The sequence below is a fragment of the Mesoplodon densirostris genome, chromosome 18, assembly GCF_025265405.1.
Source record: "Mesoplodon densirostris isolate mMesDen1 chromosome 18, mMesDen1 primary haplotype, whole genome shotgun sequence".
In the NCBI taxonomy this organism is placed as follows: domain Eukaryota; kingdom Metazoa; phylum Chordata; class Mammalia; order Artiodactyla; family Ziphiidae; genus Mesoplodon; species Mesoplodon densirostris.
This window is the reverse complement of record NC_082678.1, coordinates 6,775,121-7,230,905: the sequence shown is the minus strand read 5'-3', so window position 1 is coordinate 7,230,905 and position 455,785 is coordinate 6,775,121. Positions and strand designations below refer to the sequence as shown.

The following is a 455,785-nucleotide window of genomic DNA, read 5'->3' as shown; positions in this document are numbered from 1 at the left end:
CGATGCAGGGGATGCGGGTTCGTGCCCCAGTCTGGGAAGATCCCACATGCCGCGGAGCGGCTAGGCCCGTGAGCCATGGCCGCTGAGCCTGCGCATCCGGAGCCTGTGCTCCGCAATGGGAGAGGCCACAACAGTGAGAGGCCCGCGTACCACAAAAAAAAAAAAAGAAAGAAAGAAAAAGCAACATCTATGTGGTACATCCTGCCTTCCCAGGAATCCTGGGTGAAAGCAGAGACAACTAAGACACATTTAGAAGTTTTCTGTAATTGTCTCTCAAGGTCTCCCAACAAATGTCCACCCAGTCTGTCTTTCCAGCTCTGCATAACCTCTCCCGGAAGTCAGCTTCTGGCCCTGGCCTCAGGATGCTTGGCAGAGCTTGAGTCTTATCTGAAGATGGAGTAAAGCTACCTGCTTTTTTGACCTCTGGCTTTAAGATATCCTCCCACTTTTCCATCCCACAGTCTTCAGCCCTTTCTGGGCACAGCTGCATTTTGGGAACTAGTTCCTCTACTGCCTTTATCTCATTTCACGAAATGAACTTCTGCAAAGAAGCTGGAAAGAAGAGGAGGGATGATCATGCAGGCGCAGGGAGGGGGGCCCAGAGAAGAGCTCATAGATTATCTCCCTCCCCCAAAATGCAACCAGGATCATCCACAAAGTATCGGCTCAAAAACATGCAGGGGGAGAAGAAAGGAATCAGTGTTGGGGGGTTGGAGTGGAAGGAGCCAGGCTGCCCAGAGTGTATCCTGTGAAGGCTGCGAGGAGCAGATAAGGGCAGCCCCAGAGGCAGGCAGTGAGGAGAGCAGGGCAGGGTGAGGGGGAACTGCAGATCTATCCGCAGAACCTGAGAGAGAATGGGGCTCACTGCCCAGGGACTGTGGGAGCTTGCTTATCAACGGCTGTAAAATGGCTGAGGCGGAGGCCCCTGTACCGTACTCCAGGGATGCCTAGCTCCCTCCAACAGGCTTTAAATCTGCCCAGACCAAGGAGAAAATTAAAGAAATGGATCTGGGCAAATAGAAAATTAAGGAGAACTGGAGAGAAAATTAAGGAGAACTGTGGAGAGCAAGGATTGGGGAGGTGCAGGAGGAAGCAGATCCTGAAATGAGTCTCAACGATCAGGAAAATCTAAGTAATGGTTTGAGGGGCTAGAAGAAATGGAAGACAGGAGAGACTCCCACACCTTATGGGGGCCCACAAATAAGAGCTCTGGAGACCTAGTTTCAGGGACCCAGAATGATAATGCAGTTTAACATACAGGTTAGGACAGTGATTCTCAAACCATGGTCCCCTGATGGGGAATGGGGTGGAGGGGGTGGGGGCAGGCAAAACCTGTTAGATATGCAGATTCCAGGGCCTCACTCCAGACCTACTGAATCACAACTAGGGGAAGAGCCCAGCAGTCTGTGATTCTGAAGCAAGCTCAGGTTTGAGAACCACTGGCTTAGTGTAAGGGGCTGCTAATTGGTATAAAATGTTACCTACTGTCTATTCTTTTGTCTCTAGGAAGATCTTGGGCCTGTTAAGGAAAACTAAGGTTCCCACGCTGGTGAGTGGTTCTTATCTACAAAGTTGCAACAGCTAGCTCCAGTTGACTCCAGAATGGCTCTTTAAACAAATACAAAGCAAAGGACAAAGATTAAATTATATTAGCAACCTCAGAGAAGAGCCAGACTGCTTAAAACAACAGCTAGAGGTTTAGGAGGTTTTATTAATATTTAAATTGCAGTGAAACCACAGCTGCAGCTTTTGACTCCAGCATAGAGATATGCAAATGTGGCTTTCCAAAGAAAGGCAATTTCAGACAGCCCTCCAGGTAATGAGAACAAGTAAAACAAATGATTTTGTAATTTACCTTTATTGACTGATGGAGATCAAGATACAGACAACCCTTACCCAGCAAGAGTCGGCCGCCAGCGGGCCCTGCGAGGGGAGAAGGGAAAGCTGGCCTGGAGGGAGAAAGGCAGGGAGACACAGAGTGATGACAGGAAAGGCCCAGGGAGGGCAGAACGGGAGGCAGGTGGGAGATGATTCAATTAAAAAGGAAGAGAAATGGGGTCTGTGGACCATCGGTCTTACATGCTCTCAGGAGCAACAACAATAATAATCATAAGCGACTGTCACGTGCCACACTCCTCAGCGCCAGGCACTATTCCCAACTTACCAGTAAGGAAAATGGCACTTTGAGAGGCCAAGCAACTTGCCCAAGATCACACCACAAAAGGAGGTGGCAAAACTTTGATGCAAACAAAGGTGTGTGTGAGGCTGAACTGTGCTGGGAACCAGTCCTAGGAGGTGATAACAGCAAGGTTGATGACTGAGGGGGCCACTGCGTGCCCGGTTTCGTAGTGGACTCCGTGTATGCTAGGGTTGTGGAAGGGAGGGAGGAGGAGCTTACTCTTCAATGGGTGGAGCAAGGAGGCCACCGATAACCCTTGCAGAATTGTGTCTTCTGGTTCAGAAGCCCCTTGTGGGCTGTGTGGTGGGCTCCGCCTGCTGTGGAGTCACCTCATGCCTCCACATTATGGGGGCCAACAAACAAGAGCTTTGAGACTTAGTGTCGGCACCCAGAACGCTAAGGCAGTTTTGACGTGCAGCTTAATGCAGTGATTCTCGAAGCATGGTCCCCAGATGGGGAATGGGAGTGGGGCCTAACGACATAGTCTAGGAACTTGTTAGATAGCGAATTCCAGGACCTCACTTCAGACCTAGTGAATCAGAAACCGGACGTGGGGCCAGCAATCTGTGATTCTGAAACAAGCTCAAGTTGGAGAACCACTGGCTTAGTATAAGGGGCAAAGCATCTCAAGCTGGCTCTTGGGTAGGATTTGGCCAGGTGAAAAGCCAGGAGATTCCAGAAGTCCCAGTTAAGAGCCCCCAACTAGCAGAATTAGGGAGAGGATCCAGAAGAAGATTTGGGAGAATCTTCTAAGGATCTATTTCTCTGACCCACCCGGTCTCCTCAGGCTTCCCTTCTAAGCTGAAATCCATACTCACCAGTGCCTCACCTGCTGTTTCCTTTCAGGCACCCTGGCCACCAGATATGGGGACCCACAGATTTTGCTCACACTCTGTCTTGTCCTCAGTGAGTCCTGCTCTGCCCACTCTGCAGGCCCAAATACTGCCCAGCCCACCTCCTCCACAGAGCCCTCTCCACTTCCAGGCCAGAATCTCCCCGCTCAGCATCCCAGAAGCTTTGCTTCATTTATGATACTTTCTTCCCGCAGTAAGTTATTTTGCACATACTCTATTGTCTCTATTTGACTAGAAGGTCCTTATGGGTAGGATTAGTATCATTTTATCTTTGTTATAACCCAGCTCTGTTCCTGGCAGACACCCTGTTGGGTACTCAATGAATATTTGCTGAATGCAAGAGTTAAAGAATGAATGAATGGACTCATTGAGTAAAGGCCTTATCCAGCTGCTAGCCCCACCCTCAAGAACTTTAGTCCTCGAAAACAAGCCATGTTCTGCCACTGAGAGTGCTAATTCCCTTCAATCCCTCCCACCCATTTTTCTAGTACCCAAATTTACTCCAAAACCAGTACGAGAGATCTAAATGTCCAAGAATCACTCTTTCTCTTCTAAGTCCACACCTACAGATTTCCTCCTTGATTCTCTTTTGCCTAACATGAAGCCTACTGCTTTGTGATGAATCAAACCAACACCCACGCAGACAGAGAAGGAAATCCCCTCTCCATGTGTCCTCCAGCAGGGCCTCCTCCAGGCTAGACACTCAAGATAGATAAACTGCTATGCCGCCATCACTGGAGAAATAATTAGGATGCTCATGATAATCTCTTTGCAAGTTCAAAGCCCTGGCACAACCATTATTTCTCTCTCCTTGCTTGTTCCCTAGGAGATCACTAGGGTAGAGATTGTTATCCCCACTTTATAGGTAATAAAACTGAGGCCCATGGGAATTCCCTGGCAGTCCAGTGGTTGGGACTTGGCATGCTTTCCACTGCCAAGGGCCTGGGTCCAGTTCCTGTTTGGGGAACTAAGATCCCGTGAGCCGAACCGCACAGCAAAAAAAACTAAAGCAAAAACAAAACTGAGGTCCAGGGCCTGGTCAAAGGTCACCCAGTGAATTGATGGCAGACCTGGAGCTGACTAGCCCAGGACTCCCTATTCATTAGAACACAGATGAAAATGCTCTCATTATGGTGTCTGGGCTGTGTCTTGTCTGAGAGAGGGAGTGTGGACTCCAGTTGAGTGGGGGTAGGGGCCAGGGAAGATAAAAGAAAGTTTGTGACCCTGTAAAGTTTTTTCTCTGCAATGCTGCAGCAGTTGGCACTGGTTAATTCCAGAAGAGTTTTTGTGGGTTTGTTTGTTTGTTTGTTTAAAGCATTACTACATGTCCCAGATTAGGGAAGAGGGAAAAAGAGGTGAATCCAAAGGTAACACAGACACACAGGTAGTCAGATGTTTGCCATCTTTTGAAAACAATCTAAAACCAAATGGCAAGAGAAACTCAAATTACAACTTACGTGGGTCTTCCCAGCTGTTAGGCTATAGGACTTCTGCAATAAACTAGTGCCAAGTGGGTAGAAAATCTTCCCTTGGTGAAGCCTGGGTCTTGGTGAGGAGAGGTCTCTCCTGGAGGCAGAGGGCTTTGGGGGCCGTCTCATGGTGCTCCACAGCTGCCAAGGTGAGACGCCTGCTGGTGGGGCCATCCCCAAGTGCCCAGAGACTCTGAAAGCCATGGAAGCCAAGATTTGTGCTGGAACCTCCTCCGGTTTCCAACCAAATGTCAGAAAAATTAAGGAAAAAAAATCTCTACAGCAATTCAAGAGGCCATTTCCTAAAGATGTGGCCCCAGGGCTGTGCTGGGGAAAGCAGTGACGATCTCTCCCTTCCCACCAAAGCCCGAGCTTTCTCCCTGGGCTCCATTCTAAAGAGCAGGCCTTGTCCTCTTCACCCCAGGCCAGCTCTGGGCTTTTCTCAGCCTTCAGCCCAACACCAACCTCCATTACTCCTCGACCCTTTGCTGAGGCCTCCGCCGCTTCCCTGTGCCACTGGAGCTTGTAGGGTGTGGAGATGGGCAGGGGTGCATGACACCCATGCCCAGAGGGGTGGTGGTTGCACAACAGTGTCAATGCACTAAATGCCACGGAACTGTACACCTTAAAATGGTTACTTTTATGTTATGTGAATTTCACCTTAATAAAAACAAAAACCGAGCTGCCCTGGGAGCTCTTTGGGTGTGGGGAGAGAAGCGGGGCCTCGTGGAAGCTGTGAGGCTAGAGCCCCCTTGCCGGGAGTGGCAATGAAGGACAATGGGAAGGGCGGTCTGGGCCTGACCCTCCTCCTCCAGGACCAGATGGGAACTGGGGCCAAGGAGAAAGGCCCAACTGGGGCAGCGCTGAAGAGAGGCGCTCAGTGAGAGCGACGAGGCCGCAGCCGCCGCTCATTTGCATCATAAGTGATTGGTTTTCCCTGCTCAGCCCTCATTAGGACACAATGGACAGTTGTTTGCTGGCGCAGCAGATCTATTTACCAAGGGAGGGAGGACACAGAGCAAGAGTGACCGATGGGCCATAGTTAGTTGCTGGGGGCGGGGGGCAATCCCGCCTCCTCTTCCCTGCTCCCCCCACCAACCCGCTGCCGCTGGGGCTCCTGTTCTCACACAGTGCGAAGGGACCCAGAGAGCAAATCAACCCCTCATTTTACAGATGAGGAGACTAAGATGCTAAGAGGGGATGAGACTCGCTAAGGTCAAACAGTGAGCATGGCGGAGCCAGGGCTTCTGGAATTTACAGTGTAGATTCCAGACTCTCACTCCAGGGCTCACTCCACTGCTTGCAGTACCTTCTCCATTCCCAGTTTGCGGCTCTGTATCTCTGTGGTCTAACCTTCTGTTCCAGGCCTTGGGTTCCATCACTTCTCTCTCCTGTGTCTATCTGATCTCTTTCTCTGTTCCTGCTCCTCTCTGTATCTTTACCCCCAGGTTTCTAGGCAGCCAGGATAATTACTAAACTTCTCATTCGCCCCTGCCCTAACGAGCGTGTGTCTGGCAGGAGAGGCAGCAATTTTGAAACTGTCTTGGTGTGTTTTAGGGATGGGTGGGGAGAAAACAAATATGTGGGGGGGCCTATTGTAAACCAGGCACTAAGACAGACACATGACACATTTTATCTCATTTCTTCCTTTCAGTCTTGCAAGATGGTGTTCTTGGAGACGGGAAAATGAGAGGCTCAGAGAGGTTGGGTAATTTGCACAAGAGCACCCAGCTGGCAGATGGCAGCTATCTGACTCAAAAATCACCTCACACCCTGGCACAGGGGCTAAGCAGGGTAAGGGCCCCCTGATTCCAGGCTCATGGGAGGTAACAACCTTGCTGAAGGAGGCCACTGCTTTGTTGCTCCCCTCTGGGCAGCACCTGCCTCCCCGCTCCCTACCTTCAGGCTCCCACCTTCCTCTGGGCCCCTTCTGCACGGTGGTGAAATCTCACACATGCAAGCTTTTGCCCCTGGTGGGAGTGATGGACTGGGGAGATAGCAGTCAAGAGGGAGACACCTGACAGACCCAGACGGTGGCAGTCTCCCTCCTGCTGACGCCCCCTCCCACTTCCCTGCCCACCCCTCCCCTTTGTGGCTCAAGCTTGCTCATTGTGCTCTGGGGGAAGGGGAGAGTCAGTGAGTGGGTGTCTGTGTGCATGAACATAAGGCCTCTGGGTTCATTCTGACACTGAATGAAAAACTCACCAATTATTCGTCCAACCTCATTAATATGCAGACAGACATCTGTTATTTAGGCGTCAACAGCAGAGGCATTTTTCTTGGGGGGAGGGGCACTTATGTACGTGGCCCTCTTGTCTCTTTGGCTGCTGGCAGGGGTAGCTGCTTGGGAATCACCCCGCATGCCTGGACCTGGTGCCTCCCCTCTCTCTGACCCTCACCCCCAGCCTTGAGGAGAGGGAGTAGGGGATTGGCTAGAAATGGAGAGAGACCTGGGAACCCAGCTGAAAGGGGGAAAGGGGGGAGAGGGGCTGCACTGTGTAGAAGAAACTCCTTTGTTGGCAGAGACGGAGGGGGGGACACTCAGAAGAGCTGAACCCCTTTCCTGGGGAAGAGAGGGTAGTGTAGGGGACAGCTGTACCAGGACTGCCTGCCAGGGTCCTGGTGTCCACCGGGAACCTGCGGGACATGACCCCTTCCCCCCACCTCCCTCAGCCTGCAGGACCCGTCTGCGTGTATCTGGAGTGGGGTCACTATGGCAACCTGGTGCCCTCACCCAGACTTCAGAAAAGGTAATGGGGGGAGTTCAGAAAAATGGGGACCAAAGGACGTCCCTTGGATGAGTCACTAGACCTCTCTCTCTAGCCCTCAGGATAGGTATGGGGACGAGACACCTGACCTGCCCCGTCCTGTGTTCTGGCCTTCCTCCAGTCTGAATCCCAGCACAAGAGGCCCCCTCCAAGAAACCTTTCCTTATTCCATCAGGCCCAGTTCAGAGGCACTCAAGCCTGGATGTGCACGTTGTAAAGAATAAGGGTGGGTATCAGTTCCGCCCCTTTAAAGGGTCAGACAGCTTTTCTACATCCTTTCTCCTCTCTGAATCCTCCTCAGCAACACAGTGAAGCAGACGTGGCCATCAGCCCCCTTTCCAAGGGTGGAAACGGAGGTCCAGACGCCTGCAGGGCCTCACTAAAGGCTCCCCAGGGAGGAAGCAGCGGAGCTAGGACCCAGGCCCTCGGACCTCTGCCTCCACATATCAAGCGCTTTTCATGACTGTCCCTCCTGGAAAGGCTGGCGTCCTAAGGGGATGACGACCCTCCGTCAGCTGAAGCATTTCAGGTGTTAGACCAAGTCCCCCCCTTCCCCCTCCTCCCTCCAGGGCCGGCTGATTGCTGAGGTTAAGAAACACTGGCAGCATCGCAATGTGATCAGTTGTTTATTTCATTAAATGATTAACGAGGCTACATTGTTTCCCAAAGGGGTGTCCAATTTGGGGGGGAAGCAGCTGCAGAGGAGGAAGCTGGGTCTGACTCCTGCATCTGGGGTCGGGGGAAGGCCCCCTCCTTCCAGCCTGCAGGGGCCTTTGAGGATCTAGGAACAGCCCCCATTCCCTCCTCTCACCCTTTGGGCTCCTCAGCCCAGAGGCACAGCCCCCTCTGTGGACATAAAACGTCTGGCAACCCAGACCTGCAGAGGGGACCAAAATCTGTTCCCGGTGGTACTGGAAATGTATTAAACTTTAGGGGTTCCTCCAGCTGATTTATCTTCCTAATTATGTTTGTTTTAGGCAAATATTGAAATGTGTTTGCATTCCCTGAGCCTGGCAGGAGAGGGAGGTTGGGGGCGGGGTGCAAACACTCCGTACTTTGAGCCTGGTTTGTACCAAAGTCCAAAGTGGAGATGAGAAGACACAGACAAAAATCCCAAGACCGACAGTGGTATGTCAGGCCCCTGTGGGGGAAGGGTCGGGCCTCTGGGACCAGACTGAGGTCTGCCTAGCTGGGCCCCAGCGCTCCCCAGCACCCTCAATCCAGGACTCAGTATCCTTGCAGAAGATCTTGGAGTCAGCCCCTAACCAGGTCTCAGTTTAAGAGGGTAGGGTGCCCGGTGCCCTTGAAGCTGTCCCAGAATCCTTGAAAAGATTGGCTGAGATGGACCAGGACAGGGTCTTAGAGGAAGAGGGAGGATAAGGAGTGTTTGATGAGCCAGGAGTGGGTGGGGATTTCCTTTCCTCTCAAGACTGGGCCCTGGCATAGGGAAGGGAGAAGCTATTTTATTTGTTTATTTATTTTTTGGCCACACTGCCTGGCATGCAGGATCTTAGTTACCCTGACCAGGGACTGAACCCGTGCCCCCTGCAGTGGAAGCGCAGAGTCTTAACCACTGAACCGCCAGGGAAGTCCCGAGGGAGAAGCTATTTTAAATGACACATCACAGAGCCAAAGCCCCTAGACGCCCTCCCTGCGCCCCCCACCCCAGCCCCACCCCAGCCCCCCATCACCTCATCCGGATAACCATCTACCCCAAACCCAAATCTGGTCCCTTCATTCTCTGCTTGAAATCCCTCATGCTGCCTCACACCCTCAGAGTGGAGCCCTGGTTCCTTTGTGGGCCCTGCAGCGGGCTCCCTGTACCTTCCTAGCCTTGTCTTCCGCCCTCCCTGCCATGGCAGCCCCCGTCGTGCCATGCTCTTCCTCATCTCCACGTGTTCGCACATGCTGTCCCCTCTGCTCAGAGTGCCTGTCCTACCCCTTCCCCGCCTGGCAAACTCCTCTTCAACCCTCAAGGACCTGGCTCAGAGGATGGGCTTCTGAGGCTGTAAGGAGCTTCCACAACCAAGGAACCATCACACCTGGGGTACCTCTCTTCCCCACCGGGCTGGCCTCCAGAGCACAGAGACGGGTCCTTTCAGAATCCCAAGCCAGTGTCTGGCACACAGTTGGTGCTCAGTACACATTTGCTGAATGAATGAGGGAAAGATGGGCTGTGAATTAGGTGGGGATCCCAGCAGATGGGAGGCTAAGGTCTGTGTTCTCTCCCAGACTGTGTCTGAAGAACTGGCTGGGGGAGGGGAGAGCCACGGATGGATCCTGGGGGAGAATGTCACCGAAAAGAGGCCAGTGGGATCAGAGCCAGGGAGGGAATACAGGACAATGTGAAACCAGACTCCGGAGAAAACAGACCAGCACTGTCTTTCCTGACAACAAGTGCTCTGGCCGGCCCCTCCACCGTCTTTCCTTCTGTAGGGGGTTGGGGAGGTGTGACCCTCAACTCACACCTTGTGCTCCCTCCAAAATCATCAAGGAGCTCAGGATGGAAAGAGGGAGAGAGCCCCTGCCCCGGCCCCCAAGGAGACCCCAGAATCAAACCACTGTTCCCTTGGGAAACCATTCTGTACAGGGTCACCCTGATGTGGAGGCTTTTGATGCCCTCCCTACACCCACAGCTCCCAGGGCACCAGCAGATTCCAAGTTGGGGCTGGACACGGTGAGCAAGGGGCCTGGACCACTTCAGCAGGACCCTTCCCACATTAGCCGGGGGCCCCAGTTGGGCTGAGTAATGAATTGCACATCAGTCCACTTTAAAACCCCCTAACGGCTTTAGGATTGTCTGGCTCATTAACTGACATGAATATTCCCAAGATCTCTCTCTCTCCCGACTCTGGCTCCTAAAAGGACACTGCTGATCCAACCCATAGCTTTTTCCTCTGCGCCATCTGTGGGCGTCGACAGGGAAGTTCTTACTGAAGTCTAACTTTCCCTCCTGCTGCTACAGACTGGTAGATTGGTTTTTTAGAAAGCAACAAAACTAAAGCCACAGTCGTTGTCCATGGACATGGGCTTTATTTGGGGACTCTTGGGGGAAGGGAGGGAGGGAGCTAAGACTGCTGGGTAAATCGGGGGAGAGGCTTCTCAACTTGCTTTTTAATTTAGTGCATGTTGCCTGGAGGTTAGGACGAGTGAGAACAGCAGTAGAAGTGAGAGGAGAGGAAGAGGGAAGGTCAGAAAATGGACACTTTCCTTGGGGAAGGAAGCCAGGACCAGGATATGGGAACTGAAGGTGGGGAGGGAAGGCACCCTGCCTATACGGAGACTCAACCAAGGTCACTGCTTGATGCCAGCTTCCCCAACCCCCTGGCCCCATCCCAGCTCCCAGCCCAGATGCCTGTTCTGCTAGTTCCCTCAACTTGCCTTGGAGAGGAGCTGAATGAGCATGTGGGGAATGGCGGTACCCTTCTGCCTCCAGCTTCCCTGCCCAGGAGAACTGCTCACTCGCCCGCCCTGAAGTCCCAGCCAGAGTCAGGAGGTCAGGAGGCCGGGGGCCAGCAGGGGGACAACTGTGCCTTCACCTTCCCTCCTCGGTCTGCCCACGGGGCCCTTCACATGAGGTTGCAGCTCTTGGCTCTATCCTTGTGTATCTCGCCCTCGTTTCCGGTCCCATTCCCGTTTCCCCGGTCCGGCCGTCCCGCCAGCTGAGTAGATCGCTGAAGTCCCCGGCGTGAGTCAGTACGGCGCAGCTGCCTATGGCCCCGGCCGAGGGAGGCCACTGTGGCCACGTGGAAGACATCTCTGACGCTGCGCTCAGAGGACCGGGAGGAGCACTCCACGTAGGACACGGCCCCCACCTGCTTGGCCAGCACAGTGCCCTGGAAGGATGGAGTGAGTGGAGAGAGTTACAGGGCTTAGCCTGCAGCTCAGCAAGGGGCAGGGAAGCTGAGGGCAGGGGGGGTCAAGGGATCAGGTCAGAGGCCAGGGCAAGGGATTAGCCAAATAGGGTGTTTTCAAATCAGAGGCTGAGAGGGGCAGAGGTGAGAGGTCTAGGCGGGGACTAGGTCAGAGATCAAGGGTCCCACCTGTTCATGTGTAACAGGGATAAGCCTCTGCTTGGACAGCTCCCTCAGTGTGGCCAGGTCGGTCCGCATGTCTAGTTTACAGCCAACCAGCACAACCTTGGCATTGGGGCAAAACTCCTGAGTCTCCCCTTGCCACTATTTGGAGGAAGAAAACAGAGTTAGGCAGGGGTAGAAAGCAGCACAGGGTGAATCCTTGCTCACAGCATGCAGAAACCATGCACCTCTCTGGGCTCTCCCATGTAAGTAAGCAAGGAGGTGAGAGTGGTGGGCTCGGGCTGAAAGCAGGAAGGGTGTGGGAGAAGGGAAGGGAGGAGAGGGCGGGGGGGGCCTGCTTCTACCTCAGTGGCCATGAAGGGTGTGCCACCCCCTTTCCCAAATTTGCTCCTGGGAACAGACCAATCCCGCCCTCCCTTCCCCTCGCTGGGAACTGGGGCTGCCTTAGCTGACTCCTGTCCATTCACCATGGGCTTTTCTCATGGAGTTAGGGGCCTGGAGAGGAGACCACAGGGCTTTCCTGAGCTCCAGCAGCAGCATTCCTATCCCCTCCATCTGGGGCTCCCACACCCAAGGAGATGGGGAGGGTGGACGAGAAGTCCCTTGAGTACTTCTCCCTGTTGTCCCCCATCTCCCCCAGATGCCATATCCAGCTCTGAGGACTGATTTCCAGGAAGTCAGGGGGGGATTGGGAAGGGTGAGAGCTTCACACACACTCTCCCCGACGGCCATGCTCAGCTGAAATTCCCTCCTCCTGGCCCATGTGTTTTCTGGTCCCCCTCAGTCTAGCTGGCCTGCTTCCCTAGGCTCCCACCTTCTTGAGGACACTGTCCAGTGTTTCTGGTCGGCTAATGTCGAAGCAGATGAGCACAGCATCCGAATCAGGATAGGCCAGAGGCCGGACGTTATCGTAGTAAGAGGAACCTGAGAGAAGACAGGGAGGGAGGGGACAGACGAGGGCCCTGAGTGTGCGGAAGGCCTGGAAGGGAGTGGGAGACCTTAGCAATCCCGGTCAAGGGATTCTGAGCACAGAATGGGAAAGAGCAGGTATTAATACCCATCAAGGAGTCTGTGTTTCTCCAAGGAAGGGAGTAGACAGAGGGGAGGTTAGATGGCAGAAAACAGCTCTCCACTTCCCTAGGGGGTTCTCTAAAAGTAATCATCCATCATCTTTTCTGAGTCTTTGAGAAGCTCATGAAATCTCTCAACATTCTCACAAAATTTTGCATGTGCTTTCTGGGCTTTGACAGACATCTTCTAAAGCTCTCCAGGGGAGCCAAGTAAAAACTTAAAACAAAACAAAAAACCCCTCCCACCCTCCCGGGACTTGATCTCAGATTTCTCTAGTTCAGTCTAGAGAAGCAGTTTCCTGCCCCCGAAAGAAATTCTAAATGTCTTTCCTAAACCCAGCCCTATCTCCTAAGAAACATGTTCCAAAATAAAAGCCATTCCTTCCCAACTTTCCCAGGTATGCAGAATCGAGCTGAGGGGATGGGATACTGGGCTTTCTCCTTCAGAACAAGGTTTCTATGTGTCTCTGAAAGCTCTGCCTAGTTTTCCTGGCTTTAAGCAGAAAATTAATTTTCCTTCCTCCTAGAATAGGATGGATGGGCTGGGTTGACCTGGAGCCTAAGGGTCTAGCCCAGGGAGGGAGCAGGGTGGGGGCCTTGGAAGTCAGGGTGACCCCGAGGGACTTGGCTACCTGAAGTGTCCCACATGTTGAGCTCAATGCGGCGCTTGTCGATCTCAAAGCTCGCGGTGTAGTTCTCAAACACGGTGGGGACATAACTCTGCAGACATGAATGGCTCAAGATGAGATCCTCCAGTGCTCACCCCAGACAAATGCCCTCCTCATTCCCACACGCCGCGCAGCCCAGCCCGAGGACACAAGTTGGTCCGGTGTCGGGCAAAGGGGAGATCCCGGGAGCGGCTGCCTCAGCGGAATCTCTGCTAGGCTCCCGGACCCCCTCCCGGTCCTTTCAGGCCCTAATTCTTCCCCTCTCCAATGCCCAGGACCCCCGACATTCCCCTAGCGCCCCCTCCGGGATCCTCCGGTTCTCCCAAACCCCATTCATCTCACCCTGCTCCCCAATGCCTCCCACCCCAAACCTCTGCAGTCCTTTCAGAAACCCCAACGCTTTCCCCAGTCCTCCAAGCCCCTCTCTCTGATCCCTGGTTACCCCAGCACGCATTTCCGTCCGTCCCCCAGGCCCCAGTCACCCACCCCCGCGGCCTCAGCGCCCCCCTCCCAAGACGCCGGTTCCTCACCCCGGGGTAGGCGTCCTTGGCGAACACCTGCAGCAGCGCCGTCTTGCCGCACTCCGCGTCCCCCACCACCACGATCTTGCAGCGACCGCTCTGCCCCTCCATACTCCCGGCTACGCGCCGGCCCCCCGCGCAGCCCCCCTCCCGGGCTCCGCTGCCGCCTCCCCCGCCGCTGCAGCTGCAGCCGCTCGGGCCGCCGACACCGGCATCTCTCGGGCCCGCGCCGAGCCCCCGCCCGGGCCCGCGGCCCCCCCCCTGCCCCGCCCCCAGCCCGGCGGCCGCGCCCCCGGCCCCGCCTCCCGCCCCGCACTGCCTGGGGGCGGGGCCCAGAGGAGCGGGGCGGAGCCCCGGGGAAACAGAGGCCCAGGAGAAGGGTTCTAGCGCGCGGGTGTGGTCTAATGGGCCCCTTTGGGTTTGGGACGTGCTGAACCGGGTTATTTGACTGAGTTGACTTCCTTAGGGATGGGGGAGGGGCAGAGTTCGGGGAAAGTTCTGAGGGGTAGGGTGGGAGCTGCACAAGCGCGAGGTTTGGGCCTTCTGCGTACCACGCGTGAACGCCCGTGTGCTAGTGCGGACACGCGCGGGGGAAGCCATCCACTTTCTGAACAGAAGGGGGCGCGAGAAGGTAGGGGGAAAAAGGGCGTCTTTTTGGTACGGTCTTCCTCCCCCACTCTAAAGTCCCGGCAGGGAGTCTTGGGGATGTATAGGCAAGGACTCCAATACACCCACCCGGACAACGGTGACGCCCTGGCTTTCCGTTCCCATGGCAACGGACGGCCTGGCCTGGGGCTGCGGTGATTTAACCGCGGGCCCGGGCGAGCAGGGAAGCAAGGACTGAGTTTCTCCAGCCAAGCGCAGGGTGGAAAGTTTTGGGGAAGCTGCGTCCTCTGGTGGATGCTTCGGGGAGACGGAGACCGGGACAAAGAAGAGGAAGATAGAACTGCCCAGGGTGACAGCCGTGCTGGAGCCAGAAACAAGCTCTAAAGTCATTTCAGGCTTGATTCGGAGTCTAACAATAATCAAACCTCTGTTTTGCATTTGCATGGCATCTTTTACCGTTTAAAAGCGCTTCTTTAAATAGAGGATACTCGATTTAATTTTATCTTTACCCTGTAAAGATTAACTAGAGCAAGCAACACCATCACCATTTTACAGAAAGGACAATTGAAGCACAGAGCTTTAACAAAGTCAGATGGCTCGGTCACCCTGCTCCAAGTTTGCCACTGCAAGCAAAGAATGGGTCTCATTTGGGTCGTGTCAGAGCCTGAGGAACAACTCGGTTGGGTTCCGCTCCACAGGTGGCTGGCTCCCCACATCTGATGTAAGCTCAGGTTTTGGGATCGTCCTTGTCCCTTAATATATTTTTAGCTTAATTATTATGAATAAGTAAGTAAATTAACTCGTAGTCTTCATGATCCCAAGAAGGACCTCGCGTGGGCCCGTACCCAATAAGCGCCTCCTCTCCACTTCTCGCGCTCGCACCGCACCTGCACGGTGTCCCTGGCCCTTTAAGTCCGCGCTCGAGGCCCCGCCCCCGTCCCGGCGCCCCACCCTCCCGCTGCGAGTCCGCAGCCTTAGCAAGTCCTGACTCGCGCCCCGCCTTCCCCAGCGGTGCACTCTCGGTCCAGCTGTGCGCGCACGTCGAGCGTCCCAGCCATGTCCGCCGAGAGAGAGGTAGCCGAGGCGGCCACCGTGGTGGCGGCGGCCGAGGCAGGGGCTGGAGAAGATGCCTCTTCGCAGCTCCCGAAGGCGGAGGCAGCCGGCGACGCCCAGCCACCCGCGGCCTCCGAGGGGCCCGTCGCCCCTTCGCCGCCGCCGCTGCGCTACCTGGTGCTCACCGGCTTCGGTGGCTACGACAAGGTGAAGTTGCAGACCCGGCCGGCCGCTCCCCCGGCCCCCGGGACCGGCCAGCTGACGCTGCGCATCAAGGCCTGCGGGCTCAACTTCGCCGACCTTATGGCCCGGCAGGGGCTGTACGACCGGCTGCCGCCGCTGCCTCTCACTCCAGGCATGGAGGGCGCGGGCGTGGTGATCGCTGTGGGAGAGGGAGTTAACGACCGCAAGGTGAGCGGGCCAGTGCAAGGCAGGGCAGGGAGAGGCTGCGCGGGCCACGGGGCAGTGGGGCACGAGTGGGAGGGCGCCATAGGTGTGGCAGAGCGGGGGGAAACTGGCGTGAACCCGGGTAGACGGGCATGGAAGACGTAGGAAAGGAGCCTGTGCTCTGAGGCTCCTGGAGAACTGGATTTATATTTGGGGGTGGGAAGTTGAGATGAAGTAATTGCCCCCTCCGCAAACATTTTAATTGTGGCCGCCGCCCCGAAACGGTGCTGGTGCTAGGTGGGTGGGGAAACAATAAGGAGCCTCTGCGCATGCGCACAATGACCTTTACGGCCCCCTCCCACCACCCGTGAAACCTATCCTGTACCCCTGCCCACTAAACACTCCGCGGGTAATTGTGGTCTGTGACTCTGAGTGACGGTCGGTACCCTTTTCCCGCGAGGGAGCCTGAAGAGCTATGTAGTTGGGGTTGGGCGGGGGCGCGGGGCCGTGCCAGAGCCCTAGTCACATGCAGCCCCGTGGTCTGTGGGGGTGTGAGGCGGCCCCTCCCAGAGCTGGGCCTTAGAGACAGGCACGCCCATCATGGAGGAGAGGGAGTCTGCCACCCCTTCCTCCCGCGCACCGGCCTTATACTGCCAGTCTGATCGGGGGGGGTGGGGGTGGGAGTGGGGACGGGGTGGGGTGGGGTGGGGGGCGAGATTGGGTGTCTGGATCTTTGTCTTGGGCTCTCTGTCTCCCGTGACTGCACTGTCTCCTCCTCCGGTGACTCAGCCAGCGGACCACGACCCCGGGCTGCCCTTGGGAACTTTGGGCGGAACCCACCTCTGTCTTCTCGTAGAGGACCCTCTACTCAGAAACCGGGCCGGTGCCCATTTGGACTGGGGAGGGGGGTGTGGCACCGTGAGCAGGTTGGCCCAGCTCTGCCGGTCTGTGACTCCTTTTTGTTTATCATTAATCTTGGCGACAGCCCCAGGCACCGGAGAGTTTCAAATGGCCAACTTTTTGAGAGATTTGGGGTGAGGCCTTTGCACGTCATTTGTTTAGGGGTTTCTTTTCAAATCTGGCCCCTGCAAGAGAGACTCATCAAATGCAGACTTTCTTCTTGCCAGACCTGCGGGTCCCAGAGCTCAGAGCTGTTATTTTTGGATTTATTGTACAGGCATACGTCTCCTTCCTCCTTAAAGGGCTTCTCCGTGGAATCAGCTCTGGCCCCACCCTTTCCACTGACTTCTAAATAATCCTACTCTAAGAAGGTGCTAAGAAGAATTTTTTTTTTTTTTTTTTGGTGGGGGGAGTAATAGTTCATGTTACTGCTGAAGGCCAACCACCTAACCTCTTCTCCCCACACTTTCCGCTTCGTAAATACAGGATATCCTGTCCAGGGTAAGAATATGATGTAAGAGGCTGGATTCGGAGGGGAGAGCCCCCCCCCTCCTGATATCTGGGCTGGGGAAGGGTCATGGGCCTGCCCTGTAATGGGCTGAGGGGTGAGCATTAGCCTGGGTAAGTGGACCTTGTTCTGGGCCAACTCTGCGACTGGCCACCACCTGGACTGACCACTACACTTTCCCCAGCTCTCCTGGGTTATTTCTGAGTCCGCTAGTCCTGAGTCCTGGGGTGGGATGCTTCCATTCCTCAGACCTCATCTCAGGCCAGTGCTTGCAGAGAAAGGTCCTACTCTGCCCTCAGTACTCCTCCTCAGTGGAGTGTGGACATGAAAAAGGATATGTGTGGGAGTCCCATCCCCCTGCCCCATGGATCCCAAGTCTCGTTAATGTACAGAATTCCCATCATTCCTGGCAGGGACCAAGACAGACTCGGATTGTCCTAGAACAGCACCCACACCTCCCTCTCCATGCTCTTCAGAGGACCATGAGAGGCCTTCCTCTGGAGACTGCCCCCTTTCCCCTGTCCTCCCCTTGACCCCAGTTAAACTGGAGGGGAAGGTTCTGTTTCCTTTGCTGCCTTTCCCTCCTGCAAGGAGGCTCTTGTGCAGGTGGCTGAGGGTGTGGGGAAGGGGAGGGGGATGCCTTTTCCTGGTAGGTGGGATTGTGTGGCTCTCCTTGGCCATCACTCCTCCCCCCAGTCTCTGGGTGAAGCTTCTTTCTGAGCCCCCAGTGGCGGCTCAGATCCTGCTCCTGAGGTAACAGCCCTAACTGCTCAGAGACCTTTACCTGCGCTTCGGGATGGCCCTTACAGCATACGGCCCTCTTCCTTCAGTTAATGGATTGGTGACCTCCCCTCCTTGCTTCTGATATTGTCATCATTGTTGTCCTTATTAGTAGCTAACACTACGAAGTTCTTAGTATGTGTCAGACATTAGGCTAAAAACCACTGAATGGTTTTTTGCTACTTAATCCTCATTAACTGCCCTGTTTTACAGATAGGAAAACTGGGGCTCAAAAAGGTTAGATAATTTTTATTTGCCCAAGGTCATAGTGTCAGTAAACAGTGGAGCCCTTTTTTTTTTTTTTTAAACCAAAGCAGTGTGGTCTCTTCACCAATATTTCATGCTGCCCTAACTGTAAGCTTCTTGCATTCAGGGATCTTACACAATAATAAAGTGTAAGATCTGTAAAACGGAGGTAAGGATAGTATCTTCCTCAGGGGGCTGACGTGAGGACTGAGTGTTTCTATGCAGAGCATTTACAGTAGGGCCTGGCCGTTGGCAAGCAGTCAATAAATGTAAGTTATTGATGACGTTATTATCACTATTGTTCTTATAACCATTACCGCGAGTACTGCTGCTGCTTGTGCCATTTCCTCATTGCCAGGAAGAGGGCCTTGTGCATAGTTAGAAGGTCATCAATTACCAGTGGGTGAATGAACGAGTGAATGAATGATGCTCTTTTTCCATTCTTTTTTTTTTTTCTTTTAAATTAAAGTATAGTTGATCTATAATGTTGTGTTAGTTTCTGCTGTACAGCAAAGTGATTCAGTTTCTTTTTCCATTCTTCAAGGTAGGGGACCGGGTGATGGTGTTGATCCGGTCAGGCATGTGGCAGGAGGAGGTGACTGTGCCTTCGGCCCAGACCTTCCTAATGCCCGAGGCCATGACCTTTGAAGAAGCTGCTGCGTTGCTGGTCAATTATATCACAGCCTACATGGTCCTCTTTGACTTTGGCAACCTACGGCCTGGCCACAGCGTCTTGGTACACATGGCTGCAGGTGACAGGCACCCTCCATTTATCCCCTTTCTTTACCCCACCCAGATCTCCTTCCAGGCCTCTTCCCTGCTGCTTGTCTGGACTGTTGTCATGGCAACAATAGCTGCCTCGGCCTATGGTGCCCAGAGGCCTCTGCAGTGTCGTTGCCGTGGTAACATTCAGGCACCAGGTCCAGCCTGGTGTGCTATCCGTAGCAACGTGCCCTTGCCCAGCACCCCCTCCTTACCAGCCACCTTCCCCCCAATTCTCAATCTTGGAACTTAGACATGGGATGGTGGGAGAAAGCCTCAAGATGAGCCCAGGCAAAATGAAGGTGATGGGCTGGATCCTTGAGAGGTGAGAATGGAGAGTGGTGGCTGGACGACTCTACATCCCCTGCTTATGAAAGTGTCTTGCTTTAGGGGGTGTGGGTATGGCTGCTGTGCAGCTGTGCCATACAGTAGAGAATGTGACGGTGTTCGGAACGGCCTCAGCCAGCAAGCATGAGGTGCTGAAGGAGAGCGGGGTCACACACCCCATCGACTACCACACGACTGACTACGTAGAAGAGATCAAGAAGATCTCTCCCAAAGGTGGGGTCAGGGAGTGGGAAGGGGTAGGATGGCATGGGACAGGGAGGGGGATCTCCAGATCTGTGGATCCTAATGCTGTTCCTGGGCCCCCTACTTTGTGACAGGAGTGGACATCGTCCTGGACCCTCTGGGTGGGTCAGATACGGCCAAGGGCTACAACCTCCTCAAACCCATGGGCAAAGTAGTCACTTACGGTGAGTTAGTGGGCCGGGGCCGGAGGGGGAGTTAGGGGAAGCAGGGTGGGGTCTGAGGGGTAGGATATAGGGGCCCGGGGCTTTTGAATGCAGAAGGGACAGAGACTCCGGTGCTCTGTAGGAAGCATCACGGTTAGGATGGTGCTGGATATTGAATTCGGATTGCTCCCTCCTGGGCGTAGCTGCTGTCCCTCTCGTTCATGAGTCATAGCAAATTCTGTTCTGTGTGTTCTTGTTTGGGGATTATTCCTGATGCAGTATCAACCAGTCTGCCTTCCTGTCCTACCTCCTGGGCTTCTTGGGAAAGTTGCATTTCCATTTTAAAAACTACTTCACACCAAAAACAAATACATAAAGCTTAGAGCAATCTTTGAGTCAGCTAGAGTCCATCTGGGCCAGGTAGCCAGCAGGTGGGAGGTTCTCCTACCACTCCCGGGTGCCGGTATGGATAATTGTAAGGGGCCCGCAGGGGGCAGATGAGCCTGGATCCAGACACACAGGGATGTGCCTGGCACCTGGATTCACAGGCTGTGTCTCCTCGTCCCTCAGGAATGGCCAACTTGCTAACGGGCCCCAAGCGGAACCTGATGGCCGTGGCGCGCACATGGTGGAATCAGTTCAGCGTGACAGCTCTGCAGCTGCTGCCGGCCAACCGAGCCGTGTGTGGCTTCCACCTGGGCTACCTGGAGGGCGAGGTGGAGCTGGTCAGCGGTGTGGTGACCCGCCTCGTGGCTCTGTACAACCAGGGCCACATCAAACCCCACATCGACTCCGTGTGGCCCTTCGAGAAGGTGAGTGTGATGGCCCTGCAGGGAAGGCCTGGTAGGACCCGTGAAGGCTGGGGTCCCTAGGGGAGGAGTCCTGGGAGGAGGAGGGCTGACTCCTTTAGGCCGGCTCCCTGGACGGGCCGAATGGCGCTGGGAGCAGAGTCTTGTCTTCCTCTCCAGGTGGCGGATGCCATGAGGCAGATGCAGGAGAAGAGGAATGTGGGCAAAGTCCTCCTGGTGCCTGGGCCGGAGAAGGAGAACTAGGCAGGGGGCTGGGAGACCCTCAGGGCCCGGGGAAGAGAGAAGCTGGGAAGCCACGTGCTGTTGGCCACCAGACCCTCGCGGTTCATCCTCCATCACAATGCGCTGCCCTCTTTCCCCCCAAGGTCGCTGCGGTGATGTCCTCTCCCCTGTCCTGTTCTTTCTCTTTAGTCAGGGCTTCCCCCTCCCCGCTTCCTGCCCTCTGAAGAGGTTGGGAAGTGACCACTTGGATGTCTGGGCCCTGCCAAGGGGACAGGGAGGGTCAGAGGGAGGCCGGCCGCTTCCTGCCCCCACCCTTTCCCCGGGCCTCGCTGTGCTGCTTTTGTGCCAAGGTTAGCCAATCCCTTCCCGTCCTGTTCCCTGTGCTTCCGCCTCCGCCTCGTCTCCCCTCCTGCCCCCGCCCCACACCTCCCCAAAGAATCGAAATGCCAGCTCAGGATATGGGGCCAATCTGTGTGAATCCAGCAATGTCCCTGTGTCGCCCTAGTGTCCCTTCAACCCGGGCCAGCCAGCGCCCACCTTGTTGTAAGACCTCGTCCTCTTGTCCCCAATTTCTCGAGCACAATCGGCTTCTCCCACCTCCAGGGGTTCTGCCACTCTCCAGCAGGGGTGCCTCTTCCAGCAGGGGCGGGAGTCAGACCTGCTGCCCTGGGTCACCACGCTATGGGAGGGACACGGAGCCCCCTCCCCTTCACTGAGTTCTCTGGATTTGTTCTCAGTGCCTTAGCAATGGAAAGCTTGCTCGTGTGTGTAGGGGTCCCTGCCCCACACCTCCTCCCCGCGTCCTCCCCAGTGCCTTCCTTGTTCTGCTGGAGCTGGGGTTTCGCTGCTCCCCAGTCCCATAGCACTGCCAAAAATCTGTGTGTGTGCCGGTGTGTGGGGGGCCAGCCCCTAGCCTCCGGGGGCCTGTGCCATGTCCTGTCTCTGGGGCTGTCATTCCTCTATGGTGGTTGAGGCGAAAGAGGCGGGGAAGTTTTCTCAGCCTTGCAGCTAAGTGTGGCACTTACCAGCCAGAGCTCTGAGAGACGATGCCAGCTGTCTCTTGTTCTGGGACCAAAGTAAAAATCGAAGCACGTCCCCCATGTAGTCACGGAGGCCCACTGTCTCCTCAGAGCAGGGAGGCAGCTTTTCAGACTCAGCCCCAAACTTTGTTTACATGGGTGGGGAGATGGAACACGGGGGTCAAAGCGGAGGTTTAGGACCTGGGCCACGGGAACCAAAGTGGGGACTTCCCGGGGCTAGGGGTGTAAGTCCCTCTGCCCTTGGATCTGGAATGCGGGCGGGTTATTGCCCAAGCCACTGCCATTGGGAGGTGGGGGGAGGGGCTCAGCCTCTTCATCATCTGAACGAGGCCTAAATGTGTGAAGTGCGATTTTCACTTTTGTGTACCCACTTTTGTGTACCCACCCCGTTACCGTTACCGAAGCTGCCTTTGTGTTTGTGTCAATAAAAAGCCAAACCCTGGGTCCTGGATGTTGCCTCTGAGAGTGGAGGGGCAGGGGAGCTTGTGGAAGGCCAGCGCTGCTAGTGGAAGGCTAGGGTTTCTCCCTCCCCCCAGCCTTCTTCCATGGCCTAATCGGGTTTCCTTTCTTGAAACGAAATGAGGAAGAAGATCATGCAATGCAGGCACTTTTACTGTTCTCGGGGCAGCGTTTCACAACTCGCAGTCCCTCCTGCCGTTGACCAGCATGACCTCCCTCGCCTGCATATGCGTCCAACCCCAGCCTGGTCTGAGGACCTTGGCAGAGGGGCGGGGTGGCGAGCAGGGCAGGCTCCTAGCCCAACGTGGCAGTGAAGGCCGCCAGGCCCTGCTGTCCCCGGGGCGTGACTGTCACGGCTTCCACCTCCCCGCCCCCACGGGTGGGCTTCTGGAAGTGGATCTCCAGGACGTCTTGTAGGTCCGGGCCATCCAGGACGTCGGGAATGTTGAGCACCAGCACCGAGTGGGGCACTGGCAGGGACCTGACCTGGAAAAGGAGCCGGGAGGTGGGCAAGGGCTCGTGCAGGTTGGGCTGGGGGATCGGGGGTCGGGGGCAGAGGTCGGGGCAGGTGGCGACCGTGGGAGTATGGGAGGGGCAGGAGGCCTGGAGAGGTTGGCAGCCGGTAGGTCAGTGGGGTTTCGGGGCTGTGGTCCTTCCTTGGGCAAGTTTCTGGCAGGCAGACAGGTTAGCGGGTCCAGTCCCCATCTTCCACCTTCCCACTTACCTCAGCCTTCTGGATCTTTCCACTCATGTAGGGAGAGACTCTCAGAGGGAACTGCTGCTTACCCAGTGGCACTGTGAACTGGCCCATCTGGCACAGGTGCTGGGCCACTGCAGGGACAGGGAGCGGGGGACCTTCAGCATCAAGGGCTCCCCCCTCCCGTGGCCTGGTGCCTCTGCTCTCGTCTCGACGACAATCCCCTTACCTGTATCCTTAGCGAAGCCCAGCATGACACTGCCTTGCAGCAGTTCCCGCGTCTCCACATCGCCACCCCCGTTCTTGCTCTTGCCAAAGAAGATCTCCAACTTGTCCAGCAGCTCCTCCTCACTTAGCTTAAGCCCGGCAGGAAACCCACTGACCAGTACTCTCTGTTCATTCATCTGGCTGGACACCTAGGGGGAGGCAGGAGGGAGTCATCCCAGGCCCACCCCACTCCCTTGTGCCCAGGTGCATGGGGCCCCGTGCAGACCCCAGGACCCTGCCATTCTGTCACCTGGATGGTGGTCAGCATAGGCAGCTCCAAGGGCTGGACCTGCACCCGCAGTCGGAACGCTTCCACATTGATCGTGTGCTCCGTTTGCTGCAGCACCTGCTTGGCCACTGGGTGGGGGAGTAGGGTCAGTGCTTAGGAAGCCTCCCAGCCTCCCTCCCAAGGTTTCCCGGAGCTCACCACTGGGGTCATCAAAGGTGACCAGAGCAGAGCCTCCAGGCAGAGGGTAACAGATCCGCACGTTAGAAACCACAGACTTGGCCGTTTCCTTGCCCTGCTGAATGTCTCCTCGGAACTCCAGGGGGGCCTCAGGCACTGGGAATGGGACCTGGAGGTGGGGGAGGAAAGGCTGATGCAGATTCCAGGGTTGGGAGAGCGCCCCACTCCCAGGAGGAAAGCACCCCCAATTACATGCCACTGATGCTGAGTGCCAGGGATGAATACTGAAAGAAGAGCTGGGTAACTAAGTGGATGAATGTGGGTCAAGCATGTACTGGCACTTTACATACAAAATTTTAGTTTGCCCTCACACAAGCCTGTGAGGTAGGTAGCTCCACTTTACAGAGAAGCAGACAGGTTCAGAGAGTTCAAGTAACACACTCGAGGTCACACAGCAAGGAAATGGCAGAGCCAGTAGTGAAACCAAGACCTCCCCAGCTCTTTCTACCAGGCCACACCCCCTCCCAGCTTACCTTGTCTTGGGGGTTGTCCCTGAGCTTCCTTTTCAGCTCCTGTAGCCTGGTCTTTAGTTTGGCCTGTTCCTCCTGAAGGGCTTGGAGGGCCTATTGGAGCAGAAGGGAACAACCAGACATCCGCCTGCCTCTCCAGAGAATGAATGAGCCAGGGAAAGGGGGCCGCTATTCTGGACACTCCAGGAGCAGAGTTGATGCTCAGCCCGAGAACAACCCAACCCCTTCACCCTGCCCTGGGCTTGTCTTGGCCCAGCCTGGCTGCCCCCATCTCAGCTGCTTGAAAGGCAGGAGCCTTTGCAGCAGCCACGGCTGGGTCATTCCTGGAGACCTAGAGTTTAACAAACACTGATTGAGCTCCTGCTCTGAGGTACTGGGCACGACACAGGCAGTAGAAGAAAAGGGTCCAGCGCTTAGGCCTATATAAAACGGTACTCAGGGGACTTCCCTGGCGGTCCAGTGGGTAAGACTGCGCTCCCAAAGCAGCCTGTGTGGGTTCGATCCCCGGTCGGGGAACTAGATCCCTCATGCGTGCCACAACTAAGAGTCCCGTATGCCGCAACGAAGATCCCGCATGCTGCAACGAAGACCCAGCACAGCCTAAATAAATAAATAAATATTTCAAACAGACAAACAAACGGTACTCAGGACAGTGCACAATCACACGACTGATGGTGGAGGAGAGGCTGATGGTGGAGGACAGCAGGAATTTGGAGGAGGGACCGTCCCAAAGCGGTTACCACCACTAGGGAGGCCTCGAGGAGTAGTAGGGGCTTACAGTTGCAAGATGTCATAAGACTATCAGCTAACATGTGCTAAGCCCTTTATATGGATTATACCACTCACGTCTTGCAACAACCTTATGAAATAAACACCCTCTTCTTATTTTGCAGATGAGGCAACGGTAGCCCAGAGAGGTCAAGTGACTTCCCCGAAGTCATCTGGCCCTCGGCAGTCTGACCTCGGACTCAATCTATGCTTTACAGTGAAGAAATCAAACTCAGAGCAGGGGAGTAATTTACCCCACATCTCCCAGCTTGTCCCTCGACTGCCACCCTTTCTGCTGTACCAAGCAGCCTTTCAGGCCGGGTGTGATTTGGAGCAGATCCAGAGAGAGCTGACAAATGGGCAGGGGAGTGACACCAGGGATGGGAATAAATGCACCTTTGTTTGTGGGATGGAGAGCTCACCCTGTGGTTGGAAGCCTGACAAATAAGGTCAGCTCAGGGAAGTGTGAGCTCACTGGGGAGGACGGGACTCTGTCCTGGCCATCTCTGTGTCCCAAGTGTTCAGCAGAGTCCCTGGCACAAAACAGGCATTCAGTAAACCCGTGTTGAATGAATGAATGAAGTGAGTGAATGAATGAAGTGAACAAATGACAGAACGGGAACATATTACAGTGGGCGTTGAATAATTCAGTGTGAGTTCACTCTATTTTAAGCAGAAGAAAACTAGGGCTTGATCAAATAATGCCGGTTAATGTAGTGAGAAATAATCAGTGACTTTCAGGGTCAGTTACATGACATCAGTGAGTCAGGGGAGCGGGTGCAGTGTGATACGGAGAGGTGGGGACTCTTACATCCTGCAGACAGCATGTTCCAACTAAAGTGGCAACCCCTTCTCAGCTCTAGCCAAGTTTTTTCACATGGAATGTGGTCTCAGTATCCTATATCTTCCCATTTCTAAGGGAAACCAGAAATCTGGATTTTTATTTGAAAAAGATGGCTTGATTTTAAATAAATATGAAAAAAAAAGTTGGATTCAGTCTTTAGTCCATCCTTTTTACTTCTGCTTTAAATCTTGACCTAATTATACATATTGTTTGAAAATCTAGTAATTGGCAATGCTATTCAATAAATAGCTTTAAATAAATAAATTTTTAAAAGCTTCATAAATACAGTTTAAAAAAAACGTCCATCCACTGGTGAATGGATACAAGGAAAAACAAACAAGCAAACAAATTCAAGCCAGAGAGTTTATCAGTGGGAAAATGGGGAACTGGTGAAGATTTCTGAAAGGGGGAGTGAGGTGATGGACACAGTGTTGAAAAGAGCACAATCCGGTCATCAAAAAATGGACAGAAAACCTAAATAGACATTTCTTCGAAGAAGACATACAGGTGGCCAACAGGCACATGAAAAGATGCTCAACATTGTTAACTATTAGAAAAATGCAAATGAAAACTACAATGAAGTATCACCTCACAATGGTCAGAATGGCCATCCTCTGTCTATAAATAATAAAAGTCTGGAGAGGGTGTGGAGAAAAGGGAACCCTCCTACACTGTTGGTGGGAATGTAAATTGGTGCAGCCACTATGGAAAACAGTATGGAGGCTCTTTTAAAAAATAAAAATAGAGTTACCACATGATCCAGCAATCCTGCTCCTGGGCATATATCTGGAAAAGATGAAAACCCTAATTTGAAAAGACACATGCACCCCAATGTTCATGGCAGCACTATTTATGGTAGCCAACACATGGAAGCAAGTTAACTGTTCATCAACAGATGAATAAAGAAGATGTTATATATATATATGTGTGTACACACAGAGACACACACACACACACACTGGAATATTACTCAGCCATAAAAAAGAATGAAATAATGCCATTTTACAGCAACATGGATGGACCTAGAGAGTACCATACTCAATGAAGTAAGTCGAGAAAGACAAATACCATATGATATCACTTATATGTGAAATCTAAAAAAAAAGACACAAATTAATTTACAAAACAAAAACAGACTCACAGACATAGGAAACAAACTTATGGTTACCAAAGGGGAAAAGGGGTGAAGGAGGGATAAATTAGGAGTCTGGGATTAGCAGATGCACACTATTATGTAGCAAATAGATAAACAAGGATCTACTGTATATAGCACAGGGAGCTATATTCAATATCTTGCAATAACCTGTAACAGAAAAGAATCTGAAAAAGAATACATATATGTATAAGTGGATCACTTTGCTGTACACCTGAAACTAACATAACATTGTAAATCAACGATACTTAAAAAAAGAAAAAAAAAAAGAGCTGGCAGTGACAGCAGGATGAACTGGAGCAGCAGGCACTGAGGACAAGAAGCCCAGATCTGCGGCTCTAATGCTCACAGACGTGACAGGAGCCGACCTGAACCTCTGGCACTTGCACAAGGAGCACACACAGATGAGTACATCTCACGAGGAAAAGCTGCCAGACTCCGGATGCTGTATTAAAGCGACAGAGGGGACAGACTGGAGAGACGATGCGACACTGAGGTTGCAGACTTGGGTGTCCAAGGATTTGGTAAAATGTCGTTGACCCAGCAGGCAAGGGAAGAGAGCCAGTAGTTACTGGGGACCTGCTAAGTGCCCGGCACAGTTGGACTCCATCCCATTTAAGCATCACAAAACTGCCTCCTGTCTCCAACTCCCAACTGAAACTTCTCTGTCACAGACTTCTTAAGGACAACACAGGCTGATTGTACTCACTTAGTTGAATTCAACTATACATGCTATTTATTTACTTAACGAACATGATAACTTGGTCTCTAAATGCAAGCCAGTATCCATCTGGTACTCAACTGAAAAAAAAAAAAGGGATCCGTTTTACACTGAGCTCATTGAGAGACTGTAAATTCTGGATACTTAGGGGTGAGTTAATGATTTGAGGTTCATTTGACTATATGCATTCTTCTGCCTTACTTGCCAAGTTTAGAACCTAACCACCCCTAAGATAAAATCTCATGCTACCTGTGTTCATCGTAGCAGTACTGAGAGACAGTGTGATATAGCAGTTAAGAGCACAAGTTCTGGGGCCAAAGCTCTGGGGCTTATATTCAGCTCCTCTTACTACTGCCAAGACAATGGGCAAGTTATTTAACTCTCTGTGCCTTGGTTTCTTCATCTGTAAAGTGGGAATAGCAAATTTCTACCTATGTATAATTTTATTTGGAAAAGTAGTTCCCGGCATATGATGAGTGCTATGTTAAATGTTTTGTATTTTAATAATCCCCATTTGATAGTTGAGGAACCTGAGGTTCATCAAGGTTAACTAATGGTGGGAGTTCCCTGATGGCCTGGTGGTTAGGATTCCAGGCTTTCACTGCTATGGCCTGGGTTCAATCCATGGTCGGGGAACTGAGATCCTGGAAGCCACGTGGTGTGGCCAAAAACAAAAAAAAACCCACAAAAAAACAAAACCAAACAAACAAACTAATGGGCCAAAGTTAGCCAAACCCAAGGCTGTTGAAGACAGCGTCAGGGACAGGACTTGGTGGATCGGACTCTGGGTTAGAACAGTATGTGGTAATGGTACAAGCCAAGAGGATGGAAGAACTCATTCAGGGACAGAGCCCTTAAAAATGTGATCTTTGAAGATACCTAGTCAGGGGTCAGGAAAGATAAAGGAATGCAGAGAAGAAAAAGAAGGCATGGGGACTTCCCTGGTGGTCCAGTGGATAAGACTCCGTGTTCCCAATGCAGGGGGCCTGGTTTCGATACCTGGTCGGGGAACTAGATCCCACATGCATGCCGCAACTAAGAGTTCACATGCCACAGTTAAGAGTCCGCATGCCGCAACGAACATCCCATGTGCCGCAACTAAGACCCGGTGCAGCCAAAATAAATAAGTACATGTTAAAAAAGAAAAGAAAAAGAAGGCCTGGGCAGGGCCAGGGCCAGGATTAGATAGCATCATAGACACAAAGGAAGAGGAGTGATGAAACGGAGGCAAAAGAAAAGGAGGGCTACAGGAAGTCCCCTCCCTCATTTGCTTCCTTATTCACTCATGCAATGATCAGCTATCAGGCATCTACCATGTGTCGGGCCCTGTGCTAGGCTCTGGGGATACAGTAGTGAACCAAACAGACAAGACCTCCCTGTGGAGTTTACATTTTAGGGGATGAGCCAGATAATAAACACAATAAATAAGTAAAATCTGCAGTATGTTAGTGATAAGTGTTATGGACAAAAACAGAGAAGGGAGGACGGAGAATGTTGGAGTACAGTTTTAACTGGGGTGATCAGAGTAGGCCTCGTTGAGATATTTGATCCTATCCTTGCAGGAGATAAAGGAGTCAGCCGTGTGTATATGTGTGGGAAAGTTCTATGCAGAGGGGGCGGCAAGTGCAAAGGCCCTGAGGTGGGAGTGTGTTGTATGTATTTGAGGAACATCCAGGAGACCAACGGGGCTGGAGCAGAGCGAGTGAGGGCGGGAGTGGTGGGAGACAAAGTCACAGAGAAAACAGAGGGGGGCCATGAAGGGCCCTTCACATAAAGTGAGGTGGGAGGCTGCAGGCAGGCTGAAATGCCACCAGGGTAACTTGGCCGTTGTGTGAACAGACTGATGTGGGGAAAGGGCACTAACAGGGAGACCACTTAGGAGGCCATGACAGTGTCCAGGTGAGCAATGCTGACGGCCTGGCTCAGGTGGCAGCAGTGGAGGGGGTGAGGCGCGGTCAAGAGTTTAGACTGATGGAGGGAATTCCCTGGCGGTCCAGTGGTTAGGACTCCACACTTCCACTCCAGGGGGCACGGGTTCAATCCCTGGTTGGGGAACTAGGATCCAGCAAGCCGTGCAAGCGTGCCACACACACACACACACAAAGTTTAGATTGATTCAAGTTGCTGATGGATTGGAAGTAGGATGTGGAAGAAAAGAGACGAGTGTGATGACACTAAGCTGTTAGGCTTGAGCAACTGAGGGGAAGGAGAGCCATTTGCCGAGATGGGAAATACGTTGGATGGAAGAGATTGGGGTTTACTTTGAACATATTAGGGATGAAGTGCTTACCTGACATCCCAGTAGAGACGTAGAGTGGTGGTTGCCTCTATGATGTGGCATCCAGGGAAGGGGTCCAGGCCATGAGTATAAATTTGAAAATTATCCAAGCAGAGATATTTAAAGTCACAAAATTAAATGAGATCAACATGTAGAGGTCCAAGGGCTGATTTCTGGGGCAACCAACACTAAGAGATCAGGGGAACAAGGAAGCACCAGCCGAGGAGAATGCAGAGGAGGGGCTGGTGAAACCTGAGGGGGAGCAGGCATGAAGAACACCACGGTTAAGGCAGAGGAGCCCGCAGCTGTGCCCATTGCTGCGAACAAGCCTTGTGCCAGGAGGCATGAGAATGACCGCTGAGATTGAGCAACAAAAAAACAGTCCTGCTTATCACAGGAGATGGTCAGTTCATGCACAAGGATGATCACTGTAGCCTTGATTACAATGGAAAAAAAAAAGAAATCTACATGTCCAACAAGAAACAGCTAAGTATAAAATATTTAGCAATTAAAAGACAGTAATAAAGAGCATGAAAAAGTGCTCACAATAAGCAAAAAAAGCAAAATATAAAGCTGCCTATAAATACATTCCCTATTCTGTTGATTTAAAATGTTTTAATTCATGAGGATATTTATTAATGCATAAAAATTCTGGGAAGATAGACATCACGATGTCATTAATAGACTCCGTCTCTCAATAATGACTTTACGGTGATTTTTTAAAAATACAGTTTCCTGAACCCACCTTCCTTCTTTCCTTTCTAATATGTAAAGGCCCTTTAAGAGAGCACTTTTAGCAGAGTGGGAGGAGTGAGGGGTGGCTGAACTGGGGAACTGGGGATATGAAGAGGTTGGCAATATTAACAATAATGAACATGTACTGAGCACTCAGTAGGTGCCAAGCAGCGTGCTCAGTTTTTACTGTGTATTTTAGGGATTGTTTAATTCTGGCAGGGAGGTATTCTTGTGTGGAAGTGTTACTATCATTCCCACCAAATAGATAAGGAAATGGGGCTTAGATTGTAAACTTTAGAGAGGCTAATAACTTACTCCGGGCCACACAATTGGAGGAACCAGGATTTGGAACCAGGCAGGCTGGCCTCTAGAGCCTGTGTCTTCCTTCAACATTTGAGGGGCAAATGAAAAATTTCCAAGCAAGAGATCTAGATATTTGTAACAGACGGGGTAGTATCAGGGAGAAAGACTGAAGAAACTAGGGAAATGAGATTCATTCACTCAACAGCTGTTTACTGAGCGCCTACTGCATGCCAGGCACTGTGCTGGGCACCGGGGATCAAGGGTGAACAGGCTGAGACAGAGGACCAGCCCGCAGAGGGCTTAGTCTAGCACGAGCAGGGGCGATCAGGGGTCGGGAAAGGGGGGGCCACAGCAGACAGGGGGAAGGTTAGGTCTCAGAAGAGTAACACTTCTTCCCCTCGCCCTGAAGAGAGGGCAAGGTGACATTTAGATGGAAATGTAAGGAGGAGAGGAACTTGTTGAGGAAGATCTCAGGAGATAAAGGTGTGAGCAATTCTTAAACTTTTTGGGGTCACAGAACCCTTTGAGTAGCTCATCAAAACGATGGATTCTTTCTCCAGAAAAATGCACATCCACACAAGGAATTCATGGTCCCCTGAGATACAGGTTATAGAACTGTGTCTGAGGCAATGGATTAGGGGACCAGCTCCCTAGTGGAGAGGTCATCCCAGCCGTCTCTCCCCACACCTGTAGCAGGTCTAAGAGATGGGTAGGGAGAGGGTTGCCTGCCAGGCCCTGGGATACCTGTAGATTCCTGGCCAAGAGGAGCATTCCTCTTGGATTCTCCCCACCCCCAAGACCCTCCTCTCACCATCATGGTCTAAGGTCCAGTTAGCAAGGGCTGAGGCTTCAGAGCTGGCACCAAGTGGCAGGGTCCAATGCGACTCAAGTCTTGCTTGCACTTTGAGGAGTTTTGGTCTCCCCAGCAGAGCCTGAAAGACACTTCTTACGGTTCTTATGCAGCCTCTTTGCTTTCACTTTCATTTCAGTAAAGTCCCTGCCCTTCCGTACTCCACCCCTGGGTGGCTTCCTGGTCTTCGAACTTCCCCCAGCTGTGAGGCCTCAGGGGAAGTTACCCTGCAAGCAACTACGAACTGAATGCTGGCCCCAATCAGCCATTCATCCCCAACCTAGCAAACCCAGCACAGGCCTATTGGTTCAATTTTGTCTGCTTTGTTAATGGCTATTTCCCAAGAGCTTAGAATGTTGCCCAGAACATGCAGATGTTGATAACTGAATGAAAAATGCAACCAGGATAAAGCCCCATCAAGTTGACAAAGCTGTAGCAATAGCCAGCTTGAGAGCTGTTATGTGCCCAATACCAATTCTGCTTTCCATGAATTAACTCAACCTTCAAAACAACCCCTTGAAGTTGGTTCCATTTTCCCGATGAGATTCTAAACTTGTGAGGCACAGAAGTGTAGAAACCTGCCCAAAGTCACATTGCTAGGAAGTGATGCATGTATCCAAACCTGGTTGGAACAGTATTTGAACTTGAATTTTTAGTTAAAGAAGGGTTTAAATACAGTTCCATTTGTGACTCTGAGTAGGCAAGCTACTTACTGGAGACATCGAACACTGAACACTTAAGGGTGAAGGGCTTCCCTGGTGGCGCAGTGGTTAAGAATCCACCTGCCAACGCAGGGGACACAGGTCGGAGCCCTGGTCCGAGAAGATCCCACATACCGTGGAGGAACTAAGCCCCTGCGCCACAACTACTGAGCCTGCGCTCTAGAGCCCGTGCTCTGCAAAGAGAAGTCACCGCAATGAGAAGCCCGCGCGCACTGCAACGAAGAGTAGCCCCCGCTCACCACAATTAGAGAAAAGCCTGCGCGTAGCAACAAAGACCCAATGCAGCCAAGGAAAAAAAAACAAAACACTTAAGGGTGAGATGAGTCCAGTGAATATACATAAAACAGTGCAGGAGAGAAGTTTTCTATTTTCACCTAGGCCAGGGCTTCCCACTCAGAGTAACTTACTGAGCCCTTCTCAAGCCCCCACCCCTCACCCCAGCTGAAAGTGTGCCAAGTGTGAAGCTTGGCAAATAGGGCCATTTGAATCCTAGTTCCACTTAGTACCAGCTTGGCTGGAGAACCTATTTCATCAGTAATGCCAGTCACAGTTAAGTATCTAATGAGAGGTAAAATGCTATAGAAGGGCCAAATGCCTTTCCTGTAACACAGTGGTGACAATCCAGAGCCCAAACCCCTTGAATCACACCCTTTCTTGCCTGTCTCTGCTAGCCAGACCATTTGGGGACCTCTCCTTGGTCCCACTAGGAATGGCTGCTCTGTGGCTCAGGCCTTCATTGTTGGTGTCCATCCCCATCTAGAGCAGTTCTCCAGTGTGGTCCTCGTCCAAGCAGCACCAACATCACTTGACAAGATGCTGAATCCTGACCTACCAAATCTGGCACTCTGGTTTAATAAACCACCTCAAGTTAGTGACTCTTAATCCAAAGTAGATGGTGTCCACTCAGAGGGGCCTTTGGTTGCCACAACATGGCGGGGGCGGGGGGAGAGAACAGTTCTCTAGATATGTAATGGGTTGAAGCCAGGGATGCTTAAACAATTCCACACCTAAAAATGTCCAGAGTAGGTCTTTTGGGGAAACCGTTCAATATCACATTTTACCCATTTGAGCTAGACCATGAAAGGATTATGAGGCGATGGACAGAAGTAGCCCATGTCTCACAAAGGCAGATTGACCTTTTGTTTTATATTTTCCCACAGTCCCTCATCCACCACCCAGTGTCTCTCATCGTATGAATGCTCTTTCCCAGTCTAATAACAAGAAGGCAGACACATGGATTTTTTTTTTGTATTTTTGTATTTTTAATGACTGAAACAAGACAGACCTAAAACCGCAGCTTCTGAAAGAACCATTTGTTCTTGCCGGTCTTGTATCTAGAGGGGAGAAAAGGACACCAATGAGGGGAAGAATCACAGAAGACAAAACTGTCTTCATGGAGAACAGTGAAACCATACTCCAGCATTCAATACCAAAGCCTACTTACCTCTCCTCAAACTTGACCTTGGCCTCTCGTCGGGCCTTGCGTTTGAGAGCAGGGTCTCTGAAGACATCCTTGTTGACAACAGTTTTGTCCAAGGGGATATCCACAGAGTACCTGGGGACAATGGCAGGAAGGTAGGAGCAGCCCACATGCTGCCAGGGCCTTCACCCCTCCGCCCCACTCCTGGGACATTGGCATGTTAAGGTCTGACTCCATAGGAGCTATCATCAAAACTGTGCTGAAGTCCTGATGATATTCTTTGGAAATGCCCAGTTTTAACAAACTCATTTACATAGATTTAAGCCACTGAAAAACTTCACAATTCATTCTCAGTTTCCCACAAGTACCCTACCCTGTAGTAACTATTATCCTTGAGAGTGGAAGAAGGCAGGCCAGATTCTATGCCTGTGTTTACTGTGGCTGGAAACAAATGGAACAACCTTTACTCAACACTTCAAAGAATTTTCAGGTGAGGAGAGAGACAGATCAAGAGCAAGTCTGGAAGACGTTTTTCAATCCGGCTTTGCCAAGTCAGGGAAATCAACAGAAAACGACAGGAAAGTGAACACTTCCAACATGGATTAAAGACGCAACACTGGAAACCACGGCCAAATGACAAACTGAAAATGATGTCTCTTCCACTGGAGTGGCTGCAAGGTTGTCTCCTTATTCGGCAGGGCAGAGAGTGGGAAAAGTTAGAAAAAGTCACTTTCATTCCCATTCTTGAAATGCTCACCTTGTAGGCATGAGGTGATTATAATTATAAACTTTCACGAAAGACTTGATCTTTGACCTCTTGGCAATTTTCTTCTTGCCCATGGCAGCTGTCACTTTGCGGGGATAGCGATCAATTCCAGCCACCAGAGCGTGGCTGTAGGGTCGGTCTGAGGTGCCATCATCAATGTTCTGAATGAGCAATTACATGTTATTGCTATTTAGGCCCCTTTGCGAGATGTAGGGCGTGTATAGAAAGAACACCCTCAACCCCGAGGCCTCTGAGACCCACTATTATAAAAACCACACAAAGCAGACATTCTAAGTGCTATGCTAGATGCCCAAAGAGTAACAGGGAAATGGGTGGTATCCTTCCCACCAGGAAAAATCTGGAAGGGTTCCTGGGAGGTAAGAGATTTAAAATGTAACAACAGTGAACAATTATGACGTGATTGCTATAGGCCAAGCACTAGTTCTCAGGACTTTACGTCTCTTAACTCCCTCCAGGATTGCACTGCTAGGAAGGGTTACAGGCAGGATTCCAAACCTGGCTGCCTAACTCCGAAACCAGCCTCAGGAAGACGGAGGAAAGGGAACCAAGGGTGCCCCGGTGTCCCCAACAGTCAACAGCAGTGGTGTACGTGGCCAGAGCTTAGGAAAATCTCATAAAAGGCTAAAGACGTAGGTAAAAGGCAAACGGTGAACGGCTAGATTATGCTAAGTGACCATTTTAACTAGAAACAATTTCTCCTCTTTTTACGGAGTCCCAGCTGCAGCACTTACTACCTGATGGACCTCAGGTGAAACTTAACATCTCTAAACCTTCGCAGTAGAAAGCAACCTTATGGTTACCGCAAGGACTGCACATGACGACACTTATATAAGGCAGTGCCAGGCACCAAGCAAGCGTTCACTAAACGTCAGCCATTAGTATTATTTAAAACCTCTTTGATAGAGAACGCGTTGGGTGTTAGCTGTCCAATTCAACTCCCATTTGTTATTTTGCGTCTTTCTCTCTCAAAAGCTCTCATGCATTCACCCCCACCACCACCATTCGCAATGCTCAGTGAGTAATGCCCCCAAACTAGGTCTTGAATTCCAAGTGGCCCGCCCGCCCCATTCACGGGATACAAAGGGGCACAGGTTCGCGAGGTTGGTACCTTTACGATGACCGCTTTGCGTCCGGAGTAGCGACCGGCCAGGACCAGCACCACCTTCCCGGGTTTCATGAACTTGCCCATGTCTGCAGAGGAAAGAGAAGGGGCCGCTCAGAAACCCGCCAGCTCAGGCTGTGGGCCCGAAACTTCAGCGGCGCTCACTGCCGTCTCGGCTCAGGCCGCCCGCAGGTCCTGCTCGCAAGACAGGATCCGCTACGAAGCCGTCAGAGACCGAGGAATGAAAAGCACCCGGCACCACCCCGCAACTCGACCCCCAGGCCGCGGATGGCTGCGGATTGTAATACCTCGCCCCAGCCGCTACTCCCAGGCAGCAACCTCTCCGGCCCACAGCAGAGGAAGAAAGAGCACTTCCGCTTACCTTTCACCCCGGGGAGGGTGACCTCACTTCCTGTCCCGCCCCCTCGGGCTTCTCCCCGCCTCTTGCGTGGCGCTCAGAATACGTGTTGAGGGCGGAAGAAGCTATTGAAGGGAAAGGAAGGCCTGGCAGCTTTTTTATTCAAATCAAACTTTATGAGCAGCTCCAGCAGTAGAAAGGGCAAAAGAGCTCTGCCTCCCCCGGAAGGCTTTTACGTGGACACAGCTGCTCCTCTGCCCCCTTGGTTGTAGTTCCTTTCTCTGGCGCTAGCGGGTAGGGGAGGCACAGTTTGAAATTTACTTTTTTTGCTTTGGAACAGTAAGAAACAAAATAGGACATTTATTAGTACCAACTGTGTACAGTTACGCATAAGGAAGAGACGAAGATCAATCAAACAAGGGAACTTGCCCTCATTTAGAGTCTAATGATGTCAGAGACATTTCCGACCAGAATAAAGGAGGGAGATGAAGGAGGATTATGGTGATACTAGCAGCCACGTACCCTGTGTCAGGCCAAGTTAATCTATTTACGTGTATTATCTCTTTTGATCCTCATAACGACACTAAGTAATGTTATCTCCATTCCGCAGTTGAAGATACTGTGGTTTGGGGAGGTTAAGTAATTTGCCCCAAATCCACAGCTAGTCGATCAAGCTGGGAACTCAGATTCAAGCAGTCCTCCTGAGCCCATGCTGTTTACCCAGTCACCAAATTGAGTACCCACTCTGTGCCAGGCAAGATGCTAGGCACTTCAGGTAAGTCAACTGCTATTTAATTCTCAGGAATCTGCATCTTGGGTATTTTCTTCCCATTTAGACATGAGGAAATTGAGATTTAGAGAGCCTAAGGCTCTGATCATCAAATCTGGGTTTGAACCCAGGTCTAGTTGGCTCTCAAACTGAATTATTTCCCATCACTTACTGGAAGAGTGTTTTTGGATGGTTCCTTAGGTGTCTTCGGAGTTCAAGAGAAAGAGAAACCATCTTATAGTTTTTACTCATTTGAACACTGACGAATCTATAGGATTGGTCTTGGGCAAGATGTGGGAACAATCAGGGTTTCATCATTTCTCTTCTTCAGGCTCTCCAAGGACCAATTTCCGCTGCAGCCCTCAGGACTTCATTCCAATAGTTTATCACCCTAATTATGTACTTATATTTCTATATTTAATAAAAATGTTTTGTTTTAATTTGTAATATGACATTGTAGAGTTGGAAAGGAACTCAGACATCATCTACTCTGTCCTCTCAAAGAGGAAAGTTCTAGAGCAGCAAAGTCACGGAGTCGGTGGCGCAGATCAAGGTTCCCCCGTTCCCAAGCCGCTCTTGCCACTGCACCACACGACCCTGTCCATTTCCACCTCCATGGTCTTCTTTCAGCCTCCTTATCTGCTTCTGTCTCTTTTGTTGTTTCTCTCTTGGAAAACAGAAACCAAACCCTGAAATCTTATCATTGCCTTGAACTCTTATCACATACTAAAACTCTCCAAATCAAATTAGTAACTAAATCCTGTGAATTTTGCCTCGTGTCTTTTAAATCTTTTCTATCCTTTTACACCTGCTCCCTAACTGATCCAGCTTCAGTTCTTTGTTTTCTCCAGTCCCTCCTCAAAACTTTGGGTGGGTCAAAAATTGCTTGGGATGCTTATTAAATATGCATTGCCAACTGAAGAGATTCCAATTCAGGTCTGGTGTGGAGCCATGAGCTATAGATCTTATTTTTAGAAAGTTCTCTAAACACAACTCTTAAGTCCGCCACTTACCTGCCTGAAATCCTTCGTTGGCTCTCTGTACCAAAGTTTGAACTCTCACTCCCTTCCTCTCTATCTTCCTTGCAGTATAAGTTCCTGTCTCCTCCACACCCTTCACATACCACCTGGGTTCCAGCCAGCTCTACTCAAAGATCCGACCCCTTCTGAGCGCCAGGGTCTTCACGCAAGCTGTTCCATGTTTCGTTATTCTTCTCCTCCACTGTAGCTGGGCAAAATCCTATCCATCCTTCAAGGCCACTCTAGAGTTCTCCCAGGCAGAATTCATCTCTTCCTTCTCTATGCTCCCTCAGCAATCCAATCCATACTTAATTTTACTATAGAACATATTTCAGTTGGTTTGGATCAGTGGTTGTCAAAGTGTGGTCCCCAGACCAGCAGCATCAGCATAACAAGCATGGGAACTTGGTAAGAAATGCAAATTCTCAGAGCTACTGAATAAAAAACTCTGGGGATGGAACCAAGCAATTTGTGGTTGGTTTTTGTTTTATTTATTTATTTATTTATTTTTGGTTGCATTGGGTCTTCGTTGCTGTGCATGGGGGGGCTACTCTTCATTGTGGTGCTCTGGCTTCTCATTGTGGTGGCTTCTCTTGTTGCAGAACACAGGCTCTAGGAGCACAGGCTTCAGTAGTCGTGGCATGCACGCTCAGTAGTTGAGGCACACGGGCTTAGTTGCTCCGCAGCATGTGGGATCTTCCCAGACCAGGGATCAAACCTGTGTCCCCTGCATTGGCAGGCGGATTCTTAATCACTGCGCCACCAGGGAAGTCACAGCAATTTGTGTTTTAACAAGCTACTCAAATCTCCAGTTGGCTTGCTACCTCCTTTGCTAAACCTTGTGTTCCTTGAAGGCAGGGAGAGAGAAGTTCTGAGCACCTAGCCTGGCCCAAGCAGTTGGTGGGTGCTCAATAGTGAATGAATGAAGGCAGAGCATCTTGGGAATCTTTAATGATGCCTTGCAGACCATACAATGGACCCTGCACTTTCACTGGATACATATCCATGGCTCTCTTTCATTCTGTTCTTGCATAGCCTTAGACCTCGGCTGACAGTCCCTCCTCTCCTCCTTCATCCTGTCTGCCTCACTCCAAGCCAAGCACAGACCTCTGTCCTCAGTTATAATGCAGATGTTATCAGTGACTAGCAGGTACGTGACTGCTGGCAGGCTTGTCTCTGTCTCTACATGTCTTTAAGTTTCATGAAGAACTTGGCAGAGCAATGGCTCTCTGCCCATCTCCCTGCAGCCTAGTCCTTTGGCAGCTGAAATTTCTGGCAGGCATGTGGAAAATACCTGTTCATCCACAAAGTGATGGTGAAGTGAGGGGGTGGATAAAGGAGAGAGAGGAACAAAATATCTAGAAGCAGCATGATACAATGAGGTAACATTAACAGTATAAAGAACATAGGATTTGGATTCAGGCAACTTGGGTTCAAATCCCAGCTCTTCCAACATGTAAACGTGGACAAAATATTTAACCTCTGCAGTTCAGTTTCCTCAGCTATAAAATGCAGATAATGTTGTCCTGCTTTACATGTAGTGAGAACTAAATTAGGATGGCACACACACAAAATGCTTCTCATGATGTTAGCATAAAAGCCTTAATACCAGTTTTTGTGAGGATTGGAAAAAGATAATACTGGGGTGATCCAGGGCTATGCCATATGACTACAGCACTTATCACCCACCCTAAATGGTATCCAGACAAGTGAATTTAAAAGCGCCAATTCCTAAAGTGGCATGTGTGGTGAGATCTGCTGTGGGGATAGGACTGTAGGCCTGGGCAAGATGGGATGATAATGCCAACGACACTTTCTCATGAATTTGTTCAAGGCGGGTAGTGGGGGAAACACCACCAAAGCTGAGTTGATCCAGCGCAGGGGGCAGAGAAGAGGCAGAAAGGCCAGGAGCCAGGCATTGCTCAAGGAAATACTGATCTGGATCAGATACGCTGACAATGCCCAGACTTATAAACCAAAGCCAACAGTCTCTAAGGTCTTTGCAGAGAAGCTACACAAAATACCACGATTTTATTAGCAACCACAGATACCATTTTTCACAACATTTTACACTTATCCTGTTTCACATGAAGGAGGACTAATTCTAAGGAATTATCAAGAACATATCTTAAATAATATCTTACTGAAAAAATTAAGTTAAAACGCACCACATAATAGGGCGACACAAAGTGCAGCTGGCGATTTAATACATGAAACGACGGTATATCAGCAGTGCTGGGAACCCATTTGGCTTTCCAGAAGGTGATACACTTTGCTCACCTTTGGTCAGTTCCAGAGCAGGATGCAAGCTGAATGGCAAATATGAACTAAAAAGGCTAAAAGAGACCCAACAGGACCAGTCTAGAGTCAGTTTTACAAGCAAATGCCAAGCCCCTTCTTTGTCACCAGTGATCTGCCACAGTTCCTACCCGCGCTGTAGTATGATCACGTGGTCAGACCTCCTCTGCCATCCAGCCTCCAGGACACGTGGAACACACCTCGGACACGTTTCCTTCTGAGGAGCTGGGAGGTGTGCAGAGGAAAGGTTACTCGCCAGAGGACATGGTACCCGATGGTGGCTGTCCTGGTAAACCAGCTCCAAAACCGGAAGACCATCATCTGGGTTGTGAGGAAAGGACCACGTGGTCAGGGACAGATTTCAGCTCTTACCTCTACACGAAAAAGGGCTCATATTAAAATCAACTGTGGGGAATTCCCTGGCGGTCCAGTGGCTACGACTCGGCGCTTTCACTGCTGTGGGCCCGGGGTTCAATCCCTGGTCGGGGAACTAAGATCCCGCAAGCTGCTCGGCGCAGCCAAAAAAAAAAAAATCAACTGTGGTAAACACCCTTAGAAATGCTGTTCTCAGCTATTCCCACTCCCGGTTTTAGAGGCAGCTATGGAACACACACGGCCTCCCCTGACCTTGGAGTCAGGAAGAGGCATCAGTATTCACAAAAGGAATTTGCATTCTGACCTAGGACTCTCTCAAACCTGCTTCAGATGAAGGAAGATGGCTCGCAACTTGACAGGAGCCTTAAGTTGAATGTCTTCCAGGACAAACAACTCACTCATGCTGTCCCTCACCACCGTGAAGAGAATGGTTACAGCAACCCGGATTTTCTACAAATCAGATATGGTGTGATGAGTGTGTGCCATGACTGATGTCTTTTCAACAGGCTCAAGTATATGTGCTCACACATACACCGTGGTTACACGCCAGGGCAGAACCTTTTAACAAGAGGGTCTCCAGCATTTCTTTCTAAGATGCTAAGTTGATGGGGGAGAGAGACTTTGCATCATCTGGCTAGGGAAAATGTCTTTAGCCCCTCCTCCTAATTCTTGCTCTTATCCTAGAAGACTAACCATCTATCCTTACTGAGCAAGATGCTGGTCTGGGGCCAGATCATTCTCATCAAAAGGCATCTTTGATGTTCTTGAGCTGGCGCACAGCCAGGTCTACAGGGAGGCTGAACTTGAGGCTGCTGAGGCGGCTAAGCAGGTTGAGGGCACTCTCAAAGCCCGTGTGTGCCATGTAGCTCCAGGGCTGGTAGTGGGGCTCGATGAGCGACCCCGACTTGCAGATGAGGTTCACCCAGGACACGAGACGCTGCTCATTCAGCGCCATGCACACCAAGGCCTTCAGCTCCGAGTCTGCACTGCGCTTAAAAGGGTCGTGCTCCGTCAGCACCACGTGGATGGCTGTCAGCAGGCTCTGCTTGGGTGTCACCACAGTGCCTCCCATGACAGGCAGGGCGAAGGACTGTGAGAGCTTCCGGGCGGGGGATTCCACGTAAGCACGGCCGTTCTTAGCGTGGTAGTACTTTACAAAGAGCTCCCAGGGGTGCATGGCCTCGGGGGCCGAGGAGAAGGCCGGCAGCAGACAGGCGATGGGGGCCATGACGAGGCTCATCCCCGGTGAGGAGGCGTACAGTCCATGGGCCAGCAGGTCCCTCACGGCCACAGTCAGCTCCTTCCGTACAGCCACGGTCAGCTCGTCCTTGCCTCCCAGAGAGAGGTCCTGGAGGCAGGCAGAGCTGCTCAAGTGGTCGTGCGCCTGGTGCCTCAAGGCCAGCTGCTTCACCCTGTCTACTGACACCTCCAGCCTCTTCAATAAGGGAGAGTAGTCCCTGTCAGCCTGGTCCCTCTGCCACAGGGTCTGTGGGATCTGGCCCGTGGCGCAACCGAACTGGCTAACAGCAAAGATCTGGAGCACTGCCAGCACTCGCTGCATCAGGTGCAGCCCTGTCTCCCGAACTCTCTTCATGTCTTCTGCCTTCGCTGCGTAGAAAACACAACGACTCATCAGTGAGAGGCCACAGTGGTCAGAGGGACAGTCAGCAAGTCACAAGCTGAGATCCAGTCTTGCTTCTGAGCCACAGCATGGGTCCCACATGAAGCCAAGAGCCACCTAGGATGTCGCTGGGCTTACTTTTTTTGGTTAGTAATAACTATTTTGAGGTATGATTCACATAACACTCAACTTACCCACTAAAAGTGTATAATTCAGTGGTTTTTAGTATATTCGCAGAGTTGGGCAACCATCATCCCCCAAAGAAACCGTGTACTGTTGGCATTTCCCACTCCCTACTTCTCCCCGATCCCCCGGCCTAGGCAACCCCTAATCTACTTTCTGTCTCTATAGATTTGCGCATTCTGGAAGCTGTACTTACTTTTGCTGTTTCCTGGAGGTGGTCTGCTGCTGCCAGTTCTGCAGGAGCCGTTTCCTGTCTTCCCACTGGCCTTGCACTCACAGTGTCCATTACCTGTTTGTAATGGGCTTCCTACTTCATCTGCAATCACAAGTTACAAAGAGGAGACATTTATTTAGCCTCTTTATGGCAGATTTTTAAAGGCGAAATACTATTTACTAGTGCCTACCACGTGACAAGACTCTTACAAATAGTATTTCATCGTGTGGAACAGTGACTGGCATACACTAGCTGGCTCAATAAATATCTGCTGAGTGAAGGAAGCATGAATCATCATTTTATGGAGGAGGACAGAGGGACTGAAGAGGTTAGGAACCTGCCGCACCTCATTAGTCTACGAAGGACATGAAGCCAGTAAGGGGCAGGGCTGAGATTTTAACTCTCTGGTTTTAAAATCCATGTCCTTTCTACTCCACCATGCTGGTTCCCTTACCGAGTGATCAGACCTCTTACATATACATCAAGGACTGGCACCTTTAGGTGTTAGTACTCAGAATACATATAATTATGATGACATCCAGCCACCCTTCTCTTTCCATCCCTCCTCTGACCTTGGATGAAGCTGATGAACATCTCGAGGTCTCGGATCTGAGTTTTCAGCTGCTCAACCAGCTGTTCTTTCACTCGGGCTGGGTTGACGATCTGAGCTACAGCTACATCCACACGCTGCCGAAGCTCCTCAGTGGACAGTGAACTGAGGTCCTCATTCAGATTCATGTCCAGTTTCTTTATTAACTCATCGATGATCACCTATCAAGACTACAAGCCATGAGCACACCCTTTGGAATTTTCGGGGAGAGGGTTAGGAAGAAGGAGAATCTTTACTAGTGTGCCTCCCTTCTACCCTTAAATGGAAATCAAATTTGTGAGGAAAATGGTGCAACTGCTGATCAAGGTGAGGGCACAGGCCTTTTACTGCTCTTATAGAAACAAGGACCCCTGGTTCCTCTCTGACAGAAATGGCTCCTCTCACTGCAAATTTTCTACCAGGCCAGGTAAATTTCACTCAAAAGAACAAGAGTGTGAATGATCCAAAGTGGCTGATGATCCCAAAAGCCCCACAGTTAGCTTCCCCCATGGCCTCCAAGAGAATAAATACTGATTTCCCTTAGTTTCTAGTCCTTCTCATCCCTTTTTGCCTTACTACTCCAGGCAACTAAAAGAAAAGCTCTACGAAACATCCAGGCATGTTACAGCCAAAATATCCTAGTGACAATATGAGGAACAATTTGAAAACCAGATAATGTATAACTCCAGCCCTGCCAGAAAAACAGCCACATCACAGCTCCAGAGAGACAAACATGTAAAGGAGACTGTGTTTTGACTAGCAGATTTACCTGTCTGCCCAGGTGTTGCTTTAATAAATACAGCATTAAAGTCAGGATTCCTGGAATATTTATTTACTGGTGCTGGGGGAGAAAACTAGTTTACATCATATGAAGTGCCCAAGTAGAACGGTTTCAATGATCAAATGAAAGAAATTATTGCTGTTATTATTATTTATTACTACTATTATTAATAATAATGGCCACCAAAAAAAAAAAAAAAGAGCTCAATCATCACATTAGAAAGCTTTGGCATGTGTGTTTCCACGTGTGAATAAAGACTGGTCCCAGGTAGCAGCAAAATTTCCCTTTGATATGGGCCAGCAGTGAGGCCGAGGGTGAGCAAGCTGGACAAGGCTGTCCTGTGAACGCTGGAAGGGACAAGGTAACCTGAGGCAGTGGAGGAGGCACCTCTGGATCTGCTCACCCGCTGCCTTTCCAAGACCACGGACTGCGGCAGGGAGTCGTAACTGCCTTCCTGATAGGCAAACGTCTCCAGGTCATCGAGCTGGGTTTTGAGCTGCAGTATCAGTTCCTTCTGCTTCTCCCTTTGGGTTTCCAGATGTTCCCGTTTCTCCTGCTCACTCTAAGATGGGAAAAGATTTGGGTTGATTTCACAGGAAAAGAAAAAGTCAGGGCACATTATGAATTCTCTTAAGCCAATAATGACTAGTAAAATATAAAATGTTTCCAAGTAACCCGAATGAAATACAGAATTCATGGGACAGGTTCAAAAATGAGAATAATTACTTCACCGGGGCAATTTATTAAATGCGTATTTTCTTTAAGAAAGTATTTGTCCTTCATTGGAAATAGGATATAAATACAATGGGGCCTTTCCTTAAGATTGCTTCCCACCCCCTCAGGTCTAGTTAAGATTGACACAATTTATCTCAGCCAAGACAGCCTCCTTGGAATTAAACATGCCATCCTCCAGAGCCAATTACCAAAGAATAAGTCCTGAATACTTGCTACAGCCAAATTTTGCGAGAGAATCTGGAGGTAAGGGTGTAGAGAGAGGCTTTATAACTCATAACCAGTTTTCTTAAGGTCCAAAGCGCCTCCAATGTATTGCAAAATCAAACAAACACAGGTACCTGGGGCAGTGAAAAAAATTCAAAGCCAAGTAATAGGGGTGAGAAGGTAATTATGTTTAAAATAAATAAATAAATAAAAGTTCGGTAAGGTTCCCTGACCAGTGACACCTTTTCTCACTGTTGGCCACCCGGTAGTTTCTGCATTTGAATGATGAAAAACGCTTCGGAGAGGTAAAATCTTGCCAATGTATTTTCAAATACTGGTTCTTCCTTGCCTTTTTTGAGTATCAAAAACAGAACAAAGCAAAACTAGCAAATCATTTACAGGTGTAAGGCTGCATTTTAAACTAGATGTCTAGAAGATATTAAAGTTAATCTTAAAATGGTACTTACCAAGGCCTCCAGAAGTAAGGTATGAGAGAGAACAAATGAAAAACAACAAATTAACTTTTTGTTTAGCTATTTAAAAAGCAATCCCCTTGCTGTAGTTTTGCTCAATATGAAAGCAAGCCTTTTCTCAGGCGATACTGCCTCTCCAAAGCTTTCCCAGTGTCGTGGTTTTTTTCTTAGAACCCTGTTCTTCTCCCCCACTTAGGGGCCTAGCTATTCTTTAAGAGGTTTCCTCGACTTCCCCAGGCAGAACCAATCACTTCCTCCGCATTTTGTACACACTTCTACTCTAGCTCATGTCACATTATAATGATTTGTTTAGGATTCTGTCTCCCCAAGTCTATGAACTCCTTAAGAGCAAAGGCCCTGACGACCCCCAGGGCCTAGCACTGTGTCTGGCACAGGGTAAGCTCTCAGTACACATTTGCTGTATGTTACTGAACACAATCAGGTCCAGAAGGCCACATTCCAAATAATGAACTCTTATGGAAAAAGTTGTCTAACCAGCCCAAAGGGAAAGGATTAGGGAAACTTTGTTTTTGTTTTCATTGTATCCCATCCCAACCTTATGAAGCCAAAGAAGAAAGAAACCAGCCATAGATCCTGATTCCATTTTCATGAGTGTGTCTGCTGAACGCTGTTACCTGCCATGGTAATTACTGAGTATGCGATTTACTGGAGTGTGGGCAAACATGTTTACTAGGTGAGAACAATGAGCTCTGGTGCAAGGCAGGAAATAACAGAAATAATTTCCAGTATGAAGCGAGAGAAAATACTGGTTAAAAAAACAAAAAACTGGAACTGATAAGTAGTAAATCGTTTGGTTCTAACATGTCCCCACTTTGGAACCACCTGTTCATGTGTCAATATATGCACACAAGATTACAGCTGCTTATTAGGTGTTTTGAGCGCTACAGTTTTTTTTTTTTTTTTAAGTTGTACACTGTTTCTAAAAGTAAAAACGGACAACCAAAAGAGCACCACATCCACACCAAACCTTTGGTGCTCCTCACTCCTGAACAGGGCCTGAGCACAGAAATTCTTTCTATCCTAACTGTTCCTTAAAAGTCTGGCAATTTGGGCTTCCCTGGTGGCGCAGTGGTTGAGAGTACGCCTGCCGATGCAGGGGACATGGGTTCATGCCCCGGTCCGGGAAGATCCCACATGCCACGGAGCGGCTGGGCCCGTGAGCCATGGCCGCTGAGCCTGTGCGTCCGGAGCCTGTGCTCCGCAGAGGGAGAGGACACAACAGTGAGAGGCCCGCGTACCTCAAAAAAAAAAAAAAAAAGTCTGGCAATTTGAGGACTTGTGCAAGGAGCTGTGGGTATATGGAGAGAAGGGTGGAACAGTAAGCAAAGGACTGCACTGGAAACATTTCAGATTAAAATATGCAAGTCAATATCTGCTACTGATAAGTCTTCTTGGTTAAAACCAATTTAAGTGGGAAGAAAGCCACATATGGGTTGTAAGCTAAACAATAAGAAGGTGGAGAAAAAACAGCGAGTCTCTTCCAACAAGTTATCTACAACTGTGCACTTCCAGAGGTTCAAGGACTGTAAGGAAACATCCCCTGGGGCTGTCATACAAATTCTCAGCATTCAGTGTTGACTAACTGAATGAATCTTGTCACAGTTACCGAAAGGGCTTCCTTTAGAATACCTAGTTATTAAGTAGGATGGGGAAGGAGTTTTAAAATACCAGCATTAGGAAATTCACATAATTAGGACTTGTGTTTCTTACAATTACTAAGAGACCTTGCTGTTCACCAAAGCTCTCACCCAGACAAGAGTCTGAAGATTAAAGACATTCTCTAGATTCTAGGAAAGCACGGACAGGGAGTACATCTAAATTTCCATGGATTTCAATTCACTTGCTCTTCTCTAAGCAATTTTCTCAATCTCCAGGGTCGGAGGACTCTATCAGCAAATGTGCTGAGGACGTAGGTTCTTGAGGCGACGGCAAGGTGAGCGGGAGCAGCACTGTTTCAGTTGGCTGCTCTGTTGCCCTCTGAACACTCTCCTCGCTCATCCCTCTTCTGCTTCTCACCTCATCACACCTGCATCTCTTCCCACACCTTTGGTGAACACCTCTCACCGTCAGCTTCCCAGGCCTCTCTGTCCTCTTGCCTTTCAGCAGGTCCCGAACACCTGTCTGGTCTCCTCTTCTGGGACACGCATAGCCACCTAGACGAGCCGGCTTCTCACCAGTGCTAACCTCCGTCCGCGTTAGCATCGCCACCCACCCACCCCTCTATTCCCATATCCCTCGGGGCCCGGCCCCAGCTGTTCACCTGGTCCTCGCCCCGCAACCGTGGCCGGTCCCCCGGCATCCCGTCGCCATCATCGCTGGCGGGGTCCTCTGGGCTCCCGTAACCCAGGACGTGAGGGCAGCCGCGGAAGGCGAAGTCCTCGAGCTCGCTCAGGAGGCGCTGCTGCTCCGCCGGCGCCCCGCGCACCACCTGCCGCAGGCGGAACTGCACCTGCGCGAAATGCGAGGACAGCGCGAGCAGCGCCGAGTCCAGCCGCCGCCGCTCGGCCCGCAGCCGCCGCAGCGTCCGGCCCGGCGAGTCCGGTGGGGAGCCCGGGGCCGCTCCGGGCTCCTCGGCCGCCGCCTCTTCCGAGAACGCCGCCGCCCCGGGCCCGGCCTCTGCCACCGCCCCCACCGGCGCCCAGCGCACTGCCTCGCACAGCGGAAGCGACTCCTCTTCCTCCTCCTCTTCGTCCTTCGCCTTTGGTCCAACGGCCGCCACCCCCGTTACCGGTTCCTCAGCCGCTTCGAGAGCCGCCATGTTTCAGGAAACGCCGCCGCACGTCAGCCACGCCCCCTGCTGCCATGGCAACGGCGCGCTGGCTGGGAAACCCGGAGGAGCGGATGGGCGGGGCCCAGACGTCACCTAGTTTAGACGTCATCCAGGGCCGGCCTTCCCTTGGGATTTAATTCTGGCCAGTAGTTTTTTTTTTTTTTAATAGAGCGCCTGCTGTGTGTCGGTCACTGAGTGTGCTAAGCATTGGCGAAACAGGCTAATGAAGCCGGGACAAGTCCTTCCGTGTGTATCGACCTCTAATCCCGGCGGGCGGGTCGTCTATTCCTAACGTGTGTATTTCTGGAGACCCCAAGATGTGAAGGGCTGCAGGAACTATGCTCTCCCAGAGTCTCTTCGGAGTGCGGATCCCTTGGCTTAGGCCACGTTCCCACTTCCTCTAAACCCTTTCCCCAACCATGTAAGGAGAGGCAGCTGCTGGGGGCGTCCCCAGGATCTAAAGATAGCGGCCCCTGCCTCGGATTCCAAACGCCTCGGGGCAGCGGGAGCCGCCATGGCACGGTAAGTGCTTCTGGCCGCCTCTTTCACTAGAGGTTCCTTTCCCCTCGTTTTCTGGGCGCTCCAGGTTCTGCGAGGTCCCATGGGAACCCCGGACCCCAGGTCTCTGTACCCTTGGGGTGGTGAGGGGAAGTGTGACCTGAATGTTCTCCATAACTCCCTACCTCTCTACTCTCGCACTTTCGGTTCTCCTCAGGTTCATCTTCACCGCACACCTCAGTCTCGTCACTCCCCTTCCACCCGCTTCTGTCTTATTTAGCTCCGCTTTGACCGTGCTGTAGCATAAAACGTCCCTGGATTTTCCCCAACCTTTCCCAAATGCCCTCGGTCTTCCCTCTCGCACCCCTATGAAGCCTCACCTCAACTCCTCTTCAGGCAGCATGCTCGGACCCTGTGGTACGACAGGCCCAAGTATGTGTTCATGGAGTTTTGTGTTGAGGACAGCACCGATGTCCACGTGCTCATCGAAGACCACCGCATTGTGTTCAGGTAATCCCCTCCCCCTCCACTGCTGCCAGCGCCTGGCTTCTTGGGAACCTTTCCCTTCTCCTAATGCCCCCACACTCCACACTCAGCCTCCTCTTCTCCTTAGCTGCATTGTCTCCTCAGCTGCAAGAATGCCGATGGAGTGGAGTTTTATAATGAGATTGAGTTCTATGCCAAGGTGAACTGCAAGGTAAGGGTGGGGTGGGGCAGTAAGGGCTGGATGGGGAGGCTGCTTGGGAAACGGAGATTCATTCTAAACCTCAGACCCTAAGAATGATGCTCTCTATCGGGCAGGACTCGCGGGATAAGCGCTCTGGCCGCTCCATTACTTGCTTTGTGAGGAAATGGAAGGAGAAGGTGGCCTGGCCCCGACTCACTAAGGAGGATATCAAGGTGCGTGTGCGGGAAGTGGCCGCTTTTTCTCCTGTGCTCTCTATCTGTGTACCCAGGTAGACAAGTTAGGTCTGGGACTCACCCTTGGCTCCTTTCCCACCAACATTCAGTTACTCACCAGGTCTTGCCTATTTCACCTCTTAAATAGAATCCATGATTTAATCTCTTCCTAATTCAGGCCTTATCCATTACTGGGTGAGGTTTGTTGCATATTTTCAGCACCACCCTCAATCCATCCTCTGCATTCCTCGCAGCATGGTCTGTTTAAAACACACATTTGACCCTGTCACTTTTCCTCTTAAGACCCTCCAGTGGCTTCTTTTCCCCTAAAAGTTGAAAATTGGCTGCATGCTGGCTGGATCTGCCTCTCAAATTTGTTTTAGCAGTCTTCAAAGTGTTAAAAATTATTTTGATGGGCCACTGACATTTAAAAACGTGGAGATTTCAGACATCCCTGATGGCTCAGTGGTTAAGAATCCACCTGCCAATGCAGGGGACACGGGTTGGAGCCCTGGTCCTGGAAGATCCCACTTGCCGTGGAGCAACTAAGCCTGTGCGCCACGACTACTGAGCCTGCGCTCTAGAGACCACGAGCCACAACAACAGAGCCCACGTGCCACAACTACTGAAGCCTAGAGCCCGTGCACCGCAACAAAGAGTAGCCCCTGCTTGCCGCAACTAGAGAAAGCCTGCATGCAGCAACAAAGACCCAAGGCAGCCATAAATAAATAAATTAATTAATTTTTTAAAATGTGGAGATTTCACCTTTCAGCCAGAACCGCCATTTTCCAGTAACTCACCAAGATGACCAACACAAAGGGAAAGAGGAGGCCACCCACTATATGTTCTCTAGGCCTTTAAATAAACATGGAGTTGTTCCTTCCATGCGAATCTACAAGAAAGATGGTACTGTAGATATCAAGCGAATGGGCTCTGTTCAAAAAGGAATGCCCCACAAATGTTACCATGGCAAAATTGCAAGTCTACAGCATTACCCAGCATGCTGTTGGCATCACTGTAAACAAACAAGTTAAGGGCAAGATTATTGCCAAGAGAATTAATGTGCATATTGAGCATATTAAGCACTCTGAGAGCAGAGATAGTTTCCTGAAATGTGTGAAGGAAAATGATCAGAAAAAGAAGGAAGCCAAAGAGAAAAGTACTTGGGTTCAGCTGAAGCACTAGCCCGCTCCACCCAGAGAAGCACACTTCATGAGAACCAATGGAAAGGAGCCTGAACTGTTGGAACCCATTCCCTATGAACTCATGGCATGATAGCTATAAAGAAAATAAAAGATCTAGATTGTAAAAATAAATAAATACATAAATAAAAATAAAAACGTAGGGATTTCACCTAAAAATCCAGATTCTCAGCTTCTCTTGGAAACTGGAGACTCTGGCCACACTCGTCTAAATTCCCAAATGCCTAGAGTTGGAGCTTGAAATGGGGCATGCATTCCACTTCACTTCACTCCTTTTCATTATCTCCCTGACACTCTCAGGCACTTGAACTTGTAGCTTCTGCCATTTGGCTTAGAGTCTAAGCACCACAGCATGACGTATAAGCTGATGACGTGGCTGTTCTTTCCTTCTGCAGCCTCACACCCCTTTACTCTCTGCCTCAAAGGTCACATTCCAGCCACAGCAAACTGCTTGCAGCTGTCTTCCACACACCAGGCTACTATGCACCTCAATACCTTTGCTCAAGCTATGCCTTCTTCCTGGAAAGTCTCCATCACCACTACCTTTGCCCACCTAACCCCTGCTCATCCTTTAAGGCCCTGCTACTCCAAGAAGGCTGGCTTCCTATAATATCCCCTACAGAACCCACCGTCACACTTTCCACACTGTATTATAATGATTTATTTACATTTCCCTTGCCTACTTTTTTTAAAAAATAAATTTATTTATTTTTGGCTGCATTGGGTCTTCATTGCTGCGCGTGGGCTTTCTCTAGTTGTGGCGAGCGGTTCTTCGTTGCGGTGCGCAGGCTTCGCATTGCAGTGGCTTCTCTTGTTGCAGAGCACAGGCTCTAGGCGCACGGGCTTCAGTAGTTGTGGCACTCGGGCTTAGCTGCTCCGTGGCATGTGGGATCTTCCCAGAGCAGGGCTTGAACCTGTGTCCCCTGCACTGGCAGGTGGATTCTTAACCACTGCACCAGCAGGGAAGTCCCCTACTTGCTTCTTGATGGCTGGGACTGTGTAGTGAACATTTTAAAAATCCCAGTGCCAACCACAGTATGTGTTCAACAAATACCTGTTAAGTGAATGAGTAAATAACTTCTTTCCCTGTCTAAATGTGGGAACTTGGAATATGGGCCTCAAAGGGTTGTCCCTGATTCCAGGGAATGCTGCTTGGTTGACTCCTAGGATGCTTTATGATACAGTTATCTTTCTAGATGTGTTATCTTTCTAGTCAGTTGGCTCCTGGAGGACAGAGTTTCTATGCTTTTCCATCTCCTACAATGCCTGGCATTGTGCTTGGCACTTAGTACGTTCTTGGTAAATCTTTGCTGCTGCTGCTGCTGATGACGTGGCAGCCTGGAGAGGGGTTAACTAAAGGGGTGCTGTGGGGAAGATGATACCCCCATTGACCCTCTTTTCGCCAAGCATGCTCCCACACACATACCCATGCTCATCTATGCGCTTCTGCTGCTGCCTTCCTGGTCTGTGACTCTCTGTGCTTTCCTCCTGCAGCCAGTGTGGTTGTCTGTGGATTTTGATAACTGGAGAGACTGGGAAGGGGATGAAGAAGTGGAGCTGGCTCAGATGGACCATTACGCAGAGGTAATGCTGTTTTCTGCCTATCTCAATCATTCTCTGTGACTCTCCCCACACACTGCTCTGGAGGATTGTCGTCGGGGCTAGGCAGAGGGATATGATCTCCCCAGGCAGGTTGCTCAGTGGTGTGATAGTCTTTATGTTTTGTGCAATGTTTATTTAGTAGGATTGAGAGAAGTGAATATTGTTAGTGAAATTGTATACATAGATTCATTCACTGTTTAGAGTAGAGTCTGTGTTCCAAAAAAGTTTGGCAAAAGCTTTTCCTACTTTTCTGTAATTCTTGTTCTCTCTTCTGTTTTCTTTGTATATGTGTGTGTGTTTTTCCTGAGCCAGATAGCTTCATGGGAAGCTCAAACTACTCAGTATAAAAATTCACATCACAAAATAAATCACCAATCCCCAGTAAATTGCACCATGCTATACGATATTTGGTTTCCGAATTTCAGCTATTTATTCAAGTTCCAAAAACACTAACAGTAACCCAGATTAGTAAGGAGGTGTGTGTGTCTAAATTTCCTTTTAAAAATGGGGTCAATTTCATGTACACACTGCTATAATTAAAAGAGATAACCCACAAGGACCTACCGTATAGCACAGGGAACTCTGCTCAGTATTCTGTAATAACCTAAATGGGAAAAGAACTTGAAAAAGAATAGATACATGTATAGGTATAACTGAATCACTTTGCTGTACACCTGAAACTAACACAACATTGTTAATCAACTATACTACAATATAAAATAAAAATTTTTTAAAAGGTGGGTATCAATTTAGTTTTCTCCAGTTCATTCCAGTGATGTATTAAGGGCTTTAAAGCTGGGGCAGTTGTTTGCCTGGGACCATTTTCCTGTGGTCCGTCAATATGCAGGTTGCTCTTCCTTTGCCCCTCTTCTCTCTTGTGACTACTTTTCTCTTCCCACCAGCTTTTGGAGAAGGTCACCACCAAGAGGCCTCCCCCTGCAATGGACGACCTGGATGTAAGTAAAGCCTGCTCCTTAACCTTTCCCTTTCCTTTTACCCCTTAAAAATAAGATACTAGAAAGCTCCTGTCCCAGTCTCTAGCACATACTGGTTCTTAGTGCATGTTAGCCAAATCTGAATTTGACACAGGAGGTCAAATGTTCTTCTCCATGCTCTAGAAAACCCCAGTAAGACCCTTGTCCATTCCATCTCCCCTTCTGCTTCTCCAATCTAGGGCAGACCTGGCCCTGTTGACTATCTTTATAGCTGTAAGGACCAGTAGCATTCGCTGAAATTCTGGCATTAAATGATGCATGGCACAGTGCTATTTACTGAGTACAAGTGTCTTATTTTATCATACAAAATTTAAATCCTTCCGTGTTAGGCTCCCAAGAGGTTGTGTGATTCAGAAAATTACCAAAGAAAACCTGGAAAGCTGGAGGGAGTGAGCAGCATTTGTGAACATAAATGTCCACTCTTTGCAGACTCTACAGGTGCTTTTGTCTTTTTTTTTTCCCCCAGGATGATTCTGACAGTGCGGACGCAACAGGTAATTAACTTTCTGTGACAGCAGAGCTGGGGAGGAAGCTGTGGCTATCTTCGAGTCACTCTAACAAGCTAGGTCCTGGGTCTTTCTCAGCTCTTTGGCCGTGCGCCAGGGTCCTCTGGGATCTCCGAACTTTCCTAGAAGCTCTTTATTAAGGGTCCTCCTTCATGCTTTATTTCTATTTCCTAGGCACTTGACTATGGCTGCTGCGTCAGATGACAGGATAGGAGAGGAGTAGACAGGTGGGGCTTCTGACTTCCTACCAATTGGCTGTAATCTTTGTGTTTGGGCCACTCATCAGGGCTTTCTGGAGTATTTGAGCCTCTGTGTGTGTGTATGTGTAAGAGCAAAAGCCATAGAAGCAGCATGTAGATTATAATAAATCTGTAGGGACTGTTCTGTGTCTCTTTCCTTTTTTGTACTTCTTCCTCCTAGAGGCAAGCCTCTTCCTGTCTATAGCTCCTCTCCAGTGGAGAGGTGGGTGTCAGAGATCCTGGCCCTTACTGTCGAGAATGGAAGAAGAAAGATGTTGGGAGCAGACCTGTAACCAAGCTGGGGAACTTTCCCATGCCCAGATCTTCAGAGCAGAAACCAGCCTTTCACTTGATAGCTAATACTGCCACCTCTAGAACCAGCCAGAAACCCACCTTAGCTTCCTGCATACTCCAGAAATATCTTTACATGTTTGGGGTTTTTTTTGCACTTAAAAAAAAGTTAGGCCATTTACTGGCACTAGGAGAGCATTCCTTTAAATATCTTTACACTTTTAAAGCTAATTGTTACATTAGTTAATGCCTATGTCTGTTTACTACTCTATTCACCAGCTACCCCATTCATCCACAGACATTTTCTGAGGGCCCAGTGTGTACTTAAATTGTGACTTAAACAAAATGCAACACTCAGGCTTTGCCCTTGAATTCACGGTAAAGTACTGAGATTTGTTAAAAAAAATTAAAATCTAAAGTTTATTTCAGTAATATATGGACATAGTTTAAAAAATTAAATAGTATAGAAGGGTGTAAAATTTAAAGTAGAATTTGCACTCCCTCAACAGCTGTAACTGTTAACAGTTTCTTCAATAAATTTATATATTTATGTCTATATCTTTATATCTATATATTACATCTGTTATAGATTCCATAATACCTATAATTTATATTATATAATTATATAGTTATATATAAAACATACAACATATCTGGAACATAAACATATACAATATCATGTATTGTTTATATACAGTACAATATATCAATATATTAAAGTTTAACACATATAGGCAAATGCAATGCATCTGTGTGTACACAATGGGAATCATACTATTAATATACATCTTATACCCTGCTTTTTTTCACTTAATATGTATTGGAGCTCTTTCTAAATCAGTATACATAGATCTGACCCTTCTTTATGGCTACATGGTATTCATTTGAATATATTTTCCATAATTTAACTGGTTCCTTATCAAGGGACACTTAAGTTGTTGTTAGTCTTTTTCAGTTTTCAAACAAGGCTGCAAGGAACAGTTTAAAAAGTAGATCCTTACATATTTGGCAAGAATATCTGTAGGGTAAATTTCTTTTTTTTTTTTTCCCGGCCACACCACACGGCTTTCAGGATCTTAGTTCCCCAACCAGGGATTGAACCTGAGCCCTGGCAGTGGAAGCACCAAGTCCTAACCGCTGGACCACCAGGGAATTCCTATAGGGTAAATTTCTAGAAGTAGAATTGCTAGGTCAAAGAGCAGATAAACATTTTGAAAGCTGTTGCCAAGTTGCTTTTAGATGAAATCATACCAATTTTCACTTCCACCAAGAGTGCTCCATTCTCCAAAACCTTTTAGATATTTGCTAAGATAAAATTATACTTGGTTTAATTTGCTTCATTTTTTTTCTTTCTGGCCACGACACAGGACTTGAGGGATCTTAGTTCCCCAACCAGGGATTGAACCCGGGCCCTCAGCAGTGAGAGTACAGAATCCTAACCACTGGACCGCCAGGGAATTCCCTGGTTTAATTTGCTTTAAATTATGAGATTGCTCATTGTTTATTAGTGATTAATATTTCTTTTAATGTGCTCTGTCCATGTCTTTTGCCCACTTTGATATTGACATTAGTTCTTAAACTTAAAAAATAACATAATGCAAATCTATTTGTATCGTGCTTTACAATTTACTAAGTATTTGAATATCATCTCATTAAAAATTTTGAACTTCATATCAACCTTGTAAAACAATTAAGTCTTCTCTTAATAGGTGCTCAAACAGGTCACAATAAGTGGCAAAGCTGGGACTTGAACTTCTATAGCATATGTGCCCTTGCCCACAATTCTGAAAACCGAAAATTTCTAAAGACTGACTTAAAAAAAGAATTAACACCAAAACTCATCCGGCAGCAAAACATGACCTAAAATGATGTGAGGCTATTTATAGTCTTTGTTTATTCCATTTAGCGTATTTATTTCTCAGCATAAATATTAATACGTTTGATCACACGGAGTTGCTCCAGAGTTCCAAATGGAACACATTACGTAACACATGGGTATGGTCTGCATTACTGCCTAAAATCAGAAAAACCCTATATTCTGAAACATCTGGGAACTTCAAGCTTTTTATTACTCGATTTAAAAGAGCAGAAAGTTAATCTTAACTTTTAATCCATTTAACGTTTTAAGGCACCAATTGCAGTTAAACTTCTGTTAACCTCTTTATTTGCACTGTCCAATCCCGTAGCAATGGTCACACGTGATTATTGAGTACTTGAATGTTGCTAGTCCGAACTGAGATGTGCTGTAAGTGTAAAATACATACCAGGTTTCGAAAATCTTGTACGGGGGGGGAAAAACTCACTTATTATAAAATACACATTACATGATGAAATAATATTTTGGATATGGTGATTTAAATAAAAACATTATTAAGGGACTTCCCTGGTGGCGCAGTGGATAAGATCCCAGTGCTCCCAATGCAGGGGGCCGGGTTCGATCCCTTGTCAGGGAACTAGATCCCACACGCATGCTGCAACTAAGAGTTCGCATGCCACAGCTAAGGAGGCCGCCTGACGCAACTAAGACCGAGTGCAACCAAATAAATAATTAATTAATTTTTTAAAAAGAGCTTTAAAGAAAAATTAACGTATGTGGCTTGCATTACATTTCCATTGGGCGACGTTGCTGTCTATCCAAGCCAGTACCATCCCCACTTCTATCAGGCGGGCTTCCGCGGGGCCGAATTACGTACATCCCTGGGGTCCAACAGGGCCAAACAAAGTGCTATGACAAGTTCAGGCCGCAGTTTTGTTCTGTCTTGTCTTCTGGTTTTCTTCAACGTCTTAAAATAGTCCCTCAACAACCCTGAGCGCCTGCATTTCGCGTTTTCAATAAGTTTGTCCAAACCACACCCCGTTCTTTGCTTCTGCGCAGAGACGCGCCCGAGATGAAGATTGTCCCGCTTCGCTCTCCGTCCGGGGCCAGGCGTTTCAGTGTGCAAGGTTATCGGCGTCCTGGGAGACAACAGCGATGGCTTTCCAGTGTCAGCGGGACAGCTACGCCAGGGAGGTACGACCGGCGGGCGGGATACCTGATGCTCCGAGCGGGTGCGGCGGTGCGGGGAAGAGGGCGCCGCGTGGAGGGGGCACCGAGCTGGATTCAGTCCCGGTGCGCTGAGGGTTGGGGTCCGGGCTTACTCTCGCATCCCTCTTTGCCCAGTTCACCACCACCGTGGTCTCCTGCAGTCCCGCGGAGCTGCAGACCGAAGGAAGCAACGGCAAGAAGGAAGTGCTGAGCGGTTTCCATGTGGTGCTGGAAGACACGCTGCTTTTCCCCGAGGGCGGGGGACAGGTACCAGGCCCGTCCCTTCCCCTTTCCTTCTCCCCCCTCCCAGGAAGCCCCTAATTCTTTCCGAGCAGGTCGGAAATGCTCTCCTGGTCCTCAGTCCCAGCTGTAGTGAATACATATGGAAATTAGTTCAATTTAGTTCATTTGTTCATTCAGCAGGTATTTATCAACAAATAGTTATCTGTCCGTAACAAATGCTGGGTACTAATTCAAGCTCTAAGGATAAAAGCTGAACAAGAAGGTGTCTCTGCATACGTAGAATATTTATTGTAGAAAACAGACAAAACGGAGAATAGATAAGTAGTATGCCGGTATGATAAATGCTATAAAGAAAATTAAAGGTCGAGGGAAAGAGAGTGATGGGATGGCCTCCTAGGTAGGGGGCAAGTTATTTCAGTCGAGAACTAAGTGAGGTGAGTGGGTAATCCATTGCCATTATCTAGTGGTGCTGGTGGGGGGTGGAGAGTATTCCGGGGAGGGAGAATAAGTGCAAAGGACCTGAGGTAGGAATTCGATTAGGGTGTTTGGCATGGACTGAAAAAGTTTCCCCTGAAAGAGCACAACAGAGGGCAGACTTATCAGTGCTGTGATGGGGTAGGGACAAGGTCCAATGAGAACATGGGAAAGGAGAATAATAACACCAAAGATGGGCATTGTGGGAGAGGCTTTCCCAGCTGAAAGAATAGCACAAAGGCAGGGAAGCCTGTAAGAATCTGACAAGTCTAGTTAACTGCAAAATAGTCCCATATAGTTGGAGCCTCTGGTGTGTGTTGATGACAGGCTGGAGATGGCTTTGGAAAGATAAGTGGGGGCCAGTTCAGAGGTCCTTGAAGGATGTGTTAAGGTGTGTGGACTTCATTCAGGAAGCTGTGGTGAGCCATGGAAGTACTTAGGCAAAGAAATGATGTGAGAGAACATATTCAGTAAACTTGATTATGAGAAACTTCCAATTTTTCCCAGCATGGAGGTTTTCTGATCTGCTGAAGGAAAACCTGTGCCCTCAGGTATCCATAGCAGGTCTCATTTTACATATCACCTCTTCCAGGAAGTCTTCCCTGATTCCCCAAGACTGTTAGGTTCCTTTTCTTTGAGCTCCTCTAAAACAATGTACTTTTTTGAACTATGGCATGTTGTAGATCATATTGCAGCTGCCTGTTAGCATGTCTCTATTCTTCTCCAGACTTTTCAGTTCCATGAGGGACCATGTCTTATTGACATTGTATTCTTGGGTAGGCACAGTGTCTTGTAAGCCGTTGATATTTTGTAATATTTGATATTTTTCATGAATATTTTTGAATTTAATTCTAGTAGCAGTGTAGAAGACAGAGTGGAAGAAGGGAGAAAAGTTCAGGTCAGTTTGGAAACGATTGAAAGATAAAAATCTAAACCAAGGCAATGAGAGTGAGGATTAAGTTTCTTTGGGTTTTACTAAAATTTTCGTTGCTGTAGTTACATTTTTTTCCAAATTTTATTTATTTATTTGTTTTCGAGCTCCATGTGCTATACAGTAGGTTTTCATTAGTTATCTATTTTATGCTGTAGTTACAATTTTTGTATTCATTCTGTTATTTTGTTCTGAAGAACAAAAGGTGTTCCAAGTGAAGAGTATAGAGGGAGTCCCCTATGAACAAAGTGGACCACCTCACTTGGCATTGCTTCTTCTCCCTTAGGGAAGCTCAAATTCTGGGTGTGTTTCTCACAAGCTTTTGCTAGAGGGTCTTTGTATCCAGGAGTTAGGGTGAGCCCTACCTGCTACCACCGATTTTTTTTTTTTTTTTTTTTTTTTTTTTTTTTTTTTTTTGCGGTACACGGGCCTCTCACTGTTGTGGCCTCTCCCGTTGCGGAGCACAGGCTCCGGACGCGCAGGCTCAGCGGCCATGGCTCACGGGCCCAGCCGCTCCGCGGCATGTTGGATCTTCCCGGACCGGGGCACGAACCCGTGTCCCCTGCATCGGCAGGCGGACTCTCAACCACTGCGCCACCAGGGAAGCCCCCGCCGATTATTTTTACTTCTTTCCCCAGCCTGATGACCGTGGTACAATCAATGACATCTCTGTGCTGAGAGTGACCCGCCGGGGCGCCCAGGCTGATCATTTCACCCAGACACCTCTGACCCCTGGGACTGAGGTACAGGTCCGGGTGGACTGGGAACGGAGGTTTGACCACATGCAGCAGCATTCAGGTAGGTGGGGTGGAATGGGGCAGTTGCTGCGTGTGGGAATGTCACGATGATTGAGACGCGGCTTGGGTCCTCTAGGAGTTAACCTTTTGGAAGAGACAGACATATTCAGAATCAGCTCCAGTTCAGACAAGATGTGATGAATGTTATAAAAGCAAAATAAGCAGTTAAAGTAAAAGTATTAGAATAACTGCTGCATTTAAGTATTACTAACTTCCCACTTGATATCTATATCTGTATATGTCTCATAGGCTTCTTAAACTCAAAATGTCCCGAATGGAATTAAAAAGCCACCCCCTCCCCCAGATCTGGTCTTCTCTTCGCCTTCACTATGTTCATTGCATGGCATCAGCATCCACTCAGTTGCTCAAATCCTGGAAGTCAGTTCAGACGCTTCTTTAGGGATAGCCAGTCAATCTGAGTCATGTCGGTTTATTTTCTAAATACTTCTCTGTCTGCTTCCACTGTCAACACAGTCATCCTCGTCCCAGCTCTCATGGTCTCTCCCCAGCCCTCTGTAATAGCCTCCCGGCTAGTCTCCCCATGTTCTTTCTTGTCTCTTTGCAACCCATTCTCCACAAAGCAGCCAGAATATTTTTTAAAAATGAAAGTCTGATCAGGCCACTCCCCTGCTTTAAAGCTTTTCAGGGCTTCCCTGGTGGCGCAGTGGTTGAGAGTCTGCCTGCCGATGCAGGGGACGCGGGTTCGTGCCTTGGTCTGGGAAGATCCCACATGCCGCGGAGCGGCTGGGCCCATGAGCCATGGCCGCTGAGCCTGCACGTCCAGAGCCTGTGCTCCACGACGGGAGAGGCCACCACAGTGAGAGGCCCGCGTACCGCATTAAAAAAAAACAAAAAAAGCTTTTCAAAGGCTACCTGTAGCTCATGATGAAGCCAAACGTCTTGCCGTGGGGCACAAGGCCTGCCTGGGCTGGCGCTCATCTACTGCTCCAGCCTCACCCGGTGCTCCTGCCTCCCGCTCTCTGCATCCTGGCCATGCTGGCCTTCTCTCCATTCCTTGAACACATCCTGCTTCTTCCTCCTTCAAGGCCTTTGGCTGTCTTGTTCCCTTTGCCTTCACAGTTGATTCCTTCTCCTCCTCCTTGCTGTCATCGATCAGGGATAGCGCTGTATCGATCAGGGATAGCGCTGTATCTCTAGTGCCAAGCCCTGTGCCTTGCACGTGGTAGGCACTTGATAAATTTTTGTTGAGTGAATGAATCTGGCACAATTAGAACTCGAGTTCAAATCCTGCCTCTGACAAGCTACTGTTGCCTTGGCAAGTTTGATTTCTCTAGACCTTGGTTTCCTCATTCAAGAAATGGCATCATAAAGCCTCTTGCAGAATTCTCCTGAGGGTTTTCAATAAAGTATCTCTCAAGAGTATTACCCAGTGCCAGGCAGGTCTTCAGCAGGAGAATTTCTCTGATGACATTGACATTGGGATCATGTCACTCATGATCACTTCTCACTTCTTCTCCCGTCTCCTCCACTTTCTGCTCAGGGCAACATCTCATCACTGCGGTTGCTGATCATCTGTTTGGGCTGAAGACAACATCATGGTGAGCAAGAGGCGTAAGACTAACTGTCAGGCATGGGTCCCTGACTGCTGGCCCCTTTCCTAGTAGTGAGTCAGGGGAAGGAGGATAAAAATCTGTTGTGCTCACCTGTTCCCCTCGAAGATGGGGTGATGGATGACTTTATGTTTTCCCTGAGAAACGTCTCCCTTTGCTTAAAAAAGAACATGGACTTTGGAGCTCAGTGACCTAGGGGGTGAATCCCTTGCATGACCTTGATCATGTTCCTTATCACCCCTCACTGGTAAAGTGGAAATGACAGTCCCTACTTTGTGACATTTTTGTGAGGATTAAATACCAGCATTTACATGAATATGCTTTGTAAACGATAAACTTCCTTCTGTTATTAACTGTCCCCATCAGCATCCTGTGACCACTGTACTTCTTCTTGCAGGGAGTTAGGGCGACTCCGGAGTGTCATCGAGCTGGACAGCCCCTCTGTGACTGCAGAGCAAGTAGCTGCCATTGAGCAGAGTGTCAATGAAAAAATCAGAGATCGGCTGCCTGTGTATGTGCGAGAACTGAGCCTGGATGATCCCAGTGTGGAGCAGGTGAGGGGAGAGCCAGCAGGGTGGCTTCTGTAGAGTGGCCCTCCGAGGGCTCCTCGTCAAAATTCAGACAGCCCTCCTCCCTCCCTTGCGTTCCAGGTGAGGGGCCGGGGTTTGCCGGATGATCATGCTGGGCCTATTCGAGTTGTTACCATCAAGAGCGTTGATTCCAACATGTGCTGTGGGACCCACGTGAACAATCTCAGTGACCTTCAGGTAGGTGAGGAAGGGCTCTTGAGTGCGTGGGAGAGAGGGTGTCGGAGGTCGGGGATCACAGCAGGGCTGGGAGTGATAGAGGGGGACACCTGAGGGGTCCTGAGTGAAATCACTCCTTATTGCTTCCGAGCCAGCGGGGAGGTCTTGATCTCTCCTACCCTTGGGTCCAGCACCTGCTGCGGTTTATATATGTGTGTGTGTGTGTGTGTGTGTGTGTGTGTGTGTGTGTGTGTGTTACTTCCTTGCCTCATGTAGGTCATTAAAATCCTGGGCTCTGAGAAGGGGAAAAAGAACAAAACCAACGTGACCTTTCTGGCTGGGAACCGGGTGCTGAAGTGGATGGAGAAGAGTCACAGCGCTGAGAAAGCACTGACAGCTCTGCTGAAGTACGCCCCCGCCCACTGCCTCCTTTTCTCAGCGCCTGGGCAGCCCGGAGCTTAGCCTTCCCACCTGTACGGCAGACAGAATACTCTGTCTTTAGGGGTAGGATGCAATCGTAAATGCTAAAGTGCTTTGGATAGTCGATCAGATGCACACAGAATGGTTTCTTCCTTTACATCCTCTTCCCCAACAGCCTGAGGCTTCCTTGGAATGTCCGTGGGTCCCATCAAGAAGGGCACCATTGGGCTTCCCTGGTGGCGCAGTGGTTGAGAGTCCGCCTGCCGATGCAGGGGACACGGGTTCGTGCCCCAGTCCGGGAGGATCCCACGTGCCGTGGAGCGGCTGGGCCCGTGAGCCATGGCCGCTGAGCCTGCGCGTCCAGAGCCTGTGCTCCGCAACGGGAGAGGCCACAGCAGTGAGAGGCCCGCGTACCGCAAAAAAAAAAAAAAAAAAAAAAAAAAAAAAAGAAGGGTGCCATTGATTTACGCCTGACACCAAAACCAGTTGGAAAACTAGACAGGCCTCCACGAACCTTTCTCTTGCAGGTGTGGAGCAGGGGATCACGTGGAAGCAGTGAAAAAGCTGCAGAACTCCAGCAAGCTCCTGCAGAAGGTGCTTTATCCATGGAGGGTGGCGAGGGTGCGGGCCCTGCCTGGAATAGGCTCCCCAGACTCAGCCCCTCCACCGAACTGGATGTGCAGCATGTCAGTGGGCAGTGAGTGGGGAGGGGAGGGGTGGAGAGATGGTGCTCTCTCTGGTTACCCTTTCCCCACCTGTCAACTGAGTTATGGCATCCTTTTCAGAACAACCTGAATCTGCTCAGAGACCTGGCTGTGCACATCGCCCACAGCCTCAGGAACAGCCCAGACTGGGGAGGTGTGGTCACATTACACAGGTGAGGCCAGGGGTGCTAGGCTTAGGGCTCAGCCTCTCCCCTGTACGCAGTGCAGAGTGGGAGGCGGGTCGGCCCTGGTGTTCTTAAGGCTGAGAAGACCCGAAGAAGTGTGTTGCCTTGCAGATTTCCTGGGTTTGATGTAAACATCTTCACTATAACTTTCATTAGAGCCTTCCCTCATCTCCTTTGCCATCTAACCGGTCTCCACTTACCCGGGTGAATCCTGTTTAAGGGAGACAGAAACAAACGCAAAACTTGTTATAACGTGCTGAGGCTTAGAAAGATGCCAGGCTGGCCCTCAGCGCTCTCTTTCTCTGGGACTTTGCACAAAAGGTAGCAGTGTGGCCAGCCTCACGAGGAGGAGCTGGGCTTCCTAGCTCCCCTTGCAACTTGGATCTGATGTCTTTGCCCTTTGTTTTAGGAAGGAGGGTGATTCTGAGTTCATGAATATCATCGCCAATGAGATTGGGTCAGAGGTAAGAGGAGCATGAGGTTCTCTGTCCGCCCCGGGTGGAGACCTGATGAGGGGTGTCAGGTTAGCTGAGGTCCCTCCGCATGAACACATGAAGAATAGGGAACAGAAGTTCATTCAACGCTCTTTTCTCAGCACTGACTCTGAGCTAGGCTCTGTTTTAGGTGCCAAGCTCGGTCAATGGTATTGACCTCTCGGGCTGTGACATTTACCAGCTTCAGAGCTCCTCTTATCAGAACTGGAACTCCTCCGTGCCACCCACATTTATATGTGCTGAGGGCTGATTTCAGAAGTACGGGGGTTGGCTAGGTCCTTAGAAGGACTGAACATCCGTTCAGTTTTCCTTTGCCTCTGACTTCAGCCACCTGCCCTGGTCCTGACCAGAGCTTAGTGGTTTCCAGGTCTCTCTTTTGCATTCACTCTGGAAACACTTTGGGGAATATCTACCCTGGGCCAAGCAATGTGTGTGTATCTCTCTCCTTACTTCTGTGTAGAGAGTACTGATTCTCAAGGCGCTCACTCTTGAGTCTGGGAGACACCCGTGTATGCCGACATTTATAATTTAGGGTGGTCAGTGCTAGAGGCAGAGGAGTGCATTCCCTGAAAGGCTGGGGAGGCTTCAGGGGAGGGGCCTAGAAGACTGCTTAGCGGTCATCGGCAGACAGGGGAGCCAAGGTGGCCAAGCAGAGGGAAACATGGAGGTTTCGGCGATAGCCGACACGGTGCAAGGGGCGGTGTGGGAGTGGGGTGACCAGGCTGCAAAGTTTGGCGGGAGTCAGATCATGAAAGGCATTTTATGCTTGATCATGGTCAGCAGCCTTACGCCCCCTTCTTAGTAATCAACCTAAGTTCCTATAGCCACTCTCAAAGTTTCTTGTCCCTACTGGGCCCCAGAGTGGAGGGGCTGCCTTACATTCATCAGGAGCATCACTTGTGGTTTAGGAGGGAAAACCTGTTTTTCTTTTAATTGAGATATTATTGGTATGTAATATTGTATAAGGTGTACACTGTGTGGATTTGGTATCTTTATATATTGCAATATGATAAAAGTCTGTTCTTGAGACTGAAGAGAGTGCAGTTTAGGGGGGATTGACTGCATGTCTTTTAAGTGTCAGGGCTCATCTTCTTGTCTTCCATCCTAGGAGACCCTCCTGTTCTTAACTGTGGGCGAAGAGAAAGGTGCTGGACTCTTCTTACTGGCAGGGCCAGCTGAGGCTGTGGAGGCCCTGGCGCCCAGGTAATCTTCCGTGGACGGCTTTGCGCGGGTGGGAGAGCCTGTAAGCCTAACCTACTAATAGCACCCTTGTTGGATGCAAAGGGCCACCACATCTGCATCTCATTTTTTTTTAAATAAATAAATTTATTTATTTACTTATTTTTGGCTGTGTTGGGTCTTCGTTTCTTTGGGAGGGCTTTCTCCAGTTGCGGTGAACGGAGGCCACTGTGCATTGCAGTGCGCAGCCTCTCCCGTTGCAGAGCACAGGCTCCAGACGTGCAGGCTCAGTAGTTGCGGCGCGTGGGCCTAGCCGCTCCGCGGCATGTGGGATCTTCCTGGACTGGGGCTCGAACCCATGTCCCCTGCATTGGCAGGCGGATTCCTAATCAGTGTGCCACCAGGGAAGCCCCCAGTTATTCGCTCTTAAATAAATATGGTAAACATATCTTCGTGCACGTGTGTAAGTATTTCTAGAAGCCATTTACTTTTTCTCTCCCCCCAGCCCAAGGGGAAAGCCTCAGGGCTGCCCTTGGTTTTCCTGTGATTTTTCCCTCAAAGACGCCCTCCCTGACTGTCTCTCTGCTCCCCAGGGTGGCTGAGGTGCTAGAAGGCAAGGGAGCGGGGAAGAAAGGCCGCTTTCAAGGCAAGGCCACCAAGATGAGCCGTCGGGCAGAGGTGCAGGCGCTTCTCCAGGACTACGTCAGCACGCAGAGTGCAGAGGAGTGAGGGCTCGGGTGCCTCCCTGGTTGTCCGTTGACAGCCGGCCTCCTGTGACCACAGAAGGAGTCTCTTGGACAATAAAATAGTTTGACTTGAAATGATTGTGGCACCATGTATATTTACATGATGGATATGGATTTACACAGTATATTCCAGTGTGCTTATGTGATCAGTGTCTTTGTGAATAAACAGCTTTATTTTTTTTAATTTATTTTATTGAAGTATAGTTGATATATACAATGTGTTAATTTCTGTTGTACAGTAGAGTGATTCAGCTATACATATATATATACATTCTTTTTCACAATTTTTCCATTATGGTTTATCACAAGATATTGAATATAGTTCCCTGTGCAATACAGTAGGACCTTGTTGTTTATCCATTCTATATATAACAGTTTGCATCTGCTAATCCCAAACTCCCAGTCCATCCCTACCTACCCCCCGACCCCTACTATGGCATCCACAAGTCTGTTCTCTATGTCGGTGAGTCTTAAACAGCTTTCTAATTCAGCTGTTAGGCACACCCTATCGTGAGTGTTATGTTGATGAACTGTAGTAATTTATCTAAACCCAGCTGCAGTCTTTCTTCATGTAGAAATGCAGCTGCCTAAGGAGATGTGTGTCAGGCCAGAGGCTTGGCTTAGGGCTTAGACTCACATGTCCTTGTTTTCTCTTATTTTTTCCTTATTTCTTTTCCTAGTCTTGTGTTTCAGAATTAAAAGGTATCAATGACTTCGTAAATAGGTCAAGAGGGCACGAAAATATATAGTCGAAAGGTGTTCCAAGTCTGCTATTGAAGCAGGAAAAGGATGGAAAAAGATACCAGGCAAGACTAACCCAGAGAAAGCTGGGGGCATTATTAATATGAGGTAAATGAGACTTTAAGGCTATAACACTTTAAGAATCATTATTGGCCCCGCCCCCCCAGGAAAAAAAAAATTCCCTGGCGGTTCAGTGGATAGGACTCAGCGCTTTCACTGCTGTGGCTTGGGTTCAATCCCTGGTGGGGGAAGTAAGATCCTGCAAGCTGCACAGCGTGGCCAAAAAAAAAAAAAAAAAAAGAATCATTATTAGAGACCCAGAGAGACATGTGGTGATAAAAGGAAGGTAAAATAGTTCTAAATTTATAGGTATCTAATAACAGCCTCAAAATACATAAAGCAGACATTGACAGATCTAAAAGGAGAAACAAATCCATAGTTGATGGAAGATTTAAAGTCATCTTTCAGCAGCTAATAGAACGAGAAAGCATTATCTCAAGGTTAAGAGCATAGACTGGAGTTTCACAGACCTGAGTAGTCCTGGCTTCGAGCATCTATAGGTGGTAGAACTATATAACAAAAAGCAAGGAATTGATTTTAAAAGTCAGGACAGCATTTATTGATACTTCTGGGGAGGGAGTGAAGCAGGACGAAGAAGGGACCCAAGGTGGGGGTGGGAGGGTGGTTTCTAGGGTGCCCGCAGCGTTTTGTTTCTTGACTTGGGTGACAGTTAAACATCGGGCTTTGCTCTGTAATTATGCATTGTAGTCTACATTTATGATTTATTCCATGAGGTTATATTTCACAATTTAAGAATGCAACTTAGGGTTTCCCTGGTGGCGCAGTGGTTGAGAGTCCGCCTGCCGATGCAGGGGACGCGGGTTCGTGCCCTGGTCCGGGAGGATCCCACATGCCGCGGAGCGGCTGGGCCCGTGAGCCATGGCTGCTGAGCCTGCACGTCCGGAGCCTGTGCTCCACAACGGGAGAGGCCACAAAGGTGAGAGGCCCGCGTATCAGGAAAAAAAAAAAAAAAGAATACAACTTAAAAAAAATCTGGTTCTGTTGTTTCCTCACTTGGGAGAGTTATCTTGCCTTTTCAACCTTCACTTTCCTCACTGGTAACGTGGCAGTAATGGGGGTGCCTCGATCTCTGTGGTGTTGGGAAGTAACATATTCAACTGTAAGTGCTCAAGAAAACACTGGATTCCCGGAGATGACCTAGAATGGGTATTTTTGATTACCTAATGTTCAGTTCCTCTTTACCTGCAAATCGAGGATTGGTTGTAACAGCAGGAGCGGCTGCACTTCCGCCACCTCCAGGTGAGCTGCATCCCTGGGCAGTGCCCCTGTGGATGGACGTGTGTGCAGGCACCTCCTATGCTTCCCCAGGTTATTTTGGAGCCATGATTGAGGCCAAGGGACGTGTCTTTTGAACCCAGCAGCTACCGGTGAATAGCTTCAGATTAGATGTCTGTCTCCTTGTTCACACAAGGACTTTATTCAGGTAAAATTCCCACGTGAGGAATTTCTGCTGCGTTCCTGCTAGAGAAACTGAGGCAGGCAGGGAGCGTGGCTTCATAGAATTTGGCTGGATGGAATTGAGTGGTTACCTAGTGCAGTGGCTTTCAAACTTTTGTCTTCAATTTAAAGGAAGCTTTTCTTCATGAGTCTTACATATAACAGCCCAATTCGGAAATGGATGAAAGCTGTGTTGATCTGGTTGGAAAAAGGAGTGGAGGCTTGGAGTTTTGCAGGAGCTTAGAAGACCCTGAGGTACCCCCATGGAGCCACAGGACACCATCTGGAAACCATTGATTTAGTGTAACTACCTTATTTTATAGATGAGAATGTTCAGGGAAGGTTGGTGCCAATGGGTATATAATTAGTAATAGTAGCATAGGGCGATAAGCATCCAAGGTAGTTAAAAAGATTAGCTTCACATTTAACAAGTATTTTTTGATGTGCCATTCCATTTCAAAGTATAGACCAATCCTCCCAAACAGCCCCTGTGTTTTCCCTCACAGGGCATGTCAGCTTTGATGTTTGTGCTGGTCCTATAAATCAAACTTATGGCTGAATCCTGGGTCTCCAGATGAGGTTATGTGCTTACATGTGCATGTGTTATAGCTCTAGGAAGTTCAGGGTGGATACAGCTCTGGTGTGGAATCATTTTTTCCTCCTGTGTCAAGAGCCCCTAAGGAGAGAATGACGGTGTCCAGTTAGTTTTCTCCCAAAGTGAAAGAAGCTAAAACAGCTTGTCTGGTAAGACTGAAAGCCACAAGGCAGCCTACTTGTCAGGGACAGAAGTCCAGAGTCTGAGACTTCAGCTGGAGCCAGGAGGAGGATGAGTGGGAGAGCTGGGCTGCAGACAGGTGGCCAGAAGGAAGAGAAATTTGAGTTTCTGAGGCAAAATTTAGGCATTGATGTTGCATCAGTAGCCTGCAGAGGGGGTATGAAAGGCATCAAGAGATTTTTTTTTAATGTATTTTTATATTTTTAAAATTTTTTGGCTGCACCACACAGCATGTGGGATCTTAGTTCCCTGACCAGGGATCAAACTTGCGCCCCTTGCAGTGGACGCAGGGAGTCTTAACCACTGGACCGCCAGGGAAGTCCCTAAGAAACGTATTTAAAAATTTTTTTTCTCCAGCCCTGCCCCTGTCCAATTTTCCTTGCCAGAGACAGCCACTAATTTCTTATATATCCTCTGGCAGTATTTTTTTCATAGATGCGTATAAATCTCCCCTCTTTTGAAACATAATGTACACTCCTCTGCATCTTGCTTTTCTCCGTTAAATGAGTATCATGTTTTAAAACAAAACCATAGTGTAAAAGTTAGGCAGTACAAAATGGAATCGTTGATGAGAGATGGGGAAGTAGTATTTGCTTCACACAAGGGTTCTTACTTATAGAAGGACTCAGGCAGGATTCCCTTGAACAGAGACCCAAGGGAATTCTTTTTTTTTGAGGAAGGGGTTGTTTGTTTGTTTGTTTTTTGGCCGCATGGCTTGTGGGATCCTAGTTCCCCTACCAGGGATCAAACTCGGGCCCCCTGCAGTGGAAGCGTGGAGTCCTAACCACTGGACCACCAAAGAATTCCCATGAGTTCATTTTCTTGTGTGTGTGATCTCCCTCTCTCCCTCTGTGTTTCTGTTTCATCGGGGTGTAATAAAAATAGCAGTGAACTGGGCTTCCCTGGTGGCGCAGTGGTTAAGAATCCACCTGCCAATGCAGGGGACACGAGTTCGATCCCTGGTTCAAGAAGATCCCATATGCTGTGGAGCAACTAAGCCCGTGCACCACAACTACTGAAGCCTGCACGCTTAGAGCTCGTGCTCCACAACAAGAGAAGCCACCGCGATGAGAAGCCAACGCACCGCAACAAACAGTAGCCCCCGCTCGCTGCAACTAGAGATAGACTGCGCACAGCAAGGAAGACCCAACGCAGACAAAAATGAATAAAGTAAATTTATTTAAAAAAAAAAAAGCAGTGGACTGGGGCCACACTTGCTTGCCACCACTCAGGTGGGTTCTGGTCACGTAGGCTTAGAATGACCGTATGATTTACTATCCAAACTTGGGGCCTTCTAAGAGTGAAAGGGGTGCTCCACACATCTCTCCAGAACCACAAACCAGGTTGGTCTTGGGCAAACCCAAGGTGTATGGTTTCCCTGCTGAGACTCTCCCTTACCTTCAGTTTCTTAACCTGCAAGTGGGGATGTGAACACGGTGTCCTAAGAAGGAAGGAATTTTCTGAAATAACTCAATTAGGAAAATGAATCAACATTTGAGCTAATTATTGAAAACAGTAACTAGCTGTGTAAAGGAAGGGAAAATAAAGCAGCACATTTTGAACTGGTGATGTCATTCACACCTGTCAAAGGGGCCCTAATCCAATGCCCTGGGGAGAGGTACAGTTTGTATTCAAGGGACGGGGTGGATTATCTTTTGTGAGGTTCACCAGAAAATCAAGCAGAGTGAGTTTGATCATTTACTAGAGTAACATTAAATGAGAACCAAGAGAATAATAGGTATCAATTAGCACAAAATGTAGTAGAGTTTTAGGTACACATATACACACATAGATTGCATATTCTGGAACATTGCTGGAATCCACTTTTACAGCATAGAAATAGTGAGAAACGGCTCCCTCTTGGCTAAGAAAGTTTTATGACTTAAGTACCCATAAATTGCTGAAGACAGATGCTGTGGCTCACACCAAGGTGAAGGTCTCCTTTGTAACTATGTGTGCACACGTAGGTGCTGGATCAGATTTTAGTATGAAAGACAAAAGACATCAGATGAAAGCTGGACACAGAGCAGGAGACAGCCTGAATTCAGGCAGGCATAGTGCCTAAATGTCCTGAAGCTCCACCCCACCCTTTAGTCCTGAGTGGAAAGGAGAGAGTCAGCCAAGTTATGCTAGAATGCCAGGTCTTTTCCTTAATAAGAACTTAAATAAACTGCAGAGTCCTGCTGGGAAAACAGACAGCTCAACATACCCTAATGAAATACTCTTGAAGAAAGCTTCTGTGTCTCCCATTCCCTTCCTGAATTGGATCCAAACTATGACTAAAGTGCCTTCGATGGAGGGAAACCAGAGCTATTTGGGAACGAGTGATGGAAAGTTTTCTTCTTTTTTCCAGAAAGTTCTGCACCTTCTGTGAAGACTACTGCTGGCAGAGCGCCAGACTCTCAATGTCAAGGAACAAGGGTGGGTCTTGGTGAACTGGCCGGTGTCCAGAGCAGAAGAGGCACTCTCTCTCTTTTGCTGAGCCCTTCCGTGAACTCCCTGCAGAAGCCACCTGCAGCTGAGGCCTCCTGTAAACATCCCTGCTCATCCTCAAACATCCTCAAAGCCAAGTGTTTCAGAATCAGCCTTTTCTTCTGTGAAAATAAAAGTTCCTCTATCTTCCATGTCACCTAACTTGTTTTTGTTGTTTCGTTGATTTGGGTATGTAATAAACCATCAAGGAATTCATTTGTTCATGTATTCAGCAGGTATTTATTGAGAGTGTAGTGTGTGTCAGACACTGTTCTAAGAACTGGGCCACACTGGTGGATAATACAGCTGTGGTCACCGTTTTCAATGGTATTTGAGGTCCTGGAGAAGAAAGGGGAAAGAGAAGCAAATAAATGTAAAATTTTACATTCTGTTAAGTCAAACAGGAAGAGAACAGGGTGACGTGAGAGAATCATGGGGGAGGAGAGCAGAGGAGGATTGTGGCAGAGACATCAGAGGACTGGGGAGAATTTAGTCGCTCCTGGGCTCCAGTATCCAGGCCATCTCAAATATAGCAGTGCGCTTAATAGGCAAACAAAACTAGTTTATCCTAAGACAACTGCTGGTTTCCCTTCCAACCAGATGGTCATCGCTGAGCCCCTTCTTTATAGAAATTCTGGACTGCGAATTGTCCTCAGCCCCAGAAGGTAACAGGGTCTTAAAAAGGCTGATGGAGTGAGTCATATATGTTGGGCACCTTTTACTTGGCTGTTACAGGAGGCAAAGAATAAGACAGACATGAAGCTTGTGTTGCTCTTCACCCAATTTTAGGCCATTTCTTCTGGTCCCCAGAGGTCCACCTCCCTCCCCATTAACAGAAGGTAAATCCTGTGTTACACCCCAGCAAAGAGAGGGTGACAAAAACATAGTCTGAAAAAGACCTCACAAAGACAAGGAAGTTACACTTGATAAAACCCTCTGCTAACTGCAGTTCCAAATAGTGAAAAGCAGACTTCAGTGCCACTGCCTAATTTTAATTTTATTATTGTTTGGTATTGCTTAATTATTGGTTGGTGTTAAACATATATAGTTCCGCCACGCGTTGTTCTAAGCACTTTATAAATATCAACTTATTTAATTCTCAGAACAACCCCATGAGATGGATTCCATTGCCATCCCCATTTTACAGATGAGGATACTGAGGCACAGAGAGATAAGGAGATTGCCAGGGTCACACGGCTAGTAAATGGCAGGGCACAACTTTGAACCAGCAATCTGGCTCCTGAGCCCATCTGCCTAACCACCATGTTGTGTGGCCTCTGAGTAACATAGCTAGTATATTTAAGTAGTTATGTAAGTATTCGTAATATACTTTAAAAGAGCACACAAATTATACATATAATTTGTATATTTGTATATTATATTATATATATTATATATAATATTTATAATATATATTATATATATAATATATTGTATTTGTATTATATATATATATTTATATATATGACAAACATCTTTTCTTTTATAAACTAGCATCTCTCTCATGGTTAAATAAGTGATTTCAGGACGGGGGCATTTAAGGATCTTAAGGCTGTCTGGTGCTTTTGGCAAGGAAAAATGATCAAATAAGCAAGCTATAAGGAGAAGTGAAAACCTTCCATTACACCGTTGCCATGTAGCTTCTAATTTTACCTCTGTTAGGGCAGGTACATACCTTATCATGCTGAAAGCCAGAGGGCCCAGAAGAGAAGACCCTAATTGCCCACATTTAATTCTAAGCCTGTCTGTCTCCCCTTTTCTGTTACTCTGGGCTCTATTTCTATGAAGACAATACTCCATGTGTTTTACAAATGGTGCTGGAAAAAGTGTACTTTGCCTGTTTTGGATCCTTGGTGTGGGTGAGTCAGGGAATTCCATTCAGCTTTGGAAAAGGCTGAAAAGCTGTCTTGCTGGAAAAGTTCCACTGTCCTCCCGTTTTCCTTGGCTGTGTCTTTGCTGCCTGTTACCAGTAAGATTAACTCGTCCTGAAGTTTTGCATGAAAACTAATTTTGAGTTTCTTTTGCTCTTGTCATTTGCTTCTTGCCCCAGACCAGAATTCTCTAGTGGTCTCAGTCCCAACACCAAGGCACTGTCCTCTGTAATTTAACAGCAGAGGGTGCTGTGAGCCTGTGGTTGCCCAGGCCTCCGCCAGAAAAAAAGAAGATAAGCCGCCGCTGATTCAGCCAGCCTGAAAGAGGGCTTCTCATTGTCTTGGCCCCTTGTGGCTACTGAAGATCTTGCCTGGGGGATGTGGAGTAGTGAGACGTTTCTCGAAAAGCCAGCAGGGAATGAATAGACAAGGTGTGGCCTTCTGGAAATGAGTTGTCATTTGTGTTTTTGAGAGTTTTAACCCTTCTCTGGTCAAATGGATGCTTGATATTTTATGCCCTTACCTCCATGAAGACCAGAGATTCTGAATAGTGCTGAATCCTAACTTAATTCAGAAAACAGCATCCGCTTTCTGGGCTCAGCCTTAGTTTGCAACGACAAGGCTAAATGCACTAAGAAGGTCAGAAGCATCGGTAAATACGGGACCCGTGTTGATGCCTCCCTCAGGAGAATGGTGAAGAAAACTGAAATCCACCAGCACGCCAAGTACACTTGTTCTTTCTGAGGTGAAACCAAAATGAAGAGCTGAGTTGTGGGGATCAGGCACTGGGGTTCCTGCACGAAAATTGTAGCTGGTGGTACCAGAACCTCCCAGCCCACTTCTGCAGTCACAGTAACGTCTGCCCTCAGAAGACTGAAGGCATGCAAAGGCCAGTAAAAGCTCCACCATTTGAAACGTTGCTAGCCCATCATAAATAGCTTGATTTATGTAACAAACACACAAAACAGAAAACAGCATTCAGTATTCCCATTTTCCAGGACCCCCTGAAAACCCCCCCTGAATTCCTCTATACTGATGCTGTCAATGGCTGCAAAGACAACAGGGAACATTTCTTTCTTTTTTTCATCTTTTTGTAAGCTGAGGCTTGAATGCTACCTCCAGGTTGTCTCTCAGTTTTTCTCCGTCTTCCTGAAATTCTGCATCTTTAACTCTTTTTTTTTTTTTCCAGCTTCTTGACTTCCTACAACGTTTTTCATGTCTTGATTATTGACAGAAAGCAATAGCAACGTTTTGTATTTCTGGCTATTTCAGTTACCTTTGCTCTAAGCAAATTTGCTTTATAAGATATATATATATTTTTTTTTTAATTTTTTTTTTGTGTGTGTGGTACGCGGGCCTCTCACTGTTGTGGTCTCTCCCGTTGCGGAGCACAGGCTCCGGACGCGCAGGCTCAGCGGCCATGGCTCATGGGCCCAGCCGTTCCCCGGCATGTGGGATCTTCCCGGAGCGGGGCACGAACCCGTGTCCCCTGCATCGGCAGGCGGACTCTCAACCACTGCGCCACCAGGGAAGCCCCTATAAGATATATTTTTATAAAATCCTTCACACCAGGCTTTCGTGGCAAGATAGGCTGATAAGTTCATTAAATAACCTGATGGACACACTCAATTTGCTATTTCTGACAAGTGTAGAATATATCTATCTCGGAGAGCTGGCTTCAACTGTTTCTATGTGATTTCACAACCACAGTGAGAGAAGGGGCTATGGGGATGCAAAGGGAACTTGGGCAATGTGTGAGAAAAGTTGTGGTGGCAGACTGGCCTCTGATGGCATCAGCAATCACCTGGAATATAAACTTGTCAAGATTCTAGACCTGAACAAAGCAAAGATACTGCTAGACAGACAGGACTCAGAAAGGTTATTGCCTGTGCTCCCTTTCCGGACAAACAAACAATATTTGATTTGATGTGTTGGATTAACTCCAGCCAAACAAGAGAAGAATTCAACAAAGAGGAAAACATAGGATATAAGAAACTGAAACTGAGAACTGCAGGGAAAGAAAAGCTGCTTTACGGGGGAACGAACATTGAAGAGCTGATTAGAAACATCTAAACAATCACAAAGGCACACTGTTTAAGAAAGTCACGATCTGAAAATAAAGCAAACTGTAGTTTTTAAATGACTCTGAGAACTGAAGAAGCAGAAAGAGCAGCATTTTCCAGACTACGAAGGCCATGTCTCCTTTAGTTAGGTAATTCGGGGTGGGAGTGGGGAGTGGGGAGTGGGATTGACGGAGGCTCTAATTTTGTGAACCATCATTTGGGATTTATAATAGTTGCTAACCACAATTGTTTCCCCATGATGCACTTTGTTGTTTCTTTTAACTTTGACTGCCTTTTATAGAATAGTTTAATAGGATCTTTTTAGGTGATGTATTCAAATTATTTACCAATTGTTATGGCATGAGCCCTGACCAATTTCAACAAATATTTAATTATTCTAGGTGCTTGGAATACATCAGTGAACAAAACAATTCCTGCCCAAGTAGAGCTTACCTTATAGTGATGCAGACACATCAGAAACAATAAATCAGTAAGAGAAGACAAAAGAAAGGGAGCAGGAAAGAGAAGCAGGATTGGGAACGCAGAGGGTAGGAACAGGGAGAGGAAAGTAGTAGCGTGGATGGAACTTTTAAATCAGGTGGTCATGGAAGGCTTCATTGAGAAGATGAGACTCAAGCAAAGACTTGACAGAGATGAGGGCATCAGGCAAGCGGGTATCTGAGGGCAGAGCGTGCGGGCAGAGGAGCAGCTGGTGCCAAGCCCTCAGGCTGGAGTGTGCCTAGTCTGCAGCAGGGACCGCAAGGAGCCACGGTGGCTGGAGTGGGGGCTGCAGTGGAAGGAGAGGAGCGAGGTAAGTGTCCTTGTCCCTCCATCCCTCCACCAACCCGGGAGGAGTGCAGCTCTTACTCTGAATGACATCCCACCCACTGAAGCACCTTAAGCACAAAGGTCAGGGTCTGACTTTCATTTTAAAATGATCACAGGGCTTCCCTGGTGGTGCAGTGGTTGAGAGTCCGCCTGCCGCTGCAGGGAACGCAGGTTCGTGCCCCGGTCCGGGAGGATCCCACATGCCGCGGAGCGGCTGGGCCCCGTGAGCCATGGCTGCTGAGCCTGCATGTCCGGAGCCTGTGCTCTGCAACGGGAGAGGCCACAGCAGTGAGAGGCCTGTGTACCACAAAAAAAAAAAAAAAAATACTCTCAGTTGAAAAGTAGGAACTTAGATTTGGGTACATATATAATTTCTGTGCAGTTATTAAAAAAACAACAATATGGATCAAATAAATTTACTTTAAAAAAAAGAAGGAAGTATGATTATATTGTGGGTGAAGGAATAAAACTTTAAGCAGAAATATTGTAGGTAAAATAAAATAGATAAAAGATTTTATATTAGAAAAAATGTAATTTTAATTGGAAAAATCATTGAGAACTCATGACCTTTAACAGAAATATGTTTTTCTGACTGCAGCCCATTAATATCAGCACTTCTGCCAACCCCTGACTCTCACCGAAAGGAATTGAGACTTCTTGAAGGAGGATTCTGCATCTTGGAGCAAGGAAAATTTAGGATGGGCTTAGAAAAAAAGGGTTTCAGACAGGTAATGGTGGAAGGATAAGGAAGCCATGGACCAAAATGCAACAATTTTGACACCAAAAAAGAAAAAACAATTATGATTAACTGAAATGAGTTGAGTGTGTGAAAAACCTCGAGATAAAGAAGTTGATGTATGATTTCTTAAAAGGGTAAATATACCAAAATATGTTAACTTTAATCAATAGAGTGTCAATAAATCTGGACTTTTAAGATTAAATTAGTAGCCTCATACATTTTTTACTGTGTAATCAGGAAAATGTGACTACAAGAAATTAATGTGAGACAGATAGTTCTGGAAAAAGGTAGAAACTGTACCAAGAACAGGAACGACTGATCAAGACTAGTGGTCACACATAATAAACAGAAAGTATATGTGTGGGGGTCTCACAGTGGAGCAACTCCAAAGTTTTCCAAGATGAAGAATTATCCAAATATTCTAAAGGGGAGAGGGGAAACTTCCAGAGCTCACTGTTAATCATAATGAGATATGACAAAGCACACATACATTTTAAATATAATTGCAACAGACCTGGTCAGTACTGCATATCACCCAAATGATGAGACAGTGGGATTTGGCTAAGCAAGATTGTAGAATGCACTATTTGGGTGAGAGGCACCAGGTTCCAAGGGATGAATTTGTACAATCTATGGATGTAGCAAGTCAAGTTTAAGTAGAAAACGGGATCTTGGGTTGGAAAATACGACCAGATCCATATCCTGGTCCAGAAGGTTTAGAATGTGGAAACCTAATCTTGGCTGGTCAGAGATAGTATTTTTTTTTCTCTTGGTTCTGAAGATTACTGTAACCCTATGAAGACATAGGAAAAAAAAAATTGCTGTGAACCTACGAGAGTGTCAAATAATCCTAGAAAGGGAACCCAAGAGAGTAAGAATAATATATACAGCGATGATGAAGGTGAACATTGACACCCACAGTATTATGACTTATGTAACCACTTAAGTGTAACTGCCTAATAATGAGTTCTGCTGTGACGTTCTGTGGATGTTTAGTCTGCTTTTATGATATTCAAAGCATCACAAAGGGGACAGGGAACTGGAGTGTCACAGGGGCTGAGGCAATGTGGTGACTGCTGGTTAAGAAGACACCAAGAGATCTGTGGCCTTCAATGAAAAGATAAAGTCCCACCCTGAAAGCCCTGGGGTTGAAGCAGGATTCAATTCACATTTTCTGCCTCACCCTAGAACCTTCGGGAGTCAATCTATCTTGAAAAATAAAGGCAAGTCTTAGTCATGACTTCCTCATCATCAGCTCCTTTAAGAGTCTGTTCCCCGCCTACTGGGGAGTAAACCTCTCCTGGGAACCCAGAGGCCAAAGTTTCTCCATAGCCTACCCTGTCCTTTGGGTTTTCAACCTCTTTCTAATTTTCAGTTGGGAGCCTAAGAATGTCTTTTTATTGAGTCATTTGTGGAACTCGAAGCTACTCGAATTTATAATTTGTTAGCTGGTTTTTCCAACTATTTTCCAGCAAATAGCTGTCTATTTTTCATTTATCAGTCAACAGAGGCTTTCGGAGGCCACCTCTGTGTTAGGCCCTGAGGCATGGTGGTGATCAGAGCAGGCATGAGCTGCCCTCACGGGGCTTGTAAGGGTCTAGTGGGGAAGACAGATGTGGCTCAATAAATCACACATCTGACACTTGTTAGAGAGGAAGGGTAAAGGGGGAGCTATGCATGGGCTTATCAGGGGCTCTTGATCTAGCCTGGGGGTGTGGGGTGGTTTCCTTGAGAAACTGCTATGGAATGGGAAGGAATTTTCTTGTGAAGTGGGGGAAGAGTGTTCTGAGAAGAGGGCTGTGCAAAAGCCCTGAGGAACCAGGCTGTAGTACACAGACCCGAGGCGAAGGTGGCAAGGCACCACCCAAGGTGCAGATCAAGCTGACTCCTGGAGGCCATATAAAGATTTTTTTCTTTTTTTTGTGGTAAGAGATTTATTGAGATCATTCACATACCATAGAATTTATTTATTTAACTTGTACAGTTCATTGGTTTTTAGTAGATCCACAAAGTTAAATAATCACTACAACCAATTTTAAAACATTTTCATCACCCTCCCCCCACCCCCAAGGAAACTTTATACCCTTTGGCAGTAATCTCCATTCTCCCCATTTGGGTTCTGGACCCAATTGCAATGTGTGTATGTGGGTGTTTCCCCAAACATCCAACAAGCAATTATGGGGACACAGCCTGGGTTTCCTACAATTCAACTCAATTCTGACACCGTCTACCTGGACATTGAGGTTAAGGGCTCAGTTCTCCAAGACTGCCCTCGCCTCCAACCCTCCATTCAGAGGCCAGTCTTTTTTGGTTTTTTTGGGCAGCGCATCATGCGGGATCTTCCCTGACCAGGGCTCGAACCCGTGTGCCCTGCACTGGCAGGCAGATTCTTAACCTCTGCACCACCAGGGAAGTCCCTAGAGGGTAGTCTTAAGCCCAGGTTGTCACCTGTGCCTCTGACCCACTGACTATAGATCAGAGGTTCCACCGACCCCCTCCTTGGGTTCGACTAACTTGCTAAGTGGCTCAGAGAAACATTTTACTTAACTAAATTACTGATTTATTATAAGAGGATATAAACTCAGAAACAGCCAGACAGAAGAGATGCCTAGGGCAATGTATGGGGAAAAGTCATGGAGCTTCCATGCTCTCTCCACACACCCCACTCTGCCCAAATCTCTTTGTGTCCACCAACCCGGAAGCTCTCCGAACCCCACCCTTCTGGGTTTTAGGGAGGCTTCATTACATAGGTATGACGGATTACATCATTGGCCATTGGCAGTTGATTCAACCTCCAGTCCCTCTTCCCTCCCCGGAGGTCAGGAGGGTGGGACTGAAAGTTCCAACCTTCTCATCACGTGGTTGGTTCCCCTAGCAACCAGCCCCCATCCTTAGGTGCTTTCCAGAAGTCACCTCATTAACATAAACTCAGGTGTGGTTGAAAGAGATTTGTTATGAATATCGACACCTTTATTGCTCTTATCACTTAGAAACTCCAAGGGTTTTAGGAGCTCTGTGCCAAAAACCAGGGACAAACATCACGTATATTTTTTATTACATCATATACCTGGCTGGTATGTTTTGAGTTTGAGGCACTGTGAGAAATTCAGGTTAAATGGGTAGTTGAATGAACAGCTCTTGAAATCAGTGGAGACTGGTCTGGAAGGAGATAATTTGACAGTCACTGGGAGACAGGCAGAGGCCCTGCAGGAAACAGATGTATGCTCCAACTGCTTGCTTTGAGGAGAGTTTAAGAAAGGGGCTGTTGTAGGGTTGAAGGAAATAAATTAAAAAAGAGAGCAGGGACTTCCCTGGTGGTGCAGTGGTTAAGAATCCTCCTGCCAATGCAGGGGACACGGATTCGAGCCCTGGTCCGGGAAGATCCCACAGGCCACAGAGCAACTAAGCTTGTGCGCCACAACTACTGAAGCTGGTGCGCCTAGAGCCACCGCAATAAGCCTGAGCATCGCATCGAAGAGTAGCTCCCACTCGCTGCAATGAAGGCCCAATGCAGCCAAAAATAAACGAATAAAAAATAAATAAATTTAAATGTGGCATGTTTAAAAAAAAGTACATAACTGGAGGGATTATATTTGCAGAACAGAAAGTAAATATTTTTTTTAAAAAAAAAGAGAGAATGTCCTTATTCTTAGGAGCTATGTGAAGTACTTAGAAGTGAAGGAGTCCTGATGTCTGAAAATTACTCTTAAATGAATGAACCCAAAATAAGAATATGTATATATATTTAGTGAGAGAGAGTGATAAGGCAAATAAGACAAAATGTGACTAGTTGGTGATTTAGACGAAGGGCATATAAAAGTTCATTGCACTTTATTTTTTATTTAAAAATTTTTCAAAATAAAAAGTAGGGAAAAAACGAACACCTGCTTAGTATAGAACAATTGAGAAAAAACATAAACACGGAAAGAAGAAAATACCCATGATTCCACCACCTAAAGATAGTCAATGTTGACATTTTGGTGTATTTCCTTTCATTTTCCTTAGGCACTTAAAAACTGTATTTGATGTTACTATATATACACACAGACCCACTGATAGTTTAAATTTAAATGACATGTTTGAATAACACATTGTTTCAACTTAGATAAGTAGAAGGGAACAGAAATAACTCTAAACATTCAGAAGTTTTTAAAAGAACCTAAAATTGGGGACTTCCTTGGTGGTCCACAGGTTGAGACTCCACATTCCCAATGCGGGGGGCCCGGGTTCAATCCCTGGTCAGGGAACTAGATCCCGCATGCAGCAGCTAAGATCCCACATGCCCCAACTAAAGATCCCACACGTCACAGCAAAGATCCTGCACGTGGCAACTAAGATCCGACACAGCCAAGTAAATAAGATAAATAAATGAATACTAAAAAAGAAAGAACCTAAAAAATTCGATATTCTAGTGCATCATTTAACCATGTATGAGCCATTTTTCTATTGCAGTACCGGAGGCAGTATGGTATAGTGGTCAGAGCCCAGGCATGGTGGTCAATTGCCTGGGTTTGAATCTGGCTCAGACTAGCTCTGTGACCTTGAGGAAGTTTCTTAGCTTTCTGATTCTGCTTCCTCATCTGTAAAGTGGTGATAATAACTGGAGTTGGGAGGATGAAGCAAGTCATATGTGCAAAGTCTTTAGAAAAGTGACAGGCACCTCACCATCACCACCATCATCACCACCACCATCACCACCACCATTACCATCACCACCACCATTATCATCATCACCGCCCCCATCACCATCATCACCACCATCTTCACCACCATCATCATAATCATCATCATCCCTATTATTAGCTCGAGGAACCAGGTGGTAAGGATGACTCAGTAAGTTATTTTTTGTTTCGTTTTGGTTTTGATTCTTAAACCAAAGAGACCAAGGTCCTCAAGCATTCACAATCCTTAGAAGTCACCTACAGATAGTGATTAATCTGAATCTCAAAGGCACAGAATCAGCTTATTTCTCTCTCTGCTGGTGCCATCACCCCAAAAGCAGCAATGACAAGAGAGCAAGTCCTTCTTTTTTTTTTTTTTTTTTTGGCTGCAACCAAGGATCGAACCCATGCCCCCTGCAGTGGAAGAGCGGAGTCCTAAACACTGGACCACCAGGGAATTCCCTTTTTTAAAAATTTTTTACCTCCTTTCTTTTTATTTTCCACCTCTCTCCCTATCCTCCTTACTAAGTCTTCCTGATCGCTTGTCACTTGCCAGCTTTAAATTCTCCTCAAAACTATCTCAGCCTCAGATATCGTCAGCTGACATTACTTCCCAGAACCTTGGTGTCATTTTCTGTTCTGCTTGGAATACAGCTGCTTCACTCCAGCACTTGTGGGGTAGCATTCTATCAAGTTAACCTAAAAGAGCTCGTCTCTGGCTACACAAAGAGTGCTTCCATCCTTATTTTTGTTTTGTTTTGAAATTTTGTAACTGCCGCCCCCTACTGAAGATTATGGAAGAATAAGAGAAGATAAAAGTTAATCTTACTGTATAGCGTGGGAAACCTGGTTAGACATTTGAAATGTCCAAATATACCACAATCTGCCTAGAGAACATTCTGGCAGTGGGTAACAACAGCTATGAAACTTTTCAAACCTTTGACCCAGTATTACCAGTTTTGGGAATATACCCCAAAGAAATAAACTAAAAGGGAAAAAATGTAACTTGTGCAAAGATGTTTGTGTGCTGCTATTTTTAAGAGTGAAGAATTGGAAATAATCCAAATGCCAAATAAGGGAATGGCTTGGCAAATTATGGTATAGTGACATAAGGAGAGAGACACCAGGGAACGATTTTCAAGGACAGGAGTATAGCCTCTTCTGGCTCTACGGAATGCATAGATTAAATTATTTTAAGTGACAAAGAACAACAAATGAAAAGTTTGCAGCTGTGCAAAATGTGTGTTGTGCAGAAAAGTTTGGAAGTGACTTCTGAGGAAAGGAAAATGTAGTTCAGAGTTGAGTGTGATACCTCTGCTGTAAAGCTGCGTGTGAATTACTGGAAAGTTGTGAACTGCCGTAACGTTGCAAACATCTATTGCAGTACCTTCTGGGGTCTGACCTTTTTGACAGCTGTAAGAGCATAGAAAATAGATAATTATAATATAAATCAACCAGTGGGCTATGTTTTGCCCCTGCAGTGGAAGCACGGAGGCAACATCTTCATAGTTCTGTGCCAAGGCTTGGGAAAATATGAACTCTGGCATCAGAAGTCTTTGCTCTAGAATCTGGAGACACCAAGAGTTGCAGAAAGGACATGCTGGGTACTAAAACCTGTTTGGAATCAGACCCCTGGCAGATCAATACTCAGACCTTGCTGAGGGCTCACCAATAACCAGGCAAGTGGCGGGGACCTATTTTTTTTAACAGGGAGAGAGGAGAAAATTAGATTTCAGAGGCCAGAATGTATGAGACATGCCAAAGAAACATTTACCAAAAAGTAACACAGACTCTTCTATTACTATTTACAGACTCAGGCCTACAGTAGACTCCTACTTCTTTTTTTAAAAACTAGGAATGCAAGAGTTCAGAATAGGACACTGGACAGTCATAGCAAGAAACTAAGAGGACATTAATCAAGGCACTGTAAAAAACAGGAAGGCGATGGATAGATATCTGTGGCAAGTTCAGGGGCGTATAGAGTATTTTTTTAATAATATATCTTGGATATGAGTTAATTTTTTTTTTTTTTTTTTTTCTTTTTGCGGTATGTGGGCCTCTCACTGTTGTGGCCTCTCCCGTTGCGGAGCACAGGCTCCGGATGCGCAGGCCCAGCGGCCATGGCTCACGGGCCCAGCCGCTCCGCGGCATATGGGATCCTCCCAGACCGGGGCACGAACCCGTATCCCCTGCATCGGCAGGCGGACTCTTAACCACTTGCGCCACCAGGGAGGCCCGATATGAGTTAATTTTTAACAACTAGAAGACAAGGAAACACGTTCACTGGAATGAATTGTTATTAGTTAAAGTTTACACATCATTTTTTTAAATTTTTATTTATTTTATTTATTTGTTTTTGGCTATGTTGGGTCTTCGTTGCTGTGTGCGGGCTTTCTCTAGTTGTGGTGAGCAGGGGCTACTCTCCATTGCGGTGCGCAGGCTTCTCATTGCAGTGGCTTCTCGTTGTGGAGCACGGGCTCTAGGCGCACGGGCTCAGTAGTTGTGGCTCGCAGGCTCTAGATAGCAGGCTCAGTAGTTGTGGCACACGGGCTTAGCTGCTCTGTGGCATGTGGGATCATCCTGGATCAGGGCTCGAACCCATGTCCCTGCATTGGCAGGCAGATTCTTAACGACTGCACCACCAGGGAAGCCCTACACATCATTTAAAGTCATTTTTTCTAGTGAAGTTTTACCTTATCATCATCTGAAGGCTATTTGGCCTGGGATGGATTTTTTCTTTCTCAGCCTTAACTTGGGCAGTAAGACACAATCAAATTTGCATTTTTTTTCCACCAGCCACTAACAGAAATTAAAACAGGAGTTTGTACCAACACTATTGGACACAGAATTTTGTAGCGATGAGACATCAAAGTATCCCATCTCTTCTATCCTCTCCAAAGAAGTCAAGTCCAAGCTCAGAAGAGTTAAGCACCCGTGTTATGCAGTGTGTCTTTTGTTTGTTTGTTTTTGTTTTTATTTATTTTATTTTATTTATTTATTTATTTTTTTAAATTTTTTTTTCCTTTTTTGCGTTATGTGGGCCTCTCACTGTTGTGGCCTCTCCCGTTGCGGAGCACAGGCTCCGGACGCGCAGGCCCAGCGGCCATGGCTCACGGGCCCAGCCGCTCCGCGGCATATGGGATCCTCCCAGACCGGGGCACGAACCCGTATCCCCTGCATCGGCAGGCGGACTCTCAACCACTGCGCCACCAGGGAGGCCCTATTTTATTTTTTTTTATTAGTTTCTGCTTTATAACAAAGTGAATCAGTTATACATATACCTCTGTTCCCATATCCCTTCCCTCTTGCATCTCCCTCCCTCCCACCCTCCCTATCCCACCCCTCCAGGCGGTCACAAAGCACCGAGCTGATCTCCCTGTGCAGTGTGTCTTAACCAAACTCTTCGTTCATCTAAGAATGTGTTTTGTTTTACTCACTCCTCTCCCTGGTGATTTAACAACAACATCAAGTACATCCAGAGCCTTTGGGGCCAGGGTGGGGTTTGTCTCCCAAACTCTTGCAATTGCTGGCTCCCTGCCAAGACACCGCCCCTCTTTCTGGCTGAAACTCTCAACCCGTCTACACATTTTATCCTGTGTTTAATGATGCCCACATCCGTGGATACCTAGAAAGACATTCAGCTTCAGGGTCTCTACAAAAGTCCTGGAGTCAAGGGTAGTTTTACTTATAGGAACCCCGTTGCAACGACTCCTGTTACTTTCACAAGTTGACCTCATTGGAGGAAAAGGTTTTAGAATTTAGAGTGATAAATCTCCCACCTCGAACAGAACCGAAAGAGGGGCTGCCTGGCACACCAGAATGACCCCTTGGCACAGAGGTGCTCTGACGCTGAGTTGAAAAACATTCACTGGAGGAAAGTTCTTTCAAGTAAACTGTGATTGAACCGCTTCTTCTCTGGTTTGTCACAGTGTTTCTCAGTCCTGGCATTATTAACATTTGGGGCGGGATAATTCTTTGTTGGGTGGGGGGAACGGGGAGCTGTGCATTGTAGGGTTTTTATAGCCTGTGTGGCTTCTACGTACTAGATGCCAGTAGCACCTCCTCCAACTATGACAACCAAAAATGTCTCCAGGTATCGTCAAATGTCACCTGGGAGGCAAAATCACACCCAGTGGAGAGCTATTGGTTGATTAGATATTTTGTGTGGACATGATGGTATTTGGGCAATAGCGTGAGATTCTCCCCCATCTCTGAAATGAATGGAACATTCCAACTTCATCTACTCTGCCCTTGGCTTCCCAGCTGGCTCAGCCCAAAATAAAACTTGTTTTCATTCATCACACTCTTCTCCAACACTTTTTAAAAAAAATTAATCTGTTTATTTATTGGCTGTGTTGGGTCTTCGTTGCCCCACGCAGCCTTTCTCTAGTTGCCGAGAGCGGGGTCTACTCTTCCGGGCGGTGCGCGGTCTTCTCTTGTTGCGGAGCACAGGCTCTAGGCTCGCAGGCTCAGTAGTTGGGGCTCGCGGGCTCTAGAGCACAGGCTCAGTAGTTGTGGCACACGGGCTTCATTGCTCCGCAGCATGTGGGATCCTCCTGGACCAGGGCTCAAACCCGTGTCCCCTTCACTGGCAGGCGGATTCTTAACCACTGCGCCACCAGGGAAGTCCCTCCAACACTTTCTTATTCTTCCTCAAATCCATTTCCCCCAGTTAATCTTCCTCAAGGATTGAGTATTATAGGCATTCCCTCCAAAGAAAACCTGTAACTACTTGGAAACCTTGAGCTGTTTCAGGTGAGAGAGCCCAAAGTGAGCAGAATCCTCCCTAGGTCTTTTGTTTTTCTTCAAATGGATTGAGTTCAGCCACCCCATGCAACGTGAGGAATTAACTCACCAGTCTGACAGTCATTATGTTTGGGGTCACTTGCCCTTTGGAATTTCTTAGAAGCGTATCATGCAGCCGTGTGGAGCTGTGTAGGTAGGAAGCGAGAAAGGGCAGAGTTCTGGACATAACTGTTTGTCGGCCACTGTAAGTAGGGTGGCTGCTGACAAAGCCTGGGGAGCCAGATCAAAGCCTGGAGCTGCAGCGTCAGCCTTTCCTGAATCAGCTCTGATACCTGTCAACAGCCTCACCTAAGGAACCTCACCTAAGGCTCCCCAGAGCAAGGGAGCCCTTTGGAGGCTCTGGTGCAGTGGCCATGGGGGTTTCACTGCAGTCTATAGGGAGACGCGATGCCATTGTCATTTCACTGCAGTCATCGTGTGGGACAAGAAGGACTGGTAAGGAGGGCGTTGGTAGTCTAAGGACATTGGGACAGGCTGGGACCTGAGACCCTTTGCTGCAGTGCTACAATGCTTGCGCCTGGACAAACGTCTCTTTGAGCAACAAAATACAAGGAAACTGTAAGGGACTAAAAAAACTGACTGCGTGTTGCAGTTGGGGCCAATTCTGGACAACAAGATATAAAAGATACAAAAAGTCCAAAAAAACCCAACTGCCACTTTTGAAGAGCCGGGAGTAACAACAGGGTGTCGGGAGCAAAAGCAGGGTACTGGGCATGACCCCTGCACTCAATACCACCAAAGGGGTGGGCAAACACCTAAGCCACCCCTCTGGCCCGACCCCTGAAAACATCCCTACCCCTCACCCCATATAGGGAACCAGCTCTCCCCTCCTCCGGGAGTGAGCAAGGGAAACTGTTACTTGTTCTCACTCCCCCCTGCTGCAGCAGGGGCCCCAGTAAAGCCTTGCCTGAATTTCTTGTCTCATCTCTAGTCGATTTCTACTGCTTGGGGAAGGCCAAGAACCTGGTCAGTAACAATGTGATCAAAATAAACAAAAATAATTTATGCCACTTGGACTTCTAAGTTAGTGAAGCCAAATCACACTTGTACAAAAGCTCACTTAAGTGCATGACTAGGGTGGATCAAGTAGGGATCGGTGGCAGGGTTGCCTATGGGGTGGGGTTGAAGGAGGAGATTAGAGAGAAAGACAGAGGAGCAAAGATGGATTTTTTTTTTTTTTTTTTTTTTTTTTTTTGCGGTACGCGGGCCTCTCACCGCTGCGGCCTCTCCCGTTGCGGAGCACAGGCTCCGGACGCGCAGGCTCAGCGGCCACGGCTCACGGGCCCAGCCGCTCCGCGGCATGTGGGATCTTCTCGGACCAGGGCACGAACCCATGTCCCCTGCATCAGCAGGCGGGCTCTCAACCACTGCGCCACCAGGGAAGCCCTGCAAAGATGGAATTTTGGTGGCAGTCCTCGGCTAAAGAGTCCAAAATGGTTCACCGTGGAGGAGAAGGAATTAGATTTTCATTCTTTAAATTTTTATTTATTTATTTTTGCTGTGTTGGGTCTTCGTTTCTGTGCGAGGGCTTTCTCTAGTTGCGGAGAGTGGGGGCCACTCCTCATCACGGTGCGCGGGCCTCTGACTATCACGGCCTCTCCCGTTGCGGAGCACAGGCTCCAGACGCGCAGGCTTAGTAATTGTGGCTCACGGGCCCAGCCACTCCGCGGCATGCGGGATCCCCCCAGACCAGGGCTCGAACCCGTGTCCCCTGCATTGGCAGGCAGACTCTCAACCACTGCACCACCAGGGAAGCCCGATTTTCATTCTTTTTGCTCTGGAGAGAAGGACTGCAGCTCTTGAAGACTGGAATCCCAATTCTGTGATGGCGCGGAATGAGAGAAGTCTGGCCAGCCTTCAAACGCTGAAGTGCAGTTGAGCTGATCGGAAGGCAATGACCATGGAATGTGAAGATCAAAAGACGAAAGCCAGAAGACAGCAGAAAAGAAAGCATTGAAAATTTGCTGACTGGAAAAATACCCTCATGCTAAAAAAAACCCAAACCCCATAAAAACATCAAGTCGTTTCATGTTGTAGTTACACTCCTGCCCTGGAAAGATTTATGAAAGCAAAGGAAGAGAGGAGCACATAATTAGGAACAGGCTACCTAGAACACAGTTATTCTAGCTGTGGCTTAATTGGGTTAACAGACTCTGGTCCTGGTTCAAATAAGCTGGCTCTGCTATTCACTTATGTCTTTCATTTCTGTGTCAACAGCTGCCTGTTGACCCCGCTGCCCAGGTAAATGCCGGAGTCAGGCAAACGGGAGATAGATCTCTGCTAAGAATCAGGAGACCTGAGGACAGGTTACTCATGTGACTTAAAAGAGCTATTTTACCTCTCTAGGTCTTCATTTTTGTATCTATGAAATGAAAAAAAAAATTTTTGAATAGAATTAGTAGTGAGCAACTTAAAAAAAAAAAAGGGCCAATTCAGGAAAAAGAAAAATATTAAAAACTTTTTTCTTTTTATTAAGAAGCCAGCAACCCAGAGGCAGCTTTTTTATCTTTCACTCTGAAGTTAGATTTTGGACTTTGAGTTGCCCATCATTGGACTAGACTATTGCTAGTTTCTCTTCCAGATAAATTAGGTCCTTGGTTCCCTAATGGAAGTAACTTTTATTGACTGCTACTCATACTGTTTCTAGTCAATTCTTTCCTTAACAACATCATCAGAAGGCTCTTTGGCCAGAGTGTTTTCTGTTCTCAAGAGGCTCTTGAAAAACTCTTGGATACAAATTATATTCTGCTATTTGATTTACACATATAGGTCTTAAAGGCATTTGGCAATTGCTACAGAGTGAAATCAATAAATATTAAAAATTTAGCAGCTAACGTAATGATTTTCAGAAAACAACTCAGCAAAGTTTGACAGGTTACAAACAACTAGTCAATTGATAAGGACTGGAACTTCAGCTATCCAGGTGTGTCTTCAAATGAAATGCTCTTGGAGCAATAAAGCCATTGCCAACAGAAGAAGGAGGCTCCCACTGATATTTCTTCATGTAAATCTAATCACCTGATCAATCTTGCTCCCGAAGCCTGTGTGCCACAACTACTGAGCCTGCACCCTAGAGCCCACGAGCCCATGTGCCACAACTACTGAAGCCCGCCTAGATCCTGTGCTCCACAGCAAGAGAAGCCACCTCAATGAGAAGCACGCACACCACAACAAACAGTAGCCCCTGCTTGCTGGAACTAGAGAAAGCCCGCGCACAGCAAGAAGACCCAACACAGCCAAAAATTAAAAAAAAAAACCCAACAACGGTATTTGTCCTTTGGCCACAAGAAATCAAAATCTCTGTGGTCTGAATGAAGAGTTGCACCTGGTATTGGAAGGATGGTTTGATGCAGCCATTAGTCTTAGTGGCATCTGTGTGGTAGAGGATAGAGGATGAACTTGGAGTCAGACTGCCTATAGCTCTTAAACTGGCTCCTCTCTTCTGGGCAAGATACCTAATCCTTCTGTGCCTATTCATATGTAATGTGAACATAAATTCTAACACCCACCTCACAGAAACCTTGGGAGAATTAAGGGAGTTCACTGTATAAATAAATAAAATACTTAGAACAGAACCTGGTATCTATTAAGCCCAAATTTCATCTTTTATTCTGTGTCTTTATTAACCTCACCAACTGCTGGGGGCAGGGACATTATTTACTTTCTGCCAGAATCCTATTGCAAGGAACCTGGACTTGGTCCCTGAGGGCAAATAAATCATCCAGGATGGAGGCCATGCCCAAGCAGTGGGGTTCAATTCAGACAGAACAAGACCATTTCCCTTCATCCTTGGTGAAACCATTAGTGTCTTGGAGGGGCCTGGTGCCACCCCTGAAGAAATAAGATTCGGTAGGAGGACTCACCTTTCCCTAAAGATTCACATCCCAAAGTTCTGAAGCGAATGATCAGACTCACGCTCAGTAGATCCAGAGATATGCCGATGAGTCAAGGCTTCTGGAGGTGGGACCCTGCACCCAGGATGAAATAAATCCTGCAGAAATACTTCCAGTAGCTCCCTTGAGCAGCCCTCGGTGCTATCACTTGCCCTGTTCAGATTTTCTTTAACTATAACCCAAAACCTTGCTGACACTGGGTTACTGGATTCCACAGTCTACTCAGTTTTTTTTTTTTTGGCCAGGACCAGGGATTGAACCTGTGCCCCTTGAGGTGGGAGCGCAGAGTCCTAACCACTGGACCGCCAGGGAATTCCCTGCTCAGTCTTGTTCTGCTGCTATGACTTATATTCCCTGATTGCTTAGTTCGGTAATGATCTTTCCTGTCTGCACTCAAGTTGCAGTTTTGTAACAGGAGAGAGCCAATCCTGACTCCATGTTGGATCTGTTTCTTTTATTTTAACCTTTGCTTCCAGTTGCTTTTGTTCATTAAAAGGATACTGTCTATACACAGTGGCCTGCCTTAGGGAACCCTGTCCCCTCTGCTTGAATGTTAAACCAAAGTGCCTTTGTTCAGGGAAATATCCTGACCCTGTCCACCTGTGGATGGAGGCAAGAAAGAAGAAATTAACACATCCCCTCCCCAAGGCTGGCCATTCCAAAGGACATTTGCAAACCTTATGACCTTTTTACTTTACCTCCTCATCTCCTCCCCCTCTGTTCTATAAAAGAAACTGGCATCCAAACTCCGATAAGATGGTTTTTTTGGAGACATTAGTCTGCCATCCTCTCCGTCTGCCAGCTTTCCGAATAAACTTGTATTCCTTGCCTCAGCACCTCGTCTCCCGATTTATTGGCCTGTCGTGCAGCGAGCAGAGCGAGCTTGGACTCGGTAACAGTTTGATCCCATAGAGCAACTCATGCTGCACTGTGGTCTGGTAAATAATGTTCAGCCTTGGCCAACTAGAATACGATATTGTGACTATGTTGATATGCTCGACTCTACCTGTGCCCCTGTGGACACTTTATAAGTCTCCGCAGCCCTACTGGGACTCCTGGGCAACCCAAGACAAAACACCTTCCTTCTGGGCCTCCCTGGTGGCGCAGTGGTTAAGAGTCCGCCTGCCGATGCAGGGGATACCGGTTCGTGCCCCCGTCTGGGAGGATCCCATATGCCGTGGAGCGGCTGGGCCCGTGAGCCATGGCCGCTGGGCCTGCGCATCCGGAGCCTGTGCTCCGCAACGGGAGAGGCCACAACAGTGAGAGGCCCACATACCGCAAAAAAGAAAAAAAAAAAAACACCTTCCTTCTGCAAAAAGAAAACATAAGTATATAGAAACCAAATTATTTGTTTAGGGAAATAGAGAAAGAGCTAGAAATTTAGCTAAGCCAGAATTAGAACCTTCAGATCACATTGCCTCTAAAATATAGTAATCAACAAGACTTCATTCTTAAGTAAAACATTGTTTTAATAAAATACTGCACGTATATATTTTTCTTTGCAAAGATGTTATGACCAGGATGGTTGGTGTGAATGATACGATATGGTAAGCTATATAATTAGTAGAAAAAACAAGGACTCTCAAATAAATAGGCTTCAACATTTTTTTTAAAGGACATATTCTGCAAATCAGTTGAGACTAGAGAATAGGCAAAGAGGAGGAGTTGGCTTTTCCTCCAAGAATGCACTCTTGATTGGCTTGAGATAGAGAAAGGAGTCATATTTACCTCCAGGAATCAAAAGTAACATTGGAGTGACCTTCTGGAGAGAGAAACCCTGGCCCTCTCCTTGCCATTTTGCCCAAGATTTCAGAGCTTAACTGAAACATACAAAAGCACCACTATAGAGTCACTTTTAGGCATCTGAGGATCCAGCAGGGTGGGTGTGGAATCAGTGGAAAATTCTGGGGAAAGCAGAGCTGGGCTAATAAGGAGAAAGATCGAATGTTACAGAGGAGAAGCTGACTTTGCCTGAATATTCTCACCTAGTACAATATCCAGATCACTGCAGCCATTCAGAAATCCCAGTAAATACAATGACCATGGATATATAATAGAAAAATACAAGAAGCAGAATTACTCCACTAAGGACCTATTCATTGTACTTTAAGTTGGTCCCCCACCGTTGCGAGCCCTTTACCTCAAGATTCGTATATAATCAAAGCCATTAAGATATTGTTTGACATATAATTTGCATGATATGCAAGATATTTAAAAATCCTCCTTAATCAATCCTTCTTTCCCTATCAAATCCACTGCTCCTTTCTCCTTTTCTGGGTACGGATGAGCATGAGTAGAAAATTCAGTGTGATCCCCAGCCTGGCGTTATGAGCTGGCCTTACCAAGAAGTCTCGCTTTTGTGTATTGGACAAAAGAGTAAGTATATCTTCGTGGAAAAAAATCCAGAACGACCCAACCTCCAATAAGGCTTTCTCAAAGAGCCTTATTAGCTTTTCAAAAAACCATCACCCAATGCAATTAGAATTGCAAAGGGGGAAGGGGGTGTCGCCTGAGCTGACTCTATAGTACCTCTGGCCTCACAACAGGCTGGCAGAAGGCCCTAGCCACCTTCAATCCTTGGTGCAGTCATTGACTTTTAAATTCTGAAGACTCCACATCCTTTTACAAAGTCTTCTTGTTCGGCTGGCCCAGGACCTGGGCCAGGCAGTAGGGGATGAGACTGACAGATGCCAGGGGCACTGCCGCACTCTTGCAGAAGGACAGGACATAGAAGATCAGCTCGATTTGGGATGGGGGTTTCAAAGAGTCAAAGAGATGCAGGAGGACGAGGGAGGCCACAATGCAGCTGAGGCGGAACGGGAACCACTTGCTAAGCTTGCCTTTGCAGCTCTCCCTGTACATGCTGGAGTTGAGAGCCAGGCCCAGGCCAAAGAGTGTCCCCAGGTTCTTGAGGAGGCTGGCAAAGGGCGTAGTGTCAATGTGGACCCATTCTGGCCGCTCACACCTTCGCTTGGCTTTCTCTAGGGTCCACAGGAGGTCGACCCCCAGCCCCTTTAGCAGCAGGTAAAATCCGATGGCAAAACTGAACAGGAAGAAGGTAATGAGAAAATATTTCTTGAGGCTGGCGTTGTAGATGCTCCGGATGTGGCGGAAAGTCTCAGCAACCGCAATGCCTGAGCGGAAGAAAGAATGATCATGAGAACTGGGGAAGACGCTGGCCCTTCAGCTAGAGGTGAGTTTGGAGCAATGGGTGACATGTCATCCACCCCACCATTGTGGAGTTAAATCACAGATGCCAGATTAGAGGGTCATTTGTTTTCTTCCCATATGTGATTCCAGCCTGTCCTCAGCCACAGATTCTTTCAGATGGAAGAGTCATGTCACATACTTCCTCCCTCCACATGCAAGTTTCCTGTGTGTGACTGTGTGTGCACGTGTGTGTGGTCATCCTGTCTCTACTTGAATACCCTCAAGGATGGAGAGCTCACTCCCACTCAGGGAACCCATTTCATCTTTGTATGGATTTGATCATTAATCAGTTCTTCCTTGTGCTGAGCTAAATAAAACCTCTCTCCTTCTAATGATGTCTATTGGTCTCAGTTTTTTCCGCAGGCGTTAATAAGTGGTAAATCTAGAGCCTCTGTCAGCACATTTAAAGATACTTATTCTCAGTGGTGAGGGATAAATTAGGAGGTTGGGATTAACATATACACACTATATAAAATAGATAACCAACAAGGACCTACTCTATAGCACAGGGAAGTATACTCAATATTTTATATTAACCTATAAGGGAAAAGAATCTGAAAATGAATATATATATGTGTATGTGTATATATATAGATATATATACCTGTATATATATCTGAATTACTGTGCTGTACACCTGAAACTAACATGGTATTGTAAATCAACTATACTTCAATTAAAAAAATAATAAACTGGGGGGAAAAAAAGAAGAGACTAAGACAGATTGGGAACTCAAAAAATAAAATAAAGAAAGATAGTTATTCTCCTCTCTAACTTAAACATTCCTGGGTCTTTCATGTAACATGAACTTCCAGGCTCTTTCTCAAACATGGAACCCCGTGCTAAATGCTGTGTTAATTTCATGGTTGCCATGAAGCCATTATTTCCCTTGTTCTCAACATGCTTCTGTGAATGCTGCCCTGCTCTGCTTTTTCAGGTCTCCAGGGGAAAAATTCTGCATTTTCCTTAAGGTTTTATATTCTAGTGCTTCCCACAAAGTCAAGAAATTCTTTCTTACACTTAACCAAAGTCTTTCCTGCCCCTTATTAACTGGATCCAAGAAAACAAAATATTCAAAATTCAGAACCTATAATAAAGAGAAGCTGTGGGTATCTGTTAGGTTTGCAAATGGATTTATTTAAATAAATAGCTTTCCAAAGACATGGTGTTAATTTGTTAAATTTGGTAGCTTTTCTTAAGACTAAACTAGGGGCCACTTCCAACTGAAGACCAGTAAGAAATAAAGAATGTAAATATCTTGGAGATTTCAAGCGAATTCAACTGGGTAAGTTAATTTTCTGTATTGTCATGTTTCTGGAACATACTTAGTTGTGTACATCTGGGCACTCCTATAGAAATGAGTCATTTCAAATCGCCCACCCTTGACTTTCAACCCACTGAAATGCTAATAGCATTGATTATACACAGAACATGGCAGGAATGCTGGGATTTTGTCCTGATGAGGGAGGAATGGTATAGGTGGGGAGTTGGAGGGAGGGAGCCAGAGCAACTGGTACCTGACAAGACTCCAGCAACAACTTGATGGGGAAAATGAGCAGCAAGGTAGATTCGTGAAAGACAGACATTCAGCTGCACTGCCCAGAATCCCAACCACAAAATGATGTTCAAGCACCTGAAATGGAAGAGACAGCCATAAGGGAACCCAGATATAGATCCTTCAGCAAAGAGAACAGCCTCAGCAGGAATGTTGGAACCTGGCAAACTCAGGCTTCATCAGTGGAATTTTTGTAAATTGAAGCCTGTACTCAAAATTCAAAGATAACCATGGCAAGTGGTGAACCCCTGTGTATGTGAATTTTAACCTCCCTATTTTATGTTTCATAATTAAGGATTTGCACAGTGTCTGCATACCCAGAATTCCCCATAGAAGGAATGTCTTCTGCTTCTTTGTTTATTTTAACCTGGACGGGACGTCTCAATTGTTGGTACAGAAATGGATTTTTGTTTAAAGCCTGCTTCTAGCTCACTAGCTGATCTCGAGAAACCCCTCTGTTATGTTAGGCCTTTTTTACTGATCTCTAAAATTAGGTGTTGCCCGTTCACAACATTCATTAAGTGGGTCCCTTCCAGCCCTAACATTCTGTGACTCTAATATTCACTCTCAACAGAAATGCCACAACTCTTATCAGTACCAACCTAAGGCATGGGGTGGGCTGGGGGCACGTGAAGAAGAGCAAGTGGTGTGTCAGCTACAGAGAGCCACCTCCTGCCCTCCACCACGCACAACCCAGAGCTGGGTTCTTACCGAAATCTGTAGGTTGGCTTTTTCTTTCCCCGAAAGATAGAGAGGGTGGATGTGACCATCACATAGTATACACCTGCCGTACCCATGGCATGGCCAGAGGGACTCCCTAAAGGATAGGAAAGAGATGAATGAAAGAACCAAAGGTTAAAAGTCTCCATGTGGGAGATTGCTAGGGGGCATCATCTATCCATCCAACCATCCATCTATCCATCCATCCATCTATCTTTCCATTCAGGAAATTTAATGGAAAAGCCACAAGATGGTGAAGTAGGAGGACCCTGGGCTCACCTCTTCTCATGAGCATACCAAAATCACAACTAACCGCTGAACAACTATTGATGGAAAAGACTGAAACCTATCTTTCCATCCATCCATCCATCCAATTATCCATCCACCCACCCATCCTTTCATCCATCTATCCATCCTGCCATCCATTCATTTATCCATGCAGTCATTTATTTAACAAATATCTATTGAGCTCCTACTACATGTCCAGCACCATGTTAGGCTTTGGGAGTACAGTGGTAAGCAAAGTCAGAGAAGGTCATAGCTCTCGTGGCTATATACAATCTAGAGATTACACAAAGAATCAGCATGCTGGGTACACAATCACAAACCGATCTGCCTTCCATTACCTCTCTTCCACTCTCTTTGCTCAGTCTGCTCCAGACATGCTGGCCTCATGGCTCTCCCTTAAACACACTCCCACTTCAGTGTCCCTGTCATGTTGGCCTTTCTAACCAGACACCTCTTCCTTCAGAAATTTACTGGCTAATTCCCTTGCCTCTTTCAAGTTTTTGCTCAGATCTCACCTTCTCCTCAATGAGTCCTACCCTGACCACCTTATTTAATACTACATTCAATTCCTATTCCTGATTCCTCTTCCCTGAAAGATGGAGGGTCCTGGGATGTGCCACTCAGATCCCCTTCTGGACTGAAGAGCTTATTTCCCCTTTCTCTTGTTGACAGTGTGGTTGCAGACGGCCCTCAGCTCTCAGACTTCTCTGGAAGTCTGGCCCTGGGCTGAAAAGAGCTGTCTTGATCACAGCTACCCTCTCCCTGGGGGGAGTCTGCACCCAATCACTGGTCTCTATTGGGGTATAAGGGCCTGGTCTCCTTGAATCAATTCAGAGCTCCTATGGGCTTGGCTGAGACTGAATCACAACTAGGTTTCTTCTGCCCAGGTGGCTTCTGTCCCTTTCTTCTATGAATGCTGCTCCCAAGAGTAGCCTACCCCCTGCATGCTGATCTCCATCTGAGTCTGCTTTCCAGGGAATCGCATAGGTAAAGGCTTGCCTTTCTTTCTTCCTCCTCCTCCTCCTTCTTCCTCTAATATCCTAAATATTTTACTTGTGTATTATGATTTTTTTTATAACACACACACACACACCCCATTCAAATTTAAGCTCCACAAGAGGGGGATCTTTTTTCTTTTTTGCCACGCTGCATGGCTTGCAGGATCTTAGATCCCTGACCAGGAGTTGAACCCAGGCCACCACAGTGAAGGCACCGAGTCCTAATCACTGGACCACCAGGGAATTCCCACGGGTAGGGATCTTTGTCTGTTTTATTCACTGAGGCATCTCAAGTACCTAGAACAGAGTTTGGCGCAGGTGCTAGATAAATAACATTTGAATGAATGGATATGCTCTGAAGTGAATCAAGGATTTGTGAGAACAAATAACTAAGGGCCATGCCCTAGTCTGGGGGTCAGTGATAGGGTCTTTGAGGAAGGGACAATAACACTGAGACCTACGGGTGAGCAACGGGGTTGAGTATTCCTTTCCTTACTGAAAAATGAAATCTATCATGTGGCTGAAAAACGCCTGTCTGGGTGTACTTAGTAAAATACAGACAGGGTGTGGGATTGGACAGTCAGCTCGGGAGGCCACATCTCCTGGGCCAGGCCTCTGGGAAGGACAGCCAGGGGCTCAGGGCTCTACTGTGTTCCCTTCCCTGGACAAAGGGCCACAGCACAGTTACTCTCCTGAGCCCTTTGCCTGTGAGGGAGCCCTTGCCTTTCTGGACTAGCAATTTCAGTTCTGGAAACATTAGGCAGATTTCCAAAGTGGCAGTCATGGGCTATTTGGGAATGCCTTGCTTAAGTGAATTCAAATAGAGTTGTACCGGACTTCCTTGGTGATGCAGTGGTTAAGAATCCGCCTGCCAGTGCAGGGGACATGGGTTCGAGCCCTGGTCCGGGAAGATCCCACATGCCACGGGGCAAATAAGCCCGTGCACCACAACTACTAAGCCTGTGTTCTAGAGCCTGCAAGCCACAACTACAGAGCCCACGCACCTAGAGCCCATGCTCTGCAACAAGGGAAGCCACTGCAATGAGAAGCCCGCGCACCACAATGAAGAGTAACCCCCGTTCCCCATAACTAGAGAAAGCCCACGCGCAGCAACAAAGACCCAATGCAGCCAAAAATAAATAAAATAAAATAAAATAAAATAAATGGAGTTGTACCAAATCCAAGACCATGACCAAAGCTTGCAAGAGTGGCTCTGCTCATGTCCCCCTCAAAGACAGCTTCATCCAGAACACTGTTACCAGGTGTCCACTGTGAGCAAGGTCCACCCAGTTAGTTTCTGTCTGGACAAGGGCTGCGACTCTCACCTGGGCCAGTCTCACATGTGACCGGGAACTGCTTTATCAGCGGCACGGAGGTGTTGCTGTAGTAGTCGGTGTCCAGGACCCACCAGTATGGGCGCTGTCCAAAGAGAATCCTGTGAAAAAGCAGAACCGATATCTGGAGTTACTGAAGGAACACTTTGTCCCAATGCCACACCCTTCGAGAAGAGAGAGTAGCTCAAGGAGAAGACCCATGTGATCCTACACAGAACACTGGTACCACGGGCACCTCCAAGAAGGGGAACTGGGTGGCTGGAGAGGGGCAAGGGAGGGAGACTTTTATGGTGCACCCGTTATATAACTTTTTAATTTTGCACTATTTGAAGGTATTCTTTATTCAAACATAAATAAATAAATCCAATATCCTCAAAGCCGTATTAACGACAACTATGTGACTTTTTTTTTTTTTTTAACCCCAAGGAGAATTTGTCCTGGCAGGATGCATAGGAACTATAGTTTGCAACTTGGACTTGCATATTCCACGGGTTCTCTTTCTGCTGGCCTCCAGAGTCTTGGGTTTCTTCCAGACACCAGAGAATGAGCCCCAGCCCCAAGGACAAGCCCCACCAGGAGATGTGGTCTCTGTTTCCACCAGAATCACTCTCTGTAAGGACATACATAGCTTCAGGAGCTTGTTCTGTATGCTCTCAGCTTTGAAACAGAATATCTCAGACAAACCGCTTTCCCTTTCAAAGCATGTTTTTCATTGTGGAAACAGGTGTGAAGGGTTGGTCAGGATGCCTCCTTTGCCCTGCAGTGGAGGAAGAGTGATTTCTCACTAAAATTAGCCACTAACTCTGACGTCTACCAACTGAGAGAAAATCCATGGTTCTTTACATGAAATTAGATGTTTGGAATAACGCTTTATCTTTTTATTTTTTAGAGTTATGCTATTGAATACCAGAAGTTACAGACAAAGTCGATTTTTCAACGGGAATTTCAGAATCCCGTCAATACGCCTTGGGCTTCTGAGCCCAATAACGATGTTCCTTTCTACCCTAAAGGACTTTTCTTGTTTATGGCCAAAGAAAATTAGAGCTAGAAGAGATCTTAAGAATCATCTGCCGGTGAACAAAGATAATTTTAGAGATGGTAAAGATCTTAGAGGGCAGCTGGTCCAACCTCTTCATTTTCTAGACAAGGAAATAGAGGCCAAACCAGTAATGTGTTAGAGTCATCCGGTACTGGCTAACAAATGTAAAATATTCCGGATTTTTGTAAGCTGGATCCAATGGTAGCTTGAAAGTGGGATAATATACACAGTAGAAACTGGCAAATACTAAAATCAGGGCTTTTTACCCCCAAGAGTCAGTTTATCAACACTGGATATAACATAGTTCGTAAGAGCCTTGCCTCTGAAACCAGCCTGCCTGGGCTTCAATCCTGCTTCCGACACCACCTGTGTTTTTCTAGTCGTTTAACTCAGTGCCTTAAAGTGCTTAGCACATGGCCTGGCACATACTACGTGTTCAATAAATGTCAATAACTATACTAATTATTAAGGTCCCAGGGATAATCTAAGTTTACAGATTATAAAACAGAAACTCAGAGAGTTGCTACGAGTTGTCCAGGACATACAGCTGGTAGGTGGTTGAACAAGAGAGTTCCCTGGATTACTTCTCATGACCCCACACAACAAGCTTTGAAACTGCCTTTGTGTTTCCTTTCTTCATACCTCATTTTTTTTCCTTCGTACATCTATCTTTATGTCACCTATGCCGTTTCAAAGTAATAAAACAGTGTTTCTTTGCTTATAGCCTATAATTCACAAGGTCCAGCTGGCCTTCCATCCATCTGACATAGCCTTTCCTGTATCTTCAGCTCACTGACAGCGTTTTCTCTGTCTTCCCTCATTCTGTAGAGGATCCAAAGTCAGGAGGGGAGTAACCTGTGGCTTCCCAAATAACATGGAGAAGGCAACTTCTGATGGACAGACATTTCCGGAGAGAATGCCAGCCTCTTTCCTTGCCGAGCTCCTCTTTGTCTGGCTCTTACTCACCACTTAAAGACGAGGTTGAGCCAATCTCCAATCACAGCTACCCAGAGGAGTTTGATGCCCACAGCTTCTCGAAGATGGAACCAGATGGGGAAGAGGACATAAAAGGCATTCCTGAGGTCTGCAATCACGGACACCAAGATGAACCAATCCTGGGAGTTCTGGTAATTCACCTGGAGGTAGCGGATTGACTGGATCCCAAAATCATGCAGAGCATTCATTCCCTCCTCCATCCTCACTCAGGAAGCCTTTGGCTGTGCCCTTGCAGTTATTTCAGACTTGATGTTGATTGCTCTGCTATCAGCCTGTGCCTTGCCTCTGTTTTATACACTCTGTATCCAGTCTGCAGGTCAACCCAGCCCTGATCTTTGGACTCAAAAACCGCTTTTGTCTAAAATCTATTGATCAAAGGTGCATCACCAGTAAGTTGATGCAAACATGTTCAGCGTGATTTACGTAAAATAGAAAAACAGGCACACAAAAACAGCCTGATCGTCCACGGGCTGGCACAGCCAATTATTAACTTTGGCATTGTTGCTTGACAGTGCAAGGGGCTGCCCTCCGGGTTCCGAAACCCGGTCAGAGACACAGGACAGAGTCTAAATCTGCCATGGTTCTTGCAAAGATGCCTGCTTTCCTAAGTCTGCAACTGCACTTATTTTGGAACAAAGAGAAGTCTTGGTGCTCTAGCTTTTCAACTTGTAAATTATTAATTTTAAAATATAGTAAGTTCTACTGTACTGGGAACTGTAATGTTGCTGGGCATTTCTTAACTGCATTAGGGTCTAGGAAATGCCTCTGATTTGCGAGATCAAACCCTCTTCACAGTATTGGCTCTGTATCTCTTAGGGTCAGAAAATAATCATCTTTGAATGCACTGATGAACTTTTTTGTTGCTCTTTTTTTTGGCAGTGCCACGTGGCTTGTGGGATCTTAGTTCCCCGACCAGGGATCGAACCTGTGCCCCCTGCCATGGCAGCGCAGAGAGCTAACCACTGGACAGCCAGGGAATTCGCCCTTTGGGATTTTAACACATAAGTTTAAGCAACAGAGTGAATGCATGTTCATGCAAAAACAATATGATGAATATGTGGTTCTAAATAAAAACACCAGCAAACTGGGGACTGGGGACTCTGGAAAGAGCTTTGTACTTTGAGCTTTCTTTCATTTGTACCTGGGGATTAAATATAGATATAGATATGATATAGATATAGATACAGATATATCAATATATACAAATAATCACCAGGAAGTAAATACAATGTAATTATAACCATGGATGTAGACAAAGAATAAAGTAACAAACACCAAGTTATGAGAAGAAATGCTGCCTGCTCACCCCTACAAACAGAAACCATCCTGCAGTAGCTTAGAGACCAAAACCTCACACTCGGATGACCCAGGACTGTGAAGGGAGCAGGGGCTGACTCAGGTGACAGACTGATGCATTTTCAAGAATAAGAGCTAGTGGGAATAAAACCTGTTAAAACCCACACAAATTCCCCATTGGGAAGTCCACGATTGCTTTGTAAGGGGTAGTTTGGGGACAGGGAAAAGAAATTCAGAGCAAATGAGTTTGTAGCAAAGGTTGACCACATTCCGTGCTGGAAATGATTAAAACCTCATCCAGGAGGTATGATCTGGAGTCTCTTCCCCACCCCACCCCCTGGGCTCCTACCCAGCTCAGGCAGAATCCAATTGCCCTTGACCACATTGTCTCTGCTGGTCCAAGCAGCCCTCTCCTGCCATGCCTTACCTGGAGAACAGGGGTGATGGTGGTGGTGGCCTGGCGGGCTGCAAATGACGCGTGTACTCGAGGCGTTGAGGGGGAGCGTGCTCTGCATCATCGGGACTGCCTGGCCACAGGTAGTGGGCCCCACAGAAGAGGTGACCCCTTCCCTCTATCCAAATAGGCCTTCCTAGAACGTATTGAGTAACGCGTGTGTGATCCCTGGGGACTGAAGTTTCTATGGTCTGAGGTGAGTCAAGGACAAATAGGCCAGATGCTCTGACAAAACATTCAAAGGCCACTGTCTGGGTCTCCCCTGGGCTGCTAGGAGCCAGCATGTCTGAGTTGGGCGGGGTGCCATCACGTGCTCAGCATATAGGGAGCCAGGGGAAAACCCTATCTTCTGGAGGAAACTCAGGGAGCATGCTCGTGTTGATACGGAGTCCAGATGGAGCTGGTATCCCATTCTGGGCACACTGGGCAGTGGGGGAGTCCCGCTGGCAGGCTGCCCGCCAGGCAGGGGGACTCTTCATCAGAGCAATTGCATACATGATGAGACTGTTTGCCAGGCTCCACCTTTCTAACTTCCAGCCCCCTCCTGCTGCCTCCAGCAAAATTTTATCACGTGCAGAAAGAGGTGAGGCCCCAAAGGACTTGAGCCTCCTAGAAAGCTGACTGAAGAGAGAAATTGTGGAGCTCTCAAGTCCTCAGAGGACTTATGGATATCTGTGGCGAATACAGTGGAAAAAGCATTTGAGTTGCTGGAGGTTTTGTTGAGAATTCTCTCATTTAAAGAACTATCTCCAGGACTTCCCTGGTGGCACAGTGGTTAAGAATCCGCCTGCCCATGGACATATATACACTACCAAACGTAAGGTAGATAGCTAGTGGGAAGCAGCCGCATAGCACAGGGAGATCAGCTCGGTGCTTTGTGACCGCCTGGAGGGGTGGGATAGGGAGGGTGGGAGGGAGACGCAAAAGGGAGGGGATATGGGAACATATGTATATGTATAACTGATTTAATTTGTTATAAAGCAAAAAAAAAAAAGAATCCGCCTGCCATTGCAGGGGACATGGGTTTGAGCCCTGGTCGGGGAAGATCCCACATGCCGTGGAGCAACTAAGCCTGTGCACCACAGCTACTGAGCCTGCGCTCTAGAGCCCGCGCACCACAACTACTGAAGGCTGCGCGCCTAGAGCCGTGCTCCGCAACAAGAGAAGCCACCACAGTGAGAAGCCTGCGCACCACAGCGAAGACCCACTTGCCACAACTAGAGAAAACCCGCGCGCGGCAACAAAGACCCAATGCAGCCAAAAAAAAAAAAAAAAAAAATCTATCTCCGGAAGGGGGATTCCATCATCTCCCTCCAACTCCTGGCATCTTTCCTTTCAAGAAGTTCTCCAGGGACTTCCCTGGTGGTCCAGCGGTTAAGAATCCGCCTTCCAACATAGGGGATGAGGGTTCGATCCCTGGTGGGGGAACTAAGATCCCACATTCTGTGGGGCAACTAAGCCCGTGCGCTGCAAGTAGAGAGAAGCCACGCAGCACAACTACTGAGCCCACATGCTCTGGAGCCCACGCACCACAACTAGAGAAGACCGCGCACCACAGTGAAGAGCCCACGCAGCCAAAATAAAATTAAAAAAAAAAGTTCCCCAGTTTAATTCAGCAAACATTTATTGAGCAAATCGCCTCGTTTGGCTCTCTGAGGAATTCAAAGTTAAATCCCAGTTGTCCTTAGGGATTTCCACACCCTCTCTAGCTGGGCAGGGAAGCCATTTACTTAACTATGTGGACTGGGGGATCCTTTGATGGAAACTGAATCCATTTATACAAATATCAGTGAGCTCCCTATTATTTTGTCCTAGTTGCAGATGACTCAAGACTTTTTCTTCTTCTTTTTTTTTTTTTTTGCGGTACGCGGGCCTCTCACTGTTGTGGCCTCTTCCATTGCGGAGTACAGGCTCCGGACGTGCAGTCTCAGCGGCCATGGCTCACAGGCCCAGCCGCTCCGCGGCATGTGGGATCTTCCCGGACCGGGACACGAACCTGTGTCCCCTGCATCAGCAGGCAGACTCTCAACCACTGCACCACCAGGGAAGCCCAAGACTTCTTAATGCCCTCTGGGGAAATGACAGCTGAGTCTAGGAATCAATGAAGATGGAAAATTATATGGGTCCCTCTTCACCAGGCACATTAGCTGGGCACTCCCCAGGCACTCTCTCCACAAACAGAAATTCAGAGGCTTGGGGATCTTGGTTTGGGAAGAACGTGAAGGCAAGGTTCCAGAAAGTACAGTCTGGTCTGCCATTAACTAAGTACAGCTGGTTCCAGTGTATCTGGCACCTTCTTCTTCTTCCCAGAGCAAGGATGACTCATTCAATCAGACAAGCGTCTTTGCTGACAGGAAAGCAAAAGGGAGGGAGCCGTAATTGATGATGCACCTCTTCCAAAAATTACACTTATTACCGAAAAGAAATTGTGACTTTATCTACAGCCAAATCCTCTATTCTGACTGGAGCTCTGGGTTCTATTGAGAGAGGAGCTGCCTTTCTGCTCAGTGATGATCACAAGAATGAGTCTTGTCTGCACAAGGTAACAGAGAGGCCAAACCAAGCTTCAATCCAAGGCTTTGTCTGAGTAACAGCATAGATGTCTCTCAAGGGTGACAGGCTGAACTGCAAGATGTATAGTTTTAGTTTTTGAAAAATTTATTTTCAGGTGCTTTTTTTTTTCCTACGAAGTGATCATTGGTGGGGTGGGGAGGGGTGTCTAGGGGTAGACAGAAATTGGCTGGATCACCTGCTGTCACCTTTGACGCGAGTGACCCAGATCATTTTTTACAAAAACATGTTGGTAAAAGCAGGTGGAGGGAGAGGTGGATTAATCATTGTTAGCCAGTGAAAATGGCTGATTTATCTCCAGCGTTGTGGGAAAGTTCAGCTGAAGGACCTTGAACTGTGCATCTATTGACCAGGTGGAAGGAGCATGGTGCATGTCTCAAGATGAGCTGGACATTTTCTAAAATTAATTAATTAATTAAGTTTTGGCTGCGTTGGGTCTGCATTGCCGTGCGTGGGCTTTCTCTAGTTGCGGCTAGTGGGGGCTACTCTTCGTTGCGGTGCGCGGGCTTCTCACTGCGGTGGCTTCTCTTGTTGCGGAGCACTGGGTCTAGGCGTGCGGGCTTCAGTAGTTGCAGCATGCAGCCTCAGTAGTTGTGGCTCGCGGGCTCTAGAGCACAGGCTCAGTAGTTATGGTGCACAGGCTCAGTTGCCGCAGCATATGGGATCTTCCCGGATCAAAGAAGCTGTTTTTCCCTCCAGAGGTTATCCTCTTTCCACAGACGGTCAACCAGTTCCCTCATGACCAGAGGTTAGACATTTCTCCCACTCTCCATCAGCCCTTCGGGGGTGCCAAACCACCCTAACAGCTGGGACACATTCTTGCTGTCAAATTCACTTCTTCCTGCCAGGAGTTAAACTTTGCTGATGGTGCAGGGCAGAGGCAGAGGCAAAGGAAGGAAGCCTCCCAAAAAAGTGCTTGGGACTATTTGGAAAAAGCTCATTTTCTTCTTTGTCCTGGTCTGTACTCCAGAGACAAAGATGCACTGGCTAAGGAAAGACAGGAAGGGTGACTCAAGCTAAGGATCCAACCTCGACTGGCTGTTCCTCCTTGCTTCAACTCATGAATTCTTTGGAAGAACTGGCACCAACTAAAGGACGGGAGGAAACTGAGGGGTCATCAGTTGCACAGCGCTAGCTCAGCCTGATGCGGGGGGGTGAAGTGAGGTGGGGATTGTTGGGTGGGAGGTGGGTGTGGGGCCGAAGGAGCATCTTGGTTTTCCTTAGAAGATTCAGAAACATCCTCAAGCTTCCAGAAGGCAACCCGGGAGACTGTCCCTCCTGCCTTGCCATTACTAGGATTAAAAGGAAAAAAAAAAAAGAAGTTAAAGATCTGTGTGACCCTGGCCAAGTCACTAGACTCCTCTGGCTTTTACTCTTGTCAACTGTAAAACTGAGACTTGGTCACCCTCACCCACCTTTCAGTTTTTTGGTTTTGGGTTTTTTTTTTTAATTTTATTTTTTTATACAGCAGATTCTTATGAGTTATCGATTTTATACATATTAGTGTATATATGCCAATCCCAATCTCCCAATTCATCCCACCCCCGCTGCTTTTCCCCTTGGTGTCCATACGTTTGTGCTCTACATCTGTGTCTCTATTTCTGCCCTGCAAACTGGTTCATCTGTACCATTTTTCTAGGTTCCACATATATGCATTAATATACAATATTTGTTTTTCTCTTTCTGACTTACTTCACTCTGTATGACAGTCTCTAGATCCATCCATTTGTCTCTACAAATGACCCAATTTCATTCCTTTTTATGGCTGAGTAATATTCCATTGTATATATGTACCACATCTTCTTTATCCTTTCGTCTCTCAATGGGCATTTAGGTTGCTTCCATGACCTATTGTAAATAGTGCTGCAATGAACAGTGGGGTGCATGTGTCTTTTTTAGTTATTTATTTATTTTATTTATTTATTTTTGGCTGCATTGGGTCTTCGTTGTTCCAGGTGGGCTTTCTCTAGTTGCATCAAACAGGGGCTACTCTTAGGTGCGGTGCACAGGCTTCTCTTTCCGATGGCTTTTCTTGTTGCGGAGCACAGGCTCTAGGCACATGGGCTTCAGTAGTTGTGGCACATGAGCTCAGTAGTTGTGGCTTGTGGGCTCTAGAGTGCAAGCTCAGTAGTTGTGGCGCACGAGCTAGTTGCTCCACGGCATGTGGGATCTTCCCAGACCAGGGCTCGAACCCGTGTCCCCTGCATCGGCAGGCGGACTCTCAACCACTGCGCCACCAGGGAAGCCCTGTTTGCAAATATTTTCTCCCATTCTGAGGGTTGTCTTTTCATCTTGTTTGTAGTTTCTTTTGCTTTGCAAAAGCTTTTAAGTTTCATTAGGTCCCATTTGTTTATGTTTATTTTTATTTCCATTACTCTAGGAGGTGGCTCAAAAAAGATCTTGCTGTGATTTATGTCAAAGAGGGTTCTTCCTGTGTTTTCCTGTAAGACTTTTATAGTGTCCAGTCTTACATTTAAGTCTCTAATCCATTTTGAGTTTATTTTTGTGTATGGTGTTAGGGAGTGTTCTAATTTCATTCTTTTACATGTAGCTGTCCAGTTTTCCCAGCACCACTTATTGAAGAGACTGTCTTTTCTCCATTGTATACCTTTGCCTCCTTTGTCATAGATTAGCTGACCATAGGTGTGTGGGTTTATCTCTGGGCTTTCTATCCTGTTCCATTGATCTATATTTCTGTTTTTGTGCCAGTACCATATTTTCTTGATTACTGTAGTTTTGTAGTATAATCTGAAGTCAGGTAGTCTGATTCCTCCAGCTCTGTTCTTTTCCCTTAAGACTGCTTTGGCTATTCAGGGTCTTTTGTGTCTACATACAAATTTTAAGATTTTTTGTTCTAGTTCTGTAAAAAATGCCACTGGTGGGCCTCCCTGGTGGCGCAAGTGGTTGAGAGTCCGCCTGCCGATGCAGGGGATACGGGTTCGTGCCCCGGTCTGGGAGAATCCCATATGCCGCGGAGCGGCTGGGCCCGTGAGCCATGGCCGCTGGGCCTGCGCATCCGGAGCCTGTGCTCCGCAACGGGAGAGGCCACAACAGTGAGAGGCCCACATACCGCAAAAAGAAAAAAAAAAAAAAAAAAAAAATGCCACTGGTAATTTGATAGGGATTGCATTGAATCTGTAGATTGCTTTGGGTAGTATAGTCATTTTCACAATATTGATTTTTCCAAACCAAGAACATAGGTGTAAGGTTAGATTGTTTATTTGAGGCTTTTCTTGTTTCTTGAGGTAGGCTTGTATTGTTATAAACTTGCCTCTTAGAACTGCTTTTGCTGCATTCCATAGGTTCTGGATCATCGTGTTTTCATTGTCATTTGTCTCTAGGTATTTTTTGATTTCCTCTTTGATTTCTTCAGTGATCTCTTGGTTATTTAGTAACATATTGTTCAGCCTCCATGTGTTTGTGTTTTTTACAGTTTTTTTCCCCTGTAATTGATTTCTAATCTCATAACGTTGTGGTCGGAAAAGATGCTTGATATGATTTCAGTTTTCTTAAATTTACCAAGGCTTAATTTGTGACCCAAGATGTGATCTGTCCTGGAGAATGTTCCATGTGCACTTGAGAAGAAAGAGTAATCTGCTCTTTTTGGGTGGAATGTCCTATAAATATCAATTAAATCTATGTGCTCTATTGTGTCATTTATAGCTTGTGTTTCCTTATTAATTTTCTGTCTGGATGATCTGTCTATTGGTGTAAGTGAGGTGTTAAAGTCCCCCACTATTATTGTGTTACTGTCGATTTCCTCTTTTATAGCTGTTAGCAGTTGCCTTATGTATTGAGGGGTTCCTATGTTGGATGCATATATATTTATAATTGTTGTATCTTCTTCTTGGATTGATCTTGATCATTATGTAGTGTCCTTCCTTGTCTCTTGTAACATTCTTTATTTTAAAGTCTATTTTATCTGATATGAGTATTGCTACTCCAGCTTTCTTCTGATTTCCATTTGCATGGAATATCTTTTCCCATCCCCTCACTTTCAGTCTGTATGTGTCCCTAGGTCTGAAGTGGGTCTCTTGTAGACAGCATATATATGGGTCTTGTTTTTGTATCCATTCAGCAAGCCTGTGTCTTTTGGTTGGAGTGTTTAATCCATTCACATTTAAGGTAATTATCAATATGTATGTTCCTATTACCATTTTCTTAATTGTTAGTGTTTGTTTTTGTAGGTCATTTTCTTCTCTTGTGTTTCCCACTTAGAGAAGTTCCTTTAGCATTTGTTGTAGAGCTGGTTGGGTGGTGTTGAATTCTCTTAGCTTTTGCTTCTCTGTAAAGCTTTTGATTTCTCTGTTGAATCTGAATGAGATCCTTGCTGGGTAGAGTAATCTTGGTTGTAGGTTCTTCCCTTTCCTCACTTTAAATATATCATGCCACTCCCTTCTGGCTTGTAGAGTTTTGCTGAGAAATCAGCTGTTAACCTCATGGGAGTTCCCTTGTATGTTATTTGTCATTTTTCGCTTGTTACTTTCAATACTTTTTCTGTCTTTAATTTTTATCAATTTGATTACTATGTGTCTCGGCATGTTTCTCCTTGGGTTTATCCTGCCTGGGACTATCTGCGTTTCCTGGACTTGGATGGCTATTTCCTTTCCCATGTTAGGGAAATTTTTGACTATAATCTCTTCAAATATTTTCTCAGGTCCTTTCTCTCTCTTGTCTCCTTCTGGGACCCCTATAATGTGAATGTTGTTGCATTTAATGTTGTCCCAGAGGTCTCTTAGGCTGTCTTCATTTCTTTTCATTCTTTTTTCTTTATTCTGTTCCGCAGCAGTGAATTCCACCATTCTGTCTTCCAGGTCACTTATCCGTTCTTCTGCCTCAGTTATTCTGCTATTGATTCCTTCTAGTGTATTTTTCACTTCAGTTATTGTATTGTTCGTCTCTGTTTATTCTTTAATTCTTCTAGGTCTTTGTTAAACATTTCTCGCATCTTCTTGATCTTTGCCTCCATTCTTTTTCTGAGGTTCTGGATCATCTTCACTATCATTATTTTGAATTTTTTTCTGGAAGGTTGCCTACCTCCACTTCATTTAGTTGTTTTTCTGGGGTTTTATCTTGTTCCTTCATCTGTACAAAGTCCTCTGCCTTTTCATTTTGTCTAGCTTTCTGTGAATGTGGTTTTCCTTCTACAGGCTGCAGAATTGTAGTTCTTCTTCCTTCTCCTGTCTGCCCTTTCCTACCTTTCAGTTTTAACATTGCTTAAGTTTTTGGGTGCTCTTTTAAAGTAGCTCCAATGATGTGGTGCCTGACTTTTAGTGATTTAATAGAAGTAAATGATTCATTATTGCCAGAAGGAAAAAGATAAATGTGTTCATATCTTTTTTTAAATTAAAAAAAATTTAATTGAAGTACAGTTGATTTATAATGTTTCAGGTGTACAGCAAAGTGATTCAGTTAGGAATATATATATATTCTTTTTCAGATTCTCTTCCATTATAGGTTATAACAAGATATTGAATATATCTCCCTGTGCTATACAGTATGTCCTTGTTGTTCACCTATTTTGTATACAGTAGTGTATATCTGCATATCTTTTTTTAAAATAAATTTATTTATTTTATTTATTTATTTTTGGCTGCTTTGGGTCTTCGTTGTTGCGTGCAGGCTTTCTCTAGTTGCAGTGAGCAGGGGCTACTCTTCATTGTGGTGTGCGGGCTTCTCATCGTGGTGACTTCTCTTGTTGCAGAGAATGGGCTCTAGGTGCGCAGGTTTCAGTAGTTGTGGCACGCAGGCTTCAGTAGTTGTGGCTCACGGGCTTAGTTGCTCCACGACATGTGGGATCTTCTTGGGCCAGAGCTCGAATCTGTGTCCCCTGCATTGGCAGACGGATTCTCAACCACTGCACCACCAGGGAAGCCCACTGCATATCTTTTTTTTTTTTTTTTTTTTGCGGTACGCAGGCCTCTCACTGTTGTGGCCTCTCCCATTGTGGAGCACAGGCTCCGGACGTGCAGGCTCAGCGGCCATGGCTCACGGGCCCAGCCGCTCCGCGGTACGTGGGATCTTCCTGGACAGGGCATGAACCCGTGTCTCCTGCATCGGCAGGCGGACTCTCAACCACTGCACCAGCAGGGAAGCCCTGTATATCTTTTTAATTAAAATATTTTCATAAGTAATGTATCCAAATGGTTAAAAAAAATTCAGAGTTTGGGGCTTCCCTGGTGGCGCAGTGGTTGAGAGTCCGCCTGCCGATGCAGGGGACACGGGTTCGTGCCCCGATCCCGGAAGATCCCACATGCCGTGGAGCGGCTGGGCCCGCGAGCCATGGCCGCGGAGCCTGTGTGTCCGGAGCCTGTGCTCCGCAACGGGAGAGGCCACAGCAGTGAGAGGCCCGCGTACAGCAAAAAAAAAAAAAAAAAAAAAAAAAAAAAATTCAGAGTTTGAAAGATCATTCAGTGAGGCCAGTTCTTCCTTCCACCTCTGGGCATCTTCCAAACATGGGTGCTGCCAAGACCCAGCTGAGACCTGTGGTACACCGGAAGTCAGAGAAGCCCCCCACAATTCTCAAGTGGAAGGCAGCTCCCTGCCCAGAGCCTGGCATCCAGCTGTGATCCAGATTGGGAGAGGGGGTCATCCCTTCCACCCTTTTCTCTTCCACCTACTGTTTTTCTCCCCCAGCTCTGCCCTGTAGTCCTTTAATCAACTCTTTAATTTTCAGAACTTTCATCCTAACCAAAACACCCATGTTGTATAGTCAGTTATTAGTCCTTCCATCTTCCGGAGCCCAGTTGGGGGACATAATTAGGAAATTAGTAGTCTCAGACCCTGTTAACCCATACCTTACCCCCTCTGAGAGCTCCCAAATATGGACTATGATGCAGAGAAAGAGGAAGAGGTGAGGCCCAGAATTGTCATGAAAACAAACAGTGAGGTTTCCTCACCCTGCAAGGCTGGAGAGCGCCAAGGAACTATTCTGAGCTATGAAAACACAGCAGGGCTCTGCTAGAAAATAAACAGCTGTCTGTCCTGCCAACGCCTGTCTCTCTGGACACGAGTCCTGACAGTGTCTGATCTCTAGCCAGCAAGTAGGAGAGACAGGGAGAAGGGCGAGGAGAGCCTCGTGTGCCTCCCTCCTTTAGGATAGAAAGGAAAGCTTGTTTTATTTTTAAGATTTTAAAGATTTTCTTCACTTTAGTAGGTTTGAAGTGGAAGGAGGGAAGTGCCAGGGTCATGTCAGTCCAGGGGATCTCTCCAACCTTGAATTCCAGAGAGCAGGATGTGAGCTGCTCCCTCCTCAGCCTCGTGCAACTTCAGCCTCCTCTGCTCTGCTGGGAAGGAAACGTGACCTTCTCGCTGTAAGGCCTGCTGGGTGACCTTTTCTCACCCTTCTTCTGTGTTAATTTTTGGCCACATGTGACCCTTCCAACAGACGGAACACTCACCCTCACCCTCACTGTTTCCAGTGTCCCTCCACCAAGCTCTGCTCTCCTTCCTCCCCTTCCTCCTCCCACCATCAGCATGAGGTTAGGCCCCCCTTGGCCACCACCTGGCTGCTGTATACATTCCCCAGACCTATGAGTTCCTTCCAGACCAGTTCTTCCTCCAGATTTCCCTGCTTTGTAAATGCACCTCTTCCTCCTCTGCCGTCCTACAGGCGCTGAGCCTGGCAACCTTTAAGTCATCCTTGATGGCTCCTCATCAGGTCTTGTTTGATTTTCTACTCTGGTGGCCACTTGTCAATCCCTCTGCCTAGACCTGCAAGTCCCTTTGTTACCTAATGATGGCCTACGTCCCTTCTCACTCCCCAACCTGAGCCATCCTGCAGACCACTGGCAAAGGCAAAGGAGCCTTCCTTTTTAAAAAAATTTTTTTAATTAATTAATTTATTTATTTTTGGCTACGCAGGGTCTTCCTTGCTGTGCGCAGGCTTTCTCTAGTTGCGGTGAGTGGGGGTTACTCTTCGTGGAGGTGCACGGGCTTCTCACTGCTGTGGCTTCTCTTGTTGCAGAGCATGGGCTCTAGGCACACAGGCTTCAGTAGTTGTGGCATGCGGGCTTCGGCAGTTGTGGCTCGTGGGCTCTAGAGCACGGGGTCAGTAGTTGTGGCGCATGGGCTTAGCTGCTCCGCGGCATGTGGGATCTTTCCAGACCAGGGCTCGAACCCATGTCCCCTGCATTGGCAGGTGGATTCCTAATCACTACGCTACCAGGGAAGCCCCCAAAGGAGCCTTCTTACAATACAGTTCTTTCCATTTATCACCCAGAAAACATCCCGTGACTCCCCACTGCCTTCAGAATGAAGTTCAAACTCAAGCTCACCCACAGTCCAATCCCAGGTTATCTTTTCAGCCTTATGTCTTGCAGCTCTCCTTCATGGACCCCTCATTCCAGATACACTAATGGTCTTGGATTTCCCAAACATGCCTTGGTTTGCCTAACTTGGCTGTTTCCTCCAACTGGAATATAATTCCTCCCATCTCCACATGTCCAGATTCTAAACATACTTCAAAGCCAAGCTAATAAAGCCTTCCCAACCCACTGATGCCCACCCCTCATCAGCTATAAAGGATCAGTCTGACCTGAACTCCCCTAGCCCTTAACCATTCCTACCTTAGGTCACTCAGCATGTTCAAACCTTGCATTACAGTTGTTTGCATATTTCTTAACCCTTTTCCTGCTATCCTGAGGCCTGAGGGCTAAGAAAGCATCTCTTCCAGCACCCAGACCAGAGTTCTGCTTGCATATCTGGGGCCAGTATGGTAGCTTGGTTAGATGCCTGCAGTGGTTCCTCCCATTGCTGATATATATCCCTTTGCACTGTGACTTTGACTCTTTTCCTGTCAAGACGTGAAGTTTATGTCTCCGTCCTTTGAATCTGGGCTTGATCTTGTGCCTTGGCCAATGAGACGTTAGCAGATGTGATGTAAGCAGAGGCTTGAAAAGCCTTCGCTCACTAGGATTTGTTCTCTTTGGGCTACAGTTGGAACCCTGGATCACAAAGGGGAGACGTCCAGGCTGGCGTGCTGGAGACACACTGCTGTAATGTGTGGCATGTCTGATAACTGGCCCCAGCTCCAGACCTGTGAGTGAGGCTATCTTAGACCATCCAGCTCCAGTCCATCTGCCGGGTATCTGCAGCCACACGAGTGATCCCAGGAGACTCCAGCAGAACTGCCAAATGAGCCCAGCCCAGAGGGCCGACCTACAGAATAATAAGCAAATAAAATGGTTTGTTGTTTTAAGCCACTATTTTCCAGGGTGGCTTGTTGTGCAGTAACTGAAACACCCAGTAGATGCTGGTTAATAAAATATCAAATAAGGGAAAATTTTGTGGCGGTCCAGTAGCTAAGGCTCTGAGCTTCCATTGCAGGGGGGCCATGTGGTATGGCCAAAATAAAATAAAATAAAATATTAAAAATATCAAATAATAACTAGCATTCAGTGAGCATTTACTTCATGTCAAGAACTAGTCTTGGAAAATTACATGAACTAATTCATTTAATCCTCATAAAAATCCTGAGGTAGATTTTATTACTGTTCCCATTTTACAGGTGAGAAAAATGAGGCACAGAGAGGTTACATAACTTGTCCAAGGTCACACCTGCCAGTTCCAAACCCCAGCAATCTAGCTTCGGAAACCATACTACAAAACACTATACCTTGTTGCAGAATGAGGAAAACTTTAACTCATTGCTTTGCTGCCTCAGAAACACGCTTCCTTACATACATGCCAAATTCTATAGCATTTGGGGGTCCAACGTCCAGTCTATGCTTCAAACCCTCCCATACCACGCGTCCTTGGGCCTACCCCAGGCTCCGGGTCCCTCCTACCTGTTTCACAGAAAACCCAGTGTGGGGAACTGATGTACAGACCTGCCAATGTCCACCTACTCAGAAACTTTTCTGTCCCATCTCCTCCCTCCTGCAACCTTGGCTGGGCTGCTCGTTCCAGCAGTGCAGGTCTCATCTGGAAAGGAAATATTCAGGCTAGTGTGTCAGCGTTGCCCTTTGGCCCTGTGTCCCAGCTTAACCTGTGCAGCCAGGTGATCATTCACTCAGGATCTTTGGGCTTCTTTAGACCTTCCTTTTTGAGGTAGTCAAAGGAGAAACTGGATATGAAATGGTTTTTTTTGTTGTTTGTTTGTTTGTTTTTTGCAGTACGCGGGCCTCTCCCTGCTGTGGCCTCTCCCATTGTGGAGCACAGGCTCCGGACGCACAGCCTCAGCGGCCATGGCTCACGGGCCCAGCCGCTCCGCGGCATGTGGGATCTTCCCGGACCGAGGCACGAACCCGTGTCCCCTGCATCGGCAGGCGGACTCTAAACCACTGCGCCACCAGGGAAGCCCTGAAATGTTTTTTTGACGAGAATTCTTCTACAAAGAATTACCTGAATATAACAACTGTCATTGTTTCAACAAAGATGTATTTAAGCAGCTGCGATGGGCATGACACCATGCTGGGCATCAGGCCACCAAGGCCAACAGGACATGGTTCTTGTCCCAGGGAAGCAAGGGGAGGACACATGTAGATAATGAACTAGAGTGCAGCGTGTGAACCTCCACTGCAGGCTTCTTTCCAAAGAACCAAGGGTGCAGGGAGAACAAAGCAACCAGCAGGGAAAGGGGGGCGGGGATGATACTTGAGTTGGGTTTTAGAGGATGAATAAGCCTTCACCAGATGGAAAAGGGAGGAAGGGGAAAGAGGAAGGAACCAGAGGAAGGAAGGAGGGGAGCGTGTGGGCAGAGGCATGATGGGAACGGCCTGTTTGGGGAAGGTCCCATGGTTGAGGGCGTCTGGTGGGTGGGGCATCAGGATGGCAGGAGCTGCTGAACCTGGTCTGTGAATGGCCTAATGTGCTCTGGAGAGAGTGGGAAGCTCTGAAGATTTATAAAGGGCAGTTGGCCAAGGAAAACTATAGGAGGGGGACGGAAGGAAGGTAGGAATTCGTTTACAGTGAGTCTGGGCTCAGGAATCTAGTTGCAGAGTCTGTGGCGAGGCTGGTGTGTGCTGTGTCAGGAGAGTCTGGCTGATGTCCCCCGGGACACCCCACGATGGTTTCCTGGTGAATTCACCACAGTCCAAGGGAGGGGCCTAAGTCAGAAAACAGATTTGTCAGCTCACCAAGGGGGATGGTCTTTTAGGGAAGATCTAAATTTACCAGAGGAACACCTGGGAATTAATTCCCTGGCGGTCCAGTGGTTAGGACTCTGTGCTTTCACTGCCGAGGGCCCCAGGTTCGATCCCTGGTCAGGGAACTAAGATCCCTCAAGCCTCACGGTGGGACCCAAAATTTTTTTAAATAAATAAATTTACCAGAGTAACACCTGAAGGCTAATCTCCATTTCCAGTAACTGTCAGAGCAAAAGCAATGATCAGGATACCAATTTACAGAAGATATATATATATATCTTATATACCTATATCTATATCTATATAATCGTTTACACAAGAGCTATAAGGGACTTGTCCATCTTCTTTCCATGACTGAGACGTGGTGGGAAGCTGGCCCACGGAGCTGCGAATCAGAGGCAGCAGTGGGTCATGAGTCATGAGAGAGGTTTGAGAGGGCCTGGAGCCCTCATCCACGTGGCTATTGTGCCTCCAGGGCTGGACAGTCCTGGCCTTGGGCCAGGTCCCCTGCTCCAGACACGGGTGGATTGTCACTGCCAGGGCAGGCTCTGTAATGCCCCCTTTCTGTGCCTTCTGACAGCCACGTTCTTGTTTAGATTCTTGGTCAGGCGCCTCTGGCAGGTTTGGAACGGAACTGCTATCTCTCAGGGTTTTCTCAACCTTGGTTTCATGTTAGAATCAGCTGGGGGAAATGCAAAAGCTGCTAATGTCTGAGCGTCACCCCCAGAGATTCTAATTTTATTGGGCTGAAATGCAGCGTGGGTGTGAGGAGTTTTACAAGATGCTCAGTGATTTCAGTGTCCTGTCAAGGTTGAGAGCCTTTGCTTTAAGGCAACTGCAGATCTCTGTTCTGGTCCACTGAATGCTGATTATTCTCCTAGAGGGTCACTTACCATGGATCAGGTGCCAAGTACTTCTTAAGCATGACCTTGTTTAATTCTTTAACCTGGCCTGCCAGGCAGTGAAGTAGAGCAGTGGTACAGAGGGAAGGAGTCAGGTATAATTCCACAGAGACCTGGGTTCGATCCCAGCGCCGTCGCCTACCAGCCAGGTGACTTGGGGCAAGTTACCTAATCCCTCTGAATCTTCGTGCCCTGATTTGTAAAGTGGGAATAATAATATCTCCTTCTCAAGGCAGTTGTGAGGAATAAACAAGGCAGCAGATGGAAGTCAGCTAGCCCAGAGTCATCGCCACCATACTGGCTCCATTTCAATGGGAGAAGTGGGAGAGACTAAGGCGTCACATTCCTTGAGGGTCCTTGAGAAAGTGGAGGGGTCCCCCATTATATCCTGGCCCCCAGACTATGGTCAAGGAGTATGTTTTTTTTTTAAATTATGAACATCAAGAATGGCTTTAATCATAGTGTTAATTTCATTTTTCTTCTGCTAATCAATTTTATGTACAGTAGTTCATATGTTAAACAATATGTGTACCAGAATTAGGAATATAAGCCCTGGGCTTCCCTGGTGGCACAATGGTTAAGAATCCGCCTACCAATGCAGGGGACACGGGTTCGAGCCCTGGTCCGGGAAGATCCCACATGCTGCGGAGCAGCTGAGCCCATGCGCCACAACTACTGAGCCCGTGCGCCACAACTACTGAGCCCGCATGCCACAACTACTGAAGCCTGCGCGCCTAGAGCCCGTGCTCCGCAACAAGAGAAGCCACCATGATGAGAAGCCTGTGCACCGCAACAGAGTAGCCCCCGCTCACTGCAGCTAGAGGAAATCTGCACACAGCAACAAAGACCCAATGCGGCCAAAATAAATAAATAAATAATAAAATTAAAAAAATAAAAAAGAGGAATATAAGCCCTTCCTAATGAGGTACACTGACAGTTGGTTAAAGAAAAATAAGTTGCAGTGGGAAGGTGTCTGAGACCCAAGCTCCACTGAGGACACTACAGTCTATTTCCCTTCACAGGGTCCAAGGTGTGGGGAGGAGGGACGGGACAGAAGCTGCAGACACCCACCTGCAAGGCCTGAGTGGAGCAAACGCTTGGCACAGGCCAAGTGGCAGGGCGGGGACACGAGGCGGGCACCACTGAGAGGCCAGGCCAGGGAGCTCACACTGCTTGTGTTTGTGTGCAGTGTGTGGTGCTTGAGGCTATAGGTCCAACAGTCCCAGAGGGGCCACATTCCCCATCTTCCCTCCCACTCGCCAGGCTCCCCTAGAACTTTGCTGCTCAGACTCTTTGGATGTCTCAGGGCTGCATTCCTCAGGGTCTGCTTGCTTCTCTCTTGTGGCTGGAAGGGTATATTCCCAGGAGAGCCTTCCAATGGGGTCGTGTCTGGGTCTGTGCCTGAGCGTTCCCTGTGCTCACTCCCCCTTGGGGTGGCTCGAGCTATGCCTTTTGACCCCAGTTGGGAACCCCATCGCACACCCGTTGGTCAGCAGCAGAGCTCCCGATGCAGACATCAGCCTAGGACCACATGTCCCCTCTCTCTACCCATGCATGTGGACAAGCAGAGGTGGAACAGCCAAGAGAAGCATCCCTGACCCTCCCCCCACCCAAAGCATTTGTTTGGGGGGCAAGATGAGAGCACTTACACCCATCATGGTCCAAATTTCTTTAAACAAGAAAACACAAGAAAGTGAAAATATGATATTTATCTGGGTGAGAGGATAAAGAGACATTAAATCACTGAGCCGAGAAGCAAAATAAAAATAAGAATCAGCTGGAACGACTAGGCCCGGGAGCCATGGCCGCTGAGCCTGCGCGTCCGGAGCCTGTGCTCCGCAATGGGAGAGGCCACAGCAGTGAGACGCCTGCGTACCGCAAACAAACAAACAAAGAATCAGCAACAGCAACCCAGCTCTGCCTTCACCCCGTCCCCATCCGAGCACTTTTCACCACATGCTGCTGCCAGTCTCGATGGGAATGTGGCTTCTACTGCTTTTAGTCTTCAGGTGGAGGTCCCTTTGCCAGAACTTAATTCCTTCCCAGCTCACCTGGTTGAGCCTGGGTCCAAGCAGTTCCTGCGGGAAATGATGGGACTTCCGTGTGATCTGAGCTTCCGGTTTCCCTCTGGTTGCAAGCTGCGTTGGACCCAAATCTCTGTTCCCTGAACTCCCCTCTTGCCAGGGCCTGCCCACTCAGTGTCCTCCCCTAGGGCTGGGTCTGTGGCCCAGGCTTCCAGCTGGGGAAGGAACCCCCTCTCTTCCTGACCTCACAGGTCCCTCTAGAAAAGACACTGACAGGATAGGTCAAACGACAGAAGTAGACACCGCACTCCACGTGGGTTCCTTTAGCCTGGAGGCACCTGAGAAAACTTCGTGCTCCCACACTCCTTTCTGGAAAATGTCCCAGTTCTTATTTATAGTCCCAGGAGGGGCAGCAGGGATGTGAGGCCCTGGGGGCTGTTGCCTGATTAGGCGGAGACTGTCCCCACTGGGACACACTTGGCTCCACAGTCCCCTGCATGCCCAAGGCTTCCCCATCCCAGGGACAGGGGAGGTCACCAAAGCTGAGGGGATTTGGGGTGGGGGATTATAGACTTCCCCCCAGGACCTCAGAGGGAAACACCAGGGAGTAGAAGCTGAAGTCGCAAAAGGAGGGGAAGGAGGAGGGGAAGAAAAGAGAGAGAAAGAGGAAGCTAAGGTGACAGGGAATTGAGGGAAGCACCTTCCTAAGATCTCGGACACAGGCCTAGTGGGGACCCTGTCCTGGGGCTCCAGAGAACAGCTACTCTGTAGATGCCGCACCTTCATATTCAAGACCCAGGGCAAAGGAGGAGCTGGGGAGGCCCAAGAAACTTCTGAATGTACTTAAGGCAACTGAATTGTCCATTTTAAAACGGTCAAATGGTACATTTTATGTTGTGTATAAGTATGTCGCATAAAAGTTTAAGTAAACGTTTCATGTTATGTTATGCAAAAGAAAAAAAAAGAGCAAAGAAAGGAAATGGTACAGTTACTTTGGAATGGTGTCTGGCAGCTCTTCAAAAGGTTAAACATAGATGACCATATGACCCAGCAATTCGGCTCCCAGGTATATACCCAAGAGAAATGAAGGTATTTGTCCACATGAAAACTTGTACACAAATGTTCATAGCAGCACTATCCGTAACAACCAAAGAGTGGAAACAAAATCTGGTCTATCCATACGATGGAATTTTATTTGGCCATAAAAGAATGAAGTACTGATTCCTGCTACAACACGGATGCACCTCAAAACCGCTACACTGAGTGAAAGACGCCAACCACAGAAGACCACTTGTTGTATGAATATATTTATACGAAACTTGCAGAATCTAGGCAAGCCTGTAGTGACAGAAAGGTGAGTGGTTGCCTAGAATTGGGACTGGGTTGGAGGGAATAGGAAGTGGGGTGATGAAATTGTTCTGGAATTAGATAGTAGTCATGGTTGCACAACTTTATGAACATATTAAAACCCATTAAACTGTACATGTTAAAAGGGTGAATTTTATGGTATATGGATTACATCTCATTTAAAAAATAAGATTAAAAAACTGGTAAAAAAAAAAACAGGAGGGCTTCCCTGGTGGCGCAGTGGTTGAGAGTCCGCCTGCCGATGCAAGGGACACGGGTTCGTGCCCCAGTCCGGGAAGATCCCACATGCTGCGGAGCGTCTGGGCCCATGAGCCATGGCTGCTGAGCCTGCACGTCCGAAGCCTGTGCTCTGCAATGGGGGAGGCCACAACAGTGAGAGGTCCGCGTACCGCAAGAAAAAAAAAACTAAAAAAAAAAAAACCAGGAGTCTTCTGGTAAAAGTATGGCCATCACTTTAGACTCCCGGCTGGCTATTCCTCTCTTCTCTGCGACAGGAACCCAGGAGGTTTGAGGTCAACAAAGCTAAGAACCCCATGTGTCAGGCATCACAGACTCAGGATGCTCCCAGCAGGGAGGGGGAGGGAAGGGAGGATGATGCGAGAAAGGACTGCCCCATCCAGTGCCCATCCCCTCCCCTCCCCACACTCCCTGGCCCTGGGGTCCCAGCCATATTCTCCATCCGAGGAACCACCTAGTTGTGGGAGAAGCCCACGTGGGAGAAGGCAGGGAGGTGGAGGGCACAGGCCACAGCCTGGGGGAGGCAAGCCAGGGGGTTGACCTCACAGGCCCCAGCATCCTGGTCCTGCCGGAAGTAGACGGAGTCAGCAGAATCGATGGAGGGGTCCTGGTCAAAGAAGTTGTAGGGTCGGAGGAAGAAGCCCACGCCGTTCCCCACAGTCACTGTGTTGGGAATGTCCTCTGCGTGGGGGATGTGCAGGAAACCGGCTGTCACCCAGGCCACCAAGTCCTAATGGGGGCGAAGAAAGAGGATCATGAGGTCTGGCTTTGCTAAGGACACGTCCGCCTCCCCCAGTGGCCTTGTATGGGAGGGACTGAGCTCAGCAGCCCAGGAAAGATATGAAATCATAGCGCTTTCTTCCTTAGTGGGTTCTAAAGACCCCTAGAGGAATCTGGCTTGGGAGAGAGTAAGGAGGCTCATCCTTGCTCCCCCCGCCTCCCCCCTCATGCCCACCCCCTCCCCCTCAACTCAGCTGCCCAGCAATGGTCTCATTGTTGATGAAGTCAGTGAAGTCCAGGGTAGGGGTCCAGGTGTCCTTCAAATTATAGATGCTGATGCTTCTGGGCTCCTCCTCCTTCCGCTGGGTCACAGCCAGCTGGTACCTGCAGGGGATTTGGATTAGACCCACAAGGTCATCGACCCATCCTGCTGCCTGAAGCTGCACTGAAGAGAGGACACAAAGGGGAAATGAGCATAAAGGTCTTATGTTGTCCAGCCTCTTTACTGTTCTCTGTCCACTTCCCTCTCTCTCTCTCTCTCACAAAGTTCCCGCATTTGCTCAATATCCTGTATCTCAAACACCTACTGGCCCATTGTTCAGACTTCAGGTGGGACTGTCGCTCACGCATCCATGCAGATGGGAGTCTGGGCCTGGATGCATATGCACAGACATGGCCTGATTCCCATCTTAGGTGAATTTCAGTATCTCATGTGCCTGCATTTTGGGGAATATTCCCTCAGATCTGTGCTCCTCTCTTTGTTTTCCCCTTCAAACTTGATTGTGAACATTTCAGTTCTTATTTATTTATTTATTTATTTATTATTATTTTTTTGATTGTGAACATTTTAAACATACAGAAAAGTTAAAAGAATAGTCTAGTGAACACCCATATACCCACTTCCTAGATTCTACCTGGAGCATTTTGTCATATTTGATTCAGCATGTAGCTTTTCATTCATTCATCCACACAGGAGGCTTCATTTTGAGCAGCCTAAGATTGTGGCTGCAGGAAAGTGTGTGTGTGAATGTGTGATTGTGAGTGTGTATATGTACACACACCCATGGGAGGTGGGGGAGCCTGGGTTCCCAGCAACATGGAGCCTTTTGTACAGTCCGTCTCCCCCAGTGCCTCTCTGACACCCCATCACCCACCTTGCCCAGCTCAAGGCTCTCTCCGTGGAGCTGTTCTGGGGCAGGGGCTCCCCAGCAAAGCTGACTGTCTGGATGCGGTAGCCCCTCGGGTGCCCCCACTTGTTGCTGTGATTGCTGGCCAGGTACAGGTAGCGAGGGGAGGGACCTCCCAGGGGGAAGGCGGCCTGCTCCTCCGTCTCCAGCAGCTTCCGGGTCACCTGCAGCCTCTGTATCTGGTGCTTGGGGCTCCAGGGTACCGCCGTAGGGACAAAAGCCATGTCCTCAGCCCAGACCCAGTTCTCCAGTCCTGCAGGGGTGAAGTGGAGATGGTGGGGGGAAGGGGGGAGGGAGGGCTGGTCATGCAGCTGCTCCGCCCCCTCTGGACTGTCCCCACCTGGCTTCAGAGTGGGGGGCCAAAGAGAAAGCCAGACTGAGTGTGCCCTCTGCTTCTCTCCCCTCTCCCCAAGATGTCCCTGATCCAGAGATTTGGAGAAGGTCTTTCTTCTTGATATCATCTCTGGTAATAGTCCCAGATGCCTTGTGACTGGGCTTCCACTGACCTTCCCCCTCTGAGGAGCTGAAGGGAGGGTGGTTTACCTGAGGTTGGAACAGTGTAGCAGGCAACGTGCAGGGCCAGGTTCTTTCTGACCTGAGGAAAGGGTCTGCACCTCATATCTGAAGCCCTCTGGCATCACTAGAACTGCCTTCTCATGAAAATAATCCCAGCAGTAGCTCATATTTGTTGAACTTGGAGGAGCTCTGCACAGGCAGTGTGTTGAGGGCTTTACATGGATTGATGCTTTACTTGCACAACAACCTGATGGAGGAGGAACTATAATTGTCCCCATTTTACAGATGGGACAACTGAGGCTTAGAGAATTTAAATAATGTGCCCCAGTTTGTCACCAAGGGCATGTAGTTAGTTTCATGGCAGTGCTGGGGACCCAGGTCTCAGTCTGGCTCTACACTGCCTACACACCAGCACCCAGAGGAAACCAACACAAAGGGGCTCCACCACACATGGACAGCAGACACGCAGGTCAGAGGGAAGGAGAGTCAGACCCCAGGCCCAACACTGCTGGAGCTTAGCAGTGTTTTCTTTTGCTTGGGGATTGGCAAGGAATAAGGGGCAAGGCCAAAGACATAGTCTGTTGCCTGAATATTTGGAGTTTTTAATGATTTTATTGGAGTCCAACTAGGTTTTATATTAGGACTCAACTTAAGTGATCTGAGACCAAAGAGCAGTAAACCAAAACATGCCGGAAGCTCCCTCCATACCTTCCAAAGATCAAAGAGAGCAGAGACTGATTAAACAAACCCTCTGTTTCCCTTTGTGAATTACTGCTCCTAGTCCACACTCCACAGTTTCTACTTGTAGATGACAATTAAAGGCCAAGAGTTCCTTTTCCGGTACATCCACACAAGCAGGCTCATGTGGATAATAATAATAATAATAGCTAATACTTCTCTGTGCGTGTCAGGCACCATTCCAAGTGCTTTAAGAGTTGTCATAGCTTAGATGTAGAGATAAAGAGAGATGTGTACGTCAGTTAGAATACATACATGTATTTTCTAGCTAAGTCCGATGAGAGAGCCTAAAAGCAATGACATCCCAGTAATAATGAGCACACCTGGTACCCAGATCTTGGTTTCTAAATACTATTCTCCAATAAAAGGAACAAGACATCCTTGGAGAAGTGGTTGATTTCAGGGCTGGGGCAGGGAAAATACAAGATGTAACTGGAATATCTTGCGGTGCCAGAAAGTAAAGAAGTGCTCAAAAAAGGATGGAGGCATGTCAGCAAGACACAGGAACCAACCTGAAGGCTCTCCCAATGGCCAAAACTGAAAGAATTTAAGGAACAAAATAAATGATAGTATGGGGTTATAACCCTTAGAATAAAATATCCATGAGCCCATACAGTTATGAATAAATAATTACATACATAAATAAAGTAAAAAGGAGGGATAACACTTTCTTAACAGAGAATTCCAATTAATAAATGTATAAAGAATAAAAGAAAAAATGTAAATGACACAGCAATAATAATTGTTGAAGGAAAAATCCACCAATAGTTGTTAAAATTTGTGGGCAAGAGTTTGAGAAGAAAAGAAATAGTATATTTGCATAGCATCAAAAATTTCCCCCAAATATTTATTAATTGAAAATGGAAAAACAGTAACTTTTGCAATGGAGGAAGCTGGAAAACACCACCTTAACCAAATGCTTGAGGCCAATATCACTGGTAATAAGACATATGGACATCACATACCCCTTGATATGATGCTCTGAGAAGGGTATAAAGTCATTTCTGTGGTTTTCTTACCAAAAAAACCTCCACAAAAACAAAAACACAAGCTCAACCCAATCATGAGAAAATATCAGAGAAACCCAAATTGAAAGACATTCTACAAAATGATTGACTAGTATCTTCTAAAGTGTCAGTTCCTGAAAGACAAGGAAAACCTAAAGAACTGCCAGATTGGAGGAGACCATAAGGAGACAGGACATCTAAGTGCAAGGTGGGTTGCTGGTTTAGATCCCGGAACAGAGAAAGGAAGTCAGTAAAGAACTGATGAAATTCTCATAAAGTCTGTAGTTTATAGTATTGTAATAATGTTAATTTCCTGGTTGTGATTGTCCTGTGGTTATGCAAGATGTTTACATTAGGGGGAGCTGGTGACGGGTATATGAGAACTCTATGTAATATCTGCAACTTTTCTGTAAGTCTAAAGTTATTTCAAAAGAAAAAAATGTTTTTAAATAGTCATCATGAATTCTCACAACAGTCTTATGAGGAATGCACTGTTACACCATTTTTACACTTGAGTAAACTGAGATACAGAGAGGTTAAGCATAAAAATGTTCCTCTCAGAAGTGGAGAAAAGGGAACCCTTTTACATTGTTGGTGTGAATGTAAATTGGTGCAGCCACTGTGGAAAACAGTATGGAGGTTCCTTAAAAAACTAAAAATACAGTTGCCATATGATCCAGAAATTCCACTCCTGGGTGTATAGCCGGACAAAACCGTAATTCAAAAAGATACATGCATCCCTGTGTTCAGAGCAGTACTACTTACAATAGCCAAAACCTGGAAGCAACCTAAGTGTCCATCAACAGACGATTAGATTAAGAAGATCTGATAGATACATACATACATATATATATATGTACATATACATACACACAATGGAATACAACTCAGCCATAAAAAAGAATGAAATAATGTCATTTACAGCAACATGGATGGACCTAGTGATTACCATACTAAGCGAAGTGAGTCAGAAAGAGAAAGGTAAATACCATATGATATCACTTATATGTGGAATCTAAAGAACGACACAAATGAACATATCTATGAAACAGAAACAGACTTACAGATATAGAGAACAGACTTGTGGTTGCCAGGGGGAGGGATGGATTGGGAGTTTGAGGTTAGCAGATGCAAACTGTTATATATAGAATGGATAAACAACAAGGTACTACTGGATAGCACAGGGAACTATATTCAATATCCTGTGATAAATCATAATGGGGGACTTCCCTGGTGGCGCGGTGGTTAAGAATCCGCCTGCCAATGCAGGGGACACGGGTTCGAGCCCTGGTCCCACATGCCGCGGAGCAACAAAGCCCGTGTGCCACAACTTCTGAGCCTGTGCTCTAGAGCCCACGTGCTACAACTACTGAAGCCCGTGTACTTAGAGCCTGTGCTCAGTAACAAGAGAAGCCACTGCAATGAGAAGCCCAGGCACCACAACGAAGAGTAGCCCCTGCTCGCAGCAACTAGAGAAAGCCCGCATGCAGCAAGGAAGACCCAAAGCAGGCAAAAATAAATAAATTAATTAATGAATAAAAAAATCATAATGGAAAGGAATATGAAAAAGAATATATATATGTATAACTGAATCACTTTGCTGTACAGCAGAAATTAACACAACATTGTTAAGTCAAGTAAACTTCAATTTAAAAAAAATGTTTCTCTCACATTTTCCAGGAGCCCCCCACGTGCTCTCCACTCCTCCATTACAACCTAAGCCTATCAAGAGCAGGGATGTTGTTTCTTTTGTTACATTGTCTTAGTGCAGTGCTTGGCACAAATACACATTCATTCAGTAAATATTTGTTGTTTGCCTGAGTGTAATATGTTGTTATGTGAGAAATTAGAAGTGACAAAATATATGTACATTATGATTGAAATTTGGTGGTAAAATTCTAAATATGTATATCAGTATATCACATATACATAGTATACACTGTAATATATTCTAGATTGCAGATGCACGATTTTAAAAAAGGAAAGACTTTTTTTAAGCATGAGAGAATAACCATCTAAGGGTGAAAATCTCTGAGGAATTTGATGACTTTCACATTTTCTTCTTATACTTTTACATTTTTAATGTTTCAATTACCATTTTTAAATCTAGGCATGGAGACTTCAGCCCCCTTTACTGGAATCCTGGCCTCCGCCAGGATGTCTTACCACCTGCATCCAGATTCACCTTGAAGTGGGCACTGTGGGTGTGAACCGTGCCCAGCGTGTGCTTCCCAACCTGGTTTCCGTATCTTCGGGCAGCACCAAAGAGGAAGGATGAGCCGATATAGCCTGTGGCGTGGAATTTGACTTCGATGGCCCCACTGGGGTGGAAGACCGTATCCCACACGTAGTCGTAGTTGAGCAAGGTCGACACAGATCTGAGGACCAGCACTATCTCCACGAGGCCCCCAAAGTGGTGGGAATGAAAGTCTGAGTGGTGTCGCCTCAGGGGCAGGCCCTGGTTCTGCTCAAACACACATAAGGCATCAGGTAGTGTCTTGGGGGCTTGGGACTCCAAAAGGAAGTGCCAGTCCACGTAGGTGGCCAGATAGGGGCAGTCCACCCCACAGGTCAGGGGCGTGGAAAAGTGGCCCAAACCAAAGTTGCCATCTGCGTACCGGCCTCTCACAGCAGAAGGAGAATTTCCACCATAGACAGCCAAGGCCTCCTGGACATTGACTTCATAGGCGACTCTCTCCCCTTGGAAGTGATGTCAAAGATCCTTGGGCCACTGAAAGCTCCGAGGCCAAAGGAGAAAGTCCACAGTGAGGAGGCCACTCGACTCCCCTGGACACTGAAGCGGGGGCCCTGGGGATGGAACTGCAGAGGGGGAGCCGGACCCGGAGGCGCCTGGGACTTCAGGGACCAGGACCCACCTGTGCCATTGTCTGGGACCACCACCACATTCACCAGGCCGGCCTCAAACTGCTCCTCCAGATGGGCCAGACTCTCATAGTAGCGGCCTTGAAAGAACACCTTCTGGATGGTCCAGCGAGCAGGGTCCAGAGCCTTGTGATCTACCAGAAGCTCCAACCTTGTGGGGTGCAGGAAGAACTCAGCCCCTGAGATGTTGTAGTAGAGGCCAAACCAGGTGGCCCTGTCCCCTGATTGCAAGCCACGGGGGGTTGTGGTCATGGTCACCAGGTTCCCTCCTTGGTGCTTGTAGGAGCAGCAGTGGTGGAGGAGACCAGCAGCCTGGGGCAGCTCTCTGTTGAAGATCATCTGGTCTATGTCCAGGTACTCTCGCGTGAGCACGGGGCGTCGGTGATAGGGCAGGGGGCCCCCGTGACGCTCCACAGTCACATCCCGCAGGTAGGAGGGGTGCGGCAGCGGCCCCACCACCAGCTCAGTCACATTGGGCTGGGCTTGTCCGCCAAAGAAGACGATGGCCAGTGCCTCCCGGGCAGGCGGGGGGCTCCCCCTGTCCAGGTGGGCCAGGGCTGCAGCCTTGGGGGGCAGCTCCAACTCTACCGAGAAGACGCAGTTGTCTGAGGGGTGGGCCTGAGCTGCATCCACCAGGCCTGGCCCCAGCTTCTGGGTCAGAAAGCTCATCACAGCCGTCAGCTCTTCTCGGCTCAGGTCTGCAAACAGCTGGCTCTGGCCAGGGTGTGTCCAGGGCTGGGCACTGGGAGATCCGGAGGGGCAGCGGGGAGGCAGGCCGGGATGACACTCCTTCCAACTCCTTCCTCACTCCCAGCACCACCTTCACCCATGCCCGTCACCAGAACATTCCACGGGGACAAAAGAATAAAGACAGCCATAGCTAAAGCTCCTGGCTGCCTCCAGGCTCTTGAATCAGAATGCAAGATAGAAAGACAGACAGACAGGACCTGGATGCAGGATGCCCCTTTCAGTCTCTGGAGGTTCCTGGCTCTGGGTGGGGCTTCTGGGCAATGGCACGATGGGTACATTCAAGACAAGCAGCCAAGGGCAGAAGGTTGGCGGGGGGTGGAGGTTGGGGGAATCAGTGGTCAGGCCAGGCTCGGGAGGTGGGGCTGATGTAGGAATGTGGGCTTTAAGTGGCTCATGTAAGCCTCTGTCGTCCTGTTCCAAAACAAACACACAGGTTCAAGGTTCAAGGTTGGGGAATGAAGTGGGTTCAAGGTTGGGGAATGAAGTGGGAAAGGGATCGGTTTGGGAGATACACCTGGAGAGAGGCAAGCGGGAGAAGTGACAGGGGCAGAAAGGGACTGTCCTTGGGCCCTTCCTCCACTCTCCAGATGCGGCCTTTCTCCTGGCTACAAGGCCGCAAGCAAAACTCACCTGTGCACAACCCTCCAGCCGGATTCCCTCCTTCCGTCCTCTAGCTGAAGAAGCCCTCATCACAGTCTACGGCTCCTCTATCAACCAGAATCCTACTGGCACCCATAGGAGACTGGACAGTCATGCTGAGAACATAAAGCACCTGGGAGGAGCTGGGGGGCTGAAGGGCTGAGCCAGGTCAACATCTTGGAGGCCCTGAGCACCCTAAATCACTGGAGGGGAGCATGGGGGCGTGGAGCCAGTCCAAAGTTGGAGGGGGTGGGGAGTTTCAGTGTAACAGAGATCCCTCCCCACTTGAGCAGGACTGATGGAGCACGGCAGAGGTCAGGGTGCCTGGAAACTGGCTGTGAACATAACCTAGCTGCCCACAAGCCTCATTTCCAGGAAACCCGCCTCCAAAATATTGCAGAGGCAGAGAGCAAAGTTGCCTCCGTTCTTGGGCAGGTGATGTGTGGGAGACTGCTGTCCTCTGTGCAGCCAGGTCCTGAGGGGAACTAGGAGAGACGGAGGGATCTGGAGAGAGGACATGCACCTCTGTGAGCCTGGAGGAGAATCCTCTGCAACCTGGACATGTCCAAGAGCACTTCCCCAGGAAGCCATGTTAGACCAAGTTGTCCCTTTTGTAGAATTACTCAGGAGACAGGACTACACTTCCTGCTCCCCCCACTAGGTCTTATTTTCATTTGGACCAACTTGTCCCCAGTCTCTGTGAATGTGCTGAAGCTGCATTTATCCCTGGGAGCCAGAGCCCACCCCCCAGCCCACAGGCTGAGGACTGGGCCCCAGGATGTGGTGCCTGAGTCGAGCTGTTGCCCCAGAGGCCCTGTGTGGCCAGCGGGACCATCCCGGACACCCAGGTCAGTGCACTCTGGTCTGCATTCTGGGGACATGGCTCTGGCTCCAATGTGGAGCGGGGCTTGGGTGTGGGACAGACGGAGGGAGGACACTGGACAGGAAACAAAGGGCCAGGATGAGGCCGGTGACCTCGAGGACAGAGAGAAGGGAGGGGTCTGAGCAATGTGGTGGGTGGAGTTGACAGGACTCCGTGTCTGATTGGGTGGATGAGTGAGAAAGGGCACAGCCTCTTAGGTGACACAAGGACACAAAGGTTGCACTGGGTGACTTGGGATGGTGGGAGACTGTCCTCAGAAGAAAGACATACAGGGGACTTCCCTGGTGGTCCAGTGGTTAAGATTCCGTGCTTCTGCTGCAGGAGAACTAAATCCCGCATGCCAAAAAAAAAAAAAAAAATAGCCATGTTCTTCCGTTCAGGAGGTCAGGGGCTGCACAGAAGCAAGGACCAGAGTCAGTGACCAGGCATCCTTTCTTACTTTCCCTGTGATCTCAGCAGAAGTTGGGAGGCGGGAGGGGGGCATCCAGGATGGGGTTCTGATCGGGGCACTCTGCAAACAGGGCCTCCTTGGGCCACATTCTCACAGGAGTCCTCCCCCAGCCTCACCCTGAATTCAGGCCACCATCATTTCTTCCCCCTGACCCACCTCCCTGTGCCTAAGCCTTCTGTCAACTCTATTCTTTGTATCTGGGCCAGAGGCAATGTCCTCAAAGACAACACTGACCCTGTCACTCCCTTGCTTAGAATCCTTCCATGGCTCCCCATTTTCCTTACGGTAACTGTGGCTTGCAAGGACCTGCCTCCTCTGCCCCCTGCTTGGCCCTCCAGGCTCTGCTCACAGCCCACACACATGTCAATGAACTTGGGTACTTGGATGGGGCCAATGTGTCACCTCCTGGCTTCTGAACATGCTGTTCCCTCTTCCTGGAACCTTATCTCCGCTCTCTTCCTTCTCCCTCGGCCAACTTCTACGCCTCTGCCAGGATCAGCTTAGACATCAGGTCCCTCAGGAAGCCTCCCCAATCCCTAAGTCCGGGTTAGGAGCCCCTGCTATGTCCTCCTCCTACCTCCCCTGGAAAATTCCCTGATGTAATGGACCCTTTACTGGCCCCTCTCGTCCCTGAGGGTAGACATTGTGCATCTTATTCTATAATGTATCCTAGTGCTTTTCAAGGTACCTGGCATGTAGGAGGCACTGGGGAAATCTTTGTTGAATGCATGTAGGAATCCTTCTCCTGCACCCTCAGAGGGAGCCCTTCCCAGGGGCTGCAGGAGAGCAGAGGCAGGTGAGCACATCTTGTGCTCCTCACAGGGACTTCGCATGTCTACATTCCTGGAAGTCCTGTCCCAGTTATGCCCCTGACCTAAGCCTCAGGCGTCCCCTTGTCCAGCTCCTCTTAGGGCAATGGGCCCAAGTCCTAAAGATCTTGGCCTTGGGGACACCAGTTATTTCAGAACCTGACATCCTGGGTTACTATTCCCTCCTATGGCTTGACCAGAAGTCTGAGGCTAACAATCCAGCCAGCCTCAGGGGTTTAGGAAGACAGCGGGTGGGGTAGGGGGCTGGAGGTCCACCTTGCAGCCCTCCTGACCCCAGCTGGGCTGATGAGCTCACGATCCACCTGTCCACTGACGCCTGGGCTAGGGTTGTCATCTCCGTGTCATCTCCATGGAGGGTTGTCATCTCCATGATGTGACTGAGAGACACACCACAGTCCCCTTTTCAGATCAAAGCTTGTGAGCGAGCATTCACACACACACACGCACACTCACCGCTTGCAAACACTCACACTCTTGGTCTGCAGATGGGTTTCAAGGCAATGAGTGTCATGTTATAAAAACAGGATGGGATGAGGGGTGGACACCAGCATTCCTTTATTCCTTTTCCCTCCAACACTGACTGTTGTGCAAGTGACCGTAAACAGGAGCCAGAAGGAGGTGGAGACAAAATCATAAGCATGTGATGGAGAAGTGAAATTACTCAGGTCAGAGAAAGTAGAAGCATAAACTCAGTATCAGAGCCACGGTGGCCACAACACGCCTTTTTCTCCTCGGTCTCAGTCTTTAGTCCCTCCTTGTCCTCAATCTCTCTCTGTCCTCTGTCACCCTGGCTTCCACCCCAGCCTGTGGTATAAATTCATCCCGCCATCGCTGGCCCTCCCTCCTGACTGAAGTCTTTCTCTCTGTTCTTTGGAACCTAGTTTCTCTCCAGCTCACTAACTCGTCTCCATCTGCTGTTCTACTGACCCAGAAGTGAACCTGGGCTTGGGGCAGGACAGAAGGTAGCAGAAGCTTCTGTGTTGTCTGTGCTCCCTGGACATGATCTCCCTCTGGTCAGAAGCTGAGCAGCGGCCGAAACCTGTTTCCTGCATTTCACCTCCTAGCCTGGCCTGGGCTTCCAGCAGGCAGAAGTCACCCCTCCCCAGGGCTTCTCATCGCCCCCACTTCTAAGAGAGAGAGAGAGACGGGGAGGGAGTGAGAGAGAGCAAAAGAGACATTGACTGAGGTTTAACATTTTCTTGGAGATCTACAGGCAAGAGGAGGCAAAGCAGTTACCAGAGGCCACGCCCATTTCTCTGGGTCTCAAATACTTGAGAAAATTGAGTCCCTGGGGCTATCTCTTAACTCCCTCTACCCTTCCCCCCTACCCCAGCCCCTTCCTAAAAGACCAGTCAGTTTAAAAAAAGAAGTCAGGTGTTGTTTGGGCCCATTTATTATTTGAATAATAATAAATGAATAGGTAATACAGTCACATGGTTCACTTCAAATGTACAAAAGGGTGTATAGTACTAAGTCTCCTCCCTCCTCTGTCCAACTTCCTGGTTCCCCTCCACAGGGGCAACCAGGGTTACCCGTGTCTTCCGAATATGCATCTATAAGATAGGAAAATATGTATTTATATGATCCTTCCCTGTAAAACACAAATGGAGGTGCCCTATACACACTTCTGTGCCTTTCCTTGTTCACTGGAAGATGATTCCCTATAAAGAGATATAATTAGTTTTGCAGCTGTGTAGTATTGCTTTGCAAGGCTGCATCAGAATTTATTTAATCAGTCTTGTAGGGATGACAGTTCTGCTGCTTCCCATCTCTGGCTATTTGTAGAGGGACCCCCAGTCCAGACTGCTCCCACCCACCCCTCCACAGGGACAGCCTGCCAGGGAGGCTCCACCCCCAGAGGCCTTGGCTCATTTGCATGCTCACACGTGATTGAACCCCTGGCCCTATGACTGGAGTCCCTGGTCTTCCTGCTTCTCATCCTTGGTGTCCACCCAGCCTCCCACACTGGCTACTGCAGAGCACAGAGGGCACTGGTCACGCACAGACTTGGCCCAAAATGGCCGCTCCTCATCACCACTGCCCCCGCAAAGCCATCGAAAGTGCTCACTTGACCTGCTGTCGTCTCCATGACCATCCTCTGCCAGAGAATGCAAGGCGCGCCTATACACATGGGCAGAAAGAACTGTGGGGAAACGCATCCTGCCCCAGGACTGGGGGTAGGGGCAGCTCCCAGACACAGGGACACAGACGGGGATTGTCCTCTCAAACTAGATGTCCCTTGCATTTTGAGACTTCCACAGGCCTAGAACCAGGAGAGGAGACCAGAGGTGAGAAATGAAGGCTGGGTAACATCCCCTCAGGGCTGGGAGGGAAATCCCAGGATATAAGAACAGGTGGGAACCGGAGGAGGCTAGGCAAGAGGGGAGAGAGAGAGGAGACATGGGCCAAAGAGCCCCTTCCAGCTTGATTCCTAGATTCACGGGCCTGGCAGGAACCCTGCTCCACTGCCTCCTGGTGGTTATCCCCAAAGCAGAGCCCCCCATCCTCACGTCGCAAGTGAGGACTCAGGAGTCTCAAGAGAAACCTGGGATGGCTAAGAAGATTTGGGGAACCCAGATAGCAAAAATAAAAGGAAACAAGACAAAAAACACCAAAAACAGGAGTCTTCTGGAAAGTTTAACCATGACTCCAAGCTCCTGGCTGGCCATTCCTTTCCTCTCTGCAAGAGGAACTCAGCAGGTCTGGGGTCAACAGAGCTGAGAGCCCCCTGTGTCAGGCATCACAGACTCAGGATGCTCCCAGAAGGGAGGGGGAGGGAAGGGAGGACGATGGGAGAAAGAAGACCCCCGGGATGTGAGGAGGGAGAAGACATAGGCTGCCCTGCCCAGTGCCCATCCCCTCCCCTCCCCCACACTCCCTGGCACTGGGGTCCCAGCCACATTCCCCATCCACCTAGTTGTGGGAGAAGCCCGCGTGGGAGAAGGCAGGGAGGTGGGGGACACAGGCCGCAGCCTGGGGGAGGCAAGCCAGGCGGTTGACCTCACAGGTCCCAGCATCCTGGTCCTCCCGGAAGTAGACGGAGTCAGCAGAATCGATGGAGGGGTCCTGGTCAAAGAAGTTGTAGGGTCGGAGGAGGAAGCCCACGCCATTCCCCACAGTCACTGTGTTGGGAATGTCCTCTGCATGGGGGATGTGCAGGAAACCGGCTGTCACCCAGGCCACCAAGTCCTAATGGGGGTGAAGAAAGAGGATCATGAGGTCTGGCTTTGCTAAGGGCATGTCCGCCTGTCCCAGGATTCACTTTCGCAGCCCACCTTTGCTCAAGAGGATTTTAAGTCTTCAAACATTTTTCCTACTAGTCCAGAAATCAACGCATAAATGGTCAATTTCATATTCGGAGCAACACCTGCCCCCCATCCCAGCCTGCACCCTCCATCTCTGACATTCCCCATGACATCACCATCAGCCTACACACCCCCAGAGGAATGATGACACCCACGGGCAACTTCAGCTCCTTTCCCCTGACTCAATGAGAGCTCCCAAACTCTGAGAGAAGGAGGATGAGGAGGGAAGATCAGGGTTTGGGAGGCAGAAATTAACTTGGAAATTAATCCTTTAATGGTCAAGCCAGCAACAGAGAAGCTTTAGATAAAAGAGATGTGGTCTTCCCTGGTCACTTCCAGCCCTCCTGAGTCCTGGGGCCCTTAAAGGACTCAGTCCATGGGCTTCCCTGGTGGCACAGTGGTTGAGAGTCCGCCTGCCAATGCAGGGGACGTGGGTTCGTGCCCCGGTCCGGGAGGATCCCACATGCCGCGGAGCGGCTGGGCCCGTGAGCCATGGCCGCTGAGCCTGCGCGTCCGGAGCCTGTGCTCCGCAATGGGAGAGGCCACAACAGTGAGAGGCCTGCGTACCGCAAAAAAAAAAAAAGGACTCAGTCCACAATGCTGAGACTTAGAGAGCTGTAGAGTCTTGAGGACAGGCTGGAGCCTCAGCCACTGTCTGCAAATGAACTTCCAGCTTGGGAAGATTCCCTCAAGCAGTAATGATCAGATCCTCAAAAGCACAGAAGGCAGGAGTCAGCTCCCTCCTTGGGGAGATGGTTTTCAGGGACCTCCCCGAGAGAAGGTGGGGCTCATCTCTGTGTCCCCGAACCCCTCCCTCAGCCTCCCACAGCCGGCTGACCTCTCCAGCTATGGTCTCATTGTTGATGAAGTCAGCAAAGTCCACGGTGGGGGCCCAGGGGTCATTCTGATTGAAGATGCTGCTGCTGCGGGGCTCCGCCTCCTTCCGCTGGGTCACAGCCAGCTGGTACCTAGAGATGCTCTGGTCAGGCCTCCATGGTCACTAAGCCCATCCTGCTGCCTGATCATCATGGAAGGGAGCCGAGCCCATGGACCTCAGCATTCCCATCTCGTTCACACAGTCACTCTGACGCCACCCTGGTGGGTGGCCCAACATCATTCCATGTCCTCCTTTTCATCCCTTTCCATTTCACAACATGCCCCCTCCCAAACAGAAAAGACTTTTCCCACCTGGGCTTTAGCCCTCCAAGGGGACCATGTATCCACTGTGGGCCTTTGGATAACCAGGAAATCCTTTTTGAGCTCTTACCTCACTCACCTCGTGCACAGTTTGAACTGAGTGCCCAGTTGCCCCTCCCAACACTCCCTTCTCACTCTCATCCCCTCCCCCACCCCACATGCATACCACACCCCATCACCCACCTTGCCCAGCTCAAGGCTCTCTCCATGGAGCTGTTCTGGGGCAGGGGCTCCCCAGCAAAGCTGACTGTCTGGATGCGGTAGCCCCTCGGGTGCCCCCACTTGTTGCTGTGATTGCTGGCCAGGTACAGGTAGCGAGGGGAGGGACCTCCCAGGGGGAAGGCGGCCTGCTCCTCCGTCTCCAGCAGCTTCCGGGTCACCTGCAGCCTCTGTATCTGGTGCTTGGGGCTCCAGGGTACCGCCGTAGGGACAAAAGCCATGTCCTCAGCCCAGACCCAGTTCTCCAGTCCTGCAGGGGTGAAGTGGAGATGGTGGGGGGAAGGGGGGAGGGAGGGCTGGTCATGCAGCTGCCCCCCCCACCCCCAGACTCTGTCCCCACCTGGCTTCAGAGTGGGGGCCAAAGAGAAAGCCAGACTGGGTGTGCCCCCTGCTTCTCTCCCCTCTCCCCAAGATGTCCCAATCTTTCAGCCAAATTTGTTGACCTGTGACATATTTCTTCAAGGATATCATTCCTTCATCCTTTCACACTCATTAGTGGAGAGGCCTGTGCTCAGCACGGGGGACACACTGATGAATGAAACAACGTCCTTACCCTCCTGCGCTCACAGACGCCCCAGAAAGGCCGAGCCCTGAAGGGACTGTAGTGTGAGAGGAGCCCATTCAAGATTGAAGGTCAGAGGAACACAGGTACAGGCAAGAATAGAGGGCTTCCTGGGCCACTTTTCAGCCTGGCCTTAGAGGATGTCACCAGCAGAGATGACATGGCAGGGCATTCTAGACAGGGGCAAAACAGGAGCAAAAGCAAAGAAGCGTGACTGTCACGTGTGGTGTGCATGTCCAGGGACAGGGCGGGTGTGTGTCTTAAGCAGCACAGGGAAGAATGTGACAGGCAGGCAGTAGCTGTCCTCTATAGGTGATGGGGATCCTATAGGTGATGGGGATCCAATAGGTGATGGGGAAAGTGGGCAGTGTGTAAGGGAGCAGGCTGGCATGGGCTGGTAGGTCCCTCTGAGCGCAGGGTGAACCATGGATCTGAGAGGAAGAAGAGTCGAAGCAGCAAAGAGAGGGCTGGCACCCACAGGGGGCCGGTAGCGGGGCCAAGCGAGGGGTTGGAGATATTTCAGAGGCAGAAAAAAATCTGGTGATGAACTCAATATGGGGAATGACCGTGAAATGACCAGGACTCCGAGGCATCATGTAACCCTTGGCCCTCTGTGACCACCAACTCCAGGAACTATCTGGACTATTCCAGAGTATCCACTCTACCCCTCACACTTAAGTGTATTGTGCCCAGAGATGGAAACTCAGGGAGGAGAAAGGTCCACCTCCCAGGGAAATGTATACCCCGGGGGCGTTCCACGATTGGCCTGCAGGTGCCAGGGACTCTGCAGAATGCAAACAGATCCTCCCCAATACCTACACTGCAGGGCAGACACAGATAAGCTGAAAAGCAAATGGCTGCCTCACTGAAGTGGGACCCATATAAGTGCCAGGGAGGGAAGAGGGCAAAGGGGACCCTTAGCCTGGATCCTGCCTCTTCTCTGAGCTTAGCTGTTTCCCAAGACTTTCTGATGAGGTCATGTGGAGGGTGGGTGGCAGCAGCTCTGTACCCAGCCAATGAGCTAAAATCTCAGTAAAATTCCGCAGCCAACTCTCTCCCATCCAGCAAAAGAGGAAGCATGAAACTCCAAAACATATACTCATGCTCAGATCTTCCTTTCCTGGAAAACCTCCATCAAACCCAAAGCAAACAGAGACAACCCTTCAGCCCCCTTTACTGGAATCCTGGCCTCCGCCAGGATGTCTTACCTCCCACGTCCAGATCCACCTTGTAGTGGGCACTGTGGGTGTGGACGGTGCCCAGCGTGTGCTCCCCAACCTGGTTTCCGTATCTTCGGGCAGCACCAAAGAGGAACGCTGAGCTGATGTAGCCTGTGGCGTGGAATTTGACTTCGATGGCCCCACTGGGGTGGAAGACCGTATCCCACATGTAGTCGTAGTTGAGCAAGGTCGACACAGATCTGAGGACCAGCACTATCTCCACGAGGCCCCCAAAGTGGTGGGAATGAAAGTCTGAGTGGTGTCGCCTCAGGGGCAGGCCCTGGTTCTGCTCAAACACACATAAGGCATCAGGTAGTGTCTTGGGGGCTTGGGACTCCAAAAGGAAGTGCCAGTCCACGTAGGTGGCCAGATAGGGGCAGTCCACCCCACGGGTCAGGGGCGTGGAGTACTTCCCCATACCAAAGCTGCCATCCATATAGTGGGTCAGCATTGCTGCTGGGGAATTTCCACCATAGACAGCCAAGGCCTCTTGGAGGCTGATCTCGTAAGCCAGCCGTTCTCCCTGGAATCGGATGTCAAAGATCCTTGGACCGCTGAAAGCTCCGAGGCCAAAGGAGAAAGTCCACAGTGAGGAGGCCACTCGACTCCCCTGGACACTGAAGCGGGGGCCCTGGGGATGGAACTGCAGAGGGGGAGCCGGACCCGGAGGCGCCTGGGACTTCAGGGACCAGGACCCACCTGTGCCGTTGTCTGGGACCACCACCACATTCACCAGGCCGGCCTCAAACTGCTCCTCCAGATGGGCCAGACCCTCATAGTAGCGGCCTTGAAAGAACACCTTCTGGATGGTCCAGCGAGCAGGGTCCAGAGCCTTGTGGTCTACCAGAAGCTCCAAACCTACGGGGTGCAGGAAGAACCCAGCCCCTGAGATGTTGTAGTAGAGGCCAAACCAGGTGGCCCTGTCCCCTGATTGCAAGCCACGGGGGGTTGTGGTCATGGTCACCAGGTTCCCTCCTTGGTGCTTGTAGAAGCAGCAGTGGTGGAGGAGACCAGCAGCCTGGGGCAGCTCTCTGTTGAAGATCATCTGGTCTATGTCCAGGTACTCTCGCGTGAGCACGGGGCGTCGGTGATAGGGCAGGGGGCCCCCGTGACGCTCCACAGTCACATCCCGCAGGTAGGAGGGGTGCGGCAGCGGCCCCACCACCAGCTCAGTCACATTGGGCTGGGCTTGTCCGCCAAAGAAGACGATGGCCAGTGCCTCCCGGGCAGGCGGGGGGCTCCCCCTGTCCAGGTGGGCCAGGGCTGCAGCCTTGGGGGGCAGCTCCAACTCTACCGAGAAGACGCAGTTGTCTGAGGGTTGGGCCTGAGCTGCATCCACCAGGCCTGGCCCCAGCTTCTGGGTCAGAAAGCTCATCACAGCCGTCAGCTCTTCTCGGCTCAGGTCTGCAAACAGCTGGCTCTGGCCAGGGTGTGTCCAGGGTTGGGCACTTGGTGATACGGAGGGGCAGCGGGGAGGCTGGCTGTGTTCACCACCATCTCCTCCCCTGCCAGCTAGTAAGACACACACCAGGGCGAAGATGGTGATGACAGCCAGAGCAAGGAGCACCAGGGTGGTCTTCTGGTTCATTGTCCCATGAACGTAGAGAGAGAGGATTGAACCAAAGTGGAGACTTGTATTCTCAGGTCTCTTTTGCTCCCTGTACTGGGGGCTCCTAGACTCTGGCTGAGGTTCTCAGTATTCCGACGCAATGGAGACTGAGGATGGGAAGAGCATGGGAAGGCTGGGGAGGGGGGCGGAGCGGGCTGGGGTTGGGAGGCGGGGCTAAGGCAGGGCAGCAGTGATTTCCACAGACCTTACATGGCTTTGTGTTCCAGGCTCCAACTCACATTCTGCTCTCTGGGTCAGGGTGGGAACAGGGGAGCGCTGGGGTAGGAGGAAGGGGTGGTGGGGATTTCAAACTATTGCAGCTGAGCAGCCTGAGCACAGACATGCACTGACATGCACAGAAATGCCGGGGAGGAGGCAGCCCCTCTTTCCCCTCCGCCCCACTTCTTTCCCCAGCGCCCATTTCTCAGGGCCAGATGTTCCCTTTCCTGCAACTTGGAACTGTTGTCCTGCTTCCAAGGAAACCCCACCCCCCAGCTCTTCAGCTTCCCAAGCAGCATTTCTTGGCCAGGTCTGTCCCCCTTGCCCCCTCTCCTCCATGGCTAATTTCCTTGGCCAGAGTCCTTAATATTCTCTGGGGGATTCTAGATACTTCAAAAGTCAAAGAGAAGAAATTCAAGTAAAAGTCTTGTAATACTTTTTATTATAAATTACACACACCATCAGTTTTTACAAAATTCTATCTATTCTTCCACTTCAACGCACATGCATTAAAGAAATGTCTGGTATAACATTCACCAAATGTGAATGCTAGCTTTTTCTGAGTGGTAGGATTTGTGGTGTTTTTGCTTGAGTATTTTTAATATCAACGTCATTTGTATAAATTCATCATTTTAAAAAAATGAACTGGAAATAAGAATTAACCAAAGGATATATGGGGGTTTATGTGGTAGGAGGCGGTTTCCCAAGGGTCGAGTGTCAGGGGAGCAGGAAGTGGGAACAGAGAGGAAGGTACATGTCTCGGCACCCCCTCTCCGCCCCGCCCATGTCCCACCACACACTCAGGGCTACAAGTCTTGGTAAGAGAAAGGCGGCAGGTCCGGGACACAGGCCGCCAGGTGGGGGATGCAGGCCACATGATTGACACTGCAGAGCCCAGCATCCTGGCCCTTCTCAAAGTAGACGCTGCCAGGGGAGAAGATGGAGGGGTCCTCATCAAAGAAGTTATAGGGTCGGAGCAAGAAGCCAACTCTGTTCCCCAGAGTCACTGTGTTGGGGACATCCTCAGCATGGGGGATGTGCAGGAAGCTGGCTGTAACCCAAGCCACCAGGTCCTGCAGGAAGAGGAAGAGCTGGAGACTTTGGAGGCGAGACCCAGAGAACCCCCCCCTCAGCCACAATCCCCAATCTCCAATCTCAGCCCTGCTTCTACCTCTGCCCAGCTGCAGGCCCAAGTAACAGGTGTGGTAATCCATGTAAGAAGCTGTAGGGTGGTCCCAGGGCTAATCTCACCCCCAGGAGAGATGACCCATGTTGGTCATCAGGGAACTCCCTGGCCCCTAATCTAAGAACTGGAAACCTACCATTCCCTCCATCCTACAGCCAGGGGCCGGGCAGCCAAGACACCAGGCTTAGGGGAGCTCCTTTCCTCTGCCCCTAGGGCTACCAACCTCTCCTAAGAGGGTCTCATTGTTGATGAAGTCAGCAAAGGCCATAGTGGGTGTCCAGATGTCATTCTGGTAATAGATGCTGCTGCTCTGTGACTCCTCCTCCTTCCTCCGGGTCACCACAAGCTGGTATCTGACCAGGAACGTTGTAGGAAGGTGGTGTCAGAAAATGTCAAGGGCCTTTACCAGCCCAGAAATCCTTTGGATCAGATTCTGTGTGAGACCATTCCCGTCCCATATCTACTTGGATCTGAGAAGAGGTCCAGGGGTGAATGATCGAGGTTAGTGAGTTGGGGTCTTCAAGAGCTGGGATGGGAAGGGGACCAGTCCTTCCCTACCACCCAGTGCCCAGGGCCCTCCTCACCTCCCCCAGCTGAGGGCCCTCTCCATGTCGCTGTCCAGGGGCATGTGTATGCCAAGAGGGCTGTGGATCTGGATTCGGTACCCGCGCTGGTGACCCCAGGAATTAGTCTGGTTGCTAGCCAAGTAAAGGTAGCGGGGAAGGGGGTTCCCCAAGAAAAAAGCTGTCAGGTCCTCCCTTCCCAGGACCTGCCGAGTCAGCTGTGGGCGCTGCAGTTGGTGCTCCGGACTCCAAGGGGCTGCCACAGGTTTAAACACCACGTCTTCAGCTACCACCCAGTTTTTCAGCCCTGCCAGGGTGAGGGGAGGGAGAGGAGTTCCACAGCAGGTGAGACAGGTCCCTTGTTTTCTCCGTGATGCCCCCTGCACTGGCCTGACAAAGGACAGCAGAGCTCATCAGAGAGCCCTCTGCGCTGGGAGCCAGGTCTGGACTTGAGGGCTGGCCCGCCTTCTTTGAACCTGCCCTGCCCAACACAGTTACCACCAGTCACAAGTGGCTCTTTCAATTTAAAAATTCAGTTCCTCAGTCACACTATCTACATTCCACGTGCTCAATAGCTACACATGGCTAGTGGCTAACATATTGGACAAGTCAGACAGGTAACATTCCATCATTGCAGAAAGTTCTATTGGCACTGGTCTACCCAATAGACTTTGGACCAATTATTTGCTTCTCTGATTCTCACTTGGTGAATCGCTACAATGGGCATAAGAAAAGCTGTTCTGTGGCTGAGCTCTATAAATGGAAAAGCACACACAGGTGGCTAATAACGTTCTTCTAACTATGAAAGGGATATTTGTCTTGGAGAAGCCGGCTGGAAAAACCCAATCCCCTTCCGTGGTGCCCTGCATACTCCTCCTGGCTCAGACTTTGATTTTTTTCTCAATATGGCAGGTATCACTTTGTCTTTTTTACAAGGAAGTAGATTTATATCTTTAAATTGTCTGGGAGAGCCCTGGAACACTTATCCTCTTTCTGCAGGTTTGGACTGCTAGTTCCTTTTGGCATGACTCATATGAATGTGCTGGCACACAGGGAACCCCCCTGAAGCCAGTGCCCCTGCCAGCTGTCCTGTGTGCAGGGACCTGACACAGACTCTCTAGCCCACAGCACCAGCCTGTGCTGCACGCTGGTCCAGTGAATGTTATTTATGTCTTAAGACAAGGCTCTTCAATGCCAAAATGCTGGAAAGAAAACTTCAAGTCAGAAAATAGTCATATTCCAAATATGTCAAAGAATAACCTAGTTAAAATGCATGATTTAAAATAGCATTTCAATCATGCTGTTTTCTTAGCTCTCTCCCCTCCACCCGCACAGCACACACACACAGATGCACACACACGCCATCTTTATACTCAAGAGAATATGGAAATGTTTCACAAGAAATATGCTGAGTTACAGTGCATTATGCTTGGGCAGCCAGCCACTTCCTGACCCATCTCCCCCCACCCTCCTTAGTTTCCGTAACTGTAAAATGGAGAGGGTCTGATGGATTCCTAATTTTCTTTCTGGGCCTAATAGTCTAACTTGATAAGTTAATTATTTTGTTCTGGACAAAAATCTGTCAGGAGCTTTAAGTCCCCTTTGTGCTTACAGCCCTACTTGAGAAATCCCTTTCTACACTTGCAGCAAGCCTATTGCATGCCTGCCATGTCACCAGAGAGCCCACTGTGATGACATGTGCTGGCAGGAATGGGATGGTCCTCCCCAGGAGGCGGATGGGGCTCCCGTCTTGTATCCTCAGTTGTCTGAAAACCTGTGGAGCAGCCCCCAGCTAGCACCTCCTTTTCTCAGGCCCCCGGACCACCTCCACTCTGAGAAGCTCTTTAGACAGACTACTCCCTATCTCTGTTCAGGCCCCTGCTTTCCCCACCTCCACTGACTCTCAGAATTAGGAAGAACTCGGAGCCCCAACTCCAGCCGTGTCCAGCCTCAGACAGGCAGGGCAAGTTCACCACCCACAGACAGGCTAAGGCAGCCAGCTAGTACAGCGCAGCCATCACATTTGGTTTCACAATCGCAGCGGGTCAGAGGGGCTGGGCGGGGGAACCCTCTCTACCTTTTGCCAACTACCCAATAAGCCCAGTATTTAGGCTGACTGCAGTTGAATACACTCAGATCAGTCCCTGCTGTTGCCACAATAAATTGTGGTGCTGGAATGCCACCCTCTTGCCTCTTCCGGCTTGATGTGCGGGTCTCCCTTCCCTCTGGCCCACCCCAACTCGCAATCCTCATCCCCTGGGCACTCACCTGCCACATCCAGGTCCAGTTTGAAGTGGAAGGCATGCGTGTGCACCGCCCCCAGCACTCTCTCCCCAACGCGGTTCCCAAAGAGGAGGCTCTCCTCGCCCCCGGTCAGGAAAGCTGTGTTGATGTAGCCCGTGGCATGGACCCGCCCTTCGAGCGCCCCATTTGGGTGCAATACAAAGTCCCAAATGTAGTCATAGTTGCCTACAGAGGACACAGACCTGACGACAAGGGCCGAGCTGGCCAAACCACCATAGAAATGGCTCTGAAGGTGATTGTGGTGCCTGCGGAGGGGTAGTCCCTGGGCCTCCTCAAACACACACACAGCCCCCGGGAGCAGTTGGACTGCCCCTTTGCCCACTAATACGTGGATGTCCACCATGGTAGACTGATAGGGGCAGTCCACTCCCCGCACCAAGCCCCGGCTGTGATGGCCAAGTCCATAGCTGCTATCCAGGTATCGGGTCATCATTGTCTTGGGTGAATCGGCACCATAGACAGACAGACACTCCTGGACACTGACTTCATAGGCCACTCGCTCACCCTTGAACCGAACATCAAAAATCCTCATGCCACTGAACACCCCATGGCCAAAGGTAAACGTCCAAAGGGAGGACGCCACTAGGTGCCCTTGCACACTGTACCGGGAGCCCTGAGGTGAGAACTGAAGAGGGGGAAGAGGACCTGGGGAGACCCGTGATCGCAGCGATGAGGCCCCAACTGGCAGGGGTGGAGGAACTCTAACCACTTCCAGCCGGCCAGCCTTAAACTCCCATTCCAACTGACCCAAGTCTGCATAGTAGTGCCCAAGGTAGAAGACCTGCTGGACAGCCCAGCGGGCAGGGTCCAGGGCCCTGTGGTCCAGCAGTAGCTCGAGCCCCACAGGGTGAAGGAAAATCCCAACACCTGAGATGTTATGGTAGAGAGCTATCCAGGTAGCACGGTCCCCTGAGCGCAAGCCACGAGGGGTGGCGTGCAGAGCTGCCAAAGTGGAGCCACTGTAGTTGAAGACAGAAGCCAGGAAGACTGGTGCCTTGGGGAGCTCCACCTCTTCCAAATGCTTCCACATCTGGGCAGACTCAGTTCCCAGCACGGGGCGTCGGTGATAGGGCAGGGGGCCCCCGTGACGCTCCACAGTCACATCCCGCAGGTAGGAGGGGTGCGGCAGCGGCCCCACCACCAGCTCAGTCACATTGGGCTGGGCTTGTCCGCCAAAGAAGACGATGGCCAGTGCCTCCCGGGCAGGCGGGGGGCTCCCCCTGTCCAGGTGGGCCAGGGCTGCAGCCTTGGGGGGCAGCTCCAACTCTACCGAGAAGACGCAGTTGTCTGAGGGGTGGGCCTGAGCTGCATCCACCAGGCCTGGCCCCAGCTTCTGGGTCAGAAAGCTCATCACAGCCGTCAGCTCTTCTCGGCTCAGGTCTGCAAACAGCTGGCTCTGGCCAGGGTGTGTCCAGGGCTGGGCACTGTAGGATACAGAGGGGCAGCGGGGAGGCTGGCTGGAGCTACCTTGGCTGGTCAGCAAGACATAGGCCAGGGCAAAGACGGTAATGAGGGACAGTGCCAGGAACACGAGGACTACCCTGAGGTCCATGGTGAATGCCGAGAGCTGAAGTGAGTCCCGCCAGCTGCTCCTTCTACTTACTGACATCAAATCAGGGCTTATATTCAGTACGATGGACAGGAATAGTGAAAACTCCACCCTGTGGGTTGGACGGGAAATTTCTGACCTTGATTTATATAATTCTGCTCCAATTTTCTGTTCTGTGGTTTGGCTCAAGGTACTACTTCCACGTGCATAGCCTCTCCCCATCCCTGAACTCCTCCCAGCAGCACGGTCAGTACCCACTACCCATCTCCATCATTTAGACCAGATTAGAGGGCATTTGTATATACACTAAACTCTACCTTCCACCCAGAATGGGTCTGAGGAAGTATGCAAATCTCAGACGCCCAATCAAGTCCCGTGTACTACATGCAACCACTCTAACTGTCCACTCTCCTACCTCCTGGCAGGCACTCCCCCCCAGTATTTCCAGGATCCACTGCCCAGTTCAGCAGTAAGCACTGTGTTCTGCCAGATGCCTAAGACCAAGCCCTTGATCTGTAGTCTCAGGCCTCTGCCATCTAGTCGGTGAGAAAGGAGTGGTGAAGGCCTGGACGCAGCAGTCCGATTTGTACACCAATCGCAGGTCCCTAAGCTGTGTGACCTGAGGGGAGTTACTTATCCTAAGTCTCAGTGTCCTCACCTACAAAGAAGGGATAAAACTACCCTAGAGATTCATGGAGAATAAATGAGATCAGGCACGTAAAGTGCTCAACAGCCTGACGCGGGGTAGGCATCCAAAAATTGTCAGCTACTGGGACTGATCTCTGAAACAGAATAGAGCAGATGTTCCTCCGTTGTTCAAGACCTTAAATCTTTTTTTGCAGAGACAACAGATACCAAATCATTGGATACCAGAATGCTACTCTGCAAGGTGGAAGTTAAGGAAACTTTATTTCAGAGGGAGCTAAGGTGCTAGGTAGCCCTCCAATTCATTTGAAAACCAAAAACCAGGAGTCCCTGGCATCTCCGCAAGAAACTTAAGACATTATTCAGAAGGAACTTTTAGTATAGAGCAAAGAAAATGACGGGATCGGGTGTGCCTTGAACCAGGTGATTCCCCACAGACGGAACTAGAGCAGCCCCTACTGGCAGTTCATGGGCATCACTAGGGAGGGAAGGAGGGAGGGAAGGAAGGAAGGAAGGAGGGAAGGAAGGAAGGAAGGAAGGAAGGAAGGAAGGAAGGAAGGAGCTGGGATCTTGTGAGGGTAGAAGGCAGCTTAGGTTTGGGAAGAGCTAACTTTCATTTAATTCAGACTGAAGACAAATGAAGGACCCACCCTTGCCTCTTGGTAGGCAGAAGCCTCAGCCTTTCCATTATTCCAGAGAAAAGAGGCAGCTCAGTTGGTATAAAGACACCCAATAGGGTGGCTGGAGGTATATGCGGAGGTGGGTGTCCCAATGTGCACACATGTAAGCGTGGGTATGTCCCAGGCCACCAGAGCATCGCATCAGGGTCTGCAGCTTTAGAAAGAGGTCAAAGTACCTGTATTTTTAATAATTTCTTGACACGGTAAAAGAATTTTACATTACGATCCAAGGGTGGTGAGGAGGAGGGACATGGGAACAATCCAACAAAAAAGGGAAACTGAGAAACACATGGTGGGCGGACGGAACGGTTTTAGCTGGAAGGGGTCTAAGGGTGGGTAGGGGCATTGCCCAACTAAAATGCAGTTAGTTTGTTACTGAGTACTATTCATGGGAAGACAGCATCCTAACTCCTTCTCTATAGCATACTGGGAGGAAAAATGATGCATCCAGATGGAAATATGATTGGGGGTTGGAAGACAGAGACGGGGGTAGAATACAAGTCAGAAACAGACACAGAGAATCACCAGCAGACTCTCCAGTAGTGGGAGAATAAAAGTGGGGGTTGATGAGGGTTAACACAAAAGCTGTAACAAGTGACATCTCTGGAAGATGAGATAAGAGGCAACTCTTCTATGGTTTTGACTTGCCCAGCAGATTTCCACATACACACAATGTGTACATGCATGTGTGTGCATGCACACACATATACACACAAGTGACCGCTTTCCCTGGAAGCACAATACTATAAATAAGAAAACATTTTTTCCCAAAGGGAAAACCCAGTAGGAGCAGCAGCATCTGGCCTCACAGCTGCAGAGACCCCCACCCCAATTTACAACTGGCCCGGGAAGAGGAAACCGGGATTCAGAGGACCAGCCTTTGCAAAAATGCCCCAAAGGACCCGAGTCACAGAGGAAGGGGAACCCATTACCCCTGCTTCTCATCTTTCAGTTGTCCTCCAACTCACCAGCCTCGGGCACCAAGAGGCTACAATATCAGGAGACAATGGGCCCTGGTGGATGAGGACTAAGACACCTAACACCTTCTGAGTGTGTGTGTGCGTGTGTGTGTGTGTGTGTGTGTGTGCGTGTGTGTGTGTGTGTGTGTGTGACACAGAGACAGGGTTTGGGGGGTGGGCAGGGCTGGGGGGAGGGGAGGGCATCAAGTAACAGAGTAGGAAGGCATGTATGTGCTGCATGTGTGTACGTGTGTGTATATCACGCACATATGTGTATGTGAAAATCCTAGTTATAAAAACATCTGAAGCAGCTAGAGACTTGACAGAAGGTCTAAGGTGTTTCTTGTCATGATCAGGTTCAAGGTGCAATGTATATAGATGGGAAACCCGAAGTCATCACCAGGGCGACTGTGGCAGGGAGGATGCAACGTCCCACATTGTCCAGGGACATTAACCTCCCAACAGGAAGAAATGAGCTGGTCCCCCCCGCACTCCGCCCCAGTTCCTACAAAACACCTAGCACTCTCCTTCCAGTTCCCTCAGCTTCTAACCAACTAATCATCAAGAGGGGAAATACAAAGCCCAAGACACAGGAGGGAGCCAGGGAGAAAAAACACAAGTATTCTTGTGCCAACATCCTGTGTACACAAATCTGGATGTCTCCAGAAATTAGGACGGGTGGCGTGGGGTATTAGGGAAGGAAATAGAAGAGTTCCTGAGGCCTGAAAAAAGAGGTAAACACGTCACAGAACTACATGAGAGTTTCATTAGACTCTAACTAAAAACAGAGAGAGGTGTGATTACTACTTCCAGCCAGTTTCCCCATCACGATAGTCATGTAACAAACCAAGGCAATGTCGGTCTTGAGCCAGACTCACAGAGTCCCCTGGCCCTGGCCCTGGCCTCAGTACAGTGTCTCTGCATTGCTGCTCCGGGGCCGTTTGATCTTCTCGATATTTTTCAGGATCATGTCATGTAGAGTGACCTGGGAGAAGAGGGATCAGGGACTCACATGTCTGTTGTACCCCCTACCTCACTAGGAAAATAAATAAAACCGCCACAAACTCCCAAGCACTCACTCACATAACCCAGATCTCACTCACCTGAATCTGCATCACTCACCCTACTACCTCTCTTATACCCCAGGCACACCTGGGTATATCCAGGGCCCAAGAGTCTAATAGATAACATTTACTGAGCACTTAACATACCAAGAATTGCACTGGGTCCTTTAATGTGTTAGAGTTGAAGAAACTGAAGTTTGAGGTTAAACTTGCCCAAGGCCACACATTACAAGTAGGACTGGTTCTAAACCTAAGCCTGACTCTAACGCCCACATCTTCACCCTTATTCTATGTTGTGCCCTTTCCCATCCAGGTAGAAAGAAGGGAGATGCCCAGCTAGATACCTTCAATGACCTCATAGCTCTCATCACTCGGCTAATGGGCAGAATTTGTTCCACTCATTTTACCTCCACCCCCCGCCCCCCATCTCAACCCCCAGAGAGCGGCAAGAAAATGATCACCAGAACTAAGAGAAGCCAGAGCAACTGTGGGCAGGGACCAAGGTTACTTACATATTGATTCCTTAGCTCTGATATGATGAGCCGAAGGCTGATATATTCTTTCTCATCAATCTCTGTCACGGTGCGGCGATAGTCCTCCTGAGAGTGGGGCGGAGAAAAGGCTAGTTCCCAAAGCCTGACTGTCCCCACATGGCTCTTCCCAGGAACAGCCGCTCCTCCCGGTCCTACCACTTCCGCCCTCGGCCTACAAAACCCTTACTTACCACATGGGGATATTTAGCTATTTTAGAAACCAATTTGGCTCTTGTAATATAATATCTGGAAGGAGAGAGAAGAGGAGGAAGCTGCAGGAGACCCCGGACAGTGCTTACCACCTCGTCAGCCCCCAATTCCTGGGCCAAGCCCAAGCAGCCCTACCTAGATATCTGGTCCAGATAAGATGCAGCTTCACTCTCAACAGTTCTTAGCTCTGCGACTGTCTCCTCCTGAAAAAACAACTGCGTCAAAAGTCACTTCCATGTCACCCCAAGGCAGACCAAAGAGAAAGGGAAAATAGAAAAGCAGGGGACATGAGATTAGCTCCCAAACCTTCCTCTCCAGTTCCTAATGCAAGCACATTACCTGAATGGACACCCCAAAGTTGTTCCCATCCTCTATCCTAGGAATCAGGAGTTGTACCCACATTTTGACCTGGAGAGTGAGGAGACCAAAATATACATATGAGGACCTTGGCCTTTTCTACTGAAGCCATGAAGTATACAATTCATGCTGCTGGGGCCAGATGTCAGGAGCACAGGAGCCAAGACAGACTTCCAATTCCCACATCATCTCCACGCCTCCAGCCCCATATCCATCATCTTGCATAGTTCAAGCCAGGCTATTCGGGGTCAGCCCCTGCCTCACCGTGTTGCATTTCTCGATCAGCAGCCGGATCTCAGGCTTCACTTTTTCAATAATGTCCACCAGCTGCTGGTTGCTTTTTAGCATCCCGTTGGGCATCACGAACACCTTGGTTCCTGACAGGGACATGAGGAAGGTTAAATGATTTGGATGGAAGGTAGGACATAGCACTCCACCCCTTTCTCTCTTTCCCAGACCCATGAGATGCTATGACCTCTGCCTTTTATCTGTCACAACTCTATCTATAAACCCTGACACCCCCAACGAAATCAAAAAAAGAGAACATGTGGATTAGCAAATGGGTGTCTAAAGTATCCCAAAACTCTGAAAAATAAAGAAATTAAAACATGCTCTATAGGGGGCTTCCCTGGTGGCGCAGTGGTTGGGAGTCCGCCTGCCGATGCAAGGGACACGGGTTCGTGCCCCGGTCCGGGAAGATCCCACATGCTACGGAGCGGCTGGGCCCGTGAGCCATGGCCGCTGAGCCTGCGCGTCCGGAGCCCGTGCTCCGCAACGGGAGAGGCCACAACGGTGAGAGGCCCGCGTACAGCAAAAAAAAAAAAAAAAAGAAAAAAAAAAAAGCTCTATAGACTTAATGTACCAACTATTACTGAAGAGGAAAAAATGATATGGAACTGTGACTTCTGTGAAAAATCTGTGATGTGTAGCCACCTCCAACCTCTCTCCCTTGGCAGTCTACACTAAGACAAACCCTCCCTATTAACTGGAAAATTAGGTTTACAGTGCTAAATGACAATGCTTGGAGGACTTGGGAATGCTAACGTCTGGGAAATAAATTCAGATCCTGCTTCCTGGCCAGGAGAACACAAGATTCATCCTGCAACTCAGGGCTGCAGGCCAGGAAAGGCTGGGGTGGGGTGTAGTGAAGGGAGCTCTTACCCTGGAAGGCCTCTTCACATTCATCCAATCTTCGCTTCTTGTAAGTGGGCTAAAGACACAAAAGATGGGAATTAGCCTGCTTGACACCTACATCCCCACCATAAGCTACCCTTCGAGCAAGTTTAATCCCTTCCTCAACCCCATTATTAATTTACACACAATTTACTAAGCACATACAAGGCTTTAAGAGAAGATTCTTGGGGCCTCCCTGATGGTGCAGTAGTTAAGAATCCGCCTGCTAATACAGGGGACATGGGTACCAGCCGTGGTCCGGGAAGATCCCACATGCCACGGAGCAACTAAGCCTGTGCGCCACAACTCCTGCACTCTAGAGCCCACGAGTCACAACTACTGAGCCCACATGCCACAACTACTGAAGCCCACACGCCTAGAGCCCATGCTCTGCAACAAAAGAAGCCACCACAATGAGAAGCCTGTGCACCGCAAAGAAGAGTAGCCCCTGCTTGGCACAACTCAAGAAAGCCCGCGTGCAGCAACGAAGGCCCAACGCAGCCATTAATTAATTAATTAAAAAGATTCTTGCCACAAAGCAACTTAAACTCTAGTTGGGAAGACCAACCTTTCAAGAAATATAACAAATTAAGCAATTAGGGAGAATTCCCTGGTGGTCCAGTAGTTAGGGCTTGGCACTTTCACTGCCAGAGGCCGGGGTTCCATCCCTGGTTGGGGAACTAAGATCCCACAAGCCGTGCAACACGGCCAAATAAATAAATTTTAAAAATTTCAAAATCGAGCCATTAGGCAGGAGGGATACTATAAAAAGCAGGAAAAATGAAGCACTGAATGCAGAGTTAGGATAATTAGGGGAATAAGTACAAATCCGCTGGTTCCACAAAGAAATGCAATATTCCATCAACAAACATGTATTTAGCACCTGCTATGTACTAGGAACAATGCTAGGTGCTGGGGATACAAAGATAATTAAGATAGTTTCTGCTTTCCAGAACTGCAAGTTCTATCAATGAGACAGTAATGCAGACAAAGAACAATACAGTACAGTGCCATCAGTGTTATAATAAAATGTGGATATATAGCTGATAAAGACCAGGCACTAAAGATACACAAAGACTAGGACTGCAGTTACATAGCAAGAAGAACTGTTCATTCCATAACAACACTCAAGACACTGAAACGAGTAAGAAAAGTCTTGCCTAGAGTCCTGGGGACAGACCAGATCACCTGAGGGAACCTGTAGCTATTTGTCCTATTTTTAAACTCACTCTAACAGAGTAACATTAACATATTCACTTCATGCTACAAATGAAAATCAGGATCTAAAGGGGGTGCACTTTAGTCATAACATCTGTAAGAATCCTCATTCCCAGATCCAAATCCCACTGTCCCCTCTGTATATGTTCAAACTGAGCAAGGAATAAAGAACAGAGAACCTATTGCTTCCAAACACAAAGATAAATATAGGACACATACACCGTCCAGTCCATCATGGCTATTGGTGAGAAGAATGGGATCAGGGACTGGGAGATTCATGTCTGAGTGGATCTGAGTTAGGTCATGGATGTTTAGGATTGGTTCCTGAAAGAGAGAAGCCCACCCCCAAAACATTAGTTTTTTCAAGATGAACAAAGAAGTATTTCATTTAAAGGGCAAGAAATGAGAGCGCTTTACAGTACAAAACAAAACAGAATTAACACATGATTTGTCCCATTTGACAGAAAGACCGGGGGCAAAAAAATGGGGGAATATGAGGAAAAGAAAAGCGTCTCTCACCTTCAAAAAACTATCAAGTTCTAACAATTTCTTTGGGAAAAAATTTGCCACCAAGTCTTCTGCCTAAAGATGAGGGAAAATACAACCGAATTAGTAACTGTGGGAAGGTCTGTCTCTACAGGTATCTCTCCTCTGGGGAACTCCCGACTATTAACCAACACTCATTTTTCTATTTATTTCACTCACCTCACTTGTGATCCGTTCCCTGAAAGAATCAACCTAAAATTAATAAAGAAAGCAATTCACTACGAGTAAGTCACTACCTGGCAACAGAAATATGGGCAGGATGGGGAAACCCAAATCCAACTGTCTTCCCCTCACCTTGTAATCGTATGAGAAGCTGAGAGGCCCCCAGACTGCAAATACTTTCTTTTTCTGAGGATCCATTTCTCCATCTCAGGAGAGGGAAGCCGGGCTTGAGGGCAGCACCCGCTTGTCTTCCCTCCCTCCCTCCCTTCCTGTGTCTGAAGCTATCTGACTTTGAGAGCAGACAAAAGACAGGTAGGTGGGGGAGGTGTGAGCTCACAAACGTTGTCAACCACCATCCAAACCTGGCCCAGGATACGAGGCAGGCCTGATGCCAAGGGCAGGGGCAGCAGCAGCGTCCGGAGGCGGGGACGCTGCTGGGCTGGGGGACTTCCAGCTGTCACTGGCCTAAAGAACTTAAGTCCACCACGTGTCCGCGGAGGTCTCCCCGGGCTCTCCACTATTAGACGGGGTACAAAAGGCCATCCCATATTATCCTCTCCCCCAATGCTGTCCCGGGAGTGGGGGGCTGGGCTGAGCCGAGCGGAAGCTCAGGGCTGGTGTCCCCAGGGAGACAAAGACGCCATGGGGAGTGGGGAGCCGGTCAGACTGCTCGGGGACCGAAGCGAGGGGTAAGGAGGCCCGGGCCGGTGCCGTTACCTTGAGCTTCACTTCCTGATCCACCTTCAGCAACGAGGCCATGGCCGGGCCGGGCCGTGTCCGCTCCGCTGGAGACCGGAGGCGCTGTGGGCTCCGGGGAGGGGGTCAGAGGTAGGCGGGAATATCGGCTGCTTTCGGGACGCGACCGCCCTCGCTGGCTCACTCACGGCTCTCTCGCTCCCTCCCCTCGTGCCGTCCGTCCGCCCGCCCGCTGCCCGTACCTGCTGCCTGCTCCCTCTCTCGCTCGCCCTCCCGGCTTTCGCCGCTCACGCCGGAAGTTACGTCACAGACAATCGCCGGGATTTTGGCGAGGATGCGCATATGCCCTGCGCAGCCGCGCTGAGGTTCAGCTTTGGACATTGTTATTTCCCGGCTCCTCTACGGTCTACGGCTGAAATAAAAGGGAGTGTGGCCAAGGGTGGTTTAGTGAGATCTGAGGCTCAAAGAGACTCGGGGATTACTTGCTTCTCTGTTATCCCGGCACTCTCCTTCTCCGAAGGGAGCTTCGGAGCCGCTTCCGCCTCGAGCGGGGACCCGACCGACGACGCCGTCCCGCCCCAGTGACGTCGACCGAGGAAGCCGACGGTCCCCGCGCTGGGTTTGGGGCGTCTAGTCTGTGATTTCTGCCGCCTCCTCCTCTTAGCCGAAGCTCTAGTGTTAGGCTGGAGCCTAACAAAAGACATGTCCTGTTGCACCAGGCTTCCCCACCTTTCTCTGCCATTTAGCCACTTAATCTCATACACTTTCAGACCTCAGTGATCAACTGCCTGATGGATGGGCAAATTGATGCCTGGAGGCCGGTAGTGCTTGTCCAAGTCTACACAATGTTTCCAGAAAATCCAAGACCAGAACTCAGATCTCCTAACTTCTAGGGCAATGCTGTATCCATTTTCCTCATGGAAGGCAGAGTCTCTAACCCTTAATTCACCCACTCATATGGTCTCTTAACATTGGTTATTTCGCTCTAAAATGGACTAGGCTCAGACAGCAGCATCTCAGAGGCTAGAAATAATGTGTCACTTACGTAAGTTAAAATCTTCTAGCAGCCACATTAAAAAGTGAAACAGGTGAAATTAGTTTTAATCATATATTTAACCCAGTTTAACCAAATATTATTTCATCATGTAATCAATATAAAAAATATTAATGAGATCTTGTACATTCTTTTCTCATACCAAGTCTTTGAAATCCAGTATGAATTTTACACTTGCACATCTCAGTTCAGAGGAACCACATTTGCAGTACTCAGTAACCATATGTGGTTAATGGCTCCTGTATTGAACAGCACAGTTCTGGGAAATCAAAGGTAAACAAGACTCAAGTTCTCTGGTCTCCTGGGACTTAATACTTGGGAAAGACACCAGAAAGTAAACTGACAACATAATTGCAAAATCTGATAAATGTTAGGGAAAAAATGACTGACGTAGAGAATGCCAGGGGTCTATTTTAGTTAAAATGGCCAAGAAAGGCCTCTCAGATGAAGTGACAAGCTAAAAGGGTGTAAAAGGGTTAGCTTGGGAAGAGTGAGGGGAAGAGCCTTCAAAGGTATGGGTGCAGCACAGGCAAATGCCCTGGGGAAGGAAAGTGGTTGTCCAGTTGAAGAAATTTTTTTAAAGAGCGTATTTATTTATTTATTTATTTATTGGCTGCACTGCCACCAGGGATCAAACCCGTGACTCCTGCAGTGGAAGCGTGGAGTATTAACTTCTGGACCACCAGGGAAGTCTCAGTTGAAGAAATTGAAAGACTAATTAGTTAGTTGGGGGTGGGAGTGGGCTGGGGAGGGTTGTTAGGAAACAATTTGGATTAAGTGCAAAGGCAGGTCATCTGATTTACATTTTATCCTGAGCACACCTCTGTGTGAAGAGCAAGGGAGGGACTTCCCTGTGGTGCAGTGGTTGGGAATCCACCTGCCAATGCAGGGGACACGGGTTCGAGCCCTGGTCCAGGAAGATCCCACATGCCATGGAGCAACAAAGCCTGTGCGCCACAACTACTGAGGCTGCGCTCTAAAGCCCACGAGCCACAACTACAGAGCCCGCGTGCCTAGAGCCCATGCTCCCCAACAAGAGAAGCCACCGCAATTAGAGGCCTGCGCACCGCAAAGGGGAGTGGCCCCTGCTCTCCTCAACTGGAGGAAGCCTGTGCGCAGCAACGGAGACCCAACGCAGCCAAAAATAAATAAATAAATAAATAAATAAATTTTTTTTTAAAAGAGAGCAAGGGAGATGGTGGGAATACACAGTTAAATGAAGTGTGACTGACTATGGCCTCTGGAATCAGAGAAACCTGCCTTCAAATCCCACCTCAGCTCCTTACTAACTGTGATATCTTGGGAAAATTACTGAAATGCTGAGTCTCAGTTCCCTCATCTGTAAAATGGAATTTTAATTATTATTAACAAATAGTATGCAATTTTGTAGGGTTGTCATGAATACTGGAAATCACATATATGTAAAAGAACTAGCACAGTGCCTGGATACAAGGCAGGCACTAGATAAACAGTAGCCATTATCAGAAAAGCTACCTGTTCATGTTTAGCATGAACTTACCTCATGCTTACCTTAAACTATATAATTATTATCAGCCTCATTTTCAGACTCAAAGTTCTTTTCCACTTATTCAAGACCACATACAACATAGCCCATACTACCCATCTTGTGTAGTAACATCTAACGGTTTTCCCCCTTTTACCCCTGCTTTCTGTTCCACTTGTCCCTAGTAACTTTTCAACTCTGATCTGGAACTTAACTTCAGGAATGCTTTCCCAAATTAACTACATCCTATGTTAAGTGTGCCATTACCCTGCATTTCTTTCAGAATTGATAACTTCAGCTTGAAAACTTAATGTGTTTCTGCTTGTTGAAATATGGCTTTGTTCTCAAATAATTGTATTTTGTCTTCTTCAAGTAGGGTTGTAAGAAGACAGATACACATTCCTTTTTTATTTCCCTTTCTCCTCCCTTATCCAAGTGTTTTACATAATGTGCACTCATTTGTTTATTTATTCAGTGAACAATTGCTGAGGGCACCACTACATTTAACAAACTATTCATTCCTGGGTGCTTATGAATCAAACATGATCACTGATGACTGGTCTTATTTTAAATTCATGTCCACAACATTCAAATGGGTGCTCCTGGGAGTCTCAGGTGTTCCTTGGCTTGGAGACAACCATCTTCTCCCTGTGTCTCTTCACATGTCTTCCCTCTGTTCATGTCCACCTTTGTGTCCAAATTGCCCCTTTTTATAAGGACAACCAGTAATACTGGATTAATGACTTAATGACCTCATTAACTTGATCATCTGCAAAGACTCTATTTCCAAACAAGGTCCCACTCACAGGTACTGGGGGTTAGGACTTCAACATCTCCGGGGAGAACGCAGTTCAACTCATAACACCTACCATTATCTGAAATCACCTTATTCATTTGTTTACCTGTTTATTGTCAAATTCTCTCCTCAAGAATATAAACTATTAGAGCAGTTCACCAGTGTATCCTCCCAGACCTAAATGAGTGGCTGGCACATAGCAGGTCTTCAATAAATATTTGTTGAATTGATGACAATGTGTTGATTATTCACAATCCCTCAGGCACTACACATACTGACTGTCATATATTCTCCGAGCAGCGGAGCACACAGAGAGTTTACTACGTGCCGGACATCCCTCTTTGTGTTTCATATTATTAGTTCATTTAATCATCACACTTCCCTATGTGATGTACATTATTATTCTTATTTTAATCTTTTCTCTTGTTTTTTCTTTTTTGGCCATGCCGCGCAGCATGTGGGATCTTGGTTCCCCAACCAAGGATCGAACCCATGTCCCCTGAGGTGGAAGCACGGAGTCCTAACCACTGGACCACCAGGCAATTCCCTATTAATCTCATTTTACAATATGAAAACAAGGTACAGAGTGGTTGAATAACTTGCTCAAGGTCAGGGTTGGTAAATGACAAAGACAGACTGCCAAACGCACAGTTGTCATCTCTATAGGCCCTACCTCTCCAGAAGCCCTTTACGTCTCTACGCCTTTCTGAGATGGTTTTAGTGGCAGCCACACAGGAAGAAATGTAGGACTATGAATCCGCCACACGAGGCCTGGGTGAAAATGCTTTGAGGATGATTCCACCCATCTCCTCTAGAGGGGGTCTCATGCTGAAAGATCCAAGAGGAATAAGGGTTGTAAAGACCATCTCTAATTAGCAATACCAGGAGAAAATCAATCTAGTCCCACATATTACATGTGATGCTAATTATAGGAGGATCGTACACATTTAAAATATTAATAGGAAAGTCACTTCTGGAAGTGGGAACAACTTTCTAAGCAATATAAGTCATCAAGAAAAAAAGCAGATTTGAATTCATAAAAACATAAAACGTCTGCACATCTGAAAAGCACCTTAGTTAAACAGGCCATTCATACAAATTAATGAAACATACTGAGAAAAATACTAAGAACCTAATAGACAAATGAGCAAAGGACACAAACGAATTTCACAAAAGAGGAAAACCTTCACAAGAGTCAATATTTACAAGTAACCAATGATACCTCAACTAAAATAACAAGGAAGTGCCATTTTTTTTTGCCCTCGTTCCTCAACTATATGATACCTAATACTGGCCAAGGCATCGTGAAATAGGCTCTCTCATACATTACTGGAGGTAGAATATAATTATGTGCAACCACTTTGGAAAACAATTGCTAACGTTAATCAAGAGACCTGAAATAGCCAAACTCAGTAATCCCAGTTGTGACGTTCTATCATTAGGAAACAGTAAGCTCTTCACTGCAGCATTATTGTAATCACCAAAACTGGAAGCAATGGAAATTTCCAGCAACTAAGAAACACATTAAGGTAGCGCACTTGATGCAGTGTAATGCAGTCATGAGAATGACAATTACAAAAACTGTATAGCAACATGGGAAAATATTTATTATGTAATGTTAAAGTTTAAAAGCAGGATACAAAAACTGCATATAGATTACAAACATAAATACAACCTTGTTAAAATACATAGGGAAAAAAACATCGTAATGGAAAACATAAAAATTATAGTGTGGTGAGATTATGGGTAATTTCCTGACACTATTGCCCTAACTTCCTGTATTGTTATGTTTTCTTTCTGTAAAAAGTTCAATTTTGCTGTAAATGAATTATAGGCTTATTGTTAAAAAAAATCTAACAATACAAACTTGTGTGAAGTAGAAGTCTCTGTCCCGTTGTTCAGTGAAGGACAGGGCCTGCTGTACATCATTTCATATAACATAACATTTAACATGTCATGTTATATACCACATATGTTAACGTTGTTTTTTGTACAAATGGAATCGTATCATGTTTACTGCCTATAACTTTTCTTATTTCAATTGATAATCATCTCTTGCCTCAATTCATGCAAAACCTCCCAACTGGTCTCCCTCTTTCTACCCTTGCCCTCCTTCAGACCATTCTCAAAGTAGTCAAATGAACCAAGGAAAAAGCAAGTTACTTCATTCTTTCTAATGGTTGCATAGTATTCTGCTGAATGAACAATACCATAATTTATTTAAACAATCCCTATTACTGAAGGAAATTTAGCCGTGAACTTTCTTTGATCACTTGCATATCTATGAGGAAAATTCCTAGAAAGAAATTTTATGAATCAAAGACTATGAACACTTAAATTTTTGACTGACATTCCCAAACTGACCTCCAGAAAGATTATGCTAGTTTACGCACGGAGTTCCCCAACTGCTCATCAACACTCGATGTTATCAACTGGTTCAGCCTTTACAATCTCATAAATGAGAAATGCTGCCTGACTTGTTGGATTTTCACTGACTTAAGTACAAGTAAAATGAAGTATCTTTTAATTTTTTCAATCAACCATTTGTTTTTCTGAGAGCTTTTTCATATTCTTTGCCCATTTCATTACTGGCCTATCGGTATTTTTATTGATTGAATAGACTTCTGTATATTAAGAAAATTTACCTTCTTTCTTATGAGCTGCAACTATTTTCCATATTTTTCTTTTGTAACTTTTTTTTACAGTGTCTTTGATAGTTCAGAAAGTTTTAATTTTTGAGTAAAATTCAGTATTTTCCTTTTCAGCTTCTGATTTTCATGTCATGCTTAGACCTTCTCTACTTCAAGATTATAAAAAATATTCACTCATGCTTTCATCTAGTACCTTTAATCATTGTATTTTTTACACTGAAATTTGTGACTAACTTGGTATAAAAAGTGAAGGAGAAGATTCAGCTCACCACCATTTACATGGCTTTTTGGTCCCACCCATCACTTATTAAGTAGTTCATTTCCCCACTGATTTGAAATACTAGCTTTATCACATACTAAATCCCCCTGTATACTTGGTCTATTTTTTTTTTTTTTTTTTTTTTTTTTCTTTTTGCGGTACGCGGGCCTCTCACTGCTGTGGTCCCTCCCGTTGCGGAGCACAGGCTCCGGACGCGCAGGCTCAGCAGCCATGGCTCACGGGCCCAGCCGCTCCGCGGCACGTGGGATCCTCCCGGATCGGGGCACGAACCCGCGTCCCCTAGCAATGGCAGGCGGACCCTCAACCACTGCGCCACCAGGGAAGCCCTGGTCTATTTTTGAACTCTATTCTGTTCCACTGATATTCCTGCACCAAGACAAAAATGGTTGAGTTTTATAATTTCATAATACGTTTCAATATCTGAAGTGTTCGGCTTTCCCTAATTATAATTGAAATTTTAAAATATAAAATGAAACAATAAAGTTTACCTCCTCACTTTCCCCTCCAAGTGTGTCTACCACTCTCTCGGGCGCCCAGCTCTCCCAACGAGAAACTTTAAAAACTGACACAGCAGTGAATAATGAAAGTGGCTCCGCTCAGAAGTGACAAATCTGAAGAAAAGTCACTGCATTAAAAAACGGGAGAGTGTCCTGACTCCCCCCCCAACTCGGCCCTTCCACTTCCCCTCGCAACATCAGCCCGCCGGCCGACGCCTGCCGCGATTCCCAGCTCAGCCTCTAGAGGGGGCAGCCAGTCGGAAGCGAGTAGATCAGGACTGACTCCCAGAGCAGCTGCAGCCGTCGTGACGTCACGTCCGGTCACGGCGGAAGTCCTCCGCTGGCCGATCGGGAAGTAGCTGAAGGCTGGGCGATGGCAGTCCTGGAGGCTCCGCGCCCGGACAGACCCGAGGCCACAGTGCCCCCGCGGTAGGCCGGACCAGGGTGGCGGGCTCCGGGTCCCGAGATGAAGAGCGTCGGGGGCTGAACCGCTACCTTAGAAGGGAACCTGGGAACCCTCACGGCCCCTATTGCAGACCCTCCCTGACTTTGAGCTGTAAACTGCCTTTGCCGGGGCTGACCCGGAAGCAGGTCCGCCTGGTATCCTACCGCTCCTACAGGGAACGGTGCGGGCGGAGATTTTACCCTTTCACCATAATAGTAAGGCTGGTGGTAGCCCCGGGCCGGGGGTTCAAGGCCGCCGATTCTCCCTAACATCGTCTCCTTTCCACCGCCGCAGGGATGGAGGGGTCTAAGACATCCAGCAGCACCATGCAGGTGAGCTTCGTGTGTCAGCGCTGCAGCCAGCCCCTGAAACTGGACACGAGCTTCAAGATCCTGGACCGTGTCACCATCCAGGAGCTCACAGGTCAGCGAGACCCTTAGAAAGAGGGTGGTCAAGATCGTTGAAAGTGGGCAGCTTTGGAGATGAAGGTCTTAAAGACTGCACATAGCCTGCCACAGACACGCCTTGTGAGCCTCAGAAGTCGCGTCGTCTCTCTGGCTTCTTGTTTTCTTATCGAGAACATAAAAGAATTTTGACACTGTGTGCTTCTGAGAGCTTTCTATAGCAAGGAAAGGTCCTTAGTTTTCTTCTTCTGTTGTTTCAGAGTAAAGGAATATGTACATTTAAAAATAAATGGCGGGCCTCCCTGGTGGCGCAAGTGGTTAAGAGTCCGCCTGCCGATGCAGGGGATACAGGTTCGTGCCCCGGTCTGGGAGGATCCCATATGCCGCGGAGCGGCTGGGCCCGTGAGCCATGGCCGCTGGGCCTGCGCATCCGGAGCCTGTGCTCCGCAACGGGAGAGGCCACAACAGTGAGAGGCCCACATACCGCAAAAAGAAAAAAATAAATAAATAAATAAATAAATGGCAATTGTTGAGGACTTGCCATATACCAAGTGCGTTACATGCATTACTTTTAACCCCTGTGGAGTAGTACAGTTATACTCGCCTATGGAGTAGTAGTAAAATTATCATTTTATCCATGAGGAATTGAGGCTTAGAGAGGTTAAGTGACTCACCCAGTGGCCAACAGCTGATAAGTAGAGGAACAGAGTCTCAAAGTCCCAAGAAGTGAGATGAAGCTAGAAAAAAAGAAAAGACTGAATAGACAGTTAAAATAAGCTCATGGGTCTAGAGTCAACCTGCTTAGATTTAAATCCTGTCATTTACTAGCTGAATGACTTTTTTAGATGCGCAGGCTCAGCGGCCATGGCTCATGGGCCCAGCCGCTCCGCAGCATGTGGGATCCTCCCAGACCAGGGCACGAACCCGCGTCCCCTGCATCGGCAGGCAGGCTCTCAACCACTGCGCCACCAGGGAAGCCCTGAATGACTTTTTGCAAGTTACTTCACCTCTCTTGACCCTGGTCTCTTGGTTTTCTTTATCTGTAAAATGTAAAACAATCTCAAGGTAGTTGTAAGGATCAAATATGACAAAGACCATAAATACTTAAGAATATGCTGGGGAAAAGTACTCAATAAATATTAACTATTATTATTAATACCTGATTTTTCTTTTCTGAGGGGGATTATCTCTTTAATATATTTTAAACTTTATTAGAAAAATTTCAAACATACAGTCAAGAGAATAGCGTAGTTGTATCCATCATCCAGCTTCAACAATTAGCTACATCCTGCCATTCTTGTTTTCTCTATACCTCCATTCACCTCCCATCTCCACTCAATTACTTTGCTCTTTACTTCCTTTTTTTTTTTTAAGGTAAATTGTCATGAATTGACAATTTTTAATTGTCAAGTTTTTTGGGTTTTGGCCATGCCATGCAGCATGTGGGATGTTAGTACCCCAACCAGGGCTGGAACCCGTGCCCACTGCAGTGGAAGTGTGGAGTCTTAACCACTGGACCACCAGGGAAGTCCCTAATTGTCAAGATTTATACATTACACATCTTAGCTTCTTTTTTTGGCTATGCCACGCAGCCTGTGGGATGTGGGATCTTAGTTCCCCAACCAGGGATTGAATCTGGGCCCTTGGCAGTGAGAGCACGGAGTGCTAACCACTGGACCACCAGGGAATTCCCCTTAGCTGTATGTCTTTGACAAATGTATACACTCATGTAACTTAGATCTCCATTGTGATATAGAAAGCTTTCATCTTCACAGAAAGTTCTCTCATGTTCCTTCCCACTTATTCTGAGGGAAAGGGGATATTAACTTTTGTTATGGAAAACTTCAAAGTTTATGATGAACCCCCATGTTACTCATCACTGAGCTTCAACAGTTATCCATACAGGGACTTCCCTGGTGGCGCAGTGGTTAAGAATCCACCGCCAATGTAGGGAACACGGGTTGTAGCCCGGGTTTGGGAAGTCCCACATGCCACGGAGCGACTAAGCCCGTGTGCCACAACTACTGAGCCTGCGCTCTAGAGCCTGCGAACCACAACTGCTGAGCCCACGTGCAACAGCTACTGAAGCCCGCGTGCCTAGAGCCCATGCTCCACAGCAAGAGAAGCCACTGCAATGAGAAGCCCGCGTGCCACAGCAAAGAATAGCCCCCACTCGCCGCAACTAGAGAAAGCCCACGCACAGCAACGAAGACCCAACACAGCCAAAAATTAATTAATTAATTAATTAATTAAAAAAAATTATCCATCCATATTAATCATGTTTTCATCTACAGCCCCATCCATTCCCCTCCCACCCCAAATTATTTAGAAGCAAATCCCAAACATATAAATACCATAAATATTTTAGTAAGTATTTTTGAAAGGTAAGGTGTCTTTTAAAGATATAATCATACCATTATACTGGAAAAAATTTAACAATCCCTTAATCCGATTTAATGGGTGTAAGGGAAAAAAGACAACAGATTCTTCTTTGTATAAACTGTACTTTAAGAAAAAGGTGGAGGATATTTCTGATTCTTTTACTGTCGTACATGCTTCTGCTCTGAGAAGACCCTGAAAGCTTCGATATTTTCCTTGCTCTTAGCTCCATTACTTGCCACAGCCCAGGTGAAACCAGGAGAGACCCAGGAGGAAGAGGCTAACTCAGGAGAGGTATGAAAACACTGGAATGCGAAGTGGATTTCTGCAGGGTACTTGGTGCTCTTAGAGCCCCCAGATGTTTTGGATCTCTGGTTAACATGAGACATTCTGCATGATCAGGCCACTGTGGATCATTGGAGACACAGAAGTTGCACCTGAGGTCACAGGGTTGCTGAATGAGGCATCCATTCAAGAATGTGAACAGAGGCTCTTCTTTATTTGAAGTGGAATTATAAGCCATTTTGGTGGGAGATGGGATGACCTGGATACACAGGTCATCCCAGGGCATTCCTGGTTTACCTGGTGTTGTCCTAGCTAATTATTAATATCCACTCCTCTCTAGTCCCAAAAGTATCTTGGACATTGAATTGTGTGATTACACTAGCTAGAGAGGGTTGTCAGTGTTAGAGAATGTGTAATTTTTTTAAACGTAATAACATGAGTGATAATTTTCATTGTCAGAGATCAATGTCATAAGATTTTGATCACATATAAATTATATCAAAGTATGGAAAACATAAAGTATCTATTTTGTTCTATGCCATGGTAAACTTCATTGCAGTCTGCTCTGGCTTTTTCCTTGTGCCATGATTTAGGGCATTCTCTCCCCTACCTTGACTGGTAAATGCAAATATAATAGAGTATAACATAGTTAGGAAATGCTGTTCCCCACAAAAAATCAAATGGGACTTGGGGTTTGTCTGTACCAAGGGTCCTTTCATAGTGCAAGTATCCAAGGATTGGCTATATAACACCCATTTCTTAAGTCTCTGTGGTTTCTCAAGTCTTGTGGTTATCAATCAAGGGTAAAGCCAAATAGTTCTGAGGCCATTGGGGAAATAGACTCCACCTCTAAGCTGCCAGGATTCTAATGCTCTCTTATTTCCTCCCCAGGAGCCATTTATTGAAACTCGCCAGGATGGTGTCTCTCGCAGATTCATCCCCCCAGCCAGGTGCCTACTACTCCTCAGCCCCCTGTTCCTTGCTAAAGGCCAGTAGAATTTTAATTAAACCCAGAATTGAGACCTGGAGCCAGGTGATGAAGATGAATCATCACATAGCCTTTTGGCTCTTCCAGAAAAGACATATTCCCTGATACCTGGCCCATCACTTTCCAGTATTGATTGAGTTTTTCCTGTAGCCATTCACACAGTGGGAAAGGACAATATCTCTCATGATGAAGAATTGAGAAAAGTTGAGAGCGTGATTGACTAATAAAAGAGATGGGCCCTTGAAAAGTTTTAAGATAGCAAATGTTGTTAGATGTTCAGGTTCTTAGTTATTGATGCATGTGAAGGTGGCTGGCAAGGGGTGTAATATTAAGAAATGGTCTTTCCTGATTCTCCTTCCTTTTCTACCATAGACACACACATATCAGTTTTTGATGCCCCGTCTCCCCCCCTTAGTCCATCCAGGCCAACCTTCGTGCTGAGTGTCCCTGTGGAAGACCAGCATGGCCTTCCCTTGGGAGAGAGGTACCCTTGGGAGGTCAGTCGGGCTAGGAGTGGGTATGTGCCTTGAGGCCCCTCAGCCGGTGCTTGAGAGTCTCTGCCACTGGCACTGCAGTAGGTGGAGGAGGCCTCTCTGCTCCCTCATGTGGCCCGTGGGCGGGGGGCTGTCTGCAGGATGATGTCTACGGAAAGTGCCAACAGCTTCACTCTGATCGGGGAGGCATCCGACGGCGGCACCATGGAGAACCTCAGCCGAAGACTGAAGGCAAGTCTGCCTCATTCTGGTGTCAGGCAGTGGGCCTGGCTGGTAGAGGGGGTATCTGGGCAGGTAGCATAGGGCAGGCCCTACCCTGACTCTCCCACACTTCCAGGTCACTGGGGACCTTTTCGACATCATGTCAGGCCAGACAGATGTGGATCACCCACTGTGTGAGGAATGCACAGACACTCTTTTAGACCAGCTGGACACTCAGCTCAACGTCACTGAAAATGAGTGTCAGAACTACAAGTGAGTACCTCCAGAGCCTGGGCCCGGGAATGGAGCTCTGAATCTTAGAGCTCTCACTGCTCTGGGGCTGCGTGGCCCTTACCCAAGGGCTGTGCTCCACTCAGATAAAAGGAATAACAGGTTCCCTCTGGTAAGCATTCCCTGCCTGTGTCCTTGGCAGACGCTGCTTGGAAATCTTAGAGCAAATGAATGAAGATGACAGCGAGCAGCTCCAGATGGAGCTAAAGGAGCTGGCATTAGAGGAGGAGAGGCTGATCCAAGAGCTGGAAGATGTGGAAAAGAACCGTCAGGTAGTGGCAGAAAATCTCGAGAAGGTCCAGGCTGAGGCTGAGAGGTTGGATCAGGAGGAAGCTCAGTGAGTGATCACCCTGTTCTTCTATCTTCCTGCCCTCAAGGCTCCAGGAGCGGAAATGGCTCCTAGCTGAATGTGTCTGATTAGTTTGTAAACAGCAGTGAGCTGTCATTCAGCAGCATGTCTGCTCTGGATCCTGCATATTGTTTCCAGGCCCTGTTTCTAGAGGTTGGTGGGGAGGATTACGTATGAAGGGTCAGCGTGATTAAGTGGCAAAAGCGTTGGTTAAATAGAGAGCCGAGAACCAGGCCTCTAGTCACAGCTCTGTCCTGTAGGGACCTGGGCTCATTTGGGTAAGTCAGCCACTGAACCCGGCATCCTCCTCTGGAAAGATGAGCCTGTTGGCCTATGTTCGTTCTTTTCCAGCTCAAAAATTTCATTGGTGCTCTTGACCTGAGAGAACCCTCTGTCTAGTGGAGGAGACAGTGTCCACAGTAACTAAGGGTGGGGAAGTGAAAGACATTGAACAAAGTAAATTTTTTCATGGGATAGTGTAACAAGTTCCATTAGAAATGATGTATACTAACCATTTAAAAGTCAATAAGGGGGCTTCCCTGGTGGTGCAGTGGTTGAGAGTCCGCCTGCCAATGCAGGGGACACGGGTTCGTGCCCTGGTCCGGGAAGATCCCACATGCCGCCGAGCGGCTGGGCCCATGAGCCTGCTTCCCGGAGCCCTGGTCCGGGAAGATCCCACATGGCCGCTGAGCCTGCACGTCCGGAGCCTGTGCTCTGCAACGGGAGAGGCCACAACAGAAGCCCACGTACCGCACACACATAAAAAAAAGTCAATAAGGATATAGAGGTGAAGTGATAGACGCTCAATTATGGCCAATTCAGGGAAGAAACCACCATTGACTAACTCACCTTGTTTCTGGAAAAGATCAGAAATCCAAGAGGCGTCTGGTCCTGGTTTGGGAGAGTCCTGTTTTCCTCCCCGTTTTCCATATGTATGGGCAGCTGGAATTTGAGACATTTCTGTCCCTCCCAGGCAAAACATCTAGGGCAAGTATGTTCCTTTGAGTGGGATCTTTGCCAAGTGTAAAAGATGCTGTAACTAGAAGTGACCATAATCACTAGAAGAAATCATTAAGGGGGGTGGTGGGAGAGAAATTTTAGCCCCCAAACAGCCTTTAATGGTCACCTTGGCTGTTCACAGGTATCAGAGGGAATATAGTGAATTTAAACGACAACAGCTAGAACTGGATGATGAGCTGAAGAGTGTAGAAAACCAGATGCGTTATGCCCAGATGCAGCTGGACAAGCTGAAGAAAACCAACGTCTTTAACGCAACCTTCCACATTTGGTAATGAGGGTTGGAGGGTGAGGAGCGTCTGGGAAGCACCACAACCTGGACGTTAGCTGCTGGCCACTACACCAGGGTGCCCACCTCCCATGGAATGGGGGTCTGTGTCATTTTCACCCCATCTAGGTTTCTCTCACTCCTTGTGATGGGATAGGCACAATCAGGGGATTGGAATTCTAGAGCTTGGTGACTTCCATTCTTCCAAGGAAAGGGAAAGATTGGAGCTCTCCAGCTACGTGAAAATCTGGTCATCTGCCTGGTGCTGATTTCTTGCCCCCCCCGGGGTCATTTGTTTATTCATTTATTTGACACTTTATCCATTTCAAATGGTATCTTTTGAGCATCTACTGTGTGGTGGCACTGTGCTAAGCACTAGGAAGGCAACAGCAAGCAATATACGTTTTGCTTGAGCGAGATGGCTCGGTAACAGGCACTTGTAATACAGTGTGGTCATGGTGAGCCCTGGGTGCTGTGAGAACACATAAGGGCACTTCACCCAATTTGAGGAGGCTGCATGGAACGATTCCCCCAGAGGAAGTTGATGTTTAAGCTGAGATATGGAGTATAAGTCTGCAGAGGAAGGGGGGTTGTTCCTGGCAGAGAGAACATCACGTGCAAAGAAACAGAGGAAGGTGGGAGTGCTAATCTCCCACTGAACTGAACGGAGCTTATTGTGACGAGATTGAGGGTGAAGCAGAGAATGACAGGATATGAAACTGGAGCGTTACCAATTCCTAAAGGATCTTGTAGGCCTCATTAAGGATATGGACTTTGTCCAAAAGGCAGTGGGAGCCACTGAAGCATTTTAGTCAGGAAAGTGACATAAGTACAGTTGCATTTGTGAATGATGGCTTTACCTGTCATGTGAGAAATGACTTGGGGTAAGAGGGCAAGATTGTTGGTAAGGAAACTTGCCAGTAGGAATCTGAACAGGAGAGGGTAGAGTCGTCGCATTGAGTCTGAAGAGAAGCGGACAGATTTAAGAGGTTTAGGAGGTAGAATCAACAGAGCTTGGTGGTGTTGGGGGGAAGGGAGCTGAGAGAGAGAGCGTTCAAGGATGACGCCCAGGTTTCTACTTTGGCATCTGAGCAGCAGGGAGAAAGATGATGACTCACGTTTTAGACATGTATTTAAAGTACCAAGTAGGGCTTGGATATATGAATCTGGAGATAAGGAGAGAGATTTATGCCAGGTTCTAGGTGAGAGCAGGAAATTTCAGAATTTGCTAAGTTTTAAATTCTATCTGTGTTTTCCCCTGCCCTTCTCCTGTAGGCACAGTGGACAGTTTGGCACAATCAATAACTTCAGACTGGGTCGCCTGCCCAGTGTTCCCGTGGAATGGAATGAGATTAACGCGGCTTGGGGCCAGACAGTGTTGCTGCTCCATGCCCTGGCCAATAAGATGGGTCTGAAATTTCAGAGGTAAGAAATGTAGTCCTTTCTTGAGTGTGGTGTGTCTGTGATATAATCTGTATCTCCCACCTGGTACTCTTGTCCACTGTGGAAAGAGCCCTTGCTCCCAACAAACTGGGAGTATTCTGTCCATGGAGACTGTCTGCTTCTGGTTTTCCCCTCACCACAGGCCCTTTCCAGTGATTGAGCAATCCTTGAACTGCACGACCACAGCAGTGGTCCCCAACTTCCTGTCTCCATAACCTTAGTGTTCCTAAAGCTGTTTTTCAGTTTTTGTTTCTAAATCTAAACCGGGACATGCATGCATCCATAAAAGGCCCCCAGATAATTATCTCATAAATGTAGTTTGTTCGGGAAACAAAACCTTTTAAACATGGAGCCCGTGGGGAGGTGAGAGAGGAGTGGAAATAATAATAGAGGTCCTTGGGTAGCTGAAGACTGAAAATCACTGGGTTATAACATCCCAGTAATCACTTTAGGAGGTGTCCTATTTCCATCTCTGTCTGCATCTCCATTTTAGGTATCGACTTGTTCCCTATGGAAACCATTCGTATCTGGAGTCTCTGACAGACAAATCTAAGGTACCCAGGAAGGTCCATTTTCACTGGAATACAGAATCCTTGTACCTCCTAACGAAATGGTTTAGTTTTGATAATGGCATTATTTAGCTTCTTTCTGAGACTGAGATATCTCATGTTGAGCCAATGTCTGGTTCAATGTCCTGTCTAGTTCAGGATTAGCTCTTTGGGGCCTGTAGAGAAAATTAAATTTTACAGTTTGTTGAGAAGAGATATGGGCAGATCAGAGGAGAATATGTGCACCAGGATGGGGAAGGCATCACTGTGCGGTAGATGTTTAATACATTTCCACTGATGGTGAAACAGTTTTAGGTGCATTGTTATTTGCCCAAGGTTACTGTTGCCAGTGGAATACAGACATAACATGACTTGAGAGATTGATAGGATTGGGACCAATCTCCGGTAACCTGTGTTAGGGCCACAGCTATAGCCAGCTCTCTTTTCTCGGGCAGGAGCTGCCATTGTACTGTTCTGGGGGGCTGCGGTTTTTCTGGGACAACAAGTTTGACCATGCAATGGTGGCTTTCCTGGACTGTGTGCAGCAGTTCAAAGAAGAGGTTGAGAAAGGCGAGACACGTTTTTGTCTTCCTTACAGGTCAGTATCCCCCGGTGCTGAATGAACCTAGAGTAGGACCAGAGTGAGCAGAATGGAAGGGACAGTAAGAATGGAGGCAAGACTAGCAGTAGTAGTAGTGGGAAAGCAGAAAACGGAGTAAAGATCCCATTGACACTGATGGGCAGAGACTGATGCAACACTGCAAACAGGATGGAATGTAACCGCCTGGTCCCTGGAGGAAAAGGAGGTTGACTTAGATGGTGTGGGGGATTTTCTTGCTGCCGAGCTCAAGCCTGCTCTCCCATTTCAGGGAGGTTTTTCCCTTACACCCTTGGAAATATACAGGAATGCTTCCTTTGATCAAATGTTGTAGGAGCCCAGAGATGGACGGGCACCTCAGTTAAGAGAGTAAGGCCGAGCTGCTTCCATCACCCCAGAACCAAGCATTTCTCTTCTTCTGCCTCCCTTCTCTCCCCATAAGTGAGGAGTGCCTAGGAAAACAGTGAGGAGTACTGTAACCGTCCCTTACCCTCTGCTCCAGGCTTCTCATCTGTGTGGGTGTGTGTCTTGTCCCTGTACCTCCGCAATGACAAGGAGGTTCTTGTGACAGCCTTCCTGATATTGGGCTTTCAAGCAAATCCAAAACACACCACCATTCCTTGCCAAGAGTTCTTGAGTAGATAAAAGGACGCGCATGGTCCCATGATCAAGTCCCTGCCCATTTTGCCTGAACTGACTTAACTCGGATCTCGGTTACTAATGAGTTCTGCTGTGTCCATCTGCAGGATGGACGTGGAGAAAGGCAAGATTGAGGACACAGGAGGCAGCGGCGGCTCCTACTCCATCAAAACCCAGTTTAACTCTGAGGAACAGTGGACGAAAGCGCTCAAGTTCATGCTGACGAATCTTAAGTGGGGTCTTGCTTGGGTATCCTCACAGTTTTATAACAAATGACTTTCTTTTTTTTCCTTAGGGGTTTGTTTGCCTTAAAGGCTTTAAATTTTGTTTTGTTTGCAAAACAAATAAAAAAGTGTTAAATTAAATTCGGGTACTATTAAACAGCACATGTTTACAATACCAAAAAAGAAAAGAAACCCACAAAAGCCACTTTATTTTAAAATATAACAGATACTCTCCCGAGCTACAACATGCCATGTATAGCAACTGGCCTTTGTCACAGTTTTGACTTTTTTTTTTTTTTTTTTTTTGCGGTACGCGGGCCTCTCACCGTTGTGGCCTCTCCCGTTGCGGAGCACAGGCTCCAGACGCACAGGCCCAGCGGCCATGGCTCACGGGCCCAGCCGCTCCGCGGCACGTGGGATCCTCCCAGACCGGGGCACGAACCCGTTTCCCCTGCATCGGCAGGCGGACTCTCAACCACTGCGCCACCAGGGAAGCCCACAGTTTTGACTCTTAACCCCATGCCTTCCTTTCCCTTTGTCCCCGCAAAATGACTCATTTAAGTTTGCTTTTTTTTTTTGAAACTGAGTTGAATTGAGATTGATGTGTTTTCACTGGATTTTCTCTCTCTCAACTTCCTGCACTTAGAATATGAAATAGAAACTTTTGTCTCCACTGAGACTACAAGATGTGTGAGATGCACAGTTGGATAACGTGAGAAAATGACATGTAAGCTTTGGTCACCATGTGATGTGATCAGAAGCTTGAAATTTAACACTTCTCACTTGGTTCTAGTACTGAATGCCTGCTCTGCTCTGTGTTAGAGATATGACATTGTGTTTGATACTGTTTGGGACCTTATGGAGAGATTTAATTATTTGTAATAAAAGATTTACTGCAGTCTGATAACTGCCCAGAGGTGCACTGTTGGGTTTTTCTTTAACTAGAATAGAGTACTTTGTATTCTGGGAGAATCGAGTTCAAATGCAGGTATGTGGAAAGTCTGTTGAAACATGTTTAGAGATGGGTGTTAGTTTTTTAAAAAGACTCTAATGAAAAGTAGACAGCTGTAGAGAAAGCCCTATTTGTGTAGCTCTCAGTAACAGAACAGAGATGTTTAAGGGGAAAATAAAGGCTACCTCCTTGATGCTCACTCAAGGTCACCCAGATGGTCTCAGTTTTTGAGCCCCTGGTTAATACTAATCTCCATGTCTGATGTTCTCCCTTAATAAAATGAACAGTTAAGAGGAAAGCCATAAATACCTTGTTAAACAAAAATAAACTAATTTCACTGATATTCTAATATCTTGTCTCAGCTCTTGGACATTTTCAGTCTGGTACGACGAAAAGGACATGCTTATTCACCTTAACTCTTTCTCTGATGCAGAAAAATAAGCATCAAGTTGGAATATAAAACACAGCTCAGAAGATACTTGGAACTTCTGTACACTGAGTATGAAAGTAAGGAAAGGGAGAGATGAGTGCAGTGACAGAAGGCTGTTTATTTTGGGCGGATTCCGCCTGCCTCATGTGTTGGAGAAGTCTGCAGCCCTCAGTGGTCTGGCCACCAGGTGGGGAGGAACAGGCCTCTGTCGACCTGGAGTGCTGGCCCCCACGCTGTGAGTCAGGATTGCATAAGAGAGTTTGGCAATGCTCTCCAAGGCGATGCCAGTGATGCTTTGCAAATGCCCCACAACCTTCAGAAAGAGAGACAGATTTCTTATTACTAAATAAACATGTGTTAGTGCACAGACACATTGCTGTTTTCTCAAGCCAAACGTAAATTTTTTCATTTCTCTGAGCTTACAGAGAAGATTAAATCCAGATCCCAGCGTTTGCCAGTGGCCAAATTACACTAGGATACCTTTGCCCTGATAGTGTTAGCATGGAAAGTTTCTGGTAGACATTTCCCTCTGCTGGAGATAAGTTTTGTGAAATATGAGAGGGATATTTGGGTCTTGACATTTTTTCTATTTGGGAGGATACACTTAACTGGACTTTAACATAGTAGCAGATTATCATCATAATGGGAAATGAACAAGCTGAACTTGGGCCTCCATTTCCAATTTCATAAGAGGAAAACTGGAGAACATTTTTCAGTCCCACCGTAGTTTTCTCCCTCCCAAATCCTGCTCATTCATCCTAATCCTGGGTCTTGGCACTTACCTTTTATAGTTTGTCTTCTGTTTTCCTTTAACTGAGGGGAGAATGCTTTCTATTAAATGAATTCTGACCATGCTGGTCCTGCTCAGTGGTGCATACCTGGCTCCAACACTCATGGTTTTGGATGAAAGCACTTGCTGCAATGATTCCTACTGCCAACAGCATGAAATCTTCCTTCACGGAAATAAACTTTTCCCTGAGTGATTAAAACCATATTAATTTTGGAGCTAGAATGACACTTGATCTTCCAAATCCTAGGGTTATGGGACTTCAACTATGAGTTGTTTATGTTGATCATGGAATTTTTATAGATGGAAAGAAATGGTCAAATAATAGCTAATTGATTCCCTCTTCCAACCTCCCCCAACTCAACGGATTAAAACATGAGCCTCCTGTCTGAATGGTTTACGGACCTTTTGTTGTTCCATCTGTCTCCCTAACAAATGTAACTGTGAGGCTTTTTACCAGTCTGACTTTACAGTAATCAAACACTTTTGTCCAAGTTGCAACCCTGGGACTGGCTTTTTTTTCCTAAGTGGCTATAAAAGCAGTTCAGTAATCTCAAATTATAAGCAGCTATAAAAGAAGAACTAGGAATGAAAGTATGTTAATTACTAGAAGTCATTTACATTTTAAAAGTAAAAGCCTTTAGGGTTTTGCTCATTGGGCTCAGTCACCCATCCAAACAACATATTGGATGTTAATTAGGACAAGATAACCCATGCAGGTTATCTGTGGACTGGGTGCCTTGCTAGGTAAATTCCATTTCCCAAGTTCTTGTGGTATGTTACTGACTCCCTGTTTCTGGAAGGAGCTGCCTTACCCTTGCAGCTGACTGGGTGTGGAGTTCTCGATTGAAGCCCTCAGCAGGCTCTCGTATACAGGTTCATGGAGAAGATAGACTAGGTCAAGTAGGGTCAGGCAGGTTGCATACAGCTGTGTGGCCGGCACCAAACAGCCATTGTATCCTAGATGGAGTACGCGCATGGTAAAGAGCATTATGTACCTCTTCTCTGATCATAATCACAGTTGTCATGTGACACAAAGCTGTTGAGCTGCTAATGTGCTTCCTGGTTGCTATGTTCTACTGTAAGAAACCTCTGTAGCTGGAGGTCGATTTTAAAGGACACAGGGAGAGGTAGAAAAACCTCCAGCTACAGTATATATACAACTGGAGCATATTTGTTTGTTCCCCTCTTATCTCATGCCTCTCTACAAAGTCAACTCTTTGATGCTGCAATAAGAGAGTGCTTAGTGAGGCCAAATAGAAGCCAGGTGCCGAGACTGGTGTTTGTTTCCCTGACAAGTACTAGAGGAAACTACTTTCCTCAGTCAATGCGCGCTTCCTGCTGCTCCTCATTGGCAGGTTCTGCCCACTGCCCTCAAACCCCTAGGCACATTCTTACTGCCTTCTATGGAAGCCTCCAACCCACACGCCCGACACACTTAATAAAGTACCTAAAACCTCCAAGAGCATCTCCACATATGCCAGGGGAGTAGGCAGATTGATTTGGAAGTTCAGGGACTTCAAAACATCAAGCTCTGACTCCAGCAGTTCTTCTTTAGTGTGTAGATACCCTAGAGCCTGGAGGAAATTCAGGACTGTAACGTTGCTGATTATCTGAGCAAAGAAAACCAAAATAGAGTGAAACGGAGAGCAGGGTGTCAGAATAGAGGTCATGCATCTTGGCATAGTAAACAAAGCCCTTCACAATCCAGTCCATGCCTTTATCTCATCTTCTCTCTTGGTAATTCCCCCTTACACTCTACACTTGTCATATAGAATTACTTGCACTCCCCAAACCCACATGCTCTCCAAGCCTCTGCACATGCTCTTTCCTGTATCTGGATCTCCCTCCTCACCCCCAACACCCCCACTGCTCTCCTTACCTCTTCTCCCTCTTTCCTTAGGATCCACCCATCTCCCCAACCCTCCCCTTCAAGGAGTCATTTCCTCTATTGGTTAAAGTGCACGTACCAGGGACTTCCCTGGTGGCGCAGTGGTTGAGAATCTGCTTTCCAATGCAGGGGACGCGGGTTGGACCCCTGGTCAGGGAGCTAGGTCCCACATGCGTGTGGCAACTAAGAGTTCGTATGCCACAACTAAGGAGCTGGTGAGCCGCAACTAAGGAGCCCACCTGCCACAACTAACTAAGACCTGGCACAACCAAAAAAAATAAACAAATAAAAATAAAATAAAGTGCATTACCAAAAATCCTACAGCTAACATCACTTGCAATGGTGAAATATTGAATGCTTTCTCCCTGAGATTGTGAAAAAGCAAAGATGTCTGCCCTCACCATTTGTATTCAACTTATACTAGAGGGTACAGGCAGTGAAACATTCTCGGATAACAATTAAAAGAATAATGCATTACTGTAAGTTAATAGAAGAAAAGAGTTATTAAAAATGTTTGATTAATCTCAAAGAAAGGCAGAACTGAGAGAAGCTTATCTCTAGAGGGGAGTGGAGACAGAGGTTAACAACAGGTGGAAGATAATGAATAAATGTTCTGTTGTTTGTTCCCCCAAAAATGTCATTTCCTCTAAATACACTTCCTTGACTCTCCAAGGCTGATGAGGTATATTCAGAGCCCTCTGTATTTACACTAATCAGAACACTTGCTCACATTATTTGCCTGTGTGTCTTCTCCCATTAGGTAATAAATTCCTTGAGAGCACAGACACTATTTTTACTCTTGTAGCCATGGCACCTAGTGCAGCATCTGGCCATAAAAGACAATAAATATTTGTTGAATAAATGATACGATACAGACATCGCATAGTGATGTGGAAACATTTTATCCTTTATAAATGTAATAGTTTGCCTTTCATGCTAATAGGTATGTTGGCAATTCAGGCAGCTTAACTGTCCTTGAGTCCAAGGGGAGGAAAGGTGACCTGTATCAATGATGGCATCCGTCCAGCAATTACACTTTGGGAACAGAACCTCAGACTATTTATAACTGCTTCTGTGTGACTCGTGTGTGTGTGTGTGTGTGTGTGTGTGTGTGTGTGTGTGTGTGTTTAGGAGGTATGCTTAGGAAGCATACTTACGCTCTGGAATTTCTGCATGAGTAGTATCCCCTAGCCTAGGAGTGTGTTTCTCAAAGCCACCTTTGGATGAACTGGTTTCTCTCTAACACTCAGGTGCCCATGCGCAACCCCAGCTCCTTACTTTGTAGTGGAAGGAGAGTTTGCTTGCCAGCTGAACACATGACACAAGACGCAGGATAAACTTGTTGCAAAGCTGCTCTTTCAGAGTCCTCCAGTTCTGAGGCCCTGTCTTCTCTCTCAGCTGGAGTGTGGCTTGCCTGCAGATGTTCTCTGCCTGCTTAACCATAAACCTATAAAGAAGGGAAAGGGGAAAGGAAACAATCCACACTCCAACTAAATGGAATTTGTGCTTCAACCCATGTTACATCTTATCCTCTCCAATATCAATCGCTGGCTAAAAAATTTTACATTTGCAAGAAAAAGAGGGTGCAAACCAGGTCTCATGGTAAGGGGCAACTAGCATTTTTTTTTTTAAAGGTCTGGGTACATTAGGCATTCTGAGAGGTACCCCTCACAAAGGCCTTATGCTCAGGGCTTTACCTTTCTAGGATTTCTACAGCCTGGTAGCTCGCGGATTTCTCCAGACACCATTGTTCAGACAGGAGAAAAACAAACTCTGCCAAAACAGGAAAGAAGAGCTTAATTCACAAGGTGCAACCAAAACGACTCTGTGAACTCTTGGCGTTGTGTAAAAGCCATGATGGGGCCCAGGGAAGAGGGTCAGGAGGTGAGAAAGATGAGACGGAAACAACCCAAGCTGAACCTGTTTCCCTTTGTTGCCAATAGGCAAATGAGAGGCATGAAAAGGAGGCTGACTGCGTGCAAAAACAAAGGCTTACTGAGCCCCCTGAGGGCCCCTTGAGCCTTCCTATGGGTCTCAGCTGATAAAAGGCTTGGCCAGCTACACACAAACAAACCAGCTGGTCTAGTTGGCCTTTACACCATGCTGGGAACCTCCAGCTTCAAGAGAGATTTTGGAAGGATAAAAACCCTAACCCCTATATTCTGTTTTCAGTGGAATGTTGATAGGAACAGAAAGGTCCCTCCTGGAGCTTTGATATTCTTTATAACACTGTTTGTTTAGTAACCACCCACTGGAGAACTCCCATTGCTTTACAAACACAATTCACCTTACAGCTGGACACCACTTCTCCACCACCAGTTTGTTGGGTAAGTCTGTGGTGGCTGAGCCTCTCCCCAGGAGCAAGTTTGTTACTCTGAAGTGGCTTGTTTGGAAGCAACATCCCCTAAATCAGGGAACACAGCCCAACTTGGGTGGGGGAAGTCATTGGGAAGGTGGGAAGGGTAAGATACCTTGGCAACATTTTAGGCTGCCTGTGTTTCTCTTTGAAAGAACAGCCCCAGATAGAGTTCTATTTAGTTAGCAATGTCATTAGAGGGTGGAAACAAGGATAAACGTTGGTTCTCGAAGCTCCTGCAGAACTAGGAACTCTTAGCATTGATCAGCAAAGAGCTACATACAGTCAAATTTCCATTACCGTGTGTCGTCAGAGAAAATCTGACTTAGAGGGGAAAAAATCTATAAAAGTTAAGCTAGCACACGACAGTTTAACAATCTACTTGACACAGGTCACACATAGATACATGTACAAAACCTTATCATTACAGAGGCCAAAGCTCTGCTAACAGTGTCCAATGAAGAAGATAATTAGTTTAAGCAATTAAGCAAAGTATCCTAGAACACATAATGTGTGTTATTAGTCACTCCTTTTTTTTGCTGGAACTTAGGTTTTATTTCTTTGTTTTCGTGTGTGTGTGTGTGTATAGTTGTTTGGTTTTATTTTGTTTTTGATCTGAATCATCTGGGCGATTGTTTCTATTTTCCATTTTAATTTGCCAAGAAAACAGTTTGGGTTAGGTGGAATGGAGGAGGGTTACACCTCTCTCTTGCTACTGGCTCCACCTCTGTACAAACATACTCAGATCTATTAACTAAAAGACCCTCCCCTTCTATTCTCTTAAGCTAGGGCTCTATCTCTCTAGCTTCCATGACTGTGACATTTCTTGAAAGCCTAGCTTACACCTGCTGCTTCCACTTCATCATTCACTCCCTAATGTTCTGCAATTTGGCTTCTACTTTTTACAACCTGCTGAAATGATTGTCTCAAAGGTCAGAAAATACAACCAAATTGTTAAATATCATGGCCCTCTTGCAATCGTCATTCCTGGTGTTTATATCTGTGAAGTATCTGAAATTGCTGACCATGAAACTCTCCTCTTGCTTCTAAAGGTCTCTAGGTTCTGTTCCTAACTCCCCAAGCATTCCATCTATTTCCTTCATGACTCTTCCTCCTACTCCGCTTTCCTGAACACAAAATGTCTCCCAAGGAACTGTACTAGACCCGCTTCTCTTCTCTCCCTCTAGGAGCTCATCCTGTGCCACAGTTTCAACAGTACCATTATGGAGAGGACTCCCAAACCCTTATCTCTAGTCTGACCTCTCTTCTGACTTACTCTTTAAACAGCCTGCTAGAAACCTTCCTCTAGATATCCCACAAGCACTTGAAACTCAGGAGATCTCAAACCAAAGCTATTTTCTTTCCCAAACAAGTCACATTTCCTCCCGTTTTATTTATTTTAATGTATGTGTGTGTTTCTCTTAATGGCACCCCTATATTTCTAGGCTCAACCCTTTGGCATAGTCATCTTCGCCTGCTTCACTTCTTAAAATTCATCCATTGCAGAACCCTAGATTTTACCTCTGAAATGGTTTTAATCCATCCTCCCTTGTCATTCCCTCTGCCTTATCACCTAAAAAACTACTCACACAGACTCCACTGGTCTTCCTACCTCCCACCTCTCTCTACTCCAGTCCATCCTTTACATCACAGCCAAAATAATTTTTTCTAAGGCAAAGGTTACAGTTATATCACTCCCATATGAAAAAAAAAAAAAAAGACAGGGCTTCCCTGGTGGCACAGTGGTTGAGAGTCCGCCTGCCGATGCAAGGGACACGGGTTCGTGCCCCGGTCCGGGAAGATCCCACATGCCGCGGAGCGGCTGGGCCCGTGAGCCATGGCCACTGAGCCTGCGTGTCCGGAGCCTGTGCTCCGCAACGGGAGAGGCCACAACGGTGAGAGGCCCGCGTACCGCAAAAAAGAAAAAAAAAAAAAAGACAAAAACAAAAAACCTCAGTGCTGGGCTTCCCTGGTGGCGCAGTGGTTGAGAATCCGCCTGCTGATGCAGGGGAAACGGGTTCGTGCCCCGGTCTGGGAGGATCCCGCATGCCGCGGAGCGGCTGGGCCCGTGAGCCATGGCCGCAGGGCCTGTGCGTCCGGAGCCTGTGCTCCGCAACGGGAGAGGCCACAACAGTGAGAGGCCCACATACCGCAAAAAAAAAAAAAACCTCAGTGCTTTCTTGTTTTCCTATTAAGTCAGGTATAAACTCCTCACTTTGGCATTCAAAGTTCCACGTGGAACGTCTCCAAACCACTTTCTGGTCTGGATTTCAAACTACTCTTCCACAGCCTCTGGCCAACCTGGATGACATGGTACCCACATTCACCCAAAATGTCCCTATTTCCATAGCTTGACTCATGTTATCCCCTTTTAGTAGAACCACGGTCCCGGGAGTTCCCTGGTGGTCTAGTGGTTAGGATTCGGCGCTTTCACTGCGGAGGCCTGGGTTCAATCCCTGGATGGGGAACTCCCACAAGCCGCCCGGCAAGGCCAAAAAAAAAAAAAAAAGAGAGAGAGAGAAAGAGACACGGTAAAAAGGAAGGAAAGAAGGAAGGATGGGAGGAAGACGGTCCATATCCACCACCCTCACCAGCCAAAATGTTATCCTTCCTTCAGGGTCTACCTCAAATGCCACGGTGCCTGGAGGACTCCTTAATTCATCCTACCCCCAACTCACTCCATCTCTCCTTTCAATCCCCATAAAAGCTTGTTTAACCTGGTACGTCACTTATCTAACCATACTTGTACCTAGTCATTTGCAGATTTGTCCTAATATCCTCCAAAGATTATATACATAGTTTGAAAGCGGGGACTAGATCTCTCGTTCATCTTTCTAACCCAGGAAGCAGGGAGAATAAGTACTCTACACGTGCTGAAATCAAGGGTAGGGTGCTGGTGAGCCTTGCTCATCACTGTACCCCCAGCGCCTGGCAAAGAGTAGGTACTAACGAAACTTATTTGAATGAATAAGGGACACTGAATCTCAAGGTCGGTGCCTCAAAGAGAGGTGCCCCAGTCTCCCATAAGCCCAGCTCCCCGGCCTGCATCCCCACCCACGATCCGGGTCTCTCTGAAGCTGCCCATCCGGCCCGCAGCCTCCTGCACGGCTTGCTCATTCTGCTGGGCCAAGTGGAGCAGACCGTCTTCGATTGTGTCTGTGGCAACAGCTCCAAACTGAAAGTCACTGAGAGAGGCCAATCTTGGCCTCACAGGTCGGTCCATTTTCAGAACCTTGTTTGTTGCCCCGGACGTCTCACTGGATCCGTCCCCCTTAGCTTCCCTTCAGAGTCTTCTGCCACAACCTGGATTCTTCGTCCCCTTCCGTGTGCTTGTCCTCGTGGCCTCAAGTCGGAGGAAAACTCATTTCCCAGCACAGCCTCGAGCCTTTCACAGCCTTTTCCCCAACGGACGCGGACCCTTCAGCCAATCGGAAAGCACGGCCTCTTCCCGCCCGCCCCGCCCTTTCCCTTGGGCCCGGAGCCGCACCCTTTGTGGAAGGAAATGCGGACTACATCTCCCAGCGTTCCCTGCGGCGGCCATGGACTGCTATTCCCAGCAAGTCCCGCGCCCCGGGAACTGCGGAGGGCGGAGCGGCAACATGGCGGCGCCGGGGGCTGGAGACCCTCTGGACGCTAAGAGCGGAAAGGCCCCCCTGGCTCAGCGTATCGACCCGACGCGGGAGAAGCTGACTCCTGCGCAACTACAATTCATGCGGCAGGTGCAGCTCGCCCAGTGGCAGAAGATGCTGCCACAGCGGCGGACCCGGAACATCGTGACCGGCCTGGGCATCGGGGCCCTGGTGTTAGCAATTTGTATCCGTCTGGACTGTAGACTCAGGGAGACCACATTTGTGGGCAGGAGAAAGGCAGCGGAGGCTCGTAGCAGGGCAGTATGGGGGTGGCAGAAAGAGCCCGAGCTGTGAAAGTCTTGGCTACTTGTAACGCCGAGCCAAGCGTTTAAGTGTACCTTACTTTGTCATTTTAAAGGTGCTCTTTTAATATAATTTATTAATGATAACGGAATCAGGGTCAGGGCTCAGCAGAGCAGAGGGCAGAAGATCGAATCACTGATTTGGGAGGATGAGAGATCAACAAGGGTGGTTGAGCAAGTCTGGGAAAAGGGAATGTGCATTTTCCACGTGGTTTCCTGAACCCACCTCCCCAGATGGTTACACCTTCTACTCGGTGTCCCAGGAGCGTTTCCTGGATGAGCTGGAAGATGAGGCCAAAGCTGCTCGAGCCCGAGCTCAGGAAAGGGCATCAGGACACTGATCCAGATGGGCATCCTGCATCTCCAACCTGCTGGAGTCCCTTCACATGATGGATGATGCCCCACGACCCTGTAGAAATGGAAGCCTGCTCACAGCATTGCTTTCCTTCTTACTAACTTTGGACGATGATAGAGCCCAAGTAACCACGGGTTTGTGCATTTGGCCATTGTCAAGGGAACATGCCCACCTCGCACTCACTGTGTGTGGCCACTGACTCCTTTTCCTAGTTTGTTTCCTTGTTCGAGGTATCTGACCTTGGCTTTTCCCAAGCTTTCTGACTTTGTGGTTTATCCCCTTCAGGGTCTGGCTGGGAGGGTGGAGGACAAGAGGTGGGCTCTTAATGGGGGTGAGGGTGGCAGCTCTGTGCAGTGTTGGAGCCTAAAGTGGGAAAAATGGGGTCAGGTTGAGAACAATAAACTGAGTCATCTCTCTCGGAGTCCAGTGAGTGTGTTGGGGCTGACACTTCATGCTGGAACGCTCCACAGGCAGTAGCTGCAGCTGTGGCATGGCCCCAGGGAGCCGTAAATGTTTAACTAGAATTGCTTTTTCCATGAGATCTTTCCACCTGATTTAAGGGAGAGATCGTGGTGGGTCACTGGGCTGTTTGAGACTGAACCAGGTCTTGGGGGGAAGGAAGGTCACTCACTCTTTTGTCCTCTACCCTGAGGAACACACTACTCCAACTCTCCTGCCTTTTCCCATCGAGAGAGAGAGAGAGAGAGAGAGAGAGAGAGAGAGAGAGAGGTAGATGAAGGATGAGGGACAAGCAGCTTTCATCCTTTTAACTTCCACTGGGGCCTGCTTGTGTAAGCCTAAGGTGGGGTCTGGGTGGACTCTTAGCTTGGTCAGGTGGATTACTGACCTGGCAGTTTCCTCATGAGCTGCTGGCAGGGAGCCAGAAGGCTGGGCTCCACCCCTGCCTCCCGCTGTGAAACGGGAAGTCCCTGTAAATCCTCCCCTGCCTTACCCCGCAAAGCTTTGCCCCCAGTTCCTAAGGCCCGACATACAAATTCACCAGGTTCTAGGTTCCAGCATTTTTATTGGCTGCTACTAATTCTGGTGTGAGAACACCCCCTCCTCCTGCCCAGCTGGGAGTGTGCCTTCTAGAAGCATCCGGGCTCGGGTGGGACTGCTTAGTGGTTCACTCTTGGCCGGAGAGGTGGCCGGGGATGAGGATGGTAGGCTGCAGAATTGATGCCTTCTACACACAGCACACAGTTCCCACATGTTTGGCTCTTCCCTATAACGGAACGGCACTCTCCATGCCCCTGGGGCCGCCTACTCCCTCAGTGTCGAGGTCTTCCTTGCAGAGCTGTGCTGGTCAGCAGATTCTGAGAGCACAAGCTCCACGGCGGGCCCTGGCGTGCATGAGACACATGGCTTCTGTTCGGAATTCACTGGAGGGAAAAGAAAAAGAACTGAAGAAACCTCCAGGGTGGGAGCAGGGTGACGCTGCAGCCAGTTATCACTCCCTGGGCTCTCCCTCCCTTGGGCCCGCCCTCACCATCCTGCCAACATCCCTGGCGAATGTCACCCCCTTGCTCGCCCGCTGCTCCTGGGAGCCGGTGCTGCTGCAACTCAGGGAGTTCCTTCGCATGATGCCTGGGTGCAGGATGGGGGGGGAGAGCACTGAGTGAGGGAAGGGGCCGTGGGGAGAGGGGGCTGGTCCCCCCCCGAACTAAGGGGCAGACCCCCAGGGCCTGAAAGGAAGAGCGCTAGGGACAGGTCTCCAGAAAGATGGGAGTGGGGCAGCCGCCGTCTCACCAGGGCCCAGGGGCTCAGAGCGCTGCAGGCTATTGCGCCGGGAGGTGGGGAAGCTGCCCTTGGAGAGGCGGCGCTGGCGGCTAGACAGCATAGCAGCAGGGGCCACGAGACCCGGCGGGGGCTGCTTCCCGAGCCTGCTGTACAAGTCCTCAATTTCCTGTTTCTGTACTGTCTGCAGTGCCTCCACTTCTGACAAGTGCCTGAGGACACATCAGGAGCGTGAGCGGGCTATAGCCCAACACTTGGCCCTCCCAAGTCCACCTCTTGACCCCCATCCTCCCCAGACTCACTTCTGCCGAAGGCTCCGCAGCTCAGCCCAGAATTCCTCATCCTCCCCACTGCTCTCTGATTCCTCACTGCTCAGACACAGGCTGCTGTAGGAGTAGCTCATCCACACCGGGCTGGGATGGCTCAGGGGTGGAGGGCTGCCCCCCACTCGGGGTTCCTTCCCATCGTCCCCTTCCTCTTCGGCTCCAGCCCCCAGGCCCTCGGCTGCACGGTCACTTTCAGCCAGAGCCTCCCTGGCCTCTGGCCCGCCTCCAGCACTATCCTCCGTGTCTGAGCTCTCCGAGGTCAGCTGAGGGGTTGGAGGCTTCAGGGAGCCAGAGAGAGTGGGGGATGTCGGTTGCAGGGGAAGAGGCTCAGCTGGTTCCTTGGATGAAGTCACTTGGAAGCGCCCGACAAGCTGGGGCTTTCCCTCTGTAGTGAGACAAGGAAGGAATCATGGAAGAAGGAAGAGAAATCAGTGGCGGGACATAAAGTGACTGAGGGACTTCCCTGGTGGCGCAGTGGTTAAGAATCCGCTGCCTGCCAATGCAGGGGACACGGGTTCAAGCCCTGGCCCGGGAAGATCCCACATGCCACGGAGCAACTGAGCCCGTGCGCCACAACTACTGAGCCTGTGTTCTAGAGCCCACGAGCCACAGCTGCCGAGCCTGCATGCCTAGAGCCCGTGCTCCGCAACAAGGGAAGCCACCGCAATGAGAAGCCCTTGCGCCATAATGAAGAGTAGCCCCCGCTCGACGCAACTAGAGAAAAGCCTGTGCGCAGCAGCAAAGACCCAACGCAGCCATAAATAAATAAACAAATAAACAAACAAATACATTTATTTATTTTTTTAAAAAGTGACTGAGGATAACGGGCAGGGGAAGGTCAGTGGTCAGAGGCCTCACCTTCAGAGATGGGAGCCAGTCTGGCTTCACCCAGGAGTGGCCAACCAAGATTTGGAGAGGCCTAAAAAGTGTGGATCCATGAGTAGAGAAATGATCCAGAATGGACCCCACACACACACACCCCACAATCATCCCTCTTGGTTCCTACTCACCTCACTCTCCATCTCAGCTGTCAGAGGTGAAGGCCTCTCCTGGCCACAGGGAGCAAGGGGAGTTGGAGGCGGCGGGCTGGGTAGGGGACCAGGAGGAGCTGGTGGGGGCTGGGAAAGGAGCCCAGGGCAGGGGGACAGCAGGGACTGAGCCGCAGTCATCACAGCCAGTGAGAACGCACTAGCCAGAGAGAGCAGGGGGGCCGCTGTGGTGGAGGGGACGGGAGCAGCAGAGGGACAGGGCGGAAAGGAGGGAGGAGCAAGAGAAACCGGGGAACAGCTGGGGAGGGGAGGATTCAGTGGAAACTGAGCCGATGGGACTGGAAACTGGGAGGCACTGGGGGAGAATGGAAGTGGGGAGCTGGGGGGGTGTGGAGAGAGATTTGAGGAGACCTGGGGAGGAATTGGAGAGAATGAGGAGGAGCTGGGATGACATGGGGGAGAAGGGATGGGGAAGATGGGACTCGGGAAAGCAGGGGATCCAGGAGAAAAGGGGGTTCCAGGAGAGGATGGGGAGGCGGAGAAGGCTGCCCAGCTCCTTTGCTCTAGGGTGCTGCTCTGGAACCCTGCCGGGCAGGGAGCAGGTGTTGAGATTCCAGTCCCCCATTCCCTATGCCCTTCCCAGCAGCAACCCCAGGGGTTGGGATGAGTAGGGACAGAATGTAGTACATACCACTGGATGGGTCCGGGGGGTACCCTGGGAGGGCAGGCAATGGCGCTGGCTCCTCCTGAGAGGGAGAAGTGTCACAGTGGGAAGAGCTGAGTCTTAGGACTCATGAACCTCCAGGAGTCCACAGATGAGTTTCAAGGGATTCAAAAGTGTGTTTGAGGGACTTCCCTGGTGGTCCAGTGGTTAAGATTCCGTGCTCCCAATGAAGGGGGCCCGGGTTTGATCCCTGGTCAGGGAACTAGATCCCGCATGCCGCAACTAGGATCCCGCATGCCACAACTAAAGGTCCTGCATGCTGCAACGAAGATCCCGTGTGCCACAACTAAGACTGGTGCAGCCAAATAAGTAAATAAATAAATATTTTTTAAAAACTGTATTTGAGAAATATGTAGTGGTAAAGGGGCATGATGTCTGCAGCTTACTTAAATGGTTCCCCCCCAAAATGCATGCACACACACAGATAGGGGAGAGAGGAAGAGAGAATGGTAAAGCTCATGTGGCAAAACACAGCTGACAAATCTAGGCAGAGTATCTAGGAATTCTTTGTTCAATTTTTGCAACTTCTCTGTAAGTCTGAAATTTTATTTATTTATTTTTGGCCGCACCACAAGGCATGTGGGAATCTTAGTTCCCCAACCAGGGATCAAACCCGCGCCCCCTGCATTGGAAGTGTGGAGTCTTAACCACTGGACCACCAGGGAAGTCCCCTCTGTAAGTCTGAAATTGTTTCAAAATAATGAGTTAAAAGTATGCATTGAACACATTTTTCTAGAACAAGAGTCTGTGGCTTTCATCAGATTTCAAATGGGGGGAGAGCTATTGTTTTGGGGTCCCAGAGACGAAGACAAGTTAGACCCAAGGGGACTGGTAAGGGCAGAGAGTAATGAAACCTGGAGCAGAGTCCCTTCCCCCTGGAGGTGCCCAGAGGGGTCTGACCTGGGGGCCCAGGGGGTCTTCAGCAGCCTCCACAGGGCCAGTATCTCTCTTCAGCAGGGTCTCCACTCGCTGGATAATCTCCCGAATCCGGTTCAGGAATCCAGCTCGCTCCGAGGGCAGAATGAACTCGTTATACACCTGGCGAGAGTCAGTAGGAAGGGGAAGGAGGGCTCGGTTATTCCGCTCATCCCTCTCTCCCGGCCCGTCTTTAAAAACCAACCCTCCACCCCACTGCTTGTGCTCACCACCAACCTAAAACAAGTATTTAGTAAGCATCCATTGTGTGCCAGGCACCGTGTGGCGTAAGGAGAAATACAGCTTAGAGAAAGGGAGGTAACATTCACAGCGTGCATGTATATACCAAATCTTTACGTATCTTATCACATTTAACACCAACAACAGCTTTCTGGGGTCTGTATTAACACCGCCACTTTAGAGTTATGCTAACCAACGCTCAACGAGGTGAAGTTCAGTCTGCCTCAGATCAGGGGATTTGCACCCAGACCCGTCTAAAGCCAAAGTCTGAGTTCTTTACACTGTTGCCTCACAGGCTTTTGGACACAATTCCTCCTCTCATAGGGCTTATAAAGTATGCCCCACAGATCCACATACACACACAGAGCCCCCCAGAGTTAAGGAAAAATAAGGCAATAAATGGTAAATGTAACATTCAAGTCCGCAAATGCTTGCTGAGCACATACTATGTGCCAGGCATTTGCCAGGTTCTTTGAGTGAACAGGGAAGTGTGAAACAAGGTCCTGGTCCTGAGGAAGCCCAGAATCTAGTGGAAGAGACACACACATACATAACTCAATAGACTGCAAGTCAGCCCATGGCAGGTAAGGCGTTTTTGATTGGCGTAGAGATAAAAAAGCTATTCCCGGAAGGGGAAAGGGGAAGCTGCTGTTTAATGGGTGGAGATTCAGATCTGCAAGATAAAAAGGTTCCAGAGATCTGTGGCCCAACAGTGTGAATATACTTAACACTACTGAACTGTATACTTGAAAACGGTTAAGATGGTACATTTTATGTTATGCGTTTTTTAACACAATTTTTAAAAATCCATTCCAAGAAGAAAGCAGTTCATACCACCTCAGGGGATAGGGGGAAGCTGGGAGGGCTCCACAGCTGAGGCTTGAAGGATGAGTAAGAAAAGCAACCCTTTATTGAGGACCTACCATGTGTGGACACTTCCCATACGTTTACCATCATTTCACTTCTTGTACATGCTGTATCACTTCTCAAAAATTATATATTACATCAGAACATCTTTGCAAAATAAGTATTATCCCCTGCGTTTTACTGATGAAGTTCAGAGAGGTTAAGAAGCTTGCCCAAGTTTGCCAAATTAGTAGATAACAGAGCTGAAGTTTGAACTCAGGTCTTATGTGAAAGTCCACCCTTTCCTCTGTTCCATGCTGTTCTGAGGCAGGAAAGGGCACAGCACCTTCACAGCACATTCAAAAAGGGCACAGCACATTCACAAAATAGCAAAGACTGGAGTATAGCTGAGAGTGCTGTGAATTTTAAAGGCCGTGCTCCAGAGTTTGGACGTTACTCTGTAACCACAGGTAGCCTCTACAGATCTGGGGGCAAAAAAGCAACAAGAGGAGATCTAAGTCTCAGGAGAATTCTGCTGCAGAGGAGTGGAGGGTGGGCTGGGAAGGAGAGAAAAGAGGGCAATGGACCCCGGGTTCAGGGACAGGGTCCCTTTGGCTGTGTGGGATCTGAGTGGGGCTTGAAAGCCCAGTAGAGAAAGCTCCCAGGGCGAGACCCCCGAGGAGTTGGAGCCAGAAGCTGAAAGGCAGCTTCTGAGGACCAGCTTCTGAAGCCTCTTCAGAGGACCATTCAGAAACCAGTGTGGCTGGAGGAAAGATTCTTGAAGGGTTGAGTGGCTTGACAGAAGTTGATAAGCCTGCATGCCAGGTGATAGTTTGTCTTTGTCCCCGACACAAGCTGAATGACATGATGGAGGAGAAGCTTTAGAGAGAGTTCCTGAAGTCTGACGTTTCTTCCATTCCCTTCCCTCTTTCATCCCAGAGGCTGGCACCCACTGCCCCCACTCCACTGAAACTGGTCTCCCACAAAGACCTCCTCCTGACAAAAGCCAGTGTGGTCTTGCCTCAGGCTTCACCCTATGCCTCCTTGAAACAATCTCCTTACTCAGTTTTTAGTAACATCTTCCGGAGCTCCTCCTTACCTCTCAGGCTCCATCTCTGTCCTTCAATGACCTATCCCCACCCCCTCATTCCACAACTGGGGGTATCCACTAAGACAAACCTCTATGCCTCAGACTTTGCAGGCCCACCTTCTCTCACACTCAACTCTGCTGAGACTCCCAGATCCACCACTCTCTCCAGCCCTGACCCGTATTCTCTCCTATAGAGGATCTTATCTTGCCTGTCTCTGTCATTCAAGCTCATCATGATCCCTAAAAAAAAAAAAAACAAGCCTACTTTCATTTTCTAACTTCCTCTCTCCTTTGATGGCCTATCGCCATTAGTTCCTCTAAGCTACAACTTGCCCTTGATATCCCCTCTCCCTAACTCCCTCTCATATCAACTCAGCAAATATTTATTGACCACCTACTATGTATACTGTACTATGTCAATAGATTACTGGATTACAGAGTAATTTATTTTCCCAAAATGACCCTCGGATCCACCCCTTTTCTTCCTCCTCCCCCATAATCCATTCTCTCCTTGGACCACATCCGGCTTCTTGTATCCACCCGCCAACTGGATTCCCTACCCCCAACCCTCTCCCACATCCCACAGCAGAACAGTCTTCCTAAAACCTATTCTCACCCTGTTACACTCTAACTCTTGAGACTGTCTATGATCTGGGCTCAACCTCACTCCACAACTCTCCTACAGGAACCCGTTTCTTTTTGGATTTTTTTTAAATTGAAGTAGAGTTGATTTACAATGTTGTGTTAATTTTTGCTGTACAGCAAAGTGATTCAGTTATACATATATACACATTCTTTTTTTCATATTCTTTTCCATTATGGTTTATTACAGGACATTGAATATAGTTCTCTGTGCTATACAGGAGGACCTTGTTGCTTCCTATAGGAACTCTTCCAATGATAAAGCCTCCTCATGAAGCCCTCCTAGCCCCGCAGTTCAAGTCACTCCATATATCCATGCCTTTCCTTTGCCGTACCTCCACTGGACATGCCCTTTCCACTCTTCACTGCCATTCTGACCCATCTGTCAAGACCTCACTTAAGTCCTACCTCTTCCCCTGCTGCCCCCAACCCATCCTTTACTTACAGCCACAGTATCACGTGTCTAGCGTGCACTTCACTGCACTTATGTATACCCTATGTTAGTCTCAAATTGCTCCAGCTGAGGATCTAAACCTCACTGGATAAACAGAAACCTCCCCCAAAACAAGGGCAGAGATATCTTCAGTGTCACTGTGCTGAGGGCCAACCAGCTTTAAAACCCTTGCTGTTGGATGGCGTTGGGGGGGGAGTTCAGCAACAGGGGACACCAGGAAGGAGACTCGTCCCAGATCCAAAGACTCTGTCTTCATCTCTCTCCCCCTCACCATGGCAGCTGCAATCTCTTCCGGGCTGTCCCCATCCAGATCGAATCGGAAGGTCACCATCTTGCTGTTGTGTGTCTGTAGCTGGCACTCAACCACTCTGTCATTCTGGTCTGAGACCTTCAGAGTCAAAAGTCAGCAGAGGGAGGAGGTCAAGCTCTCTGTCTTCATCACGTGTCCCCACCCCACTCCAACCAAATGACAGTGGCCAGATTGGAACTGAAGAGAGGCAGATTCTGCCCCCGTAGTCTTGTATTAAAAACATGACTGGCGGGCCTCCCTGGTGGCGCAGTGGTTGAGAGTCCGCCTGCCGATGCAGGGGATACGGGTTCGTGCCCCGGTCTGGGAGGATCCCATATGCCGCGGAGCGGCTGGGCCCGTGAGCCATGGCCGCTGGGCCTGCGCATCCGGAGCCTGTGCTCCGCAACGGGAGAGGCCACAACAGTGAGAGGCCCACATAACGCAAAAAGGAAAAAAAAAAAAAAAAAAAAATTAATTGGGCCTCCCTGGTGGCGCAAGTGGTTAAGAGTCCGCCTGCCGATGCAGGGGATACGGGTTCGTGCCCCAGTCTGGGAGGATCCCATATGCCGCGGAGCGGCTGGGCCCGTGAGCCATGGCCGCTGGGCCTGCGCATCCGGAGCCTGTGCTCCGCAACGGGAGAGGCCACAACAGTGAGAGGCCCACATACCGCAAAAAGAAAAAAAAAAAAAAAAAAACATGACTGGCTGGGCTTCCCTGGTGGCGCAGTGGTTGAGAGTCCGCCTGCCGGTGCAGGGGACATGGGTTCGTGCCCCGGTCCGGGAGGATCCCACATGCCGCGGAGAGGCTAGGCCCGTGAGCCATGGCCGCTGGGCCTGCGCATCCGGAGCCTGTGCTCCGCAACGGGAGAGGCCACAACAGTGAGAGGCCCGCGTACCGCAAAAGAAAAAAAAAAAAAAAAAACAAGAACAAAAACGTGACTGGCTGACTCTTGGGTACCAGTAGCACACTGCTTCTCCCCTTTTCTGGCTAACTTCCCCTATCCCTCGGACAGTTCCCTCCAGGCCCTGTAGCTTATTAATACCCCAACACCTGTGCCCCTTCCTTACACTTGTGACCCGAAGCCGGGATCGGGGTCTGCGCCGGAGGTTTTTCCCTGGGGGTCTCCTCATCTGTTCCATCCCTTCTCCCATGTCACTAAGGCCTGATGCTGCATCTGAGGCATAGCTGGAAAAAAAAGGGAAAAGAAGACAGGAGTGTCAGAGTGGACACTGGGAGCCCAGAGCTCCATATATTTCACCCTAGCACCCCAACTCAGACCAGAACTTACCTGTCTCCAGGGGAAAAGTCATTGCCAGGGCCAGAACGTGGAATGGATAGGGCAAAAGCCTGAAATAGGATATGGGTTCATGAGGTCAGGGGAGGATAACTGTTGGACTCCAGGGAGATGGTGTCAAGGGTGCTGGGGTACTTGGCAGAGGGAATTAAGAAGAGGACAAGAGGGGTGGATTTCCAAGGACATGGGGCCGTGTCAGGGGTTGGGGTTTTACAGGATGGGAGACAGGTCATAGGATTGGAATGGCTGGGAGCCCCCCACGTGACCCCCTCTCACCGAGGGCAGGCAGAGATGGGACTCAGCGGGGCTGGATGGCACGCCCCTAGGGGGCTGAAGGGCAGGGTCTGAGGCATCCAGGAAGCCGGAGGAGCTGAGGTAGCCATCAGTCTCGCAATCCGCTGGTGGGGAGGGAGGGGATCAAAAAGTGGAAATAAAGGGGAGTGGTGGCCAAGGAGGGAGGCTGCCTGAGCGAGGAGGGGCCTGGCGCTGCGGCAGAGCTCTTTCCCAGAAGGAGCTATGGCTAGAAATGGAAGGCCGGGTAAGTGACAATGCTGTTGGCTTGAACTTCTGGGTAGGGGGCAGAGGCCAAGGGTGCTGGGACCTGGGTGCCAAGGTCAGAGGTGACTTACAGGTGGTAGACGAGTAGCTGGCGTGGCGGAAGAGGAAGGGCTGGTGCTGGTCTGCCTCTGGCTCCTCGGGTTCAGGGGGGAAGACACTGGAGGGGGCTGGAGTCATGGGGACAGCTGCTGGTAGAGGCCCTGGCGCTGGGGGGAAGGCCTCCAACTCCTTAGCTTTGCGCAGCTTCTCACGCTTTCGCTGGATGGCAGCAACCCGTTCACGCACTGCACGGGCCACTGGCTGGTAATCAGCTTCGCACACTAAACCCAGGGCCACCTGGAGTTGGGAGGGTGAGGAACACAGTTTGAGATGAGATTCCCCCTCCCCCAACAAGGACCCATCATGACACCTTCTTGAGGCCTCCAGGACATGGGAGAAAGGGAACCAACATTTATTGATTACCCACTGTGTCCATTAACTGGCAGCTCTTCACATTATCAACATTAAATCCTTCCAGCAACCTTCTGAGGTAGGTCTTATCAGCCCCATTTTAGAAATAAGTAAACTAAGTGACCAGTTCATGGTTATACAGTAAGTCAATTGCTCTTGGGGGCTGGGGGACACTTGGCAATATATGGAGACATTTTTTTTTTTTTTTGCTGTACGCGGGCCTCTCACTGCTGTGGCCTCTCCCGTTGCGGAGCACAGGCTCCGGACACACAGGCTCCGCGGCCATGGCTCGCGGGCCCAGCCGCTCCGCGGCATGTGGGATCTTCCGGGATCGGGGCACGAACCCGTGTCCCCTGCATCGGCAGGCGGACTCTCAACCACTGCGCCACCAGGGAAGCCCTGGAGACATTTTTAGTTGTCACACTTAGGAGTAGGTGCCACTGGCATCTACTGGGTAGATGGCAGGGATTCTTCTCAATATCCTACAAGGCACACAGTACAGTCTCCCAAACAAAGATGTTAGTAGTGTCAAGATCAAGAACCTCTGTACGTAATGGACCAGGATCCGATCCCAGGTCAGGTTTGAGCTATGCTTCGGAGACCCGCTCCTATGCCATATTTCAAACACGTTCTCAGGTTCCTGACCCAGACCCACCAAGAGATGATTCCCACCCTTTCAACTGCATTTTTCTATCAAGAATTTCATACTCTCTCCCTTCCCCCCTCAGGCCTTCCAAGACCAGCCCCACATCTTCTGTCTCCCACATATGCCTCTCCTGGTCCACCAGCTTCTGTTCATCATGTCCTTATTCATTTCAATAACAAGCTTTGCTGGGCATGTAAAGGCGGTGGGGCAGGGTGTTCCGACCTAAAATCTGAACAACTTGAGTCAGTTCTGCCACTTACTTGCTTGGGACCTTGTACGAGATATTCAACCTCTCTGAGCTTTTATTTCCTCATCAATAAATCGGGATAAAGTCACTCCATGCAGGAATGGTAACAATCATCACATGCATGGGAAAGGGCTCTAAGCTGTGTACAGATGTGGGTGATTAACAAGCTCCCATCACGTGCTAAGCACCGTCAGGGGTAGAAAAACCAACACACACAGTCCCTGCCCCCAAGACTTTATAGTCTAGTGTAAGAGAAAGACAGGAATGTATCCTGGTATAAAACAACACCAATGGGGGCCCCTCCAGTAATGGAGGACCTGCTGAAGTGGGAAGAAAGCATTTAATTTTGACTCTAGAGGGGACAGGCTTTCTGACATGGATGTTCTGAGCATGAAGGAAGATGGAGAAAAAGACATGGGGGGGGGATGGGGGATGAAAAAGGGAAAAATAGATAAGCTGGAGAGAAAGGCATTAAAGGAAAACAGGATCAGCAGGAAGTAAAACAGGGAGGTGGAAGGACCCAAGGCTGGAAAAGGAAATCTCCAACTTGTGGAGAACACTAGGTGTGCATGCAGGTGGGGTGCGTTAAGGCCGGAGCTGCAGGGTGACCCTTGCGGGAGATGCCGAGAGGGCTGGGTTGAGCCCCTCTCCCACCACCCAGGCACCCCTCCAGCGAGGCACTGGCCCCTCCAGTCGACGTCCAAACGCCCCTCACATGCCCAGCCCCAAGGCAGGCAGTCTGTCCTCCGCTCACCATCTCCTGCGCCACCTCCTCGGCTGCGTCCCGGCCCAGCTGGAACAAGAACTCAATGGCCTGGTTGTCCCGGCAGCGCCCCCCTCTCCGCGCGTCCTCCATGCGCAGCCAGAGCTTGAGGTCTGGCTTCTCTCCGTCGTCCTCCTCCGCCAGCTCCACGTGGACGCCGCGCTCCTCGCGGAAGAAGGCGTGAGCCAGAAGGTCCTGGATGGTGAACCTGAGGGCGGCGCCACCGTGAGCCGAGCCCCACCGCCGCCCGCCCCCACCCCCAACCTGCCCCCTCCACCCACCTCTCGTTCTTATCCGTGCGGATGCAGCCTTCAATAATCTCCTTCACCTCGGGCATCTTCACCTTGTAGAAGCTGTTGGGCTTTGTGCCCTGAGGAGTGGGGTTGCATGAGGCCTCCCGCCCTCTGCGCCCCAGCTCTCTGCTTGACACACACGCCCCTGCCCGAGGGAGCAGGGCGTGCAGACGCAAAAGCACCGCGACTGCTACTAGAAGATGTGATTTCAAATCCCAGTCCCCCCACGTATCGACAGTGTGACCTTGAACAAGCCTCTCGCTGAGCCAGTGTCCTCATTCGTAAAACGCAGGGCAGAACATGTGCCCTGCTCACCCCGCCGGGCAGCAGGAGGGATTTCACATCGATTGGATGTGAAATCGTTTGTAAGCTCTAGGGAGCGCTACACACGACACTATTCTAAATAGCTTGTATTGGAGAGGCCTTGTGTGCATCCAATATCCTTCAGTGTACACCAGGGCGTCTTTATGTCCAGCCTGTTTTCATTAAGGGAAAGGGCACTGACCGCGGGGTGGCTGGAGCAGGCAAAGTGTAAAGGGGACCTGTAATTCCCTCTCCTCCCTGCCCCCTCTCACCGAAGTGACCTTGCGGTAGATTTGCGCGGCATTCTGGCACTCAGAGTAAGGGTACTCCGAGGTAGCCATCTCCAGCATGCACATGCCAAACGCGTACACGTCCACGGCCTCATCGTATTTTTCCTCGTACATCTCCGGGGCCATGAACTCCGGGGTCCCTGTAGGATCCACAGCAGGTGTCAGGCTGCAGTGCCTCCTTTATGGCTTCGTCCCTCCCCTTGAGCGTACAAGAGGCTAGGCAGTTCTGGAGTGCAAGTGACCGAGCCCTCCCAGTCCTGTGTGTGTGAGGGTGGGGATTGGGGGAGGGGTGTGGGGAAGAGGGAATGCCATAGGTCTCCCCATCTTCCCTGTGGTCTTCTACCTCCGTGGATCCCGAAAGACACTGCTCGGGGGAGGGGGTCCCCAGGCTCTCTCCTGACATGGGGAGGGCAAGAATGGCAAGGACCCCCCGGGAGGGACGCACCGATGACGCTCTTGGCGAAGGAGGCGCGTTTGAGCGTGGCCAGGCCCAGGTCCCCAATCTTAACGGAGCCTGTAGGGCCCGTGATAAAGACGTTGTCACACTTGAGATCCCGGTGCAGGATGGGGGGTACCCGGGAGTGTAGGAAATGGAGCCCCCGAAGGATTTGGCGGCTCCAGCGCTGAAGGACTCGCGGCTTCATCTCGCGGAACCGCCTCAGGTATCTGGGGGAGGGCGCATAGCCACGGTCTTGGTGGGGGACATATAGGCTGGGGAGGGAGACCACCACTGGGAAGTTCCCCGTAGCCCCACCCACTCCCCCGCCTACGCATCTTTTGCCAGCCTCTCCTAGCCTAGATCCGCGCCAGTCCTCAAGCAGAAACGCAGTAGGTGGTGTGGTAGGTAGACAGAAGGTTACAAAACGGGGGTCGGGCGGTAAATGCACAGACAGGGCCGCCCCCAAGGTGCTGTGGAAGCGCCTGAAGGGATAACTAACTGCCCCGGGCGTGGGGGAGGGCTTCAGAGAGGAAATAACTTTTATGTTGAGTCTTGGCAAGGATGAATAGGCGTTCAAGGGTGAAAATGGGAAGGGATGAAGACTTTCCAGGCAGAAGGGACACCCGTGCTCAAAGGCACGGACACAGCAAGTGATGGGGCAGGGTGCGAGGAGCTGCTGGGAACTTGATTTGTCTGGAACGCAGGCTGGATCCTATAAGGACTTTGTGAGCAGTCCTTACAGAGTGTGCACTTTATCCTGAGGGCAGTGGGAAAACTCGAAAGGGTTTTAAGGAGAGAAGTGACAGTGCCAGATCTCTGCAGGCTGCGGGAAGATAGGATAGCTTGCAGAGGAGAGAGGCAGCGTGGGGGAAGACTCCTTAGGGGGCAGCTGAGGCCTCCAGACGCTCAAGAGGGGAGGATGAGAGATAGTGAGCCTGGTTTTGGACCTGCGTGTAGCGTTTGAGGAGGCTGGGCTCCTCCAGAAGCAGTGGAGACCTCCCACCACCAGTCCTCCCACCAACTCCCACCACCAGGCGCAGAGCTCACGTCTTGAGCGTGCCCGAGGTCATGAGTTCGGTGACCAGCACGATGCAAACCTGGCCCCTCAGCACCGACTTCCACGAGTCATAGAAGCGGACGATGTTGGGGTGCTGCAGCCCCTTGAGCATCTCCACCTCCTCCGAGAATCGCTGCCGCTCCGCTCGAGACAGTTTCCGAGTCTGTGGGGTAGGGGGTGGGGGTCACAGTCACATCAGGCCCAGGACCCCCACGGAAAGGGGGGATGGGAGCACATGGGGCAGGGCTGAGGGAGAAGTGAGGGTAGGAGCCAACAGATGGGGCTGTGTGGGTGGGATCATCTGTCCACCGACTGTAGATCCCTAATTCCCGGTGTGCCCCCTGGGCTGCTCCAAGGACACACCCACCATGGGCCTGGGGCCGCCCCCTGGACCCCCTCCTGGACACAAGCGCTTTTATGCAGCCCTGTCCAGGAGCCCTGAAGTCAATAGCGCCTTTGTAGCCGCCCAGGCCGGCCGTGGGGTGGGAGGGGACGCCCAGGGGCTGGCAGCGGGCAGGCAGCAGGCGGGCAGCAGGCAGACGGCAGGCAGAGAATTGGGGCCGGCAAGGGGATTGGCCTCAGAAACTGGGAACTGCTAGATCCAGGCAGGAGGCAGGAGGGCTGCAGAGGGAGGTACAGAGAAAGAGACAAAGGATCCAGGACCAGGTGCCAGGAGACCGCCCCCTGCCCCGTGGGTGTCTCGCCTCCCCCATCTCCCTCCTCCATCTCCCTCCCCCATCTCCCTCCTCCATCTCCCTCCTCCAGCCCCCCACCCCAGTTTGGCCGCCTTGCCTTGCCTGGCTTAGAGCCTGGGGCGCGGCACTGGCAGGCGCAAGGGGCAAGCCCAGTGCCAGGGCTGGAGGGGAGGACCCTTCCCCTAGGCCCTGTCCCCCCAGTCTGAATCCAAAGCTGCTCGCTCAGACTTAACTGGGTTCTTCCCCTATGGGAAGAAGGTCCTTCAAACCAGCATACCCCTAAAGCCTATGGGGTTCAGCACCTTTGGATCTGAGAAAGGAGAGCTCAGGTAGGCAGCGGGATGAGGGGCAGGACTGGACTCAGGCCAGGGCTGGAGCTCCCTGTCTCCCCTCCCCCAGCTGTGGAGAAGTCCAGAAGTCTGACTGCTTCAGACGGGGCGTGGGAGGGCCCCGTCCTGCCACAATCGCCCTAAATCATCTGGAAGTGGAGAGGACCCTGCCTCGGCTGCTGGCCTCCATTATTACAGCCTCCTAATCTGCAAAGAGCCAGGGTGAGGGAGCAGGGGGATCAGGGTCACACTGAGGGTCTCAGGACTTAGGGGGAAGGGAGAGGAAGGGAAGAGATAGTAGGTAACCACTACAGGAGAGTGGTGAGGCCAACCACCCCTCAGGTCTGAACTGGCTCCCTACCCAATTTCCCATCCTATTTTCCACCTCTCAGGGTTGAGTATAGAGCCCGTAAAGTGAGAATGTCTAAATCCATAGGGGAGCCACCACACACCACCTGCCTCAGTTTCTCCTTCTGCAGCCCGGAATCGGCCAAGTCCATGGATCATCAGAACAAGGGGGACAAGAGTGTCTGGATATTTGACTGGAAAAATACATCCCTCTTGCTGCTGTCCCCTGGGTCTCCCATCCCAAGACCTCCAAAGGGTCCCATCCCGTGGCGTCACCGAGGGGGCTCCCAGCCGCACCTGCAGCTCACACCAGGCCACCTCCACCGTGGTGTCGGTGTCCAGCCCTCGATACACCGTCTTGAACGAGCCACGTCCAATCTCGATGTCAAACTTGAGGTATCGGCCGTCCGGGGACGTTGCCACAGCCTGAGTCTCCGTGTCCTCTTTTTCCTCCTGCTCCCGCCGCCGCTCCCGGGCCGCCGCCTCGGTGATCCTCGGCGGTTCCCGGGACCCCGACCCTCCTGCGGAGCCCGCGAATTCCGGACGCTCGGAGTCTGCGGCCTTCACCGGGGCGCCCGTGGTCCACGTGCCCTCAGTGGGCTCCTCAGAGCTAGGCGGTGGACTCATTGCGGGGCCGGAACCAGCGAAGTCCGGAGGAGCAGGGGGCTCCGGAACGGGTGAGGCTGGCTGGGACCAAGAGCTCAGTAGCCCCAAGTCGACTGAGCTGCGGCGGCTGAGACGGGAGGAGCGCGGCCGGGGCTCAGCCTTCCCGGAGAAGCGGCGCGCCCGGCGAGGGGGCCCGAGGCGGGGCGGCCCCGCCGCGGCGAGAGGCGGCGGGGGCCGCAGGGCCAGGTCGGCCTCCGCCTGGGACATAGGGACCTCGGTCTCTGGGGCCGGGAGTGCCAGCATGAGGAAGGGCCGGGCGCCGCAGGGCGGTAAGCCGGGCTGCTGGAGAGGAGGCGGCCTGACTGAAGCACTGGCTGGGTGCGCAGCGCTCCGGCTGAGCTACTGGGGCCCCAGCCCAGGGTCGCCTGCCCCGCAGCCACGCCCCCGCCACGCCCCCGCCACGCCCTACACCCCCCCCCGCAGAGCCGCCCCCTCGGAGCCGCGAGAGCAGTGGAGCCCGTAGCGCAGCCCCTCACCTCGGCCACCGCCCCGCCCCCGGCCACTGGCCCTCCCCCCTGGCCTCCCGGAGCACCCGCCCTCAGTCTCATTCCGAAGCCGCAGCCGGGTGCGAGGCGGCGGTGTGTCCTCCCGCACTACGAGTGTGCAAACCTGTCTGGGGGAGCACGGTACTGGAACAGGGAGATGAAAAGTGACCGCGGCTCCCCGGCCCTAGAAAGGGGGGTGGTGAAGAGGAGGCTACCACCAGCCTGCACGACCCAGATAAGGTAGCGCCACCCCCTCCTAATCGTCCGCAATGGCCCCAGGCCGACAATACAGAGGTCAATGGAAAGATCTGGTTTTCTCCGACGTCGCAGTGCCCAGTCCCTCCGAGCTGCACAGGGATGGGTGTGTGCACCCCAAAGCCAGCCCCTCCCCCAAAACAAGGACCAGGTCACCCATCCTCTCCACCTCCCCACCTTGACCGCATCCTGGCCAGAGTGGCTGTTTTTGCTATGTGGGCTCTCCTTCCTACCCCTCTGTTTGCCAAAGTTTCTAATAAACCGAAGTCCATATCCGGTTTACTCCCCCTCAGCTCCCCTTGGCTTCAACTACCCCACCCAGAGCAGATGGATGGAGGGAGGGGCTTCAGAGTAGTTCAGGACTTCCACGGGGAGATGGTGAGGGAGGGGGGAAGTCATTAGGCTACTCCATTTTAGAGACAGAAAGCAGTCTGTCCCCAAGCTGTGTGCCATCGGCACTCCCCCGCACAGCCCACCCGGCAGACGTAAAACCACAGGCTCACTGGAGCCCGCCAGCACGAGAGGACCTTTTCAAAGGCCATAGGCCGTCTCTCCCCTCTCCTAGGCTGGGATTCACTCAGGGGGTTAACACTTCACAGCCCTCCCTTTGCCCACTCCAGTAATAACCTCAGCAGCAGGCAGTAGGGTTAAGCTTTTTAATATCATAAGTCAGTGTCCGGCCCCACCTCTCATTGCCAGGCCCCGTCCTGGGCCTCCTATCTTCACATTGCCTGAAAGGCTGCCTGCAGCCAGGGCTTCGCCCGTCCCCTAGGAAAGATCCAGCACCAGCGGCAGCTAAAGGGGTGGGAGGGGGAAGAAACAGAAGCTTGTGCCGGGGCATGTGTGTATGTACTTACATGTGTGACACAAATGAAGTTTGTGTTTAGGTTTACAGGCCCCAGCTCACGAGAGGAGGTGAGGCAGGGAGCAGCACATCTTTCCTCCCTGGCACCTCAGCCTCACCCTATCCCAGGGACAGACACGTGGGATAAGTGGGAAACCCACCCCTGGACTGCAGCCCTTTGGAGTCTGGTGGAGCCACGGATCCAGTCTGTGGGGACACTTGGTCTGTCTCCCTTTGAAAGCCCTGGAAGGGTGGGAGGTAAGAAGTAAAGGGAGACAGGTTTCTGCTAGAAGAACTTGACGCCTCGGCCATCGCTGACAGTGATGATCTCGGCCTTGTGCTCCTGCTGTAGGGCCTGCAGAGCCCGCAGTAGGGTTGCCTCATCCAGCCCGTGGAACTCTGGACGGGGAGAGATGGGTAGTCAGGGACACTCAGCTCCTTGGGGCTCAAGGCCTCTAAGAGCAGGCCAGCTGGAAACAGAACTTTCCAGGCCAGGTGTACCGCTACAGCTGCCCCCACTCACCCTTCCTGGGTGTTCCTTAGGAGTAAGGAGTGGAAGAAAGCCTGAGTCAACATGAAATGAGAGTTCATGCTTATTCCCCCTTCCTGTTTCTTCTGTCAGACTCAACCCACACGCACCCTCGCACTAGCCCCCCCGCCCACTAGTGTCTGATATACAAGAGTAACACCGTTTGCTTGTGGGCCACAAAGAAGGGGCCCTGACAATCAAGTGTAGGGAGGTCAAGTCCCTTGTCACTGTACGCTGACCCTAACTGCATCTGTACCCATTGGGAGGACCTGTTCTAACACAAAGAGGTATAGCCATGCCTCTGGCCAGGAGACTGTTAAGGTCCAGCACAGATATCTGCCCTTTCCTAGTGAAAAGGAACAAGGCTGGGAGCCAAGGGCCAGCTGAGTATCTGGAGATATGGCAAGATACTGCAGGGAGATGTGAGAGGCAGGAGGCAAGCCCTAACAGGCTTGCACACCTCACCCCCTGCGGGGGCCCAGCTCTTGAGTCAGGGAGCTTGCTTTCTGAGGAAGCCTCCAGCTTTGCCTGGCCTGAGCGGTGGGCTGGGCAAGGCTGCAACACTGAAGTCATGGCATGATGGTGGGAGTAGCAAGCAGAGGCCTGCAGGAAAGGGTGGGGGGGGGGGGAAGCCAAGAGCTGTAAACTCTGTTGGGGCAGCCAGGCCTGGCAGAAAGGGGAGGTGCCCCTTTTTCCCCAGCTCAGATTGGTACTTTTGGTGATCCTGGGGATCAGAATATGAAGTCAGAGATAAAAGAGCTGAGAGAGTATTTACACTATGTAAAAATCAAACAGTATACAAATCCTTGTCTGGCCAGAAACCATAGTATTCTAAAGGGCAGGGGGTGGGGATGGGAGTGTAGGCCCAGTCCCTTCAGCTGACACCCACAGATCTGAGCCCTCTATGAGAATAAAGGGTGAAAGAAAGCCTGAGTCAGCAAGGAATGAAATCTCAGGCTTAATCTCCGCCCTAGCTCCTCATTCGGCATCTCTACCAATAATTCTTAACTTTTCATGGGTCACAGATGCCCTTCAAGATCTTATAATATGGACTCGATGCCGAGAAAAATGCACACACACCCCCACAAACAAACTCTGTGGGTTCTCTGCATGTGAATTCATGTGGTTTATGGAAATCTTGGACATGGGTTAAGAACCTTTGTATTATTTAGTATTTGGAATTTAGAGGCAGGAAAATGCGAAATCTGAATGTCAAGTAAACAAAAATTAGACGGAGGAGGATTCAGATAACAAAACTGGGGAGAAAGGGAAAAGCATTACCCTCATCCTCTGTGTCTTCCCCATTGGTCAGTTCGTACAAGGTGAACACGGAGTTGTTCTGGCCACTCCTGGAAACCTATGGACACAGAAAACAGGGACTGAATAAGAACCAGGAATTTCCTGGGAGAAGGTAAACTCACCAGCTCCACCTCTCTGACCCAGGAATGATACTTGTTCCCAAACGAGAGCTGTCACCTCAGCAGAGGAGTGGCCTAAAACCCACAAACCCTACAGGTGCTATATTTATACATGTACACACACGCTCGGAACCACTAAACCACAGGCCTTCACGTGTCTGAGGAGTGACCTCTCATTCTGGTTGTTTTCCTGTTCAAGAATGGGTGGTGTGTGTTTGTTATATTTGGGTTGTTGACGCTTCTTCCCTTCATTTCTCCCTTGGGAATGTTTAGGGCTGGTGCTGACAGGGAATGCAGGGGAGAGAGTCTGTCCCCACACCCACACTGTTCAGAAAGTCTCATTTATATTGTGGACAGCCCCATAAGGATGTAGTGGGGGAGGGGCTCCAGGTTTTTGTGTTTTTTTCCCTTCCTTTCCCCATTTATCTCCTGTGGCCAGAGGCTCCAGCCAACAATAGTACTCGTGGTTTCCAGTACTGCATTCTCCAAACATGGCCTCTCTGGCCTCCTACTGGCAAAAGAAGGAAAGTTCTTTCCAGCCAGGGAAATTGAGTCATTGAAAGAGGCTTGCCTGGAAGACCTACACTTCCTCTTTCTGCCCCCTCCCACTCTGCTCAGTCTGGATCTGAAAACACCAGGCATCTGCTGAGCACAGATTCATTCTCCTTTGCCATGGGTCACTGCGTCAGAATAGTCTCACCCACTGATAGATGAGCTTCCCCCATTCTTCTGGCCTCCGCCACATGATCAGGAAGCTAGACTTGTTCTTATCCAACCACTCGAGGTTCCCTGCAAAACAGATACTTATGAAAGCACCATGCTCTAAGAAGAGACAATGAGGCAAAAACCAAGGTGGAAGAGAGTGTAAGAGACTCAGCTTTCAGAAAGAGAAATTCAAGAATTGTTTTACTATTACTATCTGCAAGGCATCCATTCTCCTCTTCAGGTCTTGGGGCACAGATGGAGAGATTTCAATTTTGTATACGAATGGGGGAAAAGAACTCAGGGAATTGAGCTATTGTACAGAACACTCTGGGCTCCAAGCCAGGCGAGGAAAAAAAAAAAAGTTCTTAAAAGAAAAGACTTGTGGGGGCTTCCCTGGTGACGCAGTGGTTGAGAATCCACCTGCCAATGCAGGGGACAGGGGTTCAAGCCCTGGTCCGGGAAGATCCCACATGCCGCAGAGCAGCTAAGCCCACGCACCTAGAACCCGTGCTCTGCAACAAGCCACCGCAATGAGAAGCCCACACACTGCAACGAAGAGTAGCCCCCACTCACCACAACTAGAGAAAGCCCCCGCGCAGCAACAAAGACTCAACGCAGCCAAAAATAAAAATTAATTAATTAATTTTTTAAAAAGCCACTGAAGGGTTAAAAAAAAAAAAAAGACTTGTGCTAATCTGCCCTCAGGAAAACCCAAGTAGAATGAAAAATAAGGAATCTGGGGAACTGAACCCACCTTTCTTCCTCAGCTCCTCTAATACAACCTGGATTGATTCCACGGGCAGCTTCCCTGGTTTAAGGTTAAGGGAATGGTATTAATGGAATGAACTGGGTGGGATAAAATTTCTCAGAGCCAGGCTCATGCTACAAACAACCCTTCTTCTCCCACCTACACACACAGATGTGCAACGCCCCAACAGGATATAAACTGGCATTTTCTGCATATTGGGGGCAGGAAGGTAAAGAGAAACTAGTGTAATTAAAAGGAAGAGCTTTAGGGAATGAAAGGTACTATCATTTCTCACCCTCTGTCCTCTCCTTCCTGAAGCCATTCTCTAGATATTTTAGGGATGAATCAGGCAGCAAAAGAAAACCACCCTTACTTCCTGGGACAAGGAGAGTAGGCAGAGAAAATTACTAAAGGTAATGCCAGAGTTTGAGCCTCATACAGAGGACAAAAGTTTCAACGAGTCAAAAAGGCTCAGGTTGAAAAACTTGGTACGTGGTTTTAGGGCAGAAATTCTAAGATCTGAATGACACCTGGGTACTCATCACTGCCGCGGACAAGAGGGCTTGGTGCTACATTTGGGTTGGAGTTGGAGGTAAAATGGATGTCAGCTACACAGTCTGGCTCTTTCCCAAGGCCAGTTGGGGTGGGAACCCTTCTGTGGGTGAAGAGGAGTGTGAAGTCTGGGCATGTGGGAAAGTGTGGAAGTGCATGTATGGGGGGTGTGGAAGAGCCTGAGGGAGGATACGCTGTAGCTTCACGTTGTTGAAGAGCGGGCTCTCCTGAGCTTCCATCACCGTCATGCTGGACTGTTTGTGCAGGCGACAGAAGGACAGGACTAGCGAGCACCAGGCGGCCAGCTGCTTCTGCCGAGTGTCCACGTTCGGCTGCAACCTGCCGGGTGAAGCGGGTGGGGCGGAGAATTAGAGGAAGTGAGAGGGCGAGTGGCAGCACTTGCCAGAGGCGCGCTCGGGGGAGAAAGTGAGAGACTGAGGGTGGCGGCGACCGGATCCGTTCTCCCCCTCCCCATGTGAAGCATCAGTGCTGAGCCCGGGGTCCGAGGGAGGGGAGGGAGGCCCAGCGGGGCTTCTCGGGGTCTGAGCCTCACGTAAAGAAGGGCGGGAAGCGATACTGCCACGGCCACTCGAAACTCATCGCCATCGTAGTAGCCCAGGAAACCCGGAACCCGGCGGCAAAGGACTTCCGGTCTCCTCTCCGGCACGTCCGGGCAGAAAGCACAGCAGAAAGGTTCCGGGCTCCTCTGGGGAGAGGGGCGGCCCAACGGGAGGGATCGTTCTTGTCAACCCGTCCCTTGCTATTATCCCCAAATCCTTACCGTCTAGAGCAGAAAGGGCCCTGAGAAGTCTTCTGATTCCACCCCAGAGAAGGGCAGTCACTCCCTCAAAGTGGGCACAGTTAGTAGAACTGCAAGTAGAACCCAGGTCTCCAGAACCCAGCCTAGGCTTCTTTCCACTATACTAGGCTTCTTTTAATATTAACATTTGTGTCATTTAACTTCAGTCCCTCGCAGTTGCCCTCAATTCCTGTGTTCTTCGACTCCATCATTCCCCAAGAGCTCATTTGTAGCTTTTATCGCTGGAAATGGCTCTGCTTCCATTATTCAGAGCTGCTGTATTTGAGCACAGCCACCTCTCTCTCACCTCTCCCACGTCCTCACCTTTCTAGCCTCAAGTCCCTGGACCCCTTTTGGTCTTATCTGACTCCTTCCCCAGACTAGACTACTTAAGTCTGTCCCCTTGCCTGCCTACCTGCTGCTCAGTTTCCAAACCAGAGTCGTTGATCCCTGCCCACCTCCCCACCCCACCCCCATCTTCTTTTTTTCACGCCTGGGCCCAGGAGTATTACTGAAAAAAAAAAAATTCACCGGAACCTGCTGACTGAACCCCAGATTCCCTGACTGACCTCAATGCCAGGCAATCAGTGCAGCCCAGTGATGCTTTGTCTTTTATTGGCTCCCTGTCACATCCCTCAAGGTAACTCTTCAAACTTTTCCACACTCATCATGCCATTCCACCTGTTCCCATCTCCTCCATCTCTGCAGAATGCCCTTCCTTTCTATTTTTATGAGACTGAGGCCATGCATGTGAACCTCTTAATCTTTCCTCTCTGTCATCACACTGGATTCGTCTCTCAAAACTCTCTCTCACTTTTACTCCTTCCTTTTGGACTCAAAGGAAGAAGTATCACTCTTCCTTTACAAGGTCAACCCTTTGGCAGCTGATTGCCTCTCCTTTCCAGTTTCCTCCAGGACTTCTCTGTGTATCATATTCCCTCTTTCCCTTTCCCCTGGCTCCTCTCGTCTACAAACATGCTGACGTCATCCCTACTGGAAAATATGTAGTTTCCTTGACTCTACCACCCTCTCAATTTCCTGTCTGATCTCTAACGTCTCCCCCACCAAAGTCCATCCTTCACTGTGTACAGTTCCTGGTCCACAGAAGTGCCCAACAAATATTTGTTGAATGAATGAATGAATGAACCATTCAATAGATAATGTTCTCTTGGGACTTCCCTGGCAGTCCAGTGGTTGGGACTTCGCCTTCCAGGGCAGGGGGTGCGGGTTCGATCCCTGGTTGGGGAGCTAAGATCCCACATGCCTCGTGGCCAAAAAACCAAAACATAAATCAGAAGCAGTATTGTGACAAATTCAATAAACTTTAAAAATGGTCCACATCAAAAAAAAAAAAAAAGTTCTCTCAAAGGTATCATCTCCTTCACTTCCATGGCACTGCTTTATCCTTGTTCTGCTATCTGCTATCTTTCCCTTTGTCTTCTTTTGTCCTCATTGTTTACATGTGGGTGTTTCCTAAAGGACCTTAGCCTTCTTCGGTACACCTTCTCTCCGGGAACTCTCATCCCTTTCATGGCTTCACATGGCATTTCTGTGCAGGGGACTCCTAACCCTATATTTCTAGCTCCAACCCTTTTCTACCACTAGCAGCACCACCACCACTCCCACTTCTCTCTACAGTACATAACAGCTTGTTCCATTGTTATTCATATTATACACCATTTTCTTCAGGCCAGCTTCTCCTTCTAATGGCACCCAGGTTCAAAGCCAAAGTCAGCTCTAACCTCTCCTCTACTTCACCTTCATATCCAAATCCCTCCCCTATTTTTAATAAACTTTCCTTATTTTTATTTTTTAATTGCTTTTTTTCTGCTCACTTCTTTTTTAATTAATTAATATTTTATTTTTGGCTGAGTTAGGTCTTTATTGCCACGCATGGGCTTTCTCTAGTTGCGGCGACCGGGGGCTACTCTTTGTTGCGGTGCACGGGCTTCTCATTGAGGCAGCTTCTCTTGTTGCGGAGCACGGGCTCTAGGCTTCAGTAGTTGTGGATCACGGGCTCTAGAGTGCAGGTTCAGTAGTCGTGGCGCACGGGCTTAGTTGCTCCACAGCATGTGGGATCTTCCCAGACCAGGGCTCGAACCCGTGTCCTCTGCATTGGCAGGCATATTCTTAACCACTGCACCACCAGGGAAGTTCCCTACTTTTTAATTATTTTCCATTTCCCCATTCACCACTCCTTTGGTCCATGCCCTTGTCCTCTCAAACCTAGATTATTGCAATAATTTTCTAATTCACCTCCCTTTCGACTCTCTCCCGTAGGGGAATGTACTCCATCTAAGGCCTAGTCAGGTGCCAACTCCACAATCACCCTCCTGTGGTCTCACCTCCTGTGATTGCACCTTAGCTAAATGGGCCCCTCCTTCCTTTGCACTCAGAAAACATTTGGCTTGCATCCCTTGCATGACTCTCATCACACACTACACTGTTTTATTTGTGTACATGTCGGCTCCCCTACTAGATGAAAGCCATTGGAAGCAGAAACCAAGCCTTATCTAACTTATCTTCCCAACACAATATGCAATATACAGTGTCTTACACCAACATGCCTTTGATGTATATTAGTAAAATGCATGAAGGCAAATATGGGTCAAAAAGAGCATGGATATATCCTGGGAGAAGACAGATGCATTCATGGAAATAGAGCAAAGATTTCTCTCTGGTGAAAACTCTAAATGTCCTAGGGAATAGGTATGTCTCTAGAGACAGATGTGTCCTGAGAGGAAAAGTGTGTCTCAGAGAATAAACAGATATGTTCTAGAAGCATATAGGTATATATCTGTGGAATAGACAGGCATGTCCCAGGAAGTGGATATGCATGTACTCAGGGAGGCTTACATTTCAACAAGGAGGGAAGGAGAGTTCCTAAAGAGGTGCCAGGTGCCACAAGGAATAAACAGGTGTCTTTGAAGAACCAAGTAACTCTCTAGACGTTTCTGATGACCTGGCAGGTTTGTCCCAGGGAGAACTGGAGGTGAAGTTTCCATGGGGAGAACTGGACCTCACCATCCAGGGAACATATAGGAGTGTCCATATACAGAAATGGTGGGTCGCTAGGTATGTCCCTAATAAGTGGGAAAGGGAGCATAAGTATGGCTCAAGAAGCTAACAGAAGCATCCAGTGAAGAACTAGTGGTTGCTATGGGCATGACAGGTCTCTGACCACAGGGTTCAGTTTTGAGCTTCTTCCAGGCCACGCCCATCTTCTGGTTGTTAGCCTTAGTCGACACCAGGGGGCAGTGTGTGGCCAGGCTGTAGGCCACACCCACCCAGGGTCCAGGACAATGTAGGATGAGGGCCAAGGACCTGGAGGGGAAGTCCTGTGGCGAGTCTAGTAGAGGAAGCCCCCACTGCCTTTGTCCTCAATCCTGAGGTCCTTAGGGATGGACTCCTGTTGGTCAGATCAGAGCTCCTATTCCCAGGCCCTGGGAGGAAACTGAGGCATGAGGAAAGGAAAAATTCAGGGCACCTGGGTGGCACCCTCTTCCTTCTTGCAGGAGCCACAGCAAAGAGTCCTCCCTCATCCCACCCCCCTCACCTCCCCGGCTGCTCTCCAGACCGGAAGGGAGTCTCTTCCTGCACGTTTCCTGGAGCTGGGTTTGGATAGACGCAGGAAAGGCCTGGCCTTGGGAGGAGGAAGTATAGGGGTGTGGTCTTCGGGTGGGGGAAGGGGTGGTGGGGGGCAAGTAAGTGAACAAAACAATGGGCCTATCCAGATTCTTCCAGCTCTGCTGCTCAGAACGGAGGGCCTGTGGGAATGGCAGAGACTCTGGGAAGGACACAGGCCCCACTGGGATGGGGAGGGGAACAGTGTACAAAAAAAAACAGTTTTATTTTGAAGATTACAGAACTTGAGCCTTGACCCCACCCAGCTTCCATTTCCACCGATCTAAGGATCTGCAGTTGGGGTAGGAGTGAGGGAAGGAAGTAGGGAGGGGAGGGGAGAGACCTGGTGGCGGCAGACGAAAGGAGTAAGATGGCGGCTGAAGAGCTCACGCCACCCTAGGTCTGGGCTTCACTGTCTTTACTCCTCCACACCACAAGGGTGACGAGGAAGGGGATGAGGCAGATGGGGGCTATGATCATGGCCAGGAGCACATCCTCTGGGGGGTCTGAGAAGGGGGGCTGCCCCAGGGAGCAGTTGGCAAAGTGGATCTGGTGAGTCTCAAAGATCATCTGTTCTGCCCAGGGATTGGGGAAGCCCAGGCCAAACTCTTCTGCATTCCTTTCCAAGCAGTCTCGAAGGATGCTGTAAGGCCTGGGGACAGGAGAGGACTAGAGTGAGGGAAGGGTTGGGCCCCAAAAGAGGACTGTCCCACACTCACTCAAGGCCCACAAGGAGCAAGCCCCAGCCCTGGCCCAAGCCGCCCTCCAGCACTGCCCCTACCTGCTAATGAGGGCCCAGTCACACCAATCCTTTTCGATAGAGTCCATTTGAACCTTATAATCATCCCAGCAACGTAGGACAATTGTCTCATACTTCTCCTCCACTGTTTTCCCTGTGGGCAGAGATGCTGCACATTGACCACACCCCTACGCCACCCTCCAAGCCCTCTGGTCCAGGTACTTCCATTGAGGAACCACTGTTCCTGTCTTCAAATATGGGAACTACCCGGAGAGCCTCGGAAACCTTCCCAAGCAAGACAGTCCTGGCTGAGGAGACAGCCTCAGCTCAGGAAAAATTTAATGTCTTCCATGTGCCCAGCACTACCCAGCTTGGCAAGAACTTCCACATGCACTTTTTCTGGGATCTTCTAATCCACCTGTGGGGTGGGCCAGCTCAGAGCTGGCTAGAGGCTTTGTGGGATGAGAGGTAGACCACAAGGAACCCCAAGAGAGAACAGAGCAGAACTTAGGGGCACCAATTGGGTTTGGGGCCTGGCTTGTGAGAAAAGGACACTCCCCACTGACCTCTCTTCTCCTTGCCCTGGGCCACCCTCCCACAGCTGCTGGGTACTCACCTTCTGACTTTAAGCCGTCTGGGGTGGGAAGAAGTTGAGCCAGGGACTCCTGGGGCTTCAGGACAGCTGTGGGCAGAAGAGGGGATGATGGGGCTCTGGAGCCTGGAGGAAGGGGTGTGTGGGTTGGGGGCTGAGACCCTTGGAAGTCAGGGCTACTCTCGGAAGAAAAAGAGAAGCAATCCAGGCCCCCACGGGACGCCTCAGTGCCCGGAAGAGAGGGGCTGCACCAATTCATTCCCACTCACATCCAAACCCCTCCCTCCTCGCCAGCTCCAGACGTCCCAAGACCTCTCCGTGGGACCCGGGCACGCCAGCTTTTCCCCAGTGGGAGGCAGCTCGCGCTGCGCCCTCACCGTGGTGGGGCCAGGGACCGTCCAAAGAGCAGCGCTGTCCGCACCCGCACCCCGGGGCCCGTTCCGGTCTTGGCCGTCCAGCCCCTCTCCCCTCCAGGGCCTCCCGCGCCTCCCGCCCGGGCCTCGAGGCGCTGCGCTTACCGCCCAGCAGCAGGAGGAGGCGGAGCGCTGCCGGTCGCCCGGCGCCGGTCGCGGGGAGCCGCGGGCCGCCGGCAGCGCGCTCCGCCCGGAGCGAGGCCATCGCGCGGCGAACAGGCGAGGAGGAGCGGCGGCGCTGAGCCGGGCCCGGGCGGGGGCGCCTATATCCCCGTCCCAAGCCGCAGGAAACCGCGCCGCTTCCTCGCAGGGGCTGGGACGGCTGCGGCCACGTGGGGGGCGGGGGCGACGCCCGGGGCCGGCGGGCTGGAGGGGGAGTCGCTGCCCCACCCGGCCCTGGCGCCCGCCGCTCCCTCCGCCTGGCCGACGTTGGCTCACCCTTTCTGCTAGCTCACCCTGCGGGGCTGGACAGCTCCCCTCGTAACCCCAGAACCGGCATCCATTTCCTGGGCTCGGCTGCGTGGCGCCCAGGACTCGTCGGGGTCTCTGAGCCTCCGCTCCCCGGACTCTAGCAGCCCCTTCTCTTCCTCCGCGAGGCGGCGGGGGCGTGGGGGGGGCGGGTAGCGAAAAGAGGGAGGGGTTTGGGAGCTCAGAGGGCCTCTGAACGCTGCGGTTTCTAAGGCTGGGGGTTGGGGCTGTCCGGGGCCGTGGGGGAAGGGGCCCGTGGAGCTGGGCTCAGAGTTCCCTTTCCTTGGGAACACCCACTGATGTCAGCCCGCCTGCCAAAATCGAGGAGGAGGAGGAGGAGAAGAGGGAGCCAGACCTTCGGAGTCTGGAGAAGGCCTGGGGATAGAGGTAGAGGGGAAAGCAAAGTCCGAATACCCTACCTTCGAGGCACCCCCTGGGGCCTAGACCCACACACCAGATTGAGTGCAGGGGCAAAAGTAAGACTGCTCCATTCCCAAGAAGAAGGTGGCCGCAACTCCTCAGGGCCAAGGTTGTGAAAAGGGAAGGTTTAGAACCTACAGTGTGTGACTTCATGCATGAGGTGGGTACATTATTTACAGAGGAAGAAGCTAAAGCTCAGGGGAAAGAGCCCAGGACTTGAGCTCAGAAGCTCTGAGTCCTAATTCTGTCTTCCCATTTTCCAGCTATATAGCCTGGAATGACCTCAGTTACCTTCATGAATTCTCAGATTCCTCCCATGTGAAAGAGGGACGTCACCCTCCTCATTAATCTGTCGTGAGAGTGAAACTTGTGAAAGGGCACCGCACTCACTAGGCAGATGCTTCTTTCCTTTTCTCCTTTCCTAAGGACTTGCCTAAAGCCACACCACTGAGAAACAGCAAGGCTGAGCCTGGGGCCCCAGCGGCCCTGACTTCTGCCACACCACAGCTGTCCCTGTGTGTCCTGAGCCAGAGCTTCGTAGGCCTGAAGCAGCCGAGGATCCCAGGAGCTGATTTGGCCATGACGTTCGACTCCAGACACAGCTGTCAGCACTGAACTTTCCTAAATTACTCCCAGACACTGACCCTTGGACTCAGCTGCTGCTGTTGTACCACGTTACTGATTCCTTCCCACCACAAATTATCTTGCACCATCTCTCTTCAAATCTTCATCTCGGGGTCTTAGGCTCTTGAATCATGGCCACTGATCACCTGTTGTTCCTCCATAGCTAGGATCAAGAGGTTGCTTTAGCAAGGCATCCAGAGGGAGAAGGGAATTGGCCCACTTGGCATGAACCCCAAAGCCTTCCTGGTGAGGATCATCTTCTGCAATGGGCAGAAAAGAGCCAGGCTGCCTTGGAGTCACTTCAGGCCAGGGACAAACTCCGTTCCTTCCCTCCCTCCCACCTGTGATTGCCCTTTTCAAGAAGGAAACGTGGTCAAGAGGGAGATTTCTAGGTGATAAGATGGGAGGAGGAAGCAAGGAGAAGCAGAAAGCAAAATCAGCCATTTCCACTGGCCAGAGGCACCTGAGCCCACTGTGGGTAAAGACTAGGGTTGGGATCAAGATTAAAGTTGACAAAAACAAATGTTGGGTTTTAAATAAGGCAGTATGGTATAATGGATAAAAACAAACAAACATTGGTTAGGATTCTGAAGGCAGGTTTTGCCTCTGTCTTGCTGTGTAACCTTAGGTAGGCCATTTCACATCTTTGGAGCGCAACATTTTCATATATAAAATGACCTTAGTAGCAAAAGGGAAAATACAAGTGACTTGGTAGGAAGCGGTATTTTAGCCTAGAGTTGGAGTTGAGCTTGCCTCATGATGTGGAGACCTGACCTCCAAAGGAGAGCTTGCTGTAGTCCTCCCTGAACTTGGGAGTTCAAACCTGTTGGAGAATCTGGAAATTTCCTCTCCCTGATTTTCCTCTTCTCACTTTTCCTAGCCAGTTGGATGTTTGGCTCTTTTCATTTGACCCCTGGGAGCATCCTGGTAACTGGGGGTCTGCTGCTATCGGGGTCCTTTGGGACTGAACGGGGACTAGAGACCTCACCTTTTCCAAGTTGTCATAGGAAATAGTCCCATGATCTGCAGCAAGGGGCCAGAGAAGGGCTTCATTAGGGACAGAGGCTGGCTCTTTCATGGGAAGTCATATTTTCCACCCTGGGGACCGTTACCTTTCCTTTCTAAGCCCATTTCTGCTTTAAAATATATACTTTTTGCTATAAAGACATACTTTTTAATTGCAAGTAATACATAAGTATAGACTCATTGCAGGATACTTAAACACAGAAAACGTTATAACCCCATTCCTTTCTCACCTCCCCCAGGTAGTTTGGACCTAAAAAAAGCATAAATAGGAATTAATATCCTTGTTGTTCAGCGACTTTTTAAAAATTAGTAATGTCGGGCTTCCCTGGTGGCGTAGTGGTTGAGAGTCTGCCTGCCGATGCAGGGGACATGAGGTCGTGCCCCAGTCCGGGAAGATCCCACATGCCGTGGAGCGGCTAGGCCCGTGAGCCATGGCCGCTGAGCCTGCGTGTCCGGAGCCTGTGCTCCGCAACGGGAGAGGCCACAACAGTGAGAGACCCGTGTACCGCAAAAAAAAAAAAAAAAATTAGTAATGCCTTGGGTCATTTTTCCATGATACCATATACAGATGTGCCTCTTTCCTTTTAACTGCAGTGTAGTATATTGGCTTCAGTCTTTGTTCCTTATATCTAGTAGAGTCTAGACTTTGAGTTTCCTACACAATCCCTTATTCCTCTGTCCTTAGCCCACTCCCACCCCCAGTGCTTGGGAAGAGAGGGATCTGGTTCTGATCCAGCTGGACATTGACCTGAGATTTCTGGCCTCAACCTATATTGACTTCTCCTGGGCAGGGATCTTACCGCCATGTAAATTTCCCTTCTTATTAGGGGCCAAAGGTCATCCTGCCTGGAGCAGGGGGAGAGGTAACTTGATCCTAAGAAGGAGTGCCATTTCTAATCCTCAGCCTTCCCCCTAGGCACACAGACAAGTCCAGAACAACATAGGGGGAGTCAAAAGCACTGGGGGCCTCCTACACAATGAAATTACATGCAGAGCATCCAGGAATTAGCTTTTCTACTGCATAGAGACAATCATACACGCTGGCCTCCTCCCCGGCTGTCTGCAAAATAAAGAGCGGAGCACAGGAGAAGGTGTGGGGGAGAGCCAGGGTCAGGGAAGCCCGAAGTTCTGGCTGGGGGGAGCTAATCTTTCCAATCTGGAGAGAGGAGACAGGCTTCTTCAGAGGGCAGGGAGGCAGCTGGGGGAACCAGAAGAGCTACAGCCAGGGAGCCAGCTGGCTAAGGGAGGGAAGACAAAGGGGTAGGGACACAACTACTCCGCCTCTCCCCAGCCTCCTCATCTCCAGGGTGCTGGCGTGAGGAGCATGACCACCTCTCACAGGGAAGAACGGTTATTGGAGAAAACGCTGGCTCTCTTATAGTATCTATAAGTTATACGTAAAAAGCAGAGAAAATTGTCAAGCCATATTCCTCATCAACTGCTGGGGACTTAATAGTAGCTACATTTATTGAACAATTACTATGTGCTGCAGAGTGTGTTCCCTGACACATATGCTGAGTGATTTCCAAGCATTTCTTAAAACTTCACTACCATAACATCAGAATTATCTTGTCCATGGGTGAAATGGGGAAAACAGGAGTGATTTGCTCAAGGTCCCAGAGGAAGTAATTGGCAGAGCCAGGCTATGAACCCAGGACCGTTTGATGCTAAACTTCATGTCTTAACCATTAGACTTATCACCTCCCTCTCACTCCAGATCAGAATATTGATTCTTTACTGAGTCTTGAGGGGAGGGGAGAAGGGTAGAGAGTTTCTTGGACCAGATGGGCCCCTCCAGAAATAAGAAGATCCTGTTTCACCCAACTCTGTACACACAACCTCCTCCCTGCTTCCTTCCCTGACCAAGGCTGGACCATGACATCACATGGTGGAGGCTGTTTTTCTGAAAAGAACCCAGGCCAGATTTACAAGAACGACATTCAGACAGTGTGACTGAAGAGGACCATGGCCAAGAGACCACAGCACACACCCAGCAGTGCTGAGAACACGGCTGGTCCCTCGGCACCTGGGGCTGACTCATGGTTGCTGTCAGGACCCAATGCCAGATGCCAGGATTGCTCTCACCCTTCTTCCATTCCTTAGGACCGTCCTCTGAAACCATCCCCAGGAATCCTTCCACCCACACCCAGCACCCCAGAACTCTAGGTGTTGTGTAACATGGGGATGCCCTGAGGGAGCCAAGCAGTGTGCTCAGTGCTTCATACAAATTGTTTCACTTAAAAATCTCAACTCAGGGAATTCCCTGGTGGTCCAGTGGTTAAGGCTACGTGTTTCCACTGCAGGGGCCATGGGTTCGATCCCTGGTTGGGGAGCTTAAGATCCCACATGCCTCGTGGCGTGGCCAAAACAAACAAACAACAACAAAAACCACCACCACCACCATCATCAAAAAAAACCCTCACAACTCCATTACAGTAGGTACCAGAGCAACCCACTTTACAAAGGAGGAAACTGAGGCTAAGAAAGGTTAACACCTGATGGAAGTCGACCTGCTATCCAACCTGTAGACAGAAGGTCACTTAGGTGACCTTGTGCAAGTTACTTGACTCCTTTGAGCTTGCTTGTTTTCTTACCTGCAGAAATGGGGTTACTAGCATGTATCTCACTGAGCAGTAGCGATGAAGCGTGTTAAAGCATTTGGCCCGATGCCCGGCACTAGTAAGCAATAAATGGTAGTTACTATCATAATGTGTACCACATATAGTTATGAAACTCTATTTCCAAGATATTCTGGGATCCTTCCCATTTCATAATTTTGGTTGTTTTCATTACACAACACTCTTTATTGAAAAGAATACAGGCTTTGGAGTCAGATAGTCCTAGCCTGGGTTTGAATTCCGGCCCTCCTACTTACCAGTTATGTGGCCATGGCCAATGTGGTCAGTCTCCCTGAGCCTCAATGTTCTTCTCTGAAAAACAGGGATAAAAGTACCTACCCCCAGGCATCGTGCAAGGATTGTACGAGATGATGTAGGTTCACATACAATCCAATAGCTAATGAATATGTGAATACTAACAGCAATTTGTTAAATGTATAAAGAAATGTGATTTATTTTTGGTTCTTTCCATACAGGGTCGTGCATGGAATCTGTAGATTATGTATTATACTTTTCTTTCTCCAAAAGAGTTTCCATAGCCTTGTATCTCATCCTAGCTGCAGTGGGGTGCAAAGGGCCGTAGTATCAGCAGCATGGGACCCTGCGGATAAGCCAGGGAAGAAAGAAGGCGGAGTCACAGAACCAAGGGGAACTCCCCTTTCCTGTCTAGCTAGGATTTGTTTGTCTTTCACACAGGCTGTGCCCTGCTGATATGGGGGTCTGTCCAGTGTCCAGCTTTGATTGGCATCTCTAGTACAGAGGAAGTAAGGAGCCCCTTGTCTATTAGGAACTGTTTTCCTCTGAACTTGCAGAGGAGAGTCCCAAACACATTTCTCTTCCTGGCGCCACCAGTGAAAGGAAAAAACCATGGAGAAAATCCAGACTTGTGATTCAGAGCTAGAAGACCTCAGAGAAAAGAGGCGGTAGAGTGGAATGGTTTAGAGGGTAGGTTTGGAGTCAGAATGGTGGGGCCCAAATCCTGGCCCCGCCATTTACCATCTGGCTGACCTTGGCCAAGTTCCAGAATCTCTTTAAGCCCTGGTTTCCTCAGTTGTAAAATGAGTGTAAGAATATTGCTGACTTCATATGGAACGAGATGACCTACTGTAAAGCACGTAGCACAATGCCAGGCACATACTGAGTGGTCAGTATTTGAAGGCTATTATTGTCTTTCTACTTCTGCAGTTTTACAGTTGACGGCCCTGATGGCCAGGAAGGAAGCACAGCTCATTAGCTGTCCACCCGATCAGAGCTACTTCCCAGGCAGCGCCGTGCCAAGAGCGTGTCCCGTGGGGTCAAGGCCCTGCAATAACTGTGCCAAGAGAGTGAGAATGGGCAGCACCACCCTAGCTGTGGGGTTGGAGCTTTCCGAGCATGTGCAAAGCAAGACCTGAATCCGACCGAAGAATCCCCCAAAGTAATTCTCCTTCCTGCTGGAATTATTTATTTTGTAATTAACAAAAGCTAAGGAGGCCCTTTCTAATATTTTGGCTTGGAGGTTCACAGTTTAAACTTCTAAGAGCCATGGACAAGGGTTTATTGTGGGCCTGTTCTTACTTGCTGAATTGAATGCATTATTATGATCCCTAAGCAACTAGGGGTCAGGAGATAAGTACCTGAGGCGGAAAGCTGGGTTTTTGAGATTAGAGGACTAAATGTCCAGGAGTGGAAAGAGGCTTCAAAAATCGAGCCATGTTTCCAGGCTCAGTAATGTCCAGACCTCAACTCGCTTTGGAGCTGCCTTTGCTCTAAGTGTTCAGGGAGGGGTCTGGCACTTCAGCTGGCCCCATCAAGGCCTGGGCAGCAGCTTGTTTCTGGTGACCTTCATGCAGGCTTTTAGGCTGTGCTTTGTTTTGTTTGCTTGTTTGTTTCCCCACAGCAGGGTGGCCTTTCTCTGCTTCTGGGTGGGAAATGGGGGAGGAGGGAGGATGGGTTGCTCCCATCTCCACAGCTGTGTTTACAGTTCCCTGTCAGGGACTGTCTGGGGCCCAAGGTTCCTCAATCCTCTGTGTCCCCTCAGAGAAATGCTATTCGATATCCCTGTGGGCTTTACAAGGGAGGAGCAGAATGAGCCGAGGGGTTACCGTGGAAGGGAGGAGAGTTGGAAGGGAGGAAGGAACAGTGCAGAAAGCCCTGTTTGAATTCTGGGAAGCATCAGTTCCCTCCCTTTCTACTAGTGGCCTGAAGACCAGCAGGGGACAAAAGTACACTTAGAACTTGCCTGCCCCAGAAGAAACAGAACACGTGACATGTCATTTCTAATCACTGGGTGGAACAAAATCTTGCTTGTGATGGGGCTGTGAGTGCACAGAGCAGAACAGTCTTCCCTGAGGCTTCTTTGGGGCCAGTGGTCAGAGATACAGCATGTTAAAGCCAATAAGATCATGCTAAAATACATGCAAATTAAAAAGGATTTAAGAAAATGGTCAAGTAAATAATGCTCTTCTCCAGGGAGCAAGTTGAGCTGGTATTAATCAGTATATTAGTGTTGCTGGACTCTCGGCCAAGCCCAGGAGAATAGCTGCCAAGGCAAATCAGGCATCAGGTTTCAGAAATTAAACACATTATTTTATTTTTCCACAATAGGGAACTTTCAGGAAAAAAAAAAAAAAAAAGCCCTATTAGGCTACTCAGCACACTTTGTCCAGTTTCTTTCAGCCCCAGAGGCCTCCAATTTAAGAGCAAGATGAGCAACTGGAAGCCAGGAGTGACACAGTTCTTCCTTTCTCCTATTAACTGCCAGGGGGTGGGGCTGGGAGGAGTGGGGCAGGGGTGATGGTACTGTTTTTCAAAGGTCCAGTAGCTGACCACTTGCCAACAGTTTTTCTACGAATTTATAGGGCAAAGACGTAAAGGGTTGGAAAAGAAAAAGTTAGAGGAAGAGCTGGCCAAAGATTGGCTGACAGCGTCTCATGGACCATGGTTGGCTAAGAAGGAGCCTGGTCTCAGGAAAAACTCTCTCCCATCAGAGAGGGAGAGAGGAACTAACTGGCAGACAAATTTTCCCCAAGAACCCCACACTTACTGGTGTTGTGGAAAGTTGTTTTATAATCCTCTAGTGAACAAGGATTACTAAACCCTGGGTTTAGTCCTATGTCAAACGTTGTGATGGATATGAGAGAGGTAGACAGCCTGGTAGCGAGTGTAAAGTGGTAATGGAGTTGAAGCTGGGGGAGATCCTGGGGGGCTGGCAGGCTTAATGAGGAGGTGGAGCTTGAGCTGCGTTGTACACTCTGATATGTACAGATATATCCCCTCTCCTTCCTTCCTTTCCACCTCAAAATATTTTTGTAACCATATTTTCTTTGTTATCACAGAATGTCTTTGTATCTCTCCTCTTGTCACTCTGCATACTTCCTGAAAACCAAGTGGTCCACTTCCATGGTGTTAATTAACAACAATAATCTGATGGTTCTCAAACTGCTTTCCAGTCTCAGTCCTGACATCCAGATCTTCTGAACATCTCTCCTTAGATAACCCAGATTCTTTTTTTTAACCTGCTGCCTGTCCCCTTCCCCCCCTTTAAACCCATATTCTTTATTTCAACAATTATTTATGTAGTGTAATGGTTCTCAAACTCGGTTACACAGTGGAATCACCTGGGATGCTCTGAGAATTCTTGAAGCCCAAGCCAAACCCCAGACCAATGTATGTATCAGGCTCTCTGAAGGTGGGAGGAAGAAATCAGTAGTTATTAAAACTCCCCAGATGATTTCAATGTGAACCAAATTTGAGAACCACTGGTCTAGAAAGCATTTGGAATGGAAAGGAACATCACTGCAAATTGCCAAGTATTAAGGAATATTTGCCTTGATTTGCTTGTGAATTGGATATAAGCAAGAGGAAAACAGCGAAGCCAAAGCTTCTGATATAAGGAAAAGAACACTAAATCTGCAATCCAGAGACCCGAGTTTAAGATCTGACAGAACAGTTTTTCATCTGTGTGAGGCAAGACTTTTAACTCCTTTACACCAGAATAGCCTCGTGTGTAAAACTGAAATCCTTCCTACCTACTTCATAGAGTTGTTATGAAAATTATTTGAAACAAAAAATGATTATAGGCTTTTAAATTATGTCTGTGGAGACAAATTTAAGGTAATGTTATTTTGTATTTTAAGTTTTAATTTTTAACTTTATATTTTGAAATAATTTCAGATTTACAAAAAAGTTACAAGTGGTAGAGAGTTCCTCTATGCCCTGGAGCCAATTTCCTCAAATGTTGAAGAAGTGCGATTGCCGAAACCAGGAATTAAGATGGAAAAAATACTATTAGCTAATCTACAGACCTTATTCTAATGTCATCAGTTATCCCACTGGTGTGCTTTTTCTGGATGAGGATCCAAGCCAGGATCACACATTACGTTTAGTTGTCATGTCTGCTCAGTCTCCTCTAACCTGGACAGTTCCTCACCCTTTGTCTTTTTTAACCTTGACATTTTTGAAGATACTGGCTAGTTATTGTGTAAACTGCTCCTTATTTTGGATTTGTCTGATGCTTCCTCATGATTAACTCAGCTTATGCATTTTTTCAAGGCAACTATGTAAGTGATTTTGTACCCTTCTCATTGCATCATATTGAGAGGTACCTAGTGAGAATATCTCTCAGCACTAGTGACGTTAACTTTGATCACTTGGTTAAGGTGATGTCTGCCAGGTTTCTCTCCTGTAAAGTTACTCTTTTTCCTTTGGTAACTTATAGGTATCTTGTGAGAAGATACTTTGACTCAAGGCAACTGATTTGAATCTAAGTGACTGAGAAAACTATTGACAGAAATAGGGCAGTGCGGTGTAAATAAAGCAAGAATGATACCTTAGAGCCCATAGACGGGCGTTTGCGGGTATTTGTAGATGTGAAGGATCTGTAATGAAGGGGCTCCAGGTTGGTTTCAAATTATGAAGTGAGGCATGTCACTAGCGTGTGCGGATGACGCAACTACTGGATAAAGTCTTAAAGATATTAATGGCTCCGGGAGGTTTCCCAAGAGCCTTTCCTGTCCCCTGACAGCGCCGCCTTGGAAACTGTCGGGCTCGGGTTGCACCACCTCGGACTCCCGAGTTTGGGGTATTGGCGCCAAACCGCAGAAGTGCGAAGAACGATGCCCAGCCGGCCTGACCAGAGGGCGCGGGCGGCGCACTGCGCACGCGCCGGGAGGAGGCGCGGGGCGGGGCCGCGGCGTGGGGGCGGGGCCGCGGCGCGCAGGCGCCCTAGTGGCAGGTCCCTGCGGCTCAGGATGGAGGATGAGTGAGTAAACAATCCTGGGCCTGGCGGTGGGGCCGGGCCTCCGCACCTTGTCACCCGGGGCCTGAGGGAGGGAGAGTCGAAGGGGTCAGAGAACTGGAAGGAAGCGGAGGAGCACACTATCTGCCTGGCGGGGGGTAGCGGGGCGCCCACTCCCCGTTCCGAAGACTGGGGAAAGCGGGCAGCGGGGCTAGAGAGCCCCCGGCGAGGACCGCGTCTGCGGCGGGGAGGGCGGTGTGTCGGGGAGGAGGAGCGGCGGGGGCGGGCCCGGGGACGGGGAATCCCGTTGGAAGGCGGGGTGGGGTGGGCGGGAGCCCCAGCTCCGGGAGGGCGTGGGTGGGCGGTGGCACCTGCGGGGGCCCTTAGCGAGGTGGACTCCCGGGGACCTGGGGCAGTGCACGGGAAGGACCAGACAAGGGGGCTCAGCTTGCGATGACTTTGGGGGTGTTGAGGAAGCGGTGGCAATAAAAACAGGGTGAGGCGAGTGAGGCTCCTAAGGAGCAAAATGGAAAGGGGCGCTCACTGTTGGGGTCGAGCCGGTGCCGCGTGCCTCCTTCGGGTTTGCGCACTAGGCGCCCAGCTAGCCTCCCTCTAGTCCCAACCCTGAGTAAGAGGCTTCTCTCCAAATTTGGTCTCGCGCCAATCCCTGCCCACCCCAGAATTCTCTTGGGGATCAAATAATGTAAGGGAAAGAGCCTTGAAGCAAAGGCAAGGTGGTGTATTCGGGACATGCCTGTTAGGAAATGTGGGACAGACTTATTTAGGTAAAAAGCGACTACTGAGAAATTGTTTCGGGGGCGGGGAGGGGAAGGGAGGTGGAAGGATGTTCGTGCCGCCGATGGAAATATTGAGAGTGGGCTTTTCATAGGTGAAATATGGGATTGTTAATAGGGTCGCCTAGGTATCGAGTCTGGGGATACAGGGGTGAGGACGGGGGCCAAGAGACGAGGTAGCCGGACCACTGGGTGCGTGCAAAGATGGCCTTGAAAGTGTGGGTCTTTTCTTCCGCGTTTGCTGCCATGACGCCTTTGAAGAGAAAAATCCCCCACCCGGTGCTTTTAAGTTTAGGAAACTTGAAAGAAAGACGTTTCCAGCCGGAGAAGGTGCTAACTCCATCAGAGGTTTCTGTGAGAGCTTGTCTATTTTAAGCCTTGGAAACCCCAGGGCTGGGATGTGTGGCATTGATAAAGGAGATTACTTAATTGCGTAGAAGAAATTATTAGGAGATAAAGTACTTAAAACACACACACATTTATAATAGGGGAAAGGATCATCTGTAAAGATGTAATAATACTGTTATTGTCAGGGTGTATGCTGAGTGTGTACAGACAGCGTGAATTAATTCTCCCAGGGCAGAGATGTTGGTTTGTTTTATTCACTGATGCACTTTAAGCACTAAAACACTACGAGGCACACAGTAGGTGCTCAATACATGTTTGTGGAATAAATAAGTAATGGGACGATCTCTGGGACTGGGAGTTGGGAGATCTGGATCCTAGTTCTTCCACTAACTGGCAGAGTACTTATAGGCCAATCACAGAACTCGATGCCAAGGCACAGCTTTAAAACTTACTGAGGTGGAAATGACTTTTTCATTATGGTGTTACTTTATTTATTATTATTTTAAAAATAAATTTATTTATTTATTATTTATTTTTGGCTGCGTTGGGTCTTCGTTGCTGCATGCCGGCTTTCTCTAGTTGCGGCGAGCGGGGGCTACTCTTCGTTGCGGTGCTCGGGCTTCTCATTGAGGTGGCTTCTCTTGTTGCGGAACACCAGCTCTAGGCACGCGGGCTTCAGTAGTTGTGGCACGTGAGCTCAGTAGTTGTGGCTCGCGGGCTCTAGAGCGCAGGCTCAGTAGTTGTGACACCTGGGCTTAGTTGCTCCGTGGCATGTGGGATCTTCCTGGACCAGGGCTTGAACCTGTGTCCCGTGCTTTAGCAGGCGGATTCTTTTTTTTTTTTTTTAATTTTTTAAAAATTAATTTATTTTATTTATTTTATTTTTGGCTGCCTTGGGTCTTCGTTGCTGCGCGCAGGCTTTCTCTAGTTGTTGTGAGCGGGGGCTACTCTTCATTGTGGTGCGCAGGCTTCTCATTGCGGTGGCTTCTCTTGTTGTGGATCACAGGCTCTAGGTGCACAGGCTTCAGTAGTTGTGGCTCACGGGTTCTAGAGAGTAGGCTCAGAAGTTGTGGTGCACGGACGTAGTTGCTCCGCGGCATGTGAGATCTTCCCCGACCAGGGCTCGAACCCATGTCCCCTGCATTGGCAGGTGGATTCTTAACCACTGCACCACCAGAGAAGTCCGGTGTTACTTTAATTCTCTTTGAAACAGCACTAGAATAAGGAGCCTAGGATTAAAAATGAAATTTTATTCCCAAGAAGACTTTTGTGAGAAGGGAAAAGAGGAGAAAATGTAGTTGGACTTGTTTCTCTTATACTTGCCTTTTAAAACTATTTAAGATATTATTTATGTCTCTTTAATTCTTGAGATCTGAAACCTGGCTTCCTTAGTTCTCCAGGTAACAATTCCTGCCCTTGATTTGTGCCTTATGTGAAAATTGTAACAATTTATTTTGCTAAGTATATCTTTTTCCTGTCTTGTACTAAGTTTAAAAAGTCTCTACTTTGTTGACTAGCTACTTCCCAAAGAAGGTTTGAGGAAGCAATACTAAAAACACATTACATTTCTACAAAGGATAGTTAACTACAGAGAAAAGAGAAAAAAACAGGACAGAGGAGCTGAATAGGCATTTTTCCAGTGGAGACAAACTGATGGCCAACAAGCACGTGAAAAGATGCTCGTCATCACGTCAAAACCACAGTGAGATATCACCTCATACCTGTTAGAATGACTATTACCAAAAAAGACAACAGATAACAAATGCTGGTGAGAATGTGGAGAAAAGGGAACCTTGGTGTACTGTTGGTGGGAATGTACATTGGTACAGTCACTATGGAAAACAGTATGGAGGTTCCTCAAAAAATTAAAAATAAAACTGCCATACAATCCATCAATTCTGCTTCTGGGTATTTATCTGAAGAAAATGAAAACACTAATTCAGGAAGATATTTGCCTCCAATGTTCAAAGCAGCATTATTTACAATAGCCAAGATATAGGAACAACCTAAGTGTCCATCAACAGATGAATGGATAACATATGAGATACACACACACTCACACACACATACACAGAATATTACTCAGCCATAAAATTTTTGCCACTTGGCGACTTCCCTGGTGGTCCAGTGGTTAAGAATCCACCTTCCAGGGGCTTCCCTGGTGGTGCAGTGCTTAAGAATCTGCTTGCCAATGCAGGGGACACGGGTTCGAGCCCTAGCCCGGAAAGATCCCACATGCTGTGGAGCAACTAAACCTGTGCGCCACAACTACTGAGCCTGTGCTCTAGAGCCTGCGTGCCACAACTACTGAAGCCCGCATGCCTAGAGCCCCTGCTCTGCAACAAGACAAGAAACCAGAAAGAAGCCCGTGCACCACAACGAAGAGTAGCTCCCGCTTGCCGCAACTAGAGAAAGCCCGCTCACAGCAATGAAGACCCAACACAGGCAAAAATAAAAACAAACAAATAAATAAATAAATAAAAGAATCCTCCTTCCAATGCAGGGGATGTAGGTTCGATCCCTGGTCAGGGAACTAAGATCCCACATGCTGAGGAGCAGCTAAGTACACACGCCGCAGCTACTGAGCCCTCGTGCCACAACTAGAGAGAAGCCTGTGCACTGCAATAAAAGATCCCGCATCCTGCAACTAAGACCCAACACAGCTATAAATAAATAAATAAGTATTTAAAAAAAATATTTTTTTTGCCATTTGCAACAACATGGATAGACCTGGAGAACATTATGCTTCTTGAAGTCAGACAGAAAAAGACAAATACTATATGTTTTCTTTTATATGTGAAATCTAAAAGATAAAACAAAAGAACAAAAATTTTTTAAATAAAAATATGTTGAGAAAGGTGAAGAGAATTATATCAAATTAAGATTGAGGGAGAGGGTTTTAAAAGGAAAAACTGCTTTTAGAGAACACCTCCATTCCAGAAAGTCCCTAGTTTTGTTTGTTTGTTTTTAATTTGTCCAAACTGTGTATTGGGCTCTTTCCTGGCCTCTTTAGTCCAACAGACTATCAGTGGGGACTTCAGTGCTCCAAAACTTAAAGTCAAGCGTTCCTTAATGGGTAGAGTTTAGTGCCTCTGATGTGTTGTGTTCTCTGACACACTTGCCCTAATATTTTGATTCAAAATGGAATAACTAAAAGGTCTTGTTTTACTGAATGATAATGAGCAGTCTATATATATATATATATACACATATATATGTGTATATATATATTTTGTTGTTGTTGTTGTTGTTGTTTTGGCCAAGCCAGGCGGCTTATGGGATTTTAGTTCCCCAACCAGGGATCGAACCCGGGCCCTTGGCAGTGAGAGCATGGAGTCCTAACCACTGGAATTCCCAGCAGTCAATAAATATTAAGCTTTATGCTAGTGTAATGCAGAACCAGCCAAGGTAGGACTCTAGCTTATTAGGAAGTTCCTTTAACTCTTCTGAATCAATGTTGTACATCCTAAGAGCCAGCGTTTGGGTCTGCTAAAAACTAATCCTGCTTCGATATTTATCACCATTGTCTCAAGTGCACGTGACCTGATTCTTTTTGTAAAGCAACACTAGAAAATATTAATGCTATAATTTTATTTTAAATAAGAATTCAGTGTCACAACTTCTTTAGTAAGGTTCTTTCTATGTGTATAGTGCCCAGAAACTCAGTGAGTTTTCATAAAAGTACATAGTCATATAACCTTCACCACAACCAAGGTATAAAACATTTTCATCATCTCAAAAATCTCCTTTGTGCTTCTTTCCATTTAATCCCTTTCTAGAAACATTCTAGTAGAATGTCATATAAGTGGAATCGTAAAGTGTGAAGTTTTTTGTGTCTGAATTCTTTCACTCAGCATAATGCTTTTGCGATATGTTTTGCATATACAGGAACTGTTTGTTCCTTTTTATTGCTGAGTAGTATTCCATTGTATGTATACACTGCACTTTGTGTACATTCACCAATCCATAGATATTTGTGTTATTTCCACTTTTTGGCTATTATGAATAAAGATGCTCTGAGCATTTGTGTACAGGTCTTTATGTACATATGTTTTCATTTCCCTTGGATAAATAATTAGAAATTGTGTGCCAGGTTTTACGGTAAGTATATATTTAACTTTATTAAAAAAAAAAACTGGCGGGACTTCCCTTGTGGTCCAGTGGTTAAGAATCCGCTTTCCAATGCAGGGGATGCGGGTTCGATCCCTGGTCAGGGAACTAAGATCCCACGTGCCACGGGGCAACTAAGCCCACATGCTGCAACTACTGAGCCCATGCGCCAATACTAGAGAGGCCATGCTCTCTGGAGCCTGCGCACCACAACTAGAGAGAAACTGGAGAGAAGCCCGCATGCTGCAACAAAAGATCCCACGTGTTGCAACTAAGACCCGACGCAGCCAAAAAAATTAAACAGAATAATAATAATAAAAAAAACTGGTCGGGCTTCCCTGGTGGCGCAGTGGTTGAGAGTCCACCTGCCGATGCAGGGGACGCGGGTTTGTGCCCTGGTCCGGGAAAATCCCACATGCCGCGGAGCGGCTGGGCCCGTGAGCCATGGCCGCTGAGCCTGCGCGCCCAGAGCCTGTGCTCAGCAACGGGAGAGGCCACAACAGTGAGAGTCCCAATTAGCTAAAACAACAACAACAACAACAAAAAAAAAAACTGGCAAACTTTTCCAAAGAGGCTGTACCAGGGAATTCCCCAGTACAGCCAAGTCCAGTTGTTAAGACTCTGCGCTTTCATTGCTGAGGATGAAGGTTTGATCCCTGGTCTGGGAACTAAGATCCCACAAGCCACGCAGTACGGCCAAAAAAATCATAATAATAAAAATAAAGTAAAAAAAATAATGTTGCAAAGTGGCTGTACCACTTTGCATTCCCACCAGCAATGTATGAAGATTCCAGTTGTTCCACATCCTTACCAGCAATTAGTATTATAACTCTTTTTAGTATTAGCCATTCTTGTGGTTGTATAATAGTTATGTCAGTGTGGTTTTAATTTGCATTTCCTTAATGACTAATAATGTTGAGCATCTTTTTGTGAGCTTATCTGCCATTTCTGTATCTTTTTTGGTGAAGTATCTGTTTAAATTTTTATTTTTTATTATTTTTAAAATTTATGGCTGTGTTGGGTCTTCGTTGCTGTGCGCAGGCTTTCTCTAGTTGCCACGAGTGGGGGCTACTCTTTGTTGCGGCGCACGGGCTTCTCATTGCGGTGGCTTCTCTTGTTGCGGAGCACTGGCTCTAGGCGCGTGGGCTTCGGTAGTTGTGGCTTATGGGCTTTAGAGCGCAGGCTCAGTAGTTGTGGCATACGGGCTTAGTTGCTCCGTGGCATGTGGGATCTTCCCAGACCAGGGCTCAAACCTGTGTCCCCTGCATTGGCAGGCGGATTCTTAACCACTGCGCCACCAGGGAAGCCCTCTGTTCACATTTTTTACCCACTTTTTATTGGGTTCTTTATTTTATTGAGTTGCAGGAATTATTTAGATAAAGACTTATTTTTAAACTTCTTGACCACAATAGCATATTTTGGGAGTATATTCTCAATGTATAGGTGAATGTAATGAAAAGCTCTTAGCTTAGTACTTAACTGGAATATAAATAGTGTTTTGTGTATATAAGTAACTAAATAACAGATCTAGTAAAATTTAAAGTATTTTTTGTGTGCCACTTCCTTTGCCTAAGATGAAGGGACCCATTTCTCCAAATCTGTTCTAGTGAATGCTGAGTTTTTTGTTTGTTTGCTTTTTTTTATATGTAATCTTTGAAGTGATAGTTGTTAATGTCCAGATGCTATGAAAACCCATCTTATGGCTGTGTTTCAGGTGTTTATTTTAATCAAACCTATCTGTTCCAAACAGTATGTTTCATCTTCCTCATGCACTTTGTGGGGATTGGCCAACTGCCAAATAAACTTTCTGAGACACTGAAAACCCATTAAAAAGCCAAGCAAAATAAATATTGGCTCAGGGTCACATGAGATTCAAATATCACTTAAATTGTAAAAGGAGGAAGGAAGCATGGCTTATTATACATTATGACTGGTTAAAACTCAGTGACATTTTCATGTACATGTGTGTACTGCTCTGGCTAAATAAAGCACTTGAGTAAAATTAGAAATAGTGGGGCTTCCCTGGTGGCACAGTGGTTAAGAATCCACCTGCTAATGCAGGGACACGGGTTCAAGTCCTGGTCCGGGAAGATCCCACATGCCATGGAGCAACTAAGCCCGTGTGCCACAACTACTGAGCCTGTGCTCTGGAGCCCGCAAGGCACAACTACTGAAGCCCACGCACCTAGAGCCCGTGCTCCACACCAAGAAGCCACCGCAATGAGAAGCCCGCACACTGCAACGAAGAGTAGCCCCCGCTCGATGCAACTAAAGAAAGCTCGTGTGCAGCAGCGACGACCCAATGCAGCCAAATAAATAAATAAAGATCCCACATGCCTTGGAGCAACTAAGCCCGTATGCCACAACTACTGAGCCTGTGCTCTAGAGCCCGAGAGCCACAGCTACTGAAGCCCACGCGCCTAGAGCCCTTGCTCCGCAGCAAGAGAAGCCACCGCAATGAGAAGCCCGCGCACCACAACAAAGAGTAGTCCCCACTCACCGCAGCTAAAGAAAGCTTGTGTGCAGCAATGAAGACCCAACGCAGCCAAAAATAAATAAAGAAATTTATGAAAAAAATTAAAAAATAAAAAAAATGAAAAAAAGGGGAAAATGAGTTCCAAAAGGAATGGGAGAGGGATTTCAGTTCAAAACCAATTTTTTGGGTCATGTGGGTCTCGATAAGGGTAACCTAAGGTTTCTTAGGGAGGCATTTTGTCCTAGATTTGAATCATTTTTTCATTTCCTAAAGCAGATTATTATTAAGCTTGTTCAGGGCAGAAATTCTATGAGCAACTACTTAATATTACCTGTGAGCAGGGTGTATGTTCTTAAATGGTTTTTTCATTCTAAAAAAGAGTCCCTCTTTTGGTCCCCATTCCATAGAGGCGTGAGAAGTACTTAAAAGATGTAGGGGGCCTCCCTGGTGGCGCAAGTGGTTGAGAGTCCGCCTGCCGATGCAGGGGATACGGGTTCGTGCCCCGGTCTGGGAGGATCCCATATGCCGCGGAGCGGCTGGGCCCGTGAGCCATGGCCGCTGAGCCTGCGCGTCCGGAGCCTGCGCGTCCGGAGCCTGTGCTCCGCAACGGGGGAGGCCACAACAGTGAGAGGCCCGCATACCGCAAAAAAAAAAAAAAAAAAAAAAGATGTAGGAAGAAGAGAGATGCTGTAATTTATAGGAAAGAAATTCAAGTCTGTTTAATTTTTGTTATAACCCAGCACCGTAGTACCTTAGCTTCTGGGATTCAAATTCTTAGGTTATGGTATTGTCGTTGTTAAATTCCCTTCCCCCAGAGAGATAATATTTAACTCACAGAGAATTCTGTTTTTAAGAGCTTGAATCACTTGATTGCTTTAACAGTAAACACAGTGAGTCTGTCTGCTTCTTTGCTATTCAGTCCTTACTTCATTTATCCTTTAAGTTTAACATAGCATTACACCAATCCGTTTGGTTCTTCAAATGAAACATTCAGATATAGTCCTCTTGAAGTCCAGTAGCGTGAGCTATTATACTTATGATCTGATCGTGGCATATGTGTGACAGTGGGTTAAATTTTGCTGTTTTCTTGTCTGTGCTGTCATTTCTTATGGGTGAAAACAGGTAATTTAAAAGTGCTTCTAGGGGACTTCCCTGGCGGTCCAGTGGTTAAACCTCTGCATTTCCGCTGCAAGGGACACAAGTTCGATCCCTGGTCGGGGAATTAAGATCCCACATGCCGCATGATGCGGCTAAATAAATAAATAAATGAATAAATAAAATGCTTCTAAACTTTAGTTTCTCTTTCAAATTTTGGCTCTTCATAGCTCCTTATAATGTTATTAGAAATGTAGAATATTAGGTGAAATAAATAGACTTAGGTCTCCAGGAAACCTAAGTAGTTGATGTAGAATAAAAACATAACCTTGCAGATTTGATTGAATTTTTACATGCACTTAATATTTGTTCTTTCTCTAAAATATTAATTGATGGGCCTGCTGGCTGAGGCTAGAAATTGGTGCAGAAAAGCGCACTTGGTAATTGTGAGAATATATTTGTATGTATGACTGGAAGGACAGAATTCAATAAAATAAAGCACACTTCTCAAATGGCATCAGGTATTATTAGGACCTGACTTACATGCAGATATAGTGGTAGCAGAGACCTCAAAGTCTTCATAGTTCTTAGGGAGCATCTTACTGCGGGAATCAGGGTCTAAATATGCTCCACTGACTTGAAACCACTGTCTATTCTCTTTTGAAAAGCTGAACATTTGTTTGGCCTTTGTGTCTTGCCGTTCCTCTGAAGAACAGAAGACACCTGTAAAACTATACCCTTTGCCTTGCATTCTACGAGGTAGGTAGAGTGTGGTACGATAAGTACTTCTTTAAAACTGTGAACCTTAATTCAAACACGGCCCCCCCCCAAAAAAAGTGATTTGCAATGTTATATATTTCCATGTGTCTTGATTTAGAGATAAGATTATGCTGTTGTCATATCCGACCTTTATTGCTAGGCATGTGGTAGATTTAGGCAGTCTGGCAGGTGTAGTTTTATCCTGTGGGTGGATCTTTCCACGAAGCTCTTTGATATTAACTTAGTTCTTGCTAAACATTTCTCTTAATAAGGTAGAGTGGATAGGCTTCCAAATTTCCAAGTAATCCAGGTTCCTAAATATCTGTGAAAGGACTTCTTGAGAGCTAAATTAAAAACAAGGTACCACAGGACAGAGGCTAAGCTTGTGGGTAATCAGACCAGAAGTTGCTGGTATGAAATCTTTTCTTAATTGGAACTTTTGTTGAACTCATAGATTTGGGTTCTTTAAGCTTATGTTTTTATGACTAAATGTAATGGGAATGAAAGCATAATTGACCATGTTTATTTGAATTTGAGGAATGCTTCATTTCCAGGCAGTTGAATGCTATTTATCATCTCTGCCTCTCCTTGGTTACAGCAAAATGGATTTACCAAACCCCCCAACTTCCAAATGTATCACTTACTGGAAGAGGAAAGTTAAATCTGAATACATGCGACTTCGGCAACTTAAACGGCTTCAGGCGAATATGGGTGCAAAGGTAAAAATACTTCTCAACTGAAAGGTTATGTATTTTAACATATTGATCCAATATGGAGGGGTTGGATTTCTTTTTTCTTACTCTTCTCTTGAAATCCTAACAGTTTTTTCTTCGGCTCTGCTAGGCTCTGTATGTAGCAAATTTTGCAAAAGTTCAAGAAAAAACCCAGATCCTCAATGAAGAATGGAAGAAGCTTCGTGTCCAACCTGTCCAGTTGATGAAGCCTGTGAGTGGGCATCCTTTTCTCAAAAAGGTACTTCCAGTGTCTAAGTTCAGCCTTCCTCTCTTTCTTGAACTTGAGGGTTTTTTTTCTGTATCTGTGATATTAGAAAATAAGGGTAATGGATACAGCTACTGTAGTCATCTTTGAATAACTGGGATGGTAATTGTTCTTCTCAGTTAATGAGTATAATCATGAGTTTTTCATAGAAAAATAAGACATTTACTGTCTACCTTCCTGGGCTCTGTATACAAGCTTCAAAGCAACCTTTTTTGTGCCTTGTTTGGCACCTCCACTACTTTGAAATTGGGAAAGGAATGCCATGGATAATGGATAGGAGTATATTGATGAAAGGGACATCCCTTTCTGTAAACTAAAAAATCATCCTAGTTTATTATAGAGATTTTTTTTTTTTTTTTTTTTTTTGCGGTACGCGGGTTTCTCACTGTTGTGGCCTCTCCCGTTGCGGAGCACAGGCTCCGGACGCACAGGCTCAGTGGCCATGGCTCACGGGCCCAGCCGCTCCGCGACATGTGGGATCTTCCCAGACCGGGGCACAAACCCGTGTCCCCTGCATCGACAGGCGGACTCTCAACCACTGCGCCACCAGGGAAGCCCTAGAGATAATATTTTTAAAATATAAAAAGCAGATCGTTTATTGAGAGCAACTTTCTTTCCCAAAGCAGAATGTGACTGTAATCTCTATACTACTTTGCTTCTCCCTGTACTGTCCCCATCAGCTATGCAGCTAAGTTGATGTCTACTGTCTTAAAGTTTAGGTCTTCAGGAAAACTTCCTTGTCTTCCTCCTTATCTCCTAGGACTCTCAGAGGCCCTTTGCTGTTGGGTTCAGCCCAAGGAGACCAACAGTTTTAGATTGAGATAAACATCAGTTGAGTGTGGGAGGCACTGTGCTGGACTCTGTAGAGGATGCACAGGTGAATAAGAGACAGTTCCTGCTTTCCACAGGTTTACACTTGAGTGGTTCCTTTTAGGAGCTGATTGTTACAAAACCCTCAGCTTATTAATTTGTAAGAATTAGAAGGCTACTGGGATCAGTTTGGAAGGAAACTCCAATTCTGTCTTGGGTTGTGTGCTTGCCCTTCCCTTTCCACGTCATTTCTTACATTTCAGTGTACCATAGAGAGCATTTTCCCGGGATTTGCAAGCCAACATATGTTAATGAGGTCTCTGAACACGGTTGCGTTGGTTCCCATCATGTATTCCTGGTCCCCTCTCCAGCAGAACTTTATGGTACGTATTGAAAGTACCGTGGTGATTGTTTAAACTTAATGATTTTTTTTTTTAATGTTGATATGCTGGCACTCCTCTTAGGGTAAAGATTGTCAGAATATACTTAACAAAGCTTGGACCTGCAGAGCAGAATGTTTTTGTAATTTATTGACTCTGAAAAACACGTATTGCAAGTTGTTCTAACTTGTTAGATTTTGTGCTCTCTGAAGTGTACCTCAGAATTGATGCTGGTTCTTTTTTGAATGAAAGAGACTGGGCAAGAGTCCAATTTTCCTTTACTACCTTGGCCCAATTTTATAACATTATGTGCAGTTAAATGCAGTCTAAATCAGACACTTCTTTCAGCAGGTTGACAACTCCCTGCTGATGGAACAATCCTTTCTTGATACCCTAAAGGCAAGATGCTATGAAAGCCACTAAGATAACAGAGGTGCACATGGATCTACAATCCTTTCATCTGGGCCTTTATGCTGACTCCTACTAGGATTATTTGTGGTTCTGATAATCAGTTCTCTCTAAATATGATGGCAATCGCTTATCATGCCTGGTGACAGATAGCAGTTCTGCTGACTGGAATAGGGTATAGGTTTACAGAAGGAAATCATCTCTTAGAAGAAAACTTCAGAGTAATTTTACTTGATAGTTGGAGAACTAAGAATGACCGTTCTCTGCTGAACCAAAAAATAACATAAGATAAAATAAAATTAAATAGAATAAAATTAAAATGATCCATTAGTATTGTTTATTGCCAGAAAATATACATAGCTTGTACTGCAATTGACTTTAGATTCCCACTGAGTGTGAGTAATTTGAATTGTAATCGTAATTTTTTATTATGTTTATCCGAGGTTAGTCTTAGTCTATATAATAGAATATACAGATACTTTATGGTTGCCAGTTTCTGTTACAAACATTCCAGTTATACTGCAGATTATACTCTTGGAAGCCTTCCTTTCATCTGTCTCTCTACTTATGAGAAGAATTAGAATTGAAGACCTTTTAAACTGTTGTTCATGTGATATTTATACCTATTTCACAATGATGTTTAGTGGATAAAATGACGTAATAGTTGGAATCACTGTGAAAAAGAAATGCACTGTCACATTCTAGGTGTTGGTGGAAATATCGTTGTTAATATCCAGCTTAACATTTGGTAGTTAATATTCTCAAATAGTACAACTGACTTCTTTTTTTCTTCCAAGAGTAGCATTACCCCTTTCCATTTGAGGTTTTGTTGGCAAAACAAAATGACCAGTCTTTAAAATGCAGTTAATTTTTGTAACCAAAGGCATTTTCAGGGGCCTTAAAGCAGCAAAAAAGGCTTGGCAAAGGTTCCTTTAAACAGGAAAGAGGAGCTTCACAGTGGATTCATGGAATGAATCACATCTGGTTTGATTTCAGGTAGAAGATGAGACAGTTTTGTGCAATATTCCCTACATGGGAGATGAGGTGAAAGAAGAAGATGAGACTTTCATTGAGGAGCTGATCAATAACTACGATGGCAAAGTCCACGGTGAAGAAGGTAGTGGCACTGGGCTCCTGGACTTTGTTAGGATGGTGCCTTTTATTTGGTGCATCGTTGTCTTGCTTTTATCTGTTGTCTCATGGTGTATACACTGAAGAATATTTCAATGTCACCACATGGCTGGGAGTAAACATTTTATATTACCAACACCCCTGTTAAATTTTAAAAGGAGTTGGGGGAATTCCCTGATGGTCCAGTGGTTAGGACTCCGAGCTCTCACTGCCAGGGGCCCGGGTTCAATCCCTGGTTGGGGAACTAAGATCCCGCAAGCCACGTGGCATGACCAAAAAAGGAGTTGGGACATAAAAGTAATCAGTGGCTAGAGAGAAAGTTTAGCGAACAAATAAGTTTGATCTTTGGAGTTTTCCATAAATCCATCCAAGGCTGTTTTGTTCTTTGTTTCCCTTTCTGTGAGATTGGCAATGAGTATAACCTCTCTTCTTAGATCCAGAGACCCCCTGGATCTCCCAGAAGTTGGTTATAATATTCTGACTTTCCTAAAAGTGTTACCAAACCAAACTTGGGTCTGCTCGCCCGTGTGTAGTAAAGCCAATCTTCTGACACCAGGTTGGGGTGAAGGAAAGTACAGCATTTATGGTAGGGTGCCAAGCAAGGAGAAAAGACAGGTCATGCTCAAAGGACCGGAACTCCCTGATGGCTTTCACAGAAGGGGTTTTAAAGGCAGTGTGAGGAAGGGGGCCGCAGGGTGCGTGATCAGCTTGTGCCCAATTCTTGGATTGGTTGGCATCAGGGTGAAATTTCAAGCATCATCAACTTTCTGGTTTCAGCCAGTCTAGGGTCTGCATACTTGTGGTCAGCAGTTTTCCTCTGGTGGGGGTCTGCTTCTTGTAAGACAACTTAGGAACATGTGTCAGGCCTGTATCTATATCTTTCGGGGAACTGGGACTACGGTGGTTCTCCTACGTTGTAGGTTTATGGTCTAAACTGTTACCAGTTTCCTGGCCCAACGGCTATTCTCTGTTTCTGCATCTTCACATTTCCTAATCGTTACCTCTTGAGCCAGCCTTTTGGTGACTCGGAAGACCTGGGAGACTAAAGCAAAAGCCTTTTACTTCAAAGGACAGGGACACACTGGCTTGTATACGATTTCAAAAGCAGGTCATTTGTATTTAGTTGTAGTTCTAGAAAAGGCTGTTAGTGTGTAAGAAGGGGAGATAGGGAGAGACTCTCCATGGATTTGCAAACCAATAGCCTCACCTGATCTTTTGACAATCGTGGGTGCTGCTGTGCTGCTGTTGAAATGCATTATTTATATACAGTGCCCCCTAGTGTTCAGAGGCCTTATCCTAAGTTGTAGTATAACCCCATATATTGATAGTATGATTTTTTAAAAAAGTATGCTGTCTTTTGATTCAAAGAAGTCACTACTGACCCATCAGCAGCAAAACCAAGTACATTTTCATTTTATCATTCTTTCTCTTTCCCATTTGTATTGTTGGAACACTTTTGTGATATTTTGGACCATAAATACAGGTTGATATTACTGAGGAAGTGAAGACCCCAGTAAAAAGAAAGCCCATAACTGGATTTCCCACTCCAGCCAGCTGAACTGTTGCAGTTGTATGAGCCAATCCAATTATTGTAATCCCCTGGTTGTCCACACAAAAATGTACATATATTATCTATCTGGGCCTCAGGAGTGAACACAGGAAAATCTTCCTAGGAGGACTAATGGAGTATAAAATGACCACTGCTCATCCATCTAAATCTTATATTTCAGAGATGATTCCCGGGTCTGTCCTGATTAGTGATGCTGTTTTCTTGGAGTTGGTAGATGCTCTGAATCAATACTCAGATGAGGAGGAGGAAGGGCACAACGACACCTCAGATGGAAAGCAAGATGACAGCAAAGAGGATCTGCCAGTAACAAGAAAGAGAAAGCGACATGCTATTGAAGGTGAATAGCACGACTTCCTAATTCCACTGTGAAAGTGCCAGTGAGAGGGAGGAAGGCAAAAACAGACGTTTGTTGCTTATTAAAGGCTGTTGGTGCTTCTCATTGGTCCACTTAAAAGGAAGATGTGTTCACTGACTAATGGTTTAAGGTAGCTGTGATCTAGCTGAAGAACAAAGTAGGAGAACTTAGACAGTAATCGTTGTGCGTTTCTAATTATAAAAATAGTGTGTTTGGAAAATACGGAAAATTATAAAGAAGAAAATTAAATTACCCTGTTATGCTGCTGCCTAGAAATAACGAGTACTAATATTTCCTTCTAGACTTAAAAAATGTATATATATAAATATACATATGTACACCTAAAATGGGTAAAATATATATCAATTATACCTCAATTTTTAAAAAGTACATATGTAAATTAACATACATATATGGTATATGAAATTGGTGTCATGCCACATGTGTGTGTATACACATACATAATTTATACCCCTTATTTAGTTAATCTTGAGCATTTTCCCATGTTAGTCAATATTTAATTATTCATGAGCATTTTCCCATGTTAGTCAATATTTAATTATTTAATTAACTTCACATTTCATTATACTTTATGTTATCTCATTATACTATATGTCTAGACACATAGTCTGTCTCTCTTGTTATAACGAAGTTATAGTATCCATCTTGTTCTTCAGCATCAATATTATGGTAGGGTCCTTCTGCACTCAGGTCTCTCCATAAAAACTTCTGTTTTCACCTCCAGATTCTGTCTGGGACTGTGGATTTTTTCTTTTTTGGCCACACCACACAGCTTGTGGGATATTAGTTCCCCGACCAGGCCCTCGGCAGTGAAAGCTCAGAGTCCTAACCACTAGAGCGCCAGGGAATTCCCCTGGACTGTGGATTTTGTTGTTATCATGTAGATGAATCTGATTTCCTTATTTACTGGTGGCCTATTAGATAGGTCCAGGTAACACTGACCTTCTTTATGTATTCCTAAACCGTTGATGGTTAGGTTAACAGAGCAGCTCTAATCAAAATGCCGTGACAAAAGGAAAAACGATCGAATAGCTTCGTTTGCGTATTCTGATTATGGCACTCAGTAGCTTTTTGTCATTTCTAATTCAGGCAACAAAAAGAGTTCAAAGAAACAGTTCCCAAATGACATGATCTTCAGTGCGATCGCCTCTATGTTCCCTGAGAATGGTGTCCCAGATGACATGAAGGAGAGGTAGGGAAAGCTGCCCCCTGCAGGCCATGTGGAGCACTGCGGGGGGGGGAAACTTTCGTACAAGCTTGTTTTTGGCTAATAAAAAGCCCCATTTCTGGTAACTGCATGATGATTTGCCTACACTTCTGATTACCTCTGAATGCCCATTGCCATATTAAGGGACATCGTTTGCTGACTTTTAAGTAAGTCTGGGCAGAGAAGTTTAAAGATTTTGCCACTTTTCTGGAGAGTTACTCCAGCACCATATTTATCAAATCTTTCCCTCCCTTTACTTTCAGACACACGCCGAGCCCAGCATAATTACAGTGGTGAACCCACTTGGTTATACATCAAGACCTATAAAAAAAACGCCCATTCTCCCTTGGCAGACCATTCGCGGATGACTGTCAGTACTCAGTCTGTGTTTTCTCAGTGCAGACATTCCCTTGGAAGGAACTCTCACCTCTCTTTTCTTAACTAGGTATCGGGAGCTCACAGAGATGTCAGACCCCAACGCGCTCCCCCCTCAGTGCACACCCAACATCGATGGCCCTAATGCGAAGTCCGTGCAGCGGGAGCAGTCCCTGCACTCCTTCCACACGCTCTTCTGCCGGCGCTGTTTTAAATACGACTGCTTCCTTCACCGTGAGTGGGGCGACCCTGAAATGCTCTCCTGTTTTCCATCCCCAGCCACCATTTCTTTCTCTTTATTTCAGTTTATCCGATAGAGTTCCCGGCTTCTGATCTGATGATGGTTTTACAAAGGGCCAATTCTATTTTCTCTTGTTCAGTTATAGTGCAGTGTGCTTTGCATGGTCAGGACAGAATACCCAGCAACGCAGTTGTCCCCGAGTACCCCCTAGCTTTGGAAGAAGTGTGTTGATGTCAGAAATGATTCGGTTTTGTGCACCTTGATGATAGCTGTTTTATATCTAAATTCTCCTGCAGTAGCTCCCTAATTCAATTTTGTTCTGTCAAGTGGATGAACCATTGGCAACAGGACAGTTTTGTGTTTTCCAGCTTTTCATGCCACCCCTAATGTATATAAACGCAAGAACAAAGAAATCAAGATTGAGCCAGAACCGTGTGGCACAGACTGCTTCCTCTTGCTGGTACGTTTTTAAGCTGTTCTGCCATTGTTAAACTTCGTTGAAAACTGAGCAGGAAATGGTCCTTGGGCTTTCTACCCCAGGAAACACAAACCAAGTGAGCTGGTACATAGCACCCTGGGGGTCACACAGTACAGGTGAAACATGGCTTCTGCTCTTAAGGAGCTCCCAGTTACTGCAGCAGTAGGACTGTGAAGTTAGTCTCATGGAGTGAGGTTGGAAGAACATTAAGGCTTTCTTGCTCTAAATATCAGCTACTCAGATTTCAGAGTCTGAAACTGTGTTGTTTGAATTGGAGCTGTATGTGTGTGTGAGACACCATTTTCTTTGCTGTCTTCCTTTAAATGCATATAAATGTAGGAGGAATAACACGTGAAGGTGCTGATGTCTTATGTGAGTTAATCAACCAGATGGACCCTTCCCCGATGGACAGACCTCATGCAGCGGCATAAAGTCTCCTGCATTCATGTGGGGAGGCGGTACACTGAGAGCTCGAAGGGAATAGGTTCAGTTGGACTTGCCAAAGACACAGTTCTGCTTTCTACACAACAGGGTGAGCTTAGGTAAAGAATAAAATACCTTGATAAAATTTCTGCTACCAATTAAAATGAGGTTATACAGCCAAGTGCCTCTGGGACCATCTTTAGTGGGATAATAGAAGGAAGGATGGTAGAGAGTGCCACTGGATAAAAATCAGGAAAATGTGCCACATGGTAAAGCAAAAGAATAAATAGACTTTATCTGATTTATTTTTTCCGTAATATGTATTAACGCTTTCCTATGTGTCAAGCAGTAGGCTGGCCCTTAACATATATTATCTTATTTTCATGCTTATAACAACATCTTGAGGTGGAGAAACTATAGGTTATAAAAGTTACATATTTTGCCTAAAGATTGTTACTATGTCAGTGGTGTGGCAGTGAGGAAATTCAAGCTCTGGTCTAACTCCACAGTCCATGCTTTTTTTTTTTTTAACACCATGTTATGTCAACATACCAGCATTTATATAACTCAGAAGGACATTGCCCTCTCCACAGTAGCTTTCCTGGAATCCTGTGTATGTAACATTGTAGCATAGGCCCATAATGTCAGATTCAATTAAATTCAAAACTTCTCTCTTGGAATTTCTTTTAGGGCCTTCTGAATATCCTTAGTAATGGTAAACATTTATCCCTTACTTGTAGATTTAGTTTTCAGCAACAGCTAGAAATCTTTGGAAACCAAGCCTGGTGAGAAGATAGATGATCAAGCTGAATGATGTTATTTGGTCTTTTTTAAAAAAAAAAAAAACAAAATAAACGTAGCTATAAAGTAACAAAACAGTATTCTTCCAAGTATAAAATACTGACTTGGAGGGAAGTTCCAAAATTAAGTAGTAATATTATACAAATTCAGGGATTATACATTTTCTTATTGAAACAGAGACAGTGTGGTAAAATGCAAAGAACAGTGAGGCCTGGAGACCAAGAGCCCTGATTCTTGTACCTACTCTGGAATATTAACTACATGCTCTCAGCAGCTCCCTTCCCCTCTCTGAACCTCATTTTCTTGCTTTTTTTTTTTTTTTTTTTTTTGGCTGCTTTGGGTCTGTGTTGCTGCGCGCGGGCTTTTCTCTAGTTGCGGCGAGTGGGGGCTACTCTTCTTTGCTGCAGTGCCCGGGCTTCTCGTTGCGGTGGCTTCCCTTGTTGCAGAGCACGGGCTCTAGGCACGGGCTTCAGTAGTTGCAGCATGGGGGCTCAGTAGTTGCGGCATGTGGGCCCTAAAGAGCATGGGCTTCAGTATTTGCGGTGCGTGGGCTCAGTAATTGTGGCGCATGGGCTTAGTTGCTCTGCGGCATGTGAGATCTTCCCGGACCAGGGATCGAACCCGTATCCCCTGCATTGGCAGGCGGATTCTCAACCACTGCGCCACCAGGGAAGTCCCTGAACCTCATTTTCTCATCTACAGGAGAATGTGTTCTCAAATTCCAGACAGCCAGCACGCAAATGAACGTAAGATACAACTCACCGGACAGTTGAAGATGCATAGATGCATCGATTATATCTTTATAAAGATTATTTTATAGGGCAGCTCTTTGGTGAAGAGGTATAAATTTGTAAGCTTTAGAATGTTAAGAAACTATCATGTGGTCATACTTACATGGTACAGAGAAAACAAAGAAAAGGAAAAAGCATTGTTGTAAGTAAGCCGAGATATTGAAGATGGTTTGTGATGACGGGACCAACGTGGTGGCTCTGGGCCTGGTCCTGTTTCCTAACTGTGACACGGCCCTTGCAGGAAGGAGCAAAGGAGTATGCCATGCTCCACAACCCTCGCTCCAAGTGCTCCGGGCGTCGCCGGCGAAGGCACCACGTGGTCAGTGCTTCCTGTTCCAACACTTCAGCCTCTGCCGTGGCTGAGACCAAAGAAGGGGACAGTGACAGGGACACTGGCAATGACTGGGCCTCCAGTTCTTCAGGTACAGTGAACTGAAAATGATCTCTTCTTTCCACACAAGGTAAACCCAGGATCCTTGCCTGACACCTAACATCGCTACCTTTTGAAACTGTTCATTCTTTCCACGTGTTCACCTGTAAGCTGTAAGGACAGGGAACATTTTCGTTCCTAACGATTCTGCCTTTAGAATGAAGTACTGAGTGTGTGGCACACCACTGATGACAGCTGCACTCCACCTTCTTCTGTTTCTCTTATTTCTTCCTTTCTTAGAGGCTAACTCTCGCTGTCAGACCCCCACGAAACAGAAGGCTAGTCCGGCCCCACCTCAGCTCTGTGTAGTGGAAGCACCCTCGGAGCCTGTGGAGTGGACTGGGGCTGAAGAATCTCTTTTTCGAGTCTTTCACGGCACCTACTTCAACAACTTCTGTTCAATAGCCAGGCTTCTGGGGACTAAGACGTGCAAGCAGGTACTGTCTGAAAGGAACAAGAACAAGCTGCCACTCTGGTGGCCCTTTTGCCTTTTTTCTTTTTTTTTTTTTTGGCTGCCTTCGGTCTTCATTGCTGCGTGCGGGCTTCCTCTAGTTGTGGTGCGCGGGCTTCTCATTGCGGTGGCTTCTCTTGTTGCGGAGCGTGGGCTCTAGGCGTGTGGGCTTCAGTAGTTGTGGCGTGTGGGCTCAGTAGTTTGTGGCTCATGGGCTCTAGAGTGCAGGCTCAGTAGTTGTGGCGCACGGTCTTAGTTGCTCTGCGGCATGTGGGATCTTCCTGGACCAGGAATCGAACCTGTGTCCCCTGCATTGGCAAGTGGATTCTTAACCACTGCGACACCAGGGAAGTCCCCTTTCTGCCATTTTGTAAGACTGCCTGTCTGGATAAAAGCTGTCTGAGGCTCAGTCCTTCATGAGCCTGTGCTTCTGGGCCATGAGGTGGGTTCCCCAAACATGGGGCCTCCTGCGAATGCCAGGCCTAGCAAGGTTTGGGGATCTGCTCTCCTTGCTGAATTCTTATTTCTGTCTCTAGCCACTCTCTACTTCTTCTGGATGTTTCTACCCTCTTCAGCTTTTTTTTTTTTTTTTTTTTTTTGGTTCCTGCCTTTCTTTCTAAATGTGGACCCATTTCCTAGAAGGGACTCCTGGGTCTTTCTGGGGATCTTCTTATCTTGCATTTCCACTGCTGCTCCTGCTTCTGTAGCTGCAGCTGCCACTGCCCCCTCCACCCCGCCATCAGTCTTCTCAGTTGTTTTATTCTTCAAATGTTGAATCATCAGATTTTCTAATTATGACCCCTAATAGCTGGGCCTGGAACTTGTCTGTCTCACTCACATCATCACTAGAATCACAATTTGATAGCAGCTACTGATACTCTGGAGGCAGGAAAAGCCTGCGGTGAGAAGACAGACTGAAGCACAGGGACAGGGAGTCAGGTGTTAGGGCCAAACTGTCCAAAAGGAGAGGAACACCAGAGCTTGAGCCCTGCTCCCTTAGCTCCCTACCTTCTGAAAGTGTCTCTGTGACGTGTTCTTCATGCTCCCTCTACTTAGAACAAATAGAACCATGAGCTCAAGTGTCGTTTGCTTTCATTTTGGAGCTCACATCTAGTTCCCCAAGGCACAGGTTTTCTTGATCTAAAAATCTGCAGAAATGTGTGCAAAACAATTTTTGTATGTATTTTCCCGAGAGGAAGATTCATAGTTTTCATGGAATCTCAAGAGGGCCTATAACCAAAAAGGAGAAGAAAAAGCTGAAAACGAATGCTCTAAGGGATGCAGCACATTGAAAGGGAACCAGCCTTCCTGAAATGCTGTCCTACTGAAATAGTCAAGGCTCTGACATCTTTCCGCCCACAGAGGGAGCTAGTGCTTAGCCGGGTGGTACCTCTGGTCACATCAGACTCAGTCACACAAGGTACACAGTGCTGCCTTTCCTAAGAAGAGGCAGATACTGTTGGTAAGAATCGGCCCACTCAGGGCTCGGTAGGCAGAGCAGTAGATGAAAGCTACTGACCAGGAAAGCTGTACCTGTACTCAGTATTTCTCCTTCTCGAATCAGGATAAACACTTAAGAATTAACTTAAGAGCCAGTAACCCAATGTCCCAGGGCCACTCTATCTCTCCCTACTGAAGATGCTCAGTCGTCTGCCTGTGAGCTCTCCAGAACTCTCCCGAGCCCAGCACCTGGCTGGGTCACTTATCTGACCACTCAGCTCAAGGAGAAGTGACAGGTCCTGTTGGATTTCTCTTCCAGGTCTTCCAGTTCGCAGTCAAAGAATCACTTATCCTGAAGCTGCCAACAGATGAGCTCATGAACCCCTCACAGAAGAAGAAGAGAAAGCACAGGCAAGGGTTGGACTGAGGGCTTCCTGTGGCCGGGCTGTCCCTGTGCTCTGACCTCCCCTGGGACTTCCCTCCTGCCTCCCTCTTCAGCCACTGCCCCTCAGTTCAGCATCACCCAGCAGGGGGCCAGCCTTCTCAGTGCTCCCTGTGGGTCTGTGCCTTGGACCAGCCCTTCCCTTGTCCCTCGATGCTGTGGACCATGAAATAACTGGTTTTCCGTCTAAGCTCCCGGCCAGCAGGACGTGAGCTAGCCTCGTGGCTCCACCCTGAGGCCATTTCTTCTCACTGGGCTGTTAGTTAACACTGTGCCCACTTCTCAGCTCTGACCAGGGATTTTTTGTCTTTGGTTTTTTTGTTTTTGGCATTTGTGTTGTTTTTCTAAGTTGCATAACAACACTGTCTTCTAGCTAGTCTTTGCTTAGGGTTGGAAGTCTTTTTCGTCTTTTGGTTTTTTTTGTGTGTGTGTCCGACACTCTGCCTGGCTTTATTCCCCAAGGAACTGACACCAGTTCTAGATGTAGAAGGAAATCCCTGTGGCTTCTCCCTTTCAACCTCCTCGTCCTGAAATGCTCCCACATCTCCACCTCCCCAAAGAGAGGGAGGGCAGGGGAGAGGAGACAGGGAGAAACAATAGCATTTTAATAGACATAGAGGGTTGGGTTTGGTTTTGCATCTGGTTTTTGTTCTTTTACGTATGTTTGTTTATTGAGAGGGGTGTTGTTCGTGTCTAAATCTTGAGGCATAGGCCAGCTGCATGTAGGATGGACTCCAGCTTCCAGGGACCAACGTCCAGGCCTCCTGTGAAGGGATTTGGGGAGGATCCCCAGTCATCAGACTGCAGTCCCTCAGAGCAGGTCGTGTTATCACTTACCCGAATCTGCAGAGTTCCCCAGGGCCATGACCCTGAGCCGTACCATCTCTTGCAGGCTGTGGGCTGCGCACTGCAGGAAAATCCAGCTGAAGAAAGGTAAGTTCCACCAGGGCGATCTGCTCAGGTCGCAGCCTGTGGCCGCCCCTCCCGCTGCCCCACCCATGGCTGCACTTGTTGACCCGGCACGGCCTCCGCGCACATTGCAGGTCCCCCTGCAGCAGCTGAGAACAGCTCAGCTCCTCACTGCAGCCGAGAAGACCTCTTAGGAGGTAGAGTCACAGGCCTGTGGTCTCCGACTTTCATCATGGGCCATTTGCCGGGTTCCAGGCTTCGTTTAGTGTTTAAAATAGCTGCCCTGTGATTGGACCATTTCCACACTCTCCCCACAAAGCAAATCACCCCATTGTAGCTTATGAACCATCACCTGTGATTGCTTCTCACTTCAGGGGCTAAATGTGTGTCCCAGGTTATGGTCAGAACAAGCCTCCTTTGAATGGGGGCAGCTGGACCCTTGGGAGGGAGGGCAGCTCGGGAGTACGGGCACAGCCGTGTCCTGCCTGTTCTCTTCTCTCCTAGATAACTCCTCCACCCAAGTGTACAACTACCAGCCCTGTGACCACCCGGACCGCCCCTGTGACAGTACCTGCCCCTGCATCATGACTCAGAATTTCTGTGAGAAGTTCTGCCAGTGCAACCCTGACTGTAAGAGTTCTCCGTTCGCTGCAGTAGTCGGCCTCAGCATCCTAGGTTTCCCTCCGCTCCGGCCCCCACCCCCCAGGCCCTTTGCTGCTTACGGGCCTTCTCATATTCTCCTTGCTGTGTTTGAAGCGTTCTCCAGGGAAAACAAGATACTTAAGATCTAGAAAAACCATGTTTTGAAAACCCTGATGTGTATGATTTTAAAAGCAACAATTACACAGAAATCAGCTGCTTTTCCAACTTCACCTTTCAGGGCAGCATTAAGAAACATGGGAATCTTTTTCCTTAAAGTGCAGAAACACAGCCTCCCTTTCCAGGATATTGTTGGACAACGTATACAGGTTACAATGCTGCGTGTGTCTGTTTTAGTCTCGTATCTGGAGTTGTAGCATCAGGTCCGTCTGGATGTCAGCAGAGCGTGGAACAGAGGCTCCGCGTGCTTCTCTCTCACGTCTTAGCCCCGCCTGCCCTCCTCCACTCAAGGCTGAGCAGTGTGATCGCAGCCCCCAGAGCCTGCAGACCTTTTGCTGCCCGGGCAGTTGCGCTGGAAGCACCTCCTAACCCAGAGCAGATACCAGTCTTAACCACAGTGGAGGGGTGGGGTGTTCATGCTGGGAGGGCAGTGGGTGGACGAGGAGGATATAGAACGGATGCATCCTGAAAATGATTCTGGTTTTGACAGTGAGGATTTCCCAGGGAAAAGCACTGATTTCTGCTTCTCTGGGGCACACTCCACCTCCCTCCCAAATTCTACTAACAAAGCAGGGGAGAGCATTGTTAGGGAATCTCTAGGAAACACATCTCCAGAGTCAAAGCTGCTTTTCTGACTTTCAGGCATGAATCAGCCTTCATGTAGGCACTCCATTTTCTCTGAAACACACTTGACGATGTGATTATTGGGAAGGCAGCTTCTCTCCTCTGCTGCCATGTACCCTCGAACCCATAACATACACTTCCCTGCTGTCCCTTGAGTCAAACCCGAGCCCTAGCACTAGCCTGCTTCTCTCTCGACCCTTCCCTGCGTCCTGCACAGGTCAGAATCGCTTTCCCGGCTGTCGCTGTAAGACCCAGTGCAACACCAAGCAGTGCCCCTGCTACCTGGCGGTGCGAGAGTGTGACCCCGACCTGTGTCTCACCTGTGGGGCCTCGGAGCACTGGGACTGCAAGGTGGTCTCCTGTAAGAACTGCAGCATCCAGCGTGGCCTCAAGAAGGTGAGGGCTTTTCCCAGGACTCGGGGCCGGATGGGAGCGGGAAGGACCGACGATGTGAGTGGCCCCTTTCTGCTGGTTCCTTAGGCAGTTTGTGCACCAGTGTTAGCAAATCCTAATGGACACACGCTTTCTGAGTTAATCAAACGTTTGGTCCCCTTGAGGGATTAGAAAAATGATCCCCTGACCTGGCCAGGCTGAGAGGAGCAGAGAGGAGGGCCGTGTCATTGACATTGTCTGTTTTTACTGGACACCCACCGTGGGTTCCACGGGCTCAGGCCCAGGAGGTCCCCAGGGCTAGAGGAAGGGGTGTCACATCTCCTTTCACCACCTCCCCCCAGAACACAATGGCTTAGAGCCTTTTCTGTTTTCAGATCCTCTTACAGTTACTAGCTCTTTCCACCCCGCTCCCCGCAGCACACATGCACGTCCAGCACACATCCCCCACTGGCTCGCACACGCCCTGTAGTCTGAGGTTTGACTCCCTCTTCCCCAGCACCTGCTGCTGGCCCCCTCAGATGTGGCCGGATGGGGTACCTTCATTAAGGAGTCTGTGCAGAAGAACGAATTCATTTCTGAATACTGTGGTGAGGTGAGTACTATCGGTTTGGCCCACATTCTTATCTGGGGAGATACTGATGAGAAACCCTGATTTTCTGTGGGCCAGACTTCTGTGAATTAATCTCTAAATAACTCAGCTGAGTTCTCACGTGGCCTCTCAGGGGATGCCACAGAACGGTTTGCAGTCCTGAAACAAACCACTCTTTCTTGGACTTTTTGGCAAGTCAGGCTACACAAGGGGTGCGGGCAGGAGACGCTGGTCAGCCTTAGTGCTGGTCAGCCTGGGTGGACGGGGATTGGGACGAAAGAAGCCGAGCTGTCCGTCCGACGATTCTCATCGTGGTCCTCAATAAGCCCCCTCCCAGCCCTTTCTAGAGGCGGGGTGCGGTGCCCTGAGCAGACAGCCACATCCCCCTGTTTGTTCCTTGTCTGTCTCTGCAGCTCATCTCTCAGGATGAGGCTGATCGACGAGGGAAGGTCTATGACAAGTACATGTCCAGCTTCCTCTTCAACCTCAACAACGGTAGGGAAGCTCTCTCTCGTCCCCAGGTGGTCTCGGGCAGGTCTTCCTACCACATTCCCCTGGTCGTAGTACAGGTTCAGGTCAGCTCTGAGTCTTCCAGCAGATGCTCAGAGCACAGTGGTGAAACTGAACTCAGAGACTCCATGAGCCACAGTTCACTTGCTTTGGGAGAACCTCCGTTTCCGGGTTGTGTTTGTATTCAGAGCACCGAGCACTTACACCTCAGAAATCTCCCTCCCCGGTAGATGGGAGGGGACGTATGTGCTTCCAGCAAGAAGAGGGGCACCCACGGGGAGTGCTTCCACACGAGGCTGCTTTCTAGCTCCTGTGGGTGTGCTGGCTTCAGAGGCCCCCCTGCATTGTGTTGTTTCTGTTACGGTTGAGTTGATTTCAGATTCAGGCTCAGGAAGCTGTAGAGTTGCCTGGTGAGCTCACCGTCTTCCTTGGTGTACTTTATACAGATTTTGTAGTGGATGCTACCCGGAAAGGAAACAAAATTCGATTTGCAAACCATTCCGTGAACCCCAACTGTTACGCCAAAGGTGAGTTCCCAGTAACCTGGGAGGTGGGGTGGGAGATGGATGCTTCATTTACTATGATTTCTATCCGTTATTTAGTTTTTTTCATAGCTGAGTTATTTCTTTGTCCAAAGATAATCATGATTCATGTCTGGTATCATTTTGAGCCTCTCTCTCTCAGTTTTTCAATCTGCTTTTTTCACTGAATACATTATAAACATTTTCCCCAAAACATGAGTCTTTTAAAGATAATTCTTTCCCCCTGTCACTAGCCAGAATAACAGATCTAAAAGCATAGAGACAACTACCTTCATTGAGTACTTTCTAATTCCATTTCATTTATGTTTTCACTGGGAATTCGGAGAAAATCAGCCCAGACTCACTACTGACTGTTGACTTGGAGTTAAGTAGAAATCTAGCCTTGGGTTTATCCTGTTTCAGTGGTCATGGTGAATGGGGATCATCGGATTGGGATCTTCGCCAAGAGGGCGATTCAAGCTGGCGAAGAGCTCTTCTTTGATTACAGGTGAGGCAGCCGGGATTAGTCCTAGGGAAGTGACCCTAGAGGTATAAGGGGTGGCTGTTGAAATTGATTTGGGGGCTTAAGGTGAGTGATACGGATGAAGGAGAAGACCTCATGGTGGGCAAGGCCTTTTCTTTGTTCTGATCTCTGATGCCTTGCCTCAGAAGTGGGAGCCTTGTAAACTGCTGGTAGGGAGTGGGAGGGGAAGTGAAATGGGAGGGGACTCCATATTTTCAACCACAAAAGCCTTGGTAGTAACCTGGTTCCTCCTCCTGCTTTGGGACAGGTACAGCCAAGCTGATGCCCTCAAGTACGTGGGGATCGAGAGGGAGACCGATGTCCTTTAGGCCTCCCGGGCCCCTCGCCAGCACTTATGGTCGCGGCACTGTCCTGCTTTCATGCACACACCACTGCTGCCCCGGTTTCCTGCACTCTGTGTCTCCCACACCGAGAAACCCCTACCCGCTCCCTCTGTAGTGAGGCCTCAGCTGTGTCCAGCGGGGACAAAACTGTCTCAGTGAGAGGGGAGACAGAGGCAGCTAGGGCTTGAGCTCCCAGGAGAGAGTTGCACAAGTGGGAGACGGATCTCAGGCCTCGGAGGAAGAGAGCACAGGCTGGGGGTGGGTGACTTACCCTTGAGTTCTTATCACCTACCCAGGCTGTGGGCCTCAGGAGTTAACTTGGATGGTTCCTAACAAGCATTAGCCTAACTTTCCAAATCAAGGGTCCTTCTGTAGTGGGGTTGCCAGCATATCTCTCTGTGGTCCTAAGACCTGGAGAGGACAGGCTAAGTGAAGTTTGGTACCTGGAGCTTATGAGTGGTCAGGGTTAAAGGCGAGCCTGGCGGGCAGCACAGACCGAACTCAGAGGGGAGATGGGTCACCTTACTACCTCTTTCCTCCTGACAGGCTTCAAACTGAAAGAGTGTGGGTTCTAAGTAAAGATATTCAATGCTGGGAGAAGGAAAGCTGAGTGCCATCCTTCCACAGGCAGAGAGTGAGAACCAGCCTGACGACAGTAATTAAACTGCTAAGCTTGGGGCCCAGCAGGCTTTGAGAAACCTTCTCTGTATACTCTGGAGATGGATAGACACGTTTTCAGATTCCCGGGAGCAGGTACCAGTGCCCTGTCAGCCCCTTCCAAAGTTCTGGCTTAGCGACTGCAGGCAGGCATTATGCCACCACTGAAGAACTGGAGGGGGTCGTGCAGCCTGGGTGTGATGCTCTGGTTCCCTGCAGATGTAGTTGTTTTCAGGCCTTTCATTCCCCTTAGAGGCTGGGCCCACAGGCCCACTGTTGCTCCTCTCTTCCGGGTACAGGGGTACAGGCCTGGACTAGAGAGGGGGGAGGTTATTGGTTGATTACTTTCCTGTCTGTAGCCCCTGCTGTTGGAAAGGATGAGTTGACAGTATGTGTTTGGAGGTGGGCAAGGAGCTCCCAAATTGCACGTGTTTGGGATGGCATCATGCATGCGGTGCAGACTGGCAGAGGGTATCTGAAGTGTCGAGAAGCAGGCCGGCCACCTGTGCCAGTTCATGGTGCCATTCTTTCTGGGATTCATGCAAAGCACTTTATTTCCTTTAGAAGGTCTGTAGATTGAGGTGGAGTTTGAGCTAAGGTCTCTGGGGTCCCTGCCCAAATCTCGTTCCTGAGGGAGAAGGGGGAAGGAGACAGTGGAAGACTCTCCTTTAGTTCTGTCTCACGTCGTGGTGGAGGCAGGAGGAGCTGCCTTGAAACAGAAGAACTGAGTGAGAATGGCGCCAGCTCTGAGAGCCGCCCCTGTGTCTACAGCTGGTGCTGAGCTGCAGGGAACAAAGAGCATTGTGCTGGGGAAAAAGACACGGGCAGGTACAGACTGGCCTAGGGAGTGTTAGGTACGGGAGCAGGCTTCTCCCTTCTCTCTGGGGAATTAGAGCCTCTCTTCCCCAGTCTGTGCTGACCACCCCCTTCCTCTAACCCCACTGGCTGTCCCATGAAGCAAGGAATAGGGTTCCCTGTGGCCAAACTGTCACCTAGGGATTTTTGTGGGACGTGCATGCGCGCATGCGCATGCGCACACACACACACCCACACACACACACACACACACTCACATCCTCTCACTCACCACACTTATGGGCACACATGCACCCAGCACTGAGCACACGCCTAGCTAGTTCCTGACAGAAGCCTCTTCCCACCAGACTGGGCCAGCCCCCACTATGATTCTGAAATCTACATCTGCTGTGGTTTGTATGCATTGTGTATAGGGGACACCCTCTAGCTGGACTGTGGGCTCCAAATTACTCATAAATTATAGGGAAAAACCAGAGACAGATGAAGGAGGAAGAGTTCGGGCTGTCTGAAATGCCGGGGGCTGGCTATAAGGAGCAGATGGGGGAAAAATTACATCCAGCCTTTGAGAGGCTAGGCTGACCCCACCCTCCCCTCGGTGTACAGAATCCCTGTGGTTGATCCCCTCCTTCCCCAGTGTCAGACCACTACTACTGCTGTTCCTTCAGCATTCCCATCCTTATCCCCTGCTGTCCCCCACCTTTGAATGACGGGTCTTAACCCCTCCCCCTCAGACATGTAATGATGGATGGAGCAAGGTGGTGGGGACCGGCGGGGGAGGCTGGTGTATGTGCGGCTCTATTGCCAGTGAATTTCACGCACTTTAAAGTCCTGTGGCTTGTGACCTCTTATCTGAATAAAGTGGTAGAATCCATTTTGGCAAGTTGTGTACTGTGTGCTTCGGGGTCCAGGGATGGACCCTGGAAGGATCCAGGGATGGTGGTACAGGGGCAGCTCGGGCTGAAGCTGTAGCATTCTGATCTCCGCTTGTCCACAGAGATCTGGGGTTGGGGGAGATCTGGGGTAGGGGGCTGGCAAGAAGCAAGCAGGCTTCCAGTAGGTGATGCAAGGATTTTGAGTGCTCCCCATAGAGTTTCTGGAGCCGTCAGATTAGCTCCCTTAAAATCATCCCACTGTGCCCTAACCACGCCGCCAGCTACCACACACAGACTTAGGCTCTGTCACTCTGCTTTATTAGAACAGCTCCAAGTCTGAGAGCACAGCGTCAGAGTGGAGGCCGGATCAGGCTTGGGTGAATGACCGGCAGACCTCATGAGACTTCCAACACAGGAGAAGCACACTACAGACCGTGGGCACAGCACAGGACAGGACAGTCGATTGATTTTTTCTTTTATATATAAACTGATAATTTAAAAAATTAGAGTAATATATAGAGTTTCTCTAGAGAGAGACTGTGCAACAAAAAATATATATAAAGAATATGACCTCCTGGGCAAACGAAGCAGCATCTCTGAGCGGAGGAAAGAGGGCTCCTCATGCATTGGAGAGGGGGGCCACGCCTTTGGACAGGCACCAAGGCTACTGCATATCTTGGAAGAGGGAGGAAGAGTAGAGGGCTGGCTAGGCAGTGTGTCTGCATTCTTCTCTCTACGTTGCAAGTTTTTTATGGCTTTGGCTAAAGCATGTAAAGCAGTGGAGGTACTAAGGTGCTAAACTGAGGCCTCTCGGTCTCTGTAAAAAACAAAAAACGGGGGTGGGAGACATCAGTGAAGCCCTCCCTAATCCCCAACTGAGTGGAAGCAGATGGAAGATGTTCTGCAGGGGAGGGGGGAGGCTGGGGGGGTATGATTGAGCGGCCTCCTCCGCCCATACCCCGTGCATCCCTGCAATCCCACACATCTGTCCCTGCTGAGATTGAGTATTTGAAGGGAGGCAGGTAATCTCCCCTGCACTCTGTGGTTAATCCCTGGCAGCAGCTGGGACAGGGATGGCAGGAAGAGCCTGTCTTAACCCCATGAGGCTTCTTTGGGGGAGACCAACAACCAGGAGCCTGGGGAAGTGGGGATGGGCAGGGCATTGGTTTAGGCAGTGAGGCTCAGCCCCTCCCTTTGGTCCCATCTGTAGCTCTGCCCACCAAACTTGGCAGGAGGGAAATCCTCTGGATGAGCAGAGCCAGCTAAGAGGGGCCAAATGTCCCTGACGGGGTGGTGGGGGGGGCGGTAGAGGCAGGGATTGGGGAATTCGGAGGAGATGGACTTGGTCCCTGAAGCCCTTCTCCTGATTCATTCAGACCTGGACTCCTCCAGGATCTGGGGTAGGTTTTGGTCCCGGGGGCCAGGGGCTGGGGCCGGAACTTGGGTAGAAGCTGGCGTTGGGGCCGGGGGTGGGGCTGGGGCTTGGGCTTGGGCCGGGCCTGAAGTAGGTAGGGGATGTTTGCTGCCAGGGTGGTAATCGTGAGTGGCCTTGGGCTCATTGGTGTGGTAGGAGCCCTTGTAGCGATGATTTTTCAGATAGAAGAGCACCAACATTCCCACCAGCCCCAGCAGCAAGAAGGCCACCAAAACTGAAAGAGAAAAAAAGGAACAATTCAGGGCAGATCTCTGGGGTTTCACCTATGTACATACACACATGTATGCTTTTGGCCTAAAGCATACGTGTACAAGAGCGTCAGCTGTGTGGCCACGTGAAGCCATTCTTAAGTATCTGGTAGGTCTACATTCCTGGCTCATCCCCTGCCGTCTTCTATTTCTAACGTTCTCTTCCCACATCCCTGGTACCCCAATTTCGCATCTCTCTGGATGTTACTGCACCCCCATCTCCTCATCCCTTAGCTTTAGCCTCACTGTATTTTTTAATTTTCTTATAACAGTTTTATTGAGATATAGTTTACGTACCATAAAATTTACCTTTTTAGAGTGGAGTGAAGCTCCTTTTAATAAACAGTTCCTGCCTAATTCTGGGACCTTTTAGATATTGAACACCTGACTTTGGTGGAACATAAAGACCATGATCCAACAGATAAGCACGTGACTTAAGCTGCTCATCAGGACTTGGAGATTATCTGATCCACAAGGTCATAAAGTCAGATGTGACCAGCAATGGACTACCACTGAGAAGAGATGGTGTATGGGATCAGGCGTTGATGGGCACATCACTGTAAAAGCTTTAGCCCCATTCTGATATGTCATTTCAATTAAAAGTCTGTAGCAGCCTCAAACATTTAAAACTCTCCAACCTGATTATCCTCTACCTTCAGCACAGCCTGTCTCATCCTTCTGGGCACCACCATGCCCCTAGTGTCTTCACCACCCCTCAGCCCTGAGGCTACGGGGCAGGGGGGCAACGCCGACAGCCAGAGGGTAGAATGAGGAGGTCAGGGTAGTGACTGTGCTACTCACAGCCCAGAAGTATGGCAACCCATCCGTCGTCGTGGTAGTATGGGAAGTCTGCAAAAGGGAAAGCACCAGGTAGGAGAAGCCGCCTCCAGGTCGAGAACCATTTCCTTTCCCTGTTGTCCCTCTCTTCCCTTCCTTTACTGTGTCCCAGGGATGTACCTGGGGGCAGATACCAGGGGTCCAGCTCAGGTGGCACCTCTGAGACGAGACGTGGCATGGCTCCGCAGTTAGACTCAGACAGTTCTCCCTGAACGCGAAGGGCCTCAGCCAGCTCCGAGGTCATGGGTCGAGGTGTTCGGAAGTGGCTCTTGAGGGGGGCCACGTTGTTGAATCGGACACCAGACAGGCAGCCCGAGAAACCTGGTGTGTTGTAGCGCTGGATCTCCGGGTCAATCACTCCCGTCTCTGAGGGAGAGGCAGCCCAGAAAGAAACGGGCTTGGACCACCAGTAGCCCTGCCCCCTCTCACCATCGCTAGGTTCCCACTCTTTATCAGCACCTTCAATGCCACTCCCCCGCCCCTTCACTCTCCCCTCTGGGCTCCAGGGACTTCACCCACAGCTCCTTACCCAAAACGCCCTCTCAGCCCCAGCTTACCCATAACGCGCCCCAGATACAAGGCCTTGGGTGAGTCCAGCTGGCTGTCCACCAACAGGGAGAACTTCTGTTCTGTCAGGGGGAAGTAGTCCACCTGAGTGGGGAAGGGAAAGGAGATGAGGGAGGGAGAACTGGGGGCACACGTAGCCCAGACCAGGCCGGAACTCTCCTCTCCCAGTTGGTGGTGAGTCCTAGCTCAGTCCCAGGTGGGCAACCCCTGGACCCAGACATAGGATTTGGTATTAAAAACCCAACAACCTGGTCTGGAGCCCTGTCTTCGCAGCTTACGGTGGTTTGACTTGGGGAACACCACTTTACTGTCTGAGCCCCTTTAGTGATTTGTCAAACGAAGATAAGAAGAAGAGCTGCCTACCTGAACTACCCCACAGAGCGGTTGTGAGGTCCCATGGGATAACACACATGACCATCCTCTGTACATTGGAACGTGCTCTACAAATGCTAAACGTTTGGCATTTCCCACTGCTGCAACCTAGATGGCGAGGTGGTGGTCTGAACCGGCCCGCCTCCCTTGGCCCCCTCCCCCTGCACACACCTGGATGAAGAGGTTGCGGTAGACCCGGGTGAGGTTGACGCTGTGGGGCTGGCCGTCAGTCACAGGGCGGGTGGTTAGTTGGTACACGTAGGGACTGGTGCCCAGCTGATAGCGCAGCTGCAGGGTCCCTGTAGGGTGGGGAGGAGGAAGAGGGGGGTCTCCTCTCAGCTCCCAAAGTCCCCATCTTGTAAGAGCCCTTGAGTCCTTGTACTGGTCAATCGATAGTTACGAGAGTGGAGGGCACCCGGAGGCAGCTGGAATTGAGGGCGAGCGCCTCGGGGGGGCTTACCGTCTTCCTTGATGAGCACAGCCATGTAGTCACGCACAAAGGAGCTGACGTAGAGCAGGACGGCGGGGGCGGAGTGGGTGCTGAAGCTGAAGGACACCTCCTCTCCGGTGACATTATAGACGGGTCCACGGTAGCCCGGCACCGGCCGGCCAGGCCGCGGGTAGTCAGGCAGGCGGTACCCAGGGCCGTGGTAGCCGGGCGCGTAGCCAGGAGTGTCGTAACCGGGGATGTAGCCGGGCTCGTAGCCCGGCACTGGCCGGCTCAGCATGTGGGAGAACTCGCGGGCTGCGGAGCGCAGCGCTGACTGGAGGTTATAGCGCATCCAGGTGCCCGGCTCAAAGAAACCGCCAATGTCTGAAGGCAGAGGTAGTGAGGTCAGGGCCCCCGTTCCCACATTCAGACGCTGTATGTGTCATCCACACACACCCTCTGGCACGTGTCCCCAGTTTCAGCCACCGCCACAACCTGTCTCCATTCACCTTTAGGTCCTCTGGCACCCCTGTGTCATGGAATGGAATCTTAAAATCATGGGAAATGTACAAGATCATCTAATCCAACCCCTGCGTTTTACAGCTGGGGAAAGTGAGGCTCAGAAATGGGTAGCTACTTGCCTAGGGATACACAGTAAGTGGACAGTCAAGATTAGAATCGAGATACCATAAGCCCATCTGGTACACCTGCCACTACTCACACTTCCGAACCAAACCCAGAGGTCTTCTGTCAGTCCCTTAGTCCCTGTATCTCCCTACCTCACCAGACTTCTCCCACCAGTGACCTCCCTGCTCACTCATCCCCCTAGACCAGCCTTCGGGAGGCTGCAGTCTGGGTATATGTGCAGAATCTTGCTATGGTGAATGTCAAGGCTTGCCTTAACCCAAGAACCAGGTTGTAGACGTGTTTTAGGAGAGAAGCGATTGTCAAATAGGAAACGGCATAGGAGGGCATCGTGCAGCCTGAGGGGGATACGCTTGCAAGTGGGGTGACCTGTGTTCCCTTGGTGACAGTGGGAAGATGGGGAAGTTACTTGCTTCTTGCTTTTGATCTTTTTAGTGCCAGCTAGCTGTGCCATCCCTTCCTGGCCCCACTTTATGCCTTTGGAGTCACCCAACATCTTCAACTGCCTGACTGCCCCAGCTCAGAGCTCAGGAGCCCAGGACGACCACAGTTTTCCCTGATGCTGACTTTGTGCCCTCCTTCCTTTCCTGCCCTCCCTACATCCCGTCAGGGCTCCCTGTCCTCCCATAACCAGCAGCACTAACCGTGGTTGCAATATGGCCCATCAAAAGCCGTGAGGTCACAGTCACAGGTGTAGTAGCTGTAGCGCTCCACGCAGCGGCCTCCATGGAAACAGGGGAACCGGGGGTGGGCGCAGTGGCCCGTGCAGTTGGGTGAGGTACCCTCAGAGGCATTGGCACGGCCCTCCAGGTTCAGAGTCACTCCGTTCAGACGCATAGCCCTCAAGCAACCCACGAAGGGCCGCCTCTTAAGCTCCGCAGATCCTGGGGAAGGTGGGCAGGTCAAGAAATGGGTGTAGAGCCAGAGACAGGGATAAGCACTGGGGTTCGGAGGGGAGCCAAGGGGGCTAGAAGAACAGAATAGACGCCAGGGACCGGAGAGGAAAGGTGGGCCTTTGGCTCACTCTGCGGTCGAGGGGATCGGGACCTACGACACAGGGTTCCTGGAAACAAGGAGAGTGGCCTCGAGAGCGGGGGAAGGTGTCAGAGGCTTCAGACCTGCCCCTGGGTTGCTGCTCACCGACATAGAGGGGCTGGTCGTACTCCAGCCAGATGTAGGTCTGCAGGGGCATCGGCCGCAGCACCCAAGGCCGGTGATCCACGCGGAGCCGGGCCTGCTTTACATTGATTTCAGCCCGGACCAGGTGCCACTCGTCATCGTTGAACTCAAAGTCATCTGAGTGCACTGTCAGGTTCTCATCCCCATTCCCCACGTCGAAGGCGAAGACCACATCCCGGGATGCTGGACAACGTTGGGGGTTAGGGGGAGAGGACTCAGACCTCCAAGATCCCTCACAGGTTCACCTGATACAACCCCTCTTCTTCACCCTTTGGAGCTCCTTGAATGTCCCTCCAATCTGTCTACAGCCTGGGACAAAACCCATAAACTGCTTAAAACCTCACACCCCGGACTTCCCTGGTGGCGCGGTGGTTAAGAATCCGCCTGCCAATGCAGGGCACACGGGTTCAAGCCCTGGTCTGGGAAGACCCCACATGCCGCGGAGCAACTAAGCCCGTGCGCCACAACTACTGAGCCTGCGCTCTAGAGCCCACGAGCCACAACTCCTGAGCCCACGTGCCACAGCTCCTGAAGCCCGCGCTCCTAGAGCCCGTGCTCCACAACAAAGAGAAGCCCCCGCAATGAGAAGCCCGTGCACCGCAACGAAGAGCAGACCGCGCTCGCCGCAACTAGAGAAAGCCCACTCGCAGCAACGAAGACCCAACGCAGCCAAAAATAAATAAATGTATAAAAAAAGAAAAAAACCTCATATCCCTGGTCTCTCCCAGATTCCCAGATCCCTGGAGCCAGCTTCTCAGCCCCACTTCTCAGGTTAGAAGCATAGCTCATCAGGTAGAAGACCCCCCCGCCACCAGGAGTCCAGCTTCCTTACAAGTCAGGGACCTAAGGCCCAGAGAGGCTAAGTGGGCGCTCAAGGTCACGAAGCCAGCTGTCAAGACAGAGCTGGGGGACTTCCTGGTGGCGCAGCACTTGAGAGTCCGCCTGCCAATGCAGGGGGCGCGGGTTCGATCCCCGGTCCGGGAAGATCCCACATGCCGCGGAGCAACTAAGCCCGTGCGCCACAACTACTGAGTCTGTGCTCTAGAGCCCACGAGCCACAACTACTGAAGCCCACACGCCCAGAGCCCATGCTCCACAACGAGAAGCCACCGCAATGAGAAGCCTGCGTACCACAACGAAGAGTAGCCCCCGCTCTCTGCAACTAGAGAAAGCCCACACAGCAACGAAGACCCAATGCAGCAAAAAAATAAATAAATAAATAAATTTATATTAAAAAAAAAAAGACAGCTGGGTGTAGAAGCCAGCGCCCTCTGAAGCCCTTTCCATGCTGCCTCGCAGAGGGGCATCTTACCCCTTGTCCCTTGTCCCAGCCTCCACCCACCCCACACCTCCCCAGGGATCTTCACCCCCCGGCAACGTCTGCCTGCTCACTGTTGAGTTCCACCCGCACGTAAGGTCTGCGCCACTGGCAGTAAGGGCCCCCTGTGTTCTCTAGGAAGACTCCTGAGGGAGCCGAGGTCCGGAAGTAGAAGGAGACATCAAGGCTGTGGTTGGCCTGGATTGGGGGAAAGCGCAGCGCAGCCCCAGTGTGGAAGGCGATGGTGTTCCAGGAATTTCCTGCAAAACCAGATGGAGGAAGGCCTTGTCAGCGAGGTAGGAGGGGAGAGGAGTAAAGGCAGCCTCAGGGCGGGGGGAGACGGGGCAAAAGGGGACAGCTAGGGGTCCCCAGGGAAACCTAAGGCGTGTAATGAAAGAGAGGAAGGTGCCGAGGAACAACACGGGTGTGGGCATATCACACCAGGAGCTGGGGTGTCTGCCAGTGTGTCCCAGAGACCCCCAGTGGATCAGGTAGCCTAGATTTTGGAAACTGGAGAGCTGACCCTGGGAGGGTACACCAGAAGGGTCTGTCACTCACGATCACCATAGCAGCGCAGAGGCCTCAGGAAGAACTGGGCCTCAGAATTGGAACGGTTCGTGTCCCCCACCACCACCTGAGTGACAGGCAAATGGTCCACAAAAGTCAGCAGGCCCTTGTCGGTTCTCCTGTCGGGGACAGGATGTGGTGGCTCAGCCTCTGCCGCTCAGCTGTCCCTGGCGTCCTGAAAGCCCTGTCCCTTTGCCCCCCTTACCACTGGGGCTGGTCGGCATCACAGTTACAGTGCAGAGCGGGGTCCACACAGCTCCGGTCCAGACCACAGGCACAGCGCTGAATGCCGGGCTGCGAGCCACCCCAGTAGAAGTGCTGCTCCTCGTTTCGGCCAATCCAGAAGCTATAGGGGTAGCCTCCTGGGGAAGAGGTGCAGGCAGTTTCCAGGCCCTGCCCTCCATTAGCCTCTGGGCTCCTCTCTCACCCTTCCAACCAGCCCAGACCCTTTCTTGAATCGTGTAGCCCAGGGCTCCCTTGAACCCTCTAATCCTCTTCTCCCAGACCCCACTGGTCTCTCCTCCAGCTCTCCACCTTGCCCTCCCCACCCCCGCCCTAACCTGCAGTGTTGAGCAGCCGGGAGTTGTAGCAGGAGAACTCAATCCACTGTTCACAGTGCTGGGAAGCATTGGCCAGGGCACTGACTTCCTCCCAGGATGCATTCCAATACTGGACGGCCCCGAGGAATGGCCGCTCCATGCTAGAACCTGTCACCCGGGTTGTCCACAGCCTGTCATGCCTCACAACTGTCCACGCCCGGTTCTCTGGGGGAGGGGATGAAGCAGAGCTGTGGCTGTGGCATTCGCTGCCCATCTCCCTGCCCCGCCCCCAGCACCACTACTGCAATCCAGAGCCAAGAAACGGGGCCAGCAGCTCCATTTCAGCCCAGCTCTAGGCCCCCAACGTCATAGGCTGGAGATGAGACAGCTGGAATGGATCAGGAAGCTGGAATCTACCTGCGAGGCTAGATTACAAATCCCTGAGTGTCCCCTTCCCCCTTCTGTGCTCCTTTACCCCCACCACCATTTAATCTTACTGGCCCCTGTCCACCCTTCCGTCCTCCGGCATTGCCTTGTCAGCTGCCCCTCCACCACCCATCAGAGCCACTTACCTCGGATATCACAGTACACTACAAATGGCTTCAGGGGGCCACTCCCATCAGGATCAATGGTGAAGTTGCCAGAAGTTTTCCCACTGAGCCGATAAGCCTCACAGGATTCTTTATACAAAGCTGGTTGGTGGTGAGGTGGGGGAAAGGCAATTATAGAGTCAGGGGGCTAAGGAGGGCCAGCTCTACCATCTCTAGCAGCCTCATGATTGCCAGAAACCTCCTGACCTCCCCTGTCTCTGACTCTCCCCCATACCCAAGCTGGCTTACGTTGGTGGCAGGTCTCCCCCTTGTAGCCTGTCAGTTCACAATAGCAGATGAAGTCATCCCAAGACTGGTAGCAGCGTCCGTCATGCTCACACATATTAGGGCTGCACCTAGGTGAGGGGGTCAGCACCGAGGGAAGGAGCCTTATGGGGAGCTTGAGAGTAGGGTCTGATCCTTACAAGCTTCACTCCCAGCTCCTGGGAGCACCAAAACCCAGTGTGAAACATACTCCACCTAACAAGCTTAAATGCTGGGGCATTAGGCAGGCCTCAGGGCTCAAGTACTACTGTTTCCCCTTCCCCGGAGGAATAAATAATGCCTTACTTCCCCCACCCCCCAAATAAAACCCTCGAGGACCAAAAACAGATGCTTCATTTCCATTCTGAGCATGTGTCACTTTAAGGGAAGAAATAGGAGGTGAGAGGTCAAGGAGGAATCATCCCCAGGTAGGAGACTTAGGAGCTAGGACCAGGAGAAGGGAGATCATTGAGGAAGGCCATTCTCATCATTGGGAGACCATGGAAGAGGGCTTTGGGGGGGTCACCTCTTGTAGGGAGAGGGGCGTCTGGATACCTATCAGTGATGCCACATGTGTCAAAGAGGACCTCAGCATAGTATCCAAGCCGCCGGCCCTCCACCAGAGTCAGGTTGACCAGTTGACCATCCACCTTGAGCAGCTCCATGCAGCCATGGAACGCCGTCTGGTTGGAGTGGCAGCCCCATCGACTGGCTGGCTTGGGACAACCTGGAGCAACCACCCCTGTGAGGCCCTCCCCAGGGGAGACTCCAGCGACCCTCCCCCAGGGAGATGCCAAGGGAGAGCCAGACATGAAGGAAGGAAGGGGGCTAGTAGACAATGACAGTGACCTTCCAGTCCCCAAGGCCCCAGAGGGACAAGAGGGATTTACTGCTACAAAACTCTCCACGTAGCCCTGTCTGGGTGGACTTAGATGGGGCCTTCCCACCCAGAGGCAGGGGTCTAGCCAGGTCGGCCTCCACTTACCTCCAAAGAAGTATGAGGTTCCTGTACGGATCAGCAGTGGGTATGAGACCCTGACCTCCGCCCCCTCCACGTCATCAATGCTGATGACCGCGTGGTTTTCCTGCGCCACGAAATTCACCTCGTGCCAAAAGCCGTCATTCAGGCGGAACCCTGGACAGGACAGGAGGATGGTGGGGGGGGGGGGGCACCACGTTCTAGAAGAGTACCTAGGGGCTTCCCTGGTGGCGCAGTGGTTGAGAGTCCGCCTGCCGATGCAGGGGACACGGGTTCGTGCCCCGGTCCGGGAAGATCCCACATGCCGCGGAGCGGCTGGGCCCGTGAGCCATGGCCGCTGAGCCTGCGCGTCCGGAGCCTGTGCTCCGCAACGGGAGAGGCCACAACAGTGAGAGGCCCGCGTACCGCAAAAAAAAAAAAAAGAAGAGTACCTGGAGCGGGGAGGCAGTAACCCCAGTCTGTGTCCTAACGGTAGCCTCTGTGCCTCCCATTTGTACACTTATCAACCTGAGTGGTGACATCTCTGAATGTCTCTCTTCACTGTGTGGAACCCCGGTGGCTGACACAAAAGTCATAACCGAATGACACCTCCAGAGACCCTCCGGAACTGGAGAGTACCAGGATTCTCCGCCTTCCCGCTTCTCCTGGCGCCCGTAGCTCCTCAGATCTGCCCCGCCCTCCGACTCCCAGCAGCCTCCATCCACTCCCACCCTTTCCCAGGGCCTCTCCCGTGTACAAAGGCTTCAGTCCAGGCCTACAAACTCCTCTGCTCTTTGCCCTCCTCTGGCCTCCCTGTGCCTCCCGCTTCCCTCCACCCCTCACCAGCCGCAAACTGCAGTTTCTTTCGGCCGGTCTGCACGATGGACACGTTGACCTGCCCTTCGCTGAGCATCAGCTCCACGTGGCCCAGCCCATCCCCCAGGCGGGAGAAAAGTAGCAGCCCGGTGAGATCCCAGGTACGGAAGCGAAAAGAGACTGCGAGGCGGCCTCGGCGAGGGAAGCCAGGCACTTGCACGAAGTTGTGAGGACCTCCAAAGTTGATGGGGTGAGGAACCGGGTCCAGGCAACGGAATGCCACCTTACCCTAGGGACGAAAGTGAGGATCCATCAGCACCCGAGCCGATGCCCCGCCCCACCTCTGTGGGGAGTGAGGTTCCCTGGGTGCACCTCCCCAACTCCCCCAGAAACGTGTCCAGCTGTGGAGGAGGTCTCCAGCCACCAAGTCGGCCTGCAGGACTCTATCCTGATCTACATCGTCTCCAGGGGCGACCGCTCCTTCACTTCCTTCCAGCGTGGAGAGGCAATTTCCCGCCTGCTTCCCGGCAGCAGTGCCTGATTACGCTCCTGAGTTCAGGTGGGGGGAGCACCCACACCCACACACCGAAACAGCCCTGGGTTCAAGTCCCCCCTCAGCCCCTGCGCAGCTGTGTGACCCCTGGTGGTGCCACTCAGGGTCGCTACCCCTTATTTTCCTCAGTTATAATTGAGGAGATGCTTAGACCGGACCACAGCTTTTAACTGGGGGGTTGGGGGCTGGCCTTTTGCGCTTCCTGTGAGTCAGTGATGACACCATCACCCCCACTTGAGCATCTGGCTGGGGAGAGGGGTCCTCGGCTTCTACACGATTCGCAGGACCTCTTCCCACTCCACCTCTTGGTTCCAAGCGGCTCTGACGCCCCGTCCTCCCAGATCCCCCTGCCCACTGGCCTCGAAGGTGATCCGTGAATGGCGCCGCACGGCCAGGTCCGCGATGTTGACTCGGTTGAAGATCACGTTTTCCATGCAGCCGCGGAAATTATGCCGATAGGCAAGGTTCTTCTGCGCGGCGCCCACCAGACCCCCGATGAACATCTGCGGGCGGAGTGAGGAGTGAGGACACTACAAATGGCTTCAGGGGGGCCACTCCCATCAGGATCAATGGTGAAGTTTCCAGAAGTTTTCCCACTGAGCCGACAAGCGACAAGCGCGGCAGCCGCGCTGCCTTTCTCGCGCTCCCCCGCCGTACACTTTCCCACGCTCCAGGCAGATGGAGTTTTATAAGACTTCAGACACACATTGCCCCAGTATCAGTATTGAAGCTGGAAGCTCGCTGGGCCTCCCCAGGCTTGGGTTCTAGCCCTGACTCCACCACAAATTGGCGGCATGCCCTTAGGTAAGTCAATGAACCTGTCTGGGATTCTTTATCTGCAGATCAGGGCCTGAAGGGGGCAATTGTCTCATCTTGCCTGATCCCCCAAATCCAGGTTTCCAGACTCCATCTCAGTAGTTCTGGGGTGGAGCCCGGGAATCTGCATGCTAATAGCAGCAGCAACAACAAAAACCCAGGCCTTTCTGGGAGTTTGCCAAGAGCTGCTAGCGTGTACAGACACCCGAAAGCAGAGTCCTGCCTCTGGGAGAGAAAAGTGCTGTCCCCCACCGGCCCACCCAGCATCCCAGTTAACCAAATGGCTCCTCCCCTCTCCGCTCACCTCCGAGTCCAGGTTCAGTCTCTCGAAGTCACCGTTGAGCACGAAGCGCTGCTCGTAGCCGTCCAGAGTGAGATTTGCTTCGCGGCCAAATCGGTCCACACGTACGTAATGCCAGTGCTGGTCATTGAGGACGCCCCCAGCGCTTACGGTTGTGTGACCGGGCCTTGGCTGGATGGGGCTGCTGCCTGAGGGTAGGGTGGGGTGGGGTCAGACCTGGAACCTGGAAAACCCAAGCGAGCCCTACTGCCCAGCTAGCCCCCAGGCAGAGCAGCAGCCGGCAGCACAGAAGAGGAACTGCCCAGGGCCCAGGGCAGCCAGGGAGGGTGGGCATACAGAGATTGGACCACCCTCAGCCTGGGATGGAGCAGTGGCCATTGGCAAGTGTGGACTTAGAGTGAGCCATTCAACCTCTCTGAGCCTCTGTTTTCCTATCAGTAAAACTTGAGGCACGAGAGTTGCTTCTACCTTATCACGTGGATATTACGAAAAGCCATTGAGATACAAAATAATAACGCTTTAGGCGCGTGTGTATACGTATATACAACGTTTTTGCAATGAGGAAGCAGACTGGGGAAGTGCTTGTCCCGCTGGTAGGTGGTACAGCTGAGACTGGAATCCGCTTCTCCTGATCCCAAGTCCAGTGTTTTGCTAGCACCAAATTTTACACGAAAAAGATGGGTTGGTCCAAACACTAAGGAAGGGAAGGATAAGAAGTGGGGCGCGGCTTCGCGGAGGAGGTGCAACAAAAGACGTGGGAGGAGAGCCTCAGGCTTTGCGGCGGGATCTCTGAGCTCACCCAGGCTCATGTGCAGCAGCAAGTGTGCCCCCTGCAGCTCGAGTGTCACGTAGTCGCCCTGGGCGCCCTCGGCGTGCAACAGGAGCCCGTCCTTCTCTTCGGTCTTGAAGCTAAAGGCGAACACGTCCCACAGACTCCGGCTGACTCCTCGCGGGAAGCGGTAGGAGATGGCATCATCGCCATCGAAATAGAGCACGTCGGACTCTGCGCGAGGGGCAGTAGGTGGGTTGGGGACCGGGGAGACTCTGTGTCTCCTGGGCACCGCCCCCCCTACCCCGCCCACGACCTCACACCCTTACTGTAAGGGCAGCCGTAGAGGCCAAGCCTCAGGCCGATCTTGCCGCGCGGGTTCCAAGCCAAGGGCACGATGCGGATGTAGCGCGCCGTGAAGTGGTAGTGCAGGTCGTGGCGAACCACCGCCGACTCGTTCACGTTACCGAAGAAGGTCTGAGGGGCAAGGGAAGAGGAGTGACCACGTCCCCACCCTCTGCTTCTTTCTCCACAGCCTCCCAGTCCACAGTTGTCGCATCTAGCCAATCTCCACTTCTGGAAGGCAAACACTCCTTATCTCCCCTGCCTTCATGGCTTTACACAAACACAGTTTCCCTAGCCTAGAGCGTCCCATTATATCCTCAAAGGTCAACTCAGATGTCACCACCTTCATGAAACTCTCCCAGATTTTACCCTGAAGTATGTTAAACCCTGTCACTGGGAATATCTTGCACACATGGGGAGGCGACAGTCCCTCTGGACTGAGTCCTTGGGGAGGAAGTCCCTGCTCCTCATCTGTGCCCTCACCACCGCCTCCTGCCCTTCCCCCAAGATTGTGCCCAGCCCAGCCCAGTTCACAGAGCTGAAAAGGTTCCCCAAGCGTGTGCGCAGGGAGCCTGGAGTACCGCGTTGTGCCCTCGCTGATAGAACGGTGTCCAGCTGTCCACTCGGTCGCCATAGAGCAGCATGTAATGTGTGACCCAGTCCCAAGAGTTAAAGGAGCCCTGCGTGGCCACAGCCCGGATCCGGTGCTTCTTCATTAGGTCGATCTGGAGCCAGGGATTTGGGTCCCCAATCCGGGGAGACCATCCGCTTATGCCTATAGAAGGGGCAAGGCCTTTCACCACTGGCTCCCCATTTGCCTCCAGCCCTCCAGAGTCCCCCACCCCACCATGGGGCGCCACCACGCTCACCGTGCAGCCGGGCAAAACGGGGCGCAGTGAAGAGCCCATAGTAGGAGGAGGCGCCCAGGGAGCGTGCATACAGGGGCCCAACCAGCTCCTCGTCACAGCCGTCTGGGTTGGGGGAACAGACATGTTGATCAGGGTGGCCCCACCCAGTCTTCCCAAAGGCCCAGCACACTGAGCAACCGGAGCTCGCTCTTCTCTCTCCCCCATTGCAGACCCAGCCCTAACTTAAACCATCTACTCAACCTAGTCTGCAGCAACAGCTGCACACTTCGGGGAGGCTGCCTTCTTCTTCTGAAAGAACCCGTAGGCCAGACCCTGCCTAGTACCAGCTGGGGTTCAGTACACCCGCAAACACAATCCCAAACCTCAGCATCTTTAGAACCTGAGTCACCCCAAGATACCAATCCAGCCCCAGCCTTAGCCTCAATCCCAGTCAGCAGCACCCACAGACCTGCACCAACCCCAAATCCAGGCCTTGGTCCCAACCCCAGCCAGTCCAAGCACCATCACCAGTTCCACGTGCAACCTTAGCATCATAAAGGGTCACCAAATCCCAACCCCCAAATCCAGCCCCAGCCTCAGTCCCAAACCCTGGTCCCTGGGCCAGCTCCAAGCCCAGCCCCAGCCCCAGCCTCTGGCAAAACCTTAACCCTAGCGGGGTCACTGGCACCACCCTTATTCCCAACCCTCAAACCCAGGCACTAGCTCCCGCTTGGATCCCAGTCCCAAATCCCCGCCCGGGCCGACTCTATCTTCAGCTCTGAGCCCAGCCCCATCGCCGGGCGCGCGCGCCAGCCTCGGAGCTGCATTGCGGAGCGCCGGGGAGAGGCAGGAAAGGATGAAAGCGCATGAGCGCGCGCCGGCCGGGAAGGGACCCGCGACCACCCAGCCGCAATGCGGTGCGGGACCCGCCCTGCAGACCTTAGACTCCCAGGCCCAACCCCGCCTGCCTGCGAGCCCCGCACTCACAGTAGCCCCAGCCCCGGGCTCCCGAGACCGCGGCGAGCAGGATGCAGAAGAGCCGGAGACGCATCATGCAGGGCTGACGGATCCCGGCGGCCGCCTCCCAGTGCCCGTCTCCGGCTAGGGCTCCAGTTCCAGCTCGGGCTTTCCTCCTGGGGTTCGCAGCGGATGGCTATCTCTCCCCCTTACCCACCCCTCCCTCTTTCCTCTCTCCCCCAACCCTTCTCCCTTGTCTCCCTCTGTGCTGTTCCTGGTTCTCCGCTGTTCTCGCCTCTCCTTCCACCCTCTCTCTTCTCACCTCCCCCCTCCCCCAGCCTCTCTCTCCTGGCAAGCGCCGCTTTCCCGGACCCCGCGCAAGCGCGCGCCTCAGCCCTACTGCGAATGGGCGGGGGTAGAGAGCCTCCCGTCGCCGGGAAATACCCTGAATAACCCGAGACCGACAGGGACTGTGGCCGCAGGGATGGGGGAAGGGAGGCTAGGGCCGGTTAGGGGGTCCTGAAAAATCCAAGAAAAGGGAGATGGAAGAGGAGGGTGCTTGGAGATGGGGAGAAGAATAAGTAAAAGAATCTAACATTTTCTGACAGCAAATTATGCTCCAGGCCCCGGTGCTAGGCACCCTCAGCACCCTGTGAATTCTGCATTTTTACCTCACTCCACTTTGCAGATGAAAAAACCTGAGGCTCAGAGAGGTCAGAAAACCTACTTAAGATCACACAGGTGGCTAGCAAACGATGATATTACAAAACCCATTCTTTTTCTACTGGCACGGTAAAGAGAAATTATTTTTTAGGACGTAGAATAGGAAAGTTAGGTAAAGAGGGCCCACAGACCCTAATCCCCACCGCCCTCTTGGCCCTTCTCCCCGCCCCTTCCTTCCTGTCCCACTAGTTTAACTTCTGTCCCCAGTGGCTTTACCTCAGAAACCCGAGTAGCCAGAGATGGGGACTGAGCCCGCAAAGCAGGTGGGAGTGGGGGCAGGGGGGTAACGGTTACAGAGAGGGAGGGTAAGGTGAAGGGATGGGATTCCCTACCTAGCACCAGGCCTCTGCCATGCTATGACCTACCTAGGATGCCTGGAGGCCTCTGGGACCAGGGGCCCTCCAGATAGATCGGGCTGGTAATGAGACGCTGGGGTTGGGGGACGGGACTGGGGTTGAGAGGGAGGATGAGCTGAACCTAGAGATCTAAGGTCCCAACTGAGCCCAGAAAACCTGAGCTCCAACCCTTACGACCCCCTTGTCATGAGTAGTTCAGTGCACCTGTACTGGAGGCTAAGAGGTGGGGGTGAGAAGGGGGGAAGGGAAAGGAGACATAGAAAACCTCTCCAGACCAAGCAAGGAGTCCAGGGACCAGGTCTCAGGCAAAGTCTGCATGTGGGTGTTCTTCCAGGAGAGGGCGCTGCAGAGGAACTGAAGCGCTAAGATTTATTAACAGTACAGACCCCTGGCCTATGGAGAGCACAGATGCTTCACATTCATTATCTTCCTTATTTCAAACAGCCCTGCCGGGTGGGCTAGTCAGGATCTCTAATCTCGACATTATGTATTAGGCAACTGGAGAGCCAGAAAGAGCAAGTGATTCACTCAAGGTCACCGAGGAAGCTGGATGTAGAGGCAGGAGGGTTGCAAGGGAAGCCAAGGCCTGTCTGAGGGTGTGCTAAGAAGAGTGTGGAGAAAAGTTTATGTCTTCTCCCCGGGTACTGTACCATTGTACCTGGTCACACAGGAGCCCCCAGCTTGGAATGCATGTGTGGGAGGGGGAGGTGTGTGGTGGAGGCATGCCTCATAAGGTCTCACTTCTCATTTTGGCCTCCCCAGGTCTCCTGGGGCCCCTACTCCGGGGACGATGAGGAGGCATACTCGGCTGAGCCGCTGCCAGAACTCTGCTACAAGGCCGATGTCCAGGCCTTCAGTCGGGCCTTCCAACCCAGTGTCTCCCTGACGGTGGCTGCTCTGGGTCTGGCCGGCAATGGCCTGGTTCTGGCCACGCACCTGGCGGCGCGACGCGCTGCCCGCTCGCCCACCTCCGCCCACCTGCTCCAGCTGGCCCTGGCCGACCTTCTGCTGGCCCTGACCCTGCCCTTTGCCGCAGCCGGGGCTCTGCAGGGCTGGAGTCTGGGAAGTGTCACCTGCCGCGCCATCTCGGGCCTCTATTCGGCCTCCTTCCACGCCGGCTTCCTCTTCCTGGCCTGTATCAGTGCCGACCGCTACGTGGCCATCGCGCGGGCCCTCCCAGCTGGACCGAGGCCCCCGGTGCCGGGCCGTGCCCACTTGGTCTCAGTCATCGTGTGGTTGTTGTCGCTGCTCCTGGCGCTGCCTGCTCTCCTTTTCAGCCAGGACGGGCAGCGAGAAGGCCAGCGGCGCTGCCGTCTCATCTTCCCCGAGGGCCTCACGCAGACGGTGAAGGGGGTGAGCGCCGTGGCGCAGGTGGTCCTGGGCTTCGCGCTGCCGCTGGGCGTCATGGCGGCCTGCTACGCGCTCCTGGGCCGCACGCTGCTGGCCACCAGGGGGCCCGAGCGCCGGCGCGCGCTGCGCGTCGTGGTGGCCCTGGTGGCTGCCTTCGTGGTGCTGCAGCTGCCCTACAGTCTCGCCCTGCTATTGGATACTGCCGACCTCCTGGCGGCCCGCGAGCGGAGCTGCCCCGCCAGCAAGCGCAAGGATCTGGCACTGCTGGTGACCGGGGGCTTGGCCCTCGCCCGCTGCGGCCTCAACCCCGTGCTCTACGCCTTTCTGGGCCTGCGCTTCCGCCAGGACCTGCGGAGGCTGCTACGGGGTCGAGGCTGCAGTCCAGGGCCTCACCGCCGCGGCCGCTGCCCCCGCCGGCCCCGCCTTTCTTCCTGCTCGGCTCCCACGGAGACCAACAGTATCTCCTTCTGGGACTACTAGGGCTGCGAATCAAGAGGAGGGGGGCGGGCTGAGGAAATGATTCCAGGGAGGGTAGTGGGAAGGGGGAGTAGGTGGGGGACACTGAGGAAGAGGTAGGGACATCAGGAATTGCTTCTGTACTTCGGCACATTAAACTGACAACATGGAAATGAGGGGCAACACAACAACTGTTACTATTTTTGAGTCACCGGCTTGGAAGTGATTTGCAGCGGGGCAGAGCTGGTGGGTCCCCCACGGCCCCGCCCCTTCGCACTCCGCCGCGCTTGGCTCTGAGTGGAAGGCGCTGAGAGCCTGGGTAGGGGTGAGGGGCTGCTGAGCCTGCTAAAGCTTTAGGCACTGACACCCCCTCCACCTTCACTCGGTCTCTGCCAACAGAGGTGAGGTGGGGAAGCTGCCAGGCGACGAGGGGCGAGCGTTCCTCCTGAAATAGTGTAAGAAAGAGCTTTCTAACAACCAGAGTGCTATCCAGTAATGGCTGCCCTAGCAAGTACCGAGTTCCCGGCCTCTGGAATGTTCCGGCTGAGGCTGTCGGGGACTGTGTGTGTGCCTATGCCTGGTGTGGGGGTAGGAACGGGGCCAGGAGATTCCCGTTTAGGGTAGGATTCGGTTACCACTCTACAGTCCCTTCTAAGGTTCGCTGGTGGATAGAAAAAAGTTATTTGAAAAGTTGAGTCGCAGTTTTTCGCCTTGGAGAAAATCCAAGGAGAGAATTCCAATTTGCAAATTTCCAAAGAGTGGTTATCACGGGCGGGGTGGGGGTGGGGTGACAGCCATTCTCCGTCTTCCTTGGGGACGGGGTCAGAGGGAATGTACTGAGCCTGCCGGAAAGAGAGAGGTTAGACAACTGAAAGAACTTCCCTGCAGGCAAGGGCCTGGGATCCAGATAGGGAAGAGAGTATATGGTGTGGTGTTTCCATCCCTAGGAAGTCTCAGCGCAGGCCACTCTCTTCTGGGGCGAGGGCAAGGCTGGGATGGCCTCTAAAGACATTGATTCCTGGTCTTTGTTTTACAGTCACGACAGGCAGGATGGTGTCCACGTGCGACAACTCTCGCAGTTTAATATCCGGTCAGCCAAGCTGCCCCGACCACTCCAGCCTGGAGTCTGGGGACCCAGGGCAAGAGGGGCGGAGCGTGGCAGGGATGTCTCCAGGGAGGCGCTGGCCTGTCGTCCCCGCCCTGTCCCGCCGCGCCCAGCTCGGGCTAGCCTTCCTTCTCGGAGTCTCCGGCGGCTGAGACCAAGAACCACGGCCTCCAGGGGCCAGGATCCAGGGAAGTCCCGGACAGAGCGCCGATCTTCAAAGGGTCCCACACGCCAGTCACTGGGGGCCAACCTGGAACCCTCCACCAGTGATCTCAGGAATCGCCGCTGAGTCAGCAACGCACGCGCGCGCCCGCGGTCGCCCTGGCCCCGCCCCTCCTCTGGCCCCGCCCCGTCCGCTTAGAGCCTTGGTTAACCCCTTCCTACACAGAACCGCAGAATAGTCACCCTGAGAAGCCTCCACTCCATTCGAAGACCACGGAATTCCCTAGAATCCGAAGTCACTCTCCCAACTGGAGTTCAGTGAGCTGTGCGCTCTACATTAGATTTTATTTCCGGCCTTGGTCTGCACTATCCCAGAGTCTCTGCCTCAGCTTCTTCACCTCAAGAGGAGGTGACTCAGATCGCGGAACTGGACTCCTTCATCCAGGGGCGGAGGGCTACCTCTAGGGCTGTGCTTGGCGCAGGTAGCTAAGGCTCTTTCCTTTCTCTGGAACCCTGAGACGAGACAGGGGTGCAGAGGGCAGCAGTCGGAGCCTTCCTCTATGCCCTATGGGCACTTTGTTCTCCTAAGCTCCTGCTCGAGTGCTTTTAATTTGTTGGTTGGTGAGCCAAGAGTTAAAACAAGAGCCTGAAGGCGGGCTTCCGTGACGTCCCTAGCAGTCCGTGTCCGACCTCCGAAGCGGGGGCGTGGCTAACATCGCATTGCCCCCTCCCTCCTTATTCCCCTGCCCCTCCCCGCTGTCACCAAGCCAGGGACACATGATGCAACCCGCCGCGGTTTCAGTAGCTTGATTGGTGGCCGCGCCCGGCGCCAGGCACAGGGATTGGGCAGAGGAGGCTGTGACGAAAACTGGACACAGCCCTGTAAAGAAGGGAGGAGAGAAAGAAGGGGGGGGGGCCGAAGGGGAGGGGGTTGGGGAGGCGGGGTCCCGGCACTGTGCTCGCGCCCCTAGCGCGCCAGTCCCGGGGCTGCAGGGAGCGCAGCGCGCTCGGCCCGGGCCCTGGCCACCGGACGCCCTACCGGACACGACCCTCCCTGGAGCTTGGACAACTGCCCACCTCGGACACTGCACCGGACACTGCCCCCCACAGGGCTGGACACTACAACGGACACTACTTCCCAGCTCCGGACATTGCTCCCTCCTCCCCCACCCCCGCTTCCCCCCTCCCCCTCCGGGGGCCCAGACTCTGAGCCCCCCGCAGGCTCTAGCTAGCGACCCCTTGCACCCCAGAGCTAGACACCGCCTCCTCCCAGTCCCCCTCTCCCTTTCCCTCCTCCCTCCTCACCTTTCCCCCTGCTCGGGTCGGAGCCCCGCCAGTTTCTCCGACCCCCTGCAGCTCGGCCCCGGCTGCCCGCACCCCAATCCCCCGGCTGCTCGCCCGGATGCCTCTCCCCGGGGGATTGTGGTGGCTCCTCTGCTGCCGTCGAGGCTTTACTCTTCTGCACCGGGACTACGGGGACGGCGAGCTTAGCGGGGACGGGGACGAAGACGAGGACGAGGAGACCTTTGAGCTACGGACCCCGAGTCCAGCGGGCGGCGGGAGGGTAAGTCCCGGGGGGTTTGAAGCCTTGTCTCAATCCCTCTCACTACAACCGGCCGTCACGCCTGATCCTGCTTCAGACTCCAGCCAAACGCCGTGCTCTTGCGGACTGGGGACTCGGGAGACGTTTTTGCCTGGGGGCCAGAAGCCCCCGAGAGCTCAAGCAGCAGCCCGCCTCGGGATGTGCCTGTGGGCCTCGCGCAGCACGCTGGGCGCTGTCCACCTGCTGGGGGCCCTGGGGCAGGGGAGGCGTCACGCCTGGCCCGACCTGGCCCAGCCTCTCCCTTCCCCGCTGGGCCCGCGTCCCATCCCGTCTCCTTCCGCCTCCGCCAGCGCCGAGGAATGTGGCGAGGCCGGCTGGGCGGCTCGGACACCTGGGTCCGCTCCGCTTCCAATTCATAAGCGCTGAGCGCTGGGGCCAGATGCGGGAGTTCCCGCCGCGGGGACCTGGGCAAGGGGAAGCAGGCATCCTCAGACTGGGGTCCGTGGCGGGGACCCCATGGAGAGGGAGCTGGGGGCCACAACTCTCCGAGGACCCCTCATCATTACCGTGACACTCAGGGCCTCCCTGGTGAGGCTCCTGGGGAATCCCTGAGGGAATGGTGAGGGACACTCGGCTCCCGGGTTTTGTCGAATCTCCCCGTGGCGAAACTGAGGCTCTATTGGTGTGGGAGACCATAATCCCCTGACGTCCCCTCTCTGATGCCCCTGCACTCCAGCAAGCAAACTTCGGGCAACCAGACTCGCGTGTGCTGTGGCCGGGGTCAGGCTCCCTTCCCCCGCTCAGGGGTCCCCAGCAGGCCCGGTGGCTCAGTGCCCGGGTGGGGCGGGCTGCGCCGCTGGGGCCGGCGCCAGCACCTGGCGGAGGCGGAGGGCGGATAAATATAGAGGGGGGGCGGGGAGGGAGGGAATCAGGGGACTGCGATTAGGGGAGTTGGTCTAAGAGAGGGGTCAGCACCTGCCCTTATGCTGGTGTGTCTGAGAGCCCCTCTCAGACCCTCCAGAAGATAAGAGGATCTGCGCCCCCGAAGGCGCAGGACCCAGGCGTCCCCAAGGTTCCAGCCTGAGCAGGGTCAGCTTTGTGAACCACTGCCATTGCCTCCCTCATGCTCCACCTCCACCACCGCCCCCCTCCTCGGAGCTTGGGGACAGGTGTCCCTGGCCCCCTTCCCCCACCTCCTCCTCCTGACTTTAGCTGCCTGGATGCAATGGGACCATGGCACAGTTCCCTCCTGACCTGGTTCCTAGTAGGGTTTTAGGCCTTTCTTAGACCCCAGTCTACAGTAGAAGTTCCAGGGCACAGGGGGTGGTAGGGGGAGGGCAAAGTCCTGGACTGTACCTCCCATGGAGAGTATTCTTCAGCCTGGCCTGAGCCCCAGCAAAAGGACAGGGTCTTTACTTCCTACTGAGTTTCAGTGGTCCCTGTGGGAGGGTATAAGAAGCTCTTGGACAAAGCCCTATACCGAAAGGGTCCCTCTTCCCTTCATTCACCTCCGTGCCTACCGCCTGCCTGCCAGCCTGAACGCCCGCCAGCCAATGAAGGGAACTGAGGAGGAGGGGGTGACTTCGACTGCCAGAGCAAGAAAGGACTTTATCCACCTCTCCCTCTTCACAGATTGGGAACCTAAGGCCCAAAGACTCGAAGGGGCTTGCCAGGGTTCCTCAGCAAGTTTGTAGATCCGAGTTAGCGGTTGAGCCGGTATTAGAACCCAGGTCTCCTGACTCTCTGCCCAGTGCTTTTTCTACTCTGCCCCAACACCTGATTGCCTCTTTAAAGAATCACAGAGACCAGGCGAGAGTCTTGGCGTCTTAGCTTGGGCTGTTCTGTAGAGACTGGTGGAAGGGGCGAGCCCAGTGGCTTCAGCTCGCTCAGTCACAGTCACCATCCCACTCCTTGATTCCCCAATCCCCTGAGCAGCGCTGTCCTGGGCCAGAAGCCACTGGCATCCTGCGAGGAGGGTTCTTAGCCTGAGGGCCACCCTGCCTGTTTCCCCAGGGCCCCCTGGATGTGACGCTGACTCAGCCTGTGAGGAGCGGGCCAGTCTCAGACAGGTGAACTCAGCCCCTGCGTCCCATGGTCTGGGACCCCCATCTTCACCGGCTTCCCTCCCGCGGTTGTGCAATAAGGGAAAGGCCTTACGCCGGACGCTGTGGTTTGGCCGGGGTCCCGGGGGGCGGTCCGGCTGGGGGCGCGGGGAGGAAGGGGGGGGTCCGGGCTATTTCTGGTGCGAGGTCAGAACGGCCCAGCGGTTCCCACAGCCTGGGGGAGGGGTGCCCAGCCCGGGGAGTAGGCACCCCTCGCGGTCTGGGGAACCCTTAGAGAGGAGCCTCCTGGAGGCGGGGTGCAGGACCTGCAGGCTTGCCCAACCCTCGCTCCCTTCTTGCCCAGGCTGCAAAGCTGGGAGGAGACACGGAGCCTCATCCCGGAGAAGGGGCCGTCAGAAGACGACCCAGACGTCGTCGTGAAAGGTGGGGATCCACCTCATGCGCTCTAGAGGCCCCAATCCCAATCCTCCACGGGATAATGTCCTCTCCTGCGATCCCCTTTCCCTCCTTCTCCCCGCAGGTTGGCTGTACCGAGAGCCCCGCGGAGGAGGGGCGCGGCCCTGGTTGCCCCCGCGCCGAGCCTGGTTCGTGCTCACCCGGGACTCCTTGGACCAGTTCAGCAGCAGCGGGAAGGGGGCGCGGCGCCTCGGGAGCCTCGTGCTCACCAGCCTGTGCTCGGTGACCGGCCCTGAGCGCAGGCCCAAGGAGACCGGTGAGACCTCATGGGGATTCTCCTACCTCCCTAGGTAGCTGCCCCAGCCAGCCCTGATTGACCTCCGCGGCCTCTCTTTCCCCAAGGTCTGTGGTCAGTGACCGTGTCTGGCCGGAAGCATAGCGTCCGGCTGTGCTCGCCCCGCCAGGCTGAGGCAGAGTGCTGGGGGGTGGCGCTGCGCGAAGTGATAGCCTCCAAGGCGCCGCTGGAGACCCCCACCCAGCTGCTGCTCAGGGACATTCAGGTGCGAGGGAGGGAACTCCATGGAGAAAGAGGAGGGTGGTGGACCCATGAACTTTCTGGGTTCATGGTGAGCCCCCTTCTCCATCACTTTGATCATTTCCACGGCCTCTAGGAGAGTTGTGGGGACCCGGAAGCTGTGGCCCTTATTTACAGACGGAACCCAATTCTGAGGCACACTAGTGGGGCCCTGTATGCCCCACTCCTGCCCCTGCCCTACGGAGTCAGTGCCCCAGGTGAGTGGTGCCATGGCCCAAGTCCCTTGGATGGGGAATCTGAATGCCTCACCTGACAGGGATCTAGGAGTCCTCAGGGGGCCTACCAGCCCCTCATTTTTCAAAGGATGAAGATGAAACCAGAAGCTGAGCAGACTGATACCCAAGGTAGAGGGGGAGGAAAGCCAGCACAGAAAGTAAAGGCTCCCTTTGACCACCTTCTCTGGATCTCATTCTGACTACTGATGTTCCTTCATGAGTTTTTTATACCCTCTATTTTGTTCTTTCATTGTACTCTCAACACCATGGCATACCGCCTTTACAAGTGGTGGAAAAGCCACCACCTTGGGAGAATGTGCTGACCTCATCTAGTTATACCTCTCCCCAAAAGGGAATAGTTACAGGCCCAGGTCCTCAAGCTAGAGGATTAAGGGGAGCTGGGAGAAGAACCCTGGTTTTCTGACTCGTGGTCCAACCAGTTTTCTGGCCCATGGTGTTAGCTGTCAGTACCCAATTACAGAATCTGAAGGTTGACCCTGTGTCCTTATAGTCCATCCCTCCAAGTTACTAACTCAAAGTGCAACCTTAGGGGATCTGGAGGGGGAGATTCCCGGGAGGCAGGGGTTGAATTTGGCTCTGTGGGGACGACTGCTTTCCCTTCACTCTTCCTGTCCTTCGCACTCTCCCCTCCTTGCCACCCCTGTCCCCTTACACTCCCTCTGACCTTCCCCTGGTTCACGCCTTCCTCCCAGGGCCCAGCTCTGTGTCCCCTCTCCAAACCGTCCCTCCGCCCCCGCCGTCCCCGCAGGTCCGGGCTACGCTCCCTTGCGCGAGGAGGCGGTGCGGCTGTTCCTGGCGCTGCAGGCCCTGGAGGGGGCGCGGCGCCCCGGGCCCCTGATGCAGGGTGTGCTCCAGACCTGCCGGGACCTGCCCGCGCTCCGAGACGAGCTCTTCCTGCAGCTGGCTAAGCAGACCTCGGGCCCCGCAGGCCCCCCCGGGCCTCCAGCTACCCAAGACCCCGCGGCCCTGCGGTACTGGCAGCTCCTCACTTGCATGAGCTGTACCTTCCGGCCTGGCGGACCTGTACGGGGGCACCTCCTGGGGCATCTGGAGAGGTGAGAGGGGAGGCGTAGGGGTAAGGCCAAGGCAAGGGAGCTAAGGGGCTGGAAAAGAATGGCAGGTCTTGCCAAAGAGTTTGGCAGATGGAGAACTTGGACCCAGACAAGGGAAGGGACTTGCCCCAAGGTCAGGGCTCTGCTAACATGCATAGTGCCTTTGTGGGAATTACAAGATCATACACCACTTGCGGGCGGAGGAATTACAAAAAGGCTCCCACTTTGGGCAGCGGAATTATTAAAAGGCTGTTTTTCTCGGAGCTGATGCAGTCCAGCGCCAGGGCTTTTAGGTTGGAAAGAAGAATGCGGCTGGAGTTTGGATTTCAACCCGAAGGAGGATCATGGAAACTTTGGGAAGTGGGAGGAGGCAGTAAGGAGAAAGCTGCCAGGGGCCTTAGAAAGTAATTCTGCTCCATACAGAGCATCGGGGTAGATTCAGAAGAGCTGGCCGCGCTGCCTTCAAGGAACTTAGAGTTGGAGGGGAGGGAGTCGGCGAGGCGAAATAAACTATAAAGTAAGAAGGCAATAGCGGGGAGGTGAAGGAAAGCCCTTGGAGCACTGACTCTCCAGTTCTCCCTAACCCAGGACTGAGCAGGCGCTCCCGGACTCGGAACTGGCGGAATATGCGCGCTTCATACGAAAAGCGCTGGGCCGGACGCGCGGCCGGGAGCTGGTGCCCTCGCTGGCAGAGATTTCCGCGCTGAGCCGACGGCAGGAGTTGTTGTGCACCGTGCACTGTCCGGGGGCTGGTGCCTGCCCTGTGGCCATAGACTCCCACACCACGGCGGGAGAGGTAAGACCACAGAGAAAACCCCTGAAACCTCAAACTTCCTCCCAGCTTCCCATGCCTAGCTCTCCTGGTGCCTGGGCCCTAGGGTTTGCCCGAGTCTGAGAGTCATCAGTTGGGTAACGGCTGTGTGTGGTGGAACTAAGAGACCTGAAAGACCCCTCTAGTTGGACCCCTCCAGAAGTACTGGCAAGACCCCTGCGCGGTCTGGGTCTGACTTTCCTCTTATGTTCTCACCCCTCCAGGTTGCTCGAGAGCTGGTGGGGCGGCTGGGCTTGACCCGGAGCCGCAATGCATTCGCGCTGTACGAGCAGCGAGGGGCCCAGGAGCGAGCCCTGGCCGGGGGGACTCTCGTGGCCGACGTGCTCACCAGGTTTGAGAAGTAAATGTCCAGCCCCAGCCCTGCTCTCCGTTAGCCCATGCGCCTCTCGGCTTCGGTCAATCCCTAAGCAAACGTTTACCGAGCGCCTGCCACTTGCACGGCACAGTAAATTTCACTGGTTCACAGATGGGTTCTTGTCCGCCGGCGGTTTGCAGTCAGGCTCCAAGGCTCGCCTCCTCTGTCCGTCCCGCCCGGGCCCCGCCCCAAATATCTGGCCCCGCCTCTTTCCCCTGGGCCCGCGCCTTGGGGGCCCCTGCTTCCCGGACGCATCGTGGCCTTCTTTATTCTGCAGCTTGGCGGCGGAGGAAGCCGGGCTGGAGGACCCGCCGGACTCCGGATGGAGACTGTGTCTGCGTCTCCACGGACCTCTGCACCCTGAGGGGCTGTCCCCAGACGGTCACGAACTGCCCTTCCTCTTTGAGCAGGTGAAGATCTCCGGCATTCACGCCCAGCGAAGACCCGCGAGCCTGAACCCCTCCCTTTCTGGGCCATCGCATTTCGTCGTTATGGCAACCCCGGGGGAGGCGGTGCTCGAACCCAGACCTCAGGTTCCACACCCCGAGGTGTCTTTGCGACGGTACCCCCGCCGCTCCCGCGCTGATGACCCCTGCCTCCCCGTAGGCTCAAGCTCTGCTGCTGCGCGGCCGGCCGTCCCCGCCCGACGACACGCTGCGCGCCCAGGCGGCGCTGCGCCTGCGGAGCCTGCACCGAGACTTCTCCCCGCGGCCGCCCCTGCCGCGCCTGGACCGCTTGCTGCCCACCCCGGCCCCGCCGCGTGAAGACCCTCTCCGCCCGGTGCCCAGGCCTCCCCGCTCCGCCGCCCTGCTGGCCGGGGCAATCTGGAGTCCGGCCCTGGCCAAGAGGCGGGCGGAGCGGGCCCGGCGCGGCGGGGCCGGACGCACGGCGGGAAGCGTGGCCCGCGAGGGAGGAGGTGGCGCCGGCACGGCGGCTGCTGTGCTGGGAGGCTGGAAGCGGCTACGGGGCATGGGCCGAGCTGAGGCCATGGCTGCCTACCTGGCTCTGGCGGCGCAGTGTCCAGGGTTCGGCGCTGCTCGGTATGACGTTCTGGAGCTGAGCACGGTGAGGGGGAGAAGGGAGAGGGGGAGACTCTGGCGGCCCGAGCCCCACACCTTTGCCCCAGAGCCACAGGCCCCCACTGTGGGTCACTTCACTCCCTACACCCAGCACAGCTGCCCATCTCAAACCCCAGGAGTCACTGGCCCTGGGGCCCTCACCTCTGTGGAGCTGTGGATTATGGGGGGGGGCAGGAAACTTCTTGCTCACAGCCATCTCCCCACACCAAAAATAATGCTGCAGGGTCGCCTCCTTCCACCCTGACTCTGCCTGTCTGTCTGCAGGAGCCTGGTGGGGGCGCTCCACAGAAGCTATGCCTGGGCCTGGGAGCCAAGGCCATGTCCCTCTCCCGACCGGGTGAGACACAGCCCGTTCACAGTGTCAGCTATGGCCGTGTGGCCGCCTGCCAACTAATGGGCCCCCACACCCTGGCATTGAGGGTGGGAGAGAGCCAGCTCCTCCTGCAGAGTCCCCAGGTGAGTGGGAAGAGGCTGTAGAAGGAGGAAGGAAGGGAAAGGATGTCAAGAAACATTTGTTAAGCACGGAGCGTGGGCCAGGTACAGCTCTGGACCCTGCGGATCCAACAGTGATCAAAGACCAACTAAAGGAGCTTACATCAGAGCCAGCGATCAGACACTAAACAAGGAATCAAAGACTTTTTTTCTTTTTTGTTTTCTAATTTTCTTGGCCACACCAGGCGGCATGCGGGATCTTAGTTCCCTGACCAGGGATGGAACCCATGCCCCCTGCAGTGGAAGTGTGGCGTCTCAACCACGGGATAGCCAGGGAAGCCCCCTCAAAGACTATTTAAGACAGTGACAAATGCTATGAAGGAAAGGGTAGTGAGACAGGAAGTGATTGGAGGGGGGCCATAGCATTCGGTAGGACGGTCAGGAAAAGATATGCAACAACAGTGACGCTTAAGCTAGACAAAGGAAGATCTGGGGGCACAGCGTTCCAGGTAGAGGGACTTGCAAGTGCAAAGGCCCTGAGTTGAGAATAACCTTAGGATATTATAGGAGCAGAAAGAAGTGAGTGTGGTTGGCACATTGTGAGGGAGGGAGAGCGATGATGAGGAAGGAAAGATTGTAGGCGGCAGCTCATGTAAGGCCTTGGGAAGGAGCCTGGGTGGAGGTTGAGAAAAAGGAGAACCCAGTGGCCCCGTGTGTACTCTGACCTCTGCCCTCCCTTAGGTGGAAGAGATCATGCAGCTGGTGAATGCCTACTTGGCCAACCCCTCCCCCGAGAGGCCCAGCAGTAGTCCTCCTCCATGCCAAGACCTGCCAGACACCTCCCCTCCCAGCCAGCACCCGGGCCTGGACGAGCCCCAGGGACAGTCTGGCTGTTTGGGGCAGCTGCAGGACTGAGCTTGCCAAGAGGTCACGACCTCCCTCTTGCCTCCATCCTGGACTTGGACTGCTCTGCGATTTCAGGGAACCATGGACCCTTTTGGCCCTGCAGGGACAGGGCACACCCCACACCCAAGGGCTGCAATGGGTGCAGACAATTTTCTAGTTTGTTTCTTAATTTATTTGTAGAAGAGAAGACACACACACAAAAATTGCTTATTTACACAAACCCTTTCTGTGGGAGTGTTGTCAGTGGGACAAGTTGGAGCCCCAGAGCTCAGAGCTCCACCTCCGGGGATGCCCACACTCTGGGCTTTTACCAGCACTGAGGGGAGTCTGAACACCACAGGGCTCCACCCTCTGTGACCTTCTGGATTTAACCTCCTCCTGGCCTGTATGCTGCCCTAGGGTGGTGGGTGGGACAGGCAGAGGACAGTTTTGGAAGCTGGCAATTACTCATCCTTCTTCCACTGAGTGGCATAGGGGTGGCCTCTTGGCATCCCTGAGGCCCGAGGACAGTGAGTCATCAGGACTGGTACTACCCAGTCCTACCCTGGTGTCTAGCTTCTGGGTCTTGGTTGGGTCCATCTTTAATGTGCCTACTGCTTTGGGACTGGAACGGAAGAAGCTTGGGGCAGGATCAGACCCAAGAACTTCTCTGGCACAGATAAAGAATTTATCGGGATGGGCTCAGCCCTACTTTTATCAGATTGGGCTGAATTAGATCGACTCCTGAGGATCTAATCGCCTTGTGCCTGGGAATACAGTCTTGGCTTTCTTGACCTGCTCAGAATGCTGCAGGCCGTCCTTCAGTAGCCTCTACAGCCTCTGCCCTGAGTGGAGGAGGCTGGGGCAGTATATGGGCAATACTGATCCACCCTGGGGCAGGAGCTTAGGCACTGAGGAGGCGGCAGGTATCAGTAATCCTCTGTAGTCTGAGAGCAGGACTGGCTCCAGTGGAACAGCTTGGTTCTAGGTAAGGGATGCTCATGGAAACAGTGGACACACAAAGACCGGGACTAAGCTAGAGCAGGTAAAGGCCACCCTACCAACACATGCCTGGGAACTGTGAGGCACCATGGAGATATTTTTATTGTCCCCCATAATCACAGACCAAGGCCTGACTATATTCACAATGAAGCTTTATTACTTTATTAGAGCTAAGTAAGCATATCAAGGGTCAGGCATGGAAGGGAGGAAGCAGGGCCAACTCCTGGGCTGAGGAAGAACCTAGACAGGTTGTTGGTGAGGGGAATTTGGACCAGAGGGACCAGGCATGATGGGGGCTGTGCTTACTGTCCAGGGGGTGCAGTGGGGAGGAAGTCACTGCTCCTGGGTGCCCCAGGAGATGTAGTCTGGCCGCGTGGCTGCATGGTACTCATCAATAAGCTCCTGCACGACCTCCCTGGACCTGTCCAGCTCGTCAAAGTTCTCCTTGAAGATGTCCTCCTTGCGGAACTGCTCCAGGAAGGCCTCCCGCTTCCGCAGCTTGTCATACTGCTGGCAGGAACTTTCAAAGAGCTGCAAGAGATAGAAATCTCCAGGAGCCAGTGCAAGACAAGGGGTTGGAATGGATCTGGGGGAGAATGAGGAAGGTGGCTAGCGGAAGAGAGTGGCCAAAGAAGACCAGGAGGCTAGGCTCACCGAGGAGATGCTGGTGTGGTTGGCCATCATGAGCCCGCTGACCCTGTGGGCAGAAGGCAGGTAGGGCGACTTCCTGGACAGGGCCACCTGGATGCTGGCTGGGCCCCAGGGGATGAAGTTGGCCAACTTCCGTTCCCGGATCCTCTGCAGGCTCTTGTGGACCTGGGGTGGGCACAGGAGTGGTGGTGGTAGCCTCTCCTCTACCCCTGTGGCCTCTGGGGGTAGAACGAAGGGGCCTCACCTACCTGGGTGGGGTCCACCTCCCCCTGGATGATGTTGAGGATGGCGATGTAGCAGTGGTTGGTCTGGCGATCCCGGCCCGTGGACACCATCACGTTCTTGGGCTGCAGCAGCCTCCTCATGACGTCCAGGACCGTGGTCTTCCTCACGCTGGCCACCTGAGGAGAGAGTGGCCACGGGGCAGGCCAGCACTCAGGGCACAGTCGAGAAACGCATGGACAGAGAGCAGTAGGCAACACACGTCCCCATCAGACTCGGGGTAGTTTGGCCCCTCTGGGGAGTGGCCTTAGATGCAGGTCCACACTGAGCCTCTGCTGTGGGATCAGGGATCTCAGTGCTCCCGAGCTCAGCAAACTCAGGCCCTTGTGCAGGAGCATCAGCAGACCCCGTACAGCCCGGGCCCTGCAGGGAGCCACAGACAGAGGGAAGAGGAGAGCACGTCAGCCAGGAAGTCGCCCAGCCTGTGCCAGTCCCTGAGCGCAGGGCCTCTGGGGGCTGCACGGGGCAGCTCCGGGGGCAGCAGGGAAAAGAGAAAGGCTAGTCAGGGCCTGCTGGGCCTGAGGGCTGCTCTTACCGACTGGTCCGTGGTGAGGGGTGTGTAGCCAGTCATGAGGAAGTGGAGCCGTGGTGTGGGAATGAGCGAGGCGATGAGGCCGATGAGGTCGTTGTTCATGTAGCCGGGGTAGCGCAGGGTGGTGGTGCTGGCCGACATGATGGTGGACACCTGGGGACACGGGTGCCGTGTCAAGGGCCTTGTCCTGGGAGGCCTCCCTTCCCCAGATGGCACTCCGGCAAGGCGGGGTTCCAGTCCAAAAGAGTCTAGGAGTGAGGGCTCACCAGCTGGTTGATCTGAGAGAAGGACGGGTTCTGGATGTGCAGGCGGTCTGTGGCGATCCGGTTCAGGGCTGTGTTGTCCAGCACCACCTGGGGGGACAGAAGAGGGTCACGGCACCTTTTTGAGGAGAAAGGGGGCAGAGAAATAAGTTATTTGCTTAGTCCCCCTCTAAACTCCAACACTAGGAAGTAGGTGTGCTAATTTAAAGGGTAAGTACTGTCTCTGGGGCATCAGGAGACACGTTTCCACCACCCAGTGCATGAAACAAATATCTGATTGTCCAACATGTGCCAGGCATGGTGCCTAGAGAAACTATGGAGAGTAAAACAGGCATGGTCTTCCCCCTCACCACATCTGTAGTCTAGAGGAGGGAGACCGACATTAAGCATAAAACAACCGAAAAGTATAGTTATAGCCTGAAATATGCACAAAGGAATTTGACCTTGTCTGGGTGGTCAGGGAAGGTTTTGCTAAGAAAGTGACCCTTGGGCTGAGAACGTAAGCATGAGTAGGCATTAAACAGGCCAAGAGGAGCGGCTTCCCTGGTGGCGCAGTGGTCAAGAATCCGCCTGCCAATGCAGGGGGACACAGGTTCGAGCCCTGGTCCGGGAAGATCCCACATGCCGTGGAGCAACTAAGCCCCTGAGCCACAGCTACTCAGCCCGCGTGCCACAACTACTGAAGCTCGTGCGCCTAGAGCCTGTGCTCTGCAACAAGAGAAGCCACCACGATGAGAAGCCCGCACGCCACAACGGAGAGTAGCCCCGCTCACTCCAACTAGAGAAAGCCCGTGCGCAGCAATGAAGGCTCAACGCAGCCAAAAATAAAATAATTAATTAATTAAAAAAAGAAAAACAGGCTAAGTGGAGACACGTGGGGTGGGGGCGTGTCATTCACTTTGCTGAGAGTCTTGCTGCCTAAAGGGACTACAAGAAACTTGGGATCAGGTCCTTATTTCATAATTTGGTCTACCAGGTATGGCTTTGTTGGTCCTCTGTTCTCTGGGCAAGGGCTTGGGAAGGGCAGGGTGTAGGTGTCTCTCTGGTCTGGGGAGGTCGACCAAAGCCCCCACTCCCTCCTCGCATGCTCACCACACAGTCTGCGTTCTGGGTCAGCCTCTTGAGCGTGAGCAGTGAGTTGTAGGGCTGGACCACCACATCGCTCATCTCATCCTGGTTGGGAAACACTGAGTATGTCTGCACCAGCTTCTTGGGGTACCTGGGGGTAAGGAAGAGGGAAAGGGGAAGGTGACACAGTGAATTGGAAGGACTCCCATCACTGCCCATCTCTATCTTCTCTAGGGATAACGGGCCATTCCTTTCCAAGTGCCACCAACGTCTTATACAGAAGGGATGAGGGCAGAACTGAGTCTTCAGAGCCGATAAGCCTAAAGCATCAACCCTCGTAGGTCCCCTTCTCCCCCCCAGGCAAACCCCCCACCTGGGAGTTACTGCTTCCAAGATGTTCCCTGGGTGGCCAGGCTCTGTTCCTACCTATGACTCAAAGGTGGTAGTGGCAGGCCTTCCAGTCCGAAAGAAAAAAGCGATAAAAGGGAAAGACATTACCCAGGGAAACAGGGCTAATGCCCTCTCCCAAACACAGGCTTACCTGTCATTCAGTCGCTCTAAGAGGTAGGAACCCAGGCCAGAACCGGTGCCCCCAGCGATGGAATGACACAGCACGAAGCCCTGCAAGGGAGGGATGGAGAGGCAGTCTCCAGGGATCTGGCGGAGAGGCTTCAGGCTTGTGTCATTCCCCACTCCCAACACGCTAATGTATCAAGGCTTCCTCTATGTCCATCCAGACTGAGGCTCCTTGAGAAGGAGGGAGCTGATGCCGTCCAGATTAGGATCTCCTTGAGGACAAGGACTGTCCCTTATTTACCTCACTATCTCACATCTGATGCTCAGTGCAAGAGTTTTGAATTGAATTGCGCCCATCACACATCTGATCAGGCTACCTCCTGACCTTTCCCCAGCACTTTTCAGCTTCCTCCTCACCCCCACCCCCAGGGGGGCAGCCTCACCTCTAGGCTGTCACTTCCATCTGCTTCTCGGTCTATGATGTCAAAGATGTCTTCATGGATTTTCTCACCCTGTATAGAGACGTGAGGAGGGAGGATGAGGATGAAGTTTCTGGAGAGCATCTCTTTTCAGCACCAATAATTCTACTCTCGGACACTGCTGCCGCCTCAAACAGAGGGCTGTGGCCCTCCCCCCAGAAGTGCTACTTTGCAAATGCTTTGCACAAAGTTTGCGTAAACCTCTCTCTGGCTGCCCCTCTTATCAGGGTAAAATCCCCTTGTCTCTTATTCATTGTCAATGTGGTCAGATCCCCAGACTGCTTGTGCCTGCCTTGCCCCAGGAAGGGAACATCAAGAATCTCTGGGATGGCCACCTGGATACCTGGGAGAATCCGCTGGCCCAGTTGTTGCCAGCTCCTCCTCCGTGCTCTGACAGGTAGATGTTCTCTGGGTTGTAGAGCTTGGCATAGGGGGAATTGAGGATGGAATGGATCACCCGCGGCTCCAGGTCCAGCAGCACCGCCCTGGGGATGTAGTGCTCATCGTCTGCCTGTCAAGGGGAGTCCAGGATCGGGCCCAATAAGCTCGGGCCCACCCAGTCCTCCAGTCCTCCCAACTCTGGCTCCTGCCTGCCCTCCCTCTTCAAGCCAGCCGCCCCGGCTCCTCTGCCCAGCGGGTTCCCAGTACCAAGCCACTGCCCTTCCCTTCAGGCCCCCTGGGCCACTACCGGCCCTGGCCAAGTCGCTGGGGGCACCTGGTAGAAAAAGACGTCCTTGCGGTCAGTGCCCTCGGTGGCGAACTCCTCCACGATGCCCTCGGGGCTGATACCATGCTCGGCGCACAGCTGTTTCCAGAACTCGAACCCAACTGGGGGGAGAGGAGAGACGCCTGGATCTGCTAGAGCCGTAAGGCCTCAGGAGCCCAGGGTGAGGCTCAGAGGCTGTCACTCGCAGAGGGTGGGCCCAAGAGTCTGGGAGCCGTGACAGCCGGGGGCTGGAGGCAGGGCTCTCGGTCTGGGGTCCGGGACTTGGTTCATCATGCGCAGTAGGGCAGGGGGTTCATGGAAGGGAAAGCGGGGGCTGGAGGATGCGAAGCACTCGGGTGGGACCCGAAGGGGCAGAACCGGAGACTGGCTGGGCCCGGCGATCGTTCGCTCACTCTGGTTGCCGCACTGGCCCAGTTGCAGGGTGATGATCTCCCGGGGCATTGCTTTTCAGACGAGGGCGCGCCAGCCCATCCGGGCCCAGCGGGAGTCACGGCAGGGACTAAATGCCTGGCAGCCGGACGCGCAGGACGTGGGGAGCGCGCGCTCTCTTCGGCTTTTGACGCGGATGCTCAGTCTGCGCGTGTGCAGTGCGGGCCTCCCCTCGGCCGGCGGCCGCGGAGCCCAACCTGAGCATCTTCTCCCCCACAGCAGTTGCAGCTGGAATTCCGCACAGGCGCAGAGTGAGGCCACGCCCCTTCCCGCCCACCCACCGCAGCTCCGCGTCTGCGTAGTGAGACTTGCCAGGCCGCGGGGTAGCGACTGGGTGTGGGGGAGGGGAGGGGAGGGGAGGGGCGATCCAGGTGTCTGGAGTCAGCCGCACTTCACAGGTAGGTGAGCGGCTCTGCCCGCTCTGCTAGGTAGAGGCGCTGGGTTCAAGCCAATTTTCTTCTTTGAAATTTCTATTTTTAAATTAAATGTACCTAACAACATTTACCATTTTAACCTTTTTTTTTTTTTTTTTTTTTTTGCGGTACGCGGGCCTCTCACTGCTGTGGCCTCTCCCGTTGCGGAGCACAGGCTCCGGACGCGCAGGCTCAGCGGCCACGGCTCACGGGCCCAGCCGCTCCGCGGCATGTGGGATCTTCCCGGACCGGGACACGAACCTGTGTCCCCTGCATCGGCAGGCGGACTCTCAACCACTGCGCCACCAGGGAAGCCCCATTTTAACCATTTTTAACTACAATTCTGTGGGATTAAGTACATACACATTCTGCAACTGTCACCACCATTCATCTCCAGAACTGTCACCTTCCCGAGCTGAAACTGTACCCCCTTGAACAGTAACCCCGCCCCCATCGCCATTCTACTTTCTGTGTCTATGAATTTGACTACTCTAAGTAACTCATATAAGTGGACTCATACCATTTTGTCCTTTTGTGTCTGTCTAATTTCATTTAGCATAATGTCATCAAGGTTAGTCCATGTTACAGAATATATCAGAATTTTATTCCTTGTTAAGGCTGTATAATATTCTGTTGTATGCATATACCACATGTTGTGTTTAATCCATCCATCCATGGACACTGGAGTTGCTTCCACCTATTAGCTATTGTGAATAATGCTGCTATGAACATGGGTGTACAAATATCTGTTTGACTGCCTACTTTCAATTCTTCTGGGTATATGCCCAGAAGCAGAATTGCTGGATCATAGGATAATTCTGTGTTTACTTTTTTTGAGGAATTGCCATACCATTTTCCACAGTGGGTGCACCATTTTACATTTCCCACCAGCAATGCACAAGAGTTCCAACTTCTCCACATCCTTGCCAACACTTGTTACTTAAAAAAGAAAAAAGTAGACATCTTAATGACTGTGAAGTGGTATCTCATTGTGGTTTCTATTTTATTTATTTTTATTTTTTTTCTATTTTATTTTAAATTAAAAAATTTTTAAACATACAAGCATGATTTTATATTTTTACTATATATTTTTTTGTTTTGAAATTTTACATAAATGGTATCAGAGTGTGATATCCTTTTGTAACCTGGTTTTTTTCACCCTACATTAGATTTTGTGATTTAGCCATGTTGACACATGTAGGTTTATTTCATTCCTTTTAACTGCTTCAAAGTATTTCATTGGATGAATAAAACCAGTCTATTCTATTTCCACACAGGGCCAGTTAGATTGTTTCCACTATTCTCTCTTACATCGAGTGAGTACAGGACTCGTCCACTTGTGAATGTGGAGGAAAATATCTCTACCGAGAGCTTGTGCAGCTTCAACTTTACAAGGTTTGGCATATTTTTTCCTAGATGGTTGTACAATTTACACTTTTACTAGCAACATAATTCTCATTTCTCTGTACTCGGTTCCACACAGGTTATCAGATCTTAATTTTTGTCAATCCCACAGATGCTCAATGGAATCTCATGGTTGTAACTTCCAGTTATGATCACAAGTAAAGTTGATTCAATTTTCTTTTGTAACTGACCTTCTGGAATTGCCTGTTCATTTCCTTTGCCCATTTTTTTTTTTCTATTGAGCTGTTCCTCTTAGACATTTTAAGATATTCTACGAATTTCTTCTTGGTTGTATGGGTTGCAAATATTATGGGGTCTGTGGCTTGTCTTTACACTTTGCGTGTGATATCTTTCGCCTTAGAGACGATTTTCATTTTAACGTAGACAAAGTTATCCATCTCTTCATTTACATTTTGCACGTTTTAGACCTTGTTAAAGGAACTGTCCCTTCTCCCACTATTATAAAGCTGTCCTGTGTTTTCTTCCCAAAGCCCCATAGTAGTTTTGCTTGTTTCCTCTAGGTCTTTAGTGCATCTGGAACTTATTTGGAGGCCTGCTGTAAGATAGGGATCTACTTTATCTTTTCCATATGGATGGCCAATTGTCTCTGAACCAATTATGGCAGCGTCGGTGCAGTCCGCCCTCACCCCCACCCCAAACTTCCAAGCACCCGCTCCGACCTGGGCCGGCTTCTGGCCGCTCTTCCGCTCAGTTGGGCTGTCGGTCTGTCCCCGTCTGGCGAGCTTTCTCTGGGAGCCGTTGCAGAGGCGCTAGTGAAAGCACCACGGCCAAGAGTCATGCTCAGACGAGGTGTTTTTTTGGTTTCTTTGTTGTTGTTGTTGTTGTTGTTTTCTCTCTCTCTCTTTTTTCAAAAGAGAACTCGGCCGCCTTCCAGCTCCGGCCGCCAAGAATCTTCAGGGCTTCTTTAGAAGCCTCTGGCTCGCCCCACGCCTGCCCCCTCCTGGGCTCAGTTTCCCTCCCCTCACCCCACCGGGCCTCCCCGCCCGCTCCCTCCAGCTCCCGCCGGGCTGTCGGAAGAGCTCCAGCGACCTCCTGGAGGATCTGCAGCCCAGCCTTTTCAGGGAAGATCTGGCTGCTCCCTTTGAAGTTTGAGGGTGGGGACGGAGCTCCTCCTTCAGCCCCGAAGCTCCCCTCCCCCGACAGATCCGCTCCTTGGGGCTGCCTGTCTTCAGAGGCTTAGCCAGGCCCCTCTCCGAGTCTGCCCAGGTGAAGTGGAAGGCTTCTGAGGTGCGGGTGAACTTGCCAGCCCTCCCCTCCTTGTGACTCTGGAACGGCTGTTTGCTTTCTTTAAAATAATAAGCTGAAAGCAGTTTATGAACACTTGTGAAACGCGAGACTTTAATTTCAGCCTTTTCTTGGTTAATAACAGTGCCTTGCTCCTCCTTCTAGTCTCCCAGAAGTGGGAAAGCTTCCTTCAAACCTTAGTTTACAGGCAAACAGGTTAGAACGTGTGAATTTCTCTGAGTTGGAGAAGTTGCAGTGTAAGTTTTCTCTAAGAAGCCATCTCTGACAAGTTAGAGCCTCCTCCAAGTCTGTAGAAATGGGTTGGAAACTGAGATGCTTGTGTACATTAGCAGAGCTGAACATAAATCCTCCCAGTTATTAGCAGGCTGTGCTTTCCATTTCTGCTGAGAACTGACCTGTTTATCTGGGTTAAATGAGATGATGCATGCGCACTTAGCACAGTGCCTGACATAGTCAACGCTCAACAAATATTAGCCGCTGTTACTATCACGAGATGCAATTGGAACTCAGGTATAGCTTGGCAGCTGCTGCTACAGATGAAGATCTTATTCAGAGTAAAAACAAAATGAGTGATTGCTTTAAATACATTTGAAAAAATTAAAACCTAATTACTTTGTGATGATCCTACAGATTCAGTTTCAGATCTGACTCCTGTTGAGGTTGAACAGAAGGCCCAGGTTTGTGGTCCTTCTCATAGGGTCTCAAGTTCATTACCCATGGCTTGATTATTGAGTGTTGAGTTTAATTTGCTTGGCTCCATATTCTCTGATCCAGGTTACGATAATGTAATGGGATGTGGCATTCCTTTGTCTGAGGCCTTGGTTTGTGTCGGATAATAAATGTAGCATTTGTCAACTAACAAGTTTGTATATGTCCTAAGCATTTATTGAACATTCCAGGTTGAATAAGACATAATTTTGACTTTTTTTTTTTTTTGCCTCACCTTGTGGCATGAGGGATCTTAGTTCTACAACCAGGGATTGAACCTGGGCCCTCGGCAGTGAAAGCACGGGGTCCTAACCACTGGACCGCCAGGGAATTCCCAATAAGACATTATTTTGGATGCACCTTCGTCTCTGGCCTTTCCTGGATGCCAGGCCCGCAGTATGCCAGGAGCATGGGTATCTTGGGAAGTAAGGAGGCAGAGGTGTGAGGTTTGGAAATGAGGGTGTGTCTCAGGGACTGGGAGGTATCAGCTGGTGTCAGCAAGACAGGCATGGAGTGGAGCAAGAGGCAAGGTTACCAGCCAGGCCTGAAATGAGGAGGGCCCTGCCCAAGGGACAGAGTTTAGAGATACTGAGTGGAGAGAATCTACAGCAGTTCAAGACGACTGAACGTGTCATGGGGGTAAGGGAGAGGGAAGAGTCTGAGTGGACAGGTTTCAATCTTGGGATGTTGGGTGAAGGTAGGGCCGTGTACTGAGACACAGGGAACTCAGGAGGAGTGTGTTTGCACAGGTTGAGTTCGAGAGGCCTGAAGAATATCCAGATGGAAGTCAGGGGCCAGTACGCAGCAGGGAATACACAGGCCTAGAACTAAGGAGCAATGTCTGGGTGGAGAGTCGGCTGTACCCAAGTGGCAGTTAAAGCTATAGGCCTGAATAGGGTCACTCAGGGAGACTGCATGGTGTGGGATGGTCCTAGCTTGGAAGAGGACTGGAATAGAACCTGATAGAATACAACACCTAAGGGGTAGGAAGACTGTATTGCAAAGAAAAATGAAGGAGCAAGCAAAAGGCAGAAGAAAAACTAGTGCACATCAGTGAGGTTTGATTGCCTACCCTCTTCATTCCTGGCAGAGCCCTGATTTTGTTCTGCATTCCACCTTTCCTCCAAGCAGCAGTAAATCCTGATTAATCCAAGCTAACTATGGTTATCACAGTTTCCTTGCCAGCGACTGATGTAGGAAGGGACATGTGATGCAATTTAGGTCAGTGAGATGTAAGGAAAGACTTCTGGGGTCTTCTGGGGAATGTCTCCTCACTGGATAAAAATAGATAGGAAGAGGGAATTCCCTGGCGGTCCAGTGGTTAGCTTTCGGCGCTTTCACTGCTGAGGCCCGAGTTCAATCTCTGGGCGGGGGGGAACTAAGATCCTGCAAGGTGCGAGGCGTGGCCAAAAAGAAAAGAAAGGAAGAGACACACTCTCTTCTTCCATTGCATGTTGGGGGGCTTCCCTGGTGGTGCAGTGATTAAGAATCTACCTGCCAATGCAGGGGGGGACACAGGTTCGAGCCCTGGTCCGGGAAGATCCCACATGCCGCGGAGCAGGTAAGCCTGTGCTCCACAACTACTGAGCCGGCACTCTAGAGCCTGTGAGCCACAACTGGTGAGCCCTCGTGCCACAACTACTGAAGCCTGTGCGCCTAGAGCCCGTGCTCCACAAGAGAAGACCCCACTCGCCGCAACTAGAGAAAGCCCACGTGCAGCAATGAAGACACAGCGCAGCCAAAAATAAATTAATTAAAATAAATAAATTTTTAAAAAAGAACACAGGTCTGAGCCCTGCTCCGGGAAAATCCCCATGCCGCGGAGCAACTAAGCCCATGCACCACAACTACTGACCTGCGCTCTAGAGCCCGTGAGCCACAACTACTGAAGCCCACGCACCTAGAGCCCGTGCTCCCAACAAGAGAAGCCACTGCAATGAGAAGCCCGCGCACAGCAACGAAGAGTAGCCCCTGCTCAACTAGAGAAAGCCCGCGTGTGCAGCCATGAAGACCCAATGCAGCCAAAAATAAGTCAATAAAATAAATACATTTATTTTAAAAATTGCATGTTGGCACCTGGAACTGCAACAGTCTTTTTTTTTTTTTTTTTTTTTTTTGGCGGTACGCGGGCCTCTCACTGCTGTGGCCTCTGCCATTGCGGAGCACAGGCTCCGGATGCACAGGCTCAGCAGCCATGGCTCACGGGCCCAGCCGCTCCACGGCATGTGGGATCTTCCCGGACCGGGGCACGAACCCGTGTGCCCTGCATCGGCAGGCGGACTCTCAACCACTGCGCCACCAAGGAAGCCCGCAACAGTCTTCTTTTAACTGTGCAGAGAGCATGCTGAGGATGAGCCATCGTGCTGAGGGTGGTAGAGCAGAAAGATGGAGGCACCTGGGTCCCTGATGCTGCTGCTGAGCCATCCAGTGAATCAGCCCTGGAGCTGCCTCATATCTGGACCTATTAAAATGTGGGATATTTCCTTATAGTTTAAATCTTTTTTTTTAATTTTTTTTTTACTCGCAGCTGGAGGCATGGCCATAGAGAAGGATACTGCAGAAGCCTAGGAAGGAGAAATTTCCAAGGAGGAAATGATGTGACATTTGAGGCTGCAGGGAGATGGAGTCATCTGGAGATAGAAAAGCGTCCTTCTAGTGTGGGGGAGCACTGGTGACTTGGATGAGGATAGTGACCCCGGGCGACGAGAATAAAAACGAGATTGCAGGGCTTCCCTGGTGGCGCAGTGGTTGAGGGTCCGCCTGCCGATGCAGGGGACACGGGTGCGTGCCCCGGTCCGGGAAGATCCCACATGCTGCGGAGCGGCTGGGCCCGTGAGCCATGGCCGCTGAGCCTGCGCGTCCGGAGCCTGTGCTCCACAACGGGAGAGGCCACAACGGTGAGAGGCCCGTGTACCGCAAAAAAGAAAAAAAAAAAAAAACTAGATTGCAAAAGGTTACTTACCCTTATACATAGTTGGCACTAATAAATCCTAAAATTAAGACATGAATGAAAGATGAGGTGGGCAGGGAGTATAGACTTTAAAACAGGGGCTTTAATCTGGGGCTCACTGATCCCCTCCAAGGGGTCTATGAATAGAATTCAGGGGAATCCATGAACTTGGATGAGAAGAAAATTATATTTTGATTTTTCACTCACCTCTAATTAAAATGTAGCCTTCCCTTCCATTATAACTGTAGGCATCACACTTCACGAGTATTAGCAGTGACTGTGACTTTGTCACCTGTAAAAATCACAGCTATTTTTAGATCACATGCCAATTGATGCAGATGTTGCAAGATATTGTTTATAATCATCACTGCTTGCGAATATGGGAGTTATTAGACTCACTTCAAGATCTTATGTATTTATTTTCTTTTAAAAATATTTATTTATTTATTTGGCTGCATCGAGTCTCAGTTGCAGCATGTGAGATCTTCGTCGCCATGTGTCAGATCTTTTAGTTGTGGCATGCAGGATCTTTAGTTGCGGCATGCTAACTCTTAGTTGTGGCATGTGGGATCTAGTTCACTGACCAGGAATCTAACCCGGGCCCCCTGCATTGGGAGCTCGGAGTCTTAGCCCCTGGACCACCAGGTAAGTCCCAGTATCTCATTATTTAATGCATTCATGGATGACAGAAAAATAAAATGAAAGAAGCACATGTATTACTGTGTCACAAATTTTAATCTATTGTAACAACTGTATTTCAATATAATTGGTTTCCATGGTAATTCTATGTATATTGTTGTATGCATTCAGAAATCTACCAGACTGCCAAAAGCATCCGTGGTGTGAAAAAAGTTTAAGAATTCCAGCTTTAAAGGGGAAAAGAGAGAAAGGGAGACTTTTACAGAGGAGGTGGGAATGTAGTGTCTGGGGAACACTGCTTTTTAGAACATGGGAGAAGCTTGCAAAAGCCTCCGTATTTCAACATCATGTTGAAATACTGAAGGGACAGAGAGGATTTTAAGAACCAAGTCCCTGAGGAGACTGGAGCTATTGGGATGCAGGGCTCAGGTGGAGGGATTAACTACAGGAAGGAAGCTTTTCCCACAATGAAAGGGAGGAAAGAATGCATGCGGATAAAAATAAGTGTTTTAGTGGGGTGGGAGTGGGGGGCAGGAAGTTGAGGGGGATTCTGCCTGGTGGCTTCTATTTTCACTGTCAAGTAGGAGTGAAGTTATCTGCTTCGAGTGAGAGTGAGAGGGGAGGTGACAAAGGTAGGGAGCAGAAGAGAGGGCTTACAAGGACAAGTAGAAGGACTCCCAGCCCAGTGGCTGGAGAAGGTTGGGGCAGTTAGGGACCATCAGGATGTCAAGGCAATAGTCCGTGGGGTGGGGTACGCTGCCTGGGGCAGTGTTCAGCTGCCCAAATGTGGGTGTCAGAGGCAGACCAGTGAGAGCCAGGGCTGGGTTTTACCAGGAGGATGAGGTAAAGATCTGGGGAATAAAGGAGGGATGGATCCGATTATCCAGACTCCCCGGACAAGAATGTAAAGCTAGGAAGGGGCTGATTGCTTGGGAGAGTGAAATCAACATTTCAAAGAATAATGGGACAAAGGGAATGAGAAGGTGGAGGTGCAGGAAGCTGTGGTGCAAGAATGAGCCAGTCAAGTTTGAAGTTAAGGAATCGTTTGTGGGATGGCAAGTGCTGAGGTCTGTCCATAGTGTGGGTGACAAGTAGAGAAGTGGTAAAGGGCATTGGAGGTGAGGAGGTCAGGGAACAGCCAGTACAGTCAGGACCATCCATAGGATGGTGAGGCTTGGAGTGGAGAGGAAGGTCTGGAGAATGTGGAAGGATGATTTGGAAGTAGGTAGGTCTTTGGAGCAAGCAGTAGAAGAGTGTGGTGGTGGATAACATGTGCCTCAAAGGAGGAAGAGGGGTGCTTCCCTGGTAGCGCAGTGGTTAAGAATCCACCTGCCAATGCAGGGGACGTGGGTTCAAGCCCTGGTCCGCAAAGATCCCACATGCCACGGAGCAACTAAGTCCATGTGCCACAACTACTGAGACTGTGCTCTAGAGCCTGCGAGCCACAACTACTGAGCCCACATGCTGCAACTACTGAAGCCTGCATGCCTAGAGCCCGTGCTCTGCAACAAGAGAAGCTGCCACAGTGAGAAGCCCGCACACCGCATCAAAGAGTAGCCTCCACTCGCTGCAACTAGAGAAAGCCTGCGTGCAGCAATGAAGACCCAACACAGCCAAAAATAAATAAATTTATTAAAAAAAAGGAGGAGGAGGGCTTTTTCAACAAGGTAAAAGGGTAATTGTCTAAACCTATGGACTGGGAGAAAATATTTACAAACAATGCAACTGACAAGGGCTTAATTTTCAAAATATACAAACAGCTCATACAGCTCAATAACAAAAAAACCACAACCCAATCAAAAGTGGGCAGAAGACCCAAATAGACATTTCTCCAAAGAGGAATCCAGATAGCCAATAGGCACATGAAAAGATGCTCAACATCTCTAATTATTAGAGAAATGTAAATCAAAACTACAATGAAGTACCACCTCACACTAGTCAGGATGGCCTGGTCTACAAATAACAAATGCTGGAGAGGATGTGGAGAAAAAGGAGCCCTTCTACACTGCTGGTGGGAATGTAAATTGGTGCAGCCACTGTGGAGAACAGTATGAAGGTTCCTTAAAAAACTAAAAATAGAGTTGCCATATGATCCAGCAATTCCACTCCTGGGCACATATCCAGAGATAACTCTAATTTGAAAAAATACATACACCCCAGTGTTCATAGCAGCACTATTTACAATAGCCAAGACATGGAAGCAACCTAAATGTCCAACAGATGAATGGATAAATAAGATGTGGTACACATACACAATGGATTATTACTCAGCCATAAAAAAGAATGAAATAATGCCACTTGCAGCAACATGGATGGACCTAGACACTAGCATACTAAGTGAAGGACGTCAGAAAGAGAAAGACAAATACCATATGATTTCACTTATATGTGGAATATAAATGGCACAAATGAACCTGTCTACAAAATAGAAATAGACTCATAGACATAGAGATCAGACTTCTGGTTGCCAAGGGGGAAGCGGGGAGAGGGATGGACTGGGAGTTTGGGGTTGGTAGATGCAAACTATTACATTTAGAATGGATAAACAATGAGGTCCTACTGTATAGCACAGGGAACTATATTCAATATCTTACAATAAACTATAATAGAAAAGAATCTGAAAAACAATATACCTGTATATCTATATATATCTGAATCACTTTGCTATACACCAGAAACTAACACAACATTGTAAATAAACTATACTTCCAAAAAAAAAGTAATGTCTAAAAATAGTAATAAGGAGATGAAAAATGCCTACCCACCATGAGGTGAAAAGTGAGGACCCATGCTCCTGCTGTGTAGCCAGGGCTTCAAACAAACAAACAAACAAAAGAAAAAAAAAAACAAAACCACTAGCCTTTATCGAAGAGGCCAGGAAGAATCACTTGATTTTGGACCAGACACCATATAGTACGATGGTTTCCAACCCCAGAAGATAGTCCCCTACCGTGCTGCACCCCAACTGGAGGCATCAGCAGCAAAACAGCAGAGGCCTGTTTGGTTTTATCACAAAGGTGGGGGTGGGCAATACTGAGTACCTAGAGATCAGAGATACTAAATGTCCTGCAATGTACAGGACAGACCCACACTGTGGGTGAATTGTCCTGCCAAAATGCCAGTAGTGTACCTCATACACTTTACAAATGAGGAGACTGGGGATCAGAGAGCTGAGATGTGTACTTAGGTTTTGGAGCTTCTGTTTGTCTTGTTGTTATATTCAGATCTGTGTCTGTGTCTTAGATCACTGTGGTAGACGTTGTTGGTTGGCGAGTCCAATCCCCTCTGTCTAGTCACCTTCCAATGATTGGTCTATGGTTGCCTCAGTTCTGGCCAGTGAGATGTAAGCAGGAGCCATGGAGCGAGACTCCTGGGAAAACTTTTTCAGAAGGGCAAGTGCAGCCGGTTGCCCCTTCCACCTTTGCTCTATTCCCTTCCTTCTGCTTGGAACTTGGTTCAACAGCTGTCTTGTGTCCATGAGCACAAAAAGCCACACATTAGTGATGGAAGAGCACAAAGATAGAAAGGCCATGTGTCCTTGATGGCTTCCTAATAGGTACCTCAACCCTGGACTCCCCACCTCTGGATTTACCAAGTGAGAAAAACAAACTACAATTTATTTAAGCTACTCTTAATTGAATGCTCTTTTAATTGCAGCTGACTGCATTTCTACCTGATAGAGTCAGAGGGCCAGTTAGTAACAGAGAGGAGGTTAGACCCAAGTGTTCTCTCTCCCAATCTAATATTCTTTCCTTGAGAGCAGTGATTCTCAAAGTGTGGATCCCAGACAAGCAACATCAGCATTGCCTGGGAACTTGTTAGAAATGCAGGGAATTCCCTGGCAGTCCAGTTGTTAGGACTTCGTGCTTTCACTGCCTGGGTTCATTCCGTGGTCAGGGTCTGCTGCGGCCAAAAAAAAAAAAAAAAAAAAAGTAATGTAGAATTTCATACCCCACCTCAGATCTGGGGGTGGGGCCCAACAATCTGGTTTAAGGAGCCCTCCCCATGATTCTCACGCATCTCAGTTTGAAAGCCGTTGCTCTCTAGCTATGCTCCTCAGATATGGTTCTGGCCCAGCAGGATCAGCATCACTTAGAGACTTGTTAAAAAATAACAAGAGGGGCTTCCCTGGTGGCGCAGTGGTTGAGAGTCCGCCTGCCAATGTAGGGGACACAGGTTCGTGCCCCAGTCCGGGAAGATCCCACATGCCACAGAGCGGCTGGGCCCGTGAGCCATGGCCACTGAGCCTGCGTGCCCGGAGCCTGTGCTCCACAACGGGAGAGGCCACAACAGTGACAGGCCCACATATTGCCAAAAAAAAAAAAAAAAAAAAAAAGATATAATCTACAATTAAACTTTCAAACTTTTGATTTTGGACATTTAAAAACATAGAAAGTAGCAAGGATCATATAATTGAAGCCTATGTACTTCATACTTGATTTCAAGTGAAGCACTTATCCTAGGTATAAATTTGAGAACATTCTTTTAGGAATCTCTTGAATGCTAAGGTAAATTTGTGTATGCCATCACTGCTCTGTAAAAAAATCATGCACTATTTTAAGAATAAATGATTGGGGCTTCCCTGGTGACTCAGTGGTTAAGAATCCGCCTGCCAATACAGGGGACACGGGTTCGAGCCCTGGTCTGGGAAGATCCCACATGCTGCTGAGCACCTAAGCCTGTGCGCTGCAACTACTGAGGCTGCGCTCTAGAGCCCTTGAGCCACAACTACTGAGCCCATGTGCCACAACTACTGAAGCATGTGCACCTACAGCCCGTGCTCCACAACAAGAGGAGCCACCTTAATGAGAAGCCTGCACACTGCAACGAAGAGTAGCCCCCACTCGCCGCAACTAAAGAGAAAAGCCCGCTTGCAGCAACAAAAACCCAATGCAGCCAAAAATAAACAAACAAATAAATAAATTTATTAAAAAAGAATAAATGATTGTGTTTTAATATCTTTATACCCACTAGAGAAAGGATAGGGGCAAATTTCAATTTTTTGATTTTATTATGTATTTTTTGCGTCCTTTTTTTATACTACTTATTGGAAATTATGTATTTCATGATGACAGTTTCAGGATTCTGTGTTTGTCCTTAGTTCATGTCCATGTTGTCCCTGTAACTGTGGCTGGGGAGAATGTAATGGCGACATTTTCTTTGTCGGTAATTGCTACAGTTACAGCCATCAACTGGATGACCTTAGGCCCTCATTTCAGTCTGCCCTAAAACACATTTTGCTAGGAATGCCTGCTTTAAAGTGTATTTAATTTTTTTAATCTTGATATTCTTTAAATGTACTTTCCAGAAAAGTAGCTTTTAGAGAGATAGAAATGTTTCTGTCATTTTCATTATCTGTTATAACTCCTTTGTGTAGAATGGGGGTTCTGTCTGTTCAAATTGTTGTCACTGTGCATTACGATGTTCATTTATTGGAGGCATAGTGACAGCATGCTACAGCTGGATGGGACCTAAAGATCATTTATTAATTAAGCCTTCTCAACCTTTCCCCCACAGTGTTCACAGAGAAAATGACAACCACACCCTAAGGAAAGGGAAGGGTAGAGGCAGTTCTCCTCGGGAGGGGTTGCCTGGGGACTCCTGTCACCCCTATAGCTCATTTACCATTATAACTATTTTTAAATGTACAGTTCAGTGGCATTAAGTACATTCACACTGATGTGCAACCATCGAGATATCTTCTTTTTTTCTTTTTTATTGAAGTATAGTTGATTTATAATGTGTTAATTTCTGCTGTATAGCAAAGCGATTCAGTTATACATATATATACATTTTTTAATATTCTTTCCATTATGGTTTATCACTGGAAATTGAATATAGTTCCCTGTGCTATACAGTAGGACCTTGTTTTTTATCCATTCTATATGCAGTCGTTTGCATCTGCTAACCCCAAACTCGCAATCCATCCTTCCCTATCCCCCGAGATGGCTTGTTTTTTGTTTTTTTGTTTTATAAATTTATTTATTTATTTACTTTTGGCTGCGTTGGGTCTTCATTGCTGCGCACGGGCTTTCTCTAGTTGCGGCGAGTGGGGGCTACTCTTCGTTGTGGCCCGCGGGCTTCTCATTCCGGTGGCTTCTCTTTTTTGTGGAGCACGGGCTCTACGCGCGTGGGCTTCAGTAGTTGGGGCACACAGGCTTAGTTGCTCCGCGGCATGTGGGAACTTCCTGGACTAGGGCTCGAACCTGTGTCCCCTGCATGGGCAGGCGGATTCTTAACCACTGCGCCACCAGGGAAGTCCAAGATAGCGTTGTTAACGCATAAAAATTTTGATCACTAAATACTCAGTCTATTTCAACTTTTCATTTCATGAATGAGGAAACTGAGGCTTGTTTCTTTTTCAAAAAATATCTTTGCATGATCTACTGGTAATAATATTGTGCATGGTCTGTATTTTCTGTATTGTGAAAGTTGTATTTTTTTCTCCTTCTTACAGTAAAGACTTCTGTTTAAGTCATGACATATTTGTGTTGGTGCTCTTGTCAGAGTTCCTTTTTAAGATCCTATTTTCCCAGCCATGAAAAAATTAAATCAGCTTTTTTTTCTGATGAAATAAAAAAAATATTTCCACTGTGGTAAGATGTAATATCTTCTGTTACTGCTTTAATATGTTATATTTAATAATTTGATCTCCTCAAGTATCTGGGACTAAGTTATTATTTCTAGGGCTTCCACTGTTTTTATATGTATGTTGAAATTTGTAGTCCATTTTGACTCTACTGGTGTTTATTATGCTATCAATATGTCTCTCCAGCTATGCCGGGCTAGTATATTTGGCTAATTAAAGCTATTTGGGAGATTATTAAAAATTAACTTTTGACATGGTTTTAGTTTCCTGATCTCTATCATTTGGTTTGTTAAATCAGCCCAACAAATTTCTAAGAATAGTTATTTAACAGTCTAACTGAGAATTGGAAAATCCAGCCCTAGCACTTTTTTTTTTTTTTTTTTTTTTTTTTTTTTTTGCTGTATGCGGGCCTCTCACTGCTGTGGCCTCTCCCGTTGCGGAGCACAGGCTCCGGACACACAGGCTCCGCGGCCATGGCTCGCGGGCCCAGCCGCTCCGCGGCATGTGGGATCCTCCGGGATCGGGGCACGAACCCGTGTCCCCTGCATCGGCAGGCGGACTCTCAACCACTGCGCCACCAGGGAAGCCCCTAGCACTTTTTTTTTTATTAGTTTCTGCTTTATAACAAAGTGAATCAGTCATACATATACATCTGTTCCCACATCCCTTCCCTCTTGCGTCTCCATCCCTCCCACCCTCCCTATCCCACCCCTCCAGGCAGTCACAAAGCACCGAGCTGATCTCCCTGTGCTATGCGGCTGCTTCCCACTATCTATCTACCTTACGTTTGGTACTGTATATATGTCCATGCCTCTCTTTCGCTTTGTCACAGCTTACCCTTCCCCCTCCCCCCAGCACTTTTTATTAATGGTTTTTGTTTGTGTGTTTTGGAGTTCTTGTTTTCTTAGTCCTGGCCTGCCTGCCCCTCGGGCTCCTTACCTCTCCAGTTTAAGACTTTGGCGGTTGAACCCCAGGGTTTGCAGATCTCAGACAGTCCCTTTGTGCAGGCTCTCAGGGGGGATCTGCGTCTATTCTGAGGATTCCGAGTGAGAACTGTCAGAGTCCCTTCCCTTACTTACTTCAACTCCATCTGTAAATTTGTGATAGAAGCAAGTCATCGAGTGTGTCTTCTGGATGGATCAAGACCAAACAGGGCTCCCTGGTTGAATCACCCCGTGATCAAATAAGATGATAGTCCAAGGAACGCTGGAAAGCCTGTGTCCACTTCCCTCTGCCATAGTTCCTCTGTGGCTCAGGAATGATACATGACTTAATGGTGTTTTTCTGTTAATCACATGTTGAAGCAAAGTCATTCTCAAATTGTTCTCATGTGTTGAATCAAAGTAATTTTAATCTTATCATCTTCCCTAATCTGAGTTGACATCTGTTGTGTCATGATTCTTCCTCTTTGGCATATCTTAAAAGCATTTTAGTGTACAGAAAAGAAGATTTTATATTCTGGTAGTCTTTGTTAATGTAGAGATATCTTTTTTTTTTTAAGAAAGGAATAAAACTGTATTTACAGAAGACATAAGACATGATTGTACATAGAACATCCTAAGGACTATTCCTTCAAAAGCTACTGGAACTAATAAGGGAGTTTAGAAAGATGACACTACGAGGTCCATATACACAAGTCAATTGCATTTTTTAAAATAAAACATTTTAAATTATTTTTTTAATGGTAAAAGATACATCACATAAAATTTACTCTTTTAACCATTTTTATGTGTACAGTTCAGTGTAATTTTTTTTTTTTGGCTGCATTGAGTCTTCGTTGCTGCACGTGGGCTTTCTCTAGTTGTGTCAAGCAGAGGCTACTCTTCATTGCGGTGCATGGGCTTCTCATTGTGGTGGCTCCTCTTGTTGTGGAGCACGGGCTCTAGCCACACGGGTTCAGTAGTTGTGACACGTGGGCTCTAAAGCGCAGGCTCAGTAGTTGTGGTGCACAGGCTTAGTTGCCCCACGGCATGTGGGATCTTCCTGGACCAGGGCTCAAACCCATGTCTCCTGCATTGGCAGGCGGATTTTTAACCACTGCGCCACCAGGGAAGCCCTCAGTGTAATTTTTACGTGTAATATTCAGTAAGTACATTCACATCGGTGTGCAACCATCAAGGTGGCTTCTTAACACGTAAAATTTTTGATAAATACATATTTTTATAAATATATATCAAATATACATAGATATACTTTTATAAAAAAAAATATATATATAGAGCTTCCGTGGTGGCGCAGTGGTTGAGTGTCCGCCTGCCGATGCATGGGACACGGGTTCGTGCCCCGGTCCGGGAAGATCCCACATGCCGTGGAGCAGCTGGGCCCATGAGCCATGGCCGCTGAGCCTGCGCGTCCGGAGCCTGTGCTCTGCAACGGGAGAGGCCACAACAGTGAGAGGCCCGCGTACCGCAAAAAAAAAAAAAAAAATATATATATATATATATATATATATATATAACTGATGAAGAATTGAAAATGGGATGGGGAAGCCTTGTATTTTACCTGTATTCCTACTTCAAGATAGAACAAAATCTAAGCACTGAATTGTAGATATAACTGAATTACCAGTCATTTTGCATGTGGCAGTATCAGATTCCACACACTACCTTGGGAAGACAGGAAAAACTAATAAATATTTTAGTGGGAGAGGACACACTTTATTCTATGTAAAATAATGACCTTACCAGGTTTAAATATTACAACATCAAAACATATTTATTGGGCTTCCCTGGTGGCTCAGTGGTTAAGAATCTGCCTGCCAATGCAGGGCACACGGGTTTGAGCCCTGGTCTGGGAAGATCCCACATGCCACGGAGCAACTAAGCCCGTGCGCCACAACTACTGAAGCCCATGCGCCACAGTTACTGAAACCCGCGCGCCACAGTTACTGAAACCCGCATGCCCTAGAGCCCGTGCTCTGCAACAAGAGAAGCCACCGCAATGAGAAGCCCGTGGGCCACAACGAAGAGTAACCACCACCTGCCGCAACTAGAGAAAGCCCGCGCACAGCAACAAAGACCCAACGCAGCCAGAAATTAATTAATTAATTAATTTTAAAAAATATTTATTGTAGTAAATATAGAAAAAACAGGTAAGCAGAAAAAGAAAATAACTTGGAAGGATTGATATTGCCCTTTCAGGCATTCACAACTCTGTTCCTCTCAGTATTTGAGGATTTAAATTGTATTAACTAGTGCTTGTGAGTTAATTGTAAGCCACAATTAGCCGACTTTAGTTCAGTAGCACCTCAGGGTGAATGAGTTCCCAGCAATCACAGATCAATAGGTTTTATTTCTGGTTTTTGTTTGAAAGCAAACCTTATGATAGATTCATTTTATGTGTGTATGGGTTTGGTTTTTTTCCCCCTCCTAAATGATGTCTTTGTTTCATCAACTGGTTAAGTATACGTATGGCACAAGTGTACATAATGTGTTTTCTGACCTTTGAGTTGGAAGAGACTTGATTTCACCAAGTGTCATTTACACTCGTAGGTAATCATTAGAATTGGATATTGCAAAGGTCTGATAATGAGAATCTGGCTTCTATTCAATTTGAAAGAGGTATTGGTGCCAAATGGTAAACTGCCAATGGTAAATGCCTTATCTGCACTAGTGGAGGATGGTTTGCACACATTTCCCTGAAGTGAAATATCCAAATGGCTGCTGGGCCCTTTTGGAATGCATCATGATCTTAGAATAACAGACTCTTTCATCTGGAAGTCCAACCCCCTTATTCTTACAGACCCCTCTGCCCCAGTCAGACACAGGTGCTCCCCTCCCAGTTTTCCTCTAGTACCTTGTCTGGCCTCCATTATTGCCCTAGTGTGTTATTGCCCTAATTATGTGTTAATGTAAATAACTCATGCAGCCATGTGATGAGTTATTTACATTAATACATAAACAATAGAGTGGGAAGTTCTTCAGCCAGTCTATATCTTGCTTATCTTTGTTGTCGTTAGCACTTAGCACAGTGCCTGGAGCCTCCTAGATTCTCAATAAATGTTTGTTGAGTGAATGAATGATGAAACAGAGGCCCAGGGACAGGAAGTGCCCTGCCCAAGATCACAAATCTAGTTAGTAACAGCGTTCTGAGACATAGGTTATGGTAACATTTTAAGTACATTGCACTGCTTGACAGCATGTCGGGAGAGGCCAGAATTGGACTGGATCTTGGAATAAAACTCTGGTGACACGTTATTCACATGGATTTCTAATTCATGTGAGGGTCCACAGCATCAAGAATTGACTCTGAGGTCCATCCTGAGAGGGTTTTTTTGGTACCTTAAAGTTTTGTTTCTCCTGGCTGGACCTCAAGGATGAAATGCTCTACCAGTAGGAAAGATGGTATATGTGGGGAGGAGGAAGCTTTCCCACGATTGGGAAAGGCTAGAGTGGGAGAAGTCCCTAGTCTATGGAAGGGCAAGGAAATCTCTCCCCATCCCTGGGGTCTACAGACTCTAGATTATGTTCATGGTCAGTCTTTGTTAGAAATATGCAATCAGGGACTTCCCTGGTGGCACAGTGGTTAAGAATCTGCCTGCCAATGGAGAGGACACGGGTTCGAGCCCTGGTCTGGGAAGATGCCACGTTCTGCAGAGCACCTAAGCCCGTGGCCACAACTACCGAGCCTGCGCTCTACAGCCCATGTGCCACAACTACTGAGCCTGCGCTCTACAGCCCGTGAGCCACAACTACTGAGCCCGTGTGCCACAGCTACTGAAGCCCGTGCACCTAGAGCCCATGCTTCACAGCAAGAGAAGCCACCGCAATGAGAAGCTCGTGCACAGCAATGAAGAGTAGCCTCTGCTCGCCGCAACTAGAGAAAGCCTGCGTGCAGCAATGAAGACGCAACGCAGCCAAAAATAAATAAATAGATAAATTTATAACCAAAAAATGTTATGAATGCCATGCAATACATTATTGATTATTTTTTTAAAAAAGATATGTAATCATTTTGCACATTGGTTGGGGAAGGTTGGTGGCAACCCTCTGTGTATGTGATGACCACTTAGTTTTGTGCCAAGATCAAGGCTGTTCTGTTCTGTTTTGAGGCAGAGAGGGTGGGAGTAGGATGTCAGCATGAGAATACCAACTCAGTGATGGCTGTGGCCTTTGAGAGGTCACAGTGACCCAGGAAATGTAATCTGGACAGTGGCTGGGTGGCAGTCATGACTGAGCTCAGCAGAGTCGTCCCTGAAGATGTGCTCTGGGAGAAGTGCTCCAGGGGGGCCTCAAGATACTGACACTGGCTGTTCTCCTGGAGTGTGTGTGTGTGTGAGAGAGAGAGAGAGAGAGAGAGAGAGATGAAGGCAGAAGAAGGAAATATAGAAAAGGTGTGGCCTGGCAGACCTGGAGGAAGTCCTTTTCATCCACTATTTCAAGGTGACCAGGTAGCACCAGAGTCACCTGACTTGCCTGGATGGCCATAGGAGAAAGGTGTGTAAGGTCTGGGCTAGCCCCATAGTGGGGAGTGTGTTGGTGTGGGCAAGAGCAGGGGCCTGTGTCTGCCAGCCTCAACGAGGAGATGTTGCCTCGGTTGGTGAGTATGAGCCTAGCCTGCTGCCTGAGCTGGGTGGACAGCTGAGCACAGCACCTGGCTGGACCTCAAGGAAGAAATTGACAAACTTTCGTCCCCAAATCCTCTGCAGGCTTTTATGCATATGGAGAGCAAGTAGGTTAAGCTGTTGCTCTTTTTTAATTTTTTTTTTGGCCGCGCTGCGTGGCTTGTGGGATCTTAGTTCCCTGACCAGGGAGTGAACCCAGGCCCAGCAGTGAGAGCGCTGAGTCCTAACCACTGCACTGCCAAGGAATTACCCAGAGCTCACTCTTCTGACTGCCTGTCTCTTTAGAAGGGTCATCATTTCTTGCCATCAGGAATTGTTAGCATTGGGTTGGAGTCCAAAGGATGGGCTTTAGGCGTCAAGAACCCCTTAACGTTATTTTCAAATTCATATGTTTACTTTTTTCTTGGGAAAGGTTCATAACAGATTCTCAAAGTGATCCATGCACCAGCAAAGGTTAAGAACTCTTGGTGTAGGGGAAGCAGAAGGAACGCTTGCATTTATAGGGGGCCTTGCCGTTCACATGGCAAGGATATAAGTGAATGGAGTATGGCAGGGTAGGAGACTCCGTTTAGTGGCCCAGGGCCTACGGATTAACAGCTGCTGCATCTCCTGATAACAGAACTTACCTGAAGGCATGCACTCACATGTGGGTTAGAGGCAGTGGTCAGAAACGTACTGAATGAGCAAGGGACAACTGCAGTGTATACAGAGCAATAAATAGTGTGAGGCCAAGGGAACATAGCTGTTTGGAAGAGAAGAGTCACTATGGAGAGATCCCTGAACACAACTGGACGCCAGAGCAGAGTATCCCAGCGCTCTCAGGAGTCCATTTACAATCCACGAGAGAGTGAGGCCACAAGGATTTCCAGGGGCCACACTAGACTTCCGTTAAGGTTGTCCCCGGGCTTTGGGTGGGGGACCCTCTTAAGCTTTATTGTCTATAGTTATGTCCTAGAAGCAGAAGTAGTAGTCTGGCCTTCATTAGCTCCTTGACATAAACCCTAGTATGCTCATCGCTACTTGGTCCTTTTCATGAAAGGATCCAGGGAAGCCCCTCCCTCCTTTTTGAAAATGGTCTGGGATTAAAGTCACAATGGTCTTGCTCTTGGTGTTTTTTTCACACCAACTCTGTGGCCAGTGCCCTGTGTGATTCCTTTCTGCCCTTGGGGTCCTCCCCGCTGATAGGATCCTCAGAATAGTACCATTTCCAGAACTGGAATCTAAGTGGGCAAGAGAAAAGTTTTGGGGAGTGGTTCTCTCTAGGTTCTGGAATCCTAAGGAAGAATGGGACATGGTGGGAGTAGGACCTCTCGGGGAGGACTATAGGTTGGGGAAAGGAAAATTTTCATTTTCCTTGGATCATTTTCAAGTCTCTGGGCAAGGTTTGGGGCTCTTTGACCCAGTGTTTTTCTCATTGGCCCAACCAGCTGTAGTTGGGTGTCGATGAGGCTCGCTCTCACTCCTCACCTCCTCCTTTCTGTCGTCTCTTGGCTGCGGCTCCGCTCCTTGAGAAAGGCAAGCCACTGCAAAGTTGTTTCAAAGGAACACATCCAGTTGGCAACTTTGTTTTACCCTGTGGGTGACCTTCCCGCTGTGCCAGTTCTGACGCCCTCTTTCCCACCTGACTTTGCAGGGAGGGCCTTGGAACTGCCATACCTTCCACTGATTTTCTGTTTTGGGGCAGCCGTCTACAGATCTAGTTCATAATTCATGACTATTATTTGATCTTGCAGGAAGTAAAATACTCCTAGCCACTAGTTTGTTTCCATTCAGGCGCTAATGGCACATTGTATAATGTATCCATTGGGAAGATTTCCAAAGGATCAAATATCAGAAATTCAGCTACAACAAGCCACTTGGTTCCTGATACCATAAAGCTATTCAGTGTAAGAATCTGGGGATATCTTTTCTTACATCATGCATAAAAGGAATTGAAAAAAATTTGTCTCTGTAAGTTGCAGAAATGACGTCTCTTGCCCCCTTTTCCCTCCTTTTTGAAAGTGGTCTGGGATTAAAGTCACAATGTTCTTGATCTGAAGGCCAATGTAGTGAACACACGAATTTATCTTGGGGTACACTACTATGTGATTGTGTGGCAAGTCTTTTAATGTCTCCTTGTTAAAGGAAAGACAGTAGAAGCTATGGCCTTGACACTGTTCTTTCACTTATTTAACAGATGTTTGTTGAACGGTTACAATGTGCTAGGCCTGCAGTAGATATCAGGGCTACAGAGATAAAAGACCCTCTCCCAGCCCACAAGAAATGCATAGGCCAGCGGGGGAGACAGAGAAGTGAATCATTAATTGAAATGTAGTGGAGTAATTGCCAGGAGAGCAGTGAACAGGGGGCTGGTATCCCAGAGGAAAGATACTACCTATTTCAGTGGAAAATCAGTAGTCCCTCACTATTTAACAGGAAAAAAAAAAAAAGATTTTCCATGTAGATAATTGGATTTTCCAGATAACCAGGCTTATCTCTTTAGGTCCCAGAACTTAAAACATTAAAAAATATATATATATTTTGATGGAAGTATATGTAAAATGTACTCTTCTCTTCTCTTTTTGGAATATACTGAATGAAATTCAATCTTTTCTCGTTGACTCGAGGCACTGGGTGAACGCTAGGCTTTGAGTTTGGCTGTGCCGCCCAAAGACTCTTAAGTTCTCCCCTAAGCCAAATGGCCCTTCCTTATGGCTTTTGGTAATGTTTCTGTTTCTTCTCTCCTTATCAGGATGATTGTGCTGGTCCTGACTGCTTTTACTTGACAGTCCCTAGTAGCTCTCTCCTTTCTCCTTTCAAATTTGTGTTGGTCTAGGAATTCATGTATCTAAACAGGACAGACTTTTTTTTTTTAAAGGATTAAAAAAATTTTTTTAATTTACTTATGGCTGAATTGGGTCTTTGTTGCTGTGCGTGGGCTTTCTCTAGTTGCAGCGAGCGGGGGCTATTCTTCGTGTGGTGCACGGGCTTCTCATTGTGGTGACTTCTCTTGTTGAGGAGCCCGGGCTCTAGGCATGCGGGCTTCAGTAGTTGAAGCACACAGGCTCAGCAGTTGTGGCTCATGGGCTCTAGAGTGCAGGCTCAGTAGTCGTGGCGCATGGACTTAGTTACTCCAAGGCATGTGGGATCTTCCCGGAGAAGGGTTCGAACCTGTGTCCCCTGCATTGCCAGGCGGATTCTTAATCACTGCGCCACCAGGGAAGCCCTAAAAAGATCAGATTTTGTTTAAAGTAAGAGTAAGTAGACTATGGGTCAACACTTGACAGTACAGGGACTTCCCTGCTGGCCCAGTGGTTAAGAATCTGCCTTCCAATGTAGGGGATGTAGGTTTGATCCCTGGTTGGGGACTAAGATCCCACATGCCGCGGGGCAACTAAGCCCACCCCCGTGAACTTGGCTATCCACAGTGCCTTTCTTTAGTTTTCTTTCTGCCTCGTATTTACATTCACTTGAGGGACATTTCTTTTCTTTCTTTTTTTTTTTTTTTTGCTGCACTGTGCAGCATGTGGGATCCTATTTCCCCAACCAGGGCTCGAACCCATATCCCCTGCATTGGCAGGCAGATTCTTAACCACTGCGCCACCAAGGAAGTTCCAACATATCCATTTTAAAAATTTTTATTATTATTATTTTTTTGGCTGCCTTGGGTCTTTGTTGCTGCGCGTGGGCTTTCTCTAGTTGCGGCGAGCGGGGGCTACTCTTCATTGTGGTTCGCAGGCTTCTCATTGGGTGGCTTCTCTTGTTGCAGAGCACAGGCTTTAGGCACGTGGGCTTCAGTAGTTGTGGCACTCAGGCTCAGTAGTTGTGGCTCACGGGCTCTAGAGCACAGGCTCCGTAGTTGTGGCGCATGGGCTTAGTTGCTCCGCGGCATGTGGGATCTTCCAGGACCAGGGCTCGAACCCGTATCCCCTGAACTGGCAGGCAGATTCTTAACCACTGCGCCACCAGGGAAGTCCCAACATATCCATTTTTATATTTCTTGTATTTGTAGAAATTAGTTCTGAGGCAAAGTTTGATTTAATGTATAACTCTTAGGAATTAGAGTTTTCACAAATACTTGTTTTTAAACAATAAATCTTTTTTTTAAATTTATTTTATTTTTTTGGCCGCTCTGCAAGGCTTGTAGGATTTCAGATCCCCTACCAGGGACTGAACCCGGGTCCTCGGCAGTGAGAGCACAGAGTCCTAACCACTGGACTGCCAGGGAATTCCAACAAATCTTTTTTAAAATAAAGAGCTAAATTATGGGGACTTCCCTGGCAATCTGGTGGTAAGACTCCACGCTTCTACTGCATGGGCTCAGGTGACTGATCCCTGGTTTGGGAACTAAGATCCCACGTGCCTCGGTGTGGCCAAAAAAAAAAAAAAGCAAAATTATGTTTGGTGAATATTAAGAAAAGAGAATTTCTTATCTATATTACTTTCTACTATGGAAATAGATATAGGAATGTAACAGCTAGTTGATTATGTAACTGTATTATTCAACTCACTTATTAACAAGGCACTAGTTCTTAAGTTAGCCATGGGGAAATTGGCCTTTTCTATTATCTTGATTGAATCATGGTTGTATGACGATTAGAAATTACCTTATAATTGCCTTCTTCAACCTTACCCCTGGACCCAAAGCAATATTTTATTTTGCCCATATTTACATTCTTATAAAGGGGCAAGCCTTCATATCTGTTGTAGATTGTTGCATTTGGTGGCCCCTAATGAACCTGACTCCCAGTATTCCTGCCTTTGTGTAGCTCCCTCCCTAATCAACTTCGGGCTTGACCAAGAGACTCATGAATCACACAAACACGGGAGGATAAGCGCTTATGCACTGGGACTTGCCCTCTTGGAACACTGTCCTGGACCAGTGTCTAGTCTACTGGAGGTTGGGAGGTCACAAGAAGAACTGAGACTCCCTGCCCAGCACCAGCTGCCAGACTTGTGAATGAGGCCAACTTGGAATAAATTTCCAGCTGTTCCAACCATCTGTAGTAGCCCAAGTGAGCCAGAAAAAAAACTTTGCAATCAACTAACAGAATCAAGAGAAACAATAAATCAATATTTTTTGCCTCTACGTTTTGCGATGAATTTTTATGCAATCAATAAATAACTGAGGGCTTCCCTGGTGGCGCAGTGGTTGAGAGTCTGCCTGCCGATGCAGGGGACACGGGTTCGTGCCCTGGTCTGGGAAGATACCACATGCCGCGGAGCGGCTGGGCCCGTGAGCCATGGCCGCTGAGCCTGCGCGTCAGGAGCCTGTGCTCCGCAACGGGAGAGGCCACAACAGTGAAAGGCCCATGTACTGCCAAAAAAAATAAATAATAATAATAATGATAATAACTGAAACAATGCCCTTTTACTGTGTTCCAGTTTAACCTTATAAAGACGGGCTAAGATAGAATTATGAACAACGCTTAGATGTTTTACTTTGTAAATTGCTCTGTGGGAGATGGAAAAAATTTTACACCTGGAAAGGAAGGGCTTATTTTGATCTGTTGGTAAAGTAAACTTCAAAACAAGTTAAAATCTACCAGAATTTTTTCCAATTTGAAAATTGTTGGATCACGCTATTATAAATACTATGGTATATGTTATAAATTTCTTCAAGATATTATCCTCATTAAAGTAATGGATTCTCACTGAAGAAAAATGGAAAAGACTGGAAATTGTAAAAATAAAAAGTAAAATAAAAAATAAATCAAGCATTATCCCACAATCCAGACATCTATTGACAATCGTTTTACTGTATTTTCTCTCAGCAATTTTTCTGTGCTCCATTTAATATTTTTTCATATTTAAATCAGGCTGAGAGGAGGGTGAGTGTGGATATAAAAGGGTGGCATGAAAGAGTCGTGGGATATTGTCACAATGAAGTATCATGTTTATTGTGGTGGTTACATGAAAGTACACATGTGATAAAATTGCATAGGGCTGCACACACAAATGAGCGAACTATATGTAACAGGTGAAGTCTGCTTATGCTCTGTGGATTGTGCCAATGTCAGTTTCCTAGTTTTGCTATTGTACTATAGTTATGCAAGATGTTAACATCGGGGGAGGCTGGGTGAAGGGTGTCAAAGACCTCCCTGTATATTTCTTTGCACTTTCCTGTGAATCTATCGTTTCAAACTGGAAAAAAAAAAAAAAATCAGTCTGTAGCTAGAGTTTTGTATCCTGCCTTTCCCTTTATATTTTCATTTTTAATGAAAAAATAGAATGTCCATGTTTCATATCCACGTCTTGATTACTTTAAAAAATGAACTGAAGAAACTGTCTTAATTATAGAGTCAACTGCTAAGAAAGGGGGTACATTTCAAAAACAACTTCATTTGTTGGAACTTAATTATTGCAAGAATGCCAAAGCATTTTATGGACTACGTGGGGTTGTGTTTGAGAGTTCAGAAAAGGAAATTACATGACAAAAATATAATTATAACACTAACAAAATATTGTGAAATTATGCATCTGGTGGACTGCAGACAGAAAGGGGAATGTTGTGGTTGAGCTCGGGGGAGGAGGCCCAGCTGAGCCTGTCAGGAATGATTTGAGGGCTTTGGGGGAGGGAAGGAAGCAGGGCAGGCAGGCTGCTGAGCAGAACTGGTCTGGGGCAGCTTAGGGCAGGGCAGGCCATGGCTCCTCAGAAAAAAATGATAAAGAGCAGGCCGTCAGCGTGCTAGCAACAGCATCTAAGAATCCACCTTCAGAAAGGAGTGGCAGGGCATAGACAAGAGTCTGGACATCAGATTTGCCAAATATTGGTTGCAAAAAAAAGTTAGGGAACAGGAGGGAATAGAAAGCAGGGGATGAGCAAGGCAATAGAAATAAAAGCAAAAATAAACAAATGGGACCTAATCAAACTTTGCACAGCAAAGGAAACCATAAACAAAACCAAAAGACAACCTACAGGACTGGGAGAAAATATTTGCAAATGACGTGACCGACAAGGGCTTAATTTCCAAAATATACAAACAGCTCATATAGCTCAATAACAACAAAAAAACAACCCAATCAAAAAGTGGGCAGAAGACCTAAATAGACATTTCTCCAAAGAAGACATCCAGATAGCCAACAGGCACATGAAAAGATGCTCAACATCTCTAATTATTAGAGAAATGTAAATCAAAACTACAGTGGAGTACCACCTCACACTGGTCAGAATGGCCATCATTAAAAAGTCTACAGTGGGGCTTCCCTGGTGGCGCAGTGGTTAAGAATCCACCTGCCAATGCAGGGGACATGGGTTCGAGCCCTGGTCTGGGAAGATCCCACGTGCTGTGGAGCAACAAAGCCTGCATGCCACAACTACTGAAGCCCACGTGCCTAGAGCTCGTGCTCCACACAAGAGAGGCCACCAAAATGAGAAGCCTGCTCACTGCAATGAGGAGTAACCCCTGCTCACCGCAACTAGAGAAAGCCCACGTGCAGCAACGAAGACCCAATGCAGCCAAATAAACAAACAAATAAATAAATAAATAAACTTAAAAAAAAAAGTCTGCAGATAACAAATGCTAGGGAGGGTGTGGAGAAAAAGGAACCCTCCTACACTGTTCGTGGGAATGTAAATTGGTGCAGCCACTATGGAAAACAGTATGGAGGTTCCTTAAAAAACTAAAAATAGAGTTGCCATATGACCCAGCAATCCCACTCCTGGGCACATATCTGGGGAAAACTCTAATTTGAAAAAATACACGCACCCCAGTGTTCATAGCAGCACTATTTACAATAGCCAAGACGTGGAAGCAACCTAACTGTCCATCGATAGATGAATGAATAAAGAAGATACGGTGTATATACACAATGGAATACTACTCAGCCATAAAAAAGAATGAAATAATGTGACTTGCAGCAACATGGATGGACCTAGAAATTATCATACTAAGTGAAGTAAGTCAGAAAAAGACAAATACCATATGATATCACTTATATGTGGAATCTAAAATATGACACAAATGAACTTATTTATGAAACAGAAACAGACTCACAGACGTAGAAAACAAACGTATGGTTACCCAAGAGGACAGGGGGTGGGGGAGGAATAAATTAGGAGTTCAGGATTAGCAGATACAAGCTACTATATATAAAATAGATAAACAACAAGGTCCTACTGTATAAGACAGGGAATTATATTCAATATCCTGTAATAAACCATAATGGAAGAGGAAAAAAAAAAAAAGAAAGAAAGCAGGAGGGGGCGTGGGGGTCATTTTGGGGGAAAAGTCCAGAAAGGGCAGGCTGGTGACTGGAGCTTCCTAGGTGGCCTTCAGGGGTTCCCCTTTGCTCCGAGAATAAAGTCCAAACTCTACATGGCATAAAAGGCCCTACATGACCTGTCTGGTCTTGGAATGTCTCCCTGACCTGGTCTCCTGTTGCTCCCCCAAATGCACCTCGGAGCCTCTGCAGCTTCCAGCACCCTGTCCTGTTTTGGGGGCTCCCTCCTCTCTCAGGTGCTCTTCCCTCTGGATGTCAGTGCGTTAACTGCTCCCCAGCATACAAGGCCCTGCTGGTTTCTCTCTGTGAAGCCTACTATCATACCTGGGTTGGGCCACAACCCCCTTATCTCTGCCTTTGGTCTCCCCTCAGCCCCAGGTGAGCCCTGGTGGCCTCATTTGCCTGGTGTGAGCTTCCCTTCGCGGCCACTGATGGGAAGGGAGTGGTTGAGCTTCAGAAGAGAGGTGAGCTGCAACTCGCACTCCCCTGCCCAGCCTGGGCCTTTGCACATGCCTGCCCTCCTGCTCTCTCGTACTGTACATCTCCACTTGGAAAGCTTTCCCTCAGAATTCAAGACCCTGTCAAATGATCGTTCCTCTCTGTGACTCCCACACTGGCCTCTCACAGCCTTTCGTTCTTGCAAGTATTCAACAAATTATATATATATATTTTTAGCTCTTTTAAAAAATATATTTATTTACTTATTTTTGGCTGCGTTGGGTCTTCATTGCTGCGTGCGGGCTTTCTCTAGTTGCAGCGAGCGGGGGCTACTCTTCATTGTGGTGCGTGGGCTTCTCATTGCAGTGGCTTCTCTTGTTGTGGAGCACGGGCTCTAGGCACGCAGGCTTCAGTAGCTGTGGCTCTTGGGCTCTAGAGCACAGTCTCAGTAGTTGTGGCGCACGGGCTTAGTTGCTCCACGGCATGTGAGATCTTCCTGGACCAGGGCTCAAACCCGTGTCCTCTGCATTGGCAGGAGGATTCTTAACCACTGCACCACCAGGGAAATCCTCAACAAATATTTATTGAGCACACATTGTTGTTATCCTTCTGATGTTTGCTTACCACCTTGACTGTCACTTTCTGTGTAGATGTCTTGGGCTATGAATTTTTTGAGATTCAGCACCTTAGTTTATTCATTTAGGTATCCCCAATTCCCAGAAAAGTTCAGGCACGCGGTAAGCCCTTAATATATTTGTTTTGAAAATGAATAAGCTTTACTATAAAAGAAAGTGGTTTTCAAGAAATTCCTACAGTCCTTAAGGCTGGAAGGCACATTAAAGGTCACCTCATCTGGGAATTCCCTGGTGGTCCAGCGGTTAGGACTCTGCTCTTCCACTGCAGGGAGCACGGGTTCAATCCCTGGTCAGGGAACAAAGATCCTGCATGATGTGAAAAAAAAAAAAGGTCACCTCATCCGTCTCCTGGGATCCGTCCATTCCAGGCAAGCTGTCATGCAGAATCTGCTTGACCGAGTTCAGTGGAGGGGGACTCACGGTCCATGTGGCCACTCATTGCACCTGGTAGACAGTATTGATCATGGGGAAGTTCTTCCTGTTGCAGAGCTGGACCCTGCCCCCCCCCCAATAGTTCCCTCCACTGGTCCTCATTCTGCTCCCTGGAGTGTCACAGAATGAGTCCCCTCCCCCTTGCAGCTGACAGCCCATCATATATTTGGCAGTTACCACATCTCCTCCTAAGTCTTTTCTTTCCAGGTGGGGAAAGACTACTTACTAGCCATGTGACCCTGAGCTTCACTTTCCTCTGAGCTTCAGTTTCCTTGTTTGTAAAAATTGGGCTAAAACAGTACCTATCTATATGGTTGTTGTCAAAATTAAATGAGCTCATATATGTAAAGTCCTTAGAACAGTGCTTAGTGTATATTAAATGCTCAACAATGATTTCAAATTATTTTGTATTATATTTTACATATAGCACTTAAAATTGGACAACATAGTTTGAGACATTTAATTAAGAAAAACAATACATGCAAAATATTATTAATATTTTATAAATACATAATATAAATTACACTATGTGTTATATTACCACTCCCAATAAAATTGGAAACCCCCTTAGGTAGGGTCCATTGTGAAGCTTAATGGGCAACTTGGTCTCTATTTTTAATAAATGCTTGCTTAATTAGTGAACAAATGAACTGATGTCTACTCGGCCTTAATTCAGCCCTGATCACTCACCTGTACTGCTTTGAGATTTTCCAATCATTCTCTATGGTGTTCTTTAATTTAGGGTGACCAACTGTCCTGGTTTTCCCAGGAATGAGGGAATATGGGAATTTTAGTTTTAAAACCGAATCTGAGGGGGTTCTTGGGACTCAGGACATTCATTACTAAAACCAGGATGAGTTGGTCACCCAGGTGGTAAGTCAGTACCACTGGATTTGAGAGTTGAGGGTTATCTAGAAGAACTGCCTACCTCTGGATTCCATGGCCAAGGTTACCATTCTAGCGATGCCACAGATATGCAGATGGTGTTTCCAACTGGGTCTCATGGGGGTGTTAGACCCTGACTGATGGGGCCTGCAGCTTTGCAAGGAACTCAGTTTTACCAAGTCACACTTAGTGATCAGGCCCTAGGGAATTTAATTTAAACGTATACATGATGGATTAGTAAATCAGAATGTCAAGTTAAATGTTCCTGCGACTTTCCTAGGGCAGCCCCTTACCTGCTTCAGATCCTCACGTGGGACTGGAAAGTGAGCAAGTGGTGGAGGGGTGGGCATTGCTGGAGGGGGGACTGTATGTTGGATTTTTTTTTTTTTTTTTTTTTTTTGCGGTATACGGGCCTCTCACTGTTGTGGCCTCTCCCATTGCGGAGCACAGGCTCCGGACGCACAGGCTCAGCGGCCATGGCTCACGGGCCCAGCCGCTCCGCGGCATGTGGGATCTTCCCGGACCGGGGCACGAACCTGCGTCCCCTGCATCGGCAGATGGACTCCCAACCACTGCGCCACCAGGGAAGCCCTGTATGTTGGATTTTAGCATACAGTCTGGGCACTCTGACTATCTACTGCAGAGTGCCCATTTCCAGGGATTTCTAGAATATTTGTGTCCAGTGGAGACCAGGGATAAGGCTTGCTAGACTATTCACCAGCTCGGTGCAGCGGCTGTGCTCACCCTGAGCCTCCCTACCCTTGTGCTCATTACCTCTTGCCTTCATCTCCACACGCTTTCCAAAATTACAATCCTGAAGTTTCAGATTGGTTTATACCACTCTATTTTTAAAGTGCTTCCTGCTGCTAGATCTCTGCCTCATGCATGTCTGAGGGTCCCTGGGGTCACATCACACTGGAGTGTTCTAGGAGCATTACCTTTAAATGGCTCATTTTCTCTGATTTGTTTAGTCAAGAGAGGTTCCTGTTCCGGGCTTGAGCATTCTGCTCTCGCCAGCTCTTCTGCAGCAGCCCTCGTCTCACTGTTACTTCTGTGGCTGGCAGGCTCTCAGACTGCAGGGATTTTTCACCACCAGCACCACCTGCTGCCCTGATTCCCAGAGGCCTCCCTCCCTTTCCACCTGGCCTCCCCGCTGCCCTCTGGTTGACATACTTTGGGGTGTGCTGCTGGCCAAGAACAGGGAGGGGCTGCGCTGGTGTGGGGTGATGCGTGATCTGGAAATAGCCTTGGGGGAGGGGCCTGGCTCTGAAGCTGGCATTGAGGTGTTTGTCTGCGCTTAGACACTCAGCGGTCCAGAAAAGGAGGCATCTTTGTTAAGTCCAGTTCTCCCTCCCAGGGATGGTATTCACCCCTCTGGGTTGGTGACTGTAGTAATATCCACACACAACTTTACTCCGGACTACCTAGGTGTTCCCTCCCCCTGGGCTCCACACTCTTTAACTAGGTCTTGCAAAGGAGGCCCTGGGATGGCTTGCGGCCCGGAGGGGGACCAGCTGCTATTCACATATAGCAGCCTCACCCCATCTGCCAGCTCATGATCCCCTACTCAGCACCAGCCACTCATGCAGATGCCCCAAGTGATGAAAGGGTGGTCATCAGGGGCAGGAACAGGAGCCAGGCAAGGTACGCAGTGGTGCAGGGGTCAGAGGTAGAGCTGAGAAGGGACCCGGTGCCCATAGGTTTTCCCTGAAGTCATCTTCCTCCCTACTGGATGAAGGGAGGAGGCTGGCTGCCACCAACCAGGCTGGATCTCCCTAGTCAGCCACCTATAGACCCTGGCAACCAAAAGTGACAGGCTCGTGCTTTGACGGTGGTGGTGACAGGCTTGCGGCCTCCCTGCCACCCCTCAGGCAGCCCAGGACCTGGCTTGTGACTGTGCATTCTCTGCCCATCAGTCCTGTGTCCCCTTTGTTCACGAAGGACTGGCCTGTATATTGTTCACTTTGTTCACATCCAGAGCTTTATAAAAGATAAATTGGTTCGTGGAAGGAAAAGTGTGTCCCCAGGCTAACAGGAAACAAGAAGGAAAAAAGCCTTAGTTCACCCAAAGCTCCTGTGTACTCTTCAGCCTCCATAGAGTTGCAGGAACTTTCTTGGGCTGGTGCTTCATCTGCTTGCTGAGCCCGGCCAGCCCCAATCCTTTGCCCTTTTGATCCTGAAGATTTAGGCCACTATGTATTGACTACTTCCCTGCAATCTTGCACCAGAAGTGGAAGGCTCTGACCTTTGAAATAACTGGAGACCACCTGAGTACACAATTATGGTGCCCCAGATATGGGCCCATTTTGGCCCTGCTTACAGTCTAGGCTTTGGATTTGGTCTCCTGATTGTCCTAGACTCCAGCTGCCTGACCAGGGCTCTCCCGGACTGGCTTTCTGTCACTGCTTTGCCTGCAGAAAGATTAAAGGCACTTGGGCTGACTCTACTGCTTGTCCAGAGCTTGGTGGTGAGGGTGGTGGCCACAGGCCTGCTGCTGTGATGACCAACAGAACACTGATGTGGGAATGTGAACCTGATGGAATGGTCACCATTCAGGGAGGGGTGAGAGGGAACTGGGATGTGGAGTGTCAGATAGAGAGCAAGGCAGTATCTGTGGACCTTTTTGCCCTGGAAAGGAACGTCTCAGGCGGGTCAACCTCACCCATGTTCTCCAATACTGGGTGGGAGGAGGAAAAGCTAGGGGAGGCCGTTTGCTTAGAGTTGAAGGTGTAGGAAGTAGAGGAAGACCCTGTCAGAATGATGGAGAAATAGGCATCCCCCTTCCCCAGTTCTCCAAGGCTTCAAAGAGACCAGTGACTTGATTTATAGCCAGTGCTTTATTAAACATAAATAGTCTCAAAAGAGAAGAAGTACATGTGTCTCCTGGCCATGTACTTATATGTTTATAAGAAAGAGGTGCGAGGTCCCTGATCTGTGCTCTGAGGGGGTGGTCAGGCAGGTGGGGCCTAGGCCAACCAGTAAGGCAGATGAGGATCCCCATCCTGAGGACTCACTGCTCCTGGGTGCCCCAGGAGATGTAGTCTGGCCGCGTGGCTGCATGATACTCGTCGATGAGCTGCTGCACAATCTCCCTGGACGTGTCCAGCTCATCAAAGTTCTCCTTGAAGATGTCCTCCTTGCGGAACTGCTCCAGGAAGGCCTCCCGCTTCCGCAGCTTGTCGTACTGGCGACAGGTCCGCTCGAAGAGCTTGGGGTGTGCAGAAAGCAGGGGTCACAAAGAACTTCAAGGAACAACGTGGCCCAGAGAGCCAGGGGACCAAGGCTAGGCTATCTCCACAGTAAAAAAGCCAGAAGCAGGGGCAGCAGGGGTGCAGAGAGGTGAGGCACAACCAGGACAGTAATTATGTGCCAACTGTGAGACTCACCGAGGAGATGCTGGTGTGGTTGGCCATCATGAGCCCGCTGACCCTGTGGGCAGAAGGCAGGTAGGGCGACTTCCTGGACAGGGCCACCTGGATGCTGGCTGGGCCCCAGGGGATGAAGTTGGCCAACTTCCGTTCCCGGATCCTCTGCAGGCTCTTGTGGACCTGGGGTGGGCACAGGAGTGGTGGTGGTAGCCTCTCTCTACCCCTGTGGCCTCTGGGGGTAGAACGAAGGGGCCTCACCTACCTGGGTGGGGTCCACCTCCCCCTGGATGATGTTGAGGATGGCGATGTAGCAGTGGTTGGTCTGGCGATCCCGGCCCGTGGACACCATCACGTTCTTGGGCTGCAGCAGCCTCCTCATGACGTCCAGGACCGTGGTCTTCCTCACGCTGGCCACCTGAGGAGAGAGTGGCCACGGGGCAGGCCAGCACTCAGGGCACAGTCGAGAAACGCATGGACAGAGAGCAGTAGGCAACACACGTCCCCATCAGACTCGGGGTAGTTTGGCCCCTCTGGGGAGTGGCCTTAGATGCAGGTCCACACTGAGCCTCTGCTGTGGGATCAGGGATCTCAGTGCTCCCGAGCTCAGCAAACTCAGGCCCTTGTGCAGGAGCATCAGCAGACCCCGTACAGCCCGGGCCCTGCAGGGAGCCACAGACAGAGGGAAGAGGAGAGCACGTCAGCCAGGAAGTCACCCAGCCTGTGCCAGTCCCTGAGCGCAGGGCCTCTGGGGGCTGCACGGGGCAGCTCCGGGGGCAGCAGGGAAAAGAGAAAGGCTAGTCAGGGCCTGCTGGGCCTGAGGGCTGCTCTTACCGACTGGTCCGTGGTGAGGGGTGTGTAGCCAGTCATGAGGAAGTGGAGCCGTGGTGTGGGAATGAGCGAGGCGATGAGGCCGATGAGGTCGTTGTTCATGTAGCCGGGGTAGCGCAGGGTGGTGGTGCTGGCCGACATGATGGTGGACACCTGGGGACACGGGTGCCGTGTCAAGGGCCTTGTCCTGGGAGGCCTCCCTTCCCCAGATGGCACTCCGGCAAGGCGGGGTTCTAGTCCAAAAGAGTCTAGGAGGGCCTCCCTGGTGGCGCAGTGGTTGAGAGTCCGCCTGCCGATGCAGGGGATACGGGTTCGTGCCCCGGTCTGGGAGGATCCCATATGCCGCGGAGTGGCTGGGCCCGTGAGCCATGGCCGCTGGGCCTGCGCATCCAGAGCCTGTGCTCCGCAACGGGAGAGGCCACAACAGTGAGAGGCCCACATACCGCAAAAAGAAAAAAAAAAAAAAAAAAAGAGTCTAGGAGTGAGGGCTCACCAGCTGGTTGATCTGAGAGAAGGACGGGTTCTGGATGTGCAGGCGGTCTGTGGCGATCCGGTTCAGGGCTGTGTTGTCCAGCACCACCTGCGGGGACAGAAGAGGGTGACAGATTTATGGGGACAGAAAGGACAGGAGCTCTGCTTGATTCTGGGCTCTGAAGCTTAATTTCCTTGGCGCCAGAAAGACCCATCCAAAAGGGACTTGAACAGGACTGGGGCACAGGAAGGTTCCAGATGGGCTTTTAAAAATGCATGAAAATGATAAAATAGGAAGGTTGGGAGTGAAGAAGGGAGAATCCAGGACTCACCACACAGTCTGCATTCTGGGTCAGCCTCTTAAGCGTGAGCAGTGAGTTGTAGGGCTGGACCACCACATCGCTCATCTCGTCCTGATTGGGAAACACCGAGTACGTCTGCACCAACTTTTTGGGGTACCTAGAGGCGTTTGAGAGAGGATGGTCAAGGGCAACAGACTGGAGGCTTGGTAAACTTGGGGCTTCCAATGACTGTGAGGGTGGGGAAATTGGGGTGGGGTCACAGGACAGCAGAGAAGGGAGACTTGATATTTGGAAGTCTGTAACCCAAAAGAGGGGAAGGGTAGAGAGACATCTTAGGACCTAGGCTTCTAACTCCAAACCAGCCATACTCCTTGAATTTTAATCTAAGGCTGAGATGCTAGACTCCATTTCCAACCACTGGGAGTGTGATTGGGTTCTTGGTCATTGTACCTTGTCTTTCCTCAATACAGGAGGGAATAGAAGGGCCCTTTCCTGCTCCAGCAAATAGGAAGGTTTCATCTGGAGGGCCTCCCAGTCACCTGGGAAACCAAATCCTCCCAGCCCCTCAAAACACAGACTTACCTGTCGTTGAGCCGTTCTAACAGGTAGGAGCCCAGGCCAGAGCCTGTTCCCCCAGCGATGGAGTGACATAGCACGAAGCCCTGCATGGGGAAGGGGCCGACAGTGTCTACATATCTAGTAGCAGGATTTCAAGCTGGACCCATCTCATAATTTCTTGGACTCCTATCTTCCCAGGCCCTCTCCTCCACTTCCCTCCCCGCCACACACATGCAGCTTAGGAGATTCTGCCTTGTTTCCAGCAAGGCCCTGTGGCTTCTGACCAATGCAAAGCGTACATGGGAGGGTCTCGTACCTAACAGGTGGCTTCTAAAGGGTGTTGCTGAGCCTTCCCCATGTTGGCTCCCACCAGCATTCCTGAGACACTCACCTCTAGACTGTCACTGCCATCTGCCTCCCGGTCTATGATGTCAAAAATGTCCTCATGGATCTTCTCTCCCTGTACAGACATGGGGGGCGTCAGAGTGGGACGGGACTAAGGGACAAGGACTCTGACCTCAGAATAGCCACCCTCGATTCTCCTTATAGCACCTAAAAGTCCTTTTTTGGAGCACAGTGGTCCTGCTTTTTATTTGCACTGAGAGGTAGTACAGCCTAGCGGTTACGAGCAGGCCCTCTACATCCAGACTGCCTGGGTTCCTATATTAGCTCTAGTTCTAGTTGGCTGGGTGACTCTGGGCAGGTTACTTCATCTCTCTATACCTCAGTTTCCTCATCTGTATAATGAAGGTACTAATACAGGTCCACGGTTCCTTGTCTAAAATCCTTGGGGCCAGTTATGTTTTGGAATTCAAGTATTTCAGATCTAGGAAGGCAATATAGAATGTATAATACATACCAAGTAAAATGCCAGTGGGGGTCTGAGGGGTGCTAATCAAATACATTAATATTTCTGCAATGGAAGTTATGAGTAGTGACAATAAGTTGCAAAGAAACTATAAAATAACTTGTCTCTATTGAGATTTGGTTTTGCTGAGTTTTTTTTTTTTTTTAATTCTGGAAACCCACAGAGCCTGTGGACCTGTAGTACCTACCTATAGGATTGTTGGGAGGTTTAAATAAGTTAATATATGTAAAGCATTTAGTATGGCCTGGTACACAGCACTAGCTAATACAGTCTCTTAACAATATTACATACTTGGCTTAGAACTCCCCTCAGCCATGTCTCTCTACAGTCACACATCCTCCATCTGGTTCATCTCTCTCTAGGAAGTCATAGGGCCTGTCCCCACACGGGAATGGAGTTGTTCTGCCAGGGAACAGCAAATGACCTGGGAGAATCCGCTGGCCCAGTTGTTGCCAGCTCCTCCTCCGTGCTCTGACAGGTAGATGTTCTCTGGGTTGTAGAGCTTGGCATAGGGAGAATTGAGGATGGAATGGATCACCCGCGGCTCCAGGTCCAGCAGCACCGCCCTGGGGATGTAGTGCTCATCGTCTGCCTGTCAAGGGGAGTCCAGGATCGGGCCCAATAAGCTCGGGCCCACCCAGTCCTTCAGTCCTCCCAACTCTGGCTCCTGCCTGCCCTCCCTCTTCAAGCCAGCCGCCCCGGCTCCTCTGCCCAGCGGGTTCCCAGTACCAAGCCACTGCCCTTCCCTTCAGGCCCCCTGGGCCACTATCGGCCCTGGCCAAGTCGCTGGGGGCACCTGGTAGAAAAAGACGTCCTTGCGGTCAGTGCCCTCGGTGGCGAACTCCTCCACAATGCCCTCGGGGCTGATACCATGCTCGGCGCACAGCTGTTTCCAGAACTCGAACCCAACTGTAGGGAGGGGCGGGCGGGGGAGAAAGAGGATATCTAGGTCTGGGCAGGTTCCAGCTAGGAGCGGGGACTGAGCGCCTGGGTCCAGGGATAGGAAGTCAAGCTTCGGGAGTCTTCCGTGTCAGAGGAAAGGGCTGTATGTCAGCGACTGGGCAGGGGACGGCCCCTCGGGGTTGGGCAACTGGACACTGGGTCAGGCATGTCCTGCCTTTCGGAGAACTACGATTCTGGGAAGGGCCGATGGAGTCCAGGATCCTACAGCGAGATCCCATAGAACCTAAGGAACCTGGCTAGTGGAGGGGCCGGAGGTTCGCTCACTCTGATTGCCGCACTGGCCCAACTGTAGGGTGATGATCTCCCTCGGCATCGCTTCTCAGGCACCTGCGTTGCAGCCGCTCCCGCCAGCCAAGCCGCGGCTCGCTCTAGCCGGACGACGCAGGCGCTAAACAACTCGCTCCGCCCACGAACATTCTTCGCTCCAATGAGAACTGAGTTCTGCCGACCGCACTTCCTTAATCACTTGGTTTCAGTCTTGCAGACTGCGCGTGCGCGGCTCCTGGTTGGGGCGCCGGTGACGTACTTTGACGCAGCGTTCTTCTCTCTGGGTGGACAGGAGTTAGACCCTTCGCGCAGGCGCGCTGTGGAGGGAAGGGGCCTTCCCGCCGAATCTTGCACCTGCGCAGTTGGTGTTATTGTGACTGTCGGGCCGTGGCCCCGGATGTTGTGGCCGCCGGGGGGAGATGGCAGAGGCTGAGGGGGTGCCCGTGGCCCCAGGCCCAGCTTCGGGGCAGACTTTCAGGGGCCGCCGCAGTATGTCAGGCTCCTGGGAGCGTGACCAGCAGGTTGAGGCGGCGCAGCGGGCCCTGGTGGAGGTGCTGGGGCCTTACGAGCCTCTGCTGAGCCGGGTGCAGGCAGCCCTGGTGTGGGAGCGGCCAGCCAGGAGCGCCCTGTGGTGCCTGGGGCTGAACGCGGCTTTCTGGTGAGAGAACTGGATCCTCGGAAACCCTCCGAGGCGCGAATTCGTCAGGTTTCTCTAAGGCTCTGTCTCTCGCCCCCCTTATTTTCTTCGCTGCACTGGCTTCTTCCTGTACCTGCCTAATTTTGCCTCACCTTCCACTCCTTCCCGCCTGCGGCTTTGGCACCGCAGTTCTCCCCAGGGCCTTCCAGTTGTTTCCCGTGCTTTACCTGCTCCCGCACCCTCGCCCCGCACATCTGGCAGGAGCTTCTAGTAACATCTTGAGCCGCTCGCAGTGAGCGAGGGCGCCTCATTTTAGCCAGGGGAAGCTGTGTCCCGTTAAGGCCATCACTTCCCTTCTCTTGTCTGCTCAACAGTGGTTTGAAGACTGTCTCCAGAGATTTTAGTAATTATTATTGGGGTAGATGCGTGAGGCGTGAGATCTTGAAAAGGTATACATAGGTGTGATAAGAAAACAAACTTGAGCGATCTGAATTAGCATGTTAGATAGATATCCTTTCGCCCACTCGGGAAGTTTGCGAAGTCTGAGCGTCCGTGAGAGCCTCCATAGCTGCAACTTGAAAGAAAATTGTAAGCTTTTAAAGAACAGTTATGAAATAGTGATTGTGAGATTTCACCCGTTTCAAAGTCACGTATGACGGCAAGTCCTCCTTGTTCCAGGGAATTAGAGAGGCATCCTTAGCCACGGTTTATAGCCAGGGAAATTGAGGGTGCCTAATAGTGTGTGTATTTTCGTGAGCTGGAAAAGTGGGGCTACAAGTATGCTTTAAGAATCTGTCTGTGTCATGCTCTGTGAAAATGGAACTGCTGCTTCTCTGAGTTGTCATCACCTAAAGTGGACTTAGGTCTTCATAAGATCTGCCAAGCAGAGTTTGGATTTATTAATAACTAGGGAAGTATTATTGATCAGATTCCAAGGGAACTGAAGTGTAGGGTGGCTTCTACAGCTGAGTGAAATAAAGCTGTTCTGGATTAGTCTGAAACAGAACAAAGTGTGTGTTTCCAAAACAAAATTGTTTTTGCTAAAAATACATTTCCTCTTGAAATTCTTGGTTTTAAAACCAAAACATTTATTATCCTTTGTCTGAAAGAAGACTTTCAGTGAGCTGGAGCAAAACGAATAATTCCAAGTTCATTGACAGGAAGACACACTGGTGCTTATTACATTAATCCTCTCACAGTTTGAAGGAGACTCAGGTTAGAGGTGTCACAGCAGTTGTTGCTTCTAGAGTCTTGAGCAAACTTGATGATAAACTTCTCCTACAGCATTCTTCATTCATTCATTCATTCATTCATTTTTAAATGATTTTGTGTCCCTCATGACTTTTTTAAAGGGTTCTTTTTTTAAAATGTATTTATTTTTGGCTGCTTTGGGTCTTCGTTGCTGGGTGTGGGCATTCTCTAGTTGTGGCGAGCGGGGGCTACTCTTCGTTGTGTTGTGCGGGCTTCTCATTGCGGTGGCTTCTCTTGTGGAGCACGGGCTCTAGGCATGTGGGCTTCAGTAGTTGTGGCATGTGGGCTCAGTAGTTGTGGCTCGCGGGCTCTAGAGCGCAGGCTCAGTAGCTGTGGTGCATGGGCTTAGTTGCTTCGTGGCATGTGGGATCTTCCCGGACAAGGGCTCGAACCCGTGTCCCCTGCATTGGCAGGCGGATTCTTAACCACTGTGCCACCAGGGAAGCCCCATTTATTTATTTATTTTGTTATTTTAAAAAATAAATTTATTTATTTATGGCTGCGTTAGGTCTTTGTTGCTGCATGCAGGCCTTCTCTAGTTGCGGCGAGTGGGGGCTACTTTTCATTGCGGTGTGCGGGCTTCTCATTGCGGTGGCTTCTCTTGTTGCAGAGCATGGGCTCTAGGTGCACAGGCTTCAGTAGTTGTGGCTCGTGGGCTCTAGAGTGTAGGCTCAGTAGTTGTGGCGCATGGGCTTAGTTGCTCCGTGGCATGTGGGATCTTCCCAGACCAGGGCTCGAACCCGTGTCCCCTGCCCCTCTTCATTCATTCATTCATTTTGCGGTACGCGGGCCTCTCACTGTTGTGGCCTCTCCCATTGTGGAGCACAGGCTCCAGACGCGCAGGCTCCGGACGCGCAGGCTCAGCGGCCATGGCTCACGGGCCCAGCTGCTCCGCGACATGTGGGATCTTCCCGGACCGGGACACGAACCCGTGTCCCCTGCATCGGCAGGCGGACTCTCAACCACTGCGCCACCAGGGAAGCCCCTTCATTTATTTTTGATAGTGTTTCTTCCTTGATCCCCAGGTACCTACTTCTCTCCTTGGCTGTCTGTCTAAAACCTTAACTGTAGCACCTCGTTCTGGAGCATTTTCCAAAATGACCTTTTCTTCTTTTCCTCTCATCTCCCCGTCCCAACCTCTAACCCCAGACCATTTAGTCAGAACTTCATTTCCTACACTGGGTTTGTACTCCTAGGAAAAAAGTTGATCATAAACCAGTTTGTATCAGTGTGACTGATATATAAAAACTTTATCAGGATTTAAATGAATCTTGATAAACCATTTATTTATTTATTAATGTAAATAGATCAGTAGCATGTATGTTGTTATTTTTGAGGAGAGGGCTTTCCACATCCCCCTTGCCTGAGAGAGATTTTCAAAGTAGAATGTGGGGTTGAGGTCTGCACATAAGGAGCCGCTCTGACTGAGACGCATCTTTAAATGTTAGTTATCTTTAATTTACTGGCTCCCAATAGTATTTACTTAAGTTTACTAATATGCTGTGTTTAGAATCTCACTCAGATCCTCTTTTCCTACTCTGAGTCTCTTAAAGCATCAGTGTGATTGGTCTTTATCTCTGGCATTTCCTGGTAGCTTGCCTGTTGTGTATCCAGAATGCAGTTACTCCTGTTACATTCCCATCAGGCTCTAAGTAGCTGAGGGAGAGATGTAGCAAAATGAGGGTGTGATTCTTGAGAATGAAAGGGCAATTGGGTACGCCATTTTTGGAGAGGACTTATACCTGTGAAGGGTACAAAATGACTGACCCCAGAGGCTAGGGTAGTTTTAACATTGGAATTCACAGGATTGTTTGTTTTAGGAAATGAGCTTCCTTGGAAGGTAGTGTGAGGTTCAAAATAAAAGTTAGACTTCACATTCCAGTAGCATCAGATTGAATATGGGTGTTGACGTTTTGCTTAGGAACGTTGAAGAGTAACTGCTTTGTTCTCACTTTATTTAAAAAAGCAATTTAGGAAACACAGGCAGATCCATTAGCTCAGGTCAGAGAAAAATCAAATCTGAAACATTTTACTTTTCTTTCATTATTTGTTTTGAATAATGATACGTCATTAACTGAGGTGTTTTATACATTTTGATGTATTAGAAGACTGGATAGGAATACAAACAAATCATCAGAATTCAGGTAGGTAGCTCTTAACTTTCAGTGTTCTGTCTTCTCATTTGAGGTTTTTCCTTACCTGTGAATGTGCCCTCTTACATATTAACAAAAAACAACATAAAAGGTAGGGATAGATGTAGATGCCTTGCTCCTATAGTATTTCAAGGCTTTCACTCTTATTTTCAGGTTCCAGAAAAATTATAGTGATCATATTAGAGATCTTCCAGCCTATATTGCTTCTGGTCACTTATATGTTATTTTCTATAGTGTAATAACAGAAATGTCAGGCCTTCCTTATCAATAGCCTATATTTTCATTAGCCTCAGCACCACGTGTAAATGAATGATTTGGGGGAAGAATATGAGTCAGCAAGAGTGTGTCATGACAGGATCAGAAAAGAAGAGTTTCAGTAACTTTTTAGTTTGACTCATAAGATGAGGGGAGGACAAAGGAGGCCTTCTGTGATTCTAGATGGTCTTTAAATTAGGAATATTGATTTAGAGCAATCCACAAGCTGTTTTTTTTAAGATCTCTGTTGGGATCTGCTTTTACAGTCACTAGTCTGAGTTAACCAATCCCCCCCATCCCCCCAAATAAAAAAAAAATGACCGGAGAAGTGATTAAAGGTATACCGCAGTGCTGATCTAAAAGGTTAGAGGGGCTTCCCTGGTGGCGCAGTGGTTGGGGGTCCGCCTGCCAATGCAGGGGACACGGGTTCGTGCCCCGGTCCGGGAGAATCCCACATGCCGTGGAGCGGCTGGGCCCGTGGGCCATGGCTGCTGAGCCTGCGCGTCCGGAGCCTGTGCTCCGCAGCGGGAGAGGCCACAGCAGTGAGAGGCCCGCGTACCGCAAAAAAAATAAAATAAAATAAATAAAAAAAATAAAAGGTTAGAATTTGAGGGACTTCCCTGGTGGTCCAGTGGTTAAGACTCAGTGCTCCCAATGCAGGGGGCCGAGGTTTGATCCCTGGTCAGCGAACTACATCCCGCATGCTGCAGCTAAGAGCCTGCGTGCTGCAACTGAAAGATCCCACATGCAGCAAATAAAGATCCTGTGTGCCGCAACTAAGACCGGATGCAGCCAAATAAATAAATAAATATATATATGTTTTTTTTAAGTTAGAATTTGAGTAAAAAGTAATAGAGATAGGAGATGGAAGGGAGGGTGTATTTAAGTAGAAACATTTGTTCTGTGAAAAAAAAATCTACATGTCAAATTTCAGATGAAATCTATTGAGCAAATTTTCTGATGATAGTTTTTGGAGGGTTCTTGTTGCTTTTGATAGCAGGGAAGACTCCCAGAGATGCCTTGGCTTACTTTTTTTTTTTTTTTTTTTTTTTGCCTCTCTTTTGCCATCAGTTTTTATCTGTTCTGATTATAAGGTTGGGTGCTTTCTTTTCTTTTTTTTTTTTGAATTTTATTTTATTTATTTTTTTATAGGTTGGGTGCTTTCTGTCCATTAACATAAGGTAGGTCATTTGCAGCTAGCTGGTTTCACTTCTGGTTTTGTGCAAGCAACAACTATCACTACGTGATATTGGTTGGGTTAATTTTTTTTCATTCTAATTTACCAGTGACTGGCTCGTTAACCAGATAGCCACAAGTGCTGTACAATAATGGGCTTTCTGTCCCTATAGGATGGGATGCTTTGTTTGAAGTGCCACTGAGAGAAGCTTACTCCATAATAACAAAGGAACCCAGAAATAGTATCTTCTTTGATTGAAAATAGACTTGGGATCTTTCTTTTGTTTATGATTATAGCCAACTTTAATTTATCTGTACTAATGATGAGGATCCATGGTATATTTGACCTCAGAAAAATTGTTTATTTTTGAAATTTCTCATGATTTTTCTGGACACCAGATTGTTTTTCCAAGGAGTATTCTATTTAGACTGATAATTAATTGGATTTTAGCCCATAATAAAGGGGATGGACAGTTTGTAAAAAGACAAAAAACCCAAATAATAATAAATGGATATATAGATTTTTACATATTAGTAATAAAGAATTCTAATATAAGTGGCAGTGAGTTACTAATTTCTGTGTATCAGGTTTTTAAAAATGATAGTATTTAATTCTGGGCACAATATGGAAAAACTGCTTTATGGTTGATAGGAACATAAATTCAACAGCCTTTCTGGAAAGTAATTTAGCAACATGTATTAAGATACTTAAAAAGTTATTACCTTTTCAGGGGCTGGGAGAAATGGGGAGTGATTGCTAATGGGCATGGGTTTCTTGATTAAAATGTTCTAAATTAGATAATAGAGATAGTCACACAACTCTGAATATACTAAAAAACATTGAATTAGTTTGAAAGGATATATTTTATGGTATGCAAACTGTATCTCAATAATACTGTTACAAAAAATAAGTTAATGCTTTTTGACCTAGTACTTCCATTTAAAGTGGTTAATCATAAATAAGGTCAAAGATTTATGCTCAGTGATATGTAGTTCAGCTTTATTACATCAAAAATTGGAAACATCTCAGTTCAATTAGGGAAAGGTTTAGAAAACTAATTGTAGGGGCTTCCCTGGTGGCGCAGTGGTTAAGAATCCTCCTGCCAATGCAGGAGACGGGTTTGAGCCCTGGTCTGGGAAGATCCAACATGCCGCGGAGCAACTAAGCCTGTGCGCCACAACTACTGAGCCTGTGCTCTAGAGCCCACGAGCCACAACTACTGAGCCCGCATGCCACAACTACTGAAGCCTGCGCGCCTAGAGCCCGTGCTCCACAACAAGAGAAGCCACTGCAATGAGAAGCCCACGTACCACAACAAAGAGTAGCCCCTGCTCACCGCAACTAGAGAAAGCCCGCATGCAGCAAGGAAGACCCAGTGCAGCCAAAAAAAAAAAAAAAAAAAAAAAAAACCACCTAATTGTATCTGTGTATGATGTAATCATTTTCAAGTTGTGGATGCTTTTCTGGTGATGAAGGAAAACATGCCTATGTATTTTTAAACGAAGGAGGAGGTTTTTAAGCCAGATATTCTATATACTTCCATGGAGTTTTTATATTTGAATATTTTTTTAAATGAAGAACCTCTGTTGCCATTTTAGGGTATGTGTGTAGATAATAGGTTATTTTTTAAACTTTTTACTATGGAAAATTAAAAACATATATATAAGCAGACAGAATAATAGTATGTATTACAATTGTACCCAGCTTTAAAATTTTTCAATTCATGGCCAGTTTTGTGTCTTCTATACCCCAGTTCTTTTCCACCGCCTCCTTTCTTGTTTTGAGGGAAATCCTAGACGTCATGTCATTTAATCTCCTAAGTATTTCAGTATGTGACCCTGAAAAATAAAGATTTTTAAAAAAATCACTACCATTATCACATGTAAAAAATTAATGGTTCCAGTCAGTGTTCAAATTTTCTCATAAATGTCACTTTGTTTTTTAAACAGTTCTTTGGGGTTAGCATCCAGATGAAGTCCACATATTGTGACCGATTGTTCTGTTTTTAACATCTCTTTTACTCTGTTGGTTCCCTTTCAGTCTTTTTTCTCTTTGCAATTTATCTGTTGAAGAAACCAGTTTGTCCTGTATAGTGTCCTACAGATTGAATTTTGCTGATTGCATCCCTGTGGCGTAACATGTTCCCCTGTGCTCCTCTGTGTATTTCCTGTAAATTGGTAGCTAAATCTAGAGTCTTGATCAGATTTAGTTTCAAAAAAAAATTTTTTTTATTGGCAAGACTGTTTCATATGGGTGACAGTGTACTAATTTTATTTTTATTTTCTTCTTTAATTAGTAATTATATTTTCTAAAATTTCTCCTGTAAACATGCTTGCCTTTAGAAATATGAAAAAAATAAATATCATTAAGGAAAAATCTATTGGGTAGAAGGAGTAATGGGCTATGGGCAGTAACCAAATTAAATAATTCGCATGTGAATATCCAGAGTTGACTGCATTTGTAGTTATTTTTGCTAAATTGGAAAGTTCTCATGCTGATTATAGTTGCTGAAAAATGTTTTGCATGTTGTCTCATCAAACTTGTACACTGTTATATCTGTATGTGAATTTTTTGGCCTGCGTGAATAGACATTGCAGGACTAAACTAATCCAGAGGAATCCTCCCTTATTTTTCCTCATTCCTTACCTATACCAATCTCACAAGTACTTTATCTTCAATTTTGTCTTGTCCTTGTACATAGTTGCAGAGTTTTTTTTTTACAGGTAGGCTTCCATGTTACCTCCATAAAATAAAAGTGTAATGTGACTTTAGTATATCCCAAACACATGCATCTGAGATTGATATTTCCTTTTTGTTTAAGAATTTAGTATTGAGGGCTGAAGGAAAGGAGCACACACTTATCCACGTTCTTTTATATTTGATAGACCCCCTAAGGGAATTAATAATATTTGATATTAATTGTCTAGTTACCTTGGAGAGGTAACTCTAGTGGTTTGAGGTGGTCTTTTCACTAATTAAGATTTTATCTATATGGAAGAAGCTATTTTTCCAAGAATTGTTATTTTACACCACACAGAAAAACTCTTCTTCCTCTTAAGTTTCTGCATTGGCTTGCTCAAGGAAAGGTTATCTTATATCTGGCTCTAAAATTGAATTATGGACCAGGATTAATCTGGTTCAAGAAGATGCGCACAGTTTCAGCCTTCATGATCCAGAAAATACACCCTTTGTAAAACTCTGCTGATTCACCTTTATCTGCAGGATAAAATCCAGTGCCCTTTGTCATGAAGGGCCCTTCATGATCTGACTTCTGCCTCTCTCCCCATACTCATCCCCTCCCTCTGTTCTTTAAGTTTCAATCCTATCATACTACTTGTAGTTCCCTAAATACGTCATTCCAGCTGGCTCTTCTCCCTATCTGAATGTCCTCTCTTTCCCTGCATCCTTTTGCCCTGTTGTCTTACCATTAATCTTTCAAATCGCAGCTTAGATGTCCTCTTTGTTATCATTAACTTGTCATGCTATATTACAAACACGTACTGACATAAATACACTTGAGAGTATGGTCCATGTTTTACTCTTTTCTGTAATTGGCCTACTTGCCACAAGGCCTCAGCATATAATAGGCAATTAATAAATGTTTGAACTGAGTTGAAGCATAGGTGGGGGCTCTAACAGGTTACTAAAACAGTCCAGCTCTTGGAGAAACAGTATTTTTATTGCCATCATCTTTGGAAAACTGACCTTTCTTAGGAGAGCTTAGTATCCTTTCCCTACCCCAATTTATATTTGTGTTAGTAATCCTGATTTGGGAAGTAGAGATTGCAGACAGTCTGGATTGCCTCCCCAGAGAGCCCTTTCAAGTACTCCAGAGAAAACAGTCGTGCCACATCCTGCTGCTGGGACGTGGAAGCAGCAGCACTGGGGAGCAAGATGCTCTCGAGCACTTCTTGGCCTTTTTAACTTTCCTTGTTGGGATGATGAACTGGCTTTGGAGAGAAAATTAATGGCCTGGGGCAGCTCTAGAGGCTTAAGTCTATTAAACTACTTTCATTCTGTAATCTCATATATAATTACAGTATCCTTTAAGTGATGGAGTGGAAATATTGGAATAGGGTTGTCATTGATGACTGGATTTCTAAGTTCTTGGTTTCTTCCATCCCTCATTCTTTGTATAGTTTAAAAAATTATGTGACATAGATTCATGTTTATTGAAAACAGTGCAGGAACGTCTAGAGACCAAAATTAAAGTTCCTCTGACAATTCCTGCTTGCATATACGTATTCATAGATACAGATAAAGCTTTTTTTTTCTATTGTGAGGATTATACTCTTAGTATGGTGTTCTGTGAATATGTCATTAGGTCACGTGTTGAGAGAAGAGGTCATTTATAACCAACTCTTGGTCATCCTTACTCTTGTTTGATCAGTTGCTGTGATGATAGCTAACAACACTTCTACATTGTAAAACTGAATAGGACATACATTAGGCATATATTAGGTGCCTTGTATTTTCTTGTCTTTTTAGCAAGATCAACTATGATTTTTTTTCTTTTTTAAAAAATTTTGTTAGTTGTTTCCTTGCTGCTTTTCTAGTTCTCTGTTCTTTTTTTAAAAACACATTTGTTTGTTTGTTTGTTTATTTATGGCTGTGTTGGGTCTTCGTTGCTGTGCCTGGGCTTTCTTTAGTTGCGGTGAGCGGGGGCTACTCTTCATTGTGGTGTGCAGGCTTCTCATTCTCATGGCTTCTCGTTGCGGAGCATGGGCTCTAGGCACACAGGCTTCAGTAGTTGTGGCACGTGGGCTCAGTAGTGGTGGCGCACGCTTAGTTCCTCCGCAGCATGTGGGATCTTCCCAGGCCAGGGCTCGAACCCATGTCCCATACGTTGGTAGGCAGATTCTTAACCACTGTGCCACCAGGGAAGCCCAACTATGATATTTTTATAAGTGATTAAGTATGTTGTTTCTAATACCTACAAATAATCTTGCATGATTTGTTATTTTTTTAAAAAATATTTATTTGTTTGTCTGCATTGGGTCTTAGCTGCAGCATGCGGGATCTTCATTGAGGCATGCAGGGTCTTTCATTGCAGCGTGTGGGCTTCTCTCTAGTTGTGGCGTGTGGGTTTTTCTCTCTCTAGTTGAGGCACGCGAGCTTAGTAGTTGTAGCGCGCAGGCTTAGTTGCCCCCGCGGCAAGTAGGATCTTAGTTCCCCGACCAGGGATCGAACCTGCGTCGCCTGCATTGGAAGGCGGATTCTTTACCACTGGACCACCAGGAAAGTCTCCTGATTTGTTATTGTTAACATCACATATAGATGAGGAAACTGAGGCTTAAAGAGGTCAAGCTAATTTATTCAAGGTCATCAACTCAGAGTGGCTGTTCAGAGAAATAAACTCAAGTCAGTCTAAGAGCCATGCCTGCTGAACCACCTCTTGTGATGCATTTGGCTTCCCTCAAGATCTTAGAACACTGTTTCTCAAACCGTCTGCAGTGAAGGACTACTGTTGTAGTTTTCCCCAGTCTATTTCTGAGCAATACTTTTGTAAAATACAATATAAATGAGTTACTCGATAAATTTAAAATGCATACAAAATACAAGCCCAGATATACCCTTAGATTCAAAATTAGTTGGTCAAATTGCTATAAAAATTTCTAAATTCTTTCTTTCAATTTCTATACTTACTTCCTCACAGTCTGGTAACGTCACTGGACTACAGACACTCACAGGGCATTGCCCTAGAGGCTTTAGAGTTGGATCATAGAAAGACTCAAGAGCTAGCTTTTCATGAAAAAAAATTTTATTGTGAAAGATTTTAAATATATATTTGTAGAGAGAATAGCATAAATAATCTCAAGTACTCAGCATCCAGCTTCCGCAGTTATCAACTCATAGTCAATCTTGTTTCCTCTTCTTTCACACCCTTTCCCTTGCCAAACTATTGTTTTGACACAAATCCCAGATATCATATCATTTCATTCATAAATATTTTAGTATGTATTTCTAAAAGATAGGGACTCTTTAAAAGCATTACTTCCATAACATCATAGCCCCAAAATTAAAATAATTCGTAATATCTTCAGATGCACTGTCAGTGTTCAGATTTCCCAGATTTTTTGTAAATATCTCTTTATGGTTGATGCCTTCTAATAAGAACTGGCTCTTCCTTTATTCTCTTAACGTGATACATTACAACTGTTGAGTTTTTGTATGTTGAACCACCCTTGCATTCCTGGAGTAAATTCCAGGAATTGGTCATGGTGTGTAGTCCTTTTAATATGCTGCTGAATTCATTTTGATAATATTTTATTGAGGATTTTTGCATCTATATTCATAGGTATCAATATACTTTAGTTTTCTTGTAGTGTTTTTGTCTGGCTTTGGTATCACAGTAATGTTGCCCTCATTAAATGTATCAAGAAGTGTTCTCTCTTTTTTCAATTTTTTGGGAGGAGTTTGAGAAGGGTTGGTGTTAATTCTGGAGAGCTGGCTTTTAGATGTAGCTTCAGTGTTCACTTTCTGTGTGACCTTGACCAACTCGTTTTACTTTTTTGAGCCTTAGTTCCTTCCTCTGTAAAAGGATATCTAATTGAATTAGGTGCTCTTTAGTGCATGTCTGTCAGTTTGTTGCCCCGAACCAGGGTCGAATTTGGTAGAAAGATGTTTGCTTTCATCAAAACAACTTGGTCAGTATAAGAATGAATTTCGGGAATTCCCTGGCAGTCCAGTGGTTAGGATTCTGCGTTTTTCCCTGCTGAGGGCCCAGGTTCAATCCCTAAGATCCCACAAGCCGTGCGGTGTGGCAAAAACAAAAACAAAGAATGAATTTCTCCTTAAAATTAATAGAATCACAGGCTTGAAAGTTGAAATGGGCTTTAAGAGGTTATTTGGTTTAGTCCTCTGCCTTTACAGAAGCAAATTATTATCTCTGCACCATAGGTAAAATAGCTGAAGTCCAGAAAGTTTAAGTGATTTTTCCCAAGGTGTATAACTAACAGTTAAGTCTGTTTACCACAGGACCAGTGGTGCACATTTGGTCTTTTCTGAAATTAGCTTAATTGGATAATGATCTTCTGTTCTTCCTTCTCTTTAGGTTCTTTGCCCTGACATCCCTTCGTCTTGTGTTTTTACTTGCATTCAGCTCAATGATCATTGTGTGTATAGATCAATGGAAGAGCAAAATCTGGCCTGAAATAAAAGGTAAGTCTGGTAGCATTTAGACCAATCTGAACCGGAAATGGCTTTTCTGTCATTTTCACCTTTAGTTTTAGGGGGTTTTGGGAGAGTATGTGGAGCTGGAAATATCTTTTGAAGTCTGAATTATTTGCTTTAGGAGACGTTTGAAGGGCTAGTGCCCCATCTGTCGTTCCTTAGAGCTGAGTTCTGTCCTTCTCATTGTTTATTAAGCTTAGGAAATCTGTATCCGCCACCTGAGATATTCTTGCCCTCATAATTGGCCTGAGGAATACATAGTCCTCAAGTTGTTAAAAAATAATTCTCCTCACTGGGTACTACATCATTACCAAGACAGTATCAGTTTGCCTCTGAGGAATTTCTTTTAAATTGTTTATTTGCAAAGCACTAAGATATTATGACTTAGATAAAGTCCTCTAAGATATGGTTCCTTTTCTCCAAGATGATACATATGTAAACATAAAAAAAGTTACAGAACAGCACCAGAGATGTCACAGTGCAGTATGTGATCAGTATGTTTGTCATGTATTTTGGCCCTAGCTCAAGCCTTGAATGAAACAAAAGATTTGGACAGGTAGAGAGATAAGTGGGTTTCTATGGGGGTCAGAGGCTTGATTAGTCTGAGGAACCAGAAGCTGCAAAGCATCTCCTGAGGGCAGGGAACTGATCATTTTCACAGGAGTGGAGAGGTCATTAAAGGGAGTGCTAGGAAAGAAAGTATGTTGGGATTAGATTTTATAAGGGCCTTTAAGTTAGGCTTAGAAGTTTAGACTTTATCCTATAGATAGTGGGTGGTCCCTGATGATTCTTTTATTAGAGCTATATGCTGAGAAGATATTAAAGATTAATTTGATAGCATTTTACCCGACCACATGGAAAGAGAAAAGGGCGAAGAAGGGAGACTCTGGCTGTATCTGTGTGATAAGTAGTCAGAGAGGTATCAGTGGAAACAAACGGTGGATGGCTTGGAGAGCTGTGAAGAAGGAAGACACGTCATACTGATAAATAGAGGTTAGGAGAGTAAGGGATAACAGCAGCTTTGGGATTTCAAAGCTAGGAGAGTAGCAGTGGCATTACAGTTAGATGTAGGCAACGTCAGGCAGGGCAGTGGGTTTGGGTGGGGAGTGAGAGAGAGGAAAATTGATGTAGGTCGGACATGGTAATTTTGAAGTGTTGGCAGAATATTCAGACCAGAGTATACAGCTTTTAAATACATTCCCATCCTATTTTGCAGAGACTTCAAGGAATCAGGTAGTTCACCCACCTGTCTTACGGCTAGTGAATGTCAAAAGACTTCACATCATTGATTGTAGTTAATGGGTCTCCTTTTAAAGAGAATAGGCAGATTTCTGGAGTTGAAGTAGTCATATAATGCCTTCGTAACCCGGCACACATTGATGCGTACGTGTAACCCAGACACTTTTTTTTTTTTTTTTAATATAATAGTGTTTATTTTTACTTATTGACAGTTTGCTTTATTTATTTGTTTGTTTGTTTGTTTATGGCTGTGTTGGGTCTTCGTTTCTGTGCGAGGGCTTTCTCTAGTTGTGGAGAGCGGGGGCCACTCTTCATCGCGGTGCGTGGGCCTCTCACCATCGCGGCCTCTCTTGTTGTGGAGCACAGGCTCCAGACGTGCAAGCTCAGTAATTTTGGCTTACGGGCCCAGCTGCTCTGCGGCATGTGGGATCTTCCCAGACCGGGGCACGAACCCGTGTCCCCTGCATCGGCAGGCAGACTCTCAACCACTGTGCCACCAGGGAAGCCCCTAACCCAGACACTCTTGAGGGGTGGCATGGACCTTTTTTTATGTGCACCTTGGCTCTCAACTGTAGTAATTAGAAGGGGCCCTAATGCTCCATTTGGATCCCCGCCCCATCCCACCAGAGAAAAGAGCAGGCATCAGCCATCATTCCCTTGTCTGCAGCTCCCTAACTCTGGCAGTATAACGTGGTGTCTCCTTTTTATTGTCTATTACTGTTTCCTTTTCCCCAAACCTATTAAAACTTGAGCTATCAGACCAACAGCCTAACATTTTCATGTTTAAGTTTTCCTTACCAACTAATGCTGGTGTTTGTTTTAATATTGTAGTGCCAAGACCCGACGCATTAGACAATGAGAGGTATGGAACACTAATTAAATCCCTTTTTGTTGTTCTGATTGATTTTCTTGTTGTAATATTCTGGTTCTAGGTTGTTAACTCCATGTTCTAGATACAAAGTATAAGCTGAGAACCTAGTCTGTTGCAAATCATCATTTTAACAAATCCTCAAGTTCAGGAAGGAATATGTTAAGATGACTAGTGTCCTCTGATATTTACAAAAGATGTTTCTGAGAAAGAAGCATTACAGTGCCCCATAACCTGACATAACCAAGGAATTGGCTGCATTATTCAGCTCTAGTGTGAAAACTTAGAGGCAACTTACTTCATTTGTCTCCTGGCTTTTATACCAGGTCATTTAGTGTTTTCTGTAACCTCTGGCTGTTTAAAGTTCCTGGTCAGAAAACACATTGGTTCCTGGCATCAGCAAGCCAAAGATTCCCCTTGTGGCTTACAGCTCCTGCTTTCATTTCTCAATTCATTCATCTCATATATTTGACCCAAAGAATTTTCTTTGCCATGGTTTATTTTGGTTTTGCTTTGTTTTCTCTCTGAGGGGCACATCCTTTGCCTCCCGCCTCTGCAGCAGTGCTATCAGACTGTGCTTTACTTTTTTCCCTGGATTGCAATCACAGTGAATTGCAATGGTGTGAGCCCAGGAAAGATGTTTTTAAGCACAAAGGGCCTTGGAGCTGGTGGCAGGTTTACATACGTGGATTGGGCTGCTTGCTCATAGGGTGGAGTTGTCAGAACAAGTCTGCCCTCCTAGTCCTTAAATTCCAGTTTCAACCTGGTGAGCCAAGAAGAAAGTCATGCTTCACCTCCAGAGCAACTAGGACTAGCCACTTCCCAGACCCTATTTAAACCGGGAAGGATTGGCTGCCTTCACAGTGAGATGCGGGGGGAACCTTCAACACCCTCCTTTCACAGCTCCCCCTTCTCTCTCCCATAGCTGGGGCTTTGTGCACCCTCGGTTGCTCAGCGTGCCCGAGCTCTGCTACCACGTAGCTGAAGTCTGGGTTAGTGGGACCATTTTCATAAGGAACCTTTTGCTTTTCAAAAAGCAAAACCCAGGCAAGGTAAGACTCTTCCCTTTTTCACTCTCATTTCTGGCTCTCAGTTCAGTTCGTGCTAAACTGAAACAGCCCGTTTACTACCTACCCTCCTTCAAGAAAGAAAAGACCATGGTGTTTGTATAGACAAGGGAAGTTGTAGGAAGGGGCTTCTGACTAAGACTAAGGCAAGAGCTTGAGGACTCCTTCTTTGGGTGCTTGCCACTTAGATTAGGCCATCTTCCTGCCCCAAGATGGGAAAGAAAGCTTGCTTGTGTGCATTCTGTGTCATTAAACATGTGGTAGGTGGTTGAGTTTTTTATTTTATTTTACTTTGACTTAAAAAGCCCACCACCAACACTTGTTTTCAGAGGGAACTTTTGGCTGAGTCCTATTCAAACCAGTTTGCCAGCATGAAAGGTGCGGCCCTGTGGGGTTAGCCATGTGAGAAGAGTTTGAATAGAAGTGGACATCCTCCCTTTCCTCCCAAACAGAATCACCATTGGATGCAACAGTAGCTAGGTACATGTCATTCTGACATGTCCATGCTTTACTCAGAGGTCATAAAGAATCACTTCTATCACATCTCCATCTTACCCGCCCCCCATGCCCAACCCAGTCCCCTGCCGTATAGCAGAAGCTTAATACTGTTTCCTGACACCCCCAGTTCTGCTTGCTGAGCTGTGGGATACTGACCTTTTTGGCTGTCTTGGGCCGCTACATCCCTGGGCTCCTGCTCTCCTACTTAATTCGTAAGTATGGTATATACCTCCCCCACAAGCTTACCCTACCCATAGCTTTTCCAGCCATAGCTAACTCTGGGTTTAGGGAGAGGACTTTTATAATTTGGTTCTCCAGGAAATGACCTTTTTATATTTTCATGTCCTGTTTAGTGTCATGAAAGTATCTTTCTTCTTACCTGTATCAGGCTCCCCCCATATAAAGTCCTTTTCTTACCAAGTCAGCTTTAGAAACTGATGAGGGTCCACTAACATATATTGTGTTACCAGCTATAAAGGACTGTCTGTCCCTATTTCAGGAGGGAATTTTTAGAGTCAGTGTATTGTATAACAGTAGAACATAACACTTAGGGGATCCTCTATTTAGGGGATCCCCTACTAGGTTCTGTTTACCCTGGAGCACTTTTTTTCCCCCTGGAGCACAGTTCTGTAAATTTAGTTGCTTCATATTGGCATGAACTCTGTCTGCTTGAGACTGGAAGAACTGAGTAGTGATGGCCCTGGCCATTATATACCAGAAGCTCACATGATTTGTTGTGTATTTGCTGAGGCATTGTTACCATTTGGCCGTATTTATGGCTCAGCAACACCCATATGCGAGTGACAGCACTGCCTGGCTCTGCCCTCGATGTGTCAGCAGCGTACTCTGCTCTGCACAGCCCTGTAGGTGACCGCAGAAGTCTCTGCCCTCCGGAACCTTCACATCCGTGAAGGTGACCAGCAGAACTAGAATGTGTTGTGTCCAAGCCCTAAGGACACGATAGCAGAGGGACCGTCAGGACTGTTTCACGCAGCCCTTTCTCCATTTTGCCACTCTTTCCCACTCCTCTCAGTTGTCACTGTCATGATGTGGCCCCTTGCTGTGTACCACCGACTGTGGGATCGAGTGTATGTACGGCTGAAGCCAGCTCTGCAGCGGCTGGACTTCAGTGTCCGTGGCTACATGATGTCCAAGCAGAGAGAGAGACAATGTAAGTGTCAAGGGGAAGCTTCCTTCCACTTGGACAATTTGGGGAGGAGAAGGAGAAGCCCGTAGGTCTGACATAATAGGTCCTTGAACATGGAGAAGTGGGATGTGGTTGGTGTGTAGGGGGTTGGTGGTAAAAGTGACCTTCTATTCCAGGGAAGTCTATGCAGGCTTACTAGTTTTTCCCGTTTGGAATTCTAGACGCTCCCATTTTAAACAAATAACAAGAAAAGTTCTCCCAAGTCAACTAAAAGACAGACAGTGAAGATATTCCCAGTGTTAGCTTCTTTTTATGAATCACGTCCTGTGTGCTGACTGCTCTGCATACGTTGTCTTATTTAACGTTTATAACAACCTTGAGAAGAGGGTGGTATTATCTTTTTCTGGTTGAGGAAACGGAGGCTCACGGTTAGTAAATGGCAGAGCAGGTCTTTCAAACTCCTAAGCTCGGCCTACATTCAGTACTGAAAGCTGCCTTCCAAAAGAGATTTAAAACTGGCTTCAGAAGCCAGAAGTGTACTAGCCCAGGATCCTCCAACACACGAGTGACAGTCGTGCGAACTTTTCCCTCTCTTCTGTGGTATGGTCAGGTTGGGTTTTCATTAAACCCTGGCCTTCTAAGAGCCCTGCACATGGGCACCAAGGCCCAGCTCTCCCTGACGCAGCCAGTCGAATAGTACCAGTCCTCAAAAGGCTGATTCAGCCCAGGTGGGGCATCTCCCTTTGCCCTCTCTGTGACAGTGTCCGCTTTACACATTGACATCTGGTCTGTCCCCAGCTGATCCTGAGAGTTGTTGACAGGCCTGGTAGTTGATCATCTGACCAGAACAAAAAGGGAGGGATGTTGGAAGAGAGATCTTTCTCCTGTGTTATCAGCTTACCTTGCCACTTAGGCTCAGCAGCTCCTCCCTCAGGCGTTGTTATGTAGGCCTAGGGGGTTCATTCTCGTGTTCTGATTTTATGCCTTTGAAATCCAGAAGGGGCAGGGGTTTCCCCTCAAGGGAAGGTGTCAAGGCGTTCTTGCTCTTTCCACACAGTGCGCCGCAGAGGTCTACACCCAGAACGCGCTGGAGACAACCACAGTGACAGTGAAGAGGAGCTTGCTGCCTTCTGTCCTCAGGTATCTTGGGTGGGGGAGCTGCATCACTGGCCAGTTTTTTTTTTAGCTCCTTTTTAACCATCCGGCACTCATGTTTAGACAGTAACCAGGTTTTCAAGCTCCCTGTGGGCTCTCCAGGGACCCAGCTTCTTGCCCCTTTCCAAGGACCTCACTGCCCCAAGAGCAGTGAGGAGAGAAGCTAGCTTTATATAGGGACTTCGTATGTAGAATCTCAGTTTGAGCCTGGTGACCAGCACGCCCTCTTCCATGCCTCCTTTTAACCCCTGCCATCATGGCAGAACTTCTGCAACTGGCGTGATCACTTTTAAACAGCCCAGCTTGCCTTAGGTCAGGCAATGTGTGTATCCTCCTGGCCACCCGTGAAAAGTATTCTCTGGATCAATTATTTGCTTAAGAGTCAGTGGCTGGTTGACACCCAAGACTGCTTTCCTTCCTGTGCTCAAGACTGAGGAAAAAGGGTGTTTTCCCTGGGGGAGCAGCCTAAAAGGGGTCAAGATTTTGACTCAAGTCCCCATGCATGCCTGGTTGCACCGTTGGCCTTAGGGCAGCCTTTAGGGCCGGCTCACTGGTGAAGCTGTAACTGGGGAACTGCGCTTGTTTCTAATGGCACCATCTCTTCAGGCGTGTTGGTCTTTTCTTTTCCTAAGCTCGATGATTCTACTGTTGCCAGGGAATTGGCCATCACAGACTCTGAGCACTCGGATGCTGAGGTCTCCTGTACAGACAACGGCACATTCAATCTTTCACGGGGCCAGACACCTCTAACAGAAGGCTCTGAAGGTAGAGGAACCTTGGAGCCAAGTTGACATTGGCCCTGACTGTTGCCTCTCAGCTTCCCGGGCAGCGGGGACACTGCCCCCGCTTTTCCTGTTTTCTGAGCTGTGGATCAGTGGCAGAGCAGGGGTATGGCTCCAGCCCGATGGCACTGCTACTCTCCTAGAAATCCTCAGTCCCTTAGTGGCCTCAGATTCTCAGCTTATGGGGGACATAGCAGAGGAAGAAAGGGGGAGTTCTCTGGCCAGTAGAGGTCACAGCAGTCTATAAGTGGAGGGGGAAAGCTGACCAGTGCCAGAAATCCAGGGTGGAAACATCTGGTTACTTGGAGATGACTTGGTGGGGCTGGGGCGCAGGAAGGCCAGGCAGTTGCCGTGTCTCAGACACTCCTCTGTTCTCCCAGACCTAGATGGTCACAGTGATCCAGAGGAATCCTTTGCCAGAGACCTTCCAGACTTTCCTTCCATTAATGTGGACCCTGCTGGCCTGGATGATGAGGACGATACCAGCATCGGGATGCCCAGCTTGATGTACCGTTCCCCACCAGGGGCCGAGGAGCCTCAGGGCCCCCCTGCCAGCCGGGATGAGGCTGCACGGCCGGAGCTTTTGCTTGGCGCCCTGCCTGCAGGATCCAACCTCACCAGCAACCTTGCTAGCCTGGTCTCCCAGGGCATGATCCAGCTGGCCCTGTCAGGGGCCTCCCAGCCAGGCCCTGCTGGCCTACCTCCCCGGAGAACCACGAGAGGTGTCCTCCGGGCCCCCAGTTCAGACCTGGACACTGACGCTGAGGGGGATGACTTTGAACTTCTGGACCAGTCGGAGCTGAATCAGCTGGACCCTGCCAGTTCCAGGAGCCACTGAGGCAGAGACTCCCCTTGGGGGTCATTGTGGTTTAGGTTTTTTTTGCTCCCCATTCCACTTAAGGTGAAGGGGCAAGGGAGGAACCCAGGTCCCAGCCCTTGAATTATATGTGTTTGCTCAGTAGCCTGGCAGATGCTCAGAGGCCTGATGAGACAGGATACTCACTCCTCTGCTACCAGCTGGACACTGATTTCTGAGCTCAAGTCACTGAAGTGAGAATGTGCTCCCCTGAGGGACACGTCTCTCCATCAGGATGGTGGTATTTTGGGGGAACAAAGTAGTCAGGGGTATTGGTTCCCTTTTGAGGGGATGCTGCTGTGTGCTTCTAAGTGTGGGTGCTCAGAAGCCCTCAGTGATAGATCCCTTCCTTCCTTCCTCCCTGTATCATCTCCCGAGAGCTCCAAGTCAGGCAGCTGGGAGAGTTACACTGTCATCTTCCTCTTCTGCTAAGCCATGCTTTGATTTTGCCTTTTTCTAAGCAAGCTTGTCCTTTGGTTCTGCAGAGCAGGCCTGTTCCCTCTGCCCCAGCCCGTCCTCATTTCTTGAGGCCTAACCTCCAGTGCTCCAAAATATTGCTTGTGAAATTTAAGAATGTGAACGTGAGGTGGGGGTGGGCCTCTTCCACATTACTTTGGGCCATGGGGTCAGCTGGCTGGGAGGGTGAGTGCCTCTATATCTCATGGTCTCACTGAATCTTTTGGAGCTGCCTGGTTATTTTTGGTGCTGCTAACCCCTGGCTCCATTTGCCCGTCAGCCTGAGCAGTGAGCAAAGCAATACCATACCATACCCATTTCCATGTTCCTGTTCCTTCCCCTGCTCCTCCTTTGGAGAAGCAGTAATCCCACATGGGCAGTGTCAGCGTAGCACTTTACAAACGGCTCAGTGGCGTTCGTCCCAGGAGCCACCAGCTCTTCTGGCACCAGCTCTTCTGACTCCTTGTTCAGCTCCTTTAATAATTTTGTTTTCAACTCCTTCCCAGTTTGGCAGGGCTTCTTTTAAGGATGAGCCCAGTTAGCAAGAATGTGTCTATAATCAGCAGAGACCCCTGTAAAGGGTATCTGTTCTGCCCCTAATAAAATCATGTGAGACAAAAATTTAAAAAGCTCATTAGTTCTAGACCTGTGCCTCCCCAGTCAGAGCTCAAGCTGAACTCTTCTGTCCTCTTTCCCTCTGCATTAACCCTTTGCTGATCCTCAGGGACCACTCCCCCAACACCCCTGTAGCTGGGTGAGGGATGTTGGACAGAGCCCATTTTCACGTGCTGCAGGTGGGAGTGTGCTAACATGTTTGCTCTTGGTTGATGGACAAGGTAGAGGCCAAGGAGTGAAAACAGTCAACGGTGAGAAGGGAGAAGAGCTAGGTGTCTGATTCATAGTCACTTCCCTTTGTGGAAGGTTAGGATAACGACCTCTCCCCACTTCAGTGTTCTCAAACAGACTTCGGATACCTTCTCTCTTCCCAGAGCCCAGATGTCTTACAAGTGAGCTCTGATGTGGGAAAAAACAGGAGGTGTGGGAAAGGAGTGGGACTTTGTGTGTTTGCATGAGTGTGTTTAGCTTCGGGCCTTGGGAATTGGCAAGAGGGAGGGAAGGAAGGAGAGCAAAATCTTTGGAAGGTGTTTCTTGTACCCGCGGATCCTGCTCTGAATCTCCTTAGTCCTCCACTGTGAATTGGGATGGGGATGAGGGAGGGAGGGGTGCTGGGGAATAAATCTTGTATGAGAACAGTCTTTTAAGAGACGGATGCTGAATGGTGCCTTATCCTTTGATAGGTCTTGTTAATCTGAGATGATATTGAGGGGGTGATAGCCTCAAAAGAGGAAGCCCACGTGTGAGGGACCCACCTGCCCATCCCTGTATTTCCTTGTGATGGCCAGAACAATCACCATGGTGGGAGGCTACTTCCCCTCTCCAGGAGAGCCCAGATGTGAGCATAACCGGCACTCTTGGCTGGCATCTAGCCCGCAGTTCCATCATTTCTAATTCTTGATACCGTCCCCTAAACGTGTGAAGACAAGCACAGGTTTCAATGGCTAGTTAGATTTTAAGTAATAGAAGCTTTAAAAAGCAGCACCATGCCCCTCTGAATTGTTTGAACCTGCAACTCAACAGCTGCTCTTTGGCCTTCAGTTGACCTCAGAAACTAGAAATACTTATTTCAGGCTTTGTCCCATTGGCCGATGTGGGCAGGAATGGAAAGCACCTGCCAGGTGTTGCCATAAGATTGTCTCGGCCAAGAGGAAACTTCTACAAGCATTGTGGCTTAAGAGCAGCCCCCTCCCAACCCTACCTTCAACCACAGCATGTGCTGAGCGCCCTCTGTGTGCGAAGCCCGGTAACGGTTAGATTAAGGCAGGGTTATTCTCTCCAGGGCGCTTACCCCTTCTATTGTCTTCATAACCCCCTCCTGCAAACACCTCTTGTTGCCGTTTTACAAAAAAATGAGAAAAACCGACTGAAAGGTTTGCGCCGTGGGAGGGGACACGTCCGTAGGTAACGAGCCCTGTGACCTTGAGCAAGTCGCTTGCCCAGCGGGAGGTGATGTGAGGTTTCTTTCCGTTCGAATACTCAGCCCAGTTCAAGGTCACGAGTGCTCAGCGGCCGCTAGAACTGGGTCCCGAAACTTCAGCGCGTGATTCCCTACAGCCCTGGTTCCGAGGGGAGTAAGGGAGAGGTTCGAAGCGCGCGCCCCGCCTCCCCGGCAGAGACCGGGACCCGGCGGGCGAGACGTGGGCGCCCGAGTTCCCGGCCGAGCTGAACTACGGTGTCCGGGAAGGGCTGCTCCGCCTCTCGCGAAGGCTTCCCTCCGCCAATCACCACTTGAGGCCAGCCCGGCCCATCGCCGGAAGGAGCCGTTGCCCCGAGCAACTTCCACTTCCGGCTTTCGGAGTTCGGTGGCGGTAAAAAACATGAGTAAAGGCCGGGCGGAAGCCGTGGCGGGAGGTAACGGCCGTGGGCGCCGGGAGACCTGGGAGGAGGGCGGGCAGGGGTCGGTTGAGGGAGCCCCTCCCCGCCTCGTCTCTCTCCGTAGCCTCCGGGATCCTGCTGAGGTACCTACAGGAGCAGAACCGGCCGTACAGCGCCCAGGACGTGTTCGGGAACCTGCAGCGGGAACACGGACTGGGCAAGGCGGTGAGGACCCTCTCCTGGGATTCCTCCCCTAGGACTCCTTGAATCAGCCTGTGTTCCTCCCCTCCCGAGGCTGCCATTCTAGCCTTGGGCTTCCTAAGCCTCTTCGGGCGCTTCCCGCATCATTGGTGACATTCCCCAGCCCGGCCCGAAGTCACTCCCCCGATTTCTCCGCCCCCTCCCCTCTGCCAGGCGGTGGTGAAGGCGCTGGACCAGCTGGCCCAACAAGGCAAGATCAAAGAGAAGATGTACGGCAAGCAGAAGATATACTTTGCTGACCAGGTGAGGGCAACGCGCAGATTAGCATGTGTGTGAGAGTCCGGCATTAGGTGAATCAGTCCCTGGTATGAACTCTCTTCGGGAGAATTGACGCATCCTGTGAAATTCACCGGTCTTAGGCCAATAAAAGGGTCCCAGCCAGCCTTTAAGTCAAAGTGTGGACCCCCTTTGCTGTCATCCAAACTTCACGAGATTTCCAGACTTGAAATATGATAGAGGACAGAAGATCCTGAGTTGTTGCTATCGAGGTCCATTTATCCTTGGAAGTTCTTATTCCCAGTCATCTAGATGAGAACCACCGTCTTCCAAATTATTTTCCTTCTGTCTCCACCCCCTTCCGTAAACACATGTGACAGTAACTTTGTATCTCCAGCTCAGACCCCTCCACCTGGATGCCTTTCAGGCCATTCAGAATCAATATTGCCAAAGTAGGATGCCTCATCTCTCCCCTAAACTGGCTCCTCTTGTATTCTTCTCCCTTAATGGAATCACTCTTCACCCAGGCCAGAGACTGGGGAGTCATTCTTTTTTTGTTTGTTTATTTTGGCTGCATTGGGTCTTAGTTGCGGTGGGGGGCTTAATTGCCCCCCGCCCACCCGCACGTGGGACACGTGGGATCTTAGTTCCCTGACCAGGGATCGAACCCCCATCCCCTGCATTGGAAGGCGGATTCTTAACCACTGGACCACCAGGGAAGTCTCTGGAGTCATTCATTCATTTGTTTATTTCTGCATTGGGTCTTCATTGCTGCGTGCGGGCTTTCTCTAGTTGCGGCGAGTGGGGGCTACTCTTTGTTGCGGTGTGTGGGCTTCTCATTGCGGTGGCTTCTCTTGTTGTGGAGCACAGGCTCTAGGTGCGTAGACTTAAGTAGTTGTGGCTCGTGGGCTCTAGAGTGCAGGCTCAGTAGTTGTGGCGCACGGGCTTAGTTGCTCCGTGGCACGTGGGATCTTCCTGGACCAGGGATCAAACCGGTGTCCGCTGCATTGTTAGGCAGATTCTTAACCACTGCGCCACCAGGGAAGTCCCGGGGAATCACTCTTAATTTCCCTTATTTCACGTGCCTAGTCAGCCATCAAGTCCAGTTGTTTTCCTCTTCTTGAATCCATCCTCTCCTTTTTCAGCTGCCACCACTGCTCTAGTTTAGGTGCTCCTCATCTACTGCAATATCCTCCTAACTCCTGGCCTCCTTAAACATATCTTAAACATTGCAGCCAAAATAATCTATGTACGTACAAATCTAGTCATGCCGTTTCCTTACTGAAAACTCTAGTGCTCCCTAGAACAGATAAAAGGCACTTGGAGACCTGGCCGCAGCCTGCCTCTAGCTTCTCCTGTCCCTGTTATTTCTCCATTCATCAATACTAGACCATTTAGATGTGTTTTACTCCTGTGGCCTTTGCTCATTGTCCTTCCTCTGCTCAGAGTTTTTGAGTCCCTTCTTTCTGTTCACCCGGCTAACTCTTACTCATCCCTTAGGATTTCACGCAGGCATCACCTCCAGAAACCTTCCCTGAATGCTATGAGCTAACTGCCTTCTTCGGGCACTTACCTCTTTTGAGGCATACTCTATTGTAATTGTCTTTTCACTTGTCTCCCTCACAAAACTGAAGCTGTTCTGGGGCAGACCCCATTTCTTATCTTCCTTTACTCAGTAACCCCACAGGATTTAACATCCACCGTCAAGGCTAATTATCCTAAAATAGGTTTCATTATATTACTGCTCTATTGAAGATCCCTTAAAGAAGTTGGCATTTTTTTGGTTTGTTTTTCTGTAAAGGGCCAGTTAATATTTTTATGCTTTGCAGGTCAGATGGTCTCTTGTCCCAGTTACACAACTGTCACTAGTACTCAAGTCTGCCACTGTAGAGCAAAACCAGCCATGGACAATACGTAAGCAAGTGGATGTGGCTACGTTTCCATACATTTTTTTCTAAAACATGCATCGGGCAGGATTTGGCCTGCAGGCTGTAGTTTGCTGCCTCCTGCCCTAATGGTTTACCTCACCTGAACGTAGAGTCCAAACTGCCCGGGCTGGGTTTCCCATCCTTTCCATTCTGCTTCCCATCACCACTGACAAGACCCCACTGAGCCCCAGCACAGGCCTTTTCTAGCTGCTGGTCTCATGGGAGGGGTTCCTCAGACTTCACTGGTATCCTTTATCTAAATACCTCCCACCACGCCTCTTCACCTGTCCAGATTCTTCCTATTGTGGAAACCCATAATTAGGTATCATCACCTTGAGGAGGATGTTCCTTTACTCCTTCAGCCCAGTGAGTGGTTTTGCCAGTAACCTGAAAGATATTTCTCTCCTATTATTCAGTATCCTGCACCTCAAAACCCCTTGAGGACAAGTATCAGGTTTCAACTTGTTCTTTTACAGCTTTTTGAGTGGCCTGGTACTAAACTGAATGACTGCTCAAAAGTACCCTCTCGGGGCTTCCCTGGTGGCGCAGCGGTTGAGAGTCCGCCTGCCGATGCAGGGGACACGGGTTCATGCCCCGGTCCGGGAAGGTCCCACATGCCGCGGAGCGGCTGGGCCCGTGAGCCATGGCCGCTGAGCCTGCGCGTCCGGAGCCTGTGCTCCGCAACGGGAGAGGCCACAACAGTGAGAGGCCCGCGTATCGCACACACACACAAAAAAAAATGTACCCTCTCACTGTCTTCCCAGGCCCTCTGGAGGGCTGGGGAGTCCCAGATTCTCGTGTATGAATGTTGCCTTCCCAAATGTGGGTTCCCTTCTTGCTTCTCCCATCAGCCTGCTTCTATTTGTCCTTTTGTCTCTGGCAGGAACAATTTGACATGGTCAGTGATGCTGACCTCCAAGTCCTGGATGCCAAAATCGTGGCCCTGACTGCTAAGGTGCAGAGCTTGCAGCAGAGCTGCCGCCACATGGAGGCTGGTAGGACCGGGCAACCCCCAGAAGGTACCCCTAGTGTCAGGGTCAGTCTGAGGTCAGGAATTACCAAGTGAAGGGTTTGTTGACTGCGGTGTTGTCTTCTTGCAGCAAAGATCCTTTTGCTGGGCTGTCATAGGCATTACCTTAAAATCAGTCTAACAACTAATGGCTTTTGAAGACAAGTGGGCAAGACAGGCATTTGCCTTCCCTACTGTGAGTACCAGTATACGGTTCCCACACTTCCCTTTACTCTGCTGCTTTAACTGACTACAGCTAACAGTCTACTCAGACTCATTCCCCTCAACTATTTGTAGATGGGGAAGGAAAGAAAACTAGAATAAACTGACAATTCTGTAAGCCTTAATCTCTCGAGGATTTCCAGAATATGGGACCCATTCTGGACCCTGTGTATAGAGCCCAGAGCAAGGTGGAGGCCTGGTCTCCTACCTCAGGGTAGCCAGTGACCTCTCCGGGGGATGTGGTTTTAGAGCTGAAGGAGTTAACTAGTGCCCTGACCACACCGGAGATGCAGAAAGAGATCCAGGAGTTAAAGAAGGAATGTGCTGGCTACACAGAGAGACTGAAGAACATCAAAGCTGCCACCAACCATGTGACTCCAGAAGAGAAAGAGCAGGTGGGTGGGGAGGAAGTGGGGAGCAGGGAGGGCTGCCTGTGTAGGTTCAAAGTGAGGAGGGTTGGCCCCAGCAGCTGCTGTGGGGCTGAGGGGGTCAGAGGAACCTGTTTCCCCGTCTAGGTGTACAGAGCGAGGCAGAGGTACTGCAAGGAGTGGAGGAAGCGCAAGAGGATGGTAAGTGCGGGGGAACTCTCGGCAGGCCCTGGACAGCGGCAGCCACCGGGGCCGCCCTGTATCAGGGACCTGTCAGGCATGCCGAGTACTGCCCATCTGAAAGGGGGCAGGGTTTTGTTTCTTGTCAGGCAACAGAGCTGTTTGATGCAATCCTTGAAGGATACCCCAAGAGCAAGAAGCAGTTTTTTGTAAGTGGTGTTCTCCCTTCCTTGCTTCTCTGGGGCCTGCGTCCAGGGAGGTCTCATTCACTTGTCTTGCTGCCCCGCCCCAGGAGGAAGTTGGGATAGAGACAGATGAAGATTACAACCTCAAGCTCCCAGATCCCTGAGGACCCCCCGGCAGGCCTGGGAACAGAGATGTCCTGGACTGGCTGCCTTGTTTAGGTCGGCTTTTTTGTTGTTCCTGCTGCTGTCCACTTTTGGGCACACACCAGAGGTACTGGGTGGAGCACTGGTGGCCCAGAGAGGATGGTTTCACTCATTTCATCATCCATGTTTTGACTGCCTGAACTTAACAGTTAGTTAGATGGGGAACAATGCAAAAGGAAAGCATTTGGCAATATTTATTGTAATATAATTTGATATAAAAATATTTAATTTCCTCTGGATAATCAAACCTCCCAGATATCAAACCTGAGGAAGGCCAAAGAGAGCCTGGGGGACAAGAGCAGAGAGAGGCTACTATGCACAGCGTTCAAGGAGCCCAGGGCCTCACCCGGGACTCTGTGGGGCTTTCCACTCCGGGAGACCTTCAGAAAGTCTTCTCTGCCCACCGTCACCCCACCCCAAGTCCTGGGAGAAATGCAGGCAGCACTGAGATGGTAGAGACCCAGATACACTTGACAGAAAGCCTGGGAGTGGTCTTGAGGCCAATATTCCAAAATTGTAAGTTTAGCAAAATTGCATTGTTGGTGTTTAGAAAAATTAAAAAATTTAATATGTAGTGTTGCATCATATTTGACTTTGCTGTGCAGTGCTACTGCCTGTGGGGACACAGAGGGCAGGAGTGGGTGAGGAGGTTGCTTCCCTCCACCACCCAGAGTAGGGGGCAAGGGCAGGAACCTGGCAGCCCTGCCCTGAGCTGGCCAGAGAAAGCCCTGGCCTCACCTTGGGCTGACCAGGCAGCCCTAGCCTAGGCATGAGGCCACCTTTCACCTTTCATGGCTGTGAGAGTATTTTCCCTTACTCCTTTCTTCCCATCCAACTACTGCCAAAATGGCCAAACTCAGGCTAAATGTTGCCAGAGAGACCAAAACAGGCAAACAGTAGTTACCAAATATGAGCAGAAATCTGAGGCTTAGAAAAAGGGAGAGGCCAGGAGCTTTTTAGGGTTTCCAGAGCAGACCCCATCCCGAGGACTTCTATGGGGAGGGGGAAAGACTAAGTAGGTTTGAGATCTATGGTCAGTATAATAAATTAATCAAAGCTTTCATAATAACCTTCCCCCCTCCCCAGCCCCACTGAAGATGGGGCTGAGGGGGAGCGGGGAGCTGGGGAGCCAAACACTGAGGAGAAAGCAGCTGACTGGTGTGCAGTGTCACAGTCCAATCTCATAAGCCCAGTGGCTCCACGGCCAAGTAGGAGACTCAAGGCCTCTTGTTGGCTGTTCTGCAGGTTCCAAGAGCTGGTCAGTAAAGCTGGTTCTTCAATTGATGTAGAACACCAATCACAATCTCCCGTAGGGTCTGGTAGGGGAAGCAGAGAAAGAGAGAGATCATGCTCAGGGAGGGCACAGAGCCGCTCAGTCATGCCTGCCTGAGCCAGGTGTACTCTTTAGAGTACAGTTAAAACAAAAAACCTGGGAAGCACTGATGTCTACAGTTTGCAAATGCCCCCAAAACAGGATGGAGTCAGTCAGGGATGGAGAGATGCATTACTATGTGATAATGCAAATACAAAAAAGGTTAATGGTAAACTTTAGGTGGGGGATATATGAATGTTCATTATAAAATTCTCTCAGTGCTGCAGTATGTTTACAGTGTTTCACAATAAAAATGTTGGGACATGCTTTCAGCTGAAAACATTTCCTCTAAGATCAGAAACAAGACAAGGATGCCCACTTTCACCACTTTTATTCAACATAGTTTTGGAAGCCCTAGCCATGGCAATCAGAGAAGAAGAAATAAAAGCAATCCAAATTGGAAAGGAAGAAATAAAATATCACTGTTTGCAGCTGACACAATACTAAACATGGACAATCCTAAAGATGTCAGCAGAAAACTACTAGAGCTCAGCAATGAATTTGGTAAAGTTGCAGGGTATAAAATTAATGTACAGAAATCTCTTGCATTTAAGCATCAAAGAAAAATTAAGAAAAATATCCCATTTACCATCACATTAAAAAGAATAAAATACCTAGGAATAAACCTACCTAAGGAGGTAAAAGACCTGTACTCTGATGGAAAGTAATTGAAGATGACACAAACAGATAGAAAGATACACCATGTTCTTTGATTGGAAGAATCAATACTGTTATAACGACCATACTACCCAAGGCAATCTACAGATTCATTGCAGTCCCTGTCAAAATACCAATGGCATTTTTCACAGAACTAGAACAAATAATTTTAAAATTTGTATGGAAAGACAAAGAACCCGAATAGGCAAAATAATCTTGAGAAAGAAGAACAGAGCTGGAGGTATCAAGCTCCCTGGCTTCAGGCTATACTGCAAAGCTACAGTAATCAAAACAGTATGGTGGGCTTCCCTGGCGGCACAGTGGTTAAGAATCTGCCTGCCAATGCAGGGGACACGGGTTCGATCCCTGGTCCAGGAAGAACCCACATGCCGTGGAGCAACTAAGCCCATGTGCCACAACTACTGAGCCTGCGCTCTAGAGCCCACGAGCCACAACTACTGAGCCTGCGTGCCACAACTACTGAAGCCTGCGCGCCTAGAGCCCGTGCTCCACAACAAGAGAAGCCACCGCAATGAGAAGCCCATGCACCGCAATGAAGAGTAGCCCCCACTCACCGCAACTAGAGAAAGCTTGTGCGCAGCAACAAAGACCCAAAGCAGCCAAAAATAAACAAACAAAAAAACAGTATGGTACTGGCACAAAAACACACAGATCAATGGAACAGAATATAGAGCTCAGAAATAAACCCACACACTCATGGTCAATTCATCTACAACAAAGGAGCCAAGAAAATACAATGGAGAAAAAACAGCCTGTTCAGTAAGTGGTGCTGGGAAAACTGTACAGCTACATGTAAAAGAATGAAATTAGACCATTTTCTCACACCATATACAAAAGTAAAATAGATTAAAGATCTAAATGTAAGACTGGATACTATAAAACTCCTAAAGGGAAACATATGCAGAATACTCATAAACTGCAGCAATATTTTTTGGATCCATCTAAAGGAATTAAAGTGAAAATAAATGGGACCTAATTAAACTTAAAAGCTTTTGCACTGCAAAGGAAACCATTGACAAAACGAAAGGACAATCTACTGAATAGGAGAAAATATTGGCAAATGATGTAACTGATAAGGGGTTAATATCCAACGTATATAAACAGCTCATACAACTCAGCAACAAAAAAATAACCAAGGAATTCCCTGGCAGTCCAGTGGTTAGGACTTGGCACTTTCACTGCTCTGGCCTGGGTTCTATCCCTGGTTGGGGAACTTAAGATCCCGCAAGCCACATGGTGTGGCCAAAAAACAAAAAACAACCCGATTAAAAAATGAGCAGGGGGCTTCCCTGGTGGTGCAGTGGTTGAGAGTCAGCCTGCCGACGCAGGGGACACGGGTTCGTGCCCCGGTCCAGGAAGATCCCACATGCCGTGGAGCGGCTGGGCCCATGAGCCATGGCCACTGAGCCTGCGCGTCCGGAGCCTGTGCTCCGCAATGGGAGAGGCCACAACAGTGAAAGACCCGCGTACCGCAAAAAAAAAAAAAAGGGCAGACATGGGGCAACTAAGCCCGTGTGCCACAACTACTGAAGCCTGGACGCCTAGAGCCCGTGCTCGGCAACAAGAGAAGCTACCACAATGAGAGGCCCACGCACAGCAACAAAGAGCAGCTCCGCTATCCGCAACTAGAGAAAACCCACGAGCAACAACAAAGACCCAACACAGCCAAAAATAAATAAAATAAAATAAATTTTTTAAAAAAAGGGCAGAACTGAATAGACATTTTTCCAAAGAGGAAATGCAGATGGCCAACAGGCACATGAAAAGATGCTCAACATCGCGAATCATCAGAGAAATGTAAATCAAAACCACAACGAGGGACTTCCCTGATGGTCCAGTGGTTAAGAATCCACCTTCCAATGCAGAGGACGCGGGTAAGATCTGGTCGGGGAACTAAGATCCCACATGCCACAGAGCAACTAAGCCCAAGCGCCACAACTGCTGAGCCCGTGAGCTTGAGCCCATGCACTGCAATGAAGAAGAACCCGCATGCCGCAATGGACCCAGCGCAGCCAGAAAAAAAAAACCCACAATGAGGTATCACCTCACATCTGTGAGAATGGCAATCATCAAAAAGAACACAAATAACAAATGCTGGTGGGGATGTGGAGGAAAGGGGACCCTTGCACCCTGTTGGTGGGAATGTAAATTGGTGCAGCCACTGTGGAAAACATTATGGAGGTTTCTCAAAAAACTAAAAACAGAACTACCATATGATCTAGCAATTCCACTCCGGGGTATATATCCAAAAAAAAAACACACATACTAATTCGAAAAGATACACGCAACCCCAGTGTTCCAGCAGCATTATTTACAACTGCCAAGATACAGAAGCAACCTAAGCATCCACCAACAGGTGAATGGATAAAGAAAATGTGGTGTATATATATACAATGTAATATTACTCAGCCATAAAAAAAAGAATGAAATAATGCCATTTGAAGCAACATGGATGGACCTAGAGATTATCATACTAAGCAAAGTAGATCAGAAAGAGAAAAACAAATACCATATGGTATCACTTATATGTGGAATCTAAGTATGACACAAATCAACATCTCTACGAAACAGAAACAGACTCACAGACACACAGAACAGCCTTGAGGCTGCGGGGGTGGGGGAGGTAGGGAAGGGAAGGAGTGGGACTTGGGGATTAGCAGAGGCAAACTTCTGTATATAGGATAGATGCATAAACAACAAGGTCCCACTGTAGAGCACAGGGAACTATATTTAATATCTTGTGACAAACCATAATGGAAAAGAATATGAAAAAGAATATATGTATAACTGAGTCACCTTCCTGTACAGCAGAAATTAACACAACATTGTAAATCAACTGTACTTTAATAAAATTTTTAAAAGTACCAAAAAAAGCCTGCAAAAAAACCAAGATGAATGGACACACACACACACACACACACACACACACACACACACACACACACACACACACACACACACACACACACACACACACACACGAATACTCCTCAGCCAAAAAGCAAAACGAAATTCTACCATCTGCAGCAACATGGATGGACTTGGAGGGTATTATGCTAAGTGAAATAAGTCAGAGAAAGATTCCACATATAAGTGTACGACATTACTTATATGTGGAATCTAAAAAAATACAACAAACTAGTGAATGTAACAAAAAAGCAGCAGACTCACAGATACGGAGAACAAGCTAGTGGTTACCAGTGGGGGGTGGGGCTGAGTGGCAGTATTGGGGTGGGGGAGTGGGAGGTACAAACTACTGGGTGTAAGGCTGCAAGGAGGTATTGTACAACATGGGGAATGCAGCCAATGTTTTTTGTAATAAGTGTAAATGGAGTGTAACTTTTAAAAATTACATTTAAAAAACTGTTGGGAAACAAAAAAGTGAGAATCTCAGATACAAGTCAAGCCTCAGAAAAAACAACCAGGCCTCAAAAATTGAAGACTCAGGGGCTTCCCTGGTGGCGCAGTGGTTGAGAGTCCGCCTGCCGATGCAGGGGACACGGGTTCGTGCCCCGGTCCGGGAGGATCCCACATGCCGCAGAGCGGCTGGGCCCGTGAGCCGTGGCCGCTGGGCCTGCGCGTCCGGAGCCTGTGCTCCACAACGGGAGAGGCCACAACAGTGAGAGGCCTGTGTACCGGAAAAAAAAAAAAAAAAAAAAAAAAAATTGAAGACTCAGTGCAACCATTAACACACTCTCCATTACAAAGAATAATCAGAAACCCCATGGAAAGCTACTTTAGTGGGCCTGGGGGTGGCAGCCAGGAATCTTTCCAAAAACCCCAAGTAAGTCTGCTGCAAGTGATCGGGGCTTACTTGCTGGGCGGCCGAGGAGGAGTGCCTGAGGCTGCCATTACTTGCCACTATGTGAGCGAAACAAAGGCCAAGAGCTAGGCCTTGCATTAGTGAGTACTCAAATCCTTGCCAAATGAAACCTTAACAGGAAAAACTGGGCTAGAAGGCAAAGGGGGAAACAAGAATACTGAAAGCTGTAGAAATATCCTCAAGAAACCTAAAACCTGCTACCCTGTCTCTCTGAACAAACAACACTTGGGCCACTGTGCCTGAGGGAAGACCCCCAACCCCACGTCCACTGCTGCCCCGTACCTGAGGCTTACAGTGCTCCTCAATCCAGCTGAAGACACAGGCCGACAGCTCCTGGAAGCTGGCCACGGAGATAGAGGCATTGAAGGACTGGAAGAGGGAGTCCATGATGCCTTGAAACACGTTGAACTTCACCTGGTCAGAGACCTGGTCCTCCCCCTCATGGGGGTTGTCCTGGTGTGCCTTCACGATCTGCTCGTAGTTCCTGAAAGCAAACAGGCCAGGGCTCAGGGGCCGCAGCAGCTCCACCGGCCCAGGAAGAGTAACAGCGCCACCCGACGTGCTCCCCTGGGAAGGAGGTTCCCGGAGAGCCTTGGGGAGGTATTAACATCAGCTAGATACTGCTTCGAGGTCAGAAGCGGTGACCCACCCTCTCCGGCCTTCCCTTCATTAATCCCACAGGCGTTTCCAGAGTATCCGCTACAGTTGGGATAGAGCCCTGCCTACCACATGAGAGTGAGAATAGTATGTGATGTGGCCTTTGAACAAAGGGAAGGGCGTGAACTGAAGAGGCCTCAGAGTCCCCTCAGAACCAGAAGCCCTGGTTCCCCCAGCCCAGCGCCCCCCTTACACTTTCATGATCTTTAGGGCCATGACGTCCTTGCGTAGCGTGGATACCTCCTCCTCCTGCTTTTTCTTCTCCTTGTGCAAAAACTGGATGTAGTCAATGGCTGGAGTGGGGGAGGGAAGAGGGCGTGGGCACAACCAGAAGGACCAGGCTGATTGTGTCTCCCCTTCCCCCAGACCCCACCTCTCCTGTTACAACCATCCCACCAGGGCCAGGCCAAAAGCGGCTCTGAGGCGCTCTAGCCTTCACAGCCCCCTTGGCTCCAAGCCCTCCGGTGCTCTCCTGGCCATACTCTTCTGCAGAACGATGGCCTTGCTGAGCTTCTGGGAGCCGATGGAGAAGTCCTGCTGCTGACAGGTGGGGACGATGGTCTGCAGGTCGTCATAGCCTCTCTGTGGAGAGAGCAGGGGACACGGGTTCCTTAACTGAGGGGTTAAGACAAATGGGCACAAAGTTTTCCTTCCATGATACCAAGTTCCATGCTCACTCACTCAAAGGGAGTGGGAAGGAGGGAGAAGTTCATGTCCAGGGCCTAGACTAGCTGCCCCCAAGCCTGCTTGGGACTGCCTGACGGGGTCAAGGCAGAGTGGATCTGAAGTGTGCAGCGCCCTCCTGCGCTGGCTGAGGCGCAGGCCTCCCCAATCACCTTGATGGCATCCCTCCTCTTCTGCTCAGCCTGAGTGTGTGCTCGCCGCCGCCGGTCCTTGTAGGACTCCTTGTAGGATTCCTGGTGGTAATCGCTGTCCTCGTCATCTACGCTCAGAGTTGGGGGCAGGAAGAGGTCATTCTGGGGCCCAGTGGGGCCCATCTAGCCCACTTTTCCCCAGCTGGGAAGAAGAACCTGGTGCCCAGAGATGGCAGGTAGCTACAAGAACCTAATATCCCAGATGAGGTGAGAGGTGGCGCGATACCCTGCTTCTAGCACTAGGGTTCCAGCGCCTCCACGTGGATGGCTGGAGCTGCCCTGTCTAGAAGAGATACTAAAATGAAGGCACATCTGGTTCCCCGGAGTGGGGGGGACGTTGCTGCCTACCTGTGTTGGGGACAGAAGAGGCACTGGTGGAACCGATGCTGTTAGCTCTGGACACTACACTCCCCTTGCGGGTGCTTTCTACAAAGAGCCCTGAAAAGAGAGGCCCCAGTCACTACGGGGTAGGATAGAGGGGGGGGGTCCGGCTAGGCCCTCAGACACCTGTGGGCATAATGGCTTCCTGGGCCTTAAATACTGACCTCTCCCCTTCAACCCAAAAGCCAGCCATACTGGGCCACCCACTTCCTGTCGTGCCATTCCGCAGTGCTCCTGTCCCTAGTGGCTACACCGCTCCACAGGCCTGCAGTGATACCTCCTGGCTCACAAAGTGGCATCTGGGCGTGATGATGGTGAGTGACCAGCTGTCACTACTTCTATCACGTCCCTGCTCCAGGACATAGGGAACTAGGTGTCACCCTCCAGCTCCTCCTCCCTCGCTGCTCAGGCCCGCTCAGCTCAAGTGGACTGTGCTCAGGTGTGACTGGCAAGGCCACTTAAATCTATAGGGCTGAAATGGGAGTGTCCCTCCAGAGCTGAAGACGGTGGGGGATGCACTCACCGGGGTCCAGGCTGTTGTCGCTGTACGCATACTCGACCTGCGGCACCGAGCAAGGGAGAAGCCCGTCAGACCTCCGCCCCTGCGCGCGTGTACACACGTACACGTACACACACACACACACACACACACACACACACACACACAGCCACCCACCCCTGGGGTGCGCGGGCAGCCGCAGGATTCCCCCAGAGCCAAGAGTGGCTAGGCCGCGGGAGCGCCGCCCCTCGGCAGGACCCCGTCCGCCCACTCCACACCCCCAGCCCTCCAGCCCCGTCCCCTCACACCCGCGCGCACACGCCTCAGTTGTCTTCCCACCTTGGCACACGCGGGGTGAGAGCTGTCTTCTCTGCAGCCCCGGGGCCCGGAGAGCGGGGGTAGCTCTGGGGACTTCAGGGAGTCCCCTCGTCTTCCGGACCCCCTACGTGCACGAGCCCGACCCGCCCTCCCCTCGCCGGCGTGCGCGCCCACGGGGCTTGCCTTGACCCAGGGGTCCTCCGGAGAGGCGCCCGGCTCCGTCATCTCCGACCCACCGAACCGGAACCCTGCCCGCGGGCTGGCCCCCTGCGGCGAGAAAGCGGCGAGGCGCGCCCACGTGACCCAAACCCACCAACCCGCGGCCCAGAGGCGGGGGCGGGGGCGGGGCGGCTGCGCATGCGCGACTCGGAGAACACCGCCCCCACCCACCCACCCACCCACACACACCCGCCGCGGCCGGTGGAGATCGGGAATCCGGTTTGGTGTTGGGGTTGACACCGGCGGCCTTGGGGCCGTCCTACCCGCCCGTCCCTGCCCTTCCTCAGGGCAGGCGTCCCAGCCGCCGCGACATGAAGCACATTCGGTGAAAAGGGGTCCCCGCAAAAAGCTTGTCCGCAGTGTCGCAGAGAGTTGCGCGCACGCGCACTGCCGAGGCCAGCCGGCTCCCGAGGACCGGGACGAGTTTCCCGGACCTGCAGTCTTGGCCACTTCGTCCGACCCCTCCGGGGTGCAACCTCTGTGAGGCCAGAGGCCCCGCGTGGCTTGTTGTAGGATGCTCCTCCAACGCCCAGCCCAAGTCTGGCAGGATAGTTGTGGAATTGACGCTTTCAAAGAGCCTGTTAGCCAAGTCATGCTACTTCGTAAGCTAAGCAAACTGAGGTACCTACAAAGTCCAGAACGTATCCAAAAGCACACAGCTAGTCAGTGATAGGGCCAAGACTGCCCTCAGTCTGGCTAGCTTCAAAAGCCATGCTCTTAACCACTGCATTCCTGGCTTCCAGCTCAGGCCTGGGCCCTGCACTTGTGGCTAAAGGGTCGCAAAGATACCCAAAGGCATTGGAGCAGGAAGTAAGCACCATACAGGCAGCACCTAGCAACATTCACCTTTAATTCTGTAACAAGTTTCAGTGTGTGCCCTGGCCCCAGCCCACCGTGGGTGCCCCAGACCTGTGGGCAAGAGCGAGGATGGAACACCGCTAGGGGGCCTGCTCCCCCAAGAGCCACGGTCTCAGCGTTGGCCAAACACTGGCAGGCTGGGTAGGCTTCCTGTGTCCAGCAGGCCCAGCCCTGCCCTGCCCAGCTTAGCACAGAGCCCTCTAGGCCCCAGCTAGGGTGAGCTTCAAGGCCCCAATTCGCCATCATCACTGGATCTCTTGTCAGCTCCAGGGGTCAGTTCGGCCCCACAGAGAACTCATTGTCCGTCATGGGCCTGATGGTGCCTCGGAGATGCGCTTCTGCAGGAGGGCCCAGGCTTTCTCCACCTTTGGACAGGCCAGAATGTTGGGAAGAAGAGAGGACAGGGTCGGTCGTACAAGCATCCCCTGGAGGCTCCCCCCCCCCCAAGCCCAGCCTCTCCCTGGGCACCGACCTGGCACTGGGTGACGTGTGGCTCCCACAGGGTGCTCAGCACCACGTGGCTCTGGTCCACAAGCTGCTGCCCACTCATCTGGCTCTGCAGCCGGCTTTGAGCCGCAGCCTCACTCAAGCCATCCCTCTCCACAATGCGTCGTACAGCCTGGGCAGACAAGGCATTCATCAGCCCACTGGTTCAGAGCAGGATGCGGGCTACAGTGGGGATAGAGTGGGGGGTGGGATCCAGATACCTCAGTCTCAGGGATGACAACGGTCCACACCTCATGGACCATGTTCTGCCAGCCTGCTTCAAGCAGCATGGCGGCATCAATCACGCACACATGCTTTCCTGTGGGGAGACCCCAGTCACTGCCAGCAAGCACACCTTGCCAAGGAAACACAGTCCCAGGGAAAGCGGATGGTCTGATTTAGGGTGGGGAAGCTCCCGGGGGGAGATTCTGCTTAGCTGTTCCCTTGGGCTGCTCACTCACCCTCAGCCATAGCCTGCTCCATTTCCTCTCTGGCCAGCTTTGCGATAACTGGCCACGTAATGTCCGTGAGTATCTTCAGCTGCTTCTGAGAAAGGGGAGGGAAGGGGTGGGCAGAGTTTACCCTCCCCCGGAGGAGTTGGAACCAGCCCGAGGGAGGAGGTAGTTGGGAACAATTGAGTGGAAACTGGCATTCTGGGCCAGACCAGAGAGGTCCACTGGGTCCCAACCTCTGGGTCTAGTAGCAGCTGCAGAGCCCTTGGAGAGGTGTGTGTTTACCTTGTTCCCAAACACCCGGCTGCCTAGGACCTTCCTGTTGATAATGCCATCTTTATGGAGAATATCTGGATGACAGAGACAGAGGACTGGGCAAGGAGGCCAGGCCACCTCCTCACGTCAGGCCACCTCCAGCCCTCCCCGGTTATTACCTGTTCCAAAGGCTTTCACAACCGGCTGGTAGGCAGGACCGCCCGGGGCATAGGCCCGGTGGCCCAGGTGGTCACTGTCGATAACATATGCCCCCAGGCCCTTCAGCCGCTGAGCTACTGAGCTCTTCCCAGAGCCACTGATGCCCGTCAGCCCAATCACGTAGAAACCTGGGGGGAGCTCTGGCCTCTTCTACGGGTAGATAAGAGGGAAGCCCCCAGTTACTAGGGTCCCCAGACTCAGGTTTGAGGCTGAACCCTTCCGTCTCTCCTCTCCAGCATTCCCAGCCCACCCATGCAGGGGAAGGGGCGGGAGGCGGGTGGGTTAGGCTTACATGTGGAGGCCGGAGCAGGTTTCCCAGCATTTGTTGGCGGAAGCTGGAGGAGCTGACTTTGTCCTCTTCGTTTTCCTTGTGGTTTAGGTCCTTCAGCAGCTGGATCTGGTACAAGGTGAGCTCCTCCAGGTCCTGAGGCAAAGGAAGAGTGAGGAGGGAGAAGGAGGGGTGAGGTGAGGACGCATCTACCACCTTATCCCCCCCTGCCTACCCGGAGGGCAAGCTGGGAAGTTCCTCCTTCCCTCTTCCCACCACCTTGAGCCCTCTCTTCCCTCCTCTGGGGTCATGTACTTCCAACAGCCCCCAGTGGCCTTCCCCATCCCCATCCACTCCCTCTGCCAGTCTCCCTCAGGGGTTACATTCTCAAGGCGGAGGCGGTTGACGGCCATCCCCCCACGATAGGTCTCCTCGCTGACCACCAGGAACTCCAGAGAGGGGTCAGAGCCAGCGGGCCCATAGGGGTCCAGCAGGGGGATGATATCAAAAGTCAAGGAGGGCTTGATGTCCACCAGGAACTCACTCAGATGTTCCACGCGTTCTGCGTAGGGTTGGAGCAGCTCAGGGAGCAACTTGCCTGGGGAAGGAGCCCAGAAGAACAGTGAGATCTTTTTACTGGGGAGGAAGTGTGTGGGCCAGTTTAGGGGAGACTGTCCCTAAGCATCCTATCTCCAGAGGGGAGCTGGGCAGTGGCCTGTGACGGGGGAGCTATGAGGAGGCAGCCCGCAAGCACAATAGTGCTGCAAGGGCTGGCGCGTGTGCAGAGAACTAGCAGGGCCAGGAGGCATCAGAGTCAGATGGAGAATCCCAAGAGCCAGAGAATTCCGAGAGGCTCCTCTGACTGCCTGTGGCACTGCTACCTGCAACTTACTCATCCATTTATTCCCAGGGACTCAAACTTTAGGATTCATCACCTGGAGAATTTGTTTAAAAGTGCAGGTTCCTTGGCTACACATTTGGGGGATCCTGATTGAATGGTGACTAGACCACACACCTAGAAAGCTGCATTTATTCATTTAACAAAATTCCCTCGGTGCCAACTGAGCGCCAGGCACTGTGACATTTGGGAGTGGTGGGAAGTAACGGATGGCCCCACCCTTCCTCAATCTTGGCCTGGGGGGAGGGTAAGACTGCCCTAACTCAGTCTCTGTCACTCACTCTTCAACAGGTCTTTGTCTGCTACTCCCACCACAAGCTGCTCCTGAGCCAGGAGGCATGCGACGCTGAGCAACACCTTGTGGGCATTGTGCAGGCGGTCAAAGGTGCCACCCACAGCACCGCGCTGGTGGCCACGCAATGGCTGCTTGGCAGACCTGCCCTCGGGGGAGGCTGGGCTGATGGTGGAGAGTAAGGGGACGTCCAGGGACCCCACGGGCAGAACTCCAGGCCCATAATCGGGGTATAGGAGCACTGAAGACAGTTGCGGACAACAGCTGTAACAGCTGGTAGCATAACGCTCGAGCTGTTGCTTGGCTGGGTTGTACTGGCTTCCATCCAGGGTCTGGAAGTCGGTCAGCACCACTTCCGGCGGGTGGGCCAGGTTCTGGACTGAGCTGGTCAGGGGAGGGAGAAAGCTCTGGGTTCGGATATTGGTCAGCAGAATTCTAACGTCCAGGTGCCTGTGGACGTCGGCGCCAGCGTAGAGGTGCGTGATGAAATCGATAACTTCAAACGTGGCCTGCACGGGGCTGGACTGGGGCTGAGCCGGGCCGCCCAGGCTCATGCCCGGTTGCAGGTGTACATAGAGCGTGTGATTCACCAACCGGGCCGCCGAGGTCAGGATGGGGGCCAGGCGAGGGGCCAGGGAGGTCAGCGGCGTTGTCAACACCAGGAGGCCCGACCGGAATACGGCCATGCTGCCCAGGCCTGCGGACAGTCAGGGAGACGAGGCGAGGGTTACTGAGTGGTATGTGTCTGAGGCCGAAGACTGTAGGAGGACTCGGACCCAAGAGAGGGAGACCTGGAGCAGGGATGGCGTTCCCAGTGTGGATCGAGAGGAACCCGGGGGAGGGGACGGGACCTGGCAAACGGCGCCTCGGGGCTGTGCTCTAAATCTCGGTTTTATCATCTCTCAGACACAGCGGTGAATTCGCTGAATTGCGTCGAAATCCCGGGAGGGGAAAACTCGGCAGGAGCCCCTGAGTCATAAGGCTGGGGATCCAGAAATCCTGGGCGCTCTTGCTGAGCGGCACCGGGATCTTCAAGGAATCGGAGGAGGGTACTAAAGGGGGACGCTCAGGCTCGGGTCCTACTTACTGAGAGCTCCGGGCCTTGGTTCCGCTTGCACCACCGCGAAGGCTTCCCCAGCCGCGACCAGTTAACATTAGTTCCGGTGCTGCGACTCCGAGCTACGGAACCTGAGAAAGGCCAAACATCTCAACTTCGGTTCGGCGAGGGATTCTCGCGAGACTTCTCATGGGGTGGGACGCCTGCATTGCTAAGGAGCGGAGCTCGGGGGCTTGGGAGATGCGCGGAAACTTATTTCCAAAACCCAGCCTCACGGGGCCTGGGCCGAGTAGGTCAAGGCGGACTTGAAAGCCCGTTTCACACGGGTGCCCTTCAGACTCTGAGAGAAGAGGTTGGCTTCAGCCAGGTCCCTCAGGAGACAGCGGCAAAGGCGGAACTAACACCTGGCTTTCCTGAGTAAATCGCGGGGACGGAGGTGGGGGTCGTAGGGTAGCGCTTAAATTAGGTTTCGGCGTCCCCAGAGCCCTCCTGGCGACCTCCCAGTCTGAGGATCCTCATGTGGGAGGTCACAGGACAATTCCATCCAAGCCCCCATTTCACAGATGGAAAAATTGACGCCCTGTGTGTTCCAGGGACATCTGGGGAGGGAAGGACAGAGGCCATGTGTCGTGGCTCCCGTGCAGTGCTCTCCACATCACCCAGAACCAGTGACATGACAACATCACCACACAGCCTGCCCTCCTGAAGCATCTGCATAGGACTTGGGGGCTCGAGGTCCTCACTCCCTTATAGCTTGGATTATTCTAACCTGCAGGGAGGCTTGTCCCAATATGGGGGGTCTCCCTGGGCATGTGGGACTCTGGAAATCTATAGAGGAGGTGCAACAACTCCTTAGGGAGTTGGGAATGAGACAGGCCATCTGTGTTCCTATCTTTGAAGGGCCTGATCAGGCCACATTCACTGCAGGAATGAAAGCCAAGATACTCCAGACCGCCCCCATCACCTGGTATGGGACACTAATATCCACGCTGAGCCCAGTTGTTGAACAAGACATTTGTGATGTTGGGCAATCCATTGCTGATCTAGAGGAAACCAACAAATCCCAGGAACAGTTACATACTGGCCTGCAGGAAAGACCCAAGACAGAGAGGGAGCTCGAAAAGCCAAAAGGCTATCCTGAAGGGCTGTAAAGGGTTTGGTAAAAGTAACCCGGAAACAAACGGGGTTTGACCTCATTGCTGCTGGGAACGCAACTGAAAAGATACATCGGCCATCCAATGCTGTGTTGGTTGGCCTGTGGGAAGCCTTAAAAGCTGCATAACATTTCAGAACTGCCCACTTGGCCCTACCATCCCTGATGCCCTGCCCGCTCCAGCAGAGGCCTCAGGGATTCTCCTGTTTGAGGTGGGTGCCTCCCACATGCCCAGGTTATAGGATGCAGGCCAAGACTGCTTCCAGGTGAGGCCCATTGGAGGCAATCGGAGGCCTCCTGTGGAGCTCACTACTGGTTGATCTTCCAGAAATAAACAAAAGGTGACAGCTCTGGGGACTTCCCTGTGGTCCAGTGATTAAGACTCCACGCTCCCAATGCAGGGGGCCCAGGTTCGATCCCTGGTCAGGGAGCTAGACCCCACATACCACAACTAAGACCCGGTGCAGCCAAATAATTAAAAAAAAAAAAAAGTACAGCTCTGGTGGATACTGGAGCCAGACGTACTCTAATTTCTTTTTTTTTTTCCTTTTTTTTTTTTTTTTTGGCTCTGCCGCACAGCTTGCTGGATATTAGTTCCACGACCAGGGATTGAACCCGGGCCACAGCAGTGAAAGCACCGAGTCCTAACCACTGGACCGCCAGGGAATTTCCCCGGATGTAGTGTAATACACGGTCACCCTCAGAAGTTTTCTGACCCCCTCAGCGCCACTGAATTATAGAGCGCAAATGGTTATAGTCAGGAAAGTCCTTTTCATACAGCAAATTGGGCGTTCTGCCTGCCGCTCCACACCCTGAGAATATGAGATTTTTTTTGAATTTTATTTTTTATACAGCAGGTTCTTATTAGTTATCCATTTTATATATGTTAGTTTATATATGTCAATCCTAATCTCCCAATTCATCCCACACCCCCGCCACTTTCCCCCCTTGGTGTCCATATGTTTGTGCTCTACATCTGTGTCTCTATTTCTGCCCTACAGATGGTTCATCTGTACCATTTTTCTAGAGAGAATATGAGAGTTTTATCACTCTAATACCAGAGAACATAGTGGGCATTGATATCCCACAAGGTCAAGCTCTGCAAACCTATGTCTGCGAATCTGCCTCTGGGTTAGAGTAATCAAACCAGTGATGAGGGGAACACCAACTGGGAACGGTAAGCCTGCCACCCCTGGGGAAGAGTGGAAACTGTCAAACAATATCAATTGCCTGGGTGGGTGGGGCTTAAGGAAATAGAAGAAACTATTCCAGAACTGCACTGAGTGGGAATGGTACATTCTGCCCATAGTACGTTCAACAGCCTGGTATGGCTGGTAAAAAAGCCAGATGGCTCATGGCGGATAACCGTGGACTACAGAGAGTTGAACAAGCCCCATCCATGTGTCTGTGCCCAACAGTGCCACCGTCTTCAATACCTTGGCTGCTGTCCTAGGAACGTACCATGCGGTACCTGACTTAGCGAATGCTTTTTTCAGTCTACACCTGGCCACTGAGTCACAACATCAATTTGCCTTCATGTGGGAGGAGCAACAATGGACCTTTCAAGTGCTTCTTCAAGGCCACCTGCACAGCCCCACCACATGTCATGGGATGGTAGCCCAAGACCTGTCCCTATTCTCCTTCCCCACATCAGTAAAATGGGCTCATTACATTGATGAGATGATGTTACCATGTGAAGACTTGCCTCTGCAGCAGGACCTTCTGCAGACTTTGCTGGAACATCTGTGAGGACAAGGATGGGCGGTGAGCCCTCAGAAAATTCAAGGCCCAGGCACCCGCGTAAAGTTTTGGGGAGTTGTTTGGTGGGGTAAGATGCGCATTGTTCCAGAAGCTGTGATTGATAAGGTACAAGCCTATCTGACCCCTAAGAATATGAAAGAGGTGCAAGCGGGACTTCCCTGGCGGAGCAGTGGTTAAGAGTCCGCCTGCCAATGCAGGGGACACGGGTTCGAGCCCTGGTCTGGGAAGATCCCACATGCCGCGGAGCAACTAAGCCCGTGCGCCACTACTACTGAGCCTGCGCTCTAGAGCCCGCGAGCCACAACTACTGAGCCCACGTGCCACAACTACTGAGCCCACGTGCCACAACTACTGAAGCCTGTGCCCCTAGAGCTCATGCTCCACAGCAAGAGAAGCCACCAACAATGAGAAGCCCATGCACCGCAACGAAGAGTAGCCTCCGCTCACCACAACTAGAGAAAGCCCCCATGCAGCGATGAAGACCCAACGCAGCCAAAAATAAGTAAATAAATAAATAAATTTATATATATATAAAAAAAGAAAGAGGTGCGAGCCTCTGCAGGGATTCGGGGGTTTGGGGGGACTTTTATTCCCCACCTGGCACAGTGCCTCCATCCCTTATGCTGCCTGATGAAGAGAAGGCGCACGTGGAACTGGCGGTCAGGGCATGCCTTTGAGATGGAAAAAATACTAGTGAAGCAGATCGCAGCTCTGGGCACCTCCCAAGCAGGGCAACCGTTTAAGTTAGATGTGTCTGTGACTTCGGAACACACTGTGGCAGAGACAACAGAAGGAGAGGAGAGGAGAACACCCTTAGGATTTTGGCCCCAGCTCTGGGGGGTGGGTACAGAAACCCCAATGCACCCCTCATAGAGCAACAGCTCCTCACAATGTACACAGAACACCCCACCAGCTATAGCCTCTCACGAAAGAACAGCATATCATGGTAAGAATGTCCCTTCCTATCAAGGGCGGGGTTGAGACTGTCCTATGGACCCACCTCTGCCATGGCTCAACCCCCACGTTGACTAAGTGGCCCATTTGCAACAGAGGGGCACCCTGTCTGCCAGCCCACTGTCTCTAGAAATTCAAGTGCTGCTAGGTCCTGAAGACTATGTAGATCCTCCAAATTCCCCTGCCTCTATACCTGGGGTGGCCCCCCGCAGCCTGTAGAGAGGCGGGGTGGGGCAGGGATCCCCGCTGATGCCTGGTATACAGTTGGGTCTAGTCGGGTCAACCCACCCACATGGACTGCAGTTGCTATTCTGCCCAACACTGACACCATGTGGATGGAAACAGGAATGAACTGCAGCAGCCAATGGGCTGAACTCAGAACAGTTGGGCTGTTCTAAAGGGATTAACCCTATGGCTTGGACAAAGGGAAGCTGAGAGATGGAAGATCAGAAATCAGCCCTTGGGCTTCCCTGATGGCGCAGTGATTAAGAATCCGCCCACCAATGCGAGGGACATAGGTTCAAGCCCTGGTCCAGGAAGATCCCACATGCCGCGGAGCAACCCATGTGCCACAACTACTGAGCCTGCGCTCTAGAGCCCACAAGCCACAACTACTGAGCACGCGTGCCACAACTACCGAAGCCTACGTGCCTAGAGCCTGTGCTCCATGACAAGGGAAGCCACTGCAGAGAGGCCCGCACACCACAACGAAGTGTAGCCCCCGCTCGCCACAACCAGAGAAAGCCCACGTGCAGCAATGAAGACCCAGTGCAGCCAAAAATAAATAAATAAAACAAATTTTAAAAAAAGAAAAAGAAATCGGCCCTTGTACAAGATGTGTGAAAAGACATTTGAGTTTATCCACAAGAGTCTGAGGCAGTCCTCACCGTCTTCCACATCCTGGCTCATAAGGCACTGACATCCCCTGGCAATCAGAAAGCTGATGCCCTAGCCAGGGCACAAGCCCTAGCAACTGACCCTTCAGTAGATACAGCAGATTGGGTGCATTGAAAAAGCAGCCACTGTAAAGCCTGGGTGGGATGGCATATTGCCAAGGATACCTGCTTGCCCTTGAAATATGGTGACTTGGTTAATGCAGTAACATCATGACCTATGTGTTCTAAACAATGCCCGAAGCAACTGCCAAAGGAGTCTGGGGGCACGCATGGGAGTTCCCCACCAGTGAGGGATTGGTGGTTGAAACATGCTACACTTGGAATGGAACATGCACCATTAAAAGAGGGGAGAAGGTGGGAATTCCCTGGTGGTCCAGTGGTTAGGACTTTGAGCTTTCACTGCTGAGGGCATGGGTTCCATCCCTGGTTGAGGACTTAAGGTTCCACAAGCCACGCGGCCCCCCCCCAAAAAAAAGAGGGGAGAAGGTGAAGGTCTGGTCTGGCATATCCCGCCACGCGGCCCCCCCCCAAAAAAAGAGGGGAGAAGGTGAAGGTCTGGTCTGGCATATCCTGCCACGCGGCCCCCCCCCAAAAAAAAGAGGGGAGAAGGTGAAGGTCTGGTCTGGCATATCCCGCCACGCGGCCCCCGCCCCCGCCCCCACCCTCACAGCTGCCGGTGTTCCCTCCCCAGCCAACATGTATGGTATCAAGTGCCTAAAGCTGCCCCCTCCTTCTCTTCAAGGCCGGGTGGCCGCGTTCTGTTTTCCACTGTTGCGGTCATTTGGCCGCTGTCTTGTCTCCCTCCATTGGCCTGGGGGAAATGTTACAGCACACAGAGGTGCCTTACTAGCTACTAACTGCATCCAGCAAGCCTTAAATGATAACCAACAAAGCCCGTCCTTAGGTCTCTAATGAGAAAGCCGTCCTCCAAACTAGGATGCCTTCAGACATTATTACTGCCACGCAAGGAGGCACCTGCGCCGTTATCCGGAGTGCTGTGTACCTGATGAGTCCGCTAACGTTTGTTCTTCACTAAGCCCCTCCTGCGGCGCCCCTCCTGCCTTCCTCTGCCTGCAGCTCCTCCCCTAGTCTCTATCTCCACCCCTCCTCCTCCTCCGGCACCCAACCTCACAGGAAGTTAGGGGGACATTGGCTCTGCAGCCCTGCAGGCCCTGTAAGTGGCTGCTGCCACTCCAGCTCCTTTTGCTGCCTTCCGGAAGGAGGGCGTGGACCACAGGGCAGCTCTGGAGCCTCAGCGTGACCCCCTGGTGAGAGGCAGCTTCTGGGCGAGGGGGGACCTCTCCTGCTGAGTGTGGTCTTAGGGCAGGGGGCGAGGAGAGGGGTGGGTGGGGCTGTCTCCTTTGGGCTCACTTAGCCTTGTTTCTTCCTTACACATCTGGCTTCCACATGGGAACACAATCACAATAGTAATGCCACTAGTAGTAGTAATAATAGTCGGGGCCTGCTATTAAGACTTCTATACCGGCACTTTGGGGTATTATCTCAATTAATTCTTATCACAATCCACGACATAGGTATTATACCCGTTTTGCGGGTAAGAGAACGGACTCGGAGAGCGTAGGACGTTGCCTAAAGTCCCAGGACTCGTGGGAGCCAAGTCACAAGCCGACTGTCCCCGCACCCAAGTCCACCTACCTCCTACTGCTGCAGACACCCCTCGGGAACCCAGGGACCACTCTCCCTGCCCTGAGGCGCACTTGAGGCGTGACCCTGGGCTACCTCCTTCCCTTTCTGGACCTCGGCTTCCGTAGGTATAACCTGGGCTAACACCTTTCCTGATCATCCACCCGCCGCGCGCGCCAGACACAAGTGCGGTGCAGTGAAAAGCCCCTTTTCATCCCCAAACCGCACACCCCGGGGCCGCAAAGGAGAGCGCGGGAGACAGCGGCGAACCAGGCCTTTATTTCGGGGCGTCAAGAGGAGCTCCGAGCTCAGGTGCCCCCAGTTCTCCGGCTCCGGCCTCCGCCCCGGCGCCGTCCGAGCTCTCGGCGGCCTGGTCGCCGAACACTGCTTGGTGCGCAGCAGCGACGTAGCTGAGGCCGCTGGGGTCGGAGAAGCGCAGCTGTATCAGGGGCAGGAAGCGCTCGGTGGTGAAGTAGCGCAGGGCCGGGCGCGGGGCGCGCAGCGCCTGGAGGAAGACCTGCAGCGGCGGGAGGAAGCGCGCTGGCCGGGGCTGGGCTGGGCTGGGGAACCGGAGCGCTGCCCCCGCTCCCGCAGTCCGGCCCGGCGCTCACCTCGGTCACGTCCTCCGGGTCCTGCCCCGCCTCAAGAAAGATCTGCTCGGAGTGGCTCAGGTAGCGGGAGAAGAGGTCGCGGGTCTCGGCGTCCGCGCGGTCCAGCACCCCGCCCAGGCCGCCCTCCAGCTTCTCGGGGAAGGCGGTGTGCACCGGGCCGCACTCGATGAGACTCAAGCTGCCGGCGGGAGAGCGGCGAGTGGGCGGGGGCGAATGCGAGTCCGGGAGGGAGGGCCGGAGGGGGGCTGCGCCCGGCTGGCGGGCGCTTAGGGTAAGCCGAGCGTTTGAAAGCGGTTTACTGCCGGAAAAGCGCCCCCACGTCCCTTGGAGGGTGTGAGAGAGGCTCTGGCGTCATTATGCCACCCTGGCTGGGGCACTTAACAGCTGTGTGACCTTGGGCCAGTCATCGAATCTCTCTGGGCCTGAGCTTCCCACTAACAATACCGACGCCTCACCAGCTAGGTCGGCAGGTGGAGTGAGAGGGCAGGTGCCAAACGCCCAGTACTGTGCCTGGCACACAACAAACGGGAGCCGCACTAAGGAGGGGCCAGGGAGGACGCCTGAGAGCGGTTCCAACAAAACAGGGTGCTGGGGTTCCCAAAGTCAGGGTTCAGAGGGTCCCGGGGGCGGGGCGGTGACTCACTGGACCCCGAAGGGCTGCAGCAGAATCGCCAGACTCTCGCACAAACCCTCGATTGCAAACTTGCTGGCGCAGTAAACGGCGTTGAAGGGAAGAGCTTGGAGGCGAGAGGAGGCTGCTGAGGCGCGTCGAGGTGGGGAGCCGCGGGGAGCGGGAGGGGCCCGGGGCAGTTTCACCAGGTCCCACCCCTTTTATCAGACCCCCGACTCTCCCGTTGAGCCCCGCCTCCTGCGCGCCCCTGCTTCTCCCCCGGCTTCCACTCACCCATCAAGCCTCCCATGCTCCCGGTCACCAATATGCGTCCCGAGCGTCGCCGCTTCATGTCCGGCAGGAAGGCCTGCAGCATCCGCACGGTCCCGGTCAGGTTCACATCCAGCACGGAGCCCACGGTGCCCTCCTCGTGTGCCTCCAGCGGCCCCACCAGGCCCCGGCCTGCGTTACATACTGCGGGGAGAGAGACCGAGCTCCGCCCGCCTCACGCACGGCCCTCCTCCCCGCCTGTCCCCTCGTGCTCCCTGGGCCTCGGGACGTCTTGGTTTGGACACAGGGTGAGGAAGGTTCCTGCACTAGCTTTGCAGGGAGACTCACCCAGCACGTCCACGCGGCCCTCGGTCACGCGTGCCCGGGCAGCGGCTATGGAATCTGCGTCCCTCACATCCAGCTGCAACATCTCCAGGGAGCCGGGAGGGCACCCTCGGGACCGGGCGGCCTCCCAAAGTGGGCCCTGTGCCGTCAGGTCCCTCAGCGTGGCGTACACTGGAGGTTCAGGGAGAGGACGAGGCTCTGAATTTCGGGCTTACAGCCCTCCCTAGACCCCCCTGGACCAGAAAGGAGCTGGTCTCTCCACCCCAGTCCCCTCATGTACCTTTGAAGCCCTGGGATGGGTCGGACGCCAGGCGCAGGGCCAGGTGTAGGCCAATGCCGGAGGAACAGCCAGTGATGAGCACCACGGTGCGGTCCATGGAGCTGTGCGTAGGGAGAGGCCCCGGGAATGCTGGGCGCTGATCTCTGGGATGGATATCACCTGCTTCGCCCCGCCCCTGCCCGCCGGGTCCCCACCCCTTGTTATGTCTGCAGCACAATCCCAAGGCTGAGACCTCCTGTGGATCCCTGGCCTTCTCTCCCCAGCCTACTCTAGGTCAAGGCAGAGTTGAGGCCACCACTTAGAACACCCCTTCTTTAAGTCGCTAGTCAGAGGGGGGGGTGAAGCTTTGCAAACAGGAGTTTGCAAAGTGCCCATGTGGGCACTGAGCACCCTGGGCAGATCTTTGCCTGGCAAGCCTGTCCCACAGGGACAATTATAGTTGCCAAAGTTTGTTGCTGAGGGTGTGAAAGTAAATGTTTTGGAAGGCCGTTCTCAGTTCAAAGGTCAGGGGTTAGTTTAAAACTGAGGGGGGCTTCCCTGGTGGCGCAGTGGTTAAGAATCCGCCTGCCAATGCAGGGGACACGGGCTTGAGCCCTGGTCCGGGAAGATCCCACGTGCCGCGGAGCAGCTAATCCCGTGCGCCACAAGTACTGAGCCTGCGCTCTAGAGCCCGCGTGCCACAACGACTAAGCCCACGCGCCACAACTACTGAACCCCGCACGCTTAGAACCCATGCTCCGCAACAAGGGAAGCCACCGTAATGAGAAGCCCGTGCACCGCAACGAGGAGTAGCCCCCACTCGCGGCGTGCCGCAAACAAATTAATTAATTTTTAAAAGAATATTGGATAATTGGAGCTGAGCGCTCAGGAACTTGCCTGCTGCCAGGCTCTCGGTTTGAATTCATGCTACCTGAAAAGGAAGACAAGCTTTTGCTAATTGGACATACTTCTCAGTAACCGAAGGAATGGAGCGAATACTAAATGTTTCCCCTGGGGAGGTGTCCTGTCTCTTCAGGGAAACCTGGTCAGTATTCTGTAAAGTTACCCTGGCCTAAGTGATTACTTGTCCTGACCAAGGTATTTATTAGGCTATTTCAAAGTCACAGCATCCGAAGAATGTCAAATAGTTCAGCTAGCCACAGAGCCTAAGATCCTGTATCTCCTGGCACTATGGAAACACCACACCACTGACCTAAGTGATTCACTGTTTTCAGTTTTTCAATATTTTATCAATATAAAACTATTGCCACATCCTTATGCTTTCTTTTATGTCCTCTTCAACCTAGGAGAGGCCTCAAATCTAAAAGTATTCTCTATTTCTCATCATTAGCACGTTTTAGCTTTCTAAATATTTGTATTTAACTCTTGTTTCTAGGGTTTTGTTTTTGCAGTTTAGAAACATTTAGGAATATTAGGACTTTATCCCTTCTGCTTGATACAGCAGGGGTGAACTACTAGCCAGTCTAGCCTAAGAGAAAAGTGAAAAGATTCTTCACCAAGCACAGTGATTAACCCAATACAAGTTAGATTTAGAAGGAATGTTATTTAAATTACCTCTTCTAGCCTGAATATATGAATTCTTTCAGATCAGGAAAGATTAGAAAAAGAAGCCTAAAAACTCTCAACAATGTGGTAAATGAAAATGAGAAGCAGCAGCAGATTATAATTTGGTTTATGGGATGTGATGGATGTGCTATGATAGGAAACCTGAAATGATGGTTGAATTGGTAAAAAAACACTGCATAAAATTTGCTGTAAGATATATAGAGACTTATTTTCTGTACTAAAGTATTCTTTTTTTAAAAACTTTTAATTTTATATTGGAGCATAGCCGATTAACAATGTTGTGATAGTTTCAGATGCACAGCAAAGCTACTCAGCCACATATATGCATGTATCCATTCTCCCTCAAACTCCCCTCCCATCCAGGCTGCCACATAACATTGAGCAGAGTTCCCTGTGCTATATGGTAGGTCCTGGTTGGTTATCCATTTTAAATATAGCGGTGTTGTACTAAAGTATTCTTATAAGAAAAATAAGTATTTGTAAAAAACGTTTCCTGTGTCAAGTATTTGTGCAATCAGAGCTGAATTGTAGATATTCTTGTAGTATCTAGTTATTTTGAAAGATTTATATAATGAATTCTGGGTATACGACCAATAAAACTGATGAAAAGAAACAAACAAACAAAACACCTGAGGAAGCTGAGGTAAGGGGGCAGGGAGACCTGACCTCACCAGTGTCCATGCTATAGCCTTGAGTCCTCCCCGGCATCATGGAATTGACATTCTGACACACAGGTCCAGGTGACTCATCAGTTTATTAAGTTGTATTAAGACAGTACTTTGATCCCACACTTGGGATGGTGGAGGAAGGCAGCTCGGTTCCCTCCAATCCTTCCATGCTTGATCCCATCAGCATGAATTCCTTCACCCAGGCCTGGGGAACTCCTGTGATGCTTGCCTAGCCCCAGGCCCTGCCTGGGAACCTGTTCAGGCCTGGAATTTGGAGAAAATGTGGCCCAAGGGTGCTTAATCTGTCACAAGGCGCCAGCCACCCACCGGGGGTAAAATTTGAGGAAGAGCTTCTTGGCCAGATCCACTGTGTCTCCTTGGGGCTGGCTAGGATACCTCTTTGTGCTGAGGACGAAGGTCTGTTCCAGATGGAAGGCATTCTTGTCAAACTGGTGCTGTTGGAAGGGGATGCCTTGGACCAGGCTCTCAACCAGTGTCTCCATGAAGAGCTGCCAGCGGGGGGCATAGTAGTCGGCCACCAGTCCCGCCAGCTGCTTGTTGGCATAGTCTAGGATGTTGCCCTCTGGCCCCCACAGGGTCAGCTGGTAGCGGCTGTTCTGCTCATAGAAGCGGGCCTCAGTCTCACTGACGGCAGCCACCCGGGCCTGCTCCAGCCAGCTGCCCAGCAGGAAGTGGCTGTCACTAGCCAGCACCTTGTCCAGCGCGGGCAGGAGCTCATAGGCCAGGACGCCTCCTGCCCTCATCAGGGGAACCAGCTCCTTGTTCAGATAGGCGGTCCTCACCTCTTCGTAGTACAAGCTGACCAGCTCCTGGACTGCCTGGCGAGTGACATCCACCAGGTCGTAGCAGAAGGCTGGGCTGGTGGCCAGGCTAGGGGTGGCTGTCAGCAGCAGCCGCCACGCTTCCAGTACATCCGATCGGTTGTACCAGACAGCGGTAACCATCTGTAGGGATGGCCGCCTGACCAGCGGGCTGCGATTGTGTCCACTGCAGCCCTCGCCAGAGCAGTTGTAGACACTCCTGAGAAGCAGCCTCCACGCTGCCTCTGCGTCCCCATGGGAGACCCCGTACCGCCGGGCTGCAAAGCCCGTCACCCAGGCCCCCAAATCTGCCACTGGGTCCTTCCGCCAGCCCAGCTCAGCCATGAGGGCGTAGGCCACCTCGTTCTGGCCGATGCCCTCAGGGGCCATGCCCGTGCCTACCATGGTGGAGTTGGGGAAGAGGCGGGCGGCTGTGGGGCCTCGGTTCACAGACTCCAGGGCCCCAAACAAGCCGTGGTTGCCCCCGAAGTTATGCAGCATGCACCAGATAAAGGGCTGGCCCTGGAAGGAGGCTGTGCGGATGTACACAGGCTGGCTCTCAGCAAACAGGTCCAGAACCAGGAGGCGGCCATGGGGCACGGCCCGCAGCACGGCCCCGACCTGGGCAGGCCCCCAGAACTCGGGCTGGTGCTGGAAGAGCCAGCCTTGGAGCAGCCATACGGCGTCAGGGTCCACTGTGGTGGGACAGTGGGGACAGAAAAGAGGGTGGTAAGAGGAGAGGGGGCAGGAGAGCATTCACCCCATTGTACAGATGAGGAAACAGAGGTCCAGAGAAGTTAAATGACTCTATCACTGGACACTCCTTCCCCTGAAACCCACCCCCCCACACACAGCCAGAAGGGCATTCCACAACACACATCTGTCCCATCTCCTCCTCCTCCCACTGGGAGTGCCAGGGTAGTGCTATAAAGCTTTACAGAGCATCAGAATTACCCAGAGGGCTGGGCCCCAGCCCCAGTCATTCTGACTCAGGAGGTAGGGGAGGTGTTGAGAATTTGCACATCTGACAGGCTCCAGGGTGAATCTGATGCTGCTCGTCCAGGGTCACACCTGGAGCATTGCTGCTCAAAGCCTGAGCCAACATGCTCCTTCCTGGCTGACACAGAGGCCTCCCCAAGCCATTCCTGACCTGGCCCCTCTCTGCCCTTCCCCTGCAAGTGGCAGGAAGGTGAGCTGGGTTCACATTTGTGCACCTAGAAGGGCACCTACCAGCTTGGGGCACATCCCCTAACCTCTGGCCTGTGTTACCTACTTCAGCGTGGAGGTAGAGACCAAATAAAATATTTTCAATAGCTAGCACTTAATGACACTTTACTCTGGGCCAGGCATTATTCTACTTATGAGGTAGCCCATTTTGCAGATGAAGTAGCTGAGGCACTGGGGGGGGGAGGTGAGTCGTTGCAAGTCTCACAGGTAGGAAGTGGCAGTGCCTGCGTTGGAGCAGGGTGTCTGGCTCCAGAGCTCACCCCTCAACCACAGTGTGATTAAATGAGAAGATGTGTGTGTGCAGAAGTGCTTGGTAAACTGTAAAGTGCTGTGTGTCACAGTGAGGTGTTATTATTCCCAGTCCCTCCTCCCACCCCCCCACTGACCTCTGCCACCCCCATCTCCCTGAGGGTCTGGGGGGGCTTCCCTTTCCGACCTCCCCTGGCACCGAACCTGCAATCATGGCCTGGTAGACAGCGGCGGTGGCTGCAGCCAGGTAGGAGGGCTCCGAGGACGGTGGCTGCATCTCGTTGAAAGTATCGGCCCCATAGATATGATCCGTGCCAAACTCTTTGGTCAGCTCCCGCAGGAAGAGGCTCCCCACCATGGGGAATAGGGGGTCTTCCGCAGCCAGGAGGAAGGAGCAGGAGTAGGAGCAGTTGAAATGTCCCCACCTGCCCATCTGGGTGATATTGACCTGAGGGAACACCCTAGTTGGGGGTGTGTGTGTGACAGTTCAGACATTTAGTGGAGGCTGACACAGCAGTCACCTCCAGCCTCACTAACTTCTGCAGCTCTTGGGTTGTTCATGCCTCTGTGCCTTTGCACATGCTGTGCCCTGTGCCTGGAGCCCTTTCCTCCTCCCTCCCTGCCTAGGCATCTGGCTTCTCCTCGACATCCTTTAAGCGCCACCTGTCTGGAAAGCTTTTGCTGTCTCTCCCCCTCCCACTGGCTGAAACAAATGACGTCACCTCTGCTCTGGGCCCTTGCTGCACCCTCCCTTCCCCAAGCAGAAGTGACCTTGACAGAGAACTGGGCCCACATACATTCCTGCCCTTATCACTGTATTGCATCCCCCTGGCAACGTATCTCCCGCTGGGGGCAGGGCCTCTGTGCACCTTTGTGGCTGCATCCCCAGGCCCCAGCACAGGTGATGGTTGTGTTGGCAGCCCGGATGGTTGGGCAGCCCCGGATAGCCTGGCAAACGTTGGCTGAATGTACGAATGAGGTTCCTGCTGTCCAGTTGGGGAGGCCAAGGAGTGGCCAGGGAGGCCGGCCACGTGTGCTGAGCGCCGACAGTGGTGGGAACCAGGTGCTCACGTGCATGAGGGAGGTGGTAACCGATGCTGGGGGCCCTCCCGCAAGGCTTCCTGAAGGAGGGGAGGTCTCAGCTGGGCCTTGAAGAATTTTGCCAGCCGCAGGAGAGGATGGGTGGGCAGCACAGAGGAACAGAGGGGCAGGAAGGAGGAGACCAGTGCCCCCTGCCATCACTAAGAGCTGCCATTTGCTAAGGCTCCATACCAAGCCATATATACATTTCACACGTGAGGAGACTAAGGAGAGCAGTCACGTAATCTGTCCAAGGTCACATGGCTAGTCAGTTACAGAGCCAGGAATCAAGCACAGGCCTACATCTAGAGCTTAGGTTTTTCTTTAAATCGTGCCTTGCAGGGGAACATAAATTCTCTCTCTGAGCTGAACGGAGGGTGATGGGGGACATTACCTTGTGAGAGCCTTGGGGACATGCCCTGCGAACGCTGGCAACACGGGGATCATGCCAAACGAGCGCATCCGGTCAAGGATCCGATGCTGCGAGGAACGGGAGGGGAGGCGGTGAGCACGGCCCCCCGAGGCGGGAGGCCCTCACTCTCTCAGGGCACACGGAGTCCCCACCGTTCAGTTAAGAGCCACGGGGTGGGCCAAACACCACCCCCGACCCCAAGCCTGTGACTGTCCAGCACCAATTCTGCTCCCTCCCTGCCCCATCCTTTTACCTGCAGGTAAAGCTGCTTGAGGTGCCAGGAGGGGGGCAGGGGGCCACTCCAGGTGTGCAGGTTGCCCATGCGCCCCCAGGCCAGGAAGGCAGGACCAGTGAAGTACTCATCGATCTCCGTCTGGGTCAGGCCCAAGGCCAGATACACCTGAGGAGGAGGGAGAGCCCCACACATGTAAATCGTTTACCTCTATTCATTGATCCATTCGCTCAATATACGCACATTCATCTCTTCTCTGGGCTGCACCCTAGACTTACTAAGACAAAATCCGATCCCTGCCTGCGAGGAGCCCAAAGTCCGGGAGGAACAGATCCGTGACCAGGCGAGTTTGAGAGTATGTCACCCTTGATGCATGGGTGAGGTGAGGCACAAAGGGGTTCTCCCCAAAATGTGGAGGGGCTGGGCTTCCCTGGTGGCGCAGTGGTTGAGAGTCCGCCTGCCGATGCAGGGGACACGGGTTCGTGCCCCGGTCCAGGAGGATCCCACATGCCGCGGAGCAGCTGGGCCCGTGAGCCATGGCCGCTGAGCCTGCGCGTCCAGAGCAACGGAAGAGGCCACAGCAGTGAGAGGCCCGGGTACCGCAAAAAAAAAAAAAAAAAAAAAAAATGTGGAGGGGGCCTTAAAGGCTTCATGGAGCAAGGAGGGCCAGAATGATGGGTGAGGGCAGCTCTGCAGGGGGCTTAAACAGCCCCAGGTGCAGCCAGAGCGCTCAGGGCTCAGTATGGAAGCTCCCAGGCAGGGCAAAGCCTGAAGGCAATGGAGAGCTCTTGAGTGTGTTAATAGTGGAAGGTCTCCACCAGATCTGCAATTCAGAAAGGACACTCTGGTGGAATTTGGAGAGTTAGGATTCTTGTTTTGAAAGGAAAATATTGCTTAGAGAGCTGTCTAAGCTCTCATGGCCGGGAGGCCATTAAGGCAGTGTAACTTTTCATGTCTCAGACTGGATGGAGTCTACCTTTTGATCTGATCAAGTTATCCTAAGAGCCTACTAGAAATTCAAGATACTTACTGGACTCTTACCCTAAAATAACTCTCAATTCCTTATGAACAAATATTTTCCAAATATTTTTGACGTCAGAGTCAGTCACAATTCTCACGAGGCAATCTTTAACAATCTCATGGCTAAAAAAAAAATTAGCCCCTCTTTTTCTTCCTCCGAACACTCTTTCAGGATTACCCGAGCCCGTGTCTCCCAAATTGCAATTAGTAAAGACCCCAAATAAACTTTTCTTATTTGCAGCCTCCTGCATTATTTTTTGGTTGATGCTGTTCAGAGGCTCTGGCAGACTGGGGTCCAGGCAGAGGGGATGAGAGCCTGAACTGGGGCCGTGGATGAGGATGGAGAGGACAAAGCAGATCGAGAGAGGACAAAGCAGATCGAGAGCTGCTAATGAGACAGAATCCACAGAGGCAGCTGACTGACCCACGTGAGGGTGGGGAGAGAGGGGCGGCCGGCTTCTTAGAGTGTCTACAGTAGGGTGCTGGGGTCCAGCCCTGGGTAAGTGCTCCTGTGTGTTTGCCTCAACCATGGAAGCTGGGAGGCTGGAGCCATCACCCTGCTACCAACACTTCTGGAGCCCTATTCTCTGTGTGCCAGATACTGCGTTGATGTGGGGGAGGCGGGATGCCTGGGGTATGGTGGGCACGCACCCGCTGCCAGATGGCCTCCTGGCCGCTCCAGGCCAGCGCCAGGTTGATGCCGTTCAGCGCCATCCAGTCAATCTCCTGCTCCCAACGGGCCCAGTCCCACCACACGAAGGAGTAGCTTTGTGTGCACACGTTCTGGTAATAGCGGTACCTGCAGGCAGGGGCGTGAGCTGGGGCGTGGCCCTGGGGGCAAAGAGGATGTCCCTCACCCCTGAGGGTCCACAGCCTGGGGAAGAGCTTGGAGGGCAGCCCGGTGCTGGAACTGCTCTCCACACCACCCAGATCCAACCCAGAAAGACGTGGCTCCAGACGTGGCCTCTACTGCTTCGCTCCAGGATCCACTCCAGGTGGAGCCTGAGCTTCCGAGGTGCCCACCCACCTGCGCCCAGCACTCAGCTCCCTAGCCTCCTAGATATCTGGGAGAGCATATTCCGCTTTCATTCCTACTCTGTGTACAGTGTTTAAGTGCCATATGGCCCCTGTCCTGAAGGAGGCGATCCCTCTCCCCACAGTCTAATGGGGAGGCAGCTGTGTGAATGCATCACCTCGGTGTAGTGGGGCAAACGCTAGAACAGAGGCCTGTGACAGGGCTGGGGGTCATTCCTCAGTTAGCATCTTCGAAGAGAGGGGTGGGTGGGGTAGGAAAGTAATGGCATTTACCGATCACCGATTATGCACCACAAATTCTACACCCCGCACCGTGCAAATCCTCACAATCAAAGCGGCACCACTGCACGGTAGATGACATTATTTCCATTTTTCAGATGAGCCAGCCGAGGCTCAGAGACGCTAAGTGAGTTGCTCAAAGATACAAGGCTTTGGGCCTCCCTGGTGGCGCAGTGGTTGGGAGTCCGCCTGCCGATGCAGGGGACACGGGTTCGTGCCCCGATCCCGGAGGATCCCACATGCCGCGGAGCGGCTGGGCCCGCGAGCCATGGCCGCGGGGCCTGTGTGTCCGGAGCCTGTGCTCCGCAACGGGAGAGGCCACAGCAGTGAGAGGCCCGCGTACAGCAAAAAAAAAAAAAAAAAAAGATACAAGGCTTTTAGAATCAGACCTGGGGTCTGAAGCCAGGTCGTGCGACCCTAAGGCCAGCGCTTCCTGGCAGCCCGGCGCTGGGGGTGGGGAAGGACGGGGACTTCAGCTTGGGCTGGCGCCCGGGTGGGTGGAGGCGGCGGGGAGCTGCAAGGGAGCCGAGGGGCGCGGTCCGGCCGCGGTACCTGTTGGGCGTGGCCTCGGTCAGTTCCTCCGGCACCGCGGGCAGCGGCTGCGGCAAGAGCAGCTGAGAGCCCGACCAGGCCACGTGGCAGCCGCAGAAGTCGCGCAGGTAGCGGTGCAGCCCCGCGGCGGCGGCCACGCCCGTGGAGCCGAGCACCCGCACCCGCGCCCCGACGCCGCCGCCACTCAGGCGGTAGGTGTCCAGGCCGGACTCGGCCGCCAGGGCGCGCTCCACCGACACAGAGAAGGCGGCCGCCGGCCCGGGTCCCAGAAGCCGGGCCAGCAGCTCCCTCACGGCCGCCGCCTCCCGGGCCTCGTCCCCGGCCGAGCCCCCCGCCGCGGTCAGGAGCAGGAACCCCAGAGCCGCGACCACCGCCACGGCCTCCATGATCCAGTGGTCTCAGCCCGCCGGGCACCAATGGGGACTCGGGACCAGGGGCGTGACGGCCGCGTCCAATCAGCTGCGGGCCTCAGGTCACGCGGAACTGAAGGTAAAGCACCGGCCGGCGGCTAAGAGACCAGCTTCCGGGTTCCAAACCAGCTCCTGAGGGTGTTTTCTGGCCACACGTGGTGCAAGAGCGCGTGACTCTGGTGACTTCAAAAGTCCGGGGCCGGATGTGACTCGTAGTCCTTCACAAATGCCTTCAGGTACAGCGCGCTTTCACAGACAGATCACTTTCCTTCCGTCCATCCTACCATCCAATAAATATTTGAAGTTGATTTTGTACCAGGCACTGCCACCCCTCTTCCGGGGAGACCTACAAACCAAGTACTTATATAAACAAAGATTTACATTATGCAGTTGACCCTTAAACTTTGCATGTGTGTTAGGAGGGCCGACCCTCTGGCAGCCAAAATATAACTTTACAGTCAGCCCTCCTGTATCCAGGGTACCGCATCCGCGGACCATGTAGTATTGTAGCACGTATTTATGGAAAAAAATTCCTATATAAGCGGACCCGGCAGTTCAAACCCGTGTTGTTCAGGGGTCCACTGTACTTGTGATGCTGTGCACGGTCCCCAGCCAAAGGCTTCCAAAAGGAAGTGGCATTTAATCCGAATTAAGTTGGGATTGACTAGGAGAAGAGGGAGGGGAATACCATTCCGTGAAGAAAAAAATGCATATATGAAGACCCAGGAAGGGTAAAGAAATTGCTGAGCAGATCTGAGGAGCCAAAAGGTCAGGAAGCTGGAGGAGGGATGCACCCTGTGAGCCTGGACTGGCCATGGGGCAGGTCCTAGTGGGTGTAACAGGGGCTCTCATGTGATCTGTAAGCGGTAGCAGCAGCTGAACAGGATGGGAGTTATCTTCAGTTTACATCCTGGGAAACTGAGGGCCAGAGATAGGAAGTGACTCTGCAAAGATCAGTGACCAGTAAGACAGCAGGTCTGGGACTAGAACCAGGAACTCTTAACTCTCAGATAAGTGTTTTTACCACTATCCCCCAAGAGATGCAACTTTTCAGGCTGCTTACCAGCAGGGAGGGTTTGAGTGGGGCTGTGCAATGGCCAGGGGTGGTGGGCCCTTTTTTAAAGACTGCACTTTCAAAAGGGATTCTGAGTCCTTTTGGAGGCAGGTGTAGATTTTTCCAGATTGTCAGGCCTGAGTGCAGCTGCTTAGAGACAGGGAAGGGGTCAGAGGAGGGTTGGCCATCCAGGAAATCCAGAGCCTGGACTGAAGGAGCACATGGGAGGCCCCTGTGCTTGCTCCTCTGCCCCCTGCCCCCAGCTGCAGACTCAAGCTGCAGGGCCCCCTGCCTCGTTCCCAGCTCAGCGAGCAGCTAGTTCAGGAGGTGCAGCCCTGTTCCACCCAGTTCCTAACATCAGAAGGTTCTCAGCTTTTCCCAGAGAACAGCTCCTAGACCTGCCCAGAGAGATGGGCCCTCATGGAGCTACAGCTTGTAGCCCCCCAGGCCTCTCTACACTCCCTCCAACACCCCCTTCCAAACACCCCTGGCTTCAGGTGAGATTTGTCAGACTCTCCTCCTCCCAGGACCTGTTTTACCAGCAATTTGGATTTTAGGGAACACATTGCTTGGGGGAATTCGGCTGCAGGTCCACCGTCAGGCTCAGGGTGCCTCTCTGTGGGGTCTGGATTCATCCAGAATGGCAGACGGATGCTGGCAGGGGCAGCAGGGTGGGGACACCATCCGGGGAGGTTGGTAGCACATTCACAGCCTGAGCTCATGGATGTTTGGCAAGAGTGTCACCGATTACTCCTGGTGTGTCACACTGTCTTTCTCCTCTTCCCCACCAAGCTGGGAACTCTTTGAGGACAATAGGGGGGCTGGTTGAAGAAATTAAGTTGCATCAATAGGATGAAATAGCAAGCATTTGCTAAAAAAAAAGAAAAGAAAAGAAAAGTGAGGAAGATGTGTTGGTGCTGATTCGGAATGTTCTGCAAAGTGTTTTTTTTTTTTTGTATTTTTGTTTTTTCCTGTATACGGGCCTCTCGCTGTTGTGGCCTCTCCCATTGCAGAGTACAGGCTCCGGACGCGCAGGCTCAGCGGCCATGGCTCACGGGCCCAGCCGCTCCGCGGCATGTGGGATCTTCCCGGACCGGGGCACGAACCCGTGTCCCCTGCATCAGCAGGTGGACTCTCAACCACTGCGCCACCAGGGAAGTCCTGCAAAGTGTATTTTTTAAAAAGAGGTCGAGGAATTCCCTGGTGGTCCAGTGGTTAAGACTCAGCGCTTTCACTGCCGAAGACCCGGGGTTCAGTCCCTGGTCGGGGAACTAAGATCTCACAAGCCGCACGGCCAAAACAAAACAAAACAAAACAATTTTAGAAGATGTCAAATCAGGACTTCCCTGGTGGTCCAGTGGGTGAGACTCCGCTCTCCCAACGCAGCATAGTTCGACCAGGTTCGATCCCTGGTCGGGGAGCTAGACCCTGCACGCATGCGGCAACTAAAAGCCTGCATGCCGCAACTAAACATGCCGCAACGAAGATACCGCGTGCCTCAACTAAGACCCAATGCAGCCTAAATAAATAAATAAAAATATTTTTAAAAACCAGCTAAATATTGAGTTTATTTAAAAAGAGATGTCAAATCACTGGGTATAATACGTCCCATTTGTGTGTTTTTTTTTTAAGGCTATGTAAATAGTGCTTGCTTCGGATAAGGTACTGGGGCGCTGGAGCCGAAGACTTACTTTTATATTAGGGCCTTTTGTACTGTTTGATCCTTTTACCACGTGATACATTTGATTACTTTTTCTCCCCGCTCCTATCTCATCTCTTTCGTTCCTGCCAGCCTCCCTTCTGCCTGTGCACCCCAGAATCCCTCCAGATCCCTTGTCCCTCTGCCCTGCCAATCCAGTTGCCTGCCTGTCGCAGCCCTGCTAGGATCCCACCCATCTTACCTGTGGGGAGGGATGAGTCCTTCCCTGTCTGGCCACCAGGGGGCAGCCTACGCCTTGCCTTAGGTAGGCTGGAGAGGGAAGGGCAGGCACACAGGCTCAGATCTGAGGGGAGCTCCAATGCCCTTTCCACAGAGGGCTCCTGGGTAGAAAGAGACACAGTCCTGCCCAGGTCCCCAGTGAGGGACAGGAAAGGGGGGGGTTCGGAAGGTGGTGATGGAATTGTCCCCTATCTTTATAATACTGAGCAGGCCCAAAGTCACCCTCTCCACATGGGTTCTAGGATGGGAAGCATTCGCCGGTTGGGGGCACAGACTCACTAAGCAGATGCCTGGGGTCCAGAGATTCCACAGAAGGGGGATCAGGATAAAGGCCAAGACTGTTAAAAATAGGAGAAATGGGGCTTCCCTGGTAGCGCAGTGGTTGGGAGTCCGCCTGCCGATGCAGGGGACATGGGTTCGTGCCCCGGTCCGGGAAGATCCCACATGCCGCGGAGCGGCTGGGCCCGTGAGCCATGGCCGCTGAGCCTGCGCGTCCGGAGCCTGTGCTCCGCAACGGGAGAGGCCACAACAGTGAGAGGCCCGCGTACAGCAAAAAAAAGAGCAATGGAGCCATCCTGTTCCCTACCCCCACCCCAGGGCTCCTGGGAATTCCCACACCCTCCAGGGCTCAGTTCCCAGTTGGTCCCATCTTTAGATGGCTGGGCTGGAAGCAGCCCAAGGCCCTAGATCCTGGAAGCTCAGCTTAGCCAATGACCCGCTGTCCCAGGTCTTCTCATCCAGGCCAGGGAGGAGTTTCTTCCCGGGCAGGTCCCAGTCCTCCCTCCCCAGACCCATTTTATTGACCTACACCAGAAAGTTTACCAGTTTAAAGTGTACAACTCAATAGTGTTTAGTGTGGCCACAGAGTTGTGCAGCTGTGTCACCATAATCTAATCTGACATTTCCTCATCCCCCCAAAGAAACCCTGCCCCCAACCCCACCCGGCAGCGGGTCCTAGGCAACCACCCATCTGCTTTCTGTCTCTACAGATACGCCCATTCTAGACATTTCACATGAATGGAATTATACATTATGTGGCCTTGTGTCTGAGGTCCATTCTTGTTGCAGCAGTATCAGTATGTCATTCCTTTTTATTGTACAATAATACCCATTGTATGGATATACTGCCTTTTGCTTACCCATTCATCAGCTGATAAACATTTGGGTTGTTTCCACTTAGGGCTATTATGAATAATGCCACTATGAACACTTGTGCACAAGTTTGTGTGCCCACTTTTTCATTTTTCTTGAGTAGATATCTATAAGTTAAATTGCTGGGTCCTAAGTTAATCCTACGTTTAACATTTTGAGAAATGCCAGGCTGCTTTCCAAAGCTGCTGCACCATTTTACATTCCCACCAGCAGTGGATGGGGGTTCCAGTTTCTCCACATCCTTGTCAACACTTGTAATCGTTTATTTTATTTATTTATTTATTTATTTTATCTTTGGCTGCGTTGGGTCTTCGTTGTTGTGCACGGGTTGTGGTGCATGGGCTTCTCATTGTAGTGGCTTCGCTTGTTGCGGAGCACAGGCTATAGGCGTGTGGCCTTCAGTAGCTGTGGCACACGGGCTCGGTAGTTGTGCCTTGTGGGCTCTAGAGCGCAGGCTCAGTAGTTGTGGTGCATGGGCTTAGTTGCTCTGTGGCATGTGGGATCTTCCCGGACCAGGGCTCGAACCCATATCCCCTGCATTGGCAGGCAGATTCTTAACCACTGCGCCACCAGGGAAGTCCCTACACTTGTAATTGTCTTTTTTAAATTATTGCCTTTTTAGTGTGATGTGGTGTCTCCTCATGGTTTTGATTTGCATTTTCTTAATGACTAATGAGGCTGAGTACCTTTTCATGGGCTTATTGGCTATTCGTTTTTCTTTGGAGAAATGCCTGTTCAAATCCTTTGTCCTTTTAAAAACTGAGGTATTTGTCTTTATTACTGAGTTGTAAAAGTTCTGTATATATTCCAGATACAAGTTCCTTATTAGATACATGCTTTGCAAATATTTTCTTCCAGTGTGAGGGGTGTCTTGAACTTGTCCTTCAAAGCACAAAAGTTTTTAATTTTGCTAAAACCCAACTTATCTTTTATCTTCTTTTTTATCACTCATGCTTCTGACGTCATATCTAAAAACCACTGCCTAACCCAGGGTCAGGAAGATGTACTCCTATGATTTTCTCTAAGACTTCTCTTATGTTTAGGTCTATGATCCATTTTGAGTTAATTTTTGTATATAGTGGATAGCAGTCCAAATTTGTTCGTTTCCATGTGGGTACCCAGTTGTACTAACACCATCTGTTGAAAAGACTTTTTTCCCCAGTGAATTATCTTGGCTCCTGTGTGGAAAATCAGTCGACTCTACACGTTAGGGTTTGTTTCTGAACTCTCAATTCTAGTCCATTGATTCCTAGTTATCTGAGTCAGTAACAGAGAAGAGGTTAAAAGGGCTCGTTTACCTGAATGTCCACCCTCAACTTTTTGAGGAGTGGATGCTGGGTGTTGTACCCAGGGCTGCTCCAGGGCAGGTGGCCTGCCAGGGAGGAGAGGGTTTGAGGAGCATGGAATGAACAGGGTGTTCCTGCCCCTCCTGGAGCAGCAGTTGGTAGCCTGCTGTTCACATTCCTGGGCAGCCCCTGCCCTGGAGGCCCCAAGAGGGAGGAATGGAGAGGGAGGGCTGAGAAAGAATGTGGTCACCTTACATGGCAGTGAAGGGGAAGGTGCCCGCCCTGCCCACCCCGCCTGCCAGGACATCCCGTTGGGCTCTTGGGCTGCCTGCCTCAGCACCTCGAATTTTCCAGCTGCCCTCAGGAACCAACCCTACGCTGAGCCTCTGCCTACACCAAGGCCAAAGGCAATCAGGGCTCAAAATAGCCAGGCTGCTGAGCCTTGGAGAGCACACTCACAGGAGAGGAGGGTGGGCAGACGTCCAGGTCCCTGCTTCCCCCGGCTGTTTGGGTGTGTGGTGCAGAAAGCGGGACGGAGATGGGTCCCCAAGTCCCCTCCCCCACATGGGTAGTGTCTGAAAAGCTGCCTTGGCTCAGGGAGTGGGGCTCAGGGACTGGGTAGGCCCCTGGGAAACCCGAGATAAGATGAGAATTTCACAAACTAACTGCCTGGCCAGGGCCACTGCAACTGCGGTCTTTGATTAGAGGAAAAAGCAGAAATGCTGGCAGAGGGAAGTGGCAGGTGTAAGGATACTAGGTGGGCTCGGGAGGGCTGAGCCTTGAGTGACACAGGGGCTGCGGGCACGCAGACAAGCAGCCTCCCTGACAGAGTCACACACACTTTATTCCACACGGGAATGTCTGAACAGAAGGGCCTTGGGCAGGAGTCCTGACAAAGAACTCTGCTTCAAACCCCCGCCGTAAACAGAGCAAAGATCATCACGTAAACCACAGGGACCGGAGGGAAGGGGGCTCTGCACAAGGGCTGGGTCGGGTCACACTGGCTACTGCGCGGTGACGCTGGGGCGGGTGGCCCAGCCTGGGAGAGTCCAGTGAGCAGCGCTAAGCAGCCCCCAGACAAGCAGGGGATAGGGGTGAGGTGGGAAGGGGCCAACCAATTGAGGGGGTCCTCTCGCCCACTGAAGGCACGGGGATCTGTTTAGCTGAAGCAGCCCAGGCTGCTGTGCCAACGCATGATTAAAAGGCCCCAAGATCCACGTCCTGGCGTGGGCGTGACAGGGGCGGCGGCCCTTTGGGGGCGCTCCCCACCAGCCCTGACAGGGCAGGGCCACGCAGCTCTCACAGCCGCACGCACTGGCGGCCCTGCCAGCCGCCTCCCATCAGCAAATGGTAAATGACGTTGACTTTCCCTGCCCAGGACCCACTTGCTCGACTTGGGGTCGGTGTGGAAGTGGGGAGGGGCGCCGGTGGGCAGAGCAAGGCAAGTCTGCAGGCAGAGCCACCCCTGATGACTACGGTTCTGCACTCAAGACTCGTGACTGGGGGTGGGGAAAGGTCTGCGGGTCTGCACCAGGAAAGAGCACGGACTGGACCCTCTGCCCCGAGGGCGTGCTTGCAGCCCACGCATGGCCTGAGAAGCAGCCGCCAGAGGAGCCAGCCAGGACCTCTGCTTTGGGTCCGCCCTGCTGTGTATGTTATGCTGAGTGCTAAAAGGGCATTCTGGGAAGGAGGAGGAGAGGGTGTGAGTTTAGGGTGGGGGTCAGGAAGGTGGTGCAGGGTATCCAGGGACCCTTGGGGCTGCCAGGGAGAAGCCACGCACGCTGGCACAGTTGGGTCCAGCTGAATTCCTGATTAATGAGGGCACTGAAGACCAGAGGGGGTGGGCAGAGGACAGAAACACCATCTTCCTGGACCCACCCCTGCTAATCCAAGAGTGGGGAGTGTTAAAGAGCACCCCATCCCCAACCAGGAAGGGGAGTGGTGGCAGGAGCAGGGGGCTCAAAGTCTGGGTGCGGACAGCGAAGGCGCTCCCTCCAAGCGCTCTGGGCTCCTGGGCAAACGCACAAACTGCTTCACCACCAGGGGGCAGAGGAAGGGCTGGACAGAGGCTGGGAGGGCGAGGAGGGTGCTCAGTGGGAGTGGGTTTGAGTGACCGCTCGGGCCCGCTTCTCTCCAGAAAATCACTGCACTACAACACACAAAGCTGGAGGTGGCGGGGGACCCAGGAAGGGCTGGGTATCTAAATGACTCACAGGTGGCTGGGGGAAGGGTGGCAGGGATCACAACCAACAGGCAAGCAGAGCACAGCTAATCACCGGGGAGGGAGCGGGGAGGGCAGAGGGCGCACAGCCCCCCCCCCCCAGGGGCTCATTCGTCAAACTTCCCTTCTCGGATGTGCTCGAAGGAGAAGGGTAGGAACTTGAAACCCGTCCCGCTGTAGAATTTATTCTGGAATTCCACCCTGGAGAAAGAGAAGGGGAGAGTCATCATTCCACAGAAACCTTTTGGGACTCCACGGTTGGGCCAGAAAGATGACCCACCCCAAGCTCCCCGAGCCTCCTACCGCCCACAACCCTAATCCCAACACAACCTCCCACTCGTGACGCCCAGGGCCTGCCCTCGGCAAGAGGGCACACCAGTGCGCTGGCTTGGCCTCAGTTCCTGCTCCGTCCTGCTCAGCGGAGAGTGTGTTTATGCAAAACTCTCTGCAGAGGGCCATGTGCAAAAAACGTTCAGTTGGCCTGAGTCTCTAACGACGAAGAAGAGTCCCCCCAACACCCCCTTCCTGGCAGGGCCCACAGCGGACCTCCAAGGGAAGCCTGTGAGTGGCCACCAGCTCAGCGCAAGGAACCCTGGCAGGCGCCACTGTTTTCTTGTTTATTTCTCTTCTCGGGGGAGGAAGGAGAAGGGAGGGTTGCTAGTGAAGAGGCTTTTGACTTAGGGGAGGAAATTCCCAGGAAAGGGGGAAGTTAGGAGGGGAAGTCTTCTCAAAGCAACGGCCAAAATATTCTCCAACTACAAAAACATCTAAGAAAGAATTCTCCTCTTGGGGACTGAAAGGAAAAACAGCTTTAGCTCCCTTCCCCGGCAGCCCAGCATCCATCCCTGATGGTCTCCCTGGGCCCTTCAGACTCTGAGGGGGCAGGAAGGAGCACACGCCTGTACGCAGAGCCAGGCTGCGAGTTCGCCCTGGATGTCTGCCCAGCCACCACATCACCACCAAATATGGGCAGAAAAATGCATGATTCAGAGGATAAGAAAGCCAAGGAGAGCTGCCCTGAGGAATAGTTTCCACTCAGTGCTGTGTGACCCCGGGGGCCCCAGATCCCTGCGATAGCAGGCTGCGCTGCGCTGGGCCGGGGGCAGGCCGTGCTGGGCCGGGGGCAGGCTGCAGGCAGCGGTTTGACTGCACAGCAGGGCGCCAAGGCGCTCTCCACCTTCATGCCCCTCACTCAGCCTTCAGCCTTCAGCCAGGGCGGCCTCCCTCCAAGATAAGGGAGAAATCAGTGAAAAGGGAGCGGGAAGAGGACTGTCTGCTGGTGGCCCCGAGATGTCCCCAGAGGCCCCTTCAGCCCTGGGGCGCCGGCTGAGGACACTGACTGCAGAGCTGCCAGCCCCACCCGCTGGGGAGAAGTGGGGAACAGAATTTTCTGTGTGGGCCTAAGAACAGGCAGCCTTCTCCCCGACCGCACATTCTGGGGGCCACACCAAGGCCCCCAAAGCCTCCCGGCCCCTGGAGGATTCCCATCGGTGTCTCGGCCAAGCCTCCCTCCGAGTAAATGGGATCCGGGAGGGGGTATTTCAAACTGCCGTCAGTCACAGGACTCAGCCCTGAGTCCCAACACCTGGAGAAGAGGGCCCAGCTCCCGAGGCCTCCTCTGGGGGAATGCGGTGGGGATGGGGGCAGGTTCCTGCTTCCTGCCCGCTGCTGTGACGACTGAATCCTCCACGCTGGGTACGCTGTGTCTGCACACGGCAATGGTATTTCACTTCCTTCGTTCAACAGTGTACAGCCAGACGGTGGGCAACTCACCTTGGGGTCTGTGAGGTATCTGAACTCTGACCTCTGGCTGGCTCATTACACAAACAATTCTAACTCCAGACTGGGTGAATGGAGAAGCTGCAGACGTTCTCAGACGCCTGAGGGATCACCACCCTTCTCTTGGCCTCACCTACATCAGGGGACACACGCCTGGGATGGGGGCACATAAAGTTCTGCTGTGTGAGCAGATGGGCGGTCCCTCTGACACACCACCTGACACCACCTTGCCCACCAGCTGCTGCTCGAGGTTAGGGACTTAGGGTGGCCCCCACCAGGGACATCTTGGGTATCTCAGCGTCAGCCTGACTTCGCCTCCCTTCTCAGCCGTGCTCACCCTAACATCCCAGCACAAAGCTGGAAAGCAGTTTCCCTGTTGGTCTCCCCGCCCTCTCCTCCCTCCCAGCCAGGGAACTGTGTGCTTCCTGAGAAAGTATAAACATGAAGTTCTCTGTGCCGGGGCTCAGCGGGGCCCCGCTGGCTGCCCTGCAAGTTCTTCCTTCTTGAGGGGCTCTGCTCGGGGCGCCTCCATGGACCCTGCCACGCCCCAGGCCACTAAAACGCATCTCAGGATGCAGACGTGAGGAGAGCCTCAGGCAGTCAGTGGGGTTCTCTTGTCACCCCTGCCAGCTCCCGCACCTGGAAAAGGCAACCCAGTGGCCCAGGAGGACTAACTGGGAGTCCCCAGAGACGGTACTCCTGCTACGTGACAGAAACCGTGTCTTCTCAAGCGAATGAAGGGGAAAGTCTGGGCCTCTTCCCTTGCCTGTGGGGATGTGACCGAGGGGAGGCAGTTTTAGAAAGATGGTTCTGTCCCTCTCCGAGCAGTGCCGGGGCCATGGGGTCACACTTCAGGTGTTCTCGTTCTCCTGGGCAGCCACCCTGCGGGGTCCTGCTGTGGCGCCACTGAATTCCTTACAACAAACTGGTCCCCAAATCTGCCCCTTTGGCTCCCAGTCTGTGAGTGTTCATGTGGAATCTGTTAGCTAGGAAGGGATGAGGCTCCTGTGAAAGCAGGCCATGGGGCAACAGTCTTTCTGCTAATGGCGGTCCGGTGTCCACAGTGAAAACCACAAATCATACCCCTGCGCCTTTGCCTTTTCTGAGGAAGAAAAGACGTCTCATTATGGTAGCCAAGAAGACCAAGCACAATACACACAGTTGGTGGGAGGAAAAAAGACAGACGTGACTCAGGAGGAGACGGAATTAGCAGGCGGGTGCGTGAACCCAACTCGCTGCTGTTTCCAGATGTCACCTGCCTCCTCATGACCCTACACGAACCTCAGACCTGCGGTGTATCCTTGCTTTCAAATCACATGTTTTTTTCTTGTCCCCACCAGAGACCCAGAACTTGTGTACCGGGGCAGCCCTTGCGTCAGGATCAAGAAGCCCCAGCTGAACACCAGGGGTGAAGTGACAGGTATGAAGATGCCCAGGCTGGACGCCAGGAGAAACTGCAGCAATGTCCCTGCAGCCATTTTCAGTGGGCCCAGCCGTTCCCACCCCCAAGAGGATGGCCTCGACTCGGAATTCCTGCAGTCCTGCTGGACTGAGACCCAGGGATCCTCGAGGCACGTCCACACTCGGCCAGGAGGGGGTGCATGAGCACCAATTCCATTCACCCCTTTCTGGTGGTGGGGGAGATGCTCCAAACAGGCCCCCAGTGATGGGATTCTGAAAGCTGCACAAAGGAGTTTTCACTGTCTTTTCTCTTCTACCCAGTATTTCCACTACCCAACAACAGCAACCACCCACCACCCTGCAAGTACAGTATGTCTGACCGGCCTACTCCTTGCAAACTGCATCTGCGAGGCATTCAAGTGGTATCATGTGCATCCCCCTGGGGTCTCCCTTCTCTCTAACGGACTGGAAGCAGATCTTTACAGGGGCCACAGCCCTCTCCGCAGGGCAGCCGCATCTGCAACTGAACACAGGTTTACGGCGTGCCAGGGCACCGTGGCAGTCACTCAGTCTGGGCGTTATTTCCTACTTAATCACAGCAACCTTGTCACAGGGACATTATCCTCTCTTTTCACATGAGAGTAAGTGAGGCTCAGAGTAAGTGCTTTCCTCAGGGTCACCCAGCCAGCACCGGCAGAGCTGGCATTTAAACTCGGGTCACCCGATTCTGAAGCCTGCTCTCTCGCCACTTGTCACTTCCTTGGGCTCGTTCATGAGGACGTGGGAAGACACCTTCACTCGGAGCCCGCAGGTGAGCCTGAGGAAGAAGTAACCCTGAAGGCAGCAAAGCATGACCTCCCAGTCGCCTCAGCTCATTCTGGACGACAGGCCTGAGCCCAGGCGGCCCTCCTTGCCCCGTGGCGTGCCTGGCTCACGGCTCTGACAGGTCTGTTCCAGCTCCTTGGCGGCTCCCACCCACCCAGGGAGGATGCAACAGGTTCCCCACTTGGGCTGGAGTCAAGGCAGCGTGGTAACTGTTCCCTCAAGCCCAGGGCTCAGGAGACGGGGAAGGGAATAGGCAAGGAAGCCAAGAGGGCAAGAAAAAGTGAGTCACCCCAGGGTGGCAGCACAGATGTCCCCTCGCACCGAGCGGTAGGAAGTGTGCTGGGGCGAGCGTGCGCTGATAAGCTGGGAGCCGGGAGCGTGGCCAGCCTCCTGGCTCCCAGTAAACAACAGCTGGGCGGGGAGGGGACGGGAGGCGGGAAGAGAGGGCCAGGCCTGAGAAAGCACCATGTACTGACGCAGCAGGACAGACTCTTCTAAAGTTTTTGTGGTACGCAGGCCTCTCACTGTTGTGGCCTCTCCCGTTGCGGAGCACAGGCTCCGGACGCGCAGGCTCAGCGGCCATGGCTCACGGGCCCAGCCGCTCCGCGGCATGTGGGATCTTCCCGGACCGGGGCACGAACCCGTGTCCCCTGCATCGGCAGGCAGACTCTCAACCACTGCGCCACCAGGGAAGCCCCAAAGGAGCTTTTGAGGGAAGCGTAAGTCCCAGCCACGGCTCACCCTTACATGCCTCACGTTCCCCCTCTGTAATTTAGAACAACCAACGGCGGACTCTTTGAGCAGGCTCAGTCGTAACCAAGCCAGGAGAAAAATCAAAGATAAAGGGAGTGGGGAAGAGGTTTCTCAGGTTCAGATTTTGGTTTTCTTCTGGTTTCGAGAAGTGATGGAAAGAGACCGTCACGGCCCTCTTCTGACCTTGAGGTCATTAACACCACAGATCATCTCGTCTAGGGAGCCCTAAGGTAGGGTCAGTGAGTTTGTGAGCCCCTAAACTGGTAAAACTGTGTGCACACATTGAGGGGGGTGTTTCTCTGAGGAGAGGGTCTAGAGCTTCCAGAGCCACTGGACCCCAAAAGAGAGGGAGAATCATAATGTTAAGGGGGAGATGGAGACTCGAAGATGTAGGGTTTGAGGTAGGGTAGCCAGATAAAGTACGGGATGCCCCGCTTTTAGTATAAGTATGTCCCATGGACGTTCGGGAAATACAGTAAAAAAAATATTCACTGTTTATCTGAAATCCAAACGTAACTGAGTGCCCTGTAATTTTATTTGCTAAACCTGGGAACCTTACTTTGAGGTCATGGAGTCCCAGTCCGGACGAGACCCCAGATCTCCCACTCCCTGGGACTGAGCTATCTCCATGCAGAGCCATTAAGAGCCAAAAACGACATTAAAGAAAGCTAACGAATCCAAAACCTGCCCTTCAGAAGAAGCGGCTTCAGTGTACTGAGCTAGCGTGCTATGGAGCCAAGAATCCCCCTACTCACATAGAGCTGCCAGGGGTCCTACCCAAAGCCACTGGCACGATGACAGAGTAATAAGGGGGACGAAATGAGGGCACAGTGTGCTCTAGCACTTTCCTGGACGTAGAATCTATTCCAGAGCAGCTTTCATTGCTCTCAAGACAGGAGAGAGTTATGCCAGTGTGAAAACCCCCCCCAGACAAACAAAAAAACCCCAGCAGATCTTTTAAGCCATAATCAAGAGCACTGAAGAAGGCTGAAGACAGGGAGAGCAACGGTGACAACACTCACCAGAGAACCCTCCCTGGCGGCTGCGAAAGCGAGCTGTGCTTTTCTGTGGACATTTCCTGAGGCTCACTACCAAGTATGTCCTTGGGTATGAGGATGTGAAAGCAGATACTTCCTAGTGTCTCTGGATTCTGGACAGCAGTAAAACTGCCCTCGGTGCAGCTAAGGACACGTCCCCCCGCCTCGGCCCCGCGCTGCCCCTCACCAGTGTAACCGCAGCGCGTGGAGGAAGGCTGAGAGGCCCTCCATGATCAGGAGGATGGCCACAGTCAGGGTGGCAAAGGCGGCGAAGATGAAGAACAGCGCCAGACCTCCCGCCAAGCTCTTCACGCTTAGGCCGATGTGGATCACCATGGTCCAAAGCACCTCAGACAGCTCTGCGGGACGGGGAGAGACGTGGCATCCGGTTCAGCCGGGCCAGCGGCGCCGCAGGCCTTGCGTTGTGCCCTGCCACCCCCCAGTCGCAGTCTTCCTGGCCCCCCGGCTTTCTGCGACCTTCCCAGCTACCCGGGCAAAAGCACAGATCCTCCCATCTGTACATCATTCCCTCTGGATTCAGGAGTCAGTAATTCCAGAGGCTTTACATAATCTCCACTCTCTCTAAGCCCCCACCTGAGGGAGTGCCCGGAGAAGGGGAGAAACATAGTTTTTGACCTGAGAGAAATACACTCACGTGCATGAGCGAGGCTGAGGGCCCAGAGCCGCAGGTAGGAGGCGGTGTTGGAGATACAGCCCAGGCAGTACTCAATGGTGTGGATGGCCTGGTGGACCATGGTGTCCCCAAAATCAAACTGTCATGGGAGGAAACCAGAGAGGAGATATAAGGCTGGGAGGGGAGTGTGCAGGGCTCTGAGCGCTGGCACGAACGGCTACATGGGCCTGGAGCCCCCGGTGCTGAACTCCTGGTGGGGATTTCAGCCGTGCCGTCCCCAGAAATCCTGCCTGGCTGAGCCCCTGACTGGGACACTCCATGCCCCTCAATACATCACATTTTAATGAACTACATCTTAATGAGACTCTTCTCAACACATCTGCTTTTTCTCCCCACTAGGCTTTCAGCTCCGGAGTGGCTGCGTGTCGAGGTAAGGGCGGTCTGGGAGCACCCGCTCTGGCTGACCTCCACCTCAGGGTGCCTGGGAGCGGAGTACCCTCCTCTGAATGAGCCAGGAGGGCAGGAAGGGCTCTGCCCCGGGTCGTACGTCAGGGGACAGGCCACCAGGCTGGAAACCGCCTGGAGAAGACTAAACCTCTGCAGCCACTTCTTATTTTCACAACACGTGGGCGGCAAGATAACCTCCTTTTACTTTTGAGACTTCTGAAAAGATCACACAGGGACGTCTTAGCAAAAGTTTTACAAATTCTTACTTGGACACGTGGATGAAGACTAAACAGAACGTGTATTGTTGTTTCTGTTTTCCTCACGCTCCCTTTCTTCCAGTTTTTGTCTCAACATCAGAAATTATCTGCAGCGTAAAGCGGAGGGGCTGGAGCGAGCTTCCGGGAGCTCCCTGTTAGGGCTGCTCCAAGCCGGGCTGCTTGAGAAGCCGCAGGCACGCTTCCGGGCCTCACTCTCCTGGGTGGGGCCGCAGCCACTGAAGGCCAGGAGGTGGGCCATTCCCCTCCCGGGGGCCTCCCCGCCCCTGCCCACATGGTCCAGACCAGACTCCAGGAGCAGAGGGCCACTGCCCAGTGGGCCTCCCCAGCTTGCCCTGCCCACAGGTCAGAGTCTATTTTTCACCAGTTTCTTTGCAGACTCACATGACTTCACCCCCAAAAGATACCAGAAAGAAGTGTCTTGAGAAATCACATGGGGCCAGGAGAGGAGGGCTGGCTGGTAAGGCGCTAACGGCCCAGGCCTCACAGGCACGGCCAGTGGGGAGAGGGGCCAGCTCCAACTCGCCATGTCTGGGCTTCTGCCTCATTTCCCCTCACCTCTGACTATCTACACCCAGAGTACTTCTGGGCTTTTCTTCTGAAGCAGGCTCTTCCAAGTCTCCTAGTTACCCCGAAAACTAGGGTAATCACAGTCACCGGAACCCCAACGTGCTGTTAAGAGCTCTTTGCCACCAATGCTGGCCGTCGCACCAAAGCCCATGTTCTGAGGAAGGACAGGCCTCCAGCTCCAAGGAGCGCAGGGCTTTAACTAAGAGCCCTGAGAAAGAAGCGAGTGCAGGGCTCCCTCAGAACCAGCCCCTTTCAGCATTTTTATTCCACCTTGAGTTTCTCCCATGAACAGCTTCCCTTCCAGCCACTGCTCTCGCTTTTTCCTCTCCTCCATTCCCAACTTCCTGCTTTGCAACCCTGGGTGAGTTTTCTTATCTACGTAGTGGGGGGAGATATTAAGTGGGGCGAGAATTAAGTGAGAAACCCAGGCAAGCGCTCAGAAGTCCGTCACGGCCCCGTGCGAGTCCGCTGCGACCGACCCCTCCCCTCCCGCGCCCTCTCGGCCCCGCACGCCTCCTTCGCACGCTCCCCTCACCTCCCAGCCAGGAGGTCTAACAGACATCCGTGACCTGAGCCTCTGCAGCGTCCGCCACTAGTCCCTTGTCCTCCTCCCTCTCGGGAAGGCTCACCCCCTACCTCTGGATGCTCCTCTCAGCCTCCTCCTTGGTTCCTCCTTAAGTGCTGGAGTTCCTGCCTTGGCCCTTAACGTCTCTCCTGCGGCGCGGCCACGCCAGGAGGGGCTCACAAACGGACGCCTCTACTTCCGGGCCGCCTGTTTCCAACCAGCTGTGACACATCTCCTCCTGCTGCAGCACAGGTGCTTCCAACTCGACGCCACCCAAACTAAACTCAGCGATGGCTCTCCTCTGACCCACCGAGACCTACTTCTACTCCTCGTCCCATGTCTAACAGGGGGTCACTACTGGTGCCCCAGGCACCCAAAGCTGGACGTCGAGCCCGACTTTTCACTCACTCTCACTGCCGGCATTCATGAAGGCACTGGGGCCTGCAGCTTTTACCTCCTTCATCTCATACTGGTCCCTTCCTTTCCAACTCCCACTGCAAATGCCTTCAAGCCTCCCAGTTCTTTCCCGACTCCTCTCACACGGTGCCCCTCCCCCATCCAACACACCGTCTACCCTCCACTAGGGCATTTCAGCAATGGCATGCACTGTGTCACTTCCAGCTTCACTGCCCTCTGACGCTCCTTCTTACCTAAACGCTCTACCATGGCTGGTGCCCGCCAACCTCTAGCCTCACTTCTCACCGGTCCCTCAACTCCTGACTCCGAGCTCCAGCCAAGCTGAATACTCGTTTATCACCAAAATGTGTCTTGATGACGCAGGCCTCTGTATCTTTATGATAGTTATACACACTGATGCATCCGCATTCCCTCCCTCTCTCCCTCCACAGAGACGCCGGCTTGACCAAACTAACCTCAGCAATAATTTCCTTAGGGAATCCTTTCCAGGTCTCCTCTTCCCTACCCCCACCCCAGTGTTTGTCAGGTGCCCTCTTCCTGTGCTCCCACAGCATCCTGGGCACACCTTGATCACAGACTGTGTCCTAAATTTGGGAGTTCCTTGAAGGCAAGGACTTGTTTTTCTTCTCTCAGTTCCTGCAGCTCTAAACAGAGTGCTTGGCACATGGAGGGTGGATGAATGGATGGGTTGGATGAATGCACCTAGCGAGATGACACAGTGGGGAGAGGTCCCACTGACCCTTGCTGAGTGGTTACAGCCTTCAAAACTTTCCCCGACAACTGATGAGCCTGGCTCTGGTTTGCAGCTGGACTGTCCATGCCCCAGGGAGAGGGACTGCTGCTTCCACCGGTGACGTATTTAGGTAACTGAGACAGTTATCTAAACCTGGCTGTAGAGAACTAGACTGTGTATGTACCTGATGATGATAAAATGTCCTCACTACTTAGGACGCTGTGGGAAACTGAACCTCTGAGGGAGCTGGGGGGCCAGAGACTGGGAAGGCTGAATCCCAGTCCATCTTGTTTGGATGTCAACTCCCCCGGGACGTGGCTACAAGTGAGGACTATGCTGACAGACACCTTCCAGGCGGCTCAGCCTGTGGCTCTGCACAGATGAGTGGTCCAGAGGAACACAGAAGCTCCTAGATGCCAGCAAAGGAGCCTCTCCGGCCTTCTGGAAGACCGACAACTGTCTGCTTTCACACAGAACAGCAAAGGTTTTTCCCATTCCCATCCCACTGCCCCCTTAGAGAGGACCAGGAAAGCCAGAAAAGGGACAGGTCTGGGTATTTTAGAGAGAAATTTGGGGGGAAGATGCAAACAGTGCAGCAAGGCCTATTAAAAACCCAATTCAGAACTTGTATATTGCTAAATGAACTACTGCTGAGCTAGAAGGCCTTCTACTCTGGCTGTGGCCAGAATATTTAGCCAACTTTCTAAATATGTTGTCCTCTATGTGTGACTGGTATAATATGAACTCCTTTCACACAGATGGATTGTTTTTTCTGGGATGCATCTGAGAGGCAAAGCCTCCTTTTGAAAACTGTCTACCTCCCAACTGGGTCACGTGGAGGTAAAGCTGACCCCAAGCGAACGTCCAGCATTCTCATTCCAAGCATCATCAAGCCGATGAGGGCAGCAGGAAGAGGTTGGCTGCATCTCAGACAGGGAGGAAGGGCGAGCTTTCCCATAAGCACTCAGAGGAGCAGGGAGGAAACAGTTATTCCCGGGGCAGAGCGACCATACATAACAACACAGGAGAGGAAGGCAGGGGCCAATGGGATTTAACTCCCAAGGGGAGTCACTTCAAGAATGCCAATGCAGACATTACTTGTAGCTCCTTTAAAGCCATTCTCAAGGCAGTAGATCAGCAAAGTCAATGAAACAAAGACAGAGGTGACTGACATGAGATGCAGTTAATGGAGATGAGCTTTTTCAGAACACGGGTTCACAAACTGGTTAGAAATGGCCAGTGAGATGCAGAATACATGGGTGTCATGTGTGGCCCCAGGATGCAGCAGGGACAGCAGAGTGATCACAAGGACGGGAAGAGAAGCCCCAGATAAACATGAAGCTAAAGCCAGCTTGTTTCTTACCACTTCATCCTCGGTAGGCTTGAAAACACAAATTTACACTTAGTGGGAAGCCATGCCACACACAAGGTCACAAGTCATGAGCACAAGGCTACTGATTGCTTCTTGGGGGCGGGGGCGTGGGGATTGTGAACGTTATATGGTCTGACATTGGAGGCAAGCCTCCTCAGCATAAACGGAGAGCAAAGTCAGCAGGACCAAGAGTGTTGATACTTAATTTTTAAAAGGCATCCCAAGCCTTGCAATTTTTTTTTTAAAGTCATACACATAGCAGACGTGGTCAGTCAGACTGCAAAGTCCAGTCCCCTGGGTCCTCAACTCCTTTTCTATTTGTTTTAAAAAGAATATACTGAATAGATGAGGTTCAAAAGTTCAGCTCAGAGGCTTTGGGGTACGAACGGTCAGGCAAGGAGATTGGATTTTAAAAAATCCAATGGTGGTTTAAGGAAAAGTCTAGCTTGGCTAAACTAGACTAAACTTGGCTAAAAAGTAGGCGAGTCACATTTTTAAAAGGCTCAATAACATGTCTGCAACAAGAGCACATTAGTGGAACAGGACTTCAAAAGTCCCAGTGATTAAAGTTCCAACAGGAACCGTTCTGGGGAGGGGCAAGGGATGAAGGAGCCGCCGTAAGTGGCCTGGGTTTCTGGTCGTAAGAGCTGGGGCGCTGGGGCCGCCTCTGCCTCGGCCCCGAGGAGAGCAGTCGATAACTGAGATCTGCGTGCAGAGTACTGTGGGCCGCTTGGAACTCAGGAAGCCGGACAACAGAACAAAACTGCTGCGGGCTCTGCAGGCAACACCTGGAGTTCAGAGCAGGGACCATTGGAAAAAGCTGTAGTGCCCTAAGAGGTCCAGAAAGCAAGCTGATCCTCGTATTAGTCTTTTCATTTTTTCAAGGAGCGGACGGGAGTGAGGCCACTTAGGGACACAAGACTAGGGCTGACCCGAGGAGGGAGGAGAGGAAGCCCACACCACTGATCTTACCTCCTCTGTGTCCTCTGAATGGGTGGAGAGCTGGTCATGCTGAATAATCTCAGCATCCTCCTCTGTCGGTCCGTTGCCCACCCTGATCCCACCAAAGTTGAGAGTTCCCTACACAGATGAACAGAAAGAGTAGAATTTGCCTGGGCTTTAATGTGACATTCTGTGACGTGGGGAAGGGCGATGGTTAGTACATACAAACCTCAGAAAAGCATATATTCTAACAACAAAAACAAAACCCACTGATCCAACAGCTAAGTAAAACCAAGCCACTGTTCCCATCCCAACTACCACCGCCCAGGCCCAGCCCGAACTACATGTAGCACCTCATCCTGATCAGAGGCAACAGGCAGTTCCTGCTGCACCAAGAGACACCAACCTTGCCTTGGCCAACGCCGACGCAGAGTCCTGCTTGCATGAAAAGCTTAATACGAACAAAGTCTCCTAACAAGCGCAGCTCTATCTGTAAAGAGTTCAATGGCCTAAGTTTTTCTGGAACTAAAGATTAGACTTTCTAAGAGGGAGGACAGCCAAATGACATGGTGACTGCAACCCAGTCTGTTCAGATGGCAACAGGAGCCCGAGAGCTCCAGCAACCTCTCCCTGAAATGTACCAGGTCTCTGCCCAGGAACAAAGGACCTCCCAGGTCACAGAAGAAAAAAAAGCTTTATGTACATTAGCTTGTAGCTAGAGAATACTGACTTAAAATAAAACAGAACCAAAAAAAGCCTGATCCTATCCTTCAATGGAGGATTCTGGAGTGTTAACGCAACTCTTCCACAGGCAGGTGGGCGGATGCTGACTGGCTGCTTGCTGCCTCTCACTCCCCAGGCAGTTTTCAGCAGGGTCCCTAGGACCAGGATTTCTAAGTCAACCTGACTTGGAAAAGTTTGGGTTTACTGAGGCAAAAGGACTTTTGGGGTACGAAAACCAGGCAGAACTGGGGTTAAGTCTGACAGACACCACTTAGTGCTAACCTGCCAGAGAGTGAAAAGGAGCTGAAGAAACAGCTCCAAGACCCACTTCATGTGGTTTCTGTCAGGGGAGTCAAACAAGGCAAGAGTTCAAAGACCGCTCTCCTGCAAAATGGCCTCTGAGCAGCAGCGCAAAGAACGTGCACACAGCTTCGGTCAATTGCCCCAAGGTCCCTACTCGCAGCTTCGCCTCTGGTGGGCATCTATGACCACAGCATACGACCATCAACCCTCAGGGTTTGGGCAGATTCTCTCTCTTCTTCTAGCAGTGGTCAGAGAACCAGTTGCATCAGAATCACCTTGAAAGCTGCACTTCATTAAGCAGAGATTCTCAAATACCACCCCCAGAAATTGTAAATTTAGTAGGTCTGGGGTGGGGCCTAGAAAATCTGTATTTAAAAAAATATTTCCCCAAGTACAAACTGTATGATCATTTCGAGTGTCTATCAAAATGGAAAAGGCATGCACAGCTCTTCGGTCTTGGCCGCCGACATGCCATCCAGAATCAGGAAGACCCGGAAACTTAGGGGCCACGTGAGCCACGGCCACAGCCGCATCGGCAAACACCGGAAGACCCCAGGAGGCCGCAGTAGTGCTGGTGGCATGCATCACCACAGGATCCACTTCGACAAATAACACCCAGGATACTCTGGGAAAGTTGGTATGAGGCATTACCACTTAAAGAGGGACCAGAGCTCCTGCCCAACTGTCGACCTTGATAAATTGTGGACCTTGGTCAGTGAGCAGACACGGGTAAATGCCGCCAAGAACAAGACTGGAGCTGCTCCTATCACTGATGTGGTGCAATCAGGCTACTACAAAGTTCTGGGGAAAGGAAAGCTCCCAAAGCAGGCTGTCATCGTGAAGGCCAAATTCTTCAGCAGAAGAGCTGAGGAGAAGATTAAGGGTGTGGGTGGGGCTTGTGTCCTGGTAGCTTGAAGCCACACGGTGGGAGATTCATTAAATGATGACAAGTGAAAAAAGAAAAGGTATGCAAAAAAAAAATGCATGCACCCTTTGAGACAGCAAGTCCACTGCTGGGAACATCTGTGCCTGTGAAGTTTTATCAAGATACAAGGACAAGGATGTTCCCTGTGTTATTTGGAATAGCAAAGAACTGGGAACAACCAACAGAGCATCAACAAGAGACTGGTTACATGATTTAAGCACATCCAACAGAATGTTCTATGGAATGCTAGGCAACTATAAGAGTATCACTACGAAACAATCTCTAAGGACCCTAAATTTTAAAAAACCTACTCAAGGAGCAGCAGAGTGCTACAATTTAAAACACAATTGCTAATGTGTTTTAAATATATAGGTACATACACATATACATATTTCTATCAATAGATGATAGATACATGCTGAGATCTGCAGAAAAAAATTTTAAGGCAAACTTCCCCACCTGTTAACAATACCCTGGAGGAGAAGGTCGGGGAGAAGGGCTGGGGATTGGGAAGGCTTTCACAGTCAGTACTATTTGCATCTCTAACCAAGTGCACCTATTGCTTTGATTTTAGTTTTTAATGTCAGTTGGGGGTTGTCTGGATCATGGCATTACAGGCAATCTTTATGTCTTCCTCCACTTGTCTGTTCTGTCTTAATGCCCTAAGAAACAAATTTAAAGTTCACCAGGTGATTCTGATGTGTAGTCAGATCTGGGAACTGCTGAAGCGCCTGGCACCTCAGGTCATGCAAATATTACACCTGACAACCCACAAAAGGTGGACTAAAGGTGCAACACAGGTGCACTTTCTGCACCACACTGGTGACAAGAAAGGACTCCAGAGTATCTTGGGATGGATCCCAGGGTCGAGGAGGCAGGCTTTAGGCTTTAAGGCCTAAAGCAGAAAGCCATTTCTGAAGCTTTCCCCAACCAGCCGATGAAGTGAGGGGCAGACAGGTTAAACCTCCCAGCCAGACACGAATAAGTGTCCCTTCAGAACAGAGGGGATGTGAGTTACAGGAAGGGGGATGAGACACACATCAGCAGAAAGAAGAAAAGAAAGTATTAAACTGTGATACACTGCTTACAGACAACCAAGAGGACAGAGAACAGAACAAAAACAGATCAGTGTTCATGTCCTCAGCCCTTGGGGTCAGGGATCTAGGACCTCCGTGGTAGAATGATCAGCCTGATACCTTTGGGCTGCCCTCCAGAAACAGATGTTTGGCTGCTAAAGAACCAGTGCGCTAAGAAGTCCCTCTGAATATGCAGATTTCCAGACCAGGGACTTTTAACTTGGATAGTTTCATAAAAGAGGATGCCAGACTTAAAAGCATCAAGACTGATGCAGCAGAAGCACATCTTAAATAAACTAAGAGTAGCAGAAAGAAGAACGCCAATATGTGGACAGTATGTGCTTTAAGGTTTTTTTTTTTTCCTCTCATTAGAAAGAAGAGAGTAAGTCCCCATTTGAAAATAATTTTAAGCAGCAACATTTAAGTATCTTCTGATCCAAAATATCAGCCTTTTAAAACTAGTCCTAGAAGAATAATTATAGCAATTTTCTGAGTTAAAATGTTCAGGAACACCTAATGAAGGAAACAGTCATCATCTAAATATTTCATTTATCTAAAGGAGTATGATGCTACTAGAACACAATAGTATATGAGTAATCACTACTGGTGAGATTTAAAAAATATTATAGATTCATTACCTAGAATAGATTGGGCTAATTTGATATTCGTGCATTATAAGATTTTGGTTAAGAGATGTTTTAAGGACAAATATTGAAATGCTTAACATTCAAAGTGCTGTTACCGAATCACGAGCTAGTACTGGAAGAAGGAAAGATCAAAACAGAAGATGACTTTGGTTATTACACCAGATGCAGAGTACACACGAGACACGTGGCAGGGTGGAGGTCTCAATGAACAGCTGAGGACGTAAGGGCTTCTGAGTCTCTCACAAAAAAGTAGACACATACAAGCTTCCACTGGAAAGAGAGTAAGTTACAGCTAAAGTGGACCAAATGTCCAAGCATCACTCTGAAGCAGAACTTTAAAGTGCAGGGCAATCAATTCAAGAATCACAGAGATGTTCTCACTCCATGCTAAAAAAATCCATCCAGTACATGGTCACAAAATACAGACATGAAAGTGGATGAGTCTAAGAGCTGCCCTCTTGGATTAAGATGATGGGGCTTGGAGAGGGTACAACAACCGCCCTGCTTCCACAGACAGGACTGTACTTACATACTGAATGGAAACGTACTGGACCAATGGTAAAGATGGTTTCAGAATCGATTCCTAAGAGGTGGAAATCTTTTCTGTCATCCTCTCAGTGAGTACCAAGGACATACTTCCCAAGAGCACACATGTCCCACGCTCTCGATATAGTGAAAAGGAATTCTGCTGCACTGTTTGCCGCCTCTTTAAACAAAACGTGATGGTTTGTTGGTTTTAATTCACTCGCTGCTGCAGCCGCTGCTGCCTCTAGTCCCTGTTGGCTTGGGGGTGGGCTGACTGGGGCCCCCACAGGTTGCCCCTTCCTGGTAGTGAATGGAAGAAAAGAGGAAGGGAGAAGGAAACCAAGGAGGGAGGGAGTGAAAGGGGAGACGAACGAGGGCACATGGAAGGATGAAGATGGTCAGAAAAGGGAGAAGGCAGGTCTTGTAACTCAGCGCTCTCCAACAGGAGTCACAATCTAACAGCCGCATGAGTCACGCAACAAGATCTTTTGGTCTTTACCAGGCAATATAAGAAGTAAGCATTATTGCATAGCCAGAAATGGACATCTGGCATCTTAAGTGTGTGTGTGTGTGTGTTTGTGTAATTCAGGTGCACACATATATACATTAAGTAAACACAAGTATGTTGCTGTTTTTTAAAAAGAAAAAAGTTAATGTGCTTTAAACCAAATCTTTCCCCGTCCCGGATGTTTTGGTTGGGTGAAAGTATCACGGTCTCATTTTAAAAGAAAATATCTCAGCGTCAGCTCTGTGGTTGCCTAGGCAAACCACATGAGTGGGTTCACCTGTCTGCAGCTCTTGCAGCCTTGCTGTGGCTGATGCTGCACCGAGACAGGCCCAGACCTGGATTTTGCTGAGCACAACATGAGCAAAGCGTGATCAGGAAAGGTAAAAACTTATGACTTGTTCTCGCTACCTGGGCTACTCAAAGCTGAATCTGGATGTCTGAGCGGCAATTACATGTTTGGTTTTGGTTTTTTTCATTTCAGCAGGTCTAGTGTTCATGCTGGGATACAACACAAATGCATTTTAAGAGAATACAGGTTATGCACAACTCATTATATCCACTGAGGAATTGCCTTGATCTTAAAAAAAAAAGTCTAGTAAACTTTCAGCAACAGAAATACACCCACCAAATGCTTCCTCCTCAAATACTGATGGCGAAGGACCAGTGGTTTAAACAGCAGCATCCAAGGGACACACAGCAGCGCGACCACTACCAGGAAACACTGAATTCCTTTCTGCAAAGTAAGAGGGACAAGGCACATCACATTAATCAAATGTGCAGTTTCCAACTCCGGCACAAACTCCCTCTAAAATAGTACTTTCCTGTCGATTTATGAATAAATAACACAATCCAGCTCCTCAAAATAATTAGCAGATGTTGTGGCAAAGCCCAGGACTGTCCCATAGGATGAGAGTTATAAATTCTACCCTTTCTGCATTCAGAAGTTACAGCTCACCCTCCCAAAGGACGAGGATGGGCTGAATTTAGATTTGGATGTGTGGCTGATGGGGATTTTTTTTAAGGCTTTTTTTTTTGTTTTTTTTTTTTTTGATGTGGACAATTTTTAAGGTCTTTATTGAATTTGTTACAATATTGCTTCTGTTTTATGTTTTGGGTTTTTGGCCATGAGGCATGTGGGATCTTAGCTACCCGACCAGGCATCGAACCTACAACCCCCCTGCACTGGAAGGCAAAGTCTTAACCACTGGACCACCAGGGAAGTCCCTAAAGCTTTTTCAGGGTCACAGAAACATCTGGCTTCCTGACCTAGGAAAACCACCTAAGACAGTCTACCTCTGGGTTGACGCACCTGTCCAGAATACAGCATCGAATTACCAGAGTCCCCATAGGAAAAGAGGAACATGTTTATGAAATGGATCAGAAGGCTTGGCGCTTTCTCAGATGTGTGAGCATCATAGGCTGTCCACTTGTAAAAAATAAGGATAACCAAGTAGCCAAACAAAGAGGTCATGAAGATTATTTCCGGAATAAATCCAAAGTAGATATTCAGGGGCTTCTTGAAATAGCTAAAAAGTAAGAGAGAAAAAAATGTTAAAGGTGAACAGACCCAGGGTCACCCCTATACCAAGTATACTAGATTTTCTACCTAATGCTCCCTCAACTCTATGTATATCATTTGAAGAAGCAAAAGCCAGAAGAACTGGAGGCAACAGAAACAAGCAGGATTAACTATGACTACCAAACTTTTGGACCGTGAACAGCTCCAATACCACCCCTATCGATCTCTCATGAGGAAGAGATGGGAAAATCTAGTACATTCTGAGACCACAGTTCATAAGTTTATGTGAGTTACACATCAAGGGAAAAGAACATAACTCTCATTTTGAGGAAAATTACACAAGGTTTTTTTAAAGATCTTGAGTATGACTGTACATTGTTAAGGGACTAATATTAATAAGCAAGCTTCATTCAAACAAATGAGATTTTTATAAAAGCATTTCTTTAACATAGAACAGTGTTCTGAGTTATTAATCCCTCCTTAGAGGTGTAGGCAAAAGCACTGTCTGAACTAAGTGCATTCTTATGATGAAACAGAGTGACTCACGTATGGTTGAAAAGGCTCAGGCTGACTCCAAACATCATGTGGATGATACCAAGGATAACAGACATCTTCATCTTAAAGGAGTTGAGGAAGGTCAGTTTATTGGTAGCAATGTTCCAAATCTGTCACAACCCAAGAAAACAAAAAGGCATTACAAAGCGTTCTCAAATGGAAAAATATTCACCTATCCTAAAACATAGTTGTGTTTTTTTTGTTTTTGTTTTTTTTTTTTTCGGTATGCGGGCCTCTCACTGTTGTGGCCTCCCCCGTTGCGGAGCACAGGCTCCGGACGCGCAGGCTCCGGACGCGCAGGCTCCGGACGCGCAGGCTTAGCGGCCATGGCTCACGGGCCAAGCCGCTCCGCGGCATATGGGATCCTCCCAGACCGGGGCACGAACCCGTATCCCCTGCATCGGCAGGCGGACTCTCAACCACTTGCGCCACCAGGGAGGCCCTAGTTGTGTTTTTTTTAATTACGGAAAATGCTAAACATATACACAAGCAGAGAGAATAAGATAACAAAATCCCATGTGCCTATGGCCCAGCTTCAACGATTATTTACTGACTCCTTGTCAATGATGTTCATCATATCCCCAACCCACTCCCCACCTCCATATTATTTTGAGGCAAAGTCCAGATACTATGTCATTTTTCCTGTAAATATTTCAGTATGGATCTCTAAAAGGTAAGAACTCATTTTTAAAACATGACCACAACACTGTTATCATACCCCAAAGCATGAACAATGTTTCTGTAATACCACGGAATCGTTAGTATTCAAATTTCCCCATTGTATCCATACTTTTAAAAATAATTCACTTATTCAAAGTGGGGTCCAGACAAGGTCTATACACCATGATTGCTTGATACAGCTTTTAAGCCTCTAGAGGTTCTCCTTCCAGCTCTCCCTTTTTATTCATTACAAAAGATTTGTTGAAGAAATTGGGACGTTTATCTTGTAGATGCTCCCACAATCTGTATTTTGCTGACTGAAACCCAGTGGTGCTGTCCTTCCATCTATTTTTAAACATTAACTGCCTTATGCTTTGTCACCTAAGGCTTGGATGCCTGTAAAATTTTCCTGACAGTTCTGCCTCCACTTGGCCATCAGATTATGTTTCCTAAATCGTGACTCCGAGGCAGTCATTCCCTGTGCTGAAACCTCCCAGAACCCCTATTGTCATCTCTACGATAAAGTGCAAACTCTGTACCCTGATAAGCCAGATCTTCCACCATCTAGCCCAGCATCTTCTTTTCTGAACTGGCCTCCTCATGAACAGCTCATCCTCGGTGACCTCTAACCTGACAGCTTGTGGCTGGTTCTCTCTGCAGCCCCAGTCTTGCCTGACGTTCTGCAACTCCAACTGCCTGATGGACATTTATCCCTGGGTGTCCCACAGGCACTTTAAACTCAGTATCTACCCTGTAAGCACCAAATGAGATGTCTGCAAAAAAAAAACCTCTGTAACTACAGAACACTACCTAAATGTGAGATAATATTATTATTGGATTCCAAGTTACTTGAGGGCAGGAGCTGTGTGTTAGAATTATGTGTTTCCCCCAGCAGGCACTATGCCTTGCAGACAATAGGGATTCAGTAAACATCTGTTAAATGCACATATGAAATCTTATTAAATATCTCCAAGCCTTAGTTTCCTTATCTGTATAATACAGATAGCAATACCTACCTGACAGAATTGTTTGGGCATAAATCAGACATGCTGAGGGCTCAGTACAGTCTCTGAGCCATAGTAAGCATTTCAGTACCATTAATTTCTATAATAATTAAAATAATTAACTTTGTATCTCCCTACGTCTATGCTTTTGCACACACTTCTCTTCACCTATAACAATCTGAAATATTTTTCAAAGGTCAGATTAATTCCCATTTTTTACAAGAAACTTAATCTTTCTGGTCCATAATGATCTGCTTTTCCTCTGGAATTTTGTAATCCTTACAGTCTAACCTTTAGGCTTAAATTCCACACACACCCCTGCCCCCGCCTTCCCTGTTTAAGCATATAACACAAAAGACTTGATCACACTTTTCTTGCCTAAGTATTTGAAAAAAAATAAAATTCTGGGATAAGTTTTTGTCTAAGTATATAAAGATAAGAATGGAAATCTAAAATCCATAGAAAAGAGCTATTTTTCTCTGTTAAAACATCTGCTAAAAATAAAAACCAAACTAAGTTAAACAAAAATAAACTGGGAAGGAGTCTTGAAAATCAATCTTCCCAGAGTCAGTATTATTAGCCACCTCTAAAATAAGTAGTGCAGGGAAAATTACTTGGCTCCCCAAGGCATCTGGATATCTTGCAGCTTTAAAGTGCTCTGGACAGATACACTGAGGTTTTCTAAAAATATGTTAACTAAAACCCAAATAACTATTTATCTTCATTTTCATTCTCTCACTTCTGGGTTTCAGTTAAAACATTTGGTGTCAAACATATAGAAAAGAAGTGCTCTTACTGGATCGATGCCAAAAGGATATGGTCCACCGAAAACTCCATGGACAGCTGGGTTCAGCTGGAGGACAGGGTTCCCCCGAACCGTCTCTTCCCTACCATGTTAGAAGAAAAGCTGCATTTACTTTTTATTCAAGAGAGGGAAATTACTGGGGTCCAGAAACTGATCCCCAAAGAAACCACTGATACTATAGCTATTTTGTCTCTTCAATAAAAGAGGAGGGGTTAGCATCAGAGAGTGAGAAGGGATCAGAGATAACAAAAAGAAAAATTAAACACACATACAAGTCCAGATAGGGAAATTGGGGAACCCGCTTTTAACTTACAAAAGGAATCAATGTTCCTTAACAATGCTGAACCAATCACAAAGCACTTCCCAGGCTGCAGCATAAATAAGAGGAGACACTACATTCTTTTGGAATAGAGACAGTGTCAACCGCTTCCTAAAGAAGTGTTAGTTTACCACTTGTCTGGAAAACCAGAGCTGAACACGAAAGGAACAAGCTTTGACTTTCAGCTTCTTTGCAACTTACGTCCAGTTGTATAAAGTAAACATTGGCCGCACACTCCAGGATGACCCGAAGATATTAAGAGACTTGGAAAAGCAATCATTGTAGATGAGGCCAGTGTAGATGGAGAACACACCCATCAGCAGAATAATGTACCGTCCGCTGAACACAGTGCTAAACATCTGGGAGCCAGGAGAAAGAGGTCAATGCAATGTACTCATGAGCTGCAGCTAACGTCGTGACAGTGTTATTTAGGATGTACTAGACCCTTCCTCTCACACCACTCTTACCCCATTCTGGGTCAGAGAGCCTGAAGTAAAGACCAAAATACAACGCTAACGAGAAATTTACTTTCACAGCACGTGACCTCTTTACTGTTAAAATGAAAATAGCTTCTCTATTCTCTAAACAGTCTCTATAACTTCTCTATAAATTCATGGATCAAAGATTTCCAGATCATAATTTTCATAATGAATGCTTGAGAAATTATAAAGTTTCAGACCAACACAGATGTAACTTAAACATTACCTTGTTCTTGAATTAACTAGTGGTCACCAGTGGGGAGAGGCAAAGTGGGGAGGGACACGATAGGGGTAAGGGATTAAGAGGTACAAACCATTATGTATAAAATAAATAAGCTACAAAGATATATTGTACAGCACAGGGGATAGAGCCAATATTTTATAACAATTATAAGTGGAGTATAATCTATAAAATTTTTGAATCACTATGTTGTATACCTGAAACTAATATAATAGTGCAAGTCAACTATATCTTAATAAATGAAAAACAAAAATATAATAAATACACTTCCATCAATCACGCTAGAGGAAAGACTGAATTATCCTCTGTCTGTACAAAATGATTATAAATGTGTTGCCCTATGAAGAGGCAATGATAGTTGTAAGCAGCCAAAGATTACAGGAGAAAAATATTAGAAATATGTCAAGAAAATAATACAGTTATCTTATGTTTCTGAGTTTCTATCAAAAACAAACAAAACATTACCTCATTCTCATTCTTCTGGGAGAGGATCCGGCTCTCCCTTAACACCATCCATACAGCAAAAAGGGTCATCAAAATGCCGTGGCCAAAGTCCCCAAACATCACGGCAAATAGGAAAGGGAAAGTGATGATGGTATATGGAGCTATAAAGAAACCAAAGAAGGAAAAAGACCAAGTACAGAAAACCGCAGCAATTCCGCACATATCACATCCCTCTCTGTCATCTAAGATCAGTATAAGGTGACTTATTCCCAAGCTGTTGGTCAGAGGGACTCGCAGGGGATAACTTTCACGGCAGGATCTGCACAGCCTCACAAAGCAGCTCTGGTGGCATCCCAGCTACTGCCAGCATTTTCAACAAAGAACCACACAGGAAATGAAAGTTTTGTCTCTAGCCTTGGCACCAGTGTGGTTTGTTCTTTGATGCTTTTCTCTCACCCCTGGGGCAGGCCAGCTTTCCTCCCTTGTATAGTAACCAGCTGAAAAAAGCCACTGGGTGGGTGGGAGAAAGCCCAGAACCTGGAGCAAAGCAGGTCCTGCAGAAGGCTCCCACTGAAAATGAATTCTCAGACTCTGGATTTAATCATTAACTCTCTGAACAGAGGAGAAATCTGCCTTGTGCCTAAAATGGTCAACAATTGCTATATTTTCTCTGTCTAACCTGGAACAGGGAAGCTCTTTTAAAATATCAATTACCTTGGAAAAAACTTTTTGCTTAAAGCAGTTCCAGCAAATGGTGTGCAAGAGAAAGCCAGGTGCTGTACAGCCGCGAGGGCAAAGAGAGGAATCCAATCCACGGAGCTCATTCCTATAAAACTCCTATAAAACCACCTCCTAAAGGGGTGCCACCCAGCGATAAACCTCACTCCCTGCATCCAAACAGGCACCTCCTCACAGGAAATACACAACAGCTGAGGCCTTGACAACATCTTTAGTTTTAAGCCAATTGTGTTCAATTGCATTCAGAGTGAGGCACTGAAAGAAATAACAAAGAATAAAACCTCTAAGAGGGAAAAGAGTCAAGCTTTTTTACCTGGATTTATCTCTCGGTAAGTTCCAATTCCATAAGCATCCACTATGTTCTGAAAACCACATGTGAACTTGTTGGTTTTGTTATAAGTTGGGGGAGTCTGGTTGGTCTGCATCCTGTTCAGGATGGAGGGCACGGTGGAGCCGCTGTGTTCCTGGGAAACATAAAGCACGTATTTCAGAATCAGGTCACCCTCCTAATTGTGATGGTGGTTACACAGGCATATATATTTATCAAAACTCATTGAACAGTACACGTAAAATATGTGTATTTTCTTTTATGTAAATTATATCTCAAGCTTTCCGGTCTTTGGGGAAACTGGAACTAGCTATAAAATTTACAATGAAAGATTTAAATGAAGTCTCGGGAAAACTACCCTCACCTTGAAAAAAAAAAAATCTAAAATATGTAACCCAAGAAACTGTGGTACCTCCTCTGGAGACATCCTTATCTGCCTGTCTACAAGTGTCATTGTTCTCTTCTCCTTTTACGGAGGAAGCAAAGTTATTCTCTGGCTTTCTTCCTCCGCCACCTACTCTGAACTCCCTAATCCTTGCAGTCAAGCAGAGCACACTTAGCCAAAGTGGCTGGCTCATCACCGGATCCAAAGGTCTTTTCTCTTATATGCAAGCCCCTGACACTGCAGAGCTACCTCTTCCGCTTACCAACCATGCCTTTCCTGTCTCTTTGCTGGCTCTTCCTCCCCTGCCTGTAACACTGCAGGGCCCCCCATGTTCTATTATTAGCTCCTTATTTTCTCTCTTGGAGGTCTCACGCCCTTCCAACCTCATGCAACCCATTTCTTTCATGTTGCCCTTTCTTTTGAGAACCTATCCCATTTTCTGCTTGAGATTTCCATGTGGATTTCTGTCCAACCCCTCAATGTGACTGAAACTGAACTTATCATCCTTCTCCGATCAATAAGTTTCTCGTGCTGAACTTTTACTTCCATCAATGAAACTATTATTCTACCAGCCACCCAGCTTTGATGCCTCAGAAACATTTTAAATTTTTTCTCCTTGTACTTCTCCTGCACATTGCTAAATACCCAGTATACCAATTGATACCTCCTTCAGAGTGTCTCACAAATTCATCATTTGCTTTTCCCATTGCCAAGTCTTACTGCAGGGGTCATTATCACTTACTGCTCTGTGTTTACAATAACCTCCTAACGGAACCCCTACTTGTAAACTCTCTCTATTCCCCAGTCCAACCCAGATGCTATCAATGGATTACTCATTCTATTCTATTTATTTATTTATTTGGCCATGCCTCGAGGCATGTGGGATATGGGATCTTAGTTTCCTGACCAGGAATCAAACCCGGGCCCCCTGCAGCGGAAGCACAGAATCCTAACCACTGGACTGCCAGGGAAGTCCCTGGACTACTCTTTTAAAACCGTTTTGATCATGTCCTTTCACTGCTAAATAACTTCCAATGTCTCTCCACTCCCTTTGGGATAAAATTTAAACCCACTAACCTGGTATTAAAAACCCTTCATGGGACTTCCCTGGTGGCGCAGTGGTTAAGAATCTGCCTGCCAATGCAGGGGACACAAGTTTGAGCCCTGGTCCGGGAAGATCCCACATGCCGCAGAGCAACTAAGCCCGTGCGCCACAACTACTGAGCCTGCGCTCTGGAGCCCGCGAGCCACAACTACTGAGCCCGTGTGCCACAAGTACCGAAGCCTGCGTGCCTAGAGCCTGTGCTCCGCAACAAGAGAAGCCACTGCAATAAGAAGCCCACGCACCACAACGAAGAGTAGCCCCCGCTCGCTGTAACTAGAGAAAAGCCCACGCACAGCAACAAAGACTTGACAGAGCCAAAAAATAAATGAGTAAATAAATAAATTTATTTAAAAAACAAAACAGAAAAAAACAACCCTTGACAATTAGGTTCTAGTCTCCCTGACCTAGGTTTGCCTCCTGCTCTTTCGGCTCACCCATTATGATTCCTGTTCTGGCCCAACCACACATGGTCACACTGTACTTCCTGCCTTTGTCCATACTGTTTTCTTCTCACTGTTGCCAGTCGACATCTTACCCATTCTTCAAAGCCCTGAGTAAATGCCACCTTCCTGAAGCTTTTTCTGATCGTCCTAGTTGGAAAAGCTAGTGCCTTCCTTCCCTCCACATACATAAACTACTCTTAGCACAGACTGTGTTGTATGCACATCAGCCTCTTCAAATAAGTCATAAGATACCTGAAGGCCCATTTTTTACATCTCTGTACCTCCTGGCCCCTAGATCAGTGCTTTGGATAGGGCAGTAGCTCTAATTAACTACTAAATGGAACTGCGAGGGTTATATTATGGAACTAGTCTAATGGACAGAGAGAGTGGATCAGGAAATTGATGTTCCGATTTTGAGCTATCCTGAGGATCATGGGTATATGCCCAAATCATTTAATCTCTTTTTCAACTGCAATTTCTACATTCGAAAAATAAGCATATACAAAATGTACTGTCAGGATACAAGATGAGTATATTAAAGAACTCTGAGACTAAAAATGCCATAAAAATGTAACTGGTTCATGTTACTGTGGATGGGATCCTTTCTTCCTGGCTGTAGGCTGCACTGCTAGCTGTGGGGGACTCACCGTGCCCCTTCTGAGTGCAAACTGGATGGAGTCAAGGTCAGTGACAGGGCACCAGACCTCCGCAATCAGGCACTTCTGGGTCACATCTATATTGCACAGGTTCAAAGTGTGGTAAATGGCCTTCATCTTCCGCACTTTGATGAACCAGACACGGATGTTCTTAGCAGCTGCCTGCAGAACCCTCTGGCGGTGATCCTCCGTTTGATTCAGAACCTTTTGGGAGAGAAAGGAGCAGACAGGGATCCTTCTAACACCAGTCTTAGATTTCAGGACATGAAGGCAAAGAGGCACAGCTTTCTGAGACGGGCAGGTGGGGATCTGGGTTTTTTCTTCCTCTGGCTAGAATTTTCTCTTTTTTTTTTTGGCCAAATTATAAGAAATTAGAGTTCCAATGACTAACATTCATATTCATTTAGCTTCAAGCTGAAGAGAAACCTGAGAAAATGGTTTTTAGCTTTTCTCTCTAAATTTAATCTTACCACAAAATCCACAGCAGAACGTAGGTCACTGGCTTTTATCTGGCTTGCTAAAGAGCAATGACTTTCCATGTGGAGCCTGTAACTCAGAGTCAAAGATGTCAGCATCACAGGCCCAGGAGCTGACCAAGTTGTCAAATCCCTACTTAAGAACAGCAAGTGGCAGAACACCCTGAACATAAGCCAGCCTCAGGGACTGGGGGGACAGAGGCACTGCTGAACACCAGCATCTGCCTCTGCCAAGAGAGGCTGCCTGGGCTTCCCTGGTGGCACAGTGGTTGAGAGTCCGCCTGCCGATGCAGGGGACACGGGTTCATGCCCCGGTCCGGGAGGATCCCACATGCCGCGGAGCAGCTAGGCCCGTGAGCCATGGCCACTGAGCCTGCGCGTCCGGAGCCTGTGCTCCGCAGTGGGAGAGGCCACAACCGTGAGAGGCCTGCATACAGCAAAAAAAAAAAAAAAAAGAAGAGTGGCTGCCTGCCAGGGGGAGGAGACACCACGGCCTTTAGAGGGGATTTACACCGCCACATACCACGGTCAGCATGGAGCAGGTAAGGCTTGATTCTTCTGTCAGGCTTCTTTTCCCCCCAAGAAGGCTTTGGAAACTAGCACAGAGTTCCCTCGGAGGAATCACATTGCCAAGAATAGAGTGGGAGGAAGAGCCAGGAACACTTTACGTTCTACTGCCTTGTTTATCACCAAATATTTAAGATTTCTATAGCAGAAGAGGGGGCTAAGCCAAAATTGGGCAAGCACCCCACCATGCACACTTGTGCATGAGAATCTACCTTAAATCTCCACATTTGTTTGAAGAGAAAAAACTATACATTAATCATTTTAGCTCAAGTCTCCATCATAGCTGGCTTTTCAAGTCAGTTTGGGAAAAACGTCCTCACTGCTCCCTGAGAAACTGTCTTGGGCAGTAGAAAGTAACTTCCATGAGAGGTTTAAAAAAAAAAAAAGCCATGGCATGCTAAGGGAAACTCTTGGATCACTTGAGAATAAAGGAACAAAGCTACTTTCTTTCCTGGTTGTTGACAATTTCACAATTACTATTTAAACTTCTGGAAGGATGCTAAATAAACTTGCAAGCAATGTTCTATTTGCTTTTCTCTTTCCCCACCAGCCCACGCCCACACATCTCACTCCTTGGTATTCAATCCCTTTTAAAATTTTACTTCACACAGTTTGGTGTTTTAAAAATCAGATTCTAGTCATTTGTAACGACTACTGCACATGCTCTTCAAAATCTACCACAAGCCTACCTCATAAGCAGGGGGTAGAACAGTCCTAGAACCCAGAATGTACTAGCATGGCTTATCACCCACCAGCACTTCTAAAAAAACTCTTCCCTTGGTTAAACAGGTAAGTGTATCTGAAAGGAGCTGGCAACGGGTCAAGTCGGCGGGTCACATACAAAGGGGGTTGGAGGGAAAGATGAGAAAGGATGCTGAAATGGGAGTTATAACGTATCTCTGACAATTTGCCACTGCTGGAAAGAACTGCCTTTGGGATTAAGTATGTTTATTGATGCTTCAAGGGGGCAATCATCACATCCTTTCAATAGGGAACAAAGCTCCAACTGGGCACTCTTTTCCTTCCATGTGTGCATAAATCACGACTCCCTACTTAGAACCCCCTGACAACCATGGTGTGTGCAAACCACACACACTGCAATTTGGTAAACGTTTCTTCTTGGGTACAAGAGTTACACCAGGACTCACTGGCTAGACTCTGTGGTTCAGATTCAAGGTGACCAGAAGGATACACACCAAGCTGTTAAGCGTGGCTGCTCTGGAGACAGTGTGTGTGAGGCAGAATTGACTTGATATGTACTTCTATGTTATTTGATTTTTTTTCTTAACTAAGCATACTTTACTATAAAAATATCTCAGACTCATGAGGAGGGGGACCGAATACCCTAGGCAACAACGATTTCAGAAGCATAGCATCCCTGTCTTATTTGAAGATGATTCATGCCATTTTTAAGTCATTCCGCATGGGAGCTGGGGAAAAGTTTCAAGGAATGAATTAAAAATAGTAAAAAAAGAAATGTATCCTGGGCTGCTGCAGGTGCCTAATCAACTAACTATTCGTGTTTCAACGGAGAAGAATGGTCTTCTACTGTAGTATTTCACAAAAACAAATTCCCTCCGGGCCTCTGTGTACCATTTGGAGATCGTCAATCCTGGTATTAACTCCAGAAGCCATCTCCTTCCTCTCCTGTGGCGTCTCGGGACAGGGATAGAGTGAGGCCCGGAACCTGGAAGTGCAGACGCAGCCTGAGAAACACTGAAATGCTTTACCATAGCCGACTTAAGCAATCTCAGAACGTAATGTTAACCTACGAGAAGGACCCAAACAGGATTCGTTCAGACTGATGCACTAATCAATAATAACTATTTGGGCTTCCCTGGTGGCGCAGTGGTTGAGAGTCCGCCTGTCGATGCAGGGGACACGGGTTCGTGCCCCGCTCCGGGAAGACGCCACATGCCGCGGAGCGGCTGGGCCCGTGAGCCATGGTCGCTGAGCCTGCGCGTCCGGAGCCGGAGCCTGTGCTCCGCGCTCCGCAACGGGAGAGGCCACAGCAGTGAGAGGTCCGCGTACCGCAAAAAAAAAATAAAAATATAAAAAATTAAAAAAAAAAAAAACTATTTATGGGAAGGAGCCTACAGACAGAGCAGCAACATGTGAACTGTTTTGACATTCTGTGTAGCTATTAAATTCCTTTAGATTAAAAAAAAAAAGAAAAAGAAACGGTGATACAAATTACATGATAAATTGCTGGAGAAAAATGGCATGGAGAAAAGATCTCATGAGCAGAATTTCAGAAGAGTTTAAGGGCACAGTGCCTATGGTACACTGCTAGGTATGAAGACCTGTTGTCCCAGAACAATGTAGAATTTATAAATCGTGAGTCCTAATTACTTTTTCTAAGAAAAGGAAATTGTGATTTTGACAGTCTAAAAAAATAAACTTAGGGGGCTTCCCTGATGGCGCAGTGGTTGAGAGTCCATCTGCCGATGCCGGGGACACAGGTTCATGCCCCGGTCCGGGAAGATCCCACATGCTGCGGAGCGGCTGGGCCCGTGAGCCGTGGCTGCTGAGCCTGCACGTCCGGAGCCTGTGCTCCGCAACGGGAGAGGCCACAACAGTAAGAGGCCCACGTACCGCAAAACAAAACAAACAAAAATAAATAAATAAATAAAATAAATAAAAAATAAAATAAACTTAGGCCATTTCTCATTGTTTAAAATAACCTTAACATTATTAAAAGATATATTCACCGTGTCAAGGTGAACTAACAGGGTTTGTGTTTCTCTATTCTCTAGGCTTAATAATAGGTGGCTTGGATGCACCCTCAGGGGAGGCACCTTCCTCTTACCCTTCACAGATTTTCTTGACTCTGTTTTTCAGCTGATCGCCTTGGAAGAAAATGATGAACACAGACTTGTGCACGTAGTCTCCCTAGGCCCCAAACCAAAAACCAAGAATTCAGACTTATAATCCAGAAGAAAACTTCTTAAGTAACTTACTTTCTTGGTGATATAGAAACAACTGGAATCTTTTAAGGATATGGCAACTGTGTATTTTAACCACTACCCGCAATCCATTTCTTAAGCTCACTACGAGAACATGTGCCCTGTAACCTCTGATTCGCAAAAATCTTTCTGTACTTGTTTTTCAACTCAACCAGGAGATTGACATGGATGCAAAGATGATTCTCTTCTTAGAAGAATTTAGCCCTATTTACCAATTCAACTTTAAACTGAATACATCTTATATTGCCTAAATGACATAAGTACAGAGAAGAGCAAAGAGAAGGAAGCCATTCCTGCCTATTCCCATGCTTAGAAACTCCAGATAAAGGGGGCTGAATAACTACAAGGAACTGAGTAGTTGGGAAGAATGCTGATGCAGAATCTCATGATTCATGCCCATTTACACCTTAGGGGGCAGGGAGGAAGGCAATCCATTCCAAATACCAAGTTGGTACCTGAAGTATGAGGCAAAGGCTAGAAGGAAAGATGAAGAAAATAAGCTATAGTGGGTGTCAACCAGAACTATCTCCGGTTGCCTGTATTTTCTCCTATTCCTATAGAGCTTTTGTTACAGGAAAACAAACAAAATTATAGGAGGATAAGGAGGGAAGAAGAGTGAAGGAGTGAAGAAAGTAAGGCTCAAGAGTCTGAAATTCCTAAGTTCTCTAGGAATAAACTGGAGCACATTCTTCGCGCAGCTGCTCTGCTGTAGATATCCAGACCCTCCCTTACTCGATTTATTGATAAAATGTTTCTGTTGCCCAGAACTTGGCTGAATATTCCTGAGAACAGCTCCACACTAGGTGTGATTGCTGACTACAATGTCTCTACAACCCAAGGACAGCCTTCAGTAAGACCATAACACTGCTCCTCCATGTAAGGAGACACTCGCCGTAACCTAAGGGTCACCACACCCCTACTCGGTACCGAGGAGAAGATCCATTTACCAGGATCATTTCTAGTTGTATGACCCACCGACTCTGAGAAGCCTCATAATTCAACCTCTCTTCTTAGGTAGAAAAAAGAATACTAATTTAAGAAACCCAAAAGACACTTGAGAACATAAAAACCAACTCCAAGTTTCTAAATAATACTAATACCAAAGTGAAATAAATTTTTTGCAGAACATTTAATCTTCTTTGCTTGTCATCCCTGAAATTAGGACTCACCATTCTAAATGTAGGTTTATGCTAAGAACTCTGTCCCATTATGTCAAATGCCAAGATGCTAAGCTACTTCTACTTTCCAAAGCATTGGGTGGGGAAGATCATCCCATCTTGTACAATATAAATCTTTAAACTAAGTTCCTAAAACTCCCAACAAACAAGTAGACAAAAAACTTTACCAATTAAAGTTTCATCAGCTTATAAAGATCACAGTTTAGGAAATCTCTCCTCTTTTTACATATGGATGTTACCAGACTTGGAACTAGATGTCTTTAAGTTAATTTTCATAGAAAGTTAATTTTCTTTGGGTCCCAGATAAGTAACAGAAAACATATAAAGCTAAAGTTTAAAATAACTGGAAAAAACATACTTCTAATCAAAATAATACCTACAAAGGTAAAGCTTGAAAAAATATATGTATACGTCACATATACATTGTATGTACACATGTGATGGAGGTAAAGAGGAAAAGAGCAGCCCTTCAAATTCATAGATCAAAGCAGAGTAAACCTAAGGGCTCCTCCATGGGAGGGTCAGGTTCAGGTGGCACCTGCTGCGTAACTGCTCTGAGCTCCCTTTACAAGACCTACTCCATGAGACGCAATTTCCTTGTCTTACAGTCACAGGATCCTCCAGGGGGTTCTCGATTTCAGCCTGCCGCAGGAACACATTCCCCCGGCACACCCGCCAAAGCATGCGCTCAAAAGTAGGGATGCGCTCCCGGTTGATCACACCAGCCACGAAGCTGTGGGGAGAAGAGCCATATTGGGAACTATTCCACGCCACAGTATGGGAGGAAAGTGAGAGCAGGGGGCAAAGACGCCAAACAGGAGAATATGCATTTTATGTCAAAAGGGCTGCCAGGGCTTCCCTGGTGGCGCAGTGGTTGAGAGTCCGCCTGCCGATGCAGGGGACACGGGTTCGTGTCCCGGTCCGGGAAGATCCCACATGCCGCGGAGCGGCTGGGCCTGTGAGCCATGGCCGCTGAGCCTGCGCGTCCGGAGCCTGTGCTCCGCAACGGGAGAGGCCACAACAGTGAGAGGCCCATGTACCGCAAAAAAAAAAGGGCTGCCAAAGTCTGATTCCTGGACTCAGCAGAGGGTTGACAGAACAACTCAGGAACCGAATCCAAAGCGACTTAGCAACACTTCGCAATGGGTTCAGAAGAGAGGGCATCCGGGAAGCAAGTGAATGCCCAGCCTCACCGCTCTTCTGAAAAGCAAAAATGAACATGACCCCACTGAGTACAGAGGGCTGAAGTGGTACGTACCCAAGTCTTAAAGGCGTGCCTCTTCCCATCTCGCTTGGCTCCAAGAGGGATGAGGATTCTTCCAACAGGTCTGGATCCGCCATCTGCTGATGATGCAATTCAGCCTGAATTCACAAATCAATTAATATCTAATGAAAATAGTTAGTGGCATGCAGGGAACGAGGAACCAGGAGATAAGTTCAGAAAATAAAGATGAAAAAAAAAAAAAACACCAAAAGAGAAGACATACCTACAAAAAGAAGACAGAAAGAACAGGGGAAGAAAACAAAGGAAAGAAACAAGAGGTAAAGGAAGCAGAATTACCCCAGTAAAGCATCTGGGGAAATGGTTTTAGAAATAAGGAATAAAGGAAAAAACATTAAATGATGGTAACACCTGTATAAATCTGTTACTTGGTGGAAACCATTTTTTCTCTTATGTTTCCCTGAATGAGCCATGAAAGTACCAAGAAATACCTTTGCATATGGATAGAAGCTAAAGTGTTTCTTCCTTTCGAGCAAAAACAAGGCAGCTCTGCAGATACATTCAACACCAACTTTCCAGGCAGCTACAAGCTAGAATTTTCTCTGGGTAAGAATGCAAAAGATGGAGACTCTCTTTCTATTTTTTTTTTTTTTTACAACTTTATTGGAGTATAATTGCTTCACAATGGTGTGTTAGTTTCTGCTTTATAACAAAGTGAATCAGCTATACATATACATCTGTTCCCATATCCCTTCCCTCTTGCGTCTCCCTCCCGAGACTCTCTTTCTAAGGAAGAAAGAAAGGTGTTGTCACCGTCTTGAACAGGAGAAAGATAGAAGGGGCATCTCCAGATTTCTAAGTTTTCCACGCTCTTAAAAATTCAGAACATGAGAACTTTCAGCATGAACACTGTAAAAAATGCTCCAAACCATGGGATTTAAAGAGTATTTCTTTGTCCAAAAGGATAAGAAGCACAATAGCTGGGCAGGCATGAGCCTCCGTTGCATCAATAAAGGGAAGGAAAAGTGAAAACATATCTGAATGTTCTAGTTTCTGACCAGGAATCTAGGAATATTAAAAAGTTCACGTAGGGCCTCCCTGGTGGCGCGGTGGTTGAGAGTCCGCCTGCCGATGCAGGGGATACGGGTTCGTGCCCCGGTCTGGGAGGATCCCATATGCCGCGGAGCGGCTGGGCCCGTGAGCCATGGCCGTTGAGCCTGCGCGTCCGGAGCCTGTGCTCCGCAACGGGAGAGGCCACGACAGTGAGAGGCCCGCATACCGCAAAAAAAAAAAAAAAAGTTCACGTAGAAAAAAAAAAAAAAAAAAAGCAAAGGGCTTCCTTGGTGGCGCAGTGGTTGAGAGTCCACCTGCCGATGCAGGGGACGCGGGTTCGTGCCCCGGTCCGGGAAGATCCCACATGCCCCGGAGTGGCTGGCCCCGTGAGCCATGGCCGCTGAGCCTGCACGTCCGGAGTCTGTGCTCCGCAACGGGAGAGGCCACAACAGTGAGAGGCCAGCGTACAGCAAAAAAAAAAAAAAAAAAAAAGTTCACGTAGGCTTTACAGTTTCAGGATTCTTGAGAACATAGCTTAAGCCAACCATCTAAATCAAGTGAAGTGAAGAAAAAGTAACAGATAATAAGCCAATATAGAGCATGTGGACTAGTTTGATTGTTTAGATTTAAAATGATTTCCACCATGACAGTTTATACAATAAAATGAAAGAGGAGCAGGATCTTCTCAGACGTAGGTCTACATTTCCTAGCCTCTCTCTTCATAATACATCTTACCACCTTCCCTCTCATCAGGAAGGAGAAGCTACCCTAAAAAATGCAGGCCAACTGACTTCTCCACTGACTGACCTCCCCAACTTCAATATCCATGCACTACGTGTTTGACCAAAGACTAGAAGTAAGCAAGAATAATCTTCCTTTTCAAAAGCAGAACTAAACAAAAAATCAGGAGAATTTTTCTCTATCATTTTCACTCTAAATTTCAATTTGATTCTATTTCTGTCAACCCCACTATCGAAAAAATGCCACGTGGGAACCCCTCTTGATAAAGTCATAGGACCATAAGTGTAAAGTCAAAGGGTGGGGGGGTGGGGAACTGAGTATAAACCAGATGATAAGTCTGAAAGTCTAAACAAGTGAAAGCAATTGTTTGGGAAGTAAATTCTAGAAGCAGGATCTACTCTCAACAACCAAAAGGAAAAAAAAAAAAAAAAAAAAAGGAAGGGTAGGCACTGGGTACACCAGAAGTGCAGAGAAATACTGTCATGAGATTTGGAAAACTTTAAGATGAGATAATGGGGGCACAGGTTACCACTTGCCCTCAAATGGAAGCTTACGGGGCTCTTTTTGTTTCTACTTAAAATCAGATCAGCTGACTGCAAGTCACAGGCAACTTGTTTCGAGGATCCAGGTGACTACTGCCTTTCAACTTGCTCTTAGGGTGTCCCTTGCCAAAAACCAGTGAAACTGACTACTACCCACAAGCCTCCTGTCTACTTCCCTACATGGTTCACAAGACCTGGTTTACGCAAACCATAAAGATCAGACTCGGTGCAAACATATGTGCTCTAAAGGGGAAAACTGATGGAACAGCAAGTAGTGTTTAGCAACTAGACTACTCCAAAAAGTATATCCAGAATTCTCTGGGAATTAAAAAAACAAAAGAAAAAACCCCAACAGAATTAAAATTAAATAGAAATTTGCAATCATATTCTAATTAATAATTTCACTATTTCATACTTAAGAATCCTAAGTCTTAGAGAGAAAAGTTAAAATTTGTCAAATGAAATAATTGTGCCTGATGAGAAACTAGATGTCCACAACCACTAACTGAGGGCCTTTAAAGCAATACTGAAAACCATGTCATCAAGTACCTAAATACTAACCTGGGTTCTCTAATAAAAGTACTGCCAAGGTTCTTCTAAATTACTTGCTATGCCCGCTGATTTACCCCTTGCCCCAGTCAGAATTCTAAAACCATGCCTTGAAAAAAGGAAGTAGCAGAACTTCAGTAGTTCTATTTCTGCACTTCAGTATAAGCGGCACATCCAGTTCAAGCTACATTACCAAGAGCAAACACTTCCGTTTCCATCTACATTGAGAAAGAAATTATATTTCTTCACCTAAGGTATTCACTCAAGCCCCAAAGGAGATGGCAGATGGGAAACAAAAGTAAAGAAAGCAGATGGATGGAAAACTCAGAAGGAAAGGAAGGCAGGGATCTGCATGCCATTAACCATTACTTTTCCAGTCTTCTTTACGCTCTCATATGTTATGGTGCTTATGGTAAAAGATGCAGAGAAATCTCTCCAGCTCTTACAGTTCTTCATAAGCAAGAAGACTGAGAAAAGGATAATCATTAACAAGTCATTTTAAATGCTCTGGATAAGAAATGGCTAAATCAAATTTTTAATCATTATAAATCATAAGAATATTCAATATATGTTCACTTCTCCCTTTCTACACCCTTGGCCAATCATAACCCCTATGCCTGGAGATGCAAAGAATCATCTTCTGATTTAGCCATTTTCTGCTAACTCATTATTGTAAATTACTGATCATATTCACCAAATTATATTTAAAAAGAAGGGTTTAAAATTGGTAGGTAGTGTTTCAGGCCACTTGCAAACATTATCATCTCAGGCATGGAAGCAAGTCTCATGAAATTCTACATCTCTGAGAGTTGAGGGTCCCAAGTTTCCTTATCTCTTGCATTAAGTAAAGCGTGCACTCGCATGTGCAGACGTGCTTAACTCTGTGAGGCCTTGTCTCCTATCGTGGCAGTGACACCTGAGACTGCTGTATGGCCACAGCAGGGCAGGGGTTAGTGAAAGGGACCTGGCTGAGACAAAGAGCTAATGGTAAGAGCCGGCAAGACACTGACTGGGCACTAGCAGAGAAAAGGAGGAGTGGTGCTTGCCAGAAGACTCCTCACAGGGGAGTGACAGGGACTGATGCCGAAAGCAACAGAAGAACCGCTCACAGCCAAGGCCTCGTGCTCAGAAGTACTTCCAGAGATTAAAAACAAATGTTTTGCACGACTAGGAGGGGGAAAACAATACAAAATGGATAGGGCGTGAAGGTCATGTCTGCCTTCTCAGGATGAGTGTTTCATGTTTAGACCTATTAATCACAAAGAAAATTCCTAAGCCCATAGCTACAATTTTAAAATCTTGTATCATCTTGCCAAGTGGTTCCCCTTATTTTTAAAAAAATTTTTATTGGAGTATAGTTGATCTACAATGTTGTGTTAGTTTCTGCTGTACAGCAAAGTGTATCAGTTATACACATACATATATCCACTCTTTTTAAGATTCTTTTCCCATATAGGTCATTACAAAGTACTGAGAAGAGTTCCCTGTGCAATACAGTAGGTCCTTATTAGTTATCTATTTTATATATCCTCTTATTTTGTTTTTACTATTTTTTTAATTATAAAATTAACAGTTTAAAAAACTATTTCCATTAAGGGAGTCCATTTGTCAGTCTTTATTCAGAATTTCTACCAGAATGAACTAGACTAGGAAGCCTATCCCAATCCTTAAACTCAGGAGGTTATGAAAAACAGTTTTATACATCTCAGCAACATCCCAGCAGTAAACTAAAAGCTGTATCAAAAGGGAAAGAAAGAGGGGAGAGGGTAAAAGAATTAAGTCCCAAATAATGATGAAAGTAACTGAGCTTTGACCTTGAGGCCAGATTTACTTTGGATCTGTGGGCAGCAGCTTGGACATGTATAGAAAAGCACATGTCTGTGAGCACAGGGAGGCACTGTGTTCAGGGATGTTTCCTGATATGAGTAAGTGACATATTCCTTGAACAAAGGGACCATGTCTTACCCATCTTATGCTTTACAAACAGTAGGTGCTCTTCAAATGCTCTGTGAATTAATGAGTATAAACACAATAATGTTTTCACAGTGAGTACACTGGAATTCCAGATGATTTATTCATGAAAACCACTGGGCGCAAGTGGCCGTGCCTGCTGCAAAAGACCTGTAACACCTGGAAAGAGTTAATCACACTGCCCCACACCCTTTAATGTTATATCGGGGACTGGTGAAAGAAGTCACCATCAGTCTCAAAACTCTCAACTCAGTGAGCAAACTGAATATTCACACCAACCCTCTCCTGGTATGTAGCCAGATCCTGATTCTCAGGAAGACTGGGCAGTTAAATTCCTATGAGCTTTTCTCCTTTCCCTGGCTCCAAGAGATCCTTTTAATTAGCATGGCTTCTCTGAGTCACATCCTTAGTTTACTAAGGAATGTATCACATCTTCAGCTGACTTTCTCTAGCCCCCCGGTTCTCACACTAGCATGCTTCAGAATCACCTTGTGAAAACAGACTGCTGGGCTGGGCACCACCCTCAGAGTTTCTGATTGAAAAAGTCTCGTGTGAGGACTGAAAATTTGCATTCTGACAAGTTCCCAGGTGAGGCTGATGTTGCTAGCTGGCAACCCCCTGCTCCAGGCTAGAGAACCAGTGAGAGTTTTTCTTTCCTCGAAAGACAGAAATTACAAGTAAAACTGAGGACATATAAGATGCTAACTAAAATGGGCCTTCTATTTTTCAAAAGCTTTGCTCATTTTTGTTGTTGTTGAGCAAAGGAAATAAAGAACTTATGGGAAGGTACACTGAAGAGTGACTGGGACAATCTCTGAAATGTCTGATGTTGTTAATCTGGTGGCAAAGACACCTACTGAAAAGAGTTACCCATATTTTAGGCCATCAGAAAAAGCACGTCCAGGCTGAAAGCTAAGACTCCTCCTCAGGTTTAATTAGGAGAAGGAAGCCTTCTGAAAGGCTTATTCCAATCCTTTCCATGGGATCACCTCAGCAAGCTGTCACCTGGCAACTTAGTCACCTACATTTTTAACCCAGGAACTTATTAACATTTTTTCCCTACAAGGTAATAAAGTTGAGTTTATATGAAAATCCAGGAATTTCAAACAGGCATCCTACCAATTTTCCAAACAACATAAAGAAAAGCTCTTGAAAAATTAAGTGTGATGTGCAATCTGGAGTACTTAAAAATGTGCTCAAAGGTTGACCAGCAAACATAGAGGATAAAAATTAAAATTTAACGACAGAAGGTTTGGAGATTAAACCTTTGTTATAATCTCATGTATAACTAACTGTTTCCTGTTGCTTCAACTTTAAGCATATACTTACCTTAAAATGTAAAAATTTCATCTAACTATGTTTATACAACTACTTTAGGGTTCCTTTCCCCATCTTGAGATGAAACATTGCTGAAAATGCAAAATTATACAAAACCATGGCTGGCTGTGCACTGCATGAAAAATGGAACATAATCTGACATTTCTTCAACTAAAACAGGGTGCAGAAATGGTATTGCTTTCAAACTAGCAAATTAAAATAATTATTGGAATAAAAATATGGCCCACTTGTGCTGGTGTAATATCAGCTGCTCAAATATTAAAAGAAATAATAGTCTGACCTCATCGAAAAACTGCTGAGTTTTGCGAAGTATAAATTTTAATTCAGTCAGTTCCAGGAAATTTCTCTTCAGAGCTTCCTGGTTTGTGTTGATTTCCTTCAGTTCATTTTCAATCTTCTCAAAATTGGCCTACAGAAAGAACAACAACAACACACAACCAATTTACTCAGAGGAAGCTCAAAATGCTTGCTCTGAAAGACAGATGAATTCATCCATCCCACAGAACGCTTGCCACCCAGATGGTTCAAAGGTATCTTTGAACAACACAGCAAGTACAGTCAGCCCTCCATATCCTTGGGCTCCATACCTGCAGATTCAACTAACCATGGTTCGAAAATATTTGGGGAAAAACATTTTCCAGGAAGTTCCAAAGAGCAAAACTTGAATCTGCTGCCCACCAGCAACTATTTACCTAGCATCTACATTGTATTTACAACTACTTACATAGCATTTACATTGTACTAGGTATTATAAGTAATCCAGAGATAATTTAAAGTATATGGGAGGATGTACATAGGTTATACGCAAATACTACAGCTATTTTACATAAGGGACTTGAGCATCAGCAGATTTTGGTATCCGAGGGAAGGCCTGGAACCAATCCCCTCAGATACTGAGGGACAACTGTGTTGTGTTTTTACCAGGGCAATTTTCTTTATGAAAACTTTTTGGCTTAAAATCGTCTTTCTCTGTGTATAGATTCTGTTGTACACTTGGTTAAATTCCTCAGGGGACTTCGGATAGATAAAATAATTATTGAAAAGTTAATGAAAGGCTATTCATTTAGTCTATGAGATTAATAAATTACTGGATAAATTAACATTGATCCATTAAAGTTTCAATAAGCCAATAAACATTTATTTAGTCGCATGTGATAGTATTTGAGATACCACAGTGATTTTTATACCATAAAAAGGCAAATCCCATTCTTGTGGATGGGATTCATTTAAATCCCATCCACAAGAAACTTGCTGCAATCAATAGACAACGCTGTTGCAATCAACAGACAAGGACAGCAAGAATTATTCTACTCTCCAACTACTCAGGAAATTACTCTCTGCATTTAAATAGAAAGAAACTTATCTGGCTTCCTCAGAAGAATTGTTTACCTCTAAGTCAATCATGTCCCGGGGGAAGGGCACCTCTGGGTTTTCGCCAGTGTCCATAATTGGGATATTGGCTTTCCTTATCTCTTTCTCAACAAATCCTAGAACGACAGAATCGAAACATTCATGTCTAGCTGCACATGTCTGGAATTGCCAATACTTGAGGAAAAAAATAATAAGACCCCAAACCTGGCTAAAAAGAGCTTCGTTCTAAGAAAGACACTTTTACATAAAAAAGGCAGATCATGGAAATCCTTTTTTCTCCACATTCCTCTTCCTCCTACCCTACCGTCTCTAAAGCATAGCTACCCCAAACAGGCTTATCATCCCACTACTGTCTTCTTTCCCTCTTCTGGTATTAAAACTGGTCCTCATCTGTATCAGCTCTCTACCCTTTGTGACTTCTACTGTATGACGGTTCTGGTCACAGATACTGTTGGCAGAGAAGAGCTGCAGAAGAGTGCGATTCAGTAGAATATAACTTAGCCCGCTAGTGAGACACTCCAGCCTACACGGGTTTCATTAAATTTGAAAACAGGTCAGTTTTGACTTAAAAAATACAAAAAACCAAGCACAGAATAAGGCCCCAAAACACCAGAAGAGGAAAGTGTTTCAGGTGATAACTACTGACTTAGTTTTTAGCACGGGGACTAAATTCACCTAACAGCTAACTGAAAGCTGGCATAGTATAGTAGAAAGATCTTGGATTTTGAAGACAGACAACCTGGATTCAAACACTGATCCCATCATGACAGCTTACGTTCTTGGGCAAGTCGCTTAACCTCTCTAAGCTTTGGTTTCTTCACTTACTAAATACGGGTACTAAATCACCCATCTTGAAGGAATGTTGTGGGGAATGAACGAAATAAAGTATATGAACACCCTAACTCTCAATAGGACCTTAATAAATGTTAGATTCTTCCCTCATAAATAGCTCAAATTAAAAGGTGTCTATGCTGACATCTAAAACTGATGGTGTTCTGGGTCCTACCTCTCAGAATTCTACCGGGTAGTACTGCCGTAAAACCCTTCCCATAAAAAATAACCAGTATTTTTCAGCTTGCAGCCTTGTCATCTGAAACGAAGTTTCTGTTAAGCACCACCTAGCCCAAACACCACACGTCTACTCGTGCACAAGGAATTCATCTTTACATCAGACTGCGAGATTTTTCCTCTCTTCTTTTCCTCCTGTAGTATTTCCTTCCTTTATTAAGAGGACTCTAATTTAAGACAATGGCTCACTAGAGGAACATCAGACAAGGCCAAAATGCACATACGAAGCTTTCGATCCATTTCTTCACATCTTCTAACTTCATTCACAAATTTCCGCTGGAAAACGTTCACATCTGGATTTAACTGCAAAATAAGAACAGAATACCAAATATTCAAATACTACATTTCCTCTCTTTCATAAGCAACACATCCTGCAAAGTGAAAACCTAATTTAGTGTCAGTGTATGATGCGACACTAATTAAAACTTTCTACTGATCCACACAACCTGCTTTGGGACCAGTCACACCAATGAAAAGTAAAATCCCCTCCCTCACTGCTGCAATATATTCCTGGAATGGAGGCAGATTAGACAAAGCACGTGGCACAAAATGTTCTTCCCGGGCCAAAAGTCTCAGTGAGCACAACCACCTCCCACATGTGGGCAATGGATATAATAGAAGCTCTGCCTGGCAAACTTCTCTTGTTCTTTTGCCCCAGGGTCTTCACCTTCTAGGTGAAAGGCTGGTGTATTCAGTCATACATCACAAGTAATTTTCAAAGCAATGTGACAGATATTCTGGGAAATGCAAAGAAGAATAAAACAAGTTCCTACTCATTAAGAAGCTTGCAAACGAATAGAGAAGAAAGATGAATACAACCAATAAGAGAGCATGTGATAAATTCCAGAAAAGCAATACAAAGAAAGGATTATAGTTACTCAACATTTGTGGAGCACCAAATATGTCCCAGACACTGTATTAGGCAGTGGCATAAATATAAAGAATAAGAGATAGCCTAGCTTTGAAGAGCCATCAGCCCCACAGAAGAGAGACACAAACCGATCAATACAACTTTTGTGATAAACGTTATTAAAGAGTAAGCAAAATATTGCTGGCAGTTTCCTATACAGTTAAACATATATCTACCTACCTCATGACTGAGCATTCTACTGCTAGGCACCCGCTTAACGGGAATGAAAACGTGTCCACAGAAATTTGTAAAAGAATGTTTACAGCAGCTTTATTCATAATCGACCCAAACTGGCAATGATCCAAATGCCATCAACAGGAGACTGGATAAAGACACTGTGATATGTTCGTACCACGGAATGCTTTTCAGTAATAAAAAAGAATCAACTACAGATATATACAAAATGAGATTAAATCTCAAAAATACGAGGTTGAGCGAAAGAAGTCAGACATAAGAGTCTGTAATGTATCATTCATTTACATAAAGTTCAAGAACAGGTAAAACTAATCTATGATGGTAGAAATCAAGACAGTGGTTACCTATGATGGGTAGGGGCTGACCAGAAGTGTGCACGAGACAACTTTCTGGGCTGCTGGAAATATTCTATATCTTGACTGGGGTGGTGGTTATAAGGGTATATAAATTTACTGTACTCCTAAGATCTATGCATTTCATTGAATATGAAGTTTACCTCCATAAAAAAGAAGAGGGGGGCTTCCCTGGTGGCGCAGTGGTTAAAAACCTGCCTGCCAATGCAGGAGACGTGGGTTCGAGCCCTGGTCCGGGAAGATTCCACATGCCGCAGAGCAACTAAGCCCACGAGCCACAACTACTGAGCCTGCGCTCTTGAGCCTGTGCTCTGCAGCAAGAGAAGCCACCACGATGAGAAGCCCACACACAGCAACGAAGAGTAGCCCCCGCTCACCATAACTAAAGAAAGCCGAGCACAACAACGAAGAATTAGAATTAGAATTAGAGTTACCATATGACTCAGCAATCCCACTACTGGGCATATACCCAGAGAAAACCATAATTCAAAAAGACACATGCACCCCAATGTTCATTGCAGCACTATTTACAATAGCCAGGTCATAGAGCAAGCTAAATGCCCATCGACAGACAAATAGATAAAGAAGATATGGTACATATATACAATGGAATATTACCCAGCCATAAAAAGGAACGAAATTGGGTCATTTGTAGAGACGTGGATGAATCTAGAGACTGTCATACAGAGTGAAGTAAGTCAGAAAGAGAAAAACAAATATCGCATATTAACACATATATGTGGAACCTAGAAAAATGGTACAGATGAACCGGTTAACAGGGCAGAAATTGAGAAACAGAAGTAGAGAACAAACGTATGGACACCAAGGGGACAAAGCAGCAGCGGGTGGTGGTGGTGGGATGAATTGGGAGATTGGGATTGACATGTACACACTGATGTGTATAAAATGGATGAGTAATAAGAGCCTGCTGTATAAAAAAATAAATACGGCTTCCCTGGTGGTGCAGTGGTGGAGAGTCCACCTGCCAATGCAGGGGTGCAGATTTGATCCCTGGTTGGGGAGCTAAGATCCCACATGCCTTGGGCCAAAAAACCAAAAAGCATAAAACAGAAGCAATATTGTAACAAATTCAATAAAAAGACTTAAAAAAAATTTTTTTAAAGAGCAGAAATGAATAAAAGTTCCTGAACAAAACAAAGTCAAAAGCTGACTTTTTTCTTTTATTCTTCTTTATCATTTTATTTGTTATCATTTTTTCTTAAAAGCTGGTTATTTAAAAAGACAAAATGGACCAAATTTTTTTTTTTTTTAATTTTTTTTTTTTTTTTTTTTTTTTTTTTTGCGGTATGCGGGCCTCTCACTGTTGTGGCCTCTCCCGTTGCGGAGCACAGGCTCCGGACGCACAGGCCCAGCGGCCATGGCCCACGGGCCCAGCCGCTCCGCGGCATATGGGATCCTCCCAGACCGGGGCACGAACCCGCATCCCCTGCATCGGCAGGCGGACTCTCAACCACTGCGCCACCAGGGAGGCCCCTGGACCAAATTTTTATAAGACTGAGAGAAGGCATAAATAAACATAAGAATAAAAAAAGTTCACTACAGATAGAAATGTCAACAGTTAAAATATACCCATCTAGAAACGCCAGGCCTAGAAGGTTTAAAGATAGGTTCTTTCAAAGACTAGATAAGCCCAAAGCTTAGAAAAACTATTCCAATGAGGAGACAAATGAAAGGAACATTCCTCAACCAATAACTGAGAGTGGCCAGTATAATCTTTTTTTTTTTTTTTTTTTTTTTGCGGTACGCGGGCCTCTCCCGTTGCGGAGCACGGGCTCCAGACACGCAGGCTCAGCGGCCATGGCTCACGGGCCCAGCTGCTCCGCGGCACGTGGGATCCTCCCGGACCGGGGCACAAACCCGTGTCCCCTGCATTGGCAGGCGGACTCTCAACCACTGTGCCACCAGGGAAGCCCACCAGTATAATCTTTACACCAAAATAAGATAGGAATAGTTTGAGAAAGGACAATTACAGACCAATATCATTTATAAATATAAATGAAAAAATCCTAATAAAATTATTAGGAAATTGAACCCTAAAATTCTTTTGAATACACCTCATGACCAAGTTTCCGAGGCTTACAGGGATGATTTTACATTTAAAAAAATCTATACAAATGGTCTGTAAGCATATGAAAAAGGCTCCACATCATTAGCCATGAGGGAAATGCAAATAAAAACCACTGTGAGATACCACTTCACACCCATTAGGATGGCTATAATAAAAGTGTTAGAATTACCACATGACCCAGGAATTTTGGGTACATACTCCTGGATATATACCCAAAAGAAGTGAAAATAGGCACTCAAACAAATACTTGTACACGAATGTTTATATAGCAACATTATTCACAATAGCCAAAATGTGAAAACAACTCAAATATGTTCAGCAACTAATGAATGAATAAACAAAAGGTGGTATATACATTCAATGGAAAATATTCAGCCATAAAATGGAGTGAGTACTGATACATGCTACAACAGGATGAATCCTGAAAACAATACGCTAAGCAAAAGAAGCAAGATACGGGCTTCCCTGGTGGCGCAGTCGTTGAGAGTCCGCCTGCCGATGCAGGGGACACGGGTTCGTGCCCTGGTCTGGGAGGATCCCACATGCCGCGGAGCGGCTGGGCCCGTGAGCCATGGCCGCTGAGCCTGCGCGTCCGGAGCCTGTGCTCCACAACGGGAGAGGCCACAACAGTGAGAGGCCCGCGTACCACAAAAAAAAAAAAAAAAAAAAAAAAAAAAGAAGCAAGATACAAAAGGCAATGTGTCATATGATTCCATTCATAGATAATGTCCATCCAGAATAGGGAAATCCAGAAAGACAGTGGTAGATTAAGTGATTGCTAAGGGCTGGGGCGAGGGAGAGATGGGGAGTGACTGCTATGGGTACAGGGTTTCTATGCAGGGGCGATTAAATGTTCCGGAATTAGATAGTGGTGACAGTTACACAACCATGTGAATGCACTAAATACCACTGAACTCTACACTGTAAAAGGGTGACTTTTTTGGTATATCTCAATTGAAAAAAACATAGGCAGTGGAATCAGACAATCCTGGATACAAATCTGTGTGTCCCTGGGGTATTTTCATCTGTGCTGCAGGTTCCTAAACTGTAAAATAAGAGTGGTAGGTTCCACTATTGAAAAGGAGGTTCTACTTCTCAGGTTGCTGTAGGAATGCCTGCAGTAATAACGTAAAATGTTCAACATGACATCTATTCACAAAATGTAAATTGTCCTTATGATCCTACATGTTGGACAGTAAGGGACTGAAGAATAGACAAGAAGTATGTCAAAGAGAAGAATGAATGAGGGGACAGATAAGCCACAGAAGATTTTGAACAAGTCGAGCAACGAAACATGTCTTGTCCCTCTAAAACCCAGGGCAATATCTTTTGTATAGAAGATAAGTAACAACTAGTTCTATACTGAAACCACTTCTTATACTGAAACCACTCATTTTAATATGCTGCATATTTTCATACTTAAAAAAAGATACAAATAAGAAAGAAAAGTACAGATACATGCTACAATATAGATGAACCTTGAAAACATTACATTAAATGAAAGAAGCCAGACACAAAAGACTATTTATTGTATGACTCCACTCACATGAAATGTCCAAGAATAGGCAAATCCACAGAAACAGCAATGAAGATTAGTGGTTACCAGGGGCTGGGGGTGGGGAGTGGGGCTGGGAGGAAATGGGGAGTGACTGTTAATGGCTACAGGGTTTCTCGCTGGGGCGATGAAAATGTTCTAAAATTGATTGTGGTGATGGCTGTACAATTCTGTGAATATACTAAAAGTCATTAAATTGTATACTTTAAATGGATAAATTGTATGGTCTGTGAATTATATCTCAGTAAAGCTGTTAAAAAAATTAGTAGGAAAAAATATGGCTACGTAATTCACCAAATTAACAGATTAAAGGAGGAAAAAACATGGCAACCTCAATAAGGAAAGGCATTCAATAAAATTCCACAACCATTTGTGACAGTAACTTCAGGAAATCAGAAGTTGAAAGGAATCTGCATAATCTAATAGAATTTTCCAAAAAATTAAGAATAAATGTCTTATTTAAATTATAAAAAATTTAAAAGATTCCCCTTAAAGTTAGAAGCAAGACAGGCTTACTACATAATAGATACGAAGCATTTTGCCCTATTTCCTTATTAACAATAATCCCAATTTTGTTTAGGGCAGCAACTGCTCAGCTGAAAAAAAAAAGAAAACCACCACATTTCCCAGACTCCCTTGCAGCTAGAGTATGCCATAATTTTGGCCAGTGATAAATTAGCAAAGTCTGCTGAGGGTTTCTGGGAAAGTTGTTTTCCTCCATATGTAAGTACTTCCCCCTCCTCCTTGCACTTCTTTCTTCCTGCCTAGAATATGGAAGAAATGCTGGGAGCTGTGGTGGTCATCTATAAGGACAAAAGCCAAATGCTCAAGGATGGCCAAAAAGAAACACAGAATGATCTTAGGACACTGATGACGGTGTGAAGCTGGGCTTCATGTTACATGAGAAAAGTACACCCTTAACATTTGGGTTTTCAGTTACATACAGCTAAACACAACCCTAACCAGTATTAGCTTGCTCTTACTCTTCATCAACACGTTATGTTATTGGGACTTCTCTGGTGGTCCAATGGGTAAGACTCCGAGCTCCCAATGCAGGGGGCCCAGGTTCAATCCCTGGTCGGGGAACTGGATCCCGCATGTGTGCCACAACTAGGAGTCTGCATGCCACAACTAAGAAGGCTGCATGCTGCAACTATGAGCCTACATCACAGCTAAAAATCCCGCATGCCACAGGGAAGATCCCACCGCATGCCACAACTGAGACTTGGCGCAGACAAAATAAACAAATAAATAAATATTAAAAAATAAATTTAAAAAAAGTTATGTTATTAAAGGTGCCAATGGATACAGTAAAATAAGAGAAAGAAAAGGAAAAGGATTTGAAAGAAACAGTTCACTCTCTGACAGTGCAGTGAAAAAGATTATATCAAATGTAGCAAAATGTTAACAACTGGTGAACCTACATGAGAGTATTCAGGCTTGAAATTTTTCAAGATAAAAATTTAGGAGGGACTTCCCTGGTGGCGCAGTGGTTAAGAATCCACCTGCCAATGCAGGGGACATGGGTTCGATCCCTCGTCCAGGAAGATCCCACATGCCACAGAGCAACTAAGCCCATGCGCCCCAACTACTGAGCCTGCGCTCTAGAGCCCGCGAGCCACAACTACTGAGCCCACGTGCCACAACTACTGAAGCCCATGCGTCTACACCCTTGCTCTGCACCAAGAGAAGCCACCACAATGAGAAGCCTGCGTACTGCAACAAAGAGTAGCCCCTGCTCGTCGCAACTATAGAAAGCCTGTGTGCAGCAACAAAGACCCAACGCAGCCAAAAATAAATTTAAAAAGAAAAATTTAGGAAAACAGAAAATACTAATAACAAAAAAAGAAAAATAAACTTTATATATATAACAAAATATACCAAAAACAGAGGGAAAAGACAAGCCACAGCCTGGAAGAAGTTATCAGTAGAGGATTAGAAAAAAGATTAGCTTCCAGAGCACATGAAGAGCTTGGAAAAAAAAAAATCCTACAAGTCAATACAGAAGACAAGCAAACCCAATAGAAAAACAGGCAGATAATATGGACAGACGTCCATGGAAAATGAAACCCATTATGTCCAATAAACAAATAAGAAGAGACTAAATGTACTAATCTAGAAAATGCAAATTAAAACAACAGGATACCACTTCGCAACCATCAGACTGGCAAATTTCTTTCTGTCTGAGCACAGAGGTGTTGACACAATTGTGGAGCGACAGGTACTCTCAACCAGCGATGGGAGCATGAACAGGTACATTCACTCTGAAGTTCACTCTGATAACATCTAACAGTTAGGGATGCACACGATGCTCAGCAGTGTGCCTCCTGGTTATAATCCCTGGAGCAGCAGCTGGTCCATGAGATCAATACCATTTTCTTGTAACACTAGGACATCATTTGCCTTTTTCATTCTCATTCTCTCATGAGTGTTTCAGTGAAGTTTTCCAGAGGCTCATGAGATACATCACAGCAGACTGACTGCAGAAGCAAATGAGAATCCAGCTTTCTGCTAATTCAGACACTAAAAGATTTTCAAAAGTGTAAAAGCAATATCCCTCTTCTCACAACTATTTTTTGTTTTGGAAAACATAGCTATTTTTCATAAAAATGTTATGATAACATGTAGTGGGTTTATTATTATAATTTTTAAATGATTTAAAAAGTAAACACTTAAAACATTTCTCAGTTTTAATTTCCAGTACAATAATATCGCTAACTATAACTCTTATAAAAGCCCTCTGGGGTCCTCAATTTTTTAAGAGTCTAAAGAGGTCCTTAAACCAAGAAGTTTGAGAACCACTGCCCTGGAGAAACTATCACACATGTATACCACAAGACATATATATGAATCTTCCTTGCACCACTGTAGAGCAAAGAGTTGCAATCAACCAAAATGTTCATCAAAAGGAAAAAATGATAAACTGTACATTCTTACAATAACTATATAGCAATTTAAAGGAATGAACTAGCACTATCTGTATCAACATGGTTAAATCTTACAAACATTAAATTTAAAAAGTACTTGCTGAAGGATACACACAACATGAAACTATATACATAGTTATAAAACATATAAAATTATACTATATATTATTTAGTGATACATACATACATACACAGCAAAAGTGGAAAAAAAAACAAGGGAATGATAAAAGCAAAGATTGTGGAGATTACCTTTGTGGGGGAGGAGAGACAGGAATGGCAGGGAAGAAGGAGACACAGGAGCTTTCAATTATTTGTGGAATGTTTCTCTTAATTAGATAGTAGAAACAGAGTTACAGGCATAACTCGTTTTACCGTATTTCACATTATTGCACTCTGAAGATATTACTTTGTTTTACAAATTGAAGGTGTGTGGCAACCCTGCATTGAGGAAGGTTGATCAGCACCATTATTCCAACAGCATTTGCTCACTTCGTGTCTCTGTGTCACATTTTGGTAATTCTCTGAGTATTTCAAACTTTTCCAGTATTATATCTGTTATGGTGATCAGTGATCTTTTGATTGCGAAAAGATTACGACTTGCTGAAGACTCAGATGATGGTTAGCATTTTTTAGCAACAAACTATTTTTTAATTAATATATGTACATTTTTTTTAGACATAATGCTACTGCACACTTAATAGACTATAGTATAGTCTATAGCCTACAGTATAAACATAACTTGTGGGAATCTTAGTTCCCCGACCAGAGATTGAACCTGTACCCTCGGCAGTGAAAGCGTGGAGTCCTAACCACTGGACCACCAGGGAATTCCCAACATAACTTTTATATGCACTGGGAAACCAAAAAATTTGTGTAACTCGCTTTATTGAGATACTCACTTTACTGTAGTGGTCTGGAACTAAAATAAATATTCATTGTATTAGTCCCTGTAATGTTTTGTATGACTGAAATACAACATAAGTAAAAGTTAAGAACACTGAACAGACACAATGGGTGTTAGGTAGGGAGACACCATAGTACCAGATAAAGGATTGCAAATTAAGGATGACTAAGGTTTGATTTAGGTTTCAAGTCTAGAAAACTGGAAGCATATTGATGCATTAGCTCATCTTTAGAAAGTCAGGATGAAGAAATAGTTTGTTAAAAGGCAAGGTGCTGGGATTTAGACATAACAAGCTTGAGAAGCAGAGAGGACAAAAATCTTTTTTGGGGGGAGGTGGGATGGGGGACAAAGGCCTTCTGAGCTATTTTATTTTATTCTTTTTAATTGAAGTACAGTTAATTTACAATGTAGTGTTAGACAGAAATCTTAAGAGAGTTGTTAATTCAGGGATGGTGTTTGGGAGGTCAGGACCAGAGACACAGATTTGGGACTCGCTGAGTAAAGATGGAAGATTTGAGGAGAGATGAGATCACCAAAAGAAAAAAAAAAAAAGTGATAGGGAAGATGTGGGTACGGAGAAGCTTAGCCAGAGAGAGCAAAGAAAAGAGTTTCGGGAACAGTGACACCTGTAGCAGGAGTAAGGCACATGAGAGAGAGGCCGGTGGAAGGCGGCAATGAGGTTTCAGAAAGGAAAGGAAAGGAACCAGAGTCGGGGAGGAGAACTCGTCAAGAGAGGTGATATAAAAGAGTTCAAAGAGAATAAGGAATAAGACCACATCACTGGATTCCAGTTGTGCAATTTCGGCTCAGACTGAGAACTTCCGGAAAGCTTGCCAATTCCAGGAAGCCAAAACTGATTCACTCCGCCCCTTTCTGACCACTCCTCTTTCATCCATCCATTCATTCCAACAAATACCGATTATCTTTCCTCTTTCATCCATCCATTCATTCCAACAAATACCGATTATCTTTTATGTGGGCACTAAGGATATAATAACGAAGGTCTCTGTCTTCCTGGTGCTTCGATCACAGTAGAAGAGAGATTCTTTAATCAGCCAGTCACACCCATGAATGGAAAATCACGACTATGATGAACGCTATAAATGAGAGGTACGTGGAGCTTTGAGGCTGCGTAACGAGGAATGGTTACCTGCCCCCTCCTTTCAGCAGCGTAGATTGTGCCTTCAGATTGCAAGCCCCATAGGTCATACTTTTTTTATATTCTTAAACGGTCCATTTTCTTTTGATATCTCCTCCAAGTGGCCAGCATAATGCTGCAGAACAATGGGTATTCAGTATATGCTTACTTATATACTATATATCTGTAACTGGATGCTTCAGATTTTGTAATAAATATGTCCTACTGTATGGACGAGCTATGACACTTTTTTTTTAATACCATACTATGGGTGTTAAGGAGCGCAAGAGCCAAGTGCAAGCCTTGAACAGGTTAGTTTGGTGTCCTCCACCTGCATCCCAAGCAATTACCTTGAGAATGCTTAAGATTATTCTCAAAGCGGTAGCTAGTAAAAGTATGGAAGGATTGGCCCAAAACATTCTCATCTCTACAAAGACAACTTGAAATGTACACTCTTCCAATAGTAAGCCAGTGCTATAATGTTATTTTTGAAAATAAAAAGCAAAACGTTCGTCTTAAGGCAAATTGGTCATGACAGGAAAAATAGAGTTCAGCGGTAATCAAGAAGCAGCCCCGTAACTACTTACATCACGAAACTGAACCTTTCCGAGTTCTCCTAATTCACTGACACAACAATAAGCAGCTTCTGACTGTAGAAAAAGCTGGGCCAGTGTCATCTCCTCACTCCGGAAAAGCTCCCCCATGGCAGCAGAAAGGACCGGTCAACTGAGTACCTGGATTTCTCTCCAACCTAAGGCAAAAAGAGAAAATTATATGACCTTGGAATTATCAAGAGGACTGAGAGCAAACAACACCCCAGGAAGCCTCTTCCGTTTTGCATTTCATTTCTTCCACTCCATGCTGACAGGTCTTTAACAACTGTTTTGACATCCTTAGAAAGACAGAAAGGAGAAATTCCAATGGCTGTTACTGAATCTTCTCCCAGAGAGTGTCTGATGAACAGTCACTTCCTTTGCAGTCGACGTCAGGATTGAATGACAATAATTTGGGACATCTCAATACATAAGAATGTATTCAGATTAAAAACAGGAACTGGGAATCTGAAACAGCTCTTTAAATACCTTGGACACAATATTATGAGGCAGCTGACATTTTTTTTTTTTCCTGTGTCAGGAAACAAACAGAAGAGACCCCGGTTCCCCTGTCATAAAGCATGTCTCCGTTGCATCTAGTTTTCTACCCTCCACTGCTAATTTCTAACAGCCAAAGTCCCAGCACTGCCCTAAAGGTACGGCTATCTTAAAGGGTTTAACTTTCCAAACTCCTCAGAAAACACCATTTTCTCCCAAAAGAATCTAAACACATAAGCATTCACTTAAAAAACAAAAACAGAAAAACACAGCAACAGCTTACACATTAAGCTCAATTTCAAGTCAAGCATGACAGGAATACATGGTAATGACAAAGCAATTTTAAGTCACAGAGAATAAGCTTTGGACCTCCGCAGCTTTCTGTTTCTTATCCCCACCTTCAAAATTAACTACATTCTTCCATCTGTTAAAGCTTCGCATGAGTGAGCCAATAAAGATTTCCTTTTCAGTCCGTCTTACCGTTACCGGGTAGGAAAGACAATTGGCGCTATCAGTGGTCCTGAAACTGCAATTATTTATTCTCAATCAGCTATTGTAAGGCACAGGCTGTACAGAATCTGAACTCAACAAAATGTAAGGTATTTTTAGTACCATGAGGGCATCCCTAATGATAGGTGAAACTGGCATCAAAGGAAGAGCTATTCCTCCGGAAGCCTGGGAGACATTTTGAGAAATCCGAATGACAAAACCTTTGTGCATTTGACGTTCAAGGCAGCAAAACCACGCATTCAGATATAAGCAAGAATTTCTCAAGAGATCATGTAGCTTGCCTTTAAGACTGCCTACACCTGAATCATCCAAAACAGCTGTTAACAGATCCCACACTATCCTCAACAAGAATAGATTCCACAACCTCTAAACACATAAAATTATGCCAGATCAGCATAGTTCAGAGGCTGCCGATAATGACAGCCTCCAATGAGTTGCCTCCCTGTTTCTGTTCTTTAATGATTACAAGTCTCCCTAGAACATCTCTATCCCACTGGAACCAAAGAGAAAACTAAAAAGGTCACAGCAATTCGGGCGCGTGGGGGTCGCAAAAAAAAAATATGAAGAAACGGTAATCCTGCGCAAGAGGAGTCCAAATAAAGTGCTCCCGAGCCCTGCCTCACGACTGTCATCCAGTCCTCGCCTCCTAACGAGCCGTTCAAATTCACCTGCCTCGTTTCCTGTCTACCTAGTAAGAAGGAGGAATTCTCTGAGACCAGGCACACCTACCTCCTGGAGTGGGGAATAAAAGGGGATAATCCTCAAATGGGGAGCCCCTTTAAGAAGCCCCCCAATTCTTCAGCCTACCCAATAACCTTCAGTTCCTCCGCCTTCCACTTAAATGACGTAAGGGATCGGGGCCTCCAAAAGGGAGTGAACCTCCTGTTTCTCTGCCCAGAGGAGGGGTGCCCGAAGAGGGGTGAACCCCCATTTCCTCGAGACCTGAAGCCCCTGCTAATTCCTTTGACAACCGAGGGGGCCGTTAGAAAGGTTTGTTGTGCCCCTCGGAGGCCGCTCCCTGCCGCGCTGTACCTATAGGCCCAGCTCACCTCCAGCCGCGGGCCGGCCGCCGCCAAAGCCGCCGCCACAGACCAAGCCCGCAGCCTCCGCAGCTCCCGGCAGCAGCACCTCGACGTGCGTGCGTCCGCAAAGCCCCGCCCCCGCGCTGCCGCCGGCCTCCGCCCCCACGATGACCTCATTGCCGTTGGCCAATGGGGTGAGGACTCGGCCGGAGGCCTCATTGCGGAGTCGCGGGGGCGTGGGCGAGACCCTGCGTGCTGACGCCATCTTGTTCCCGCAGCCTCGGCTGCTGGCCCCGGGAGGGCGGGTGTGTGGGGCGGGCGGTGCAGGTGCTCTAGGCCTTAAGTCCTTGAGCCCTTCAGAATCTTTTTTCTCACTAATATGTATCCTTGAGGCCAGGCTGCCTGCTTTCTTTATTTTCATACCCAAGGAATTAATTCACAACTTTTTCCTCCTCGAGGGAAGTAGCATGAAGGAGAGAAATTATTATGAAATGACTGGAGAGCTCGAGCAGATCTTTAAAGGGCTTCCAGCCCCAATCTGCTCTGCGCACGCGCGCACACACACACCCTTTTTCCTTATTATGCAGGGGAGAAAATTTGAGCCCTAAAGTGGAGAGCGACTTGCTAAAGGTGCTAGATCCTGTAGAGGAGCCCTGATCGGGGGCTCATTCATTTAAGAATAGAGAACCCCTCTTTAAAAAGGTACTTGCTTCGGGCTTTCCTGGTGGCGCAGTGGTTGAGAGTCCGCCTGCCGATGCAGGGAACACGGGTTTGTGCCCCGGTCCGGGAAGATCCCACATGCCGCGGAGCAGCTAGCTCTGTGAGCCGTGGCCGCTGGGCCTGCGCGTCCGGAGCCTGTGCTCCGCAACGGGAGAGGCCACAACAGTGAGAGGCCCGCGTACCGCAAAAAAAAAAAAAAAAAAAAAAAAAAAGGTATTTGCTTCAGTCCTTCCAGCAACAGTCCAGGTTCTATTTTTCTCCAGTTAACAGTGAGAGAAACTGTGGTGCTCCAAGGACAATGGTGCTTCAAGGACAAAGAACGACCCTGCCTGAAAAAGTGTCAACGTTACACCCCCTACTGGACTCCTAATCGCCTTCCCCACCATGTTGCGATGGTTACGAAATTTGTGAGACCACCTGGGCGATGCCTACCTGGGCAACGGGACCTGTCCCAAGTAATGAAAGGCATATGCCCTGTCCCACTCCCACCCTAAGAAGGAAGGTATATGTGCCTCGACCAATCAGTAAAGGAAATTTTCACCTCGGACCATTTCTTTTGTTTTCTGGCTATAAAAACTGATCAATAGCACATGTTCGGGCTTGACTCTCCCAGGCTATTAGGAAGTTGGCCCGCTGTTCTGGCAGTGACCTTTGCCTCTAATAAATTCTATCTTCTTTACATTCTGCCTTGTGTCTGGAAATTCTTTTCCAACCTGCGTTCGGACCTCGACAGAAACCTTATTAGACCAGGTGTTGTGAAAGTTAATTTCGAATCTTGTTTGATGGATTCCTGTGCGCCCGTTTGACCACTTAAAAGTTTTCTATTCCTCAAAATTTGTAAAAGAATACGTTTTAAAAAACGCACTAAGTGACGTCTACCTATTATTTATAAAAACGCCTTTCTCAACTATTGATGTCGATTCCCTTTTCCTGCCCTTCTTTTGAGGAAGAGTGGGGATCCCAAGTTGTTTGTCATAACCAGAACCGTATCAGGAAAACTCAGAAAACTGGTTATTCATACTTCGTGGGTGGTGGAACCCTATTGAGATTCAACTGTAATGACTGAGATATGTCTACCTGGCAAAGACATCATCAATCTTGCTTTACCAGCCTAAAGGAAATAATAAAGGGCAAATACCGACGTTTAATTTGTATTTTTCATCTCACATTGTGAATGAAGATATAACGACTTCATTACGATTTTGTTGAGAAGTAGCACCTTGGAGAGCCCCAGGCCCTCCCTTTCCCTGTGAGCTTAATTGCTCCCTAGTTCTCTCAACTTTCCCCCCAAGGCGGATAAGGACCCACATTTGAAAGCCTGCCAAGTTTTATAAACTATTACACAATGACTCATTTCCTTCCTTTGAGACTTAAAAAAAAAGTTATTTTTTTAACCTCAGGGTCAGCCACTCGCTAACCACAAATTTTCATACACTTACCTTTAAGACAGCCTTTCATCTGGACTCATATCAGTTCCCTTGAATTCCCTTTTTTCACGGCTTCCTTGAAAGTATATTCTCTCGGAGCTCCTCTTCTGTCTCCTTTCATTTCCTGCCATCAATCTTTCTCCAGTGTTCTATTTCTTTTCCCTCCATGCTCTCTTCCTTGGAAGTCTTGCCTATTGTCAGGCTTAAATGTCTATGTGTAAGACATACCTATTTTTCCAACTACCTCATTCCTCCAAGGCTCAGAAATGGAATTTCAAGCTGCCTGAATAATGCCATTCAGGCAATACACGTTTGCTGAGGCAGTCTGCTATATCGGAGACGGTGCTAGGTGCTGGAGATAGTAAAATGAAACAGACACTCTTCCTATCCTAGAGGAGCTCACAGCTCAGTGAGAAATAAAGTCCCAACAATTATGAGAGAGAGAGAGAGAGAGAGAGAAAGGTGAGATGAGATTAATACTTCCCTTGTACCAGGCACTTTTTTTTTTTTTTTTTTTGCGGTACGCGGGCCTCTCACTGTTGTGGCCTCTCCTGTTGCGGAGCACAGGCTCCGGACACGCAGGCCCAGCGGCCATGGCTCACGGGCCCAGCCACTCCACGGCATGTGGGATCTTCCCGGACCAGGGCATGAACCCGCGTCCCGTGCATCAGCAGGCGGACTCTCAACCACTGCGCCACCAGGGAAGCCCCTAGGCACTTTTCTAAGTGCTTTATAAATATGAACTCATTTCATCCTCACAACAATACTAGGAGGCAGACACTATTATTGTCTTCATTTAACAGCTGTTATGGTGAAACTGAGGTACACTAATTTGCCAAAAGTCACTCAGCTAATAAATAGCAGAGCAGGATTCAGACTCAGCCAGTTTGGCCCCATTTCTTGTGCTCTTGAGTACTGCACTGTTCTGACTCTGCTAAGAGTGCTGCCTCTGAGTCCAACCTGAATTCAAATCTTGGTCTGTCATTTAATATCTCTCACTTTACGACTCTCTAAGCCCTAGTTTCCTCTTCTATAAAATAGGGTTAATAATAGTACTTGCCTTACATGTTTATTGTAAGGAAGAAAAGGAACTTAGTACACGCTTGGCACTCAGTCTGCATTTAAAAACTGTTAGGGGCTTCCCTGGTGGCACAGTGGTTGAGAGTCCACCTGCCGATGCAGGGGACACAGGTTCGTGCCCAGGTCCGGGAAGATCCCACGTGCCGCGGAGCAATTAGGCCTGTGAGCCACAACTACTGAGCCTGTGCGTCTGTAGCCTGTGCTCCGCCACAAGAGAGGCCGCGATAGCGAGAGGCCCGCGCACCGCGATGAAGAGTGGCCCCCGCTCGCCACAACTAGAGAAAGCCCTCGCACAGAAACGAAGACCCAACACAGCAAAAATTAATTAATTAATTAATTAACTCCTACCCCCAACATCCTCTTAAAAAAAAAAATTGTTAGACATCATCATCATCACTATTGTTGTTGAGATACGAAATACTATATCTCAGTATTGGACCTGAGGACGTCAGAAAAGTTTACAGTGAGGTGGTGACACGAGTTTTGAAGACTTAGAGCTCTCACTGAATAAAAACTGTCTCTTCCTCTGAGATCCTTAATCCTGCTCATGGCACCATTGCTTTCCTAGTTACCCAGGCTCCAAGCTTAAGCCATCCTTTTTTTTTTCTTTTTTTCTATCTAACATTGTTTACTTTAACACAAGCGAAATTAACACAAGTTGGATATTAAAATATCTCTGAGAACAATTTCTACTATTTATATTGTGAAAAATCAAGCAACCACTCTATAATTTGTAAAAATTTCACTTTCAGTTGAATGTTTTCTTCTAATAATTGTCTAAGAATGTCTAATTGGTCAACATTATGTGTTGAGTTTTCTCTTTTTTTTAATTTATTTATTTATTTTATTTATTTATTTTGGGCTCCGTTGGGTCTTCGTTGCTGCGCGCGGGCTTTCTCTAGCTGCAGCGAGCGGGGGCTACTCTTCGTTGCGGTGCGCAGGTTCCTCATTGCGGTGGCTTCTCTTGCTGCGGAGCACAGGCTCACTGCAGAGCACAGACTCTAGGCACGCGGGCTCAGAAGTTGTGGCTTGCGACATCTAGAGCACAGGCTCAGTAGTTGTGGTGCACAGGCTTAGTTGCTCCGCGGCATGTGGGATCTTCCTGGACCAGGGCTCAAACCCGTGTCCCCTGCGTTGGCAGATGGATTCTTAAGCACTGTGCCACAGGGAAGCCCTTGCGTTTTCTCTTGAACAAAATTTGTATAGAGAGTATAAAACTTTAAATAAGTATGAATAGATATTAAGCTTAAAAATAAATCTGCCCTAAGTCTGTCTTCTGAGGTTTGTACAGAGGCCTAGAAGGTTTGTACAGGGTCAGTAGTGAGGTCCTCGTGGCAGTGTGTTCTCCTTTTTTTTTTTTTTTAATTGGAGTATAGTTGCTTTACACTGCTGTGTCAGTTTCTGCTGTACAGCAGAGTGAATCGGCCATATGTGTACATATATCCCCTCTGTTTGGGATTTGCTTCCCTTTAGGTCACTACAGAGCACTGAGTTTTTTTGGTTTGGTTTGGTTTTGGCCGTGCCCTGCAGCATGCAGGATCTTAGTTCCCCATCCAGCGATCAAACCCGTGCCCCCTGCAGTAGAAGAGTGGAGTCCTAACCACTGGACTGCAGGGGATTCCCCCAAACACAGTAGTTTCTACCTGATTTTTCTCCCCTAGCATTGAGCCTACTCATTCAATGGTAAGTACCATTTCTTGAATGAATGGTGAATGGGTAGCTGATGCTGAAAGAAACGGGGACCTCCTAATAGAAATCGACTATCAACAAAAGAACACAGCTCTCAGACAAAAAGGAATATGATCACATCCTGCATTTTTTCTGTCCCCTTTGTTTTATGGACTTCATTATCTGTGGGGAAAAGAGTTCATGACAGATGCTTGTATTCTTGTAACAGAGATATGAGGGAAAGTTTCCAAGCAGAAGCTAGAATCAGAAACTGTGTGTGAAGTCAGTGAAAACTTTACAGAGTCATCAAGTTCAGTACACTAATAGTGCTGATGCTTGTATTCCATGTACAGTTCCCAAAGTTATTCTACATTGGAACATTCCTATAAGGAAAAAACTCTAACTTCAATGATGAGTACTTTTTTTGGGGGGTGGGGGCCTCACCCTGTGGCATGCGGGATCTTAGTTCCCCGATCAGGGATTGAACCCAGATCCACGGCAGTGAAACTGCCAAGTCTTTACCACTGGACCACCAGGGAATTCCCCAATGATGGGTACTTTAATAAATAGCTTTCAGTCATCAAAAATCCATCATTTCTTCAGCAAACATCTATTAAGTGCACACTTTATGCCAGGCATAATGTTAGAAACTGGAAATGCAAAGAGGAGCAAGGAGCTCACAGTCTATCAGGAGAGACAGACAACCAACTAACTGTGATATAACATACATGATATAGCAGCAATTGAAGTAGAAGTCTATGTAAGCCCAGAGGAAAGAGTTATTAAGCCTGTTTGGCCTTGCAGGAGGCTTTAAGAAGACATGACATTTGCGATGGGTATTAAAGGATTAATAGAAGTTTGTTCAGAGGAGAAAGCAAAGGCTAATAGAACAGAAATAGTACTAATATCAAACTAAATTCAGATATTGTTTTCATCACAGTCAGCAAATACATCAACTTAGCCCAAAACTGACTAAAATATTTTGATACAGAATAATCAGGCATTTATGTTGATTTTATCTAGAGTTACCTGTATGCTTCTCTAGGGAAGAAATAAGTTGTGCTTATGCCTTTCTGTAATTTGAACAAGTACAGCATATGTCCAACAAGATCCAGTATAAACAGGTTGTTACCACACAGCCCTAGAAGACGTGAGAAATTCCATATGAGGCATAGCCACTAATGCAATTCTGGGTGTCTAAACTGAGCTATGTCTTAGCATCTGTGAAAATGTCTAAACAATAGTTACAAAAATCAGTTCTACTACCAAGACAAAAGAGAGAACAGAGGCAATGATCTAACTGAGTCTCAAAAAGTTACAAGAATTGTCACTGTAGTGACATGACTAAAACAAATGGTTTTTTCTCCTTTTTTCTTCCTTCCTTTTTTAGTTTGAATGAATGCACAGCAATTGTCTAAATTTCCACCAGTGAAAGGTCAGCTCATGTTTGCTCAACCAACTTAGATTCCTAGATGGGAGTGTTAAAGTTAAACCAAGTGTTTTGAAAAACATATTTGCTCTTGTCTTTTTCTGCCATATGCTTCCTGTATTAATTTCCTAGAACGACCATACACATTACCACAAACTGAGTGGCCTAAAACAGAAAGTTATTCTCTCATGGTTCTGGAGGACAGCAGTTTGAAATCAAGGTGTCCACAGGGCCATGATATTTCTAAAGGCTCTAGGGAAGAATCCTTCATTCCCTCTACCTAGCTTCTGGTGGTTGTCCAAAATTCTTGGCATTCTTTGGCTTAGGGATACATCACTCCAATGGCTGCCTTCATCTTCACATGGCATTTTTCCTTCTGTGTGTCTGTATCTGCATCCACATTTCCCTCTTCTGATAAGGACACCAGTCATTGGATCAGTGCCCACCTGAATCCAGTATGGCCTCATCTTAACTTGGCCATATCTGCAAATATACTGTTTCAAAATAAGGATATATTCACCTATTCCAGGTGCACATAAATTTGGGGGGAGCACTATTCAACCCAGTACAGTTCCCTTACAAATTTGGGGAAGGAAATTTTGCTCTGCATAATAGTGCAAGCAGTTAGCAGCTAAAATTTTGATTTAAAAGTTAATTCTGGGCTTCCCTGGTGGTGCAGTGGTTAAGAGTCCGCCTGCCATTGCAGGAGACGTGGGTTCGACCCCTGGTCCAGGAAGATCCCACATGCCGAGGAGCAACGAAGCCCATGTGCCACAACTACTGAGCCTGTGCTCTAGAGCCTGCGAGCCACAACTACTGAAGCCCGCGTGCCTAGAGCCTGTGCTCCACAGCAAGAGAAGCCACTGCAATGAGAAGCCCGCGCACCGCAGCAAAGAGTAGCCCTCATTTGCTGCAACTAGAGAAAGCCCGCACGCAGCAACAAAGACCCAACACAGCCAAAAACAAATAAATAAAATAAATTTATTTTTAAAAATAAACATAAATAAATAAAAGTAATTCTGCTTGTCTGCATTCATTGAGGTGACGGCAGTGCAGTGTAATGATCGTATGTGTCCAGTCAAGTAATTGTTTTGTTTTTCCCTTCTTTATAAAAATGAACTCTGGGCTTCCCTGGTGGCGCAGTGGTTGAGAGTCCGCCTGCTGATGCAGGGGACGCGGGTTCGTGCCCCGGTCCGGGAAGATCCCACATATACCGCGGAGCGGCTGGGCCCGTGAGCCATGGCCGCTGAGCCTGCGCGTCCGGAGCCTGTGCTCCGCAACGGGAGAGGCCACAACAGTGAGAGGCCCGCGTACGGCAAAAAAAAAAAAGAACTCTAATTCTTAAACTATTCTACCAAAGATCTGATTTGAGTGTTGGATGAGAGATTTCTCCTGCACAACCTTTAGGTGACCTGGCATGACCTTGACCATTGTTCTTGAAATACTGATTAGCAGTTTGTCTCCACAGAAACATGTAATTACTTTTGCAGTTTCACTCTGAGTTCCTCAACATAACACTGTGCTTTTACTTGCAAAGCCTGTCAATGTTTCAAATAAAAGTCTTTAAGTAAAAATCTATTCATAATAGATCTTGAGGCTCCCTTTGAAGCTCAGGCAATGTCAGCTTCCTCTAGCTCTGGTAATGATTACATCCACAAGGGGATATGAATGAGCCTAAGGCATGTGACATTTTATGCAACCCTTAAGACTCTTGTGACCCACACGAGGCAAAAAGCCGCTTAACTTGTGGGAGTTAAGAATGCCATGGATGGCCAGTCCTGGTGTCTGAGTGATTCCCTGGGCCCAGCACAGGGACCAACTTTCCAGAGCCCTGAAGACAAGGGGTAACACCCCAAAATATGGACTCATTTTCCACTCTACCTTCATCGGCTGAGCAGCTGCCAAGAACAAAGGCCCCATCTCCCGACACCTGGCAAAGAAGTGCAGTATCGCCTCACGAATTGATTGCTTCTTGGAGGTACCTACCAGTGTATTTGGGGAGAAGCTTCGAGAACAAGTTGAGGATCGGCTGTCCTTCTATGAGACTGGAGAGATTCCACGAAAGAATCTGGATGTCATGAAGGAGGCAATGGTTCAGGCAGAGGAAGTGGCTGCTGAGATTACTAGGAAGCTGGAGAAACAGGAGAAGAAACGCTTGAAGAAGGAAAAGAAAAGGCTGGCTGTGATTGCCCTGGCGTCTTCAGAAAACAGCAATAGTACCCTGGAGGAATGTGAGGAGACAAGTGGAAGACCCAAAAAGAAGAAAAAGCAAAAGCCCCAGGATGCTCCTGAGGAGAATGGAATGGAAGACCCATCTGTCTCCTCTAAACCCCCCAAAAAAAGAAATCTTTTTCCAAGGAGGAGCTGGTTAGTAGTGATCTTGAAGAGACAGCTGGCAGTGGAAGTCTTACCAAGAGGAAGAAATCTTTCCCCAAAGAGGAACCAGATAGTGATCCTGAAGAGTCAGGAAACAAGAGGGTCCCCAAGAAAAAGAGGAAATTCTCTTCCAAGGAGGAGCCTCTCAGCAGTGGACCTGAAGAGGCTGCTGCCAGCAAGAGCAGCAGCTCCAAGAAAAAGGAAAAGCTCCGAAAGCTGTCCCAGGAGAATTAGAATGGACATTTCCCTAGTAGGGCATAACTTACAGAGATATTTCCCAACCCATCCCCTATAGCCCAATAAAAATAAAAACAAATTCACGAGTCAAAAAAAATGCCATGGAAAGAGGCTTCTTAAAGAAATCAAATTGAGAAAACTGGAGATGGGAAGGAGGGGAAGGACTGAGTGACAGAGATCAGAGACACCTCTCTGTGACATTAGACCTGAAGTATTTGCCGAGGTAAACAAGAAACCAGCTCAAGATTTCTGAAGTGGAGAATCTAGCAAATGCTTCTGTATTGAGTTTCTAGTGACTTGGAGATAGGAGGTGAGATCTGTAGTAGAGAAATACATGGGAAAATTCCAGTAGGTTTATTGAATCTGGTTGATTTAATGGTCAAAGGGATAGATTCACCTTGAACTTTTGCATTCCCACTGCTTATCTTGGCGCATGGCATTCAATATACACTTAATATATTTTTTTATAAATGAAATTTTAAAAAATAAATAAATTTATTTATTTTTGGCTGCGTTGGGTCTTCGTTGCTGTGCGTGGACTTTCTCTAGTTGCGGCGAGCAGAGGCTACTGTTCTTTAGGGTGCGCGGGCTTCATTGCGGTGACTTCTCCTGTTGCAGAGCACGGGCTCTAGGCACACGGGCTTCAGTAGCTGTGGCACGCTGGTTCAGTAGTTGTGGCTTGTGGGTTCTAGAGTGCAGGCTGAGTAGTTGTGGCACACAGGCTTAGCTGCTCCGTGGCATGTGAGATCTTCCTGGACCAGGACTCGAACCTGTGTCCCCTGCATTGGCAGGTGGAGTCTTAACCACTGCCCCACCAGGAAGCCCCTACACTTAATATTTTTGAAAGAAAGAAAGCAAAACTGGGAATTTCTTTTCTATTCATTTATTTATTTATTTTTAATTTATTTTTTAACATCTTTATTGGAGTATAATTGCTTTACAATGGTGTGTTAGTTTCTGCTGCATCACAAAGTGAATCAGCTATATGTATACATATATCCCCATATCCCCTCCCTCTTCTGTCTCCCTCCCACCCTCCGTATCCCACCGCTCTAGGTGGTTGCAAAGCACCAAGCTGGTCTCCTTGTGCTATGCGGCTGCTTCCCACTAGCTATCTATTTTACATTTGGTAGTGTATATATGTCCATGACACTCTCTTCGTCCGTCCCAGCTTACCCTTCCCCCTCCCCATGTCCTCAAGTCCATTCTCTACATCTGCATCTTTATTCCTGTCCTGACCATAGGTTCTTCAGAACCTTTTTTTTTTTTTTAGTTTCCATATATATGTGTTAGCATACAGTATTTATTTTTCTCTTTCTGACTTACTTCACTCTGTATGACAGTCTCTAGTTCCATCCACCCCACTACAAATAACTCAATTTCGTTTCTTTTTATGGCTGAGTAATATTCCATTGTATATATGTGCCACATCTTTGTCCATTCATCTGTTGATGGACACAGGTTGCTTCCATGTCCTGGCTATTGTAAATAGAGCTGCAGTGAACACTGTGGTACATGACTCTTTTTGAACTATGTTTTTCTCAGGGTATATGCCCAGTAGTGGGATTGCTGGGTCATATGGAAGTTCTATTTTTAGTTTTTTAAGGAACCTCCATACTGTGGAATTTCTTAACTTGTGACAAAGTGGTGTAGGTTATTTGCAATCACGTACTTATTTAAGGCTGGAGCTTGCTATGCTTTACACTTCAGTTGTTTTTGTTTTATAAAAGCAGCTTACCAGGCTTTTGTGGTATTTCAAGGAGGGAGAATGGTGGGGAAGGGAGCCTGCAGGAAACTTGTAGGGAGGATGTATAAGGGAGTCATCTTCAGAGGAGAAATTTTTTTTAGGGGAAGCAGAAAGTTATCCAAGAGGGAACCTTCAGTTGGATATTGCCTTGAGCTGTATTTCCATTACAAGTTTCTTTTTGCTTAGAGTTTTAGAGATTCTGAATACAAGTGAACAATTATTCCTGTTTAAAAAAATATACTTTGGGCCCTTAAAATTTTCTGGCAATATGAATAGCTATTGACAACACTGCATTTGAGTAAAATCTGTGAAGTAAGTGAAGTTTAGGAGCTTTTCAGTTAACTTCTATATGCCTCTCTTCTATTCTTTCATTCAATACAAGGTTTTGTGCTTGATATGACCCAGGCCTAGATACAGGAAATTGGACAAGGCCCTAACCTGAAGGAGCTCATAATCTATAATACAATACGGATTTTATTAGTAATATATAGATAGTCCTATGGATGCACTGATAAAGGTACCACTAAGTATGCTTTGAAAGCCTCTCAGAGGAGGGTTTCCTTGGTGGCGCAGTGGTTGAGAGTCCGCCTGCCGATGCAGGAGACAGGGGTTCGTGCCCCGGTCTGGGAAGATCCCACATGCCGCGGAGCGGCTGGGCCCGTGGGCCACAGCCGCTGAGCCTGCGCATCCGGAGCCTGTGCTCCGCAACGGGAGAGGCCACAACAGTGAGAGGCCCACGTACCACACAAAAAAAAAGCCTTTAACAGAGGAGATGAAATTTGAGTTGCCTTAAAGGATGATCACGTGTTTGCCTGTGAACAGCCTATGAACCTGGTCAGTTCTCTGACTGCATTGGGAGTGATTCCACCACTTCTCTGCAAATTGTTTCCTTCAAGACTGAGTTAAAGATCAATCTTTTAATAATGACAACAGTACATATGAAATTGCATGAGATATCACTAAAGTTGCACACAGAGAATGAGAAAAATATTTATAGCTTTAAACATGCTTATTAAACAAGAACAAATTAAAGTAAATTAAATAAGCATAACTCAACATGCTTTTTCCTTGCAGTTTCTGCAGGCCCCTCACTGCCGCAGCCCCTCCGCCGCGGAGCACAGGCTCCAGACGCGCAGGCCCAGCGGCCATGGCTCACGGGCCCAGCCGCTCTGCGGCATGCGGGACCCTCCCGGACCTGGGCACGAACCCGCATCCCCCGCATCGGCAGGCGGACTCCCAACCACTGCGCCACCAGGGAAGCCCCTTCCTTGCAGTTTTATTGAGATATAATTGACATAGAGCACTGTATAACTTTAAGGTATACAGCATGATGATTTGACTTACATACACTATGAAATGATTATCACAATAAGTTTAGTGAACGTCTCATATAGATACAAAATTAAAGAAATAGAAAAAATTTTTTCTTTATGATGAGAACTCAGGATATACTCTCAACAACTTTCATATATAGCATACAGCAGTGTTAACTATATTTATCCTGTTGTACATTACATCCCTAGCACTTATTTATCTTATAACTGAAAGTTTATACTTTTGACTGCCTTCATCCAATTCCCCCTCCTTTCACCCCCCACCTCTGGTAACCACAAATTATTTTTGTGGTTCTATGTTTCTTTGGTTTTGAAATATAACTGACCTACAACACTATGTTAGTTCCTATTACACAACATAATGGTTCGATAGCTTAGTATATTTCAAAATGATCACCACGATAAGTCTAGTTAGGATCTGTCGCCCTACAAAGATATCACATCGTTATTGA

The 455,785-nt window shown here is 49.0% G+C and overlaps 32 protein-coding genes and 3 pseudogenes across 57 annotated transcripts; 14 read left to right on the top strand and 21 right to left on the bottom strand.

Moving 5' to 3' along the window:
- Positions 1–10,315: 10,315 nt before the first annotated feature.
- RND2 (Rho family GTPase 2) lies at positions 10,316–13,677 on the bottom strand. Its single transcript, XM_060081868.1, has 5 exons — positions 13,576–13,677; positions 13,010–13,097; positions 12,122–12,231; positions 11,314–11,448; positions 10,316–11,106 (listed from the first exon to the last, which is right to left on the bottom strand). Exons 1-5 carry the CDS (start codon positions 13,675–13,677, stop codon positions 10,840–10,842), a joined length of 702 nt encoding a protein of 233 aa, XP_059937851.1. The 3' UTR covers positions 10,316–10,839.
- Positions 13,678–15,152: 1,475 nt separating this feature from the next.
- On the top strand, positions 15,153–22,055 carry VAT1 (vesicle amine transport 1). Its single transcript, XM_060082304.1, has 6 exons — positions 15,153–15,636; positions 18,591–18,798; positions 19,199–19,369; positions 19,474–19,563; positions 20,113–20,354; positions 20,511–22,055. Exons 1-6 carry the CDS (start codon positions 15,229–15,231, stop codon positions 20,592–20,594), a joined length of 1,203 nt encoding a protein of 400 aa, XP_059938287.1. The 5' UTR covers positions 15,153–15,228; the 3' UTR covers positions 20,595–22,055.
- Positions 22,056–22,216: 161 nt separating this feature from the next.
- IFI35 (interferon induced protein 35) lies at positions 22,217–31,768 on the bottom strand. The gene is made up of 7 exons (XM_060081506.1): positions 31,586–31,768; positions 23,976–24,065; positions 23,464–23,611; positions 23,287–23,393; positions 22,999–23,185; positions 22,797–22,903; positions 22,217–22,558 (listed from the first exon to the last, which is right to left on the bottom strand). The coding sequence occupies exons 1-7, from the start codon at positions 31,589–31,591 to the stop codon at positions 22,367–22,369; spliced, it is 837 nt and encodes a 278-aa protein (XP_059937489.1). The 5' UTR covers positions 31,592–31,768; the 3' UTR covers positions 22,217–22,366.
- A 1,823-nt stretch (positions 31,769–33,591) lies between these two features.
- Positions 33,592–36,049, bottom strand: RPL27 (ribosomal protein L27). Its single transcript, XM_060081208.1, has 5 exons — positions 35,964–36,049; positions 35,662–35,744; positions 34,524–34,693; positions 33,791–33,901; positions 33,592–33,680 (listed from the first exon to the last, which is right to left on the bottom strand). The coding sequence occupies exons 2-5, from the start codon at positions 35,740–35,742 to the stop codon at positions 33,632–33,634; spliced, it is 411 nt and encodes a 136-aa protein (XP_059937191.1). The 5' UTR covers positions 35,743–35,744; positions 35,964–36,049; the 3' UTR covers positions 33,592–33,631.
- A 4,279-nt stretch (positions 36,050–40,328) lies between these two features.
- On the bottom strand, positions 40,329–48,069 carry RUNDC1 (RUN domain containing 1). Of its 2 annotated transcripts, XM_060082316.1 has the most exons (6): positions 47,556–48,069; positions 44,266–44,424; positions 43,065–43,263; positions 42,475–42,594; positions 41,181–42,082; positions 40,333–40,420 (listed from the first exon to the last, which is right to left on the bottom strand). In XM_060082316.1, exons 1-5 carry the CDS (start codon positions 48,051–48,053, stop codon positions 41,217–41,219), a joined length of 1,842 nt encoding a protein of 613 aa, XP_059938299.1. In that variant the 5' UTR covers positions 48,054–48,069; the 3' UTR covers positions 40,333–40,420; positions 41,181–41,216. The 2 variants fall into 2 exon arrangements, with proteins under 2 accessions (XP_059938298.1, XP_059938299.1); XM_060082315.1 differs by having other exon boundaries at positions 40,329–42,082.
- A 187-nt stretch (positions 48,070–48,256) lies between these two features.
- On the top strand, positions 48,257–55,903 carry PTGES3L (prostaglandin E synthase 3 like). 4 transcript variants are annotated; one of them, XM_060081888.1, is made up of 8 exons: positions 48,257–48,587; positions 48,960–49,073; positions 49,194–49,260; positions 49,365–49,463; positions 52,160–52,249; positions 53,170–53,223; positions 53,729–53,756; positions 54,189–54,786. In XM_060081888.1, exons 1-8 carry the CDS (start codon positions 48,580–48,582, stop codon positions 54,365–54,367), a joined length of 639 nt encoding a protein of 212 aa, XP_059937871.1. In that variant the 5' UTR covers positions 48,257–48,579; the 3' UTR covers positions 54,368–54,786. The 4 variants fall into 4 exon arrangements, with proteins under 4 accessions (XP_059937871.1, XP_059937872.1, XP_059937874.1 ...); XM_060081889.1 differs by lacking the exon at positions 54,189–54,786 and adding an exon at positions 55,666–55,903 and having other exon boundaries at positions 48,263–48,587; XM_060081890.1 differs by lacking the exon at positions 54,189–54,786 and adding an exon at positions 53,943–54,151 and having other exon boundaries at positions 48,265–48,587.
- AARSD1 (alanyl-tRNA synthetase domain containing 1) lies at positions 53,957–66,001 on the top strand. Its single transcript, XM_060081887.1, has 13 exons — positions 53,957–53,995; positions 57,174–57,308; positions 57,459–57,590; positions 59,610–59,769; positions 61,270–61,327; positions 61,737–61,893; positions 61,990–62,106; positions 62,362–62,492; positions 63,033–63,099; positions 63,291–63,382; positions 63,804–63,858; positions 64,997–65,091; positions 65,661–66,001. The coding sequence occupies exons 2-13, from the start codon at positions 57,270–57,272 to the stop codon at positions 65,794–65,796; spliced, it is 1,239 nt and encodes a 412-aa protein (XP_059937870.1). The 5' UTR covers positions 53,957–53,995; positions 57,174–57,269; the 3' UTR covers positions 65,797–66,001.
- Positions 66,002–73,568: 7,567 nt separating this feature from the next.
- On the top strand, positions 73,569–74,087 carry LOC132478525 (large ribosomal subunit protein eL43-like). The gene is given in 2 exon segments (XM_060081705.1): positions 73,569–73,578; positions 73,765–74,087. Coding segments are annotated over 2 exon segments (333 nt in total).
- An 18,715-nt stretch (positions 74,088–92,802) lies between these two features.
- G6PC1 (glucose-6-phosphatase catalytic subunit 1) lies at positions 92,803–100,520 on the bottom strand. Of its 2 annotated transcripts, none has more exons than XM_060082018.1 (5): positions 100,291–100,520; positions 98,277–98,386; positions 95,657–95,762; positions 94,908–95,023; positions 92,803–93,314 (listed from the first exon to the last, which is right to left on the bottom strand). In XM_060082018.1, exons 1-5 carry the CDS (start codon positions 100,518–100,520, stop codon positions 92,803–92,805), a joined length of 1,074 nt encoding a protein of 357 aa, XP_059938001.1. The 2 variants fall into 2 exon arrangements, with proteins under 2 accessions (XP_059938001.1, XP_059938003.1); XM_060082020.1 differs by having other exon boundaries at positions 93,299–93,314; positions 95,657–95,679; positions 98,271–98,386.
- Positions 100,521–120,713: 20,193 nt separating this feature from the next.
- LOC132478486 (primary amine oxidase, lung isozyme-like) lies at positions 120,714–128,188 on the bottom strand. The gene is given in 6 exon segments (XM_060081650.1): positions 120,714–120,991; positions 121,236–121,363; positions 122,134–122,419; positions 126,594–127,136; positions 127,139–128,101; positions 128,104–128,188. Coding segments are annotated over 6 exon segments (2,283 nt in total).
- Positions 128,189–132,304: 4,116 nt separating this feature from the next.
- Positions 132,305–139,066, bottom strand: AOC3 (amine oxidase copper containing 3). 2 transcript variants are annotated; one of them, XM_060081056.1, is made up of 5 exons: positions 137,355–139,066; positions 135,549–135,834; positions 135,007–135,136; positions 133,869–134,052; positions 132,305–133,126 (listed from the first exon to the last, which is right to left on the bottom strand). In XM_060081056.1, the coding sequence occupies exons 1-5, from the start codon at positions 138,952–138,954 to the stop codon at positions 133,092–133,094; spliced, it is 2,235 nt and encodes a 744-aa protein (XP_059937039.1). In that variant the 5' UTR covers positions 138,955–139,066; the 3' UTR covers positions 132,305–133,091. The 2 variants fall into 2 exon arrangements, with proteins under 2 accessions (XP_059937039.1, XP_059937038.1); XM_060081055.1 differs by having other exon boundaries at positions 132,305–134,052.
- A 934-nt stretch (positions 139,067–140,000) lies between these two features.
- Positions 140,001–145,609, bottom strand: AOC2 (amine oxidase copper containing 2). The gene is made up of 4 exons (XM_060081148.1): positions 143,212–145,609; positions 140,965–141,250; positions 140,604–140,733; positions 140,001–140,267 (listed from the first exon to the last, which is right to left on the bottom strand). The coding sequence occupies exons 1-4, from the start codon at positions 145,016–145,018 to the stop codon at positions 140,001–140,003; spliced, it is 2,490 nt and encodes an 829-aa protein (XP_059937131.1). The 5' UTR covers positions 145,019–145,609.
- A 70-nt stretch (positions 145,610–145,679) lies between these two features.
- Positions 145,680–153,340, bottom strand: PSME3 (proteasome activator subunit 3). Its single transcript, XM_060081149.1, has 11 exons — positions 153,061–153,340; positions 152,341–152,373; positions 152,155–152,217; positions 151,855–151,959; positions 150,406–150,454; positions 149,509–149,621; positions 149,227–149,295; positions 149,023–149,090; positions 148,869–148,923; positions 148,657–148,743; positions 145,680–148,065 (listed from the first exon to the last, which is right to left on the bottom strand). The coding sequence occupies exons 1-11, from the start codon at positions 153,100–153,102 to the stop codon at positions 147,985–147,987; spliced, it is 765 nt and encodes a 254-aa protein (XP_059937132.1). The 5' UTR covers positions 153,103–153,340; the 3' UTR covers positions 145,680–147,984.
- A 6,813-nt stretch (positions 153,341–160,153) lies between these two features.
- BECN1 (beclin 1) lies at positions 160,154–171,304 on the top strand. The gene is made up of 13 exons (XM_060081510.1): positions 160,154–160,250; positions 160,561–160,689; positions 163,276–163,343; positions 164,226–164,284; positions 164,738–164,806; positions 164,957–165,047; positions 165,154–165,290; positions 165,451–165,645; positions 166,799–166,945; positions 168,218–168,367; positions 168,879–168,939; positions 169,389–169,531; positions 170,278–171,304. The coding sequence occupies exons 2-13, from the start codon at positions 160,563–160,565 to the stop codon at positions 170,444–170,446; spliced, it is 1,416 nt and encodes a 471-aa protein (XP_059937493.1). The 5' UTR covers positions 160,154–160,250; positions 160,561–160,562; the 3' UTR covers positions 170,447–171,304.
- Positions 171,305–171,893: 589 nt separating this feature from the next.
- CNTD1 (cyclin N-terminal domain containing 1) lies at positions 171,894–180,033 on the bottom strand. Its single transcript, XM_060082174.1, has 7 exons — positions 179,865–180,033; positions 176,152–176,227; positions 175,733–175,901; positions 174,014–174,176; positions 173,379–173,523; positions 172,655–172,751; positions 171,894–172,089 (listed from the first exon to the last, which is right to left on the bottom strand). The coding sequence occupies exons 1-7, from the start codon at positions 180,031–180,033 to the stop codon at positions 171,919–171,921; spliced, it is 990 nt and encodes a 329-aa protein (XP_059938157.1). The 3' UTR covers positions 171,894–171,918.
- A 333-nt stretch (positions 180,034–180,366) lies between these two features.
- Positions 180,367–181,511, top strand: LOC132478662 (cytochrome c oxidase assembly factor 3 homolog, mitochondrial). The gene is made up of 2 exons (XM_060081977.1): positions 180,367–180,623; positions 180,976–181,511. Exons 1-2 carry the CDS (start codon positions 180,410–180,412, stop codon positions 181,080–181,082), a joined length of 321 nt encoding a protein of 106 aa, XP_059937960.1. The 5' UTR covers positions 180,367–180,409; the 3' UTR covers positions 181,083–181,511.
- An 856-nt stretch (positions 181,512–182,367) lies between these two features.
- WNK4 (WNK lysine deficient protein kinase 4) lies at positions 182,368–197,969 on the bottom strand. Its single transcript, XM_060081704.1, has 19 exons — positions 197,358–197,969; positions 195,679–195,851; positions 194,638–194,858; positions 194,175–194,332; positions 193,588–193,676; positions 193,298–193,514; positions 191,272–191,536; positions 190,919–191,040; positions 190,637–190,695; positions 190,416–190,533; positions 189,331–189,447; positions 185,773–185,910; positions 184,840–184,894; positions 184,170–184,732; positions 184,018–184,078; positions 183,136–183,544; positions 182,846–183,045; positions 182,586–182,683; positions 182,368–182,412 (listed from the first exon to the last, which is right to left on the bottom strand). Exons 1-19 carry the CDS (start codon positions 197,967–197,969, stop codon positions 182,368–182,370), a joined length of 3,720 nt encoding a protein of 1,239 aa, XP_059937687.1.
- A 1,139-nt stretch (positions 197,970–199,108) lies between these two features.
- Positions 199,109–203,905, bottom strand: VPS25 (vacuolar protein sorting 25 homolog). Its single transcript, XM_060082087.1, has 6 exons — positions 203,816–203,905; positions 203,456–203,601; positions 202,717–202,770; positions 201,958–202,046; positions 201,121–201,196; positions 199,109–199,709 (listed from the first exon to the last, which is right to left on the bottom strand). The coding sequence occupies exons 1-6, from the start codon at positions 203,866–203,868 to the stop codon at positions 199,597–199,599; spliced, it is 531 nt and encodes a 176-aa protein (XP_059938070.1). The 5' UTR covers positions 203,869–203,905; the 3' UTR covers positions 199,109–199,596.
- Positions 203,906–207,892: 3,987 nt separating this feature from the next.
- RAMP2 (receptor activity modifying protein 2) lies at positions 207,893–209,634 on the bottom strand. Its single transcript, XM_060082152.1, has 4 exons — positions 209,535–209,634; positions 209,041–209,106; positions 208,467–208,578; positions 207,893–208,337 (listed from the first exon to the last, which is right to left on the bottom strand). Exons 1-4 carry the CDS (start codon positions 209,632–209,634, stop codon positions 208,082–208,084), a joined length of 534 nt encoding a protein of 177 aa, XP_059938135.1. The 3' UTR covers positions 207,893–208,081.
- Positions 209,635–211,170, top strand: LOC132478523 (uncharacterized; annotated as a pseudogene).
- An 8,619-nt stretch (positions 211,171–219,789) lies between these two features.
- On the top strand, positions 219,790–252,009 carry EZH1 (enhancer of zeste 1 polycomb repressive complex 2 subunit). 3 transcript variants are annotated; one of them, XM_060082567.1, is made up of 21 exons: positions 219,800–219,827; positions 229,295–229,385; positions 229,984–230,104; positions 230,229–230,357; positions 231,458–231,577; positions 232,979–233,099; positions 234,844–235,020; positions 236,149–236,251; positions 236,712–236,875; positions 237,251–237,342; positions 239,617–239,797; positions 240,046–240,242; positions 242,016–242,107; positions 243,031–243,071; positions 243,552–243,677; positions 244,708–244,886; positions 245,380–245,475; positions 245,886–245,967; positions 246,429–246,509; positions 246,927–247,011; positions 247,295–249,696. In XM_060082567.1, the coding sequence occupies exons 3-21, from the start codon at positions 229,988–229,990 to the stop codon at positions 247,353–247,355; spliced, it is 2,244 nt and encodes a 747-aa protein (XP_059938550.1). In that variant the 5' UTR covers positions 219,800–219,827; positions 229,295–229,385; positions 229,984–229,987; the 3' UTR covers positions 247,356–249,696. The 3 variants fall into 3 exon arrangements, with proteins under 3 accessions (XP_059938552.1, XP_059938549.1, XP_059938550.1); XM_060082569.1 differs by lacking the exons at positions 229,295–229,385; positions 247,295–249,696 and adding an exon at positions 251,772–252,009 and having other exon boundaries at positions 219,790–219,827; XM_060082566.1 differs by lacking the exon at positions 229,295–229,385 and having other exon boundaries at positions 219,790–219,827.
- On the bottom strand, positions 250,023–265,299 carry CNTNAP1 (contactin associated protein 1). Its single transcript, XM_060082565.1, has 24 exons — positions 265,100–265,299; positions 264,134–264,235; positions 263,846–264,039; positions 263,249–263,396; positions 262,950–263,153; positions 262,154–262,338; positions 261,393–261,536; positions 260,508–260,769; positions 259,692–259,841; positions 259,262–259,433; positions 258,692–258,798; positions 258,425–258,544; positions 257,874–258,077; positions 257,519–257,675; positions 257,305–257,432; positions 256,821–257,006; positions 255,390–255,611; positions 254,894–255,133; positions 253,635–253,988; positions 253,346–253,473; positions 252,793–252,886; positions 252,356–252,601; positions 252,200–252,247; positions 250,023–251,364 (listed from the first exon to the last, which is right to left on the bottom strand). Exons 1-24 carry the CDS (start codon positions 265,164–265,166, stop codon positions 251,084–251,086), a joined length of 4,143 nt encoding a protein of 1,380 aa, XP_059938548.1. The 5' UTR covers positions 265,167–265,299; the 3' UTR covers positions 250,023–251,083.
- A 1,305-nt stretch (positions 265,300–266,604) lies between these two features.
- Positions 266,605–267,978, top strand: CCR10 (C-C motif chemokine receptor 10). The gene has a single exon (XM_060081976.1). The coding sequence runs from the start codon at positions 266,839–266,841 to the stop codon at positions 267,976–267,978; it is 1,140 nt and encodes a 379-aa protein (XP_059937959.1). The 5' UTR covers positions 266,605–266,838.
- A 2,206-nt stretch (positions 267,979–270,184) lies between these two features.
- PLEKHH3 (pleckstrin homology, MyTH4 and FERM domain containing H3) lies at positions 270,185–278,930 on the top strand. 5 transcript variants are annotated; one of them, XR_009530429.1, is made up of 13 exons: positions 270,185–270,785; positions 272,778–272,833; positions 273,171–273,250; positions 273,348–273,539; positions 273,626–273,783; positions 273,895–274,015; positions 274,803–275,109; positions 275,695–275,902; positions 276,142–276,269; positions 276,571–276,703; positions 276,900–277,333; positions 277,637–277,828; positions 278,546–278,632. XR_009530429.1 is itself a non-coding variant. In XM_060082439.1 (13 exons), the coding sequence occupies exons 1-13, from the start codon at positions 270,624–270,626 to the stop codon at positions 278,717–278,719; spliced, it is 2,370 nt and encodes a 789-aa protein (XP_059938422.1). In that variant the 5' UTR covers positions 270,185–270,623; the 3' UTR covers positions 278,720–278,930. The 5 variants fall into 5 exon arrangements, 3 of the variants coding, with proteins under 3 accessions (XP_059938422.1, XP_059938421.1, XP_059938423.1); XR_009530428.1 differs by having other exon boundaries at positions 276,142–276,278; XM_060082439.1 differs by having other exon boundaries at positions 276,900–277,358; positions 278,546–278,930.
- An 896-nt stretch (positions 278,931–279,826) lies between these two features.
- Positions 279,827–284,871, bottom strand: TUBG2 (tubulin gamma 2). Its single transcript, XM_060080903.1, has 11 exons — positions 284,602–284,871; positions 284,198–284,310; positions 283,826–283,993; positions 283,447–283,515; positions 283,029–283,108; positions 282,512–282,638; positions 281,423–281,509; positions 281,160–281,309; positions 280,591–280,743; positions 280,346–280,507; positions 279,827–280,222 (listed from the first exon to the last, which is right to left on the bottom strand). Exons 1-11 carry the CDS (start codon positions 284,648–284,650, stop codon positions 280,025–280,027), a joined length of 1,356 nt encoding a protein of 451 aa, XP_059936886.1. The 5' UTR covers positions 284,651–284,871; the 3' UTR covers positions 279,827–280,024.
- A 1,505-nt stretch (positions 284,872–286,376) lies between these two features.
- On the top strand, positions 286,377–344,331 carry RETREG3 (reticulophagy regulator family member 3). 3 transcript variants are annotated; one of them, XM_060081817.1, is made up of 10 exons: positions 322,974–323,045; positions 327,836–327,864; positions 334,915–335,021; positions 337,104–337,134; positions 338,066–338,192; positions 338,833–338,917; positions 339,739–339,876; positions 340,910–340,992; positions 341,640–341,772; positions 342,170–344,331. In XM_060081817.1, the coding sequence occupies exons 3-10, from the start codon at positions 334,967–334,969 to the stop codon at positions 342,625–342,627; spliced, it is 1,110 nt and encodes a 369-aa protein (XP_059937800.1). In that variant the 5' UTR covers positions 322,974–323,045; positions 327,836–327,864; positions 334,915–334,966; the 3' UTR covers positions 342,628–344,331. The 3 variants fall into 3 exon arrangements, with proteins under 3 accessions (XP_059937801.1, XP_059937799.1, XP_059937800.1); XM_060081818.1 differs by lacking the exons at positions 322,974–323,045; positions 327,836–327,864 and adding an exon at positions 286,377–286,446; XM_060081816.1 differs by lacking the exon at positions 327,836–327,864 and having other exon boundaries at positions 322,718–323,045.
- Positions 317,581–322,502, bottom strand: TUBG1 (tubulin gamma 1). Its single transcript, XM_060080872.1, has 11 exons — positions 322,385–322,502; positions 321,954–322,066; positions 321,582–321,749; positions 320,681–320,749; positions 320,314–320,393; positions 319,762–319,888; positions 319,452–319,538; positions 318,962–319,111; positions 318,393–318,545; positions 318,149–318,310; positions 317,581–317,970 (listed from the first exon to the last, which is right to left on the bottom strand). Exons 1-11 carry the CDS (start codon positions 322,431–322,433, stop codon positions 317,773–317,775), a joined length of 1,356 nt encoding a protein of 451 aa, XP_059936855.1. The 5' UTR covers positions 322,434–322,502; the 3' UTR covers positions 317,581–317,772.
- A 1,180-nt stretch (positions 344,332–345,511) lies between the features above and the next one.
- Positions 345,512–352,456, top strand: PSMC3IP (PSMC3 interacting protein). Of its 5 annotated transcripts, none has more exons than XR_009530391.1 (9): positions 345,512–345,570; positions 345,659–345,759; positions 345,949–346,038; positions 348,823–348,934; positions 349,420–349,565; positions 349,686–349,739; positions 349,850–349,927; positions 350,011–350,122; positions 351,823–352,456. XR_009530391.1 is itself a non-coding variant. In XM_060081441.1 (8 exons), the coding sequence occupies exons 1-7, from the start codon at positions 345,537–345,539 to the stop codon at positions 349,882–349,884; spliced, it is 579 nt and encodes a 192-aa protein (XP_059937424.1). In that variant the 5' UTR covers positions 345,512–345,536; the 3' UTR covers positions 349,885–349,927; positions 350,011–351,720. The 5 variants fall into 5 exon arrangements, 3 of the variants coding, with proteins under 3 accessions (XP_059937424.1, XP_059937422.1, XP_059937423.1); XR_009530392.1 differs by lacking the exon at positions 351,823–352,456 and adding an exon at positions 351,753–351,770; XM_060081441.1 differs by lacking the exon at positions 351,823–352,456 and having other exon boundaries at positions 349,843–349,927; positions 350,011–351,720.
- MLX (MAX dimerization protein MLX) lies at positions 350,274–359,005 on the bottom strand. Of its 3 annotated transcripts, none has more exons than XM_060081436.1 (8): positions 358,732–359,005; positions 358,417–358,453; positions 357,861–357,950; positions 357,474–357,580; positions 357,120–357,219; positions 356,831–356,930; positions 356,263–356,464; positions 350,274–351,423 (listed from the first exon to the last, which is right to left on the bottom strand). In XM_060081436.1, the coding sequence occupies exons 1-8, from the start codon at positions 358,933–358,935 to the stop codon at positions 351,367–351,369; spliced, it is 897 nt and encodes a 298-aa protein (XP_059937419.1). In that variant the 5' UTR covers positions 358,936–359,005; the 3' UTR covers positions 350,274–351,366. The 3 variants fall into 3 exon arrangements, with proteins under 3 accessions (XP_059937419.1, XP_059937420.1, XP_059937421.1); XM_060081437.1 differs by having other exon boundaries at positions 350,275–351,423; positions 358,894–359,005; XM_060081438.1 differs by lacking the exon at positions 357,861–357,950 and having other exon boundaries at positions 350,275–351,423; positions 358,894–359,005.
- Positions 359,006–359,762: 757 nt separating this feature from the next.
- Positions 359,763–370,799, bottom strand: COASY (Coenzyme A synthase). Its single transcript, XM_060080347.1, is given in 12 exon segments — positions 359,763–360,115; positions 360,117–360,152; positions 360,260–360,406; positions 360,495–360,592; positions 360,735–360,819; positions 361,011–361,075; positions 361,160–361,349; positions 361,492–361,623; positions 361,851–362,065; positions 362,647–363,354; positions 363,745–363,845; positions 370,734–370,799. Coding segments are annotated over 10 exon segments (1,698 nt in total). The 5' UTR covers positions 363,344–363,354; positions 363,745–363,845; positions 370,734–370,799; the 3' UTR covers positions 359,763–360,082.
- HSD17B1 (hydroxysteroid 17-beta dehydrogenase 1) lies at positions 370,404–372,335 on the bottom strand. Its single transcript, XM_060081703.1, has 5 exons — positions 372,239–372,335; positions 371,962–372,129; positions 371,638–371,817; positions 371,377–371,470; positions 370,404–370,911 (listed from the first exon to the last, which is right to left on the bottom strand). The coding sequence occupies exons 1-5, from the start codon at positions 372,333–372,335 to the stop codon at positions 370,431–370,433; spliced, it is 1,020 nt and encodes a 339-aa protein (XP_059937686.1). The 3' UTR covers positions 370,404–370,430.
- Positions 372,336–374,539: 2,204 nt separating this feature from the next.
- On the bottom strand, positions 374,540–381,899 carry NAGLU (N-acetyl-alpha-glucosaminidase). The gene is made up of 6 exons (XM_060080346.1): positions 381,380–381,899; positions 380,165–380,312; positions 378,515–378,661; positions 378,244–378,329; positions 376,974–377,230; positions 374,540–375,988 (listed from the first exon to the last, which is right to left on the bottom strand). Exons 1-6 carry the CDS (start codon positions 381,763–381,765, stop codon positions 374,778–374,780), a joined length of 2,235 nt encoding a protein of 744 aa, XP_059936329.1. The 5' UTR covers positions 381,766–381,899; the 3' UTR covers positions 374,540–374,777.
- A 6,147-nt stretch (positions 381,900–388,046) lies between these two features.
- Positions 388,047–443,441, bottom strand: ATP6V0A1 (ATPase H+ transporting V0 subunit a1). Of its 6 annotated transcripts, none has more exons than XM_060080340.1 (22): positions 443,343–443,441; positions 441,280–441,443; positions 430,846–430,924; positions 429,572–429,669; positions 428,463–428,591; positions 422,025–422,128; positions 421,373–421,499; positions 419,432–419,514; positions 418,216–418,309; positions 415,571–415,783; positions 412,976–413,126; positions 411,946–412,085; positions 410,962–411,119; positions 410,433–410,523; positions 407,964–408,082; positions 407,208–407,424; positions 406,524–406,631; positions 401,222–401,329; positions 400,241–400,258; positions 395,892–396,009; positions 395,424–395,595; positions 388,047–389,642 (listed from the first exon to the last, which is right to left on the bottom strand). In XM_060080340.1, exons 2-22 carry the CDS (start codon positions 441,394–441,396, stop codon positions 389,549–389,551), a joined length of 2,538 nt encoding a protein of 845 aa, XP_059936323.1. In that variant the 5' UTR covers positions 441,397–441,443; positions 443,343–443,441; the 3' UTR covers positions 388,047–389,548. The 6 variants fall into 6 exon arrangements, with proteins under 6 accessions (XP_059936323.1, XP_059936326.1, XP_059936328.1 ...); XM_060080343.1 differs by having other exon boundaries at positions 422,025–422,107; XM_060080345.1 differs by having other exon boundaries at positions 441,427–441,443; positions 443,343–443,428.
- On the top strand, positions 402,685–403,156 carry LOC132477873 (large ribosomal subunit protein uL15-like; annotated as a pseudogene).
- Positions 443,442–451,602: 8,161 nt separating the features above from the next.
- On the top strand, positions 451,603–452,249 carry LOC132479289 (nucleolar protein 56-like; annotated as a pseudogene).
- Positions 452,250–455,785: the final 3,536 nt, after the last annotated feature.

Bases quoted from the DNA above. Each gene is read 5' to 3' on its own strand.
- G6PC1 (XM_060082018.1), bottom strand. From the start codon at position 100,520: ATGGAGGAGGGAATGAATGCTCTGCATGATTTTGGGATCCAGTCAATC. The intron at 95,763-98,276 runs GTGAGAGTCGCA...CCTATCCTTTAG, and splicing joins CACATGTGAGACTGGCCCAG to GGAGTCCCTCTGGCCATGCC. The intron at 93,315-94,907 runs GTACCAGTTGCT...TCTTCCGCTCAG, and splicing joins TGTTGCTGGAGTCTTGTCAG to GCATTGCGGTTGCTGAGACT.
- IFI35 (XM_060081506.1), bottom strand. The intron at 23,394-23,463 runs GTGAGCTCCGGG...TCCCCCACCCAG, and splicing joins CACCTTTGATGACCCCAGTG to TGGCCAAGCAGGTGCTGCAG. The intron at 22,904-22,998 runs GTAAGGGGATTG...CTGTCCCTGCAG, and splicing joins GGGCTTCGCTAAGGATACAG to TGGCCCAGCACCTGTGCCAG.
- VPS25 (XM_060082087.1), bottom strand. From the start codon at position 203,868: ATGGCGATGAGTTTCGAGTGGCCGTGGCAGTATCGCTTCCCGCCCTTC. The intron at 202,771-203,455 runs GTATCCTCCCTC...ACCTTAAACCAG, and splicing joins CAACAACGTGAAGCTACAGC to GGAAGCTGCCCGTGGAATCA. The intron at 199,710-201,120 runs GTAATGCTTTTC...CTCCCCGTCCAG, and splicing joins GGAAGACACAGAGGATGAGG to AGTTCCACGGGCTGGATGAG.
- LOC132478662 (XM_060081977.1), top strand. From the start codon at position 180,410: ATGGCGGCGCCGGGGGCTGGAGACCCTCTGGACGCTAAGAGCGGAAAG. The intron at 180,624-180,975 runs GTATCCGTCTGG...CCACCTCCCCAG, and splicing joins GGCCCTGGTGTTAGCAATTT to ATGGTTACACCTTCTACTCG.
- ATP6V0A1 (XM_060080340.1), bottom strand. From the start codon at position 441,396: ATGGGGGAGCTTTTCCGGAGTGAGGAGATGACACTGGCCCAGCTTTTT. The intron at 430,925-441,279 runs GTAAGTAGTTAC...CTTATTTTGCAG, and splicing joins GAAAGGTTCAGTTTCGTGAT to TTAAATCCAGATGTGAACGT. The intron at 411,120-411,945 runs GTAATGTTTTGT...CCTGGCTCCCAG, and splicing joins CCCAGAAGAATGAGAATGAG to ATGTTTAGCACTGTGTTCAG.
- HSD17B1 (XM_060081703.1), bottom strand. From the start codon at position 372,335: ATGGACCGCACCGTGGTGCTCATCACTGGCTGTTCCTCCGGCATTGGC. The intron at 372,130-372,238 runs GTACATGAGGGG...CTGAACCTCCAG, and splicing joins CCCATCCCAGGGCTTCAAAG to TGTACGCCACGCTGAGGGAC. The intron at 371,471-371,637 runs GTGAGTGGAAGC...CTCGCCTCCAAG, and splicing joins GAGCATGGGAGGCTTGATGG to CTCTTCCCTTCAACGCCGTT.
- MLX (XM_060081436.1), bottom strand. From the start codon at position 358,935: ATGACGGAGCCGGGCGCCTCTCCGGAGGACCCCTGGGTCAAGGCAAGC. The intron at 357,581-357,860 runs GTAGGCAGCAAC...CTCTGAGCGTAG, and splicing joins CTCTTCTGTCCCCAACACAG to ATGACGAGGACAGCGATTAC. The intron at 356,465-356,830 runs GTAAGGGGGGCG...GTTTGCTTTCAG, and splicing joins GCCCTAAAGATCATGAAAGT to GAACTACGAGCAGATCGTGA.
- VAT1 (XM_060082304.1), top strand. From the start codon at position 15,229: ATGTCCGCCGAGAGAGAGGTAGCCGAGGCGGCCACCGTGGTGGCGGCG. The intron at 15,637-18,590 runs GTGAGCGGGCCA...CCATTCTTCAAG, and splicing joins AGGGAGTTAACGACCGCAAG to GTAGGGGACCGGGTGATGGT. The intron at 20,355-20,510 runs GTGAGTGTGATG...CTTCCTCTCCAG, and splicing joins CCGTGTGGCCCTTCGAGAAG to GTGGCGGATGCCATGAGGCA.
- RAMP2 (XM_060082152.1), bottom strand. From the start codon at position 209,634: ATGGCCTCGCTCCGGGCGGAGCGCGCTGCCGGCGGCCCGCGGCTCCCC. The intron at 209,107-209,534 runs GTAAGCGCAGCG...TTCTGCCCACAG, and splicing joins CCTCCTCCTGCTGCTGGGCG to CTGTCCTGAAGCCCCAGGAG. The intron at 208,338-208,466 runs GTAGGGGCAGTG...TCCTGTCCCCAG, and splicing joins GACTGGGCCCTCATTAGCAG to GCCTTACAGCATCCTTCGAG.
- PSME3 (XM_060081149.1), bottom strand. From the start codon at position 153,102: ATGGCCTCGTTGCTGAAGGTGGATCAGGAAGTGAAGCTCAAG. The intron at 148,924-149,022 runs GTAGGGCTGCTT...CTCTCCTTCCAG, and splicing joins TATCTGGACCAGATATCTAG to ATATTATATTACAAGAGCCA. The intron at 148,066-148,656 runs GTAAGTAACCTT...CTCTTCTCCCAG, and splicing joins CAGAGCTAAGGAATCAATAT to GTCACTCTACATGACATGAT.
- BECN1 (XM_060081510.1), top strand. From the start codon at position 160,563: ATGGAGGGGTCTAAGACATCCAGCAGCACCATGCAGGTGAGCTTCGTG. The intron at 163,344-164,225 runs GTATGAAAACAC...TTTCCTCCCCAG, and splicing joins AAGAGGCTAACTCAGGAGAG to GAGCCATTTATTGAAACTCG. The intron at 165,048-165,153 runs GCAAGTCTGCCT...CCACACTTCCAG, and splicing joins ACCTCAGCCGAAGACTGAAG to GTCACTGGGGACCTTTTCGA.
- PLEKHH3 (XM_060082438.1), top strand. From the start codon at position 270,624: ATGCCTCTCCCCGGGGGATTGTGGTGGCTCCTCTGCTGCCGTCGAGGC. The intron at 270,786-272,777 runs GTAAGTCCCGGG...CTGTTTCCCCAG, and splicing joins GTCCAGCGGGCGGCGGGAGG to GGCCCCCTGGATGTGACGCT. The intron at 275,903-276,141 runs GTAAGACCACAG...TCACCCCTCCAG, and splicing joins CCCACACCACGGCGGGAGAG to GTTGCTCGAGAGCTGGTGGG.
- EZH1 (XM_060082566.1), top strand. The intron at 239,798-240,045 runs GTACAGTGAACT...TTCCTTTCTTAG, and splicing joins CTGGGCCTCCAGTTCTTCAG to AGGCTAACTCTCGCTGTCAG. The intron at 245,476-245,885 runs GTGAGTACTATC...CTGTCTCTGCAG, and splicing joins TTTCTGAATACTGTGGTGAG to CTCATCTCTCAGGATGAGGC.
- CCR10 (XM_060081976.1), top strand. From the start codon at position 266,839: ATGTGTGGGAGGGGGAGGTGTGTGGTGGAGGCATGCCTCATAAGGTCT.
- RPL27 (XM_060081208.1), bottom strand. From the start codon at position 35,742: ATGGGCAAGTTCATGAAACCCGGGAAGGTGGTGCTGGTCCTGGCCGGT. The intron at 34,694-35,661 runs GTACCAACCTCG...TTGCTCATTCAG, and splicing joins GCAAAGCGGTCATCGTAAAG to AACATTGATGATGGCACCTC. The intron at 33,681-33,790 runs GTAAGTAGGCTT...TCTCCCCTCTAG, and splicing joins AAGGTCAAGTTTGAGGAGAG to ATACAAGACCGGCAAGAACA.
- RUNDC1 (XM_060082315.1), bottom strand. From the start codon at position 48,053: ATGGCGGCTCTCGAAGCGGCTGAGGAACCGGTAACGGGGGTGGCGGCC. The intron at 44,425-47,555 runs GTGAACAGCTGG...TTCCCATCTTAG, and splicing joins GGTTGCGGGGCGAGGACCAG to AGTGAGCAGGAGAAACGGGA. The intron at 43,264-44,265 runs GTGAGCAGATCC...TAGTCTTGATAG, and splicing joins TGGTCTTGGAAAGGCAGCGG to GTGATCATCGATGAGTTAAT.
- WNK4 (XM_060081704.1), bottom strand. From the start codon at position 197,969: ATGCTGGCACTCCCGGCCCCAGAGACCGAGGTCCCTATGTCCCAGGCG. The intron at 194,333-194,637 runs GTGCGTCCCTCC...TGGATCCTACAG, and splicing joins CTTCGCCAAGAGCGTCATCG to GGACCCCGGAGTTCATGGCC. The intron at 184,895-185,772 runs GTCAGACCCCTC...TCTCCCTCTCAG, and splicing joins AAGACCCCCTGGGCCCCCAG to GAGGAGCCAGCGCCATTGCC.
- AARSD1 (XM_060081887.1), top strand. From the start codon at position 57,270: ATGGCTTTCCAGTGTCAGCGGGACAGCTACGCCAGGGAG. The intron at 61,328-61,736 runs GTGAGCAAGAGG...TTCTTCTTGCAG, and splicing joins GGGCTGAAGACAACATCATG to GGAGTTAGGGCGACTCCGGA. The intron at 63,100-63,290 runs GTGCTTTATCCA...CATCCTTTTCAG, and splicing joins CCAGCAAGCTCCTGCAGAAG to AACAACCTGAATCTGCTCAG.
- TUBG1 (XM_060080872.1), bottom strand. From the start codon at position 322,433: ATGCCGAGGGAGATCATCACCCTACAGTTGGGCCAGTGCGGCAATCAG. The intron at 320,750-321,581 runs GTCATTTGCTGT...ATGTCTGTACAG, and splicing joins GGGCCAGCGGATTCTCCCAG to GGAGAGAAGATCCATGAGGA. The intron at 319,112-319,451 runs GTGAGCCCTCAC...CCGTGTCCCCAG, and splicing joins TCTCTCAGATCAACCAGCTG to GTGTCCACCATCATGTCGGC.
- AOC3 (XM_060081055.1), bottom strand. From the start codon at position 138,954: ATGAACCAGAAGACCACCCTGGTGCTCCTTGCTCTGGCTGTCATCACC. The intron at 135,835-137,354 runs GTAAGACATCCT...TCACCCCTGCAG, and splicing joins GGTGGATCTGGACGTGGGAG to GACTGGAGAACTGGGTCTGG. The intron at 135,137-135,548 runs GTGGGTGATGGG...GAGCATCTCTAG, and splicing joins AGAGCCTTGAGCTGGGCAAG to GTACCAGCTGGCTGTGACCC.
- CNTNAP1 (XM_060082565.1), bottom strand. From the start codon at position 265,166: ATGATGCGTCTCCGGCTCTTCTGCATCCTGCTCGCCGCGGTCTCGGGA. The intron at 263,154-263,248 runs GTAAGGGTGTGA...CCCCTCGCGCAG, and splicing joins CCTCTACGGCTGCCCTTACA to AGTCCGACGTGCTCTATTTC. The intron at 258,078-258,424 runs GTAAGTGGCTCT...CCCCTCCCCCAG, and splicing joins AGTGTACTGTGATATCCGAG to AGAACCGGGCGTGGACAGTT.
- RETREG3 (XM_060081816.1), top strand. From the start codon at position 322,807: ATGGCAGAGGCTGAGGGGGTGCCCGTGGCCCCAGGCCCAGCTTCGGGG. The intron at 338,193-338,832 runs GTAAGACTCTTC...TGACACCCCCAG, and splicing joins AAAAGCAAAACCCAGGCAAG to TTCTGCTTGCTGAGCTGTGG. The intron at 339,877-340,909 runs GTAAGTGTCAAG...CTTTCCACACAG, and splicing joins CAAGCAGAGAGAGAGACAAT to TGCGCCGCAGAGGTCTACAC.
- CNTD1 (XM_060082174.1), bottom strand. From the start codon at position 180,033: ATGGACCGACCTGTGAGGCCAAGATTGGCCTCTCTCAGTGACTTTCAG. The intron at 174,177-175,732 runs GTAAGGAGCTGG...TTCTTTGCTCAG, and splicing joins AACTCTCCTTCCACTACAAA to ATAATCAGCAACGTTACAGT. The intron at 172,090-172,654 runs GTATGCACCACT...CTCTTTCTGAAG, and splicing joins ACCATGAGTGTTGGAGCCAG to GTTGTGGGGCATTTGCAAAG.
- NAGLU (XM_060080346.1), bottom strand. From the start codon at position 381,765: ATGGAGGCCGTGGCGGTGGTCGCGGCTCTGGGGTTCCTGCTCCTGACC. The intron at 378,330-378,514 runs GTAAAAGGATGG...CGTTCCTCGCAG, and splicing joins TCAAGCAGCTTTACCTGCAG to CATCGGATCCTTGACCGGAT. The intron at 377,231-378,243 runs GTAATGTCCCCC...ACCCCCAACTAG, and splicing joins GTCCCCAAGGCTCTCACAAG to GGTGTTCCCTCAGGTCAATA.
- PTGES3L (XM_060081888.1), top strand. The intron at 49,074-49,193 runs GTAATCCCCTCC...TTGTCTCCTCAG, and splicing joins GACCACCGCATTGTGTTCAG to CTGCAAGAATGCCGATGGAG. The intron at 49,464-52,159 runs GTGCGTGTGCGG...TTCCTCCTGCAG, and splicing joins TCACTAAGGAGGATATCAAG to CCAGTGTGGTTGTCTGTGGA.
- RND2 (XM_060081868.1), bottom strand. From the start codon at position 13,677: ATGGAGGGGCAGAGCGGTCGCTGCAAGATCGTGGTGGTGGGGGACGCG. The intron at 11,449-12,121 runs GTGGGAGCCTAG...TCCTCCAAATAG, and splicing joins TGGACAGTGTCCTCAAGAAG to TGGCAAGGGGAGACTCAGGA. The intron at 11,107-11,313 runs GTGGGACCCTTG...CCATCCTTCCAG, and splicing joins TCCCTGTTACACATGAACAG to GGCACTGTGCTGGCCAAGCA.
- AOC2 (XM_060081148.1), bottom strand. From the start codon at position 145,018: ATGGGGAGAGGCTATGCACGTGGAAGTAGTACCTTGAGCCAAACCACA. The intron at 141,251-143,211 runs GTGAGTGCCCAG...TCACCCTGGCAG, and splicing joins ACTGGACCTGGATGTGGCAG to GGCTGAAAAACTGGGTGGTA. The intron at 140,734-140,964 runs GTGAGGAGGGCC...GTTCCTGGTCAG, and splicing joins AGGGCCCTCAGCTGGGGGAG to ATACCAGCTTGTGGTGACCC.
- TUBG2 (XM_060080903.1), bottom strand. From the start codon at position 284,650: ATGCCCCGGGAGATCATCACCCTGCAACTGGGCCAGTGCGGCAACCAG. The intron at 281,510-282,511 runs GTGAGCATGCGA...CTGTCCCCCCAG, and splicing joins CCCAGAACGCAGACTGTGTG to GTGGTGCTGGACAACACAGC. The intron at 280,508-280,590 runs GTAGGTGAGGCC...TGCCCACCCCAG, and splicing joins GGGAGGTGGACCCCACCCAG to GTCCACAAGAGCCTGCAGAG.
- PSMC3IP (XM_060081439.1), top strand. From the start codon at position 345,537: ATGAGTAAAGGCCGGGCGGAAGCCGTGGCGGGAG. The intron at 345,760-345,948 runs GTGAGGACCCTC...CCCCTCTGCCAG, and splicing joins AACACGGACTGGGCAAGGCG to GCGGTGGTGAAGGCGCTGGA. The intron at 346,039-348,822 runs GTGAGGGCAACG...TGTCTCTGGCAG, and splicing joins AGATATACTTTGCTGACCAG to GAACAATTTGACATGGTCAG.